Source organism: Pan troglodytes, chromosome X (genome assembly GCF_028858775.2).
Source record: "Pan troglodytes isolate AG18354 chromosome X, NHGRI_mPanTro3-v2.0_pri, whole genome shotgun sequence".
NCBI lineage: Eukaryota > Metazoa > Chordata > Mammalia > Primates > Hominidae > Pan > Pan troglodytes.
In genome coordinates, this window is record NC_072421.2 from 60,918,563 (window position 1) to 61,495,278 (window position 576,716).

Below are 576,716 nucleotides of genomic sequence, written 5' to 3' on the forward strand. Positions count from 1 at the left end.
ATGGGCTACCCTCGGTAGTCACAGCCTGGGCCATGGTGTGGAGAATGCATGTTCTCCCCTTCACAGCTCAGTCCCAGTGAGACTCAACTTCTTGCCCAGACTGCAGGAGCCCACACTCAGCTCATGATCAAGTTCCAGTGGCAACTCATGCCCTCTTCATGACTTCATTTTAGGTCCTGGCAGTGCAATACTCATTTTATGGCACTGGCTGCTACCATCCAGGCCTCATGCACTTCTTAGCCCCAGCTAAAGGGGTAGTGCTAGCTCCCTGCCCAGTCCCAGCTGTGGCAGCCTGAGTTTCCGGAACGTCTAGTCCTGGTGCCTCTGGGTCTCAGAAAAGCATGCAGTTTGCTGGAGGCTAGTTTTGAAAATGGCACCTTTCTATCAACTTAGATCTCAGAAAGGGTGTCAGCATGAACTCCCTCCCTGGAGCAGTTCTGTCCCCACAGTCTCCTGGCAACTTTCTCTGTTAGTTTCCAGGTTCGAGAAGGTTAAGCATTTCTCAAGTGGCCAGGATTGCACACTTCTATGGTGGGGTCATGGGACACTGGCAGTCTCTTACTCATCCCTCCCCTGCACTGGGGAGTCAGTACTGGCTCTTGGCCAATCCTGGCCAGGGAGGCTCCCTCTCCTCCTTCTCCTTTCCTGTTTTTAGTGCCCCCTGTCACTTGTATGTTGAATTCCAGCATTTTCTCTAGGAAGTGTTACTGTCTATGCACTACTCTGGTTCATCCAAGTGAAAGAGGTAGGCATAAAATATTTCTAGTCAGTCATCTTGAAACCCCCTTTTGTTTCAAAAAATTTAGATCAGTTTTCTTGGCTAATGCCATATAAACAATAATCTTATCTATGAGCCAGCCTAAGACTCTTTATACTTTGTCTTGAGTTTCTCATTTTTACTCTCATAATAAAATGTTTTCTGCGTTGTTTAGAGAAACGTATGCTCTATTCACTAAATTTCTCCCCTGTTGTCATTTCAAATGTTCCATAATATTATGTCAAAGCAACATAGGGCTGCTTGTATTAAGCATATATATATATATGCATCTATATATACGTATATATAGATGCATATACATATATATGCATCTATATATACGTATATATAGATGCATATATATGTATATATATATGCATATATATATGCATATATATACATATATATACACATATATACATATATATACACATATATATATGTAAAATATATATATTTTTTAATTTTCTCTTTTCTGATGTATTGAGATCTGGGGCCCTGCTGACCCTGGAGGGACTGCTCATCCCAGGGTTAGCCATTTCCTAGAGCAAGAAAATAACTAATCTGACAGTGTGCTTTTCAAATACAAGTCAATCAATACAGAGGATACACGGTTAACCACTTCCTTTTTTGGTCTTTTATCTCTGGGCCACTATCCCTCTGCCTTAATCACTGCCAATGCAAGGTATTCTTGAAATTATTAAAACCAGACACTTGTAAACCAGCTTAAATAGGCTCACCAATTTCTTCCCATAGGAACAACAACAGAGGTTCTTGACCACAATTCTCTCCTCTTCCTCTACCTTCTGGCAGACCCTAGTGCTTTTTTATTTGGCCTCCCGTGGCACGGTGTGCCCCTTCCTTGTGGGAACTGTAGCTAGTAAACTATCTTATTAATGGCAATCATCTCCTTGTATGTTCGACTTACTCACTATACCTGAAATTTTCTATTAATACATTACATTTTAAAACATAACATAGTACATCTGTTTTGTTATGTATATATGTATATTTCAGAAATACACTCACACATATATATGTGCATATATTCTTACCATTAATATATAATCTTAAAAGCAAGATATGCACACTCTCAGGATAAGAATTTTAAAAATGAGTATACTAACATTAATGTCGTCCTGTTATCTAATTTAGGTGTTAGTAAACTAAAACCCGTGGGACAACTGCCTGTTTTTGTAAATAAAATTGTGTTGGAACAATGCCAAGCCTACTGGCTTATCTCTTGTCTACAGCTGTTTTTGTTTTACAAGGACAGAGTTCAGTGGTTTCAACAGTGATCCCATGACCCAGAAAGTCTAAAATGTTTACTCTCTGGCAATTTAAGAAGAAGTACTCCTACCCTGATAATCTAAAATCCTCATTTGAATTTCACCATCTATCCCACTAATGTCATTTAAAGCCAAATAAATATATTCCTTTTTCTGGTCCAGGATCTGATACATTATCAGATACCACATTTAGTTGTAATGTCTCTTTAGTCTCTCTTGATGTGGATTGGTTGTTTAACATTTGTTTTTTATTACTTTAGTACTTAAAATATAAAGGCCAGTATTTTGTAGACTGTCCTTCAATTTGTGCTTTTTGCTGGTTTGTTTCCTATTAATTCACTTGATATTGTACAGTTTAGGAAGGATTAGCACACCATTGTTACTGTGTTATTCTCAGTACGTCATAACAGGAAGCAAAGAATAACTATTTGCACCATTAACTCTTGATATTAAATTTGATCGCTTGGCTAAGGTGATATCTGCTAGATTTGTCCACTGCCAAGTTACTGTGTTTTCCTTTGTAATTAATAAATACTTTTAGGGAGATATAATGTGAGAATATGTAAATATCTCTAGTCTCACCATACTTTCACCCAATAATTCTAGTATTTATTGATGATTTTCATCAGAAATAAATAGCTTTATGGTGGTGGCCAACTTGTGATTTTTTTTCATATCAACATTTTCTTCTACATTTACTTGCAATTATATTGTAAAAATGACCTTTGATGTTTCCAGTACTTATTTATTCATTTATCTATCTAAGTATGAATACACGGATATGTCCCTGATTTGGTAAGGGAAATCCTGTTCAAACTGTCTTCCGTGTTCTTTGTGTGTACTTATCAGTCTTTGAAACTTCCTTAATTAATGGCACAAAAATATATGTCTGGTTCATCTTGTATTTTCTCTGTACTAAACATAGAGTTAGCCATTTCTCCAAGGAGCTCTGGTTCCATTTAGTAGATAATAGTAAATGGAAGCCAAGATCTTTGTGCTAGATGTGCTTATTGCTGTTGAGGTGTCCATGCTTCTACTTACTCCTCTCAGGGGGCAAGAATGCAAACATAGAAGATTATATATAATAATATATAGATATAGAAATATAGATACAGAAATAAAAATATAGATAATTTTTACACACATACACACAAAAACACATAGAAGCGTGTGCATAATATCTATAGATGATAGATAGATAGATAGATGATAGATAGATAGATAGATAGATAGATAGATAGATAGATATAGATAGATGATAGATAGAGATAGACATAGAACATAAGCTACATGTTTGTTTGTTCATACTAACATCTATAATTCTAGTCCAACACCACCGGGCTCATTTTCGCATTTCCTTTACCACATTTGTAATTCACTTCTCTAAGAATAGAAAATTTGGTTTCAATTATCAACAAAATACAATTTCAATACACATTAAATAATTTTGAAATTTCTAACCCATAAATCTATACAGAACAAATCTATTACACGGAGCTCAATATTTGTACCATATATTTTTATTGTGGTAAGTCCACTTAACATAAGAAGTTCCATTTAACAAATTTTTAATTGTACAATACAATACTGGTAACTACTGTTACTGGGTTGTACAGCAAATCTCTAGGAGTTATTTATCCTGCATAACAAAAATTTTAAACCTGGTAAACAACAACCTCCCATTTTTAATGCCACTAGCCCCTTGAAATCACCATTCTATTCTCTGCTTCTTTAATTTTTAATATTTCAGATATACAAGGACAGTCATGCAGTGTTTATCTTTCTCTAACTGGCTTATTTCCCTTAGCATAATATCCTTTACGATTATCTATGTTGTTGTTTACGGCATGATACTCTCCTTTGTGAAGTCTGAATAACATTCTATTTTGTATATACCACATTTGTTTCACTATTCATCAGTCAATGGCTACTTGGATTGTTTCTATATGTTGGCTACCGTGAATGATGTTGTAATGAACATGGGAGTACAAATTTCTCTTCAGGATTTTGATTTCTATTTTGCGGGGTATATGCACAGCAGTGGAATTGCTGGGTCATATAGTAGTCCTATTTTTAATCTTTTCCAGAACCTCCATACTATTTTCCATAGCAGCTGCACCATTTTACATTCCCACCAACAGAGTACAAGGGGTCCCATTATTTAACATTTTCTTCGTAACTTGTTATCTCCCGTCTTTTTCATAGTAGCCATCCTAACAAGTGTGGAGTGACATCTCACCATGGTTTGATTTGCATTTCTCAGGTTAGTGATGTGGAACACCTTTTCATATACTTGTTGGCTGCTTGTATGTATTCATTGGAGAAGTGTCTATTCAAGTCCTTTGATGATTTTTTAAATTGTGTTATTTGATTTGTGCTATTGAGTTGCAGGAATTTGTTATATATTTTTATACTAACACGGTAACAGATATAGCATTTATAAACATTTCTCCCTTTCAATAGGCTGTATTTTATTTTGTTGATTGTTTTCTCTGCTGTGTAGAGGCTCTCCAGTTTGATGTAATACCACTTGTATCTTTTTGCTTTTGTTGCCTTTGATTTTAGTGACATATCAAAAAAATCATTGCCCAGGTTAATGTCAGCGAGTTTTTATCTATACTCTTGTTTAAGAGTTGAACAGTTTCAGGTCTTATACTTAAATCTTTAATCTATTTTAAGTTGATTTATGTATATGGTGTAAAATTAAAGAACCTACTCACCAACGAGGTATAATAATTATAAACACATACATACCAAACATCAGAGAACATAAATATATAAAGCATACAGTGAATAACTGAGAGGTAAAAATATACAGCAATTTAATAATCATAGGAGATTTTAATACTGCACTTTTAACAATGCATAGGACATGCATACAGAAAATTGATGAGGAAATAACAAACTTGAACAACATTATAAACAGATGAACTTAGATACATGCAGAACACTGCAACCAACAGTCCCAGAATACACACTCTTTTCTTCTTCTTCTTCTTTTTTTTTTTTTTTGTCTTCAACTTTTATTTTAAGTTCACGTGTGCAGGATGTGCAGGTTTGTTACGTAGGTAAATGTGTGCCGTGGTGGTTTGCTGCACCGATCACCTCATCACCTAGGTATTAAGCCCAGTGTCCATTAGCCATTCTTCCTGATGCTCTCCCTGACCCCACCGTCCTGACAGGCCACAGTGTGTGTTGTTCCCTCCATGTGTAAATGTGTTCTCATCATTCAGCTCCCCCTTGTAAGTGAGAACATGCGTTGTTTGGTTTTCTGTTTCTGCATTAGTTTGCTGAGCATAATTGCTTCCAGCTCCACCCATGTCCTTGCAAAGGACATGATCTTGTTCCTTTTTATGGCTGCATAGTATCCCATGGTGTATATGTACCACATTTTCTTTCTCCAGTCTACCACGGATGGGCATTTAGGTAGATTCCATATCTTTGCTATTTTGAATAGAGCTGTAACGAACTCACACATTGCATGTATCTTTATAATAAAATTATTTATATTCCTTTGGGTATATACTCAGTAATGGGATTGCTGGGTCAAATGGTATTTCTCCCTGGAGGTCTTTTGAGGAATTGCCATGCTGTCTTCCACGATGGTTGAACTACTTTACGCTCCCACCAACAGTGTAAAAGCGTTCCTTTTTCTCTGCAACCTTGACAGCATCTGTTGTTTTTTGACTTTTTAATAATAGCCATTCTGACTGGTGTGACGTGCTATCTCATTGTGGTTTTTATTTGCATTTCTCTGATGATCAGTGATGTTCAGCATTTTTTCATATGTTTGTTGGCTGCATGTATGTCTTCTTTTGAGAAGTGTCTGTTCATGTCCTTTGCCCACGTTTTAATGGTTATATCTTTTCTTGTAAATTTGCTTACGTTCCTTGCAGACTCTGGATGTTAGACCGTTGCTAGATGGATAGATTGAAGAAGCATTTCTCCCATCCTGTATGTTGTCTGTTCACTCTGATGATAGTTTCTTTTGCTGTGCAGAAGCTCTTTAGTTTATTTAGATCCCATTTGTCAGTTTTTGCTTTTGTTGCAATTGCTTTGGGTGTTTTCATCATTAAATCTTTGCCCATGCCTATGTCCTGGATGGTATTATCTAGATTTTCTTCTAGGGTTTTTATAGTTCCGGGTTTTACGTTTAAGTCTTTAATCCGTCTTGAGTTAATTTTTGCATATGGTGTGGGGAAGGGGTCCAGTTTCAATTTTCTGCCTATGGCTAGCCAGTTCTTTCAGCATCATTTATTAAATAAGGAATTCTTTCCCCATTGCTAATTTTTGTCAGGTTTGTCGAAGATCAGTTGGTTGTAGGTGTGTGGTCTTATTTCTGCATTCTCTATTCTGTTCCATTGGTCTGTGTGTCTGTCCTTGTACCAGTACCATGTGGTTTTGTTTACTGCAGTCTTGTAGTATAGTTTAAAGTCAGGTAGCAGCTTTGGTCTTTTTGCTTAGGATTGTCTTGGCTATTCGGGCTCTTTTTTGGTTCCCTATGAATTTTAAAGTCTTTTTTTTTTTTTTTCTCTATTTCTGTGAAGTCTGTCCATGGTAGTTTAATGGAAATAGCATTGAATCTAGAAATTACTTTGGGCAGTATGGCCGTTTTTATGATATTGATTCTTCCTGTCCATGAGCATGGAATGCTTTTCTATTTTTTTTTGTGTGTTCTCTCTGATTCCTTTGAGAAGTGGTTTGTGGTTCTCCTTAAAGAGGTCCTTCATTTCCCTTGTTAGCCGTGTTTCTAGGTATTTCTGTCTTTGTGTAGAAATTGTGAATGGGAGTTCAATCATGATTTGGCTCCCTGCTTGCCTATTGTTGGTGTATAGGAATGCTAGCCATTTTTGCATATTCATTTTGCAGAATAGACATCCTTTTCAAGCACACCTGGAACATTCTCCAGGACAAGTTACATGTTACACCACAAACCAAGTCTTAACAAATTTAAGAAGATTGAAATAATAGCAAACCTCTTTTTCAATCAGAATAAGATGGATCTAGAAATTAATAACAACAGGACAATTGGAAAATACACAAATATGTGGAAACAAAACAACACACACATGAATAAGCAATGGATCAAAAAAGGGAAATCATGAAATATCTTGAGACAAATGAAACTGAAAACACGATATAGCAACACATAAGGGATACCGTGAAGGCAGTTTCTTTTCCGAATTTCAACTTTTGTTTAAGATACAGGGAGATACAGGGGTTACATGTGTAGGATTGTTACATGGCAATTTTGGACCCAGGTAGTGAGCCTAACGTTCAATAAGTAGTTTTTCAACCAACATTCCACTCCCTACCACCTACCTCTAGGAGTCCACAGTGTCTATATTTCTCATGTTCATGTTCATGTTCCCATGCTCAGTGTTAAGCTCCCACTTATCCATGAAAACATGTGGAATTTTGTTGTTTCTTCTTGTGTTAACTCCCTTATGATTATGGCCTCCCCCTGCATCCATGTTGCTGCTAAAAAGAAAAAGAAAAAAGATTTTATTACATTTTTATGGCTGCATAGTATTCCATGGTATATATACACCACATTTTCCTTATCCAATCTACCATTGATTGTCATCTGGGTTGATTCCATGTCTTTGCTACTGTGAATAGCACAGCAATGAACATAAGAGTGCATATGCCTTTCTGGTAGAATGATTTATTTTCCTTTGGGTACATAGCCAGTAATTGAATTGCTGCATCAAAGGGTAACTCCGTATTGAGATGTTTGAGAAATCTCCAGAGTGTTTTCCACAGTGGCTCTACTAATTTACATTTCCACCAGGAATGCATAAGTGTTCCCTTTTCTCTGCAGCCTCACCAGCATCTATTGTTTTTTGACTTTTTAATACCCATTCAGACTCGTGTGAGATGTTGTCTCAATTTGGTTTTCATTTGCATTTCTCTGATGATTAGTGATGCTGAGCATTTTCCATGAGTTTTTGTTGCTTATATGTCTTCTTCTGAGAAGTGTCTGTTCAATGTCATTGCCAATTTTTTTTTATTATACTTTAAGTTCTAGGGTACACGTGCACAACGTGGAGGTCTGTTACATATGTATACATATGCCATGTTGGTGTGCTGCACCCATTAACTCGTTATTTACATTAGGTATATCTCCTAATGCTATCCCTCTCCCCTCCCCCCACCCCACAACAGGCCCCGGTGTGTGATGTTCCCCTTCCTGTGTCCAAGTGTTCTCATTGTTCAATTACCACCTATGAGTGAGAACATGTGGTGTTTAGTTTTCTGTCCTTGTGATAGTTTGCTGAGAATGATGGTTTCCAGCTTCATCCATGTCCCTACAAAGGACATGAACTCATCCTTTTTTATGGCTGCATAGAATTCCATGGTGTATATGTGCCACATTTTCTTAATCCAGTCTATCATTGATGGACATTTGGGTTGGTTCCAAGTCTTTGCTATTGTGAATAGTGTCGCTGTCATTGCCAATTTTTAATGGAGTTATTAGTTTCTTCTTAATGATTTTTTTAAAGTTCTCTATAGATTCTAGATATTAGGCCATCGTAGAATGCATAGTTTGTGGATGTTTTCTCCCATTCTGTATGTTGTCTGTTTACTCTGTTGATAGTTTCTTTTGCTGTGTATAAGCTCTTTATTTTAATTAGGTCTCACATATCTGTTTCTGTTATTGTTGCAACTGCTTTTGGGGACTTGGCCAAAAATTCTTTGCCAAAGCCAATGTCAAGAGGAGTATTGCCTGGGTTGTCTCCTAGGACTTTTGTAGTTTGAGGTCCTACATTTAAATCTTTAACTCATCTTGAGTTAACTTTTGTATATGGTGAAAAGCAAGGGTCCAGCTTTACCTGCCTGTGGCTAGTCAGTTATCTCAGCACCATTTCCTGAATAAAGAGTCGTTTTCCCATTGCTTGTTTTTATCATCCTTCTTGAAGATCACACGGCAGTAGGTGTTTCATTTTACTTCTAAATTTTCTGTTCTTTTCTTTCCATTAGTCTATGTGTCTGATTTTGTACCAGTACCATGCTGTTTACATTACTGTAACTTTGTAGTATCATTTGAGGTCAGGTAGTGTGATGCCTCCGGCTTTGTTCTTTTGCTTAAGATGTCTTTGGCTATTTAAGGTCTTTTTTGGTTCTGTCTGAATGTTAGAAAAAGTTTTTCTAATTCTGTGGAGAATGACATTGGTCATTTGATAGAAATAGCATTGAATTTGTAAATTACTCTGTGTCATGTTGACATTTTAATGATATTGATTCTTCCAGTCCATGAGCATATATTTTTGTTTTGTTTTGTTTCTGTCATCTCTGATTTTTTAAAATAGTGTTTTGTAGTTATTCTTATGGTAATCTTTCACCTTCTTGGTTAACTGCATTCCTAGGTACTCTGTTTTCTCTGAGCCTACTATAAGGGAACTTCCGTTTTTGATTTCACTCTCAGCCTACGTGTTGTTGGTAAAAATGCTACTGATATTTTTGTACATTGGTTTTGTATCCTGAATCTTTACAGAAGTAGCTGATCAGTTCTAGGAACCTTTTGGCATAGCCTTTAGGATTTTCTATGTATGGAATCATATTGTCAGGGAAGAGAGATGGTTGGACTTTTTCTTTTCCTATTTGGATGCCTTTTATTTCTTTCTCTTTTCTGATTGCTCTGGCTAGGGCTTCCAGTACTGAATAGGAGTAGTGTGAGTAGATATCTTTGTCTTGTTCCACTTCTCAAGGAGAATTGTTCCAGCCTCTTCTCACTCATATAATGTTGGCTATGGGTTTGTCAGAGACAGCTTTTATTATTTTGAGGTATATTCCCTTGATGCCTAGTCTGTTGAGGTTTTTTTTTTTTTTATCATGAACAGATATTGAATTTTATTGAAAGCTTTTACTGCATCTATTTCAATGATCACATTGTCTTTGCTTTAAATTCTGTTTATGTGCTAAAGCACATTTATAATTTGCATAAGTTGAATCATCCTTTCATCCCAGGAATAATGCTTACTTGATTATGGTGTACTAACTTTTTGAGGTGTTGCTCTGCTGCTGGATTTGGTTTGGTATTATTTTGTTGAGCATTTTTACATCTATGTTCACAATGAATATTGGTCTGAGATTTCTTTTGTGTGTGTGCGTGTCTCTGTCAGATTATGATACAGGTCTGATGCTCATTTCATAGAATAAGTTAAAAAGGAGCCCTTCTTTCTCAAATTTTTGAGATAGTTTCAGCAGGGTTAGTACCAGTTCTTCTTCGCATGTCTGGTATCCCTCTTTTTCTTTGTTAATCTAAGAAAGGGTCTAGCAATCGTATCTATTTTTCTGAAGATCCAATTCTTGGTTTCACTGATAGTTTGTATAGATTTCTGCAATTCAAATTTATTAAGTTATTCTTTTTTATTTTTTTTATTATACTTTAAGTTTTAGGGTACATGTGCACAACGTGCAGGTTAGTTACATACGTATACATGTGCCATGTTGGTGTGCTGCACCCATTAACTCGTCATTTAACATTAGGTATATCTCCTAATGCTATCCCTCCACCCTCCCCCCTCCCCACAACAGGCTCCGGTGTGTGATGTTCCCGTTCGGGTGTCCATGTGTTCTCACTGTTCAATTCCCACCTATGAGTGAGAACATGCGGCAGTTTGTCCTTGCAACAGTTTGCTGAGAATGATGGTTTCCAGCTTCATCCATGTCCCTACAAAGGAAAGGAACTCATCATTTTTTATGGCTGCATAGTGTTCCATGGTGTGGTGTATATGGGCCACATTTTCTTAATCCAGTCTATCATTGTTGGACATTTGGGTTGGTTCCAAGTCTTTGCTGTTGTGAATAGGGCTGCAATAAACATACGTGTGCATGTGTCTTTATAGCAGCATGATTTATAATCCTTTGGGTATATACCCAGTAATGGCATTGCTGGGTCAAATGGTATTTCTAGTTCTAGATCCCTGAGGAATCGCCACACTGTCTTCCACCATGGTTGAACTAGTTTACAGTCCCACCAACAGTGTAAAAGTGTCCCTATTTCTCCACATCCTCTCTAGCATCTGTTGTTTCCTGACTTTTTAATGATCGCCATTCTAACTGGTGTGAGATGGTATCTCATTGTGGTTTTGATTTGCATTTCTCTGATGGCCAGTGATGATGAGCATTTTTTCATGTGTCTTTTGGCTGCATAAATGTCTTCTTTTGAGAAGTGTCTGTTCATATCCTTCGCCCACTTTTTGATGGGGTTGTTTGTTTTTTTCTTGTAAATTTGTTTGAGTTCATTGTAGATTCTGGATATCAGCCCTTTGTCAGATGAGTACATTGCAAAAATTTTCTCCCATTCTGTGGGTTGCCTGTTCACTCTGATGGTGGTTTCTTTTGCTGTGCAGAAGCTCTTTAGTTTAATTAGATCCCATTTGTCAATTTTGGCTTTCGTTGCCATTGCTTTTGCTGTTTTAGACATGAAGTCCTTGCCCATGCCTATGTCCTGAATGGTGTTGCCTAGGTTTACTTCTAGGGTTTTTATGGTTTCAGGTCTAACATTTATGTCTTTAATCCATCTTGAATTAATTTTTGTATAAGGTGTAAGGAAGGGATCCAGTTTCAGCTTTCTACATATGGCTAGCCAGTTTTCCCAGCACCATTTATTAAATAGGGAATCCTTTCCCCATTGCTTGTTTTTGTCAGGTTTGTCAAAGATCAGATGGTTGTAGATATGTGGCATTATTTATGAGGGCTCTGTTCTGTTCCATTCGTCTATATCTCTGTTTTGGTACCAGTACCATGCTGTTTTGGTTACTGTAGCCTTGCAGTATAGTTTGAAGTCAGGTAGCGTGATGCCTCCAGCTTTGTTCTTTTGGCTTAGGATTGACTTGGCGATGCGGGCTCTTTTTTGGTTCCATATGAACTTTAAAGTAGTTTTTTTTCCAATTCTGTGAAGAAAGTCATTGGTAGCTTGATGGGGATGGCATTGAATCTATAAATTACCTTGGGCAGTATGGCCATTTTCACGATATTGATTTTTCCTACCCATGAGCATGGAATGTTCTTCCATTTGTTTGTATCCTCTTTTATTTCACTGAGCAGTGGTTTGTAGTTCTCCTTGAAGGGGTCCTTCACATCCCTTGTAAGTTGGATTCCTAGGTATTTTATTCTCTTTGAAGCGATTGTGAATGGGAGTTCACTCATGATTTGGCTCTCTGTTTGTCTGTTATTTGTGTATAAGAATGCTTGTGATTTTTGCACATTGATTTTGTATCCTGAGACTTTGCTGAAGTTGCCTATCAGCTTAAGGAGATTTTGGGCTGAGATGATGGGGTTTTCTAGATATACAATCATGTCATCTGCAAACAGGGACAATTTGACTTCCTCTTTTCCTAATTGAATACCCTTTATTTCCTTCTCCTGCCTGATTGCCCTGGCCAGAAATTCCAACACAGTGTTGAATAGGAGTGGTGAGAGAGGGCATCCCTGTCTTGTGTCAGTTTTCAAAGGGAATGCTTCCAGTTTTTGCCCATTCAGTATGATATTGGCTGTGCGTTTGTCATAGATAGCTCTTATTATTTTGAGATAAGTCCCATCAATACCTAATTTATTGAGAGATTTTAGCATGAAGGTTGTTGAATTTTGTCAAAGGCCTTTTTCTGCATCTATTGAGATAATCATGTGGTTTTTGTCGTTGGCTCTGTTATTCTCTAATTTTAGTTTTTTCTTTTAATTTTCTGCTGGATTTTGGGTTGGTTTGTTCTTTCCTTTCTAGTTCCTTTATGTGAAAAGTTAGATTGTTAACTTGAAACATTTCTAACATTTTGATGAAGACGTTTAGATCTATACATTTTGCTCTTAACACTGATTTGGCTGCATCCCAGAGATTTCAATAAGTTGTGTTCCTGTTTTTATTAATTTAATTTTTGTTAAATTTCTGCCATAATTTTGATGCTGTTCAAGAGTAAGTTGTTTTATTTTCAGGTGTGCATGTAGTTTTGAGAGGTCTTCTTGACTTTGATTTCTATTTTTATTGCACTGTGGTCTGAAAGTATGCTTGGTATGATTTCAAAATTTTTGAATTTATTGAGGCTTTCTTTATGACTGAGCATGTGGTCAATCTTAGAAATTATTTTACGTGCAGACGGGAAGAATGTATTTTTTTTTATTGTTGGATGAATGTTCTGCAGATGTCTATTAGGTCAATTAGTCAAGTGACTGGTTCAAGTCCAGAGTTTACCATTTCCTACCTTGATGGTATGCCTACTGCTGTCAGTGGGATGTTGAAGTCCTTCACTACTATTGTGTGGTTGTATAAGTCTTTTTGTAGGCCAAGAAGAACTTGTTATATGAAACTGCGTGCTCTAATGTTGGGTATGTATATATTTGGATTATAGTTGAAGCTTCTTGTTGGATTGTAGTCTTTATCATTATGTAATGTCCTTCTTTACTCTTCTTATCTTTTATTGGTTTAAAGTCTATTTTATCTGATATAAGAACAGCGACTCCTGCTCTTTTAATTTTGCATTTGCATGGCAGATATCACTCTCCCTTTTTACATTGAGCCTTTACGTGTTTTTACATGTGAGATAGGTCTCACGAGGACAACAAATGATTGAGTTTTGTTTTTTTTTTTTTAATCCAGCCTTCCATGCTGTGTCTTTTAAGTGGGATATCTGGCCCTTTTACATTCAAGGTTACTGTTGATATATGTGATTTTGATCATCTCATCATTTTCTTAGCTGGCCGTTATGTAGACTTGATGACGTAGTTGCTTTACAGTGTCTGTGTGCTATGTGCTGAAGTGTGCTTTTGTGGTAACAGGTATTGTTCTTTCGAATCCACGTTTTGCACTCCCTTAAGGGCCTCTTGTAATGCTGATCTGGTTGAAATGTATTCCCCCAACATTTGCGTGAATGAAAAGGATTTTATTTCTCCTTCACTTAGGAAGTGTAGTTTGACAAAATATAAAATCATTGGTTGATTTTTTTTCCTTGGAGATGTTCAAAATATGTGCCCAATCTCTTCTGTATTGCAAGGTTTCTACTGAGAGGTCTACTGCTAGCCTGATGGGGTTCCCTCTGTAGGTGACCAGCCCCTTCTCTCTAGCTGCCTTTAATTTTTTTCTTTGGCATTGACCTTGGTGAACCTGATTACCATGTGCCTTGGGGATGGTTGTCTTGTATAGTATCTGCCTGGAGTTCTCTGTATTTCTTGGATTTGCATGTAAACCTCTCTAGTGAGAGGAAGATAATTTTCATAGACTATAACTTCAAATATATTTTCCAAGATGTTTATTCTCTCTCCTATCTCAGGGATGCTGATTAATCATCGATTGAGTCTCTTCACATAATTCCATATTTCTCAGAGGTTTTGTTCATTTTTGTTAGTTTTTTTCTCTTTAATTATTTATTTGTTTTTGACTAAGTTGATTTGAAGAACTGGTTTTCAAGCTCTGAGATTTCTTTCTCAGCTTGGTTTATTCTGGTATTAATACTTCTGATTGTGTTATAAAATTCTTGCAGTGAATCCTTCAACTCAAGAAGTCTAGCCTGGGATTGGCTTAAAATGGCTATTTTGTCTTTCAGCTCTTGAATCATTTCACTGGATTACTTGGTTTTCTCAGATTGGGTTTCAGCTTTATACTGAATCTTGAAGAGCGGCCTTGCCATCCAGATAATTCCATGTCTGTCATTTCATTTATTTCAGACTGGTTAAGAGCCATTACTGGTCTCATTTTAATTTTATTATTATTATTATACTTTAAGTTTTAGGGTACATGTGCACAATGTGCAGGTTTGTTACATATGTATACATGTGCCATGTTGGTGTGCTGCACCCATCAACTCGTCATTTAGCATTAGGTATATCTCCTAATGCTATCCCTCCACCCTCCCCCCACCCCACAACAGTCCCTGGAGTGTGATGTTCCCCTTCCTGTGTCCATGTGTTCTCATTGTTCAATTCCCTCCTATGAGTGAGAACATGCAGTGTTTGGTTTTTTGTCCTTGCGATAGTTTGCTGAGAATGATGGTTTCCAGTTTCATCCATGTCCCTACAAAGGACATGAACTCTTCATTTTTTATGGCTGCATAGCATTCCATGGTGTATATGTGCCACATTTTCTTAATCCAGTCTATCATTGTTGGACATTTGGGTTGGTTCCAAGTCTTTGCTATTGTGAATAGTGCTGCGATAAACATACGTGTGCATGTGTCTTTATAGCAGCATGATTTATAATCCTTTGGGTATATACCCAGTAATGGCATTGCTGGGTCAAATGGTATTTCTAGTTCTAGATCCCTGAGGAATCACCACACTGTCTTCCACCATGGTTGAACTAGTTTACAGTCCCACCAACAGTGTAAAAGTGTTCCTATTTCTCCACATCCTCTCTAGCATCTGTTGTTTCCTGACTTTTTAATGATCGCCATTCTAACTGGTGTGAGATGGTATCTCATTGTGGTTTTGATTTGCATTTCTCTGATGGCCAGTGAAGACGAGCATTTTTTCATGTGTTTTTTGGCTGCATAAAGGTCTTCTTCGGAGAAGTGTCTGTTCATATCCTTCGCCCACTTGTTGATGGGGTTGTTTGTTTTTTTCTTGTAAATTTGTTTGAGTTCATTGTAGATTCTGGATATCAGCCCTTTGTCAGATGAGTGGGTTGCGAACATTTTCTCCCATTCTGTAGGTTGCCTGTTCACTCTGATGGTAGTTTCTTTTGCTGTGCAGAAGCTCTTGAGTTTAATTAGATCCCATTTGTCAATTTTGGCTTTTGTTGCCATTGCTTTTGGTGTTTTAGACATGAAGTCCTTGCCCATGCCTATGTCCTGAATGGTGTTGCCTAGGTTTACTTCTAGGGTTTTCATGGTTTCAGGTCTAACATTTATGTCTTTAATTCATCTTGAATTAATTTTTGTGTAACGTGTAAGGAAGGGATCCAGTTTCAGCTTCCTACCTATGGCTAGCCAGTTTTCCTAGCACCATTTACTAAATAGGGAATCCTTTCCCCATTGCTTGTTTTTGGCAGGTTTGTCAAAGGTCAGATGGTTGTAGATATGCGGCTTTATTTCTGAGGGCTCTGTTCTGTTCCATATGTTCTGTATCTCTGTTTTGGTACCAGTACCATGCTGTTTTGGTTACTGTAGCCTTGTAGTATAGTTTGAAGTCAGGTAGCGTGATGCCTCCAGCTTTGTTCTTTTGGCTTAGGATTGACTTGGCAACGCGGGCTCTTTTTTGGTTCCACATGAGCTTTAAAGTAGTTTTTTCCAATTTTGTGAAGAAAGTCATTGGTAGCTTGATGGGGATGGTATTGAATCTATTAAATTACCTTGGGCAGTATGGCCATTTTCACGATATTGATTCTTCCTACCCATGAGCATGGAATGTTCTTCCATTTGTTTGTATCCTCTTTTATTTCACTGAGCAGTGGTTTGTAGTTCTCCTTGAAGAGGTCCTTCACATCCCTTGTAAGTTGGATTGCTAGGTACTTTATTCTCTTTGTAGCAATTGTGAATGGGAGTTCACTCATGATTTGGCTCTCTGTTTGTCTGTTATTCGTGTATAAGAATGCTCGACACTCTGGCTTGTTGCATTCTCAGAGTTCTTGCATTTATTCTTCCTCATCTTGGGAGGCTCATATTTTTTAACTGTGATGTAAATTGAGTATGGCTAGTTGGCTTTGTTTCTGGAAGTTTTCAGAGGACCAAGTCTCTGCACGGGGTGTTCGTTGTTGAATTCTTGCCCCTTCGGTTTCACAGTGAGTAGTTTTTTGCTCTTGTAGTTTTGTCTGTGTTCCAGTAGATGGCGCTTGAGAGCAATGGGCGGTAGGTAGGCTGTTAGTTGCGTGGTTTCTTTGTGCATCCTTGTGCTTGCAGTTCTGTTGTGAGGTGCGAGGGGAAGATAGTTAACCCTCTCGCCAGACCTGCTCCTGGGCCTTTCAGGCGCCACCTACAATCACTGGCACTGTGCCCACAATTTTGTTGTTATTGATGTTGTTGTCGGGTCTTTTGGGCCATGGGGCTCCTTTAAGGGGAAGTCCCCTTTCCCAGGCACTGTCTGGGGCTGGGAACCAGACTTGGTGTTCAGGTACTCCGTGCCGTGTTCCCAGTTTCCTCCCTTTACAGCCTCAGCATCTGCGTCTCTTCTCCGTCCACATTTGGCATTTTCTCTCCAAAGATCTGTTCAATTTATGTTGGTGTAGTTGAAATCATATTTTCCTTCCGTGGGAGCAGGACTTCTCAGCTGCATCTAGTCAGGCTGCTTGCTCAGAATTTTTTTGAATTTTTTGAGACTTGTTTTGTGGAGTAATATTTGGTCTATCCTGGAGAATATTCCATGTGCTGATGAGAAGTATGTGTATTCTGCAGCTGTTGCATGAAATGTTCTATAAATGTATATTAGGTTCACCTGATCTAGAGTGAAGATTAAGTTGAACCTTTCTTTGTTGAGTTTCTGTCTGGTTGATCTGTGTAATGATTAAAATGAGGTGTTTAGGTCACCTGCTACCATTGTCTCTCTCTTTTTTAATAGTATTTTCTTTATATATCGGGGTTCCATACGACGGTTATATTCTCTTCCTGATTTGACCACTTTATCATCATGTAATGATCTTCTTTGTCTCTTTGTGTAGTTTTTGTCTTGAAATCTATTTTACCTGATATAAGTGCACTACTCCTAGTGTTATTTGATTCTGATTTCCATGGAATAACTATTTCTATTCCTTTATTTTTAATCTATGCATATCTTCACAGGTATAGCCACTTTCTTGTGGGCCGCATATAGCTGAATCTTGTTTTTTATCCATTCAGCTGTTCTTAACTTTTACTGAATAATTTAGTGTAAATTTAACCTGATTATTCATTGGTAAAGAGTAGTACTGCCACTTTTTAACTTTTTTTTTTTTTTCGTTGTCGGTGGTGCTCTCTTTTTTCTTGTCTTCCTTTGTGTAAAAAAGGATTTTATCTAGTAGCTTGTTTTGATTTCTTGATTTTCAATATTTAAATCTATGTTATAGGGGTTTGTTTGTGGTTACCATGAAGCTGATGAATAACATCTTATAACCAATTTTTAAACTGATGACAACTCTGATTGCCAAAAAGAGCAAAACAAATAAGCAAAGAGAAAACTATGAAAACATTCTACACTTTAATGTCATTTCCTCTGATTTATGACTTTGTCTGTCTCTGTATCTTTTTATATTGTCTATCTATTGAAAGATGTTTGTCACTATCAGTTTTGGCAGTTTATTTGTCTTCCTGCTAAAGATATGAGTGGCTAAGACAGTGCAATTGCAGTGTTATAGTATTGTGTACTTCTCTGTGTACTTGCTATTACTGACAGGTTTTATATCTTCAGATAATTTCTTTGTCATTTTGTAACTGCCTTTTCTTCCTGATTGAAGCACTCTCTTTACCATTTCTTGTAGGACAGGTCTGATGTAGACATGATCTCTCAGCTTTTATTTGTCTGGGAAAGTGTTTATTTCTTCTTCATAGTTGAAGGATAATTTTGCTGAATACGATATTCCATGTTGGGATTTGTTTTTCTTCAGCATTTTGGATATGCTATCTCACTCTCCCCTGGTCTATAAGAATTCTGCTGAGAAGTCTGCTGCCATACATATTGGAGCTCCTTTATGTGCTATTTGTTTATTTTTCTCATGGTGCTTCTAGTATCCTCTCTTTGTCTTTGACTTTTGAGAATTTATTAAATGCCTGGAGATGTTTCATTTGGCTTTAATCCACTTGGTGTTCTAGGACCTTCTCGTACCTCGGTATTCCTATGATTCTTTAGGTTTGGATAATTGTCTGTTACTATATCTTTGAATAAACTTTATCCCCTTTCTCCCTACGTCTTGTTCAAGGCTAAGAACTCTTAGATTTGCCCCTTTGCAGATACTTTCTATATCTCATAGTCATGCTTTAATTTTTAAATTCTTTTTTCTCTTCTGTGTATTTTCATATAGCCTGTCTCTAAGCTTACTATTTTTTTTCTGCTTTATCAATTCTGCTGTTGCTAGGGTCTAATGCATTTTTTTCAGTATGTTAATTGTACTTTTCAGCTCCAGCATTTCTGCTAGATTTTTCATAGTTTCTCAGTCTCTTTTTGCAATTCATCTAATAAAATTGTGACTCTATTGTCTGTATTATCTTAAAGTTTGTTGAGCTTCATCAAGGCAGGTATTTTGAACTCTCTGTCTGAATGGTCACATATATCTGACACTTCATAGTTGGTCACTGGTGCCTTACTTAGTTCATTTGGTGAGGTCATGTTTTTCTGTATGTTCTTGATGCTTGTGGATATTTTTCAGTGTCTGCTCATTGAAGAGTTAGGTATGTACTCTAATCTTAGTATTCTGCACTTATTTTTACCCATACTTCTCGAGAAGGCTGTTTACATATTCAAAGGGTATTTAGAGTGGTAATTTAACTTTGTGGTCACTGCAGCCATATCAGGATTGTAAGGCACACTAAGTTCTAAATTCAGTAACAGCGCAGCTCTTGCTGACTCCTTGAAGCACCATGTTGGTGGTGTTGGTTAAGTTAAGGGAAAATTTCCCGGGTTACCAGAAAAATTATCTCACTCTCTTCCCTCTCTTTGTCCTAATCAAAAGGAGTCTCTCTCTCTCTCTCTCTCTCTCTCTCTCTCTCTCTCTCTCCTCTCTCTCTCTCTCTCTCTCCATGCTGGGCTGCCTGAAGTTTTTGGAGGAGTGCCACAAGCAATCCCACGGCCACCGCAGGTAGCACTGCACTGGATGACACTTGAAGCCAGTACACTGTTGGATTGCACCCAAGGCTCATGGCAATGACTGCCTGGCTACTGCTTATGGTTATTCAAGGCCCAGAAGCTCTTATGTCTGAATGTGGTGAACTCTGTCAGAACTAAGTTTTAATTTTTTTTTATTTCTTTCAGAACGGTGGATTTTCTTTTGGTCCAGAGTGGGTCTAGAAATGCTGTCCAGTAGCTAAGGCCTGGAATCTAGAGCTTCAGTAATCTGCTTGGTGCTTTATTTCAGTGTGACTAAACTGGTACCCGAGTTGCAAGATGAATTTCTCTGTACTCTTCCCTCTCATTTTCTAAAGTGGAAAAATTTTATCCCTGAGCTGCACTGCCTGGAACTGGGGAGCTGTTACACAGTCTTAATAAACTATTTTATTACCCTAGGCAATTGTCTGCTAGATAGTCCTAAGTTTGCATATTAAAGGAAATCTTACGTTAAAAAAAATATGGTAATGACATTTACATCTCATAGTACAGAGAGAAGTAGTCTGGTGCTAGAGGGAGATTAAAAATGGATGCCAAATAAAAATTATAGAAATCTGTCATAGGACTGTAAGGGGAGACCGGTTGTATTTAGATAGAGACTACCTATCTTTTAACTGTATCTCTGAACTCTGGATAGGGCCCATACTGAATCCTGGGTCTCCAGACAGGGAGAATTATTATGAGGCTAGACCACATGATGCTTTTACAGTGCACTTTTAAAAACATTAACAAAGACCGTTCTAAATGTCTAAACTATCCTCTTTCTTAAGTACCCAAGAATAGCCTCCATTATAATAACTATTTTAGTCAAAAAATCTGGTAACACAATGCAAAAGCAAGTACTTTATGATCTGAGACAAACTTTTCTTTTTACCCACTCTCGGGGTTCCATAAAGAAAAACAAGTTTCTCCCCAGAAAAGAGTCTGGTGCTTTGTCTGTTTTCTTCAGTGAATCCCGGGCTATTATAAGCTGTTTTAGGCCCCTCATGCAGCAGACGGAGGCAAGAGAAAGCAGAGACAGCAGAACTAAATGAAGACAATGAAATTCAATAAACTGAGAAAAAAATAATAAACTTTTGCTCAGAGGAGACAAGGTCTTAGGAGAGAAAAAAAACCATAAAGTCTTTTAATGCAAACATACACACACGTGCACATGTACACACACACACACACATGCACACATCTTGGATGTTAGCTTTTAATTAAGCTGACTTTTAACCATTGAGCTCCTTAAAATAATATTTTTAAATCTCATTGTTACTGTAAAGGAGTCCAGATCCAGACCCCAAGAAAGGGTTCTTGGATCTCATGCAAGAAATAATTTGAGGTGAATCTACAAAGTGAAAGCAAGTTTATTAATAAAGTTAACTAATGAAAGAATGTCTACTCCATAGGAAGAGTAGTGGCTTGGGCTGCTTCACTAAGGATACTTCCAGTTATTTCTTGATTATATGCTAAATAAGGGGTGGATTATTCATGAGTTTTCCAGAAAAGGGGTGGGCAATTCCCAGAACTGAGGGTTCCTACCATTTTTAAACCACATAGGGTAACTTCTTGATGTTGCCAAGGCATTTGTACATTGTCATTGCACTGGTGGGAGTGTCTTTTAACATGCTAATGCATTATAATTAGCATATAATGAGCAGTGAGGACAACCAGAGGACACTTTTGTTGGCATCTTGGTTTTGGTGTGTTTTGGCCAGCTTCTTTATCACAAACAGTTTTATCAGCCAAATCTTTATAATCTGTATCTTGTGGAGACTTCTTATCTCATCCTGTGAATTAGAATGCCTAACCTCCTGGGAATGCATCCCAGTAGGTCTCAGTCTTATTTTACACAGGGACTATTCAAGATGGAGTTTCTCTGGTTCAAATGCCTCTGACATATTTACCCCCTCCCTTTTATAAGAGAACCCTTAATCCTAAGGGCTGTAGAGAGAGGAAGATTCATCTTCTGTAACTTCTTCAGGCTGAACAGGGGGGATGATATTCATGCCTAACCTCTTGCATTCAGGTTAGAGAAGAGCTCAGTCAAAAAGCATCATTATGGTGAAGGCCATTCATAACTCTTGAGTTATGACAAAAGGTGATATCTGGAAGATTAATAAGTGTTCAATTTAAGAATACATTCAGTAAGAGAACCCTTAATCCTAAGGGCTGTAGAGAGAGGAAGATTCATCTTCTGTAACTTCTTCAGGCTGAACAGGGGGGATGATATTCATGCCTAACCTCTTGCATTCAGGTTAGAGAAGAGCTCAGTCAAAAAGCATCGTTATGGTGAGGGCCATTCATAAGACTTGAGTTATGACAAAAGGTGATATCTGGAAGATTAATAAGTGTTCAATTTAAGAATACATTCAGTAAGCTTATCCTGCATTCCTACGCAAAGAGTACGACAGCACTATATTTCACAACAGTAAAACAAAATAAGTAAAATTATCCCAAGTAAACTAAATAAGAAGGCTTTTCATGAACTGGGAGACTTTGGAACCAAAGTGATATGGAGTTGCTATACATGCTATACATTCCAATATGTGCTCAGAATTAGAATATTGATCTAGATTTTTTACATTACCCACCTCTCTTTTTACTTTTGAACAGCCATAAGAGATCACTGGTTGGTTCACAGAAATAAGCAGGTTCAGTCTAAATCGTAGAAAGAAAACTCAAAAATAACTGATGAGATCACAATTTTATAACAAGTGTACCATTGTTTTTAAAATATGTTTTTTCTATCTCTCCATTCTCCCATTTTTACTAAAGACAAATCCTAACAGGGCTGATTTGTTTGCAAAAATACGCCATAGTCTTACACTTAGCCTGATTATTTGTGTAAAGTACAGCAAAAATAATCATTTTTCACATAGGCTTTTTAAATTGGCTTTGATTGGACTTTGTTCCACAAAAGGAATCTCAGATAAGGCTTTTTTCCAAAGCCAAGCCTAGCCATAGGTTTGTACTATCAAATATTTATCAGTTAGGTAAATTCCTCTTTTTTCGAGGTCCCAAGATAACCTAGGGCTCCTGGGCCTGTTAGAAAGTGACATTCTTTATTTACTACAGGTCAGGAACCCTGTACAGGACAGTGTAGACAGGGTATGAGGCCAGTTTTCCCAAGGGGCTTTTATTGGCCCTGTAAGCCAAATTCGATTCCTTAAAGGAAAGCAAGCCATTCCAGTCAAAGCCTTGGTAAAATAACTGGTTTCTTTTATTTTGTCCTGTTACAGAAGAAAACATTCTTATTGCACTTATGCAAATAACTGTATTGTCATAAGTTAAGAATACTCACGAATAGTTTCCAAATTCTGGAGAAATCAGGTAGAGAGAAACAAATATGCTCCAAATTTTGTTCACAGGAGTATATTTTACTTACTTGTTAAAAGCTGCAAATCACTCAAAAGAAAAGTTTTATTGGCTCTGAAAAACAAAACAGAGGATCCTTTTAAGCAAAAAGTCAAGAAGATTACTTTAGTCTTCTATTAGTCCAGTCCATGTTGTTAACTCCTGTTCTGCCTGATATTCATGAACATTTCAGCACTCCAGGAGATCCTGAAAGTTTTTTCTTCTATTCTAACATCACAATCTCCAAATTTATCAGAAACCTGCATTTAAGAACACCTATTAGGGTTCTGTAGCTGATTATGAAACCACCTCTAAAGAAAAACAAAAACAAAACAAAACAAAAAAAAACAAGGCAACAATTGTCCCTGGATGACAAAACACTTTAGGGCAGTCTCTATTAAAGCCACAATTGACTAAGAATTTTGGTGACTTCTGTGGCATACAACAATTTTACATAACAATTATTATAACTATTAATAGCATACACTAAGTTATATCAGGGTTACAGAAGTTTCTAATAATTTTGGAACACCTACCAAAAACATATATTCACAAATACAGCCTAAAGAAAGAACTCTTAGGAACCATTGGTGGAAAAACCTGGATTGTAGGTGATTTTAACTATGTACTACCTTTGGAGCCTAGGACACAGAAAGAAGTGCAGATAAGGTTTGACTATCCAGCATAACTAGGAGGCATGGCTAACACCACATATCCCCAGGCTTTACCTAGAATCTGCTTCAAAGTAAGTAGGTTGAACAATTTTCAAAAATCAAAGAAGCCGTTTATGACCCTAACACATCTAGCAAACTTAATATTTAACCTACTTCAGACCAAATGTCTGAATTTTGAAGACATTTGAATTTTACCAATGATCTTCAAAACTGTTTTTATTTCTGAAACTTTACTAAAGTCACATGAACTAAAAGGCATTCGTTTGTTTTTATTTTCTGATAGAATGTTAGATTTAAGCTCTTATGATTTTCGAAAACAATCAAAGCTCTTTCATATCACACACACACAACACATATAAATACATAGACAGAAATGTTCCAGTAGTTTTAAGATTTTTTATTTGCCAGGTTCTTAATCAGATTACTGCTTCAGGGTGGAGCCCTTGGAGGAACAGGGCCAGGAAAACATGCAGTTTCTATGGCTTAATAAACAGGCACAGCTGGAAAGCAAAAAAGATCCCCCAAAATTTAAGGGTCCCACTTTATATCATATCTTAAATCCCAAAAAAGACAAATGCTACAGAACAAGACAGTGCAATGATTTTACTGTGCATTTCACTGCAAAGCAATTCAAAGCCACTCAACCTACTCTGTGATTACCCCATCTTCCATGGGAGTCTTCTTAGGTCTCAGTGTGGGGCAGGGATGAGCACGTTGCCATACCTTCTAGGTGGCCAAGAGCATGCTCCTCTGATCCAAACATGTGAAAAGCCAAGTATTCACCTTTAACTGTCATTAGCTATTCCCCAAAGCATATTTCCTACCCAGTTATTACACACCAAAGTTCTATTTTAATGTGGAGCAATTTCTGATCCCCCCAAGGGTTAAAAACACCTGATAATGCAATGCAAAAGAGAAAAGAGCCTTAGATTTTGAAGGGATCTCTCCACTTCTGGTTCCTGGGGTTTCATGAGAAAAAACAAACAAAAAAAAAAAGAGTTTTTTCCCAAAACAAGGTCTGTGGCACTACTTGTTGTTCACAAGGAGTCCCAGGCTTTTAGAGCTTGAATATCCTCTTTTAATTAGGCTGACTTTTAAATGTAATACTCTTTTTAAAAAGATCCTTTTAAATTTCTTATTACCCAAATTTAGCCAGGCCAAATGGCCAATATTTCTGTCCTCAAAGAAAGAAAAATTCAACATGGTTTGTGGAGGGGAAGATAATCAACAAATGGTAAATGTCATGCAGATATCAAACCAGAAAGGGCTTATTCCCTAAGCCAGGAATTGAACCCTGAACCTGTGCCACCACTGGAAAAACACAAAGCCTTAGCTGCTAAGCTGTAGAATTGAAAATATTTTATTGCTCTTCCCAGGAGACTAGAGCAGTCAATTTTGAGATTGCATTGGCTTTTAATGGCTCAATTTAATTTTCAGAGATAACTATGACATGTACCCCCAAATTCCTCTTCCCTGGATGGCAGAGACCAAGAGAAAGTACCACCACATGTATACAAGATATGGCAGAGACCAAGACAAAGCTCCCAAGGACATTTTTCAACATGCGATCTCTGGGCAAGAAGGTTCCCCTGAATGACAGAAAAGATAGGACAGGGAAAGAAGAGAAAGGGAGAAAAGCATTGCCTGAAGCAGGGTGGGGAAGGTGAGGAACTCAGGGAGGCCAGAGAAAGACCCACCCACTGCAGTTAGACTTAATCAAAAGTTCAAGCAGCTGCTTTTCAGTCACAAAGGGATCTTATCCAGAAGTCCCATCAGCTCTCGAGTGTCTCCCTTTTGGGGAAAAATAGCTCGCCATGTCCTTTGATCCTGAATATGTTTAATTCTGTCTCCCATAGCCATCAGCAAAGAGTGCAAGGCAGATAAGTCCAAAGAAAATAGCAGTTAACATCCAGTAGTGCCAAACCCACTTTTAGCCGAGAGGAACTTTACTGAGAGGGGCCTCCAACCCCATAAATCTTAGGAAGGGCTCTAACCTTCCTAAGTTGGGCCCCAAACAGGTTCAGTCAAGCACCCTTGCCTTTTATTAAGAGGGGGTCTTTAACCCTCTCTATCTTAGGGCAGACTCTAACTTTTCTAAGTTGGGTCTCTAACCCAATTCCATTCTTTACCGAGTTAAATGCGCCTCACTTACCCAAAGTTGGCCAAGTGGTGCTGCACACAGAAGATTTTCCTTTGGGTCGGGGGTCATTTCAGTATAATCCCTTAGTGGTTTGCCAGAAAGATGTTACCAGAAAGGAGTCTGAATCCAGACCCCAAGGGAGGGTTCTTGGATCTCACACAAGAAAGAAATCAAGGCAAGTCCATAAAGTAAACACAAATTTATTAAGAAAGTGAGGGAATAAAAGAATGGCTACTCCATAGGCAGAGCAGTGGCTTGCACTGCTCCATTAAGGATACTTCTAGTTATTTCTCGATTATATGTTAAACGTGGGCTGGATTATTCATGAGTTTTCTGGGAAAGGGATGTGTGCTTCTAGGAACTGAGGGTTCCTCCCCTTTTTAGACCATATAGAGTGACTTCCTGACATTGTCATGACATTGGTAAACTGTCATGGTGCTGTTGGGCGTGGCTTTTAGCGTGCTAATGTATTATAATTAGCATATAATGAGCAGTGAGGACAACCAGAGGTCACTTTCATCCCCAAATTGGCTTTGGTGGGTTTTGGCCGGCTTTTTTTGCTGCAACCTGTTTTATCAGCAAAGGAAGACTTTATAACCTGTATCTTGTGCTGACGTACTAGATCATCCTGTGACTTAGAATGCCTAACCTCCTGGGAATTCAGCCCAGTAGGTCTCAGTCGTATTTTACCCATCCCCCATTTTAGATGGAGTTGCTCTGGTTTAAACACCTCTGACATCATTACCACATTTTAGCTAGGACAGATTGTTGATATTTCAGAGGTAACAAGTATCAAAACACAAAGGTCTTGATTTAGGAAGCAAACTCAGGCTGTCATAGGGAAAATAAGAAAGAAAGTAGAACCTCAGCTATGAAACTGCAGCATGGGGTGACAGCCATTGCTCTTTCAGTTTGGTTTGTCTAGCAAAAAGATGGGCTTATTATGTAAATAAAGCCGGTTAAGTAGTCAAAATAAAAAATCGTTTTTGTTGTTTGCTGTTTTTCTCCCAACCCATTCCCCATCTTTTTTATTTTTATTTTTTGTGTGTGGAAATTTAGCCACTTCAGAGGCCTTGTTCTCCATAATTTGGAACTTTCCTTTGGATTTGATCAAGTCGGATAGAGTTGGTCAAACCCAATGGGAAAAAGACCAAATCAACAACAAATACAGAAACAAACAAAGAACAACAAGAAACCATTAAGCAAAACAAATGATCTCCCAATTTATCTGATTACTGAGTGCTCTAATGTTAAGGAGAAATTAAGACCAGCTTGTTGTTAGTCTTAACTTTAGCCAAGAAAAATACCCCAATTCAGCTACATACCTAGGGATGGATCTCAGGCTGAAGACTGTTCTCTACCATCCTAGAAGCAGGAAAAAACTTAAACTTTTCTCCCGTTGGAAACAAGCTCAAGCTCCAGAAAGGAGTTACCTGCCTTTCATCATCATGGAAACAGGAAAACTTGCCTTCCTTATTGGAAGCAAGTAAAACTCCAAAAAAAGGGAGCTGTACAGCAAAATACACTTTAGACTTTAACCAAATTATTGAAGATCAGGGATTCTCTGGAAGCACGGGGGAAGTTGGGGGGGGAGGGGGAAGGTGGCTTCCAGACCTCAGCAAAATGTTCTATTAGTTTGAGCCTTAAGGATAGCTCAAGCTGGTACCGGACACCAATAGGAGTTTTGTCAATGTCAGGGCACCTCCACTAAGAATCCCTTAATGGTTACCAAACTGTGGACCCCAAATATCTGAGACTGATCTCAGCAAATTTAGAAAGCTTATTTTGCCAAGTGAGAACATGTGCCGTAACACAGCCTCAGGAGGTCCTGAAGACATGTGCCCAGGTAGTCAGGGAACAGTTTGGTTTTATACATTTTAGGGAGACATGAGAATTAAATCAATATATGAAAGATGAACATTGGTTAGGTCCAAAAAAGGTGGGATGACTAGAATTGAGGAGTGGGCTTCCAGGTCATAGGTAGATAAGAGACAAAGGTTGAATTCTTTTGAGTTTCTCATAAGCTTTTCCAACAGAGGCAATCAGATATGCATTTACCTCAGTGAGCAGAAGGATGACTGAATAGAATGGGAGGCAGGTTTGCCCTAAACAGTTTCTAGCTTGACTTTCCCTTTAGCTCAGTGATTTGGGGGTCCCACGATTTATTTTTCTTTTGCACTACAGTACACCTGTTGTTAGATTCTAGTCTTGCCTCATGTTTTTGAATTTTTATTATTTTCTACAGCATGGACTGAATTCTAAAATTTTTCCTGGCTACAAGTCTTCAAAATAATAGTTACAATTTTATTTTCTTTCCTTCCCCCTCCCAACTTTTCCTGATTTGAAATCACCAAAAATTAACCTGTGCTTTCTTTAAGCCCTGCAAACTGAAGCGAGAAAAGGTAAACTTCAGAAGAAAATGAAATGGCAGCAACCTATTTACATATATAAACCACTTGCATACCTGCCTACTGATGTATGAACTTCAGAGTAAGATGGCCTATATTGATTTTTCAGGATTGCTCTTCATATTTTTGTTGTTGTTGTTTTTCTCCCTTCTTCCTCCTGTTTTTTCTTTGTAGAATGTAAGAATTCACAACCTACTAAAAATGACCTTTCCTGATAACGTGAGACCTACCTGTCTAGGAAAAAACCATCCTAGCCATGAGGCAAATCTGGAACAAAAAAAAACTCTTTTTCTTCTAAAATGCTTTCTCCAAAAGATTTTAAAAAGGGGGTAAATGTCAAAGGAAAATAAATCTTGGGACCCCCCGCCCCCCCGCCCCCCCCCGCCCCCCCCCCCCCGCAAATCACTAAGCCAATAAAAACATCAAGCTGGGGACTATGTCAGGCAAATCTGTCTCCCATTTTATTCCTAAACAAGATAGCTACAAAGATTAAAAAAAAAAAAAAAAAAAAAACTACATATCTCCCTCATTATTTGCCCACAAAGAAATTCTTTGTGGACAAAGGACAGACAGACCTCAAAGTCATCCCTCTTAGGCCAAGGGCATGTCTGATTTCTTCCTCTACCCTATTGTTTTACTAAGGTCAGACTAAGGGATAAGTGACTATTACTATACCTCCTCTCACATGTAAATTGCGTATTTGGTAAAAGGCTAATCAGAGACTCAAGGGAATGCAACCTTTTGTTTCTTATTTATATATGACCTGGAAGTCACCTCCCCCTCCTCCAGTTTTCCTGCCTTTCTGGACAGAACCAGTGTACATCTTACAAATACAGATTGATGTCTCCTGTCTCCCTAAAATGTGTGAAACCAAGCTGTGCCCAGACAACCTTGGGCACAAGTCATTAGGACCTCTTGAGGCTGTTTCATGGGCATGTCCTTAACCTTGGCAAAGTAAACTCTCTAAATTGGTTGAGACCTGTCTCAGATATTTTGGGTTCACACTTTAAACCGCGAGTGGTTTATGGGTTAAATCCTTAAGAAGTTACTGGGCCTTAGGACAATAGATGGAACAAGTCTCTTCCTCCAGCTGATAACTAGTTCCTCCTTGTTGGTCTTTTCCTTTTGCCTTTTCTATTTTATTACTTTGCATGTAGTTACTGGCAATGTAGTGGGTACATTGTCCCAGTTATCCCAGTTCCTATTACGGTGACACAGTTCTACTTCTTAAAAAAGGGTGCTGGTTGTTTTCCCATGATTTTCCTTGCCAGCTCAGCTTAACTTATTTCCCCTGGGGAGTTTGAGCTTTTAAATCCCTTCTGAGTGGCACCCTGGTGAGAAATTGTCAAAGACAGGGCCCAACATATGTCTCACGGTTTGCAACATTTTTTCATGAGTAGCCACCTCCTTTGGAGTCTTTAGAGAATCAGGAATATAGATTTCCATGTATTTACTCATTTTAAGTAATGATTTAGCTGGCTCAGTCCAAAGGTTTGGTGTGGCCATATCCCGCTGGGGAGAGACTAGAATTTACATCACTTTTAGCAGCAGATCAGATGGGACAATAGCAGAGGCATGATATTTACAAAGCTGCTGCCCCTAACTTCACTTAGCTGACTGGCCTAGTCCTGCATCTCAGCTTCACTGGCTCCTTAACCTGCCATAGTAGTCCCTAAGGATGAAGATGCCTTCTCATTAAAGAATTCCCCAAACCACCAGTCCCACTGCAGGAATCTCCATTATGGGATCAAAGAAAATCCATTTTTTTTCTCTAGAGGCCTGCATTTCTTCTCTTTCTTATTAAGGCCCACAAGTATTACAATATTCAGAGCCTGCCTAGTGAGGGGTCCCAGTAAATGGTTTAGCCTCCTTCCCTGAGTATCTCAACACCTGTAACACAGAAATTCAGTTTTCATGATGTAGGTTCAAAGACATTTTGGTGCTTCCTCGGTCAGACTAATGAGACACAGGAGAAAACCATGAAAACTATAGAGTATAATACAGCATGAAGCAATGCCATGTCAAACTAAAGCAGAGGTGTTTTACATTTTAAGCCCCAACCACTTAAAGCTATCCAGGATCATTATGTCAATGGGTGGTCTCACTGGCTAGGCAGTCTTCATGCCCATACTCTAATCGCCAAAATCCCATCTTTGTCATCACCTGTTTGAGTCCAGGGATTTGGGGCTAATCAAGGAAGAAGCTATGATGATGAGAGGCAGTAACACTCAAGAAGCTTTATTAGGCAGTGCTTTCACATGACAGGATAAAACTTTCACAGCCTGAAACTGTCCCGAAGCATATGGCCAGGGGTCCATGACACAGAAGGGGAAAAGACAAGGGAACTCTCTGAAGAGAGCACAGATGTATCAGAGAGGGGCCTATATGTCTAGGCGATGTCACTCAGTATTATAGAAAGAAGTCTCTGGATCAGATGTTCAAAAGGAAAAAAGCAATTTTGATGTGCAAAAATTCATTTGGCACCAGCAGGTTTTTGAGCTAACAGTTATCATATTGCAGTGAAGAAGTAAACAGCAACTTAAACAAATTTACGAGAAAAAAACAGCCCCATCAAAAAGTGGGCAGAGGATATGAACAGACCCTTCTCAAGGGTAGACATTAACGTGGCCAACAAATATATTTTAAAAAGTTCAACATCACTGATCATCAGAGAATTGCAAATCAAAGCCACAATGAGATACCATGTCACGCCAGTCAGAATGGCGATTATTAAAAAGTCAAGAAACATTAGATGCTGGCGAGGCTGTGGAGAAATAGGAACGCTTTTACACTGTTGGTGGAAATGTAAATTAATTCAACCATTGTGGAAAACAGTATGGTGACTCATCAAGGATCTAGAACCAGAAATACCATTTGACCCAGCAATCGCATTACTGGGTATATACCCAAAGGAATATGAATCATTCTACTATAAAGACACATGCACACATGTGTTTATTGCAGCACTATTTACAATAGCAAAGACATAAAACCAGCCCAAAGGCCCATCAATGAGAGACTGGATAAAGAGAATGTGGTACATATACACCATGGAATTCTATGCAGGATTGGGGGACGAGGGGAGAAAACTTAGAGGATGGGTCACTGGGTACAGCAAACCACCATGGCACATGTATACCTATGTAACAAACCTGCACATTCTGCACATGTATCCTGTTTTTTTTTTTTTAGAAGAAATAAAGAAAAATGAAAATTAAAAAAAAAACACACACAGGAGAAAAGAATTAAAAAACCTAGGGTTCAATACACATAGGTCATCTTTGGCTCATTATACTACACTGTTATCATTGCCATGATTCAAAAAGGTATTTTATATTGGAATGTGTATATGTGTATTAGCAATTCCCCATGCTGCCATACACCCCACCTTTAGGTAGTGACTCTGCTGCATATTTCCTACATATTATCTTATTTCATTCTCAAAATAACTCTTTGAGGTGTATATCACTGATATTGCTAATTTGACAATTTAAGTGTGCGAATATTATTCTAAACCAGAATTCTGGAGGACCACAATAGGCTAATATTTACTAGTAAGCACTGGAATTGATTTTAATTTTAGTCCTAATAGCCCTTTTCATTTACCCTTGTAATGTTATAGGATATTCTGTAACACTATGTGGAGTCCTTTGCTACCTTAGAGCATCCTGCCCCATGATTTGTTCCTCCCTTTACAAGCAGCTACCTTCTCAATGTGGCTAATATTACTTCTAGGTCTCTCATGTCAATGCTGGGGTCATTCTTCCTGTCCCACTTATGTGACCTTTGATAAGAAATGTATACATCAAATATACCTCACTCTCATTGACATGAACCTTTCAACAAACAAACCAAAAATATTTCATGATTTTGATGACTCATTTCCATGAGTTCTTCATCTGAGCCTTAAAGTTATCAGTGCCAATTGGAAAAATTGGGAATTTCTGATAAATGATTGTCACATTTCTGCAAATGAAGATTCATAAAGGCTCATCTGCATTTTTCAGAACATATGCACATCCATTCCTAATGAGCTTGCCTTCTACTAATGCCTTAAAATTTAAATAAGTGGATTTAATTCACCTTACCATCAAATAGCCCCCAAATAGAAATAGTGAAATCCTGAAAATATTACTTCGCTGCATATACCCAGCAGCCACTTAATGGAATCTTCAGGATAAAGCAAGATAATAAAATCACAAAGGGGAAGTAATTCAATTTAAAAGTGCTTGAGATTTCATGACTTCTCCCTGGACATGTTTTATTTATATGGTTTTGAAGCATATCTTTAATTATTTATCAGGTATCTGGAATTGGCCTTCTCTGGTTAGCAGACCCATAGAAACCATAAGGAATCTATCCAGATTATCAACACTTCATGGCCATTGGATGCTTTACATGGAAATTTAGATGTAGTGGCCTCATGAAAAATTTTTGTTTATTCAAAAATAAATAATATTTTTTAAGATCTCTATTACAACTTTCAGTCAGATTGACCATTCTGAAACACTGCATGATGTAAGCAGTAACTTCAGCAGGGTGGCAGAATATTAAAGCCCCATATGCTTCTTCACCCAAGGAAACAAGAATTGAACTAAAACATATGAGTCAGTAGCCTTTGTGACAAATCCAAAAACCAGTTAAAAGGTTCCTGCACCAAGGTGAGCTGAAGCCAGGAAAAAAAAATATATCTATATATATATATATATGTGTGTGTGTGTGTGTGTGTATATATAATATATATATAATATATATATATATTATAAATATATATATGGCATTTACTCAACAGAGCACCCCCTTCCCCAGCACAGTACAATGTGATTGGGAGGAAATCCCTAATTTCTAACTTCTCCTTTGAAATGGAAAGGAGTGGAATCCACAGCTAACATTCTGACTTCTCATGGTGCTGTCCAAGCAACTATTTTCTAACTTGCCTGCATCTAAGTGATGACAGGAGTAAGTGGCCAAATTGCAGACCACTGAAAACGAGAACATGACTAATTCTACAACTAGAGTCAGCAGTACCACAGAGAGACACTAGTTAGGGCTTCAGTTCTATAGCTTACTGCCCCACTTAGAGGCTGCAATATCGCAGACAGACACTAGAGGGATTTCTTAAGCAGAAACATGCATGTTGTTTCAATTAGGAAACATGCACACTCAAAGAACCAGAAGAGGAAAAAAAACTGAACCCAATATTAGCAGATGAAGAATAATTAATAAAGATAAAGAAGAGATAAATTAGTGAACAGAAAAACAACAGAAAAAATAAAACCAAAAGATAGTTTTTTGACAAGATCAATAAAATTGACAAATCTTTAGTTAGAATATTACAAAAAGTAGAAGACTGAAATAACTGAATTTAGAAGTGAAAGAGGGGATATAACAACTGATGTGACAGACAAAAAGGAGTGTAAAAATTATATAGCAAAAATTATAACAACAAATTGAATATAGAAAAAAACGATAAACTTAACAGACATACAACCTACTGTATATGAATCATAAAGAAATGAAAAAAATTCTGAAAGGACTATAACTAGTAAGGAGATACAAGCAATAATCAAAAACTTCCCATACCAAAACAAGCCCACAATCAGCTGTCTTCACTGATGAATTCTACCAAATGTTCAAAAATTAGCACCAATTTTCAAACTCTTTCAAAAAATTGAAGAAGAGGGAAAACTTTCAAACTCATTTTATGAGGCCAGTATTATTCTAATACCAGAACCAGAGACAAGAAGAAAATAAAACCACAGAACATTATCCGTGATGATTATTGATGCAAAAAATACTCAGGAAAATAGCAAATCAAATGCAGTAGCACCTTAAAAGTATTATACATGCTGATAAAGTGGGATTTATATCTGGAATGCAAAAATGGTTCAAAACAAAAAATCAATCAATATAATGCACTATATTAACAAAATAAAGAACAAAAATTGTGTCCTGGCCTCATTTAATGAAAATTCAACATACCTTTTTTTATAATATAAAGCACTCAACAACTGGAAATAAAAGAAAAATACCTTATCGTAATAAAAGCCATATATAAAAAACCATCAGATAACATTATACTTCATGGTGAAAGATTGAAATAGCTCTCTCTAATATCCAGAAGAAGGCAAGGAGGCCATTCTTTCCACTACTGTTCAACATAGCACTGGTAGTCTTAGACAGAAATATCGGATAATAAAAAGTAATGAAAGACATCCAAATTGACAGAATCGTCTGGCAGAAAACACTAAAGATTACATGCACACAAAAAAAAAAACTGTTGAAACTGATACATGATTTCAAAAAAATTTCAGTAACCAACACAAGCATACAAAAATCAGTTGTTTCTATGCACTATAAATTACCAATGGGAAAAGGAAATAAAGAAAACAATTCCACTTACTATAATATCAAAAGGGTAAAATACTTGGAAATAAACAAAGAGGTAAATGATGTATGGCGAAAAAAACAAAACATTACTAAAAGACTCAAATAAGAAACAAAAATATTAAAAATAATCTGTGCTTATGTATTGGACCACTTAATATTGTGAAAATGTCCAGAATATGTAAAGCAATCTACAGATTCAATTGAATCGCTACCAAAATCTCAATTTTTTATTATTTTACAGAAATACAAGAAAAAAATCCTAAAATTTATAAGGAATGTCAGGAAATCCAAATAGCCAGAACAGTCTTGTAAAAAAATAATAATAAAATGAGAGAACTCACACTTCCTGATTTCAAAAAAGTAATCAAGATAGTAAATAATTTTTTACAAAGTTAGAGAATTAATCAGTAATACAAAATAGAGAGCCAAGAAATGAACCTTGCATATATAACCAAATTATTCTTGAGAAGGGTACCAAACTACACAATGAGAAAGGAACAGACTCTTCAATAAATGGTGTTGAGAAAACTGGATATCTACACACAAAAGAATAAATGTGGACCCTTAAATTACACCATACAGAAAAGTTAACTGTAAAAGAATTAAAGATCTAAATGCAAGGCCTGATAATATAAAGTCATAGAAGAAAACATAGGGATAACTCTCAAGGCATTAGATTTGGCAATTATTTAATAAAGATGACATGAGAAGCATAGGCAACAGAAGTTAAAATAGACAAATCAAACTATATCAAACTTAAAAACTTGCACACATCAAAGAAAAAACAACATAGTGAAAAAGACAACATGGAAGAAAATATTTGCATATTATATATCTGATAAGGAGTTAAAAAGAATATATAAAGAACTTCAATTCACCACCAACGACCAAAATAAATTACCCAATTAAGATATAGGTAAAATAACATGAATAGACAAATAGGTATAAAAATAGTCAACAAACATATGAAATGATGCCCAACATCACTATCATAAGATGAATGCAAATCAAAACCACATTGATATATCACCCCATACCCCTTAAGATGGCCACTATTAAAATTACATACAATAACAAATGTCGGAATGGATGTGGAGAAACTGGAATATTTTTGCACTGTTGGCGGGTATATAAAATCATGCAGCCATTATGTAAAACATTATGGAGGTTCCTAAAAAATTAAAAAATTTAATTTCCAAGTGATCTGGCAATTCCACTCCTGCGTATATATCCAAAAGAACCCAAAGTGGGATCTCAAAGAGATAGTTGCATGCCCATGTTCACTGCAGCACTGTTCTCAGTAGCCAAGAGGTATAAATAACCTAAATGTCCATCAACAGATAAAATGATAATGAGAAAGTATATAAACAACAATCTGATATTAAAGCCTTCAAAAAAAAAAAAAAAGGGAAAATACCGTTACGTGCTACAACATGGGTGAGCCTTGAGGACATTATTTTAAGCAAAATAAACCAGTAACAAAAGGACAAATATTCTGTAATTCCACCCATATGAAGTATCTAATGTGGTCAAAATTATAAAAACAGAGAATAGGAAGGTGGTTATCAAGAGCTGGGGGAAGGAGTCAGGGACTTCATGCTTAGCGTATAGTTTCAGTTTTGAAAAATAAAAAACCCAAAATCTCTGTTGCACAACACTGTAAATATACTTAACACGAAAAGACCTGAAAAACGTACTTCAGTAAGTGGGACTTCTCCAGGATGCGCACATAGATGTTCAATGATGTGGTCTCTGAGCCTTAAAATTACATGTCTTATTAAATTACCCCTTCAAGAAAGATAATAAACATATTATTCAAAGGGTATCTCTCATTGATGTGGACAAATTATTTCCATGAAGATCTTTTCTGATTATAAAGTATACATCATGCCCTCAAATTTATCTCTGCAGATGTAGAAAACTAACTTTGTCTTAAAAGATTTCCTGTTGTTTTAAATATTGCATGAATCACAGGTCCAGGAATTTGATGATGTACTCAAATTCCATAAAGAAGCTTCTCTAAATGAACTAAGAAAAAATCCTCCCTAATAGACCTGCTTTCCTCTAGGGAACCACAATTTTTTACATCCATATATTACTTTAAAGAGACCCTTACATTTTATAGATACAACAAATTCTTGATAAGATTTTCTAAATATGAACACATACTCACTTAATGGAGGCATCCAGCAAATTACAAAAGTATACTTCATTTAGTTTTGACTTATTTTAGGCCCATTTTGCCTTTTCCACTGGAATTTTGAATATTCTTAACTCTTTAGAATTTTATTACACTTCAAAAACAGTAGACTCTTGAGTGGACCTTTTCTAGCACACAAACATAAAAACAAATAAATACACAATTCACAGGAGTATTCTTGTACAAATCACTCCTCTTTCTAGATTCTACTATGCAATTTCTAGGCCCAGAGGCCCTTCTGCAGTGTTTCTGTTCACTCCAAACATACAAGCCCCACAAAAAGGTTCATTACTCTTTTCACATGAAAATCCTATAAAGTTGATTGGTAAATCTAAAAGAAAATAGCACTTCTATGCATGTGGATATAGGCAACCTTGGAGATCCTTTATATATTCAAGTCTTAGCTGCTCTATAAAATGTGATTCCTATGATTCACAGATACCTCCACAACAATTATGGGGGCTATTCTATCTTGCATATTTATCTTACCTATGATTTGATCTTGATGCTTTAAGAATACATCAGTTACATTAAAAATTCAATAAAAAAATATTCATTTCAAAGGGCATTTTCAAGTTTTTATTTAAATTACTCCAAGCAGGTGATAAAAATTATGGAACTAAATAGTAATGATTGCTGTACATACTTGTAAATATATTCAAAACCATTAACTGTATACTTTAAATGGGTGGATTTCATGGTTTGTAAATTATACCTCAGTAAAGCTGTTATGAGAAATTACTCACAAGTAAATGTATCTTACTAATTAATGACCTAGTTTCCTTTTAAGTTTACTCTGTGTAGCTGGGACTTAAGCATTGTGAAAAATACACTAATGTTTTATGAAGACACAAAATTAAGAAATGGGAACCCAGTCTTTAGCAGTGCCTTCCTGCCTAAAAATAAGCAAATTTTTTTCCACAAAATGTCTAATATGGTTTACCATATTATATTTTCCATAAATTTTATTTACACTATATTTTAATAATGAAATGGCAAGGTTTTGTAAAATTTTACAGTAACAACTAATTCACTAAAACATCATCTGCCATTATGCACATACCACTATTATTATAAACTCAACTTTCCATTAAAGAAGGGTAAATTCACAGTGGGAAATTCCTCCCATGTAACTACACTTCAGACTCATATGGTATTCCCTGAAGATTCTTGGCGTACCTGACCAGTCATGATTTCTTGCCTCTTTAAAATAACACAAAAAATTTGAGTGAGCTCTCTGTGCATTAGAAGCCTACAGACACCCAATTGATGTCTGTTATGTAGACTTAAACACACTGTTATAAAATTTAAGACCTAATATTCTAAGAGTGTCAACAAAAAGAGTCAAATTCTGTAAAATATTTTAAGAGATTTATTCTGAGCCAAGTATGGGTGAACATGGTCCATGAGGTCCTGAGAACATGTGCCCAAGGTGGTTTGGGTACAGCTGGGTTTCATATATTTTAGATAGGCATGAGACATCAATCAAATAAATCTAAGAAATACATTGGTTTTGTTCAGAAAGGCGGGACAACTCAAAGCTGGGGGGGTTTCCAGGATATAGGTAAAGTTAAACAATTTCTGACTGACAATTGGTTGAGTTTGTCTAAAGACCTGGAATTGAAGAAGGAAAATGTTCAGATAAGACAATAAATGTGGAAAAGGCTTTTGACAAAGTTCAACACCCCTTCATGCTAAAAACTCTCAATAAACTAGGTATGATGGAACGTATCTCAAAATAATAAGAGCTACTTATGACAAACCCACAGCCAATATCATACTGAATGGACAAAAACTGGAAGCATTCCCTTGGAAAACTGGCACAAGGCAAGGATTCCCTCTCTCACCACTCCTATTCAACATAGTATTGGAAGTCCTGGCCAGGGCAATCAGGCAAAAGAAAGAAATAAAGCATAGTCAAATAGGAAGAGAGGAAGTAAAATTGTCTGTTTGCAGATGAAATGATTGTACATTTAGAAAACCCCATTGTCTCAGCCACAAAACTCCTTAAGCTAATAAGCAACTTCAGCAAATTCTCAGGATACAAAATCAATGTACAAAAATCACAAGCACTCCTATGCACCAATAATAGACAAACAGAGAGCCAAATCATGAGTGAACTCCCATTCACAATCGCTTCAAAGAGAGTAAAATACCTAGGAATCCAACTTACAAGGGATCTGAAGGACCTCTTCAAGGAGAACTACAAACCACTGCTCAAGGAAATAAAAGAGGACACAAACAAATGGAAAAACAGTCCATACTCATGTATAGGAAGAATCAATATCGTGAAACTGGCCATATGGCCCAAAGTAATTTATAGATTCAATGCCATCCCCATCAAGCTATCACTGACTTTCTTCACAGAATTAGGAAAAACTACTTTAAATTTAATATGGAATCAAAGAAGAGCCCGCATACCCAAGACAGTCCTAAGCAAAAAGAACAAAGCTGGAGGTATCACACTACCTGACTTCAAACTATACTACAAGGCTACAGTAACCAAAACAGCATGATACTGGTACCAAAACAGAGATATAGACCAATGGAACAGAACAGACACCTCAGAAATAACGCCACACATCTACAACCATCCGATCTTTGACAAACCTGACAAAAACAAGCAATATGGAAAGGATTCCCTATTTAGTAAATGGTGTTGGGAAAACTGGCTAGCCATATGCAGAAAACTGAAACTGGACCCTTTCCTTACACCTTATACAAAAATTAACTCAAGATGGATTAAAGACTTAAATGTAAGGCCTAAAACCATAAAAATCCTAGAAGAAAACCTAGGCAATACCACTCAGGACATAGTCATGGGCAAAGACTTCCTGACTAAAACACCAAAAGCAATGGCAACAAAAGCCAAAATTGACAAATGGGATTTAATTAAACTAAAGAGCTTCTGCACAACAAAAGAAACTATCATCAGAGTGAACAGGCAACCTGCAGAATGGGAGAAAAGTTTTGCTATCTATCCATCTCACAAAGGGCTAATATCCAGAATCTACAAAGAACTTAAACAAATTTACAAGAAAAAAACAAACAACCCATCAAAAAGTGGGCAAAGGATATGAACAGACACTTCTCAGAAGAAGACATTTATGCAGCCAACAAACAAGAAAAAAAGCTCATCATCACTGGTCATTAGAGAAATGCAAATCATAACAACAATGAGATACCATCTCACACCAGTTAGAATGGTGATAATTAAAAAGTCAGGAAACAACAGATGCTGGAGAGGATGTGGAGAAATAGGAATGCTTTTACTTTGTTGGTGGGAGTGTAAATTAGTTCAACCACTGTGGAAGACAGTGTGGAGATTCCTCAATGATCTAGAACCAGAAATACCATTTGACCCAGCCATCCCATTACTGGGTATATGCCCAAAGGATTATAAATCATTCTACTATAAAGACACATGCACACGTTTATTGCGGCACTGTTCACAATAGCAAAGACTTGAAACAAACCCAAATGTCCATCAATGATAGACTGGATGAAGAAAACGTGGCACATATACACCATACTATGCAGCCATAGAAAATGATGAGTTCATGTCCTTTGCAGGGACATGGATGAAGCTGGAAACCATTATTCTCAGCAAACTAACACAAGAGCAGAAAACCAAACACCATGTGTTCTCACTCATAAGTGGGAGCTGAACAATGAGAACACATGGATGCAGAGAGGGGAACATCACACACCAGAGCCTGTCAGGGGGTTGGGGGGTAAGGGAGGGATAGCATTAGGAGAAATACTTAATGTAGATGATGGCTTGATGGGTGCAGCAAACCACAATGTCACATGTGTACCTATGTAACAAACCTGCACGTTCTGCCCATGTATCCCAGAACATTAAGTATAATTTTAAAAAAATTAAAAAAAGATTGTGGAGACCAAAGTTCTTTTGAAGTCTTATAGTGGCTGTCCTTAGAGACAATAGGTGAAAAATGTTCCCTATTCAGATCTTTAAAAGGTGCTACACTTTCAGTTAATCTATTCAGGATTGGAAGGGCCTGGAAGAAAAAGATCTAACTATGTTAATAGAGATTCTTCACAGATGGAGATTTTCAGGGCCATTAGAAAAACATGTTTTGGGGTAAAATACTTTTATTTTCTTCCTTGTCTCAGAATGTTATGCCAGAGTCAGATTGGAAAATAAGTCATGATATATAGGGTTAAATAAAACCCATCTGATGAGAATTTATGGTTTGTAGGGCATGACTCCCCAGACTCCTTAGATAGGAATTTGGGCAAGGTAAAAAAATCAGAGCTTATTCCTCAGTGCCACCTCTTGGCCAAAAAGCATTCCATGGAATGCATATGCAGGCCAAAAAACTCCCATAGCACTAGGGAGGCTCATTCCTAAAGTTGTCTGATTTGGCCATCTGGCAGGGTCCCATGGTGCTAGGAAGACTTGTTCCTAGAGTTCTCTGACTTGATGGTAATAATTTTAAATATTAACGATTTGGACAATGTGGGGAGGACATGGTCTGACCTGATGTAATAGCCAATTGTTTAAGGGGTGAGATGGAGTCAGGCCTAGGGTTTAGTCTAAAAAAATTCCAGATCAGATCTATTTTCTGAGCTATCATGATCCAGGTCTTTAACTGTGCCTTTTCCTTCTGCTGTATCTGGCATAACATTTACAAAAAACGTCTAATGTTAATATAGTAACAAACATCATAAAGATAGTGAATATTTGGGTGTCCAAGGTTATAGGTAGAATCAGAGGGCAGTAAACAACCCAACCAAACAGAAAAAAAAACTCTGCATGCATCATTATATTATTTGATCAGACTCACAATGTGTTTACCCTCCTTATCAAGGGTTACTTGAACTTTATGGTAAATCTTATTTGATAATTGTAGGACCAACATTAAGTTTGAATTTAATAAATTAATTTCTCTTCCAGCCAATTTATCTCCATAGATATAGCATCCTGAGAAGGGTATATATTACATGCAAGAAACACCTCATCCTCATTGTGTAAATTGTTATAGACTTGTTAACAGTAGACAAATCTATTTTTCCCAATACTTTTGTATTGCACCATATACTGGTATTCGGGAGAGAAAAGGTTTTGTCACAGGAGAAGTCATGTAATTCTACAGTGTCATTTTTTCCTCAGCAGGACTCCCTATGGCCGAGGACCTTCAGAGTCAAAAGACTTATACCCAATTATTTTAGGCCATATAGGAATGCATGTGGACAGGCATTCATTACTTCTTAAAATTATTATTTTAAGTTTAAAAAGCTGACAATAAAACCAAAAGGCAAAGTTACAAGACTGACTTATTTTTAACTTTTATGTGTTGAGCTACTGTAAGCTTGGTTTCTGTTACAGACTTACAGCAATTAGCTATACAAAACATAAGCATTATTTTAAAATATAATAAAAAATATGTATAAATATATTTTTATCTTTACAACTTATACTTGGAGTATGATACTCAGGAGGCTTTGTTTCAATTTATTTTATCCTGTTAGTAAATATTTTTCTTTAATTTTATCATAAGCAGAAAATTTTTATGGTTGGTGTGGATGCAAAAGTGACATATTATAATTTAGAAGGCAACTAAAGTTGTTTTACCAATTGTTTAGGCATTTTTTTGTACCCCCTTCTTGATTTGGAGGGTTTGATCTTGACCTAATTTATTACTGAAAACCGGCCCTTACAATCTTATGCACCCACCTCTTCTGTGATAGTCCCTGGGCCTAGGGGTGAGGCAGCTTGTATAGTTTTGGCAGCAGAACATTAGCAGTGAAACAGATCGGGGCCAGTGGGATGCCAAATGAAGGAGATTCATATCTCTGGTCTTCAGAATACCATGATTTTGGTTTCCTTGGAAGTAAAACAAGGAGAGATAAATAACATTTATAATTTGACAATTATAGAATAATTTGTATGTTAGAACAGAAAAAGGAAATAGAAAGGTGCCCTATTCTATTAGGGCACCAACTAAAAATATGAAGAAAAATTAAAATCTGGTATTTTCTAGAGGATTATTGTAGCCAAGAAACAATAATTTAATCTGCACTTAAAAAGTTAGGACTGAAATCTAGTATTAAGTGTCACACTTTTCCCTTAAAACAATTATTTTTTAATTATCATTAAACTAATGCAGACAACTATAATGTTATAAAATCACAATCTGAATTTTGGAGAACTCAGGAAGGTAAATTTGCTTACAAAAACATACTTTTTCCAAATAACTTAAAAAAAAATTTCTTGACCCTCTTTTAACCAGAGCAGCAGCTTTTAAGACAGGATGTTTGTTTACCTTGGAAATGTCATTTACAAACCTAACAGCTCATGAGAGCTATTTGGCACTATAGAATTTAGCAGCTTCTTACAATTAGTCCTAGAAAAAGGCTCTCTGCTTATTATATAGCAAGATTTTATGTAAACCATTTTTATTTTACCATGGAACTTTTTGGAAAACATTATTCCCATTAGTATAGGGGTAGCTCCAGTTAATATTCCACAGCAAGGCAGTAAATGCCCCACGAAGTAGAAATTCTCTAGCTCAGTCGTTGTTACTGAAAAGTACACACGGTTTTTACCATGAGCCCCATAAACGCTCCAAACAAAAGACTATGCAGTGGAGGATTTACATGAGCAGATTTACATGTCTTCAGCTTTACAGTACTAGAAAGAGGAAAACATTCCACAGTTAGATATACTATCCATTTTCATAAGACATTTAGGTAAAAGGGGTTACAACTACCTCACAGAGAGCTTGTTTAAACATCTTACATTTTTTAATTCTATTAATCTGTATGTTTTATGTTCTGGTCCCCAGAAGCCTTTTTTAACCCCAGACCACTTTAATTTTTCTGGTGAAAAGGGCTTGGGTTCCCAGCAGGGAGTTGCATCTTTAAGGCATATGAGGGACAGATTTGATAAGGCTTCTTAAAAAGACCCATAATTCTGTGAGAGGGGCACCCATATAAAAGGGCCCCCCTTAACCATCAAATATACCATGACCCAGACGATAGACATATTTGGTGGGAGGATATCACAGTTATTATAAAGCTAGTCTCGCACAGATTGCATATGAAATATATTAACGGCTTCATCTGGGGTACTTCACTTGCTATTTTGTTTAATTATTATTACATTTTAAGATTTAGGGTACATGTGCACAATGTGCAGGTTTGTTACATATGTATACAGGTGCCATGTTGGTGTGCTGCACCCATTGACTCAACATTTAGCATTAGGTATATCTCCTAATGCTATCCCTCCACCCTCCCCCCACCCCACAACAGTCCCCGGTGTGTGATGTTCCCCTTCCTGTGTCCATGTATTCTCATTGTTCAATTCCCACCTATGAGTGAGAACATGTGGCGTTTGGTTTTTTGTCCTTGCGATAGTTTGCTGAGAATGATGGTTTTCAGTTTCATCCATGTCCCTACAAAGGACATGAACTCTTCATTTTTTATGGCTGCATAGTATTCCCTGGTGTATATGTGCCACATATTCTTAATCCAATCTAGCATTGTTGGACATTTGGGTTGGTTCCAAGTCTTTGCTATTGTGAATAGTGCCACAATAAACATACGTGTGCATGTGTCTTTGTAGCAGCATGATTTATAATCCTTTGGGTATATACCCAGTAATGGGATGGCTGGGTCAAATGGGATTTCTAGTTCTAGATCCCTGAGGAATCGCCACACTGACTTCCACAATGGTTGAACTAGTTTACAGCCCCACGAACAGTGTAAAAGTGTTCCTATTTCTCCACATTCTCTCCAGCACCTGTTGTTTCCTGATTTTTTAATGATCACCATTCTAACTGGTGTGAGATGGTATCTCATTGTGCTTTTGATTTGCATTTCTCTGATGGCCAGTGATGATGAGCATTTTTTCTTGTGTTTTTTGGCTGCATAAATGTCTTCTTTTGAGAAGTGTCTATTCATATCCTTTGCCCACTTTTTGATGGAGTTGTTTGTTTTTTTCTTGTAAATTTGTTTGAGTTCATTGTAGATTCTGGATATTAGCCCTTTGTCAGATGAGTAGGTTGCAAAAATTTTCTCCCATTCTGTAGGTTGCCTGTTCACTCTGATGGTGGTTTCTTTTGCTGTGCAGAAGCTCTTTAGTTTAATTAGATCCCATTTGTCAATTTTGGCTTTTGTTGGATTGCTTTTGGTGTTTTAGTCATGAAGTCCTTGCCCATGCCTATGTCCTGAATGGTATTGCCTAGGTTTTCTTCTAGGGTTTTTATGGTTTTAGGTCTAACATGTAAGTCTTTAATCCATCTTGAATTAATTTTTGCATAGGGTGTAAGGAAGGGATCCAGTTTCAGCTTTCTACATATGGCTAGCCAGTTTTCCCAGCACCATTTATTAAATAGGGAATCCTTTCCCCATTGCTTGTTTTTGTCAGGTTTGTCAAAGATCAGATGGTTGTAGATATGTGGCATTATTTCTCAGGGCTCTCTTCTGTTCCGTTGTTCTATATCTCTGTTTCGGTACCAGTACCATGCTGTTTTGGTTACTGTAGCCTTGTAGTATAGTTTGAAGTCAGGTAGCGTGATGCCTCCAGCTTTGTTCTTTTGGCTTAGGATTGACTTGGCAATGCGAACTCTTTTTTGGTTCCATATGAACTTTAAAGTAGCTTTTTCCACTTTTGTGAAGAAACTCATTGGTAGCTTGATAGGGATGGCATTGAATCTATAAATTACCTTGGGCCACATGGCCATTTTCACGATATTGATTCTTCCTGCCCATGAGCATGGAATGTTCTTCCATTTGTTTGTATCCTCTTTTATTTCATTGAGCAGTGGTTTGTAGTTCTCCTTGAAGAGGTCCTTCACATCCCTTGTAAGCTGGATTCCTAGGTATTTTATTCTCTTTGAAGCAATTGTGAATGGGAGTTCACTCATGATTTGGCTCTCTGTTTTTCTGCTATTGGCTTATAAGAATGCTTGTGATTTTTGCACATTGATTTTGTATCCTGAGACTTTGCTGACTTTGCTTATCAGCTTAAGGAGATTTTGGGCTGAGACAATGGGGTTTTCTAGATATACAATCATGTCATCTGCAAACAGGGACAATTTGACTTCCTCTTTTCCTAATTGAATGCCGTTTATTTCCTTCTCCTGCCTGATTGCCCTGGCCAGAATTTCCAACACTATATTGAATAGGAGTGGTGAGAGAGGGCATCCCTGTCTTGTGCCAGTTTTCAAAGGGAATCCTTCCAGTTTTTGTCCATTCAGTATGATATTGGCTTTGGGTTTTCATAGATAGCTCTTACTATTTTCAGATAAGTCCCACCAATACCTAATTTATTGAGAATTTTTAGTATGAAGCGTTGTTGAATTTCGTCAGAGGCCTTTTATGCATCTATTTAGATAATTATGTGGTTTTTGTCTTTGTTTCTGTTTATATGCTGCATTACATTTATAGATTTTCGTATGTTGAACCAGCCTTGCATCCCAGGGATGAAGCCCACTTGATCATGGTGGATAAGCTTCTTGATGTGCTGCTGGATTCGGTTTGCCAGTATTTTATTGAGGATTTTTGCATCAGTGTTCATCAGGGATATTGGCCTAAAATTCTCTTTTTTTGTTGTGTCTCTGCCAAGCTTTGGTATCAGGATGATGCTGGACTCATAAAATGAGTTAGGGAGGATTCCCTCTTTTTCTATTGATTGGAATAGTTTCAGAAAGAATGGTACCAGCTCCTCCTTGTACCTCTGGTAGAATTTGGCTGTGAATCCATCTGGTCCTGGACTTTTTTTGGTTGGTAAGCTACTAATTATTGCCTCAAATTCAGAGCCTCTTATTGGTCTATTCAGAGATTCGACTTCTTTATGCTTTAGTCTTGGGAGAGTGTACGTGTTGAGGAATTTATCCATTTCTTCTAGATTTTCTAGTTTATTTCTGTAGTGGTGTTTATAGTATTCTCTGATGGTAGTTTGTATTTCTGTGGGATCAGTGGTGATATACCCTTTATCATTTTTTAGTGTCTATTTGATTCTTCTCTCTTTTCTTCTTTGTTAACCTTGCTAGCAGTCTATCAATTTTGTTGATCTTTTCAAAAAATCAGCTCCTGGATTCACTGATTTCTTGAAAGGTTTTTTGTGTCTCTATTTCCTTCAGTTATGCTCTGATCTTAGTTATTTCTTGCCTTCTGCTGGCTTTTGAATGTGTTTGCTCTTGCTTCTCTAGTACTTTTAATTGTGATGTTAGAGTGTCAATTTTAGATCTTTCTTGCTTTCTCTTGTGGACATTTAGTGCTATAAATTTCCCTCTACACACTGCTTTGAATGTGTCCCAGAGATTCTGGTATGTTGTGTCCTTGTTCTTGTTGGTTTCAAGGAACATCTTTATTTCTGCCTTCATTTCGTTATGTACCCAGTTGTCGTTCAGGAGCAGGTTGTTCAGTTTCCATGTAGTTGAGTGGTTTTGAGTGAGTTTCTTTATCCAGAGTTGTCGTTTGATTGCACTGTGGTCTGAGAGACAGTTTGTTATAATTTCTGTTCTTTTACATTTGCTGTGGAGTGCTTTACTTCCATCTGTGTGGTCAATTTTGGAATAGGTGTGGTGTGGTGCTGAAAAGAATGTATATTCTGTTGATTTGGGGTGGAGAGTTCTGTAGATGTCTATTCGGTCTGCTTGGTGCAGAGCTGAGTTCAATTCCTGGATATCCTTGTTAACTTTCTGTCTCATTGATCTGTCTAATGTTGACAGTGGGGTGTTAAAATCTCCCACTATTATTGTGTGGGAGTCTAAGTTTCTTTGTATGTCACTAAGGACTTGCTTTATGAATCTGGGTGCTCCTGTATTGGATGCACATATATTTTGGAGAGTTACCTCTTCTTGTTGAATTGATCCCTTTATCATTATGTAATGGCCTTCTTTGTCTCTTTTGATCTTTGTTGGATTAAAGTCTGTTTTATCCAAGACTAGGATTGCAACCCCTTCCTTTTTTTGTTTTCCATTTGCTTGGTAGATCTTCCTCCATCCCTTTATTTTGAGCCTATGTGTGTCTCTGCATGTGAGATGGGTTTCCTGAATACAGCACACTGATGGGTCTTGACTCTTTATCCAATGTGCCAGTCTGTGTCTTTTAGTTGGAGCATTTAGCCCATTTACATTTAAGGTTAGTATTGTTATGTGTGAATTTGATCCTGTCATTATGATGTTAGCTGGTTATTTTGCTCGTTAGTTGATGCAGTTTCTTCCTAGCCTTGGTGGACTTTACAATTTGGCATGTTTTTGCAGTGGCTGGTACCGGTTGTTCCTTTCCATGTTTAGTGCTTCCTTCAGGAGCTCTTTTAGGGCAGGCCTGGTGGTGACAAAATCTCTCAGCATTTGCTTGTCTGTTAAGTATTTTATTTCTCCTTCACTTATGGAGCTTAGTTTGGCTGGATATGAAATTCTGGGTTGAAAATTCTTTTCTTTAAGAATGTTGAATATTAGCCCCATCTCTCTTCTGGCTTGTAGAGTTTCTGCCAAGACATCAGCTGTTAGTCTGATGGGCTTCCCTTTGTGGGTAACCTGACCTTTCTCTCTGGCTGCCTTTAGCATTTTTTCCTTCATTTCAACTATGGTGAATCTGACAATTATGTTTCTTGGAGTTGCTCTTCTGGAGGAGTATCTTTGTGGCATTCTCTGTATTTCCTGAATTTGAATGTTGGCCTGCCTTGCTAGATTGGGGAAGTTCTCCTGGATAATATCCTGCAGAGTGTTTTCCAACTTGGTTCCATTCTCCCTGTCACTTTCAGGTACACCAATCAGATGTAGATTTGGTCTTTTCACATAGTCCCAGATTTCTTGGAGGCTTTGTTCATTTCTCTTTATTCTTTTTTCTCTAAACTTCTCTTCTCACTTCATTTCATTCATTTCATCTTCCATCACTAATACACTTTCTTCCAGTTGATCGCATCGGCTACTGTGTCTTGTGCATTCGTCATTTAGTTCTCGTGCCATGGTTTTCAGCTCCATCAGGTCCTTTAAGGACTTCTCTGCATTGGTTATTCTTGTTAGCCATTCGTCTATTTTTTTTCAAGGTTTTTAACTTCTTTGCCTTGGGTTCGAACTTCCTCCTTTAGCTCGGAGAAGTTTGATCTTCTGAAGCCTTCTTCTCACAGCACGTCAAAGTCATTCTCTGTCCAGCTTTGTTCCGTTGCTGGTGAGGAGCTGCGCTCCTTTGGAGGAGGAGAGGTGCTCTGATTTTTAGAGCTTCCAGTTTTTCTGCTCTGTTTTTTCCCCATCTTTGTGGTTTTATCTACCTTTGGTCTTTGATGATGGTGACAAACAGATGGGGTTTTGGTGTGGATGTCCTTTCTGTTTGTTAATTTTCCTTCTAACAGTCAGCACCCTCAGCTGCAAGTGTGTTGGAGTTTGCCAGAGGTCCACTCCAGACCCTGTTTGCCTGGGTATCAGCAGTGCAGGCTGCAGAACAGTGGATATGGTGAACTGCAAATGCTGCTGCCTGATCGTTCCTCTGGAAGTTTTGTTTCAGAGGAGTACCCGGCCCTGTGAGGTGTCAGTCCGCCCCTACTGGGGTGTGCCTCCCAGTTAGGCTACTCGGGGGTCAGGGACCCACTTGAGGAGGCAGTCTGCCCCTTCTCAGATCTCAAGCTGTGTGCTGGGAGAACCACTACTCTCTTCAAATCTGTCAGACAGGGATATTTAAGTCTGCAGAGGTTACTGCTGCCTTTTGTTTGTCTGTGCCCTGCCCCCAGAGGTGGAGCCTACAGAGGCAGCCTGGCCTCCTTGAACTGTGGTGGTCTCCACCCAGTTCAAGCTTCCCAGCTGCTTTGTTTACCTACTCAATCCTTGGCAATGGTGGGTGCCCCTCCCCCCACCTCACTGCCCCCTTGCAGTTTGATCTCAGACTGCTGCGCTAGCAATGAGTGAGGCTCCGTGGGTGTAGGACCCTCTGAACCATGCGTGGGATATAATCTCCTGGTGGGCCATTTGTTAAGCCTCAGTTAGAAAGGCAGAAATCTCCCATCTTCTGCGTCACTCATGCTGGGAGCTGTAGACTGGAGCTGTTCCTATTCAGCCATCTTGGCTCTCTCCCACTTGCTATTTTATAGAGAGAGTTGGACAGTCCCCTTCGCGGAGCAAACAGACCTTATAATGGCATTATCTGGCCCACTAGGCTGATTGCTTTCTCAGGAATAACCCTCTATGCATGTGGATTGCAGATAGTCAGTGATTGTTCAGTAATGAGCTGTGGGCCCTGCATTAATCCAAATAAGCCCTTAAATTCTGTAGCATTTAAAATTAATAATTTGGCCTTAAAGTGGTTATTTTCACAATCTACTACTTTTAAAGTAACTGAATGATACCAGTCTACAAAATTGAACAATTCCTTTGCATTACATCATCTGGTTTTTAATGGTTACTTGGTTGTACCCTTCCCCTATATTAACTATTTTTCTTGATAACCACAGGACTTAGAGTTAGTTTTTGTTGCCCTAGCTTATTTTTCTATCCATTTCATTTTATCTGTATAATTTCCTTCATTATAAAGCAACTCTTAAATAGTTCTTAACCAAAAAAACCTTACTTTTTTGAAAATTGACATCCTTGTGTTTTATAAAATTTTTAATAGCATATTTTATGCTCCTACTATTTTAACTTTTAGTACCCCAAATTTCCAGTGGAGAAAAAAAACTGAAGTTTTAACATAATTTTAAGATATTAAATTACTACAGAGAGTTTTGAGATTTAATTTTCAAAATTTATTTTACCAAAGATTACCAAGGTCATGTGAACTAAAAGACATCTCAGCTAGGTTGTACCAATTTGATAAGCATTCACATTTTTTAAGTTACTTGATTAGAGCTTTTTCATGTAGTTTGATAGTGAAATATCACTTCTACATGACACATAAAGATAGAGATATAACAGGCATGCACAATAAAAAGGCAGGCCCAAAAGATATTGTATTTGCCTATTTTCAAAAAACGTCCTCACTTACTTTAGATAATTAATAAAAGTTACAGTAGTCAACAAAAGGTGAAGGAGAGAGCTATTAAGGCCTTTCCAAAGGAGAAAGAGTTGAACTTCTGAGATATCAGTCTGAAGAATGTTACAGAGACTGATCATAGAATCTTAAACTTTAAAAATTTTGCATTAAAAGTAAGTTAAATATTTATAATAATCTTGTTTTAACTAATTTTTCAGTTTTGTATTAGTGTATTTTTAATATCAAAACCCATCTCCAGAAAAACTATTATAATTTCTTCTTAATCACAGCCAATTGAATTATACAAACCCCTTTAAAAATTCCTTCTTACTAACCTTATTATTACTTACATAATTCATTCACAATTTGTTTAGACTCTTTTGTCTTAAATGTCCCTCTTTCTTGAGCAACCCCATCATTTTATTTTAGGATAAATATTTACTAAACAAGATTCTTTCTTATATAACATTACTTTTTTAACCTTTTTTTTTTAACAAAAATACCTCTTTATATCCTTAACTCTTTTACATCTCTTATTTCCTGATTCCTTTATCTTGTTTCATACATAACCCTTAAATAAGCTTTGAATTAGACAAAGATATTTTACCTTTAAATAAGAACATTTAAAAAATGTTTTCCTTTCAATGCCATCCCCATCAAACTACCAATGACTTTCTTCACAGAATTGGAAAAGACTACTTTAAAGTTCATATGGAACCAAAAAGGAGCCCGCATTGCCAAGAGAATCCTAAGCCAAAAGAACGAAGCTGGAGGCATCACGATACCTGATTTCAAACTATACTACAGGGCTACAGTAACCAAAACACTGCTACCAAAACAGAGATATACAACAATGGAACAGAACAGAGCCCTCAGAAATAATACCACACATCTACAACCATCTGATCTTTGACAAACCTGGCAAAAACAAGAAATAGGGAAAGGATTCCCTATTTAATAAATGGCGCTGGGAAAACTGGCTAGCCATATGTAGAAAGCTGAAACTGGATCCCTTCCTTACACCTTACGCAAAAATTAATTCAAGATGGATTAAAGACTTAAATATTAGACCTAAAACCATAAAAAACCTAGAAGAAAACCTAGTCAATGCCACTCAGGACATAGGCATGGGCAAGGACTTCATGTTTAAAACACCAAAACCAACGGCAACAGAAGCCAAAATTGACAAATGGGATCTAATTAAACTAAAGAGCTTCTGCACAGCAAAATAAACTACCATCAGAGTGAACAGGCAACCTACAGAATGGGAGAAAATTTTTGCAATCTACTCATCTGACAAAGGGCTAATATCCAGAATTTACAAAGAACTTAAACAAATTTACAAGAAAAAGTCAAACAACCCCAACAAAAAGTAGGCAAAGGATATGAACAGACGCTTCTCAAAAGAAGACATTTATGCAGCCAAAAGACACATGAAAAAATGCTCATCATCACTGGCCATCAGAGAATTGCAAATCAAAAGCACAATGAGATACCATCTCACACCAGTTAGAATGACGATCATTAAAAAGTCAGGAAACAACAGGTGCTGGAGAGGATATGGAGAAATAGGAACACTTTTACACTGTTGGTGGGACTGTAAACTAGTTCAACCATTGTGGAAGTCAGTGTGGCGATTCCTCAGGGATCTAGAACTAGAAATCCCATTTGACCCAGTCATCCTGTTACTGGGTATATACCCAAAGGATTATAAATCATGCTACTATAAAAACACATGCACAAGTATGTTTATTGCGGCACTATTCACAATAGCAAAGACTTGGAACCAACCCAAATGTCCATCAGTGATAGACTGGATTAAGGAAATGTGGCACATATACACTGTGGAATACTATGCAGCCAAAAAAAGGATGAGTTCATGTCCTTTGTAGGGACATGGATGAAGCTGGAAACCATCATTCTCAGCAAACTATCGCGAGGACAGAAAACCAAACACCACGTGTTCTCACTCATAGGTGGGTATTGAACAATGAGAACACATGGACACAGGGTGGGGAACATCACACACCAGGGCCTGTTGTGGGGTGGGGGGAGGAGTGGAGATAGCATTAGGAGAAATACCTAATGTAAATGTTGAGTTAATGGGTGCAGCACACCAACATGGCACATGTATACATATGTAACAAACCTCCACGTTGTGCCCTAGAACTTAAAGTGTAATAAAAAAAAAGTTTTCCTATAATTTTTCAGTTGGAATTTATCCAGATATTTAATACCAAATAATAACCTTAGATCCTAAATTATGTCAAGTTTGTTTACAAGCATTTATTCAATTACATTTACCTGATTAATTTAATAGTTTACCTAGATTATTTTAAAAAACTGTGATAAACAATATTTAAAGTTATTTTCCTATTTACCATTTTTATAGCTCTGAATTTCAGGTATTTACTTATGTAATAAAACTTATGGTTAAATTTAAGGATATTTATACCAATAACTCAGGGTTTAGCTGTTTTCATTTAAGCCAACAATATTTCATAAGCATATACAAGCAATGATCATTCTGTCTTGGGCTGAGTTTTATAGTTTATAACCTTTATGGCAAATCTTATAGTACTCTGTGGGAATAAACATAAAACTACAATAAAGCAAACAAAAAATGCTAACATTGATGATATTATTTTACCAATAATTTTAAAGCTGGCTTATTTAAAGATTTTACTTAAGTCACATGAACTTGAAAAAGCATTTGACTAGTCATTTAAGTATTTGATTTAAGCGCTTTTATATATTTTAAGCCCATTAATCAGAGCTCTTTATTTTTTTAGTAGTGAAAATACTGTATACACAACATATACATATATAGACGTGTCAGGCATGCTGATAGAAACACATCTTATAGATTCATAAAGACCTTTTTTTCCATGTTTCTATCTTACCTTAGTCAGTTGTCAGTTAAATAGCCTCAGATTTGCATATTACAGGCAACTCAGGTGAAAATCAGATAGCAAAATTTACATTGTAAGGTAAGAAGAAAAAGTCTGGTGTGCTAGAGAGAAATTTTAAATGGATTCAGTTGACAATTGAACATAAAAGTAAATAAGTCTATTATAAAGGCCTTCAAATATATACACACACATATACATACACACATTCACACACACAAAGTTCCCATTGCTATTGCTTCAGTACTTTAGTTATGAAATAAATATAATTTTGCCAGCTTGCAAAAAAAAGAAAAAAAACAAAACAAACAAACAAACAAAAAACACTATTAGGCCGGGCACGGTGGCTCACGCCTGTAATCCCAACACATTGGGAGGCCAAGGCGGGCGGATCATCTGAGGTTTGGAGTTCGAGACTATCCTGACCAACACGGAGAAACTCCGTCTCTACTAAAAATACAAAACTTAGCTGGGTGTGGTGGCACATGCCTGTAATCCCAGCTACTCAGGGGACGGAGACTGGAGAATCGCTTGAACCCGGGAGGCGGGGGTTGCGGTGAGCCGAGATCACGTCATTGCACTCCAGCCTGGGCAACAAGAGCGAAACTCCATCTCAAAAAAAAAAAAAAAAAAGAAAAAGAAAAAGAAAGTCACTGTTAGATCCAAACAGTGATTTTTATCTCTGCAGAAAAGTAACAATAGACTTCAGGCAGAAAAGAAAATAGAACCTAGGAACTCTATAGCATGCAGGTCGACCTCAGGACTATTTTTCCTCAATGTAAATGTGCACAAAGACCATATTACTTCCATTTTATGTAAACTCTGGCAAGCAGAGGTGCCATAAAACCTATGGATTGCCAAAAAGGGGGTCATTCTCCTTGTTTTCTCCTCATTTAACCCCCACCCTTTTTTTTTTTCTGAAAAGGAGGAACTGAGCTGTAGCCTAGGGTGGTTTTGTGATGGTTCAATGCGTGCTGCCTGTGGGCAGGACTCCACAGTGTGTTACCACTGACTTTCCACCCTCTTATGTGTCTCAGTTTCTCTCTCCAGAGGTCTATGACCTCTGAGAGGGCTCAAAACATCAGGTGTTCTGAAATCTTTTCAAATAAATATTTGAAGAGATTTATTCTAAGCCAAATATGAGTGACCCTGGCCTGTGACACAGCCCTCAGGAGGTCCCAAGAACAGGAGCCCTAGGTGGGAGGGGTACAGTTTGGTTTTATATATTTTAGGGAGGCCTGAGACATCAATCAAATACATTTAAGAAATACATTGGTTTTGTTCAGAAAGGCGGGACAACTCACACATGTCCCGAAAGCAGAGTCCCCAATACATAAAACTATAATTGAAGGAATTGAAGGAAGAAGTAGAGAATTCAACAATAATAGGGACTAAAGCAATCTAGTAATTGAACGAGACAGAAATTCAGCCAAGACAGAGAAACTTTAAACAACATTTCTAACTAACTTTACCTAACAGACATCTATAAAACATTCCACACAACAACAGCAAAATATACATTTGTTTCTTTGCAACAGGGAATATTCTGCAAGACAAACCATATTCTAGTCCATGGAACAAGTATTATAAATTTTAAAGGTTTGAAATCATAAAAGATATGTTCTTCCACCACAGTAAAGTTAGAAAACAAAAATATATCTTTAATCATAAAATAATTAAAAATTAAAAAAATACATTTATAAATTATTGGTGAAAGAAAAAATATACACAATATTATAAAAGTATTTTTATCTGAACAAATATAAATACACAATATATTGTGGAGTCCTAATTTGGAAAAAGGAGTCAGGCTGGCAGGACCAGAGGAAAGCAAAGATATGAGGCAAATAAACTATGCCTTATGCCTTTCTTCATGGTTCAGGACATATAAACAAAAAGAGGAAGCTGATAAATTATAGTTTTATGGCCCAGGACATATAGCCCTCCTGAACCAATAAGATACATAACTCACAAACTTCCTGCTTACCATCAAATTCCTCAATTTATCAAATATCCCAGCTGACAGAAGAATGCAAGTTCCCAAGTTCCATTCTATAGAATCCTGAGCAAGCCTTTTTGCTCCTGGCTGTCAGCTTCTCTTCTACTGATACTGTCTGTTGCCTTTTCACAATGTATTTTCATACTTTCTCTAATAAATCTGCCTTTTTTCTACTTACAACTGTCTTGGTAAATTCTTTCAGTCCTGCACCACCAGCCCAGACAGTCATTGCTCACCGGCAACATTCTGGTGGCCTATATGGGGACTCTCTCTTCATGGGGAACTCTCTCCCCTCTCTTTTTTCGAACTTTGGACAGTGTCTAAGCACAGAGGCAATTGCACTGTAGCTGGAGCTACTCTCTAGTAGGACTGGAAGGTGTCTTTGCGAAAGCGTCTGACCACCATCGCCCGTTAGGGTGAGGGACTTGAGTCTACTTATTCTTTTCAGTCTTTCGTCTGCCAGCTTCTATTAGCTCTCTGGCAATTAAAAGTAACAGGCAGGGCCAGTCTATGGTGCCGCCTGAAGGCCAAAGAGTGAACAGGACTGGCTGCCCTGCCCAGAAAAAAGAAAGGCTCTTTCTTATTTTTTCTGATCAAAAGCCCCTGATGCCTAAATGTGAAGCAATTGACAGCAGAAGCTTGTTCAGGGTGAATTCGCACATGTTTTAGGTGACTCAGACCCTCTGTCACTCTAAATTCTCCTGTGGAGACAGCCAATCATCCTTTTCTGGATGTGCTAAATCAGGTGATCTCAGACAGCCTCAGAACAGTGAGTCTTCCCTTAACTACCCACTCTCCTGGGTCAACACCAGACAGAGATCTTCCTTTACCCTTTTTCTTCAAACCTGAGCTGATCACCCAGCATAAATGAGTACCTCAACTGGCCATCCAGCATGAGGCCTCCGATCAGCCAAGAGGACTTTTCTAATGACTGTGACACTCCTTTAGAAAGTGCACCCAGAGTCCCTCAGTGGACATAAATGGAACCTTCTTTTCATTTCGGCGAGATGTCTTGACAGAAAGTGTCGTTCATGCCCCAAGTGGAACTGCCCCAAAGTGGCATGTTTTTTCATTCCACAAACCCCATCTATTCCTGTAGACTCACCTCTAGACTGTATTTTGAAGAATCGGGACAAATTTGACCCTCAACCCCTCAAAAAGAAACACCTAATCTTTCTTTGCAACATAGCATGGCCTCCTTACCACCTCCCACAGAAATTGAAGTGGACCCAGAATGGGAGCCTAGACTCCAGTATTCTTTTAAATCTTGATCTCTTTTGCCATAACTCTTCCAAATGGTCTGAGGTGCCCTATGTTCAAGTTTATGTTTCTATAAAAAAAAAACCTAGACTTTAGAGACAATTGTAGAATGAGACTGGCAAAATTCTTAAGTCCCTTAGATTCCTCAGACATTTTGGATGACCCTTCTTTTACACTCTCATGTTCCAGACCTCTCCCACTTTGGTCTCTCCATTCATTTCCCCTGACTACACATCTTTCCCTTCAATACCTCCTTCCTCAGCTACACCTTCTGTCTCTCCCTCTTTACCTCCTCCATACCCAGAACCACTTCTCCTCCACATACCAGATCAGGAGTCACCTCTGATTCTCTCCCATCATCAGATAAAGGTTTGCAGCTCTGGGAAGTGGCCAAATGGGGGTGTAGGAATCATCAGCGCCCATGTCTCATTCCCTATGTCTGATTTGTCTGAAATAGAGGCAAATCTTGGCTCTTTTAGTTAGTACCCCTCCCATTTTATGAAGAAATTCAAGGGGCTTGCAGTTTCCTTTGATCTCAATTGGCAAAACATTTAGGTTATTTTTACCACCTGTTGCACTCATAATGAAAAGACCCACATTTGGTCTCTAGCCCACTGATGGGCAGAAGAATTCCATGCCTGGAACATTTGGAACCCTGAACCAGGAAGAACAGTTGTTTATGATAGTGATCCTAGATGGGGCTGTCAAGAAGGAGACCCTGATAGAGTCCACCACAATTATATGATCACTTGCCTGATTGAGGGGATGAAAAAGGCTGTCATTAAACCTGCAAATTATGCTACATTAAGAGAAGTTACACAGGGCCAAATGAAAACCCAGCCCTATTCCACTCTAGGGTAGCTGAAGCTATGAGAAAATGCACTAATATGGATCTCTAGAGCCAAGAGGGCCTCACTATTCTGGCTGTGTATTTTATTAGGCCTCTCCAGACGTTAGGCATAAGCTTGAAAAACTAGTTCAAAGGCCACATACCCCTTTCCTTACTTTGCTATAGATGGCCTTTACATTCTTTAATACCTGGGAGGAAGCCTCAAGAACTGACAGGATAGGAAGGAAAGAGAAAGAGACAGGCAGCAAGCTCATTATATGGCTGCTGCCTTTGCTACCTGCCTGCCCAAACCAGGGACCACAGACCAAGCATCAGGATGTCACCCACTGACCAATAAAAGGCCCATTCTCTGTTATAGCTATAACCAGCCTTGGCATATTAACAGAAACTGCCAAAACCCTCCACGAGTGTCACCTGATTTTCTACTGCCACCACCTGGCCTTTGCCAATACTGCAAGCAACTGGGACACTGGAAACTGGAATGCTCCTCGCTCCCTCATGATAGGTAGTCATCCTCAAACAAGTCCCAATTATGGGCCAACTTGGGAGGAAAGCAAAGGCAAATGCCCTTAACTTTGTTCCTCAATTATGAAAAAGCTGAGGAGACCTTAAAAGAGAAGAAAAAGCCCCAAGAGGGGCCATTTCCTCACTGTCCCAGAGGCCATCCAGGCTCCTGTATTTTCCATCACTACTGCTGAATCTCAGGTAATCTTGTGTGTAGCAGGATATAAAATTGAGTTTTTTTATTGACACAGGATCCAGTTACACTGCCCTAATTAAATTCTCTGGACCTAACTTTTGGTCCTCAATCCTCACAAGCAAGGAGGGCCAACTGAAACAGAGTTATTTTACCCCATCTTTGGTATGCAACTAGGGAAAAAAATATTTTCACTCACTTATTTCTGGTCTTGCCCACTTGTTCCATCCCTTTGCTTGGGAGGCATATAATGGCAAAACTTCAAACTAGCTTTCAGTTTTCCAACCAGGCCTGTTCAATACTGGCATTATTACCTTTTAATACTGACTCCAATACATACAGCCTTTCATTGTACAACAAGTTCCCCCTGAAGTATGAAACTCATCCACTCCAGGATGTTCTTTGCGTGCAGACCCCAAAAAGGTCATCCTTAAGGTCTTCACCTCTTTCCCTAGGAAATCTCCATAGCCTCTAAATCCTGAAACCCAATTAGGCTTACAGCCCTTAATTTCACTCTTGTAATTCACCATGTAACACACCCACCTTAGCTGTCAAAAGCCAGAAGGCACCTATAGAATGATACAAGACCCAAGAGCCATCAATGATCCAGTAGTTCCTACACACCCCATTGTTTCGAACCCTTACATCCTGTTAGGACAAATTCCTTCTGGCAGTTTTGGTTCACAGTATTAGACTTAAAGGATGCCTTCTTTTGCATTCCAGTACATTCAGATTCACAATTTTTATTTGCCTTTGAATGGTGAGATCCTTCCACTCATACTTCCCAACAATTAACCTGGACAGGCCTCCCCTGAGGATTTAGAGATAGCTCACAACCATTTGGACAGGCTCTTGCCAAAGATCTGTTCACCATTCAGCTATCCCTTAATAGCACCCTGCTCCAATACGTTGACCACCTGCTTATCTGCAGTCCAACTGAAGGTATTAAATACTATTAATCCTAGGATATCTAAATACTATTAAAACTCTTTAGAGGTTATCTTCCTGTGGTTATGAGGTTTCTCCTTCTAAAACTCAAATTTCCTCTCTGGAAGTGCAATTTCTGAGACTCACACTAACCCCAGGGTTTAAAAGTCTCTCTGATCACTGTGAAAGCCTCATCTTAAACATGGGCACACTAGCAACTAAACAACAGTTGCACTCCTTCTTGGGAATGCCAAGTTTCTGTCATATTTGGACTCCCCAATTTGGACTCATAGCAAAACCCTCTTTATGAGACACTATGGGGACCAGAGGAAGACCCCTTTACTGGAACTCTGAAATGAACAAAACCCTAAAACCCATTAAACAAGTTTTACAACTGCCCCACCTTTGACCTTACCATACCTTAGAAAAACTTTCTATTTATTTGTACCTGAAAGAAGGGGCATCACCCTTGGAGACTTAATCCAGCCATTGGGGCCCTCCAAATGACCAGTAGCTTACTTATCAAAGAACCTCAATTTGGTGACACAGGGCTGGCCTCCATTCCCCCGGCACTAGCCTCTGTGGCCCGATTGATTGAGGAGGCCTCCAAGCTGAGGCCAAGGAATAACAGTGTATACCCCACACCAAATGGTGGATACTTTAAACTCAAAGGCCTTTCACTGAGTCTCAAATCAAATAAGAAGATATCAAATCCTCCTTCTACAAACACCACAATTAAACATTAAGCAGTGTGAAGTTCTTAATCATGCCATCCTGTTACCAGATCCAAATGTGGAAGGATCACTTAAACACTCTTGCTTAGAAACTCTTGATTTAAGGCTGGTCGCAGTGGCTCACACCTGTAATCCCAGCACTTAGGAAGGCCTAGGCAGGTGGATTACCTGAGGTCAGGAGTTGGAGGCCAGCGTGGCCAACATGGTGAAACTCCATCTCTACTAAAAATATAAAAATTAGCTTGGCATGGTGACACATCTGTAGTCCCAGCTACTTGGGAGGCTGAGGCATTAGAATAGCTTGAATCCAGGAAGCAGAAGTTGCGTTGAGCTGAAATTGTACCACTGCACTCCAGCTTGGGCGACAGAGAAAGACCCTGTCTCAGAAAAAAAAAAGGAAAGAAAAAAGAAAGAAAATATTGATTTAATTTGTAGCTCCTGATTTGACCTCCAAGATATTCCCCTTACCAATTGGGAGGCCACTTGGTTCATAGACAGCAATAGTTTCATGTTAGAAGGTACCCAGTTACCACGGTATGCTATTGTTAGCCTTACTGAAGTTACAGAATTTGGGCCCCTACCCTGTGACACCACCTCAGCCCAGAAGGCAGAACTTATTGCCCTTACCTGAGCCTTGCAATTAGGAGCATGCATGAAACTTAATACTTACACAGACTGACCTATGTATTTCATGTAGTACATACCCATGCAGCCATTTGGCAAGAAAAGGGACTCTTAACAGCCCAAAATATTCCAGTTAGACATGCTCCTGAAATCATGGCCCCGTTAGAGGTAATTTTGCTTCCTGCACAGGTAGCTATCATTCACTGCAAAGCCCATCAGAGAAGCAATGATAAAATCTCTATTGTGAACAATCAGGCTGATAAACAAGCAAGAGTGACTACTAAGCTACCTCTTTAGGCAGTTTTAGTTGCTAACCTAACTCAGCTGTCTCCACTGTATATGCAGGAATAAACCCAAAGGGCTCTAGAGAAAGGCTTCTCCCATACTTCGGAGGGCTGGCTAAAAAGCCCTAATGGCAAACTTTTGCTCCAAGGAGCCTCACAATGAAAATTTTTAAACAGCTTACACCAATCAACTCATTTAGGGGCTAAAGCCCTCCAAGACTTAATATGGTCACTGTTTATCGGTAAAGGAATAGCATAAACTTTAAGATCCATCTCACAGCCTTGACCCACCTGCTGCCAAACCAATCCTGAAGGGGCCCACAAACTTCCCCCTCTCCTCCAACTCATTCAAAGATTAGGGATCCTACCAGGAGAAGTCTGGCAGCTAGATTTTACACACATGCCTCCATGCAAGGGACTTAAATATTTGATAATCTTTGTAGATACCTTTGCCAGGTGGATAGAAGCCTTTCGCATCAAAACTGAACAGGCATGGCATCAGAAGTCACCACGGCCCTTTTGAACCACATTCTTCCCCATTGTTGGCTCCCTCACTCACTGCAGTCAGACAATAGCGCTGCTTTCATTTCTCAAATAACCCAAGAAGTTGCTAAGACCCTTCAAATCAAATACTAGTTTCAAGCAGCCTGACATCCACAATCCTCTGGAAAGGTAAAAGAGCCAATCAAAGCATAAAAAGGCATCTTACAAAACTGATAAACCCAACAGTCATGGCCAGCTCTGCTCCCTATTGCCCTTTTAAGGTCCCTTATACCCCCAAAATCAGAAACCCATCTCAGCCCATTTGAAGTTCTTTATGGAAGACCCTTCTTACAAACAGACCTCTTGTTAGAGCCAGAAAATCATTATCCCACACAATATGTTATAATTCTTGGACAGACCATTAAAGCCATTAGCCATTACCAAAATCTCCACAGCCCCAAACCCGATCCCTCCTTTTCAGGGAAGATACACTCTAAATTCACACCTGGAGACTGGGTGTGTCTTTAAACTCTCCTGCAGGTCAAAAGGCTGTTAGAACCTGTCTGAACTGGGTGATATCAAGTTATTCTTACTATCCCAACATCTGTAAAGCTCCAAGGTCCCCATGGATCCACCACTCCAGGGGTCAAAGCTGCTCAGGCACCAAATGAAGAGCCCTCCACTACACACAGCTGTGAGCCAATCAGAGCCCTCCATCTGTTTAGACAAAACTCAGACGCTAAGTTGGACTCAGGTTATATTAACCCTAATTCTCAACTCCACCTTAAAGGAGTTTCTTTCTTTCTCTTTTTTACTTGAGACGGAGAGTCTTGCTCTTGTCGCCCAGGCTGGAGTGCAATGGCACGATCTCAGTTCACTGCAACCTCCGCCTCCCTGGTTCAAGTGATTCTCCTGCCTCAGCCTCCTGAGTAGCTGGGATTACAGGTGCCCGCCACCATGCCCAGCTAATGTTTGTATTTTTAGTAGAGACGAGGTTTCACCATGTTGGCCAGGCTGGTCTTGAACTCCTGACCTCAGATGACCCGCCCGCCTCAGCCTCCCAAAGTGCTAGGATTACAGGCATGAACCACCGTGGAAGACCAGGAGTTTCTTTTCCTTACTCCCTTTATTTTCCTTAAAATCAATGAACCTAATTTTTCCTGGCTTCTTAATTGAATCTGTGGGCTGCATCATGGTCATCGTTTTCATTTTTCTGCGCGTTAACTGTCTTCTTCCGTCTGGATGGAATAGCATTCTCCTTTGCCATTAAACTTCATTTTTAAGAATAAGTATTCTAATAACCCCACCATCATACCCTTGCCTGGCCACTGCAGCAACCTCGAGTTTTTGACCTTCCCTTAAGGTTGATGGAAATTAGCCCAATGTCTCTTTTAAATCTTATTGTTAGAGATTACTCTTTTTATTCAATTCTACTACAGGCTCTAAGCAATTATTCAACTGCCTAACTTAGGCAGCTTTACCCTCTTAATATTAATGCTTTCACAAGGGAGGTAGTATATGATTGCTATTTGCAGGAGGACTTCTAGATTACCACCCAGATGAAATTTCTTTATATTTGTTCTAGTAATCTGATATACACCACACCACAATGATGATGAGCTGTGGTACTAAAGTGGTTTTCTAACTATTTTTCTTATACAATTTATAGCCCTTCTCCTTTCCTGTGTCCCTGACTTCACTATATTTTGTCGCTTTTAACTTGTCAGGCTTCATCCTCATTACTTGGATATCTCTACACTTAGTGTTAACACTTACAATGAACTTTACTTTGCCAATCTTCCTGGATTACACCCTACTTGCAGGGGCCCATAAGCTATTAAAGAAACAACATTCTCTGTGTACAAAAGATTGTTGGCTTTGCTTACCCTTAGCCCTCAAATGGTATGCTTCTTCACTTTTTTATACTCAGTATTGGATCCATTTTAATACCATCCTGCTCTCCAAATTCCTGTTCCCCCAACTTCCATGGAACCCCAAAAACACATGTGGAATGGTAGCTGCATTCTCTGCCTATTTAAGCCAATACACGACCAAGCTAAAAATAACAACCCCCTCAAAGGACTGGTCCTCTAACCCAAGAGACAACCGTAGACTCAAACACCCTGTTGTAGCCCCCCTTTTTAAATAAGTACAACTTAAACACCAAGCTATTTGCCTTAAAGCAAAAGACAACAAACATTACTCCAACCCCACGGGTGATGTTTCTAAGCCCCTTTGCAACTACACCATAAGTATAAATCACACCAACAGAAAATACATATCAAGGGAAAAACATAATATGGTACCAGTTAGAATATCAGGCCCAGCCGATCCCAATGTCCCAAATCTCCAAAATATAAACTCTCACTTCTGTACAGATCACCCCTCTCCAGACACTTGTTCTCACCTAACTACGTGGCAAAATTTAAAGGTTGAAAATTCCCCTAATAATTACCTACAAATTCTCACACTTAGCAACCCCAAATCTCAGATGTCTCCAGGCATACAACACATCCATTTGTTTAGGGAAAACAAAACCCACCCAAATGCAAATTGTAACATCTACACCTTACAACCTCTTACAATTACTACGCTAGCTACTCAATACTTCTTCAGGTCAGAAGGCCGAAACACACTCCATTTCTTCACTGTAACTCTATTCTCTTGCTTTATATCTGAGAGAGCATTCTTCCTTTGCCGAACCAATGCCTATGTTTGTCTTCCAGCCAACCGGGCTGGAACACATACACTAGTTTACTTGGCCCCAGACACCCAAATTGCTCCTTCCAATTAGTCCTTCCCAATCATGCTTTACAGTCCTAGCAGGGCAAAATGGCCAATCCATCTAATTCCCTTACTGCCTGGCACAGGCATTGTCACCGGATTGGGTATGAGAATAAAAGGTATGAGCCTCGCAGTGCATACTTATCATATCCTCTCAATCGAACTTGCCACTGAGCTCAAATGCGTCTCTGAGACCTTGGAAGTCCTCCAAAATCAGGTCGACTCCTTAGCAACAATTGTTCTCCAAAACTGCTGTGGCCTAAATCCGCTTATGGCAGCCCAAGAGGACATATGTTTAGCGTTTGAAGAAGAATGTTGCATTTATGTTAATCAGTCAGAAATACTGTGGGCTCATGTCAAACACCTCAGGGAGCTAGAGGCTGAAATTGAGAAAAAAGTGTCACAAGGATGGTATTAATGGGCATCTACTTGGAGATCGTTGTCCTGGTTGCTCTTATTCCTGGGGCCAAAAACAGGCATTTTATTATTCCTTCTTTTCATCCCTTGCATCCTAAATTTACTACTCAAATTTGTGTCTTATAGAATACAACAAATTCAAACCAAGATATTACTGTAGTGAGGATATTGGCCACTAAAAGAACTCCATAACTCTCCTTTGGATGCAGCAGGTTAAAATTTTAGGCTGCAAATGCTGTTCCCCATTGGTCTCACAACAGCTCTGCCAAATTTAACTCCCAACCCAAGGATTTAGGCCCATGTAATGTCCTAACTGAGTTACAATACTTGATAGAGACAACTCTACACCCCTGGTCAGCAGGAAGCAGTTGGAAGATAAGACCTATATCCACATGCCAAAGGTTTGTCATTGTTACTCTGTGAGGAAGGAAATGTGGCGTCCTAATTAGGAAAAACGAGTCAGGCTGGCAGGAGCAGGTGAAAGCAAAGAGATAAAGCAAATAAGCTATAACTATGCCTTTCTTCCTGCTTCCAGATATATAAACAAAAAGAGGAAGCAGATGAATTGTAGGTCTGTTTTTCTTTATGGCCCAGGACATATAGCCCCCCTGAGCAAATAACATACATAACTCACAAACTTCCTGCTTACCATCAAATTACTCAATTTATTAAACATCCCAGCTGACAGAAGAATGCAAGTTTCCAAGTTCCATTCTACAAAATCCTCAGCAAGCCTTTGTCTCCTGGCAGTCAGCTCCCTCCTACTGATACGGCCCATTGCCTTCTTGCAACGTATTTTCATACTTTCTCTAATAAATCTGCCTTTCACTGCCTACAACTGTCTTGGTAAATTCTGTTTCCCTCATGCCACTGGCCTAGATAGTCATCGCTCACATATAAAAATTAATGGAATACAACTAAAGCAATTTAAATGCCTATATTAGAAGAGAAAAAACAGAAGCACCAAGATGACTGATTAGAAGCAGCTAGTGTGCACTGCTCTCAGGGAGATGAGACAAAGTTGCAAGTAAACACTAGCTGTTCAAGTAGATTGTCCAGAAGGCCAAGCAGGGATTCATGATAGAAGCACTGGTTGCCCTCAGAGAGCAGAGAAGAGCAAGGCAAGACAGCTGCCCACCCAAGTTTGGCACAGAGCCAGGGGAGGCTACTTACCATGGGGAAAGGGTGAGTGACTAAGAGCCCCTGAAGACCCACACTTCTGCCATGGACCTTTGCAATCCTGGGCACAGGAGAACTCTCAAACCTTGCCCATCCCCCTACACCCCATGCCCTCATGCCCACCTCCAGAATGGCACAGTCAACTGTCTGAAGTCTGGGCGGAGCCACCACTCAAGAACACATTGAGCTTCACAGTCCTTGGATCCCTGAGAATCCTGGTACCAGCTGTCATAGCCAGCCAAAAAGGGAGGCCAGAGTCTCTCACACGCCCCAGAATAAGGGCTGCAACCATAGTGCTGAGGAGCAGACAGGCTTAGGGCCCTACCTCTGCTGCACCAGGAGGCAAAGCCCAGTGGCCTGTGGTACCAGTGAAGCCATCCCATCCCCACTTCACTACTTTAGCCAGTTGTAGTTCTGCATTTCTCTGAGAGGGAACTCCCAGAGGTAACAGACAAGCCCTCGGCCATTGCAGTTGCTGCGGTAACCACCCTTGCTTCCCCCAGGCTACAGAAGGAACAAACATCTTAATTGCTTTCATGTGCTTACTGCATGCTACAGTTACCCTATGCAGAGGAGGCCAGACTATCTTCTGTGGAAACTCCTGACTCCCTTGCTCTTCTCCCGGCAGGGTTCTCTGGCTTGAGTTTGCAGCACAGCCACCCCACCTTCAGCTGATCATCCCAGATCCAGCAGCAGGTTCTGTAGTTCTCTGAGGTGGAGTTCCCAGAGTCAACTGACAGCTCCTCTGCCATGACACCTTGCCCTTGCTGCCCTTGGGCTGGGGACATAACGAAGAGTCTGATTGTTTTGGTTGCACCATCAGTACACGGCTCTAAGGAGAGGAGGTGAGACTGTCTTTCCCAGGAGCCCCTTTCTCCCTCTGCTCTTTGACAGGCAGGGCCCCCCAGTTTGGGACCAGAACACAGCTTTCCCCTCCCTGGGTAATTACTCCAATCAGCTGTGGCTCTGGATTTCTCTGGGATGGAGCCACACCCACTCAAGTCAACCTGACAGGCCCTCTGCCACTGCCACCACCATAGACCCCACCAGAGTTGCCCCAAGCTGGGGAGGGAACAAAAACACCTGAGCTCACCCCAGGGCTGTGGTTCCCAGCTTGAGAGTGTGGAGCTGAAATATGTCGTTGGTACTCAAGTGAAAAGAGGAGCCTACAATGTCAGATCATGGATAGGAGTGAGTTGCATGGACTCATGGGCTGCCATAGGAGTGGGGCCTGCCTTCTTCCACAAGGGCAGCCCAGAAGAGGTGGGGCCTATAACCATGCTGTGGACTCTGCTTGAGGGATCCCCACATCCTGGAATACCTAACAAAATAAACATGGTCTCAGTGCCAGTGATTGGAGGGTGCACCCTCAAAGCCCAGTAGTGTACCCAGAGAGGAGGTTACCTCTCTCACCACTGCACCAAATACCAGAGCTGAAAACACTATGAACTACAAAGGAGCCATGCACTAAGAGCCTATCTGTTACCAAAAAGGGGTCTCAATCCAGACCCCAAGAGAGGGATCTTGGATCTCAGGCAAGAAAGAATTCAAGGTGAATAGATAAAGTGAAAGCAAATTTATTAAGAAAGTGAAGGAATAAAGAATGGCTATTCCATAGGCAGAGCAGCAGCATGGGCTGATCAACTAAGTATACTTAAAGTTATTTCTTGATTATATGCTAAACAGGGGGTGGATTACTCATGAGTTTTCTGGGAAAGAGGTGGACAATTCCTGGAACTGAGGGTTTCTCCTCTTTTTAGAGAATATAGGGTAACTCTCTAACATTGTCATGGCATTTGTAAATTGTCACGGCACTGGTGGGAGTGTCTTTTAGGATGCTACTGCATTATAATCAGCATATGATGAGCAGTGAGGATGATCAGAGTCGCTGAAGGAGTGTTAAACATGGAATCAAAGGAATGACATCTGCTACCACAAAAACACACTTAAGCACATAAAGCAAGCACTATAAAGCAACCACACAATCAAGTCTACATAACAACCAGCTAACACAATGATAGGATCAAAATCTCACATATCAGTACTAACCCAGAATAATAAATGGGCTAAACACCCCTCTTAAAAGATGTAGAGTGGCGAGCTGGATAAAAGACAGGATGCAACCATTTCTTAGTTTCAAGAGCCCAATCTCACATATAATGACACAACCAGACTCAGAGAAAAAGGGTGAAGAAAGATGGACCGTGAAAAAAAAAAAGGAGTTACTATTATTGTATCAGATAAAACATATTTTAAACCAATAAAAAATAAAGACAAAGAAGGAAATGCATAACATTAAGGGGTACAATCCAACAAGAAAACTTACCTGTCCTAAATGTATATTCACCCAACATTTGAGAACCGAGATTTAAAAAGCAAGTTCTTTTTGGTCTACAGAAAGACTTAGACAACCATATAGCAATAGTGGAAGAAATCAACACCCCACTGACAGCATAAGACAGAGGTCATCAAGGTATAAAACTAACAAAGAACTCTAGATTTAATCTTGACACATGACTCATTGGACCTAACAGACATCTGCAGAACACTCCACCCAACAACCACAGAATATACATCCTTTTCATCTGCACACAGAACATATTCTAAGATCAATCACATGCTTGGTCATAAAGCAAGTCTCAATGAATTTAAAAAAGCTGAAATCATACCAAGCACAATCTCAAACAAGGTGCAATAAAAATAGAAATCAGTATCAAGACGGTCTCTCAAAACTACACAAACACATAGAAATTAAGCAACTTCTAAATAGCTCCTGGGTAAATATCAAAATTAAGGCAGAAATTAAAAAATTCTTTGAAACTAATGAAAATATGGAAACAATTTACAAAAATCTCTGAGACACAGCTAAAGCAGCATTAAGAGGAATGTTTATAGTGCTAAGCACATTCATCAAGAAGTTAGAAATATGCAAATTAACAGTCTAACTTTGCACCTATAGGAATTTTTTTTATTATACTTTAAGTTTTAGGGCACACGTGCACAACATGCAGGTGTGTTACATATGTATACATGCGCCATGTTGGTGTGCTGCACCCATTCACTCATCATTTAATATTAGGTATATCCCCTAATGCTATCCCTCCCCCCTCCCCCCACCCCACAACAGTCCCCAGTGTGTGATGTTCCCCTTCCTGTGTCCATATGTTCTCATTGTTCAATTCCCACCTATGAGTGAGAACATGCAGTGTTTGTTTTTTTCTCCTTGCGATAGTTTGCTGAGAATGATGGTTTCCAGCTTCATCCATGTCCCTACAAAGGACATGAACACATCATTTTTTATGGCTGCATAGTATTCCATGGTGTATATGTGCCACATTTTCTTAATCCACCCTATCATTGATGGATATTTGGGTTTGTTCCAAGTCTTTGCTATTGTGAATAGTGCCGCAATAAACATACTTGTGCGTGTGTCTTTATACCAGCATGATTTATAATCCTTTTGGAATACACCCAGTAATGGGATGGCTGGGTCAAAGGATATTTCTAGTTCTAGATCCCTGAGGAATCGCCACACTGACTTCCACAATGGTTGAACTAGTTTACAGTCCCACCAACAGTGTAAAAGTGTTCCTATTTCTCCACCTCCTCTCCAGCACCTGTTGTTTCCTGACTTTTCAATGATCGCCATTCTAACTGGAGTGAGATGGTATCCCATGGTGGTTTTGATTTGCGTTTCTCTGATGGCCAGTGATGACGAGCATTTTTTCATGTGTCTTTTGGCTGCATAAATATCTTCTTTTGAGAAGTGTCTGTTCATATCCTTTGCCCACTTATTGATGGGGTTGTTTGACGTTTTCTTGTAAATTTGTTTGAGTTCATTGTAGATTCTGGATATTAGCCCTTTGTCAGATAAGTACATTGCAAAAATTTTCTCCCATTCCGTAGGTTGCCTGTTCACTCTGATGGTAGTTTCTTTTGCTGTGCAGAAGCCCTTGAGTTTAATTAGATCCCATTTGTCAATTTTGGCTTTTGTCGCCATTGCTTTTGGTGTTTTAGACTTGAAGTCCTTCCCCATGTGTATGTCCTGAATGTTATTGCCTAGGTTTTCTTCCAGGGTTTTTATGGTTTTAGGTCTAACACTTAAGTCTTTAATCCATCTTGAATTAATTTTTGTATAAGGTGTAAGGAAGGGATCCAGTTTCAGCTTTCTACATATGGCTAGCCAGTTTTCCCAGCACCACTTATGAAATAGGGAATCCTTTCCCCATTTCTTGTTTTTTTCAGATTTGTCAAAGATTAGATAGTTGTAGATATGTGGAATTATTTCTGAGGGCTCTGTTCTGTTCCATTGGTCTATCACTCTGTTTTGGTACCAGTACTGTGCTATTTTGGTTACTGTACCCTTGTAGTATAGTTTGAAGTCAGGTAGTGTGATGCCTCCAGCTTTGTTCTTTTGGCTTAAGATTGACATGGCAATGCAGGCTCTTGTTTGATTCCATATGAACCTTAAAGTAGTTTTTTCCAATTCTGTGAAGAAAGTCATTGGTAGCTTGATGGGGATGGCATTGAATATATAAATTATCTTGGGCAGTATGGCCATTTTAACGATATTGATTCTTCCTACCCATGAGCATGGAATGTTCTTCCATTTGTTTGTATCCTCTTTGATTTCATTGAGCAGTGGTTTGTAGTTGTCCTTGAAGAAGTGCTTCACGTCCCTTGTAAGTTGGATTCCTAGGTATTTTATTCTCTTTGAAGCAATTGTGAATGGGAGTTCACTCATGATTTGGCTCTCTGTTTGTCTGTTATTGGTGTATAAGAATGCTTGTGATTTTTGCACATTGATTTTATATCCTGAGACTTTGCTGAAGTTGCTTATCAGCTTAAGGAGATTTTGGGCTGAGATGATGGGGTTTTCTAGATACACAATCATGTCGTCTGCAAACGGACAATTTGACTTCTTCTTTTCCTAACTGAATACCCTTTATTTCCTTCTCCTGCCTGATTGCCCTGGCCAGAACTTCCAACACTACGCTGAATAGGAGTGGTGAGAGAGGGCATCCCTGTCTTGTGCCAGTATTCAAAGGGAATGCTTCCAGTTTTTGCCCATTCAGTATGATATTGGCTGTGCATTTGGCATAGATAGCTCTTATTATTTTCAGATATGTCCCATCAATACCTAATTTATCGCGAGTTTTTAGCATGAAGCGTTGTTGAATTTTGCCAAAGGACTTTTCTGCATCTACTGAGATAATCATGTGGTTTTTGTCTTGGTTCTGTTTATATGCTGGATTACATTTATTGATTTGTGTATGTTGAACCAGCCTTGCATCCCAGGGATGAAGCCCACTTGATCATGGTGGATAAGCTTTTTGATGTGCTGCTGGATTCGGTTTGCTAGTATTTTATTGAGGACATTTGTATCAATGTTCATCAGGGACATTGATCTAAAATTCTCTTTTTTTGTTGTGCCTCTGCCAGGCTTTGGTATCAGGATGATGCTGGCCTCATAAAACGAGTTAGGGAGGATTCCCTCTTTTTCTATTGATTGGAATAGTTTCAGAAGGAATGGTACCAGTTCCTCCTTGTACCTCTGGTAGAATTTGGCTGTGAATCCATCTGGTCCTGGACTTTTTTTGGTTGGTAAGCTATTAATTATTGCCTTAATTTCAGAGCCTGTTATTGGCTTATTCAGGGATTCAACTTCTTCCTGGTTTAGTCTTGGGAGGGTGTATATGTCGAGGAATTTATCCATTTCCTCTAGATTTTCTAGTTTATTTGCGTAGAGGTGTTTATAGTATTCTCTGATGATTCTGATTCTTCTCTCTTTTCTTCTTTATTAGTCTTGCTAGCGGTCTATCAATTTTGTTGATCTTTTCAAAAAACCAGCTCCTGGATTCATTGATTTCTTGAAGGGTTTTTTGTGTCTTTATTTCCTTCAGTTATGCTCTGATCTTAGTTATTTCTTTCCTTCTGCTGGCTTTTGAATGTGTTTGCTCTTGCTTCTCTAGTTCTTTTAATTGTGATGTTAGGGTGTCAATTTTAGATCTTTCCTGCTTTCTCTTGTGGGCATTTAGTGCTATAAATTTCCCTCTACACACTGCTTTGAATGTGTCCCAGAGATTCTGGTATGTTGTGTCTTTGTTCTCCTTGGTTTCAAAGAACATCTTTATTTCTGCCTTCATTTCGTTATGTACCCGGTAGTCATTCAGGAGCAGGTTGTTCAGTTTCCATGTAGTTGAGCGGTTTTGAGTGAGTTTCTTTATCCTGAGTTCTAGTTGGATTGCACTGTGGTCTGAGAGATAGTTTGTTATAATTTCTGTTCTTTTACATTTGCTGAGGAGTGCTTTACTTCCAACTATGTGGTCAATTTTGGAATAAGTGTGGTGTGGTGCTGAAAAGAATGTATATTCTGTTGATTTGGGGTGGAGAGTTCTGTAGATGTCTACTAGGTCTGCTTGGTGCAGAGCTGAGTTCAATTCCTGTATATCCTTGTTAACTTTCTGTCTCGTTGATCTGTCTAATGTTGACAGTGGGGTGTTAAATTCTCCCATTATTATTGTGTGGCAGTCTGTCTCTTTGTAGGTCCCTGAGGACTTGCTTTATGAATCTGGGTGCTCCTGTATTGGGTGCATATATATTTAGGAGAGTCAGCCCTTCTTGTTGAATTGATCCCTTTACCATTATGTAATGGCCTTCTTTGTCTCTTTTGATCTTTGTTGGTTTAAAGTATCTTTTATCTGAGACTAGGATTGCAACCCCTGCCTTTTTTTGTTTTCCATTTCTTGGCAGATCTTCCTCCATCCTTTTATTTTGAGCCTATGTGTGTCTCTGCACGTGAGATGGGTTTCGTGAATACAGCACACTGATGGGTCTTGACTCTTTATCCAATTTGCCAGTCTGTGTCTTTTAATTGGAGCATTTAGCCCATTTACATTTAAGGTTAATATTGCTATGTGTGTATCTTATCCTGTCATTATGATGTTAGCTGGTTATTTTGCTCGTTAGTTGATGCAGTTTCTTCCTCGTCTTGATGATCTTTACAATTTGGGATGTTTTTGTAGGGGCTGGTACTGGTTGTTCCTTTCCATGTTTAGTGCTTCCTTCAGGAGCTCTTTTAGGGCAGGCCTGGTGGTGACAAAATCTCTCAGCATTTGCTTGTCTGTAAAGGATTTTATTTCTCCTTCGCTTATGAAGCTTAGTTTGGCTGGATATGAAATTCTGGTTTGAAAATTCTTTTCTTTAAAAATGTTGAATATTGGCCCCAACTCTCTTCTGGCTTGTAGAGTTTCTGCCAAGAGATCAGCTGTTAGTCTGATGGGCTTCCCTTTGTGGGTAACCTGACCTTTCTCTCTGGATGCCCTTAACATTTTTTCCTGCATTTCAACTTTGGTGAATCTGACAATTTTTTGTCTTGGAATTGCTCTTCTCGAGGAGTATCTTTGTGGCGTTCTCTGTATTTCCTGAATTTGAATGTTGGCCTGCCTTGCTAGATTGGGGAAGTTCTCCTGGATAATATCCTGCAGAGTGTTTTCCAACTTGGTTCCATTCTCCCTGTCACTTTCAGGTACACCAATCAGACATAGATTTGGTCTTTTCATGTAATCCCAGATTTCGTGGAGGCTTTCTTCATTTCTTTTTATTCTTTTTTCTCTAAACTTCTCACTTCATTTCATTCATTCCATCTTCCATCACTGATACCCTTTCTTCCAGTTGATTGAATCAGCACTCAGGCTTGTGCATTCATCATGTAGTTCTCATGCTGTGGTTTTCAGCTCCATCAGGTCCTTTAACGACTTCTCTGCATTGGTTATTCTAATTAGCTGTTCATCTAATATTTTTTCAAGTTTTTTAACTTCTTTGCCATGGGTTTGAACTTCCTCCTTTAGCTTGGAGTAGTTTGATCATCTGAAGCATTCTTCTCTCCACTTGTCAAAGTCTTTCTCCATCTAGCTTTGTTCCGTTGCTGGTGAGGAGCTGCATTCCTTTGGAGTAGGAGAGGGGCTCTGATTTTTAGAATTTCCAGTTTTTCTGCTCTGTTTTTTCCCCATCTTTGTGGTTTTATCTACCTTTGGTCTTTGATGATGGTGACATACAGATGGGGTTTTGGTGTGGATTTCCTTTCTGTTTGTTAGTTTTCCTTCTAACAGTCAGGACCCTCAGCTGCAGGTCTGTTGGAGTTTGCTGGAGGTCCACTCCAGACCCTGTTTGCCTGGATATCAGCAGCGGAGGCTGCAGAACAGCAGATATTGGTGAACAGCAAATGTTGCTGCTTGATCGTTCCTCTGGAAGTTTTGTCTCAGAGGAATACCCAGCCATGTGAGTTGTCAGTCTGCCCCTTACTGGGAGGTGCCTCCCAGTTAGGCTACTCAGGGGTCAGGGACCCACTTGAGGAGGCAGTCTGTCTGTTCTCAGATCTCAAGCTGCATGCTGGGAGAACCACTACTCTCTTCAATGCTGTCAGACAAGGACATTTAAGTCTGCAGAGGTTTCTGCTGCCTTTTGTTTGGCTATGCCCTGTCCCCAGAGGTGGAATCTACGGAGGCAGTCGGGCCTCCTTGAGCTGCGGTGGTCTCCACCCAGTTCGAGCTTCCTGGCCGCTTTGTTTACCTGCTCAAGCCTCAGCAATGGTGGGCGCCCCTCACCCTGCTTTGCTGCTGCCTTGCAGTTTGATCTCAGACTGCTGTGCTAGCAATGAGTGAGGCTCCATGGGCATAGGGCCCTCTGAGCCATGCACGGGATATAATCTCCTGGTGTGCCATTTGGTACGAACATTTGAAAAGTGCAGTATTAGGGTGGGAGTGACCCAATTTTCCAGGTGCCATCTGTCACCCCTTTCTTTGACTAGGAAAGGGAATTCCCTGACCTCTTGGGCTTCCCGGGTGAGGCAATGCCTCTTCCTGCTTCAGTAATGCTTCGTGTGCTGCACGCACTGTCCTGCACCCACTGTCTGACACTCCCCAGTGAGATGAACCTGGCACTTCAGTTGGAAATGCAGAAACTACCCGTATTCTGTGTCACTCATGTTGGGAGCTGTAGACTGGAGTTGTTCCTATTTGGCCATCTTGGCTCCAGCACCTATAGGAATTTTTAAAAACCAAAAGCTAAAAGTAGAAAATAACCAAAATTAGAGAACTGAATGCAATTGAGATGCAAAAACAAATACAAAAATCAAAGAAATCAAGAGTTGGTTCTTATAAAAAGAAAAAAAAAGATCATATACCACTGCCTAGAGCAACAGAGAAAAAGGAGAAGATTCACATAAGTACAATCAGAAATGACAAAGATGACATTACAACCTGTCACAGAGAAGTACAAAAGATTTTCAGAGAATATTATGAAGAACTCTGTGCACACAAATTAAGCAATGTGGAGGAAATGCACAAATTTCTGACAGCACACAATCTTCCAATATTGAATCAGGAAGATGTAGAGAGTCTTAATAGACCAATATAGAGCTCTGAAATAGAATCAGGACCAAAAAAACCTACCAATCAAATAAAACCCTGGACCAGATGGATTCACAGCTGAATTCTAAGAGCAGTACAAACAAATGATGCTAATTGTACTGAAACTATTCCAAAATCTTGAGGAGGAGGGACTCCTCCTTAACTCATTCTATGAAGCCAGCATCAACTTAATATCAAGATCAGGGGAAAACACAGTGGAAAAAGAAATCTTCAGGTTAACATCACTGATAAATATAGACATGAAATTTCTAAAAAAAAAATAAAATAAAAGAGTGACAAACTGAATTTAGGAGCACATTAAAGTTAATTCACCATAATCAAGTAGGCCTTATTTTGGGATGGAAGGCTGGTTCAACACATGCAAACCAATAAATTCAGTTCACTACATAAATGGAATTAAAACAAAAACCAAATGATTGTCTCAGAAGATGGAGGAGAAGCTTTTGATAAAGTCTAACTTCACCCAATAATAAAAAGCCTCAGTAGACTAGGCATTGAAAGAAGATACCTCAAAATAATAAGATTCACCTATGAAAAACCCACAGCGAAAATCATACTTAATGGTCAAAAGCTGGAACCATTCATTTCCCTTGAAAACTGGAACAAGACACGGATGGCCCCACTCATGATTTCTATTCAACACAGTACTGAAATCCTAGCCAGAGCAATCAGGCAAAAGGAAAGAAAAGACATCCAAGTAGTAAAAGAAGAAGTCAAAGTATCTCTCTTGCTTGACAATATAATTCTGTATCTGAAAAAGCCCCAAGGCTCTGTCAAAAGGCTAGTAGAACTGATAAGTGATTTTAGTGAGGTTTTGGGATTTAAAAAATCAGTGTAGAAAAATCAGTAGCACTTCTATACACCAATAATGTCTAGGCTGAGAGCTAAATAAAAAACACCTTTTTATTTACAATAGCTACAAAGAATAATTAAATACTTACGTATATAGCTAACCAAGAAGGTGAAAGATCTCTACGAAGAGAACTACAAAACACTGCTGAAACAAATCAGAGATGACACAAATACATTGAAAAAAATTCCATGTCAATGGATTGGAAGAATAAATATTAATAAAATGGCAATACTGACCAAAGCAATTTACAGATTCTGTGCTATTCTTATCAAACTATCAACATCATTCTTTATAGAAGTAGGAAAAAAAAGATTCTAAAAGTTACAAGGAACAAAAAAGGGCTTGAACAGCCAAAGCCATCCCAAGTAAAAAGAACAAAGTTGGAGGAACCAAACTACCCAACTTCAAACTACACTGCAAAGCTATTATAACCCAAACAGCATGGTATTAGTACAAAATCAGACACATAGACCAATGGAAGGCAATAGAAACCTCAGAAATAAAACCACACACTAGCAATCATCTGTTCATTGACAACATCATAACAACTAGCAGTGAGGAAAAAAAATTGTCAGTAAATAGTTCTGGGATAACTGGTTAGCCACAGGTGGGAGATAGAAATTGGGCCCTACTTTTTATCATATACAAAAAATTAATTCAAAATGGTTCAAAAATCTAAATGTAAGACCTCAAACTACAAAATTGCTAGAAAACACCCTAGGAAATACCCTTCTTAACACTGGCTTTAAAAAAGCACAAAGCTGAGGGTATCACACTACCTGACTTCAAACTATACTACAAGGCTACAGTAACCAAAACAGCATGGTACTGGTACAAGAACAGACACATAGACCAATGGAACGAAACAGAGAACTCAGAAATAAGACTGCACACCTACAACCATCTGATCTTGTACAAACCTGACAAAAACAACCAATGAGGAAACCATTCTCTATTTAATAAATTGTGCTTGAAGAACTAGTCATTGGCAGAAAATTGAAACTGGACCCCTTTTTTACACCATATACAAAAATTAACTCAAGATAGATTAAAGCCTTAAATGTAAAACCAAAAACAATAAAAACTCCAGAATAAAATCTAGGTAATACCATTCAAGATTTCATGACAAAAACACCAAAAGCAATTGCAACAAAAGAAAAATTTGACAAATGGGATCTAAATAAATGAAAGAGCTTCTGCACAGCAAAAGAAACTATCATCAGCATGAACAGACAACATACAAAATGAGAGAGAATTTTTGCAATCTATGCATCTGACAAAGGTCTAATATCCAGAGTCTAAGAGGAACATAAACAAATTTACAAGAAAAAAACAACCCCGTTAAATAGTGGGCTAAGGATATGAGCAGACGCTTCTCAAAAGAAGATGTTCATGTGGCCAACAAACATGAAAAAAAAGTTCAACATCACAGATCATTAGAGAAATGCCATTCAAAACCACAATGAGATACTACCTCCTGCCAGTCAGAATGGTAGTTATTAAAAAGTCAAGAAACCACAGATGCTGGTGAGGCTGCAGGGAAAAAGTAATGCTTTTACACTGCTGGTGACAGTATGAATTATTTCAACCATTATTGAAGACAGATAAGGAAGCAGAAATACCATTTGACCCAGCAATCCATTACTGAGTATATACCTAAAGGAATATAAATCATTCTATTATAAAGATACATGCATGTGTATGTTCATTGCAGCACTATTCCCAATAGCAAAGACATGGACTCAACCCAAATGTCCATCAATGATAGACTGGATAAAGAACATGTGGTACATATACACCATGGAATACTATGTAGCCATAAAAAGTAATGAAATCATGTCCTTTGCAGGGACATGGATGGAGCTGGAAGTTGTTATCCTCAGCAAACTAATCCAGGAACAGAAAACCACACACCACATGTTCTCACTTGTAAGTGGGAGCTGAATGATGAGAACACATGAACATATAGGGGGAACAACACACACTGGGGCCTGTTGGGTGTTGGGGAGATGAATTGCATCATGAAGAATAGCTAGTGGGTGCTGGGCTTAATACCTAGGTGATGAGTTGATCTGTGCAGCAGACCACCATGGTCATGTATCCTGGAACTTAAAATAAAAGTTGATGAAAAAAACTAGAAAAATTTGCAGATTCTATAAAACTGACTAAAAAATAGATGCTATTACACAATATACCCATGTAACAACCTGCACCTGTACTCCCTATATTTAAAATAAAAGTTAAAATTAAAAAATAAAATTGGCTTTGACAAAAAATTTTTGCCCAAGCCCCCAAAAGCAATTGCATCAGAAACAGAAAATAGACAAGTGAGAACTAATTAAAATAAAGAGCTACACAGCAAAGGAAACTATCCACAGAGTAAATAGACAACATAGAGAATGAAAGAAAATATTCACAAACTATGCATTCCTACAAAGGCCTATTGTCCAGAATCTATAGATGACAAATCAACAAGAAAAAACAAACAATCTCATTAAAAATTGAAATTGACATGAACAGACACTTCTCAAAAGAAGACATACAAGCAGCCAAAAACTTATCAAAAAATTCTCAATATCACTAATCATCAGAGAAATGCAAATGAAAACCAAAATGAGACACCGTCTCACACCAGTCAAAATGGCCATTAGAAAAAGTTAAAAAGCAACAAGATGTTCATGAAGCTGGATATGAAATGAAATGCTTATACACTGTTCGTGATAATGTAAATTAGTTCAGCCACTTTGGATAGCAGTTTGGAGATTCCTCAAGAAAATTAAAACAGAATTACCATTTGATCCAGAAATTCCATTACTAAGTACATACCCAAAGAAAAATAGATCATTATACCAAAAGGACACGTGTACTTGTACCTTCATTGCTACACTATTCACAATAGCAGAGACATGGGATGAACCTAGGTGTCCATCAGTGGTCAATTGAATAAAGCAAATGTGGTACATATGCACCATGGAATATTATGCATCAGTAACAACAAATGAAATCATGTCATTAGCAGCAACATGGATGGAGGTGGAAGGCATAAGCAAACTAACACAGGTGCAGAAAACTAAACACTACATGTTCTCATTTATAAGTGAAAGTTACAGATAAAGCACACATGTACATAAACATGGGAAAAATAGACATTGTATACTACTAGAAGTGGGATAGAGGAAAGGGGATGTGGGTTGAAAAACTACCTATTGTGTACTATGCTCACTACCTGAGTACAATATACCCTATGTCACAAACCTTTATGTGTAGCCCCTGTATCCTACATAAAAGTTAAAATTATTTTTTAAAATGAAATAAAAAAATCTAAGCATTAATATAAAAATTATGGAAAAAAGAGGAAACCAACAAAAAACAAGCAAAAAAAAAAAGAAAATTACATAAATTACTCCAAAAAATTATTAAATAGAGATCATAGAAACATTGAAATTGATTGAACTTAAAGTAGGCTCTTTGAAAATATCTACAAAATTGACAATACTTTAGCTAGACTAAGAAGAAAAATAAAGAAATTATAAAAGTTAGAAATCAAAGGAGATATTACCATGGGCCCTTTGGAAATTAAAAGTGTGAGGCAATAAATACTATGGGCAACTTTATGCCAATAAACTAAACAACTTTGAAAATAGGCTAACTTCTACAAAATTACTACTGTACCCCAAATGACTCAGGAATTAATATAAAATAATATTATAAATAATAATAATAATTATTATTATTATAATAAATAACAGAGATAAAAAGACATTTTTCTAGATATTAAAAATCTCAGCCCAAAGAAAAGTCAAAGACTATATGTTTTCACTGGTGACTTTTATGAAATATGTAAAGAAACAATTCCATTACTCAACAAACTTTTTTCAAAAATACATGAGTACAGAATATTTCTCAACTCTTTTTATGAGGCCAATATCATCCTGACACCAAAGCCAGACTAAGGCATGTCAAAGAAGAACTACACTTCAATATCCTTCATTAATAGAGATGCAACAATCTTTAACAAAATACAACAGTGTGTAAAGAAAATAACACATCAGTATATAAAGGGATTTAAATAGCATATACAGAAAATAATACATCATTGTCAAGTTATATTAATTATAGTAATGCATGGTTGCATTAATTGCCTCAAATTTAATTAATAAAACACGACACCTTAATACTACACAGCAAAAATATTAAATGAGCATCTTAATAGATGCGGAGAAGACATAAGACAAAATACAGTACCCATTCATTATAAAATCTCTTAGCAAGCTTGGAATATCAGGAAAGACTCTCTACTTGATAAAAGACATTAGTAAACAACACATGAAGTATTATATTAAATGGTTGTCTTAGTCCATTTTCTTTTCTTTTCAGGGATTATAAATCTATAGTTTTGTTAAGACAAAAACTGACAGTGTAGTATGAAGTTTACATTTAAACAAAGTTTACACAGAAATCTAACACATGCCTAAAAGAATTTTACAATGTAGCTCTAGATGCAAGTCTAGACAATATCAAGAACTGATGGATCTCACGACTCAAGACAGAGCATTTTGGGTATGTTACTTCTTAGGATTTCTTAAAAAATTGTTTTGTGTGTGTCTGTCTGTGTGTGTGTGTGTGTGTGTGTGTGTGTGTGTGTTTTAAAGGGAACCACTGCCCAATATGAAAGTTTAATCTTCTGAGACCAAGGCTTTTGAAATCACTAAACCCTTGGATCAATTCGGTGAAACTTGTGCTGTCAGTGACTGAAACCTGCCAACAATGGTTTCAGTGTTCAAAGCTCAAAAAAGAGAATGGCTCCAAGAGTTCTCCCCACTAAAAATGGCTCCAAGAGTTTTCCCCACTAAAAGCATGGGCCCTTGTCTTTCCCTACTGTCTTATCTCCTCTACCACCCTCTTCCTCTTCCCTAACACCTCAGCCAGTGTCTTGGATGAACAAGCTGATATTTATAACTTCGTTACTGGAAAAGAAAGGGTCTTCTAATTTCAGGAATTAGCACCTCTAAGACAGAATGATCTGCTTGTACTGTATACTCTCCAATAAAAGACCTTCCCTCCTTGTCAATTTCCATCTCCAAAATGGCAACTTTGGTAACTTATGAACAGGCTTAGTCCTTTGTGGGAACAGCAATAAGTTTAGGCAGGGAACACCTTGGCTTATAGGTTTCAGACATTCACAGCTTTTAAACAGTCTCTCACAGTCCTTATTTATGGTGCCAATGACATTTTTTTTAAAGGTAAAATATTCTGGATATAGAAGCAAATCATTAGTTGTCTGTTCTTTTCCATTGCTTCACCATTTCCCCTATCAGGCCCCAAATGTTAATCTAATGATACTACCCATCTCCCTTTCTCCCCTCCCCATCCCTCCCTCCCCCAAATAATACACCAGTAATAGCCAAAAACTACACACATGCTACGCTGTAAAAATGCAGAGTTAACGCTATTGGGAAGAAGGCTGTGTGTTGTGGAGATGCTCTTTGAAGATCTACAGTATTTTTTTGCTCTCCCACACACCCAATTCTGCAAGTTTTGTCCTTCATAGAAGGCCCTTTGCTTTTTACAGCAAAGTGCAGAAAAGGTTGCCTTGAAACACTTATCCCCTTTCCCCTCCACTGGGATGGGTGTGCAAACTATACAGCTTGAAACGGCTTTAAAGCACTTGGGCTGCTCCAGGGCACAGAAACTATACTGGCTCTTCAAAGGACATCTTCTCAAGCCACCTCTATGGTGTCAAGACAAGTCAAACTCCTTCCCTTCCCACTTGAAACCCACAGTCAGATGTGACAGGGGCTGGTACTCAAGAGCGTTCATTCTTGTCATCTTTTTTGTCACCATCCTCCGAGGGTTAGGAATGCCATGTCAGCCTTTCGTCATAGAAGGATATGACAACCTGTGGGCACTTGACACTGGCTTCCTTGGCAGGGACCAGGTCAGCCTTATCAGTTTTTCCATTTCATCAGGAACATGACCTCTCCACTGGAGTCTGTAGCTCCAATAATCCGCTCTGGCTCCAAACCTCGAGCAAAGCCTCGTGGCTTTTCTGACTCTTCTTTCTTCTCCTTTGGTTTGCTCTCCTCTCCCTTATCTTCAGAATCAGAATCAGCTTTGTGCTTGCCTGCCTCTGATTTATCTGTCTCATGTGCTGTTTTCTGTGACTGCAGAAACTCAGCAATGAGGTCGAGGCAATCCAGGTTCTCTTCTGGCTCCCATGTGTTATCCTCATCTGAGAATCCCTTCCACTTTAGGAGGTACTCCACTTTGCCCTTTACCACTCCACGGTCGAGAAATTTTTCCACCACATATTCCTTTTCCTCCTCTTCTAGCACTTCCTCCACTTTCTTCTTGTTTAGTTTTTTTCCCCATAGTGCCCTCCAGCTTTCTGGTGTAAAGGGTGACGCTGCTCAGAGCAGCGCCCAAGAGCCCGAGAGGAATCAGTGCTGTGCTACTGGCGTGTCACGTCGAGTCACCTGGGGGAGTGGCGCCCCGGAAGGCAGCAAGCCGGGTGGCCACAGTGGAGTCCCTCACTGAAGCGGCATACCGCAGGCCCCAGCCAATGGCCCTCCCCTCAGCCGAACCTGTCTTAGTCCATTTTCTATGCTATAACTGAATACCTATGACTTGGTAATTTATAAAGAAAATAAGTTCATTTAGCTTATGGTTCTGGAGGCTGGGAACTCCAAGAGCCATGGTGTTGATATCTGGTGAGGGCCTTCCAGCTGTGTTGTGATATGGTGAAAGGCACCACATGGAAAGAGAGCAAGAATGTCCATGTCAGTTCAGTTTCTCTTTCTGTTCTCAAAAAGGCACCAGTTCCATCATGAAGGCCTCACCCTGACAACTGTATTTAATACTAATTACTTCCCAAAGGATCTACCTCCAATCAATATATGAATTTGAGGGTTAAGTTTCCATCACAGGATATTTGTGACACATTTCAGCCATTGCGTTCTAACCCACCCCTCAATATTTATGTCCTTCTCACATGCAAAATACACTCATTCTACATCAATAGCCCCAAAGTCTTAACTCTTTCTAGCACCAACTCAAAAGTCCTAAGCTCAGAGTCTCATCTGAATCAGATATGAATGAGACTCAATTCACAATTCATCTTGAGGCAAATTTCTTCCAGCTGTTAGCCTGTGAAATTAAACAAGTTATCTATTTCAAAAATAAAATGGTTGGACAGACATATGACAGATATTCCTATTCCAAAAAGGAAAATGGGCAAAATGAAAATAATTACAAGTCTCAAGTAAGTCCAAACCCCAACAGGAAAAAACACATTCAGTCTTAAAGCCAAAGAATAATCTCCTTTGACTGCACACATACATCCTGTGCACACTGGTGTGGGTGTTGTGACCTCAAGGCCTTAAGGAAGCCCCACACACACCACATTGCTGGATTCACCCCACAATTAAGCCTTCCTGAGTTGGCTTTGCACATTAATAGCTCTGTAATTCTGGGATCTTTGTGGTGGTGCTGCTCCCAAGACTCCATTAGGCATTATCCTAGTGGGGACTCCCTGCAATGGCCTTGCTCCCATGGATCCCCTAGGCATTGCCTTGGTGAAGGCTCTCTTTGGTGTCTTTTCTTTTGTGACATCTCTTCCTTGCTCCTCAGGCTGTCTGTGACATCCTTTGAAATCAAAATGAAGAAATCCATCCTCCGACAGTTTTTGCATTCTGCATATCTTCAGTATTAGCACCACATAGATGCTGCCAAAGTTTATGACTTGCACCTTTCAGAGTAGCAGGCCAAACCACCTGAGGCCATTTGAGCCATAGCTGAGGTGGCTGAACACTGCTGCATTTCTGAAATGCTGGGAGCAGACACCTGAGGCAATTAAAGCAGGGACCCATCCCCTAAATAAATTCTGCCCTCCTAGAGCTCTGGGCCTGTGATGGGAGGGGCCACATCAAATATCTCTGAAATATCTTAGGGTTTTCTCCCACTATTCTGATGAATAGCCCCTGGCTTTATTCTATCCATACTAATCTTATCAATAGTTCACTTGGTCACACTCTTGGTTTCCTCTACTAAAAATGCTCTTTCACTCTACACCATATGACTAGGCTGCAAATTTTCTAATTCTTTCTACTATGCTTTCTTTTAAAATTATAAATTCTGTTTTTATATTATCTTTTTCCTCTCTTATTTTATATAAGCAGTTAAAAGTAGCCATACAGCAGACTGAATGCTTTGCTACTTAGATATTTCTTTCACCAGATATGCTAGCTTCACTCTTTTTTCTGCCTTCTATAAAGAAATCAGAGATGACACAAGCAAATGGAAAATTTTCATGCTCATGGATAGGAAGAATCAATATTAAAATGGCCAAACTGCCCAGTGCTATTTACAGATTCAATGCTATCCCTATCAAACTATAAGTGACATTCTTCACAGAACTAGAAAAAAACTATTTTAAAATTCATATGGAACCCAAAATGCTCAAGTAGCCAAGGCAATCTTAAGCAAATAGAACAAAGCTGGAAGTATCACGTTACCTAACTTCAAACTATACTAGGGGGCTACACTAGCCAAAACAGCATGGTACTGGTACAGAAACAGACACATAGACCAACGAAGCAGAACAGAGAGCCAAAAAATAAGACCACACCTGCAACCACCTGATCTTTGACAAAGATGAGAAAAAGAAGCAATGGGGAAATGACTCTCTATTCAATAAATGGTGCTGGGATGACTGGTTAGCCATATGCAGAAAATTGAAACTTGGCCCCTTCCTTACACCATATACAAAATTAAACTCAAGATGGATAAAAGACTTACATGTAAAATCCAAAAGGATAAAAACTTTGGGATGCAACCTAGGCAATACTATTCTGGACATAGGCACTAGCAAATATTTCATGACTAAGACACCAATTGCACCAAAAGCAGAAAAATGGGATCTATTTTAAGTAAAGGGCTTCTTCAGAGAAGAGTATCAGTAGAGTAAAGAGACAACATACAGAATCAGATAAAACATTTGCAAACTATGCATCTGACAAAGTTCTAATATTCAGCATCCATAGGAAACAAATATGTTTACAAGAAAAAAAACACAGAACCCCATTAAAAAATGGTCAAAAGCCATGAACAGTTTTCAAAAAGGACATACATGTGACCAACAAGCATGTGAAAAAAAAGTTCAATATCACTAATCATTAGAGAAACAAATATGAAAACCACAATGAGATGCCATCTCACACTAGTCAGAATGGCTATTTTTTGTGTGTACCACTGGAAGGCCAGTTAATGTAATTTTACTTATTTATTTTTAATCTCAATAGTTTTGGGGAAACAGGTGGTGTTTGGATACAAGAATAAGTTATTTACTGGCGATTTCTGAGATTTTGGTGCACCCATCACCTGAGTAGTGAACATTGTACCCAATGTGTAGTCTTTTATCCTTCATCCCCTCCCACCCTTTTCCCTGAGTCCCCAAAGACCATTGTATCATTCTTATGGCTTTGTGTCCTCATAGCTTAGCTCCCACTTATGAATGAGAACAATGTTTGGTTCTCCATTCCTGAGCTACTTCACTGAGAATAATGGTCTCCAAATTGCTGCTAATGCCATTATTTCATTCTTTTTATGGCTGAGTAGTATTCCACGGCATATATATATATGCACACACACACATATATACATATATATACCACATTTTCTTTATTTACTCATTGATTGATGGGCATTTGGATTGGTTCCATATTTTTACAATTTAGAAATGTGCTGCAATAAACATGCATGTGAAAGTATCTTTTTTGAAAAGTGACTTCTTTTCCTCTGGATAGATACCCAGGAGTGGGATTGCTGGATCAAATGGTAGATCTACTTTTAATTCTTTAAGGAAACTTCACACTGTTTTCCACAGCGGTTTTACTAGTTTACATTCCCACCAGCAGTGTAAAAGTGTTCCCTTTTCATGACATCCATGTCAACATCTAATTTTTTTTTAATATGCCCATTCTTGTAGGAATTAGGTGGTATGGCATTATGGTTTTGATTTGCATTTCCCTGATAATCAGTGATGTTGAGCATTTTTTGAATATGTTTGTTGGTCATTTGTATATCCTCTTTTGAGAATTGTCTATTTATGTCCTTAGCACACTTTTTGATGACATAATTTTTTTTCTTGCTGATTTGTTTGAATTCCTTATAGATTCTGGATGTTCATCCTTTGTCAGATGCATAGTTTGCAAAGATTTTCTCCACTCTGGGGGTTGTCTGTGTACTTTACTGATTATTTCTTTAGCTGTGCAGAAGCTTTTTAGTTTAATTAAGTCCCATCTATTTATGTTTGCATTGCAATTGCTTTGGTGTACTTGGTCATGAAGTCTTTGCCTAACCCAATGTCTAGAAGAGTTTTTTCAATGTTATCTTCTAGAATTTTTATGGTTTTAGGTCTTACATTTAAGTCTTTGATCCATCTTGAGTTGATTTTTTTAATAAGGTGACAGAGGAGGATCCAGTTTTATTTTTCTACATGAGAGTTGCCAATTATACCAGCACCATTTGTCGAATAGGGTGTCCTTTCTCACTTTATGTTTTTGTTTTTGTTTGCTTTGTCAAAGATCTGTTGGCTGTATATATTTGTATATATTTGGCTATATTTCTGGGTTTTCTATTTTAGTCCATTGGTGCACCTGCTTTTTTTTTTTTTTTTTTTTTTTTTTTTTTTTTTTTTTGAGACGGAGTCTTGCTCTGTCGCCCAGGTTGGAGTGCAGTGGCGCGATCTCAGCTCACTGCAAGCTCTGCCTCCTGGGTTCACGCCATTCTCCTGCCTCAGCCTCCGGGGTAGCTTGGGACTACAGGCGCCTGCCACGACGCCCCGCTAATTTTTTGTATTTTTCAGTAGAGACGGGGTTTCACCGTGTTAGCCAGGATGGTCTTGATCTCCTGACCTTGTGATCCTCCCGCCTCAGCCTCCCAAAGTGCTGGGATTACAGGCACGAGCCACCGCACCCGGCCACATCTGCCTATTTTTCTAGCAGTACCATGCTGTTTTGGTGACTACAGATTTGTACTATAATTTGAATCATAATGTGATGCCTCCAGATTTTTTTTTCTTTGTCTTGCTTTGGCTAGTTTTGGTTCCATATGAATTTTAGGACTGAGTTTTCTAGTTCTGTGAAGAATGATGGTCGTATTTTGATGGGAGTTGAATTGAATTTGTAGACTGCTTTTGGAAGTATGGTTATTTTCACAATATTGATTCCTCCCATCCATGAGCATGGGATGTGTTTTCATTTGTTTGCATTCTCTATGATTTCTTTCAGCAGGGTTTTAGAGTTTTCCTTGTAGAGATCTTTCACCTCCTGGGTTAGGTATATTTCTAAGTATTTTCTTTTCTTTTCTTTTCTTTTTTTGCAGCTATTGTAAAATGGATTGAGTTCTTGATTTTATTCTCAGCTTGGTAGCTGTTGCTGTATAGCAGTACTACTGATTTGTGTACATTAATTTTGCATCCAGAAATTTTGCTAAATTCATTTATCAGTTCTTGGAGTTTTTTGGATGAGTCTTCGGGTTTTCTAGGTGTATGATCATATCATCAGCAAACAGTGACAGGTTGACTTCCTCTTTACTGATTTGGATGCCCTTTATTTCTTTCTCTTGTCTGACTGCTCTGGCTAGGATTTCCAGTACTCTGTTGAATAGAAGTGGTGAAAGTGGGTATCCTTGTCTTGATCCAATTCTCAGGGGGAATGCTTTCAACTTTTCCTTGTTCAGTATAATGTTGGCTGTGGGTTTGTCATAGATGGGTTATATTACCTTTAAGTATGTCCCTTCTATGCTGATTTTGCCGAGCTTTTAAATTATAAACAGATGCTGAATTTTGTCAAATTTTTTTTAATCTATTGAGATGATCATGTGATTTTTGTTTGTAATTCTGTTTATATGGTTTATCACATTTATTGACTTGTGTATGTTAAACCATCCCTGCATCCCTGTTATGAAACCAACTTGATCATGGTGGATTATCTTTTTGATATGCTGTTGGATTTGGTTAGCTATATTTTGTTGAGAATGTTTGCATCTATGTTCATCATGGATATTGATCTGTAGTTTTCTTTTTCTGTTATGTCTTTTCCTGGGTTTGGTATTAGGGTGACACTGGCTTCATAGAATGATTTAGGAAGAAATTCCTCTTTATCTTTTGGAATAGTGTCAATAGAATTGGTACCAATTCTTCTTTGAATGTCTGATAGAATTCAGCTGTGAATCTGTCTGGTCCTGGACTTTTTTGTTGGCACTTTTTTTATTACCATTTCAATCTCACTGCTTGTTGTTGGTCTGTTCAGAGATTCTATTTCTTCCTGGTTTAATCTAGGAGGGTTGTGTATTACCAGGATTTATCCATATCTTCTATATTTTCTAGTTTGTGTGCATAAAGGTGTTCATGTGGTATCAGTTGTAATATTTCCATTTTCACTTCTAATTGAGCTTATTTGGGTCTTCTCTCTTCTTTTCTTGGTTAATCTCACTAATGATATATCAATTTCATTTATCTTTCCAAGGAACCAGTTTTTTTAAATTTATTTTTTGTATTTTTTAAATTCCAGTTTCATTTAGTTCTGCTCTGATCTTTGTTATTTCTTTCCTTCTGCTGGGTTTGGGTTTGATTTGTTCCTGTTTATCTAGTTCCTTGAGTGGTACCTTAGATTGCCTATGTGTGCTCTTTCATAATTTTTAATGTAGGCATTTAAGGCTATGAACTTTCCTCTTTGCATAACCTTTGCTGTATCCCAGAGCTTTTGATTGGTTGTGTCACTATTATCATTCAGTTCTAAGAATTTTTTAAATTTCCATCTTGATTTCATTATTAACCCAATGATCATTCAGGAGCAGGTTATTTAATTTTCATGTTTTTGCATGGTTTTGAGTGTTCCTTTGGAGTTGATTTCCAGTTTTATTCCACTGATGTCTGAAAGAGTACTTGGTATAGTTTTAATTTTAATTTTCTTAAATGTATTGAGACTTATTTTGTGGCCCACAATATGGTCTATCTTAGAGAATGTTCCATGTGCTGCTGAATAGAATGTATATTCTACAGCTGTTGAGTGTAATGTTCTGTAAATATCTGTTAAGTCTATTTGTTCTAGGGTATAGTTTAAATCCATTGTTTCTTTGTTGATTTTCTGTCTTGATGAGCTATCTAGTGCTGTCAGTGGCCATACCACCCTGAACACACTCGATCTCATCAGAATGGCTATTAATAAAAAGTCAAAAAAAAAAAAACAGATTCTAGTGAGTTTGCAGAGAAACAGAAATGTGTATACACTCTTAGTGGGAGTGTAAATTAGTTCAGCCACTGTAGAAGCAGCATGGCACGTATACACCATGGAATACTATGCAGCCATAAAAAAGGATGAGTTCATGTCCTTTGTAGGGACATGGATGAAGGTGGAAACCATCATTCTCAGCAAACTATCACAGGGACAGAAAACCAAACACTGCATGCTCTCACTCATAGGTGGGAATTGAACAATGAGAACACTTGGACACAGGAAGGGGAACATCACACACTTGGGCCTGTCATGGGGTGGTGGGAGGGGGGAGAGATAGCATTAGGAGATATACCTAATGTAAATGACGAGTTAATGGGTGCAGTACACCAACATGGCACATGTATACGTATGTAACAAACCTGCACGTTGTGCACATGTACCCTAGAACTTAAAGTATAATTTAAAAATGCATAAGATAAAAAAATTGAAAAAGAAATAAATAAAATAAAATAAAAAGAAAGTAGCATGGCAATTTCTCAAAGAGCTAAAACCAGAACTATTATTTGTCATTGCAGCACTATTCACAATAGTAAAGACATGGAATCAACTTAAATGCCCATCTATTGTAGACCAGATAAAGAAAAGGTGTTACATATACACCATGAAATACTATGCAGCCATAAAAAGAATGAAATAATTTCCTTTGCAGGAAGAGGAATGGAACTGGAGGCCATGATTTTTAGCAAAGTAATCCAGAAACAGAAAAGCAAATACCATGTGATCCCAATTATAAGTGGGAGGCAAATAATGAGAATGCAATAACCCAAAGAGGGGAGCAACAGATACTAGGGTCTCCTTGAAGGAGGAGGGAGAGAATTAGGAAAAATAAACATTGAGTACTAGACTTGGTACTTGGGTGATAATCCTTATAAGAAACACCCATGACATGAACTTACCTATATAGGAAACCAGTTCATGTACTTCTAAACCTAAAATTAAAAATTAAAAAATAACAAAGTAAACTCAACAACACATAAAAAGATCATCACTATAATCAAGTAAGATTTATTCCAGGAATGCAAGTATGTCCAACATGTGTGAATCAATAAATGATACATCATATTAAAATAATAAAGGACAAAAATTATATGATCATGTCAATAGATGCAGAAAAAGCATTTGACAACATTCATCCTTCTTCATGATAAAAAATTACTCAACACATTATGTGTAGAAGAAATGTACATGAACATAATGTGAAGGCCATATACTACAAATTGACAGCTAATTTCATATTGAATGGGGAAAAGTTGAAATCCTTTCCTCTAAGAACTGGAACAAGGCAAGGATTTCCACTTTCAATACTTCTATTTAATATAATACTAGAAGTCCTAAGCAGAGTAATTAGGCAAGCATAAAAAGGCACTCAAATTGCAAAGAAGAATTAAATTATCATTGTTTGCTTATGATATGTCCTTACGCATACAAAATCCTAAACACTTCACTGAAAAGCTGTTAGACCAACAAATAAATTCAGTAAATTTGCAGATTATAAAATCAACATACAAAAATTAGTAGAATTTCTATATGCTGATAGCAAATTATCTGAAAAGAAATCAATAAATTCTTCCAATTTACAAATACAATAAAGCAAAATGCCTAGGAATAAATTTAACCAAGTAGGTTAAATATTGATGCAGTTAAAACTCTACAACACTAATGAAAAAATTGAAAAATGTACAAATAAATGTCTACCTTATGTTCATGCATTGGAAGAACTAATATTGTTAAAATGTTCACACTACCTAAAAAGATTTACAGATTTAATGAATCCCTATCTAAACACCAATGCCATTCTTCATAGAAATAGAAAACAATCTTCTGAAATTAATATGAAACCACAAAAGTCCTTAAATAGCCAAATCAATTTTAATAACAACCAAAAAAGTTAATGGCCTTATACTACAACCTGACTTCATAGTATACTGCAAAAATACAGCAAAGCAAAGAGCATTGCATTGACATAAAATAAGGCATATAGACAAGTGGAAAAGAATAGAAAGACCAGAAATAAATTCACACAGTTTACACCAACTGATGTTTGACAAAGGTGCCAAGAACATGTTATGGGGAAAGGACAGTCTCTTCAACAAATGGTGTTGAGAAAACTAGATATCTACATAGAGAAGAATAAAATTAAACCATTATATTTCAGAATCTACAAAAATTAACTCAGAATGTATTAAAGACTTAAATGTAAGATCTAAAACTATGAAACTTCCAGAAGAAAACATAGGGGAAATGTTTTATGACTTTTGTATGGGCAAATTTTTTTTGATAAAACCTCAAAAGCACTGGTAACAAATGCAAAAATAGACAAATGGAACCATATCAAAATAAAAAGCTTCAGTGTAACAAAAGAACCAATCAAGAGAGTGAAGAGACAACCTACCAAATAAGAAAAAATGTTTGCAAACAATTTATCCATCAATATACTAATATCCAGAATATACAAGGAACTCAAATAACTCAACAGGAAAAAACAAACAAGTAAATAACCTGATGTAAAAATGAAAAAAAAATCTGAATAAAAATTTCTCAATAAAAGACATACAAATGAAGAACAGGTATGTCAAAAAAATGTTCAACATCACTGATCATCTGAGAAATTCAAATAAAAACCTCAGTTAAATATCACCTCATCCCAGTTATAATGATCATTATCAAATAGACAGTATAAACCTACTAATGAGAATGTGGAGCAAAGAGGACTCATACAGTATGAACATCTCTCAAATAATTAAAAATAAAACTGCCATATTGTCCAGCAATCCCACTACTAGGTATATATTGAAAGGAATTAAAATCAGTGGGTCAAGTAAATAGCTGCCATCTCATGTTTATCCCAGCACTATCACAATAGTCAAAATATAAAATCATTCATTAATCGAATATATTTTATCATTCTACAATTTACATTTACTTAAAAACTATGTTGTACACGGTAAAAGCATACAACGTTATCTGTAAATTTGTAAAACAAAAGTAAGTACACTAAGTAATATTACCAATGTTACTAAAAATTCTCTTTGGTTTTACAAATTTTAATTTACATTATCATGACACATGAGTTAAGCCAGTTTGAGTTTGTTGTAATGACAGAAAAAAGTGATAAATATGATTTGCCTTATTTCTTTAAAAGGCTGGAAACACATGTATTACTCAGGGTTCTCTAGAGGGACAGAACTAATTATATATATATATATATATGTACACAAACACACACAGTTTTATATATATATAGTTTTATATATATATATACACATATATATATATAGTTTATTAAGCCTTAACTCACATGATCACAAGGTCCCACAATAGGCCATCTGGAAGCTAAGAAGCAAGGAGAGCCAGTCGGAGTCCCAAAACTGAAGAACTTGGAGTCCGATGTTTGAGGGCAGGAAGCATCCAGCATGGGAAAAAAATGTAGGCTGTGAGGCTAGGCTAGTCTAGTCTTTTCACATGTTTCTGCCTGTTTTAACTTCAAGCCACACTGGCAGCTGATTAGATGGTACCCACGAAGATTATGGGTGGGTCTGCCTTTCCCAGCCCACTGATTCAAATTTTAATCTCCTTTGGCAATACCCTCACAGATACACCCAGGGTCAATATTTTGTATCCTTCAATCAAATAAAGTTGAAACTCAGTATAATCATCACAAATCCACCCCTTGTCAACTTGAACCCATACACATCTCCTGAGACCCTCAAATAAAGACAATAATGTCATAATTATGCCTAACATAATACAACTATCCTTTGTACAACTGGAAACTCACCAATCCCCAACACAACTACTATCACATAAAGTTAATAATACTTAAATGCTTATATGAAGTCAATAAATCTTATGTCACATGATACAGAAAAAGGAAGTAAAATGATTTTTTTAGTACAAGTGTATACATGCACAAACATGTTTTTAACAAAAGAAGGAGAAAATACTCATGACAATTACAGTCTCGTTTCTGCAGCTGGTCACGTTGTCGTAGCTGGTATTGATGACTACCTTCTACTACCCATTCTGTATTCCCTTTTCCTTCAGCAAGCATCTCAGCAGGTCATGTTTTTTTCCCCTGGTGGAGTGACCCAAGCCTTTATTCCTGAAGGATATGGGCCATTTGTAGTTCTGTTGGATTGGGCTTGTTGTAGTTTCCCATTGACCTTAGTCACACAGAATGGTAACACTAAAAGACACCCTAATGAATCTCCTGCATTCCATGCGTACTCTTTCTTACCTCCGTTGTGGAATAGTAGACTGGTTTCATCTTGATAATCTCGGTCAATCACCCCAGTCAACACTTTAACTCCTTTCTTGGCCTGTTGACTTAAAGGCAGGAGGAGCCCAAAGTGTCCATGTGGCAATCTTAGCTTCCAGTTTAATGGAATCATTGTGTCTCCTGGTGGCAGCCTTCCTCCCTCTGGAACTAAGACCTCTAGGCCAGCAGAAAGTAATGTCACAGGAATAGGAAGCAAAAATTTTGCTAGTAGATCACTAGGAATGATGGTGAGTGGTGCCACTTCCACTTCCATCCCTTGATTCTTGGACCCGTGAATCCTGGCTATGGGAGAAACAGTACCATATATTGGACGCTCATTCAGAGCATACATAGCCTTCTGGAGAACTTTGCCCCAGCCCTGGAAAGTATTGTCATCTAGTTGTGACTTCAAAAGGCCATTCCACCATTCCACCAATCCATTCTCATGATGGGGAACATGGTAAGGCCAGTGAATTTCATGAGCAGGAGCCCACTGCTGCACTTCTTTAGCCATAAAGTGAGTGTCTTGGTCAGAGGCAATGCTGTGTGGAGTAACAGGACGATGGATAAGGCATTCCGTGAGTCCACAGATGGTAGTCTTGGCAGAAGCATTTCATGCAGGATAGGCAAACCCATAACTGGAGTAAGTGTCTATTCCAGTGAGGACAAACCTCTGCCCTTTCCACAATGGAAGAGTCCAATATAATCAACCTGCCACCAGGTAGCTGGCTAATCACTCTGAGGGGTGCTGCCATATAGAAGTTTCAGTGTTGGTCTCTGCTGCTGGCAAATTGGGCACTCAGTGGTGGCTGTAGCCAGGTCAGCCTTGGTGAGTGGAAGTGCATGTTGCTGAGCCCATGTGTAACCTCCACCCCTGCCACCATGGCCACTTTTTCCATGGGCCCATTGGGCTATGGCAGGGGTGGCTGGGGAAAGAGACTGAGTCGTGTCCACAGAACGGGTCATCCTATCCACTTTATTATTAAAATCCTCTGCTGCTGAGGTCACCCATTAGTGAGTAGCCACATGGGATACAAATATCTTCAATGTTTTTGACCATTCAGAGTGGTCCATTTACATGCCTCTTCCCCAAATTTCTTTGTCACCCATTTTCCAATCATTCTCCTTCCAAGTCCCTGACCATCCAGCCAAACCACTGGCTACAGCCCATGAATCAGTCTATAATCGCACATCTGGCCATCGCTCCTTCCATGCAAAGTGCACAACCAGGTGCACTGCTCGAAGTTCTGCCCACTGGGAAGATTTCCCTTCACCACTGTCCTTCAGGGATGCCCTAGAAAGGGGCTGTAGTGCTGCAGTTGTCCACTTTAGGGTAGTGCCTGCATATCATGCAGAACAATGTGTGAAACAGGCCCTAGTCTTTTGTCTTCCTCTGTCAACTGATCATAGGGATGTCCCCATGAGGCCATCGGTGCAGGCTGGGGGAGAGAAGGCAGGGTTACAGGAGTGCAGACCATGGGTATTTGAGCCACTTCCTCATGTAACTTACTTGTGCCTTCAGGACCTGCTCGAACCCGATCACGTGTATACCACTTTCATTTGATGATGGAATGCTGCTGTGCATGGCGCACTTTATATGTAGATGGGCCAGAAAGCACCCAGTTCATGACAGACAGTTCAGGTCGCATGGTGACTTGACGACCCATAGTCAAACATTCAGTTTCCACCAAAGCCCAGTAACGGGCCAAGAGCTGTCTCTCAAAAGGAGAGTAGTTATCTGAAGAAGTTGACAGGGCCTTTCTTTAAAATCCCAGAGGCCTCCGCTGTGATTCACTTATTGGAGCCTGCCAAAGGATCCAAATAGCATCCCTGTCCGCCACTGACACCTCAAGCACCATTTGATCTGCTGGGTCATATGGCCCAAGTGGCAGACCATCTTGCACAGCAGCCTGGACCTGTTGCAGAGCCTTCTCTTGTTCTGGACCCCACTCAAAACTGCAGCCTGTTGGGTCACTCAGTAAATGGGCCAGAGTAACACACCCAAATGAGGAATATGTTGCCTCCAAAATCCAAATAGATCCACTAGGCACTATGACTTTTTCTTGGTTGTAGGAGGGACAAAATGCAGTAATTTATTCTTCACCTTAGAAGGAATATCTTGACAGGCCCCACACCACTGGATCCCTAGAAATTTCACTGAGGTACAATGTCCCTTGATTTTAGTCAGATTTATTTCCCATCCTCTGGCACGCAAATATCTCACCAATAAGTCCAGTGTGTTTGCTACTTCTTGCTCACTGGATCCAATCAGCATAATGTCATAATGTAATGAACCAGTGTGATATCTTGTGGAAGCAAAAAGCAATCAAGTTGTCTCCAAATAAGATTATGACACAAAGCCAGATAGTTGATATACCCCTGAGGTAAGACAGTAAAGGTATACTGCTGGCCTTGCCAGTTGAAGGTAAATTGCTTCTAGTGGGCTTTGTGGACAAGAATGGAGAAAAAGGCATTTGCCAAGTCCATGGCTGCATACCAGGTACCAGGAGATGTGTTAATATGCTCAAGAAATGAAACCACCTGCTGCATCTGGTACAGCAGCTGCAATTGGAGTCACTACTTTGTTAAGCTTACGATAATCCACTGTCATTCTCCAAGATTCATCTGTCTTCTGCACAGGTGTTCTGTGCAGGAAACGCACAAGGGGAGAAAATCACACACACAGTACCTTTAAGAGTAAACAAGCTGTATCTCACGTAAATGGCAATGCAGATATAATACGCAAATAATATTATAAGCAAATGATATAATAAGCAAATTAATATAGGCAAATTGATATGATAAGCAAATTGCAATGGTCGGGGAGAAGGGAAAAGATACATAAATATATATATATATATATATATATATATATATATATATACACATTTACACTCACCAAACTATGGAGGATTCACCACCAGATTGGGAAGCAACAGCCTGGGCTCCAGAGTCAGACACCGCACTCACCAGACTATGGAGGATTCACCACCAGACTGGGAAGCAACAGCCTGGGCTCCAGAATTGGACACTCCCATATGCACAGACGAGGTCTCATGAAGCTTCAGCATAGTCTAGGACCCTAGCTCTTTTTGTGACAAGTTAGTTGTTTGGTATGAGGCCCAGTCACAAGGGCCCTTGATGACTGGGCTCAAGGAACACAAAAAGGTCAACTTTTTTTTTATTATTGTCTACTGTTTTGCAATAACTAATATAGGTTTCTTTGAAACAGTGCCGAATGAACACCTCAAGGGGCTCACACAACCTGTTCCGGAAGTTGGTGACCATTGTTTGTGTCCATGTTCAATTGAGTTCAAATTTAATATTTAACTTTTCTTCCACAATAGGCCAAATAGGAGAGCTGAACGGGGATGTGGTGGGAATCACATCCCCTGCATCTTTCAAGTCCTTGATGGTGGCACTAATTTCCACAATCCCTCCAGGGATGAAATATAGTTTTTGATTTACCATTTTGCTAGATAGAGGCAGCTCTAATGGCTTCCATTTGGCCTTTCCCACCATAATAACCCTCATCTTACCAGTCATGGAGCTAATGTGGGGGTTCTATCAGCTGCTAAGTATGTCTATGCCAATTATGCATTCTGGCGCTGGGGAAATGACCACAGATGAGCCTGGGGACTCACTGGACCCACTGTAAGTCGGACCTGAGCTAAAACCCCATTAATTGACTGACCTCCATAAGCCCCTACTTTAACTGGGGGACCACAATGACATTATGGGTCCCCTGGAATCAACATCAGCTCAGAGCCAGTGTCCAGTAGTCCCTGAAATGTCTGATCCCTTTCCTCAATGCACAGTTACTCTGGTAAATCGGTAGTGTAGTGGAGCCTTTCCTCAAGGGGTCCTGGCCTTCCCTTCATTCAAGGGGTTCTGGGCGTGTAAACTGGTTCAAGTTGGGAAATTGATTGAGGGGCCGTGATTCTGTTTTTACAATTCAAATTAGTCTTTTGTCCATTCTACCTAGAAGTTTTCTGCTTACATAAATTAAGTAGGAATGCACTAGGCTTCCTATCAGTTTCACTTCTAGGAACACCATGATTAATTAGCCAATCCCAGAGCTCTACATGAGTCAGACTATTCTGATTACTGTTTTTTCTCTAGTGTCCATTATGATAGCTATGCTTACCTTGCCTTTGATGGTTGAGTGCTGCCACTTTTCCCCTGCCACCTCAGGATCCAATTATTCCCACTGTATTTAAATTTTGTAGTTGAGTGACTGTAGTTCCCACTGTTAGATCTGAAATATAGAGAGGAGCAATTACAGGTCTCTTCAAAGATACAGGTGCTGTCCTCACAAATCTATTTTGCAAGGCATTGGTTGAGGGTATATTCTCCGGACCCTCCCAACTGGGATGAGTAGGTCAAAAGTAACTAATCCACCCTAGCATTCCAATCTCCCTAAGCCTTTTGATCCCTTCCTCTACATTTAACCAAGGGAGATCAGGCATTTCCAGCTCACTCACAGTGGGCCATATTTTAATACATATTTCAACCAACCAAGCAAATAAACTGTTAGAACCTTTTCTAACTCCTCGAGCTGCAACATTAAATGCAGAGTCCCTACTTAGTGGGCCCATCAATAAATTCAGCCTGATCCAACTCTATGTTTCTTCCACCATTATCCCTCACCCTTAATATCCAACCCCATGACTGTTATCCAGATTTCTGTTTTATTTAAACAGAAAAATAAAGCAGTTCTTTTCTAGTGTATTGCACTACCTCATGGGTCACACTCTCAAACTCACCTCTACAGGCCTGCTGGAACTTTAGTCTAGTTATAGGTCTAGAATCAAACAGTGGTGTTGGAGGTGGCTCCTGAGGAGAATCAGCATTATCTTGTCTGGCAACTGCCTTAGGGAGGCCATCACTGTTGCCTCATGCAGCACAGGTTTCATCTCCTCAGACAACAGTGGAAAGGCTGATGGCAGCATTTGGGTCAAGGAGGGGATGTTCCCACTACTGGGGATGGGAAAGCTGTTCCTTCTGGCAAAAAAGGTTCATCAGAGTTTACAAATTTAGTGTCCACAGCTTCATCAGGGTTCTCCCACATGTTCCCATTCCAAGTTGCAGAGTCTTGTTCTTTTCTGATCAATGCCCTCACTTTAACAGTAGACACCTGGCAAGGCTGTGCATGCATTTTTCATTGCAGGTTAGCCATTTGCATGATAAGAGTTTGTGCCTATTTTCTACAATTTCAGCTCATTCTCTACAGGAGATAAGACTCTCACTTGGCAATCTTAGCAGATTTGAGGCTCAGTATTTGCTTCTGAAGCTGGGAGTTAGAATCCCTGAGTTTATCATTTTCTTTCATCCCTTTGTCCACTGAACTTAGGAGCAACCAACCAGCTTCATTATATTCCTTGGTTCTTCACATATGGTCAAAGTTATTATGTACAGAATCACTGAACTCCTTGCCTCTCACAAGCAGTAAATCAAGAATGTTAAACGCATTTATTTTGCATAAATCTCTAAAAAGTTTATGCCAAGGACTATCAGTGTTTTCCATACTATTAGAAGCACAGTCCTTAGCATTTTTGGGTCTAACAATATTAAGCAGCCAAATCCAGAAACCCCAAAACCAATGAAAGAACTCCACCCTTAATATTCTGTTCCTGTAGAACCACTCCTGGTACCAAAATCTGTATTAGTCAGGGTTCTCTAGAGGGACAGAACTAATAGGAGATATGTATATATATATATATGTGTGGAGATATATATGTGTGTATATATATATAACTGGATCCTGATATATATATATATATATATATATATCTCCTATTAGTTATGGGTATATAATAGAATATATCTATATAATAGAATATATATGGGAGTTTCTTAGGTGTTAACTCACATGATCACAAGGTCCCACAATAGGCTATCTGCAAGCTGAGGAGCAAGGAGAGCCAGTCTGAGCCCCAAAACTAAAGAACTTGGAGTCCAATGTTTGAGGCCAGGAAGCATCCAGCACGGAAGAAAAATGTAGGCTGTGAGGCTAGGCCAGTCTAGTCTTTTCACATGTTCCTGCCTGCTCTATCTTCTAGCTGTGCTGGCAGCTGATTAGATGGTTCCCACTGAGATTAAGGGTGCATCTGTTTTTCCAAGCCCACTGACTCAAATGTTAATCTCCTTTGGCAACACCCTCACAGACACACACAGGATCAATACTTTGCATCCTTCAATCCAATCAAGGTGACGCTCAGTATTAACCATCACAGCTCATTAGCATCTCAAGATATTTCCTAGAAAGTATCAATCCCTGTAGTGACTGGTAATCTAGATCCCTTTATATTAACATTATCAAGCTAAGGTAAGGGCTGAAAGTGTTTCTAATGTAGAGAAAGCATTTAAAAATTAATATCCTCTGTGGAATTATATTAAACATGCATTTTAAATTGGATAAAAATTGCAAAACAACATTGCAAGTTTTAACAGTTTTCATCATTCATATCTATGATAATTAATTTTAAGTGTTGACTTGGCTGCATTGATAAATACTTAGAAACCTGGTAAAGCATTATTTCACGGTATGTCTGTGAGGGTGTTTTCAGAGGAGATTAGCCTATGAGTTGAGTAGACTAGGTAAGGAACGTCCACGCTCAATGTGAGAGGGCACCACCCAATCTGCTGGGGATCCTGAAATAACACAAGCTGAGAAGTGGTAAATATGTCTATCCATCTTCATCTTCTATCCTTGGACAACTACATGCTTTCTGGCCTTAGGACTCCAGGATTCACACCAGTGGCCTCATGGGTTCCCAGGCTATTAGCATCAGATTGAGAGTGACACCACCAGCTTTCATGGTTCTGAGGCCTTCAGACTTGAACTAAGCCACACTACAGCATTTCAGGATCTCCAACTTGCAGGTGGCCTGTCATGGAATTTCTCTGGCTCCATAATCATATGAGCTAATTTCCCTAATAAAACCTTGCATGTATCTGTCTATCTAATATATCTATTTATTTATATCTATCTGTCTATATCCCATTGGCTCTGCCTTTCTGGAAAGCCCTAACACAGATTTAGGTACTAGAAGTGACTCTAGAGAAACAGAATTTTAAAGATTCATTTTCTTTAATTGGTTTTGGGTATCTGGAACTGGCTCTAATCTGATTAAATTTAAAAATACTAAGGCCTCTATTTATAATAGTACAGAATGCAATGATAGCCCATGGTATAAACTGTTTATAGAGATACACAAAATAAATCCATTTCGTACTACTAATTCACCATTTATAAGAGGCACAAAATTAGTGACTCTATACATGATACTTTTTAACATTTGCAGAAAAGAAAGAAATATAATGATAGTTGGTTGCTCCTAGTATCACTGGACAAAGTGATAAAGAACATCATGAGCTCCTACAAAAAGAACTACAAACCACTTCTTAAAAAAATCAGAGATGACACGAACAAATGGAAAAACGTTCCATGATCATGGTTAGGAAGAATCAATATTGTTAAAATGGCCGTATTGCGCAAAGCAATTCATGAATTCAATTTTTTTTATTATACTTTAAGTTTTAGGGTACATGTGCACATTGTGCAGGTTAGTTACATATGTATACATGTGCCATGCTGGTGCGCTGCACCCACTAACTCGTCATGTAGCATTAGGTATATCTCCCAATGCTATCCCTCCCCCCTGCCCCCACCCCACAACAGTCCCCAGAGTGTGATATTCCCCTTCCTGTGTCCATGTGATCTCATTGTTCAATTCCCACGTATGAGTGAGAATATGCGGTGTTTGGTTTTTTGTTCTTGCGATAGTTTACTGAGAATGATGATTTCCAATTTCATCCATGTCCCGAAACTCTAAAAAGCAGAGCGCCTCTCCTCCTCCAAAGGAACGCAGTTCCTCACCAGCAACGGAACAAAGATGGATGGAGAATGATTTTGACGAGCTGAGAGAAGAAGGCTTCAGACAATCAAATTACTCTGAGCTACGGGAGGACATTCAAACCAAAGGCAAAGAAGTTGAAAACTTTGAAAAAAATTTAGAAGAATGCATAACTAGAATAACCAATACACAGAAGTGCTTAAAGGAGCTGATGGAGCTGAAAACCAAGGCTCGAGAACTATGTGAAGAATGCAGAAGCCTCAGGAGCCAATGCGATCAACTGGAAGAAAGGGTATCAGTGATGGAAGATCAAATGAATGAAATGAAGCGAGAAGGGAAGTTTAGAGAAAAAAGAATAAAAAGAAATGAGCAAAGCCTCCAAGAAATATGGGACTATGTGAAAAGACCAAATCTACATCTGATTGGTGTACCTGAAAGTGATGGGGAGAATGGAACCAAGTTGGAAAACACGCTGCAGGATATTATCCAGGAGAACTTCCCCAATCTAGCAAGGCAGGCCAACGTTCAGATTCAGGAAATACAGAGAACGCCACAAAGATACTCCTCGAGAAGAGCAACTCCAAGACACATAATTGTCAGATTCACCAAAGTTGAAATGAAGGAAAAAATGTTAAGGGCAGCCAGAGAGAAAGGTCGGGTTACCCTCAAAGGGAAGCCCATCAGACTAACAGAGGATCTCTTGGCAGAAACCCTACAAGCCAGAAGAGAGTGGGGGCCAATATTCAACATTCTTAAAGAAAAGAATTTGCAACCAAGAATTTCATATCCAGCCAAACTAAGCTTCATAAGCGAAGGAGAAATAAAATCCTTTACAGACAAGCAAATGCTGAGAGATTTTGTCACCACCAGGCCTGCCCTAAAAGAGCTCCTGAAGGAAGCACGAAACATGGAAAGGAACAACTAGTACCAGCCACTGCAAAATCATGCCAAAATGTAAAGAGCATCGAGACTAGGAAGAAACTGCATCAACTAACGAGCAAAATAACCAGCTAACATCATAATGACAGGATCAAATTCACACATAACAATATTAACTTTAAATGTAAATGGACTAAATGCTCCAATTAAAAGACACAGACTGGCAAATTGGATAAAGAGTCAAGACCCATCAGGGTGCTGTATTCAGGAAACCCATCTCATGTGCAGAGACACACATAGGCTCAAAATAAAAGGATGGAGGAAGATCTACCAAGCAAATGGAAAACAAAAAAAGGCAGGGGTTGCAATCCTAGTCTCTGATAAAACAGACTTTAATCCAACAAAGATCAAAAGAGACAAAGAAGGCCATTACATAATGGTAAAGGGATCAATTCAACAAGAAGAACTAACTATCCTAAATATATATGCACCCAATACAGGAGCACCCAGATTCATAAAGCAAGTCCTGAGTGACCTATAAAGAGACTTAGACTCCCACACATTAATAATGGGAGACTTTAACACCCCACTGTCAACATTAGACAGATCAACGAGACAGAAAGTCAACAAGGATACCCAGGAATTGAACTCAGCTCTGCACCAAGCGGACCTAATAGACATCTACAGAACTCTCCACCCCAAATCAACAGAATATACATTTTTTCAGCACCACACCACACCTATTCCAAAATTGACCACATAGTTGGAAGTAAAGCTCTCCTCAGCAAATGTAAAAGAACAGAAATTATAACAAACTATCTCTCAGACCACAGTGCAATCAAACTACAAGTCAGGATTAAGAATCTCACTCAAAACCTCTCAACTACGTGGAATTCAATGTTATTCCCATTAAATTACCACTGACATTCTTCACAGAACTAGAGAAAACTATTTTAAAATTCATATGGAACCAAAAAAAAAAAAAAGGCCAAATAGCCAAGGCAATCCTAGGAGCCACCAACCAACATCACAGTATGCCTTTGTTTTCTGCAAAAAGAACAAAGCTGAAGGTGTCACACTACCCAACTTCAAACTATGCTACAGGGCTACAGTGAACAAAACAGCATAGTACTTGAACAAGAACAGACACATAGATCAATGGAACAGAACAGAGGACCCAGAAATAAGACTGCACACCTACAACTATCTGATCTTTCACAAACCCAACAAAAACAAGCAATGGGGAAATTTTTTTCTATTTAATAAATGGTGCTGGAATAACTGGCTAGCCATATAAAGAAAATTGAAACTGGACCCCTTCTTTACACCATGTACAATAATTAACTCAAGAAGGATTAAAGACTTAAATGTAAAACTCAGAACTATAAAAACCCTGGAAGACAACCTAGGCAATATCATTTAGGACATAGGCATGGGCAAAAATTTCATGATTAAAGATGCCAAAAGCAATTGCAACAGAAGCAAAAATTGACAAATTGGATCTAGTGAAACTAAAGAGCTTCTGCACAGCAAAAGAAACTACCATCAGAGTAAACAGACAACCTACAGAATGGGAAAAAATTTTGCACACTATGCATCTGACTAAGGTCTAATAAGGAACTTAAACAAATGTACAAGCTAAAAACAAACAACCCCATTAAAAGGTGGGCAATAATATGAAAAGACAGTTTTCAAAAGAAGACATATATGTGGCCAATAAGCATATGAAAAAAAGCTCAACATCACTGATGATTAGAGAAACGCAAATCAGAACCGCAATGGGATACCATCAGAATGGCTATTACTAAAAGTCAAAAATAACAGATGCTGTCAAAGTTATGGAGAAGAAGGAATGCTTATACACCATTGTGGAAGACAATGTGGTGATTCCTCAGGGACCTAAAATCAGAAATACCAATAGACCCGGCAGTCCCATTACTCGATATATACCCAAAGGAGTATATAAATCGTTCTATTATAAAGACACATGCATGCGTATGTTCATTGCAGCACTATTCACAAAAGCAAAGACATGAAATCAATCCAAATGCCCAACAATGACAGACTGGATAAAGAAAACATGGTACATATAAAACATGGAATAATATGCAGCCATAAAGGAACAAAATCATGTCCTTTGCATGGATGGAGCTAGAGGTCATTATCCTTAGCAAACTAACACTGGAACAGAAAACCAGATACCGCATGTTCTCACTTATAAGTGGGAGCTAAATGATGAGAATACATGGATGCATAGAGGGGAAAAACACAAACTGGGGCCTATTAGAGGGTGGACGGCGGGAGGAGGGAGAGGATCAGAAAAAATAACTAATGGATACTAGGCTTAATACCTGTGTGATAAAAAAATTGGTACGGCAAATCCCCATGATATACATTTATCTATGTAACAAACCTGCACATCCTTCACATGTACCCTGAACTTAAAAGTAAAAAAGAAAAGAATAAGCTCAAAAAATCTATGTAAATGATCTAAGAGTCTCTAAGTGTGCTCTGGTAAGAATCTTCTCTCCTATAGCCACAGGCTAAAATTGCTGAAAACTGAACACCAGCCCTCATTATCCCATTGGGTGAATTACAAGAAAAGTTGAACCCTCACCCTTGTAGAATATCTACTGTTAAAGTGAGGATATGAATTGGGGGAAAAAAAATCCTGAAAGTTAAGATAGGAATGTGTGGAAACACTTGATAAAGCTAGGGACATTGACCATGTATATTGTGATGAGTCTTGTTTGCCAGAAGTAACCTCCTCACTCCCACCCGCTTGAGCATTCCCACCCACAGTTGTGTATGCCTCTCTACTTTTGTCTCAGGGGATTAATTCTGCATTGCCTAAGAAAATGGTAATGACCTCCGGGGCATTTGCCAAGCAAGATGATGATTCTTCTTGGGACCAATTCCCACCACCCCGCTTTGCTTTTAGACCTATAAACTAGTCTCAAGTCATAACTGGCTCCTAAAGATGAGATAAAAAGTGTAACACATGAGGGGGTATACTACATCCCAAAGAACTACTTGATTTTTTAAATTTTATACAAGCAGAAATCCAGATAACGTGGGGGAATGCATATTAGGAGTGTGGAATTATTGTGGAAGAAACATAAAGTTAGATCAGGCTTATATGGATTCACTAAGCAGATATTCTCCATTTAATGTTACAGCTCAGGGAGTTAGAAAAAGCACTAAAAGTTTCTCTAGTTCATTGGCTGAAACAGGTATCAAAAGATGGCCCATGGTAAGCATGTTGGAGATGCCCCATCTCCCTTGACTTACCATAGAGGAAGGAATTCAAAGCCGTAGGGATATTGGAATACTAGAGTAAATTTGTCATGTAAAATCTACTCATCTATGCCAGGAAAGTTCAGAAGATATACCTTTCACCAATACCTTGTGAAATAGATTTGTGAGGGGATCTCCAGTACCCCTGAAGTGCTCCATGGTTGCACTTCCTTGTAAACTGGACCTTACCATGGGATCCTCAGTCAATTATTTAAAAAACTTAAATGTAATAGGAATAATTAGATCTTGGGGTGGTAGAGGCCATGTTGTGGTACTCAGCTCTCAAAGGTAAGGTGTGCATAGTTACCATAATAGACAGCAAAGGCAAAGCAACAAACAGAATCGTCTGATTTTCATGGATCTATGGCATTGGCTAGTTAAACATGGTGTTCTTAGAAGTGGACAGATAGAAAACTGCTGAATTTTTACTTTATATAAGTAGAAAACTTTCAAGTCAAGTAAATAAAAGTTTAACCCAAGTAATAAAAACAGAGAACAATGGGTCCTAAATCAATTCCCAGACTTGAGCCAGTTTACAGACCTAGAAAACCTTGAATGAAAGGGAGACCAGATCTCCTCCAGGAAGAACACCAGTACACTACTAAAAATCTGTACCACTTATTTTTATCCCATTTTTTCTTCAAAGGGACCTATGGTGTTTTACCTGGGTAACTGCAGTGGAGAAAGAGAAATAATAATACTTTTCAGGGACTAATGAACACTGGCTCTGAAGTGACATTGATTACATGAGATCCAAACATCACTGTGACCCTCCAGTTAGAGTAGGGCTTTACGGAGGTTAGGTGATTAATGCAGTTTTAGCTCAGATTCCATTCACAGTGGGTCCGGTGGGTTTCTGAATTCATTCTGTGATCATTTCCTCAGTTCCAGAATGCATAACTGGAATATACATATTTAGCAGCTGGCAGAATCTCCACGCTGATTTTTTAACCTGTGTAGTGAGGACTATTAAGTGGAAATGGCCAAATGTAAACCACTAGAACTGGTTCTATCTAGGAAAATAGCACAGCAAAAACAATACTGCAGTCCTGGAGGTAATGCAGAGATTGATGCCACCATCAAGGACTCCAATGATGCAGGGGTGGTGATTCCCACCACATCTCCATTCAACTCTCCTTTTTGGCCTGTGTAGAAGAAAGATGAATCCTGGAGAAGGACAGTGTGTTACTGTAAGCTTAACCAAGTGGGGTGACTCCAATTGCAGCTGCTGTACCAGATGTGGTTTCATTTCTTGAGCAAATTAACACATCTTCTGGTACTTGGTATGTAGCTAGTGATCTGGCAAAAACCTTTTTATTGATCCCTGCCCATAAGATCCACCAGAAGTAGTTTGCTTTCAGCTGTCAAGGCCAGCAATATGCCTTAATTGTGCTACCTTATCTCCAGCCCTGTGTCACAGTTTAGTTTGTAGATATCTTGATTTCCTTTTTCCCCTGACAATATATCACACTGGTGTGTTATATTGATGACATTTTGCTGACTGGACCTAGTGAACATGAAGTAGAAGCCACTCTGAATTTATTGCTAAAACATTTGCATGTGAATGGAAAATAAATCTAACTAAAATTCAGGGGGCTTCTACCTTAGTGAAACTTCTAAGGGTCCAATGGTGTGGTAATATCCTTTCTAAAGAGAAGGATAAGTTGTTACATCTGGCCCCTCCTACAACCAAGAAAGAGGCACAACATCTAGTGGGCCTATCTAGATTTTGGACAAATCATATTCCTCATGTGAGTATATTACTGAGACACCTGAAAAGCTGCTAGTTTTGAGTGGGACTTAGAACATAGTGCTCTGCAACAGGTCCAGGCTGCTGTGCAAGCTGTGCTGCCACTCGGGCCTTAGGATTCAACAGATCCAATGGTACTTGAGGTGTCTATGGCAGATATAAATGCTGTTTGGAGTCTTTGGCAAGCCTTTACAGGTGAATCACAGTAAAGGCCCCTGAGATTTTTGAGCAAGACCCTGTCATTATCTGAAGATAAATACTATCATTTTGAGAGACAGCTTTTGGCCTGTTACTTGGCCTTAGTAGAAACTGAATGTTTGGCTATGGACCACCAAGTTACCATGAGACCTGAGTTTCCCATCCTGAACTGTGTGTTACTTTACCCACCAAATCATAGAGTTGGTTGGGCACAGCAGTATTCCATCATCAAATGGAAGTCGTATATATGTGATCAGGCCCCAGCAGATCATGAAGACACAATTAAGGTATATGAAGAATTGGCCCCAAAAACCCATGGTTCCTTCTCCTGCTACACCACCTTCTCTCTCTCAGCCTGCACCGATGGCCTCATGGGAAGTACCCTATAATCAACTGACACAGGAAGAAAGGACTAGGGCCTGGTTAGAGATGGTTCTACATGATATGTAGGCACCACCCAAAAGTGGAGAGCTGTAGCAGCATAGTCACTTTCTGCGACAACCTGGAATGGCAATGGTAAAGGGAAATCTTCTCAGTGGGCAGTAATTTAGGTAATGCACCTGAATGTGCACTTTGCTTGAAAGTAGAAATGCCAAATGTGTGGTTATATACTAATTCACGGGCTGTAGCCAATGATTTGGCCAAATGGTCAAAGACTTGGAAAGAACATGATTGAAAAACTGCTGACAAAGAATTTGGAAAAGAGATATGCGAATAAAACTCTGAGCAGGCAAAGTATATGAAGATATTTTTGTCCCATGTGAATGCACACCAAAGAATGAACTCAGCAGAGGAGGACTTTGATAATCAGGTGGATAGAATGACCTACTCTGTAGATACTAGTCAACCCCTTTCCTCAGCCACCCCATCATTGCTCAGTGGGTTCATGAACAAAGTGGCAACGGTGTGATGGTAGAGATTATGCAGGGACTCAGCAACATGGACTTCCACTCACAAAAGCCAGCCTGGCTATGGCCACTGCTGGGTGCCCAATCTGATGGCAGCAGAGATCAACATCTTAGATGATCATTTCCTGGGATAATCAGCAAGCTACCTGGTGGCAGGCTGATTATATTGGACCACTTCAATAATATAAGGAACTGTGTTTGGTCTTTAAAGGAATAGACACTAGATATGGATTTGCTTTCCCTGCACACAATGCTTCTGCCAAAACTACCATATGTGGACTCATAGGATGTCTTATTTACCATCATGGTGTTCCATACAGCATTGCTTCTGACAAAGGAACTCACTCCATAGCCAAAGGAGTATGGCAGTGGAGTCATGCTCATGGAATTCACTGGTATTTCCATACTCCTCATCATCCTGAAAAAGCTGGTTTAATTGAATGGTGGAAGAGTCCTTTGAATTCAAAATTATAGCACCAGCTAAGTGACAATACCTTGCAGGGCTGGGGAAAGGTTCTCCAGAAGGCTGTATATGCTCTAAATCAGTGCCCAATATATGCTACTATTCCTCCCATGGCCAGGATTCATGGATCCAGAAATTAAGAGGTGAAAATGGGAGTGGCATCACTCACCATTTATTATCCCTAGTGACCTGCTAGCAAAACTTTTGCTTCCTGTTCCTGTGACTTTATACTCTCCTGGCTCTAGACATCTTAATTCCAAAGGGAAGAATGCTTCCTCTATGAGACACAACAGTAATTCAATTGAACTGCTCGTTAAAGCTGCTGCTCAGCCTCTTTGGGCTTCTCATGCTTCTGAGATAATAGGATAAGAAGGGAGTTACACAGTTTGCTGGGGTGATTGATCCAGACTACCAAGGGCAAATTGAACTACTACTTCACAATGGAGTTAAGGAGATGTCTGGAATACGGAAGATCCCTTAGGGCATCTCTTAGTACTACTATGGCCTGTAATAAAGGTCAATAGAAAATTACAACAACCCAATTTAGGCAAGATTACTAATGGCCAGACTTCAGGAATAAAGATTTGGGTCACCTCACTAGATAAAAGACCACCACCAGCTAAGGTACTTCCTGAAGGCAAAGCGGGTACTAAATATATAGTAGAAGAAAGTAGTTACAAACACCAGCTAGGGCCATGTAACCAGTTACAGAAATGAAGACTAATTGTTATAAGAATTTATTTCCTATTTTGTTAAGAATATGTCTGTGTGTGTATATATATATATATATACATATTATGTATTATCTTTGTTTTCACTCTTATCTATCATGTAATATAAGATTGACTGAATTTATATCAGTATACAAGTATTGTTAATTGTACATAATAGTATTCAAGTCATAGTGTATAAGGAGAAGAATAAACATCACCAAAAAAACTTTACCTTTTCTTCTGGGAAAAGGACTAATGCATTTTACTTGCATGTAGAATAGGTGTATCATGTTAAGTGGAATTATTACCTTGTTATTGTGTTACTTGGAGATTAAGTATGGTTTAAGGAGATGTATATGGGTGCCAAGTTGACGGTGAGTGGGCTTGTGATAGTTAATTTTAGATGTCAACTTGACTGGACTGAGGAATACCTAATAACCTGATAAAACATTATATTTAGGCGTGTCTTTGAGGGTGTTTCCAGAGATAAGCATGTGAGTCTAAGAGCACTAGGTGGGGAAGATCCACCATCAATGTGGGAAGGCATCATCCAATGTGTTGGTGGGCCAGAGATAACTACAACAGAGAAAAGGTGAATATGTCAATCTATTTGCTGAAGCTGGGATACTGTTCCTTTCCAGGCTCCCAGGCCTTTGGACTCCAGGACTTATTCCAGTGCCCCTCTGTGATCTCAGGCTTTCGGCCTTGGACTGAGAATTGCACCATCAGTTTTCCTGGTTCTGAGATCTTCAGACTTGGACTGAGTTACACTACCAGCACCCCAGGGTCTCCAGCTTGCAAATGGCCTTTCATGGAACTTAGTATCCATAACCATGTGAGCCAATTTTCCTAATAAATTATCTCTCAATATTTTATATATATATATATATTTGTGTGTGTATACATATATATGTACACATACACACATACACGTATCATGGATGACATGGCCCATAAATAAGGTCAATGGAAAATTACAACAACCCAATAAAGACAAGACTATGAATGGTCCAGACTCTTCAGGAAGGAATAATACAAGAGACAGAATGAATATTCGATTAGTTCTGTCTCTCTGGAGAACCTTGAATAATATAAGAATATTTTTCTTCTAGAGATGAGTAAGGGCTGCTGGCATTCTCTTAGTAATGACTTGTTATTCACAGAGGACATGATTGTGTACAGAGAAAATTCAAAGAGATCTATAAAAACTACTAGATCTAACAGGCAAATTTAGCAAGGTCCCAGAATACAGTCAACATACAAAAAATCATTTATGTTTCTATAAACTAAAAAACAAATTAGAGAAAGAAATGATAAAAGACAATACCATACAGTTTGGCAGTAACTAATAAATTTAAAAATACATTTACCATATAAGCCAGCAGTCTCATTTTAGGTCATTACCCAAGTGAATTGAAAGCATACATTCACATAAAAACCTGTACATGAATGATTATAGTAGTTTTATTTATAATTGCCAAAAACTCGACAAATTCCAGATGTTTTTCAAGAGATGAATAGATAAGCAAAATTTAGTATATATGTATGATGGGCTAATATTTAGATTGACTCATACAACGTGATAAATCTTAAATGCTTTTGCTATAAAGCTAGATAAAAAGGCTAAACACTGTATGATTTCATTCAAATGACATTCTGAAAAAGACAAACCTATAGTGAAAAAGGAAACAGACCATTGGTAGACAAGGATTGGGGAGGGGTGTCTGAATGTCGAGGAGACAAATGTCAAGGAGAATTATTAGGATGATGGAACTCTACTATATCATATTGTGGTAGAAGATATATAAATCTATTCATCAAAACCCCTAGAACTGAACACAGCAGAAAGCAAAAATTGTAGGTTAAAAACAAATAAACAAAAGCAATCAGGATTTTGCAGGATCTTAGAATGACACACAGACTATAATAAGTGAATCTAAATGTACTACAAATGTATAACTTTACCACATTTAAGGGAGAATAAGGAAGCTGGCCTAAATACTTTTTAAAGACTTGTTTTACCGATACTGTAAAGCTGAAGATAAAAGAATTATACACAAATGCTGTACTCTCTCACTGGTTAAATTTATTTTTCAGAAGGGTAAGTTTTACCAATTTTGAAAAAGTTAACATACATACAAATATGCAAGTAAATACGTTATAGTTAATGATAACCAGATTTCTTAATGTCAGAAAAAGAAGTTACACATTGATGCGATTTGGCTGTGTCCCCACCCAAATCTCATTTTGAATTGCAGTTGCCACAATCCCCTCATGTCATGGGAGGGACCAGGTGGAGATAATTTAATCATGGATGCAGTTTCCCCAATCCTGTTCTCATGAAAATGAGTTAGTTCTCATGAGATCTGATGGTTTTATAATGGGCATTCCCTTTCACTAGGCAGTCATTCTTCTCCTTCTTGCCGCCATGTGAAGAAGGACATCTTTGCTTCCCCTTCCATCATGACTGTAAGTTTCCTGACCCTGCCTCAGCCCTGTGGAACTTGAGTCAATTAAACCTCTTTCCTTTATAAATTACCAGTATCAAATTTGTCTTTATAGCAGTGTGAGAACTGACTAATACACACATAGGCAAGAGAGAAATGTTAGAATACAACAGGTAGTGTTGAATTAGAGTTGGAAACATTAGTTTGAACTCATGACTATTTTAGTATACCGAAATAAACACAAAACTAAATATAAAGATGGGCGTTATTGAAGGCTCAATAAAGCTCCCTCCTCAAAAAGATGTCCATGTCCTAATCCAGCTCCCTCCTCAAAAAGATGTCCATGTCCTAATCCAGCTCCCTCCTCAAAAAGATGTCCATGTCCTAATCCAAGGACCTTGTGAAAAGGTTATCTTAGATGGCTAAAAGAATGTGATTAAGGATGTTGAGATGGAGAAATCATCCTGGATTAACCACTTGAGTCCAACGTAATCTCAAGGGCCCTTATAAGAGGGAGGCATGTGGGTCATAATGCCAGGAGGCGATGTGAAGAGAGAAGCAAAGATCAGAGAGATGCAGGGCATACTATGAGCTCAGAAATGTGTGCAGGCTCTAGCTGCTGGAAAAGGCAAGGAAAAGGATGCTTTCATAGCGTCTCCAAAAGGAACTCACACTATTTTGGATTTCTGACCTCCAAACATGTAAGATAACAAATTTTCATTGATTTAAGGCACAAAGTTTGTGCTGATACAGCAACAATAGGAAACTAATATAGATGTATACATGGATTAGAATGCATGCATGTATGGCTGGGCATGGTGGCTCATGCCTGTAATCCCAGCACTTTGGGAGGCCGAGGCAGGTGGATTGCCTGAGCTCAGGAGTTCAAGAACAGCCTGGGCAACACAGTGAAACCCATCTCTACTAAAATACAAAAAATTAGCCAGGAATGGTGGTGTGCGCCTGCAGTTCCAGCTACTTGGGGGGCTGAGGCAGGAGAACTGCTTGAACACAGGAGGCAGAGGTTGCAGTGAGCCGATATCATGCCACTGCACTCCAGCCTGGGCAACAGAGCAAGACTCTGTCTCAAAAAAAAAAAAAGAATGCATGCATGTATTCCATAGCTCTTTCCTGTTGGAGAGCAAAAAGTAATCACACCCAGTAGAAACAGGCACATCTAACAACCAGATCGGGCTTCTAGATACCACTTTATAATAAAATGACCCAGGACGACTTGACAAAATTGTTGATTCTAGGGATAGGGCAAGGAAATTACAAGATGGTCCTGAAGCCTCTGTCATGCCACATAATAAGGAAGTACTAGAAAAGAAAGATTACAGAAAGGGTAAAGAAAAGAATTAAAGACTATAAAGATGCAGTTACCAAGGCAGCTGGCAAGATGGCCGAATAAGAACATCTCCAGTCTGCAGGTCTCAGCCAGATCAATGCAGAAGGCAGGTGATTTCTGCATTTCCAACTGAGTACATGACTCATCTCATTGGGACTGGTTAGACAGTGGGTGCAGCCCACGGAGGGCGAGCCAAGGCAGGGTGGTGCAATGCCTCACCCAGGAAGTGCAAGGGGTCAGGGAACTCCCTCCCCTGGCCAAAGGAAATCATGAGGCACCGTGCCATGAGGAGTGGTGCATTCTGGTCCAGATACTACACTTTTCCCACGGCCTTCGCAACCTGAAGACCAGGAGATTCCCTCGGATGCCTACACCACCCTGGGTTTCAAGCACAAAACTGGGCAGCTGTTTGGGCAGATACCAAGCTAGCTGCAGGAGTTATTTTTCATACCCCAGTGGTGCCTGGAACGCCAGTGAGACAGAACCGTTCACTCTCCTGGAAAGGGGACTGAAGACAGGGAACCAAGTGGTCTAGCTCAGTGGATCCAAACCTCCACGAAGCCCAGCAAGCTAGGACCCACTGGTTTGAAATTCTCGCTGCCAGCACAGCAGTCTGAAGTCCACCTGGGACTCTAGAACTTGGTGGGGGGAGGGGCGTCCACCATTACTGAGGCTTGAGTAGGCAGTTTTTCCCTCACACTGTAAACAAAGCCTCCAGGAAGTTTGAACTGGGCAGAGCCCACCATAGCTCAGCAAAGCCACTGCGGCCAGACTGCCTCTCTAGATTCCTCCTCTCTGGGCAGGGCATCTCTGAAAAAAAGGCAGGAGCCACAGTCAGGGGCTTCTAGACAAAACTCCCATCTCCCTGGGACAGAGCACCTGGGGGAAGGGGCGGCTGTGTGTGCAGCTTCAGCAGACATAAACATTCCTGCCTGCTGGCTCTGAAGAGAGCAGATCACCCACCACAGCGCTCGAGCTCTGCTAAGGTACACACTGCCTCTGCAAGTGGGTCCCTGACCCCTGTGCCTCCAGACTGGGAGACACCTTGCAGCAGGGGTCGACAGACACCTCAAACAAGAGAGCTCCAATTGGCATCTGGCGGGTGCCCCACTGGAAGGAAGCTTCCAGAGGAAGGAACAGGCAGCAATCTTTGCTGTTACGCAGCCTCCACTGGTGATACCCAGGCACACAGGGTCTGCAGCGGACCTGCAGAATACTCCATCAGACCTGCAGAAGAGGGGTCTGACTGTTAGAAGAAAAACTAACAAACAGAAAGGAATAGCAATAACATCAAGAAAAAGAACGTCCGCATACAAAAAAAAAAAAAAAAAAAAAACAACCGAAGGTCACCAAAATCAAAGACCACAGGTAGATAAATTCACAAAGATGAGGAAAACCAGCAAAAAAAAAAAGGCTGAAACTACCAAACACCAGAATGCCTCTTCTCCTCCAAAGGATCACAACTCCTTGCTAGCAAGACAACAAAACTGAACAGAGAATGAGTTTGACAAATTGACAGAATTTAGGCTTCAGAAGGTGGGTAATAACAAACTCCTCCAAGCTAAAGGAGCATGTTTTAACCCAATGCAAGGAAGCTAAGAACCTTGAAAAAAGGTTAGAGGAGTTGCTAACTAGAATAACCAGTTTAAAGAGGAACATAAATGACCTGATGGAGCTGAAAAACACAGCACAATAACTTCTTTCATACACAAGTATCAATAGCCAAATCAATCAAATGGAAGAAAGGACATCAGAGATTGAAGATGAGCTTAATACAATAAAGCATGAAGACAAGATTAGAGAAAAATGAATGAAAAGGAACAAACAGAGCCTCCAAGAAATATGGGACTATATGAACAGACCAAACCTACATTCGATAGGTGTACATGAAAGTGATAGGGAGAATGGAACCAAATTGGAAAACACTCTTCAGAATATTATCCAGGAGAACTTCCCCAAACTAGCAAGACAGGCCAACATTCAAATTCAGAAAATACAGAGACCACCACAAAGATACACCATGAGAAGAGTAACCCCAAGCCACATAATTGTCAGATTCACCAAGGTTGAAGTGAAGGAAAAAATGTTAAGGGCAGCCAAAGAGAAAAGTCAGATTACCCACAAAGAGAAGCCCATCAGACTAACAGCGGATATCTCTGCAGAAATCCTACAAGTCAGAAGAGAGTGGGGGCCAATATTCAACATTCTTAAAGAAAATAATGTTCAACCCAGAATTTCATATCCAGCCTAACTAAGCTTCATAAGCGAAAAAGAAATAAAATCCTTTCCAGACAAGCAAATGCTGAGAGATTTTGTCATCACCAGGCCTGCCTTACAAGAGCTCCTGAAGGAAGCACTAGATATGAAAGGATAAACCAGTACCAGCCACTGCAAAAACACACCAAATTGTAAAGACCATCGACACTATGAAGAAACTGCAACAACTAACGGGCAAAATTACCAGCTAGCATCATAATGACAGGATCAAATTCACACATAACAATATTAACTCAAATGTAAACTGGCCAATTAAAAGACACAGGCTGGCAAATTGGATAAAGGGTCAAGACCCATTGGTGTGCTGTATTCAGTAGACCCATCTCACATGCAAAGACGCACATAGGCTCAACATAAAGGAATGGAGGAATAATTCCCAAGAAAATGGAAAGCAAAAAAAAGCAGGGGTTGCAATGATAGTCTCTGATAAAACAGACTTTAAACCAATAAAAATCAAAGAGACAAAGAATGGCAACACATAATGGTAAAGGGATCAATGCAACAAGAAGAGCAAACTATCCTAAATATATATGCACCCAATACGGGAGCACCCAGATTCATAAAGCAACCTTGAAAAAGGTTAGAGGAATTGCTAACTAGAATAACCAGTTTAAAGAAGAACATAAATGACCTGATGGAGCTGAAAAACACAGCACGAGAACTTCGTTCATACACAAATATCAATAGCCAGAATAATAAAGAAGAAAAGAGAGAAGAATCAAATAGACACAATAAAAAAATAATAAAGGGGATATCATCACTGATCCCACAGAAATACAAACTACCATCAGAGAATACTATAAACTTAGAGACTGAGACTCCCACACAGTAATAGTGGGAGGCTTTAACACCCCACTGTCAACATTAGATCAAAGAGACAAAAGGTTAATAAGGATATTCAGGACTTGAACTCAGCTCTGGACCAGGTGGACCTAATAGACATCTACAGAACTCTACGCCCCAAATCAAGAGAATACACATTCTTCTCAGAAATGTATCACACTTATTCTAAAATTGACCATACCATTGGAACTAAAACACTCCTCACCAAATGCAAAAGAACAGAAATCATAACAGTCTCTCAGACCACAGTACAATCAAATTAGAACTCAGGATTAAGAAACTCACACAAAACCACACAACTACATGGAAACTGAACAATCTGCTCCTGAATGATTACTGGGTAAAATACAAAACTAAAGCAGAAATAAATAATTTCTTTGAAGCCAATGAGAACAAGACACAACATACCAGAATCTCTGGGACACAGCTAAAGCAGTGTTTACAGGGAAATTTACAGCACTAAATGCCCACAGGTGAAAGTCGGAAAGATTGAAAATTGACACTATAACATCACAATTAAAAAGGCTAGAGAAGTAAGAGCAAACAAATTCAAAAGCTAGCAGAAAACAAGAAATAACTAATATCAGACCGGAACTGAAAGAGATAGAGATACGAAAACCCCTTCAAAAAATCAATGAATCCAAGAGCTGGTGTTTTGAAAAGATTATCAAAAAAGATAGACTGCTAGCCAGACTAATAAAGAAGAAAAGAGAGAAGAATCAAATAGACGCCATAAAAAATAATAAAGGGGATATCATCACTGATCCCACAGAAATACAAGCTACCATCAGAGAATACTATAAACACCTCTATGCAAATAAACTAGAAAATCTAGAATAAATGGATAAATACCTGTACATATACACCCTGCCAAGAACAAACCAGGAAGAAGTCGAATCCCTGAACAGAAGAGTAACAATTTCTGAAACTGAGGCAGTAATCAATAGCCTACAAAAAAAAAAAAAAAAAAAAAAACCCAGGACCAGATGGATTCACAGCCAAATTCTACCAGAGGTACAAAGAGGAGCTGGTACCTTTACTTCTGAAACTATTCCAAACAATAGAGAAAGAGGGACTCCTCCTTAACTCATTTTATGAGGCTAGCATCATCCTGATACCGACACCTGGCAGAGACACAGCAAAAAAAGACAATTTCAGGCCAATATCTCTGATGAACATCGACGCGAAAATCCTCAATGAAATACTGGCAAACCGAATCCAGCAGCACATCAAAAAACTTATCCACCATGATCAAGTCGGCTTCATCCCTGGGATGCAAGGCTGGTTCAACATATGCAAATCAATAAACGTAATCCATCACATAAACAGAACCAATGACAAAAAAACACACAATTATCTCAATAGATGCAGAAAAAACCTTCGATAAAATTCAACACTCCTTCATGCTAAAAACTCTCAATAAACTAGGTATTGATGGAACGTATCTCAAAATAATAAGAGCTATTTATGACAAACCCATAGCCAATATCATACTGAATGAGCAAAAGCTAGAAGCATTCCCTTTGAAAACTGGCACAAGACAAGGATGCCCTCTCTCACCACTCCTATTCAACATAGTATTGGAAGTTCTGGTCAGAGCAATCAGGCAAGAGAAAGAAATAAAGGGCATTCAATTAGGAAAAGAGGAAGTCAAATTGTCCCTGTTTGCAGATGACATGACTGTATATTCAGAGAACCCCAAATACACAACTTCAGCAAAGTCTCAGGATACACAATAAATGTGCATTCCTATACACCAAAAATAGACAAACAGAGACCCAAATCATGAGTGAACTCCCATTCACAATTGCTACAAAGAGAATAAAATACCTAGGAATACAACTTTCAAGGGATTTGAAGGACCTTTTCAAGGAGAACTACAAACCACTGCTCAAGAAAATAAAAGAGAACACAAACAAATGGAAAAACTTTCCATGATCATGGATACAAAGAATTAATATCATGAAAATGGCCATACTACCCAAAGTAATTTATACATTCAATGCTATTCCCATCAAGCTACCATTGACTTTCTTCACAAAATTAGAAAAAAAAAACTACTTTAAATTTCATATGGAATCAAAAAGGAGCCCATACAGCCAAGACAATACTAAGCAAAAAGAACAAAGCTGGAGGCATCATGTTACCTGACTTCAAACTATACTACAAGGCTACAGTAACCAAAACAGCATGGTACTGGTACCGAAACAGATATATAGACCAATAGAACAGAACAGAACAGAGGTCTCAGAAATAACACCACACATCTACAACAATCTGATCTTTGACAAACCTGACAAAAACAAGCAGTGGGGAAAGGATTCCCTATTCAATAAATGGTGTTTGGAAAACTGGCTAGCCATATGCAGAAAACTGAAGCTGGGCCCCTTCCTTATACCTTATACAAAAATTAAATAAAGACGGATTAAAGGCTAAACGTAAAACCTTAAACCATAAAAACCCTAGAAGAAAACCTAGGCAATACCATTCAGGACATAGGCATGGTCAAAGGCTTCATTACTAAAACACCAAAAGCAATGGCAACAAAAGCCAAAATTGACAAATGGGATCTGACTGAACTAATGAGCTTCTGCACAGCAAAAGAAACTATCATCAGAGTGAACCAGCAACCTACAGAATGGGAGAAAAGTTTTGAAATCTATCCATCTGACAAATGGCTTATATCCAGAATCTACAAGGAACTTAAACAAATTTACAAGAAAAAAACAAACAACCCCATCAAAAAGTGGGCAAAGGATATGAACAGTCACCTCTCAAAAGAAGACATTTATGCAGCCAACAAATGTATGAAAAAAAGTTCATCATCACTGGTCATTAGAGAAATGCAAATCAAAACCACAATGAGAGACCATCTCATGCCAGTTAGAATGGCGATCATTAAAAAGTCAGGAAACAACAGATGCTGGAGAGGATGTGGAGAAATAGGTACGCTTTTACACGGTAGGTGGGAGTGTAAACTAGTTCAACCATTGCGGAAGACAGTGTGGCGATTCCTCAAGGATCCAGAACCAGCAATACCACTTGACCCAGCAATGCCATTACTGTTTATATACCCAAAGGATTATAAATCATTCTATTATAAAGACACATGCACACATATGTTTATTGCAGCACGATTCACAACAGCAAAGGCTTGGAACCAACCCAAATGCCCATCAATGATAGCCTGGATAAAGGAAATGTGGCAAATATACACCATGGAATACTATGCAGCCATACAAAAATGATGAGTTCACATCCTTTGCAGGGACATGGATGAAGCTGGAAACCATCGTACTCAGCAAACTAACACAGGAACAGAAAACCAAACACCGCATGTTCTCACTCATAAGTGGCAGCTGAACAATGAGAATACATGGACACGGGGAGGAGATGATCACACACCAGGGCCTGTTGAGGGGTGTGGGGCTAGGGTATGGATAGCATTAGGAGAAATACCTAATGTAGATGATGGGTTGATGGGTGCAGCAAACCACCATGGCACGTATATACCTGTGTAACAAACCTGCACTTTCTGCACATGTATCCCAGAACGTAAAGTACGAAAAAAAAAAAAAAAGATGCAATAACCTATTTGGGAGCATGAGAGAGGCTGCTAATATGAAAATCTCTATTTTCTTAGTGCTAATGTCCGAAAATGCCAAATTGTACAAACAGTTATAGTTTACTTCACCACACATATTTGCACATTAATATTTTTCTAACATTGACTTCCATAAAAATTGAAACTGTTTTTTTTTTTGAGGAGTTGCACTCTTGTTGCCCAGACTGGAATGCAGTGATGCGATCTCAGCTCACTGCAATCTCTGCCTCCCGGGTTCAAGCGAACTTCCTGTCTCAGCTTCCTGAGTAGCTGGGATTACAGGCATACACCACCATGCCCGGTTAATTTTGTATTATTAGTACAGATGGCGTCTCACCATGTTGGTCTGGCTGGTCTCGAACTCCTGTCCTCAGGTGATCCACCCACCTCAGCCTCCCAAAGTTCTGGGATTACAGACATGGGATGAGCCACCACGCCCAGCTAAAACATTTTTAATTATTAAAAACCATATGTATTTTTTAAAGTACATTTTACTTCATGTCATTTGTATTTATATTCACCCCAAACTGTAAGCACAGAACATCTACAGTTCTTCATGAAATATCTTTTAACTCTGTTAAAGAATGATGTTTGAGTAAGTGGGATGACGTAAAAGGCAAAGATCTTGTTTTCACTTCACTGAAAAGCTAATGCAGATAACAGAAACCCTATCCTAAAGCTAGTGGATTAAATTTCTACTGTTATTCAGCACTTACTATTCAGACAATAATGACATTTGGGAGCATCTTAATCTAAACAAGTACTTAGCATTACATCTCCCCTGGGTCAACAGTCAAGGGTATCAGAGTTAAACTGTGTTACTGTAAATTAATGGAAAATGTAACTGCACTTTGCTGAAAGATAAATGTCCAATAAAGGCTGCATAATAAAAAAAAAAAAAGACTTAAAAATGTTATAGAAGCCGGTCGGGCATGGTGGCTCATGCCTGTAATCCCAGCAGTTTGGGAGGCCAAGGCAGGTGGATCACGAGGTCAGGAGATCGAGACCATCCTAACACAATGAAACCCCATCTCTACTAAACAAAATACAAAAAATTAGCCGGGCGTGGTGGCGGGTGCCTGTAATCCCAGCACTTTGGGAGGCCAAGGCAGGTGGATCACGAGGTCAGGAAATCGAGACAATCCTAACATGATGAAACCCCGTCTCTACTAAACAAAATACAAAAAATTAGCCAGGCGTGGTGGCAGGCGCCTGTAGTCCCAACTACTCGGGAGGCTGAGGCAGGAGAGCGGCGTGAACCCAGGAGGCGGAGCTTGCAGTGAGCCAAGATCACGCCACTGCACTCCAGCCTGGGCGACAGACCGAGACTCCGTCTCAAAAAAAAAAAAAAAAAAAAAGTTACAGAAGCCAAGAAACTACCAATGGTCAAACCTAAAATAATCTAGGAATCAAAAACTACCAATGGTCAAACCTAAAATAATCTAGGAATCAAAAACTACCAATGGTCAAACCTAAAATAATCTAGGAATAAAATAATACAAATAATATTGTGGTTTTAATTTACATTTCTCTAGTGGATGGAACTGGAGGCCACTATCTTTAGCAAACCAACGCAGGAAAAGAAACAAAATACTCCATGTTCTCACTTATAAGTGGAAGCTAAATAATGAGAACACATGGACAGAAAGAGAGGAACAACAGACACTGGAGCCTACTTGAGGGAGGAGGCTGAGATGAGGAAGAGGTTCAGAAGAAAAAAATGTTGAGGCTATGCTTAGTACCTGAGTGACAAAATAATGTGTACATCAAACCTCCAAATTATGAGTTTCCCTATATAAAAAACCTGCACATGTACTCCTGAATCTAAAATAAAAGTTAAAATATGTAAAATACTGCTACTAATGGATTACATCTTAAATAATAAAACAAGTATCCATAAGTCCATACTGATATAAACACATAATTGAATGAATAAACAAATGAATGAATGAGAGAAGAGATTAGCTATTCCTTACAGAAGAGCTTCAGTTAATAAAGAAATAGGAAAATTTTTTTTTTTTTTTGAGACATAGTCTCACTCTGTCACCCAGGCTGGGTGCAGTGGCGCAATCTCGGCTCACTGCAAGCTCCGCCTCCCGGGTTCACGCCATTCTCCTGCCTCAACCTCGCGAGTAGCTGGGACTATAGGCACCCGCCACCACACCCCGCTAATTTTTTTTTACTTTTAGTAGAGACGGGGTTTCACCGCGTTAGCCAGGATGGTCGTGATCTCCTGACCTCGTGATCCACCCACCTTGGCCTCCCAGAGTGCTGGGATTACAGGCCTGAGCCACTGCATCCAGCTGCCAGGAAATTCTTTTATAGAAAATTAATCATTACAACACCAAAGTAGTGATTGTTGTAGGCAAGATCTTTAGATGAATACTAAATTTAGCAAGTGACTTTAAATCAGCTATTATAAATCTGTCCAAAGAACTAGAGAAAATCCCATCTAAAGAATTAAAGAAATGTATGAGAATAACGTCTCATCAAGTAGTATATCAGTAAACAGATATAAAAAGAAACCAAGTAGAAATTCTAAAGTTGAAAAATATAAGAACTGAAATTAAAAATAAACTGAAGAAGTTCAACAGCAGATATAAGCAGGCAGAAGAAAGAATTCGTGAACTGGAAGGTAGGACAATTGTGATTACCCAGTCTAAGGAACAGAAAGATAACAGAGTGAAGAAAAATGTACAAAACTCCAGAGACCTGTGAACACCATCAAGCATACCAAAATATACATAATGGAAGTCTGAGAAAAAGTAGAGAGTGAAAGAAGCATAAAGAATATTTGAAAAAATCATGGCTGAAAACTTCCAAAAATCGATCAACATTAATATATACATCCAAGAATCTCAATGAATTCCAAGTAAGATAAACTCAAAGAAAAGCACACCAAGACATCATAATTAAACTGTCAAAAGACAAACATAAAGAGAGAATCTTGAATGCAGAAAAAGAAAAATGACTGATTGTATATGAAAGATTCTCAGTAAGATTAACAACCGATTTCTCACCCAATACTGTGGATGACAATGGGATACCTACCATATTCAAAATACTGAAAGAAAAAACATGTGAACCAAACATTTTATATCCAGCAAAACTTACAAATGAAAGAGAAATAAAAACATGTCCAGATAAACAAGAACTGATAAAAATTTTTTACTATATCTGCCTGACAAGAAATACTAAAAAGAGACTTTTAGGCTGAAATGAAACAATACTAACTGTAATTTGAAGACCATGATAAAATAAAGAACACTGGTAAAGGTAACTGCATGAGGAAATATAAAAGATGAAAGAAGTATATTTTTTGTTTGTAGCTCTGTGTTTTATCCTACCTGATTTAAAAGACAAATGCATAAAATAATTATAAATCTGCATTGATGAGAAAATAATGCATAAATAAAATATTGGTATGATAAAATCATAGAGGATGGGGAAGAGAATGGAAATATATAGAATCAACAATTTTGTATACTATTGAAATTAAATAGAAATGAAACTGAACTAGACTATAATAATTTAATTGTAAACACCAGAGTGACCCAGAAGAAAATAACTCAGAATAAATAATAAATAAAATGACAAAGGCATTAAAAAGTTATACTAAGGGCCAGGCGTGGTGGCTAATGCTTGTAATCCCAACACTTTGGGAGGCTGAGGTGGACAGATCACTTGAGGTCAGGAGTTAGAGAACAGCCTGGCCAACATGGCAAAACTGCATCTCTACTAAAAATTACAAAAATTAGCGGGGCATGGTGGCATGCCTGCAATCCCAGCTACTCAGAAGGCTGAGGCAGGAGAATTGCTTGAACCGAGGAGGCGGAGGTAGCAGTGAGCCAAGATTGTGCCACTGTACTCCAGCCTGGGCGAGGTATACTAGAAAACATCTATTTAACACAAAAAAAGCAGTGTTGGAAGAATAGATAAAATGAAAAATAAGACATATAGAAATCCAAAGAAAAATAGCAGTAAATACCAACTTGTAAATTACCAAATTAATTGTACCTGGATTAAACACCCTAATTAGAAGGCAATATTGGTGGAATGGAATTTTTAAAAAGATACAACTATATGTGATCTACAGAAGACACAATTTAGATTAAAAGATATAAATAGGTTGGAAGTAATAGGATGGGAAATGATACTAGGCATACAGTACTCAAAAGAGAGCTGTTTTATTTTGTCTGATATTTATAACAGACAAAATAGACTTAAGACAAAAATTGTTAGTACAGATAATGAAGGGCATTGTATAATGATAAAACGGTCAATCAGGAAAATGTAGCAATTATGAAAATATATCACACTTAACTTTAAAGCCCCCAAATATAATACGTAAAACAAAAAATGATTAAATTGAAGGGAGAAACAGACAATTCCACAATAATAGTTGGAAATTTAAATTTAGTCACTGGTTAACTTAAGAAATTTGCAGAGCCTCAAAATATTGCCTCCAAATTATTTACTAATTGCTAGAAGTTTTAAAAATTATTTAATACTCCTCACAAGAAGTGGAGCTTAATTCTAGTCTCATTGAGTGTCAGCCAAAGTTAGTCACTGAATTTCAAATAACAGACTATGAAAAGGGAGAAAAAAAAACCTACCAAACTTTAAAGTGGAGAAACCACCTCAACAAAAGTGATCAACATTAATATCACCAATAAGTTATGCTGACATCGTACAATACCAGATATTATGCAATGAGAAAGACACATCACTTCTGTGATACTCTTATAAAAAATCTGTAACTCCCCTCTAGTCATGAGAAAACCACCAAACGACTTGAAATCAAGAGACATTATAAAAAACAACTAATGAATGCTCCTTAATAGTGCCAAGGTCATAAAAGACTTTAAAGCTTAAAAAGCTGTCACTGATTGGAGGAGACTAAGGCAACATGAAGAATAAATGAAATGTAGTACTGACTCAAGTCTTGAATCCAAAACATAAAAGGACATTAGTGCAAAAACTGGGAAAAGGTGAATAAGAACAATGTTGAAGTACTTACATTATCAGATTCTAAAATATAGTATGAAGCTACATTAGTCAAGACAGAATGCCATTATCACAAGCATAGAAAGATAGAGCATTAAAACAGAAAAGAGTACAGAAATAAAAACACATATATGGTTCATTGATTTTTGTAAAAAGCACTAATATAATTCAGTGATTAAATGAAAGATTTTTCAAATGGTCCTGGAATAACTAAATATCTCTATTGAAAAACAAACTATGTTGTTACCCATGTATCTATTGACTGATCTACCTATTTATCTGGACACATACCTGACACCATAAACAAAAATTAACTGAAAGTGGATCAAAACATAAACGTGAAAGTTAAAGCCATAATGTTCCTATAACACAAATAGAAGATTATCTTTGCACCTTTGGATTATGAAACAAATCTTAAAATGCCAAAAAAAACCACACTTGATCACATTTAAAACATTTGCTCATTGAATTACATGATTACAAAAATAAATAGGCAACACACAGACAAGGAGAAAACATTTACTGTCTCTTTCTCTCTCTATATATAATCTTTATGTATGTATGTACATATACATATACATATATCTGACAAAGAATGTGATGTCAACAAAATGAAAGAGTAGGCAGCTCTAGGCTCTCATCCCTCATAGAAACATAGAATAAGTGGATACTTTTGGAACAAGTTTTTTCAGAATTCTGAAAATCTGTCAAAATTTACAATAACCAAATGAACTCTGAAGAAAGAAAAAAAACCTCTTCAAAACAGTAGGAAGTAATGTGATGATTTTACTTACTCTTTTCCCACCCTCTTCCTGGCACAATAGTAGTCTTGGTTCAGAAGCAAGGACAGCTTGCATTCCCAGTGTGGCACCCTTTCCCTGGTTCCAAAGTAAGAAGAGTAGAATTATTTCATATGGTTTTTCTAACTTGTCTGGGCACTACGTGGATGACTGACACAAGGCTTTCATCTTTGTTTTACCTAAGTCAAACTCAGGCCAGAAAAAGAACAAGCATTGCTTAAAAACACTGAAAGTCATACAATCCTCACATGTCTGAAGCAAATGACTGTAATAGAAACAAACAGTAGATTGCTAAGGCAAAAATCTGGGAAGAGCTTTTTTACTTCCTACAGTATTAAGCTGACAAATTTATGAAGAATAATTATGATTCTCTATTATTGGATGCACATTGTATAAGTTATAATTTGTGACAACATAAAGGGTGGAAAATGGAGCTGTATAGGAGCAGAGATTTTGTATGTTATTGAAGTTATGTGGGCATCAAATCAACTAAATTATTATAAATTTAGGATGTCACATATAGTCCCCATATTAAACAAAATGTCTAAAAATCTATATACAAAAATATAAGAAGAAAATCAGTTCATAACAAAAAAGCAACTATCAACATTAAAGAAAGCATTAAGGGAGGAAAAGAGGGACAAAAAATTTCTAAGATATACTTAAACAGCAAAATGGCAAAGGTAAATCTTTCCTTATCAGTCATTACTTTAAATATAAATGGAATTAACTCTTCAATCAAAAGACATTGGTTGGCAGAATGCATTAAAATGTGATCCAACTATGTGCTGTCTACAAGGGATTCACTTTAGATATACAAGACACAAATAGGTTGAAGCAAAAAAAAAGGAAAAAGATTTTCCTTGCAAATCTACAGCCACTGTAACAATATCAGACAAAGTAGGCATAAAATCAAAAAAAGCAAAAAAAAAGACAAGAAATGTCAATACTTATTAGTAAATGGATAATTCATCAAGGAGATATCAAAATTATAAAAATAAATATACTAACAACAGATACCCAAGATATATGAAGCACGGTTTCACAGAATTGAAGTGAGCAATAGACAGTCACACAATAACAGTTGGAGATTTCAATTGAAAACATTCAAAAATGGATAGAGCATGTAGGAATAAGGTCAATAGAAAATAGAGGATTTGAACAACACTACAAACAAACTAGACTTGACAGACTTATAACACCTCACCCAACAACAGGAGAATACATAATCTTTTCAAGTGCACATAGAACATTCTCTAGGATAGTACACGTTAGGCTACTAAACAATTCTCAACAAATTTTGAAAGATTAAAATAATACAAAGTGTTTTTTCTAATTACAATGGAATGATGCCGTAAATAAGTGACAGAAGAAAAACTGAAAAGTCAGTGTGTTATATATTCAAGATACTGTGTCTTTTGCTCTATGTAATTATATCCCAATAAAATTATATATATATATATATAATTTGCTATGTTGGTACTATGAAATCATCAACTTAGAAACCCTCTTGCTTGTGTAACATAATGAAGATTAATATCAACTTCTATGAAATGAGCTCTCTCTCTGTCACCTGAATTAACAGTACATATGTACCCCTGTGACCCTTTAAATAACATTTATCACATTCTTTTTACGTTGTTATACAGGGTTTTATACCCATCTTTTGCCTCTGCTATTGCTTTAAAGGCAACTTTTTGTCTCTGCTATTGATTTGAAGGCCATAAAAGAACATATAAAAGACCATGTGTTATTCATCTTGGTTTCCCAGCATGGCACCCAGAAAAACATCTTGCACATTTTGTCAGAGGATCCTGGGTTATTATTTCATAAATAAATGAATGATTAAATAAACAAGTACTAATCAAAGTAATCATACCAGAAACCCGATTTATGAGAAGCGCTAATGTCACTTCCTTTTGCAGTTATCTAGATGTCTTTAAAAATGAACCTAAATCTTTTATGGTATGAACAGTCAACAAGAGAATGAAGGATGCATGTGGAAAATTTGTGAAGGAGAGAAAACATGGATTCTTTACATTTTCAAAAGTCCTGAATATAGGTCATACAGTTAAAAGTAAACCCAGGGCTAAGCATGGTTGCTCACACCTGTAATACCAACACTTTGGGAGGCTGAGGCAGGTGGATTGCCTTGAGCTCGAGTTCGAGACCAGCCAGGGCAACATGGCGAAACCTCATCTTTATAAAATATCAAAAATTAGCTGGGCATGGTAGCTTGTGCCTGTACTCCCAGCTACTCAAGAGGCTGAGGTGGGAGGATTGCTTGATCTTGGGAGGTCGAGGCTGCCATGAGCCATGATCGCCCACTGCACTTCAACCTGGGTGACAGAGCAGGACACTGTTTAAAAAAAAAAAAAAGAAATCCATACTTAGAATTAATTAGTTCAGTGAAATAGCCAATTTACAGATAGCAAACTTTTTTCTATCTTTAAAGAAAATATTTTGTCCAAACAATAGACAATGTAGACATTTCACACTTCATTTACTTTTTTGAGCCTATTTAGATACAGACTAAAATGGAGAAAAAGTATGATCATTGTACACCTATACTTACTTATCTAGCCCTTATTCTTGTGTTTTTTTTTTAACTGACTCTTAAAATCTTGTCCGTTCCCGTACATTAACTCTCTGATTTTTGCAGATAACTCATAATCCTGGAGGCCTTTGATTACTACATAGTCAGTTTCCTTACAAAATTAATCAGCTACAATGTTAACTCTCCCTCACAATGCACCTTAATATTCATTTCTAAAATTATTAACTAAAAATTTCTGTCTGACTTACTCCTGTAATCTTCTAGCCAGCATTCTTTGCTCTAGTCTCTGACATTTTTGCCATATCATTTCAGAATATACAGTGGAATTCTGAAGCTATGTAGGCTTGAATGTTCATTTTGACTTCATCTATCTCACTTTCATATCCTCAATCTATAGGAGTCAGAACTAGGGTCAAATCTTGCTCTGAGTGGCACATTGTGGGATATCCCCAAATTCCTATGAGACAATATAAAGCCTAAGGGCCAGGGATGTAAGAATGGTGATGGCTGTCTTCCTTACTCCTTTAGGATGTATGCTCTAAAGCAGTAGTGATTTTGTCTAGATAGTTCACTGTTCTATCTCCCAGCCCCAACCATCATCAATGGGAACAATATAATGCATGGTTCAGGACTTAGGGCCTAGTGGGAGAACAGGAACTAGGAAGCAATAATATTTATGTATGTTGTTGTTATCATTGTCTAAGAAAGGAAGATTTTTGTTTGATCTGCTATGTCCCAAACACTTGAAACAATAGCAGGATTAGAGTTAGCCTCCCTCTGAGTGTCAGAATGTGGAATAACACCAAAATCATAGTAAGACAACATAAGGCCTATGTCTGGCCTAAACATCAGGGGTGGGTGGCGGGTATATGCCTCCCATTAACAAGAAAGCAAGCTCTGTGAGAACTGAGATTTTTGTCATTTTAATTGAAACCTCAGGGCCTCAGTTAGGGCCACGCCTCTCTGCGTATCAGGAGTGGTAAAAGTGCCTGAAACAGTAACTAGCATTCTAAGGTCAGTCCTATTGGTTGTGTTGTTGCAATCTGTTTTTCCACTGGAGAAACACAGATCCTTACAACAAAACATAAAATAAACTCCACATGGTTTAAAGTTCATCATTCATGGGGAAATTTAAAAAAAAAAAACACATAAAAATCAATACTATTATCAGTTATGGTGATAATATGTAGTAAAAACATAAAACATGGGCAAGAATCATACCAAATTAATTACAGTGTCTGCCTATTCAAAGAATGGAAGTGGGATGGTACTGGGAAAGATATTTATTATCTGTAATTTTCTGACTGTTTAATAATATATATCTCTATCTATATCAAATAGGCCAAAATGTTGACACTTATTAATTTTGGGTGGAGGTGAGAAAATGTTTGTCATATCTTTCATACTTTCCTATATTTTGATTTAATTTTGATAAATAAAATACAAAGATAATTGAAAATACCATTATAGCTAATTATTTTATTACAATGTTTTCAGAATTAGATCTAGGTGACATAAAATACACAAAAGCATAAAGCCATCTGAATAGTACAGTCAACAAGCAACAACCAGTACAATCAGCAATAATAGAGAACTTTTAACTTTGTATGTCACAGAGAATGTATATACCTTTTTAATAAAAAGCCTGAATAAACCAATAACTATTAAAGAAATCACAAAGCTGATTAAAAATCTACTATTAAAAGTGTCATCAGGATTAGATTGTTTTACACTTTGTCCTAGCTAACTTTTAACAAACAAATAATTCTAATGCTATTTAAATTATTCCAGACCACAGGAAAAAAATTGAAAACTCACATATTCATATTTTTTTAAAGCTAGCACAACTTCAATAACAAAACTTGATAAAGATAGCATCAGAAGGACAAAATACAATTTTACTTTGGAATGAAAATGCAATAATTCTAAATTAAATACTGGTAAATAAAATCCACTCATGTAGCAAATCATTATTTCACAATGACCAAGTAGTATTTGTTCCAGAAATACAAGTTTGGTTCCACATCAAATACCTACCATTCTAATTCATTACATCAACAAATTAAAGAGAAAAAAAATCATACAATTTTATCAATAGATGCTGAAAAGGCATTTTATAAAATTCAGGAACCACTTCTAGCAATAACACTATAAAACAGGAATAGCGGAAACTCTTAAACATGTTAATGACTACCTACTAATAACCAAAAGTAAATGTCATACTAATAGGGAATACTATTCCCTATTAATATTTTGCATTCTTACTTCCATGAAAATTAAAAACAAGACAGTCACGTCTGTCATCACTCTTCAACATTGTTTTGAAAAATCCAGCTAATGTAACAGTAATCAGTATAAACATTAAGAGGAAATAAAATGATCTATATGTTCAGGTGAAATAATTTCATATCTAGAAAACCCAAAATATTATATTCTTAAAAATCTACTGTAATTTCAATGATTAAATAAGCTCATTAGACAGAAGATAAAAATACAAAAATCTATAGGTTGTCTATATTGTCAAAAATAGCTAATTACAAATGAGAAGAAAAAAACCAATTCACAATGTCAAAATATGAAATAAAACTGTAAAAATATTTAGAAATAAATTCAGTTAGCTATGATATACTTACGTGAAGAATATTCCAATAACAAGACCAAAAGATTTCAATGATGTACGAAGACTCTTGAGTGCTAAGATTTAATATTATTAAAGAGCCCTCTAAACAAACATGCGGGATTTTAATTGTGATGTCAGCCATCATAATTAGAATTTTATTAAAATTCTGCATTTCATTTTTTCACATGAAAAAATGAATGTCTAGGACATATTATATAAAGAAAAAAAAACTAATGAAGTGGGACTTGCTTTATCGGATTCTAAAACTTACGATGAAGCCACTATAATTAAATCATGATATTGGCTCAGAAATTTGAAAATGGGTAACATTTTAAATAAATGTCACAATCAGATATCCAATGTGAACAAAATGTTATAGCTGGATCCCCATCTTACACCATATACAAAAATAAATTTCAGATGGATCAAACATTTAAACATTAAAAATAATAAAGTTATTAGAAGAAAATATAGGTGAATATTTGTATGACTTTGGGTGGGGGCATCCATGTGATAAAAAAAGGAAACCAAAATCTATAAAAGAGATAAGGGTCTACCTAAAAAGTTTAAAAATTTTAAAGGAAAATATATCATCAATAAAGTCAAGATGAAAACGTCATAACACATTAGAGCTACAAATGATTAATATGCACTATGTAGTAAGAATTTCTACAAATTTATAATGAAAAACATCAATAGATACATGAGCAAAGGGTAAGAACAGGCAAATCAGAGAAAAATCCAAACAGAAACAAGGACAGCAACAACAAACCTCTTTGAACTCAGACAAAAGGCAATTAAACTAACAAGCAATACAATGCAATTTTTAGCCTTTCATATTTTCAAGCATTAAAGAGTGCTGGAGAGGACGCTGGAACGGGCGCTTTCATTTTGGATAGTAATCTTGTAATATTTCTGAAACATATGCCTACATAGTATTTCTGGGAATCCAACCTATATAAATAAAAGCACCAGTATGTATTACAGCAGTGTTATTTTGAAAAAAAATAAAAAAAGGAAATAAAAGATGATCAATAACGAAATGGTTGAATGCCTTTTTGGTACATCAACAAGTACTGCGTATTCAGCTGTTAGAGTAAGGGAGGGAGGGGGAGAGCAAGAGTGCAAGAGAGTAAGAGTGAGGGCCAGAGAGAGCCAGAGAGAGCAAGAAAGACTGAAGCTACTGATAAGAAGATATATCATCTATATGTCAAGTGAGAAAAGCATGTGGCTTGCATTTTTACAGAAACTACTAGAACATACTTTCTGCATGAAGATGGGGAAAATAGGTGGAAGGATGTACTTCGCATCCTCAACACTTGTTTTCTGGGAAGAAACAAGGTAAGGAAAGGAAGGGGTAAGGACGGGGTGTGGGTTTACACCATTAATTTTTCTTAATCTATTTTTGCATTGTTCCAATGGTTGCAAACACTTTTTAATTTTCTGTTAGCACCCAATTTAACTGTCAAGTTACAGAACAAGGCAATATCAAAAGTAGCAAAGTACACTTGAGGCAAAATTGTGAAACTAGTCAAGGTAAGATTTGTTGGCACAATAAAATTTATCCACTTTCCTGAATTTCTGACACCTAAACTGTTCTCTGCGTTCACAACTACGAGAACACAAAATAATTCACATCTAACAGATCCACAACTTCTCTAAAGAGCACAAAGAATTTAAGGAGTTTTCACCAAACCATAGACATAAATGTGAATATCATCATCAAACTTAATGAAGTAAACAGATGGCTTCGCCACCACTTGATGTATAAAAATGCCAGTTCTCTTGGACCCGTCATCTTTGGCATGCTCCACCTGCTTGCCCACGAGACTGTCGACCACCTCTCCAGGCTCCTGTTCTGCTGTAGGGAAATAATAGTTGGAATCTGGAATAATGCGTAAGTCACCATCTTTGTAGTCATCAAGCAGCGTGTACATATAGAGAACAGGATCTTTCTCGTAGGTGATGTAAAACCAAGTATCCATCACAGGAGCTCGCGCCAGGACCATACCCTTCCATTCATCCTTGGTACCATGTTCACCTTCAAACACATGCTCCACTGCCTTGCCAATCAGGGAATCTGCCAGTCGTGAATCGATACGAGGAGTTGGCACTCTCTCGGGAAGGATCTCTAGCGCTAAAACTCTCTTATCGCGGTGCAGTTCTAGTCCATACACACTATCTTTGCCATCATATTTAATGATGTAAAGAGTGGGCTTCACGGAAACCTGCTCGAGCACAGTACCCTTCCACTGCTCCACTGGCTCGTTGCCTTCCTTCCAGCCGTGTTGAATGCGGCAGCCCACGATGTTCCTACGAGTGAGGAAAGTGGGCTTGCGCCGTTGCTTCCTGTGGGTGTGCCTTTTCTTCATCAGGTATGCGGACACGCCATCTACCCCCATCGGAGGCACGGTTGGAGGAGACATAGCTCAGGGATTAAGAGGGCTTGGGGAAAGCTGCTGCCCTGGTCGATTAAACTGACAAAAAGTCAACACTATGCAATATGATATATATATTTTTTGCGATCTCAAAGACCTGGTCTGTGCTCCCTTCTCCAAGTGCAAGGCTCTCACCAAGGTTTTGGCAGAAACGCTCGAACTCTAAGCGTGAGCACTGGGACAGCGTGTGCCTCTCCACAGTGCTTTCCTCTCTCGCCCTAGAAGGGTTACTGCAGCAGTGGCGGCTGACGTAGAGATGGCGGGCTCGCGAGTGCTGTTCGTGCCTTGCGTCCGCCCCAACCCCGACCCCAAGTCCCCGAATCGGCCACTTAGCTGTTGTCGATGCTGGTGCGGCTGCGGCACGGCGGCAGAGGAGACGACGGGGACGAAAGGCAAGGAGTAAGAGGGATGGCTGCAGCGGCAAAGGCGCAGGCGGCGGCAAGTCTCTGGGGAGTCCGCGCGGCCTGGGCTTCGCAGCGCTAGCTGGCTTGGCTTCACTCTGGCGACCGGGTCTTTGCGGCGCAGGGAACCCGCCCCCTCTGAGCCCGCCTGAGCCTTGGCCCCGCCCCCAGCCATCCCGCCTTCCGCTCTGCGGGCGGCAGCCGGGCTGGTCAGCGCGCGTGCCCGTGTTCAGTTTGTATTGACACACGCGCCCTCTCTTTCATTTCCTCCTCCGCCCCTCGACCGTTTCCCTCAAACGCCAGCCAGACAGGCCGACTCCCCTCCTCCTCCTTTCTGGCGGTCTGCTGCCCGCCAGCCTCCTACACAGTGGCTCCATCTGCTTTCTGTCTTCCAGGAATTCCTCACTTAAAAAAAAAATGTAAAACACACGCACACCCAGAAAGAGTTTGTGCATACAAATTATTTTCTTTCAGTTTAAGATATTTAAGATGAGAATAAAAACCCTGTGTACAATTTACAGACCACCATCTTAATCCAAAATCTGTTTCATATTTTCTACCTGATCATTTCTAGTAATTATTTTTAAATTTTTTTTTTTTTGTCAGAATGTAAAGGTCATGTACTGACATTGTGGAGATCTTCTAAAATTCAGTGAAATAAAAGACGAAACTACCATTAATTTTACCATCCAGACTGCACCAAAATGTTAACAATACTGTTTTCTCTCCTATTAATAAACCTGTACTTATATTTTATAAAATTGGGAGCATATTTCATACTTTTATAACTTGTGTTTTTCATGTATATCATGAACATTTTCCAAGGTTGTTAAATACTCTGAAAACATGATTTTTAATGGTAATATTAAATATTTGTAATATTCCTTTTGATAGTCCACTATTTATCCTACATGATCTATAACATAAGTATAAATAAAAACATTTTACCTTCATAAATGGATTTATTGTCTAAACCATTTTTTAAAAGAAGATTTAATGACATGGAGAGCTGCACATGAGATGAGTACAATGAAAAAGCAAAATATTGAAACAATATTGCGGTCTTAATTTTGTAGAGAGAGAAAGAAGGGATTTTTTGTGCATATATTTGTTGTTTTTCTGATTATGAAAGTGCTGCATGCTTATATCGAAAACCTGCAAGAAAAGAAAGTGTCCATAATTTCACTTACCTTAAGTCACAGAGCTGCTATGAGGATTAAATGAGAATGTCTGTAAAGCTTTTAACACTATATCCCACTTACAAGATGACATTAAAATCCAGAAGAGTCTAGGGTTCTCATTTTCATTCCTCTACTCTTCGCTGGTGAAAAGAGAAAGCGTCATATAATCATGAGTAAAAAAGGCAATTAATTCACCTGGAAACAAAACCGGGGCAAAAGCTGCAAGGTGTCAATACTGGTTGCCTGAACATTTCATTACCTTCCAAGTCAGTGACAGAGAGACCTAGTCCTCATTCTGTTTAATAGCTGGTCACACAGAATGTGTAAGGATCCTCCAGTTCACCATGTTTCCCAGGCAAAGGACTTCAGAGGTGGGATAATTCTTTAATGCCATATTACAAGATAGTAATTCCAAGGAAGAAGGTAAACTACATGTATGAACAGTTATTTCCAAACACTTAGAATGACATCGTGGTGTATATATATTCACACATATACACAACCTACACATTCATACTCAAAGTCAGAAGGTGAACGTATGTAAATGTTATGCCATTATGTTCCACAAATAATGTCTTCCAAATAATTCCCCAGACCAAGACACACCAAGCACTTTTTGCTCAGAAGAGCAGTTGACACATGAAAGAAGAAGATGACCCACAGGGCACACAAATGCAGGGAAAACAGTTTCCTCAGGCCTTTGGTTACATCCTTCAAGGGAATTCTTGCTTACAACCCGACAAAGTGGCCTGAAGAGACAAAAAAAATTCTAATACCCTTTCTTCTCCAAAATTATGATTCTAATATTCAGACCATTCACTAACATATAGATTTAAAAGGCCTTATCATGCTGATATAATGTTCACTTTGTATGACTCCCACTGGACAATAAACTTATTCAAGAAGGGATTTTTATCTTGCATCCCAAATACCCTACACAGAATAGGGACTCAATAAACATTTGTTAAATGAATAAATAATTGCTTTCAGCTGCCCTGCCCCAATGCAAAGACATCTTCCACAGTGAAACAAGTAGTCTTACACAAGCTTTTGAAGACTACAGTTCTGGCAACTCAGGCTCTCCCTCAGCAATTTTATCCTTTTAAAACACCTAAATCACTGACCCTGTGAATACATGTGCCCATAAGTCTGAAAATGCTTAGGAGAAAACATTAAAGCAAGGGGTGGGGCAAGCTTTCATCAACCTACATGTGTGGATAACAATAAAACTTACCTCAAAGTGTAAGTGTGAGGATTAAATTAGATAAATACACACAAATCTCTCAGCACATGAACTGGTACATAGTAAGTACTCAGTTGTCTCCTAACTAGTCATCTCCTGAAAGAAGTTATTTTGTCTTATTACATCTTTTTACAAACCACCCAGCTCATACCCCACCTCTAAACCTTTCCTCTATTTTACACTCAAGGCCTCTTGGCCAGGGCTTGTGAATCAAGGAGGGCTATGGCATGATTTGTTCCTTATATCCAATTTCAGAGCAATATTTCAAATACTGGAAGCTTCTGGAAGATTGACTTCTTAATAAATAAACATTAGTGAAAATTAATTTGGAATACTCAGTGTTAATTTATAATTGGAGGGGTGGTGGAGGGAGGTATAACTATTGTTAATTCCAGTGTGCACAAAAGATTATAATGCATGCTATAAAAGAGGTACAACTGAAGCACTAGGGGACCCAAAGGAGGTAGTGATTTTTTATGGCTGGGGAGATCAGCAAAGACTACTTGAATGTCTAAAATAACAACAAAAGAAGATATTCAGAGGGTGGCAGTGTAGTGAGGTATTTTCAAAGAGCTCAAGGAACGACATGGAGGGTGAATGGTTACAGGATATGTGACAAAGTAGTCAGGAGTTTGTGACAAGAGCACAGAGTTCGTTGTGATAAGGAAAAGGGGGTATAGTTTGTGGTGTGGAACAAAGTTAGTCAAAAACCTCAAAGTTGAGAACTGATATTTCATCCACTGTTGGTGGAAGTAGCTGACATTCCAGTTCCCCTAACAGTGTAGTGTTGGCGTTACCAAGCAGAGAGCTGATCTTCCATGCTTCATCTGACAGAAAACAGGCAGTGTTTTTATTCCCCTGGAAGACAAATACTGGTGATGCTGAACACAGAGCTGATCTACTACCTCTCTGGCAGAAGCAAATGGTACTCTGATTCCCCTGCCAGGATAGTGTCAGCAAGGTCAAATGGTAAGTTGCTCCACCACATTCATCTGGTAGTGTGAGGTAGTGCTAGTAATTGTTATGATACACTCACACCCCATATAAACCTGACAGCAATGAGATTGAATACAGTAGAGCAAGTCAGGGCTAGTCAGCACTCTGGTTCCCTATACCCCTAATGTCAGTGAAAACCAGTGAGTAGCTGACCTTCCATCCTCATCCACAGTCAGTGAGACAGAACAAAGGGAAACATGATGCGACTAGATGGTACTCAACTTTCCCTAAACCTTTTGTGTCAATGGGTCCCAGAGTTCAGATGAGCCCCCACTCCCACTTTGAGGTCATAAGATGCTATGAGCCTGTAACCCATTATCACCACGAAGGTGTCAGCAAATTTGGGATGGGAGCTGAACTTCTGTACTGCCCATGTGCAATGAGGCAGTGTGAGTTAGTGCTGCATTTTTTCAAAGGTTGTGTCAGGGGAACCTAACAGAAGAAGCTGAACATATATACAAAAGCAGCCCTTCAGCCACAAAACAATAGGGGGGGCTCTCCAATAAAAAGGTTACAGAGAACACAGAGTCTCATGATATAAAATTAAAAAGTGACTAAGATGCAATTAAAAAAAATCATACAAGGAACAAGGGAAATCACAACTTAAAAGAGACAAGACAATTAACAGGTGCCCAAAACAGATAAAAAATCGATGTTGGAAATATTTGAAATAGATTTTAAAGCAGCCATCATTAAAAAAAGTGATTCAATAAGCCCAGGCATTGATGAATGTCTTTAAGTATCAAGAGCATTCAGGGAAATATGACCTCACTGAACTAACTAAAGAAGGTGCCAGTAACCAACCCTAGAAAGATGGATTTGTGTGACCTCTCAGAGAATTCAAAATAGCTGTTTCAAAGAAGCTCAGTGAACTTCACTGAGAAGCAATTAAGAAATTTATAAGAGAAATATAACAAAGAGATTGAAATAATAAAAAATCAAACAAATCATAGAGGTGAAAAATATAATGGATGGAATTACAAATGCATTATGGTATTACAACAGTAGATTTGATCAAGCAGAAGAAATAATCAGTGAGCTCAAATACAAACTATTTAAAACTATACAATCAGGCCGGGTGCGGTGGCTCACACCTGTAATCCCAGCACTTTGGGAGGCCGAGGCGGGTGGATCGTGAGGTCAGGAGATTGAGACCATCCTGGCTAACACAGTGAAACCCCATCTCTACTAAAAATACAAAAAATTAGCCAGGCGTGGTGGCGGGTGCCTGTAGTCCCAGCTACTTGGGAGGCTGAGGCAGGAGAATGGCGTGAACCTGGGAGGCAGAGCTTGCAGTGAGCTGAGATCACACCACTGCACTCCAGTCTGGGTGACAGACTGAGACTCTGTCTCAAAAAAAAAATATATATATATATATATACATACATATATATATATGTGTATATATATATATACACATATATATATAATCAGAAGTGACAAAAGAAAAGAAGAATTAAAAGCAATGAAAAATACTTATTAAACCTATGGGATAGCCTCATAAGACCAAATGTAAGAGCCATTGGCTTTAAAGAGGGCATAGAGAAAGAGAAAGGGGTAGAAAGACTATTCAAGAAAATAATAATAATAAACATTCCAAATGTAGGAAAAGACACAAATATCCAGGTATAGGAAGATCAAAGGTCACCAAGCAGATTCAACCTACTACTGCTACTGTAAGGCATATTATAATCAGATACTTAAAAGACAAGGACAAAGATAAGATTATAGAAATGGGGAAAAAAAGCAAATAACATATAAAGGACCTCTGATACATCTAGCTGCAGGTTTCCCAACAGAAACCTTTCAGGCCAGGAGGGAGTGGGATGACATCCAAAGTGCTAAAGGAAAAAAACCTGCCAGCTAAGAATACTGTACTTAGCAAAGAATCCCTTAAAAAGGAAGGAGAGATAAAGACTTTCTCACACTAACAAAAGCTGAAGAAATTCATCGCCACCTGACCTGTCCTACAAGATGTGCTGTAGTTCTTTAATCTTTAAAAAGGACATTGATATGCAACAACAACAATAAAAAACAGTTGAAGGTTAAAAAAAATCATTTGTAAATGTAAGTACACAGACAAATTCAGCATACTCTAATGCTGTAATTGTAGTGTATAAACCACTCATACCTGTAGAATGAAGAAAAAAAGACAAATCTATTAAAAATAATAACAACTACAACAATTTGGTTAAAAAATAGGCAAAATTAGAAGATGTAAGGTGAGATGACAAAAAGTAAAAATGAGGGGTGGATGGATTTAAAGTTCAGAGTTTTTTAGTTTATTTTTCCTTATTTTCTTTGTGATCAAAATTAAGTTGTCATCAGTTTAAAATAATTTGTGATAAGATTTTTTGTAAGCCTAATGGTAACCACAAAGCAAAAACCTGTAGTAGATACACAAAAAATAGCCAGGAATTAAAACATACTACCAAAGCAAGTCAACCACAAAGGAGGACAACAAGAAAGGAAGCGAGGAATTACAAAACAACCAGAAAACAAGTAACAAAATGGAAGTAGTGAGTCCACTAGTAGCATGGAATATAAATGGACTAAATTATCTAATTAAAAGACACAGAGTGGTTGAATAAATATTTAAAAACTTAACTATACGCTGCCTACAAGAAACTCCCTTCACCTATAATGACACACATAGACTGAAAGGGAAAGTACGGAAAAAGATATTTCATGCAGACGGAAACCAAAAATGATAGATGTTAAATCAAAACAGTAAGAAAAGATAGAGAAGGCCATTATATAATGATAAAGGGGTCAATAGAGCAGGAGGATATGAAAACTGTAAACATACATGGCCCAACAATGGAACTCCTGGATACATAAAGCAAGCATTAATGGTCCTAGGAGAGATAGAATGTGATGTGATAATATTAGGGTGCCTCAATATACACTTTCAGCAATCAACAGATTATCCAGATAGAGAATCAACAAAGAGATATTGAAGTCAAAGTGCACTCTAGACCAAATAGTCCTAACAGATTTTTTTTTTTTTAATTTCACCCAACAGCTGCAGAATACACATTCTTCTCAACAGCACAATAGAACATTCTCCATGAGAAACTATATGTTAGGCCAAAAAACAAGTGTAATTTTTTTATTGAAATCATTTCAAGTATTTTTTTCTGACCATAATAGAATAAAACTATAAATAAATAACAGGAGAAACACTGAAAACCTTATAAATATATAGAATTAAACAAAATGTTTATAAACAACCAATGAGTCAATGAAGAAATTTAAACGGAAATTTGAAAATTCATTGCAAATGAAAATAGAAGCACAACACAGTGAATCATATGGGATACAACAAAAGTGGCTCTAAAAGGGAAGTATATACTGTGGGGTCCAACCTGCAGACCCTGACTCAGCAACAGATGAGAGATGTACACTGACACAGATATTTTTCCTGTCAGTGTGGCTAAGGGGCTTCTGCTCCTAAAGCTGCAGCATCAGCCCAATAAGCCTGCAAAGTTCGCATTTCTTTAATACAGGTTAAATGACAATGGTCTCAAGTAAACACCACTAGAGGGTAATTAACATTGCCAACCCCCTGAGTAGAGAGCAATCATGCACCCGTGGGTAATCGAAGGTTGGTCTTAGGACCACATGAGTAAACATGCTATTTAGATAAACTCCCCCACATTCCCTTGTTATTTGCTCTTTTGCTATCAACTCAAGGTAAAGAGGATTAGGCTGCTTTCAGCCACATATTTTACTGAAGCTATGCAAATCTCCAGCCTTCCAAGAAAGTTTGCTTCTCTTTTCTATAATTTCCTCTTACAATTTTTCCCACCACCCTGACTGAACTCCTACATCTCCCCCTTTTCTGTTTTTTGCATTAGGCTTTATTAATTGAAGAGTGCAGATGTGTGCAGCAACAGGTGTGTCAGGCATGGTGGTTACTGCTCTTATTCTGGCTTTGCATCCTAGAATTAGCAAATAACATAAGACAAACATGAGTATAATCAGCAACATTCTTTTCCAATCAAGGAGTGACCCCCAGGACAGGGGTCTATCCAGGAGAGGTTATCTTGCACACCCTTCCATATGGCTGTTTGTTGGATGTGTAGATCTATGGTGTGAAGGGATTCTAAAATTTTAGTTTTAAGTTGCTTTACATCTGCTGTTAAATTGTCATGAAAGTTTCCCCAGAGGTGTTGTTTCACCTCATCTCAACTATTTGTTGATTGATTCCATGGTAGAGAAGTGACACAGATATGTTTATGCCCCTAGTTGCAGTTTAATTGCTGTAGGAATGCTAGCGCATCTTTTCGCTCCCCGACATATTCCAAGGCAGCCTTGAGGGCTTACAGACATGCTGCAAGAGAAGTTCATTCGACACATTTTTGGCCAAATTATCTACAAAAGCAGCTGGTTGTACTGATTCAGTAATAAGTGCTACAGCCACACTAGCAGTTGCTAGGATGACTATGGCTGAGACTATAAAGGCTATAAGTACGCCTATGAATCTTTTGGGTCTGACCTGGGACAGGGCTTGTTCTAAGGTGGCAAGGGCAGAGGAACCTTGCCAATCGCGTGCCAAATTGACTGGTAGGAATGCCTCAGATTGTCTCCTCAATATCATGACACTGGTAATATTTCAATTAGATATATTGTAATTAGTGATACATGAGGCAAACCAAGCCTGTCTCTGCACCCGGGTCACAAACATGGAACTTGGAGGTGTAATAGAAATATTGGTTCCCATAAGGAAATCATATGGATGGGTAGTGCAAATCAGGCACAGATCAGTGTTATTATGAATAAAGGTTATAGTATAGTTGTTACTGGAATTATGATATATCCCATGCCAGGTGTCAAGGGAGGTGCTAAGATGTCCCAAGTGCCATAAAGTGTCTTGGGGTGGCATGGACTTTACTTGAGGTCTAGGATATCCCATGCCCTGATCAGCCCAAATCATAGGGGAATGGGACAAGTCTATGATACTCTTATTGATGCCATGATGGATGAGGATATCAGTAAGGCTGCCCTGCAAATGGCCGTAGGGGTTCCAGTCTAAGATGTTATAATTGCCTAACTTGAGGCTACGGGCCTGTTCCCCATGACAGACCTCCCAGCTAAAGTGGAATCCATTACTTTCCCAGCTTTGTTCTTGAGCACAGGAAGGAATGTTTGGGAAAGTGGCATTGATTGCATTGCCCGGTTTGAGGCTACCTGCAGCTAAGGCTGTTAATGCATTTCTTTTGCCACGATGTAGCCATAATTGTGTTTGGGCAGGTACACAGTTAAGAGTTAGAACTTTTATAACTTACACACAGTGGGAGGATAGCAGAGTGATATGTAGTGTTACCTGGCACCTTAGTCCAATGTGTGTCATTAATGAGGGACCCCACTGGGGGTAAATCTATCCTTCCTGGCCAAGCAGTTACATTATTAAAGGCTGGGAAGGGGGTGTCTGCCCAGGTGACAAGGTGAAAGAAAGGCGGATCTAAGATATCATCCCAATAGTGTGTAGCAGGTACAGGTTGCAGACAAAGAGAGAGCATAAAAAGGATCAATACCCTATGCGAGTTGCAATGTACAACAGAGAGCATAGCAAGGAACAAATTATCTGCAGTAAATGTTGTCTTCATCCAGAGCAGGATTCATTAAGCCTCCTGAGTTGTCTTCTTCAGCATCCCCCAGGTAACATCCGGGGCTTGTGTGGTCCGAGGAAGCCACATCATCCAGGGCTGTGGGTCCTGTAGGGTTAGATCCTTCATTTCTGGTATCAGGTTGGGTCCTAGCCAAGCAATGATATGGCTTGATGTGTCATGCTGGAATCCAAAGAGGACCTGAGGGGGTGTGAACATGAGCATATCCTCTTCCCCATGTTAACAATTCATTCGGAACACACCATACATTACTGTTTACATATTTCCATAAAAGTGCAGGTTTTATGTCTTGAGAGGTTTTAGCAAAGTGCTTTTCTACAGCTGGTTGAAATTTGTCATCTAAACTTTAAAAATTAAGGGTAATAAGGCTTGTGGTATTAGTGTTGCAGGGTCCTTACTCATACTCCCCCTTTTTTGTTTTTTGAGCATATTTTTAAGAGTGGAATGGGCACATTTTACTATGGCCTGTCCTTGGGGTTATATGGGTTGCCTGTGGAGTGTTGGATGTTCCATGTGTGACAAAATTGTTGAAACTGTGAGCTGGCATAAGCTGGACCATTATCAGTTTTAATTTTTGTGGGCCACCCCATAAATGCAAAAGTTAAAAGAAGATGTTTAATGACATATCGAGTGGACTCTCTAGGAACAGCATGTGCACTATCAACAGATACATGTACATATCTTAGTTTTCCAAATCAGGGATGTGTGTAACATCTGTTTGCCATAACTGATTAGGTTCCAGTCCTCTAGCATTAACACCTGTTGAAGGAGGGGACATGCCTGTGAGCTAGCAATCTCAGATTGTAGAATAATTTGCATTGTAGAATAATTTGTTTAGCTAGTCTCTGGGTAAGTTGAAATTGTTTAGATAAGTTTCTCCAATTTTGGTGGAAAAGTTGATGCAATTGAGTGGCTTGGTCAAACAATGATGTCATAACCTGAAGGTCTGCTTGATCATTGCTGTAAGCCAATGGGCCAGGCAGTGAGCTGTGGGCTCGAATGTGTGTAATAAAAATAGGATGTGTACATTGATCTAGCAATTGCTGAAGTTGGAGAAAAAGAGCACACAGGGTGGGATCCAGTGTGGACTTAATTAGGGCTGCTTCAAGGTTCTGCAGTAAATAAACAGGGTAAGCCGAGTCACTAACAATATTGAAGGGCTGAGCGAAAAAAGTTTCCAAAGCCAATATTAAGGCCCCAACCTCAGCTCTCTGAGTGCTAGTAAACCCAGATCAAGTGAGGGAATTACATGGTCTCCACCAAACGGCTGCTTTTCCATGTTTACCCAAACCATCAGTAAACAGTGTTTAAGCATTAGGTATGGGGGAATGAACTATTTTTGTAGGCAACACCATTGAAGTACGAGATAAGAACTGAAGCAGTTTGTCAGCAGGGAGGGTATGCTCTAAATGGCCTGTGTAATCAGAGAGTGCTATCTGAAGATCTAAAGAGAGGGGCAATACTGCTTCAAATTGCTTTTTACTCAAAGGAATCCTGATGATATCAGGGTCACAATCTTGCAACTGATTCCATTGTTTGTGGCCTGAATATATGACTTTACTAAGTAGCTGGATATAGGGAGATAGTGTTTTAGTCCCGGTATGTGAGCAATAAACCCATTCTAGAAAGTGTAGCCCTGGGGTCATCTGTCCTATTAATCCTGTAGGGGAGTGTTTAGTGGGAAAGAGAAACAACTGGATCGAATAGCCTGGGTTTATGTGATGTAGCTGCCTCTGAGAGATGGCTTGTTCTATTTCTTCAATCTCTCTTTTGGCTATAGGAGTTAAACACCTGGGAGAATCCAGGGCTGAATTGCCCTTTAAGATGGAAAACAGATTTTGCAATTTATCCGTAGTAATGCGCAAGGCACAGCAAAGCCAGTTAATATTGCCTAGTAATTTCTGATAATCATTTAAGCTATGTAAGTTGCTAGTATTTAATTTAACCTTTTGAGGTTTTACTGACTGAGAAGTCAGCATGTACCCAAGATATTTCCAAGGAGAGGACATTTGTACTTTTTTAGATGCCATGATTAAACCTCTTAACTGTGTATTCTTTATGACAGAGATATATACATTTAAAAGCATTGGCTCCATTGGGGCTGCTAGTAAAATATTATCCATAAAAGGAATAACCTTGCAGTCAGGAAACTTTGTCCTACTAGGGAGCAAAGCTTGATTTACATGATACTGACACATGGTAGGTGTGTTTAGCATTCCTTGAGGAAGCACTTTCCAATGAAATCAGCAATTTCAAAAGCTGGCCTTTTATTATTGATAGTTGCTATTGTAAACACAAATTTTTCTCTGTCCTTCTCTGCTAGATGAATGGTATAAAAACAATCTTTAAGTCAACAATGATTATAGGCCAATCTTGAGGAATTGCCACAGGGGAGGGGAGGACCTGTTGAAGAGACCCCACAGGTTGCAAATTAGCATTAATAGCAGTTAAGTAGTGCAAAAGTCTCCATTTACCAGACTTTTTGGGAATGACGAAAATGGGCGAATTCCAAAGGCTGTTTGATGGTTCTATATGGCCAGCTTTCAATTGCTCCTCAACTAATTCATGGGCTCTCTGTAATTTCTCTCCCTTCAGAGGTTACTGTTTTACTTAAATTGGATTTGGAAAGAGTCACGTTAGGGGTAAGTTTGGAGTAACAACAGTGGTCATTATCAGAAAAAGGTCTTTCAAATTCTTAATTTTTACTTAAATCTTAGCAGAGAATTATAATCTGGGATGTCGCTTGTATACGAGGAACACATGAAATTTTGCCATGGGCTGCGACTGGAGCCAGAGGGCAACGATCCCGGGGTGGCGCCACATTGCACTCACCTAGGCGCCGCTTTTAGTCTGCACCACTTTTTGTTTGTGCCACTCCCTCCCCGTGCCACCCCCCTACCCTCTCCCCCCACCCCCCACCACTCCCTTCCCCCCTCCCCCGTGGCTGCTAATGGCCAGGTAGTCTGTCCCTCACACTCCTCCTGCCTGTCCTTAGCAGGCTAGCTCCCTCTCTCCAGCATGCACCTCCTCTCCTCCCTTAGCAGGCTAGCTGGGCCTGGCTCTCCAGTACACTGCAGGCCAAGTTCTCAGGAGCACTTGCCAGCTCCAGGTCTGTGAGCTTCCCTGCTGCTGAGCCTTTCTATCTACCGCCTGCTTGGCCATACGGCTCCAGCCTCTAATGCCTTTTCTTATCTTTTTATAAGCATTAAAAGAAATGTGTTTATATACATGATTGCCTTGTTGATCTTGCATTACCAGGCAGGCTAAGAGCTCCCCTTCTAATACAGCTTGCTTAAGACAGGTTCCCACAACTGTAATGTATCCCTTGTTTTTTTCCTATTCATTGGAGGAGGGGGCTCAGGAAAAACCTCCGTTTTCTCTTTGTTGTTTTTACCCCAGTGATAGCGGGGCTGAGGGACAGGGAGGTAGGTGGTAAGGTAGGTGATGGTTCTTCCTCCTTCCCCTTTTTTGGCTCTTCTGTGCATAATGGGACCAAAGTCACCCTTACTGGAGCCCATAATGTTAGAGATGATACTGGGATCCATTGCCCTTGCACATGATGTTGTTTAAGATTTCTCCCCACTTTTTCTCAAAGCTCTACATCTAGTGGACCTTCTTCTGGGAATCATGGGTTATGGGATACCACAGTTTGCATGGGTCCCTTAATTGAGCCTGTGAAACCAAGGCTCCACTAGCTTTAAGCAGCTGTGACAATACTTTTATATACTGTTTCTATTGAGCTGATAACTGTTGACTCATGATGAAACCTTAGCCTGAACAATTCCCCCCGGAACTTGGAAATCCCAAGTGTGCACCAATGACTTACTGACTCACTTACTGCTCAGCCCTTTTCACCATCATTTTTGAGGGGTCTGTCACAATCCTTCACAGCATTCCTCATGCAGGGTACCACCTGTGGGGGCCGGCCTGCAGACCCTGACCCAGCGGATGGATGAGAGACATACAGTGAAACAGATATTTTCCCTGTCAATGCAGCTAAGGGGCTTCTGCTCCTGAATCTGCAGCATCAGCCAGATAACCCAGCAAAGTTTGCACTTATTTAGTACAGATTAAATGACAAAGGTCTCGAGGAAACACCACTAGAAGTTAATTAACATTGCAGACCCCCCAAGTAGACAGCAATCATGCACCTGTGGATAATCAAAGGTTGGTCTTAGGACCGCAAGAGTAAACAAGCTATTTAAGATAAAAACTTCCCCACATTCCCTTATTATTTGATCTTTTGCTATTAACTCAAGGTAAAGAGGATTAGGCTGCTTTCAGCCAAATATTTTACTGAAGCTATGCAACCTCCCAGCCTTCCAGGAAGGTTTGCTTCTCTTTTCTATAATTTTCTCTTACAATTTTTCCCACCACTCTGACTGAACACCTACAATATTCAAACAAATGCCTACAGAAAATGAGGAAAAAGATGTCAAACAATCCAATGTTATACCTCAAGGAAATAGAAAAACAAGAAAAATCTAAACCAAAAACAAGTAGAACAAAATAAACAACAAATATCACCGCAGAAATAAATAAAATAGAAACAAAAATATACAAAAGATGAACAAAACAAAGAGCTGACTTTTTAAGACAAACAGAATCAACAAACCTTTCAATAGACTAAGAAAAAAAGAAAGAAATCCCAGTCAGAAATGTAAAGGAAGACATTATAACTGATAGCACAGAAATAGGATAAGTCACAACTATGAACTATGACAAAAAATTGAAAAACATAGAAGAAATAGATACATTCCAGGACACAGGCACCTTACCAAGATTGAATCTTGAAGAAATAAAAGTCCTGAGAGGAACAATAATGAATAAGACAATAGCAGCAGCAATAAAAAGTTTCCCATCAAGGAAAAGCCCAGGACATGATGGCTTCATTGCTGAATTCTACCAAACATTTAAAGAAGAACTACCAGCAATCCTACTCAAAGAATTTTCTTTTAATGAAGAGAAGGGAATACTTCTAAATTAATTATATGAGGCCAGCATTACCCTGATTCCTAAACCATACAAGTACAATAAAGAAAGGAAACTTTAGGCCAATATTCCTGATGAAGACAGATGCAAAAATCTTCAAGAAAACACTAGCAAACCAAACACAACTACACATTAAAAAAATATTCAACATAATCAAATAGAATTTCATCTAAGGCATGCAAGGATGATTCAACATATGCAAATCAATAAACATAATATATATTAACAGAATAGAGGACAAAACCATATGCTCTTTCAGGAAATGCTGAAAAAGCATTTGGTAAAAAAGCATTTTATCTACTTCCATTTATGATAAAAACTCAAGAAATTGTGTATAGAAGGAAGGCACTTCAACAAAATAAAGAACATATATGAAAAACCTACAGGTAACATTACACTGAATGAGAACAAGTTGAATGGGAAAAAGTCTCTCTAAGAACTGGAACAAGGTGTCTACTTTCACTAATTTTATTCAACATAGTACTAGAAGTTCTAGCTAAAGCAATTGGACAAGTGAAATAAATTAAGGGCACTGAAATTTGGGAAAAGGATGTGTTTTTTTTCAGCTTCCAGAAGACATGTTCATATGTGTGTGTATATGTATATGTATATATATATATATATATATATATATATATATATATAGAATACCTTGTATATGCCATCAAAAATTGTTAGAATAAATGAATTTAGTAAACTTGCAGGATACAAGGTCAACATTTAAAAATCAGTAGTGTCTCTATATGCCTATAGCAAACTGTCTGAAAAAGGAATCAAAAAAGCAATTCTCTTGACAAAAGTTACAAAAAATATACCTAGGAATAAATTTAACCAAGGAGATAAAAGTTATCTACAATGAAAAATATAAAATATTGATGGAAAATTTTGAAGAGAATGTAAATAAATGGAAAGATATTTCCTATTTATGAATTGGAAAAATTCATGTTAAAGTCTTTGTGTTACCCATAAGAATCTACAGATTTGATGGAATCCCGATCAAAATACCAATGGCATTTTTTATAGAAATAGACAAAACAGACACACATACTTCAAAATAGATATAGATAAAATAAAAATAGATACTTCAGATACTTTGGCTATCGAGGGTCTCTTGGAAATGCAAAAAAAAAAAAAAAAAAAAAGAAACCCTAGATAGCTGAAGCTATCTTGATAAAAAAATAACTAACCTAGAGGCAACACACTATTAGACTTTAAAATATACCACAAAGTGCCAGGCACGGTGGCTCACACCTGTAATCCCAGCACTTTGGAAGGCTGAGGCAGGTAGATCACGAGGTCAGGAGTTCAAGACCAGTCCGGCAAGATGGCAAAACCCCGTCTCTACTAAAAATAAAAAAATTAGCTGAGTGCAGTCGCAGGTGCCTGTAATTCCAGCTACTCAGGAGGCTGAGGCAGGAGAATTGCGTGAACCTGAGGGGTGGAGGTTGCAGTGAGCCGAGATCATGCCACTGCACTCCAGCCTGGGCAACAGAGTGAGATTCTGTCTCAAAATAAATAAATACATAAATTAAATTAAATTAAACAAAATAAAATAAAATATACCACAAAGCTATAGTAACTATAACAATATGTAACTGGCATAAAAACACATAGACAAATTGAACAGAATGTAGAACCCAGAAATAAATTGATGCATTTACAAACAATTTATAACCAAGCCACCAAGAAAGCACATTGAGGAAAATAAACTTTTTAATAAGTCGTGCTGTAACAATTATATATCCACATGCAAAAGGACGAGACTATACACTGTTTCTCACAACATCAAATTATCAACTCTAAATAAATTAAAGACTTAAATATAAGTCCTTCAACTATGAAACTACTGGAAGAAAGCATAGGGGAAGTGCTTCATGAAATTGCACTGGGCAAAGAGTTTTTGAATAAGACCTAAAAAGTGTAGGTAAGAAAAACAAAAATAGGGAAATGGTATTTCAGTAAACCAGAAAGCATCTGAACTGCAAAGGAAATGGGGTAAAGAGACAACCTACATAATGGTAGCAGGTATTTGCAAACTATGCATCTGACAAGGGGTTAATATCCAGAATATATAAGAAACTAAAACAACTCAATAGCAGTTTAAAAAAGAAAACACAAACACATACACACACACCCACACACACATGCACACACACAGAGACACAACAAAACAATCCAATTAATAAATGTGCAGGGTGGAGCCAAGATGGCCGAATAGGAACAGCTCCAGTCTACAGCTCCCAGCATGAGCCACAAAGAAGACGGGTGATTTCTGCATTTCCAACTGAGGTACAGGGTTCATCTCACTGTGGAGTGTCGGAAAGTGGGTGCAGGACAGTGGGAACAGTGCACCGTGCATGAGCCGAAGCAGGGCGAGTCATCGCCTCACCAAGGAAGCACAAGGAGTCAGGGAATTCCCTTTACTAGTCAAAGAAAGGGGTGACAGATGGCACCTGGAAAATCGGGTCACTCCCACCCTAATACTGTGCTTTTCCAATGGTCTTAGCAAATGGCACACCAGGAGATTACATCCTGTGCCTGGCTCAGAGGGTCCTATGTCCACAGAGCCTCTCTCATTGCTAGCACAGCAGTCTGAGATCAAACTGCAAGGCAGCAGCAAGGCTGGGGGAGGGGCACCCCCCATAACCAAGGCTTCAGTAGGTAAACAAAGCGTCCAGGAAGCTCGAACTGGGTGGAGCCCACCACAGCTCAAGGACGCCTGCCTGCATCTGTAGACTCCACCTCTGGGGGTAGGGCATTGCCAAACAAAAGGCAGCAGAAACCTCTGCAGACTTAAATGCCCCTGTCTGACAGTTTTGAAGAGAGTAGTGGTTCTCCCAGAATGCAGCTGGAGATCTGAGAACAGACAGATTGCCTCCTCAAGTGGGTTTCTGACCCCTGAGTAGCCTAACTGGGAGGCACCCCCCAGGAGGGCAGACTGACACCTCACACAGCCGGGTACTCCTCTGAGACAAAACTTCCAGAAGAACGATCAGGAAGCAACATTTGCTGTTCAACAAAATCTGCTGTTCTGCAGCCTCCGCTGCTGATAACCAGGCAAACAGGATCTGAAGTGGAACTCCAGCAAACTCCAACAGACCTGCAGCTGAGGGTACTGACTCTTAGAAGGAAAACTAACAAACAGAAAGGACATCCACACCAAAACCCCATCTGTTTGTCACCATAATCAAAGACCAAAGGTAGATAAAACCACAAAGATGGGGAAAAAACAGAGCAGAAAAACTGGAAACTAAAAATCAGAGCACCTCTCCTCCTCCAAAGGAACACAGCTCCTCACCAGCAACAGAACAAAGCTGGATGGAGAATGACTTTGAAGAGGTGGAGAAGGCTTCAGATGATCAAACTACTCCAAGCTAAAGGAGAAAGTTCAAAACCATGGCAAAGAAGTTAAAAAACTTGAAAAAAAAGGTAGGCGAATGGCTAATCAGAATAACCAATGCAGAGAAGTCCTTAAAGGATATGATGGAGCTGAAAAACATGGCACAAGAACTACGTGACAAATGCACAAGCCTCAGAAGCTGATTCAATCAACTGGAAGAAAGGGTATCAGTGATGGAAGATCAAATAAAGGAAATGAAGCAAGAAGAGAAGTTTACAGAAAAAAGAATGAAAAGAAATGAACAAAGCCTCCAAGAAATCTAGGACTATGTGAAAAGACCAAATCTATGTCTGCTTGGTGTACCTGAAAATGACGGGGAGAATGGAACCAAGTTGGAAAACACTCTGCAGGATATTATCCAGGAGAAATTCCCCAATCTAGCAAGGCAGGCCAACATTCAAATTCAGGAAACACAGAGAACACCACAAAGATACTCCTCGAGAAGAGTAACTCCAAGACACATAATTGTCGGATTCACCAAAGTTGAAATGAGGAAAAAATGTTAAGGGCAGCCAGAGAGAAAGGTAGGGTTACCCACAAAGGGAAGCGCATCAGACTAGTGGCTGATCTCTCAGCAGAAACTCTATAAGCAAGAAGAGAGTGGGGGCCAATATTTAACATTCTTAAAGGAAAGAATTTTCAACCCAGAATTCATATCCAGCCAAACTAAGCTTCATAAGTGAAGGAGAAATAAAATGCTTCACAGATAAGCAAATGCTGAGAGATTTTGTCACCACCAGGCCTGCCCTAAAAGACCTCCTGAAGGAAGCATGAAACATGGAAAGGAACAACCAGTACCAGCCACTGCAAAATCATGCCAAATTGTAAAGACCATCAAGGCTAGGAAGAAACTGCATCAACTAACGAGCAAAATAACCAGCTAACATCATAATGACAGGATCAAATTCACACATAACAATACTAACCTTAAAAGTAAATGGGCTAAAAACTCCAATTAAAGGACACAGACTGGCAAACTGGATAAAGAGTCAAGACCCATCAGTGTGCTGTATTCAGGAAACCCATCTCACATGCAGAGACACACATAGTCTCAAAATAAAGGGATGGAGGAAGATCTACCAAGCAAATGGAAAACAAAAAATGGCAGGGATTGCAATCCTAGTCTCTGATAAAACAGACTTTAAATCAACAAAGATCAAAAGAGACAATAAAGGCCATTACACAATGGTAAAAGGATCAATTCAGCAAGAAGAGCTAACCATCCTAAATATATAAACACCCAATGCAGGAGCACCCAGATTCGTAAAGCAAGTCCTTAGAGACCTACAAAGAGACTTAGACTCCCACACAATAATAATGGGAGATTTTAACACCCCACTATCAACACTGGACAGATCAACGAGACAGAAAGTAAACAAGGATATCCAGGAATTGCACTCAGCTCTGCACCAAGCAGACCGAATAGACATCTACAGAACTCTCCACCCCAAATCAACAGAATATACATTCTTTTCAGCAACACACCACACCTATTCCAAAATTGACCACATAGTTGGAAGTAAAGCACTCCTCAGCAAATGTAAAAGAAAAGAAATTATAACAAACTGTCTCTCAGACCACAGTGCAATCAAACTAGAACTCAGGATTAAGAAACTCACTCAAAACCACTCAACTACATGGAAACTGAACAACCTGCTCCTGAATGACTACTGGGTACATAACAAAATGAAGGCAGAAATAAAGATGTTCTTTGAAACCAAGGAGAAAAAAGACACAACATACCAGAATCTCTGGGACACATTCAAAGCAGTGTGTAGAGGGAAATTTATAGCACTAAATGCCCACAAGAGAAAGCAGGAAAGATCTTAAATTGACACCCTAACATCACAGTTAAAAGAACTAGAGAAGCAAGAGCAAACACATTCAAAAGCTAGCAGAAGGCAAGAAATAACTAAGATCAGAGCATAACTGAAGGAGACAGAAGCACAAAAAACCCTTCAAAATATCAATGAATCCAGGAGCTGGTTTTTTGAAAAGATCAACAAAATTGATAGACTGCTAACAAGACTAATAAAGAAGAAAAGAGAGAAGAATCAAATAGATGCAATAAAAAATGATAAAGGGGATATCACCACTGATCCCACAGAAATACAAACTACCATCAGAGAATACTATAAGCACCTCTATGCACATAAACTAGAAAATCTAGAAGAAATGGATAAATTCCTTGACACATACACTCTCCCAAGACTAAACAAGGAAGAAGGTGAATCTCGGAATAGACCAATAACAGGCTCTGAAATTGAGGCAATAATTAATAGCTTACCAACCAAAAAAAGTCCAGGACCAGATGGATTCACAGCTGAATTCTACCAGAGGTACAGGGAGGAGCTGGTACCATTCCTTCTGAAACTATTCCAATCAATAGAAAAAGAGGGAATCCTCCCTAACTCATTTTATGAGGCCAGCATCATCCTGATACCAAAGCCTGACAGAGACACAACAAAAAAAGAGAATTTTAGACCAATATCCCTGATGAACATTGATGCAAAAATCCTCCATAAAATACCAGCAAACTGAATCCAGCAACACATCAAAAAGCTTATCCACCATGATCAAGTAGGCTTCATCCCTGGGATGCAAGGCTGGTTCAACATATGCAAATCAGTAAACATAATCCAGAATATAAACAGAACCAATGACAAAAACAACATGATTATCTATACAGATGCAGAAAAGGCTTTGAGAAAATTCAACAACTCTTCATGCTAAAAACTCTCAACAAATTAGGTATTGATGGGACATATCTCAAAATAATAAGAGCTATCTATGACAAACCCACAGCCAATATCATACTGAATGGACAAAAACTGGAAGCATTCCCTTTGAAAACTGGCACAATACAGGGATGCCCTCTCTCACCACTCCTATTCAACGTAGTGTTGGAAGTTCTGGCCAGGGCAATCAGGCAGGAGAAGGAAATAAAGTGTATTCAATTAGGAAAAGAGGAAATCAAATTGTCCCTGTTTGCAGATGACATGTCTAGAAAACCCCATCATCTCAGCCGAAAATCTCCTTAAGCTGATAGGCAACTTCAGCAAATCTCAGGATACAAAATCAATGTGCAAAAATCACAAGCATTCTTATACACCAATAACAGACAAACAGAGAGCCAAATCACGAGTGAACTCCCATTCACAATTGCTTTAAAGAGAATAAAATACCTAGGAATCCAACTTACAAGGGATTTGAAGGACCTCTTCAAGGAGAACTACAAACCACTGCTCAATGAAATAAAAGAGGATACAAACAAATGGAAGAACATTCCATGCTCATGGGTAGGAAGAATCAATATCGTGAAAATGGCCATACTGCCCAAGATAATTTATAGATTCAATGCCATCCCCGTCAAACTACCAATGACTTTCTTCACGGAATTGGAAAAAACTACTTTAAAGTTCATATGGAACTGAAAAGGAGCCCGCATTGTCAAGTCAATCCTAAGCCAAAAGAACAAAGCTGGAGGCATCACACTACCTGACTTCAAACTATACTACAAGCCTCCAGTAAACAAAACAGCATGGTACTGGTACCAAAACAGTGATATAGGCCAATGGAACAGAACAGAGCCCTCAGAAATAATGCTGCATATCTACAAGTATCTGATCTTTGACTAACCTGACCAAAAAAAGAAATGAGGGAAGGATTCCCCATTTAATAAATGGTGCTGGGAAAACTATCTAGGCCTATGTAGAAAGCTGAAAGTGGATCCCTTCCTTACACCTTATACAAAAATCAATTCAAGATGGATTAAAGACTTAAATGTTAGACCTAAAACCATAAAAACCCTAGAAGAAAACCTAGGCAACACCATTCAGGACATAGGCATGGAGATGGACTTCATGTCTAAAACACTGAAAGCAATGGCAACAAAAGCCAAAATTGACAAATGGGATCTGATTAAGCTACAGAGCATCTGCACAGCAAAAGAAACTACTATCAGAACGAACAGGAAACCTACAGAATGGGAGAAAATTTTTGCAATCTACTCATCTCACAAAGGGCTAATATCCAGAATCTACAATGAACTCAAACAAATTTACAAGAAAAAAACAAACAACCCCATCAAAAAGTGGGCGAAGTATATGAACAGACACTTCTCAAAAGAAGACATTTATGCAGCCAAAAGACACATGAAAATATGCTCATCATCACCGGCCATCAGAGAAATGCAAATCAAAACCACAGTGAGATACCATCTCACACCAGTTAGAATGGCAATCATTAAAAAGTCAGGAAACAACAGGTGCTGGAGAGGATGTGGAGAAACAGCAACACTTTTATACTGTTGGTGGGACTGTAAACTAGTTCAACCATTGTGGAAGTCAGTGTGGCGATTCCTCAGGGATCTAGAACTAGAAATACCATTTGTCCCAGCCATCGCATTACTGGGTATATACCCAAAGGATTATAAAACATGCTGCTATAAAGACACATGCACACTTATGTTTATTGCGGCACTATTCACGATAGCAAAGACTTGGAACCAACCCAAATATCCAACAATGATAGACTGGATTAAAAAAATGTGGCACATATACACCATGGAATACTATGTAGCCATAAAAAATGAAGAGTTCATGTCCTTTGTAGGGACATGGATGAAGCCGGAAACCATCACTCTCAGCATACTATCGCAAGGACCAAAAACCAAACACCGCATGTACTCACTCATAGGTGGGAATTGAACAATGAGAACACATGGACACAGGAAGGGGAACATCACACATCGGGGCCTGTTGTGGGGTGGGGGGAGGGGGGAAGGATAGCATTAGGAGATATACCTAATGTTAAATGAAGAGTTAATGGGTGCAGAACACCAACATGGCACATGTATACATATGTAACTAAGCTGCACGTTGTGCTCATGTACCCTAAAACTTAAAGTATAATAAATAAATAAATAAATAAATAAATAAATAAATAAATAAATAAAACAGCCCAATTTTATGTGGATCAGTGCTCCTAATGGCTTAGGGTAAAATGACAGCTACAGCATATCTAGAATGTTAAAGTGGCATGTCTCAGACAACGTGGATGTACATAAGGTACTTGAGAGAATACTCCATAATAGCAAAAAACGTTGCAAAGACTAAAATATTAAATAAGACCTTTTTTTCCTGAGCAATAATTTGCCCAGGCTGGTCTCAATCTCTTGGCCTCAAACGATCCTCCTGCCTTGGCCTCCTAAAGCATTTGGATTATAGGCGTGAGCCACTGCTCCTGGCCAGAATTCTTGATTAAACAATAGGGTCTAAATAAACTTAAAACCCTTTTATTCTTTTTATTCTTACAGGGCAGACTCAAATATTCTATTTCTTTCCAACTTTGTAGTCTTGTCATAACAACCCAATATTCTCTGGGGCAAGTGGATGTTTATGACCAACTGGCCTGAAATGGGGGAATATAGGGTTAGTGGTGAGTCACGTCTAAGAAAATGCAAGAGAATAGCACCGTATCACATTTCAAAATAAAATACAATCTACATATAAAACTGAAATAAATAAATAAATAAATGTGCAAAAGACCTGAATAGATATTTCTCAAAAGAAGACACACGGCTGGGCACAGTGGCTCAGGCCTGTAATCCCAGCACTTTGGGAGACCAAGGTGGGTGGTTCACAAGGTCAGGAGATCGAGACCATCCTGGCCAACATGGTGAAACCCTGTCTCTTCTAAAAATACAAGAAAAAAAAAAATTAGCTGGGCATGGTGACATGCACCTGTAGTCCCAGCTATTCAGGAGGCTGAGGCAGAAGAATCACTTGAACCTGGGAGGTGGAGGTTGCAGTGAGCTGAGATCGCGTCACTGCACTTCAGCCTGGGGGACAGAGCGAGACTATCTCAAAAAAAAAAGAAGACACACAAATGGCCAACAGATATATGGAAAAAGCCTCAACACCACTAATCATCAGGGAAATGCAAATCAAAACCAAAATGATATATCTTCACACCCTAATTAGAACAGCTATTATCAAAAAGAAAAAAAGATATAATAAATGCTGGTGAGGATGTGGAGAAAGGGGAATTCTTATGCACTGTTGGCAGGAATGTGAATTATTACAGCCATTATGGAAAACAGCATGGAGTTTCCTCAAATAATTAAAAATAGAGTTACTATATTCTCCAGCAATTCCACTATTGGATATATATCTACAAAAAGTAAAATTAGTATGTCAATTAGGAATCTAAAAACGTTGATTTCATAGAAGTAGAGAATAGAATAATGGTTACTAGAAACTGGGATGTGGAGAGCAGGCAGTGTCACTAGGTGTGAGACAAGAAGAATATCTATTACATGGTAGGGTGAGTATAGCAAATAAGAATGTAATGTATATTTCAGGATAACTAGAAATGAATAATAGTTAAAGTGATGGATATGGTAGTTATCAACATTTGATCATTATACAATGCATACCTACATTGGAAAACCACACTGTATCCCATAAATATATACAATTATTTTGTTCCAATTATACATTTTAAAATTACTTCACAGAAAAGAAAAAAGCTTCAATACATAATTAATTATTTTGCATCAAATGGAAAAAATAGAAAATACTTGTAAAGAAATAGAACGCATAAAGAAAAGAACCATATGGAAAGTCTTAGAACTGAAAAATCAAATAAAAATAAAAATCACCTGTGGAAATGGTCAATGTAAGAATAGACATGACAGAAGATAGAATCAGCAAACTTGAGGACAGAAAAATAGAATTTACATCATATGAACAACAGAGAAAATAGACTGAAAAATAATGAAAGTCTCAGAAACCTGTGAAACAATAATAAAAGAGTTAACATTTATAATTGCTTCAAATAAAGTAAAAATCTTAAGTAAAATCTGTCAAAACATGTAAAGGAACTGTGTCCTAAAGATTTCAAATATTAATGGCAGAAATTAAAGAAGAGTTAAATAAAAGTAAATACATACCGTATGCATAGATTGGAAGACCTAACATAGTAAAGATGTCAACTCTCCTATTTGATCTATAGGTTTAATGTAACATTTATGAAAGTTTGAGCTAAGCTTTATAGACATACACAATGTTCATTTTAGTTTTCTTTGTTTTTTTTTTTGAGATGGAGTCTTGCACTGTTGCCCAGGCTGGCGTGCGGTGGCATGATCTCGACTCACTGCAACCTCCGCCTCCCAGATTCAAGCTATTCTCCTGCCTCAGCCTCCTGAGTAGCTGGGATTACAGGTGCCCACCACCACGCCTGGCTAATTTTTTGTATTTTTAGTAGAGACGGGGTTTCACTATGTTGGCCAGGCTGGTCTCGAACGCCTGACCTCATGATCCACCCACCTACGCCTCCCAAAGTGCTGCATCTTAGATTACATGCAAATGCACAATATCTAGAATAGCTAGAATAATTTTAAAAGGGAAGTATATGGCTGAAAAAAGTATTCTACTCAATGTTAAGGCTTACTGCATAGCTACTGTAATCAAGAAAGTACATTGTTTGGAGAACGAAAGAGATAACCCAGAAATACACTCACAGAAATATGTCCATCTGATTTTGACAGAGGTGCAAAAGCAATTCAGTGGAGAAAAGACAGTAATAAACTGTCTTTTATTCAACAAATCTCAACAAATGGAGGAATTGAACATACGTAGAAAAAAATGGAAGTCCCACAAACTATCACAGTGTACCCCATAAATATGTACAATTATTATGCTTCAATTTGAAAATAAAACATTAAAACTATTAGACGTAAACCTCATATAAATATTAACTCAAAATGGAAAACTGGCTAAAATGTGTATATATATTTATATATATGTATGTATATATGTATATAAGTATATATGTGTATATACATATACACATGTATAGAAGCATATACATATATATATATAAGTGTGTATGTATATATTATATATATATATATTTTTTCCAGACGGAGTTTCACTCTTGTTGCTCAGGCTGGAGTGCAGTGGTGCAATCTTGTCTCACCACAACCTCTGCCTTCTGGGTTCAAGCAATTATTCTGCCTCAGCCTCCCAAGTAGCTGGGAATACAGGCATGTGCCACGAGGAACTTAAAAATTTACAAGAAGAAAACAATAACATTAAAAAGTGGGCAAAGGACAGCCAGGTGCAGTGTCTCACGCCTGTAATCCCAGCACTTTGGGAGACCAAGGTGGATGGATCATGAGGTCAGGAGATCGAGACCATCCTGGCTAACACGGTGAAACCACGTCTCTACTAAAAATACAAAAAATTAGCTGGGCCTGGTGGTGTGCGCCTGTAGTCCCAGCTACTCGGGAGGCTGAGGCAGGAGAATTGCATGAACTTGGGAGGCAGAGCTTACAGTGAGCCGAGATTGCACCACTGCACTCCAGCCTGGGCGACAGAGCGAGACTCTGCCTCAAAAAAAAAAAAAAAAAAAAAAAAGTGGGCAGAGGACATGAAGAAAGACTTCTCAAAAGAAGACATGCAAAACTGTACAAACCAGAAGAGAGTGGGGGCCAATATTTAACATTCTTAAAGGAAAGAATTTTCAACCCATAATTATATATCCAGCCTAACTAAGCTTCATAAGCGAAGGAGAAATAAAATCCTTTACACACAAGCAAATGCTGAGCAATTTTGTCACCACCAGGCCTGCCTTACAAGAGCTCCAGAAGGAAGTGCTAAACGTGGAAAGGAAAAACCTGACCAGCCACTGCAAACACATATCAAATTGTGAAGACCATTGACACTATGCAGAAACTGCATCAACTAATGGGCAAAATAACCAGCTAGCATCATAATGACAGGTTCACATTCACACATAACAATATTAACCGTAAATGTAAACTGGCTAAATGCCCCAGTTAAAAGACACAGAGTGGCAAATTGGATAAAGAGTCAAGACCCATCGGTGTCCTGTATTCAGGAGACCCATCTCATGTACAAAGACACATATAGGCTCAAATAAAGGGATGAAGGAATATTTCCCAAGCAAATGGAAAGCAGAAAAAAGCAGAGGTTGCAATCCTAGTCTCTGACAAAACAGACTTTAAACCAACAAAGATCAAAAAAGACAAAGAAGCGGATTACATGATAATAAAGGGATCAACTTTACTTTTGCAGAAGAAGTTCACCAATCCTTTCAGGAAATTGGTCAGCAATATAGTAGGCAAAAGTCACAAGTGAATATTGAGCACTTGAAATGTTGCCAGTTTGATAGGGAAATTGAATTCTTATTTTTATTTAGGTTTAATTAACTTAAATTTAAATAGCCACATGTGACTAGGGCCTAGCTAGAAAATGCAGAGCTAGAGGCAGAGGTCTGCATTTGCCTAGAAAGAGCAAAGCTAGTAAATGAAAACACTGTTCTATTGTAAAATAAGGAAGAAATGAATTAAGGGGCATGGAATAAAACTAAGGAAATGTAGACATGATTTGTAATCTAGAAAATCAACGGGAAATGAAAACTTACTAGTGATAGCATACTATTTTATAAAATGTATCCTTATCTTTATAGTTTGCTTTAATGTCTTTCTGAATTGAGAAAATAGGTTCCTGAAACTTATGAATGGTTTTGTGTGGCTGATAGCTCTTGCTAGTGAGTTTTTTGAAACTCAAAAATGTGTTAAGCAGATCCCTGTTTAAGATCATGCTAATTATAGAAAACAATAGAAAGCTTGAAAAGTTCTCAAGAGCTACTAATGCTGATTGAATACTTTAAAAGAGGAGAGAGGAAGAGCAAGAGCAGGATCACTGGGAGGACAACACATCTTTAAGCTATACTTACCTTCTGGTCCTCTTTAAAAAGTGGCAAAGAAGCCCAAAAATTAAAGAAAGAAAATAAAGAAAAATGAAAGACCAGCCCTAGAAAGTTATTTTTATACAACCAGAGAGACCTCTTAAATACATTGTTGCTTACATCCAGTGGTGTGCTGGTAAACCTGCTCTTTAGGGGGGAAAAAAAACTTAATTTGCAGTGTTTGCCAGTTTCCATTGTGTAAATACTCCCACCTTAGCCAATTTCAAGATACAGACAGTTTAACATCCAAATTTCAGAATATTTAACAATCAGCTCTTGCCATGCTGCCAATCATTAGACTAGTTCAGATCTCGAGATACAGGTGTGCGTGTGTGTGTGTGTGTGTGTGTGTGTGTGACAGAGAGAGAGAGAGAGGAGGTACTTGCCTTCCATAACTAAAGTGCTTCATTGCTTCATTTCTCTAGGTCTCTGTTTATGCTCATGCATGTATATTTGAACTCAGAAAGCAAGAAAATATGAGAAACAAAATTATAGTAAGGCATATTTAACATGTAGTGAATTTTCTCCCCTTTTAGCTTCAAAAGCCTAAAATCAAAAATTAGGATGACCTTTTGTCTCCTTAAAGTATTGGCAGAATTGAGGCAAAGACTAAACTTTAGACAGGTTCCTCTTAGTCATATTTTTTACTAGGCGTCATCCTTGGTCCTTGTCTTCAGCCTATTTGTCCAGTTTAACAATAATTCTATTAATTTTGCTTACAGAGAATTCCCCACCCTTGATATTTGATCATCCTCATTTCTGATCAAATTCCTCATTCCTCGCCTTGATATCTGATCACCTTGGCCATCAGCAAGAATCCTGTTACATTGGTTTAGCAAGAATTGCCTCCAATGTGAAGTCTCCTCTTAGTAATTCCATCTAGTGAACCTGTCATTCTGCTCATTGACTATATATTCCCTGGGTTCTTTGCTGTATTCAGAGTTGAACCCAATCTCTCACCTCTATTGTGACAGTCCTGATACCTACTTTAACAATCCTGAATCAAGTTTTCCTTACATTTTAACAAGTGTCAGAATAATTTTCAACAGTTATGGGGCTACAGCTTAGCATCAAATGTGTCGTTGGACCCCCAGACTTCTCACCCAAGACCCTAAGTGTATGCCATTGAAGCCTTTGTCTTCACTCCTTAGTTATTGATCAGAGATCCATTGGTGAGTCCAACTCTTGAGCCAGTGCTCTGGATGACAGTCCACTGAAGCATGTTAAGGACAGATTTTAATTCCTAGGATTCTGAGTACATTCTCCGAAGCTCAATTAGATATCTTGAAAGGTACTTCCTAAGCTGGAAGTTCCTCCTGGAACTTTTGAGTGGATATTCACTTACCCGTGGCTCGGAATTTTTTTTTTTTTTTCTTGGCTGCTTGTGAGGCCTCTTTGTTCTATTTGATCCTGCTTTTCCCATAGGAAATTTTCTGTCAACTGAACCTCCCTTTGTTGAACCCTTGGTAACTATATGTTCTACCACTATGGTGCTAACTGCCCACTTTCTACCTTGTTGGCATGATTTTACTGAGAAAAATGGAACTCCATTGGCTTCTTCAGAAACCTAAAATCTATCCAAACTTGCTCATCTATGACCTCTCCCTTCCGATAACTTCTGCTCCTCCCTCCTTCTTTTACCACCTTCCATCTTCCCTTCAGTTTCCTTGGATTCTTTGAAATGTCTTCCTTCACAACAGTCTACCTCCTCCACACATCCATCCATCCCTGCCAGACTTTTCCCTTCCCATTCCAGCTCCTGAATTCCCTATAGTCACTTGAACTTTAGGCCCCTCCTTCCCCATTAGGGCTCTCAAGGTATTTGGGGAACTTAAAACCAAGTACATATTGGAACAAAAGAAAATCTTAAAAGTCTCCTCCATGAATATTGTTAAAAAGAAATATTGAGAAGGTAACATTTTTTTATCACCAGCAATACAATTCAGATAAAAATATGAAGCAGAGAGAAGATGAGAACCAGCTATTTTAAATAAACTGTTGAGTTTTATATTACTGTATTTATCAGACTCATGACAAATTTCAGAATAAAAGCTATAGTGTCTATTTGCATCTGTCTGTGTATGTTTGGGTATGTATGTATGTTATGTATATGCGATATTTTTTATTTCCAAATAACATTACCAAATTAATTCCTAAAATCATATAAAGATAGTCTTTTCTGATAGGCTTAGAGATAATCACATATGTAAATTAAACATTCCTTAAACTTCCAGAAATATAGAAACTAATCAAAATGTTTTTCAAGTATATGTAATTACATAAATTTGGTAAATAAGACTAGTTTGATATTATTGGTTTAACAAATATGGGTATGCCTTCTGAGTTATCAGCATTAAGTACATAGGGGAAGAAAAATACTTTCCACCCTTTGAAGTTCTCAGATAGGGCTCTAACAAGAGAAATATTGACAGATAAAAGCACACAAATGCATTTATTATTAGTTTTTTGTGACATGAAAGCCTTCATGATGAAATGAAGACCTGAAGAAATAATTAAACCTGAGTTTTTTTTATGATAGGTTTGATGAAGAGTGGAAAGTTTTGGAAGAATGTCATAAGACAAAGGGTATGAGCTAAGTGTAGTAAACTGAAAGGATCTTAACATAGCTCGTTCATTCAAATTCCTCTCACTGTCCCTCCATCTTCAGAGATAAGGATGCTCCTTTCCTCTGGGTATTGGGAGGGAACCTGTTATATAAATCTGTTATTATCTACATTAGTGGAGAAGGACAGAGGAATGTCAAAGTCCTTCCTGACATTTCTCAAGTTCTTTTAGCTTAAAATAGTTAACATGCCAAGGTGCCATATTTTGTGGTAGTGTCTTCTAAACCTATCGAGTATAATATGAACATACGTTTTTACTCTACTTGGTTTTACTAGTGAAATAAGGTAATATTGTAACAGTGAAAAGGAAGTTTAGCACAACTAACCGCATTTCGCTCCTAGCCTCTGCATGGTGATATCTTTTAAATTACTTTTGCTTATCTCTGCATGCAGGGCAAACTAACTATGGAAGGAATTTAATTTATAGTTCTACTTTAAATCAAGGACAATAATGATATCTTTTCCAATGCTAACCCCCCGAGGAAACAAGAAAGTATGTACATACTAATGATGTTATGCTAAAGATTGACAGGAACATTTGTGACCTGAATATTACACCATTCAAAGTCAACGGAAAAAGAATAAAGAAGTTTCACAGTCCTCTTAGACCCTTGCTGCTGCCCAGATGTCTGTGGTCATTGGTCACCTCTTAACCTCACCCCCCACTTTTTCCTCCCTCCTCAGAGGAGGAGCCTAAAATTTATATTACCTTAAGATAGTTCTTTAGGATACTAATTCTGCTATCTTTTCAGTTTGCTGGCTCTGAATAAAGTTGTTTTCCTTGTCCAAATACCTTCTACCAACTTATTGGCTGTCATGCAGTGAGTGCTACAAGCACTGGACTTGGTTACTAGATGTTCAAGATTATAAAAATTATAGATTCAACCTAAGAACAGAAGTCCAAGTAAACAGCAGTAAAAAAAAAATAAAAAAATAGCTGGGCACGTGGCTCATGCCTGTAATTCCAGCACTTTGGGAGGCCGAGGCAGGAGGATCACCTGAGGTCAAGAGTTCGAGATCTGCCTGACCAACATGGAGAAACCTCATCTCTACTAAAAATACAAAATTAGCTGGGCGTGGTGGCACATGCCTGTAATGCCAGCTACTCGGGAGGCTGAGGCAGGAGAATCACCTGAACTTGGGAGGAGAAGGTTGCGGTGAGCCAAGACTCCATCTCAAAAAAAAAAGAAAAAAATAATAAGTTTTTTGGTTTTAACTTTTTGATACATTTCTAACACGCATGTGCTGTAAAAATAATTAACAGGAAAATAATTTGAGATGATGACTAGCTAGTTTAATGTAATAATACATTTGCTTAAAAATACTTTTCAAAATCTTTTTGGTAACTTGCAAATTTAATGTTATGCTAAGTTAAGTAACATTAATTAAATATTTAGATCAATTCTAAGTAACATAAAATACAAATGTATTTATAAGTTTAAGTTTGTGTACTCTTGGCCTCTTATTTTTATATAATACAAAAAAATTAAATATATTCAAGTCTGCTATTAAAATGTTCTTATTGTTGGCCAGGCGCAGTGGCTCACGCCTGTAATCCCAGCACTTTGGGAGGCCAAGGTGGGCAGATCACAAGGTCAGGAGTTTGAGACCATCCTGGCCAACATGGTGAAACCTTGTCTCTACTAAAATACAAGGGAAAAAAAATTAGCTGGGCATGGTGGCGCGCGCCTGTAGTCCCAACTACTCGGGAGGCTGAGGCAGGGGAATTGCTTGAATCAGGGAGACAGAGGTTGCAGTGAGCCGAGATCACACCACTGCACTCCAGCCTGGTGACAGAGTGAGGCCCCATCTAAAGAAAAAAAAAAAAAAAAAGGACAGAAAGGACTTCAACAAAGAGGGAGTATCTAAGAGACTCATAGAAAGGACTATGACTAGTATTACAGGGTACAGGCTTCTGAAGGCATTGCTTAAATAACTTGGAAATCATATCACTTGACTGCATGAGGATTTCCAGAATTTTAGTAGAGAAGATGATGGGTTCATCAAACTGTGAACCCAAGATTTAGAAGAATAGGAAGTAATTACACAGGATTGGATAAATTTATAAAGAATGCTTATAATTTATTATGGCTTTTTGAGTGGAAACTGGCTAGTTCTTTAATATCAATGTTCTGGATGTAAGGAAACTGTTTCCCTTTTCTCTTAAATTATTTCTAATAATTAACAATTAGTAAATTATATATTTGTAAACAGAAATGCAACATTTAATTTTCTCCCTGTCTGTTCTCTCCAGAATCTGGAAATTCTTACTGAGTGATCTCATTTTTATTGTAATATAATTATTTGCATAAAGTAAATAAGAATATGTTCCACTTTTGAAGAGACATAATTGGAATCATTCATTGCATAACCAAGACTTTGACTGGAATGTCGTATTCGATAAAGATGTGCATAGTGTCAGATATGACCAGACAGTTTTAACAAACTAAGGTTGATTGAGTGGAGCCAGTTCTTACAAAGCTTTCTTGGGGAAACCAGCCTGGTATCCGGCTTACAGAGTTTCCAGCCTTACAATGAGTGAGAAAGGTCTTCTTGGCAGGCCTTTGAACCTTGAAATCTTTGAGGGATCTCAAAAAGAGAGGACTCCACCTAGATCTAAAGGTTAAATTTGGCAGGTAAAATCTGGTGGTGTGTTCTCGGCTTGTCTTTCTAGCCTGGAGAGGATTTTCAAAGTCTAATCTGAGATTTCACGTGAGAAGTTCCAGCAAAGCAGACTCAAAAAGACTTACGTGGTCAATTATCATTCTTGCCACCATTATGTAAATAATCAAGCCAAATCTAATAATTTGAGACTTATTAACTAAAGAAGAATAAAAAAGACTGGGGGAAACATAAAGAGGGAAACTTTATGATTCAATGGAAAACTGTAACACACCCTTGTAGGTTATTAGATTTGAGTCTTATTAATTGTCTTTGAGGTTTTTTTACTTACGTATAACTGTACTGGATCTTTCAACCTTCCACATTTAATCAGTCCTTATCAACTTGTCAATTCTTCTAATTTTCTCTAATATCTGGCTACAACCTCCAAAGCTAATGTTTTCAATTTTTCTTCCACTTTCCTGACTTGGAGTCACTAAGAACCGAAATCTTACTGCTCAGATTGAGACTATCTGAAAAAGCCCTGTTAGAAAAAGCTGGATGTTTCTATACTTTGCTCTTGGGAAATAACCATGACTGTGACACTGATGTTTATACCATCAACAGAGACATCCAAACTGCAGACCAGGAAATCCATCAGATGGTTCCTGCTGTCCTCACTTTATCATCTAAAGGTCTAAAGATGCTTTAATCCCAATATCTAGAAATGTTTAACCAACATCAAGAAATCTTCTCAACTGGCTGCTCTCTGGACTCAGAAACTGGGTTAATAGTCTGCTCCAACTATTAATCATTGTTATTTTATTTTATTTTCATATAAAATTTTCTCTTTAAATGCCAGGGGTGGGCAATTCTCAGAACTGAGGGTTCCTCCTCCTTTTATACCATATAGGGTAACTTCCTGGCATTGCCCCCTACAACTGGGGAACACACAGCAGTCATGAAAGTCCCGGTTGCTCCAGCCTTGGGGCCAGGGGACCTTGCAGCCTGTCACTCAGAGAGCTGTTATGGAGCATCTGCTCTGTGCCAGCTCTGTACCAGGCAGTCAGCAGGGCAGGTGCAGTGGCTGCCCTCATGGATTGCCATGGCATCTGTAAACTGTTGTGGGAGCACTGATGGGAGTGCCTTTTAGCATGCTAATGCATTATAATTAGCATATAATGAACAGTGAGGATGACCAGAGGTCACTTTTATTGTCATCTTGGTTTTGGTGGGTTTGGGCTTGCTTCTTTACCACAACCTGTTTTATCAGCAAGGTCTTTGTGACCTGTACCTTGTGCCCACCTCCTATCCCATCCTGTGACTTAGAATGCCTAACCCCTGGGAATGCAGCCCAGTAGGTCTCAGCCTTATTATACCCAGCTCCTATTCAAGATGGAGTTACTCTGGTTCAAATACCTGTAACATAATATTATGTGTGAATATTCATTAACAAGAATGGTTTTTGAGAATATGTACCTATATCAATACAATTCCCTCTATATATTAAACAAGTCATTAAACACGATTGCTGGCCTAGCCTTTGCCTGTCATATGTGTCTTAGATATTTTTCCACTTTATTATTTGTTTTTTGACTCTTCTATCTTGCCCTTGCAAAAATATTAAATTTCCCAATTTAAAAGAAAAAAAAAACACTTCTCTGAGAAAGAGAAGGGGAACAACAAACCTGGTCTCAAGGCCAGCAACTGTGATGTGGAAGGAAAAGATAACAGAGAAATAAAATTTACCCAAACCTTATAAAATAGAAGATTGTGGGGGTCAGATAAATACTAGTGAAAAAAAGAAAGGAGAGGGGTAAGGGAGTAAAACTCCAAAGCAAACCCATGATAATACTACCTAATTTTCAAAACAATGTAGCATTCACTATGTTCTACTATTTTTCTCATCACTATGTTCTACTATTTTTCGCATCATAAAATCTCCATTTTATAACGGAGAATAGAAGAAATTTTAAATTGGGTATATCAAGTTCTCTGATTGTCTACCAGGTTAAAACAGTTATTTTCTTTTGGCCTTATCTTTTTAGATATATATGCAGTTCTATTCAAAACTTCAAATCCCACTCTGAATCTTTGCACTGTATGATGTCAGCCACCTAATCTTTCAGACTCTGCTCTTTCTCTTAAGTGATGCTGTAAGTTCTATAAATATTTGGTGCATTGAAACCAAAAACGTGTCCAAAATCAGACCCTACTAACTTGGGAATTTTCATTCTCACAACTCCTTCTCTTAACTCAAATCAATCCCTTTCATATTCCAATTTCTTATTTTTTGTCAGGAAGGAGCTATTGATATTAACTCCTATCTGTACTTTCCTATACCCAGAGGGAGAAGAGAAAAAAAAAAAAAAGCAAGTGAGGCGATAACTCCAATAACAAACATTCCCGTGTCAACAACAGTTTTTTTCACTTTTCCACTAGTTGTGCTTCTTTGGCTACAAGGTCCGCTCTATGTATTAATTCTGGAAGTATATCTGATAATATTAAGAACATTTATATTCCCCTTGAAAAAGCCTCCAAAGAAAAGACCCTAATAACTTGAACTTAATAACAAAAATTATATTTTAAAATGATACATTACAACAACTTTTGAATAAATATACTTTTTTGCCAACCTAGTATAACAAATATAAAAATTTAGTCTTACACATAGACTTTTTAAAAATGTTCTCTAGTAACTAAAATAGCTGACGTTTGTCTGGGGCCAAGATTACTTTCTGCCAGTTTACTCTCACCCTTTGGGATACTAGTATAAAAGGTCTTCCTATTTATCATGGTGGCTGATCCAGGCTGTTTCATCTCAGGAAACATCACAGTGGCTGCTCTACTTAACAGTCTGCAGTTGCTGAGGAATTTTGCATTAATTACTTCAAAGGAGAGTTTCTATTGTTTCTACAGAGAAGACACTAGAACAAGAGAAGAGAAGAAAAAGACCTCAAAGCTTTACCCTGACATTTATCAAATATCACCTCTCCCCTCACCCTTCATTCCTATTCGGAAATAATTCACTTTTTAGTTGATCTTTGCCAGTATCCTCAAAATATATGCTATTTAGAAAAATTTGAATGTAAGGCTTAACTGATTTATTAGCTATCAGCTAAAACTTCGGTTGTTCTAACAACAGTTACCAATTTGCACCCGTAACAACTCAATTAGATTGCCAAGAAAGCCCTTATAAACAAATAGTTTGTTTCTCTGAGGAAACATAAATTAGCCAGGCAGAAATTTTAGAGATGAACTTTCATTGAGTCCTAACTCTAAACTTCATGGAAGATATATGATGGTATTTGAAATGTTGACAAATTTTAGTATTTCACATATATTAAAATTAAAATATAATTTAAAAAAATTATTCAAACTCCAAATAGATTTTACTTTTCAATTATTCGCTCCTTTACTTTTGTTTAATGTGAATCCTCTTCTACTAACGTGAAAAGTTGAGAGCCACCTAGATATCTCATGACTGGCTTTTCTATATTATCTATACTATGGAATTTTTGTTTTTCACAAGAGATTATTTTTCTAAAGATCTTTTCAAAAATTATGTGTAGTTATTTGATATATATTTAAAATATTTCATATGTACAGTTTCAAAGGTTTTTACAATTTGAGAAATCATCACTACTATCAGAAGAGTGAACATATACACCACCTCCAAACGTTTCCTCATAGCCCTTTGTAATCCCTCTCCAGCCTTGCACACATACACTCCCCAAGCAACAATGAATGTACTTTATGTTATTTTAGATTAGTTTGAGTTTTCTAGATGTTTATGTTAATGGAATTAAATAATATGTACTCCTTATTTTCAGGCTTCATTCATTCAGGATAGTTATTTTTATATTCATCCACATTATTGGCAATTATTTCTCTTTATGGCTGAGTATTATTCCATCCTATGAATAAACAAATTGACCACAATTTGTTTATCTATTCATCCCTTGAGAGACAATTAAATTATTTCTAGTTTTTGGCTTTTACATACAAAAGTGCTATGAATATTCATGTACATGTATTTGTATGGACAATATTTCATTTCTCCTTAGATAAATATCTAGGAGTAGAATAGCTGGATCAGATGTTAGCTATGTGTTTAAATTTATAAGAAATTGTGAAACTGTCAGAGGTGTTTGAACCAGAATGACTCCATCTTGAATAGGGGCTGGGTGAAATAAGGCTGAGACCTACTGGGCTGCATTCCCAAGAGGTTAGGCATTCTAATCACAGGATGACATAGGAGGTCAGCACAAGATACAGGTCACGAAGTCCCTGTTGATAAAACAGGTTGCCATGAAGAAGCTGGCCAAAACCCATGAATATCAAGAAAGGTACGAAAGTCTGGTCATCCTCACTGCTCATTATATGCTAATTATAATGTATTAGCATGCCAAAAGACTTCCACTAGCACCACGACAGTTCACAGATGTCATGGGAACACCAGGAAGTTACCCTATGTGGTCTAAAAGGGGGAGGAACCCTCAGTTCTGGGAATTGTTCACACCTTTCTTGGATAACTCATGAATAATCCATCCCTTATTTAGTATATAATCAAGAAATAACTATAAGTATACTCAGTTGAGCAGCCCATGCTGCTGCTCAGCCTATGCAGTAACCATTCGTTCATTCCTTTGCTTCCTTAATAAACTTTTTTTTTTATTTACTCTATAGACTCACCCCAAATTCTTTCTTGAGCAAGGTCCAAGAGGCTTCTTTTGGATCAGGATCAGGACCTGTTTCTGGTAACAAAACTATTTTCCAAAAAGGTTGTCCCATTTTACATTCTGACTAGCAGTATTTTAGAGTTCCAGTTTCTGCACACATCTTTAACAATACTTGGTATGATCAGTCTTTTTCAATGTTAGCTATTCTAGTAAGTTTGCAGTGTTGTCATTGCAGTTGAATTTGTATTTTCACTATGCCTAGTGATGTTGAATACCTTTTTAGGTGCTTGTTTGCCATTTATGTATTTTTCTTGTTTCAAATATTTTGCTGACTTTTATTAGGTTGTTTGTTTTCTTATTGATAAGTTTTTTACTTTTCTTTATATAATCTGGATACAAGTCCTTCATCAATTATATAATTTTCAAAGATCTTTTCTTAGTCTGTGGCTTTTGTTTTAATTTTCTTGTGTCTTTCAAAAAGCAACAATTTTAAATTCTGATAAAGTCAAACATATTAATTTTTGTTTTATATATTGTATTTTTTCTGTTGAATCAAAAATATTTTTCTAACACAATGTTACAAAGATTTTTTTTTCTTCTAAAGTTTTCTAGTTTTGGCCAGGTGCAGTGGCTCACGCCTGTAATCCCAGCACTTTGGGAGGCTGAGACGAGCGGATCACGAGGTCAGGAGATCGAGACCATCCTGGCTAACACGGTGAAACCCCGTCTCTAATAAAAAAAAATACAAAAAATTAGCCGGGCGTAGTGGCAGGCACCTGTAGTCCCAGCTACTCAGGAGGCTGAGGCGGGAGAATGGCGTGAACACGGGAGGCAGAGCTTGTAGTGAGCCGAGATCGCGCCACTGCACTCCAGCCTGGGCAACAGACCAAGACTCCGTCTCAAAAAAAAAAAAAAAAAAAGTTTGCTAGTTTTAGGATTTACATTTAAGTCTGTAATCTGTTTTAGAAGAATTTTTGTATATGGTATGAGGGTGGATCAAAGTTTATAATATTTGCCAATGACAGGATCTCATTCTTTTTTATGGCTGAATAGTACTTTATAAGACCTAATATCTATAAGACCTACTATATGATAGCACAACAGGGTGACTATAGTCAATGAAAATTTAATTGTATATTTTTAAACAACTAAAATAATATAATTGGATTGTTTGTAACACAAAGAATGAATGCTTGAGGGGATTGATACCTCATTTTCCATGATGTGAATACCATACATTGCTTGCATGTATCAAAATACCTCATGTACACCATAAATATATATACCTACTATGTACCCACAAAAACTAAATTTTTTTTAAAAGTTTATAATATTTACATAAATATATCCAATTACTCCATCCTTATTTGTTTACAAAACTATGTTTCCTCCATTTAATGGTTAATTGCCATTAAATCTTTGTAAAAATCAGTTGTCTCTGTAGGTGTGGGTTCGTTTCTAGACATTTTTTTTTTTTATTCCGTGGATCTATTTCTCTGTCATTAGATTAATCCCATACACTTTTGATAACTGTAGCTTTATAATAATTATTGAAATTAAGTAGATTTAGCCTTCCAACTTTGTTCTTTTTCAAAATTTATTTAATTATTGTAGGGGCTTTACATTTCCATGTAAATTGTATAATCAGTTTGTTGATTTCTATAAAAACACTTCAGAAATTTAACTTTGATTGCATTGAAGTTATACATAAATTTACAAAGAAATGACACCTTAACAGTATTAAAACATCTGATTAGTTAACAAAGTATATTTCTCAAATTATTTAGGTCTTATTTCATTTCTTTATCATGGTTTGGTAGTTTTTTTTGTTTTGTTTTTTTTTTTTGAGATGGAGTCTTGCTCTGTTGCCCCGGGTGGAGTGCAGTGGCTTGATCTCAGCTCACTGTAAGCTCCGCCTCCCGGGTTCACGCCATTCTCCTGCCTCAGCCTCCCAAGTAGCTGGGACTACAGGCGCCCATCACCATGCCTGGCTAATTTTTTTTGTATTTTTAGTAGAGATGGGGTTTCACCATGTTAGCCAGGATGGTCTGGATCTCCTGATCTCATGATCCGCCCACCTTAGCCTCCCAAAGTGCTGGGATTACAGGCGTGAGCCACAACACCCGGCCCATAGTTTGGTAGTTTTAAAAGTATATGTCTCTCACATATTTCATCAGATTTACTTTTAAGTATTTTTATTTTTGATTCCATTATGAATAGTAATTTTTAAAATTTCAATATCCCATTTTCATTGTTAGTATACTCAAATACAATTTAATGTATACCAAATTTGCACCCTGCAACCTTGCTAAACACACAAATTAGTATATTCCTTTAGATTTTTAAAATATATGATCATGTTGTCTGAGAAAAAAAGAGTTTTACTTCTACCTTCCAAATATAGGTGCCTTTTATTTCTGTGTCTTGTTATATGCCACTGGCCAAATCTCTAATTTAATGCTGAATTGAAGTGCAAAGAGCAAATCTTTCTGTATTTTTTTCTAATCTTAAGGAGAACCATTGAGTCTTTCATGGTCAAGTATGATATTAGTTGCATGTTTTTCTTAGATGCCCATCATTAGGTTAAGGAAGTTTCCTTTCTTGAACATTAGTTCAAGTTTCCTTGAACATTAGTTCAAGAAGTTTCCTTCTGTTCCTAGTTTGCTGAGAGAATTTTCATGAAGAATGGATGATGAATTTTGCCACAATTTATTCAGTAACTATTCAGATGGTTATGTTTGTCTTTGTGTTATTAATATGGAGAATTACTCTGATCGATTTTAAATGTGGATATAAACACGGATTACTAAGATAAATACCAACTGATTTTCTTTATACTTTTAAAATATTGTTGCATTCAATTTGCTAATTTTTTATAATTTTATGTCAGTAAAATCGGATATTTATCTGTATTTTTTCTTTTTATTTTCCTTTCTTATAATGCCTTTGGCTGATTTTGGTATCAGGGTTGAGGAAAGAAAATGACTTCCATCTGAGGAATACAAATTCTTTTAGTTAACAGATCCAGAGAGACATTAATATGAAACAGAAATCATGTTTCACTTTCCTCTTGAAGCTATGTATTTATTTCTTGAAAGTGCATGCTATTGTTACAAGTAGCTATAAAATTCACCTAATTCATGCAGGACATTGTAACCCACACCCTATAGTTTAGTAATACATAACCAATCATTAATCAATGTTATTTTTGTAAACCACTGAGAATTCCTGAAAAACAATACTGTATTAGCCCATTCCCTGTCACCCATTTTTTGTCTTTAAACAGACAAGTGTAACTGCTGTTAATCAGAGTGCACATTCGGCAACTTTAATATATGTGCCTGGGTTGCAATGCTCAAGTTTGGCCCAAATATACTCTCTCCTTATATTAATTTTGCTTCAGCTTCTTCCCTTTAGGTTGACAGGGTGGTGCTTTTCTCATAAAATGGTTGGAGAAGTACTTCTTCTGATTCATTATTTGGACAAGTTAAAGTAGAATTGGTATTAAATGTTTGGTAAAATCCATCAGTGTGCAATTTGACTCAGTGTTTTCTTGGTAAGATTTCTCACTAGAATTTTAATTTATTAAATAGCTATAAGTTTATTCATATTATGTATTTTTTTTAGTGAGTTTACCAGTTTCTGTATTTCAAGTAATTTATCCATTTCATCTAAGTTGTCAAATTAGTTGGCATAAGGTTGTTTATAGTATTCCCTTAATATCTTTAAAAAGATACCATAGAGTATACATAACTTGTACTATTTTAACTGTTTCTAAATGAACAGTATAGTGGCATTAAGTACTTGCACGTCATTGTGCAATCATCACAACCATTCATCTCAAGAAGAGTTTTATATTCCCAAACTGCAACCCTGAACCATTAATCAAAAACTTCCCATGTATCCCTCCTTTTAGACCTTGGAAACCACCTTTACACATTTTTATTCTGTGAATTTGGCTACACTAGAAACCATATATGTGTAAAATAAAACACAAATTATTCTTTTGTGTCTGGCTTTTTTCACTTGGCATAATGTTTTCAAGTTTAATCCATGTTGTAACATGTATCAAAACTCCCTTTTCTTTTGAAGCCTGAATAATATTCATTGTATGTATATAGCACATTTTGTTTATCCATTCACCTGTCCTTGGTTATTTGGATTGCTTCCACTTTTGGGCTTTTATGAGTAATGCTGCTATGAACAGTGCTGTGCAAATATCTGTTTGAGTCTCTGTTTTTAATTCTTTGAGATATGTATACACCCAGAAGTGGAATTTCTGGGCCATATGGTAACTCTATGTTTATTTTTTTTTAAGAACCACCATATGACTCTCCCTCTCCCTCTCCCCACGGTCTCCCTCTCCCTCTCCCCATGGTCTCCCTCTCCCTCTCTTTCCACGATCTCCCTCTGATGCCGAGCCGAAGCTGGACTGTACTGCTGCCATCTCTGCTCACTGCAACCTCCCTGCCTGATTCTCCTGCCTCAGCCTGATGAGTGCCTGCGATTGCAGGCGCGTGCCGCCACGCCTGACTGGTTTTCGTATTTTTTTGGTGGAGACGGGGTTTCGCTGTGTTGGCTGGGCTGGTCTCCAGCTCCTAACTGCGAGTGATCCACCAGCCTCGGCCTCCCGAGGTGCCGGGATTGCAGACAGAGTCTGGTTCACTCAGTGTTCAATGGTGCCCAGGCTGGAGTGCAGCCGTGTGATCTCGGCTCCCTACAACCTCCACCTCCCAGCCGCCTGCCTTGGCCTCCCAAAGTGCCGAGAGTGCAGCCTCTGCCCGGCCGCCACCCCGTCTGGGAAGTGAGGAGCGTCTCTGCCTGGCCACCCATTGTCTGGGACGTGAGGAGCCCCTCTGCCTGGCCACCCAGTCTGGGAAGTGAGGAGCGTCTCTGCCCAGCCGCCATCACATCTAGGAAGTGAGGAGCGTCTCTGCCCAGCCGCCCATCGTCTGAGATGTGGGGAGTGCCTCTGCCCCGCCGCCCCGTCTGGGATGTGAGGAGCGCCTCTGCCCGGCCGCGACCCCATCTGGGAGGTGAGGAGCGTCTCTGCCCAGCCGCCCCGTCTGGGAAGTGAGGAGACCCTCCGCCTGGCAACCGCCCTGTCTGAGAAGTGAGGAGCCCCTCCGCCCGGCAGCCGCCCCGTCTGGGAAGTGAGGAGTGTCTCCGCCCGGCAGCCACCCCGTCCGGGAGGGAGGTGGGGGTCAGCCCCCACCAGGCCAGCCGCCCCATCCGGGAGGGAGGTGGGGGGGTCAGCCCCCGGCCCGGCCAGCCGCCTTGTCCGGGAGGTGAGGGGCGCCTCTGCCCGGCCGCCCCTACTGGGAAGTGAAGAGCCCCTCTGCCCGGCCAGCCGCCCCATCCGGGAGGGAGGTGGGGGGGTCAGCACCCTGCCTGGCCAGCCGCCCCGTCAGGGAGGGAGGTGGGGGGGTCAGCCCCCCGCCCGGCCAGCCACCTCGTCCGGGAGGTGAGGGGCACCTCTGCCCGGCCGCCCCTACTGGGAAGTGAGGAGCCCCTCTGCCCGGCCACCACCCCGTCTGGGAGGTGTACCCAACAGCTCATTTGAACGGGCCATGATGACAATGGCGGTTTTGTGGAATAGAAAGGGGGGAAATGTGGGGAAAAGATTGAGAAATCGGATGGTTGCCGCGTCTGTGTAGAAAGAAGTAGACATGGGAGACTTTTCATTTTGTTCTGTACTAAGAAAAATTCTTCTGCCTTGGGATCCTGTTGATCTGTGACCTTACCCCCAGCCCTGTGCTCTCTGAAACATGTGCTGTGTCCACTCAGGTTTAAATGGATTAAGGGCGGTGCAAGATGTGCTTTGTTAAACAGATGCTTGAAGGCAGCATGCTCGTTAAGAGTCATCACCACTCCCTAATCTCAAGTACCCAGGGACACAAACACTGCGGAAGGCCGCAGGGTCTTCTGCCTAGAAAAACCAGAGACCTTTGTTCACTTGTTTATCTGCTGACCTTCCCTCCACTATTGTCCTATGACCCTGCCAAATCCCCCTCTGCGAGAAACACCCAAGAATGATCAATTAAAAAAAAAAATAAAAAAAAATAAAAAAAAAAAAACAGTTGCTGAATCTAGATAGAAAAAAAAAAAATGTTTTCCAAAAACCAACTGGGAAATATTCAGGGCACATATATAACATGACTGTGTTTAAACAAATTATTTATGTGCTAGGAAAATGTACCATAATGTGGGTAGCGAGATAATTTTGAGCTGTTGGTTTTGTTTTGTTTTGGGGGGGGCAGGGTGAGGGTGTGTCTTTTATACCTCTGTGTAATTTCAAAGTTTCCTGAGAATTGATACATAGTATTTCATCAGTTCTAAGAGGTACTTTCCCCACATGTCAACAACTTGTAAAACAAGATGCATCTTACAAAAAAAAAAAAAAAAAAAAAAAATCTAGTGCAGTCCCTGGAGGGCATGGTTTTCCTTTTGGAAGCCCCTTTCTCTGGCAAGGGAGAGAGCTGTTCTCCTTTCTCTCTCTTTTTTTTTTTCTATTAAAGCTTCCCTCCTAAACCCCCCACCAAAAAAAAAAGAACCACCATATGGTTTTCCATAGTGGATGCACCATTTTACATTTGCATCGGCAAAGTACAAGGGTTCCAATTTCTACACATCATCACCAACAATTATTTTCTGGTTTTGTATTATAGCTGTAGAGTCCAAGGGAAAACTTCCACTTTGTCCTCCAAGGGTTCACGAAAAGTCAACTAACAAAAGGAAGGTTAATGGAATAAAAGGTGTACGAAATTTATTAATGTGCACACATGTCCATGGGAGTCATACAAAATATGAACCACCCAGAATAAGGGCCAGATTGTTGATGTTTTTATACCCACTTCTGGTTTACAGAAAGAAGACAGGCTTGAAGCATGGCAAGACAGCTTATAGGAGGAAGGGAATAGGAAAAGTATGGCTAGCAAAGTTGGTATTGTCATGCAGATGAAAGTTCACAGGTAGGAACTCTCTCTCTGAAAGAATAGATAGTAGCCCATAGTGAAGTTTGTCTTTCTTAGATCCAGATGAGGGAGGGAGTCCTCACAGAAAGCCTAGCTGTTTATTTTACCAATGTAGATTTTATCTACAGATGCAAATATCCCCCACAAAAATCAGCTTTTCAGGCTATTTCTATCTGAAGGCTCTCTAAATAGCTACCTCAAAACATGTCAAAAAACCTATATTTTGGATTAAAATAAAATATTTTTGGTTTACAGCCATCCAAATGACTAATTTGTGTAAAACGTTATTCTGCTGTGGTTTTGACTTGCATTTACATAACGTTTAATGATATATTTTTATGTATTTATTAGCCATCTGTATATATTATCTGGAGAAATGTCTATTTAAGTCTCTCACCTATTTCTAAACTGAATTATTTCTTTGTTGCTGCTGTTGAGTTTTAAGTGTTCTTTAAGTATTTTGCATATAATCTCTTATATGATTTCCAAACATTTTCTCCCATTATGTGGTTGGCTTTTTCACTTTATTAATATGGTCATTGGTGCACAAAAGTTTTGAATTTTGGTGAAATCTAATATATCGATTATTTTTTTTGTTGCCTGTGTTTTTTGGTGTTAAATGCAGGAAAGCACTGCCGATTCCAATGGCATGAAGCTTTTCCCGGTTTTTTTTTTTTTTATAAGATATGTATACTTTTATCTCTGGTGCTTAGGCTTTTGATCAAAATTGAGTGAACTGTAATATACTGTATAAAATGGGGATCCACCATTATTCTTTTGTATGTATATATCTAGTATTCCCAGCACCATTTTTAAAAAAGATGGTCATTTTCCAATTGAATAATCTTGGCATCCATGTTGAAAATCTTTTCAGAACATATAAAAGGATTTATTTCTGGGCTCTCTATTCTGTTCCATTTGTCTGTATTTTTTGTATTTGTGCCACTACCACATTGCTTTGATTATTGTAGCTTTGTAGTAATTTTTGAAATTAGGAAGTGTGAGACCTAAAATTTTATATTTATTTTTATTTTATGTTATTTTTGGAGATGGTGTCTCATTCTATTACCTAGCCTGGAGTGCAGTGGCATGTACATGACATACTGCAGCCTTAACCTAGTGGGCTCATGCAATCCTACAGCCTCAGCCTTCTGAGTAGCTGGGACCACAGGCACATGCTACCATGATAGCTTAATTTCTTTATTTTCTTGTAGAAATGGAATCTTGCCATCTCTGCATCTTGAACTCCTAGGCTCAAGAGATCATCCTGCCTCAGCCTCCCAAAATGCTGGGATTACATGTGAGAGCCACTGTGCCCAGCAAATTTTGTTTTTGTTTTTCAAGACAGTTTGGCAATTGGAATCCCTGATGATTCCATATGAATTATTGAATGTATTTTTGTATTTTTCAAAAAAAAGCAGGCATTTTGATAGAAATTGCATTGGATCTGTAGATCACTTTAGGTAGTATTGGCTTCTTAACAATATTCAGTCCTCCAATCCATGAACTCTGGATGACATTTCATTTATTTCCTGTTTTTTGATTTTTTTAAAAAAGCAATTATATATGGTTTTTAGTGTATAAGATTTTTACCACCTTGATTAAGTTTATAGTCTTAGTTCATTTTATGTTGCAATAACAGAACACTTGAGGCTGGGCAATTTATGAAGAAAATAAGTTTATTTGCTTCACAATTCTAGTGGGTGAAAAGTTCAAGATTGGACAGCTGCATCTGATGAGGGTTTCAGACTTGAAGCATGGCAAGACAGGTTATAGGAGGAAAGGAATAGGAAAGGTATGGCTAGCACTCATGGCGGAAAGAGGAACAGGAGAGTGTGTGTGCAAAGAGAGCACATGGCAACAGAGGAAGCAAGATATAGAAACTAAAGGAGCCAGAATATTTTACCATCACAATATCTTAGAAACTAGTCCATTCCCATGAGAGGGAGAACTCATTCATCCCCATGAAAAGGTATTAGTGTATTAATGAGGGATTCACCCCCATAGCTCAAATGCCTCCCACTGGAATCCTCCTCCCAACAGTGCAACATTGGAAATCAAATTCCAACACGAGTTTCAACAGAACAAACTATACCCAAACCATAGCATTCTGTTCCTGGCCCCCTAAAAGTCATGTTCTTCTCAAATACAAAATACAATAATTCCATCAGTCTCTAAAGTCTTAACTTGTTTCAGCACCAACTTAAAAGACCAAAGTCCAGTTATGAGCCTATAAAAAAAGTTATTTAGTTCTGAGATAAAATGGTGGAATGCACATAGTTTAGACATTTCCATTCCAAAAGGGAGAAATGAATCACAGAAAGAAAGAAGTAAGAGGTTCTAAGCAAGTATAAAACCCAGCAGAGAGGCATTGAATCTTAAAGCTCCAGAATAATTTCATTTTTTAGAATTTCAACTTTTATTTTAGATTCAGGAGGTACATGTGTAGGTTTGTTACATGGGTATATTGTGCGATGTCAAGGTTTGGAGTATGATTGATCCCATCAATTTAGGATAAACTTGATTTAACAATTCCCCCCTTTTGGTCATTCTCTAAATTGTGGGAGATTGACCAAAATGTTAGTCATTGATTTCACCATCACCACTGTAAAAGTACTTATTTCCTCTTGAAACCCACTAGGAAACAGCAGAGCAGTGGGTTTTGTAAGGTTTCACCTTACAAGGACTCCAGGTTATTATTATTATTATTATTTGTAAGTGTTAGAGTAGAGGGTACCTCCTTATGTTGGAAGGTACTGTTTACAGGAGGAAAAAAAATACAAAAACCTGGTCTTTTCTAGGATTTGCTTGTTTCCTTAAAGTCTTAGTTTGATTATGTTACATTTAGCAAGAGTGACTGTATTTTAGTTTGGTCTAGGTGTACAGTTCCAAGAGTGTGGAGGGTCCCTTCTCAGTTGTGAAATTATGAACCCAGCATTTAAGGTCCTGAAGTTTTGCTGCAGTGTGGATGGCAAGGGAAGTCTTTTTCTGATGTTCTCAGAAGATCTGATCTTCAGGTTCTCGATTAAGAAGAGGTTTATTGTTCTCAGTCAGTGAACCATTCAAAGCTTTCTTTACTTGGTGAAAATACACTGTGGCACAACATGATCCTATTGTAAAATTAGCTCTCTTGCATGGGAAAGCTTTTATAAAACCAGAAAACATGCATTGGAAATAATAATTGAATGAAATCCCTCTGTAAATGTTTCAGTGGGCCATCAGGTAACAGAATGTACCTGAAGCATTGTCTTCCCAGCAATATGGGTTTGACAAACCAAACATTGGTCAGAAACTATTTTAGCAATTGAGAAGTCACTATACCAATATATATTTAATTTGGATCATTTTATTTTTTCCACGATGTGTCGTGGAATGCATAACTTTTAGTAACAAAAGGTTTAAGAACTCAGGAAGTACAAGGTGGCTGTCCTGGATCTCCAAGAATCCGTGCTTAACATTGGATTTATGTTCTCTTGAATACCAGTTGTTTCTTCAATTTAGGTGCATAGCACTGAAAACTGATAGGTTATCACAGGTAATTTGACTTGCACCATGGTGTTCAATTTCAGTATTGGCTGATTTAGCATGAAAATCTGGCAAGGTATTTTCATGGTATTCAATTAATTTTTGTACTACTTGGGTTGGCAGTTTTATAAACCAGTCTTTTTATCCAAGTTCCAGGAATTCTTACCCAGTCCAAATGATATGATTCTAAAGTTATCAGAAACATGTATTCAAGAGTGCTTTTCAGGGTCCCTTCCATCCTTTCATAAACCTCCTAAAACACACCATATTCTAGGGTTCTGTATGCTTGTGATGTTTTCAGAAACTGCATCAGCATTAAGCAATGAACTGTGAAAATGACTTTAAATAATTATAGTTAAAGACACAAATGACAAGGAAATTTGGTTATTTCTGTGGCCTACAATAACAACATAATAACCATAATCATGATTGATAGCATATACTCAAACATATTACAATTTGATGAATGTAATATAATTTTACAACATATATTAATAACATTTACTGAAATATAACCTTCAAAACGTTAAACATTATTTCTTATTTTGACAATGCTTCTCTTGTAAGTTAGCATGTCAAATAATTCTGTTTACTTCTCTTTTTGATGCTTCATGGGCCCTCTGCAGCATCCCACAGTTAGAGGTTAAAAAGTACTTAATTTTGAAGCTGAAATTTGATTTTGGGAAGCCTGTCAACTATGTTAAAGATTTAAAGCACTTAATATTGTAGAATAGGATTCCAGGTCACCATAAGTTATTTATCTAGCCAGAATGATAATTTGAAAATTTCGAAAAGGCAAAAACCTTTATTCATTAATAGAGGGAAGACTTAGCTTTCCAAACAATCTTTTGTTGTATCTGTCTTTTTTTTTCCTGTAGTTTATTCAAAGTTGAACAAAAATCATTCATTATTCTTTAATATTACATGAAAATCTTGTTCAAGAATGAAAGCCAAATTTTATCCTTGCATTATTGCCATTTACTACTGGTTTTCTTCTGACCCAGTCAGATGTAAGAGGCCTCTAACTGGATCCAAGCCACTTAATTACCAGATCTAATTTGATTCTGGACCCAGTTCAGTTTTTGGCATGACTTCCAAACGCAGTTTGGATTAGAAATGGGCTCATATAAACTTGGAGAGCTCAAAACACAAATATGCGGAGCTTCTGAATCTGAGAGAGAACTTACCATGATGACCAGCTGCTCCAAGAGAACAATGGACATAATCGGCCTGGTGGGTACCTTGCTTGGTCACTCAGCACTCCTGGGTGTCATTATAAGCTCTACTTTGGATCCCACTTCTGACATCATCTGTTAAAACAGAAACAAACAAACGAACAAAAACTTCAGCTGAATTAAATGTAAAAGAGTTTAATTGAGCAATGAATGATTTGTGAATCAGGCAGCCTCCTGAGCCAGAGTAGGTTAAGAGACTGCAGCACAGCTCCATGGTAAAAGAAGATTTATGGAGAGATAAAGAATCATGATGTATAGAAAATGGAAGTGAGGTACAGAAACAGCTGGATTGGTTATAGCTAGGCTTTTGCCTTATTTGAACAAATTTCAAACTTCTGGCCACGTTTGACTGATCAAAACTTGATGATTGACACAAGAGTAGGCTACAGCTTGCTTACACTTACATGTAGGCTATAGTTCATGATATACAGAGAAACATTTAGCCCAAACTTAAAATATGTAAGGAGGCAGCTTTAGGCAAAACATAATCTAACAGGCCTCACATTTTTGCTTGGTATTGTCCTAGTAGAAGCTCTCTGTTGGGGCTTCACACTGTGAAAAGTGTCCCTGGGCCCACATGCTTTTTATACATTCTTTTTAATCTCAGGGGAGAACACCAAGCCTCTGATAGATGCAGGAGGCATATAAGGGGAAGTGTCCCCAGAGAATCTCTGACCTCCCTGCACACTGGGAGAATGGGGTGGAGCTATGGGAAGTTTGTGCTGTGTGCAGTGTGGGGAGGATCCTGGCCTCTTCAGTTCCTGTGTGTTGCCTAGAATTAATCTGCAAGGTAGAGGGCCTGTTAGCAGGAGTCCCTCTTGCTTTACTGGGAGTTTTTTTTTCCTTCTTTTCCTTTTTTGCCCAATAAATTCTGTCACCCTCACCCTTCAATGTGTCTGCATTCCTAATTCTTCCTGGTGATGTGTCAAGAACCCAGTTTTAGCTGAACTAAAGAGCAAAGTTCTACATCCCCGCCACACCTTCATAGCTCTTGTATTCTTCTATCCAGCAGAATTAACACCACATATACATGAATGCTGCCAAGACTTAGACCTTGCATCCTTTGGAGAAATGACCCAAGTTGTTCCTGGAGTCATGTAAGTGAGGACTAAGCTCTGATTTTTTTTTTTTAATCTTGCCCAAACTCCTTTCTAAGGGGTCTGGGGAGTCATGCCCTACAAACCATAAATTCTCATCAGATGGGTTTTATTTAACCCTGTATATCATGATTTACTTTCCAATCTACCTCTGGCATACAAGAGAAAAAAATCAATATGTTTTATCCCCAAATATATTTTCTTGCCATACCTTGGAATTTCCCTGCAAAGTCTCTTGTGGGAAAAATTTACATTCTATGGAGAATCCCCTTCCCCTTTATTTTCCTTCCTTCCTTCCTTTCCAGATCCAGGAGATAATCAACTAAGAGCCAGGCACCCCTTCAAGTCCGAAAAGAAACATTTTACAACCTGCTCTCTCTGAAGTCTGCTATCTGACAGCTTCCTCTGCACAGTAAAACTTGGTCTCCACAATTCTTTATCCTAACCTGAACATTTCCTTTCATCCCAGGTCTTCGGATAAACTCAACCAACTGTCAACCAGAAAATGTTTTAATTTACCTGTACCCTGGAAGCCCCCGCTTTGAGTTGTCCCACCTTTCTGAACCAAACCAATGATGTACTACTTAAATGTATTTGATTGATGTCTCATGCCTCCCTACAATATATAAAACCAAGCTGTACCCCAACCACCATGGACATATGTTCTCAGGGCCTCCTGAGGGCTGTGTCATGGGCCATGGTCACTCATATTTGGCTCATAATAAATTTCTTCAAATATTTTACAGTTTGACTCTTTTGTCAACATAAACCACAGTTGTTCCAGTTAGTGTGGCCAAAATGTGGGGAGCAGAGTTTCAAGGCAGCACAGGGCACTAGCATCTCAATTTGTTCTTGAAACAGTTTTGTCCTACTAGGCCTCTGGGCCTTCGATGGCAGACGCAACCTCAAAGATTTCTGAAATGACTCCAGGGCCTTTCCTTCATTGTTTTGAGCACTAACACTTAGGTTCCTTTTATCTTTGTTAATCTCTTTAGCACGTAGTTGCACTGTCACAACCTTGGATTGCTCTCCTGAAAATTCTTTTTCATTTTCTACCACATGTCCAGGCTTGGAATACTCCAAATCCTTATAAATTATAACTTTAGGTCATGCCTTTGCTCCCAAATCTTAAACTATTTGAAGTTAAAAGTAAAAAAGCAGCTGTCTGAATGCTTTTCTGCTTAGAAATTTGTTCTGCCAAATATTCATCACTCTTAAATTGGCCTTCCACCAAGTCCTAGGCCATGGATAATGCAGCCAAGTTCTTTGGTAAGGTATAATAAGTGTGACTTTTGCTTCAGTTTCCAATAATTTTCTCCTTATTTCCATTTGAGTCCTTGTCAAAATGGCTTTCACTGTCTATACTCCTAACAGCATTTTGGTTACAATCACTTAATAATTATCTAAGAAGTCCCAGCTCATCTTCTAGGCCCCTTTCAGAATCTCCATTAGTGCTCTATTCACTGCAATATAGGCTTTTTCCACCCTGTTCTTCCAAATTCATTCAGCCACTACATGTCACTCAGTCCAAAGCCACTTCCATATTTCCAGATGTCTGCGTAGGTATACTTCACTCCTCAGTACTAACTTTCGTAGTCCACTTTGTGTTGCTGTCACAGAGTAGTTAGGGTGGCATATTTTATAAGAAAAAAAGGTTTATTTGGTTCACAATTCTGGTAGCTGAAAAGTCCAAGATTGTGCAGCTGCATCTTGGTCAGGGCCTCAGACTGCTTTCCCTCATGACAGAAAACGGAACAGGAGATGTATGCAAAGGGATCACATGGTGAAAGAGCAAAGAATAGAATTAGGGAGCCGTATTCTTTTAAACAACCCATTGTTTTGGGAATTAAACCATTTCTGAGAGAGGGAGAACTTAACCCCACAGAAGGATATGGATCTATTCATGAGGAATCTGCCTCCATGACCCAAACTCCTCTCACTAGGTCTCACTTCCCAACACTGCCATACTGGTGATCGAAATCCAGAATAATTTTTGGTGAGGGGAAACCATATCTAAAACATATCAATTCCTAAGTAAGTTTTTTTTTTTTCTTTTCCAGTTGAGAATGGAATTGCTCTGGTAGCCTTTTTTGGATTCTTTATTGTTAATGTAAAGAAATGCCACTGACATTTGTTTAATGATTTTTTTTCTGGAGTTTTTTTCTCTTGTAGTATTTTTATCTTACTTTGTTTTGAGAGCAATCCTGGCTTCCTAGAATGGGTTAGAAAATGTTCCCTCCTCTTCACATTGTTGAAAGAGTTTGAGAAAGATTGATGTTATTTCTTTAAACATCAAATAGAATTGACCAGTAAAGACATCTGGTTCAAGAATTTTCCTTGGTGGAATTTTTTTTTTTTTTTTTTTTTTTTTTTGAGGCAGAGTCTTGCTCTGTGGCCCATCCTGGAGTGCAGTGGCACCATCTCGGCTCACTGCAAGCTCCGCTTCCAGGGTTCATGCCATTCTCCTGTCTCAGCCTCCCAAATAGCTGGGACTACAGGTGCCCACCACCACACCTGGCTAATTTTTTTGTATTTTTAATAGAGACAGGGTTTCACTATGTTAGCCAGGATGGTCTCGATCTCATGACCTCTTGATCCACCCGTCTCAGCCTCCCAAAGTGCTGGGATTACAGGTGTGAGCCACTGCACCTGGTCCCTTGGTGGAGTTTTAAATAAATAATTCAATCTCTGTTGGTTATAGGTCTATTAAGATTTCCTATTTTTTCTAAGTTAGCTAATGTAATTTGTGTGCTTCTAGGAATTTGTCCATTTCATTTAGATTATCCAGTTTATTGGTGCATAATTCTTCATAGTGATACCTTATAATCCTTTTTATTCCTGTAAAATTGGTTGTAAAGTCTCCCCCTTCATTTATGATTCTAGCAGTTTTATTCCTCTCTACATTTTCTTAGTCTCTCTAAAGATCTGTCAATTTTGTTATCTTTTGGAAGAATGAACTTTTGGTTTCACTGATTTTTCTCTATTGCTTTTTCATTCTTAATTTTAATTTCCTCTGCTTTAGTATTTATTATTTCCATCTTACTAGCTTTCAATTTAGTTTGTTTTATTTCTTATTTTCTTAACATGTACATTTGGATTATATATTTGAGATCTTTTTTCTTTTTAAATATGTTTACAGCTAAAAATTTTCTTCTGATACAGTTTTGCTAATGCACCATAATGTAGTAGTCTCTTGTTCTGAGATATCACCTGAAGTTTTTTGTCTCAGGACCGAGAGAGTTAAGGATTGTGGACACAAAGTGTGAGGTTGGAGCAAAAGTTTAATAAGCTAAAGAAAAAAGCTCTCTGCTGCAGAGAGGACCCAGAAGAGGGTTGCCATTTTTACAGTTGAATGCAAAGGCTTTTATAAGAAATCAGTGAGGGCTGGGCATCTCATTTGCATAAGGTGCAAATTTCTGGTAGCTCCAGCCCATCCTCCCAGTGCATATGCAGGCCCTTCGTTTGAGTTACTCCATACTGCTTTTTTACCCTTTCCTGAGCATGTGTTAGGGGACAAAATTTTCCACTGTGGGCATGTCTGACCAAGTCACCTGTGTAGCCTTTCTTATCTGTGCAGCTGTGAACATGTCTTAGACAAGCCTCCCTCTGCAAGTTCTCTCATCTGTGCCTGCAGGCTGTTCTTTTGTTTGAAAGAATTCAACCAAAGACCCACCCTAACTGCCTTCCAAACAGGTTTCTTCCTCTCTCCTCTCTCATTAACACTTTTGCCTCTTTACCTTACATTTGTGGTGTTTTTTTAGTTTTATTCATTTCAAGGTATTTTAAAATTTCCCTTGAAATTTCTTCTTTGGCACATTGCTAGTTTAAAATTGTATTGTTTAATACCCTCATATTTGTGACTTTTCCAGTTTTTCTTCTGCTATTGATTTCTAGTTTCATTACATTGTCATCAGGAAAGATAATTTGCATTTTTTCAATATTTTAAAATATATTAAGACTTTTCATATGGCCTAACATAATTTATCCCAAAGAATGTTTTATGTGCACTTGAGAAAAATATGTTTTCTGTAGTAAAGAGGAGCATTTTCTGTATGTCCTTTAAGTTTAATTGGTTCATAATGTTATTTAAGTCCTGCATTTTCTTGTGGTTCTTCTTTCAGGTTTTTCCATCCATTATTGCAAGTGAGATGTTGGAGAGTCTTACTACTATTTCAGAGCTCTCTACTTTGTCCTTTGATTCTGTCACTTTTTGCTTCATGTATTTTTGGAGCTTTGATGTTTTGTGTATGTATATTTCTATTATTTTACTTTCTTGGTGAATTTGCCCATGTATCAATATATAATGCCCTTATTTGTGTCCTATAACATATGCTAAGATTCTATTTTGTCTGACATTAGTATAATCAGCCCTGCTCTCCTTAGGTAACTATTTGCATGGAATATTGTTGTTCATTCTTTCACTTTTAACCTATGTATGTCCTTAGTACTAAAGTGAGTCTCATGTAGACAACAGATAGCTAGATCGAGTGTTTTTAAAAGTCCATTTATAATCTCTGAAACTTTTAAATATTTAATTGTTACATATTTGTACATGTTTATGGGGCACATGTAATATTTTGGTACACAGATAAAGTGAGCAATGATCAAGTCATGGTACTTAGAATATTACTTCACCTCAACTGTCATTTCTATGTTTTGGAAGCATTTCAAGTTTTTTTCTTACAGCTATTTTAAGATATACAATACATTGCTGTTAATTATAGTTGTGCTAATCTGCTATCAAACATTAAGATTTATTCCACCTATCCAACTGTATTTACCCATTAACCAAACTCTCTACACATCCCCCTCAAACACAGCAATCCCAGCCTCTGGTAATAATCATTTCCTCTAACTCCATGAGGTCAACTTTTGTGGTTCCCACATACGAGTGAGTACATGTGATTTTTTTTTTTTCTCTGCCTGGCTTATTTCACTTCACATAATGACTTCCAATTCAATCCATGTTGCTGCGAATGACAGAATTTTATTCTTTGTTATGTACAAATAGTATTCCATAGTGTATACATAGTATATTTTCTTTATCCATTTATCTGTGAATGGACACAGATTGATTTCTTATCTTTGTTGTTGTACGTAGTGCTACAATAATCATAGAAGTGATAATATCTCTTTGATATACTGGTTTATTTTCCTTTGGAAAACTACCTAGTAGGATTGCTAGATCATATGGTAGCTCTATTTTTACTTGTTTGAGAAATATCCGTACTCTTTACCATATTGGCTGTACTAATTTACATTCCTACCAACAGTGTATAAGAATTCCCTTTTCTTGGGCTGGGTGCAGTGGCTCACGCCTGTAATCCCAGCACTTTGGGAGGCCGAGGTGGGTGGATCACGAGGTCAGGAGAGCGAGACCATCCTGGCTAACACGGTGAAACCCCATCTCTACTAAAAATACCAAAAATTAACCAGGCTTTGTGGCGTGCACCTGTGGTCCCAGCTACTCAGGAGCCTGAGGCAGCAGAATCGCTTGAACCCGGGAGGCGGAGGTTGCAGTGAGCCGAGATTGAGCACTGCATTCCAGCATGGGTGACAGAGTGAGACTCTGCCTCAAAAAGAAAGAAAGAAAAAAAAGAATTCCTCTTTCTCTGCATCTACAGCAGCATCTGTTATTTTTATTTTTATAGTAGCCGTTATAATTGGGATAAGATGATATCTTGTTGTGGTTTTGCTATGCATTTTTCTGTTGATTAGTGATGTTGAGCATTTTTCCAATATCTGACAGATATTTGCATATCTTCTTTTGAGAACTGTCTATTTTTTTGGCCACTTTCTAATGCGTTTATTTGATTTCTTGCTGTTGAGTTGTTTAAGTTCCTTGTGTATTCTGGATATTAGTCCCTTGTCAGATAAATAGATTGCAAATATTTTCTTCCACTTATCGGGTTGTCTGTTCACTCTCTTGATTGTTTTATTAGTTGTACAAAAGCTTTTCAGTTTAGTTCAATTTTCTATTTGTATTTTTTTTGTTGCTGGTGCTTTTGCAGTCTAAGCTATAAAATCTTTGTGTGGATTCATGTTCTAGTATGTTTTCTCTATGTTCTTTTTAGTAGTTTTACAATTATAAGCTTTATGTTTAAGTCTTTAATCCATTTTGAATAGCTTTTTTTTTTATATAATGACAGATGGGGTCTAGTTTCATTCTTCTGCATATGGACATCCAGTTTCTTCAGCACAGTTTATTGAAAAGGGTGTTCTTTCCTTAGTTTTGGTTCTTGGCACCTTCTTCAAAAGTTAGTTAGCTATATATACATAGATGTATTTCTGTGTCATCTATTCTGATCCACTGGTCAATGTGTCTGTTTTTATACCAATACCATGATGTTTGAGTATTATAGCTGTTTTAGGTTGTGCTGCTATAAAGGAGTATCTGAGGCTGGTTAGTTTTTAAAGCAAATAGGTTTATTTAGCACAGAGTTCTGTGGGTTACACACTAAACATGGAGCCAGTATTTGTTTCTGTTAAGGGCCTCAGGCTGCTTCCACTCAAGGCAGAAAGCAAAAAAGAGCCAGTGTGTGGAGATCCAATGATGAGAAAGAAGGAAAGACAGAGTGGGGGGAGTTGCCATGCTCTTTTTAACAAACAGTTCTTGGGAGAACTCTTAAAAAAGCAAGAACATTCTCATTACTGTGAGTATAAAACCAAATCCTGCTACTTGGGAGGCTGAGGCAGGAGAATGGCATGAACCTGGGAGGCGGAGCTTGCAGTGAGCCGAGATCGCGCCACTGCACTCCAACCTGGGAGACACAGCGAGACTCCGTCTCAAAAAAAAAAAAAAAAAAAAAAAAAAAACCAAATCCTTCGTGAGGCATATACCCCCATTATCCAAACACCTTCAATTAGGCATCATCTCCAACATTTGGGATTAATTTTCAACCTGATATATGGATGGATCAAATATCCAAACCATAGAAATAGCCTTGTCATGTATTTGAAGTCAGGAAGTGTGACGTCTTCAGCTTTGTTCCTTTTGCTCAAGATTGCTTTGGCTATTCTAGCTCTTTTTTATTACATATACATTTAAAAATTTTTCTTTCTTTTTCTGTGACAAACGTCATCGGTATTTTGATAAGAATTGCATTGTATCTGAAGACTGCTTTAAGAAATATGGCTATTTAACAATATTACTTATTCTGATCCATGAGGATGGGATGGCGTTCTAATCTTTTGTGTTCTCTTTCATTTTTTAAATCACTGTTCCATAGTTTTTGCTGTAGAGGCATTTTACCTCCTTGAATACAATTATTCCTGTGCACTATAAACAAACAAAAAAGTATTCAAAGCTCCCCATCCAACTGAATGGACCCCTCCTCTCAGCCAGAGTCTTTCTCAGGTAAACCTGAAACACTAGCCATAATATGAATGGGTGGTCAGACATGCCTTATACTTTCCTCTCTTTTTGAATTTAGGCACACCTGACCAGCATTAACATTAAAACAGAGATCTTAAGACTGCCGTAACAGACTCTTTAAGTCTGAAAGGAAACATTTACAATCTATTGTCTCTGAAGCCTGCTACCTGGAGGCTTCATTTGCATAATAAGCTATTTGGACTCCACCACTTCTTAACCAAGACATTACCTTCTATGGATTCTATGTCTTTAGATAAACTCTTTCAACCAATTGCCAATCAGAAAATCTTTGAATACACCTATTACTTGGAAAACCCAACTTTGAGTAGTCCCACATTTGGGGACCAAACCAAAGTATATCTTTATGTATTGATTGATATCTTATGTCTCCATAAAATGTATAAAACCAAGCCGTAGCTTGACCACCTTGGGCACATATTGTCCTGAGACTTTGTCATAAGCATGTCCTTAACCTTAGCAAAATAAATGTCTAAATTGATTCTTGGATACTTTTTATTTTACAGTATGTATTTTGTAGCTATTGAAAATGGTATCTTCTTGATTTCCTTTTTATAGCTAGTTCATTATTGGTGTATTTTTTTATATGGTGATTTTTATTCTGAAACTTTACTAAATTTATTAATCAGATCAAAGTGTTTTTTATGAAATCTTTAGGTTTTTCTAAATATAACATTTTGTCATCTACAGAGAGGGACAGTTTAACCTCATCTTTTACAATTGGGAAGGCTTTTATTTCTCTTGCCTGACTGCTTGGATATAATTGTAGTACTATGTTGAATAGACCTGGTAAAGTGGGCCTCCTTGTTATTTTCAAGTTCTTAGAAAGAAAAAAATATTTCCACTAAGGGAGGAGACCACCCCTCACATTGTCTTATGCCCAATTTCTGCCTCCAAAGGAAGAAAAAAGTAAGAACTAAAAGGCAGAAATGAAATCCACAAGCAGAAAGCCCGGCGCCACACCCTGGGCCTGATGGTTAAAGATCGGCCCCTAACCTAATCAGTTATGTTATCTATAGATTACAGACGTTGTATAGAAAAGCACTGTGAAAATCCCTATCCTGTTTTGTTCCGATCTAATTACCAGTGGCTGCAGCCCCCACTCACGTGCCCCCTGCTTGCTCAATTGATCACAACCCTCTCATGCACACCCCCTTAGAGTTGTGAGCCCTTAAAAGGGACAGGAATTGCTCGCTCGGGGAGCTTGACTCTTGAGACAGGAGTCTTGCCAATGCCACCGGCCGAATAAACCCCTTCCTTCTTTAACTCAGTGTCTGAGGAGTTTTGTCTACGCTCATCCTGCTACATTTCTTGGTTCTGTGACTGGGAAGTGAGGTGAATGGCGGATGGTTGAGGCAGTTCCTTAGGCGGCTTAAGCCTGCCCTGTGGAACATCCCTGCAGGGGACTCTGACCAGCCCGAGTGACACGGATCTTGAGAGCACTCCCGGGCAGGCATTTGCCCTGGTGGGACGCCTCACCAGAGCAGTGTGTGGCAGGCTCCCATGGAGGATAAATGCAGTGGCTGAACACCGGGAAAGAATGAGCACTTAGAGTCCGGACATCTAAAACTTGGTAAGACTAGTCTCTGAAACTTGCCCTCTCTGTTTGAGTGGAAGTGTGGCCTGATCACCCATGGTGTGCCTTTATCAGCACTTTGGTTTTGGTTTTGGTTTTGACTTGGTTTGAATTGCTTGACAGGATTGTGTTGGGAACTAGCCTACTCCATTTGAGTGGAAGCGTGGCCTGATCATCCACAGTGTGCCTGTACCAGCACTTTGGTTTTTGTTTTTGACTTGACTTGGATTGCTTGATACTTTGGTTTTGGTTTTGACCTGGCTTGGATTTCCGGATACTCTGATTTTGATTTTGATTTGGTTCAAACTGCAAAAGTGTGTGTGTGCTCTTTTTACCCGTTCTTTGTTTTGTGGTGTGCGTGTGGTGTGAGCATGGTGTTTTGTCTCGAAGAAGCATAGGTCAGGCACAAATAAGCCCACCCTACTCGGAACTATGCTAAAAAATTTCTAAAAAGAATTTAAGGCAGACTATGGAGTACAATGACACCAGGAAAACTTAAAACTTTGTGTAAGATAGACTGGCCAGCATTAGAAGTAGGTTGGCCATTAGAAGGAAGCCTGGACAGGTCCCTTGTTTCAAAGGTATGGCATCAGGTAACCTATAAGACAAGGAACCCAGACCAGTTCCTGTACATAGACACTTGGTTACAGCTGGTTTTAGACCCCCTTCCCCCAACACACAGTGGTTGAGAGAAGAGCAGCATAAGCAGCTGGCAGAGGAAAGGAAAGACCAGCAGAGAGAGAGAAAGGAAAGAGACAGAGAGGAAAAGAGGCAAAGAGAGAGAGGAAGAGTCAGAGAGGAAGAGACGACAAAGAGGGAGTCAAGGAGAGAGAGAGAGAGAAAGAAAGAGATGGGCAGAGAGAGAGAGGAAGAGACAGAGGCAAAAGGAAAGTCAAAGAGAGAGACAAAGTCAAAGAGAGAAAGAGAGAGATATACAAGTACTTAAGAAAAAAAAGTGTACCCTATTCCTTTAAAAGCCAAGGTAAATTTAAAACCAATAATTGATAATTGAAGGTATTCTCCGTAACCCTGTAACACTCCAATACCACTTTGTCATCAGTGTAAACAAGCACGTATTTCAAAAGCACTGAGTCCTTCCTATCGAAAATCCTTACCCCAATAACCTGCGGATGGCCCAAACGCACTTAATCTGTAGCGGCAATTGCTTTGCTAACAAAAAAGTAAAAAAATAACTTTTAGAGGAAACCTCACTGTGAGCACACCTCACCAGTTCAGAAGTATCCTAAGAAATAAAAAAAAAAAAGGAAAAAAAAAGGGGAGACAGAATTTATATAAAAAGAGTATTATATGGTAAATTCTTGTCCTGAAATAACTGGTTGTTTAAAGACAGAAATATTTGTAATAAGTCAGAAAGTTGAGGCATGTTGAAGAATTGTCTGCGAAAGTCATGAAACAGAAAAATGTTATAAAAAAAGAATTTATGCAAGAAATGTTGTATAATTTAAAAGTAACTAGGCCTCCTGAATGTAAAACTATTGAAAAAGAAAAAAACAGTTTATGTGCAAGGTGTTAAGAAAAGTAAAATATATCTTTGGTAAAAGGGTTATAAGGAAGCATAAGCATGTACATTTTTACCTACATTAAAAAGTTAAAAAATATTGTTTTGAAGGTTTAAGCAAGTTTTAAAATGTTAATTGTAAAGAAAATTCTGTGTGTAAACAGATTAGCTAAAGTTAAAGAAGTATCATCCAGTTTTTCTGTGAACTGGACATTAAAGCAAAAGCATAACAAGTTTTTCTTAAAGCACCAACCTGCTCTTTCACAAAAATTATAAAATGTTAAAAAGAGTCTATGAAATCTTACCTTTTGGTCAAACATTAAAAATTAGATAAATATGTCTACAAGGTTTTATTAAAATTAGGTTTAACATTAATAACACACTACTATAAACATAAAATTTAGCTTATCTTGTATAAAAATCGTACAAGAAGCATCGTTAAATGTAAAATGGTATTTGGCTTTCTTTGGTTTAAAAACTAATAAAAATAGGTGCTAAAGGATATTTCTCAGTAAAAAGGCACTATAAAGTCCACTGCCAAGGTCCCCACAATTAAAACAAAAGGTCAATTTCTTAAAAATTGTACACTTGGTTTATCTTCCACTTTCCTTTATCTCAAAAACTAAAAGTCTTTTAGCACATGTACCACTCCTAGAATTTCCGGTAAACCAGCACCAGCCTGAAGATCACGTTCTCAACAAAGGGTGGAAAGAAGAAAAACTCGAGCCAGCCTGGGAAGGACCCTACCTTGTGCTGCTAACCACCAAGACTGCTGTTCATACAGCAAAAAAAAAAAAAAAAAAAAAGGAAAGAAAAAAAAAAGTGGATGGACTCATCACACCCGAGTCAAGAAAGTGCCACCCCCTCCAGAGTTGTGGGCCATAGTCCCAGGGGAAAACCCTACCAAACTAAAGCTAAGAAAAATTTAACTCTTTTCATCTATTCTATTACTCTTTTTTCTTTCCTCGTTCTATTGCTGACCATCTAGTTATTAACATAACCAAGTCAATTTCATCTGAAACTGTTGCATTTAATGCTTGCCTTGTTATACCTTGTGGGGACTTGCCAAGTCAAAGACAGCTCTCTGCTTCAGAAAAGTACTTCTGTCCCTCCTGACTCTCCTCAGACTGGGCATTAGTAAACTAGGACCATTTAATCCAGGGAGATTTTAATAAAGACCCCAGTGCCAACCAGGAGTCTTACTCCCTGATGTAGAGCTTTCATGCCGTAGTTGGTCCAATGTTCTGTGGACCACTAAAGAGCAAGGATGGACTGCCCAACCGGTTTTTGTAATTTCCTAAAACCATATATTCATTTTACTAGAGGATCATAGAAGTTAAAGACATAAACTTTAGCAATTAAGACAGGATACCAAGATGCAAATGCCTGGTTAAAATGGATCAAATATTCCATCTGCATGCTAAATAAAAGCAATTGCTATGCTTGTGCACATGGCAGGCCAGAGGCCTAGATTGTCCCCTTTCCACTAAGGTGGTCCTCCAGTCGACCAGGTGTGGGCTGTATGGCAGCTCTTTTCCAGGATTCTACAGCCTGGAATAATAAGTCATGCCAAGCTCTCTCTGCTATATCCCAAAGTCCGGCACCCTGCGGGTCAGCCCCCGAGGGCCATCCAGCTTCCGTCTCCCAACACTAAGTTCACTTCGTGTCTCTCATGACAGGGAGGAAACTTAGCGTTCCTTGGAGATCTGAAAAGATGCAGTGAGCTTAAGAATTTTCAAGAGCTTATCAATCAGTCAGCCCTTGTTCATCCCCAAGCAGATGTGTGGTGGTATTGTAGTGGACCTTTACTGGGCACTCTGCCAAATAACTGGAGTGGCACTTATACTTTAGTCCAATTGGCTATCCCTTTCACCTTGGAATTTCATCAACCAGAAGGAAAAGAAATAAGACATCATAAAGCCAGAGAAGCTCCTTATGTGTCTTTCGACTCTCATGTCTATTTAGACGCAATTGGAGTCCCATGAGGAAGACCAGATCAATTTAAAGCTTGAAATCAAATAGCTGCAGGATTTGAGTCAATATTTTGGTAGGTGACAGTTAATAAAAATGTAGATTAGATAAACTGCATCTATTACAACCAACAACAATGAGCTTTTCATGAGTTAAAGGAAAAACTCATGTCGGCCCCAACCCTGAGACTACCTGACCTGAAAAAACTCTTTACACTCTATGTGTCAGAAAGAGAAAAATGGCAGTTGGAGTTTTAACCCAGACTGTGGGGCCCTGGCCAAGGCCAGTGGCCTATCTCTCAAAAAACTATACAGGGTTTCCAAAGGCTGGCCCTCAGGTCTAAGTGCCCTAGCAGCAATGGCCCTGTTAGCACAAGAAGCAGATAAACTAACCCTTAGGCAAAACCTGAATATAAAGGCCCCCCATGCTGTGGTAACTTTAACGACTACCAAAAGACATCATTAGTTAACAAATGCTAGATTAACCAAGTACCAAAGCTTGCTATGTGAAAATCCCCGCATAACCATTGAAGTTTGCAACACCTTAAACCCCACCACCTTGCTCCCGGTACCAGAGAGCCCAGTTGAACATAACTGTGTAGAGGTGTTGGACTTGGTTTATTCTAGTAGGCTCAACCTCCGATACCATCCTTAAACATCAGTAGACTGTCAGCGGTACGTGGACAGGAGCAGCTTTGTCAACCCCTGCAAGGTGACTCTGAAGAAGACGACAAGCCCTGCTCCAGTCACACTCGGAAGCTAACTGGTCCACGCATGGCTGAAGCATGAGAAAACTCATTGCAGGACTCATTTTCCTTAAAATTTGGACTTTTACAGTAAGGACTTCAACTGACCTTCCTCAGACTGAGGACTGTTCCCACTGTATACATCAAGTCACTGAGGTAGGACAAAAGGTTGCTATGGTCCTACTATTTTATGGTTATTATAAGTGTACTGGAACTCTAAAAAGAACTTCTTTGTATAATGTTATTCTATACAAGGTATGTAGCCCAGGAAATGACCAACCTGATGTGTGTTATGACCCATCTGAGCCTCCTATGACCACAGTTTTTAAAATAAGATTAAGGACTGAGGACTGCTGGGGGCTCATAAAGGATACGAGTAAAGTGCTAGCCAAAACAGAAGAAAAAGGGGCGCCCAAACAAGTCACCTTAAAATTTGATGCCTGTGCTGTCATTAGCAGTAATAAGTTAGGAATAAGGTATGCTTCTCTGAATTAGAAAAGAGGCTATGTAGCAGAAAATAAGTACATCTGTCATAAATCAGGACTGTGTGGAAATAAATGTAAATACTGGTCTCGTGTCATTTAGGCCACTTGAATTAAAAAAAAAAAAAGAAAAGGATCCAGTCCACCTTTAGAAAGGAAAAAATGGCCCTTCCTGTACTAAAGGACAATGTAACCCCTTAGAGCTAGTAATAACCAATCCCCTTGATCCTCACTGGAAAAAAGATGAGCGTGTGACCTTAGGAATCGATGGGGCCAGAGTGGATCCTCGAGTAACTATCTTGGTTCAAGGAGAAGTTTACAAACGCTTTCCTGAGCCAGTGTTTCAAACTTTCTATGATGAACTAAATGTGCCAGTACCAGAAATTCCAGGAAAAACAAGAAATTTGTTTTTGCAATTAGCCGAGCATGTAGCCCAGTCTCTCAATGTCACTTCATGTTATGTATGTGGAGAAACTGTAATAGGAGATCAGTGGCCATGGGAAGCCCGATAATTAGTACCTACAGACCCAGTTCCTGATGAATTCCCGGATCAAAAGAATCACCCTGATAACTTCTGGGTCCCAAAAGCCTCAATTATTGGACAATATTGCATAGCTAGAGAAGCAAAAGAATTCACTCACCCCATAGGATGACTTAATTGTCTGAGACAGAAACTGTATAATGGTACCACAAAATCAGTCACTTGGTGGGGTTCAAATCACACAGAGATAAATCAATTTAGTGAATTCCCAAAGTTGCAAACCGTGTGGACCCACCCAGAGTCCCACCGGGACTGGACAGCCCCCACTGGATTATACTGGATATGTAGGCATAGAGCTTATGCCAAATTACCTGACAAGTAGGCAGGTAGTTGTGTTATTGGCATTATTAAACCATCTTTCTTCCTACTGCCCATAGAAACAGGCAAACTCCTGGGCTTCCCTGTCTATGCTTCCTGCAAAAATAGAAGCATAGCTATAGGAAATTGAAAAAAATGATAAATGGCCCTCTGAGAGAATCATACAATATTATCGGCCTGCTACTTAGGCACAAGATGGCTCGTGGGGATACCAGACCCCCATTTACATGATCAACTGAATCATATGGTTACAAGCTGTCTTAAAAATAATCACTAATAAAACCCGCAGAGCCTTGACTATTCTGGCCCGGCAAGAAGCTGAAATGAAAAATGGTATCTATCAAAATAGATTAGCTCTCGACTGCTTGCCAGCAGCTGAAGGAGAAGTCTGTAGGAAATTTAACCTTACTAATTGCTGCCTACACTTAGATAATCAAGGGCAAGTAGTTGAAGACATAGTTAGAGATATGACAAAACTGGCACATGTGCCTGTGCACATGGTTCCCAGCACTAGGAGGATTTAAAACTCTTATAATACGAGTTATAATAGTAACAGGAACCTGCTTACTGCTCCCTTGTTTGCTACCTGTACTTCTTCAAATGATAAAAAGCTTCATCGCTACATTAGTTCACCAAAATGCTTCAGCACAAGTGATGTGATGAATCACTATCAATCTGTCTTGCAAGAAGACATGGGTAGTAAAAATGAAAGTGAGAACTCCCATTATTAAGTGAGAGTCCCAAAGGTGGGGGAATAAGAGAGGAGACCACCCCTCATATTGTCTTATGCCCAATTTCTGCCTCCAAAGAAAGAAAAAAGTAAGAACTAAAAGGCAGAAATGAAATCCACAGGCAGAAAGCCTGGCGCCACACCCTGGGCCTGGTAGTTAAAGATAGACCCCTGACCTAATCGGTTATGTTATCTATAGATTACAGACACTGTATAGAAAAGCACTGTGAAAATCCCTATCCTGTTTTGTTCCGATCTAATTACCAGTGCATGCAGCCCCCAGTCACATACTCGCTGCTTCCTCAATCGATTATGACTCTCATGCGCACCCCCTTAGAGTCGTGAGCCCTTAAAAGGGACAGGAATTGCTCACTCAAGCTCGGCTCTTTAGAGAGGAGTCTTGCTGATGCCCCCGGCCGAATAAACCCCTTCCTTTTTTAACTCAGTGTCTGAGGAGTTTTGTCTGTGGCTCATCCTGCTACACCACTTTTCCCCATTCAGTGTGATGTTAGCTGTACATTTGCCATATATGGCCATTATTATGTCACAATATGTTCCTTCTATACCGAGTTTGTTGAGAGTTTTTATCATGAAAGGATGGTTAATTCATTCAAATATTTTTTGTACCGATTGAGATGATTATGTTTTTTGTCATTCATTCTGTTGAGGTAATTTACCACATTTATTGATTTGTATGATAAACCATCCTTGCCCACCTGGAATAAATTTTATTTGATCATGACGTGTTATCTTTCTAATGTGCTGTTCAATTCCCTTTGCTTGTATTTTGTTGAGGATTTTTTTTCTATATTTATCAGAGCTATTGGTCTATAATTTTTTTGTTTATATCTAGTTTTAGTATAAAAGTAATTCAGGCATCATATAATCAGTTATGGAGAAATTGCTAATATTTAACTTTTTTTTTTTTTTTTGAGACAGAGTCTTGCTCTATCCCGAGGCAGGAGTGCAGTGGCGTGATCTCTGCTCACTGCAAGCTCTGCCTCCCAGGTTCATGCCATTCTCCTGCCTCAGCCTCCCTAGTAGCTGGGACTACAAGCGTCCGCCACCACACCTAGCTAATTTTTTGTATTTTCAGTAGAGATGGGGTTTCACCGTATTAGCCAGGATGGTCTTGATCTCCTGACCTGGTGATCTGCCTGCCTTGGCCTCCCAAAGTGCTGGGATTTCAGGCATGAGCCACCAAGCCTGGCCAATATTTAACATTTTTTAATAATTTGAGGAAAATTGGTAAAATTGGTGGTTTTTTTTTGTTTTTTGTTTTTTGATGGAGTGTCCCTCTTGTGCTCTTGTTGCCCAGGCTGGAGTGCAGTGGCATGATCTCGGCTCACTGTAACCTCCGCCTCCCGGGTTCAAGTGAGCCTCCTGAGTAGCTGGGAATACAGGTGCCCGCCACCACACCAGGCTAATTTTTGTACTTTTTTTTTTTTTCAGTAGAGACCAGGTTTTGCCACGTTGGCCAGGATGATCTTGAACTCCTGACCTCAGGTGATCTGCTCGCCTCGGCCTCTCAAAGTGTTGGTTTTACAGGCATGGGCCACCATGCCTCGCCATTTATTTTTTATGAGTGTGGTAGAATTTGGCATCAAAGCCATACAGTCCAGGGCTTTTCTTTGTTGAAAGTCTTTCTAATACTGATTCAAACTTGTGACTCACTATTTGTCTGTTCACATTTTCTATTTTTTCCTCACTCAGTCTTGTGGATTGTATCTCTCCAGGAATTTATACATTTTCTGTTTTTCAGTTTGTTATTATATAGTTGTTCACAATAGTCTCCAATGTTGATGAAAAGAGTCAAACTCTGTAAAATATTTAAACAGATTTATTCTGTTTCAAATGGACCATGATACAGCCTTTAGGAGCTCCTGAGAACGTGTGCCTAAGGCAGTTGGGGTGCAGCTTGATTTTACACGTTAGGAAGACATGAAACGTCAATCAAATACATTTAAGAAGTACATTGGTTAGGTCCAGAAAGGCAGGACAACTAAAAGTGGGGACTTCCATGTTATAGGTGGATTTAAACTTTTTCTAATTAGCCATTTCTATCAATAGAAAGGAATGTCTGGGTTGCAATAAGACATTGTAGAGACCAAAGGTTTAGCGTGCAGATAAAGCCTTTGGCTAGCAGGCTTCGGAGAGAATAGATTGTAAATGTTACTTATCGGACAAGATCTGTGTTGATGTTAATGCTGGAGAGGTATAATGAGGCATGTCTGACCCCCACTTCCTGTCATGGCCTGAACCAGTGTTTCAGGGTAGAGTGCCCTTGACAAGGAAGAAGACCATTTAGATGGTTGGGAGGGGGAGTTCAGAATTTTATTTTTGGTTTACACGGATGATATTTCGTATGTTGTGACATCAATTGTGATTTCTGGTTTTGTTTGGGTATTTTCTCTTTCTTGGTTGGTGTAGGTAGTGATTTGCCAATTTGATTTTTTATTATTTTTTCCAAAAAAGCAGCTATTCATTTCATTGAATCTTTATATTGTATTTTTAGTCTCTACCTTCAATTAGTCTGCTCTGATTCTATTTCTTTCCTTCTACTAATTTGGTGTTGGGTTTGTTCTTCCTTTTCTAGCTCCTTGAGTTGCACAATTAAATTGTTTATTTGAAATTATTCAACTTTTATGAAGTAGGCATTTCTTGCTATAAGCTTTCCTCTTAGCACTGGTTTTTCTGTATCCCTTAGGTTTGGAATGTTGTATTGGCATTGTTATTTGTTTCAAGCATCTTTTTGATTTCTGTCAGTTTGTTCATTGACCCAATAGTCATTCAGGAGTATAGTGTTTAATTTCCAAACTTCTTGTTGTAATTGATTTCTAGTTTTAATTCATTGTCATCTGTAAAGATACCTTTTATGACTGAATTTAAAAATTTGTTGAGACGTGTTTTTTGGCATAATGTATGCTCTATCTTGGAGAATGTTCCACGTGTCAAAATAAACAGCAGCAGGTGCCGCTGTTGAATAAAATATTCTCTAAATGTCAGTTAGGTCTATTTGGCCTAAAGTGTACTTTGAATGCAAAGCATTTTGTTAATTTTCTGTCTAATATGTCTAATGCTGAGAGTGGGGTGGTGAAGTCTCTAACTACTATTTGAGTCTCTATCTCCACTTAGATATGGTAATATTTGCTTTATGTATCTTGCTGCTCTAGTGTTAGGTGCATATATATATAATTGTTATATACTCTGGCAAAATTGTATAAAAACCTTCTTTGTCTCTTTTTACTATTTTGACTTAAAGTCTGCTTTATTTAACATGAAGATAGCTACTACTGCTTCCTTTTGGTTTCCATTTGTGTGGAATTTATTTTTCAATTCCTATACTTTCAGTCTATATGTGTTTTTACAGGTGAAGTGAGTTTCCTATAGGTACCATAGGTACCATAAAGTTGGATTATATATATATATATGTGTATATATATGTATATATGTATATATATGTATGTATATATATGTATATGTATATATATTCAGCCAATATATATCTTTAAATTAAAATTAAATCAATGTAAATTCAAGGTTATTATTGATATAGCAGGACTTATTCTTGTCATTTTGTTAATTGTTTTCTGGTTGTTTTGAATATTCTTTTTCTCTTAATTTCTCTCTTGTTGTTTATGATTTTGGTTTGGTGGTTTTTGGTAAGTGGTAACATTTGAGTCCTTCCTCTTTATTTGTGTGTGCTCTACCAGTGTGTTGTATACTTCAGTGTGTTTTCATGATGATAGATATCCTTTTGCTGCCATGTGTGGGATTTCATTAAGCATTTCATGTAGGGCCAGTGTAGTGGTAATGAATTCCCTTAATTTTTGCTTGTCTTGGAAGTAATTTATTTCTTCTGAATTTATGAAGGCTTACTTTGATGAGCATACTATTCTTGAATAGCAGGTTTTTTTTTTTTCTTTTTCTTTCAGCAGTTTAAATATGTCATCTCATTTGCTCTTGACCTGCATGGGTTTCTCCTGAAAAATTCACAGTGTGTCTGACGAGGATTCCTTTATATGTGAGTAGATGCATTTATCTTGCTGTTTTTAGAAATCTCTGTCTTTGACTTTTGACAATTTGACTTGGAAAAAAACTTTTTGAGGTGTATCTATTTGGGGATCTCTGAGCTTCCTATATATGGCTGTATAAATCTCTTTCTAGACTTCAAAAGTTTTTAGGTATTATTTTGTTAAACAGACTTTCTATGCCTTTGCCTTTCTCTTCACCTGTGGAACACTCAAAATTTGGATATTTGATTACTTTATGGTGCCCCATATGTCAAATATGCTTTATTTATTTTTTATTTTTTATTCAGTTTTTTTTGGCGTGTAATTTCAAAAGATCTGTCTTCAGGTTCTATAATTCATTCTTCTGGTTGATTTAGTCTAATTTTGAAGCCATCAAATGTATATTTTGCATTTATTGAATTCTTTAATTCCAGAATTTCTGTTTGCTTATTTTTAAATTTATAATATTTATCCCTTTGTTGAATTTCTCATTCATATCTTGAATTTATTTTCAATTTTTTGTGGTGTTAATATGTCTTCTCTTGTATCTCACTGAGCTTTTAAATATCATTTTGAATTATTTTGACATTTCATACATTTCTTTTTTTATTGAAGCTTGTTATTTGAGAATTATTTAATTCTCTCGAAAGTGTCATGAGTTTGAATTTTTATTAGAGTTGAATCATTTCACATTTAGAGAAGTGTTAATTTGCTATTTGCTTCTTGTATGTCTTATGCTTTTTGCTTAATTTTCTATTGCAGCCTCCTTTCGTGTTAATAAAATTTTGTAGTGATGTCTTTATTCCTTTTTAATTTTTTAATAAATATTCTGTCTATATATTTATGTTTACCATAGGGATTACATATAATATCTTCATGTTATAAGAATCCTCTTAAATTAATATAAACTAATTACATACAAAAGCTCTTCTCTTTTACAGCCCCTTATCCTTCGCAGTTTATGTTTTTGATGTCACAAATTACATCCTTATGTATAGTGTACCTATCAATGCATTAATAATTTTTTGCATGTTTCTTTTAAATCTCTACCAAAAAAGTGGGGTCCAACCCAAAATTACAATACTACATTGATGGATGGATATTAGTTATATATCCGATTCATATGTATATATAAAAATAGACTTTATGGATATTATATATATATTATATATATGTTTATATATGCACATTTGCCCATGTATTTACCTTTACAAAAGCTATATCCTCATATATCTTTTAGTTACTGTCTAGCATCTTTTAATTAGAACCTGAAGAATTCTGTTTAGCATTTCTTGTAGGGCACCTCTAGTGGTCATATGCTTTCTTGGTTTTGTTTGTTTGAAAATGTCTCATGTCTTTCTCATTTTATATTTCTTTCTCCAATTTTATTCATCAGTGTTTTATAATTTTGAGTACACAAATATTTCACAGCTTTGGTAAAATTTATTCCTATTTTATTTTTATGCTAATGTAAATGGTATTGTATTCTTTCTTTTCTTTTTCTTTTTCTTTTTTTCCCTTGAGATTGAGTTTTACTCTTGTTGCCCAGGCTGGAGTTCAATGGCGTGATCTTGGCTCACCACAACCTCCGCCTCCCAGGTTGGAGTTCAATGGCGTGATCTTGGCTCACCACAACCTCCGCCTCCCAGGTTGGAGTTCAATGGCGTGATCTTGGCTCACCACAACCTCCGCCTCCCAGGTTCAAGTGATTCTCCTGCCTCAGACTCCCAAGTATCTGGGATTAGAGGCATGCACCACCATGCCCAGCTAATTTTGTATTTTTGGTAGAGACGGGGTTTCTCCATGTTGATTAGGCTGGTCTTGAACTCCCGACCTCAGATGACCCGCCCACCTTGGCCTCTCAAAATGCTGGGATTACAGGTGTGAGCCACTGTGCCTGGCCTGGAATTGTATTCTTAATTTCCTTTTCACATTCTTAATCATCACTGTATAAAAATGCTACAGGCCAAGTGCAGTGGCTCACGCCTGTAGTCCCAGCACTTTGGGAGGCAGAGGTGGGCAGATCATGAGGTCAAGAGATCGAGATCATCCTGGCCAACATGGTGAAACCCCATCTCTACTAAACATACAAAAATTAGCTGGGCGTGGTGGTGTGTGCCTATAGTTCCAGCTACTCAGGAGGCTGAGGCAGAAGAATCCCTTGAAACCGGGAGGCAGAGGTTGCAGTGAGCCAAGATTGCGCCACTGCACTCCAGCCTGGTGACAGAGCGAGACTCCCGTCTCAAAAAACAAACAAACAAAAAAACAAAACAAAACAAAAAACTACAGATTTTGCATGTTGATTTTGTATCCTGTAAATTTACTCAATCTGTTTATTATTTCTAACAGGTTTTTGATGGAGCCTTTAGGATTTTCTCTATATATAATCATGTCATCAGCAAACAAGGAAAATTTAACTTTGTCCTTACCAATTTTGATGCTTTTATTCATTTATTTTGCCTAACTGCTCTGGCTAGTACTTCAAATACTATTGTAAATAGAAGTGGCGTAGAAGTGCTGATTAGACTTCCTTGTCCTGTTCCTGATTTTAAGAAAAACTCAAATTTTCATTATTGAGTATGAGGTTAGCTGTGGGTTGTCATATATGGCCTTTATTGTGTTGAGTTACATTCATTCTGTACCTAATTTGTTGAGAAGTCTTATCATGAAAATATGTAAAATTTTGTCAAAATTCTGTACATGACTGCTAAGTCCATTTGGTCTAAAACAGTTCAGTACAGTGGCTCCTTTTTCATTTTGTGTTTCACTAATCTACCTGTTGTTAAAGTGTGATATTTAACTACCCTACGATTATTGCATTGCAATCTCTCTCTCCCTTCAGATCTAATATTTGCTTTACATATTTATGTGCTGTGAAATCGGTTGCATCTATATTAAAAGTTGTTACATCATCTTGATTTTTATTTATATTGACCTTTTTAAATTTTTAGTTTTTTTACTTAATGCATATTTTGTCTGTTATAAGTAGCTATCACTACTCTCTTTGGTTTCAAAGTCCATGGAATACATTTTTTCATCACTTAACTTTTAGTCTCTGTGTGTCCTTAAAGTTAAACCTCTTGTAAGCAACATAGAGTTGGGTGTTTTATTGTTTAATCCATTCAGGCCATGGGAAAATTTATTTATATTCAAGGTAATTATTGATAGTAAGAACTTACTGCTGCCATTCTATTCTTTTCTGGCTGTTTTGTAGATCCTTTGTTTCCTATTTCCTCTCTTCATGTCTTCCTTTGTGATTTGATGGTTTTCTGTAATATTATGCTTTAATTCATCTTTTTCTTTTGTATGTCTAATATACATTTTTGCTTTGTAGTTACCACGAAGGTAATGTAAAACATCTTATAACAGGGTTGGCTATACTTATATCAGACCTTAATATTGTCACCTGAATGATCCTTGTTGGCAAGACCTGTGGGAGATCTTCAGTATCTGTGAGGGGTGTCAGTAAACTCATCTGTGTCTCTCTGCCCAGTAACTAGGCTCTAGGGCTGGCAATCATGAAGGTTGCAGCCAGTGATGTGTACATGTTTCACTGCAGAAGCTAGTTGTAATCATGAGCGTTCCAGCACAGGCCACCTAGAGGGCTGGGTTCAGAGGTATGAGTTGAGGCTGAGTATGAGTGCACATGTGGCAGTGCTTGATGTCAGCTTGCACATGAATGATTGAACAGGCCATCTGAGGTTCAGCAGTAAGATGAAGTCATGTGTGCATGCATGGGCAGCTTCAGGAATAAGCTGGAAGTGTGCACACGTGTGCAGCTCCAGGAGCCAGCTGTGTGTGTAGGCAGTATTTTGGAGGCAGGAGACAAGAGGCATGGCAAGGTGCTTGTTCAAGTTCAACTGTGGGGCTGGGCTGGCAGTGTGCAACAGCCTAGCTTCAGTGGCCAGCCTTGGGTGTGCAAGATGTTGGGGCTAGAGCCTTCAGCAGGGGCCCTGGGACTATTTGTGGGCACAAGCACAGTAGCTGCACTGGGTCTCTGGGACAAAGCACCTGCAGAGGCAGCAGCTGGGGTGACTCCACAAAGGAAGAGTCATGGTTTAGTCACCTGGAAAATACCAATGGATACAGTAGTGAGTCACCTAGTTGGGCTAACTATGGTGAGAGTAGCTCAGGTGGCTCTAGGGAGGGGAGAGGAGGAAAGAGAAAGAAAAAAAGAGAGAGAACATCATCTGGTCAGGTATCTGGTGACTGTCAATGTTGCTTGATGAGTCCCTGGGCCCTGGTGACTGCAGCAGCAGCAGTTGTGACTCTGGGTGACTCCAGGAAAAGGGAGTGTCTAAGGTACATGGAGATGGTGAAGAAAAAATACTGCAGGGTCTTTGGTGGCAAAAACTACAGAGGGTTTTCTGCTCTTTTGTTGGCAGTTTTCCTCAGTGGTGAAAGCCGCTAGGCTCCTCTGTAGAACAAGTCAATGATGTTAGTAATCAAGAACACGGAGTAGTTGTGGGCGATGATTGCTGCAGGGGCTGCACATCCACCAGGAGGGTTGTTGAGGTCCTCAGTGGAGATGTCTGCTAGAATCCTGTGCTGAGCAGACCACTAGGGTTCACTCTGAGACTATTCACATGGCCGATACTGATTGAGCCTGTCCCCCTTCTTTTTCTCTGCCATATCCAGATGTCTCAGCCATAGCATTTCTCCCACTGATCTGTGTGGAGTGAAACTGAAGCTGTCATTATTTGGGCAACATTCCAAAAGCCCGAGGAAGCTGGTTGTACATCCTCCTTTTCTTTTCTGTGCAAGGTGGGCAGGCATGCCAGAGAGTTCCCACTCCATGCTGAGAAGTGCCAGCTTGAGGAATGGGTTAATGCAGCTGAAATGAAATGATTTTTTTAATACTTTTTGTGTGGTTCTTCTCAGTTTTTTTTTTCACTGTATTTCAGAGGCTCTTAAGTGGACCCCTAAGCTCTTCCATTTAGTTTTATTCACAACAAATTGTTGCTCTTTGTGGGAACAGGAAGGCTTGATTGCAGACTCCACCATATACTGATGTAATTATTTTCATAAATTTTTAATTACAAAAAAGATTTAAGAATTTTTTTGAACATAAACTCTGGTATGCCATCTGCAATGGAAATCATATTTAGTCTTTGCCTTTAAGAGGCTTTCGTGTATTCAATGATTGACATAAGTCAATAGGCAATTACAATACAAATGTGAGTATACAGTGCTACGCAAACACATGAAAGGGACATTTATCATATTCCAATGGATAAGAAAAGGCTTACCTTAAGAAGTGACATCTAATCTGTGAGTAAATGGGAAATGAAGGAAAATCGTTTAGGCAGAAAGAGTGCCATGTTTCAACATCCCTAAGACCAAATGTGGTAAGACCAAGGGGATTTCCAGGAATTGAAGTAGTTAAGGATTGTTTTGAGAAGTAAGACTAGATAAGTACCTCTTAATCAGATAGTGAAAGGCCTTGGCTAGAATTTTAGAATTTGGAATTATTCTGACGCTGATGGGAGCTCATTGATAGGTTTTAAACAATTAGACACAAATATTTATTGAGTGCATACAATATATAAGTATTATAATAATTGCTGCGTGAGAATGCAAAGGAACTCTATTATCAAGTAAGTTAAAGACAAAAGAGAAACATGGAAAATAACAAGTAGGTGCTAAAATGTAAGTAAGTGCAAAAGAAGCTAAAAAAAGACATCACTGGGGCCAGTATCAGTCAAAATTTTCTAACTGTCTTTTGTTTCTAGCCTAGTGAACTTTTTGGGAAACATTATTTTCATAGATTTTTAGGCTTACCGTCTGACAATCAGTCATCCACAGAGTCTTTCATGATTAGATACTTCACCACAAGGTGGGAATCTCAAAGGCTTCTTTTATATAGCCAGGGGCTTGGCCTTGGGGCTGTTTTGAAAAAACAGTCATAATAATCTCTCATCATTTATGACTACTATGTGTATTTTTTATGCAGACCTTGGTATTTCATCCTTGTACTAGGTAGAAAATCTTAAATTTTTCCAATTGCCTTTATGTTTATTGGTAACAATCAGTATGATCTACTATACTATGGTGTACTAAACTCACATTCCTGGGAGGCCATATTTTGAAGATCTTTTTTCCTGTTCAAGCTCCATGGGATAAAACACAAATGTATGTCCTTCAATAAAATAATTTTACTTTAAGATATTTATATTGAAGTAAAACTTTTGCACAGGTGCAAAAAGAAATATATTCTAAAATGTTTATTGAATACTGTTTGTGGTAGCAAAAAATGACATAAAACTAAAGTAAAATGGATTAAATAAGTATATTATTTTCATAAAATGGAATATTTATACCTCAGTCAGAATTGAATGAAGTAGTTTGATCTGTTAGAATGAAAGGGAGAAAAGAACAGAACAGAAGCAGCTCAATGGCAACACAGATTTATTGGGAGAAAGACCTGCGGAGAAGGGGTACCAGCTAGTGCCAGAGCCCCCTTCCCGCTTACAGGCTGGACCAGTTACAGTCCCGGGCAGGAGAGGTCTGGGATTGTTGTGAAAATGGGGTGGGGGCGGTGTGTTTGGCTGCTGATAATGAAGGAATTTAGTGCAGCCAGGGGTTAGGCCTGGGACCTGCCTGACAGGATGTTTCTCACAGCTCAGGCCCTGGTGGAATTTTCCACTCTGACCAGTTTGTAAAATGGTAGGGGTCTGCAAAATAGTGCAGTTTGGGCTAACATTCTTATTTCTTACTTTAGTATAAAAAGGAAAAAGGGCGTCGTTGATCATCTGGCTGCTTCCTGCTGGATAGGGGCGTTGTGATTAGGGCCTGGGTTCTGGAGCTTCCGAATGGCTTCCTCGTAGGCTCTGGTATTAGACGTGGCAAAGGTGAAATATATTATCAATGTGTTTTTGCATGCTTGCCTGGATAAAACAATTCAGCCTTTGGGAAATGAAGCGGGATACAAGGTTAAATATGCATGGCCCAATCATTAGTAACAGGAAGAGGAAGATCAGGGGTCCTAGGAAGGGGGCAACCCAGGGTATCCATCTTAGAAGGGATGATCCTTGCCACCAGGAGTCAGCGACTTGATGTCAAAGCTCTGCAGCCCTGTCATGAAGCCTACGAACTGCGATATGAACAATGCCAGATTCATTAACACAGAAACAGCATTCTTCCTGGAGGTATATGCAGGTACCCCCTTTCTCAGTGGTTAGGAGGTCCAGGACTCTCCAGTTTTGAAGGATGACTCCCACGAGGAAGTCTAATTGTCGTTGGAGACTGGTAATGGAAGTGTGCATATCTTCTACGGTGTTAGAAAGGGTTGTGAATAGCGTTTGGTATGAGGTGATTGAGGTGGTTATGCCTGCTATTCCTGTGCCGAGTGCAGCAGTGATGCCTAATCCTGTTAGCAGGGTGATGAGATGTAGAGCCCATTTATTTCTTATGGGTGAAGAGGAGATAGAGGCTTCTACAGAAATTAGAATAGTTTGGTTAGGGGGTAGGATATTGATGGTTGGAGCCTGAAAGACCAGGGTGCAAGTTCCTGACCAGTTGGCTGGTAGGCAAAGATATCAGTTTGTATCACACAAAAAGAAGAGACTGGGGGTGGACAGGCAGAAGTTGTAGGTGAAGATAGGTAGCCATGATAGGGTATTTTCATTTTCCCAAATTGGGTAACTGCCAGCCAGAGCGGCACCTGTAAGGGCCTGATAGGGAGTCTTGGCTAGGGAGTTGATGAAGGCTGTTTGGTTTTGGAGAGAGAAAGAAATTGTCTTTGTCAACCGTTAGCCATTGCTGCCCCGGTGTGGTGGCTGCCAGGTACCAGTCACAGGTGAGGGAATTGTTACATTTTTTCCAGGGGGCACCTTTAAACTGGAGACATAGAGAGCAGAGTTGGCAGCGGGGAAGCCAGGAATTGGATGGAAGGAAAGAAAAGAGGATCCGGTGGTGAGGTGTAGGGATGTGTGGATGGTAGGCGAGCCAGAAAAGCATAACACCTTCTGCCAGGCAGAGGTGGATCTGATTTTGTAATTAGGGTGTAGAATTGATGGTCTACAGGGAGTGCAAGGGTAAAAATAAGACCACATAGGGACTGGGGAACCTGTCCCACCATTGTGGCGTGGGCTGGATTAGGGTAGGTTTGGCTGAGACATAAGGGGGGTGGGGATATGAAGGAAGTTTGAGTAGAAATGGTACCCCCATATTGGTGGTTTAGATGACGCTGTGTTGGTTTGTATGGATGTTAGTCCAGAAGCTATTAGGTGAAGGAGGGCAACAGCCCTACCTGAAACCATGCTGAGAGAGCTGAGTTTGAAGGAAAGGTGTTTAGTTGAGTTTCCAGGTTATGAACCGGTTTCAGGAATGAATCAGCCAAGAATGGTATAGCCAAGTAAGAAATGTGTAAGCTCACGTTGGACTGTGTCCATGTAAGTAGGTCAGCTGGAAGAGCCGTGAATCATTGGGTGTGTGTAGAAAGACAAATCCAGCAGTTAGAGGAGAGGGGAGATTGTGACTGACTTAATACGTGGTGTGTGAGGCTGACGAAGGGGGCCCAGCTGTCAGTGATTGGGGGTGGGGACTCAGAATATCCCATAAGCAGAGAAGGCAAAAGGAGAAAAAGGAGATTTGTGTAGGTGTGAAATCCTGGAAGGTGCCTTGCAGCCATAGCTCCTCAATTAGCATGAGGAATTGAGATGGATTATCTAAGGGCGTGGGGAAGGGGTACCAGGAGAGATCTGAGACAAGGTATGAAGTAAAAGATTTAAGATTGGAAGTGGAGAGTGTCATGGGCCAGTGCCTTTCGGATGGGTGACTTCTGGAATTCTTGTTAGGCACAGCGAGGTTGGTCCTGTGGGAAAGGAAGAATATTTCCGGGGTGAGGAGACTTCGGGGTGTGGGCCGGGTGCCTTTTTAAATCTGGAATGGTGTATACAATAGGGAAAGGATGTTAACTTTGCAGCAGCGGGGATGGTGAATATAACCTGATAGGGACCCTTCCATTTTGTTGGAAAGGGGAGGAGGGGTGTGCTACCCAGACCCAGTCTCCTGGCTGTAAGGGTAAGAAAGTGAATTGGGAAGAATCCTCAGGTTTGGGGAGGTGAGTGTCAGTGTACTGTCGGACTAAGTGTTGAGTGAGGTGCAGTGCTGGCCAGGTGTCCTGTAAGGGAGGGGATGGAGCAAAGTTCTGTAGGACGAAAGAACGTCCATACAAAAGTTCAAAAGGACTTAGATTTAGAGGTTTTCGGGGGAGGGCCCTGAGGCACATAAGGGCCAAGGGAAGAAGTGATATTCAGTTTTCATTTTGATCTCTAGGGAAAGTTTGGTTAACTGTTGTTTTAAGAGGGCATTCGCCTGTTCAAATTTACCCGAGGATTGGGGGTGATAGAGAATGTGAAAAACCCATATGATGTTTAAAGACTTAGAAACCTGTTGAGTGACTTGGGAGATAAATGCTGGTCAATTGTCCAGTTGTATAGATGAGGGGAGGCTGAATCAAGGGATGATGTGTGTGAGGAAGGTAGAGGCAATGGTGTGTGCCTTTTCAGTGGTAGTAAGAAGGGCTTCTATCCACCTGAAAAGGTATCTACCATCGTGAGGAGATATCAGACTTTCTTTATGGGGGAACGTATGAGTGAAGTCAATTTGCCAATCCTGTCCCGGCAACTGGCCTTTGGGCCTGAAGGGAGGGAAAAGGAGGTGGTCTAAGGGCCCCTGAGGGGAAGTCTGACTGCAGGCAGAGCAACCTTTAGTGAGGCGGTCCAAGCTGATGGCCATGGTAAGGGAATGTATACAGGTTTTTAGAAATTGGAGCAACGGGAGATAACCCGCATGGAATTGGTTATGGATGTGGGTGAGAACAGAAAGTTTTTGGGTCTTGGGTAGGATGAGTTTGTAGTCTAAGTAAATTCAGCTTTCGTTATGAACGGCCCTGGAGCCAGCAAGGCACCTTTTTCTTCTTGGGTGTATGCTAGGGAAAATGGGCAATAACAATAGTGTTCTAAGGGCTGCCTGCCAGGCTGCCGAATCTGCTAAGAAGTTTCCCTTGGTTATGGCATCTGTAGCCTTTTGGTGTCCCTTGCAATGGATAATGACGGCCTCTAGTGGTAGTTTAGCTGCCTCCAGCGGCTTGTGTATGAGTTTGCCATTTATTATGGCGGTTCTTTTTGTAGTTAGAAAAACCCCTTTCCTGCCAGATTACAGTGTGAGACTGTAGGACGTGGTATGCATATTTGGAATTGGTGTAAATGTTGACCCTCTTTCCCTTTGCTAGAGTGAGGGTCTTGGTTAGGGCAAATAGTTCCGCTTGTTGTGAGGTGATATGCGATGAGAGAGCATTGGATTCTAGGAGTTTGTTTTCGGCAATGATGGCATAGCCAGCTGCCAGATATGGTTCCTTAAAAGAGCTTCCATCAATGAACCATGTGGGTTCCTTCCGCAAAGGGGCTTCTGAAATGTGTTGGAAAGGGGAGGAGAGGGAGGCTAAGAGGTCTAGGCAAGAGTGGGGGATTCAGAATTGGAAGTACTTATAGGGAGGAGGGTGGTTGGATTTAGAATTTTACATCTCTGGAAGGTGTTAGAGGGTTGCTGTAAGCTGGATGGCAGGAGGAAAAGAAGAGATCAATGGCTCATGGGGTCCCATAAGTTATGGGAAGATGCAATAGTAATGTGCTGGTAGAGGGTGAGTTTTTGTGCCTCTGAGGCCAGCAATGTAGCTGCATCCAGAACTTTCAAGCATGGAGGCCAGCCTTGGATGATAGAGTCCAGTTTTCAGAAGTATGCAATGGCTTCTGGAGTGTTGCCACGGGTTTGGCAGAGAAATCCAAGGGCAAGGCCTTGATTACAATGAACATACAGGGTAAAGGGTTTAATGGAATTGGGTAGTCCTAGTGCTGGGACATTAAAAGGGCGTCTTTCAGTTTTTAGAAGTGGGAGTTAATGGGCAAGCTGGGTCCAAATGTTCTAGGATGGACCCACGTGATGCCGTGCAGAGTGGTTTGGTCAACAGGCCAAAGTTAATGATCCACAGCTGGAAGTACCCCACAAGGCCCAAAAAGGAAGGGTCCTTCTTGGTGTGGGGAAGGGGCACATCCTGTATTAGCTCCTTCCATCGGGCTGGCATGGCTCAAGAATTAGGGGTTAGGGTGAGTTCAAGGTTAGTGACTTGGGTTTGGGCTACTTGAGCCTTTGTAGGTAAAACCTGATATCCCTGGCCATAGAGGAAATTTAGAAGTTGGGTGATGTGTTGATGGATAGATCAAAGGAGGGACTACACATAAGGAGGTCATTGATGTATTGAAGGAGGCTGCCAGGAGCAAGGGGAAGCTCGATTAGTTCCTTGGTGAGAGCCTGCCCAAATAGGAGGGGGCTATCCCGGAACCCCTGTGGGAGTACAGTCTGTTAGTTAGGTAGATGTGTGAGTATCTGGGTCTGACCAGGTGAAAGCAAAAAGACTTTGGGAAGCCAGATCCAAGGGAATAGTAAAAAAAAAAAAAAAAAAAAAAAAGTCCCTTAGATCCAATACAGAGAAGTGTGTGCTAGATGGGGGAATATGGGAGAGTAGAGTATAGGGGTTGGGGGCCACTGGATAGGTTGGTACCTCCACTTGGTAAATGACATGGAGATCCTGGACCAAGTGGTAAAATCTGTCTGTTTTTTTGACAGCCAGGACAAGGGTGTTGTGGGGAGAGTTAACAGGTTTGAGAAACTGAGCTTGTAAAAGCTCACAGATAATAGGTTTGAGGCCCCTGAGGCTGGCTGGGCTAAGGGAATATTGAGGCTGATGAAGGAAAATGGAGGAGTCTTGGAAGGTTATTTTGACTGGGATGTGATGTGTGGCTATTGTGGGTTTAGAAACGTTCCACACTTCTGGATTGACAGAAGGTAACAGAGTGGATAGCAAAGATGAGGGGGAGGAGAGGGAAGCATCTGGGCAGCAGAGTAAAATAAAAGGGGTAGAATTGCAGGAGGCTAGTCATATGGGGGCCTGGAATTTACTCAGTATATTCCACCCCAAGATAGGGGTAGGACACTAAGGGATAACTAAGAAGGAGTGGATGAAGGGGGTATTGAATAGGTTGCATAATAGGGGACCAGTATGTGCCTAGAGGGGATTCCATTGACTCTCACAATAGAGATAGAAGAACTGAGGAGGGTCAAGAATATTCTGATAAAACTGAGTAACTAGTCCCCAGATCTAAAAGGAAGAGCATGGGCTTACCAAAGACTGACAGCGTTACCCTGGGTTCCGAGGTGGTGATGGCGGTGGGGGCAGCGGACCCTGGGCCCCGTCAGTCTTCAGCAGCCAGGTCTACAATGCTTGCCAGACTGGAACCAGGGTTGCAGGACCTGTTTGAGTTAGAGGTGGTCAAGCGGGGTGAAGTCTTGTTGAGCGCAATCTGACTTCCAGTGTCCCTTGATACCACAGATGAGGCAAGGTTTTGAGGGCGGCATAAGATTGGGGCAGACTCTTGCCCAGGGACCCTGTTGGCTACACTTAAAACAGACTCCTGATGGGGACTGTCATGAGGTTGAGGATTTTTGCATGCATTGGGGAATCCTGTTGTATGGCAGCTGACAGCATCTGGTATTTAGCCTGGTCTCTTTTAAGCTTTCGGGTTTTTATTTCTTCCTCTCTATTGTTAAAGACCTTGAAGGCTACTTTGATTAAGTCTCTTTGGGAGGTTTGAGGGCCATCCTCCAGTCTTTGGAGTTTCTTTTGGATGTCGGGGGCTGACTGGGAAATGACGTGTAAATGGAGGTAGATTCTGTCCTCGGCAGTGTCAGGGCTTAAGCTGGTATATTTAATTACGGCCTCTGAAAGGCAGGAGAAAAAAAGAGTAGGGTTTTTGTCAGGGGCCTTGAGTGATTTCTTTATCTTTTCATACTTGACAGTCATAAGGGCGGTTTTATTCATGCCAGTTAGGAGGCATGTTATCATATGGCCTAGTTTCTGTCTGTCTGCAGAAGCCGCCTGATAATCCCAACTGGGGACAGTACTGGGAATAGCGAGGGTTGTGACTGGGTTATGGGCAGCATCTTGTCCGTGGAGGGTGTCTGCTTGGGCCTGATCCAGATATGTTCCCTGTTCTCCAGGGTGAGGGAGGAGGAGAGGATGACAGAAATGCCATGCCAGGTAAGGTCATAAGATTGAGTGATATACGGAAATTCCTTGTGGAAGGATGTGGGGTCTGTGGAAAAGGAGTCAAGTCTCTTTTCAAACTGAGAGCCATCAGCTACAGAGAAAGGAACATGAACTCAGACTATGCCTTCAGTCTCCATAACATCCCCCAATGGGGGGACTTTAGAGGGCCTCTGGGCCTGTGCCTGGTTTTCAGCAGCAGAAGGGGGCTGAGTATGAGATCAGTTATGGTGGGGAGAGGGTAGAGGAGATGGGGGATAGGAATAAGGGGGTGGGGGAGCCGAAGGGGAAGGAGGAGGAGACGGTGGTGGGAGTGGGGCTGGGGGGCGGGTGGGGATTCGTCGTCTGGATAAAAATCAGAGGAGGAGGAGGAGGGCTTGTCTGGAAGGGGCGGCATTTTGGCAGATTTCTTGTTTAAGAGGAGCAGCTGGTAAGGTGAACAGGACTGATAGAGGGAATTGGCAAAAGCCTGGATATAGAGCATCTTGGACCACTTGCCATTGTGCTAGAGGACATTTTCTAAATCATGTTGAATTTGGAAGTCAAAAGTCCCATCTGGGCCAGCAGCCATCATTGTCCAGCTTATACTGGGGCCAGGCCACATTACAAAGGAAAATAAGGCATTTAGTTTTAATGGAGTCGGCCAAGCCCAGTGCTCGGAGGTTCCAGATGAGACATCTGAGAGGGGTGTCTGGAGGGGATTTCGAGGAGCCCTGCCCCATATGAGTGGCTGGGAGGGTGAAAAATGTGGAGTAGGGGAGTGAGTATCCCAATTCTAACCATGAGAAGGGATGGAGAAGAGCCGGGGTGCTCCCGTAGCTCTTCGCGGTCCCCCAGAAACCAGAGTGGTCAGAGCGTGAGCATTCTGAGGGCATCCCCTGAGAAGGCAGGCCAGGGTCACCCAGTGGTGACCGGGGAATCCTCTTACCTGGCGCTGGGGTTTTCTGGCTAACAGGCAGAAATATGAGAGGAATCCAGAGGGTGGAAAGGGAAACTCACCCACAATTGGAGGCCGGTGTTGGATGCAATGGCAGTGGTCCTTGCCAGAGCCACAGAGAGGAAAGAGGGGGAAGGAGAAAGCCGTGGGAGGATGGGGCCGAGAGAAAGAATTCCTCCGTAGAAAGACGAAAGTGGACAGGGCTGGGAATCAGGGGCCAATCAGGATTTGGGAATTAGCCCGGGGCGAGCTGCCGCTGCCTCTTGCTTCCCAGGTTGCAAGGAAGTACCTCTCCCTTGTGGGATCTAGACCCCATCCCAGGTTTTGGCACCAAACGTTAGAACGAAAGGGAGAAGGGAATGGAGCAGAGGCAGCTCAAGGGCAACACAGGTTTATTGGGAGAAAGGCCTGCAGATAGGGGGTACTAGCTAGCGTCGGAGCCCCAGTCCTTCTTACAGGCTGGGGCAGTTCTAGGCCTGGGCAGGAGAGGTCGGGGATTGTTGAGAAAATGGGGCGGGGGTGGTGTGTTTGGCTGCTGATAAAGGAAGGAATTTACTGCGGTCAGGGGTTAGGCCTGGGACCTTTCCAACAGGATGTTTCTCACAGCTCAGGAGCTGGTGGAATTTTCCATTCTGACCAGAGTTTGTAAAATGGTGGTAGTCTGCAAAATGGCGTGGCTTGGGCTAACACGACCAACATGCATCAATTTCACAGACAAAATATTGGGCGGAACACCCCAGGATAATACACAAAATGAAACTGTTTTGGTAAATACTGAAAACATGCAAAACAACATAAATGTTATTTTTATATACTAAAATATGTACTAGGATCTTAATAATATGCATGGAAAAATAAACACAAGGAGAGGGAAATGGGATTACATTATAGCACAAAAAGTATTTTAATTTCATTTGTAATGAATTATTTGTTTAAAGAGAAGCTAAAGCAAGTATAAAAATGTTATAATTTAATAGTTGGATGGTATGCATTTAGGAATTTATGTTAATCCCTTTACTATTGTGCCTGTTGGAAATATTTCATTATTAATGTTAAATATTATTTTGCAAAGATAAAAAGGTATATTAATAAATTTATAGCGATATAAATACATAAATATGATAAATAATAAATCAATTATAGTAAAATGTTAATATTAGAAGGTTATATTTGGATGTTCAAAACCTAATTCTTTCAATATTTCTGAACGTTTAAATATTTTATAATAAAATGTTTGAGTAAAATAATAATGGATCAATTTCTGAAATGAAATGAGCAAATGATACAATAAAGTGAATATTTATTTCTAACAACCCAGCAGTTGTTTGTGTTATCTGTAAATCAATGATAGGGTGAAATAAAACCTCTCGGATTGGAACAACAAATATGTGTGGTAAAATTTCGATACTAGCATGCAATTCACTTAAATGAAAAAGAAACAAGGAAAATATTTATCCCAATATTGCCAATACAAAGAAATAAAAATGAAAAATAATTAAAAATTGGACAAGCACTAAAAGCAGTATTTAAAAAAGTCTATTTTAAATACCATATAGAAGATGAATCTAAGAAATATACACATACTTTATTTTCCTCAAGATTACTGACTAGAGGTTTTTCCAACGTGCCTAATCCATTTAGATGAGCAAAAATAGTGGTTCTTCTCTGAAAATTATATAACAAGGACCACAGCAGTTAAGCAGAAAAATGAAAAAAAATTCTGAATCTGGGAAACAGAAGGAAGGCATGAAGTTCTCTTGGCTGGGACCAGCTAAATACTGGGTACGAATCCCCAACATGGGAAAGCATGAGTGAGTGCTTCTCTGCAGTTCACTTTTCCACTGGGGAATGGTGAAATCCAGACCACAGGAGAGCACCTTAACTCTCTGAATCCCTAGATCTAACTTGGGTAATGACCGGGAGCCTATAAGAAGGAACTGCTCTGGGAAGTGTTCCATGTACTTCCCCAGACTTGGGTACCGAGAGAAAAATGACATTCTAGATTTTAGCTCTTAGCAAGCTCTGTGGGGTCAAGGGAGCTTGAGGCAGTGGCAGTCTTGGCATTAGAGAGACTTGCACTGGGGCACGGACAACTAGGGCTCAAACGGGAGGAGCTCCCACAGCCAGAACAGAGATATGAGTGTAGTGTGGACTCCAGCTACTGGTACCAGAACTGAGCTTCTCTTCTAGGACCAGAGAAGGAGGAGAATTGCCTGGGAGGCATGGTATTGACCAAGTCAGTGACTTCTAATACTAGGGACTTTGTTGGAAACAAGAAGCAAATTGTAGTGACTAGCCAAATATTCAAACTGCTTACCACAATTGGTACAGGAGAGTGAATGATGTCAAGTCTGGGGTGTGAGGGGGAAGCACATTTCACTTCCACTGGCTAAGAATGTGGCACTGGCACCACCCCTCCCTCTCTGTGCTGAGACCTTGATGAAGAAGCAGTTGTCCCTCACCCATGCATTCTTCCAGAGGCCCGAGTACCATGATGCCACCCCCAACAGGGCTGGTGCTTTAATCCACCATTGAGGATCCTGAGTGTAGGTTTCCCATGCCTGGTTCCAGTTAGTTTCAACTCCAACCCAAGGCAGAACATGAGACTCATGACCCTGAACATTCCATGGTATCATGCACCACCTGGGCCACTTGAGCAATTTTCTCAGATAAAGAGGTTGGGCATAAACACTTCTGCTATCACTTTAGCTGGCTCTAACCTGCAGGCACCAACTACTGGCATGGAGGTAAATCTGCACAGCTCATTACAATAACAGCTGACATAAGAGCACAACGCTCAGGAATGATAAAATGTTTTTATGACCACTGCTACCTGCATGAGGCATGCCACCTCAGCTGTTCACTTCAGGAAATCATGAGAGCACTCACCCATTTAGTATACTTGGCATTTGAGAAAGATTACTGGCTTTTGAGAAAGATCATATTAAGGGTATTTAGAAGCAAGGAAATCATACAATCTTTGCCACTGAACACAGCCAAACAGCCTTACACAACATACACCAGAGTCACATCAAGAATAGCCTCCCCCATGAAAGTACATTCAGAAATAAAAAAAGACTAATACTCCAGATATGCAGTGATCAATGTAAAGATACAAGAATCATGAAAAAGCAAGGTATTATGACACTTTCAAAGGATCGCAATAATTCTCTAGCAATAGATTCTAACAAAAAATCCTCAAAATGCCAAATAAGTCAGAACATTGATTTTTAAAAAGCTCAATGAAATGCAAGAAAAAATCTGAAACCAATACAAAGAAATACAAAATCAATTCAGAATATAAACAATCAACTTAGCAAGAATATAAATATCTTTAAAAAATCATGTCAAATTTTCAACAATATACCAGAACAAGCAAAATAAAGAATCTCAGAACTTGAAGACAGGTGTGTTGAAATAGCCCATAAAAAAGAATGAGAAAGGCCTTCAAGACTCATGGGACTAAGAGCTACCAAACTTTCAAATTATTTGTATTCCCAAAAAGGAATAAAAATTTTAAAAATGATATAAAACCTATTTAAAGAAATAATTGATGAAAGCTTCCAGATTATGCAAAGAAATGTAGACATACACATACGGGGGGACCAACAATCTCTTGGAAAATACATTATAAAAAGGAATTCACTATAGCATACTCTCATCAGACTGTCTAAAAAATGTGAAAAAAAGAATTGTAAAATTATCAAGAGAAAAGTGTCTACTGACCCACAAGGAAACCCTATCAGACTAAGTGAAGACATACTAGCAGAAAACTTAAAAGTCAGAACAGAATGGGATAGCATTATCAAACGCTTAACAAAAAGCTGCAATCAACAATTTTATATCCAGCTAGATTAAGCTTCAAAGAAGAAGAAATAATTTCCAGAGGAGCAAATGCTGAGGAAATTCATCACCACTGCACTAACTTATGAGAAATGCCCAAAGGAATCCTAAACATGGAAATTAAAAGTCAATATTCACCATCATGGAAACACCCAGAAAAAGTAACCTCACAGGCATTATAAAACCATCACACAAAGATGAAGAGAAATAAATCAAATGGTGATTCAATACAATAACACTAAAGACTAACAGAATTTATAAAACAGCTGGATAATACTTTTATTTATTTATTTATTTTGAGACAGAGTCTCACTCTGTTGCCCAGGCTGGAGTGCAGTGGCACGATCTCGGCTCACTGCAAGCTCCGCCTCCCGGGTTCACACCATTCTCCTGCCTCAGCCTCCCCAGTAGCTGGGACTACAGGCGCCCGCCACCACGCCCGGCTAATTTTTTGTATTTTTAGTAGAGACGGGGTTTCACCATGTTAGCCAGGATGGTCTCGATCTCCTGACCTCGTGATCCACCCGCCTCAGCCTCCCAAAGTGCTGGGATTACAGGCATGAGCCACCGCGCCCAGCCTGGAGAATACTTTTATACATTTTTATATTTTTAACAATATGACAGTAACTAAATGTAACATATCATTATTAACCCTGAATATAAATGGATTCAATGCTCCACTTAAAAGACACAGATTGACAAAATGGATTTAGAAAATTATGATCCAACCATACGAAGCTTACAAGAAACTCAGTTTACCTGTAAAGATACATTTAAACTGAAAGTAAAGTGTGAAAAAAAATTATGTACAAATAGAAACAGAAAGCAGGAGTCACTATATTTATATCGGATAAAACAGTCTTTAAATCAAAAACAGTAAAAAAAGGCAAGATAATCATATTATAAAAAATATGGCCAAGTCATCAATTCAGTAAGAGGATATAACAATTCTAAATGTATATGCACCCAAAACCAAAGCTTCCACCATTCATAAACAAATATTAGTAGACCTAAAGAAGAGATATACAGCAATTCATTAATAATGGGGGACCTCAATGCCCCACTTACAGCACTAGACAGATCAATGAGACAAAAAATACAACACGGAAACTTTGGATTTATGTTGAATTTTAGACCAAATGGACCTAACAGGCATTTATAGAACATTCTACCCAACAACTGAAGAATATACATTCATTCTTCTCATTGCACATGGAACATTTTCCAAGACAGGCCATATGTTAGGCCACAAAACAAGTCTTAACACATTTTTAAAAACTGTAATCATATCAAGTATCTTCTCAGACCACAATGGAAAAAACAGAAATACCAAGAGGAAACACTGAAAATATACAAAAGCATGGGAATTAAACAACACACTCCTGAATATTTAGGTCAATAAAGTTAAGACAGAAATTTAAGAAAATCTTTGAAATGAATACAAATGGAAATATATACCAGAACTTCTGGGATATAACAAAGCGAAGAAACTTTATAGCAGTAAATGCCTACATCAACAAAGTAGAGCAATCAAAAAATAACAACCTAATGTTACACCTCAAGAAACAACCAAACCAAGAACAAACCAAACCCAAAATTAGCAAAAGAAAATAAATAAATAAATAAATAAATAAATAAATAAATAAATCAGGGCAGAACTAAATAAACTACATCAAAAACCAAACCAATATAAAGTAATCAATAAAACAAAAAACTCACTCTTCAAAACAAAAAAGGTTTCTTTTTTGTTCTGATAAACAAAACAAAACAAAATAAAACAAAAAGAATTGATAAACAGAACTGATAAACCACTAGCTAGACTAACCACTGCAATTCATACCATACACATAAAAATGATCATCGGATACTCTTTTGAACAACTAAATGCTCACAAACTTAACAACCTTAAGACAATAGATACATTTTGGGACACAACTAACCTCCCAAAAACTGTAAAAAAAAAAAGAAATGGAAATCCAGAACAGATCAACAATGAAGAAGGAGATTGGAATAGTAATAAAAGAAAACCCCAAAAACAAAAAAATCCATAACCATACAGATTCACAGCTGAATTCTACCAAACCTACAAAGAAGAATTAATATGAATACTCCTGAAATTGTTCCAAAAATGTGAGGAGGAGAGAATTTCCCTTACTTCATTCTAAGAAGCCGGTATCATCCTGATATAAAAACCAAACAAGGACACAGAAAATAGAAACCAGAAAAAGTACAGACCAATAACACTGATGAACATTGAAGCAAAAATCCTCAAAAAAATACTAGTGAACCAAATCCAACAGCACATCACAAAGATACTACACAGTGATCAAGTGGGTTTTATAACATAGATGAAAGGATGGTTCAATATACACACATCAGTACATGTGATACATTATATAAAAATAATTGAGAATAAAAATCATATGATCATCTCAATATACACAGAGAAAACTTTTCATAAAATTCAGCATCCCTTCATGATAAAATACTCAATAAACTAAGAATAAAAAGAACATAACTCAAAATGACAAAGACCATATACAAGAAATGCAAAACCAACATCATAGTCGATAGAGAAAAGTTGAAAGCTTTTCCTCTAAGAACTTAAATAAGACAAGAATGCAACTTTCACCACTCATATTAAACAGAGAACTAAAAGTCCTAGCCAGAGCATTCAGGAAAGAGAAAGAAATAAAAGCCATCTAAGTTGGACAAGAGGAAGTGATATTATTGCTATTTGCAGATGTTATGCTTATGTATCTATAAAATCCTAAAGATTCAACCAAAAATTTCCTAGATTTGATAAATGAGTTCAATACAGATTTAGGATACAAAAGAAAGGTATAAAAATCAGTAGCCTATTTATACAACAATAATCTTAGCTGAGAACAAACTCAAGAAGGAAATTCCATTCACAATATCTACAATAAATGCTCAGGAATATATTTAACCAAGAAGGTGAAAGAAAAACTGCAAAACACTGACAAAATAAATTATAGATAATACAAATGGAAAAACATCTCATGCTCATGAATTGGAAAAATTAATACAGTTAAAATGACCATACTGACCAAAACAATTTAGAGATTAAATCCAATCATGTCAAAATATAAATGTTATTCTTTCACAGAATTAGTAAAACAATAATGAAATTCACACAAAACCAGAAAAGTGTGTAGATGGCCAAAGCAATCCTAAGTGAAAAGAACAAAGGTGGAGGCATCACATTACCTGACTTCAAATTATACTACAAGGCTATAGTAACCAAACAGCATGAAACTGGTATGAAAATAGATACATATGTTAATGGATCAGAATAGAGGACCCAGAAATAAAGCCACATGTCTACAGCCAACTGATCTCTGACAAAGTTGACAAGAACATACATTGAAGAATGACACTCTTTTCAATCAATGGTGCTGGAGCTCTTGCACTAACACTGAACAGAAAACAGTGGATACTTCCCAGCCTTGAGCAGCCACTCCTGATTGTGGAGCACTGAGACGGCGCCCAGACTTGTGCCTGCCAGAAGCCCACCCTTGAGCCAGCACCATCTCCAGCATGACCACGTGCCCCGTGAACCAACATCTGAGTCAAAAACATTGCCAGCATGTCTACAGACACCATCAGGGGCTGCCTGTACCTCTCTCCCACCCTGCATTGCCTTCACCACTGTGGTGAACATTTGCAGAGAGGCAGGCACCCTGGCACCAACTTACCACACTGCTGCAGCTGCTGCTACTGCTGCTGCTGGCATATGTGAATGAGGAAGGATCTGGCTGTAAACATACTATAAAATGCTTTGGCTGACACTACCCATTGGAGTGTAGTGAACAGCAGTGCAGGAGCACCTTGGCCCTCATAGTGCAGTAAATTCCTAAATTCAAGGAGGCAGAGAACAAAGTTGAGACCCAATACAAGTTCCCCACAGTTAGAGAATGCAGTCCAAAAGTTGGGAGGTAAGCGCTGGCCACCTAAAATCTTTCAGAAATGAAGCCAGTTGGCTGTAAGGACTAAGATCTGAATTTTTTTTTAATCTTGTCCAAATTCCTACGTAAGGGATCTGAGGAGTCATGCCCTACAAACTATAAATTATCATCTGATGGGTTTTATTTAACCCTGTATATCGTGACTTACTTTCCAATCTGACTCTGGCATAACCTTATGTGACAAAGAAGAAAATAAAAATATTTTACCCCAAAATGCTTCATCATATTTTGAAATGGCCCTTCAAAACCATCCTTTGTGGGGGAAATTTGCATATGTAAAGACTCTCTAATAATATAGCTAGATCTTTTTCTTCCAGGCCCTCCCAATCCTGAAGATATTAACTGAGATTCTAGCACCTTTTAAAGATCTGAATAGGAAATATTTGTCATCTATTGTCTGTAAGGGCAGCCACTATGAGACTTCAGAAACCTTGGTCTCCATAATCTTTTATCTTAACCTGAACATTTCCTTTCTATTAATCCCAGGTCTTTAGACAAACTCAACCAAGAGTAAACAAGAAAATGTTTAAATTTACCTATAGCCTGGAAGCCCCTTCTTCGAATTTTCCTGCCTTTCTCGACCAAACCAATGTATTTCTCAAATGTATTTAATTGATGTTTCATGCCTCCCTAAAATGTATAACACCAAGCTGCACCCCAACCATCTTGGACACATGTTCTCAGGACCTCCTGAGGGCTGTATCACAGGCCATGGTCACTCATATTGGGCTCAGGACAAATCTCTTAAAATATTTTACGGAGTTTGACTCTTTTCATCAATGGCTGCATCCAACTTATACCACAATCAAGCCCTCAAAATAATTAGATAGGATAAAATAAAGTAAGCAACAGCAAAGATTGTAGGAAGATAAGCACAGAAAGAAGAGAAAGAATCAACCCAAGAATCCTGAAGACTCAAAAAGCCCGGGTACCTTCTTTCCTCCAAATGACCACATCACCTCTCCTGCAAGAGTTCTGAACCAGGTTGAGATGGCTGAAAGGACAAAAATATAATTCAGAATATGAATAGGAATGAAGATCATTGAGCTACAGGAGTACACTGAAACCCAATCCAAGGAAGCTAAAAATCATGATAAAACAATTCAGAAGTTGACAGACAAAATAGCCAGTATAGGAAATAACATTACTGTCCTGATAGAGCTGAAAAACACACTATGAGAACTTCACAATGCAATCATAAGTATCAATGGCAGAATAGACCAAGTGGAAAGAAAGAATCTCAGAGCTTGAAGCCTATCTTTTTGGAATAAGACAGGCAAACAAGAACAGACATAAAAAGAATGCAAAGGAATGAACAAAATCTTTGGGAGGTATGGGATTATGTAAAGAGACCAAATCTACGATTCAATGGTGTACCTGAAAGAGATGGGGAGAATGGAATCACTTGGAAAACATTTCAGGATATCATCCATGAGAACTTCCTCAACCTAGATAGAAAGGCAAACATTTAAATTCAGGAAATGCAGAGAAGCACAGTTAGACACTTTACAAGAAGATCATCTCCAAGACACATAATCGTCTAATTCTCCAAGGTCAAAATAAAAAAAAAAATGTTAATGGCAGCTACAGAGAAAGGTCAGATCACCTACAAAAAGAAGTCCATTAGACTAACAGCAGACCTCTCAGCAGAAACCCTACAAACAAGAAGAGATTGAGGACCAATATTCAACATTCTTAAAAAAAAATTCCGAAACCAGAATTTCATATCCATCCAAACTATGCTTCATAAGTGAAGGAGAAATAAAATCCTTTTCAGACAAGCAAATGCAGAGGAAGTTTGTTATCAGCAGACTTGCCTTATAAGAGCTCCTGAAGGAAGCACTAAATGTGGAAAAGAAAAACAGTTACCAGTCACTAAAAAAACACACTGATGTAAAAACACACCAGTGACACTATAAAGCAACCACACAAATAAGTGTGCAAAATAACCAGCTAATATTGTGACAGAATCAAATCCACATGTCAATACTAACCTTGAATGTAAATATGCTAAGTGCCCCAATTAAAAGTCACAGAGTGGCAAGGTAAATAAAGAAACAAGACCTAAAACTATGCTGTCTTCAAGAGACCCAGGAAGTAAGACACAGGAAGACAAACACCTCATGTTCTCACTTATAAGTAGGAGATAAATGACATGTAAACATGGACTTAGAGTGTAGAATAATACACAATATAGACTCAAGGATGGGGATTTGGCAGATGAAATATTAATTAATGGATACAATGTACATTATTCTGGTGATGGATATACTAAAAGCCCTGACTTCACCACTATACAATATATCCATGTAACATTATTACACTTGTACCCCATAAATTTATACAAATAAAATAAAATGAATACAGTCATACAGCCTACTGGTATGCATGTACAATGTGAAATATAATAACAGTATATTATTTTTATTTTTCTATTTTTTATTATTGATATATAACATAAATTTTAGTATTTTAAAATGTGTACTTCAGCAGTTTTCAGTATTTTCACAATGCTGTGCAACTATTACCACTATCTAATTAGAGAACATTTCCATACTCCCATGTTCATTAACATATACTCTCCATCATCTTCATCTCTAAGTCATTGGCAAACATTTATCTACTTTATATCTCCATGAAATTGCCTACACTTGACATCCTTTTTCTTCCAGGGAGCATCTTTTCAACATTCATCCATTTTGGAGCACATATCAGTAATTAATTTATTTTTATGGCCCAATATATTATTGTTTTGCTAGACCACATTTTGTTTAACCATTGATGGACTTTTTTTTGTGTACAAGATTTTGTTTGAACATATGGTTTCAATTCTTATGGTTATAGAGTTAGGATTAGAATTGATAGGTCACATTGGCATTCTACAGTGAATTATTTTATAAACTGTGAAAGTATTTTCCATAGCAGCTGCACTATTTTACATTCCCTCCTTCAATATATGAGGATTCAAATTTTGCAAATCACCAATACCATTTATTTCCTTATTAAAATATTTATAGCCATCCCAGTGGATATAAAGAATACCTTATTGGTTTGCATTTCCCTATATGATTAATGATGTTGAACATATTTTTGTGTGTTCATTTGTCATATATACGTCTTCTTTGGAGAAGTATCTATTCACATAATTTGTTTATGTTTTAACTGACCAAATTATTTTTGTTTTTCTCTTTTTATTGTTGTTTTAAGTGTTCATTATATGTTATGTACACTAGACTCTAATCAGATATATTGATGGCTTGAAAAGGTTTTCTCTAATTCTGTAGATTGTCTTTTCATGGTAGTGTCCTTCAATGTACAAAATAAATTTTGAAGTCAAATTTATCTATATTGTCATTTCTTGCTTGATCTTTGTGTCATACTTAAAAAAGGTGCCTAATCAAATGTCATTAAAATTTTCATTTTTTATCTAAACATTTTATACTTTTACCTCTCACATTCAAGTCTTTGATACATATGAGTGCAACTCCATTATTTTGTATGTGCATATCCATTTGTTCCAGGACCATTTGTTGAAAAGGCTATTCCTTCCCCATTAAATTGTCCTGGCACTCCTTTTTAAGATCAATTGAATATTAATGCATGGGTTAATTTCTGCACTCTGAATTCTATTATATTACCTTATATAGGTCTACCCTTACGACAGTAGCACATTGTCTTAACTACTATAGCTTTGTAGTAATTTGTGAAAATGGGAAGTGTGGTTCTCCAAATTTCCTCTGCTCCGTCAAGATTGTTTTGGCAATACTGAGCCCCAATTTTCCAATTTTATGATTAGTTTGTATGTTTCTGCAAAGAAAAGACTATTGTGGTTTTGAAAGGGATTTCAGAGAAACATAGAGGAAAAGACAAACTTTATTTCCCTCTATGCCCACCTAACACAGCACAGAACACTGCACTTCTATTATTAATATGTGAGGATTATTTCCTCACACACCAAGCAATTCTTCAATGGACACCAACTGGGTATTCCATTATTCAATTCTGACAGTATTTAGTTGGGTTGGATAGTGTCAGATCTTGTGAGATATCACAAGATCATATCTCACAAGATCTAGTGTGCTAAATCTTGTGAGATGGAGCCCTCACAGGTTGACGCCTCTATCTCACAGGAATGTCCCCGCTTCAACACTAATTGGAAGTAGCAGGTTGTCACCTGTACTTCTGTGTGTCCAGCTATGTATCAGAATTCCCATAGCTCCCAACTTAGGTTTAATTGGGTAGGACAGCTTGTGGAACTCAGGAAACATGTACATTTACTAATTTAGTATTTTTTTAATGGAATGGATTTTTAATTTCTAGAATTTTTAAAATTATACTTTAAGTTCTAGGGTACATGTCCACAATGTGCAGGTTTCTTACATATGTATACATGTGCCGTGTTGGTGTGCTGCACCCATTAACTCGTCATTTACATTAGGTATATCTCCTAATGCTATCCCTCCCTTCTGCCCCCACCCCACCACAGGCCCCAGTGTGTGATGTTCCCCACCCTGTGTCCAAGGGTTCTCATTGTTAAATTCCCGCCTATGAGTGAGAACATGCGGTGTTTGCTTTTCTGTCCTTGTGATAGTTTGCTCAGAATGATGGCTTCCAGCTTCATCCATGTCCCTGCAAAGGACACGAACTCATCCTTTTTTATGACTGCATAGTATTCCATGGTGTATGTTTGCCACATTTTTTTAAACCAGTCTATCATTGTTGGATATTTGGGTTGGTTCCAAGTCTTTGCTATTGTGAATAGTGCCGCAATAAACATATGTGTGCATGTGCCTTTATGGCAGCATGATTTATAATCCTTTGGGTATATACCCAGTAATGGGATGGCTGGGTCAAATGGTATTTCTAGTTCTAGATCCCTGAGGCATCGCCACACTGTCTTCCACAATGGACGAACTAGTTTACAGTCCCACCAACAGTGTAAAAGTGTTCCTATTTCTCCACATCCTCACAAGCACCCGTTGTTTCCTGAATTTTTAATGATCGCCATTCTAACTGGTAGGAGATGGTATCACATTGTGGATTTGATTTGCATTTCTCTGATGGCCAGTGATGATGAGCATTTTTTCATGTGTCTGTTGCCTGCATAAATGTCTTCTTTTAAGAAGTGTCTGTTCAAATCCTTAGCTCACTTTTTGAGGTTTTTGTAGGTTGCCTGTTCACTCTGATGGTAGTTTCTTTTGCTATGCAGAAGCTCTTGAGTTTGATTAGATACCATTTGTCTACTTTGGCTTTTGTTGCCATTGCTTTTGATGTTTTAGTTATGAAGTCCTTGCCCATGCCTATGTCCTGAATGGTATTGCCTAGGTTTTCTTCTAGGGTTTTTATGGTTTTAGGTCTAACATTTAAGTCTTTAATCCATCTTGAATTAATTTTTCTATAAGGTGTAAGGAAGGGATCCAGTTTCAGCTTTCTACATATGGCTCGCCAGTTTTCCCAGCACCATTTATTAAATAGGGAATCCTTTCCCCATTTCTTGTTTTTGTCAGCTTTGTCAAAGATCAGGTGGTTGTAGATGTGTGGTATTATTTCTGAGGACTCTGTTCTGTTCCATTGGTCTATATCTCTGTTTTGGTACCAGTACCATGCTGTTTTGGTTACTGTAGCCTTGTAGTATAGTTTGAAGTCAGGTAGCGTGATGCCTCCAGCTTTGTTCTTTTGGCTTAGGATTGTCTTGGCAATGCGGGCTCTTTTTTGGTTCCATATGAACTTTAAAGTAGATTTTTCCAATTGTGTGAAGAAAGTCATTGGTAGCTTGATGGGGATAGCATTGAATGTATAAATTACCTTGGGCAGTATGGCCATTTTCACATTGATTCTTCCTATCCATGAGCATGGAATGTTCTTCCATTTGTTTGTGTCCTCTTTTATTTCATTGAGCAGTGGTTTGTAGTTCTCCTTGAAGAGGTCCTTCACATCCCTTGTAAGTTGGATTCTTAGGTATTTTATTCTCTTTGAAGCAATTGTGAATGGGAGTTCACTCATGATTTGGCTCCCTGTTTGTCTCTTATTGGTGTATAGGAATGCTTATGATTTTTGCACATTGATTTTGTATCCTGAGACTTTGCTGAAGTTGCTTATCAGATTAAGGAGATTTTGAGCTGAGATTATGGGGTTTTCTAGATATACAATCATGTCATCTGCAAACAGGGACAATTTGACTTTCTCTTTTCCTAAGTGAATACCCTTTATTTCTTTCTCCTGCCTAATTGCCCTGGCCAAACTTCCAACACTATGTTGAATAGGAGTGGTGAGAGAGGGCATCCCTGTCTTGTGCAAGTTTTCAAAGGGAATGCTTCCAGTTTTTGCTGTTTCAGTATGATATTGGCTGTGGGTCTGTCAGAAATAGCTCTTATAATTTTGAGATACGTCCCATCAATACCTAGTTTATTGAGAGTTTTAACATGAAGGGCTGTTGAATTTGTCAAAGGCCTTTTCTGCATCTATTGAGATAATCATGTGGTTTTTGTCTTTGATTCTGTTTATGTGATAGATTACGTTTATTGATTTGCATATGTTGAACCAGCCTTGCATCCAAGGGATGAAGCTAACTTGATCGTGGTGGATAAGCTTTTTGATGTGCTGCTGGATCCCGTTTGGCAGTATTTTATTGAGGATTTTTACATCTATGTTCATCAGGGATATTGGTCTAAAATTCTCTTTTTTTGTTGTGTCTCTGCCAGGCTTTGGTATCAGGATGATGCTGGCCTCATAAAATGACTTAGGGAGGATTCCCTCTTTCTATTGATTGGAATATTTTCAGAAGGAATGGTACCAACTCCTCTTTGTACCTCTGGTAGACTTTGGCTGTGAATCCATCTGGTCCAGGACTTTTTTTGGTTGGTAAGCTATTAATTATTCCCTCAATTTCAGAGCCTGTTATTGGTCTATTCAGTGATTCGACGTCTTCCTGGTTTAGGCTTGGGAGGGTTTATGTCTCCAGGAACTTATCCATTTCTTCTAGATCTTCTAGTTTATTTGCGTAGAGGTGTTTATAGTATTCTCTGATGGTAGTTTGTATTTCTGTGGGATCGGTGGTGATATCTCCTTTATCATTTTTTATTGCACCTACTTGATTCTTCTCTCTTTTCTTCTTTATTAGTCTTGCTAGCGGTCTATCAATTTTGTTGATCTTTTCAAAACACCAGCTCCTGGATTCATTGATTTTTTGAAGGGTATTTTTGTGTCTCTATCTCCTTCAGTTCTGCTCTGATCTTAGTTATTTCTTGCCTTCTGCTAGCTTTTGAATATGTTTACTCTTGCTTCTCTAGTTCTTTTAATTGTGATGTTAGGGTGTCAATTTTAGATCTTTCCTGCTTTCTCTTGTGGGCATTTAATGCTATAAATTTCCCTCTACACATTGCTTTATATGTGTCCCAGAGATTCTAGTAGGTTGTGTCTTTGTCCTCATTGGTTTCAAAGAACATCTTTATTTCTGCCTTCATTTTGTTATGTACCCAGTAGTCATTCAGGAGCAGGTTGTTCAGTTTCCATGTAGTTGAACAGTGTTGAGTGAGTTTCTTAATCCTGAGCTCTAGTTTGATTGCACTGTGGTCTGAGAGACAGTTTGTTACAATTTCTGTTTTTTACATTTGCTGAGGAGTGCTTTACTTCCAACTATGTGGTCAATTTTGGAATAAGTGGGATGTGGTACTGAGAAGAATGTATATTCTGTTGATTTGGGGTGGAGAGTTCTCTAGATGTCTATTAGGTCCGCTTGGTGCAGAGCTGAGTTCAATTCCTGCATATCCTTGTTAACTTTCTGTCTCATTGATCTGTCTAATGTTGATGGTGGGGTGTTAAAATCTCCCATTATTACTGTGTGGGAGTCTAAGTCTCTTTGTAGGTTTCTAAGGACTTGCTTTATGAATCTGGGTACTCCTGTATTGGGTGCATATATATTTAGGATAGTTAGCTCTTCTTGTTTAATTGATCCCTTTACCATTATGTAATGGTCTTCTTTGTCTCTTTTGATCTTTGTTGGTTTGAAGTCTGTTTTATGAGAGACTAGGATTGCAACCCTTGCTTCTTTTTGTTTTCCCTTTGCTTGGTAGATCTTCGTCCATCCCTTTATTTTGAGCCTATGTGTGTCTCTGCATGTGAGATGGGTCTCCTGAATACAGCACACTGATGGGTCTTGACTCTATCCAATGTGCCAGTCTGTGTCTTTTAATTGGAGCATTTAGCCCATTTACATTTAAGGTTAATATCCTTATGTGTGAATTTGATCCTGTCATTATGATGTTAGCTGGTTATTTTGCTCGTTAGTTGATGCAGTTTCTTCCTAGCATCGATGGGCTTTACAATTTGGCATGTTTTTGCAGTGGCTGGTACTGGTTGTTCCTTTCCATGTTTAATGCTTCCTTCAAGAGCTCTTGTAAGGCAGGCCTGGTGGTGACAAAATTTTGCAGCATTTGCTTGTCTGTAAAGAATTTTATTTCTCCTTCTCTTATGAAGATTAGTTTGGCTGGATATGAAATTCTGGATTGAAAATTCTTTCCTTAATAATGTTGAATATTGGCCCCAACTCTCTTCTGGCTTGTGGAGTTTCTGCCGAGAGATCCACTGTTAGTCTGATGGGCTTCCCTTTGTGGGTAACCCAACCTTTCTCTCTGGCTGCCCTTAACATTTTTTCCTTCATTTCAACTTTGGTGAATCTGAAAATTATGTGTCTTGGACTTGCTCTTCTCAAGGCCTTATCTTTGTGGCATTCTCTGTATTTCCTGAATTTGAATGTTGGCCTGCCTTGCTAGGTTGGGGAAGTTCTCCTGGATAATATCCTGGAGAGTGTTTTCCAACTTGGTTCCATTCTCCCCGTCACTTTCAGGTACACCAATCAGATGTAGATTTGGTTTTTTCCCATAGTCCCATATTTCTTGGAGGCTTTGTTCAGTTCTTTTTACTCTTTTTTCTCTAAACTTCTCTTCTCGGTTCATTTCATTCATTTGATCTTCAATCACTGATACCATTTCTTACATTTGATTGAATTGGCTACTGAAGCTTGTGCGTGCGTCATGTAATTCTCGTGCCATGGTTTTCAGCTCCATCAGGTCATTTAAGGTCTCCTCTACACTGCTTATTCTAGTTAGCCATTTTTCTAATTTTTTTTAAGGTTTTTAGCTCCTTGCGATGGGTTCAAACATCCTCCTTTAGCTCGGAGAAGTTTGTTATTTCCGATCGTCTGAAGCCTTCTTTTCTCAACTCGTCAAAGTCATTCTCCGTTGAGCTTTGTTCCATTGCTGGCGCGGAGCTGCGATCCTTTGGAGGAGAAGAGGCACTCTGATTTTTAGAATTTTCAGCTTTTCTGCTCTGGTTTCTCCCCATCTTTGTGGTTTTATCTACCTTTGGTCTTTGATGATAGTGACGCACAGATGGGGTTTTGGTGTTGATGTCCTGTTTGTTAGCTGTCCTTCTAACAGTCAGGACCCTCAGCTGCAGGTCTGTTGGAGTTTGCTGGAGGTCTACTCCAGACCATGTTTGCCTGGGTATCACCAGCAGAGGCTGCAGAACAGCAAATATTGCAGAACAGCAAATATTGCAGAACAGCAAATGTTGCTGCCTGATCCTTCCTCTGAAAGCTTCATCTCAGAGGGGCACCTGGCTGTATGAGGTGCCAGTAGGCTCCTACTGGGAGATGTCTCCCAGTTAGGCTACTTGAGGGTCAGGGACCCACTTGAGGAGGCAGTCTGTCCATTCTCGGATCTCAAACTCTGTGCTGGGAGAACCACTACTCTGTTCAATGCTGTTAGACAGGGATGTTTAAGTCTGCAAAAGTTTCTGCTGCCTTTTGTTCAGCTATGCCCTGCCCCCAGAGGTGGAGTCTACAGAGGCAGGCAGGCCTCCTTGAGCTGCAGTGGGCTCCACCCAGTTTGAGCTTCCCAGCCGCTGTGTTTACCTACTCAAGCCTCAGCAACGGTGGACGCCCCTCCCCCAGTCTTGCTGCCGCCTTGCAGTTCTATCTCAGACTGCTATGTTAGCAATGAGTGAGGCTCCGTGGGCATGGGACCCTCCGAGCCAGGTTTGGGAAATAATCTCCTGGTCTGCCATTTGCTAAGACTGTTGGAAAAGCACAGTATTAGGGTAGGAGTGTCCCGATTGTCCAGGTACCATCTGTCATGGTTTTCCTTGGCTAGGAAAGGGAATTCCCCAACTGCTTGTGCTTCCCGGGTAAGGCCATGCTCTGCCCTGCTTCAGCTCACACTTGGTGGGCTGCACCCACTGTCCAACAAGCCCCATTGAGATGAACCTGGTACCTCAGTTGGAAATGCAGAAATCCCCCATCTTCTGCGTCGCTCATGCTGGGAGCTGTAGACTGGAGCTGTTCCCATTTCGCCATCTTTAGAATTGTAATACAAGATAGCCAAAAAATGCAGCCAGAAAGAGCATTTCTCACCAAGAGACCAGACCATTAAGAAGACTGGCACACTCTGAACAGATCTTCAGAAGGAAGGCACTGAGTATATACAGAGGAAGGATGCAGATCTTGAGCTGAAGGGAAAGGAAGCTGGAAACCCTGCACAGGGCTGGCAAGCAACCGGACTCATTCATGATCCCAGTGGCTCTCCTAGGGAGGTGGTATGTTAAATAGCCAAGAAGTGGCTCAATCTCACCATAGACATCCAGAATCTGAACTGCCAGGGACCTCATGACTCCCATGGACGTTTGAGCTGGCAAGGAGAGCTGCTTGGAGAGGTGGCAGGGACAGAACTCCAGTCTGTGTGAAGCTCAGAGAATTTGACACAGGAAGGGCTGCATGGCCAGTGATGCCCATCCCCCAAGGCTTGGCATGCTCCTCTAGGAGACTTTGGAATTTGTTGACTGTTGGACCTGGACAGAGCAAGAATGTCTTCCCTGTGGGATGGGGCAAATTTGATCTGAGAACCCTCCTGTCTGCCAGCCTCTTCCAAGATCCCTTCCTGGCTGTCCTCGATGGTAGAACAGTCTTGAACACCCGACTTTGGTGCATCCCAGTCACTGCTGCCATATCTTATTCACTGGCAGACTCTGCCTGTCAGAGAGCTTCAGCAGAAGGGTTCCTGCCAACATATACCCACACAAAGCATCCCCCCACCACTTTGCAAGCACACTCACCTGCAGTTTCCCTCTACTACTTTGTTGGTGTACACTCACCTGCAGACACCAACCCCTACTTTGCATTGCTGGTGCACACACAAGTCTGAAACTTATAGCCCTTCTGCCACTGGTGCATGCACATGTGCACTTCACAGCCACAATCCTGACACCACCAGAGCATGAACGTGGACCCCATTGTACTGCTGCTGCCACAAATACAAACTCATGTGAGGAGTCTGCCACATCACCACCACGACAAGCATGCATGCATTGACTCTACTGCACTGCTGCTGGTGAATGCATGTGCATGGATCCCAATGCATAGCTATCTCCCACTCAGGTATGCACACACAAACCCTACCATCCCACCACCGTGAGCAAGTGCATGTGAATGCAGACACCAATGCCACTGCTACAATGAAGTGCTTTTGCTGGCACTGCCTATGAGAATGTTGTTGCCAGCAGATTGAGAAAAACTTAGATGCAGTTGGTTCTTACCTTCAAAGGGCCAAAGAACAATGTCATGTGCCTAGACCCAGGCCGCCAGTTACAGCACATTGCCCAGGAGTGCTGAGCTGATCCTTGACCCCTACAATCATCTACAGAAACAAAGCCAGTCAATCGAACTCAACTTACAACACAGTCAAATCCACAAGGGCATCAAAGAAAGTAAAATGACTATCCAAAGGACAGAAACTTCAAAGATTAAAAGAGGATTAGCCCACCCAGATGAGAAAAAAAAAAACAGCCCAATAACTCAGGTATCTCAAAAACTAGCATGTCTTCTTATCTCCAAATGACTGTACTAGCTTCCCAGCAATTGTTCTTAATGCTGAAACTGCTGGAATGAAAGACATAGAATTCAGTGTCTGAATAGCTATGAAGATTAATGACATTCTGGAAGAGTTGAAACCCAATCCAAAACATCTAGTGAATCCAATAAAGCAACACAAGAGCAGAAAGATAAAATTGCCATTTTAAAAAAATTGAACTATCTAATAGCGGTGAAAAACTCACTGTGGGAATTTTATAATACAATTGGAATTGTTAAAAAATAGACCAAGCTGAGAAAAGAGTATCAGAGCTCAAAGACATGCTTTGAATTAACTCAATGAGTTAAAACTAAAAAAGAAAGAATAATACAGAATGAACAAAACCTACCAGAAATATGGGATTATGTAAAGAGACCAAACTGACAACTCATTGGCATCCCTGAGAGAGAGGAAGAGATCAAGCAACTTCAAAAACATATTAGAGGATATTGTGTACAAAAATACCTGAACCTCACTAGAGAGGTCAACATTCAATTCAGAAAATGAAGAGAACCCTGCAAGACACTATGAAAGATGACAATCCCTAAGATACAGACATTACATTCTCCAAAATCAAAGTAAAAAAAGTATTCAAGGCAGGTAGAGAGATGGGCAGGTCACCAAAAAGGGAATCCCATTGTATAAGTCCATTTTCACACTGTTATAAAAAACTGCCTGAGACTGGGTAATTTATTAAAAAAAAAAAAAAGAAGTTTAATTGGTTCACAGTTCAGCATGGCTGGAGAAACCTCAGGAAACTTAAAATCATGGCAGGAGGTGAAGGCGAAGCAAGGTACCTTCTTCACAAGGTGACAGGAAGGAGAAGTGCCGAGAAAAGTGGTAAGAGCCCCTTGTAAAACCATCAGATCTCATGAGAACTCACTATCATGAGAACAGCATGGGGGAAACTGCCCCCATGATTCAATTACCTCCACCTGGTCTATTCCTTAACACTTGGGGATGTTGGGAATTATGGGGATTACAATTCAAGATGATATCTGGGTGGGGACAAAAAGCCTAACCATATCACCCATCAAGCTAACAGACTTTTCAACAGAAATGCTACAAGCTACAAAATACTGGGGCCCTATATTCAGAATTCTTAAAGAAAAGAAATTCCAACCAAGAATTTCATATCCAGCCAAACAATGCTTCATAAGTTAAGGAGAAATAATGTGCTTTTCAGACAAGCACGTACTAAGGAAATTGAGACAAGCATGTGCTAAGGAAATTCACTATCACCAGATCTGCTGGATAAGGAATCTTTAAGAGAGTTGTAAACATGGTCATAAAAGAATCATACCTGCTAAAACAAAAACACATGTAAGCACATAGTCCACAACCACTATAAAGCAACTACACAATCAAGTCTGCATAAGAACCAGCTAAAATCATGATGACAAAATCAAATCTGTACATATCAATATTAATCTTTAATATAAACAGGTTAAACATCCCACACAAAAGACACAGAGTGGCAAGCTGGCAAAGAAGCAAAACTCAACTATATGCTGTCTTCAAGAGACACATCTCACATACAATGATATCCATAGGCTCAAAGTAAATGGATAGAGAGAAATATACCAAGCAAATGAAAAACAAAACCTAGCAGAAGTTGCTATTCTAATTGCAGACAAACAGACTTAAAACCAATAATGATCAAAAAAGATAACAGACCAACTGAAACAAGTTGGTTCTTTGACAGAATAAAGAAGAGTGGTAGATCACTAACTAGACTAATAAAGAAAAGAGATACAAATAAACACAGTCAGAAATGACAAAGGGGCCACTACTGCCAACCCAACATAAATACAGAAAAACCTGAGACTAGCACAAACACCTCTACGTGCACAAACTGGAAAACCTAGAAGGAATGAATACATTCCTGGAAACACACTACCTCCCAAGATTGAACCAGGAAGAAACTGAAACCCTGAACAGACCAATAAGTTCTGAAATTGCATCAATAATAAAAGGCCTACCAACACCAAAAAGCCCTGGACCAGACAGAGTCACAACCAAATGTTGTAAGATATATAAGCAAGATATGTACCAATGCTACTGAAACTATTTCAAAAATTGAGGAGTGTCTTCTCCCTAACTCATTCTATGAGACTAGAATAATTTGAATATGAAAACCAGGCAGAGCCACAAAAGAAAGGTAAAACTTCAGGCTAATAATCCTGACAAACACAAATACAAAAATATTCAACAAAATACCAGCAAACCAAATCCAGCAGCATATCAAAATGCTAATTCAGCACGAACAAGTAGGCTTTATTTCTGTGATACAAGGTTGGTTCAATACATGCAATCAATAAATGTAATTTATCATATAAACTAAAACAAAAACCACAGGATCACCTGAATAGACACAAAATAATAGAAACACTAAAAGGAAAGTGACATAGAAAAGGGAAGTTAGGTACAAAAACAGCTTGATTGTTTACAGCTTGGTGTTTGCCTTATTTGAGCATGGCTTGAACAGTTGCCTGCCTATGATTCGTTGAAACTCTATGACTGGTACAATAGTAGGTTACAGTCTATTTACACCTCCAGTTAGGTTACAGTTCACCATGTACAGAGAAACCTTCAGGACAAACTTAAAATATGTAAGGAGGCAGTTTTCGGCTAGAAGGCAGTTTTAACAAATCTCCCCTTTCGGTCAACTTCTCAATTTTGAGAAATTGACTACATCTTTAGGTGTTGACATAATTGTCACCATCATAAGTAGACTTATTTGTTCTCAAATCCTACTGATAAATTGAATAAGGGGTATTGTAAGGTAAGAACAAGAAAACAAAACAGTAGGAAAAAACTGATTACCTCTGGTTACCTTTTCGTAAGGGTTAAAGCAGAGGGGGCTCACTTATTATGTCAGAATCTCCTGTTTTCAGGAGAACAACAGCAGCAAAAAAAAAAAAAAAAAAAAAAAAAAAAAATCCACCAGTGTCTTTTGGGATCTATCTTCTTCCTTAAAGTTTCAGTTTTCTTACATCGCATTTAGCACAAGTAACCCCACTTTGGTTTGTTCTCCTGGGGCTTAGTGCAGGAGCTTAGTTCAGAATAATGGCCTCCCATAATTGTGGTCAATAATTCCTCCCTTTTTGTCAAGTTCTCACTTAGATGAGCGTGTGACCAAAACTTGGGGCTTTAGCACTACTCTCGATTATCACCATTTTGAATTTCTGGTCTTAGTACATCATTCGTAGCTTATGGTGTCCATATGATTATGCATTTTGAGTTTTTGTTGATCCTGTGAAAGAGATATTTGATATTCTATAGGTGACTGCATGCATGCATTTTAAAATTTGAGCGAATGCATGCACCACCAGACTACTATTATGACTATCACAAGAATAACAACAAAAGTTTGAAGCATGTTCCCTAGCCAGGGTCCCCATGAACCACACTAATTAAAATCAAATATGTCAACAAATGAACCAGACAAATAGTCTATTCATGTTAACCAAGCAGCCTGTTTGTCAATCCCCTGCAAGTGTATCTCTATAATACCTGTGTGCCACAAGAAGTGTCAGCAACTGCACAGATTCTTCCTTGTTCAGCCAGTAGGTAATCTAGAGCAACTCTATTATTGACCACAACTTTAGCAAGATAATTTACAGAAGTCTGTTTGCTACCATGGCCGTTGTAGTAAAATCTGATAAAGAGAGTATTATTAGCATTGAATTTCTAATTATTTCCTCATTTACATTTACACCTGGCCATGGAAAAAGGGACATAATAATGTCCATCTAGAATGATGAAGGCCTCTTGTTAATGTTCTTTTTGACTTATGATGTCAATTAACAAGAGTGGACCAGTGTTCTATTTCTGACTGATTATGGAGCAACAAATATGCCATTAAAATTCCTAGCCCACACTGGCCTTTCATTTTTCATCCATTAAGGCACAAAGTTGTCCATATATACAGTTGGCTACAAAATACATCACAAATAAAAGTATATCCCATAGGTGCACATGGGCCCTTTTTCTCATTCTATTTTTTCATAGAGACATAAGCAGGAAAAAAATTAAGAGAGGTAAGAGTCTGATGATGGCAAAGAAGTCTTAATCTGTGATCTTGGAAAATTTGTCCATGTCCACAATACCATCTGCTTCTGAGGAGAACACTCCTGGTTAGCTTTACCTTGAGTTCTCTGATGAACGTACATTTCTAAAAGTCTGGAGGGGCCTTTATGAGTTGTGAGATGATGAACTAAAGGTTCCTGGTCCTAAAGTTTTGCTGCAGGTGAGTGAAGGTGGGTGCAACGCGTGGGTGGCAAAAGCAGTCTCTCTGATGGATTTACTGAAGACAAAATGTTTGAGCTCTATATTAGAAAAGTAAGATTGTCCTTAGTTGGAGGATCATGGAAAGCTTCCTTTACTTGTTGAAAATACATTTTGGCATAATGTATTAAAACCTTGATGATTCTGCTCAAATCAGAGTTTAGGAGTGGGAGTTACATGAGGTTATACTACTGTGAAGAGAGGTCTTCCAGTGACTACTTCATAAAGGGTCAGTGTATGTTTTCCACTGGAAGTGGATCTGATTGTCATCAGACTGAAACATCTTTAACCAAGATAATTCAGTAGACTCGGTTAGCTTTGCCTAATGCTATTGTGTTTGTAATACCTCATTTCAACTGTTTTCCAAATTATCCAGTGAAATAAGTACCTCTATCACTAAAGATTTATCCATGCATACCCCACGAAGAAAACACATTTCCTAATAACCTTTTAGCTATTGTTGTAGAATCAGCCTTCTTGCATAGGAAAGCTTCTATACAACCAGAAAACATACACGAAAATGGCAATTAGTAGGAAAAATAAAAACAAAAGTTAAATAAAATAAAGAATAAAAAGGGAACACAATGTTTAAATCTAGTGATTTTCCCAAATAAACAGAAATGATCAATAGTGAAAAAGTTCTAGAGTTGCAAGAGACCTCAAGGGGTCCTTCAAATAGGGCTATTACCTCATTTATATTTACATTAAGCCATGGAAAAAGGGACAAAACAAATAATGCCCATCCAGAATGGGTATTACCCAAGAGACTTAATCTTTTAGGATAATGGATGGAAAGAAGCTAAAAAACACTCTCATTCTAAAAATACTCCTTAAGCTAATAAAAAGAGCAAATGAAAAATGCAAATGTTTCATGCTTAAGTAATTGTAGTATTGTCAAAGCTTATTGGAATGGAGATTCAAAAATTTCCTGGGGAGCTTATTCTAGGATTTAAATATTCTTTCTGACCCAACGTTCTCCATTCTATCTAACAAACATTTATACACTATAAACCCATTTTCTCTATTTCTGTCTTCTGGAGAAAAGAAAAATGCCAGTCCGCTACCAGAAGACAATTTACGTGCCTACAGACAGCTGAGCCTTCTTTTCCTTTATAACAACACTCCATGGTAGATAATAATCAAATGCATTATTCAATCTTTTTCTGTCTTGGAGTTTCAATCTCATCTACAGCCTCTAGTGCTCTGAAATCAAGTAAATGACTTCCGGAGTAAATCTCTTTGAGAAATGCTATAAAAAAACTTTCTTATAAATTTACAGGTTAGCAGTAGTCAAAATTGGGTACTTAGGATTTATCATCCCTCAAGCTATTTAGTTGGTATTACATTTAAAAGCTACTCGGGAGGCTGAGGCAGGAGAATGGCGTGAACCCGGGAGGCGGAGCTTGCAGTGAGCCGAGATCGCGCCACTGCACTCCAGCCTGGGTGACAGAGCGAGACTCCGTCTCAAAAAAAAAAAAAAAAAAAAAGTTACTGATTCTGCCTACAACCAGAATCAGCAGAGCCTGCCATTCCATTTGCATTGCTTATATGGTCAATTACTGCAGTCCCATTGCAATTTTTCCCTTTTTCTAAGCAGGAAAAGAAATCCCAACAACTTGAGTTGCTTTTATATGGGTATAGAGTCTGGTTCCAGTTAAATACATTATTATGGAACTTATTGAATAAAGGCAAGTATCTCCCAGCTCACAGATTTGACCTTGACCTGCCTCACCTCTCACAATACACAACTGTTTAAGCTTTTTCATATAAAGACAGCCACACAATTTCCTATTTATGTCAACTATTATGTTAAAAACATTTAATTTTATTTAATATATTTTTAACTTGTCTAAATTTTCTAAACATTTTTACATCTTTCCTACCTCGTGAAGAACAAAAGTAGGCACATGAGTATGATAATCCTTTGATCCTTGTATGGAATGGTCACATATAAAGGAGACTATTATTGTAGTGGAACATCTATATCAATGCTATTACTATTAAAGCATTTTAGCAGTAAAAAAAATAAAAGAAAATGGAAATTAAAATCTCTCAATAAATGTTCAAATGGCCTAAGGTTTTGATTATCTTCCCAGGGTTATGGATTTAACAAACCAAACTTTGGTCACAAACCATATTAACCATTTAGAACAGTCACCATACCAATAACTTTAAGATATAATTTGGATCATTTCATTTCTTCTATGATTGAGTCATGGACTACAGAGCTTTTAATGGAAGCTTTAAAGATTCAGAAAGGACCAGGCAGCTGTTTAGGCTCTGCATGAGTAGATGCTTAAAACTGGATTTATATCCTCTGAAATATCAGTTTGGTTTCACCAGTTCAAGGTCATAGCACTGTATATTAAATAGGTTATCATTGGTAATTTGACTTGGACCACTGAGTTTATTCAAATTGCAGATCAGTACTGTCTTATTTAGCACTAAAATCTGGAAAAATATTTTCTTGGAATTCAATTAATTTTTGTCTTTTGTGGTTAGCAGTTTTATATACCAGTTAATCTCTTCATTAGAGTTCTTGTAATTATTACCAAGCCCAAGCAATACTAAAGTTATTAGAAACTCATAATCAAGAGTGCCTGTCAGGGTCATTTCCATCCTTTCCATGAGCTTCGTTGAAGAAGGATTTTACTTGCTTGTAAAGAGCTTTCAGAAAACATGTCAGAATTAAGCAATTACCTGTAAACAATAGTTAATATGGTCATGGTTAAAGGCACAATTGACAAGAACATCGAGTTATTTCTGTGGTCCACAATAATTTAACATAATAACCATCATTATGACTGATAACCTATACTGAGACATATCAGAATTTTAGGAATATCATACAATTTTGTAATGCATATAATAGCATATCTATAAAGCTATAACTTGGAGATTAAACATTATGTCTTTTTTGGCAATGCTTCCCATATAATTTAACATATCAAAAAAGGCTATTTGTTATTTCTCTTTTGGAAGCTGCAGTGGCTTTTGGTAATATCCCAAAGTTAAAGATCAAAAAGACTTAATTTTAGAATTTAGTATTTTATTCTGGAAAGTTTGTCAAATACCAGGTATTTAGGACACCTAATATTAAATTAAAAGTTTAAAACACTAATCAAAATGATATCACAGATTACTGTAAAATAATATTCATTTAGTGAAAGCAATAATAAAATGGTTTTTAAGAAGCAAAATCCTTTATTCTTTGATAGAGAAGACACTCAGTTTTCCAATCAAAAAATCTATAAAAGCATGAAATAGAATCTGCCTCTCCTTTCCTTTTTTCTTTACTGTAGTTTACTTTAAAAGTGAAAAAAACTCTATCTGATAAATATTACATGAATGTCTTGTTTAAATGAGAAAACAAAATTTTACTTTTATATTAGTTTATTATCAATACTAAAGATAGTTTTGACAAATTGTCATAAACAGATCCATCTATTCCCAGGTTTTGACAACAGATTTCCATAAAACTTTTATAACCTCTTACAAATTAAATTTTTTTATTCCTCAACTTTTTAGATTCCTTTAGTTTTATCTACATTATTTTTCTCCATTTTGAAACATTTAAATAACCTTTAAACTAGACAAAATTATTTTTCCTTTAGGAAAAGCCATATCCTCAAACCTTTTTTGAAAACTTCCTCATGAAAAACACATCTTACTTTTCGAATACTCTCTGCATATAGAATTGTTTCTTATATTGAGTAATTTTAATTACATATATTAATCAAAATTTTGACTCTATCCCCAATTTCCAGTGAAAAACCAAGGAAGTAATTAATTTTGAACTATTTTATACAAGTATTTATAGATGAAAACAATTTCATAAGTTTTTAGGAAGATGTTTCTTCAATTTTTTAATTAACAGGTCTAAATATATTTACCTTTTCTATACCATCTAAAAATTAGATGCCAAAGTATATGAATTGCAACTGAAACATATGTTTAATAATTAATATTTCAGTATTTTCACTAACCCACAATTGACTCAGTTTATGATTATCTATTATTTAATTTAACATGTGTTTAAGATTTTAAATTACTAAGAAGAATTTTGAAATGATGACACACATACCCTTCCTAACATCTTCCCCAGTTTTCCTGGTTCCCAAGAAGCTACCTGGCACTCAAGAAAAGGGATGAAGTGCAGGACCTGTCTTGGCTCTAAATTTACATATCAAATACAGAGCTCAGGACAGAGGACAGGTCTGTGAAGAGGATGTCCTGGTGTTGGGGGAGTAGGGAGAGATAGCAGTAGGAGATACACCTAATGTAAATGACGAGTTAATGGGTCACCATTTTGTCAAAGGCCTTTTCTGCATCTATTGAGATAATCATGTGGTTTTTGTCTTTGGTTCTGTTTATATGCTGGATTACGTTTATTGCTTTGCATATGTTGAACCAGCCTTGCATCCCAGGGATGAAGCCCACTTGATCATGGTGGATAAGCTTTTGGATGTGCTGCTGGATTCGGTTTGCCAGTATCTTATTGAGGACTTTTGCATCGATGTTCATCAGGGATATTGGTCTAAAATTCTCTTTTTTTGTTGTGTCTCTGCCAGCCTTTGGTATCAGGATGATGCTGGCTTCATAAAATGAGTTAGGGAGGATTCCCTCTTTTTCTATTGATTGGAATAGTTTCAGAAGGAATAGTACCAGCTCCTCCTTGTACCTCTGGTAGAATTCAGCTGTGAATCCATCTGGTCCTGGACTTTTTTTTGGTTGGTAAGCTATTAATTATTGCCTCAATTTCAGATCCTGTTATTGGTCTATTCCGAGATTCACCTTCTTCCTGGTTTAGTCTTGGGAGGGTGTATGTGTCCTGGAATTTATCCATTTCTTCTAGATTTTCTAGTTTATGTGCATAGAGGTGCTTATAGTATTCTCTGATGGTAGTCTGTATTTCTGTGGGATCGGTGGTGATATCCCCTTTATCATTTTTGATTGCATCTACTTGATTCTTCTCTCTTTTCTTCTTTATTAGTCTTGCTAGCGGTCTATCAATTTTGTTGATCTTTTCAAAAAACCAGCTCCTGGATTCATTGATTTTTGAAGTGTTTTTTGTATCTCTATCTCCTTCAGTTCTGCTCTGATCTTAGTTATTTCTTGCCTTCTGCCAGCTTTTGAATGTGTTTGCTCTTGCTTCTCTAGTTCTTTTAATTGTGATGTTAGGGTGTCAATTTTAGATCTTTCCTGCTTTCTCTTGCTGGCATTTAGTGCTATAAATTTCCCTCTACACACTGCTTTAAATGTGTCCCAGAGATTCCAGTAGGTTGTGTCTTTGTTCTCATTGGTTTCAAAGAACATCTTTATTTCTGCCGTCATTTTGCTATGTACCCAGTAGTCATTCAGGAGCAGGTTGTTCAGTTTCCATGTAGTTGAGCGGTTTTGAGTGAGTTTCTTACTCCTGAGTTCTAGTTTGATTGCACTGTGGTCTGAGAGACAGTTTGTTATAATTTCTGTTATTTTACATTTGCTAAGGAGTGCTTTACTTCCAACTACGTGGTCAATTTTGGAATAAGTGGGATGTGGTGCTGAAAGGAATATATATTCTGTTGATTTGGGGTGGAGAGTTCTGTAGATGTCTATTAGGTCCACTTGGTGCAGAGCTCAGTTCAATTACTGGATATCCTTGTTAACTATCTGTCTCATTGATCTGTCTAATGTTGACAGTAGGGTGTTAAAGTCTCCCATTATTACTGTGTGGGAGTCTAAGTCTCTTTGTAGGTCTCTAAGGACTTGCTTTATGAATCTGTGTACTCCTGTATTGGGTGCATATATATTCAGGTTAGCTCTTCTTGTTGAATTGATCCCTTTACCATTATGTAATGGTCTTCTTTGTCTGTTTTGATCTTTGTTGGTTTAAAGTCTGTTTTATCAGGGACTAGGATTGCAACCCCTGCATTTTTTTGTTTTCCCTTTGCTTGGTAGATCTTCATCCATCCCTTTATTTTGAGCCTATGTGTTTCTCTGCACGTGAGATGGGTCTCCTGAATACAGCACACTGATGTGTCTTGACTCTATCCAATGTGCCAGTCTGTGTCTTTTAATTGGAGCATTTAGCCCATTTACATTTAAGGTTAATATCCTTATGTGTGAATTTGATCCTGTCATTATGATGTTAGCTGGTTATTTTGCTCGTTAGTTGATGCAGTTTCTTCCTAGCATCGATGATCTTTACAATTTGGCATGTTTTTGCAGTGGCTGGTACCGGTTGTTCCTTTCTATTTTTAGTGCTTCCTTCAGGAGCTCTTGTAGGGCAGACCTGGTGGTGACAAAATCTCTCAGCATTTGATCATCTGTAAAGGATTTTACTTCTCCTTCTCTTATGAAGCTTAGTTTGGCTGGATATGAAATTCTGGGTTGAAAATTCTTTTCTTTAAGAATGTTGAATATTGGCTCCCACTCTCTACTGGCTTGTAGAGTTTTTGCCGAGAGATCCACTGTTAGTCTGATGGGCTTCCCTTTGTGGGAAACCCGACCTTTCTCTCTGGCTGCCCTTAATATTTGTTCCTTCATTTCAACTTTGGTGAATCTGACAATTATGTGTCTTGGAGTTGTCCTTCTCAAGGAGTATCTTGTATCTCAAGGAGTTCTCTGTAATTTCTGCATTTGAATGTTGGCCTGCCTTGCTAGGTTGGGCAAGTTCTCCTGGATAATATCCTGAAGAGTGTTTTCCAACTTGGTTCCATTCTCCCCGTCACTTTCAGGTACATCAATCAGACGTAGATTTGGTCTTTTCACATAGTCCCATATTTCTTGGAGTCTTTGTTCATTTCTTTTTACTCTTTTTTCTCTAAACTTCTCTTCTCACTTCATTTCATTCATTTGATCTTCAGTCACTGATATCCTGTCTTCCAGTTGATCGAATCAGCTACTGAAGCTTGTGCATTCTGAAGATTTCTTTTCTTGTTACTTTGTTGTCTGGCATTGGCATTGTGACTATACTGGCCCCACAGTATATGCTAAGAATTATTCCCTCTAATTCTATGTTTTAGAATAGTTTGAGGAGTAGTGCCATTCATCCTTTAAGCATTTGGTAATATTTTTGAGTGGTTACATCTAATCTTGGCTTTTCTTTGTTGGAAGTTTTTAAGATACCGACTAAATGTCTTTATGCCTTTATGACAGCAGTTTCTGTCATTCTAGGAATTTGTCCATTTCATCTATGTTATTCAATTTGTCATACAACTGTTCACAGTATTTTTTATGACACATTTTATTCTTTTATCATTAATAGTAAAATCCCCTTTTGCCAAGGGTCTCAGTGTGCATGCTGGGGCATTGACTTCAACACTCAGCCAGATGGTCTGCACCTGTTTCTTAGTCTTCACTTTCTGTTTACCTAGATACTCAAAGTCAGCCAGAAGTCATATCTTTGGGCCTGTTCAGGTCTCTGTTTGGCATGCCCACATTTCTATGCATGCATTTGTCTTTTTAGTATCCCCCAAATTGGTTGAAACATTTCCAAGCCCATATGCATTATTCACTCCTCATCTTTTCCTCTTAAGTTTGTTGGACAATCTATTGTTTGCCTAATATCCATTATCTCAGGCTGGAGCAACTAAAACAATTGTATTTAAATGTTTTTGAGTCATGTCCACAGAAAGTGGTTTTTAATACTGAGTCCTAAATCAGGCAAAATAATGACTACATTTTCAATTTGGGTGTTCCAGGGACAACAAAACATGTTAAAGAGTGACTATTCTTTGGGAATATGGCTTTGAAAGATGTATACCACTGACATGCTCTCTTTAGTATCAATAAGGTGAACTGTTATATTTTCCACGGGTTCAGACAAGCTGGAATATAGGGAATAGTATCAGTAGAAGTTAAAATGGATAAAGCTCCCTATTCTTAATGGTATTCAGCCATTTTTCTCCATTTTATTCCCTAGGTTTCTATACACATTTGATTAATTTACAGAGTTCCTACAGTGTTGATTGTGAGTTTTTTTTCCCTTGCTTTTTTCCCTCAAAGTTCTTAGTCTACCATTTTACTGACATAAATTGTATTCAATTTTTAAAAATCTTTAGCTGCAGCCTGGGTGCGGTGGCTTATTCCTGTAATCCCAGCACTTTCGGAGGCCGAGGTGGGCGGATAACCTGAGGTTGTGAGTTCGAGACCAGCCTGACCAACATGGAAAAACCCTGTCTTTACTAAAAATACAAAATTAGCCAGGTGTGGCGGCACATGCCTGTAATCCCAGCGACTCAGGATGCTTAGGCAGGAGAATCGCTTGAACCCAGGAGGTGGAGGTTGTGGTGAGCCAAGATTGTGCCATTGCACTCCAGACTGGGCAGTAAGGGCAAAACTCTGTCTCAAAAAAAAAAAAACCTTTAGCTGCATAAATGACTACACTTCTGCTGTGTTATTGACTTTTCATAAATGTTTTTGTGGTAACTGTTTTTTACCTTGCACCAAAAAAAAAAAATAAAATGGAAAAGAGTGATGCACCTCAGTGCACTTTCTTCCCAGTGTGCAGGCCAGTCAGAGGTTCTCTGGGGACCCCTTTATACTTGGCTGTCTCACTCCCCCTCTAAGGAAGTACATCTAACTGCCATTAGAATAAAGATAAGCGTAAGGACGAAGACCAATCTTAACTGCTTCCTGCTGACAGGGGGCGCTGTTTTGGGGAAAACTGCAGTCAGAGCTCCCTTAAAGGCCTATGTAAGGGTTCCCAGAAAAAGGGACTATTCTCTCAGGTTCCAGTTGCATGACCGTTTGTAGTTGATGGCCTAAAGCCAAGAAGAGACAAACCGGGTTATTACAAAACATGTATCAAAATGAAACAAGGGGAGGGGTAAGGACAGTTTAAAAATCCCGAGGCCTTTTACCAGTTGGCATAGGGAGAGGAAGCCTGAAAGCCTGATTGGTAAAACAAACAAACAAACCAACAAACAAACACCTTGACCCTTTTGCTGGCATTTTGGGCTTCTGGGTTCCCTTCCCTTGAGCCCAATCTTAAGCCAACCAGTTTAAGGTTTGGGAAATTAACTCTTTCCAGTTTGGAGGATGCATCTGAGGGTAGTGTCCTATAGTATGGAGACACAGTTACCTATCAGTGAAGAGAGGACAGAGGAGGAGAATAGAAAAAAGAAGGAGCTTTTCAAAGGAGTCCCAGGGATCAGGATGCATTTGAAATGGGTACAGACTCAAGATGAATGGCCACCCATCTAGAAAGAGGGGAGCAGGCATTCCCAGTTCCCTTCTCTTCCTAGCAGATGCCCAGAATGCATTAGGGAGAGAAGGAAGAGCATCCTCTTTCCCTTTTCTGTCCTTGCATCCCCAAGTTCTGGGAACCTTGGCAGGTGCCACCCATGGGTGCCAAAATGGCTTGCAACCATGAAGCAGGGAGGGCCTAGAGAATAGAAATTATCTGCTCTCATCTATATCTCTATGACAACTACTGTCAGTAGCTTTGACGTTCCCTAGACCTCATTTATGCCATGGATACTAGCATTACTTTTATCCATGAAACAAGAGGCTTGGCTTGATTGGCAGGAATTAGCAATGCTCGCCTGTGCTGCACATTTTAACCTCCGTTGTCATCTGTCTCTGGATCCCTTAGGTCCAGTTTTCTTCCTAAGGCTTTGACCTGAAGCTTGGAATTGAGTTTGGGAGAAAAATCTGTCTCGGGGGTTTGCATGGACTCTTATAATAAGCCAAATGCTAAGGTGAAGCTGTAGAATTGAGTCCTCCTTCAACAAGGGAGACAAAAAGATGTCTTGTGACATGACCAGATTAACTGGTGGCTATAGTTATGCTTGGTAAATTTGGGTGCAGGGTGCTTGTATTTGGTTAGCTCCCTTGGTCTTGTTTTCCTAAAAAGGAAAACTCCAAGTGGTGGGCATCCTATTTATTCCCATTACCTGGCAGGATTTGCAGGATAATTGCTCAGAACTTCAGTACTGATCCAGATTTTTACATTACCCATCCCTCTTGTTATTTCTGAGGTGCAGCCAGAGATTGCTGATTGGTTCACAGGAACAAGTAGGGTTAGTTTAAAATGTAGGCAAAACTTAAAAACAACTAGTGAGTTTAGAATTTAATGACAAATGTATGGTAAGTTTTGAAACATAATTTCTTTATATCTAGTTCTAAATTTTGCTAAAAAACTCAAATCATGATAGGGCTAAGTGGTTTGCAAAATAGACTTTAGTCTTATATTTGGCCTGATTATTTGCATAAAGTGCAGCAAGAATAACTATTTCTACATAGGCCCTTTAGATTGGCTTTGAAGAAACTCTGTTCCACAAGGAGTCTCAGATAAGACCTTTTAAAGCCAAGCCCAACCACGTGTTTGTATCCTTAAATACCTGTGAGTTGGGTAATCCTCACCTCTTAAGTTCCCAAGATAAACTTGGAGCTGCTAGGCCGGTTAGAAAGTGACATTTGTTACTGACCACAGGTCAGGAAGCCTGTACAGGGACTGTGTAGGCAAGGGCATGAGGCCAGTTTCTCCCACAGAGCTTTTACCCACTCTGCAAGTTGAGATTGACTCCTTAAAGGGAAGCATATGATTCCAGTCAAAGCCTTGGTAAAATAACCAGTTTCTTCCATTGTGCCCTGTTGCAAAAGAAAAATGGATTCTTATTGCACTGATGCAAACAACTCTATTACCATAAGTTAAGAATACTCACAGATAGTTTCCAAATTATAGAAGAATCAGACAGAGAAAAACAAACATGCTACAAATTTTGTTCACAGGAGTATACCTTATTCAATTATTAAAGGTCATATATAATTCAAAATAGTTTCCTTGACGCTGAGAAACAAAACAAGGATCAGCAATATTCCAAGCAAAAGTTAAAAATATTTGGTTCAGTTTCCTGAGTTCAGTCCACTTAGTTAACTCTTATTTTGCTTGATATTTGTCAACATTTCAGCTCTTAATGAGTGCTCTACATTTTCCTTTATTCCAATGTCACAATGTCCAAAGATATCAGAAACTAGTATTTGAGAGCACCTGTCAATCTTATCACTTATTATAAACCATCTTTTGAAAAGGATTAAAACAAGACAATTGTCTATGTATAACAAAATGTCCAGGGTAATTACAGTTAGAAACACAATAGACAAAGTAGTTTGGTTATCTCAGTGGTTTACAATAACTTAACAACCTTAATTATGGTTGATGGCAGACACTTAGACATTAGAATTTTAGAAATCCCATATAATTTTGGAATACATATTAGTATTATTCACCAAAATATAACAGAAAGGAGATTGAACACCATTTTGGCATTCCCATATACCTAAATATGTTAAATAATCCTGTTTACCCCTCTTTTCTGAACACTCCAGTGGCCCTTCTGGAGCCTCCAAAAAGCCAGGTGTCAGGAAAGATAGTTTTGAAACTGAAGTTTGATTCTGGGAAGCCTGTTAAATAAGTTAGAGGATTAAAACACTCAATTTTACGAAATAAAATTCCAGATTACCATAAATTATTTATTTTGCCAAAATGATGACTCAGAAATTTTAAATAAGTAAATAACCTTTTGTTTTAATGCTCAATTTACATAAAAACCATATAATACCATTTCGAATTTATGCAATATGTTCACACACAAAATTTTGCAAGATTAATTTTTACAATCCTTCCACCACTTGTTCGAACTTTTATCTTTATCCTTTCTAATTCAAAATAATTCTTCAACCCTAGGCAGAAATTTACATTATAAGATGATATGCCTTCTTATAGTCTTTAACTAAATAACACATTTTACTGTTCTTACAAACCTTGCATATAAATCTATTTCCAGTAATCTTAATTACATGTCATAATGGCAAGTCCTAGCAATTTTTACCTTTAATCTAAAACCTGGTAAGTTGTTTTAATTGTGTGCTAGGTGCAGTCAAGGTTTGACTCCTTCTGGCATAATTAAGAGCACAGTTAGTTCCATATGCCCCCAGGCCTTACCAATTGTGAAGCTGGCAAGTTAAATAGTTCTTAAAACCCAAAGGGAAATTTATAACCTTAAAACATTTAGGAAGCTTAGTACCTAACCTGCATAATTTAGTCCATCTATTTATATTTGGATGGCGTCTGCTTTTTACCAATAATATTTAAGGCTGTTTTTATTTCTCAAAGATTAAAGTCACATGAACTGAAAGGTACTACAGCTTTTACCTTCCCTTTAAGAAATACTTGATGCAAGTGCTTGCCTTCCTTTAGGCCTAATTAGAGCTCTTTTTATATAAATTACACACACAAAACATATATAACTACACAGACAGGCAGGAGAAAATCCAACCCCCCACAAGATCCTTTTACACAACCAAAACTTTACAGAGAATATAAAAAGTGATCTTTATCATTCCTAGCCTAGCAAAACATCTTCCAAAAGGAAAAAAAAAAAAAACTTATTTAAAAGTTAACCGCTGGACAATGTGGAGAAGAAAAAAGGATGCCTGGGGGAAGAGTCTCCTATTCTTATGCAACTGGTTCCTCCACCCGGAAGAAAAGCTTAACTGTTGTGGGATGGAGTTAGACTCCCTGGCTGGGAGATGGGGAGACTTCAGACATGTGGCAGGGAATGCCAGCAAGCCACCTGGGGTGCTTTGGGCCATGTGTTCCAGCCCCGGCAAGGAGGGGAGGGTGGTGAGGAGCCACTGCTTCCTGGTCTGTCTTGAAAAAGTAAGGAAAGAGCAATGGAAAGGCCCCTGACTCCTGCGAGCAACGGGGTGGGGGCAGTTTGCCTTACCCTCAGACGTCTGAGGATGAAAAGGCTTAGAAATGAGAGGGAAAGAGATTTATTGGTTTGCATCTCCCCTTCTCAAGCCCCACATTGGGCACCAAAGCTGTTGTAGAGCTTTCTCTTTAGTTCAGCTAAAAGCTGGTTTCTTGTCACATGACCATGAGAGATTAGGCTGGAAGACACTTTGAAAAGTGAGAAAAATGAAATTTATTGGGCAAAAATGGAAACAGGAACTTTCAGCAGAGTGAGAGTCCTGCTAGTATATGCTTCCCACTTTGCAGATTGAATATCCGGTTCCCCCCAGGAAGAGGAGGGGCCAGGTTCCTCCCTGCTGCAAATGGTGCAAACTTCCTGAGGCTCCAACCCAGTGTGCATTCCTCCCAGTGCACAGGGTGATCAGAGGTTCTCTGGGGACCCTTTTATACTTGCCTGTCTCACTTTAACATAAGAAAAATATTATAATTTAAATTCTTTGCATTTCATAAGTTTTTAGATTGTTTTCCTCAGTGATTCTTATTTTCAGGTTCAAGAAATTAAATATACTTTAAAATTGTTTGAGTCTTTGTTGCAGACAAGATTGCATGGACTCCTTTCTTGCCGCTTCTCTCCCAAATGTATATTGAGAAACTTTTGCATTAACATGAGGAGCAACAACAACAACAACAAACAAAATAAAACAAAAACGAGAAACAAAAAACTCTGAGAAGTGTAAAGAGGAAGGTCAACTGGTTAGGGACCCATGTACTGTAATTGCAACATAATTGGGTGTTTTATAACCTCTAACCAAAAGAAGATGACTCAAGACTAGCATTTTCTGACATCTCAATAAGCAATAGTAGGTTGCAATCTGAGGAGGCTCAACTCTCCACCCAATAAAGCAAATTACCAGCTGACAACAATAGTAATAGCAATAGGACTGGCAAAAAAAAGAAATTCATCAAAACCACCACTGATAATAAGTAGTCAGTGGAAGTGTTCTCTCCAACTGGGACTGAAACTCCCTCCCTCACTGATATGCACCAGGTAGACAGGTGGTATCAGCAAAGAGGACCTTGCCACAACAAGTGACCTGGGCTGAAAATCCTCTTGTCACAGGCGAGAGATTCCCTTCTCACATCAAGAGAAAGTTGGCAACAAGACTGATTTGGAAAAGGGAATACTGGCCCTATAAGTGGCCTAGTGTAGGAAATCTCTTCATCCCCCCATACCAGAGACTCTTTTCCTTCACCTAGAGATATCTGACAGCCTGAACTGTGGAAACTCTTTCCACCCCCACACGTAGTAGCAAACCAGTTTATAAAAGTATGCCAGAATCTGTATGATACACCTAAACAGAATCATATACTGGTAAAATTAAAGATCTAAACATGACCATGTGTTTCCTATCATAATATCCCAAATATCTGTAATAAAATTGAAAATTACCCATCACACCAAATAGCAGAAAAATAAAAACTTGTATGACAAAAAACGATCAACACACTCCAAGACTGACAAATTGGATGCTAGAATTAATTGGCAAGGACTTTAAATCAGCCTTTAAAAAATGTTTTTAAAAGCAATTACAAGCTATTTTGAGACAACAAAAAACTAAAATACTTCAGCAAATAAATAGATGTTAAAAAGAACCAAATGTAAACTATGGAACTGAAAAATACAATAAGAGAAATAAAAATAAACTTTATTGGACAGACAAAATAGAAGAGGTAGAATGATAAAAGATAGAAACAGTGATCTTGAAGAAAGATCAACAAAGTAGATCAAATCTTTTTTTTTTTTTTTTTTTTTTTTTTGAGACAGGGTATTACTTTATTGCCCAGGCTGAAGTGTAATGGTGCAATCTCAGCTCACTGCAACCTCTGCCTCTCAGGTTGAAGTGATCCTCCCACCTTTGCCCCCCAAGAAGCTGGGACTACAGGCACAAGCCACCATGTCTGGCTATTTTTTGTAGAGGCAGAATTTCACAATGTTGCCCAGGCTGGTCTTAAACTCCTGAGGTTAAGTGATCCCCCACTTCAGACTTCCAAAGTACTAGGGTTACAGGCATGAGCCATCACACCTGGCCACATATATAAAATCTTAAAAACAGAGGCCAAGGTGGGTGGATCACTTGAGGTCAGCAGTTTGAGACCAGCCTGGCCGACATGGTGAAACCCATTTCTACTAAAAATACAAAAATTAGCCAGGCATGGTGGTGGGCATCTGTAATCCCAACTACTTGGCTGGCTGAGGCAGGAGAATTGCTTGAACCTGGGAGGCAGAGGTTGCAGTGAGCCAAAATCACACCATTGCACTTCAGCTGGGTGACAAGAGTGAAACTCCCTCTCAAAAACACAAAAACAAAACAAAAGACACACACACACACACACACACACAACCAGAAACAAATATAATAAAAAGAGAAACTCAAGGACATTTGGGAAAATAACAAAGACACAACATTTAAACCATCAGTGGCCCAAAAAGAGAGGAAAAAAATTGGGGTTGAAAAATTATTGAAAGAAATAATCGCTGAAAACTCCACAACTTAGAGAAGACACAAACTTACAGATACAAGAAAGTGAGAGAACCCTACAGAAGCAAAAGTAAGCTGAAGGAAATCCTCACAAAAACATACCATAATTAAACTCATAAAAAGTAAAGGCAAAAAATATCTTCAAAATAATTCAAAAAAGTGATAGAACTACCAAATGGTAAATCTGTAAAAATGTAGAAAATCTGAATAAAGTGTTTTCTCTACACTAATTTTAAAAAGGTTTTCTGTCTCCAAGCTGAGTAAGTCCACATGAACATTAAATAAGAAAAAGTATAAAAGAAAAAAATCTAAGCATAAAAGTGCTATCCATACTTTCAAAATCCTTGGATTCTCTACCTTTAAATTTTATTCAGATTTTGTTCCAAAACAATAAAAATGGTTTGAATGTTGACTCCATAAACGTTTACAACCTCTGAAAACTGTTTTAAAAGCCTGAAAGAGCAATGACTTAACCCTTACAGAATAGCCATGGATTTTGAAAAAATAGTCAATGTTTACTATGTAACAGTTGCTTTCCCCGTTACCCTTTTCTTGGAAGAAATAAACAGCTTCCTTCTGGTTTTACCAGAATGCATCCATTATCTCTTTCCACAATGAAACTAACATAGTTACATAGAGATTACAGATGCACATAAGTCAACAACTCATGCATAATCTTAAAAATGCTAAATTTCAACACAACAATGAAGATAGAAAATATCATCTAAGGTTCTGTCTTATCTCTCTAGCCAAGTAGTGTTACTTTGATAAATTTTGAATTTATTTTTGGGCACGTTTTTACTTATTTTCCAGGAAAACATTCTTAACATGGACAAACTTGAGCACTGCAATATGCTTTGAGGTTAATTTTTAAATCATCAGTATACTCTTCTAAAATTGAAAGTCTTACAAATAGGCCTCTTTATCCTTCAGAGAGCCATTTCATCAATAATGAGCTTTTACAAATCAGATTAGAAGTAGAGGTAATTAGCAAAACTACCATTTTGTTCAGTGCCTTAGAGATATGAAGGGCTTAGTTTCAGACCATTACAATGAAGGGAATATCAAAATAAAGTGAGTTACACAAGGTTTCCCAGTGCATATAAACATTATGTTTACATTATACCATAGTATATTAAGAGTGCAATAGAATTATGTCTAAAAAACCATGTATACACTGTAATTTAAAAATACTTTGTTGCTAATGATTATCTAAGCCTTTAGTTGAGTCCCAATCTTTTTGCTGGTGGAGAGTCTTATACTGATGTTGATGGCTGCTGACTAATCAGCATGGTGGCTATTGAAAATTAGAGTGTCTGTGACGAGGAAATTAAAGAAAGAAAAATAAAATTAAAAAGAAAAAAGAAATAAGCTTTCCTGTATTAGGCTGACTTATCCCAGAGGCAGCAACAGGCACAGCCCAGACCCAAGAAGAGCCTAGATAAACACTATCTGAAAAGCTAAGACACAAAAGAATGTGTTCTAGAGACTCCCAGCACTCCCTCAACATAAGGAAGAAAAAAAAAATTTTCCTTTCTTTTATAGTATGAGTTTATAAAGATTCCTGATATCTGTAACTAGTAACTTCAAGTATTCCATTTTATCTAAGCAGTACAATGAAAGTCATGAGCTGTCCGAGCAGGCCTGAGCTACAGCCACCTGGGCGCCATAGTGAAGGTTATGAGATAAGCCAGTGCAAGGCTCGTTTGAGCAAGCCTAGATAACAGCCGTCTAGGCTTCATAGATAACAGCCATCTAGGATGTATAGCAACAGTCATGTGTAATCCTGAGTTATGCACCTGTCACAATTTAATTAACTGCCTTTGTTCTGCCTCTGTATCCTTGCTTTTGTGCCAGTACACTTTGAGCCACTGTAAGCTTATTTCAGGCCAGCCCACCCCCTTTTTGAAGTGTGTATAAAGGTTAAGTGCTGTCTTTGTTCTAAGGCCCAGTCCCAAGATGTTAAACCACTAGATCTGAGTGCACTCAATACATCCTCCCACTTTACCCCGAGGTCTCTCTAGTCCTCCTGATTCCCGCAACATCTGTGGCAATTTCTCAAAATAAGACACCAATAAAATTTGCCACATAAACTGACTCTTCCTTTCATGAAATGTATCTCCATAGACAGTGATGTTGTTTGATAGCATTTTACCCACAGCAGAACTTCTTTCAAAATTAGAGTCAATCCTCTCAAAATCTGCCCCTGCTTTATCAACCAAGTTTATGTAATATTCTAAATCATTTGTTGTAATCTCAGCAATGTCTGCAGAATCTTCACCAGAAGTAAATTCTAAATCAAGAAACCACTTTATGTGCTCATCCATAAGAAACAATTTCTCATTCATCAAAGTTTTATCATGAGATTGCAGTAATTCAGTCACATCTTCAGGCTCCACTTCTAATTATAGTTATCCTGCTATTGCTACTACATCTTCAGTTACTTCTTCCACTGAAGTCTTGAACTCCTCAAAATCATCTATGAGGGTTGAAATCAGCATCTTCCGAACTCCTCTTAATGTTGATATTTTGATCTCCTCCCTTGAATCAAGAATGTCCTTAATGGGCCAGGTGTGGTGGCTCATGTCTGTAATCCTAGCAGTTTGGGAGGCCGAGGAAGGTGGATCACCTGAGGTCAGGGGTTCATATGTTCTTCTCGACATATGAAAAGGCTCAAGCAACCACACTATAAGAGTGGAAGACTTAAATAGCCCACTGGCAGTGTTAGATAGATCATTGAGGCAGAAAACTTACAAAGAAATACTGGAATTGTACTCAATATGTGACCTATTGAACCTAAGAGACATCAACAAATACTCCACCCACTAAATGCAAATTACACATTTTTCTCAACTGCACACAGAACATATTCTATAATCAGCCACATGCTTGGCCACAGAGCACATCTCAATAAATTTAAAAAAAATGAAATCATACCAAACACTTTCAGACTACAGTGAAAAAAAAAAGAAATCAATATCAAGATCCCGCAAAACTACAAAAGTACATAGAAATTAAAAAAATTCTAAATTAAGGTAAAAATTAAAAATTATTTGAAATGAATGAAAATGGAGACACAATACACCAAAATTGTTGGAATGTAGCTAAAGCAGTGTGAAGAGGAAAGTTTACAGTGCTAAATACAAACATCAAGAAGTTAGAAAGGTCTCAAATGAACAATCTAGGATCACACCTAGAGGAACTTAAAAGGAAAAAAAAAAGAAATTTACCCCAAAGCTAACAGAAAGAAGAAATAACTATAATATGAGAATAATGGAATGAAATCAAGGTGTAAAAAGCTATACAAAAAATCAATAAAAACAATATTTGGTTCTTTGAAAGAGTAAGTAAGATTGATAGACTGCTAGCTAGATTAACAAAATATAAATAAATAAAAGATCCGAATAAGCACAATCAGGAATGACAAAGATGACACTCTAATCCCAAAGAAATATAAAAGATCCTTAGAGACTATTATGAACACTTAAATGCACACAAATTAAAATATCTTGAGGAAATGGATAACAATTCCTCAAAACAAAGAACCTCCCAAGAATGAACCAGGAAGAAAGTGAAAACCTGAAGAGACCAATAATGGGTTTCAAAATTGAATGAGAAAGACAATCAAACAAACAAACAAAACAATGAGAACAACAACAAAAAAAACAGGTGCCAACCAAAAAAGGTCTGGAACAGATGGATTCACAGCAGAGTTCTAGCAGACATACAAAGAACTGTTATCAGTTTTACTGAAACTATTCCAAAAAATTGAGGAGGAGGAACTCCTCCTTATCTCTTTCTATGAATCCAGCATCATCCTGATATCAAAATTTCACAGAGACACAGCAAAAAATAAAAACTTTAAGCCAACATTCTCGATGAACATAGATGCAAAAATCCTCAATAAAATGCTAACAAAATGTTAACCAAATCTTTCAGCACATCAAAAATTAATTCACTATGATCAAGTAGGCTTTAGTCCTGGGATGCAATGTTGGTTCAACATATGCAAATCAATAAATGTGATTCACCACATAAACGGAATGAAAAACAAAAACCACATGATCATCTCAATAGACGTAGAAAAAGCATTCAATAAACTCCAACATCCCTTCATGATAAAATCCCTTAATAAATAAAGAAACATACCTGAAAATTATAAGAGCCATATAGGACAAACCCACAGCCAATATTATACTAAATGGGCAAAAGCTGAAATCATATGCCTTGAAAACTGGAACAAGACAAAACTGGAACAAGATGCTTACTCCCACCACTCCTATTCAACATAGTACTGGAAGTCCTTGACAGAGCAATCGAACAAGAGAAAGAAATAAAAGGCATCCAAATAGGAAAAGGAGTTAAACTCTCTCTCTCTTTGCTGACAATATGATTACATACCTAGAAAACCCTAAAGACTCTGCCAAAAGGCTCCTAGAGCCACAAAATGACTTCAGTAGAGTTTCAGGATACAAAATTAAAGCATAAAAATCAGTACCGTTACTATGCACTAATAGTACTCTAGCTGAAAGCCAATTCAAGAATGTCACTTCAATACCATTTACAATAGCCGCAAAGAAAATGAAATACCTGGGGCATGGGGGTGTTCCAAGATGGCCGAAGAGGAACAGCTCCAGTCTGCAGCTCCCAGTGTGATCGACACAGAAGATGGGTGATTTCTGCATTTCCAATTGAGGTACTGGGTTCATCTCATTGGGACTGGTTGGACTGTGGGTGCAGCCCACGGAGGGTGAGCTGAAGCAGGGAGGGGCATTGCCTAAGCTAGGAAGCACAAGTGGTGGGGGGATTTCCCTTTCCTAGCCAAGGGGAGCCATGGGAGACTACCTGGAAAAACGGGACATTCCCCACCCAAAAACTACACTTTTCCCAAGGTCTCAGCATCCAGCAGACATGGTGATCCTCTCCCATGCCTCGCTTGGCAGGTCACACGCCCATGGAGCCTTGCTCACTGCTAGCACAGCAGTCTGAGATTGATCTTCAAGGCGGCAGCCTGGCTGGCGGAGGGGCGTCTGCCATTGCTGAGGATTGAGTAGGTAAACAAAGCAGCTGGGAAGCTCAAACTGGGTGGAGCCCACCGCAGCTCAACAAGGCCTACTGCCTCTAGACTCGACCTCTGTGGGCAGGGCATAGCTGAACAAAAGGCAGCAGACAACTTCTGCAGACTTAAACGTCCCTGTCTAACAGCTCTGAAGAGAGCAGTGGTTCTCCCAGCACAGCGTTTGAGCTCTGAGAATGGACAGACCGCCTCCTTAAGTGGGTCCCTGAACCCCATGTAGCCTAACTGGGAGACACCTCCCAGTAGGGGCCAACAGAAACCTCATATAGGTGGCTGCCTCTCTGGGATGAAGCTTCCAGAGGAAGGATCAGGCAGCAATACTTGCTGTTCTGCATTATTTGCTGTTCTACAGCCTCCGCTGGTGATACCCAGGCAAATGGGGTCTGGAGTAGAACTCCAGCAAACTCCAACAGACCTGCAGCTGAGAGACACGACTGTTAGAAGGAAAACTAACAAACAGAAAGGTATAGCATCAACATCAACAGAAAGGTCATCTACACCAAAACCCCATCTGTAGGTCACCAACATCAAAGACCAAAGGTAGATAAATCACAAAGATAGGGGGACCCCAGAGGAGAAAAGCTGAAAATTATAAAAATCAGAGTGCCTCTTGTCCCCCAAAGGATTGCAGCGCCTCACCAGCAACGGAACAAAGCTGGACGGAGAATGATTTTGACAAGTTGACAGAAGGAGGCTTCAGAAGGCCAGTAATAACAAACTTCTCCAAGCAAAAGGAGGATTTTTTTTTTTTTTTTGAGAAGGAGTCTTGCTCTGTCGTGCAGGCTGGAGTGCAGTGGCGTGATCTCAGCTCACTGCAAGCTCCGCCTCCCGGGATCATGCCATTCTCCTGCCTCAACCTCCCAAGTGGCTGGGACTACAGGTGCCCGCCACCACGCCCAGCTAATTTTTTGTATTTTTAGTAGAGACGGGGTTTCACCGTGTTAGCCAGGATGGTCTTGATCTCCTGACCTCGTGATCTACCCACCTTGGCCTCCCAAAGTGCTGGGATTACAGGCGTGAGCCACCATGCACGGCCGTTAAAGGAGGATGTTTGAAGCCATTGCAAGGAAGCTAAAAACCTAGAGAAAAGATTAGACGAATGGCTAACTAGAAGGTAGAGAAGACCTTAAATGACATGATGGAGCTGAAAACCATAGCATGAGAACTTCGTGACGCATGCACAAGCTTCAATAGAAGATTTTATCAAGTGTAAGAAAGGGTATCAGTGACTAAAGATCAAATTAATAAAATACAGTGAGAAGACAAGGTTAGAGAAAAAAAGTAAAAATAAATGAAGAAAGCCACCAAGAAATATGGGACTATGTGAAAAGAACAAATCTACGTCTGACTGGTGTACCTGAAAGTGATGCGGAGAATAGAACCAAGTTGGAAAACACTCTGCAGGATATTATCCAGGAAAACTTCCCCAATCTAGCAAGGCAGGCCCACGTTCAAATTCAGGAAATACAGAGAACACCACAAAGATACTCCTAGAGAAGAGCAACCCCAAGACACAAAATTGTCAGATTTACTAAGGTTGAAATGAAGGAAAAAGTGTTAAGGACAGCCAGAGAGAAAGGTAGAGTTACATACAAAGGGAAGCCCATCAGACTGACAGCAGATCTCTCAGCAGAAACGCTACAAGCCAGAAGAGAGTGGGGGCCAATATTTGACATTCTTAAAGAAAAGAATTTTCAATGCAGAATTTCATGTCCAGTCAAACTAAGCTTCATAACTGAAGGAGAAATAAAATCCTTTACAGACGAGCAAATGCTGAGAGATTTTGTCACCACCAGGCCTGCCTTACAAGAGCTCTTCAAGGAAGCACTAAACATGGAAAGAAACAACCGGTACCAGCCACTGCAAAAACATGCCAAATTGTAAAGACCATTGATGCTATGAAGAATCTGCATCAATTAATGGGCAAAATAACCAGCTAACATCATAATGACAGGATCAAATTCACACATAACAGTATTAACCTTAAATACAAATAAGCTAAATGCCCCAATTAAAACACACAGCCTGGCAAATAGGATAGAGTCAAGACCCATCAGTGTACTGTATTCAGGAGACCCATCTCACATGCAAAGACACACATAGGCTCAAAACAAAGGGATAGAGGAAAATCTACTAAGCAAATGGAAAACAAAAAAATACAGGGGTTGCAATCCTAGCCTCTGATAAAACAGACTCTAAACCAACACAGATCAAAAGAGACAAAGAAGTCCATTACATAATGGTAAAGGGATCAATTCAACAAGAAGAGCTAACTATCCTAAATATATATGCACCCAATACAGGAGCACCCAGATTCATAAAGGAAGTACTTAGAGACCTACAAAGAGACTTAGACTCCCACACAATCATAATGGGAGACTTTAACACCCCACTGTTAATATTAGACAGATCAAGAAGACAGAAGGTTAATAAGGATATCCAGGGCCTGTACTCAGTGCTGCAACAAGCAGATCTAATAGATATCTACAGAACTTGCCACCCCAAATCAACAGAATATACATTCTTCTCAGCACCACATCGCACTTACTCTAAAATTGACCACATAATTGGAAGTAAAACACTCCTCAGCAAATGTAAAAGAAAAGAAATCACAACAAACTGTCTCACAGACCACAGTGCAATCAAATTAGAACTCAGGATTAAGAAACTCACTTAAAACTGCACAACTACATGGAAACCTAACAAGTTGCTCCTGTGTGACTACTGGATAAATAACGAAATGAAGGCAGAAATAAAGATGTTCTTTGAAACCAATGAGAACAAAGACACAACATAGCAGAATCTCTAGGACACATTTAAAGCAGTCTGTAGAGGGAAATTTATAGCACTAAATGCCCACAAGAGAAAGCAGGAAAGATCTAAAATCGACACCCTAACATCACAATTAAAAGAACTAGAGAAGCAAGGGCAAATACATTCAAAAGCTAGCAGAAGGCAAGAAATAACTAAGATCAGAGCAGAACTGAAGGAGATAGAGACACAAAAAAACCCTTCAAAAAAATCAATGAATCCATGAGCTGGTTTTCTGAAAAGATCAACAAAATTGATAGACTGCTAGCAAGACTAATGGAGAAGAAAAGAGAGAAGAATCAAATAGATGTAATAAAAAATGATAAAGGGGATATTACAACTGATCCCACAGAAATATGAACTACCATCAGAGAATACTATAAACACCTCTATGTAAATAAACTAGAAAATCTAGAAGAAATGGATAAATTCCTGGACACACACTTTCCCAAGACTAAACCAGGAGGAAGTTCAATCTCTGAATACACCAAAAACAGCCTCTGAAATTAAGGCAATAAATAATAGTCTACCAACCAAAAAAGTCCAGGACCACATGGATTCATAGCAGAATTCTACCAGATGTACAAAGAGGAGTTGGTATCATTCCTTCAAAAAATCCCAATCAATAGAAAAAGAGGGAATCCTCTCTAACTCATTTTATGAGGCCAACATCATCCTGATAACAAAACCTGGCAGAGACACAACAAAAAAGAGATTTTTAGACCAATATCCCAGATGAACATCAATGCGAAAATCCTCAATAAAATACTGGCAAACTGAATCCAGCAGCACATCATAAAGCTTATCCACCATGATCAAGTCGGCTTCATCCCTGGGATGCAAGGCTGGTTCAATACGCCCAAATCAATAAATGTAATCCATCACGTAAACAGAACCAATGACAAAAAGCACATGATTATCTCAATAGATGCAGAAAAGGCCTTTGACAAAATTCAATAGCCCTTCATGCCAAAAACTCTCAATAAACTAGGTATTGATGGGACATATATCAAAATAATAAGATCTATTTATGACAAACCCACAGCCAATATCATACCGAATGGGAAAAAACCAGAAGCATTGCCTTTGAAAACTGGCACAAGACAAGAATACCCTCTCTCACCACTTCTATTCAACAGAGTGTTGGAAGCTCTGGCCAGGGCAATCAGGCAGGAGAAGAAATAAAGGGTATTCAATTATGAAATGAGGAAGTCAAATTGTCCCTGTTTGCAGATGACATGACTGTATATTTAGAAAACCCTATCATCGCAGCCCCAAATCTCCTTAAGCTGATAAGCAAATTCAGCAAAGTCTCAGGATACAAAATTAATGTACAAAAATCACAAGCATTCCCATACACCATTAACAGACAGAGAGCCAAACCATGAGTGAACTCCCATTCACAATTGCTTCAAAGAGAATAAAATACCTAGGAATCCAACTTACAAGGGATGTGAAGGACCTCTTCAATGAGAACTACAAACCACTGCTCAATGAAATAAAAGAGGACACAAACAAATGGAAGAATATTCCATGCTCATGGATAGGAAGAATCAATATCGTGAAAATGGCCATACTGCCCAAAGTAATTTGTAGATTCAATGTCATCCCCATCAAGCTACCAATTACTTTCTTTACAGAATTGGAAAAAACTAATTTCAATTTCATATGGATCCAAAAAAGAGCCTGCATTGCCAAGACAATCCTAAGGAAAAAGAACAAAGCTGGAGCCATCACGCTACTGGACTTCAAAGTATACTACAAGGCTACAGTAACCAAAACAGCATGGTACTGGTACCAAAACAGAGATATAGACCAATGGAACAGAACAGAGCCCTCAGAAATAATGCCACACATCTACAACCACCTGATCTTTGACAAACCTGATAAACATAAGAAATGGGGAGAGGATTACCTATTTAATAAATTGTGCTGGGAAAACAGGCTACCTATATGTAGAAAGCTAAAACTGGATCCCTTCCTTACACCTTATACAAAAATTAATTCAAGATGGATTAAAGACTTAAATGTTAGACCTAAAACCATAAAAGCCCTAGAAGAAAACTTAGGCAATACCATTCAGGACACAGGCATGGGCAAGGACTTCATGACTAAAACACCAAAAGCAATGGCAACAAAAGCCAAAATAGACGAATGGTATCTAATGAAACTAAAGAGCTTCTGCACAGGAAAAGAAACTACCATCAGAATGAACAGGCAACCTATAAAATGGGAGAAAAGTGTTGCAATCTACCTATCTGACAAAGGGCTAATATCCAGAATCTACAATGAACTCAAACAAATTTACAAGAAAAAAACAACCACATCAAAAAGTGGGCAAAGGATATGAACAGACACTTTTCAAAAGAAGAAATTTATGCAGCCAACACACATGAAAAAATGCTCATCATCACTGGTCATCAGAGAAATGCAAATCAAAACCACAATGAGATACCATCTCTTACCAGTTAGAATGGCAATCATTAAAAAGTCAGGAAACCACAGATGCTGGAGAGGATGTGGAGAAATAGGAATGCTTTTACACTGTTGGTGGGAGTGTAAATTGGTTCAACCATTTTGGAAGACAGTGTGGTGATTCCTCAAGGATCTAGAACTAGAATTGCCATTTGATCCAGTAATCCTATTACTGGGTGTATACCCAAAGGATTATAAATCATGCTACTATAAAGACACATGCACACCTATGTTTATTGCGGCACTACTCACAACAGCAAAGACTTGGAACCAACCCAAATATCCAACAATGATAGACTGGATTAAGAAAATGCGGCTCATATACACCATGGAAAACTATGTAGCTATAAGAAAGGATGAGTTCATGTCCTTTGCAGGGACATGGATGAAGCTGGAAACCATCATTCTCAGCAAACTATCACAAGGACAGAAAACCAAACACCGCATGTTCTCACTCATAGGTCGGAATTGAGCAATGAGATCACTTGGACACAGGGCAGGGAACATCACAGACTGGGACCTGTCGGGGGGTGTGTGGCTGGAGGAGGGATAGCATTAGAAGAAATGTAAATGATGAGTTGATGGGTGCAGCAAAGCAACATGGCACATGTATACCTATGGAACAACCTGCACGTTGTGCACATGTACCCTAGAACTGAAAGTATAATAAAACAAACAATATTTATTTCTAAAAATCCACACAAACAACAAAAAAAGAAATACCTAGGAATACAGCTAACCAAGGAGGTGAAAGATTACTACAAAAAGAATTACAAAACACTGCTGAAAGAAATTAGAGATGATATAAATAAATAAACATTCCATGCTCATGTTCAGAAGACTTAATATTATTAAAATGGCCATAGCACCTAAAGCAATTGACAGATTCAATGCTATTCCTATTAAACTACCAACAACATTTTTTCACAGAATTAGAAAAAAAGACTTCTAAAATTCATATGGAACCAAAAAAAGAATCTGAATAACCAAAGCAAATCAAAGCAAAAAAAAAAAAAAAAAAAAAGCTGGAGCAGCACTTTTTCTGACTTCAAACTATACTAGAAGGCTACAGTAATCAAAACAGCATTGTACTGGTACAAAAAACAAAAACAAAGAAAGACACATACACCAAGGGAAGAGAAAACGGAACTGAGATGTAAAGGTGCACACCTACCACCACCTAATCTTCAACAAACTTAAGAAAAACAAGCAATAGGAAAGACTCCCTATTCACTAAATGGTGCTGTGAGAACTGGCTATCCATATGCAGAAGAATGAAACTGGACCATTACCTACCACCATATACAAAAATTAGCTTGAGAAGGATTAAGGACCTAAATGTAAGACCTCAACCTATGAAAATCCTGGAAGAAAACCTAGAAAATGCCCTTCTTGATATTGGCCTTGGCAACATATTTATGGCTAAGTCCTCAAAATAAATTGCAACAAAAATAAAAATTGATTAAATAAGACTTAATTAATCTAAAGAGCTTCTGCATAGCAAAAGAAACTATCAAGGAAGTAAACAGACAACCTATAGAAGGGGAGAAAATACAAACTATGCAGCCAACAAAGGTGTAATATGCAGAATCTATAAGGAATTTAAACAAATCAATAAGCAGAAAACCACTCCATTTAAAATTGGGCAAGGGACATGAACGGACACTTCTGAAAAAAAGACATACAAGTGGCCAACAAACATATGAAAATATATCGTCATTAATCATAAGAGAATTGCAAATCAAACCATAATGATATGCCATCTCAAACCAGTCAGAATTTCTTTTGTGGAAAAATAAAAACATAATACGTTGGCAAGGCTGTGGAGAAAGGGGGACACATACCTTTTTGGTGTGAATGTAAATTAATTTAGCCATTGAGTAGAGCACTTTGGAGATTTCTCAAACAACCAACATTTGAACCACCATTCCACTCAGCAATCGCATTACTGGGTATATATCCAAAGGAAAATAAATCATTTTACCCAAAGGATGCATGCACCTGTATGTTCATCACAGCTCTATCCACAATAGCAGAAATATGGAATCAACCCAGGTGCTCATCAATGGTGGATTGTATAAGGAAAACGTAATCCATATACACCACGAAATACTACACAGTCATAAAAAAGAATGAAATCATTTCCTTTGCAGCAACATGGATGCAACTGGAGGCCATTATGCTAAGCAAACTAATGCAGAAACAGAAAACTAAGTACCACATGTTATTACTTATAAGTGAGAGCTAAACACTGGGTACACATGAACATAAAGATGGGAACAATAAACACTGAGAACTACTAGGGTGTGAGAGAAGGGGGAGGGGGAGAGCTGAACAACTACCTTTTGGATAGTATGTTCTCTACCTTGGTGACGGGTTCAGTCGTATCCCAAACCTCAGCATCACACAATAAACCTTTGTAATAAACCTGCACATGTTCCCACTGGTTCTAAAATAAAAGTTGAAAAAAATGATAATTATCCTCCTTTTTGTATTAAGATTATTTTGATTTCAAATGACAGGAAACCCAATCACAAGTGAGCTAAGTAAAAATTTTTTTTTTTTTTTTTTTAGACAGAGTCTTGCTCTGTCGCCCAGGCTGGAGTGCAGTGGCCTGATCTTAGCTCACTGCAACCTCTGTCTCCCAGGTTCAAGCAATTCTCATGCCTCAGCCTCCCAAGTAGTTGGGACTATAGGCACATGCTACCATGTCCAGCTAATTTTTGTATTTTTAGTAGAGACGGGGTTGCGCCATGTTGGCCAGGCTGGTCTTGAACTCCTGACCTCAAGTGATTCACCTGTCTCAGCCTCCCAAAGTGCTGGGATTGCAGGCGTGAGCCCCCTTGCCTGGCCAAAAAGATCAAATTTTGTCTCCCTAATTGCAAAGTCCCAGGGAAGACTTGCCTCTGTCATGGCTTGATCAAAGAGATAAAGTGATTACACTTAAACCAAATTGAGAATAAGATTAGTAGTTATGGTACAAGTTTGAAATTTTATGTCACATATATGAGGTCTTGGGTCTCCAGTGATTTGCCTTTTACTCACATAGAGAACACTGGACATTCTTACTGTTCCACGGAATCTTATCTGCAGGCCGAAGTCAGTTAATTATTATCTTGTATGGTTCAAATCTTGTTTACTGCAAATACCTCACAAATCTATGTTATCATGCCCTCTTTACAAATTGGGATTGGCAGAAATGCGGATAAATATCCTCATTCTGAGTGAACACACTACGGCTGTCTAGTTGAACAAATGATCCTTGTAGCCAGTTTGAAAAAGGTGCCATCTCTCTGAGGTATGCTAACGTTCTGATATAATAATATTTTTGGATAAGAAAAATTTCAAATCAAACTGACAAACTTGCTTTTTTTTTTTTTTTTTTTCACTCTTGTTGCTCAGGCTGGAGTGCAATGGTGCGATCTTGGCTCACTGTAACCTCTGCCTACCAGGTTCAAGTTATTTTCCTGCCTCAGCCTCCTGAGTAGCTGGGATTACAGGCATGTGCCACCACGCCTAGCTAATTTTTGTATTTTTAGTAGAGACAGGGTTTCTCCATGTTGGTCAGGCTGGTCTCAAACTCCCTACTTCAGGTGATTAGCCTGCCTTGGCCTCCCAAAGTGCTGGGATTACAGGCGTGAGCCACTGCGCCCAGTCCGGAATTGCTTTTTTTTTTTTGAGAATAAAATTTTGAAAGCTGGAAAAAGAATTTCCAATATATGCTAAAACTTGCAGAGGAAACAGATATGGTTGTGGTGCAAGCAGTAGCCATGGGTCCAGACCCCTTTATCATCCTTATCAAACTTCCCCAGTCACTCAGATTCTTTTCTGAATTCTATGATGAGCACTGCACTCAAGAGGAGCACTGTGTTAATTAGCAATGGATCTTAATTGTAGGAGGAGTCAGAAAGCACCTTATTTGTGGCTATAAGACAGACAGACAGTCCACTAACTGATGAAAGTGGTGAGGAGAAAAATGAAATCAGATATATAGTTTATTACTTTATAATGTATGATTTAGTTACAGTGGCATAACTTCAGCTAACAGCGTAAAAATAAATGTTTTTCTCCGGTTTGCCCTAGATTCAATAATTAGAATACATTTAACAATTGTACTTGTAATGTAAAACATTGCATTTTTTGCCTTTATACTTGGCCAAACTAGAGATATTTCATTTTCAGTTGACACTGACAGAACAAGGTTAATAAGTTACATAAATAGGACAAAGATATAAAATTCGTAAAGGATTATGAAACACCACAGAAAATTGAATATTAATTTGAAACGTTATTTGATATGGTGTTTTGATGTCATCACAGCAGCTACGTGGCACTTAGAATCTGTGCATCTGGGGGAGGGAGAGTGCGCTGATTGTGGAACTTACCATTGGAACTCAGTGCTGCCCTGTCCCAACAGAAAGCAACACCAGGCAGAACTCACATTGTGTCCACAGAGAAAGCAATTAAACCAGCTCTAGAAATCATCAATCCCAGCAGTAGGAACCTAAGTTCCAGCAAGCCTCTCACCATGGGATAAAATCCTCTGGAACCCTAAACAAACTGGAAAGGCAGTCTAGGAAATAATAATTGCAATTCTTGGGCAAGTCCTGGTTCTGTGCTTGGCTCAGAGCCAGTGGACTTGAGGGGAATATGACCTAGTGGGACACCACTTGGGTTGCCAAGGGAGTGCTTGTTCCACCCCCTCCTTAATCCCAGGAAGCACAAATAGCAGCTCCAGGAGAAACTCCTTCCCTCTGCTTGAGGGGAGAGGGAAGACTAAAGAGGACTTTGTCTTGCAACTTGGATACCAGTTCAGCCACAGTAGGACAGGGCAGCAAGCAGAGTCCTGAGGCACCTGCCTCAGGCCAAAGGGGAGTCCACTGCCTTGAATGGAGAATTCCAGGCCTGGCAGCATTCATCACAAGCTGAAGGCAGAGCCTTTGGGCCTTTTTGGTGCCAGCTCAGCTGCAGTAGAAAGAGCACTGGCTAGATTCCTAAGATTTCTGACTGTAGAATCTGGCTCCCTGATGGCATCTCTGGACCTGACTGGGGCTGCGGGGAACTTGCCAACCTGAATGGAAAGACACAAACCTGGCTGGCTCTGCCACCTTCTGATTGCAGAGGCCTAGGACCTTGTGCAAACAAGGCAGTGGTTACCCGAGGCCTTGAGTGAGACCAAGTACCATGCTGGCTTCAGGTCTGACCCATCACACAAGTACCATGCTGGCTTCAGATGTGACCCATCACAGTCCCAGTGGTGCGGACCACAGTAGTGCTTGTGTCACCCCTCATCCAGCTCCAGGTGGCTAATCACAGAGGAAGAAAGAGAGAAAGAGAGAAACAGAGAGAGAGAGAAGACAGAGAGACAGAGAGAGAGAGAGAGAGACTCTATTTATTTGGGAGAAAGTAAGGGAAGAGAACAAGAGTCCATGCCTGGTAATCCAAAGAATTCTTCCGAATCTTATCTAAGACTACCGAGGCAATACCTCTTCAAGTCTGTAAGAGCCACAGCTTAACTGGGCTTGTGGGGCCTCCTAATGTAGATATGGCTGCAGAAAACAAAAACTTAGATAACAACACCCAAGTCCCTTTGAATACCTGAAAAGCCTTCCCAAGATGGATGGGTACAAACAAGCCCAGACTGTAAAGAGTACAATAAATACTTAACTCTTTAATGTCCAGACACTGATGAACATCCATAAGACCATCCAGGAAAACATGACCTCACCAAATGAACTAAACAAAGGACCAGAAACTAATCCTGGAGAGACAGAGATAGGTTACCTTTCAGACTGAGATTTCAAAATAGCTGTTTTGAAGATTCTCAACTAAATCCAAGATAAAATAGAGAAGAAATTAAGAATCCTAATAGATAAATTTAACAGAGATTAAAATAATTAAAAAGAATTAAGCAGAATTTTGAGATGAAAAAATGCAATTGACATACTGAAGAATATGTCAGAGTCTCTCACCAGCAGAACTGACCAAGGAGAAAGAAGAATTTAGTGAGCTTCAAGATAGGCTATTTGAAAATATAGTCAGGGGAGACAAAAAAAGAATGAAGCACACCTATGAGATCTAGAAAATAGCCTCAAAAAAGCACTTCTAAGAGTTATTGGCCTTAAAGAGGTCATTGAGAAAGAGATAGGGGTAGAAAGTTTACACAAATAGATAATAAGAGATAACTTCCCCAAACTAGAGAAAGATATTAATATACAAGTGCAAAAAGGTTATAGGACACCAAGCAGATTTAATGCAAAGAAGACTACATCAAGGCATTTAATAATCAAACTCCCAAAAGTCAAGGATAAAAAAAAATGATATTAAAAGCAGCAAGATAAAAGAAACAAGTAATATACAAAAACAAGTAATATACAATGCAGCTCCAATACGTCTGGCAGTAGACTTTTCAGTGGAAACCTTATAGGCCAAGAGAGAGTGGCATGCCATATGTAATGTGCTGAAGAAAAACAAAAAAACAAAAAACCATTTTATCCAAAAGTATTTTATCCACTGAGAATATCCATGAAACATGAAGGAGAAATACTGTCCCAGCCATAGAAAGTAGAAGGATTTCATTAACACCAAGTTTGTCCTACAAGAAATGCTAAAGAGTTTTTCATTCTGAAAGAGAACAAAATTAATGTGCAATCAGAAATCATCTCACAGTGTAAAAATTACTGGTAATAGTAATTACTGGTAATAGTAAGTGCACAGAAAAATACAGAATATTATAACACTGTAATTACGGCATGTAAACTACTTACATCTTAGTAGAAAGACTAAAAAATCAAAATAATAAACAAAAACTTTTCAAGAGAGATAGTACAACAAAATATAAATGGAAACAACACAAAGTTAACAAGTGGAAGAAAAAAGTTAAAGGGTAGAGTTTTTATTAATTTTCTTTTTTCTGGTTTGCTTGTTTGTTGAGGCAATCAGTGTTGAGTTGTCATCAGTTTTAAGTAACAGGTTGTAAGACACTATTGCCATGAGGTAACCTCAAATTAAAAAACATACGATATATTAAAAAATAGAGCAAGAAATTAAAATAAATCACCAAAGAAAATCACCTTCACTAAAGAAAGACAGGAAGGAAGGAAGGAAAGAAGGTAAAGAAGACCACAAAACAACCAGGAAACAAATAACAAAATGGTAAGAGTAAGTCCTTACTTGTCAAAAATCTTAAATGTAAATGTGCTCGCCTCTCCAATGAGAATACATAGAGTGGCTAAATGGATAAATAAACAAGACCCAATGATCCCTTGCCTACAAGAAACACACTTTACATATAAAAAACACACAGAGACTGAAAATAAAGGGATGAAAAAATATTCCATGGAAATGGAAACCAAAAAAGAGCACAAATTGCCATACTTAAGAAGAAAAAACTATAAGAGACAAGGTCACTCTACAATGAGAAAAGGGTCAATTAACTCAGTAAGAGGATATAAGAATTATAAATATACATGCACCCAACACAGGAGCACCTGGTTATATAAAGAAAATATTATTACGCCTAAAGAGAGATAGACTCCAATACAATAGCTGGAGATTTCAACAGCTTATTTTCAGCATTCTGTCATAAAGACAGAAAATCAAAGAAACATTGGACTTAATCTGCACTACAGACTAAATGGACATAATAGATATTTATAGAACATTGGATTCGTGGGCACAGAAAACACATTCTTCTTCTCAGCAGATGTAACATTCTCACGGCTAGAACATATGTTAGGTTGCAAAACAATTCTTAAAGAATTAAAAAAATTGAAATTATATGAAATATCTTCTCTGATCAACATGAAATAAAACCAGAAATCAATAGCAAGAGGAATTCTGGAAACTATAAAAACACATGGAAATTAAACAATATGTTCCTGAGTGACTGGTGGGTCAATGAATAAATTAAGAAGAAAAATGAACAATTTCTTAAAACCACTGATAATGATAACACAAGATATCAAAACGTATGGGATACAGTGAAAACAGTACAAAGAAGAAAATATATAGCTATAAGTGCCTATACCAAAAAAGTAGAAAAACTGTAAATAACCTAATGAGGTGTCTTAAAGAACTAGGAAAGCAAGAACAATGAAAACTCAAAATTAATAAAAGAAAAAAAAGGAAATAATAAGGACCAGAGCAGAAATATAATTGAAATGAATAAAAGATCAATGAAATGAAAATTGGATTCTAGAAAAGATAAACAAAATTGACAAACATTTACCCAGACCCAGAAAAAGAGAGAGAAGGTCCAAATAAATAAAATCAGTGATGAAAAAAAGACATTGGGGGCGGTTCCAAGATGGTCGAATAGGAACAGCTCCAGTCTACAGCTCCCAGCATGAGCAACGCAGAAGACAGGTGGTTTCTGCATTTCCAACTGAGTTACCAGGTTTGTGTGACTGGGGCGTGTCGGACAGTGGGTGCAGGGCAGTGGGTGCAGCCCACTTCAAGAGCCGAAGCAGGGTGAGGCATCAGCTCACCTGGGAAGTGCAAGGGGTCAGGGAATTCCCTTTCCCAGCCAAGGGAAGCCTTGACAGGCAGCACCTGGAAAATCTGTTCACTCCCACCCAAATACTACGCTTTCCCAAGGGTCTTAGCAAACAGCACACCAGCAGATTATAACCCGAGGCTGGCTCCGAGGGTCCCACACCCACAGAGCCTCGCTCATTGCTAGCACAGCAGTCTGAGATCGAACTGCAAGGTGGAAGCGAGGCTGGGGGAGGGGCGCCCACCATTGCCGAGGCTTGAGTAGGTAAACAAAGCAGCCGGGAAGCTCAAATTGGGTGGAGCCCACTGTAGCTCAAGGAGGCCCACCTGCCTCTGTAGACTCCACCTATGGGGCAGGGAATAGCTGATTGAAAGGCAGCAGAAACTTCTGCAGACTTAAACGTCCCTGTCTGACAGCTTTGAAGAGAGTAGTGGTTCTCCCAGCACGGAGTTTGAGATCTGAGAGCAAACAGACTGCCTCCTCAAGTGGGTCCCTGACCCCTGAGAAGCCTAACTGGGAGGCACCACCCAGTAGGGGCAGACTGACACCTCACATGGCCAGGTACACCTCTGAGACAAAGGTTCCAGAGGAACGATCAGGCAGCAACATTTGCTGTTCGGCAAAATTCGCTGTTCTGCAACATTTGCTGTTCTGCAGCCTCTGCTGCTGATAACCAGGCAAACAGGGTCTAGAGTGGACCTCTAGCAAACTCCAACAGACCTGCAGCTGAGGGTCCTGACTGTTAGAAGGAAAACTGAAAAACAGAAAGGACATCCACACCAAAACCCCAACTGTACGTTACCATCATCAAAGACCAAAGGTAGATAAAACCACAAAGATGGGGAAAAAACAGAGCAGAAAAGCTGAAAATTCTAAAAATCAGAGTACCTCTCTGCCTCCAAAGGAATGCAGCTCCTCTCCAGCAACAGAACAAAGCTGGAGGGAGAATGACTTTGACGAGTGGAGAGAAGAAGGCTTCAGAAGATCAAACTTCTCTGAGCTAAAGGAGGAAGTTCAAACCCATCACAAAGAAGCTAAAAACCTTGAAAAAAAGATTAAACGAATGGCTAACTACAATAACCAGTGTAGAAAAGTCCTTAAATGACCTGATGGAGCTGAAAACCATGGCACGAGAACTATGTGACAAATGCACAAGCTTCAGTAGCCGATTCGATCCACTGGAAGAAAGGGTATCAGTGATTAAAGATCAAATGAATGAAACTGAGTGAGAAGAGAAGTTTAGAGAAAAAAGAGTAAAAAGAAACGAACAAAGCCTCCAAAAAATATGGGACTATGTGAAAAGACCAAACCTACGTCTGACTGGTATACCTGAAAGTGACAGGGAGAATGGAAAAAAGTTGGAAAACACTGCAGGATATTATCCAGGAGAACTTCCCCAATCTAGCAAGGCAGGTCAACATTCAAATTCAGGAAATACAGAGAATGCCACAAAGATAATCCTCGAGAAGAGCAACTCCAAGAACATACTTGTCAGATTCACGAAAGTCGAAATGAAGGAACAAATGTTAAGGGCAGCCAGAGACAAAGGTCAGGTTACCCACAAAGGGAAGCCCATCAGACTAACAGCTGATCTCTTGGCAGAAACTCTACAAGCCAGAAGAGAGTGGGGGACAATATTCAACATTCTTACAGAAAAGAATTTTCAACCCAGAATTTCATGTCCAGCCAAACTAAGCTTCATAAGTGAAGGAGAAATAAAATCCTTTACAGACAAGCAAATGCTGAGAGATTTTGTCACCACCAGGTCTGCCCTAAAAGACCTCCTGAAGGAAGCACGAAACATGGAAAGGAACAACCAGTACCAGCCACTGCAAAATCATGCCAAACTGTAAAGACCATCGAGGCTAGGAAGAAACTGCATCAACTAACGAGCAAAATAACCAGCTAACATCATAATGACAGGATCAAATTCACACATAACAATATTAAATTTAAATGTAAATGGGCTAAATGCTCCAATTAAAGGACACAGACTGGCAAACTGGATAAAGAGTCAAGACCCATCAGTGTGCTGTACTCAGGAGACCCATCTCACATGCAGAGACACACATAGGCTCAAAACAAAGGGATGGAGAAAGATCTACCAAGCAAATGGAAAACAAAAAAACGCAGGGGTTGCAATCCTAGTCTCTGATGAAACAGACTTTAAACCAACAAAGATCAAAAGAGACAAAGAAGACCATTACATAATGGCAAAGGGATCAATTCAACAAGAAGAGCTAACTATCCTAAATATATATACACCCAACACAGGAGTACCCAGATTCATAAAGCAAGTCCTTAGAGACTTACAAAAAGACTTAGACTCCCACACAATAATAATGGAAGACTTTAACATCTCAATGTCAACATTAGACAGATCAACGAGACAGAAATTTAACAAGGATATCCAGGAATTGAATTTAGCTCTGCACCAAGTGGACCTAATAGACATCTATAGAACTCTCCACCACAAATCAACAGAATATACATTCTTCTCAGCACCACATTGCGCCTATTCCAAAATTGACCACATAGTTGGAAGTAAAGAACTCCTCAGCAAATGTAAAAGAACAGAAATTATAACAAACTGTCTCTCAGACCACAGTGCAATCAAACTAGAACTCAGGATTAAGAAACTCACTCAAAACCACTCAACTAAATGGAAACTGAACAACCTGCTGCTGAGTGACTACTGGGTACATAACAAAATGATGGCAGAAATAAAGATGTTCTTTGAAACCAATGAGAACAAAAACACAACCTACTTGAATCTCTGGCACACATTTAAAGCAGTGTGTAGAGGGAAATTTATAGCACTGAACACCCACAAGAGAAAGCAGAAAAGATCTAAAATTGACACTCTAACGTCACAATTGAAAGAACTAGAGAAGCAAGAGTAAACACTTTCAAAAGCTAGCAGAAGGCAAGTAATAACTAAGATCAGAGCAGAACTGATGGAGATACAGACACAAAAAACCTTTCAAAAAAATCAATGAATCCAGGGCTGGTTTTTTGAAAAGATCAACAAAATTGACAGAATGCCAGCAAGATTAATAAAGAAGAAAAGAGAGAAGAAAGAAATAGACATAATGAAAAATGAGAAAGGGGATATCACCACCGATCCCACAGAAATACAAACTACCATCAGAGAATACTATAAACACCTCTACGCAAATAAACTAGAAAATCTAGAAGAAATGGATAAATTCCAGGACACATACACCCTCCCAGGACTAAACCAGGAAGAAGGTGAATCCCTGAATAGACCAAAAACAGGCTCTGAAATTGAGGCAATAATTAATAGCCTACCAACCAAAAAACGTCCAGGACCAGACGGATTCACAGCCAAATTCTACCAGAGGTACAAGGAGGAGCTGGTACCATTCCTTCTGAAACTATTCAAATCAACGAAAAAGAGGGAATCCTCCCTAACTCATTTTATGAGGCCAATATCATCCTGATACCATAGCCTGGCAGGGACGCAGCCAAAAAAGAGAATTTTATACCAATATCCCTGATGAACATTGATGTAAAAATCCTCAATAAAATACTGGCAAACTGAATCCAGCAGCACATCAAAAAGCTTATCCTCCATGATCAAGTGGGCTTCATCCCTGGGATGCAAGGCAGGTTCAATAGGCGGAAATCAATAAATATAATCAAGCATATAAACAGAACCAAATACAAAAACCACATGATTATCTCAATAGATGCAGAAAAGGCCTTTGACAAAAATTCAACAACCCTTCATGCTAAAAACTCTCAATACATTAGGTATTGATGAGACATATCTCAAAATAATAAGAGCTATTTCTGACAAACCCACAGGCAATATCACACTGAATGGGCAAAAACTGGAAGCATTCCTGTTGAAAAGTGGCACAAGACAGGGATGCCCTCTCTCACCACTCCTATTCAACATAGTGTTGGAAGTTCTGGCCAGGGCAATCAGGCAGGAGAAACATATAAAGGGTATTCAATTAGGAAAAGAGAAAGTCCAATTGTTCCTGCTTGCAGATGACATGATTGTATATCTAGAAAACCCCATCGTCTCAGCCCAAAATCTCCTTAAGTTGATAAGCAACAGCAAACTCTCAGGATACAAAATCAATGTGCAAAAATCACAAGCATTCTTGTACACCAATAACAGGGAAACAGGAAGCCGAATAATGAGTGAATTAACATTCACAATTGCTTCAAAGAGAATAAAATACCTAGGAATCCAACTTACAAGGGATGTGAAGGACCTCTTCAAGGAGAACTACAAACCACTGCTCAAAGCAATAAAAGAGGACACAAACAAATGGAAGAACATTCCATGCTCATGGATAGGAAGAATCAATATTGTGAAAATGGCCATACTGCCCAAGGTAATTTATACATTCAATGCCATCCCCATCAAGCTACCAATGACTTTCTTCACACAATTGGAAAAAACTACTTTAAAGTTCATAAGGCACCAAAAAAGAGCCCGCAATGCCCAAGAAAATCCTAAGCTAAAAGAACAAAGCTGGAGGCATCATGCTACCTGACTTCAAACTATACTACAAGGCTACAGTAACCAAAACAGCATGGTACTGGTACCAAAACAGAGATATAGACCAATGGAACAAAACAGAGCCCTCAGAAATAATGCCACATATCTACAACTATCTGATCTTTGACAAACCTGAGAAAAACAAGAAATGGGGAAAGGATTCCCTGTTTAATAAATGGTACTGGGAAAACTGGCTCGCCATATGTAGAAAGCTGAAACTGGATCCCTTCATTACACCTTATACAAAAAATAATTCAAGATGGATTAAAGACTTAAATGTTAGACCTAAAACCATAAAAGCCCTAGAAGAAAACCTAGGCATTACCATTCAGGACATAGGCATGGGCAAGGACTTCATGTCTAAAACACCAGAAGCAATGGCAACAAAAGCCAAAATTGACAAATGGGATCTAATTAAACTAAAGAGCTTCTGCACAGCAAAAGAAACTACCATCAGAGTGAACAGGCAACCTACAGAATGGGAGAAAATTTTTGCAATGTACTCATCTGACAAAGGGCTAATATCCAGAATCTACAAAGAACTCAAACAAATTTACAAGAAAAAAACAAATAACCCCATCAAAAAGTGGGTGAAGGATATGAACAGACACTTCTCAAAAGAAGACATTTATGCAGCCAACAGATACATGAAAAAATGCTCATCATCACTGGCCATCAGAGAATTTCACATCAAAACCACAGTGAGATACCATCTCAGACCAGTCAGAATGGCAATCATTAAAAATTCAGGAAACAACACATGCTGGAGAGGATGTGGAGATATACGAACACTTTTACACTGTTGGTAGGACTGTAAGCTAGTTCAACCATTGTGGAAGACAGTGTGGCTATTCCTCAAGGATATAGAACTAGAAATACCAATTGACCCAGCCATCCCATTACTGGGTATATACCCAAAGGATTATAAATCATGCTGCTATAAAGACACATGGACATGTATGTTTATTGTGGCACTATTCACAATAGCAAAGACTTGGAACCAATCGAAATGTCCATCAATGATAGACTGGATTAAAAAAATGTGGCACATATACACCATGGAATACTATGCAGCCATAAAAAATGATGAGTTCATGTCCTTTGTAGGGACATGGATGAAGCTGGAAACCATCATTCTCAGCAAAGTATCGCAAGGACAGAAAATCAAACACCGCATGTTCTCACTCATAGGTGGTTATTGAACAATGAGAACACTTGGACACAGGAAGGGGAACATTGCACACCAGGGCTGTTGTGGGGTGGGGGGAGGGGGGAGGGATAGCATTAGGAGATATACCTAATGTAAATGATGAGTTAATGGGTGCAGCACACCAACATGGCACATGTATACATATGTAACAATCCTGCACGTTGTGCACATGTACCATAGAACTTAAAGTATAATTTAAAAAAAAGAAAAAAAGACATTAAAATTGATACTGCAGAAATCAAAGAATTATTAGATGTCCCTATGAACAACTATACACCAATAAATTGGAAAACCCAGAAGAAATGGATGAATTCCAAAATGCTTATAACCTACCATGACTGAACCATGAAGAAATCCAAAATGTAAGCTGATCACTAAGAAGTAACAAGATAGAAGCCAAAATAAATAGTCTCTCAGCAAAGAAAAGTCCAGGACCTGATGGCTTCACTGTTCAATTTTACCAAACACTTAAATAGCTAATACCAATCCTACTCAAACTGTTCTGAAACAATGAGGAGTGAATACTTCCAAACTTTCTATGAGACCAGTAGTACCCTGCTACCAAAACCAGAAAAAGACACATCAAAGAAAGAAAACCACATGCTAATATATGATAAACATTAATGCAAAAATCCTCAACAAAATACTAGCATATCAAATTCAGCAACATATTAAAAACATTATTCATCATGACCAGGTGAGATTTATCCCAGGGCTGGAAGGATGGATCCACATATGCTAATCAATCATTGTGTTACATCATATGAACAGAATGAAGGGAAAAAAATGATCATTTCAATTGATGCAGAAAAAACATTTGACAAAATTCAACATCCCTTCAAGATAAAAACTCTCAAAAAATAGGCATAGAAGGAACATACCTCAAGACAATAAAAGCCATAAATGACAGACTGATAGCTAGTATCATACTGCATGGGGAAAAACTGAAAGCCTTTCCTCTAAATTCTGGAACATGAGGATGCCAAATTTCACCACTGTTATTCAACATAATACTGAAAGTCCTAACTATAAGAATCAGAAAATAGAAAGAGATAAAGGGTGTCCAAGTTGAAAAGAAATAAGTCAAATCATCCTCCTTTGTGAATAATATGATCTTGTATTTGGCAAAACCTAAAGACTCAACAGAAAATTATAGGAACTAATAAACAAATTCAGTAAAGTTCAAGAATACAACATTAACATAGAAAAATCAGTAACATCTCCATATGCAAACAGTGAACAATGTGAAAAAGAAACCAAGAAAGTAACACAATGTAAAACAGCTACAAATAAAATGTAAAACATTGAAATAAACTTAACTGAAGAAGTGAAAGATTTCTACAATGAAAACTATGAAACTTTGATGAAAGAAGTGAAGAGTATACAGAAAAGGAAATATATTCAATGTCCATGGATTGACAGTATCAATATTGTTAAAATGTCTACACTACCAGAAGCCATCTATAGATTCAATGTAATCCCTATCAAAATACCAATGACATTCTTCACAGAAATAGAAAAAACAACCCTAAAATGTATATGGAAACACCAAAAACTCAGAATATTAAAAACTGTTCTGAGCAAAAAGAACCAAACTGAAGGAATCACGTTACCTGATTTCAAATTATACTACAGAGCCATATAACCAAAACAGCATGGTAATGACATAAGAACAGACACATAAATTAATGGAACAGAACACAGGACCTGGAAACAAATCCAGACATCTGCAGTGAACTCAATTTCAACAAAGGTGCCAAGAACACATGTTATGGAAAGAACAGTCTGTTCAATAAATGTCACTGGCAAAACTGTGCAGAAGGATGAAACTTGATTCCTATCTCTCACCATATGCAAAAATCAAATGAATATGTATTAAATACTTAAATCGAAGACCTCATACTATGAAACTACTAAAAGAAAACCTTGGAGAAACTATCCAGTACATTGGAATAGGCAAAGATTTCTTGAGTAATACCCTGTAAGCACAGGCACCCAAACCAAAAGCGGACAAATGGGATCATGTTAAAATTAAAAAGCTTCTGCAGAGCAAAGGAAACAAAGAGCAAAGTGAAGAGACAATCCAGGTTGGGAAAAAAAAAAGTTTGCAATCTCTCCACATGACAAGGGATTAATAATTAAAATATCTAAGGTGCTCAAACAACTCTATTGGGAAAAATCTAATAATCTCATTAAAAAATGGGCAAAAGATCTGAATTTTTCAAAAGAAGACATACAAATGGTAAGGAGGTATATGAAAAGTTCCTCATCATAAATGCTTATCAGAGAAATGCAAATCAAAACTACAATGAGATATTACCTTACCCCAGTTAAAATGGCTTATAGCCAAAAGACAGGTAATAACAAATGCTGGTGAGGATGTGGAGAACAGGGAACCCTCGTACACTGTTGGTGGGAATATAAATTGGTACAGTACTATGGAGAACAATTTGGAGTTTTCTCAAAATACTAAAAATAGAGCTACCATATGATCCGTCAATCCTGTTATAAGGTATATACCCCAAAGAATGGGAGTCAGTATACTGAAAAAATACCTGCACTCTCATGCTTATTGTACCATTTTTCACAATAGCCAATATTTGAAAGCAATCTACATGTCCATCAACAGATGAATATATAAAGAAAATGTGGTAAATATACACAATGGAGCACTATTCAGCCATAAAAAGATTGAGATTCTGTCCTTTGCAATAACTTAGATGGAACTGGACATCATTATGTTAAGTGAAATAAGCCAGGCAGAGAAAGACAAAATTCTTATGTTCTCACTTACTTGTAGGAGCTAAAAATTAAAACAATTGAACTCATGGAGCTAGAGACTAAAACAATGGTTACCACAGGCCAAAAAGAATAGTGCAGTGGAAAGTTAATGGTTACAAAAATAAAGCTAGATAAAATGAGTAAGATCTAGTATTGGATGTCACAACATGGTAACTACAGTCTTCAATAATTTCTTATACATTTTAAAAGAACTAAAAGATTATAGCTGGATTGTTTGTAACACAAAGAAAATATAAATGCTTAAATGATTCATATCCCATTTACCCTGCTGTGATTATTAGGAAGTGTTTGCTTGTATCAAAATATCTCATGTTCTGCAGAAATATATTCACCTACTAAGTACACACAAACATAAAAAAAATTAAAAAATAAAATAAAAATAACAGTAAATAAAAAATGAGACAAGGACCTGAAGAGACATTTCTCAAATGAAGAAATATAAATGGCCAACTTGCATATGGAAAAAATGTTCTAAATCACTAGTCCGCAGAGAAGTGCAAATTAAAACCACAATGACATATGACCTCGCATTTTTTAGAATGCCTTTTATCAAAAAGGTAAAAGAATTGTTGACAAGGATGTGGAGAAAAAAGAACCCCTGCACACTGTTGGTGGAGATGTAAATTAGTACAGCCATTATGGAAATCAGTATGGAGGTTCCTCAATAAATTAAAAATAAAACTACTTCATGATCCAGAAGTCTCACTTCTGGGTATATCCAAAGGAAATGAAATCAGTATTTCAAAAGGATGTCTGTACTCCCATGTTCATTGCAGCATTATTCATAATAGCCAAGACATGTAATCAATCTAAGTATCTATTGATGAATAAACGAAGAATATATTATATATATTAGAATGCATTTTATGTTTATATATATGTATACACACACACACACAGTGGAATACTCTTCAGTCTTAAAAAGAGGGAAATTTTGTCTTTTGCAATAACATGGATCAACCTAGATAACATTAGGTAAAGTGAAATAAGGCAGGCACAGAAAGACAAATACTGCATTATCTTATTTGTATGTGGAATCCAAAAGAGTTGAATGCATACAGGTAGTGAGTAGAATGATGGTTACCTGAGACTTGGAGTGGTTACTGGGACTGGGTGTTGGGGGAATTTTTTCAAAGGATACAAAATTTCAACTAGATAGGGAGAATAAGTTTAAGAGATCTATTATATAAAGTGGTTAATATAGCTTTAATGTTTTGAAAATTGTTAAAACAGTAGATTTTCAGTGTTCTCACCAAAAAAATAAGCAGGATATATACATACATTTTATATATATATATATATATATATGCATGCTCAATTGAGCCATTCCACTATGTACACATATTTCAAGAGTTCATATTGTATACTATAAATATATTCAACTTTTATTTGTCAATGAAAAAACAAAAACTTCATAAATTTATGAGCTGCTATGGAGGTAAAGGTCTTAGAAAATTTTTAAAAAAGAGATTGGGTAAAATTTTCTTGCTCTAGCTGCAAGAGCATGGCTTTAGGTGTAAAGAGCTGGGAGAAGTACTCTCAATTAGTGAAGAGAAAATGTGAGGTAACTAATGTTTATTTCCATCTTTTACTAAATACTTTAAACAAGGATACACTTCCAATTACATAACAGCTAAACTTGTTATTTACATAATAAATTTTTAAAAACTTGTAAAAATTTACATTATTACATAATAGCTAAATAGATAATAGCTAAATTTTTTGTACCAAAATGTGTTTTATAATTCACCTTTTGAGGAACTTTATTCTTATCTATATCCAGGATACACTGTGAGGTATCCTCAAAAATAAGTTTTTAAGAATTATTATTATTATTATTATTTGAGACAGAGTCTCGCTCTGTGGCTCAGGCTGGAGTGCCATGGCGGGATCTCGGCTCACTGCAACCTCCGCCTCCCAGGTTCAAGCGATTCTCCTGCCTCAGCCTTCCGAGTAGCTGAGACTACAGGTGCCCACCACCTCGCCTGGCTAATCTTTGTGTTTTTAGTAGAGACGGGGTTTCTCCATATTGGCCAGGCTGGTGTCAAGCTCCTGACTTTGTGATCCACCTGCCTCAGCCTCCCAAAGTGCTGGGATTACAGGCTTGAGCCACGGCGCCTGGCCTAAAAATTATTTTTTAAAAAACTGCAGCTAATTTAACATCCTTACTCTTTATTCTCATTATATTTTCCTCTTTCTCTATCATAAATTATTACATATATTGACACAATGTTAAATTTTTTTCTTCTCCTTTCTTAACTTAGTGCCTTTTTGTAAAGACAAATTGAAGTTGGAGAGAGAGTAGGACTCTTCAGATTAGATAACAGTATTACAGTATTCACACAACTTAGGTTTAGATACCTTTTATTACACATAAACTGTTATGCTTGTATTTTTGATTAATTTTAAAATGTGGTAAAAAGTAGGAAAAATCACTGATAATCTTTACATATTCAAGATATTTAAGATTGAAAATATTTAGAAGAATAAATTTTGTTTTCAAAGAGATTAAATAAGCCTAAAATAATATATTTTACAGAATTTTTGAGGAATTATATTTATATTTGTAAAAGATTTTAATAGTAAGCTATAGTTAGATAATATATTTCAACAGTAAAGCCACTTTCAAAGAATATCTCAGAGACTCTGGCATAATTTAAATAGTAACTAAAAGGGCTATGTATTACTTTTCTATGGCTGCTCTAACAATTTATCACAAACTCAGTGACTTAATGCACATTTTTTCTCCTACAGTTTTAAAGGTTAGAAGTCTGAAATCAGCTTCACTGGAGGGAAATCAAAATGTAGGCAGAACCACACTTTCCCTAGAGGGTTTAGGGGATAAAAGACTTTGCCTTTGCAGCTTCTAGAGCTGCATTCCTTGCATTCCTTAGCTAGAGACTCCTTCCTTTGTCTTCAAAGCCAGCAAAATAGCATCTTGCTTCACTGGTAACACACTGTCTTCTGTCTCAAATCTGCCTCTGCCTTCTTCTTATAAGGACACTTATAATTTCATTCAGGGCCCACCCAGATAATTCGGAATAATCTCACCAACTCAAGATCCTTTAATTAATCACATCTGCAAGGTCTCAGTTACCTTATAAGGTAACATGCACGGATTCCAGGGATTAGGACCTGGATATCTTTGGAAGTCATTATTTGTCCTACCACAAGCTAAAATCAATTTCCGAAATTCATGTAAAATCTGTTGAAGGCACAGCACATCTCTGAATATAAACGGTTATTTTAATAGTCTTCTAAAATTTTCTTTTAAACACCAATAATTGCAATCTGCCTATTTTTCGTGTAGAAAAATATTTTTTTCTCCTAAAATTTGCATTTGAATGATACCTTTTTTTTTGAGAGGGAGGGGCGAGTCTTACTCTGTCACCTGAGCTGGAGATCAGTGGCTCCATCTTGGCTCCCTGCAACTTCTGCCTACATGGTTCAAGTGATTCTCCTGCCTCAGACCCCCACATAGCTGGGATTACAGGCACGTGCCACCACACCCGGCTAATTTTTGTATTTTTAGTAGAGATGGGGTTTCACTCTGTTGGCCAGGCTGGTCTTGAACTCCTGACTTCAGGTAATTCACCAGCCTCAGCCTCCCGAAGTGCTGGGATTACAGGTGTGAACCACCACGCCCAGCCTGAAAGGTACTTTTACACATGTTAAAATCCACAGCTAATTACTCTGTAAATATTTAATATTAAATTGTGACTACCAATTTTAAAAACAAGATAGAAAAAGTTGAAATCATGCATCACATACAAGAAATGAATCCTTACTCTCACAGCCCTTCCACAACTGATGTCAGACTCTTATGTTAGTTTCTTTTTTCTTCCCCTTGATAATTTTCTCTAATCTCCTTTACTATTTAAATTTTCTCAAAACCCACTTCACTCTAATGCCATTACTCCTGTAGATGTTTGTCCTCTGACTACCTCTCCATTATTACTTCCTTTCCTACTTTTTTCATACCTTGCTTTATCCTCATGGAAAACATGTAAATCATTTCAACAAACACTGATTGGGCCCTAACTTTATGCAACTGCCTATCCTAGGGACTTCTTAGGCATAGTAAGGAATAAGAAGTAGCCCTTAAAAAGCTCATGCTATCTCAGAAAGGGAATAAGACAGGTGGAGTCAAAGACTAGAGCAAGCTCTATATAATGCAGGCAAACTCTGGAAGACGTATGATCCTATTGGGAGGATTATGCTTAATTTCAATGTTCATAATCAAATAATTTGTCAGGAGTGGGAATGGAGAGAAATAAAACACAGTAACACCAAGCGTCACTATTCTTTGCATGAACCCTGCCCACCATGTGCTCATCAATATGCTTCTGCCTACAGAAGAAAAGTTAACACTTTTGTAGAAGAATACGAGCTCTTTCAAATTATCAGACTCAGAGAGGCATTAAAGTAAGACAATAATCACATCCTACTCCCCCCTTTTGAGCCATTTATTCAACTATTAAAACTGCTTGGTAGCTATGAAGTAGCTATGAATTAACCTAATAATGTGGCACTGGACACTATATCCCATACCCTATAGCTTAACAATGTATAGCCAATCACTAATCAATGTTATTTTTGTAAACCAATGAGAATTCCTGACAAACAACTTTGTATCAGCCAACTCCCTGTGCCTCTTCTTTGCCTTTAGAAATCTGCTTGTAACAAAGGCCCAATGGAGCTCCTATCCTAGGTTACTTGGCTCTGAGTCTTCCCAGCAGCTGCCCTTACTTTGCCTGAAATAAAGTCTTTCAATCATATTTTGTCCTTCACTCTCCTTCTTTTAGGGTGACATATCTGGTGCTGTGAGCAGAATTCAGACACCTCTGACCATCTGACATTCCTCCTTGACTCAGCATTTGGTCAGCTCTGAACCTCTTGATTTATTTTGACTCTTTGAGAAAGTATTGAATGTGAAGTGTTGAGGCCTACTGAAATCTGGTCCTTCCCACTTTTTGGTTGAAGGTCTAGACTCTGCTTGAGGTGTTTTTTTCCAAACCTCACTTTCCAAACCTCAAAATTGAGGTTTTCCATCTTTACCCTAAAAGTAAGGTATTTGGGTTACAAGCAAAACAAAAACAAAACTGACTCTGCTGCCTCTGGCTCATGATAGGAGGTCTGGGTCACAGTCAGGCAAACAGCTCCCCAGAGAATTTCAGCCTTTTCTACCTCTGTCCCACGGAAGTAAGGTCTGGGTCAAGGTATTGGAAATTAGGCACTGGTGGTTTCATTTTAATAGCATGCTTTTTAATATTGCAGCAGTTGCTTAGAAATGCAGACCTACCTTTTCATTTGTGACAAATTCCTGTTAGTTCCTAATGGAAAAATGCAGAGGGTGAGTTCTCTTGCCCCAAGGAAAAGAGGAGATTTGCTTCCTCTGGCCCATTTGGGTGCTGCAGGTGACTGAAGACTATACCAAGGTGTCAGGGTCATTAACCATGACGCAACATGAAGTAGCCTCATGGGGCCCTCTCCCCCAGAAGAACATCTTTATGAACTCCCTTTTCTGCTCTTCCATTAGGATATAATATGAGGGACTGGTCCCCTATATGTTGAGTACCCTGCTGCCACCCAGCAGTTAGAAACAGTCTAGGATACATAAGAAAGCTATTCATGACTCTTGGGTGACATCTAGAGGAGTGATGTTCATAAGAAGCATACTTCAAACACAAAACATATTCATGACCTTGGTAACTTTTGAAAAGCTCCTAAATTATGGGAAATCAAGCTTCAAACTCTGAACACTCTTTTAAGAAACAACTGCCTCCCTCTCCCTCTCCCTCTCCCTCTCCCTCTCCCCACGGTCTCCCTCTCGCTCTCTTTCCACGGTCTCCCTCTAATGCCGAGCCGAAGCTGGACTGTACTGCTGCCATCTCGGCTCACTGCAACTTCCCTGCCTGATTCTCCTGCCTCAGCCTGCCGAGTGCCTGCGATTGCAGGCGCGCGCCGCCATGCCTGACTGGTTTTCGTATTTTTTTGGTGGAGACGGGGTTTCGCTGTGTTGGCTGGGCTGGTCTCCAGCTCCTAACCACGAGTGATCCGCCAGCCTCGGCCTCCCGAGGTGCCGGGATTGCAGACGGAGTCTGGTTCACTCAGTGCTCAATGGTGCCCAGGCTGGAGTGCAGTGGCGTGATCTCGGCTCGCTACAACCTCCACCTCCCAGCCGCCTGCCTTGGCCTCCCAAAGTGCCGAGGTTGCAGCCTCTGCCCGGCCACCACCCCGTCTGGGAAGTGAGGAGCATCTCTGCCTGGCTGCCCATCGTCTGGGACGTGAGGAGCCCCTCTGCCTGGCTGCCCAGTCTGGAAAGTGAGGAGCGTCTCTGCCCGGCCGCCATCCCATCTAGGAAGTGAGGAGTGCCTCTTCCCGGCCGCCATCCCATCTTGGAAGTGAGGAGCGTCTCTGCTCTGCCGCCCATCATCTGAGATGTGGGGAGCGCCTCTGCCCCGCCGCACCGTCTGGGATGTGAGGAGCGCCTCTACCCGGCCGCGACCCCATCTGGGAGGTGAGGAGCATCTCTGCCCGGCCGCCCTGTCTGAGAAGTGAGGAGACCCTCCGCCTGGCAACTGCCCCACCTGAGAAGTGAGGAGCCCCTCTGCCCGGCAGCCGCCCCATCTGAGAAGTGAGGAGCCCCTCCGCCTGGCAGCCACACCATCTGGGAAGTGAGGAGCGTCTCCGCCCGGCGGCCACCCCGTATGGGAGGGAGGTGGGGGTCAGCCCCCGCCAGGCCAGCCGCCCCGTCCGGGAGGTGAGGGGTGCCTCTGCCCAGCCGCCCCTACTGGGAAGTGAGGAGCCCCTCTGCCCGGCCAGCTGCCCCGTCCGGGAGGGAGGTGGGGGGGTCAGACCCCGCCCGGCCAGCCGCCCCGTCCGGGAGGGAGGTGGGGGGGTCAGCCCCCCGCCCGGCCAGCCGCCCCGCCCGGGAGGGAGGTGGGGGGGTCAGCCCCCCGCCCGGCCAGCCGCCCCGCCCGGGAGGTGAGGGGCGCCTCTGCCCGGCCGCCCCTACGGGGAAGTGAGGAGCCCCTCTGCCTGGCCACCACCCTGTCTGGGAGGTGTACCCAACAGCTCATTGAGAACGGGCCATGATGACAATGGCGGTTTTGTGGAATAGAAAGGGGGGAAAGGTGGGGAAGAGATTGAGAAGTCGGATGGTTGCCGTGTCTGTGTAGAAAGAGGTAGACATGGGAGACTTTTCATTTTGTTCTGTACTAAGAAAAATTCTTCTGCCTTGTGATCCCGTTGATCTGTGACCTTACCCCCAACCCCGTGCTCTATGAAACATGTGCTGTGTCCACTAAGGGTTAAATGGATTAAGGGCGGTGCAAGATGTGCTTTGTTAAACAGATGCTTGAAGGCAGCATGCTCGTTAAGAGTCATCACCACTCCCTAATCTCAAGTACCCAGGGACACAAACACTGCGGAAGCCGCAGGGTCCTCTGCCTAGGAAAACCAGAGACCTTTGTTCACTTGTTTATCTGCTGACCTTCCCTCCACTATTGTCCTGTGACCCTACCAAATCCCCCTCTGCGAGAAACACCCAAGAATGATCAATAATAAATAAATAAATAAATAAATAAATGCAACCATAAAAAAAAAAAAAGAAACAACTGCCATTAGAAACACGTTTTCCATTTCAACTCTAACTGCTCCTTCTTCTCCTACCCCTGCATCTTCATATTCTCCTTTATCTGAACCTTCCTGTCTTGATTTACTTCTTCTAGCATCAGTACCTGAGGGAACTTTCCATGTCTCTGATCCGCTCCCTGAAACTTCCATTCTGGCAGCCTTTTTCAAGGTGTGATTGTACAGCACCTCTTCCTGTACGGAAGAGGTGGGTCTAATATCCCTTGGGCAAAAATTGAATTTAAGAGTGTTATCAAAGGCTTCCCTGACCTCTTCCAAGATTCTATATGGTTTGCAAAAGAATTTGATCTGACTCTTTGAACTTATGAGCCTGGATATTCTGACCTATATCAATTAATTCACATGTTGGTGTCAGAAGGCAAGGCCATTGGGTGGTTAAAAAAGGCAAACTGAAATAATCCTTTAGAGGATTTTCAAAATCAGACTGAAGCAGACCATGAAGGGGTCTGCATTTTGTCCAAGTCTCTCCATGATGCCATTCCCCAGGTCTTTCCTTTAAAAAAATGTATATTGGAAGCGAGTTGAGCAATGTACTCAAAAGGCCAGATGAATCTGTAGTTATTTGGAATGGCAATGAGATAAGCTTTCAACAATATTCCAAAATGGTTGACACTAGCCTCCAAGATTACCAGAACAATTTTCTCATAAACTCTACTTTCTTCAATTGCTTAAATGAGGACTTGGTTACCTTAGTTAAAAGACACCAGTTTCTTAACGGGGTGAATATACAAACCCATGAATTAGTAAGCTTTCAGACCAAAATGATTCAGAAAAAAGATAGAACTAATGCCTCAAAGATTGTTAATTTGCACCTCAACAACTGGCTAGTTAAACCAGGCCTTTTAAGAAAAGACAAATGCCTCTTTCTAATGATAAAAGAAGTGTCTCCTTCTATTTCAAAAAGCCTGGCCATTTCGGAAAGGATTGTAGAAAACTTAAATAATAGCAGGAACAACAAAAGCACAGGATGCCATAAGATGAATAGGGTTGCTCTGAGGATCAAAATGGGATTTTCCCATTAGGAGAAGTGGAAATGCTCATAAATGGAGAACAGACATGCACCCTCATAGTCACTTTATGTCTTCAACCCTACACCCCTTAAATTGTCCCCTTCCTCAGAGTAATAAACTATACAAACAGCAGGGGTATCTAATCAACCTATGACTGTATATAAGTCCAAATCCTTAGAATTTCATGAAGGCTCATTGAGTAACCTTCATTCCTTTCTGCATGGTCCCTTGGCTCCTATACACCTCTCAGGCAGAGATTTTTTGGAACTTTGCAATACATACATTTCCCTCTCTCAGAAAGGTGAAATGTTAAATTCAGAGTAGAAGGAGCTAATGGAACAATTACAGAATGAGAATTAAACTACTGAGATTATAAAACTACAGATCTGACATATTTTTTCTAAACCAAGAATAGGAAATGGCACTAATGATTTATTGCAAGCTTTGCTGGACCACTTATGGTCCCAATCTCCCATTAACATTAAGATATATTCAACTACTGGCTGGGCGCAGTGGCTCACGCCTGTAATCCCAGCACTTTGGGAGGCCGAGGAGGGTGGATCACGAGGTCAGGAGATCGAGACCATCCTGGCTAACATGGTGAAACCCCGTCTCTACTAAAAATACAAAAAATTAGCCGGGCGTGGTGGCGGGTGCCTGTAGTCCCAGCTACTCGGGAGGCTGAGGCAGGAGAATGGCGTGAACCTGGGAGGCGGAGATTGCAGTGAGCCGAGATCGTGCCACTGCACTCCAGCCTGGGCGAAAAAGTGAGACTCCATCTCAAAAAAATTAAAAAAAAGATATATTCAACTACCCCCATTAAAGTGAAAGTAAACCTGCTTAAGATTTACCCAATATTAGACAATACCCATTAGGGTCCGAAGCAATGGAAAGAACCAGACCTATAATAAGGTATAATTATTCCTTGTATCAGCCCATATAACATTCTGACCCTTTCCATAGGAAGCTGAACGGGAAGGGCTGGCATTTTCTGTAAGATTTGAGAGCTATCAACAACGCTGTGGTCCCAAGACATCCGATGGTACAAAACCCCCATATTCTTTTGGCAGCAGTCCCTCCTGAAAGTAAGAAATTTACTGTGGCTGATTTATGCAGTTTTTTTTTTTAAAGCATTCCAGTAGAGCCAGAGAGTCAATATTTATTTGCCTTTACTTATGACAACTGCCAGTATTCCCAGACCTTTATGCCCCAAGATTATAATGAGAGCCCTACCAATTTTTCTCAATTATTGAAATCTGACTTGGCTAATGTATATTTCTCAGAGGGATCTATACTTGTCCAATATGTGGATAATCTTTTCCTTTGTTCTCCAAATATGCAAACTTCTAAGGATGATAGCATAAATTTCTTAAAATAATTGGCATCTAAGGGACATAAAGTTTCTAAAAAGCAACTCCAATTTTGCCAGACAGAGGTAAAATACTTAGGATATTTTATTTCTAAGAAAGGATTGCTCATAAACCCAGACAGGATTAAAGGCGTCCTGCTTTACTCTAAGCCCTCAACAAAGAAGCAACTTTGAGGATTTCTGGGATTGGCTAGATACTGTTAAAATTAAACACATATTTTTTCTTTAATAGCTCACCCTTTATATACCCTCCTGGAAATGGATCAACCTGATCTTTGTGTTTGGACTTCAGAGAGACTAAAAGCCACATAAGTCATCAATGAACATCTTATAACTTGCACCTGTCTTAGGTCATCCTATTGACAGCTTTTTCTTTCCCCTGTTCATTCATGAAGACAAGGCAGATGCCCTGGGAATACTAACTCAGAAACATGGGGATTATAATGCACCTGGTGGATATTACAGCCGGCAACTTGATGCAGTTGCTAGGATGCCACCTTGCTTAAGAGCAATCTCTGCTACTGCTACCCTCTTTAGATATGGGATCCTCTTTCACCATGTACTTAACTCATACAGTGGAAACACTTCTGAACTTCTTTCATGCCCAACATTACTCTGTTTATATAATAGAGTTGTTTCTTATGCAGGTCTTCTTCTGCCCTCACCTAAGGTTACCATTTCCTGTTGTTATAATATTAACTCAGACACTCATTTGCTTTTTCCTACTGACAAGACACCACACTACTCTATCATCCTGACCAACCAAATTCTTACACTTCAACAGGACCTACAGGAAACAGTTATAAATAAAGCTGATGTAATTTGGTTCACTGATAATTCTTATTTGAAAGATAAATCTGGAACTTACAGCGATGTTTATGCCATTGTGTCTCTAACTGGGATTATAGAGAATAATCCTCTTCCAGATGGGGGAGAATAATCCTCTTCCAGATTATTAAATCAGCTCAGCAGGCAGAATTGACTGCCCCAACTCATGCTTGTCAATTGGTTAACATTTATACTGTCCCCAGATATGCACTTGAAGTAGCCCGTGATTGTGGAATGCTTTGGAAGCAACGTGGATATCTGATCTCATCAAGTCAACCTATCAAAAATGGTCAACAAGTCTCCGACCTCTTTGAAGCAATCCCTGAACCCAAATCATTGGCCATCATCAAAATCTCTGGTTATTCGACATTAGAAACTCCAGAGAGCAAGCACAACCATTTCACTAACACTTTAGGTAAGCATGCAGCCCTGAAGGTTATATCAGGCATGTCTTAAAATGACCTTACAAACTTACTACCCATTTACAATTTTACAAGCACAAATGGGAGCTCCTAAGAAGGAGATAGAGCTCTGGAAAAATAAAGACGGCAAGTTGTCCCCAGAAATGGGCTTATGTTATGGACTTGATGATAGACTGATCTTTCCCTTAAGGTTTCAATTACATGTCTTACAGTATGTTCTTGAGCTCACTCATTGAAATCTAGACAAAATGATAGCACGAGGAAAAAAATATTAAAAACTATATCCTACTATTGCACAAACAATGTGTTCTCACTGTACCGTTTGTCCCAAACATAATCCTGCAAATCCCCTTCATGGGTCACAGGGGCATTTTCCTTCACCTTTGGATCCTTTGAGATATTGTAATTGGACTTTATCCAGCTGCCTCTATCTCAGGGTTACCAGTGTGTTCTGGTATTAATTTGCGTTTCTGTCATTGGGGGTTGAAACATTTCCACGCTGACAAGTCATGGCCAAAGTAATAGGAAAAGTGTTATTAGAAAAGGTTTTTTTTTTTTTTTTTCCATAGGGAGTTCAATCTGAGCTCCATGCCGACTGAGAAACACACTTCACTGGTCAGGTAATTTTATCTATTTGTAACATTTGGCCTATATTCCATCATTTCTGTTGTGCCCATCACCCCCAATCCTCTGAACTGGTGAAATGAACAAATGATATTAAAAAGCTCAATGCAAAGCTAACAGAAATTTTTAACTTTCTCTAGCCAGCATCTCTCCCATTAGTTCTGCTCAACCTACAATCCACCCCACTCATAAAACGTCAACTCTCTCTCTTTGAAATAATAACAAGAAGGCCTATGTGGCTAGATAAAAGAGCTTATGAACCTGTACTTCTTAAAGGTGATATCCTCCATTATTGCCAAGGTCTCACAAAACTTCCTACCATAAATTTCAAATTAATAAAGGATTCCTTTCACAATGAGCTCCAGGGAGATAAAGGTAACAGAGACCATGGCCTACAACCTGGAGATTTTGTTAACTGAAAACAACATCAAATAAAAGATTCCCTGCAACCCCACTGGAAGGGATCATATCAGGTATTGACCAATCCTTGTGCTGCCAAAGTTAAGGGTGTTGACTCAAGGATTCATGTTTCTCATTTTATAAAAGCGGCTCTACCAGAGTGGACATTTTCTATCAACAGACATGCTCAATTAAAGCTGACCTGCAATCTTCCTGATCAGCACCGCAAGTAACTGACATTTGCTGTAGTCTGCTTCTGCTTAAGATACTGGTTCAGGCCTGTATAACCAGTTCCTCATGATACCAATGATTACTGTGCCTGAAATTTTCATCTCCTTTTTCTGTTGACCGGAATATTATGTTTTTAGGCTGCCTTCATATTGTAGGAATCCTCTCTTGGTGGTTTTGGTAAAATAATCATATATATATATGTATATATATATATACACATACACACACATATATACACATTTATATATATATATATACACACACACACACACATATATATATTATCTTAAGATATAGCATACTAGTCTTATTGTTAATATATGTACTTTAGCAACATGCCCATGATCAAGCTTCAGTTTTTACTGTCCCTAATTAATTGAATTACAGCATGGAGAAATAGTTCTCTGGTTCATATCTCACAAACTGCTATTACATTTGGAAATCTAACAAGATGCTGGGTTTGCCACCCTAAACCACCAACAACTTTCGACTACAGTGACCCATTGCTACATTCTGTCCTAAATGCCACCAGTATTTCTAATTGTACTCATAACCCAATTCAGGGGTCACATAAAGCAAAACCAAATAGGTCTGTCTGATTCATTCTAACCTGCCATGTTTCAATTTAACCCATCAGAATCTCACAGTCAAAACAACTGCTGCCTCACTCTGAAATGACAGTGGTAAAAACCATGATGCTGCTAGAATGTTAAAAGAAAAACAATCGCTCCTGCTATCAGGATCCAGTCTTTTCTCTTGATCTAACATTTCTGACCCATGGTTTAAAAATGTCCAAAAACTGATATATTGAAATTATAGTACACTCACCTCTACTCCACTAGGATTTACTTTTGTCTGTGAAGGAGATCACAGACATTTACTTTTGTCTGTGAAGGAGATTTTATATCCATGGATATAAAAATATCTAACGGCATAGAATGAGGAATAGTAGTGTCTTTTAAAATACTTGGTTTCATATATATATATATATGTATGTATATATATATGTATGTGTATATATATGTATGTATATATATGTATGTATATATATATGTATGTGTATATATATATGTATGTGTGTGTGTGTGTGTGTGTGTATATATATATATATATATATATATATGGCTCAGAAGAAATCCGATATTGGACTAGCTCCTTCAAACTTTTCTCTGAGCATGACTAATGATCTATTTGAGATAAAGATTCTATTTGAGGGGAACCTGTTAATTATCTGATGGACCATCAAGAAGATAGTTCCATGCATGCTTTTGGAAGAGTGTTTTTGCCTTGGCGGGTTGTTGCTTCCCATTAACACATGATTAGAAGTCTTTCTATAACCTTAGGAAAGATTGCTAATGAAACTGCTACTTCTTCAGCAAATCAAAAAAAACCTACTAATTCACTAGCTAAGGCTGTACTAGAAAATCACATTGCTTTATATATTAGCTGAACAGAGATGTATATGTGTGGTGGCAAATATTCTTTGTTGTGTATACATAAACACTTCCTATGAAGTAGAAACTCATCTATGGAAAATTAGAAAAGAAGCCACTTAACTATAGCAAATCTCTAAAGAAGAACCAGCATTTAATTTTCTTCCTGATGTTTTAGTTTGCTCCATGAGGAAATAGTTTCTCTTTTTCTATTTGGCATATAAATTTTCTTGCTGATTATAATTCTTATGTACATTACATTTTTATTATCCAAATTATTAATGTTATGTATTTCTCATTTCTTTTCATTTTCTGAGAAAACTACATTCATGGTTCTCCAAAGAATAGAGATTATTCAGCAAGTGACACCAGCTGTAGATCAGTGACTTGACAGGTCTCATTTTTTGCCACTCTGTGATACCATCCCAATTTGGCTTTTGGGTGCTTTTCAAAATTCCTTGCTGAGATGTCTCCTTTCCTTCCCTCTACCTAGCATGGAATGAGATTACCAGGGAATGTGCTTTCCCAATGATAAGGGACATCTTCACGCTGGGACTTTGAAAGAACTATCCAGGAATGAGCTTTTCCAGCAATTAGGGACATCTTGACACACAGATTTTGATCATCAATGTTTTCAAGAAGAAACACTTTTTATCAAAAAAGAGAAACGAGTAAAGAAAAGAACTTCTATCTGAGGAATGTGAGCCCTTTCAAATTATCAGGCCCAGAAAGGCATTCAAATGAAATAACAATCACATCCTACTTCCCCCCATTTGGAGCTATGTATTTATCTATAAAAACTGCAAACTCTTGCCACAAGTAGCTAAAAATTAATCTAATAATGCTACACTGGACACAATATCCAACACCCTATACCATAAAAATATATAGCCAATCAATAATCAACGTAATTTCTGTAAACCAGTGAAAATTTCTGATGAACAACTTTGTGACAGCCCACTGCCTGTCATTTTTTGCCTTGAAAAACCTGCTTGTAACAAAGGCCAAATGGAGCTCATATCCAAGGTTACTTGGGTCTGAGTCTTCCAGGCAGCTTTCCTTACTTTGGCTCAGGTTAACTCTTTCAATCATATTTTGTGCTTTAGCCTCTTCTTTTGGGATTGACACCAGGCAGATGTATCTGAGACACAGAAACAACGTCTCATAGAATCTCATATCTCTGAAGGTTTGTTCCATTTTTTACTTATTTCAGTAAAATTTTCAGAAAGTTTTTGGAGGAAATAATTGAGGAGTTTCACTGGAAAACAATGCTTTCCCCAGAGAGCACAAAATAACATCCAGCAACATCTGGCAGTTTTGGCTATATCTCAATGAGCTTTGCTTTGGCATGGCCTCAAGGAAAAACAAATAAAAAGCATTGCTGAGACAACTGCTTAAGGTCGGAGCATTCCAAATGGCAGAGGAAGCCATGATCTGGCCGCTGTGGAATGAAGTATGATGGGAAGAGAGTAATGTGTGTGAGCTCAAGGTGAACTGTCAGTATAATGGCATAGATACACTATCAAAGTGTGCCAAAGATCCATTCCAATAAAAACATTCACTATTGCCTCAATACACCTCAATGCAAACATCCATGCCTCTTTGTATCAGTAGCAGAGGCAGAATTTCCTTTCTATTTTTCCCACTTTTGTTTAAGACACAGTAATTCCATGTCTTTAGGCCTGAATTTGATTCCTTCCTCTTCTTCAACTCTCATATCCAATAAAGTATATTGGAAATCTCTGATTTAAAATACTTTGACTTGTGCTCCCTCTCTTGTGGCCAAAATTCCACTTAGATTGCCTAATAACTGTGCTGATGTTAAAAATGAAGCCCAGATAACTTCTTACTCTATCAGTTGCAATCACTGATAAGCCTGTCTGCAGCTAACTACTATAGAAATGGGAGAGCAAGAGATCAGGGAAGAAGACATTGTATTGGAAACTGCCACTCTCCAAATATGTGTATACGTATAAAATTGCAAATAACAATTCAAGCAGAAATCCCTAATTTTGAATTCAGTCCAAAGATTCTTGAACAATGAATTGCTCCAAGGCATTGTCATTCCCAATTTCACTGGATTCATATTTAAGCATCCTCAGTTGATATACAGAATATTTATCTGAAAGAAACATAAGCAGCTTTTTTACACTAATTGATTTTATGTATTTAATAATCATCTGTAAATGAATATAGATGTTTTATTTAATTTTCATTTCTTTTTATTATCAATTTTGATATTTCATTGTATTAAATGGGTTTCTAGGAATTTTATGTCAAAATATTACTTCGTCCTTCGGGAAATAAGCATCTGAGTTAAGGACAGACTTGAAATCATTGTCAAAGAAATAACTGAGGCTTAAATTAGGAGACGTCTCCAGTGTAAAGAACCTGGAATGAGCCAGGAGATCTGGATTCCAGTTCCTTTTGAGAAGCTAAAACACTGTGTGATCCTGGCCATGTCCCTTAACAGTTTTGGGCCTCAATTTTTCTAAGCATAAAATGAGCATTTCGATAGTATTAATTTTAAAGTTCAGGTGGAGTTTTTCTCTTTTCTACATTCCTCAGTACTTATTTATAACATGCATTAGCATTCAAGTTATTGCTCTCTCTAAGTGCTTAAACTTCCTAACTAGAATATAAATTCCCTGAGGCAGAAGATCTGTACTTCCAGAACACCTTCAGTGTTTAGCAGTATTGGACATATAGTATGTATGGCATACAATCACCCAAGATAAGTGAAATTTAACTGGGTTGGCTTAACTACACAGCTACTGCTTCTCTACTTTTGTCCTCAGCTTTGCACTGTAAAAAAAAAAAAAACCTTTTTGTGTTTTAGTTCAGGCTATTATGATCAAACTCCAAATGTATTCATGTATACCCAATCCACAAAGCTAATTTACCAACTGGAATCTCAGTTTATTCTTTTAACATGACCATTGTAAGTTCCAAGGGAATATTTTCTGCAAATTACAGCATACAACGGGATGCTTCCTAAAAACAGTTGGCACAGCAGAATACCTGAATATCAGAGAACAGCACTAAGCAATAGGGGCTGCTAGAGCAGCACGAAAGAACTTAAGAAAAATTATTTTGCTGAGATAAGATAGTTATCAGAGAACATATAAAAATTATTTTTCCTCTATGGAAATCAAAGAAATGTAAGATGAAAAAAGAATAGTATATCCTGTTTTAGCTGGTTGTGCTAAGTATAGATCAAGACATACACAGCAGAATTCAGTAGAACTTAGAATCTTTGACAGTTGAGAACAACAGTGAATTTGACGATGTTTTCTAGACCAAGTATATATTTTTGTACTGATGAAGAAATTTTCTAAATCATATTATGCAATAATTTAAAAACAACTGCCCTGATTATTTGCAAACATGGTCATATTCAACTTGGCACATGCCCATTTGAGGGATATTCCCTAATTTAAAAAGAGAAAAAAACCAAACAAATGTAATTTGAATTGACTATAAAAATATCTAGAGAGAAACAGCAGCTACATTAATATTAATTCTAAATTTAAAACAAACTAAACATTCAATCCAGATTTCATTAGCGGTGAGTGGCTTTTAATCTGAGTATTACTTTTGGGTATCTATATCATAAATGTCTTCAGGAACATTTAATCAATGCCTCAATTCCAAAAAGATAAAGCTTCTTTCTATTTTTTTATGAAAAAAATGCATTACAAAACAGTTTATTATATTAGCAGTTAATAGAAAATCTGGTATAGTTGCCAATAGCTTGAAAGACTTTAAAGATAAAACTAAGGGGACAAGGAGCCTTTTAAAAACAGTATCAACCATTCTGGACAGTCAAGAAAAAAAGGTAGTAGTTTTTATGTATGCAAGACAAAGGTAAGAAAAGAACATTTTCAAAAGAGCAGGACCTTACCTGGGAGCAAAGGAAAGCATATAATATTAGATAGGAACTTTTGCTCATGCTAACACTTTTCAGTCGGTATCTGTGGGGGCACAGAAGCTTTCTTCTTCCATTTGCCTTTCTCTACAGTCTCTTTCCAATACAACTCATTTTCTAGCAAATTTCAGCTGAATTTTCTTCCATACCTGAAATAATGAAAGACACTGATATTGTAACTTAATATATGGTAACTAAAGACATGGATATTGACATTGGCAAATCCTGCAATGATTCTGCTCTACGTTGATTTAAGCAATAAATCGTGGCTCCCATAATGACCTTCATTACTCCATCATGTTATTCCATAAGATCCATGTAACTCAGAATGATGGAATGAAGAGAAGAAAGGATAGGAAAAAATACATTGCAATACTAGGTACTTTTGCTTTGTTCGCCATTAGCCTTAGTGCTGCCACTAGGCTTTAATTAAGAGTAATAAGGGAAACGTTCTTAAGTCTGCATTACTCTCACTTAGTAGGAGTGCTTACAATAATAACCTAAAAAGTTTACTCTGTAAAAGATGTTATGCTACTACATTGGTCTCTTCTCAATATTTTCTTTCTGCCTCATGAATACTACCAAGGATGTATGGTCAAATTTCACCTTGTTTAATGGGAATCTTCCTCATATCATCTGATTCCTTTATAAATCCTCTTTAAGGTGCATATGCTTCCATTACATATCAGGAAACAGCTGCCAATTCTAGCTCAAAGGAATCCATTTAGAGTTATGTGAAAACAAAATGTATGAAGATTAAGTTTCCTCTGTATTAAATCTTGAGTGAACAAAAGCAAATATACTCTATTTTGCTAACACTCGCTATCCCTAAGTTCCAGACTCCCAAAGAAGAGAGAGAGAATTTTAGAAGGAAACACACCATCACACACTTTTAATCCTAAATGTTGGCACAGTAGGTGGAAAACAAGGAGAATGTGTATCCAGAACCTCCAGCCCCTGGGTCATCTATTTCCCTGCATGAGAGGGCAAGGGCCCCCCTAGCTGGAGCACAGCAGCCACACACCACTGCAATCAGGACACAAGACTCTGTTAAAGTGACTGCCCCATTTTCTTAATCCAGTCTATCATTGTTGGACATTTGGGTTGGTTCCAAGTCTTTGCTATTGTGAATAATGCTGCAATAAACATACGTGTGCATGTGTCTTTATAGCAGCATGATTTACAATCCTTTGGGTATATACCCAGTAATGGGATGGCTGGGTCAAATGGTATTTCTAGTTCTAGATCCCTGAGGAATCGCCACACTGACTTCCACAATGGTTGAACTAGTTTACAGTCCCACCAACAGTGTAAAAGCGTTCCTATTTCTCCACATCCTCTCCAGCACCTGTTGTTTCCTGACTTTTTAATGATCGCCATTCTAACTGGTGTGAGATGGTATCTCATTGTGGTTTTGATTTGCATTTCTCTGATGGCCAGTGATGATGAGCATTTTTTCATGTGTTTTTTGGCTGCATAAATGTCTTCTTTTGAGAAGTGTCTGTTCATGTCCTTCGCCCACTTTTTGATGGGGTTGTTTGTTTTTTTCTTGTAAATTTGTTTGAGTCCATTGTAGATTCTGGATATTAGACCTTTGTCAGATGAGTAGGTTGCGAAAATTTTCTCCCATTTGTAGGTTGCCTGTTCACTCTGATGGTAGTTTCTGGAATACTATGCAGCCATAAAAAATGATGAGTTCACATCCTTTGTAGGGACATGGATGAAATTGGAAATCATCATTCTCAGTAAACTATCGCAAGAACAAAAAACCAAACACCGCATATTCTCACTCATACGTGGGAATTGAACAATGAGATCACATGGACACAGGAAGGGGAATATCACACTCTGGGGACTGTGGTGCAGTGGGGGGAGGGGGGAGGGATAGCATTGGGAGATACACCTAATGCTAGATGACGAGTTAGTGGGTGCAGCACACCAGCATGGCACATGTATACATATGTAACTAACCTGTACAATGTGCACATGTACCCTAAAACTTAAAGTATAATAAAAAAAATAATAATAATAACAAAAAAATAAAAAACAAAAAAAAATAAAGTGACTGCCCCAATTTTAACTGAAGCACAGTGGCAGCTTACATTTCATCATTTAGGAAGAGATGTGGACCCAGGGAAGCAGGGAGCCAACAACTTTTACATATTTTCGGTGCTCATGTTAACAGTAAATTCAAGTACTTTAAAACATCCCTATGTCTACAGCTCCCAGCATGAGCAACGCAGAAGATGGGTGATTTCTCCATTTCCATCTGAGGTACCGGGTTCATCTCACTAGGGAGTGCCAGACAATGGGTGCAGGACAGCGGGCGCAGCACACCATGCACGAGCAGAGGCAGGGCGAGGCATTGCCTCCACTCGGGAAGTGCAAGGGATCAGGGAGTTCCCTTTCCTACTAAGAAAGGGGTGACAGAGGGCACCTGGAAAATCGGGTCACCCCCACTCTAACACAGTGCTTTTCTGATGGGCTTAAAAAACGGCACACCGGGAGATTCTATCCTGCACCTGGCTCGGAGGGTCCTATGCCCACGGAGTCTCGCTTATTGCTAGCACAGCAGTCTGAGATCAAACTGCAAGGCGGCAGCGAGCCTGGGGGAGGGGCGCCCGCCATTGCCCAGGCTTGCTTAGGTAAACAAAGCAGGCAGGAAGCTGCAACTGGGTGGAGCCCACCACAGCTCAAGGAGGCCTGCCTGCCCCTGTAGGCTCCACCTCTGGGGGCAGGGCACAGACAAACAAAAAGACAGCAGTAACCTCTGCAGACTTAAATGTCCATGTCTGACAGCTTTGAAGACAGCAGTGGTTCTCCCAGCAAGCAGCTGGAGATCTGAGAATGGGCAGACTGCCTCCTCAAGTGGGACCCTGACCCCTCACTCCTGAACAGCCTAACTGGGAGGCACCCCCCAGTAGGGGCAGACTGACACCTCATGCGGCCGGGTACTCCTCTGAGACAAAACTTCCAGAGGAACGATCAGACAGCAGCATTAGCGGTTCACGAAAATCCGCTGTTCTGCAGCCACCGCTGCTGGTACCCAGGCAAACAGGGTCTGGAGTGGACCTCTAGCAAACTCCAACAGACCTGCAGCTGAAGGTCCTGTCTGTTAGAAGGAAAACTAACAAAGAGAAAGGACATCCACACCAAAAACCCATCTGTACACCACCATCATCAAAGACCAAAAGTAGATAAAACCACACAGATGGGAAAAAACAGAGCAGAAAAACTGGAAACTCTAAAAATCAAAGTACCTCTCCTCCTCCAAAGGAACACAGCTCCTCACCAGTAACGGAACAAAGCTGAACGGAGAATGACTTTGACGAGTTGAGAGAAGACGGCTTCAGATGATCAAACTACTCTGAGCTACAGGAGGAACTTCAAACCAAACGCACATAAGCTGAAAACTTTGAAAAAAATTTAGACAAATGTATAACTAGAATAACCAATACAGAGAAGTGCTTAAAGGAGCTGATGGAGCTGAAAGCCAAGGCTCGAGAACTACATGAAGAATGCAGAAGCCTCAGGAGCCAATGCAATCAACTGGAAGAAAGGGTATCAGTGATGGAAGATCAAATGAATGAAATGAAGCAAGAAGGGAAGTTTAGACAAAAAAGAATAAAAAGAAACGAACAAAGCCTCTAAGAAATATGGGACTATGTGAAAAGACCAAATCTACATCTGATTGGTGTACCTGAAAGTGACGGGGAGAATGGAACCAAGCTGGAAAACACTCTGCAGGATAGTATCCAGGAGAACTTCCCCAATCTAGCAAGGCAGGCCAACATTCAGATTCAGGAAATACAGAGAACGCCAGAAAGATACTCCTCGAGAAGAGCAACTCCAAGACACATAATTGTCAGATTCACCAAAGTTGAAATGAAGGAAAAAATGTTAAGGGCAGCCAGAGAGAAAGGTCGGGTTACCCACAAAGGGAAGCCCATCAGACTAACAGAGGATCTCTCAGCAGAAACTCTACAAGCCAGAAGAGAGTGGGGGCCAATATTCAACATTCTTAAAGAAAAGAATTTTCAACCCAGAATTTCATATCCAGCCAAACTAAGCTTCATAAGTGAAGGAGAAATAAAATCCTTTACAGACAAGCAAATGCTGAGAGATTTTTGTCACCACCAGGCCTGCCCTAAAAGAACTCCTGAAGGAAGCACTAGACATGGAAAGGAACGACTGGTACCAGCCACTGCAAAATCATGCCAAATTGTAAAGACCATCGAGGCTAGGAAGAAACTTCATCAACTAACGAGCAAAATAACCAGTTAACATCATAATGACAGGATCAAATTCACACATAAAAATATTAACTTTAAATGTAAATGGAATAAATGCTCCAATGAAAAGACACACACTGGCAAATTGGATAAACAGTCAAGACCCATCAGTGTGCTGTATTCAGGAAATCCATCTCACGTGCAGAGACACACATAGGCTCAAAATAAAAGGATGGAGGAAGATCTACCAAGCAAATGGAAAACAAAAAAAGGCAGGGATTGCAATTCTAGTCTCTGATAAAACAGACTTTAAACCAACAAAATCAAAAGAGACAAACAAGGCCATTACATAATGGTAAAGGGATCAATTCAACAAGAAGAGCTAACTATCCTAAATATATATGCACCCAATACAGGAGCACCCAGATTCATAAAGCAAGTCCAGAGTGACCTACAAAGAGACTTAGACTCCCACACAATAATAATGGGAGAATTTAACACCCCACTGTCAACATTAGACAGATCAATGAGGCAGAAAGTTAACAAGGATACCCAGGAATTGAACTCAGCTCTGCACCAAGTGGACCTAATAGACATCTACAGAACTCTCCATCGCAAATCAACAGAATATACATTTTTTTCAGCACCACACCACACCTATTCCAAAATTGACCACATAGTTGGAAGTAAATCTCTCCTCAGCAAATGTAAAAGAACAGAAATTATAACAAACTGTCTCTCGGACCACAGTGAAATCAAACTAGAACTCAGGATTAAGAAACTCACTCAAAACCGCTCAACTACATGGAAACTGAACAAGCTGCTCCTGAATGACTACTGGGTATATAACGAAATGATGGCAGAAATAAAGATGTTCCTTGAAACCAACAAGAACAAAGACACAACATAGCAGAATCTCTGGGACACGTTCAAAGCAGTGTGTAGAGGGAAATGTATAGCACTAAATGCCCACAAGAGAAAGCAGGAAAGATCCAAAATTGACACCCTAACGTCACAATTAAAAGAACGAGAAAAGCAAGAGCAAACACATTCAAAAGCTAGCAGAAGGCAAGAAATAACTAAGATCAGAACAGAACTGAAGGAGACAGAAGCACAAAAAACCCTTCAAAATATCAATGAATCCAGGAGCTGGTTTTTTGAAAGGATCAACAAAATTGATAGACCGCTAGCAAGACTAATAAAGAAGAAAAGAGAGAAGAATCAAATAGACACAATAAAAAATGATAAAGGGGATATCACCACTGATCCCACAGAAACACAAACTACCATCAGAGAATACTACAAACACCTCTATGCAAATAAACTAGAAAATCTAGAAGAAATGAATAAATTCCTCGACACATACACCCTCCGAAGACTAAACCAGGAAGAAGTTGAATCTCTGAATAGAACAATAACAGGATCTGAAATTGTGGCAATAATCAATAGCTTACCAACCAAAAAGAGTCCAGGACCAGATGGATTCACAGCCGAATTCTACCAGAGGTGCAAGGAGGAACTGGTACCATTCCTTCTGAAATGATTCCAATCAATAGAAAAAGAGGGAATCCTCCCTAACTCATTTTATGAGGCCAGCATCATCCTGATAACAAAGCCGGGCAGAGACACAACCAAAAAAGAGAATTTTAGACCAATATCCTTGATGAACATTGATGCAAAAATCCTCAATAAAATACTGGCAAACTGAATCCAGCAGCATATCAAAAAGCTTATCCACCATGATCAAGTGGGCTTCATCCCTGGGATGCAAGGCTGTTTCAATATACGCAAATCAATAAACGTAATCCAGCATATAAACAGAACCAAAGACAAAAACCACATGATTATCTCAATAGATGAAGAAAAGGCCTTAAACAAAATTCAACAGCCCTTCATGCTAAAAACTCGCAATAAATTAGGTATTGATGGGACGTATCTCAAAATAATAAGAGCTATCTATGACAAACCCACAGCCAATATCATACTCAATGGGCAAAAACTGGAAGCAATCCCTTTGAAAACTGGCACAAGACAGGAATGCCCTCTCTCACCACTCTTATTCAACATAGTGTTGGAAGTTCTGGCCAGGGCAATCAGGCAGGAGAAGGAAATAAAGGGTATTCAATTAGGAAAAGAGGAAGTCAAATTGTCCCTGTTTGCAGATGACATGATTGCATACCTAGAAAACCCCATCGTCTCAGTCCAAAATCTCCTTAAGCTGATAAGCAACTTCAGCGAAGTCTCAGGATACAAAATCAATGTGCAAAAATCACAAGCATTCTTATACACCAACAACAGACAAACAGAGAGCCAAATCATGAGTGAACTCCCAGTCACAATTACTTCAAAGAGAATAAAATACCTAGGAATCCAACTGACAAGGGATGTGAAGGACCTCTTCAAGGAGAACTACAAATCACTGCTCAATGAAATAAAAGAGGACACAAAGAAATGGAACAACATTCCCTGCTCATGGGTAGGAAGAATCAATATCATGAAAATGGCCATACTGCCCAAGGTAATTTATAGATTCAATGCCATCCCCATCAAGCTACCAATGACTTTCTTCACAGAATTGGAAAAAACTACTTTAAAGTTCATATGGAACCAAAAAAGAGCCCGCATCGCCAAGTCAATCCTAAGCCAAAAGAACAAAGCTGGAGGCATCACGCTACATGACTTCAAACTATACTACGAGGCTACAGTAACCAAAACAGCATGGTACTGGTACCAAAACAGAGATATAGATCAATGGAACAGAACAGAGCCCTCAGAAATAACGCGGCATATCTACAACTATCTGATCTTTGACAAACCTGACAAAAACAAGAAATGGGGAAAGGATTCCCCATTTAATAAATGGTGCTGGGAAAACTGGCTAGCCATATGTAGAAAGCTGAAACTGGATCCCTTCATTACACCTTTTACTAAAATTAATTCAAGATGGATTAAAGATTTAAATGTTAGACCTAAAACCATAAAAACCCTAGAAGAAAACCTAGGCAATACCATTCAGGACATAGGCATGGGCAAGGACTTCATGTCTAAAACACCAAAAGCAATGGCAACAAAAGCCAAAATTGACAAATGGGATCGAATTAAACTCAAGAGCTTCTGCACAGCAAAAGAAACTACCATCAGAGTGAACAGGAAACCTACAGAATGGGAGAAAATTTTTGTAGTCTACTCATCTGACAAAGGGCTAGTATACAGAATCTACAATGAACTCAAACAAATTTACAAGAAAAAAACAACCCCATCAAAAAGTGGGTGAAGGATATGAACAGACACTTCTCAAAAGAAGACATTTATGCAGCCAAAAGACACGTGAAAAAATGCTCATCATCACTGGCCATCAGAGAAATGCAAATCAAAACCGCACTGAGATACCATCTCACACCAGTTAGAATGGTGATCATTAAAAACTCAGGAAACCACAGGTGTTGGAGAGAATGTGGAGAAATAGGAACATTTTTACACTGTTGTGGGACTGTAAACTAGTTCCACCATTGTGGAAGTCAGTGTGGCGATTCCTCAGGGATCTAGAACTAGAAATACCATTTGACCCAGCCATCCCATTACTGGGTATATACCCAAAAGATTATAAATCATCCTGCTATAACGACACATGCACATGTATGTTTATTGTGGCACTATTCCCGATAGCAAAGACTTGGAAACAACCCAAATGTCCAACAATGATAGACTGGATTAAGAAAATGTGGCTCATATACACCATGGAATACTATGCAGCCATAAAAAATGATGAGTTCACGTCCTTTGTAGGGACATGGATGAAGCTGGAAACCATCATTCTCAGCAAACTATCGCAAGGACGAAAAACCAAACACCGCATGTTCTCACTCATAGATGAGAATTGAACAATGAGAACACATGGACACAGGAAGGGGAACATCATACACTGGGGCCTGTTGTGGGGTGTGGGGAGTGGGGAGGGATAGCATTAGGAGATATACCTAATGTTAATTGACGAGTTAATGGGTGCAGCACACCAACATGGCACATGTATATATATGTAACAAACCTGCACAATGTGCACATGTACCCTAAAACTTAAAGTATATTTAAAAAAAGAAACCATAACTACCGTTAAAAAAAAAAAAAAGAGAAAGTCACTTAGCTTCTCTGGTTACATTTTTTCACATCTGCAAAATTAGTAGAGTAAAATTAGATAGTAATTTTATGGGACTTCGTAGTTTTAATAATCTGTGACGCTCAGACCAGTTTTTCCTAGACCAGATCACAAGAATGCTCATAAAAGCCTTTCGTTGCCTGGAGTTTTGTTGGTAGGCCAGGCTATAATTTAAAAGTTTAATCTGCTTCATAATTTAAGCAATTAAAGTGCACGAACATGTAGTGCTTGGGGCAGGAACACCTGCACTCTCTGACACTCACAACTCTGTGACCATAGCTGAGAAACGGAAATTAAATGACAAAGAAAACCTCTGTGAAACCAAATAGCTCCAGCCTTAAGACCCACAGAATGTACTCAAAAGAGAGTTCTTAGACTAGTCATAAAAACTGGAGTTAATCACGCTTAACGAGTTCTACTAATTAGGTAACTGCTGCCTGAAACACAGAGCAGTGTTAAGAAGAAATTTTGAGATCTTAAGTGGACTCTATGAGAATAGAAACTATGATAAATTGTCATTGTTTGCCATGGACAAGAGCAGACCTATGGTAGCAAATGTGCTCTATATCTTTACATGGAAATTAGTCTTAATTCACAAATAATTCTAGCAAGTTTAATGATTTAATCTGTTAGCATGTAGCAGAATAGAAACCATAATTTAGAAAGTTGGGAGAGGGGTTGCTAAAGTGGGCTCACTAAAAGCTGTGAAAGGCTGCAGCACAAAGCAAGGATACAAACATGATAATTTGTTTTTTCCTTTAAGTTGTAGGATACATGTGCAGAATGTGCAGGTTTGTTACATAGGTTATGTGTGTCATGGTGGTTTGCTGCACTTATCAACCTGTCATCTAGGCTTTAAGCCCTGCATGCATTAGCTATTTGTCCTAATGGTCTCCCTCCCCTCAGCCACCACCCTCCTTACAGGCCCCAGTGTGTGTTGTTCCCCTCCTTGTGTCCATGTATTCTCACTGTTCAACTTCCACTTATGAGTGAAAACATGAGGTGTTTGTTTTTTTGTTCCTGTGTTAGTTTGCTGAGGGTGATGGCTTCCAGCTTCATCCATGTTCCTGCAAAGGACATGATCTCATTCCTTTTTATGGCTGCATAGTATTCAATGGTGTATATGTACCACATTTTCTTTATCTAGTCTATCATTGATGAGCATTTGGATTGGTTCCATGTCTTTGCTATTGTAAATAGTGCTGCAATAAACATACATGTGCAAAACATAGTAATTATTATAGTCATAGATCAAAGTCACAGAATTGTAACAAACTAGGGACCATCATGTAAGACACATTGGTCCTACAAACCATAGTAAGCTAGGCCTAAAAATGTCAGTCTATTACAATTCAGTTTGATAAGTGATACATATACTGGCGACCAAATGCATATATAAGGACAAAGGTACAGTTATTTTCACTACGTCCCGATAAATAAAATCCAAAATCCTGAACCTGATATATTAGGCCTAATTCATCCTCTTCTCCAGATGCCTGTAATCTAAAATCCAGCTATATAAATGCCTTGTTGTTTACAAAATATGGCATTGTTTCACTCAACTCAGGGCTTTTCAAATATTATTTCTTCTGGCTGTGACATCCTCATTTTAGTTACTTAAACGTAGCTATCCTTCATAACCCAGCTCTAATGGTTGACACCTCTAAGATACATTTCCTGGCACTATTCTGTCGCTTCACCACACCCCAGGATACCACACTTCATCCAAGTGTAAGATTATACCTCTTGCCCTCTGCTTCCCTGGCAACCTGTTCAAACCTCAATTGTAGCACCTATAACCTGGTACTGGATGTCTGCTCTTTCTTTCTACATTATTAGCTTATTCAGATTACTCATATTTCTCTTCAGTGCCTAGCTAGCCCAAGATGCTGTATTTCTTAGATAAATTAAAATTTAAAATATCCACAAGGCTTAGAGATTTTCAAGATTTTCTAATATTTAGAAATAGCATGGCACATGTATACATATGTAACTAACCTGCACAATGTGCACATGTACCCTAAAACTTAAAGTATAATTAAAAAAAATAAATAAATAAATAAAATAAAATAAAAAATTTAAAAAAAGAAAAAAAAAAAAGAAATTTGCCAATATATAAATGACTTGCTATTCAGAGCTTAGCCTGCTGGCCTGTTCAGGATGGCTCAATGAAACTTCCACTACGTAGTATTTTGCTAAAATTTTTTTCCAATCACTCAAGACTGTTAAAACTTTCTGTACTAAAAAGCATTATAAGATGTACTTGTACTAATCTGAGCACTTCACAATTGTTCTAAATTGCTGAATTATAATTTAAAGGCAAAATGCATAAATACTTTTTCATTTGTTCAGTCCAAAAATACTTACTGAGTATCTGTCATGAGTCAGACACTATGCTTGGCCCTAAAGATAGAGTGATCAGAAAGATGGTCATCAATCCTGTCCTCATAAAGATTACCAAGTATTTGCTTTCTCTGTGTACTGAAAAGAATTAACAAAATAATTCTTTCAATATAAAATAGCAAAAAAAAAAAAAAAACCCTCCAAATACAGTAATGGCACTATTCTAAATTTAAATAGCTCATTGCCTTCGATAGAATACTACAAATACCAAAAGAACAATACTATCAGGTGAGTATTACTGGTCCAATTCTGTAGACAATGAAATTGAGGTCATGAAATGTTAAATAACCTGGCAAACATCATAAAGCTGGAAGATGGTGGAGAGTGGACTCAAATCCAGAATTACGTGGGTTCAAGGCCTATTCACATTCCCAATTCTCATGGCCCATTAATAGTTACATGGAAAAAACACTGGGCCATGTATATGTATAACGTAACGTAATATTTGTAAAGGTGTTTTAAACTTTTTAATTTCTTATTGATACATAATATTTGTCCATATTTATGAGGTACATGTGATTTTTTTATATGTATATAATGTGTAATGATCAAGTCAAGGTGTTTGAGGTATCCATCACCTCAAGTATTTATTATCTATATGTATTGGGAAAATTTCCAGTCCTGTCTCCTAGCTATTTTGAAATATACATTGTTGTTAACTATAGTCACACTACTTTACTAAATTGATCTCAAGGAGGTAGAGATTAGAATGATAGATACCAAAGGCTAGGAAGTATGTATGGGTGAGGGGACAGTGAAGAGATGTAGAAATATACAGTTAGATCTTTGTAAAGATTTTTATGTCGTTGATAGTTTCCTTAGAACTTGGTTTAATCTTTACTAATTTACACGTAAAAGATTATAAATAATTAATTTGGTAGAGATACATATTTGCTAAGGCATACAGCTGTTCATACAATTTTTATAAATACATATCTAACAACAGAAAAGAAGGCGGCACAAAATGGCAAAATAAAAGGCTCCACTAATCATCCCTGCTGCAAGGACACCAACTTAATAACCATCTACACATACACACAAAAAAACACCTTCATAGAAAACAAAATTCAGGTGAGTACTCAGAGTACCTGGTGTTAACTTCATATTGCTGAAGGACACACTGAAGAGATAGAAAAAACAGCCCTGAATCACCGATGCCCACCCTCCCCTACCCCCCAGCAGCAGCTGCATGGTGCAGAGAGCTTCCTGGGGTCGGGGAGAAAGAACACAGCAATTGTGAGGCATTCAACTCAGTGCTGTCCTTTAGAGCAGAAAGGAAAATTGGAACAAACTCAGCTGATGCCCGCACATGCAGGGAGCATTTAAACCAGCCCTAGCCAAAGGGAAATCACCAATCCTAGTGATCAGAACTTGAGTTCCCACAAACCTCGCCACCAAGGCCTACAGTGCTCTGTGTCTCCAAGTAAACTTGAAGGGCATTCTAGGCCATAAGGACTGAAACTCTTAGGAGAGAGCTATTACTGAACTTGGCCCAAAGACAGTGGACTGGAGTAGCTCATGAAATACTGAGACACCAGCTGGGGCAGCCAATGGAGTGCTGGCATCACTCCTTCCCTACCCCAGGCTGCACAGCTCATGGCTCCAAAAAAGACCCTTTCCTCTTGCTTGAGGAGAGGAGAGGGATGAGTAGGAAGGGCTTTGTTTTGCATCTTGGGCACCAGCTCAGCCACAGCAGGATAGGGTACCAATAAGAGTAGGGAGTCCCCCGTTCCAGGCTGTAGCTCCCAGATGACATTTCTAGACATTTCTGGGCCAGAAGGGATCCTGCTGTCTTGAAGGAAAACATTCAGTTCTGGGACCATTCATCACCTGCTAACTGAAGGGCCCTTGGGCCCTAAATAATTAGCAGTGATACCTAGGTACTATGTTGAGGACCTTGGTGAGCCTCTGAGACTTGCTGGCTTTGGGAGGGACTCAGCACATAACCAGCTGTGGTGGCTATGGGGCAAAATCCCTTCTGCTAGAGAAAAGCAGAGAGAAAAAGGGACTTATTCTTGCACCTTAGGTACCAGCATAGCCACCGGGGTTTAGAGCACCAAGTGGGTTCCTGGGGCCCACTGCTCTGAATGGTGAGTCCCAGGCCAGGTAGCAATCACGACAAGCTAATTTAAGAGATCTTGAGCCTTAAGGGAAGATCAGAGGTATTCTGGCAGTACTCCTTGTGGCCTAAGAATGATAGCTACCAAGAGAGTCTCCTCCGCCTTTGGAAAGAGAAAGAGAGTGGGAAGTACTGCATCCTGTGGTTTGAGTCCCAGCTCAGCCTCAGTACTACAGAACATTAGGTAGACTTTGAAGGTTTTTGACTCTGGTCACTGACTCCCAGATGGCACCTCTGGACCTACCCAAGGCCTGGGTGACCCTGCTTCCCTGAAGGAAAGGAAACATCATAAAGCTGGAAGATGGCAGAGACTGGACTCAAACCCAGAATTATGTCTGCCTGGCTGGCTTTGCCACCCACTGACTGTAGAACCCCAGGGCCTTGAAAGAACATAGCCAGTAGCCAGGGAGTGGTTACAGCAGGCTTTGCGTGACACCCAGTGCTGTGCTGGCTTGAGGTCTGAGTCAGCACAGTCATGGTGGTGGTGGCAACAGGGGTGCTTGTGTCACATCAGCCCCAGCTTTAGGTGGCTAAGAATGAAGAGATTATCTGCATGTTTGGGAGAAAGAAGAAGAAGGGAACAAGAGTCTCTGCCTGGTAATCCAGAGAATTCTCCCAAGTCTTATCTAAAACCATCAAGGCAGTATCTCTACAAGTCTGCAAGAACTACAGAAGACTGGGCTTTGGATGCCTACTATAGCAGAAACAGCTTACATCACAGTACCCAAGTTTTCTTCAAATATCTGGAAAGCCTTCCCAAGAAGGATGGCTACAGATAAATCCAGACAGTGAAGACTACAATAAATACCTAACTCTTCAACACCCAGACAATGAAGAACATCTAGTAGTATTAACAACATCTAGGAAAACATGACTTCACCAAGTAAACTAAATAAAGCACCAGGGACCAATGCTGGAGAAACAGAGATATGTGACCTTTTAGACAAAGAAATCAAAATAGCTGTGTTGAAGAAACTCAAAGAAATTCAAGACAACACAAAGAAGAAATTCAGAATTCTATCATATATACTTAACAAAGAGAGTGAAATAATTAAAAAGAATCAAGCAAAAATTCTGGAGCTGAAAAATGCGACTGGCATACTGAAGACTGCATCAGAGTCCTTTAATAGCAGAATGGATCAAGGAGAAGAAAGAATTAGGGAGGTTGAAGACAGGCTATTTGAAAATACACAGAGGAGAAAAAAGAAAAAGAATAAAATATAATAAAGCATGCATACAGAATCCAGAATACAGCCTCAAAAGGGCACACGTAAGAGGTATTGGCCTTAAAGAGAAGGTAGAGAAAGCGAGGAGGGTAGAAATAGTATTCAAAGGGATAACAAGAAGAAACTTCAAAAACCTAGGGAAAGATAGCAATATTCAACTGCAAGAAAGTTATAGAACACAAAGCAGATTTAACCCAAAATAGACTACCTCAAGGTATTTAATAATCCAACTCCCAAATGCCAAGGATGAAGAAAGGATCCTAAAAGCAGTAAGGGAAAAGAAACAAAAAACATACAATGAAGCTCCAATACATCAGGCAGCAGACCTTTCAGTGGAAAACTTATAGGCCAGAAGACAGTGGCATGACATATTTAAAATGCTGAAGAAAAAATCTTTTACCCCAGAACAGTATATCTGGCAAAAATATCCTCCAAACATAAAGAAGAAATAAAGACTTTCCCAGACAAACAAAAGTTGAGGGATTTCATCAACACCAGTCCTTTCCTACAATAAATGCTAAAGGGAGTACTTCAATCAGAAGGAAAAAAACATTAAATGAGCAAACAGAAATCACCTGATGGTGTAAAACTCACTGGTAATAGTAAGTACACAGAAAAATACAGAATACTATAACACTGTAACTGGTATGTAAGCTACTCATCCTAAGTAGAAAGACTAAACAATGAACCAATCAAAAATAGTAAGTACAATAACTTTTCCAAACATAGTGAGTACAATAAGAAATAAATAGAAACAATAAAAAGTTTAAAAAGCAAGGGAATGGGATTAAAGTGTAGTTTTTATTAGCTCCCTTTCTGTTTGCTTGTTTGCTTATTTATGCAAATATTGTTAAGTTGTTATCAGGTTAAAATAACAGGTTATAAGATAGTATTTGCAAGCTTCATGGTAACCTCAAACCAAAAATCCTACAGTGGAGACACAAAAAATAAAAAGCAAGAAAACTAAATCATATCACCAGAGAAAATCACCTTCACTAAAGAAAGACAGGAAGGAAAGAAAGAGGGAAGAAGACCACAAAACAACAAGAAAATAACAACAAAATGACATGAGTAGGTCCCTATTTATCTATAATAACATTGTACAGGAATGGTCTAAACCGTCCAATCAAAAGACGTAAATTGGCCGAATGGGTAAAAAAACAAGACCCATTATTCTGTTGCCCATAAAAAACAAACTTCACATATAAATACACAAATAAACTGAAAATAAAAAGATAGAAATAGATATTCCATGCCGATGGAAAGCAAAAAGAGCAGGAGTCACTATACTTACATCAGACAAAAGAGATTTCAAGACAAACCTACAGGAAGAGACAAAGAAGGTCACTATATAATGATAAAGGGGTCAATTCAGCAAGAGGAAATTACAATTTTAAATATATATGCACCCAACACTGGAGTACCCAGATATATAAAGCAAATGTTATTAGAGCTAAAGAGATAGGCCCCAGTACAAAAACAGCTGGAGACGTCAACACCCTACTTTCAGCATTGTACAGATATTCCAGACATAAAAATCAACAAAGAAACATTGGACTTAATCTGTACTATAGACCAAATGGATCTAACACATATTTACAGGACATTTCATCTAAGAGCTGCAGAATATACATAGATCATTCAAAAAGACAAACCATATGATAGGTCAAAAAACAAGTCCTAAAACATTAAAAAAAGATTGATATAATATCAAGCATCTTTTCTGAAAACAATGGAATAAAACTACAAATTAATAACAAGGGATTTTGGAAATGATATAAATACATGGAAGCTAAACAATATGTTCCTGAATGACCAGTGAATCAATGAAGAAATTAAAAGGAAATTGAAAAATTTCTTCAAACAAATGACAATGGAAACACAACATATCAAAACCTCTGGGATACAGCAGCAAAAACAGTACTCAGAGTGAATTTTATAGTTATTAAGTGCCTATATCAAAAAAGAGGAAAAATTTCAAGTAAACAATCTAACAATGCATCTTAAAAACTAGAAAAGCAAGAAGAAACAAACCCAAAATTAGTAGAATAAAAGAACTAATAAAGACTAGAGCAAAAAATAAATAAATAAAATTGAAATAAAAAAAAATCAGTGTGGCTGGGTGCGGTGGCTCACACCTGTAATCCCAGCACTTTGGGAGGCCGAGGTCGGCGGATCACCTGAGGTCAGGAGTTCGAGACCAGGCTGACCAACATGGAGAAACCCCGTCTCTACTAAAAATATGAAATTAGCTGGGTGTGGTGGTGCATGCTTGTAATCCTAGCAACTCAGGAGGCTGAGACAGAAGAATTGCTTGAACCCAGGAGGCAGAGGTTGCAGTAAGCTGAGATCACACCATTCCACTCCAGCCTGGGCAACAAGAGTGAAACTCTGTCTCAAAAAAAAAGAAAGAAACAAACAAAGAAAATCAACGAAAAAAAAGAAACCCTGGTTTCTTGAAAAGTTAAAAAAAAATAACAAAACTTTATCTAGACTAATAAAAAGAAATATTCATATAAATAAAATCAAAAATGACAAAGGAGACATTGCATCTGATACTGCAGGAACTCAAAGGATCATTAGTGGCTACTATGAGCAACTATTGGAAAATCTAGAATAAATAAAAAAATTCCTACACTCATACAACCTACCAAGATTGAACCAAGAAATCTAATACCTGAACAAACCAGTAACAGTTAACGAGATCAAAGCCATAATAAAAATTCTTCCAGTAAACTAAAGCCCAGGACCTGACGGCTTCACTGCTGAATTCAATCAAACTTTTAAAGAAGAACTAATACCAATCCTACTCAAACTATTATGAAAGATAGAGGAGGAGGGAATACTTGCAAACTCATTGTATGAAGCTAGTATTACCCTGATACCAAGACCATACAAAGACACATAAAGAAAAAACCAACACAGGCCAATATCTTTGATGAATATTGAGGTGAAAATCCTTAACAAAATACTAGCAAACCGAATTCAACAATATATTAAAAAGATCATTTATCATGACCAAGTGAGATTTATCCCTTGGATGCAAGGATAGTTTAACATACACAAATGAATCAATGTAATATAAACAGAATGAAGGATAAAAACCACGTGATCATTTCAGTTGATGCTGAAAAGTCATTTGATAAGATTCAACATCCCTTCATGATAGAAACCCTCAAAAAACTGGGAATAGAAGAAACATACCTCAACATAATAAAACCACACGATCTCACTCATAGGTGAGAATTGAACAATTAGAACACTTGGACACAGGAAGGGGAACATCACACACCGGGGCCTGTCATGGGGTGGGGGGAACGGGGAGAGATAGCATTAGGAGATATACCTAATGTAAATTACGAGTTAATGGGTGCAGCACACCAACATGTCAAATGTATACATATGTAACAAACCTGCACGTTGTGCACATGTACCCTAGAACTTAAAGTGTAATTTAAAAAAAGGAAAAAAAAAAGTCATATACAAGAGGCCAACAGCTAGTGTCATTACTGAATAAGGAAAAAACTGAAAGCCATTCCTCTGAGATCTGCAATGCAACAAGGATGCTCACTGTCACCACTGTTATTCAACACAATACTGAAAGTCCTAAGTAAGGCAATGAGACCAGATAAATATATAAAGACATCCAAGTTGGCAATGAAGAAATACAATTATCCTTGTTTGCTGATATGATCTTATATTTGGAAAAACCTAAAGACACCAGAAAAAAAAACTATTAGAACTGATAAATTCAAGAAGGTTGCTGGACACAAGATCACCATACAAGAATCAGTTGCATTTGTATATGCCAACAGTGAACAACGTAAAACAGAAATTTAAAAAGTAATCCCATTGACAACAGACACATAAAATTAAAATAACCAAATGAGTGAGAGATATCTATGATAAAAATTGTATAAAACACTGATGAAAGAAATTGAAGAGGGCACTAAAAAATGAAAAAATATTCCAGCTTTACAGATTGGAAGAATCAATATTGTTAAAATGTTCATACTACCCAAAGCAATCTCACATTCAATGCAATCCCTATCAAAATACGAATGACATTATTCACAGAAATAGAAAAAGCAATCCTAAAATTTAAACAGAACCATGAAAAACCTAGAATACCCAAAGCTTTCCTAAGCAAAAAGAGCAAAACTGGAGGAATCACATTACAGTACCTGACATCAAATTATACTCCAGAGCCGTAGTAACAAAAACAACATGGTACTGGCATACAAACAAACACATAGACCAATGGGATAGAATAGATAACCCAGTTACAAATCCACATACCTACAGTGAACACATTTTTGACAAAGGTACCAAGAACATACACTGGGGAAAAGACAGTCTCTTCAATAAATGGTGCTGGGAAAACTGGATATCCTTATGCAGAAGAATGAAACTAGACCCCTATATCTCACCAAATAAAAAGTCAAATCAAAATGTGTTAAAGACTTAAATCTAAGACCTCAATCCATGAAACTGCTGCAAGAAAACATTGGAGGAAATCACCAGGACATTGGTCTGGGCAAAAAAAATTTCTTGAGCACTACCCACAAGCACAGGCAAACAAACAAAAAAATGGACAAATGAGATCACAACGAGTTTAAAAGCTTCTGCATAACAAAGGATACAATAAACAAAATTAAGAGATAACCTACAAAATAGGAGAAAATAACTGCAAACTACTATCTGACAAAGGATTAATAACCAGAGCAAGGAGCTCAAACAATTCTACAGGAAAAAAATCTAATAATCTGATTAAAAAATGGGCAAAAGATTTAAACAGACATTTCTCAAAAGAAGACCTACAAATGGCAAACAGGGATATGAAAACATGCTCAACATCATTGATCATCAGAGAAACGCAAATAAAAATTTAATGAAATATTATTTCACCCCAGTTAAAATGACTTATAGTCAAACAAAAGGCAAGAACAAATGCTGGTGAGGATGTGCAGAAAAGGGAAGCCTCGACACTGTTGGTGGGAATGAAAATTAGTAAAACCACTATGGTGAACAGTTGAGAGTTTCCTCAAAAAACTAAAAATACAGCTACCATGTGATCCAGCAAGCCCACTGCTGGGTATATACCCCAAAGAAAGGAAATCAATATATCAAAGAAATATTTGCATTCTTATGTTTGTTGAAGCACTATTTACAACAGCTAAGATTTGGAAGCAAACTAAGTGTCCATCAACAGATGAATGGATAAAGAAAATGTGGTAGATATACACAATGGAGTATTACTCAGCCATAAAAAGACTGAGATCCTGTCATTTGCAAGAACATGGGTAAAACTTGAGATCATTATATTAAGTGAAGTAAGCCAGGCACAGAAAGACACACAATGCATTTTCTCACTTGTTTGTGGGACATAAAAATCAAAACAGTTGAACTCATGGGCACAGAAAGTAGAAGGACGGTTACCAGAGGCTAGGAAGGATAGTGGGAGGATTTGGGGGAGGTGGGGATGGTTAATGAGTACAAAAATTACTTAGAATGCATAAAACCTACTATTTGATAGCACAACAGGGCAAGTATAGTCAATAATAACTTAATTATACATTTTCAAATAAAGAGTATGATTTGTTTATTTGTATCTCAAAGGATAAATGCTTGAGGGGATGAATACCTCTTTCTCCTTGATGTTCTTATATCACATTGTATGCTTGTATCAAAACATCTCACGTATCCCATAAATATATACACTTACTATGTACCCACAAATATTAAAAATAAAAATAAAAACTTAAGGGGAGGGGCCAAGATATCCAAACAGAAACAGCTCTGGTCTGCACCTCCCAGAAAGACGAACGCAAAAGGAGAATGATTTCTGCATTTCCAACTGAGGTACCCAGTTCATCTCATTGGGACTGACTAGGTGGTTGGTGTGACCCACAGAGACCAAGGAAAAGCAGGGTGGGGCGTTGCTTCACCTAGGAGCTACACGGGGCAAAGGGACCTCCCTCCCCCAGCCAAGAAAAGTGGTGAGGGACTGTGCTACCTACCAGGGTACCATGATTTTCCCACAGATTTTTGCAATTCATGGATCAGGAGATTTCCTCGTGGGCATAGACCACATGGGCCTTGGGTCTTAAGCACAAAACTGGGCAGACAAATGACAGCCACTCCCACTGGCGGCTGTTAGGCACTGAGCTGCAGGAGTTTTTAAATACTCCAGCGGTGCCTGGAACTCAAGTGAGGCAAGAGAACCATCCACTCCCATGGAAAGGGGGCTGAGACAAACGGCTTTGCTCAGCAGGTCCCACTCCCATGGAACCCTGCAAGCTAAGACCCACTGGCTTGAAATCCCCACTGCCTTCACAGCAGTCTGGAGTCTGCTTAAGAAGACCAAGTTCCTGGGGGGAGGAGCGACCCCCATTACTGTGGCTCTAGTTGGTGGTTTCCCCCTGCCAGTGTTAAAGAGACTGGGAGGTTTGGACAGTATTCCCCAAAGTGCAGCACTGCAGCTGTGACAGATCATGGCCAGACTGCTTCTTTGAGACCTAGATCCACCCCTCCTCATTGGGCAAGGCCTCCCTGCAGGAATTCCAGCAGCTCCAGTCAGGGGCTTCGAGACAGACCCTCATCTCCCTGAGACAGAGCACATGGGAGGAGGGATGGCCACGGTCTCAGGTTCAGCGGACCAAATCTTTCCTGACTGCTGGCTCTGAAGATACCAGCTGATCCTGACAAGGGGGATTCCCACAGCACAGCACACCAGCTTTGCTAAAGGACAGTAAGATTGCCTCCTTAAGCGGGTCTCTGATCCCATGCCTCCTGACTGGGTGAAACCTCCCAACAGGGGTTGCCAGACACCTCAGACAGGAGAGTTCTGGCTGGCATCAGGTCAGTGCCCCTCTGGAATGAAGCTTCCAGAGGAAAAAGCAGGCAGCAATCTTTGCTGTTCTGCAGCCTCCACTGGTGATACCCAGGCAAACAGGTTCTGGAGTGGACCCCCAGCAAACTGCAGCAGACGTGCAGAAGAGGAGCCTGACTGTTAGAATCAAAACAAACAGAAAGCAACAACAACAACAACAACAAAGATCCGCAAAAACCCCAATCCAAAGGTCAACAGCCTCAAAGATCAAAGGTAGATAAACTCACGGAGATGAGAAAAAAACAACGTAAAAACCCAAAAAATTTCAAAAGCCAGAATGCCTCTTCTCCTCCAAATAACTGCAACACTTCTCCAGCAAGGGCACAGAAAAAGGCTGAAGCTGACTTGGATGAACTGACAGAATTAGGCTTCAGAAAGTGGGTAATAATGAATTTTTATGAGCTAAAGAATTATGTTCTAGCCCAATGAAAAGAAGCTAAGAACCATAATAAAAGATTACAGGAGCTGTTACCTAGAATAACCAGTTTAGAGAGGAACATAAATGACCTGATGGAGCTGAAGAACACAGCATGAGAACTTCATGATGCAAACACAAGTATCAATAGCTGAATTGACCAAGCAGAAGAGAGAAGACGAAAGCTTGAAGACTGTCTTGCTGAAATAAGGCAGGCAGACAAGATTAGAGAAAAAAGAAATGAAAAGGAACAACCAACACCTCCAAGAACTATGGAAATATGTGAAAAGACTGAAGCTATGACTGATTGGAGTACCTGAAAGAGATGGGGAGAATGGAACCAACTTGGAAAATACTCTTTAGGAGCTCATCCAGGAGAGCTTCCCCAACCTGTCAAGAAAGGCCAATATTCAAATTCAGGAAATCCAGAGAACCCCAGTAAGATACTCCATGAAAAGATCTACTACAAGCCATACTCACGAGATACTCCAAGGTTGAAATAAAGAAAAAAATATTAAGGGCAGCCAGAGAGAAAGGCCAGGTCACCTACAAAGGGAAGCCCATCAGACAAACAGTGGACCTCTCAGTGGAAACCAGAAAAGCCAAAAGAGATTGAAGGCCAATAGTCAACATTCTTAAAAAAAGAAATTCCAACCAAGAATTTCATATCCAACCAAACTAAGCTTCATAAGCAAAGGAGAAATAAAATCTTTTTCATACAAGCAAATGTTGAGGGATTTTGTCACTGCCAGGCCCACCTTGCAAGAGCTGCAGAAGAAAGCACTAAAAATGGATAGGAAAAACTGTTACCATCCACTATAAAAACAAACTGAAGTAAACAGACCAAGAACACTATGAAGAAACTACATTAACTCGTCTGCAAAATTAGCCAGCCAGCAGCATCATGACAGGATTAAATTCATACATAACAATATTACCCTTAAGTGAAAATGGGCTAAATGTCCCAGCTAAAAGACACAGAATGGCGAGCTGGATACGAAAACAAGATCCATTGGTGTACCATATTCAAGAGACACATCTCATGTGCAAAGACACACATAGACTCAAAAATAAAGTGATGGAGGAAAATTTACCAAGCAATTGGAAAACAGAAAAAAGTAGGGGTTACAATCCTAATTTATGACAAAAATAGACGTTAAATGAACAAAGATCAAAAAAGTCAAAGAAGGGCATTACGTAATGGTAAAGGGTTAAGAAAAACTATCCCAAATATATATGCACCCAATACAGGAGCACCCAGGTTCATAAAACTAGTTCTTAAAGACCTACAAAGAGACTTAGATCCACACACAATAAAAGTGGGAGACTTTAATACCCCACTGTCAGTATTAGATCATCAAGACAGAAAATTAACAAAGATATTCAGGACTTAAACTGAGCTCTAGACCAAGTGCATCTGATATATGTCTACAGAACTCCCCACCCCAAAACAACAGAAAATACATATTATTTTTTGGTGCCACACAGCACTTACTCTAAACCTAATCACATAATTGGAAGTAAAACACTCCTCAGAAAATGCAAAAGAACTGAAATAATAACAGTCTCTCAGACCACAGTGCAATCAAATTAGAACTCAAGATTAAGAGTCCCACTCAAAACCACACAACTGCATGGAAATCGAACAACTTGCTCCAGAATGGCATCAGAGTAAATAATGAAATTAAAGCAGAAATAAAGACATTCTTTGAAACCAATGAGAACAAAGAGACAATGTACCAGAATCTCTGGGATGCAGCTAAAGCAGTCTTAAGAGGGAAATTTATAGCACTCAATGCCCACATCAAAAAGCCAGAAACATCTCCAATTTGCAAGCTAACATCACAGCTAAAAGAACTAGAGAACCAAGAGCAAATAAACTCCAGAGGTAGCAGAAGACAAGAAATAAGCAAGTTCAGAGAGGAACTGAAGGCGATAGAGACACAAAAAAGCCCTTCAAAAAAATGAACAAATCCAAGAGCTGGTTCTTTGAAAAAAAATCAATAAATAGAACACTAGTGAGATTAATGAAGACAAAAAGAGAGAAGATTAAAATAAACACAGTAAAAAAGATAAGGGAGATACCACCACTGACCCCACAGAATACAAACAATGATCAGAAAATACTATAAACACTTCTATGGAAATAAACTGGAAAATCTAGAAGAAATGGATAAATTCCTGGACACAGGCATCCTCCCAAGACTGAACCAGAAAGAAGCTGAATCCCTGAATGAACCAATAACAAGTTCTGAAATTGAGGCAATAATAAATAGCCTACCAACAAAGAAAGCCCAGGTCCAGATGGATTTACAGCTGAATTGTACCAGAGGCACAAAGAGGAGCTAGTACCATTTCTTCTGAAACTATTCCAAACAATTGAAAAGGAGGGACTCCTCCCTAACTCATTTTATGAGGCCAACATCATCCTGATACCAAAATCTGGCAGAGATAGAACAAAAAAAGGAAAACTTCAGGCCAATATCCCTGATTAACACTGATGCAAAAATCCTCAATAAAATACTGGTAAACTGAGACAAGCAGCACGTCAAAAAGCTTATCAACCATGATCAAGTTGGCTTCATCCCCAGGATGCAAGGCTGGTTCAACATACGCAAATCAATAAAGGTGATTAATCGCATAAACAGAACTAAAGAAAACAAAAACACAGGATTATCTCAATAGATGCAGAAAACATCCTTGATAAAGTTTAACATCCCTTCATGTTAAAAACTCTCAATAAACTAGGTATTTATGCAACATACCTCAAAATAATAAGAGTCATTTATGACAAACCCACAGTCAATATCATACTGAATGGGCAAAAGCTGGAAGCATTCCCCTTGAAAACGGGCACAAAAAAAGGATGCCCTCTGTAACCACTCTTATTCAGAACAGTGTCGGATGTTCTGGCCAGGGCAATAAGGCAAGAGAAAGAAATAAAGGATATTCAAATAGGAAGAGAGGAAGTCAAAATGTCTTTCTTTTTTTTTTTTTTTTTGCAGATGACATGATCCTCTATCTAGAAAACCCCATCAACTCAGCCCAAAGCTTCTTAAGCTGATAAGCAACTTCAGCAAAGTCTCAGGATACAAAAACCAATGTGCAGAAATCACAGGCATTTCTATACACCAATTACAGACAAGCAGAGAGCCAAATCATGAATGAACTCCCATTCACAATTGCCACAAAGAGAATAAAACACCTAACAATACAGCTAGCAAGGGAAGTGAAGGACCTCTTCAAGGAGAACTACAAGCCACTGCTCAAGGAAATCAGAGACAAAACAAGCAGATGGAAAATAAAAAGGGACATGGATGAAATTGGAAATCATCATTCTCAGTAAACTATCGCAAGAACAAAAAACCAAACACCACATATTCTCACTCATAGGTGGGAATTGAACAATGAGATCACATGGACACAGGAAGGGGAATATCACACTCTGGGGACTGTTGTGGGGTGGGGGGAGGGGGGAGGGATAGCATTGGGAGATATACCTAATGCTAGATGACGAGTTAGTGGGTGCAGCGCACCAGCATGGCACATGTATACATATGTAACTAACCTGCACAATGTGCACATGTACCCTAAAACTTAAAGTATAATAATAATAAAAATAATAATAATCAAAAAAAAATATTGTGAAAATGGCCATACTGTCCAAAGCGATTTATACATGCAATGCTATTCTCATTAAATTACCACTGACATCCTTCAAAGAATTAGAAAAATCTATGTAAAATTCATATGGAACCAAAAAATAGCTTGTATAAGCAGGACTATCCTAAGCAAAAAGAGCAGCGTTAAAAGGGAAATCTATAGCACTAAATGCCCACATCAAAAAACTAGAAAGATCTCCAATTGACAGTCTAACATCACAACTAAAGGAACTAGAAAACCAAGAGCAAACAAACCCCAAAGCTAGCAGAAGACAAGAAATAAGCAAGATCAGAGTGTAACTGAAGGAGATAGAGACATGAAAAACGCTTCAAAAAAATCAACAAATCCAGGAGCTGTCTTTTGAAAAAAAAAATGCAAATAAACTAGAAAATCGAGAAAAAATGGACAAATTCCTGGACACATACATCCTCCCAAGACTGAACCAGGAAGAAGCTGAATCCTTGAATAGATCAATAACAAGTTCTGAAATTGAGGCAGTAATAAATAGCCTGCTAACCAAAAAAAGATCAGGAACAGATGGATTTACATCTGAATTATATCAGAGTTACAAAGAGAAGCTGGTGCCATTTCTTCTGAAACGATTCCAAACAATTAAAAAGGAGGGACTCCTCCCTAACTCATTTTACGAGGCCAGCATCATCCTGATACTAAAACCTGGCAGGGACACAACAGAAAACTTCAGGCCAATATCCCTGCTGAACATTGATGCAAAAATTCTCAATAAAATACTGACAAACCGAATCCAGCAGCACATCAAAAAGCTTATTCACCATGATCAAGTTGGCTTCATCCCCAGGATACAAGGATGGATCAGCAAACACAAATCAATAAAAGTTATTCATCACATAACCAGAACTAAAGACAAAAACCACATGATTATCTCAATAGACACAAAAAAGCCCTTTGATGAAATTCAACATCCCTTCATGTTAAAAGCACTCAATAAACTAGATATTTATGCAACATACCTCAAAATAATAAGAGCCATTTATGACAAACCCACAGCCAATATCATACTGAATGGGCAAAAGCTGGAAGCATTTCTCTTGAAAACAGGCACAAGACAAGGATGCCCTCTGTCACCACCATTTTTCAACATAGTGTCAGAAGTTCTGGCTAGGGCAATCAGGCAAGAGAAAGAAATAAAGGGAATTCAAATGGGAAGACAGAAAGTCAAATTATCTTTGCAGATGACATGATTCTATATCTAGAAATCCCCATCATATTCACCCAAAAGCTTCTTAAGCTGATAAGAAACTTCAGAAAAGTCTCAGGATACAAAATCAATGTGCAAAACTAATAAGCATTCCCATACACCAACAACAGACAAGCAGAGAGCCAAATCATGAATGAACTCCCATTCATAATTTCTACAAAGAGAATAAAATACCTAGGAGTACCACTGTCAAGGGAAGTGAAGGAACTCTTCAAGGAGAACTACAAACCACTGCTCAAGAAAGTCAGAGAGAACACTAACAAATGAAAAATCATTCCATGCTCATGGATAGGAACAATCAACATTGTGAAAATGGCCATACTGCCAAAGTAATTTATAGATGCAATGTTATTCCCATTAAACTATCATTGTCATTCTTCCCAGAATTAGAAGAAATTACTTTAAAATTCATATGGAACCAAAAAAGAGCCCATGTAGCCAAGACAATCATTAGCAAAAAGAACAAAGCTGGAGGCATCTTGCTACCTGACTTAAAGCTATACTACAAGGCTACACAGTAACCAAAACAGTATGGTACTAGTACAATAGACCAATGTACATAGACCAATGGAACAGAATGGAGAACTCAGAAATAAGACTGCACATCTACAACCACTTGATCTTGGCCAACCTGACAAAAACAAGCAATTGGGAAAGAATTCCCTATTTAAAAAATGGTGCTGGGAGAACTGGCTAGCCATAGGCAGAATAGAGAAACTGGATCCCTTCCTTACACATCATACAAAAATTAACTCAAGATGGGTTAAAGACTTAAATGTAAAACTCCAAAGTATAAAAACTCTAGAAGAAAATCTAGGCAATACCATTCAGAACACAGGCAAGGGCAAAGACTTCATGATGAAAATGCCAAAAGCAATTGCCACAAAAGCCAAAATTGACAAATGGGATCCAATTAGACTAAAGAGCTGCTGCACAGCAAAAGAAAGTATCATCAGGGTGAAAAGGCAACCTACAGAGTGGAAGTAAATTTTTGCAATCTATCCATCTGACAAAAGTCTAATATCCAGAATCTACAAGGAGCTTAAACAAATTTACAAGAAAAAAACAAACCCCATTAAAAACTGGGCAAAGGATATGAACAGACACTTCTCAAAACAAGACATTCATGTGACCAACAAATATATATTTTAAAAAATCTCAACATCAGAGATCATTAGAGAAATGCAAATCAAAACCACAATGAAGTACCATCTCACCTCAGTGAGAATGGTGTTTATTAAAAAGCCAAGAAACAACAATTGCTGGTGAGGTTGCAGAGAAATAGGAATGCTTTTCATTGTTGGTGGGGATGTAAATTAATTCAATCATTGTGGAAGATGGTGTGGCAATTCCTCAAAGATCTAGAACTGGAAATACCATTTGACCCAGCAATCCCATTACTGGGTACATACCTAAAGGAATATAAATCATTCTATTGCAAAGATATATGCACATGTATGGTCATTGCAGCACTATTCACAATATCAAAGACATGGAATCAACTCAAATGCCCATCAATCATAGACTGGATAAAGAAAATGTGGTACATACACATCATGGAATGCTATGTTATGCAGCCATAAAAAGGAATGAGAACATGTCCTTTGCAGGAACATGGATGGAGCTGGAAGCCATTATCCTCTGCATACTGATGCTGGAACAGAATACCAAATACCATACGTTCTTACTTATAAGTGGGAGCTGAACAATGAGAACACATGGACAAAGGGAGGGGAACAACACACACTGAGGCCTGCCAGAGGGTGGGGTGGGGGAGGAAGAGCATTCGGAAAAATAGCCAATGCATGCTGGACTTAATACATAGGTGATGGACTGATACGCGCAGCAAACCACCATGGCACATGTTTTACCTATGTACCAAACCTGCACATCCTGTACATGTACTCCGGAATTAAAAATAAAAATAAAACGTTAATCCACCACAATTAAGTAGGCTTTATCCCTGGAATGGATGATTGGATGAACATATGTAAATCAATAAATGTGGTTCACTGCATAAACAGAACTAAAAACAAAACCAACATGATTATCTCAATAGATGCAGAAAAAGTTTTCAATAAAATCCAACATCTCTTTGTGTTAAAAACCCTCAATAAAAAACAAAAAAATAAAGGTATTGAAGAAAAATGTTTCAAAATAATAAGAGCCATCTATGAAAAACTCACAGCCAAAGTCATAATGAATGGGCAAAAGCTGAAAATATTCCCTTTGAGAACTAGAAAAAGGCAAGGATGCCCTCTCTCACCACTCATATTTAACACAGTACTGGAAGTCCTAGGCAGAGCAATCAGTCAAGAGAAAGAAATAGAGGGCATCCAAATAGGAATAGAGGGAGTCAAACTAACCCTGTTAGCAAACATTATGATTCTATTCCTAGAAATCTTTATATTGTGTGTCCCAAAGCTCCTTGATCTGATACAGAAGGTTAGCAAAGTTTCACAGTACAAAAACAATGTGCAAAGATCAGTGGAATTCCTATACATTGACAACATCTAAGCAAACAGCCAAATCAAGAATGTAATCCCATTCACAATAGCCACACACACAAAAAAATCTAGAAATTCCACTAACCAAGGTGGCAAAAGACTTCTACAATGAGAATTACAAAACACTACTCAAAGAAATAAGAGGTGTCAAAAAAAATGGAAAAACATTTCATGCTCATGGAAAGGAATAATCAATATTGTCAAAATGGCCATAGTGTCCTAACCAATTTACAGAGTCAATGTTATCACTGTCAAAGTACCAATGACATTGTTCACAGAATTAAATCAAAGTATTTTAAAATACATATGGAACAACAACAACAACAAAGAGCTTGAATAGCCAAGGCAATCCCAAGCAAAAAGAACAAGGCTGGCGGCATCACATTACCTGACTTCAAACTATACTACAAGGCTACAGTAATGAAAACAGCATGGCACTGGTACAAAAAAAGACACATAGATCAATGGAACAGAACAGAGAGCCCAAAAATATTGCCACACACCTACAATTATCTGATCTTTAAGGAAAATACACAAGCATAAGAAATGTGGAAAGGACTCTCTATTCAATAAATGTTGCTGGGAAAACTGTGTAGCCATATGCAGAAGATTTAAACTGGACCCCTTAACTCAAGTTGAATTAAAAACCTAAATGTATAACCGAATACTAGAAAAACTCTGAAAGATAACCTAGGAAGTACCATTCTGGACATTCTTGACATAGGACCTAGCAAAGCCTTCATGACAAAGGCGCCAAAAGCAACTGCAACAATAACAAAAAAAAAAAATTGTAAGATATCTAATTAAGTTAAAGAGTTTCTGCACAGCAAAATAAACTATTAACACAGTAAACAACCCACAGAATAGGAGAAAATATTTGCAAAGTATACTATCCAGCATCTATATCTAGCATCTATAACAACATACAGCATCTATAAGAAACTTAAACAAATTTACAAAAAAAAAAACCAAACAACTTTATTAAGAAAGTGGGCAAAGTACATGAACAGACACTTTACAAAAGAAGACATTCATGTGGCTAACAAGCTATGGAAAAAATGCTCAATATCACGAATCATTAGGAAAATGTAAATCAAAACCACAAAGAGATACCATCTCATACCAGTCAGAATGGCTATCATTAAATGTCAAAAAATAGAAGATGCTGGTAAGGTTGTGGAGAAAAGAACACTTATCCACTGCTGCTGGGAATGTAAACTAGTTCAGCCAGTGTGGAAAGCAGTTTGGCAATTTCTTAAAGAACTTAAAACAGAATTAACATTTGACCCAGCAATCACCATCATTGGGTATATTTCCCCCAAAAGTATAATTCACTCTACCAGAAAGACACATGCCTGCACATGTTCACTGCAGCACTATTCACAATGGCAAAGACATGGAATCAACCTAAATGCCCATTAGTAGTAGACTGGATAAAGAAAATGTGGTATATGTACGCCACAGAATACTATGCAGCCATAAAAAAAGAATGAGATAATATCCTTTGCAGGAACGTGGATGCATCTGAAGGCTGTTTTCCTAAGCAAGGTAACACAGGATAAAGAAACCAAAGATCACATGCTCTCACTTATAAGTGGGAGCTAATCACTGAGTAGATATGGACACAAAGAAGGGAACAATAGACACTGGGGCCTACTTGTGGGTGGAGGGTGAGAGGAGGGTAAGGATTGAAAAACTACCTATTGGGTACTATGTTTATTACCTGGGTGACAAAATAATTTGTACACCAAACCCCTGTGACATGCAATTTACCTATATAGCAAAGCTGCACATGTGCTCTCAAACCTAAAGTAAAATTTAAAAATATGTTCTTCTTTCTGATAAATGCATGATGAGGAATTTTCAGATGAAGAAAATTCTACATTTTCCCAAAAGGGAAGGCCATATATATGTTCAGAAAATCTTTGGGTGGATTAGCCAAGATTAACCAGATTAACAATGTGAATCTGGTGAGTAGTATCCCATGATAAGCATATTCATTGGTGAGTGGGATAACCTGTTAAGAATATTCTTTGTATTAGTCCTTTTGTCTTTTCTGTAAATTTGAAATACTTCAAAACAAAACAAATTTAAAAAACAAGGTCCCTGCTCTTAACATTGTGTTTCTTGAGTAATTATTCTTTTCCTCAAACCCCATTAAATAGATATTAATACACAGGAATAGTTGCAGGTCAGAGATAAATAGGAGATAAAAACATCTGAAATATGTTTTGAAAAATGGCTGCATTATCATATCCATTTAACTGATCTGAATAATGATTATTACTAATAACTCAATAATAATTACGATATCATGCTAAGCCAGTCTATGAAATTTATAGTCAAAATTTATTTGATTCGTGTTTTTCTAACATACAGTTCCTTTTGAAATACTACATTGTAAAATTATCTGGAATAATTTTTATTATTAATATAGATTCATATATATTAAGGCATACATACAAGATTTGGTATGTTTCAAAATTATTATAGTGTGGCAAAATCATTGCAGTATATTGTGTTAATGTTCCCAATTATTTGTTACCTCTCCCCATGAAAGGATTATAGTTTCTTGCTCTGTGGATGTCAAGCTTGATATTGACATATGTCATGTTTATGTTTTAAGAGGCATTGCATGAGTCCATCATTCTTTTCATTATACAAATAGCTTGTCTCAGATTGGGGGGCTCCTCCAAACTAGATCCTGGAACAAAAATGATGCAGGGAACACCTCCAGAGCTAACAAGTAACATGTATAAGAAGCAAATCTTTGTTGTTGTAAGTCACTGAGCTTTTAGGGCTGTTTGTTCTCAAAGCACAAAATAACAAAAACTAATAATAACATAATACTAATCATGGTAACATCTATTTTAGAATATATTTAGAAATTATGTATTACATTCATATTGAGAACTGAAAGAAATTCCAGACTCTTCAAGTTTAGATTTAAAATACATAAAAATTCTTTGCTAGATGTGTGGGGCATGAGGGGGATTGTAAAGTCACATTTCAGGTTCAGATCACTAGGAAAAGACGTTTTACCAAACTACACTTTTTTAAAACTTATACTTTAAGTTCTGGGATACATGTGCAGAACGTGTAGGTTTGTTACATAGGTATGCATGTGCCATGGTGGTTTGCTGCACCCAGAAACTCGTCATCTACATTAGGTATTTCTCTTAATGCTATACCTTCTCTAGCCCCCAACCCCTCGAGAGGCCCCTGTGTGTGATGTTCCCCTCCCTGTGTCCATGTGTTCTCATTGTTAAACTCCCACTTATGAGTGAGAACATGCAATGTTTGGTCTTCTGTTCCTGTATTAGCTTGCTGAGAATGATGGTTTCCAGCTTCATCAATGTCCCTGCAAAGGACATGAACTCATCCTTTTTTATGGCTGTATAGTATCCCATGGTGTATATGTGCCAAATTTTCTTTATCCAGTCTATCATTGATGGGCATTTGGGTTGATTCCAAGTCTTTGCTATTGTGAACAGTACTGCAATAAACATACGTGTGCATGTGTCTTTATAGGAGAATGATTTATAATCCTTTGGTTATATAACCAATAAGCGGTTGCTGGGTCAAACGGTATTTCTGGTTCTAGATCCTTGAGGAATCGCTACACTGTCTTCCACAATGGTTGAACTAATTTACACTCCCATCAACAGTGTAAAAGCGTTCCTATTTCTCCACATGCTCTCCAGCATCTGTTTTTTCCTGACTTTTTAATGATCGCCATTCTAACTGGCATGAGATACTATCTCACTGTGGTTTTGATTTGCATTTCTCTGATGACCAGTGATGATGAGCTTTTTTTCATATGTTTATTGGCTGCATAAATGTCTTCTTTTGAGAAGTGTCTGTTCATATCCCTTGCCCACTTTTTGATGGGGTTGTTTTTTTCTTGTAAATTTGTTTAAGTTCCTTGTAGATTCTGTGTATTACCCCTTGGTCAGATGGATAGATTGCAAAACTTTTCTCCCAGTCTGTCGGTTGCCTGTTCACTCTGATGATAGTTTCTTTTCCTGTGCAGAAGCTTTTTAGTTTAATTAGATTCCATTTGTCAATTCTGGGTTTTGATGCCATTGCTTTTGGTGTTTTAGTCATGAAGTATTTGCCCATGCTATGTCCTGAATGGTATTGCCTAGGTTTTCTTCTGGGGTTTTCACAGTTTTAGGTCTTACGTTTAGGTCTTTAATCCTTCTTGAGTTTTTGTATAAGGTGTAAGGAAGGTGTCCAGTTTCAGTTTTCTGCATATGGCTAGCCAGTTTTCCCAACACCATTCATTAAACTGAGAATCCTTTCTCCATTGCTTTTGTCAGGTTTGTCAAAGATCAGATAGTTGTAGATGGGTGGCATTATTTCTGAGGCCTCTGTTCTTTTCCATTTGTCTATGTATCTGTTTTGGTACCAGCACCATGCTGTTTTGGTTACTGTAGCCTTGTAGTATAGTTTGAAGTCAAGTAGTGTGATGCCTCCAGCTTTGTTCTTTTTGCTTGGGATTGTCTTGGCTATATGGGCTCCTTTTTTGGTTTCCTATGAAATTTAAAGTAGGTTTTTCTAATTCTGTGAAGAGAGTCAGTGGTAGCTTGATGGGGATAGCATTGAATCTATAAATTACTTTGGGCAGTGTGGACATTTTCATGATATTGATTTTTCCTATCCATGAGCATGGAATGTTTTTCCATTTGTTTGTGTCCTCTCTTATTTACTTGAGCAGTGGTTTGTAGTTCTCCTTTAAGAGGTCCTTCACATCCCTTCTAAGTTGTATTCCTAGGTATTTTATTCTCTTTGTAACAATTGTGAATGGGAGTTCACTCATAATTTGTCTCTCTGTTTATCTATTATTGGTGTATAGGAATGCTTGTGATTTTTGCACATTTATTTTGTATCCTGAGAATTTGCTGAAGCTGCTTATCAGCTTCAGGAGATTTTGGGCTGAGACGATGGGGTTTTCTAAATATACAATCATGTCATCTGCAAACAGGGACAATTTGACTTCCTCTCTTCCTCCTTGAATATGCTTTATTTCTTTCTCTTGCCTGATTGCCCTGGCCAGAACTTCCAATACTATGTTGAATAAGTGAGAGAGGGCATGTTGAATATGGTGAGAGAGGGCATCCTTGTCTTGTACCAGTTTTCAAAGGGAATGCTTCCAGCTTTTGCCCATTCAGTATGATATTGGCTGTGGGTTTGACGTAAATAGCTCTTATTATTTTGAGATACGTTGCATCAATACCTAATTTATGGAGAGTTTTTAGCATGAAGGATGTTAATATTTATTGAAGGACTTTTCTGCATCTGTTGAGATAATCATGTGGTTATTGTCATTGGTTCTGTTTATGTGATTAAGTTTATTGATTTGCATATGTTGAACCAGCCTTGCATCCCAGGGATGAAGCCCACTTGATCATGGTGGATAAGCTTTTTGATGTGCTGCTGGACTCAGTTTGCCAGTATTTTATTGAGAATTTTCGCATCGATGTTCGTCAGGGATATTGGCCTGAAATTTTCTGTTTTTGTTGTGTCTCTGCCAGGTTTTGGTCCCAGGATGATGCTGGCCTCATAAAATGAGTTAGGGAGGATTCCCTCTTTTTATATTGCCTGGAATAGTTTCAGAAGGAATGGTACCAGCTCCTCTTTGTACCTCTGCTAGGATTCACCTGTAATTCCATCTGGTCATGGGTTGTTTTTTGGTTTGTAGGCTATTAATTACTGCCTGAATTTCAGAACTTGATATTGGTCTATTAAGGGATTCGACTTCTTCCTGGTTTAGTGTTGGGAAGGTGTATGTATACAGGAATTTATCAATTTCTTCTGGATTTTCTAGTTTATTCACGTAGAGGTGTTTATAGTATTCTCTGATGGTACAAACTACACTTTTGAGGTAAATGCTTGTGAGGTATATGGGAGTCATCAACTTTGAGGGAATCAGAGTACAGGGAACTCAAATTTCACAATGAATTATTTGAAAAGACTTTTAAAAATCTATTCTGTGGGACATATGTAACTTATAAATTGTCCTAATTCCCTATAACTGGAAATGAATTTTGTTTTTCCACTTTAATGTGAAAGACCCTAATTTTTATGACATCCTTTATAAAATCTTACTTTGAGACAAATGGAATTAAAAGGTTATTATGATAGCAATATGTTGCTGTTAATAGTATGCTTGGACCATTATGAACAGGCCTAACAGCTATGAAGACTGACAACAATGTGCTGGCTACAAGGACTTCACAATTTGTAAAGGTAGCCTGGACAAAAATACAGTTTTAAACTTTATTCTTTCATTCTTAAGTTTCACGGTACATGCCTATAATAAGATGCTAAAAGAACAAATCCTACTTAGAAGGAAATTTAGTGAGTACATTTACATACTCTTAAAAAATGTCTTGCGCAACTTTTAAAAAATGTATTTTAAATACAAAATAATACATAGGATAAAAATCAAATCATACCTAGATATACAAGGGGAAAATGTGAAAGCCTCATTTCAACTCCGTCTGATCTGAATCCTATCCCTCAGAGGCAACCACTTTTAAACGTTTGGAACATATTTATCTATCCACTTTTAAACGTTTGGAACATATTTATCTATCTGCCTGCAAATACACACAAATAAATAAGCTTTTTCCTTCTTGAGTGCTATCAGACTATACATTTGGTTCTATGATTTGCTTTCTTTACTAGTCGATATAACAGACATCTTTCCATGTCACTACACTACTACTACTCCTCCCTCATTCTCTTGCAACATTTTTTTTTTTTTTTGAGACGGAGTCTGGCTCTGTCGCCCAGGCTGGAGTGCAGTGGTGCAATCTCAGCTCACTGCAAGCTCCGCCTCCCGGGTTCACGCCATTCTCCTGCCTCAGCCTCCCGAGTAGCCGGGACTACAGGCACCCGCCACTACGCCCGGCTAATTTTTGTATTTTGAGTAGAGATGGGGTTTCACAGTGTTAGCCAGGATGGTCTCGATCTCCTGACCTCGTGATCCGCCCGCCTTGGCCTCCCAAAGTGCTGGGATTACAGGCTTGAGCCACCGCGCCCGGCCATTCTCTTGCAACATTGTATAGTATTGCAGTGGGAATATCTCCACAATGTATTTGACCATTTCCTGTTGATGGGAACTTAGGCTATGTCAAATATTTTTGCTTCTACCAACCATGCCGCAACGAACATTCTTATACATTATCAATGTAGAGTATTATAAAAATATCTATCTCCCAGAAGTAATGGCTATTAAATCCTCAACGAGGTCCAGATAATTTGGTTTCCTTGCTTGAAAGGGACAAATATGCAGAGATGCCTCCATGACCACTCTTAAGCAGCATATTTATGATTATGATGATGGTAATGAGGATGATAATGGTAACTAATATTTGCTGAATACCCAAATGTCTGGCACTTTGCATTTATAAACTTATTTACTTGTCACAAAAAAGCCTGTGAGGTTAGCAATGCCGTATTTCCTCAATTCTAAGATTCACATCTTTTGAGATTTTTGGATTAGGGATGCTGAATTGGTAAGTATAATGCAAATATTCCAAAATTCGAAAAAAAAAAATCCAAAACCTAAACACTTCTTGTCCCAAGCATTTCAGATAAGGCATACTCAACCTCTATTTACTGGTTGTGACAGCATACAGTATTGCTCTCATTTCATAAATGAGGAAACTGAGATTCAGAGAAGTTAAGTACTCTATTCAACATCAGACATTTAGTAAATGACAATAATGGGACACTCACCCAGGCAATCTGACGTGAGTTTGTACTTTTAACTCCTTTTCCTGAAGTGCATGAAGTTATAGTAACAAGGTAGAACAAATGTTGAGCACCAATCCCCCATGCATACACCACACACATCAAAATGTAGCACTGATTATAAATATCTAGAGGATTTATAGATGGTTTTTATTTACTTATATTCTTCTGCAATTTTCCAGTTTTCTACATTGAATTAGTTTTTTAACATATTGTAGGAAGTCTTGAACTCATACAAAACTAGAGAGAATAATAATCATGAACTCCCCCATATATCCATTACTGAGCTTCAACAATGATTAATTCATCTATTCCTGGACCCATTAGCCAACACTTATTATTTCCAAGCAAATTCCATGCTTCATATTATACCATATGTAAATATTTCTGAATTAATCTCTAAAGACAATGATTTTTAAAAACCATGATCCTATTATCTCAGGTAAAAGTTAATAATAATTATTTAATATCATCACATATCCAGTGTTCAGATATCCCCAATCATCTCATTTTTTAATCTTTCAATATCGAGATAATTTGTCTTAGGTGAAAATTGCAAAAATTTTGTAAAAAATAGTGCAGAACTTTCTTGAATACTCTTTTCTGCTTCTCCTAATATTATCTGTAGGATCATAATTTAAAATACTACTTAAATCAGGAAATTAACATTGAAACAGTACTATCAACTAATCTACAGATCTTATTAGAATTTCAGCAGTTTTCCCACTGATTTCCTTTCTATGGTTCAATTGCAATCTGGGATCCCATATTGCTTTCAGTTGTCATACCTCCTTAGCCTCCTCCAGTCAATGACAGCCCCTCAGTCTTTCTATATCTTTCATGACCTTGACACTCTGAAATAGTATGGTATGCCAAGCAGTTATTTTCACAATGTCTTTGTAAAAATAAATAAACAGTGGTGTTGCCTCATGAGTGCATTTTGGCAAGAACACCATGGAGGTGATGTTATTTCCTTCTCGGTGCATAGTATCAGAAGGCGCACAAGGTTCACATGTCTTTTATTGGTGACTGGTGATGATGACTTTAATGATTTGGTTTAAAGTGGTTTCCACCAGTTTTCTCCATTGTAAAGTTACTATATTTTCCTTGCAATTAATACGTATCTTATGGGGAGACAGTCTGAGACTACACAGATACCCTATGTCTCATCTTTCCACCCACTAATTTTAGCATCCATTGACGATTCTTGTCTGTAATAAATGTTACAGTGGTTTGTGCTTAATGGTGGCTATTTCTATCACTTTTGCACATTTTTAATTGAAATTCATCTGCAAGAAGAGCTGTTTCCCAAATCTTAACTTTATTATTCATTTATTTATTATATGACTATAGATTTATGGGTATCTATTGTATTATATTATAATCCAAGACTATTACTATTTACTTTTTTGTTCGAATTATCACAGATTTGTTGACTGGGAGCTCCTTCAAGCTTTGTCCGCGTCTTTTCAACATGCCCCCATCATTTATTTATCCTTCCTTACATTTTGGCAACATAAGATGTTTCTGGCTACTCTTGTTTTGTTTCCTGCCCCAGGCTTGAAATCAACCATGACTCCAAAAAGCCCTAATTATTTTTATTGTAAAAAAAATTTAGAAACCACAATCCAGGCATTAAGTATGATCACAGCTAATGTGCTAATGTTTTGTCATTGTTTCTAGGTCCTCTCAGTGAACAAAGCTAGGAAATATATGTATGTATACACCCACACAAATATCCACATCTACAATTATTTCTATATCTATCCTTATGTGTGCACATGTGTATATATTGATATATACATATTTACATATTGATAATGTTCTTACATCTATATTTATATATACATATATACGCACATTTATACTGATGTCTCTGATTCTAATTCACATAGCTCATTTTAGCCTTCTCCCTTTCCCTTGTTTGTAACTCCTTTTATGAAACCTCTTATTACTCACAACATTTGTTCAGTCCTAATATACCCATTAAGTAATTATAAAATTGTTAACACACACCATTGTAAAAAACAACTTTCTTCACTAGAGTACAACTGCTGTGTACATTTATTTTTGTCTTTAGACTTACAGTATGCATTTTTAATAGTACTTTCCATAGTTACTTAGGTTAGCTTACTTTTTTTCTTCCCCACTCACTTCAGTGTGGTTATATTACTCATTTGTAATATAGCTAGGTTCACTTGTAATGAATTGCATTGAACTTTTGTTTCTTGCAAAATCATGGTTGATTTTAATTATTTGTTTATTTTTGGAGGGTATGTGAAACATTCTCATGGCTCTGTTACAGCTACACAAAAAAGTATATTCACAAAACTGTTGCTCCCCGTTATTTCTACCACCCCCTTCTCATTCTCTCATTCTTTGTACCCCATACACACTAACTACCGGTAGCCTCTCATTAAGTCTCTGGCTTCCTGTATTTCTTTTGCACAATTAAGCAGATATATGTACATATTTTTACACCTCCTTCATCACATGAAGGATAACATATTACAGATATTCTTTTGCCTTTAACACTTTTAATTTAATGATATGTTCCAGAAATCACTCCATATTAGCTCATAATTATCTTCCATTTTCTTTTTTACAGCTTCATGCCACCACACTGTATGAATGTGTCACAGTGTATATGGGTATTTATATTGTTTTCAATATTTTGCAAATATAAATAATGTTGCATATTCACTGAATAACTCTGTGCATATTCACTTTTGTATTGTTGAAAGTGTATCTACAGGGAAAACTTCTAGAAATGGGATTGGTAAGCCAAAAGATAAAGCTGTATTATTTGTTAGGTATAGATAGGATAGATATAAAAATAAATGTAGATGTGGATATTTGTGTGGGTGTATACATGCATATATTTCCTAGCTTTGTTCACTGAGAGGACCTAGAAGCAATGCTTTCAAAAGCATTATACTAGCTTGCATTGGCACCAGCAATGTCTTATCTGTCTTTAACAATATGCTTGCTTAAATCAGGATCCAGATAAGCTCTATACATTGCAAGCAGTTGATACGTTTCTTAATTCTCTTTTAATCTGTAGGTGTTCTGGACTACTCCAATCCCTGTCTGTCTTTTTTTATTTAAATGTATTTGTCTAAAAACCCATATCTGCATTGCAGAGTTTCCCACAGGTTGGATTTTTCTGACTGCATTCAATGATGTCGTTTGTCATGTAATTCTGTGCTTTGCATTTCCCATAAATTATTAAATTTAGAGGCTTGATCAGATTTGAGTGAACTTTTCTGGCAAAAATATTTCATAGAAGGTATTGTGTACCTTACTAAAAGGCACCTTGTGACTGGCAACCTAAAAATTTTTTAAACAGTTTATTATGTACCTTAAAGATGTATTTTTAAGATGAGGAAAAAAGTAAAGAAAAATATTTTCTATGTGTTCCACCACATATAAGCTACTTCAAAAATAATTTATTATTATATTTCATCTGGTAATAAAATTGACATATATTCATCTCAAAAAAAATGGTGAGTAGAACAGTAGATGCTGCTAGACAACATTAGGATGGCTTCCTGGCTCATAAGGATTACCTAATGGTTATGTCTATGTTATTTAACCTGCCTTCACAGCCACCTGTGACTCAAGCTGGGCAATCAGAATCTCTTCACTGGAAATTTAAAACTTGGAGACACAGAGAGAGAAATCATGTTAATAGCAGCACTTTAGAAAACAAATATAGAAAATTATTGTTGCTAACATCCTTGGACAGAGAAGTGCCCTATTCCGGCTTGGGTATTCACTCCTTTGATTCTGAGAGCTAATTAGAACTTCCTCTACCTGACACCAAATCTGCCACTACCTTGATCTTGGACTTCCCAACCTCCAGAACTGTGAAAAATAAATTTCTGTTCCTTATAAGTCATTCAGTTTGTGGTACTTAATTATAGCAGCCCGAACAAACTAAGACATCAACAAAAAAGAACCTTAACAGCTACAATGATACCAATCATTGATCAGAGATGAAATAATTTACCCAAGATGCTATGGGATAGTAATGGGAATCAGATCACCTAACACCCACTAAAAGATTGTACACAACAGGTCCTTCATTATCTTAGTTCTGTAGTATCTTGTCATTTTGGAAATATATCTTCTCTGATGCTAACATGGAAGGTAAAATAAGGGGTCAGAAAACTAAACAAGATAGGTAGTAAACCAGATAAGCTTCTTCTAATACCACAACTCACTGCACAAAACAATAAAGCCCATAAATAACATCATTGGGTACAGGCTATTTCTGGCCCTTACTTTTCTACAAGATCTCTATGCTAGTTATTGAACAGATAGTTGCACTCCCAGGTTTATTGCAGCACTATTTATGATACCAAAGATATGCAATCAACCTAGGTGTTCATCAGTGGATGAATGGATATAGAAAATATGGCATATATACACACACAATGAATTATTGAGCCACAAAAAATAATAGAATCTTGTCATTTACCATAGCATAGCTGGAACTGGAGGGCATTATGCTAAGTGAAATAAGCCAGGCAAACAGAGATAAATGTCACATGTTCTCATATATGGAAACTAAAAAATTCACCTTATGGAGGTAATGAATAGAATGGTGGTTACCAGAGGCTAGGAATTGCAGTTGGGTAGGGGGAGATAAAGACAGGTGGTTAATGGGAACAAAAATACAGTTAGATAGAAGGAAGATCTAGTCTAGCGTTCAGTAGTACAATAGGGCCACTAATAGTTAACAACGATTTATTGTACATTTCAAAACAAGCAGAAGAATATATTGGAATGCTCCCAACACAAAGAAATAATAGTTGATTGAGGTGATGGGTATCCCAGTTACCCAGATTTGATCATTATTCATTGCATGCTTGTATCAAAATATCACATTTACCTCATAAACACATACAACTATTATGTATATATAAAATTAAAAAATTAAAAATAATGTATGCTAGTTATGCTTTTCTGTTTAGGCCGAAGTCATCTCTTTTATGACAGGAAGATGGGAAAGGAGTGCTATCATTGAAAGTTAATTTATTTCAAACCCTTTACACAGCTTCTTCATTCATGCCTCACAATATCCTGAGAATTAGGTAGCCATTATTCCCGTTTTACAACTGATAAAATAGAAGTATTGCTAGGCCTGGCATGGTGGCTCACACCTGTAATCACAGCACTTTGGGAGGCCCAGGCAGGTGGATCACTTGAGCTCAGAATTTTGAGACCAGCCTTGGCAACATGGTGAAATCCCGTCTCTACAAAAACAAACAAAAATTAGTTGGGCATGGTGGTGGGTGCCTGTAGTCCCAGCTACTCAGGAGGCTGAGGTGGGAGGACTGCTTGAGCCTGGGAGGCAGAGGTTGAAGTGAGCAGAGATTGTGCCACTGCACTTCAGCCTGGGCGACAGAGTGAGACTTTGTCTCAAAAAAAAAAGTGAAATAACTTTTCCAAAGTAATCCATCAAATAATTCATAGAGCAAGGAAATGCATTACAATGTCCATTAACATAAATACATGTACTGAAAACTGAAACAATCAAAGTGGTCATTCATAAAATGGAAAAATAAATTGTGGTAGAGTTACACATTAGAAACAGTACAGTAGGGAAAATAAATTAACTGTCAATAAAAGTTATCAACATAAAGCTCCCAACCATATTTTGACTAAAAACAAGTTGAGAAGAATATATACAGTATACCATTTATATTAGATTTTAAAGGAAGTAAAATATATATTTCTGAGATATAAATGTACATGTGGTAAAAAATTTAAAAAATTATTCATAGAAAAAATAAACACCAAATTCATGATTGGAGTAATGGAATTAAGGAAGGTTACACAGAAGATCTCAGCTGTATTGATCAAATTTTTACTTGTTAAACTAAGCTAAGGCTACAATGGTATCGGTTGAATTTTTCTTTACAACCTTGTGTATTGCTTAATATGTAATACTTTAAAAAAGAAAGTAAATGGTATCTGGAGTATAAAAATTAATGTTGAAATAAATGTACATGGATCTTTAAGAAAAAAAAGAAAGAAAGAAAGTTGGGGAAGGACGTTGAGAAGGAAAGCAGAAGTGGGGAGGAAAAACAAATGCTACAATTCCACTACCCAGAGATTTTCATTGCTAGTTGTTTTGTTCATAATTTCCTATAGCATTTTTTCTGTTCATATAGAAGTATGTATTCACATATATTGTAAAGAAATATTTGATAATATTATGACTACTACTAGAAAACCTATTTTGTAACTTATTTCACAGGCACCAAATCAGTGCCATTTAAAAGGGCTGTATTCTATCCAATCATATTGTTATACCACAATTTATTTTACCAATTCACTATTGATGGGCATTTAGATTATTTCCAAAGTGTGCTATTACAAATAATGCTGCAATTAACACATTATATGTGTATGTGCATACCTGTGTGTATTTTCAGTAGTAACTGTGTTGAAAAAAAATTCCTAAGGGTAGAATTTCTAGGTCAAAGATTAAGAGGTTTTCAAGTTTGTTACATATGCCAAATAGCCCAACAATAAATGATTATACTAATTTACACACTTAATACTGTAATTGAGTGCCAGTGTCCCCAAACTCTGCACAACACTGGGCATAAACAATCATCTTTTTATCCCCTTGTCAATCATAATCTGCTATTCCGTTTTTTCATGTGCATTTATTAGTGAAGCTGAGTCACTTTTTAAACGTTTACTCACCGTACTTGAATAACTTCTTCTGATTTTTTGCCATTTTGTTAACATTTTTGAAGTTTTAATTATTATGGATACATAATAGTTGTACATATTTATGGGGTACATGTGATATTTTGATTAGAACATACAATGTGTAATAATCAAATCAGAGTAGATGGTATAACCATCACCTCAAGCATTTATCATTTCTTTATGTTAGAATCATCTCAATTCCGCTTTTTAGTTATTTTGAAATACATAATAAATTATTGTTAACTATAGTCGTCCTATTACGCTACCAAACACGAAATCACAAATACCAGGAAAGTTAACGGAGAACTTGATCAGGAGCCAAAATGTTTACATTCGAATTAAGGCTCTGGATTAATGAAAATGCGTAACCAGGAAAAGAAAGAACAAGAATAATGGGGACATAGAGGGTGAGAGAGGAGAAAAACGAGAAGAAAAAGCCATGTAAGGAAAAAGAATTTGCGCCTCAGGGTCCCCCTCCCCCTCTGCCCTGTTCCAGACACCAAGCTCATCCCCACTTCTTGTCTCCTGCCGGGTGTTCAAATACAACTTACCACGCAGTCACCGCCATCCAACTGCATGTCACTCTCCACTTCGCCACGGTCTGAACTCTTGGCCACAAGATCTAAGCCTTCCGGATGCCCCAGCCAGTTCAGGCTGCTGGTCTCTTGTCCCTAAGCCTTTGCCGAGGTAGTCGGCTTACTTGATGCCAGCACACCAGGCCCCCCACCACCCGCTGGAAGCACAGGCCCCAGCTCAGGTCAGGTTCCGGAACCTAGCGTCCCCAGGTTCTCACGTGACTTAGTTTCCCAGGCAATAGCGCTTTTCTCCCGGATGTAGCAGTCAGCTGAAATGGAGAGAGTGCTTCTTAAAGTTAACCCTCAAACCACCATGGCCAGTGAATGCAGAATAAGCCCGCTGAGAGTTTCGTCTATTTCTATGGCATTATGCTGGAAATTATAAAGAAAAGGGATGAAAAAAACTGGAGACTTTTCACCAACAACAACATACAGATCTGTATTATTAGGATTCTTAAAATGAGTATGTGTTGTTTTTATAATTAAACTAACAAAAGGAAAATAAATAATGATGAACAATTAAAGCGGGATTATGTATACAACAAAACCGTATGATTACAACAGCACCTTATGTAGCTTTGAAAATAGGTAATGCTTCATGAGAGAGGTTATAGCAGTGTGCAAATATCAATTCAGACCTTAAACAAGAAGAATATACACACCAAAAGAGATTTTTTTAAACAAAATCTATGCTGTATGTGCCCTGTGATTGTCACAGGGCTTAGAACCTGATATTCGGCTATGCATTCCTGTCAGAAAGAGCATGTTGCAGCCATGTCAGAACCAACCAAGGTCAAGAATTTCTTGTGACCAGTCGTGAAGTCCCTGAAGCAAGAAACAGAGAAACCCATGCTGGTAAGAAATAAAGAGACTCAGACCCTGCAGAAAGATTAAGAATAGCGATCGAAGACGTTAACTTGGTTGCAATCTGGCTCTGCCCTTTACAAAGTTATGTGACCTTTTTCACCTGTTAATTGCTTGTTGTAAATATTAAATTAAACAAGTCAATGTGTATAAGGCATTTAAAACAATGTCTGGCAGTGAGAAGACCTATTTGATAAATAAATAAAATATGGACACAGACATTGCAGCATAGGAATCCCTCAATCAGGAATCCTAGGTCTCCAAGAACACTGGTGATACTAATTTAGCTGTACAAGAAGGAGGTGTCCTGTGTGGCTGACATAAATATTTCAGGGTTTGGAGAGAAACATTCCTACATTTTTTATTTAAGAAAACAACACACCAAAGTTGTTTAGAAAGGCAGAGTGGACTCTGGATCCATGCAGCCTAGATTTGGATCCTAGCTCTGCTATTATCTGCGTTATTAGCTCAAGTTATTTAAGCCTTCTGTGCCTCAGTTTCCCCATAGGTAAAATAAGGATAACAGTACTAATTTCATAGGTTTGTTGTGAGACAGTAACATATTAAATAAACTTACAACGACTGCCACATAAGTACCATATAAATATTGATTAAAACTAGTAATAAGAGACAAAAAATATTGGAGAATTAAAAAGTAAACCCACAAGGAACTACTGTCTCAGCCTAAAGTAAATCAAATACATAACCACTGCCAGAGACCTTGTCAAGGTATTTCAGATAAGAAAATCTTGTCCAATGATGTTATCGTGAAGCTGATAAGATTGTAATGTCCTTGGAAAACAAAGGTAAGCCCCTCAGAAATCTACAACAAGTATGCTTACAACATAAAGTGTAATCCAACCTGACTAAGATGGGGAAATGATAACCTGAGCTACTAGAGTTGGAGCTGGGGCCAGTGAACTACAGCTCAAGGGCCAAAGCTTGTCTACTATCTGTTTTTGTTTGATCAGAGGACAAATAATCATTTTTACATATATAAGTGGTTAAAAAATTAAGAAACAAATATTTCATGACATGTACAAATTATATAAAATTTAAATTTAAATGTTCAAAAATAAAGTTTTATTGGAACACAAACACATTCATTTATATATTGTCTATGTCTACATTTACACTATAATGACAGTGTTCAGTACTTAAATTAGACATTAGAGCAACAACATAAAAGGATTTTAGGTCTCTGTTACCGTGGAGTCATCACACCGACCATGGATAAATTATCCTCAGACTGTCACATATTATTTTGAGTATTTTTATAGCAGTCGAATTAATCTGTATTCTGACCTGTACAGAGTACAGGCAAGTTTATACAATTGATTTGGCTTTCTAGATGAATGGGTTTAGATGATATTTATTTAAAGCTTTGCAAGATTCTGCTCAAACCAATTCAGCCCAAATTCATCAACTACAAATTAGTCATTTTAAAAATCATTTTCGTGAGTTTTGTTCCAAAAGCGATAAAAATGACTAATCACCTAAAATACCCTAGTATTACTAAATTATTCTCTACTTCATGTTGTTTTATATACAAGATTAATTGCAAAACCTTAGCCATCAAAATTTTCAGTGAGAAACACATGTAATATTAACATAATGAAATAATTACCATTGTTATATTTAACAATTTGTAAAACAATCCCAAGTTTGTTTAAACCTATAATGGTTTCTGCAAAGAAAGGCCCCAAGACAGTCACTAAGGCATGCAGCAGGTGTTAACTAAAGACTTGACTGACCTGATTTCCTGGGTGTGTAATCATTTCTACAATAAGTAGGTACCACGTAGGGTGAGGTGGTCCTAAAGCAGAATGTTTGCCTATTATACCTAGATAGCTATCCATGTGTGACTGATAACCAGATAGTCGAGGGAAGATAATTATCCCCCTTCTGAAAGAGGTATGAAAGATTCACTAAGCAAGTAATCAGATAAAAATTAAAACCAGAAAAAAATAATATATCCACATACTACATTTTTCAGCTAGATCTAACGAAAGAATTGGGGTTGTAATAATTTTGTAGATTTAATATTTTTTTAAGTTTTACTTTAAGTTCTGGGATACATGTGCAGAACGTGCAGTTTTGTTACATAGGTATACATGTGCTATGGTGCTCTGCTGAACCTATCAACCCATCATCTAGGTTTTAAGCCCCACATGCATTAGGTATTTGTCCTAATGCTCTCCCTCCCATTTGCCCCCACCCCCTGGCAGGCCCTGGTGTGTGATGTTCCCCTCCCTGTGTCCATGTGTTCTAATTGTTCAACTTCCACTTATGAGTGAGAACATGCATGTTTGGTTTTCTGTTCCTGTGTTAGTTTGCTGGGAATGGTGGCTTCCAGCTTAATCAATGTCCCTGCAAAGGACATGAACTCATCCTTTTTTATGGTTGCATAGTATTCTATGGTGTATATGTGCCACATTTTCTTTATCCAGTCTATCATTGATGAGCATTTGGGTTGGTTCCAAGTCTTTGCTATGGTAAATAGAGCTGCAATAAATATATGTGTGCAGGTGTCTTTATAGTAGAAATGATTTCTAATCCTTTGGTTATATACCCAGTAATGGGATTGCTGGGTCAAATGGTGTTTCTGGTTCTAGATCCTTGAGGAATCACCACACTGTCTTCCACAATGGTTGAACTAATTTACACTGCCACTAACAGTGTAAAAGTGTTCCTATTTCTCCATATGCTCTCCAGCATCTGTTGTTTCCTGACTTTTTAATGATCACCATTCTAACTGGCGTGAGATGGTATCTCACTGTGGTTTTGATTTGCATTTCTCTAATGACCAGTGATGATGAGCTTTTTTTTCATGTTTGTTGCCTGCGTAAATGTCGCCTTTTGAGAAGTGCCTGTTCATATCCTTTGCCTACTTTGTGATGGGGTTGTTTTTTTTCTTGTAAATTTGTTTAAGTTCTTTGTCCATTCTGGATATTAGCCCTTTGTTAGATGGATAGATTGCAAAAATTTTCTCTCATTCTATAGGTTGCCTGTTCACTCTGATGATAGTTTCTTTTCCCATGCAGAAGCTCTTTAGTTTAATTATATCCCATTTGTCAGTTTTGGCTTTTGTTGCCATTACTTTTGGTGTTTTAGTTATGAAGTGTTTGCCCATGCCTATGTTCTGAATGGTATTGCCTAGGTTTTCTTCTAGGGTTTTTTTGGTTTTAGGTTTTATGTTTAAGTCTTTAATGCATCTTGAGTTCATTTTCATATGAGTTATAAGGAAGGTGCCCAGTTTCATTTTCCTGCATATGGCTAGTCAGTTTTCCCAGCACCATTTATTAAATAGGGAATCCTTTCCCCATTGCTTGCTTTTGTCAGGTTTGTCAAAGATCAGATGGTTGTAGATCCACATACTACATATTTTTTAAGGCAAAATTTATTAAAAACCTCTACTGTAGAAGAATCACATCAGCAAAATGGTAGAGTAGGTAGCTTTAAGTTTGTATCTGCCCACAAAATCTCTGAAAAATAATTAGGAACTGTCAGAACCAACTTTGTAAAAACCCTGGGAAATAGTCAAAGGTTTACAGCCAAGCAAATGCTGAAATAAAAATGATAAAAATCAAAAAGACAGGAAGATTTTTGGCATTTTTACTTGCTCTTTCCACCTTCTTCCATGGCACAGTAGCAGTCTTGAAGAGGGAAGCCCACATGTCCAGACTAGGACCCTGATCCCTGGTTCCAGAAGGAGCAGAAAATACTTTGTTTGCAAATTATTTTGTTCCAATTTGTCTGGGGGCTAACTTAAGGATTAAAACAAGGTGTTCATCTTTGCCTTTACTAACCTGGAACTCAGGCCAAAAAAGCAGTGGGCAATGCTTAAAACACCACCAACTGAACCCAAAGGCTCCTGAAACAAAGATTATAGTTGAGACATGCACTATATTATCTACAGCCTGAAAGCAAAACCTAGGAAGAGTTTCTCTGTAAAATATTTGAAAACAATAACATTTATGAGTAATTTAAAAGACGATGCACATGCCCCAGGAAAGAGACATATGCAGAAAACACCAGGGAAGTTTTCACATTGGGCTGATCCCTGGGCTGAGTGAAAACCTGGCTAAGTGTTAAAGAAGTGCCCAGGCACAGAGCTAATCTACCAAGATTGGGGGGTGGGGGTTTGTTTGTTTTTTTAGCTCCTCACATTCAAGGAGAGCTCTATCAATACACTAGCTGAACTCAAGCAAAGAAACAGAGACTTCAGTGACCACACAAATCAAGGAATATAGTCCTTACAAAAAAAAATTCTCGGAAAATCACTAATCAAATTACTGTCACAATCTTCAACAATCAGAAAAATAACAAACCCTAGGAAAGGGGGAGGATCTGATTTGCAGAGATACAACATTATAATATTCAAGTGACTAGTTTTCAACAAGAAAAGACAAGGCATACAAAGGAACAGCAAAGTTTGGCCCATTCAAGGGAACACCATAAATTGAGAGAATTTATCTTTGAGGCAGCCAACGTAGATCTACTAGAAAAAGACTTTAAAATAACTCTCTTAAATATGCATAAAAAGCTAAATAAAAACATGGAAAAATAACTACATTAAATTAGAGAAATAATGTATGACCCAAATGAGAATATCAATGATGTGACAGACACTATAAAAACAAATAAAAATTGTGACGTGAAAAACTACCATAACTGAAAGAAAAGTTATTAAAAGTAGATTTAAACAAGCAGAATCAGTGAACCTAAAATAGGACAATTGAAATTGAGTTTGAGGAGCAGACAGAAAAAAATGAAGAAAAGTGAATAAAGCCTAAGAGGCTTGCAGGATGCCATCAAGCAGACAAACATATGCATCAGGAGAATAATAATAAGAGAAGAGGGAGATAGGGTAAAAGAATATTTGAAGAAATAGCCAAAAACTTGCCAAATTTGATGAAAGACATGAATCTATGAATTCACGAACCTCAAAAAATCCAAATAAGATAAACTTAAATAAACACCATGAGACATATTATAATCAAACATGTAAAGTCAATAACAGAATCTTGAAAGGAACAAAATAGAAGAGACTCATCATGTAAATGGATCTTAAATAAGATAATCAGCTGATTTCTCTGCAGAAGTCTTGAAGCTGAGAAGACAGTGGAATGATATATTTAATGTGCTGAAAGAAAAGCAAATGGTTGACTAAGTATTCTATGTTCAGCAAAACTATCCTTCAAAAAATTAGAGAAGTTAAGACATTCCCAGAAAAACAAACGCTGGACTAGTTCATTACCATTGCATTTGCCCTACATAAAATGCTGATGAGAGTCCTTCAGACTGAAATGAAAGAACTCTAGATAATAAATCAAATTCATATGAAAACATAAAATTTTCTAATAAAGATAAATATATGAGCAAATATAAAAGCCAATATTGTATTTTTGCTTTGTAACTTCAGTTTAAAATTTTTTTCTACAGAATTTTAAGGACAATTAAATATAAATGTATATTATTGGGTCATAATGTATAAAGATATAATTTATAAAAATCACAACATAAAAAAGGGGTAGAATGGAAATTTTAGGAGCATAGTTTGTATATGCTTTGGAAGTTCAGTGAGTAACAATTTGAACTAGATTGTTATAAATTTAGGATGTTAAATGTCATTTATATGCCAAACAAAATTGTTTGATTTAAAAATTATATACAAAAGAATGAGAAGAAAATCAAAATGCTTTACTACAAAAAAACAAGTAAACACAACAGATGTCAATAATGGAAAAATAAAGACCAAAAAATGTATAAGACAAACTTAGAACCAGTATCAAATGCAGATATAAGTTCTTTCCAATTAGTAACTACTTTAAATGAAAATTAATTAAAATTTTCAATCAAAAGGCAGACAAAGGCAAAATGGGTTTACATTTAAAAATGATCAAACTATATCCTCTCTACAAGAAACTCACTTTAGATCCAAGGACACATTTCAGTTGAAAGTAAAAAGATAGAAAAATACACTCCATTCAAACAGTAATGAAAACAGATCTGTGATCACTATATTAATGTTAGACAAAGCAGAATTCAAGTGAAAAATTGTTATGAGAGGAAAAGAAGGACAATATACATACATAAAGTGGTGAATTCATGAAGGTATAACAATTATAATCATACAAGCACTAAATAACAGACTCCCAAAGTATATGACACCCTCACATTGCCAGAATTGCAGGTACAAATAGATAGCTGTGCAGTAAGAAATTAATAGTGAAAGAAGACTAGAACAACAGTATAAATCAACTAGCCCTAAAAGACATACTCAGACTACTAAACTTGAAAACAGCAGAACACACATTCTTCTCAAGTGCACAAGAAGAATTCTCCAGGAAGAACCATATGTTAGGCCGAAAAATAAGTACCATTAAGTTTTGAAATGTCGAAGTCACACAAAGTATCTTTATCAACAACAGGGAGATAAGGCTAGAAATCAGTAACAGAAGGAAAGCTGGAAAATTTACAAATATGTGGAGATTAAACAATACACCCTTAAATCATCAAAGTATTAAAAGAGAAATAACCAGAATAATTTACATATACATAGAAAAGAATTAAAATGAAAACATAACATACAAAAACTTTAGGGATGCAACCAAAGCAGTGCTCAGAGGAAAATCTGTACTTTAAATTACTATATTAAGAAAGAAGAAAAATGTCATGTTAATAATCTAACTTTACACCTTGAGGCACTAAAAGTAGGGAGGCTGAGGCAGTGAGACAACTTGAGATCAGGAGATAGAGACCAGCCTGGCCAACATGGTGAAACCCCCGTCTCTACCAAATATACAAAAATTAGCCAGGCATGGTGGCAGGCACCTGTAATCCCAGGTACTCAGAAGGCTGAGACAGGAGAATCGCTTGAACCTGGGAGGTGGAGGTTGCAGTGAGCCATTGCACTCCAGCCTGGGTGACAAGGTGAGACTACATCTCAACAAAAAAAAAAAAAAAAAAAAAAAAGATCAGAGTCAATTGTTGGTTCCTTAAAAAGATAAAAATTGACAACACATTATAGACCATAGAAAGTTAAAATTGATTATATGGGAAAACTAAAAACAATTGTATGCCAACAAATTAGATAATGTAGATAAAATTGACAAATTCATGGAAAAACACAAGTTGCTGAATCTGACTCAAGAAGTATAGAATTTGAATATACCTATAAGAGATAAAGAGATTGAATCAGTACTCAAAAACTTTTCCATAAAGAAAAGCCCAGTTTATGATCGCATCTCTGGTGAATTCTACCAAACACTTAAACAGTTAATAGAATATCTTCACAAAATTGGCCAAAATTTAGAAGAGAAGGGAAGATTTCTGAATTCATCCTGAGCCCAATATTACACATATACCAAAACAAATCAGACATTACATGAAATGTTCAAATGTATATCTCACCTAAATACAGATGCACAAATCATCAACTTAATGCCAACAAACTAAGTCCAGCAGCATATTAAATGCCAAATGAAATTCTTAGGAAGGCAAAGTTGGCTTAACATCTGATAATCAATTAATGTAATGAATGCATTATATCAGTAGATTAAAAAAAAACACAAATGTGCCTCAATGGATGTAGGCAAAACTTTTAATAATATCCAAACTCTTTCATTATAAAATTAGCCAACATAGTAGAAATAAAAATGACTATTGTCATTCTGCTAAATGACACATACAAAGAACCCATGGCTAACATCATAACTAATGATAAAAAAACTGAATGTTTTTCTCTGAATTCAGGAACAGGAAAAGGAGGTCTGCTTTCATTATTTCTATTTTACATTGTACTAGCATCTCTAATGAGATAAATTTGTAGAAATATGAAATAAAAGGCATGTAAAATGGAAAGGAAAAAATAAAACTATATCTTCCCTAATTTATAATGACATGATCTGTTATGCAGAAAATCATAAAAAATCGACTAAACACCTCTTAGATATAATAAATGAGTTTTTCAAGGTTGCAGGATGTAAGTTCAATACAAAATATTCTATTGTATGTCTATACAGTTGCAATGAACAATCCAGAAATGGAATTAAGGAAAGCAATTCCATTTACAATACAACCAAAATAAATAAAATAATTAGGAATAAATTTAACAAAAGAACTGAAAAACCAATCATCTGGAAACCACAAAATAATGTTTACAGGAATAAAAATACCTAAACAAATGAAAAGACATTTTATACTCATTTATTGGAAGAATTAATATTTTCAAGATGGTGATTCACCCCAAAAGGATATACAGACTTGACACAATCCCTAACAAAATTTCGCATTGCTTCTTTGCAGATATTGGCAAGCTGATGCTAAAATTTATGTGGAATTTTAAGGGTCCCAAAATAGCAAAAATAAGCTTGATAAAGAACAAAGTTTGAGTATCCACCTGATATACTGATTTCAAAACTAATTCAAAGTTACAGTAACAAAGACAAGATGCAATTTAAATCAGAGGAATAGAATTGAGTGTCCAAATATAAGCCTTCACATTTCAGTCAATTTATATCTAAATGCTCTGAAAACAATTTAGGGGGGGGAAAAGAGGTTTTGAAAAATGGTGCTGGAGAAACTAGGTATCTATATTCAAAGGAAAGAAGTTGAGCTCTTACCTCGTACCATATATATGCTTTTAGTAAAAATGGAACATGGACATGTGTATAAGGGTTAAAACTATAAAACTCTTAAATTATCAAAGTTGTACATTTGGGGTCTTTTGATTAAGGAATGGGTTTATAGACAAGGTGCTAAAAGCCAATAAAAGAGAAATTCTAAAGACAGATACATTTGATTTCATAAAAATTAATAACTTGTGTCCATCAAAGGGAATTAGCACAAAAGTAAAATGGCACACCACAGAATGAAAGAAAACATTTGCAAATTATATATGTATATATGTGTGTGTATATGTATATTTGTTTGTGTTTGTATATACAATGTTATATATGGACTTGTGTCAGGAATATATAAAAATGGTTAGAACTCAATAATTAACATATAAACTACCAAATACTTAAATGTGCAGAAATCCAAATAGACATATCTCCAAAGAAGATATAAAAATGTTCAAAAACAAAAGAAAAAATCTCAAAATCATTACATAACAAAGAAATACAAACGAAAATCACAATGTGATACCTCTTTACACTCATTAGGATGGCTATAATCAAAAAGAAATATAATACCCCGTGATGAGATGGATGGGAAGAAAGTAGAACCCACTTGCACTGCTGGTAGCAATGTAAAATGTTGCAGCCAGTTTAGACAACGGTTGGGCAGTTCTTTAAAAATTTAAACATATCGTTTCAGTATCACCTTAATTTTCACCCTTGGGTATATACCCAATAGGTATGAAATCATATGTTCCCACAAAAACTTGTACACAAATATTAATACCAGCATTATTTATGGTGGCCAAAAAGTGTCCATCAACTGATGAATGCATAAATAAAATGTAGTAAAACAATAATATTCAGTAATCAGTATAGATGAATTTATTACTGATACAACTTGGTTGAACCTTAAAAACCTTATGTTAAATAAAGGAAGGAAATAACAAATACACATGGTGTATGATTCTACCTGTATAAAATATCTAGAAAAGCCAAATATGTAGACAGAGAAATGATATTAGTTGTTGCCTAGGGCTTCATTGGTGGTAAGTGTGCGAGTGTTGAAGGAGAAATAGAGTGTGACTCTGAGTGGTTGTAAGGTTTCTTTTATGGGGAACCAAAATATTATAAAATCAGGCTACAGTATTGATTGTGCAATCCTGTGGTTGTACTTAATACAAAACAGTATGGTACACTTTAAATAGATTAATTTACAGTATATGACATATCTCAATGAAGCTGTCATCAAAAAAATTATTGCAAAATATTTTCAAAATGTTGAGGGAATTTTATGATATGTGGGCATCCTGCCCTTTAGAAACAATGTTCTCTGTAGGTAGTAACCACCTGTTACAAACACTGGATGCAATAATACTTTCAAGCATAAGGAATATTTATTTTAAGACCCATAAAAAAATTTTTAGAAGCATTATCTGTAAAACATGTTTATAACATCTGTATAGCTTGAAATTCATAATAAAATAATCATGAACATTTTTAAAGTAGAAAATTTTACCAAACTATATTCCACAAGATATACAAATGATAATATATACTTGAGTTTATTCCAGAAATGCAAGTTTGTTTTAACATTTGAAATTCAAACATTATGATTTACCACATTAACAGGCTAAAAAAGAAAAAGCACATGATCACTTCAATATGCCACAAATTTACATGACAAAATTTACTACATATTCATGGAAAAATTTTCACCAAAGAATAGAAAAAATATTACAAATATTGATGGGCATCTACCAAAATCCTATGGAAAACATGATAATTAATGTGAAAGACTGAGTGTTTTTTCACTAAGGTTAGGACCAAGCCAGGAAGACTTTTCTCATCACTTCTATTAAATATTTTACTTGACTTTCTAGACGGTTCAATCAAACAAGAAAATAAAGAAAAAAATAAAAGAAAGACATGAGAGAGGAAAAGACAAGAAAGATAGGCACATATGTAAGAAAGAAAGAAGTATCACTGTTCCATTTGCAGATATTATTATTATTACCAAGAAAATTCCCATGAACCTCTGAAATGAATACTATAACTTATAGAATGTAACAATGTTGCATATTACAAATTCAATATATATAAATTAATTATATTCTTAGGTACTACCAGCAAACAACTGGAAAACAAAATGACAAAATAATTCTACTTGCAGTAGCACTCATCTGTGGGAAGACTTGCTTGATGAAGAATGGCCACAAACTTTCAATTTATAAAAAGTGCAATATCTGCAAAGTGCAATAAAATTAGATATGCTGGCACGTGTATCTCAAGTCATTACTTGTGAATCTCAAACGCACATAAATTTATTTTGTAGAAGGAGAATAGTATGAGAAATTTACACCAATAAATTATGTATCCTAGATAACATAGACAAATTCCTAGAAATGCAAATTACCACAATTGATTCAGGAACAAAGAACCAAACACTGCATATTCTCACTCATAGGTGGGAATTGAACAACGAGAACACATGGACACAGGAAGGGGAACATCACAAACTGGGGACTGTTGTGGGGTGGGGGGAGGGGGGAGGGATAGCATTAGGAGATATACCTAATGCTAAATGACGAGTTAATGGGTGCAGCACACCAGCATGGCACATGTATACATATGTAACTAACCTGCACATTGTGCACATGTACCCTAAAACTTAAAGTATAATAATAAAAAAAAAATCGAACACATCTATAAACAGTTAAAAAAAATTGGAAAAACAATTAAAAACCTTCCAATGGAAAATAATGCAGAAACTGATGGGAATATGCTATTATAGTTCCTAAAAAAGACTTATAATAGGTTGAGTCTAGCAACCTATGAAAGAATTACACATTATAACCAAGTAGAAATTATCTAGGGGTAAAGATAGTTCAACATACAAAATTCAATGAATATAATGCACCACATTAATAGTAGAAAAGAAAAAAAGATAATTTCAATTGATGCAGAAAATGTATATGACAAAGTCCAATAATCTTTTATGAAAAAACACCCAACAGTTAAAAATAGAAGGAAATTTCTTGAAACTGATTTTGAGCATTCACAAAACATCAAGAGCTAATTATGCTTAATTGTAAAAATGGACAATGTGTACAATCAAGAACAGAATGGAGATGACAGCCTTTACCACTGCTACTCACCATTGTGATGGAAGTTCTAGCCAGAACAATTAAGGAAGAAAAAAGAAATAAAAGACATTAAAATTGGAAAAAAAAAAGCAGCTAAACTATTTGCAGATAACATGACCTTATATGTAGAAAATACAAAGGAATTCATAGACTATTAAAGCTAAAAACAAATTCTGCAAAGGTGCAGGATACAAGATCATCATATAAAAGTCAGGAGGTGTTTCTATAAACTAGCAATTACCAGTCTGAAAAGGAAATTAAGAACACTATTTCACTTAAATATCATCAATAAAATGCTTACGAGTAAACTTAACCAAAGAGGCAAAGACTTTTACAATGAAAACTACAAAACATTGCTAGAGAAGTTAAAGAAAACATAAGTAGATTAAAAGATATCCCATGTTCATAGATTGGAAGCAATATTATTAAGATGTCAATACTACTTACAGTATACAGATATCTGCAAATTCAACATAATTTCTATCAAAATCTCAATGATGTTTTATTCCAGAAATAGAAAAATTCATCCTAAAATTAATATCAAAACTTAAGGAACCCAGATAGCCAAAACAATATTGAAAAATAAAACCCAATTTGGAGGACTTACACTTCTTGAACTTCAAAACTTACTATAAAACTTCAGTAATCAAAACATATAGACATACACATATAAAGACAGACATATAGACAAATGAAATATAATGAAAAGCCCAGATATAAACCCTTGAATATATTGTGATTTTCAACATGGATGCCAAGACAATTTAATGGGCAAAGCACAGCCTTTTTAACTGTCATTTTGGTATTGGAACAACTGGATATACACGTGCAAAAGAATAAATTTGAATGCCTAAACTACACCTGCTAGGGCTTGAATATTTGTCTCCTATGAAACTCACAGTTGAATCTTATTCCCAAATGTAATAGTGTCGGGGAGCGGTGTCATTGAAAAGTGATTGGGTCATGAGGCTTCTGCCTTCATGAATGGATTAATCCATTCACGGATTAATCAATTAATGGGTTATTGCAGAAGTGGGTTAGTTATCACAAGAATGAGTCTAATATAAAATCCAGTTTGCTTCTCAGTGCACCTCTCTTGTCCTATAATGGCTTCCACCATGTTATCACACAGCATGAGGTCTTCACCAGTGGTCCAGTAGATGCAGCCATTCAATCTTGGACTCCTCAGCCTCCAGAACTGTGAGTCAAAATAAACCTTTTTAAACATAAATTCCCTTGTCTTAGGTATACTGTTATAGCTACAGAAAATTGATTAGAACAGAAAATTGGTACCAGGATGTGGGGCTGTTGCTAATAAAAAATATGGCATAAAGAAAATGTGGTACATATACACCATTGAATACTATACAGCCATAAAAAGGAATAAGATCATGTACATTTCAGGGACATAGATGAAGCTGAAAGCCATTACCACCAGGAAACTAATGCATGAACAGAAAACCAAACACCACATGATCTTGCTTATAAGTGGGAGCTGAACAATGAAACACCTGAACACAGGGAGGGGAAAAACACACACTGGGACATGTCAGGGGGTGGGTTGAGGGGAAGGAGAGCATTAGGAAAAATAGCTAATGCATTCTGGGCTCAAAAGCTAGGTGATGGGTTGACAGGTGCAGCAAATCACCATGGAACACGTTTACCTATGTAACAAACCTGCACATCCTGCACCAGAACTGAAAATAAAAATAAATACCTGAAGATGTGAAAAGAGCTTTCGAACTAGGTAATGGGTAGAAACTGAAAGAGTTTGAAGGAACAGGTTAGAAAAAGCTTGGGTTGCCATAAATAGAACATTGAGGATAATTTTGGTACAAGTTCAGGATATGAGAGACTGGAGAAAGTCTGAATCTTCATAGAAATTACTCACACTGTTGGTGGGACTGTAAACTAGTTCAACCATTGTGGAAGACAGTGTGGTGATTCCTCAAGGATCTAGAACTAGAAATACCATTTGACCCAGCCATCCCATTACTGGGTATATACCCAAAAGATTATAAATCATGCTGCTATAAAGACACATGCACATGTATGTTTATTGTGGCACTATTCACAATAGCAAAGACTTGGAACCAACCCAAATGTCCATCAATGATAGACTGGATTAAGAAAATGTGGCACATATACACCATGGAATACTACGCAGCCATGAAAAAGGATGAATTCATGTCCTTTGTAGGGACATGGATGAAGCTGGAAACCATCATTCTCAGCAAACTATTGCAAGGACAGAAAACCCAACACCGCATATTCTCACTCATAGGTAGGAATTGAACAATGAGAACACTTGGACACAGGGTGGGGAACATCACACACCAGGGCCTGTTGTGGGGTGGGGGGAGCAGGGAGGGATAGCATTAGGAGATATACCTAATGTAAATGACAGGTTAATGGGTGTAGCACACCAACATGGCACGTGTATACATATGTAACAAACCTTCATGTTGTGCACATGTACCATAGAACTTAAAGTATAATAAAAAAAAATACTTGTAAGGCAAGTACTCCAGGAGATAAATAAAAACTGAAAAATAAAAAAAGAAATTACTTAAATGGTCATAACCAGAATGCTGATAGAAATGTGGACAGTAGAGTCCATTCTGAGGAGGTCTCAGATGGAAGTGAGGCACAGGTACTGGAAACTGGAGTAAAGGCTATCCTTGTTATGTAGTGACAAACAACTTAACAACTTGAATGAATTTTGTCTGTGTTTACGGACTTTGTGGAAGGCTGATATTAAGGATGAACTAGGATATCTGACAGAAGAAACGTCTAAGCAGTAAAGTATTCAGCCTGCTGCATACTGACTGTTGGCCACTTACAATGAGATGTTGGAGCAAAAGAATAGTTTACGGACAGAATTAGTGATTGAAATGGATGCAGAACAGAAAGATGTGAAAAATTCATAGCCTGGCCACGTAAAGAGCAAAACAGTATGTATATGAGAACAAAACAAGGGTGTGGCTGAGAGACTGGTTACTAAAGAGATTAGCATGAATAGAAGGGAGCTAGGTGCTAATCATCAAGACAACAAGAAAATGGCCCTGAAGGCATTCTAGAGATCTTTGAGGCTGCCCATTTTATCCTAGGCCCAGAGTTCTATGAGGGAAGAACGCTTTTCTGAGATGGTCCCAGGGCACTCTCCAATCTCCATCCCTGTTGCCCAGGGATGACTCAGGACTCTACTTCATGCATCCTGGCATAGCACTTTTCAGCAAATCCTGCTGTGGTTCAAGTGGCCTCAGGTGTAGCTCAACTTGCTGCCCTGAAAGATATAAGCCATAAGCCTTTGTGGCACTATGGTATGGCACAAGTGGACCCAAATGTATCTCGAGAGGGTGCAAGCAGTAACCTTAGGCTATGTCCACATGGTGCTAACATTTCAGATGTGCAGAATGCAAGAGCTGTGGGGCCATGATAGCCTGTACCTAGATTTCAGAAGATGTACTTAAAAGCCAGGGGGCCCAGGGAGAGACTTGTCCCAAAGCAGAGTCACCACTCAGGCCTCCCACAAGGGCAAGGCTGAACAAAAAAGTGGGGTCAGAGCCAGAGCCACCGTCAATATCCCAGAACTGTGGAGCCACTGGAAGCATGCAAAGCCATTCTGGGAGATCTAAAGTATGGGATGAGCTCAGAAAAGCCATAGAGGTAAGGTTGCTCAATGTCTTGAGTTTCAACTTTCTCATATGTGTGGGCTGTGAGCATGCACACAGAACCCAGTGATCCTGTCCCCCTCTGTCCCCCTCCCCCTCAATGTCCTCCTCCCTATGCTGTCACCACTGTTGTTGCCAGTGCCTGCAGGGAGGCTGGCAGCCCCAGACACACTAGTGCCCCGCCCCAACTGACAAGGGTGCACCTCAGCATGCTGTTAATGGTGCTTGCACATGCAAATGAGAACAGATTTTGCTTCCACCACCCAAAGAAACACTTTGGCTGGCACCACCATTCAGAGTGTTGTGACCAGCAGCCCAGGAACATCTTGACCCATCGAGTGCATCAGGTTTTTATACCTGAGGCGACAGATACCAAAGCTGGGGACCTGATATTTTCCCCTCAGAGTTAGAGCATACAGGTCAGGAGTGCTGACCTGAATCTTGGGCCCCTCCAAATCTACCACAAATGAAGGCAGTCAGCTGAATCTAACTTATACAACAATCAAACCTGCAACGACATCAAAGAAGATAAAACTGAAAGAAAACCCATCCAAAGGACAGCAACTTCAAGGACTAAAGGAACATCATCCGACAAAGATGAGAAAGAGCCAGTGCAAGGTCTCTGGCTACTTAAAAGTCCAGAATGTCTTATAACCTCCAGACAATAACACTAGTTCCCCAGCAATGGTTGTTAACCAGGCTGAGATGCCTGAAATGACAGAAATGGAATTCAGAATATGAATAGGAATAAAGATCATTGATATTCACAAGAAATTCAAAACCCAATCAAATAATTCTAAGAAATACAATAAAACAATACAGGAAATAAAAGATGAATTTGTCATTTTAAGGAAGAACCAAACTGAGCTATAGAGCTGAAAACCCCACTTTAAGAATTTCAGAACACAACTGCAACTATTAACAGCAGAACTGACCAAGGTGAGGAAAGAATCTCAGAGCTTGAAGACCTGCTTTTCAAAGTAACTCAGACAAAAATACAGAAAAACAATAAAAAGAATGAACAAAATCTCTGAGAAACATGGGCTTATGTAAACAGACTAAACTATGACTCATTGGCATCCTTCAAAGAAAAGGAGAAAAAGTAAGCAACTTGAAAAACATATTTCAGAACACTATCCATTAACATTTCCCCAACCTCACGAGAGATGCCAACATTCAAATTCAGAAACCCCTATGAAATACTACACAAGAAGATCATCCCCAAGACACATAATCATCAAATTGTTCAAGGTTGAAATGAAAGAAAAAATGTTAAAGACAACTAGAGAGAAGGGGGCAGGTGACATACAAAGGGAATCCCATCAGGTTAACAGCATACATTTCAGAAAAAAAAAAAAAAAAAAAAAAAAAACCTACAAGACAGGAGAGAATGAGGACCTATATTCAACATTCCTAAATTCCTAAAGAAAAGAATTTTTAACCAAGAACTTCATATTCAACCAAACTAAGCTTCATGAGTAAAGGAGAAATAGGATCATTTTCAGACAACCACATGCTGAGGGAAGTTGTTACCACAAAACCTGTCTTATAAGAGGTCCTTAAGGGAGTGCTAAACATAAAAAGAAAAAATCATTACCAGCCACCACACAAACACACTTAAGTACACAGACCACTGAGACTATAAAGCAAACACACAGACAAGTCTAGATAATAAACAGCTAACAACACAAGGACAGTGAGAAATCATATCTATACTAAATTTGTTTTTTGATTTTCATCAACTTTTATTTTAAGTTCCAGGATACATGTGCAGGATGTGTATGTTTATTATGTGGTTTGCTGCACAGATCAACCCATCACCTAGGTATTAAGCCTAGCATCCATCATCTTTTCTTCTTGATGCTCTCCATCCTCCTGCCCCCACCAAGAGTCCCCAGTGTGTGTTATTCCCCCCATGTGTCCATGTGTTCCATCATTCAGCTCCCACTTATAAGTGAGAACATGTTTTGTTTGGTTTCCTGTTCCTGAGTTAGTTTGCTGAAAATAATGACTTCCAGCTCCATACATATTCCTGCAAAGGACATGATCTCATTCCTTTTTGTGGCTGCATAGTATTTCATGGTAAATATGTGGCACCTTTTCTTTATCCAGTCTATCATTGATGGGCATTTGGGTTGATTCCATGTCTTTGCTACTGTGAGTAGCACTGCAGTGAACATACATGTGCATGTATCTTTATAATAGAATAATTTATATTCCTTTGGGTATATACCCAGTAATGGGATTGCTGGGTCAAATGGTATTTCTGTACTAACTTTGAATGTAAATGGGCCAAATGCTCCAATTAAAAGGCTTAGGGTGGCAAGATGACATAGATTACTTTTTCCACTGAATTAGTAAGAGTTATTTAAAATAAAATATACTCATACAATTTATATTTGCATGTTCTAACTTATAAGTGGAAGTTAAACATCAGGAACATATGGACACAAAAAAGGGAACAACAGACACTGAAACCAACTTGAGGGTGGAGGGTGGAGGAGAGTGATGATCAAAAATTATCTATAGGCATATTACCTGTGTGGTGAAACAATCTGAGCACCAAACACCTGTGACACACAATTTACCAATATAATAAACCTGCACATGTACCCTTGAACCTAAAATAAAAGTTAAAAAAAGATGGGACTACTGTTTTTAAAAAAAAGTTCATAGGAACAGTAGTCACAATTGCTAAAAGGCATAAAAAACCCAAATGTCCATCAATAAGTAAATGGATAAATAAAATGTTGTGTATACATACAATGGAATATTAGTCATAAAATGAAATGAAGTAGATACATACTACAATATAGACAAACTGCTAAAACATTTTTACATGAAAGAAGACAAACACAAAAGTTATATATTGTATAATTCCATATATGTAAATAATTTGCAGAATAGGTAAATTTCTAAAGTTGGAAAGCAAACTGATGACTCTCAGGAGATGGGAATAAAGGGAAATAGGATGTTCCCACTTAATGAGAATTGTGTTTCCTTTGGGAAGATGAAAATATTTTGGAACTAGATAGAGGTGGTGGTTGTACAAAAATGTGAACATACTAAATATCACTGAATTGTACACTTTAAAATGGTGAATTTTGTTAAGTGAATTTCTCCTAAGCAAAAAATAATAATTTACTCACCAAAAAATCATTAAAGAAGGAGTTGAGATTCTAATAAACATTTTAGCTACTTCTACTTCTTATGTATCTTCTGAGATGATAAACTTATGGGGCTCATGTTTATTTTAAAGTTATTTGATTAAGGTGCCCAGGCTATTCCAGAAATTATGTGATCCCAATGAGCTACCCCCTCTTAATTAAGGTAATGGAGTGGAAATCCTTTTTGTTGCACTAAGAGGCCCAAGTCTGTAAATAACATTGATCAGGGGACCTGCAAATCTGCATGATATAGAGAAAAGAGGTTGAGCTTTTTGAAGGTAGAAGGACAGAGAGAAAAAGTGAGGAAATTAGCACTTATTTATTTAAATACTTTAGGTACAACACCTCATTTAAATCCCCTAACAACCTTCTGAGATAAGGTGCATTTTACCTATTCTAAAGATATAGAAACTGAGGTGCTAAAAGGTTGAGCAATTTCCACAATTAGAATGTGTCAGGAAAGGATTCAAACCCAAGTGTGTCACATTTTGTAGCCTGTTTTATTTCTACTATGCAACTCCTCTTCTTGAGTTTTGACTTCTGTTTATGCCTATAGTCCAAGAGGAAATGAATAAAAACATTGTTGTGTGAATATCAGGGGAATCTGCCCCCGATGATCCAATGTGAGTTCTTTTCTATTTTCTCTAAGTGTCAGCCGGTCTGAGAAATAAAGGGAAAGAGTACAAAAGAGAGAAATTTTAAAGCTGGGTGTCTGGGGGAGACATCACATGTTGGCAAGTTCCGTGATGCCCCCTGAGCCATAAAACCAGCAAGTTTTTATTAGCAATTTTCAGAGGGGAGGGAATGTACGAATAGGGTGTGGGTCACAGAGATCACATGCTTTAAGGGCAACAAAAAATCACAAGGCAGATGAGCAGGGCAAGATCACAAGTTCAGGGCAAAACTAGAGTCACTAATGAACTTCCATGTCCTGCTGTGCACGCATTGTCATTGATAAACATCTTAACAGGGTGCAAGAGCAGAGAACCGGTCTGACTAAAATTCGCCACGCTGGAATTTCCTAATCCTAGCAAGCCTGGGGGCACTGCAGGAGACTAGGGCGTGTTTCATCCCTACCTACATCTGCATAAAGGCAGACACTCCCAGGGCGGCCATTTCAGAGGCCTCCCTCTTGTTATTCACTACACTGTATTTGGTTTTTTGGTCCCTCCAATGAACTATAAGAAAATGTAATGTATTATATCAGGTTCATCACTATCTCCCCAGGACATAGCACAAAAAGCATTTGATTTTTTTTTTGCTTGAGTTAATAACTGAATGGATTTTATTCAAAATTGTATACATATATTTTAATGACTATGTAACATTTCATCTTGTTGTGATGTATGATATGAGGTGAGAGTAATTTTCCATTTTTCTTCAAATGGCTAACCAATTCTCCCACTATGAGTTATGCAGCATCCCTTTCCACCTCCATTAATAATAAAGGGAAAATCCTGGTTCTTCGACTTAGAGGCCTGGGTTTTATAATCATGCAAATTATAAGGCTTCCAAGGCACCATAGTGTAGGAAAAACAGGATGACTAGGTTACAGCCCAGCCATTCTCACAGGTGAGGGAGTTGAGCCAGAAATCAGTAGCTTTTAAAGCTCTCCTGGTGATTCCAGTGTGTGGCCCAGTTTTTAAATGTCCTATTATACTGTATTGCCTAGCATTTACAATATCTGGCAATATATTATAGAATTAATCTTCATTGAATATCTTTCCTAGCAAATGTAAAACTCATGGGGACAGAGATTTTGTCTCTCTGGTTAACTTATATGTCTTCAAATATCTAGGACAGTAACTGGCACACAGTAAATTCTCAATAAATACTTATTGACTGAAAATAAACTCAAATCTCATTAGAAAATGTATTAGTGTGAAAATGAACAAAAATATGAGTAAATATTTTTCCACAAGATATACACAAGTAGCCAATAAACATATGAAAAGATTATCAATATCATTACTCATTAGGGAAATGCAAATCAAAACCACAGTAAGATATCACCTATACACTTGAATGGCTATAATTTAAAAGATAGATAATAACAAGTGTTGTTGTGGATATGGAGAAATTAGAATCATCATACACTGCTGATAGAAATAAATGTAAAACCGTGCAGCTGCTTTGCAAGACAGTATGACAGTTCTTCCAAAGATAAACACAGGGTTATTTAATTCAGGAATTGCACTCCTTGGTATTTAACACAGAGAAATGAAAACACATATCCATACAAACAGTTGTACATAAAAGTGCTTAGTAGCATTATTCATAATAGCCAAAAAGTGAAAATAGCACAAATGTCCATTACCGGACAAATAAACAAAATGTGTTATATCATAAAATGGGATATTATTTGGCAAAAAGAAATACAATATTTGTAAATGCTACATGCTACAACTTGTATGAATCTTAAAATCAAAAGTCAGACAGAAAAGGCTACATATTGTATAATTCTACTTATGTTAAATGTCCAGAAGAGTCACATTCATGGAGACAGACAGTAAATTTGTGGTTGCCTGTGCTTCATAATGGGGTGAAAATTGGGGGGTGAATGCTAAGGGGGTTCAAAGTATATTCTTGTTTTTACAGTGATTTCAAGAAGTTTAATGAAATTCCAAGACAAAAATGTGATGAATTTCTACACATATACAATATGCACATGTGGGTTTACAAATTTTAATTAATAAGTCGTTTCACCTCAGAGACCAGAAAAACATGATCAAAAAGAAACTGTGAGTAACAACCCATAATGTAGTTCACCACAATGGGACCCACCCTTTTCTTAGCCTATTGTTAGTAATATTACAATAAAAATAACTACATTCTTCTATATTTTTCTGTTAAAATAATCTCATAAATGTACAATGCTATTATTAGTTTCAAAGACTAATATAAATTCACTCTATTTTTCAACAAATAAAATGATTAATTTAAAAGCACACAATGTCATGATGAAAAACACAGCATTTTAGTAGCAAGGACTTGATCAGTTAAGAATTCGTTTTCTTGTTAAACATTCTAAAGCCAAGTAAAATATTCATTCTTATAATATATCTATAATATTAGACTAAGGAATAGGCTACATATAGGTCTAAAACACTTTGGTTTGTAGTTTTTAAAAAGAAGGCTTTTATAAATAAAAAAGAGGCACAATTCACATAGGAAAAAGAGGAACATGAGAAAATGCAATTATTTTCACACAGATCCACATGCATGAACACTTTATTACAGGAACTGTATTGTGAAGAAACACAACAGACTGGAACTTTCACAGAATTATTGAGATTGAGCTAAGATAATCTGATAGGGAAAGATCTAAGCAAGGTGACCTTGGAGAGGGAGCCATGTTTCCTGGACTGATAACTGAGTGTCACCAGATCTCCTCTTCACTGTCCTCATTCTGGGGAGTGAGTCTCCAATCCAGAGTGTCCTGAATTCATGGGCACTCATGAATTCATATAGAAAGGTAAACATTTCTACAGATCTATTCTCTTTCCATCATGACGAATACAATTTTTGGAAAGATGATAGAATATCAGAGGCTGCAGCTCAATACATGTGGTCAAAGCAAAACAGGATAGAAAATTCCAGTCATTCTGATTTGTTGCCTAACTTACCCATCTTTGCCCTTGATGCTGGGACCTGGGAGAGCAGTGGCACCTTCAGGATTGGCTGGCTCCACTGTGATGAGGTGGATAACAAGGACCCAATGCCACATCTCAGCCCTAACTGTGTGGAGCAGCCTGGGACACAGCCCATGCTTATCTGAGACACCAGTGCTGACTCCAGCCTCTGAAGAGCTCTTCTTCAACCTCATCCACAGAGTTATACTTCTATAAAGTTTTGTTTTATACACAAAAACATATATGTCAACATCTATATGTATACAGTGATTCTACTAAACTAGAAATTCTGCTACCCTAAAGTATGACTTTCTTGTATAATTCATTTGGTTATAAAAAACACACAAAGAGGATGAAGAGATGACTTAGGAGCCAGAGATGATTGTTCCCTGGAAAGTCCATGGAAGAAAGCTTTAAATGAGCAGTAACAAAAAAGAAGGGGGAAAGTGAAAGGGAGAAGGGAACCAGTTGACTTGAAGGCAATGTAAACAGGAATATCTATTTGGATCAGGGTGTGGGGTGTGCTTTCTGTTCCATTGAGAAGTCACAGAAAACTACCAAGGACGGACGCGGTCAAGCCAATTTCTACTTACCAAGTTCTTCCTTATAAATTGAGAGAAACTTTTTAAACAATAACAGTCAATCCACTGACCCTCAACCCAGCGAACGACTCTCTTACAGGAAGGCAAGACCACCACTCTCAAGGCTAAGTGAGCCCTTCTTGCTGGCTCTCAAGCTTCCTAGGAGTCCTGGGCGCCTGAGTATGGGGCTGTGGTGACAGCAGGGCAGAGGCAGAGGTAGCCACAGCAACAGTGACCCAATGTAATGAGGGAGTGGTAGTTCCAGGAGAGATTCGTTTGGAGATTGGTTGAAATAAGACTAGAGAGAGCAAAGGCAGAATCCTTTTTCTGATACAACATACATTTTGAATTTTTAAAAAGTCAATTTTCATATTTCTTAAAAATATGGGTAGCATCCAACGACAGTGACACAAAATTCCTTTGGTTAATTCATGTGAAGGAAAAAAGTACAAATAGGAAAGTGGGAGTATGATTAGGTGGGGTGAGATAGAAAATATTTTATAACATATTTACAAAAAAAAATTGTCATAACACACTGTCAATGCAGTTCACAGGGACAAAGAAAATTAGTCATTTACTTTTTTAAAAAAGCTTCCTAGTTCCAGGAGTTTTGCATTTTTCAAGGTCTTATCTGCTAAAGGAATGCCCTTTAGGTCACAGCAGGTTCTCTGCAGTTTGGTTGTGGCACAAGAGAAAACACAAAATGAACCAAAACCCTTAGGTAAACTGGCATTACCTTAAGGGTAAGTCTGTTCCTGTGTAACAGCAGGGCCCTTTCCCATCTCTGAAGCAACTCTTTTGTTACAAACATGTCTGTTTACAGCTAACCTCAATGGACCATGCTAAGCTACCCTTCAGTCTCTGCCTCATTTTCCTGCTCACCAACACTGGCCATCTAGGAAAGGAAGCTAAGGTTCCCCTCCCACCCAACCAGGCTTTGAGTCTAAGTTTGACAATGAGTAAAACATAAGCATAGCCTATTACGTTGATTTTGCTTAAAGGAGAAAATGAACAAATGACAGCAGATATATGAAAAATCCTGACAGTGACCATGGGAACAGAGTTAGCACAAGGGCAGGGCACTGACAGGGAGAAGGCTTGCTAGCCCTGTGTTCACCATGGCTGCATCTGCAATGATTGTTGGTAGGGGAATGGAGGTGGGGGATGTTGACTGCATTCCCATGTGCTGGAGGGACAAGTAAAGCAAATACCCACCCATGCAGTAAGGCACACCAGCAAAGTGGTGTGGGGAGTTGCCATGGGCTCAGGGGAAACTGCAGTATGGGGAGAGCATGTGTGGGCTGGTGTACAGCCATAGGGGCCGCCTCGCTGGAGCTTTCTACTGCTTACTAATGGTCTGCTGGCACAGAAGGTATGGTGTGGGCCCCCAGGGTACCTGAGACTGTCCTGTGAGAAGGTATTGCCAGGCTGGAATCCCGGGAAAGGCCAGAAAACCAAGGGATGCTCAGGTCGGACCAGCCCTGTCTGATGTGCATGACCACCTTGCAAAGATCAAGTCTGACAGTTCCCCTAGGGCTAAAGTCTTCTTCTTTTTTTTTTTTTTTTTTTTTTTTTTGATGGAGCCTCGCTCTGTTGCCCAGGCTGGAGTGCACTGGCAGGATCTTGGCTCACTGCAAGCTCCGTCTCCTGGGTTCACGCCCTTCTCCTGCTTCAGCCTCCCGAGTAGCTGGGACTACAGATGCCTGCCATCACGCCTGGCTAATTTTTGTGTATTTTTAGTAGAGACGGGGTTTCACCGTGTTAGCCAGGATGGTCTTGATTTCCTGACCTCGTGATCCGCTTGCCTCGGCCTCCCAAAGTGCTGGGATTACAGATGTGAGCCACTGCGCCCGGCTGAGCTAAAGTCTTTTATGGGAGCAAGTAGAGCCTAGAGGGATTGCCATCCATGGCCATGCTCCACTATAGACACTCCCACACCAAATCCGCTGGGCTCCATCCACATCAGCTGGCTTGCTGCCCCTCCGCTTCTCTAAAGTAGCAGCTCTCCCTGCCATCTTAAGTGTTCATGGTAATTGAGGGGTTCCCTCCTTCTGTGGATCCAGAAGCCCGAGGCAAGAGCAGGTTGCTCCTTGCTAGTTAAACTCACCTGTTTCCCCAGAGCTGTTGTGGTTCAACATTGAGTCTCAGTATGTGGTAGCCTATGCAGGGTTCCCAGTTTTCTTCCCCTTCAGCCCAGCTTCTGTGCCTTCCCTCCATCCTCTCTTGGCATGTTCCCTCTGAAGATCTGTTAAAAGCACGCCAGTCATGTTTTTAACAGACTACATCACCTCTCAGTCCCTCCGTGGGAGCTGTTCCACTTGTTTGTGTCTAATTGGCCACGTCACTCTCCCCTCTGATTCCATTCTTTTTTATGACTGAATAGTATTCCATTTGGCATATATACTATATTTTCTTTATCTAATTATCCATAGAGGAAACATAGGTTGATTTCATGTCTTTGCTATTGTGAATAGTGCCAATATAAGCATACACCTGCAGGTAACTTTTTCACATGATGATTTATTTTCCTTTGGGTAGATACACAGTAGTGGAGTTGCTGAATCAAATTGTAGTTGTATTTTCAGTTCTTTGAAAAATCACCAAACTGTTTTCCATAGAGTTTATACTGATTTGCATTGTCCCAACAGTATATAAGCATTTCCTTTTATCCACATATTTGCCAACATTTGCTATTTTTGACTTTTTAATAAAAGCCATACTGACTATGATAAGACGATATTTTATTGTGATTTTAATTTGCATGTCTCTGATGGTCAGTGACATTGAGCATTTTTTCATATACCTGTTGGCCATTTCTATGTCTTCTTTTGGAAAATGTCTATTATTTGCCCACTTTTTAATGAAATTTTTTGGAAGTTTTGATTGAGTTGTTTGAATTCCTTGTATATTCTATCAGAAAAACATCCCATGCTCATAGATAGGAAAAATTAATATTGTTAAAATGACAATACTGCCCAAAGCAATCTACAGATTCAATGTAATACCTATCAAAATACCAACATCATTTTTCACAGAATTAAAAAAACCAATTTTAAAATTCATACGGAACCAAAAAAGGACTCAAATATTCAAAGAAATTCTAAGCAAAAAGAACACAGTTAGTGGCATCACATTACCTGACTTCAAATAATGCTACAAGGCTATAGTACCCAAAACAGCATGGTAGTGGAATTAAAATGGACACATAGATCAATGGAACAGAATAGAAAATCCAGAAATAAAGCCACTCATATTTACAGACAACCTATCTTTGACAAAGTCGACAAGAATATACACTGGGAAAAGGACACCCCTTTCAATAAATAGGTTTTGGAAAATGGGAAAATTGGGTTGCCACATGCAGAAGTATAAAAGTGGACCCCTGTCTCCCAAAATATATAAAAATCAACTCAAGAAGAATTAAAGACTTAAATGGAGTACTAGAATAAAACCTAAGGAAAACTCATTTGTACCATGGTCTAGGCAACAAACTTATGACTAAGACCTCAAAAGCAAGCCGACAAAAACAAAAATAGTCAAATGAGCCTTAATTAAACTAGAAATTTTCAGCTCAGCAAAATGAATAATTAACAGAGTGAACAGAGTATCTGCAGAATGGGAGAAAATACTTGAAATACATGCATCATGGAGTTTTTGTACTTCATCTCTGTAGATATTCATTGCAGACACATTCATTCGTAATTACCCAAAAACTTTATTATTGAGAGCCTCCTGTTTTATTTAAACAATGTATTCTTTTAGAATATCTTGCCATAGTCATGTGCCTCTTTTCCCTTCCAAGCTTTGGAAATATCTGCTTCCTCAAGTGTAGGACAGACTTCTGGTTATAACTACTCCTTTGTTGTTTTAAAATCCAAAATAATATGATTATTTCTCCTAAGACTCCTCATACTTGCATTTCATTCAGACTTTTTTCATTTTGGTCAGCATTATGTTGAAAATCATTCCTATTATTATCGCTACCTCTACCTTCTGATAAATGAGTTGAAACTTCTCAGCTGGACCATAGCTGAATTCATTTTCTATTCTCCAAATTTTCTTATATGTCTCACATGTTGCCCTTTGCATCACCTGCATTTATCACTTTTATTTTTGTCCCATATTCTACAATATTTAAGCAAGCTTTCAAGATGCTCTTAAATAGATGTAGTGAAAGAAGTATTCCTGCTGTTACATAACATAATTTATTTATACTTATTGAGATTTTTCCTTACTCTTTTTCACCTGCAATATCTGGAGTACATGTTCTAATAATTTCTTCTCTATATTTCTATCTAATATTTTGATTTATTAACTCATTATTAATTCTCTCCATCTAATACAAGCTCCATATTGTCACTAGAAATGTATTCCTAGAACCCAAATATGTTAAAATTATACTTTTTATAAAAATCTCTCAGCAACAGCCTATCACACACAGGATAAAATTCAAAAAATGTTCCATGGTTACACAATGATTTGTGATCTTCTATTTTATGTGAAAAATTACAGAACTTTCTTCCATTCTGACTTTTGCAAGAAGACAAGAAGAAAGATTGCTACAAATGTAGCTTAAGCAAATCACAGGGAACAGTAGATACTTTTCTTTCTCTGGTTGTCCTTCCCTTAGGTCTAGACATCAGCCTTTTCTTACTTTAAGGAACATTTACTTTTACTGACAAAATTATAATTGTATATATAGATACACATATATATTTAAGTACATTGTGATGGTTTAATATATGAATGCAATGTGAAATAATTTAATCAAGTGATTTAACATATCCATTGCATCACTTACCTGACTATTTTTCTAGGGAGAACATTTGTAATTTACTCTTATTGTTTTGAAATGCACAATACATTATTATTAATTATAGTCACCATGCTGTACAATAGGTCCTAAAAATTCATTTTTTCCATCTAACTGAAGTTTTGTATCTTTTAACTAACGTCTCCCCATGACTCAACACTGCTCCTAACTTTGGCAACCATCATTCTACTTGCTACTTCTGTGAGTTCAACTTTTTTAGATTCCACATATAAGTGACATTATGTGATTTTTGTCTTTCTGAGTCTGGTTTATTTCCTTTAGCATAATTTTCTTCAAGTTTATTCTTCAAGTTCATCCATGTTGTCATAAAGACAGGACAGAATTTTCTTCTGTTCTAGGATGAATAGTATTCCATTGTGCATAAATAAAACATTTTTTTGGTCCATTCATCTATTGATGGACAGTTAGGTTGATTCCATATCTTGCTTATTGTGAATAATGCTGTCATAAACATAAAAGTGCAGATATCTTTTAGACATGGCCATTTCATTTTTTGATATATACCCAGCAGTGAAATTGCTGGAGCATACAACAGTTCTATTTTTATTTTTTTTAAAACCTCCATAATGGCTGTAGTAATTTACATTTCCACCAACAGTATGCAAGTGCTCCCTTTCCTCCCCATGTTGATCAACACTAGTTATTTTTCATCTTTTTGATAATAGCCATTTATACAGGTGTGACATAATATCTCACTGTGATTTTAAACTGCATTTCTCTAATAATTAGTTATGTTGAGCATTTTATATATATCTATTGGCTATTTGTGTGTCTTCTTTTGAAAAATGTCTATTCAGATAATTCAGTGTCTAGAAAACAAATAACATGAATCAAAAAGACATTAGCATTCTTGATCTGATGGTAGGCATCCCAGAAGTCAGCCAAATTGAAAAATATGGGGTTGACAACATGAGATCCCTCTTTTATTATTTATTTATTTAACTTTTAGGTTCTGGGGTACATGTGCAAGTTTGTTACATAGGAAAACTTACGTCATGGGGGTTTGTTGTACAGATTATTTTACCACCCAGGAATTAAGCCTAGTACCAGTTACTTATTTTTCCTGATCCTCTCCCTCCTCCCACCCTCCACCCTCTGAATAGGCCCCAATGTGTGTTGTTTCCCCTTTATGCATCCATGTGTTCTCATCATTTAGTTCCCGCTTATAAGTGAGAACATGTGGTATTTGGTTTTCTTTTCCTGCATTAGTTTGCTAAAGATAATGGCCTCCAACTCCATTTGTGTTCCTGCAAAGGACACTATCTTAGTTTTTTTTATGGCTGTATAGTATTCCATGATGTATATCTACCACATTTTAAAAATCCAGTCTATCATTGATGGGCATTTAGGTTGCTTCCATGTGATTACTATTGGGAATAATGCTGCAATGAACATACATGTGCATGTATATTTATAATAGAAAAATTTATATACCCTTGGGTGTACACCCTGTAATAGGATTGCTGGGTTGAATGGTAGTTTTGTCTTTAGGTCTTTGAGGAATCACCACGCTGCTTTCCACAATCAACTAACTAATTTACACCCTCGGCAACAGTGTATAAGCATTACTTTTTCTCCACAACCTTGCCAGGTCTGCTGGTTTTTGACATTATAATTTTAGTAATAGCCGGCCAGGCACGGTGGTTCATGCCTGTACTCCCAGCACGTTGGGCGGCCGAGGTGGGTGGATCACTTGAGGTCGGGAGTTAGAGACCAGCCTGACCAACACAGAGAAACCCCGTCTCTACTAAAAATACAAAATTAGCAGGGAGTGGTGGTGAATACCTGTAATTCCAGCTACTCGGGAGGCTGAGGCAAGAGAATCACTTGAACCCAGGAGGTGGAGGTTGCCGTGAGCCAAGACCTTGCTGTTGCACTCCAGTCTGGCCAACAAGAGCAAAACTCCATCTCAAATAATAATAATAATACTAGTAATAGCCGATGTAACTGCTGTGAGTCAGTATCTCATTATAGTTTTGATTTGCATGTCTCTAATAATCACCGATGCTGAGCTTTTTGTTTTCACCTTTGTTGGCCGCATGTAAGTCTACTTTTGAAAAGTGTCCATTCGTGTTATTTGCCCAGTTTTTAATGGGGTTGTTTTTTTCTTGTAGATTTGTTTAAGTTCCTTATAGATGCTGAATATTATACTTTTGTCAGATGCATACTTTACAAATATTTTCTCCCATTCTATAGGTTGTCTGTTTAATCTCTTGTCAATTTCTTTTGCTGTTCTTTTGGCATCTTTGTCATACAATTTTTGCCCATTCCTATGTTCAGAGTGATATTGCCTAGGTTGACTTCCAGGGTTTTTATAGTTTTGGGTTTTACATTTGTCTTTAATCCATCTTGACTTTTGTATATGGTATAAGGAAGGGATTCAGTTTCGATCTTCTGCATATGACTAGCCAGTTATCCCAGCACTATTTATTAAATAGGGAGTTCTTTCCCCATTACTTGTTTTTGTCAGGTTTGTTGGAGATTAGATGGTTGTAGGTATATAGCCTTACTTCTGGGCTCTCTATTCTGTTTCATTGGTCTACGTGTCTGTTTCTGTACAAATACTATACTGTTTTGGTTTGTGTAGCCCCATAGTATAGTTTGAAGTCAAGTAGCAAGATGCCTTCTTCTTTGTTCTTTTTGCTTAGGATTGCATGGCTAGTTTTCTTTTTCCATATGAATTGTAAAATAGTTTTTATCTAGTTCTGTGAAAAATGTCATTGGTAGTTTGACAGAAATAGCATTGAATCTATAAATTACTTTGGGCATTATGGCCATTTTAACAATATTAATTCTTTCTATCCATGAGCATGGAATGTTTTCCTATTCATATCATCTCTGATTTATTTGAGCAGTGTTTCGTAGTTCTCCTTTTAGAGGTCTTTTGCCTCCCTGGTTAGCTGTATTCCTAGATATTTTATTCTTTTGCCCCAAATGCCAACTTTTAACAGTTTTATTCAGCATATTTCTGGAGTTCCTAGCCAGACCAATTAGACAAGAGAAATAAATAAAGGGCATCCATTTAGAATAATGGCTTTCAGTTTAATCCATACACTAAGGGGCCACACTTCACCAATGTGGAATATATACATGTAAGATATTTGCACTTGTACCAAACATATATATGTATATATATAACATATATATACATATATATAACATATATACATATATATAACATATATATACATATATAACATATATACACATATATACACATATATACATATATAACATATATACATATATAACATATATACATATATATAACATATATACATATATAACATATATACATATATAACATATATACATATATAACATATATATAACATATATACATACACACATATGTATACATGTTTGACACATGTATATATGTATACATGTGTGTATGTGTGTGTGTGTGTGTGTGTGTGTATAACAAATATATTATCTTACCTCAGGTCAAATGACTTTTTTCAAATAGACAAATTATAATGAATGCTAGTGAGGATGTGAAGAAGAGGGAACACTCACCCAGTGTTGGTGGCAATTTAAATTTGTATGGTCACTATGGAGGAGAGTATGGAAATGCCTCAAAAGCTAAAAATAGAACTATCATATTCTCTATCTATATATCTATATCTATATAGACAAAGAGAGAATATATATAATTAAATGACAAATTATTCTTGTTTGGAAATGATATAATCTTATATTTAGGAAAACTAAAAATCTACCAAAAATTAGAACTGAGAAATCCAGTAAAGTTGCAGGATACAAAATCAACACAAAAAAGTGAATAGCGTTTCTATTTACAAACAGCATACAACCTGAAAAAGAAACCAAGAAAGCAATCTCATTTGCAATAACAACTAAAATTAATTATCTGAACATAAACTTAATCAAAAAAGTTATATATCTAAATGATAAAAAATAAAACACTGATGAAAGAAATGTAAAAGAAGAGAAGAAGTAGAAATACATTCCATGTTCACAGATTGAAATAATCAATACTTTTTAAATGTCCATACTACTTAAAGCAATCCTTGCATTCAATACAATCCCTAACAAAATACCAAATACCTTCTTCATGGAAATAAAACAAACAATCCTAAAATTCATAGGCGACCAAAAAAGATCTAGAATCGCCAAAGCAATCCTGAGAAAAGAAGAAGAAACCTGGAGGCATCACATTACCTGACTTCAAATTATACTATAAAACTATAGTAACCAAAACAGCATGGTACTGGCATAAAAGTAGACATATAGACCAATGGAACAGAATAGAGAACACAGAAATAAATCCATGCATTTACAGTCAATTCATATTTGACAAAGACACCAAGGCTGCACATTAGGAAAGGACAGTCTGTTAAATAAATGGTGCTGGAAAAACTTGACATGCATAGGCATAATAATGAAATTAGAACCCTCTCTCTCAGAATATACAAAAATCAAGTAAAAATAGATTGAAGACTATAGTGTAAGACCAGAAACTAAAATACTATAAGAAACAAATATTGTGGAACTCTTTCTAGATATTGGTCTAGGCAAAGATTTCTTGAGTAAAACCTAAAAAGCACAGGTAACAAAAGCAAAAATGGACAACAGGATTACATCAAGCTAAAAATACTCTGTACAGCAAAGGAAACAACAAAGTGAAGAGACAACCTACAGAATGGGAAACAATTTTTGAAAAGTCTTCAACTAATAGGGAATTAATAAACAGAATATAAAAGAACTCAATTTAATAACAAAAAGCCATGAATAATCTGATTTAAAAATGGGCAAAAGATCTAAATAGACTTTTCTCAAAAGAAGACATACACGTTGCCATCAAGTATGTGAAAAAATGCTCAAAAGCATTAATCTTCAGAAAAAAATGTAAATTATTGCCACAATGAGATAGCATCACTGTCTGGGTTAAATGACTTTATCAAAAAGAGAAATTCTAACAAATATTGTTGAGGGTGAGAAGAAGAGTGAACACTCATTTAATGTTCGTGGTAATTTAAATTAATATGGCTATTGTGAAGGAGAGTATGGAAGTGTCTCGAAAAAGTAAAAATAGAGTTATTATATGATTCATGAATCCTACTGCTGGATCTATGTTCAAAAGAAAGAAAATCACTATATCGAAGACATATCTACACTCAAGTGCTTATTATAGCACTATTCACAATAGCCAAGATATGGAATCAACCTAAGTTTCTATGATTGAATGAATGGATAAAAAATGTGAAATATATACATGGTGAAACATTATACAGTCATAAAGAATGAAATCCTATTATTTTCAAGAGTATGGCTGGAATTGGAGACTATTATGTTAAATGAAATAAGCCAAACACAGAAAAAAATATGAAGTATCACCTTTTTACTCATATGTGGAAGCTAAAAATTTGATCTCATAATGGTAGAGACTAGAAGGATAGTTACCAGAAGTTGGGAGAAGTAGTGAGAAGGAAGAATATAGAGGTTTGGCCTAATGAGTACAAAAATACAGTTAGATAGAAAAAAATAAGATCTAATGATTTGTGGTAGAATTGGACAGCTAAAATTAACAATCATTTATTGTACATTTTAAAGTAGCTAGAGAAGGAGATTTGAAATGTTTCCACCACGAAAGAAAAGTAAGTGTTTGAGGTGATGGATATTTTATTTGCTTGATTTGATCATTACATATTGTACACTTATATCAAAATATTACATGTATTGCATAAATATGTACAATTATGTATCTATAAAAATTAAAATAAAAAGTTTTAAGAGAAACTTGCAAGCATCTCAAAATCAAACAGAAGAACATTTTCTTTTTGATTTTTATGAAAGAAATTATAGTTTGTAAAACAAATTTTAATTTTTGATTCTTGTGGATACATAGTGTATATGCATATGGGGTTCATGACATATCTTGATACAGTCATATAATATGTAATAATCACATCAGGATAAATGGTGTATACATCACCTCAAATATTTATACTTTTTCTGTGTTACAAACAATCCAATTATACTCTTTTAGCTATTCGAAAATGTAAGATAAATTATTGTAGACTGTAGTCACCCAGTTTTGCTATCAAATATTAGATCTTATTAATTCAACCTAACTGTATTTTTGCACCCATTAACAATTCCTTTTTCCCACCTACTACCATTCCCAGCCTCTCGATATCATTCTTCTAGATCTTCATGAGTTCAATTATTTTCATTTTTGGCTCCCACGAATAAATGAGAAGAAACAAATAATGTTTGTCTTTTTGTGCCTGGGATTTTTCACTTAACATAATGACCTCCAGTTCAATCCACGTTTTTGCAAATAACAGGATCTCATTCATTTTTATGGCTGAATAGAAATCCATTGTGTATATGTATCATTTTTTCTTTGTTTTTAAACTTTTTTTTAGGCTCAGGGGTACATGTATAAGATTTCTTATATAGGTAAACTTGTGTTACAGGGGTTTGATGTATATATTATTTTATCCCTCAGGTATTAAGCCTGGTACCCAATCGTTATTATATTATTTTCTGCTCCTCTCCCTTCTCCCATTCTCTACCCTATGATAAGCCCCAGTGTTCGTTATCCTGCTCTTTGTTTCCGTGTGATCTCATTATTTAGTTCTTACTTATAAGTGAAAACATGCGGTATTTGGTTTTCTGTTCTTGCATTAGTTTGCTAAGAATAATGAACTCTCCATCCATGTTCCTTCCAAAAATATGATATCCTTATGTTTTATGGCTGCATAGTAGTCCATGGTGCACATATATCACATTTTTTATCCAGTCTTTCATTAATAGGCATTTAGGTTGATTTCATGTCTTTACTGTTGTGAATAGTGCTGCAATAAACATACATACGCATTTGTTTTTATGTTAGAATGATTCATGTTCAGTTGGGTATATATCAAGTAATGGGATTGCTGGTCCAAATGGTAGTTGTGTTTCTAGGTTTTTCAGGAATCACAACACTGTTTTCCACAATAGTTGAACTAAGTTACACTTCCACCAACATAACTGTTCCCTTTTCTCCAAACCTTGCCAGCACCTGTTTTTTTTTTTTTTTTTGACTTTTTAAAAATAGCCATTGTGAGTTGTGTCAGATGAAATCTCATTGTAGTTTTGATTTGAAATTCTGTAATGATTAGTGATGTTGAGCCTTTTCTTCATATGCTTGTTGGCTGCGTGCATGTCTATGTCTTTTTTCAAAAAGTGTCTATTAATGTCTTATGTTTACTTTTTAATGAGGTGGTTTACTTCTTACTTGCAAATTTCTTTAATTTTCTTATAGATGTTGGACATTAGACCTTTGTCAGATAGATAGCTTGCAAATATTTTCTCTTACTGTGTACGTTGTATGTTTTATCTGTTTATAGTTTCTTCTGCTGTGCAGAAGTGCTACAGTTTAATTAGATCTCATGTCAATTATTGTTATTGGTTTATTTGTCATGAAATATTTGCCCATTCCTATGTCCAGAATGGTATTGCCTAGGTTGTCTTTCAGGGATTTGAGAGTTTTTGGTTTTATATTTAAGTCTGTAATCCATCTTGAGTTGATTTTTTTTTATTATACTTTAAGTTTTAGGATACATGTGCACATTGTACAGGTTAGTTACATATGTATACATGTGCCATGCTGGTGCGCCGCACCCACTAACTCATCATCTAGCATTAGGTATATCTCCCGCAGCTATCCCTCCCCCCTCCCCCCACCCCACAACAGTCCCCAGAGTGTGATGTTCCCCTTCCTGTGTCCATGTGATCTCATTGTTCAATTCCCACCAATGAGTGAGAATATGCAGTGCTTGGTTTTTTGTTCTTGTGATAGTTTACTGAGAATGATGATTTCCAATTTCATCCATGTCCCTACAAAGGACATGAACTCATCATTTTTTATGGCTGCATAGTATTCCATGGTGTATATGTGCCACATTTTCTTAATCCAGTCTATCATTGTTGGACATTTCGGTTGGTTCCAAGTCTTTGCTATTGTGAATAATGCCGCAATAAACATACGTGTGCATCTGTCTTTATAGCAGCAGGATTTACAGTCCTTTGGGTATATATCCAGTAATGGGATGGCTGGGTCAAATGGTATTTCTAGTTCTAGATCCCTGAGGAATTGCCACACTGACTTCCACAATGGTTGAACTAGTTTACAGTCCCACCAACAGTGTAAAATTGTTCCTATTTCTCCACATCCTCTCCAGCACCTGTTGTTTCCTGACTTTTTAATGATTGCCATTCTAACTGGTGTGAGATGGTATCTCATTGTGGTTTTGATTTGCATTTCTCTGATGGCCAGTGATCATGAGCATTTTTTCATGTGTTTTTTGGCTGCATAAATGTCTTCTTTTGAGAAGTGTCTGTTAATGTCCTTCGCCCACTTGTTGATGGGGTTGTTTGTTTTTTTCTTGTAAATTTGTTTGAGTTCATTGTAGATTCTGGATATTAGCCCTTTGTCAGATGAGTAGGTTGCGAAAATTTTCTCCCATTCTGTAGGTTGCCTGCTCACTCTGATGGTGGTTTCTTTTGCTGTGCAGAAGCTCTTTAGTTTAATTAGATCCCATTTGTCCATTTTGGCTTTTGTTGCCATTGCTTTTGGTGTTTTAGACATGAAGTCCTTGCCCATGCATATGTCCTGAATGGTAATGCCTAGGTTTTCTTCTAGGGTTTTTATGGTTTTAGGTCTAACGTTTAAGTCTTTAATCCATCTTGAATTGATTTTAGTATAAGGTGTAAAGAAGGGATCCAGTTTCAGCTTTCTACATCTGGCTAGCCAGTTTTCCCAGCACCATTTATTAAATAGGGAATCCTTTCCCCATTGCTTGTTTTTGTCAGGTTTGTCAAAGATCAGATAGTTGTAGATATGCAGCATTATTTCTGAGGGCTCTGTTCTGTTCCATTGATCTATATCTCTGTTTTGGTACCAGTACCATGCTATTTTGGTTACTGTAGCCTTGTAGTATAGTTTGAAGTCAGGTAGTGTGATGCCTCCAGCTTTGTTCTTTTGGCTTAGGATTGACTTGGCGATGCGGGCTCTTTTTTGGTCCCATATGAACTTTGAAGTAGTTTTTTCCAATTCTGTGAAGAAAGTCATTGGTAGCTTGATGGGGATGGCATTGAATGTATAAATTACCTTGGGCAGTATGGCCATTTTCACGATATTGATTCTTCCTACCCATGAGCATGGAATGTTCTTCCATTTGTTTGTATCCTCTTTTATTTCATTGAGCAGTGGTTTGTAGTTCTCCTTTAAGAGTTCCTTCACATCCCTTGTAAGTTGGATTCCTAGGTATTTTATTCTCTTTGAAGCCATTGTGAATGGGAGTTCACTCATGATTTGGCTCTCTGTTTGTCTGTTGTTGGTGTATAAGAATGCTTGTGATTTTTGCACATTGATTTTGTATCCTGAGACTTTGCTGAAATTGCTTATCAGCTTAAGGAGATTTGGGGCTGAGACTATGGGGTTTTCTAGATATACAATCATGTCGTCTGCAAACAGGGACTATTTGACTTCCTCTTTTCCTAATTGAATACCCTTTATTTCCTTCTCCTGCCTAATTGCCCTGGCCAGAACTTCCAACACTATGTTGAATAGGAGTGGTGAGAGAGGGCATCCCTGTCTTGTGCCAGTTTTCAAAGGGAATGCTTCCAGTTTTTGCCCATTCAGTATGATATTGGCTGTGGGTTTCTCATAGACAGCTCTTATTATTTTGAAATACGTCCCATCAATACCTAATTTATTGAGAATTTTTAGCATGAAGGGTTGTTGAATTTTGTCAAAGGCTTTTTCTGCATCTATTGAGATAATCATGTGGTTTTTGTCTTTGGCTCTGTTTATATGCTGGATTACATTTATTGATTTGCATATATTGAAACAGCCTTGCATCCCAGGGATGAAGCCCACTTGATCATGGTGGATAAGCTTTTTGATGTGCTGCTGGATTCGTTTTGCCAGTATTTTATTGAGGATTTTTGCATCAATGTTCATCAAGGATATTGGTCTAAAATTCTCTTTTTTGGTTGTGTCTCTGCCTGGCTTTGGTATCAGAATGATGCTGGCCTCATAAAATGAGTTAGGGAGGATTCCCTCTTTTTCTATTGATTGGAATAGTTTCAGAAGGAATGGTACCAGTTCCTCCTTCTACCTCTGGTAGAATTCGGCTGTGAATCCATCTGGTCCTGGACTCTTCTTGGTTGGTAAGTTATTGATTATTGCCACAATTTCAGCTCCTGTTATTGGTCTATTCAGAAATTCACCTTCTTCCTGGTTTAGTCTTGGGAGAGTGTATGTGTCCAGGAATTTATCCATTTCTTCTAGATTTTCTAGTTTATTTGCATAGAGGTGTTTGTAGTATTCCCTGATGGTAGTTTGTATTTCTGTGGGATCAGTGGTGATATCCCCTTTATCATTTTTTATTGCATCTATTTGATTCTTCTCTCTTTTTTTCTTTATTAGTCTTGCTAGTGGTCTATCAATTTTGTTGATCCTTTCAAAAAACCAGCTCCTGGATTCATTAATTTTTTGAAGGGTTTTTTGTGTCTCCATTTCCTTCAGTTCTGCTCTGATTTTACTTATTTATTGCCTTCTGCTAGCTTTTGAATGTGTTTGCTCTTGCTTTTCTAGTTCTTTTAATTGTGATGTTAGGGTGTCAATTTTGAATCTTTCCTGCTTTCTCTTGTGGGCATTTAGTGCTCTAAATTTCCCTCTACACACTGCTTTGAATGAGTCACAGAGATTCTGGTATGTTGTGTCTTTGTTCTCGTTGGTTTCAAAGAACATCCTTATTTCTGCCTTCATTTCCTTATGTACCCAGTAGTCATTCAGGAGCAGGTTGTTCAGTTTCCATGTAGTTGCGCAGTTTTGAGTGAGATTCTTAATCCTGAGTTCTAGTTTGAGTGCACTGTGGTCTGAGAGATTGTTATAATTTCTGCTCTTTTACATTTGCTGAGGAGAGCTTTACTTCCAAGTATGTGGTCAATTTTGGAATAGGTGTGGTGTGGTGCTGAGAAGAATGTATATTCTGTTGATTTAGGGTGGAGAGTTCTGTAGATGTCTATTAGGTCCGCTTGGTGCAGAGCTGAGTTCAGTTCCTGGGTATCCTTGTTGACTTTCTGTCTCGTTGATCTTCTAATGTTGACAGTGGGGTGTTAAAGTCTCCCATTATTAATGTGTGTGAGTCTAAGTCTCCTTGTAGGTCACTCAGGACTTGCTTTATGAATCTTGGTGCTCCTGTATTAGGTGCATATATATTTAGGTTAGTTAGTTCTTGTTGAATTGATCCCTTTACCATTACATAATGGCCTTCTTTGTCTCTTTTGATCTTTGTTGGTTTAAAGTCTGTTTTATCAGAGACTAGGATTGCAACCCCTGCCTTTTTTTGTTTTCCATTTGTTTGGTAGATCTTCCTCCATCCTTTTATTTTGAGCCTATGTGTGTCTCTGCACGTGAGATGGTTTTCCTGAATAAGGCACACTGATGGGTCTTGACTCTTTATTCAATTTGCCAGTCTGTGTGTTTTAATTGGAGCATTTAGTCCATTTACATTTAAAGTTAACATTGTTATGTGTGTATTTGATCCTGTCATTATGATGTTAGCTGGTTATTTTGCTCATTAGTTGATGCAGTTTCTTCCTAGTCTCGATGGTCTTTACATTTTGGCATGATTTTGCAGCGGCTGGTACCGGTTGTTCCTTTCCATGTTTAGTGCTTCCTTCAGGAGCTCTTGTAAGGCAGGCCTGGTGGTGACAAAATCTCTCAGCATTTGCTTGTCTGTTAAGTATTTTATTTCTCCTTCACTTATGAAGCTTAGTTTGGCTGGATATGAAATTCTTGTTTGCAAATTCTTTTCTTTAAGAATGTTGAATATTGGCCCCCACTCTCTTCTGGCTTGTAGGGTTTCTGCCAAGACATCAGCTGTTAGTCTGATGGGCTTCCCTTTGAGGATAACCTGACCTTTCTCTCTGGCTGCCCTTAACATGTTTTCCTTCATTTCAACTTTGGTGAATCTGACAATTATGTGTCTTGGAGTTGCTCTTCTCGAGGAGTATCTTTGTGGCATTCTCTGTATTTCCTGAATCTGAACGTTGGCCTACCTTGCTAGATTGGGGATGTTCTCCTGGATAATACCCTGCAGAGTGTTTTCCAACTTGGTTCCATTCTCCCCATCACTTTCAGGTACACCAATCAGATGTAGATTTGGTCTTTTCACATAGTCCCATATTTCTTGGAGGCTTTGCTCATTTCTTTTTATTCTTTTTTCTCTAGACTTCCCTTCTCACTTCATTTCATTCATTTCATCTTCCATCACTGATACCCTTTCTTCCAGTTGATCGCATGGGCTCCTGAGGCTTCTGCATTCTTCACGTAGTTCTCGAGCCTTGGTTTTCAGCTCCATTAGCTCCTTTAAGCACTTCTCTGTATTGGTTATTCTAGTTATACATTCTTCTAAATTTTTTTCAAAGTTTTCAACTTCTTTGCCTTTGGTTTGAATGTCCTCCCGTAGCTCAGAGTAATTTGATCGTCTGACGCCTTCTTCTCTCAGCTCGTCAAAGTCATTCTCCATCCAGCTTTGTTCCGTTGCTGGTGAGGAACTGCGTTCCTTTGGAGGAGGAGAGGTGCTCTGCTTTTTAGAGTTTCCAGTTTTTGTGTTCTGTTTTTTCACCATCTTTGTGGTTTTATCTACTTTTGGTCTTTGATGATGGTGATGTACAGATGGGTTTTTGGTGTGGATGTCCTTTCTGTTTGTTCGTTTTCCTTCTAACAGATAGGACCCTCAGCTGCAGGTCTGTTGGAGTACCCTGCTGTGTGAGGTGTCAGTGTGCCCCTGCTGGGGGTTGCCTCCCAGTTAGGCTGCTCGGAGGTCAGGGGTCAGGGACCCACTTGAGGAGGCAGTCTGCCGGTTCTCACATCTCCAGCTGCGTGCTGGGAGAACCACTGCTCTCTTCAAAGCTGTCAGACTGGGCCATTTAAGTCTGCAGAGGTTACTGCTGTGTTTTTGTTTGTCTGTGCCCTGCCCCCAGAGGTGGAGCCTACAGAGGCAGGCAGGCCTCCTTCAGCTGTGGTGGGCTCCGCCCAGTTCCAGCTCCCCGGCTGCTTTGTTTACCTATTAAAGCCTGGGCAATGGTGGGCGCCCCTCCCCCAGCCTCGCTGCTGCCTTGCAGTTTGATCTCAGACTGCTGTGCTAGCAATCAGCAAGACTCCGTGGGCGTAGGACCCTCCGAGCCAGGTGCAGGATACAATCTCGTGGTGTGCCATGTCTTAAGCCCATCGGAAAAGTGCAGTATTTGGGTGGGAGTGACCCAATTTTCCAGGTGCCCCAGGTCCGTCACCCCTTTCTTTGGCTCAGAAAGGGAACTCCCTGACCCCTTGCGCTTCCCAAGTGAGGCAATGCCTCGCCCTGCTTCAGCTCGCGCATGGTGCGCGCACCCACTGACCTGTGCCCACTGTCTGGCACTCCCTAGTGAGATGACCCCGGTACCTCAGATGGAAATGCAGAAATCACCCGTCTTCTGCGTCACTCACACTGGGAGCTGTAGACTGGAGCTGTTCCTATTCGGCCATCTTGGCTCCTCCACATTGAGTTGATTCTTGTATGTGGTATAAGGAGGGTGTCTGGTTTTGACTTCTGCATATGGCTAGCCAGTTATTCCAGCACCATTTATTGAGTAGGGAGTTATTTTCCCATTGCTTGTTTTTGTCAGGCTTGTCAAAGATCAGATGGTGACCTTATTTCTGGGTTCTCCATTCTTCTCCATTGGTCTATGTATATTTTCGCGCTGCTACCATGCAGTTTTGGTTACTGTAACCCAGTAGTATAGTCTTAATTCAGGTAGTGTGATGCCTTTTTCTTTGTTCTTTTTGCTTAGACTTTGCATGGGTATTTGGGCTTGTTTTGTTTTATATGAATTTTAAAATAGTTTTTATCTAGTTCTATGAAAAATGGCTTTGGTAGTTTCATAGGAATAGCATCCAATCTATAAATTGGGCAGCATAACCATTTTAATGATATTGATTCTTTCTGTTATACAAATGAACATAAAATTTTCTTCCATTTGTTTGTTGATATTGTTTGTCACTGTGTCCCCACCCAAATTTCATCTCAAATTTTAATCCCCACAGGTTGAGGGAGGGACCTGGTAGGAGGTGATTGAATCTCCAGGGCGGTTTTTCCCATGGTGTTCTCATGATAGTGAGGAATTTCTCCTTAGAGCACATGGTTTTAAAAGTGGCAGTTTCCCCTGTGCCCTCTCTCTCTCCTGTTGCCTTGTGAAAAGAAGGTGCTTGCTTTTCCTTTACCTTCTGCCATGTTTGTAAGTTTCCAGAGGCCTCCCAGCCATGTGAAACTGTGAGTCAATTAAACGTCTTTCTTTATAAATTACTCAGTCTCAGGTAGTACCTTTATGGCAGTCTGTGAACAAACTAATAGAGAATATTCACATTGGGTTAGTGGGTTATTCTATAAAGATGACCTGAAAAGGTGAAAGTGACTTTGGAACTGGGTAATGGGCATAGGTAGAAACAATTTGGAGGCCTTATAAGAAAACCAGAAAGATGTGGGAAAGCGTGGAACTTCCTGGAGACTTGTTGAATGATTTTGACCAAAATGCTGATACTGACATGAACAGTGAAGTCCAGGTTGAGGTGGTCTCAGATGGAGATGAGGAACTTCTTTGGAACTGGAGCAAAGTTCACTCTTGCTATGAAAAGGGACTGGTGGCATTTTGTCCCTGCCCTAGAGATCTCCAGACTTTTGAACTTGAGAGAGATGATTTAGGGTATCTGGTTAAAGAAATTTCTAAGCAGCAAAGCAGTCAAGAGGTGACCTGGCTGATTCTGAAAACATTCAGTCATATGTGTTCATAAAAATTATCAGAAACTGAAACTTTTATTCAAAAGGGGAAAACAGCATAAAAGTTTGGAAAACTTGCAGCTTGACCATGAGGTAGAAGAGAAATACCAATTTTTTGAAAGAAATTCAAGCTGGCTGCAGAAAATTGCATAAGTAACAAGGAACCAAATGTTAGTCACCAACACAATGGGGAAAATGTCTCCAGGGCATTTCAGCGATCTTCATGGCAGCCTCTGCCATCACAGACCCAGAGGCCTAGGAGAAAAAAAGTGCTTCATGGGCTGGGCCCAGGGCCCCAATGCTTTGTGCAGCCTCAGAACTTGGTACTCTGCATCCCATCAGCTTCAGCTCCAGCCATGGCTAAAAGGGGACAACATACAGCTCAAGGTATTGATTCAGAGTGTGTAAGCCCCAAGCCTTGGTGGCTTCCATGTGCTATGGGGCCTGTGGGTGTGCAGACACAACAGTTCAGTTTTGGAAATCCCTGCCTAGATTTCAGAGGATGTATGGAAACACCTGGATGTTCAGGCAGAAGTCTGATGCAGAGGTGGAGCCCTCATGAAGAACTTCTGCTAGGACAATACAGAGGGTAACTGCGGGGTAGAAACCAATATCTTGCACCATGCATCTGGAAAAGCCACAGGCACTCAAAGACAGCCCATGAAAGCAACTGTGGGGAATGTACCCTGCATAGCCACAAAGGTGTAGATGCCCAAGACTTTAGGACCCCATCCCTTGCATCAGTATGTCCTGGATGTAACATAGAGTCATATGAGATTATTTTGGACCTTTAAGATTTAATGAATTACCTGCCAAATTTCACACTTGCATGGGCCTGTGGCACCTTTGTTTTGGTCATTTTCTCCCATTTAGAATGGGAATATTTACCCAATGCCTGCAACCCCAGTGTTCTTGAAAGTAATCAACTTGTTTTTTATTTTGCAGGCTCATAGGCATAAGGGACATGCCTTGTCTCAGATGAGATTTGGCCTAGGACATTTGAGTTAATGCTGGAATGAGTTAAGGCTTTGGGAGACTGAAGGGAAGGCATGACTGGTTCTGAAATGTGAAAAGAACATGAGATTTGAGAGGGAGAGGCCATGGGTGGAATTATATGGTTTGAGGATTATAAAAAAGTCAGGAAACAATAGATGCTTTGAGGTTGTAGAGAAATAGGAATGCTTTTACACTGTTGGTGGGAATGTAAATTAGTTCAATCATTGTGGAAGACAGTGTGGCAATTCCTCAAAGATTTAGAACCAGAAATACCAGTTGACCCAGCAATCCTATTACAGGGTATATACCCAAAGGAATATAAATCATTTTATTATTAAGATACATGAGCATGTATGTTCATTACAGCTCTATTCACAAGAGCAAAGACTTGGAATCAATCGAATTGCCCATCAGTGATACACTGGATAAAGAAAATATGCTACATATACATGATACAATACTATGCAGCCATAAAAAGAAACAAGATCATGTCCTTTGCAGGGACATGGATGAAGCTGGAAGCCATTATCTTCAGCAAACTAATGCAGAAACGAAAACCAAGCACTGCATGTTCTTACTTATGAGTGGGAGCTGAACAATGAGAACACTTGGACACAGGGAGGGGAACAACATTGACTGGGGCCTGTTGGCAGGGAGCAGGAGGATGGAGAGCATCAGGAAAAATAGCTAATGGATGCTGGACTTAATACCAAGGTGATGGGTTGATCTGTGCAGCAACTACCATGGCAAACTTTTGCCTATCAGGGAAAAGACATGATGCATGCTGGGCTTAATATCAAGTTGATGGGTTGATAGGTGCAGCAAACCACCATGGCACTCATTTACCTATGTAACACAACTGCACATCCTGCACATGTACCCCAAAACTTAATTAAAATCAATAAATAATAACAATAAAAAATTTTCATAGCATTTTAATACAGCAACAGTGTTCAATCTCAGAGCCAAATCAAAAATGCCCTCTCATTTAAAATAGCTACCAAAAAATCTAGGGAGACATTTAACGAAGGATATGAAAGATCTGTACAAGAAGAACTACAAACACTGTGGAAAGAAATCATAAATGACACAAACACATAAAAAATTATATGTTCATAAATTAGAAAATTAAATATTATTAAAATAGCCATTCTGCCCAAATCAATCTACAGGTACAATGCTACATGTATCAAATTATCAAGTAATTTTTCACAGAATTAGAATAAACTCATTCTAAAATTTATATGGAACCATAAAAAAGTGAGCCTGAATAGCCAAAGCAATCCTAGACAAAAACAAAAACACACAAACACCATAAGCAGTGTTATCACATTACCTGACTTCTAACAGCACCACCAGGACACAGTAGCTCAAACAGCATTTTATTGGTTACAAAAGCAGGCACATAGACAATAGAAGAGGAAGTACCCAGAAATAGAGCCAAAAATCTATAGTTATCTGATCATTAACAAAGTCAACAAATGTAAGCAATGGCGAAAGAACTCCTTATTCAATAAGTGGTGCGGGGGGCAGTTCCAAGATAGCCAAAGAGGAACAGCTCCAGTCTACAGCTCCCAGTGTGAGTAACGCAGAAGACAGGTTATTTCTGCATTTCCAACTGAGGTACCAGCTTCATCTCATTGGGGTTCATAGGGCAGTGGGGGCAGGACAGTGGGTGCAGCCCACCGAGTGTGAGCTGAAGCAGGGAGAGACATCGCCTCACCTGGGAAGTGCAAGGGGTCAGGGAATTCCCTTTCCTAGCCAAGCGAAGGGGTGACAGACGGCACGTGGAAAATCAGGTCACTCCCACCCTAATACTGCACTTCTCCAATGGTCTTAGCAAATGGCACACCAAGAGATAATATCCCGTGCCTGGCTTGGAGGGTCCGACGCCCATGGAGCCTCACTCACTGCTAGCACAGCAGTCTGAGATCGAACTGCAAGGTGGCAGCAAGGCTGGGTGAGGGGTGCCCACCATTGCTGAGGCTTGAGTAGGTAAACAAAGCAGCCGGAAAGCTCAAACTGGGTGGAGCCCACTGCAACTCAAGGAGGCCTGCCTACCTCTATAGACTCCACCTCTAGGGGAAGAGCATAGCTGAACAAAAGGCAGCAGAAACCTCTGCAGACTGCAGACTTAAATGTCCCTGTCTGACAGCTTTGAAGAGAGTAGCGGTTCTCCCAGCATGGAGTTTGAGATCTGAGAATGGACAGACTGCCTCCTCAAATGGATCCCTGACCCCTGAGCAGCCTAACTGGGAGGCACCCCCCAGTAGGGGCAGACTGACACCTCACAGGGCCGGGTACCCCTCTGAGATGAAGCTTCCAGAGGAACGATCAGGCAGCAGCATTTGCTGTTCAGCAATATTCGCTGCTCTGCAGCCTCTGCTGCTGATATCTAGGCAAACAGGGTCTGGAGTGGACCTCCAGCAAACTCCAATAGACCTGCAGCTGGGGGTCCTGACTGTTAGAAGGAAAACTAACAAACAGAAAGGACATCCACACCAAAACCCCACCTGTACGTAACCATCACCAAAGACAAAAGGTAGATAAAACCACAAAGACGGGGAAAAAACAGAGCAGAAAAGCTGAAAATTCTACAAATCAGAGCATCTCTCCCTCTCCAAAGGAATGCAGCTCCTCTCAAGCAACGGAACAAAGCTGGATGCAGAATGACTTGGATGAGTTGAGAGAAGAAGGCTTCAGACGATCAAACTTCTTCAAGCTAAAGGCGGAAGTTCGAACCCAATGCAAAGAAACTAAAAACGTTGAAAAAACATTAGACAAATGGCTAACTAGAAAAACCAGTGCAGAGAAGTCCTTAAATGACCTGATGGAGCTGAAAACCATGGTACGAGGACTACGTGACAAATGCACAAACTTCAGTAACCGATTTGATCAACTGGAAGAAAGGGTATCAGTGATTGAAGAACAAATGAATGAAATGAAGCAAGAAAAGAAGTATAGAGAAAAAAAGGGTAAAAAGAAATGAACAATACCTCCAAGAAATATGGAACTATGTGAAAAGATGAAATCTACGTCTGATTGGTGTACTGAAATTGATGGGGAGAATGGAACCAAGTTGGGAAACATTCTTCAGGATATTATCCAGGAGAACTTCCCCAACCTAGCAAGGCAGGCCAACATTCAAATTCAAGAAATGCAGAGAATGCCACAAAGATACTCCTCGAGAAGAGCAACTCCAAGACACATAATTGTCAGATTCACCAAAGTTGAAATGAAGGAAAACATGTTAAGGGCAGCCAGAGAGAAAGGTCGGCTTACCCACAAAGGGAAGCCCAACAAGAGATCAGACTAACAGCTAATCTCCTGGCAGAAACTCTAAAAGCCAGAAGAGAGTTGGGGCCAATATTCAAAATTCTTAAAGAAAAGAATTTTCAACCAAGAATTTCATATCCAGCCAAATTAAGCTTCATAAGTGAAGGAGAAATAAAATCCTTTACAGACAAGCATATGCCGAGAGATTTTGTCACCACCAGGCCTGCCCTAAAAGAGCTCCTGAAGGAAGCACTAAACATGGAAAGGAACAACCGGTACCAGCCACTGCAAAAACATGTCAAATGGTAAAGACCAGCGAGGTTAGGAGAAACTGCATCAACTAACGAGCAAAATAACCAGCTAACATCATAATGACAGGATCAAATTCACATACAACAATATTAGCCTTAAATGTAAATGGGCTAAATGCTCCAATTAAAAGACACAGACTGGCAAATTGGATAAAGATTCAAGACCCATCAGTGTGCTGTATTCAGGAGACCCATAGCACGTGCAGAGATACACACAGGCTCAAAGTAAAGGGATGGAGGAAGATCTACCAAGCAAATGGAAAACAAAAAAAGGCAGGGGTTGCAATCCTAGTCTCTGATAAAACAGACTTTAAACCAACAAAGATCAAAAGAGACAAAGAAGGCCATTACATAATGGTAAAGGGATCAATTCAACAAGAAGAACTAAATATCCTAAATATATATGCACCAAATACAGGAGCACCCAGATTCATAAAGTGAGTTCTTGAGATCTACAAAGAGACTTGGACTCCCACACAATAATAATGGGAGACTTTAACAACCCACTGTCAACATTAGAAGATCAACGAGACAGAAAGTTAACAAGGATATCCAGGAACTGGACTCAGCTCTGCACCAAGCGGACCTAATAGACATCTACAGAACTCTCTGCCCCAAATCAACAGAATATACATTCTTCTCAGCACCACATCGCACCTATTCCAAAATTGACCACATAGTTGGAAGTAAAGCACTCCTCAGCAAATGTAAAAGAACAGAAATTATAACAAACTGTCTCTCAGACCACAGTGCAATCAAACTAGAACTCAGGATTAAGAAACTCACTCAAAACCACTCAACTACATGGAAACTGAACAATCTGCTCCTGAATGACTACTGGGTACATAACGAAATGAAGGCAGAAATAAAGATGTTCTTTGAAACCAATGAGAACAAAGACACAACATACCAGAATCTCTGGGACACATTCAAAGCAGTGTGTAGAGGGAAATTTAGAGCACTAAATGCCCACAAGAGAAAGCAGGAAAGATCTAAAATTGACACCCTAATATCACAATTAAAAGAACTAGAGAGGCAAGAGTTAACACATTCAAAAGCTAGCAGAATGCAAGAAATAACTAAGATCAGAGCAGAACAGAAGGAGAAAGAGACAGAAAAAACCATTCAAAAAATCAACGAATCCAGGAGCTGTTTCTTTTAAAAGATCAACAAAACTGATAGACTGCTAGCAAGAGTAATAAAGAAGAAAAGAGAGAAGAATCAAATAGAGGTAATGGGATGCAAGGCTGGTTCAACATACGAAAATCAATAAACGTAACCCATCATATAAACAGAACAAACGACAAAAACCACACGATTATCTTAATAGATGCAGAAAAGGCCTTTGACACAATTCAACAACCCTTCATGCTAAAAACTCTCAATGAATTAGGTATTGATAGGATGTATCCCAAAATATTAAGAGCTATCTATGACAAACCCACAGCCAATATCATACTGAATGGGCAAAAACTGGAAGCATTCCTTTTGACAACTGGCACAAGACAGGGATGCCCTCCCTCACCACTCCTATTCAAAATAGTGTTGGAAGTTCTGGCCAGGGCAATCAGGCAGGAGAAGGAAATAAAGGGTATTCAATTAGGAAACGAGGAAGTCAAATTGTCCCTGTTTGCAGATGACAAGATTATATATCTAGAAAACCCCATTGTCTCAGCCCAAAATCTCCTTAAGCTGATAGGCAACTTCAGCAAAGTCTCAGGATACAAAATCATTGTGCAAAAATCACAAGCAGTCTTATACACCAATAACAGACAAACAGAGAGCCAAATCATGAGTGAACTCCCATTCACAATTGCTTCAAAGAGAATAAAATACCTAGGAATCCAACTTACAAGGGACGCGAAGCACCTCGCCAAGGACAACTACAAACCACTGCTCAATGAAATAAAAGAGGATACAAACAAATGGAAGAACATTCCATGCTCATGGGTAGGAAGAATCAATATCGTGAAAATGGCCGTATCAAGCTACCAATGACTTTCTTCATAGAATTGGAAAAAAACTACTTTAAAGTTCACATGGAACCAAAAAAAAGCCCACATTGCCAAGTCAATTCTAAGCCAAAAGAATAAAGCTGGAGGCATCACGCTACCTGACTTCAAACTATACTGCAAGGCTACAGTAACCAAAACAGCATGGTACTGGTACCAAAACAGAGATATAAACCAATGGAACAGAACAGAGCCCTCAGAAATAATGATGCATATCTACAACCATCTGATCTTTGACAAACCTGACAAAAACAAGGAATGGGGAAAGGATTCCCTATTTAATAAATGATGCTGGGAAAACTGGCTAGCCATATGTAGAAAGCTGAAACTGGATCCCTTCCTTACACCTTATACAAAAATTAATTCAAGATGGGTTAAAGTCTTAAATGTTAGACCTAAAACCATAAAAACCCCAGAAGAAAACCTAGGCATTACCATTCGGGACATATGCATGGGCAAGGACTTCATGTGTAAAACACTAAAAGCAATGGCAACAAAAGCCAAAATTGACAAATGAGATCTAATTAAACTCAAGAGCTTCTGCACAGCAAAATAAACTACCATCAGAGTGAACAGGCAACCTACAGAATGGGAAAAAATTTTTGCAATCTACTCATCTGACAAAGGGCTAATATCCAGAATCTACAATGAACTCAAACAAATTTACAAGAAAAAAACAAACAACCCCATCAAAAAGTGGGCAAAGGATATGAACAGACACTTCTCAAAAGAAGACATTTATACAGCCAAAAGACACATGACCAAATGCTCATCATCACTGGCCATCAGAGAAATGCAAATCAAAACCACAATAAGATACCATCTCACACCAGTTAGAATGGTGATCATTAAAAAGTCAAGAAACAACTGGTGCTGGAGAGGTTGTGGAGAAATAGCAACACTTTTATACTGTTGGTGGGACTGTAAACTAGTTCAACCCTTGTGGAAGTCAGTGTGGTGATTCCTTAGGGATCTAGAACTAGAAATACCATTTGACCCAGCTATCCCATTACTGGGTATATACCCAAAGGATTATAAATCATGCTGCTATAAAGACACATGCACACGTATGTTTATTGCGGCACTATTCACAATAGCAAAGACTTGGAACAAACCCAAATGTCCAACAATGATAGATTGGATTAAGAAAATGTGGCACACATACACCATGGAATACTATGCAGCCATAAAAGATGATGAGTTCATGTCCTTTGTAGGGACATGAATGAAGCTGGAAACCATCATTCTCAGCAAACTATCTCAAGGACAGAAAACCAAACACTGCATGTTCTCACTCATAGGTGGGAATTGAACAATGAGAACACATGTACACAGGAATGGGAACATCACGCACTGGAGCCTGTTGTGGGGTGGGGGAGTGGGGAGGGATAGCATTAGGAGATATACCTAATGTTAAATGATGAGTTAATGGGTGCAGCACACCAATATGGCACATGTATACATATGTAACTAACATGCACGTTGTGCACATGTACCCTAAAACTTAAAGTATAATAATAATAAAAAAAGTTTTAGAACAAAGTCTGGAAGAGGAGTGGTTTTATAACCATAAAATCTGGACTTTGCTGGGAAGAAAAGGGTCAAATTAAATGTATATGTATACTAAAAAAAAAAAAAAAAAAGAAAGTCTACATATCTTGTAAATCAATATTTTCATCAGTGAAAATTTGTTTTTAATATAAATTGTACTAATTAATAAAACCACTGGTGTTGATCAAATAGAAATATAGCTGAAGAGCTTTTAACAACTGCCTTTGGAGTACAAAATTTCAATTAAATACTAGCTAATTACCCCTGCAGTGTGTTTACTGGGTTAAGGCAATTGGTTGCTCATAGAATATATATTAAAGCTAATCAATATGCACACATATCACTGACTGAAAGAAGAAATAAAATAACAGAATAGAGATACAACTTTTGATTAAATTGAATAAATAGTTAAAATTTACCCCAATACACAAAAATAAACAAGCAAGCAAACATAAAAAATCAATTGGCCCAGGATTCCTGGGCAAGATGGCCAAATAGGAAAAACTCTGGTCTGAAGCTCCCAGCAAGATCAATGCAGAAGGTGGGTGATTTCTGCATTTCCAACTGAGGTACCTGGCTCATCTCATTGTGACTAGTTAGACAGTCGGTACAGCACATGGAAGGCAAGCAGAAGCAGGGTGGGTCATCGCCTCATCTGGGAAGCACGAGGGGTTGAGGAACTCCCTCTCCTAGCCAAGGGAAGCCATGAGGGACTCTGCTGTGAGGAATGGTGTACTCTGGCCCAGATACTACGCTTTTCCCATGGTCTTCATGACCTGCAGACCAGAAGATTTCCTCGGGTGCCTACACAACCAGGGCCCTGGGTTTCAAGCATAAAACTGGGTGGCTGTTTGGGCAGACACCAAGACAGCTGCAGGAGTTTTTTTTTCCTACCCCAGTGGCTCCTGGACACCAGTGAGACAGAAGCATTCACTCCCCTAGAAAGGGAGCTGAAGCCAAGGAGCCAAGTAGTCTATCTCAGCGGATCCCACACCCACAAAGCCCTTCAAGTTAAGATCCACTAGCTTGAAATTCTTGCTGCCAGCACAGCTGTCTGTAGTCAACCTGGGATGCTTGAGCTTGGTGTGCAGAGAGGCGTCTGCCATTACTGAGGCTTGAGTAGGCGATTTTCCCCCCACAGTGTAAACAACGCCACCAGGAAGTTCAAACAGGGTGGAGCCCACCGCAGCTCGGCAAAGCCACTGTAGCCAGACTGCCTCTCTAGATTCCTCCTCTCTGGGCAGGGCATCCCTGAAAAAAAGGGAGCAACCCCCATCAGGGGCTTATAGATCAAACTCCCATCTCCCTGGGACAGAGCACCTGGGGAGGGGGTGGCTGTGGGGGCAGCATCAGCAGACTTAAACGTTCCTGCCAGCCAGCTCAGAAGAGAGAAGCAGATCTCCCAGCACAGCACTTGAGCTCTGCTAAGGGACAGACTGCCTCCTCAAGTGGGTCCCTGACCCCTGTGTATCCTGACTGGGAGACACCTCCCAGCAGGGGTCAAAAGACACCTCATACAAGAGAGCTCTGGCTGGCATCTGGCGAGTACACCTTCTGGGATGAAGCTTCCAGAAAAAGGAGCAGGCAGCAGTCTTTGCTGTTCTGCAGCCTCAACTGGAGATTCCCAGGCAAACAGGGCCTGGAATGGACCTCCAGCAAACTCCAGCAGACCTGCAGAAGAGGGGCCTGACTGTTAGAAGGAAAGCATACAAACAGAAAGGAATAGCAACAATGTAAACAAAAAGGACATCCACACAAAAATCCCATCTGAAGGTCACGAACATCAAAGATCAAAGGTACATAAATCCATGAAGATGAGGAGAAACCAGCACAAAAAGACTGAAAATTCAAAAAAACAGAATGACTCTTCTCCTCCAAAGGATCACAACTCCTTGCCAGCAAGGGCACAAAACTGGATGGAGAATGAGTTTGATGAATTTACAGAAGTAGGCTTCAGATGGTGGGTAATAAGAAACTCCTCTGAGCTAAAATAACATGTCCTAACCCAATACAAGGAAGCTAAGAACCTTGAAAAAAGGTTAGAGGGATTACTAACTAGAATAACCAGTTAGAGAAAAACATAAATGACCTGATGAAGCTAAAAAACACAGCACAAGAACTTCTTGAAGCATACACAAGTATCAATAGCTGAATCGATCAAGTGGAAAAAAGGATATCAGAGATTGAAGATTAACTTAATGAAATAAAGTGTGAAGACAAGATTAGAGAACAAGAAAAAACAAAGCCTCCAAGAAATATGGGACTATGTGAAAAGACCAAGCCTACGTTTGATTGGTGTACCTGAAAGTGATAGGGAGAATGGAACCAAGTTGGAAAACACTCTTCAGGATATTATCCAGGAAAACTTCCCCAAACTAGCAAGACAGGCCAACATTCAAATTCAGGAAATACGAAAAACACTACAAAGATACTCCTCTAGAAGAGCAACCCCAAGACATATAATTGTCAGATCCACCAAGGTTGAAACGAAGGAAAAAATGTTAAGGGCAGCCAGAGAGAAATGTCTGGTTACCCACAAAGGGAAGCTCCTCAGACTACCAGCAGATCTCTCTGCAGAATATCTACAAGCCAGAAAAGAGTAAGGGCCAATATTCAACATTCTTAAAGGTAAGAATTTTCAACCCAGAATTTCATATCCAGCCAAACTAAGCTTCATAAGTGAAAGAGAGATAGAATCATTTACAGACAAGAAAATGCTGAGAGATGTTGACACCACCAGGCCAGCCTCACAAGAGCTCCTGAAAGAAGCACTGAATATGGAAAGGAAAAACCAGTACTAGCCACTGCAAAAACATACCAAATTGTAAAGACCATCAACAGTATGAAGAAACTGCATTAACTAACAGGCAAAATAATCAGCTAGCATCATAGTGACAGGATCAAATTCACACATAACAATATTAACCTTAAATGTAAACAGGCTAAATGCCCCAATTAAAAGGCACAGACTGGCAAATTGGATAAAGAGTCAAGACCCATCAGTGTGCTGTATTCAGGAGACCCATCTCATGTGCAAAGACACACACAGGCTCAAAATAAAGAAATGTAGGAAGATTTACCAAGCAAATGGAAAGCAAATAAAAAAAAAAGGAGAGGTTGCAATCCTAGTCCCTGTTAAAACAGACTTTAAACCAACAAAGATCAAAAAAGACAAAGATGGGCATTACATAATGGTAAAGGGATCAATGCAACAAGAATAGCTAACTAGCCTAAATATATATGCACCCAATACAGGAGCATCCAGATTCATAAAGCAAGCTCTTACAGAACTACAAAAAGACTTAGACTCCCACACAATAATAGTGGGATACTTAACACCTCACTGTCAATATTAGACAGATCAACGAGAGAGAAAATAAACAAGGATATTCAGGACTTGAACTCAGCTCTGGACCAAGCAGACAATAGACATCTATGGAACTCTCCACCTCAAATCAACAGAATATACATTTTTCTTAACACTATATCACACTTATTCTAAAATTGACCACATAATTGGAAGTAAAACACTCCTCAGAAAATGCAAAAGAACAAAAATGATAAAAAACAGTCTCTCGGACCACAGTGCAATCATATTAGAACTCAGAATTAAGAAAAGCACTCAAAACTGCACAATTACATTAAAACTGAATAGCCTGCTCCTGAAGGACTACGGGGTAAATAACGAAATTAAGGCAGACATAAATAAGTTCTTTGAAACCAATCAGAACAAAGATACTACCAACCAGAATCTCTGGGACACAACTAAAACAGGGTTTAAAGGAAAGTTTATAGCACTAAATTTCCACAGGAGAAAGCAGGAAAGATCTAAAATTGAACTCACAATTAAAAGAACTAGAGAAGTAAGAGCAAACAAATTCAAAAACCGGCAGAAGACAAGAAATAACTAGGGCCTCAGAAATAATGCTACACATCTAAAACCATCTGATCTTTGACAAACCTGACAAAAACAAGAAATGGGGAAAGGATTTCCTATTTAATAAATGGTGTTGGGAAAACTGGCTAGCCATATGCAGAAAACTGAAACTGGACACCTTCTTTACACCTTATACAAACATTAACTCAAGATGGATTAAACACTTAAACCTAAGACCTAAAACCTAAAAACCCTAGAAGAAATCCTACACGATACCATTCAGGACACAGGCATGGGCCCAGACTTCATGACTAAAACACCAAAAGCAATGGCACCAAAAGCCAAAATTGACAAATGGGATCTAATTACACCACAGAGCTTCTGCACAGCAAAAGAAACTATCATCAGAGTGAACAGGCATCCTACAAAATGGGAGAAAATTTTTGCAATGTATCCATCTGACAAAGGACTAATATCCAGAATCTACAAGGAACTTAATCAAATTTACTAGAAAAAAAAACAAACAGCCCCTTCAAAAAGTGGACCAAGGATAAGAACAGACACTTCTCAAGAGCAGACATTTATGCAGCCAACAAACATATGAAAAAAAGCTCATCATCCCTGATCATTAGAGAAATGCAAATCAAAATCGCAATGAGATACTATCTCACACCAGTTAGAATGGTGATCACTAAAAAGTCAGGAGACAACAGATGCTGGAGAGGTTGTGGAGAAATAGGAATACTTTTACGTTGTTGGTAGGAGTGTAAATTAGTTCAACCATTGTGGAAGACTGTGTGGCGATTCCTCTATGATCTAGAACCAGAAATACCATTTGACCCAGTGATCCCATTACTGGGTATATACCCAAAGGATTATAAATCATTCTACTATAAAGACACATGCACACATATGTTTATTGCAGCACTATTCACAATAGCAAAAACTTGGAACCAACCCAAATGCCCATCAATGACAGACTGGATAAAGAAAATATGGCACATATACACCATGGAATACTATGCAGCCATAAAAATGGATGAGTTCAGGTACTTTGCAGGGTTATGGCTGAATCTGGAAACCATCATTCTCAGCAAACTACCACAGGAACAGAAAACCAAACACTGCATGTTCTCACTCATAAGTGGGAGTTCAACAATAAGAATACACGGACACAGGGGAGGAAACATCACACACCGGGGCCTGTCGGGGGTTGGAGGGCTAGGGGAGGGATACCTAATGTACATGATGGGTTGATGGGTACAGCAAACCACCATGGCACATGTATTCCTACGTAACAAACCTGCATGTTCTGCACATGTATCCCAGAACTTAAAGTGTAATTAAAAAAAAATCCACCAGGCCCAGATCGTTAAAAAATAACTTTTTTTTTTTTTTTAAGATAGTCTTACTGTGTCTCCCAGGCTAGAATGCAGTGGTGTTATCTTGGCTCACTGCAACCTCCACCTCCTGGCTTCAAGTGATTCTCCCTCCTCAGCCTCCCCAGTAGCTGAGACCACAGGCATGCACCACCATGCCTGGCTAATTTTTATGTTTTTTTATATAGAGATGGGGTTTCACTATGTTGGCCAGGCTGGTCTGGAATTCCTGGCCTCAACTGATCAGCCCACCTCAGCCTCCCAAAGTGCTGGGGTTACAGGTGTGAGGCACCACACCAGCCTAAACAGATAACTTTTAACACACCTTTAAGAAAGTGATAATCCTAATCATATACAAATTGTTTTAGAGAATGAAAGTGTGACAGCTTCCCAACTTATTTTAAGAAAGTAGATCCTTTTAATGATAACCAAACAAGACTAACTCAAGAAGAAAAAATTACAGGAGAATTTTACCCAGTGATATAGAGGAAATGATTCCAAATCATAAAGCAGAGTTAGCAAATATATTCATTTAAATATAAAATAATAATTTTACAATATTTCATATTGTTTATTTTATTATTTATATTAACATTATTTATTATTTATATTATTATTTAAATTATATTAATTATTTATTTATATTATTTATATTTATATTATCAATTGTTTATTTAAGATTATGTATAGTTACTTATTGATTATTATTTACATTATTTGACATTAATAATATTAATTTTATATTATATTAATAATAATTAATATAAAATATTAATTTCTATATATTATAAATATATATATATTATGCTTGATGTGCATTTTGGAAAGGATAGCCTTTATAATAAATGGTGTTGGTTATCCATTAGGGAAATTAATCTTAACTCCCTCACATCATATATAAAAATCAATTTCAGATTAATTATAGAATCTAAATCTGAATGGTAAAATAATAAAGCTTTAAAAAACAAACATATATTAGTTAGCTTTTCTGCATAACAACCACAAAATATCAGTGGCATAAACAATGAGCATGTATTTAGCTCTTGGGTCCATAGGACATCTGGAGGTTGGCTGATCTAGATTGGACTCAACTGGGCAGCTTTCCTTCAAGCTGCCAGTCTTATAGGACTTGTCGTTCCTTGTTTTGAAGGCAGCTGAGATGTGCTTTACTTATCTCTCCTTTTCTTGCACAAGTGGGCTAGCTGTGGTATGATTTTCTCAGTGTTGATGGCAGAGGAGTGAGAGAGCATGGCCAAATATGTAACTAATTTTCAAGCTTCTGCTTGCATCTCATCTGTTATCATTGAATTGACCAAAGCATTCACATGGCCAGGTCTAAAATCAAGGAACAAGGAAGTGAACTCTGTTCATGAAGGTAGAAAGGGGAAAGGTAGAACAGGGGAATCTAACCTACCACAGTAGAAAAATATCTTTATGACTTTGAGGTAGGCAAATATTTCCTTGAAAGGACATAAAAACTGTTGTGTTAACTATTAAGAAATTAGACTACCCTGAAATTAAAACTGCTTTATTAAAAACATACTATTTATTAAGAGAGGGTCAGAACTTAACATTAATGCCTTAGCAGGAATATCACAAAAGATGATATCCAAATGGCTAATATTAGTCATTACAAAAACGTATATTAAAACTATCATAAATCCACCAGAATTGTTAAAATAAAAAGAGCTAATACTAAGTGTTGACAACGGTGTGGAACAAACTACTGCAACACATGACAGTATAGATGACTTTCATAAATATAATGTTAAGCAAATCCAGATACGACAGAAATACACTGCATGATTATGTTCATATAAAGTTCAAAAAAAACAGGCAAAATGAATCCAAGTGGTAGAAGTCAGGATAGTATTTACTCTTGGGAGGTAGTGCCTGAAAGTCATCATGGGATGAAAGGCAATAGAGAGTTTCTGGATAATCTTTTTTTAAAAAAATTATTATTGTTTGAGAGTTGTTTAAATTTGATATTTTTAACTTGTGAAAATTTATTCATCTGAGTCCTTATAATTTGTTCACTTTTCTGTATATGTTCTATATTCCAATTAAAGAGTGAGCATAAAAAATACCATATTTCATGACTAAGTTGGGTTTATCTCAGAAACACATGTTTTTTATTGTTGTTGTTGTTTAGTTTTTTTTTTTTTTTTTTGAGATGGGGTCTCTCTCTGTCATCCAGGCTGGAGTGTAGTGGCATGATCTCATGTCATTGCAGCCTTGACCTCCCCGGCTGAAGTGATCCACCCACCTCAGCCTCCCGAGTAGCTGGGACTATAAGTACGTGCCACCATGCCTGGCTAATTTTTGTATTTTTTGGAGAGACAGGGTTTTGCCGTGTTTCCCAGGTTGGTCTTGAACTCCTGAGAGAGTTTTTTTTAAAGATCCAGAAAATATTAATATAACTTACCATATTAATACATCAGGAAAGAAAAACATAATATTGTCTCAACAGATACATAAGATGCATTTGGTGAAATTCAATACACATTCTAGATTTTTAAAAAAATACTTAGAAACTTAGAAATAGAGTGGAAACTTCTTTAATTTTCTTTTAGAAATGTTAATATATTCACGATTCAAAAATTTTAGAATGTAAAAAGGTGATCAAGTAAAAGTCTCAGACCCACTTCCATATACTCAGTCTTTTTATCTCAAGAAATTACTTTGTCAATCTCTTATGTATCTTTCCAGTTGTTCTGTGTAAATATAAATGTATGTCTTATTACCCCCACTCACTTTTTATACCAAGGCTAACATAATATAATAAACCATTCTATACCTTTTTCCTCCAAAATCATTTATTGAATATTCTATCCTTTCACCAGAGACTTATAAAGCTTATTGTGTTATGTGTTTGGTGACCATGTATTTCAGTTTGTTTAGACTAAAGCTAGTGTACATTTGTTGTCACAGCATAATTATTAGTAGTTCCTCACTTCACTTTTAAATAAGTGCTACCGTTTATATAGTAAACTATATGATCACATGAGTTCTAGGCCAATTCTTCTTAAGTTTGTTCTTAGGCTTTCTATATTTCCATGCACTTTTTGTCTATGTCTGCACTTCTTCCATACTGTTTGTTTAAATAGGTTTAACTTTTATAATTGTTTTAGATTCACAGAAACTTTGAGATGATAGTGCAGAGAATGTTCTTATATTCGCCAGTGAATTTCTTCTATTAGCATCTTACTTTACTATGATGCATTTGCCCCAGTTAATGAATCAACTTTGATGCATAATGATTAACTAAACTACATACTTCATTTTATTAGTTTTCACCTAATGTCCTTTTTCTGTTTTAGGATCCCATCCAGGATAATACATTATATTTAGCTATCACTCTCCTTAGACTCCTTTTGACTGTGATAGTTCCTCAAACTTTCCTTGGTTTTTGATGACATTAACAGTTTAAAGGAGTACTAGTCAGGTACGTTGTAGAATACCCATTTATTGGAATTTTAATGATATTTTTCTCATCATTAGATGGGCATTATGAGTTTGGGAAAGGAAGATCACAGAAGTAAAGTGCCATTCTCATAATATCTACTATAGTTTAGATGTTTGTCCCCCAATAAGTTATGTTAAAATTTGACACTCATTGTTGGAGATGAGGCCTACCAGGAGGTGTTTGGGTAATGGAGACAGATGTATCATTAATAGATTGGTGCTTTCCTTATGATAATGAGTGAGTTATTGCTCTATTAGTTCCCACTAGAGCTGCTTGTTAGAAAAAGCCTACCCACCCATCTCTTCCTTTCTCTGATCCCACATGATCTCTGCACACAGCACCTCCCCTTTGACTTCCACCATGAGCGGAAGTAGCCTGAAGCTTTCACCAAATGCCTAATCTTCCAGCGATTGTTATCATGAGTCAAATAAACCTTTTTTTCTTTATATATTACACAGTCTCAGACATTTCTTTATAACAATACAAACGGACTAGGAGAACATCATAACAAGAACACATATAAAAATGATTTGTCACTTTTGATGTTGACCCTGATTACTCAGCTAAGGTAGTGTTTGTCAGATTACTTGTTATAAAGTTAATCTCCTTCCCACCACTTTCCATGCTGTACTCTTCGAAAGAAAATCTCGTAAATTTGTTTGAGTTCATTGCAGATTCTGGATATTAGCCCTTTGTCAGATGAGTAGGTCGCAAAAATTTTCTCCCATTCTATAGGTTGCCTGTTCACTCTGATGGTGGTCTCTTTTGCTGTGCAGAAGCTCTTTAGTTTAATTAGATACCATTTGTCAATTTTGGCTTTTGTTGTCATTGTTTTTGGGGTTTTCAGCTCTTGCCCATGCCTATGTCCTGAATGGTATTGCCTAGGTTTTCTTCTAGGGTTTTTATGGTTTTAGGTCTAACATGTGAGTCTTTAATCCATCTTGAATTAATTTTTGTATAAGGTGTAAGGAAGGGATCCAGTTTCAGCTTTCTACATATGGCTAGCCAGTTTTCCCAGCACCATTTATTAAATAGGGAATCCTTTTCCCATTTCTTGTTTTTGTCAGGTTTGTCAAAGATCAGATAGTTGTAGATATGTGGCATTATTTCTGAGGGCTCAGATCTGTTCCATTGGTCTATATCTCTGTTTTGGTACCAGTACCATGCTGTTTTGGTTACCGTAGCCTTGTAGTATAGTTTGAAGTCAGGTAGCGTGATGCCTCCAGCTTTGTTCTTTTGGCTTAGGACTGACTTGGCAATGCGGGCTCTTTTTTGGTTCCATATGAACTTTAAAGTAGTTTTTTCCAATTCTGTGAAGAAAGGCGTTGGTAGCTTGACAGGGATGGTATTGAATCTATAAATTACCTTGGGCAATATGGCCATTTTCACGATATTGATTCTTCCTACCCATGAGCATGGAATGTTCTTCCATTTGTTTGTATCCTCTTTTATTTCATTGAGCAGTGGTTTGTAGTTGTCCTTGACGAGGTGCTTCATGTCCCTTGTAAGTTGGATTCCTAGGTATTTTATTCTCTTTGAAGCAATTGTGAATGGGAGTTCACTCATGATTTGGCTCTCTGTTTGTCTGTTATTGGTGTATAAGAATGCTTGTGATTTTTGCACATTGATTTTGTATCCTGAGACTTCGCTGAAGTTGCTTATCAGTTTAAGGAGATTTTGGGCTGAGATGATGGGGTTTTCTAGATATACAATCATATCATCTGCAAACAGGGACAATTTGACTTCCTCTTTTCCTAATTGAATGCCCTTTATTTCCTTCTCCTGCCTGATTGCCCTGGCCAGAACTTCCAACACTATGTTGAATGGGAGTGGTGAGAGAGGGCATCCCTGTCTTGTGCCCATTTTTAAAGGGAATGCTTCCAGTTTTTGTCCATTCAGTATGATATTGGCTGTGGGTTTGTCATAGATAGCTCTTATTATTTTGAGATACGTCCCATCAATACCTAATTTATTGAGAGTTGTTAGCATGAAGGGTTGTTGAATTTTGTCAAAGGCCTTTTCTGCATCTATTGAGATAATCATGTGGTTTTTGTCTTTGTTTCTGTTTACATGCTGGATTACGTTTATTGATTTTCGTATGTTGAACCAGCCTTGCATCCCAGGGATGAAGCCCACTTGATCATGCTGGATAAGCTTTTTGATGTGTTGCTGGATTTGGTTTGACAGTATTTTATTGAGGATTTTTGCATCAATGTCCATCAAGGATATTGGTCTACAATTCTCTTTTTTTGTTGTGTCTCTGCCAGGCTTTGGTATGAGGATGATGCTGGCCTCATAAAATGAAGTGGGCGAAGGGTATGAACAGACACTTCTCAAAACAAGACATTTATGCAGCCAAAAAAACATGAAAAAATGCTCACCTTCACTGGCCATCAGAGAAATGCAAATCAAAACCTCAATGAGATACCATCTCACAGCAGTTAGAATGGTGATCATTAAAAAGTCAGGAAACAACAGGTGCTGGAGAGGATGTGGAGAAATAGGAACACTTTTACACTGTTGGTGGGACTGTAAACTAGTTCAAGCATTGTGGAAGTCAGTGTGGCGATTCCTCAGGGATCTAGAACTGGAAATACCATTTGACTCAGCCATCCCATTATTGGGTATATACCTAAAGGATTATAAATCATGCTGTTATAAAGACACATGCACACGTATGTTTATTGCAGCACTATTTACAACAGCAAAGACTTGGAACCAAGCCAAATGTCCAGCAATGATAGACTGGATTAAGAAAATTTGGCACATATACACTATGGAATACTATGCAGCCATAAAAAATGATGAGTTCATGTCCTTTGTAGGGACATAGATGAAACTGGAAACCATCATTCTTAGCAAACTATCGCAAGGACAAAAAAACAAACACCGCATGTTCTCATTCATAGGTGTGAACTGAACAATGACAACACATGGACAAAGGAAGGCGAACATCACAAACTGGGGACTGTTGTGGGGTGGGGGGAGGGGGGAGGGATAGCATTAGGAGATACACCTAATGCTAAATGAGGAGATAATGGGTGCAGCACACCAACATGGCACATGTATACATATGTAACAAACCTGCACATTGTGCACATGTACCCTAAAACTTAAAGTATAATAATAAAAATAAAAAAAATTCATTTAGCCTAGGTACGTGGTTCATCCTCATTGCCCACTGTCCTAGATCATAACTCAAAGGCCAGAGGAATTGCCAGCTGGCCCTGGCTTTACTATCTTCTAGCTATATTTTTACTTGGTAAAGAACATTTAGCTCTCTTGGCCCCAATTTTATCATCTGTTAAAAGAGGGAATTTTTTAACAGGTATGTTGTAATGTAAAAATGAGAAACTATATTGTCTGTAAAAATATCTGAATGAGCTATAAGATACTATACAACAGTAAAATATTGTAATTATTAGAAAAAAAAAAGAAAATCTCTGTGTGTATCCCACAACTACGGAGTGGAGCGTTATGCTGCACTTTCTTGAGGGCAGAGTTTCTATGTGTATTATTTGAAAACATATAGTTTAAGTAGCTATAATTTTATAATCCATCTTAATATCTTACTACTGAATTTCAAAAAGCCTTGAAAAATCACTTTACTTTTCCATATAATGACTAGACTAGGTTCGTCAGGTAACATTAACTGTCTTGATCAAAACTGCATTTACTACATAGATGCTTGGAATAGATGTGCCACTACTAAGTCTTTGCAAACTTTGGACTTGTTACCTAGGTGTTTGGTTTCATGTTTTCTATATTTTACAGTTTTCTCTGTGAAAATCTTACATGTTGTTAAATTTATTCCTAGTTTTCAAATATTATTGATACTTTTGTAAATTTTATCTTTTTATTACACTTACTGACTCTTGCTGATATATAGGAGTGTTACTGATTATATAGATTAAATGTCTAGCAACTTTGAAGAACTAATTCTCTTAGCAAGTAAGTTTGTAAGTCATTGAGCTACTCTTCATGGTAATGATGAATATGAATTTATCATGCTGATCATATGGTGGTGTATTAGTCAGGGTTCTCTAGAGGGACAAAACTAATATTATATATGATATTATATATATATAATATATAATATTTTATATATAATATATTATATATATAATATATAATATTTTATATATAATATATAATATATTATATATTATATATTATTTTATGTATAATATATGTAATATTTTACATATATAATTATATATATTATATATATTATATATAATATTTCATATATATGTTTTATTATATATTTAATATACTTAAAATATTTAATATTATATATAATATTTTAAATATATAATATATAATATATGTAATATTTTATATATATAAGTTTTATATATATAATATTTTATATATATATACACACATAATATTATATATATATATAAAAATATATATATATAGGCTGAGATGGGTGGATCACTTCAGCTGGGGAGGTCAAGGCCGCAATGACATGAGATCATGCCACTACACTCCAGTCTGGATGACAGAGACCCCATCTCGAAAAAACAAAACAAAAAACAACAACAACAACAAAAATGTGTTTCTGAGATAAACCTGACTTAGTCATGAAATATATATATGTATATACATATATACACATACACATATATGTGTATGTGTATATACATATATACACACACATATATGTGTATGTGTATATACATATATACATACACATATATGTGTGTGTGTATATACATATATACATACACATATATGTGTGTGTATATACATATATACATACACATATATGTGTGTGTGTATATACATATATACATACACATATATGTGTGTGTGTATATACATATATACATACACATATATGTGTGTGTGTATATACATATATACATACACATATATGTGTGTGTGTATATACATATATACATACACATATATGTGTGTGTGTATATACATATATACATACACATATATGTGTGTGTGTATATACATATATACATACACATATATGTGTGTGTGTATATACATATATACACACACATATATGTGTGTGTGTATATACATATATACACACATATACACATACACATACATATACACATACATATACATATACACACACATACACATATACATATACACATACATATGTATGTGTATATGTATATACATACACATATACGTGTATATATTTATATATACATATATACACATATATGTGTATATATGTATACACATATACACATATATGTGTATATACACACAGATATACATACACAGATATGTGTATATGTATATACATATACAGATATGTGTATACGTATATACATATACAGATATGTGTATATGTATGTGTATATGTATATACATATACAGATATGCGTATATGTATGTGTATATGTATATACATAGACAGATATGCGTATATGTATGTGTATATGTATATACATAGACAGATATGCGTATATGTATGTGTATATGTATATACATAGACAGATATGCGTATATGTATGTGTATATGTATATACATAGACAGATATGCGTATATGTATGTGTATATGTATATACATAGACAGATATGCGTATATGTATGTGTATATGTATATACATAGACAGATATGCGTATATGTATGTGTATATGTATATACATAGACAGATATGCGTATATGTATGTGTATATGTATATACAGACAGATATGCGTATATGTATGTGTATATGTATATACATAGACAGATATGCGTATATGTATGTGTATATGTATATACATAGACAGATATGCGTATATGTATGTGTATATGTATATACATAGACAGATATGCGTATATGTATGTGTATATATATACATATACAGATATGCGTATATGTATGTATATATGTATATACATATACAGATATATGCGTATATATGTATATATGTATATACATATACAGATATATGCGTATATATGTATATATATGTATATACATATACAGATATATGTGTATATATGTATATATGTATATACATATACAGATATGTGTATATATGTATATACATATAGACATGTGTATGTATATGTATATACATATACAGATATGTGTATGTATATGTATATACATATACAGATATGTGTATGTATATGTATATACATATACAGATATGTGTATGTATATGTATATATGTATATACAGATATATGTGTATGTATATGTATATATGTATATACAGATATGTGTATATATGTATATATGTATATACAGATATATGTGTATATATGTATATATGTATATACAGATATGTGTATATATGTATATATGTATATACAGATATGTGTATATATGTATATACAGATATATGTGTATATATGTATATACAGATATATGTGTATATATGTATATATATGTATATACATATATATAGGGGAGTTTATTAAGTATTTACTTACATATACATAGATATACACATATATATGTGTATATGTATGTACATATGTATAGGGGAGTTTATTAAGTATTAACTTACATGATCACAAGGTCCCACAGTAGGCTGTCTGCAAGCTGAGGAGCAAGGAGAAGCAGTCCGAGTCCCACAACTGAAGAACTTGGGAGTCTGATACTCCATGGCAGGAAGCATCCAGCACGGGAGAAAGCTGTAGGCTTGGAGACCAGGCCAGTCTGTCTTTTCACATTTTTCTGTCTGCTTATATTCTAGCCATGCTGGCAGCTGATTCGATTGTGCCCACCCAGATTAATGGTGGGTCTGCCTTTCCCAGCCCACTGACTCAAATATTAATCTCTTTTGGCAACACCCTCACAGACACACCCAGGATCGATACTTTGTATCCTTCAATCCAATCAGGTTGACACTCAGTATTAACCATCAAAAGTCCACCCCTTGTCAACATGAACCCATACACATCTCCTGAGATTATACATAATCTTCAAATAAAGACAATAATACGGTCATACTTACACCTAACATAACACAGCTATCCTTCATACAACTGGAAATGCACCCAATTCCTACCCAAATACTATTACATAAGGTTAACAATACTTAAATGCTGATGTGAAATCAATAAATCTTATGTCACAGGATAAAAAAGAAAGGAAATAAAATTAAGATACTTTCTTAGTTTAAGTGTATATATGCCCGAACATTTTGTAACAAAAGAAGGAGAAAATACTCATGACAATTACAGTCCTCCTTTCTGTAGCTGTTCACATGGTCATAGCTAGTATTGATAACTACCTTCTTCTATTGCCCATTCTGTATTCCCTGTGACTTCAGCAAGCACCTCAGCAGGTCACGTTTTTTTTCGTGGTGGAGTGACCCAAATCTTCATTCCTGAGGGGTTTTGGACATTTGTAGTCCTGCCTGGATTGGGCTATTGTAGTTTCCCATTGACCTTAGGATCTTCACAGGGCATGGTAATACTAAGAGACATCCTAATGGATTTGCTGTATTCCATGCATACTCTTCCTTACCTCCATTGTGGAGTAGTAGACTGATTTCATCTTGATAGTCTGGGTCAATCACCCCAGCCAACACTGTAACTCCCTTCTAAGCCTGTTGACTTAAAGGTAGGAAGAGCCCAAAGTGTCCAGGTGAGAATTTTAACTTCCAGTTTAATGAAATTTTTGTTGTGTCTCCTGGTGGCAGTGTTTCTCCCTCTGGAACTAAGAACTCTAGGTCAGCAGAATGTAATGTCACAGGTACAGGAAGCAAAATTTTGCTAGTGGATCACAAGGAGTGATGGTGAGTGGTGCCACTTCCATTTCCACCCCTTGATTCCTGGACCCGTGAATCCCGGCTATTGGAGAAACAGTACTATGTATTGGCCGCTGATTCAGAGCATACATGGCCTTGTGGAGAACTTTGCCCAGCCCTGCAAAGTATTGTCACTTAGTTGGTATTGTAATTGTGACTTCAAAAAGCCATTCCACAGTTCTATCAATCCAGCTGCTTCAGGATGATGGGGAACATGGTAAGACCAGTGAATTCCATAAGCATGAGACCACTGCCACACTTCTTTAGCCATAAAGTGAGTGCCTTGGTTGAAGGCAATGCTGTGTGGAATACCATGACTGTGGATAAGGCATTCCATGAGTCCATGGATGGTAGTCTTGGCAGAAGCATTGAATGAAGGATAGGCAAACCTATATCTGGAGTAAGTGTCTATTCCAGTGATGACAAACCTCTGCCTTTTCCATGATGGAAGAGGTCCAATATAATCAACCTGCCACCATGTAGCTGGCTGATCACCTTGAGGAATGGTGCCATATTGAGGGCTCGGTGTTGGTCTCTGCTGCTGGAAAATTGGGCACTCAGCAGTGAACACAGCCAGGTCAGCCTTGGTGAATGGAAGTCCATGTTGCTGAGCCCATGCATGACCTCTATCCCTGACACCATGGCCACTTTTTTCATGGACCCATTGGGCGATGACAGGGGTGGCTGGGGAAAGAGGGTGAATGATATCCACAGAACGGCTCATCCTATCCACTTGATTATTAAAATCCTCCTCTGCTGAGCTCACCCGTTGGTGAACACTCACATGGGATACAGTTATCTTCACAGTTTTGACCATTCAGAGAGGTCCATCAACATACCTCTTCCCCAAATTTGTTTGTCACCAATTTTCCAATCATGCTTTTTCCAAGTCCCTGACTATCCAGCCAAACCATTGGCTACAGCCCATGAATCAGCATATAATCACACATCTGTCCATTTCCCCTTCCATGCAAAGTGCACAACCAGGTGCAGTGATCAAAGTTCTGCCCATTGGGAATATTTCCCTTCACCTGTCCTTCAGGCAGGTCCTAGAAAGGGGCTGTAATGCTGCAGCTATCCACTTTTGGGTGGTGCCTTCACATTGTGTAGATCCATCTGTGAACCGGGCCCTAGTCTTCTCTTCCTTTGTCAACTGATCATAGGGAACTTGCCATGAGGCCATCAGTGCAGGCTGGAGTAGAGAAGGCAGGGTGGCAGGAGTGGAGACCATGGGTAATTTGCGCTAATTCCTCATGTAACTTATTTGTGCCTTCAGGACCTGCTCAAGCCTGTCATGTATATACCACTTCCATTTGATGATGGAATGCTGCTGTGCAGGACCGAAAGAACCCAGTTCAGGATAGGCAGTTCAGGTCGCATGGTGACTTGATGACCCATAGTCAAACGTTCAGTTTCAACCACAGCCCAGTAACAAGCCAAGAGCTGTCTTTAAAAAGGAGAGTAGTTATCTGCTGAAGATGGCAGGGCCTTGCTCCAAAATCCTAGAGGCCTCCACTGTGATTCACCTATGGGGGCCTTCCAGAGGCTCCAAACAGCATCCCTATCTGCCACTGACACCTCAAGCACCATTGGATCTGCTGGGTCATATGGCCCAAGTGGTAGAGCAGCTAGCACAGCAGCCTGGACATGATGCAGAGCCTTCTTCTATTCTGGACTCCACTCAAATCTGGCAGCCTTTCGGGTCACTTGATAAATGAGCTGGAGTAACATACGCAAATGAGGACTGTGTTGTCTCCAAAATTCAAATAGGCCCACTAGGCGTTGTGTCTCTTTCTTAGATGCAGGAGGCGCCAAATGCAGCAACTTATCCTTCACCTTTGAAGGAATATCTTGACAGGCCCCACACCACTGGAACCCTAGAAATTTTACCGAGGTAGAAGGTCCCTGAGTTATAGTTGGATTTATTTCCCATCCTCTGGCACACAAATGTCTCACCAATAAGTCCAGTGTGTTTGCTGCTTCTTGTTCACTGGATCGAATCAGCATAATGTCATCAATGTAATGGACTAGTGTGTTATCTTGCAGAAGCCAAAAGCGATCAAGGTCTCTCTGAGTAAGATTATGACACAAAGCCGGAGAGAGTTGATATACCCCTGAGATAAGACAGTAAAGGTATATTGCTGGCCTTGCCAGATGAAGGCAAATTGCTTCTGGTAGCACCTTATGCACAGCAATGGAGAAAAAGGCATTCACCAAGTCAATGGCTGCTATCAGTACCAGGAGATGTGTTAATTTGCTCAAGCAATGAAACCACATCTAGTCCAGCAGCTGCAATTGGAGTAACCACTTGGTTAAGCTTACAATAATCCACTGCCATTGGTTAAGCTTACAATAATCCACTGTTAATTTCTTTTGGGAACACCCATACAGACACACCCAGGATCAATACTTTGTATCATTCAATCTAATCAAGTTGACACTCAGTATTAACCATTACAGGGGGTGTTCAGAAATGACTCTTATGGTGATAAGGGGTGTTTCATTTCACTCTCCAAGACCCATCTGTCTTCTGCACAGAGCAAATGGGAGAGTTGAACGGGGAGGTAGTGGAAGTTAGCACCCCTGTGTATTTCAAGTCCTTGATGGTGGCACTAATCTTCACAATTCCTCTAGGGATGTATTTTTTTTTTTTTATTTAGAATTTTCCTAGGTAGAGGCAGCTCAAATGGCTTCCGTTTGGCCTTTCTCACCATCATAGCCCTAACTGTACCAGTCAGGGAGCCAATGTGGGGTTTCTGCCAGCTGCTAAGTATGTCTATGCCAATTTTGCATTCGGGCACTAGGGAAATGAACAAAGGATAAGTCTAGGGACCCACTAGGCTCACTGTAAGTCAGACCCGAACTAAAACTCCATTAATTACCTGACCTCCATAAGCCCCTACTTTAACTGGAGAACCACAGTGACGTTTCAGATCCCCTGAATCAATGTCAGCTCAGAACCAGCATCCAGTAGTCCCTGAAAGTCTGATAATTTCCCTTTCCCCAATGTACAGTTACCCTGGTAAAAGGTCAGAGGTCTCCTTGGGGAAGGATGAGAGGAAGATTCACTGCATAAGTTGTCAGTAATGTAGTGGGGTCCTTCCTCAAGGGCACCTGGCCTTACCTTCATTCAAAGGGTTTTGGGTCTGTAAACTGGGTCAAGTATGGAAAATGATTGAGGTTGTCATGATTCTGTTTTTATAATTCAAATTTGTCTTTTGTCCATTCTACTTAGAAGCTTTCTCCTTATACAAATTAAGGAAGAATGCAGTAGGCTTCCTACCAATTTCACTTCTAGGAATGCCGTGATTAATTAGCCAATGCCAGAGCTCTACATGAGTCAGACTATTCTGATTGCTGCTTCTGTCTATGCTGTCCATTATGGTAGCTATGCCCACCTTGCCATTCATTGATAATTGAGTGCCAACACTTGGCATCTGCCACCTCGAGATCCAATTATTCCCATTGTATTTAAATTTTGTAGTTCAGTGACCATGGTTCCGACTGTTAAATCTGACATACAGAGAAGAGCAATTATAGGGCTCTTCAAAGATTCAAGTGCTGCCCTCACAAATCTATTTTGCAAGGCATTGGTCAAGGGTACATCTTCTGGACCCTCCCAGCTGGGATGAGTAGGTCTAAAGTGACTAATCCAGTCCACCATCCCAGTCTCCCTAAGCCTTTGGATCCCTTCCTCTATATTAAACCAAGGGAGATCAGGCACTTCCAGCTCGCTCACCGTGGGCCACCTTTTAATCCATATTTCAGCTAATCAAGCAAATAAACTATTAGAATCTTTTTTTTTAACTCCCCAAGCTGCAACACTAAAAGCAGAGTCCCTATTTAATGGGTCAAATCAGTAAATTCAGCCTGATCCAACTCTATGTTCCTTCCACCATTATCCCATACTCTTAATATCCATTCCCATACCTGTTCTCCAGATTTGCTTATATAAATTAGAGAACTCAAGCAGTTCTTTTGGAGTGTAGCCCACTTTCTCATGGGTCACACTCTCAATCTCACCTCTAGAGGCCCGCCAGGACTTTACTCTAGTTATAGGTCTAGAAGCAAACAGGGATGTTGTGGGTTGCTCCTGAGGAAAATCAACATTATCTGTCCTGTCAACTGCCTCAGGGGAGGCCATCACTGTGGCCTTAGGCAATGCAAGGTTTATTTCCTCAGACAAAGGTGGAAAGGCTGATGGCAGCATGGGTCAAGGAGGGGATGTTGCCATTACTGGGGATGGGGAAGCTGTTCCTTCTGGCAAAAAGGTTCATCAGAGTTTACAAACTCAGTGTCCTCAGGTTCATCAGCATCCTCCCAAATGTCTCCATTCCAAGTTCCAGGGTCCCATTCTTTTCCAATCAATGTCCTCACTTTAACAGCAGACACCTGGCGAGGCTGTGCATGCACCTTTCATTGCAGGTCAGCCACATGCATGATAAGAGCTTGTGTCTGTTTTTCTCCTATTTCAACTCTTTCTCTATAGTAGATAAGACTCTCACTAAGGGCAATCTTAGCAGATTGGAGGCTCAGTATTTGCTTCTGAAGCTGGGAGACAGAATCCATTGAGTTCATCATTTTCTTTCATCACTTTGTCCACTCCTTGCCTCTCATGAGCGGTGAATCAGGAGTATCAAATGCATTTATTTTACATTACTCTCTAAACAGTTCACATCAAGGACTATCAGTGTTCTCCATACTATTAGAAGTACAGTCCTTAGCATTTTTGGGCCTAATCATATTAAGCAGTCAACTCCAGAAACCCCAAAACCAAGGAAAGAACTCTATCCTTAATACTGCGTTCCTCTAGAACCACTCCCGTTACCAAAATTTGTATTAGTCATGGTTCTCTAGAGGGACAGAACTAGTAGGATGTGTGTGTGTATATATATATATATATATATATATATATATACACACACACATATATACACACATATATACACACACATATACACACACACACACACACACACACACACATATATATATATGTAAAGGGGAGTTTATTAAAGATTAACTTACATGATCACAAGGTCCCGCAATAGGCTGTCTGCAAGCTGAGGAGTAAGGAGAGCCAGTCCGAGTCCCAAAACTGAAGAACTTGGAGTCTGATGTTTGAGGGCAGGAAGCATACAGTATGAGAGAAAGATGTAGCCTGGGAGGCTAGGCCAGCCTCTCTTTTGACATTTTTCTGCCTGCTTATATTCTAGCCATGCTGGCGGCTTATTAGATTGTGCCCACCCAGATTAAGGGTAGGTCTGTCTTTTCCAGTCCACTGACTCAAATGTTAATTTCTTTTGGCAACACTGACACAGACACACCAGGATCAATACTTTGTATCATTCAATCGAATCAAGTTCACACTCAGTATTAACCATCACAGGGGGTGTTCAGAAATGATTCTTATGGTGATAATGGGTGTTTCATTTTAGGTACCGTAAGAGAGAACCAAGTTTATCTTAGAGTGTAAGACCCCCACCATTTGTCTCCCCACTTCTAGTGCCTTTGGAAAGTAGTCAGGGAAGACTGAGACCCGATGCTGCCCTCTTGCTCTCTGCAGGAGGTAAGTGAGATTTATTTCCAGAAATTGGGGAAGCTAGGAATTGGCAAGATGCAGAAGCGACTGCTGAGAGCTAAGTCCTGCTGATTTTGGTGGGGAGAGATGGCAGACTCTGGGGAAAAGGGAAATGATGGTGATAGCAGAGGAAGGGGTTAAATAAGGAGAGCCAAGAAATGGAGAAAGGGGAAAAGTTAGTAAACGAGAGGAGGGTTTAATTATCACTTTCTTCAAATCAAATCCTGGGGGTGGTGGTGGGAGGATCCTGAAGGCCAAGACAGACAGGGCTCACATTCTAATCCAGAGGCCCAACATCTGCTCCCCCTTCCAACTCTACAGATTGGAATAATTATCTGGATCCTTTTAGTAAATAAGCATTTAATTGGAGTGTTTAGTTGCTCTGAAGAAAGGCAGGTAAGGCAATGCCAGAAAGCAACCTCTATTGGGTTTCCCACAGGGAGCATCAGATACCACATAGAGGCCTACTGACAGCAAGGAACATCTACATCCAGGTGACACCATGATGGAAGAAATAGTAAGGTCACTCCACCCACTCTGAGGAATAGATAAGGAAGATAACTACCTCTGAAGAGACAGGACCAAAGGCTTTAGGAAGGAACTGAGAGTTGCAAATTCCTAAGTGATATGGTCTCTGGATGGGTTCAAAAGGCAGCCTTTAAGCTTCCATGAGGGCCCAGGGCCAGTACTGGACTTGCTGCTATAAGGAAAAAGAGCAAGGTCAGAAATGGACCTTTAAGTCTTGTCAAAGGGCTGGGTGACATGAAGGACAGTCCCATCCATAAAGACATTTGACTGCCCCTGGCTACAGGATCAAACATAGTCCTTGTGGTCCACTCTTCCAGAAAACACATGCAAGGCCATAGGTGGCCCATAGGATGCCTGGGAATAGAACAGCAGGGTTGGCAGGTCAAGGCTGGGTTGGGGTAAGCTGCCCCACACCAGGCAAATTCCCTTTATTTCACAATTGGCAAAACACACACACACACACACACACACACACACACACGAACGAGAGCTATGCCAGGAGGTGTCTTTTTACTTCTTTTATTGAACTCCATAAATATTTTCATAAGGCTTTGTGTCATTACAACATTTTTTTTGTTAAACATTTTTTAACACACAACTTTGACACTTGTTTGACAGAGTCAGTCAGATAAAAGAAACAAAAGAATAAACTGGCAAATGCAGAGCAGCAAGGGTAATCAAAGTCACTGTTGCCCATCCATCCACCCCAGCCCACCCCATCCCCAAAGCACTAAAAGATCACTATTTGGCTTCACACTAGAATTGTTAGAACTCTCTTGTTGCTGTTCTTATAGATCCATTAGAAATATACACATAGAGAGGGGGGGAAAAAAGAGAGAATAATTAGGTGTCTGTCTTAGGACTCCCCACAGCAGGTCCCATAGAACACACTAGCAAAGCCTTTTGGAGAGCAAATCCTGGCCTCACTGAGTTGAGGAAAAGGGAACTCAGGGCCATGCGGAAATTACAGCATTACAGAATTACTGGGGTTACCATTGCTGTCAGGACATAACAGGTTAGGATACTGAACCCAGGTATTTAATTGGGCTCCCCTTGGGGCTGTTGGCCACTGGTCTGCTTTGATGCTATAGGCTGAGGGAATACTCCAACCAATGGGGAAATGATTTCTTGTTGTTCACAAATTAGTGGCATCTGGTGATGCCAGTGGGTTCAGTAGAAGAGAAGTGCGGGTTGAGAAGTAATATCCCTGATCCTGGAGCCCTGGGCAGAAGCCCCAAGGAGGGAGGAAATGAGAGGGCCTAGTCAAGAAATGTAGGCCCAGAAACTTGTCCAAGCATCCCCTCCCGGTGTGCTGCCAACCCTCGAAGAAGCATGTCAAGGCCAAGCCTAGTAAGGAGGAGTGAGAAGTTGGAAAAAGAGGTACACTGAAGGGAGGCCTGCATAGCTACCAAAACACTCTGCCAGATAGGATATTTTAGCCTGGGTGCTGGGCACCAGGTCCCTTGCCAAAGAGGCTTACGTAGTTAGGTCATGTGCTGAACAGTGGTGGCCAGTCCCGAGCCCCGGCCCTCTCCCCAGATTAGGCTCATCCTTGACTTATAATACAAGTCTGACTTGGTTGTGATGGAATATAAACTTAAATAGCTTGTAATTTGATTCCCACAAAGAAAAGATTCTCAGGCTGGGCAATGCCTGGTCTGGATCAGGAGGCATAGAGCAGTAAACATGCTAGCTATGCTGAAGCCTCCACACAGCTATGGCTGCTGCTTGGTAAGCTGAAGTCCTGTCATGATGAAGTCTTCTCCCATGGGGTTTAGGACAGACTCCCAGTCTCCACATTCCTCACTACAGTGGCTTGCTCTTCACAGCAGAGTTCATCCTTATTCCCTTATACCCTTTTTGTTGTTCAAGGTCTATCCATGAAAAGGGCTATGTGTGGAGGAAAAACAGGTACTCCAACATCCATAGGAAGCCTGCCTCCTTGTGAAAGAAGTTAGATTTTCCCAAGCAAAAAGCTGGCCAAAAGCGAGCCTGAGGGTAGCATCCCTGCCTCAGACCCCTTATTCAGAGGGAAAATTGCCCCTGGGCCCCTAACTCACTTGCCCCAAATGTCCTGGGATGAGAGGATGTTGGAAACACGGCCTTCTTTGAGTGCCAGAACAGCTTTAACTATATCAATACCAAAAATCCTCCTGTGCTAGGATGGCAGGAGAAAGAAGAAAGAGAGAGGGAAAGAAAGAAGCCAGGGAAGATTGTCCATGCAATCTGTTAACAATGGGAGAAGTCTCACACAATTTTAGGGTGGTAGAAAATGCAGGTACAATACTGTGGATCAAGGCTATCTCTTTCCATTCCCATCCCTGTTCTTTCTTGTAAAAGGTTACTATCAGCCTTGGACCCTGTCCAGGTCAATAATTTGAAGGTAGCTGATGATCTTGGTCAGGTGGGCTCTGTCTTGAACCCCTCCATACTTCTATCAATGCTGCCCAAACATCTGTAAATGGGAGCAGGGACAACCAGGACACTGAACTGATTGCTGTAGAGATCACTGCCCTAAACCTATCTGGTACTAGGGGGCAGGTAAATCCCTCTCCTGGGAGGCAGAATCTCAACCTCTGCTTCCAGTTCAGATCTTTTGGGCTAAGGGAGAGACAGGCCTAGGGGGAGACCTATAACAAAAGTGACTTGAAAAAAGAGAATAACTCGATCAAACTAACTCCTAGATGCAAAATTGCAATGACCCAGAAGTGCTGCAACATGGGAAACCCCAGTGATAGAAGAAACAGCCCGAATGCAAAATGTTCCCTGAACAGAAGTCCACTCCAGCATCATCATAGTCTGATACTCCCTTGCTTCTGTTTGGTTTTTTGATCCCTTCACAGTACCTAAAACACAGTAAAAGCAATAGGAATACTGAGCAGTTTTGTCACAGGGCACAACAGAGCATGTCCAGACTGGCATGACTGAGGACAGAGGATGCTGAAAAAAGGTTATTTGGGGCAACTGCAGGGCTGAAGGAACATTTGATAATGATTGGCTGAAGGAGAGGAGAAAGGAGCTCATTCCCTTCCTCAATGGAAAGTAAAAGAGGGGAAAAAACCCTGAAACCTCCCAACTCTACCACATCAAATAAAATTAAAAATTCATCAACATCAGTATCATCAGAAAAAAAAACAATACAAACACATCTATCGTAATAATGACAAGGCAGTGAATCACTCACAGGGGAGTAAAGAGATTATCTTAACAAGAAAAGCAATGAATAGAAATGTCAACTTCTGAAAGCAAAGGGAAGGGGGACAGGGTAAAAATGGAAAACTTTTAAGACGGAATCACATGTTTGGAAGTCATTGGTACCTCTTCCTACCAACCACATATTTCACTTCCCCAAAACAACAGAAAACACTTTTGTTCCTTATCTCTCTCTCTCTGTGTGTGTGTGTGTGTGTGTGTGTGTGTGTCTGTCTGTGTGTGTGTGTGTGTATGTGTACTCAAGGGTCTCTGTGTGTGTGTGTGTGTATAAATTTCAACAGTGCTTCTCCGAAAAAAGGTCCATCTATAAATATAATTTTATTTACTTTATTTTAAAATTATCTGCCTCCCTGTAGGTATCATTTTTTGAAGGGGGTTAACCTGCTGAAGTTTTGCCAGAATGGTGACTGGCTGCGCTTGGGTTCGGTGAACTCAAAGACCTGCGACTGAGCGATGCCGTCGGGGACCAGGTACTGGCCGTGGATTAACGGGTCCTGCGGTGGTGGGTAGGAAGGAGGAACTGAGCGGGCAGAGTTGACACCTAGAGGAGATGAGAGATCAAAGGGAAAGGGTATAAGTTATGTAACAAAGGGCCTCTCAAATTACCCAGTGACCACTCTGGGCAGACAACTCAAGGCAGACTGGTTTAGAGAGTGTGAACTGGTTTTACAAATCATCCAAGGGGAGAATTCCTCTTTCAAACAGATTTTGGAATACCATGGCTACTATTGCAACCCTACACACTTCCACATCTAGTCAGGTATCAAAGAAATTTGGGGTATTGCTATAATCTGTTTTACAGGTGAGAACACTGATATCTGAAAAGAAATGTTATACCCAAGGTCAAATGGTAAGTTAGCGACAAAGCAAGGGTTAGAACCTACATTCTTTGACTACTCAGTTCAGAGCTCTTTCCAAGACACCAGAATCCCTTATGCAGGGGTTGGTCCTGCAAAGAACCCAACAAACTCTATTTCGCCTTCTCCAGTTCCCCCTGGAAGTTTTAAAAGAGCCTGGTTAAGAACTATTGACTTCAGGACAGGTTTCTAGGAGAAATTTTCTAAAAGCATAAGGTGCAAGTGATTTAGTGTTCTGTCCTGGGTTGAGAGTGATGAACCTGCACTTAATAGAGAATTGACATTAGTAGGTGAAGGAGAAAGTAAACTTACTACCAGAAGGTATAATTCATGGGGAGCAAGGAAGACGGAATATGTGTGTGTCTTTTCAAACGGAATAGCTTAAATGACACTAATATTAAAAACCTTCTCAACATTTGTAGGTAGGTTTGCAACCATCAAAGCAAAATCCACATTAATGGAGGATTCCAGGAACCTGGAGGCCTAAAGTGAAAGTTTAATCCTGATCTACATTCAGAGCAGAATAGGACAAGACATACAGCATATAATTCAGACATGCCAGGAAGGCTTCTCTGCTGCTCCCAAATACCTTCCTCATCTGCTACTCAGGGTCTGAAATTCCAACATTACAGTTACTTTTTTTGCCTTTGCTTGATGACTAAGTCCCTTTGCCTGGAAGTAGTATCATTTAAGCCATCATCAGCCACTGGCACTTCAGTGAGAAAGATCAGATTCTTTTCTAAGAGCTAGTTTTGCAAGGTGGTAAGTGTCAGAAGTATGAGGGTATTGAATGCCAACAGACAATACGCAGATATTAGAGAGGGAATTTTGTTACTAATTTGATTTTTTTAAAAGCATTTATTTGAAATCATTACAGATTCACATGCAGTTTTAAGAAATAATAGAGATCCTGTGTACTCTTTACCCAGTTTTCCCAATGGTAACATTTTGCAAAACAATAGTACAATAGTACAATATCACAGCCAGGATATTGACATTATAACAGGACACAGTCAAGATATAGAACATTTCCATCATCACAAGGATCCCTGTTGTTACACTTTTATAACCACAATCTCTTCTGGGTATATATCTAAAATAAAGGAAATCAGTACGTTGAAGAGATATTTGCACTCCTATGTTTATCACAGCACTATTCACAATAACCAAGATATGGAATCAACCAAAGTATCTGTCAATAGATGAATGGATGAAGAGAATGTAGTATACATACACAGTGGAATATTATTCAGCCACAAAAAGAATGAAATCCTATCATTTTCAGCAACATGGATGGAACTGGAGCTCATAATGTTAAGTGAAATAAGCCAGGCACAGAAAGACAAATATCAAATGATCTCACTCAAATGTAGGAGCTAAAAAAGTGGATTCCATGGAGGTAGAGAGTACAATGATGGTTACTAGAGGCTTGGAAGGATGGTGTTAGGGAAATGAAGAGAGGTTGGTTAATGGATTCAAAAATACAGTTTGATAGATGGAATAAGTTCTAGTGTTCAGTAGCACAGCAGGGTAACAGTAGTTAACAATAATTTATTGCATATTTCAAAATACATAAAACAGAAGACTTGAAATGTTCCCAACACAAAAAAATGATACACGTTTAAGGTGATAGATATCCTAATTACCCTAATTTGATCATTACACATTGTATGCATATCAAAATATCACATGTACTCAGTAAAGATTTACAATTATTACATATCAATACAAAATAAATTTAAAAATCAATTGGGCATATTTGTGTACATTTATTTCTGGGTTCTGTGGCATTGATTTAATATGTCCACCCTTCTGCCAAAATTACGCTGTCTTGGTTACTGTAACTATATAATGAGTGTTGAAACTGGGTAGATTGATTACTCACATTTTATTCTTTTTCGAGATCATTTTTGCTATTCTAGGGCACTCATTTGATTTTGTGCTGGCCCCAAGGCCTCTGGAGATGGAGTCTGTGCTCATAGCCATGGGGAGCTCTATATTGATCTAGTTAATTAGGTTTATGTACCAGGAATTAGCATAAAACTTTCAAGAAGTTATATATCAATACTTAAAATGAAAGCAGCGTGAAAGACAAAGGTCAAGTGAAAAGGCCTTTCTTGGAGCTAGATCTGGTATTCTCTACTGTTATTTCAGCCAGGTTCCCCCTCTCCCAGAGCAGTAGACTGAGTTGATAATGTCCCAGTGTTACAGATGGGGTTGGAAAGGGACATTAGAGTAGTTACCTATCTAATGACATCCGCATTGGAGACCTCTTAACAATGCCCCTCACTTCCTGTGATGGGTCATTGAAAAGCTCAAGGAAGCCAGCTTTCATGGTTATCTTAAATAATCCCTTCTTGCTCTTCCCATGTACATATTGTAACTACTGAATTCCTACATTTGAGAACCACTTCCACATGTATGGCACTCTTGAGTCTCAAAATATATCAGTTACTACAGCCCTGGACTAGGAGAGTCTTGAAGACCAAAAATAGAAATAAGGGAGGAGATTTGTAGTAATCCTGGGAGGTTTGAAACTAAATGAAGCTGGGTGCAGTGGCTCACATCTGTAATCCCAGAACTTTGGGAGGACGAGGCGGGGGGATCACCTGAGGTCAGGAGTTCAAGATCAGCCTGGCCAACATGGTGAAACCCCGCCTCTACTAAAAATACAAACATTAGTCGGGTGTGGTGGCAGGTGCCTGTAATCCCAGCTACTCGGGAGGGTGAGGCAGGAGAATCGCTTGAAACCAGGAGGCAGAGGTTGCAGTGAGCTAAGATCACACCATTGCACTCCAGCCCGCACGATGAGAGTGAAACTCCATCTCAGGGAAAAAAAAAAAAAAGAAAGAAAGAAAGACAGAAACTAAATGAATTTCTTTGAAGACTTTAGAATTGCTGTTAAGGAAAGAAAACTGTTCAAGTGAACCAGTATTTAGACACTGGGAGACAAGAAAGGCCCTAAAAGGAATGGCCTGGAGATACATAGGGTGGGGAAGGACCTTGACCAAAATGCTTGGCATGAGTTAGCAGGGCTGTCTTCTGGTTAACCAACTCCTGGTTGCTTTATAGATATTCCTTCGTTTGAAGTGTTCTCAGTGAAAAGACAATTCAGTCTCAGATATGCTTGAGGAACCCAGGCTTGGATAAAGGAGTACCATAAAGGTCAGTATGGTGGATGTGATGGTTAATAGTGTCAACTTGACTGGATTGAAGGATGCAAAGTATTGTTGCTGGGTGTGTCTGTGAGGGTGTTGCCAGAGATTAACATTTGAGTCAGTGGACTGGGAGAGGCAGACCCACGCTCAATCTGGATGGGCACCATTTAAACAGCTGCCAGCATGGCCAGAATAAAAAGCAGGCAGAAGAACCTAGAAACACTAGACTGGCTTAGCCTCCAAGCCTACACCTTTCTTCCGTGCTGGATGCTTCCTGCCCTCAAACATCAGACTCCAAATTCTTCAGCTTTGAGACTCGGACTGACTTCCTTGCTCCTCAGCTTGCAGATGGCCTATTGTGGGACCTGGCGATTGTGTGAGTTAATACTCCTTAATAAACTCATATATATATGTCTCCTATTAGTTCTGTCCCTCTAGAGAACGCTGAAGAATACAGTGGGGGAAGTAGAGGAAATCAGAGTGAGAAAGTTCAGGAGTTGAGAGCGTCCAGGAGACAAGCTGTTAGGACAGTATCCCTTTTGCAGCCTGAAAACTTCAGTTGGCTGGGCTCTTTTCTGCTCACATTTGTGTCTGAGGAACTGGAGCAAAATCTTGCCGAGTTCTGTTAATACAGGTCATATCCTTACTGACATTAACTCCAGATTGCTTTCTAACACCATCTCTCACATGTTATTATAGCAATCAAAAGGTTAGGAGTTAATTCCCCACCTTAAATTAACTCCCAACTTTTTGGTGGCTAATTAAGGCTGGCCTCATTCCCTATATAAGGGGAATCACATTCGCATCATGAGGAAAAGAGACAATAAGGGCCTCCCAAGAGCAAGAAGTAATAAGCAGTTGAAGGGGAGGCATGTCTAGTCAGCGGAGCTAGGTGCACTGCTTAACTGGAAATCAGATGTTCACAGGCATTCAGCCTCAATCAAAAGAAGCTTCAATGGAAAAAAAATAGTGCTTTACATGGCTGCTGGAAATTTCAGGAGACTTGAATCTGATCATTTTGGATGGTGACTCATTCAGAACCACAAAGCCCACTGAGAAAGCAGAAGGAAAGGCCTGGGGAAAGTAAGGTCTCATTAAGATTGCCCACACCTGGGGACAGTGAACATGGCTATCAGTAATAGAAGCAGCTGTCAGTAATTGAGGTAAGACAGAAAACCAAACTCTTCTTTCCAAGCATGGGGCTTCATCAGGACCCTGAGATGGAGAGGAGAAAGCAGTGGACTCTGAGTCAAGTCAAATTAAGTTCAGTTACTTCACTCAAAGACCCTCAGCTACCTTATCTGAGAAATAGAGTTAATAGTGTCCAGCTTCTCAGGATTACCATAAAGATGAAATGAAATAACTTATATAAAGTGACTGACACTGAATAGGTATTCCAATAAGCAGAAGGTAGTTCCTTCCCTTTGTTTGGCTGAGCATGATAGTTTTGTTCTGGTTCATGAGAAAGGAGAAACTAAAGCTTAACTTCAGATTTAAATTGATTTGCAAGGTATTTTTTCTTAAGTACTTTGGCTTGTAGTTAAGAGAAAGAGAATATCTGAATCTTTTGTCTTGGCTTAGTTAGAGATTCTTTATTGTGATTTGGGGCTCCTGATTTGGCACATGCCTCCAGACCGGTGACAGAAAGCTGAGCAATATCTTTATACTTTTTTTTTTTTTTGAGATGTAGTCTCGCTCTGTTGCCAGACTGGAGTGCAGTGGCACAATCTCGGCTCACTGCAACCTCCGCCTCCCAGGTTCAAGCGATTCTCCTGCCTCAATCTCCCCAGTAGCTGGGACTACAGGCGCTCAGCTGATTTTTGTATTTTTAGTAGAGGCGGGGTTTCACCAAGTTGGCCAGGCTGGTCTCAATCTCCTGACCTTGTGATCCGCCTGCCTCGGCCTCCCAAAGTGCTGGGATTACAGGCGTGAGCCATCATGCCCAAACTATACTTATTAAATAAAGATCATTTATTTAATTGATCTTTGTCCATTGATCTATAAATTGTTAGTAAAGTTTCCCTTATTTTTAAGTAAAAAAAAAAAAAAAAGAGGAACAGAGGTTATATTTTTTGCTATACTCAATGAGCTATCTTTGGATACCAATACCCTATACTATTCACTCCTTAGCCTTAAGCATTTAAAACCATTTGCTACCTGTCATCAAGGACACCTTAGGGACCTGGATACTCCTCCACCACCCCCAAGTAAACCTCAGCACAGAAATGGGCCTAAGAATATGTAAGCATATAGCTTATGATTCCATAGTCTTTCACAGAGACTGAGTGGGGCAGCTTTACCTTTTTGCTTAGGGACTTTTCTCACAGTCATTGCAGCCTGCCTCTTCTGGTTTTCAGAAATTTCAAAGCCTAAAAAAGAAAAATATATGATTTTTTAAATGAGAAACACACACCCTTCCTGAGTGTATAAATGAGTAAACTTTTCTGTAAGAAAGATTTGCTAAGACATATCAAAAATCTTGAAATACAAAAAAAAAAAAAATCATTCCCTTTAACCCAGTAATTTCTAGGAATTTCACTAAGGAAATTTGTCACAAACTTGAACAAAAACTTAGCTACAAAATGCACATCACAGAATAGAGAGCCAAAAAAAGAATTATGAACATGGGCTAAGAGTCTGTTAATGGAGAATCGTTAAATAAAGCATGACATTGGGAAAAAATATTTTGTAACCAAAAGCAAAATTAAAAAGAAAAGGACATAATGAGGCAAAAGATAATTCAAACAGCAAATGTATATATAGATTATAAAAGTTTAAGAAGGAGGAAAAAATCAAATGGAAAATAGTAACAAATAAGTAACAAAACACTCGGCTAAGGGGAAAAAAAGGATATACTTACTGTGGAAAGAATAAAAGGTCTTGCTAAGTCCCAGGCAGGATGAGCATACATAGATGCACATCTACATATTGACTAGTATAATTCCCAAACTTCAGGATAAAAAAAAAAATCTGACAAGCTTCACAACAGAAAGGACAGCTCACTTAACAAAAAACAGACATCATAATATTACTAGAATCCTAATCTGAAGTATTGGAAGGAATAGCCTTCTATTATTATTATTATTTTTTTTTTTGGAGGCAAGGTTTTGCTTTGTCACTCAGGCTGGAGTGTAGTGGCATGATCATGATCATGGCTCACTGCAGCCTTGATCTCTCAAGCTTAAGCAATCCTCCAACCTTAGCCTCCTGAGTATCTGGGGCCACAGGCTCATGCCACCACACCTGGCTAATTGTTTTTTAATTGTTATTTTTTTGTAGACACGAGGTCTCCCTGGTGTTGAATTTACCAGGCTGGTGTTGAATTCCTGGGCTCAAGCGATCCTCCCACCTCAGCCTCCCAAAATGCTAGGATTACAGGCATGAGCCACTGTACCCAGTGTAATAGTCTTCTGAATAAACCCTGGATCAAAAGGAAACCATAACTGAAGTTATAAAATATCTAAAAATAAATAAAAAGGAAATTTTATATTAAAACCTCTGAGAGACAGTTGAGACTTTATTCAAAGGAAAATATACTCTAAAATGATTTTTTTTCACTTTTGTAAATATACTTTAAGTTTTAGGGCACATGTGCACAATGTACAGGTTTGTTACATATGTATACATGTGCCATGTTGGTGTGCTGCACCCATTAACTCGTCATTTAACATTACGTATATCTCCTAATGCTTTCCCTCTCCATTCCGCCCACCCCACAACAGGCCCCAGTGTGTGATGTTCCCCTTCCTGTGTCCATGTGTTCTCATTGTTCAATTCCTACCTATGAGCGAGAACGTGCGGCGTTTGGTTTTTTGTCCTTGAGATAGTTTGCTGAGAATGATGGTTTCCAGCTTCATCCATGTTCCCACAAAGGACATGAACTCATCGTTTCTTATGGCTGCATAGTATTCCATGGTGCATATGTGCCACATTTTCTTAATCCACCCTATCATTGTTGGACATTTGGCTTGGTTCCAAGTCTTTGCTATTGTGAATAGTGCCTCAATAAACATACGTGTGCATGTGTCTTTATAGTAGCATCATTTATAATCCTTTGGGTATATACCCAGTAATGGGATGGCTGGGTCAAATGGGATTTCTAGTTCTAGATCCCTGAGGAATCACCACACTGACTTCCACAATGGTTGGACTAGTTTACAGTCCCACCAACAGTGTAAAAATGTTCCTATTTCTCCACATCCTCTCCAGCACCTGTTGTTTCTTGACTTTTTAATGATCGCCATTCCAACTGGAGTGAGATGGTACCTCATTGTGGTTTTGATCTGCATTTCTCTGATGGCCAGTGATGATGAGCATTTTTTCATGTGTCTTTTGGCTGCATAAATGTCTTCTTTTGAGAAGTGTCTGTTCATATCCTTCACCCACTTGTTGATGGGGTTGTTTGTTTTTTTCTTGTAAATTTGTTTGAGTTCATTGTAGATTCTGGATATTAGCCCTTTTTCAGATGAGTAGATTGCAAAAATTTTCTCCCATTCTGTAGGTTGCCTGTTCACTCTGATGGTAGTTTCTTTTGCTGTGCAGAAGCTCTTTAGTTTCATTAGATCTCATTTGTCAATTTTGGCTTTTGTTGCCATTGCTTTTAGTGTTTTAGACATGAAGTCCTTGCCCATGCGTATGTCCCGAATGGTAATGCCTAGGTTTTCTTCTGGGGTTTTTATGGTTTTAGGTCTAACATTTAAGTCTTTAATACATCTTGAATTAATTTTTGTATAGGGTGTAAGGAAGGGATCCAGTTTCAGCTTTCTACATATGGCTAGCCAGTTTTCCCAGCACCATTTATTAAATAGGGAATCCTTTCCGCATTTCTCGTTTTTGGCAGGTTTGTCAAAGACCAGACAGTTGTAGATATGCATCATTATTTCTGAGGGCTCTGTTCTGTTCCATTGGTTTATATCTCTGTTTTGGTACCACTATCATGCTGTTTTGGTTACTGTAGCCTTGTAGTATAGTTTGAAGTCAGGTAGCGTGATGCCTCCAGCTTTGTTCTTTTGGCTTAGGATTGACTTGGCAATGAGGGCTCTTTTTTGGTTCCATATGAACCTTAAAGAGTGTTTTCCAATTGTGTGAAGAAAGTCATTGGTAGCTTGATGGGGATGGCATTGAATCTATAAATTACCTTGGGCAGTATGGCCATTTTCACAATATTGATTCTTCCTACCCATGAGCATGGAATGTTCTTCCATTTGTTTGTATCCTCTTTTATTTCATTGAGCAGTGGTTTGTAGTTGTCCTTGAAGAGTTCCTTCACGTCCCTTGTAAGTTGGATTCCTAGGTATTTTATTCTCTTTGAAGCAATTGTGAATGGGAGTTCACTCATGATTTGGCTCTCTGTCTATTATTGGTGTATAAGAATGCTTGTGATTTTTGCACATTGATTTTGTATCCTGAGACTTCGCTGAAGTTGCTTATCAGTTTAAGGAGATTTTGGCCTGAGATGATGGGGTTTTCTAGATATACAATCATGTCATCTGCAAACAGGGACAATTTGACTTCCTCTTTTCCTAATTGAATACCCTTTATTTCCTTCTCCTGCCTGATTGCCCTGGCCAGAACTTCCAACACTATGTTGAGTAGGAATGGTGACAGAGGGCATCCCTGTCTTGTGCCAGTTTTCAAAGGGAATGCTTCCAGTTTTTGCCCATTCAGTATGATATCGGCTGTGGGTTTGTCATAGATAGCTCTTATTATTTTGAAATACGTCCCATCAGTACCTAATTTATTGAGAGTTTTTAGCATGAAGTGTTGTTGAATTTTGTCAAAGGCCTTTTCTGCATCTATTGAGATAATCATGTGGTTTTTGTCATTGGTTCTGTTTATATGATGGATTACATTTACTGATTTGCATACGTTGAACCAGCCTTGCATCCCAGGGATGAAGCCCACTTGATCATGGTGGATAAGCTTTTTGATGTGCTGCTGGATTCGGTTTGCCAGTATTTTATTGAGGATTTTTGCATCAATGTTCATCAGGGATATTGGTCTAAAATTCTCTTTTTTTGTGGTGTCTCTACCAGGCTTTGGTATCAGCATGATGCTTGCCTCATAAAATGAGTTAGGGAGGATTCCCTCTTTTTCTATTGATTGGAATAGTTTCAGAAGGAATGGTACCAGCTCCTCCTTGTACCTCTGGTAGAATTCGGCTGTGAATCCGTCTGGTCCTGGACTTTTTTTGGTTAGTAGGCTATTAATTATTGCCTCAATTTTAGAGCCTGTAAACGAACAAAGCCTCCAGGAAATACGGGACTATGTGAAAAGACCAAATCTATGTCTGATTGGTGTACCTGAAAGTGACAGGGAGAATGGAACCAAGTTGGAAAACACTCTGCAGGATAGTATCCAGGAGAACTTCCCCAATCTAGCAAGGCAGGTCAACATTCAAATTCAGGAAATACAGAGAACACCACAGAGATATTCCTCGAAAAGAGCAACTCCAAGACACATAATTGTCAGATTTACCAAAGTTGAAATGAAGGAAAAAATGTTAAGGGCAACCAGACAGAAAGGTCGGGTCACCCACAAAAGGAAGCCCATCAGACTAACAGCAGATCTCTCGGCAGAAACTCTACAAGCCAGAAGAGAGTGGGGGTCAATATTGAACATTCTTAAAGAAAATAATTTTCAACCCAGAATTTCATATCCAGCCAAACTAAGCTTCATAAGTGAAGGAGAAATAAAATCCTTTACAGACAAGCAAATGCTGAGAGATTTTGTCACCAGCAGGCCTGCCCTAAAAGAGCTCCTGAAGGAAGCACTAAACACAGAAAGGAACAACTGGTACCAGCCACTGCAAAAGCACGCCAAATTGTAAAGACCATCGAGGCTAGGAAGAAACTGCATCAACTAACGAGCAAAATAACCAGCTAACATCATAATGACAGGATCAGATTCACACATAACAATACTAACCTTAAATGTAAATGGGCTAAATGCTCCAATTAAAAGACACAGACTGGCACATTGGACAAAGAGTCAAGACCCATCAGTGTGCTGTATTCAGGAAACCCATCTCACATGCAGAGACACACATAGGCTCAAAATAAAGGGATGGAGGAAGATCTACCAAGCAAATGGAAAACAAAAAAAGGCAGGGGTTGCAATCCTAGTCTTGGTTAAAACAGACTTTAAACCAACAAAGATCAAAAGAGACAAAGAAGGCCATTACATAATGGTAAGGGCATCAATTCAAAAAGAAGAGCTAACTCTCCTAAATATATATGCACCCAATACAGGAGTACCCAGATTCATAAAGCAAATCCTGAGTCACCTACAAAGAGACTTAGACTCCCACACAATAATAATGGGAGACTTTAACACCCCACTGTCAACATTAGACAGATCAACGAGACAGAAAGTTAACAAGGATATCCAGGAATTGAACTCAGCTCTGCACCAAGCAGACCTAATAGACATGTACAGAACTCTCCACCCCAAATCAACAGAATATACATTCTTCTCAGCACCACACCTATTCCAAAATTGACCACATAGTAAAGCACTCCTCAGCAAATGTAAAAGAACAGAAATTCTAACAAACTGTCTCTCAGACCACAGTGAAATCAAACTAGAACTCAGGATTGAGAAACTCACTCAAAACCGCTCAACTACATGGAAACTGAACAACCTGCTCCTGAATGACTACTGGGTACATAACGAAATGAAGGCAGAAATAAAGATGTTCTTTGAAACCAATGAGAACAAAGACACAACATACCAGAATCTCTGGGACACATTCAAAGCAGTGTGTAGAGGGAAATTTAGAGCACTAAATGCCCACAAGAGAAAGTAGGAAAGATCTTAAATTGACACCCTAACATCACAATTAAAAGAACTAGAGAAGCAAGAGCCAATACATTCAAAAGGTAGCAGAATGCAAGAAATAACTAAGATCAGAGCAGAACTGAAGGAAATAGAGACACAAAAAACCCTTCAAAAAATCAATGAATCCAGGAGCTGGTTTTTTGAAAAGATCAACACAATTGATAGACCACTAGCAAGACTAATAAAGAAGAAAAGAGAGAAGAATCAAATAGACGCAATAAAAAATGATAAAGGGGATATCACCACTGATCCCACAGAAATACAAACTACCATCAGAGAATACTATAAACACCTCTACGCAAATAAACTAGAAAATCTAGAAGAAATGGATAAATTCCTGGACACATACACCCTCCCATGTCTAAAATGATTTTCTAATTTTGTAAAAATCAAAATAAACAAAGTAAGTATTCGGTCAATGAAAGAGTGGAAAGAATCTAAAATATTCCTTAAATCCTGAAAGTAGGAAAAAGAAGGAAATAAAAGTGAAAATTAAGAAGAAACAGAAATAAACTGCAGAAGGGATAAACAAACCAAAAACACGTTCTTTGAAACGACCAAATGTAAATTAGTACAGCCATTATAGAAAAACAGTAGAAAAGTTCCTAAAAAAATTAAAAATAGAACTACTATATAATCCAGCAATGCCACTGCTGGGTATGTATCCAAAAGAAAGGATATCAATATACGGAGGAAATATCTATGCTCTCATGTTTATCACAGCATTATTCACAATAACCAAAATATGAAATCAACCTAAATGCCCATCAGTGGATTAATGTATAAAGGAAATGTGGCATATATACACGATGTTATATAATTCAGCCATAAAAAAATGAAATCCTGTCATCTGCAGAAACATGGATGGAACTGGAGGATATTATGTTAAGTGAAATAAGATTATTTTCCCTCATACATGGGAGCTGAAAGGTGGATTTCATAAAGATAGAGAGTAGAATGGTGATTATCAGTGGCTCAGAAAGAAAGGCTCAGGTCAATGGAGAGGGGCTGGTTAATAGGTACAAAAACACAGTTAGAAGGAATAAGATTTAGTTTGTGATAGGACAGTAGGGAAATTAGAGTTAATAATAATTTATTGTATATCTCAAAATAGCTAAAAAAAATATTTGGAATGTTCCCAACACAAAGAAAAGATGAGCATTTGAGGTGATGAATATCGCAATTACCCTGATTTGATCATTACACATTGTATACAGGTATCAAAATATCACATGTACCTTAAAAATATGTATAATGATTATACATACATAAAAAAGATCAATACTCCCTGATAAGCCTGATTAAAAGATTAAAGTGAGAAAATAAAAATATATGAAATATTATGAACCCAAAAGAAGAGAGATAACTACAATTATGGAAGATATGATAATTAGAAAATATTATGTGTAGATATATAGCATTAAATTAAAAATCCAGAGGAAATGAACAATTTCCCAGAAAAATAGAAATTATCAAAAGTAATGTACAAAGAGGCAGAAATGTACAGAATCTAAAGAAAACTCTACCATTTTCCTGAAGCATACAGAACAAGATTTTGATGAAAGGAGAGCAGAGCCTTGTCTTAAATGTGAAAACTTAATAACAATGCCAAGCCGTTACATATTAAAAAATTTAATATAATGCCAATCAGAGTCCAAATGGGCTTTTTATGCCAGTTTTTACGGCAGTGTTTTTAAACCTAGAATAAATTTGATATTCATATCAAAGAATAAACATCTAAGAACTGCTAAGAAGCAATGATAAGAGTGAATAAGAATTGATTGTACCAGGCATTAAATCTTTCTCAAAATCTACTGTAATTGAAACAGCATAGTCTTGATACAAGAAATGACAAACAGAAGAGTGGAACAGAATAGAAAGTTTAAAAACACATCTAAGTATATATGCAGAGTTACTATATATGAAAAATGGCATTTAAACTGTGTGGAAAATAAATGATTTATTTAATAAATGATGCAGATGCAACTGACTATCCACCTTGAAGAAAAAAATGAGGTCCCCTTTCTCACATCATATAAAAATGTAAATTCCGGATGGATTACTGTTCTAAAAATAAACCAAAAATATATTTTTAATCAGGAAATTTTATAGTTTGGATGGCAAGAGATCTTAAGCAAGATGAAACTAGGGGCCAAAAAAGGAATAATAGATACATTTTTCAAAGTAAAAATTTAAATATTTATAGAAGTAGGCAATATAAACAAACTCAAAAGACAAAAAACAGACTGGTGAAAACGTGAAATTCGTGACTGACAAAGTGTCACATCAACAATATAGAGTCCTTCCAAATTTATGTTAAAAGAATGAGTAAAGGGTATGAGGCAATTCACAAAAGAAATGAAAATAGCCATTAAGCATATGAAAAAAAAAAGGTTCCAACACTTTTTTTCAATTTACTAGTTGAGAAATGGCAAACTGAAACAAATAGATACTATCCAGTGCTGGTGAGGGTATGCGGAAGTGGGTACTCATAAAATTATGCTAGGAGTATAGATTCTACAAATCTTTCAGAATTTAATATGCAAGTATGTATTAAAACTGTTCACATCCTAACATTCAGTCATTCCACTTTAGGGTACAGATCCTACAGGAATAAAAGCATCAGTAAGTAACAATCAGATACGTACATGGATATTTATTGCAGCAATATCTGTAGTGGGAAATAAAGCTAAATATAAAATGAATGTCTAGCAAAAAACGAACAGTCAGCCCTCTGTAACCATGGGTTCCACATCTGGATTCAATCAACTGTGGATCAAAAATATGCAGAAAAAAGCGGCTGGTTGCTTCTTTACTGAACACATATGGATTTTTGCCTTGTTTTTATTCCCTAAACAATACAGTATAACAATTATTTACATAGCATTTACATTGTGTTAGGTATTATAAATAATCTAGAAATGATTGAAAGTATATGGAGGATGTACATAGGTTATATGTAAATACTATATCATTTTATATAAGGGATTTGAGCATCCATGGATTTTGATATGCACAGGAGTCCTGGAACCAATATCCCGTGCATACCAAGAGATGACTGTGGTTATTACATAATATTATGGAATGTTATACAGCTGTTTATAATAAAAGTGTGATGAATTTATTGATGTGCCCATTCGACTAGACTGTAGTCCTCACTAATATAGGTGTTGCCATGAAGGTAATTTACAGATATAATCAAAGCCCCTGATACGGTTTGGCTCTGTGTCCCCACCCAAATCTCATGTGGAATGGTAATCCCCATGTGTTGGGGGAGGGGCCTAGTGGGAGGTGATTGGATCATGGGGGGAATTTCTCCCATGCTGTTCTCATGATAGTGGGTGAGTTCTCACGAGATCTGATGGTTTAAAAGTATGTGGCACTTCCCTCTTGCTCTCTCACTCTCTCTCCTGCCACTATGTGAAGAACATGCTTGCTTCCCCTTTGCCTTCTACTATGATTCTAAGTTTCCTGAGGCCTCCCAGTGATGCTTCCTGTTAAGCCTGCAGAACTGTGAGTCAATTAAACCTCCTTTCTTCATAAATTACCCAGTCTCAGGTATTTATAGCACTGTGAAAATGGGCTAATACAGGCCCTAATCAGTTGACTTTATATAAGGGACAATATCCTAGATAATCTGGACGGACCTGACTGAATCTGTTGCAAGACCTTAAAAGTAGAGCCTAGGTCTCACACAGAAAGGGCAGAAATTCTACCTGTGCACCACAGCTTTAGCCCATGTCTGTGCCATTTCATCCTTCTCATGAGCTTCTCTTCCTGACTGCCTGTAGATGACAGCTTTGGCCTATGTCCATGGGTTTGAGCCTGCCTGTGATCCTCCATTTCTGACTGCCTGCTCTATGGAATTCTGAGCCACTTAGTCAGCATTCACAATCACATAAGCCAATTCCTTGTAATGCAATTTTCAGCAGTGGTATGATATATCTCCTACAGGTTATGCCTCTTTGGTTGAACCCTAACTGATACAAGGGGTTATAGTTAGATTCTATATTATTTATCTGGGGAGTTACTTATGATAAATTAAGTTTAAAAAAGCAACCTACAAGGTAATATATATAATATAATTTTTGTAAATATAAAAGTATTATGTTTGTATATGTTTATATGGACATGAGATAAGTATGGAAAGATGCATACTGCACTGTTAACACTGGTTATTTCATTCAGTATGGAAGTGACAGAGAAGGGGAAAGAATGCTAAATTTTCTTTATATATTTCCATATTTGTTTAAATGGTTATAATGGTCATGCATTAATTTTATAATTAAAAAGTAAAAGTTTAAAAAAGCTATGATAAAACTATATGACCCTCATAAAATAATGATTAAAAATATGAAGTGATCTGATAGAAATGCTAATGATATAATGATGAGTGAAAATGAGGATACAAAGTTATATCTATCCACTATAGAGAGGCAGGTATGGGGAGAGAAAGAAAAAAGATTCAGTCACCTTGATTTTTCTAATTAGACACATTAAAAAGGCTGGAAATATATATCAAAATGTTTATGAAAGTTATTACTGAGTATGTTCATGTGTTTTTTTTTCTTGTACTTTTCTGTTGCTTTTTCCCTAAATTTCCTACAATGAAAGTGATTTACTGTTATTATCAAACCAAAAAAAAGAACCTCAACATTTTTAAAGATGAAGATATGCCTGTTCAGAAAGTAATTTCTAGAAGCTTTTCTATTAGAAGCAGATAAAGTCACAGGTTTATTAGGGCATTGTGTGGGAGACATTGTGTTAGAGCCAATGGGAATGGCAGGGGCCTTCTAATTGATTCAGGGTCTGAACACTAAGACCATTCCTTTAATAACTCTAACAGCCTAGGCAAGGTCAGTGGCTGCTGCTGCTTGCCATTGAGAGAAGTAGCCAGCAACATTTATATGCCACTCCACATCATGTCCCAATGGAGTGTCCACATACTGAAAGCAGTCTGATTCCAATGAGACTCAAAGTGAGTTATTAATTTGCACTCTACCCAAGTTCTGAGGAGAAGACTGGAGTTAGATTTGTCTTTCTGACCATCCTTTCTTACCTCTGGATAATTTCAATCGCCCACATGGAAGGATAAGAGAACTCTTTTGCACCAGGATTCAATGAGTAGGCCCATTTTTCTAGAGACAATTTCCATAAACTTGAGCTTTCAGGCTTTCTAAAGTACAATTTCACTTCCATAAGCAATAGGGCAAAGACAGAAAATGTATGTCTTCTCAGGGAATTAACAAGTCTGGTTGCTTGGTATTTTTTATGACAGAAAGGCAGGACCATGAGCAAGAGACCAGACAGTACTTTATAAGTCACAAAGCTATAGCCAATGGCGTCTAAATCCCACAGTTGGGAAGCAGCATGAAAAATATCTCTACTATCTATATCCCCACTGGAAAAGAGAAACAACTTATTGTAAGGCAAAAAAGTATGTTTCAGTGTGATTTGAAATCATGAAAATGGTCATGGTTTTAAGTCCTGTTATATTTTCTATAATTTACTTTAAATACTTCCACACAGAAAGTGTGAAGTGTATGTGCATATTATTTGAATCTACAGTCTAGGGGGATTTAGTTAACATCTGAAGTATCCTAATCAGGAGTACAAACTATATACCTAATGACAGAGAGCTCAGGCTTTATGAAGATTACAGAACAGGTTGTATAACTGATTTTTGTTTATTTGCTAATAAATGTATGTTTGGGAGAATCAAGCCTGAGGCTGGCTTTCAGTGTCATATTCTTAGCTAGTAGGGGAGGACAACCTATAGTTCAAACCTACCACTGACTAATGGAAGCTATTGGTACTTACCAAAAAGAACCTAATAATAAGGAACCACCAAAGTAGCTTAAGTCAGTTTGCAACAGAAATCTTCCCTCTGACTCCAAGAAAATGGAAACCAATTCAAACCTCCTATGTTCTTCATAGCCATGTTCTTCTTTCTACTCTCAGGTCACTTACCAATTTTTTCATCTTCCTGTACCATTTTCCTCTCTTCTCTGAAAGCCCTGAGCCAGCGTATTTTTTCCTCCAGCTTCTTGGCAAAGAACAGATGTATCTCCTCAGTCTCCTTGTTGTGAAGCTTAAAGGCATTCTTCATGCTGACATTAAAGTCATCATCTCTGCCATCCTCAATGTCAACTACCTCATATTTATCCATGTCAATGCGGCCTTTGTAGTACAGGATGTCTCTCCGGATTAGGTCCTAGATGGGAAGGAAGAGGTTTCTTGAAGGTATGTGCACGGCGAGTACTAGAAGAGTTGGCACAGGGGCACAGCAGAATGCTAACACTGTCACCGTTTTGAAGTACCAATGGGGGTTGGTTTGTTCTAAATTTGGCCAGGTTATACTAGTAGTCTGACACTGACAGGTTGGTTAACTAGATGCCCAAAGAAAAAGCCTCTGTCTCACCTCGAAAGATCATTTCAGACACCAGAATCAATCCTTGGACGTGTGTGCAAGTCTGCTGATGGGAGGTAGGAAACAGTAAGCCACATAAACACGGCTAGCAAGGGCTTCTCCTTTTCTAAAACATCAGCAAGCCCACTAGAGGTATGAAATGAGCTGGCTGGTTGCCTGGAGTGTGTTCAAATATCTGTGCAGGCCAGTGAGACCTGAACATCAGAGGGGGACTGAGTAGTAAGAGTAGCTAGGAGGCCACAGACTGCTGGCAAAGGATTACCTAGGGGGTGTCTAACACTTAGCACTCTGGGGATTTTTAGAAAAGGCCCAGTCTGTCAAGAGAAATGGAGGTAAAATTAAATAAAGAAGTTCACATATCAACACAGATGAATGTCACAAATCTTATGGAGAAAAACAGAAGTTGTAGATGGATACAAACAGTATGTTGCCTATTTGTTATTGTTGTTTTGCTCTCATAGACACAAAATTGGATTAATCCTAACCCTAGTCCATGAGACAGTCATAATTGGTCCATGCATGGCATTTTTATTTCTCTATTTATTCATTTACTTACTTATTTTAATAATATAAAGTACTGGTGAATCTGCCACCAATCCCAAAGTTACAACTCCAAGGCATCCTCCATCCTAAATCCTATGTTCATCATTTCCATGGTTTCCTTTCTATATAGTTTTACCTCATCTGTATCTGTTACCTTGAAAAACATACAAAAAAATGCCACATAATGTTTAAAGATACATATGTATGTAGAAAATTATAAAGAAATACGTGACAATGATATATGCCACGTTCCAGACAGTACAGAGCAGAAAACGGGGAGGGGCAAGAGAGGAAGGGGAAGAAAAAGAAGAAGAGAGGGTGGGAAGGAAAACTATTTGTAATGAATTATTTCTTAATGCGGATAGTAAGCACGTGGGTACTCATTATATTATTTTTATATCTTTTTGAATGTCAAATATTTCATAAGTTAAAAAGGAAAATAGAGGGATGGAAGAAATGACATATAGGCCTATGGAATGTCAGATCTTATAAATATCTTGGAGTGGCCTTTCAGCCCCTCCTCCTCTTGGCGCTGCCCTCAGCCTCCTCTGAGAACACATCCACTGCTGGGAGATGTGGTATGGCTGAGTCAGGTTGAGGAAGGCCCCTATGAGTCCTGTCCTGACAGATGTCTTTGGGCCAGCTCTCCCTCCTCTCTGCTTTATCTGCTCTTTCAGTCAGCTGGACAGAGTCAGAAATGCTCATTAATTTTTATTAGCATTTTACAGTTCAATTAAACCATTTCCATTCTACTGAATTGCCTAACTTGACTCACTTCTCAGCTGTGTGCTCCCTATGAAGGATCTTCTTTTGCCCACTCACATTCCCAATCCTAACTCTTCACACTGTGCAGTACACTGAGATTTTCAGTTGGGCTGGGAAAGGCTACCTTGCAGGATTCCCAGCATAGCAAGGTTTCCCAGCATAGCTCTGTCAACCTCAAAGGCCCAGGCTGGAAAATACAGATGTCGTTGAATTGCTTTTGAAAAAATAACAATCATGTTACTTTTTTCCTCCCATAATGATTGTTCATATAAATAAGAAAAGAATATAGATGGATTCTGATCTATTGGTTGTCCCCAGGATCAAGTTCACAGGAGAGGAAGAGTTCAGCTATACAGAGAGGGCCAATGTTGCCCCAAGCCTATTTCAGAACCTGGGTTCCTTTTACCATGTTCAGTGTGCACAAGCTCAATCCTGGCCAAAAGGATAGAGTGATTCCCATACACTGAGTTCCACAATTCTCAGGAACAAGTTTTGAGACACATGTATAAAAAGTGGGCCCTATCAGGCTAATCTAAGTACAAAAGCAGGATAAGCTAGGCAGAATGTATGAATGTAATTTATCTCGATCTCAGAAAGGTTTGAATTGTGCCTTACCATACATAATATAATACATACAAACCTGGAAAGCCAGATCTGAACCACACATTCTCACCGGACCACATTGCCTAAAACAGGCAGCCTCAACTTCCTTGTTGCTAACTTCAGTCCGCAGCCTCCTTCCGCTCCGCCCCCATTCCGAGTTGGTGTGTCATAGTCATTGAGAGCTTTCAACACATTTGCTAGTTCCCAAAAATAGAAAGAATATGCATGATCTTGGAGCTACATTAAAAGCATCAATTGAATCTCCTATTGTTTCTTTAGATATGTAAGGATGACAAGAAGCTAGAGAGAATTTCTGCTTCTGTGGTGGGGAAACAGGGCTAGAGAGATGTGTTACTAAAATTATCCCTTTGCCTGTTCTCCCTGGTCCCCCAGAGGGTTAAATGTGAGTTTTCAGGGGCTAGATTTGTCATAAGCCAAATGTAAAGATGTGATAGGAATAATTAAGAATGACCTACTAGTTGAGGAACTCCAATCAGAAAGAGTAGCTAAGACTATAAGCAGTAAGCAGCATGGAACAAAAGAAAGAGCATGATGTAGAGTCTGAAGCCCTGAGTTTGATGCCTTGCTGCCTAACCTACCAGCTGTATGGTTACGGACAAGCCAGTTAACCTCTCTGAGCCCCAATTTCCTCAACTAAGAAATGAAGACAGTTATCCTTACTCTGTAAAATAGCTATAAAGCTCTAATATAAACATGTCATTTCCAGGACATGAGGCCAGACTTGTCCACCAAATACAGCCCTGAGCTTTCTTGCTCCTGGGTCAGTGTTTCATAGTCCTTAAAACCCTCTTTTGATAAACTTAAAGGAAAAACATCTCACTACCTCCTTTAGCTCATTTAAACTTTCCAAATAATTTAAATATTGTGAGTAAAAATAAGTCAAAGCAAGGGTAACTCTGAATATTTTTTCAATTTACATAGCTGCCCCACTGTCCCTGGAAATTCTATACATCCTTTCAGGACAGGGTGGTATTTGCCAAATGGTATTTGTCACCAAAATAACAGATATATATTTGGGGTCACACTAATAGCTGCTCTCTGGCCCAACTATGCTTCCTATTCCAATCTTAGCCTTCGAGGTCAAACTTACACATTCTTCTTCCTCAAATAAACTTTCCCTGACTGCTCAAGCTGATGTGGCTCCCCTTCTCCAAATTCTGACACCAATTGTGAAGGCCCTGACATACCACACACTTGGCACTTAGCCACCATGCTGCTCACAGCTTTTAGTTTGCCTGCCCATTAAGGCTGTGCCCAGCACTCTATCTTCTTTGGTCTTGCTTCAGTTAGGGGTTGTCCAGAGAAGAGCAGCTGACAAAGCCCCAGAGTTTCCTCTGGTTGTCCTCTGCACATGGCAAGGGGACAAAGTCCTCTTGAACCCTGGTTGCCTGTGGTCTTGTTGGAACCAGGCTGCCCATATGCCACTTGTTAATGGTAGTCTGAGTGCCTTCACAGGGACACGGTGAGCAGGTGCTCAAAACAGATGCTATTTGGATCATCACAACTTTCCTGCCTAATGAAGTTTATCATTTCCAATAAAATGCCAGCCTTCCTCCTTTTTCCTTGTGCTCGTCTGAATTGGGAGACATTAAGGGAGCTAGTTCCTCCTTAGTAAGACATTGCAGGATATTCTCTACAAATGACAGATGCTGCAATCTGGGGAATGTAACTGTTCAGGATTGTAGCCTGCTTCACTTGTTTGTAAATAAGGTCCTCCCTGCCCCTTTATAGAGGGGACCCTAGTTACTCTTCTCTAGCCTTTTCTCTCCAGATCCTAGGGAAGGTACATGGGGTTTGGACTGGATTTATTTCGCTCACTACTATATTCCAGCATCCTAGAATGCATGCTTAATAATTACATCAAAATAATAACAACAACAATAATAGCAACAGTGACCCCTTAAATAGCATATATTATGTACCATGTACTGTCCTAAATGCTCTGCATTTATTAACCCAAATAATCCTCCAATGTAGGTACTGTTATAAACCCATCTGATGAGGAACTATAGACATAGAGCAGCTAAGAAGCTTTCTCAGGAATACAATGCTTATACACTGCTGGTGGGAATGTAAATTAGTACAGCCATGATAGAAAGCAGTTTGGATATTTCTTAAATAACTTAAAAAAGAACTAACTTTTGACCCAGCAATCCCATTATCGGGTATGTACCCAAAGGAATATAAATCGTTCTACCACAAAGACACATGCACGCGTATGTTCACTGCAGCACTTTTCACAATAACAAATACACGGAGTCAGCCTAAATGATGATCAATGATAGACTGGATAAAGAAAATGTGGTACATATACACCATAAAATGCCACAAAGCCATCAAAATAAATGAAATCATGCCTTTTGCAACAACATGGATGGAACTGGAGGCCATTATCCTAAGCAAATTAACACAGGAACAGAAAACCAAATACCGCATGTTCTCGCTTACAAGAGGGAGCTAAATATTGAGTACACAGGGACACAAAGAAGGAAACAACAGACACTGGGGTTTACTTGAGGGTGGAAGGTGGGAGGAGGGTGGGAATAAAAAACCACCTATCGGTACTATGTTCATTACCTGCGTGATGAAATCATTTGTGTACCAAAACCCGGCAACATGCAATTTACCTACGTAACAAATTTGAATATGCACCCCCTAAAGCTAAAATAAAAATTGGAAGAAAAAACAGAAATTTTTCCAGGAATAAAAGCTACTAAATGGCAGAACTTGGCTTTGGGTTCAGGCTGTCCAGCTCTAAAATCTCTGCTTTTGTTTACAATGTGCTATATTGCCTCTAAATAAAAAAGTACTGAATGAATTATTAGTAACACTGCATGTATAGTAATAGTATTAATAGCCAACATTCACTAAGTACCTACTATGTGCCAGGTACTACATCTGCATTGTCTCATTTAACCCTCACAACCTCCCTTCCTTGTAGATACACTGTCATTCTCATTTTGCAAACAAGGGCATAATTATAAGCACAGAAAGTTTGCCCAAGGTCATATAGCTCATGCGCGAAAGGAGATTGCCTTCTAGTCTGGCCCTAGCACCCATGCTCTTAACCCCATACTCCACTGTTCCCCACTACCTCAGGTGGTTCTCTCCCAAAGCCTCTTGAGATGACTTCTATCATCAGCCTGATTTGACACTGAGGAAAATAAGGACAAAGTTAAAGAACTGGCCAATGGTTAGAAAAGTTAGTAAGAGACAGAGTAAAGTTAAGTACTCAGGAGTTCTGGTTTCAAATCCCCTTCTTCTTTCTGCTCCAGCCCCATCTCTGTTGCTATTATTGGATTTATAAGCTGTCCCAAATAGCTCATCCTCCAAGTCTGACCCTTCAGTGCAAGAAGAAATTGTCCAAATGCAGAAACTTCCCCGAACAGAAGTCTTCTGCCCAACATCATTACACGTTGTTTAGTTCTGATCCCCTTGAATATGGTGAAAGCAACAGGAATAAAGAACAGTTATGACACAAGGGACAACAGAACATGGCCAGACTGGCACAATAGGACAGAGGGTGCAGGAAAAGCGGATCTGCTCCTTTCCACAGTAAATAGTCGAAGAGAAAAAAATCCCCTCAAAGCATCAAAATAATTTCCCAAATAATTATATCACGAAGAAAATAATAAAACACATCAAAAACTAAAATAAAAATGCAATGAAACACAGAGGAGCAGAGACTGACAGTATAGATAATACGAAGAAAAAGAACAGAGTCTTATCTGGATTTTTTGGAAGAAAAGTTAAAAGAGTGGTGACAGCAAAAATTAAAGAAGGGGTCACATAATTAGAAGCCACTGGTGACTTTCCCACACACTATAATTGCCATTTTAAAGGTACCTTCACACATGCCCATGTACTCTCTTGCTCTCCTTTTCTCTCTCTCTCTCTCTCTCTCTGAAACAAGCTACAAGCTGCATAAGTTGTTTAAGCTGTTCTGAGTGGATTAGTCAATCCCAATTCCCAATGTACAAAACAGGCACATTGTTGCATAATTGACTGGGAATTAAGGGAATCTTAACAGTTGGATGAGAACTTAGTGGTGAGGCCACATGCTCATGGAGAGAGATCAGTGTTTCAATGTTTACTATACTATCTTTGGCACATAATAATCTAGCCCATATTTGGGTACATCTAGTGATGGGGACCTCACTACTTTATAAGGCTATTTCTTTGTTGGAGGTTGGGTAAGATGAGATTAATGAGTACCAGGCACTCTATCAGGCATTTTATATGCATTGATTCCATTTAATCTTCATGACAATCCTGTAGAATAGTTATTCTCACCATTCACAACTGATATAATGGAGGTACAAGAAAGAAAAAGTCACTTGCTTGAAATCATATAGTTAGCGAGTGTTGAAATCAGGATTTGAGCCCAGAATTGTCTGATTACAAACTTTATGTTTTATCTATCACTCCATATGACTTCTGTCTGCAAGGAAACCATGGGAAAATCTGAAATGCAGGAGGACACTCTCTGTCCTGTGCAATCCTCCTATCAACTAATTAAGTTACTGGCAAAATAGAAACTGAGTTTTATGTGATACGACTTGTTCTCAGAAAGCCAAAGATGACCCCTGTGGCCACTGTATCTCTTTCTAAATGTTCACAGGCTGTTTAATAATCAAGTACAGAATTTTGACAAGCTCAATGGTAATAATGACATAAATATTACCAATGTGGAATCTGGAGCCAGCTTATCTGAATGTAATTCCTGGCTCTATCACTCATTAGCTATTTCACCTTGGGAAAATGATATAGCTTATCTAGGTCTTACTTTACGTATCCTTAACATGGAAATAATATAATAATAGTACCTACCTCATAGGTTTGTTGTGAGGATTAAATTGAGTTAATAAGTGTAAAGTTCTTAGAACAGAATCATAGAAGCACTCAATAAATGCTAGTTCATTAATACTTTATTGTTGATTTCTACTTTCTAGAACATATTATTTTCTGCTTTGAAAACTGATACATTTTCCTATCTGTAGTCTTCTCACAGATCTCCTGGAACCCATAATTCTGTCAAGATGACCTAGAGCAATTCCACTTGGGACATCTTAGAATTATTTCAGTGCTCTGGGATGTATATATTTTTAAATAACATCATACTTAAGTTCTGTTAGACTAGAATCCTTATGAAAGTAGAGCTGGTTGGCACAGAAGAGGGGCTCAATATCTATAGCATGAAATAATTCAGAGCAGTAAAGTACTCTCTTACAACCTCAGATCCTTTGGGCTTCAATTCCCTTTGAAACAAGTTTATGCCTTCTTTTCCTTGATAGAGAAGGAATTTATATTCCCCTGTTATCAGTAAACCATCTGCCTCAAACAGGGGGTTGTCAGACTATCACTTCTTTTTTCTTCATTTGAACATAGCTTTAAAAGTAATTAAAATTAAGCATTTTTAAAAACTAATTTTGACTCATTCTAGGATTCATGAAACTATTTTGTCACCCCTGTTAAATATTATATCATATGTAAAATATTATATATTATTTAGCCACTTGCTAGGGGTCTTTGTTTCCTCCTTTTTAAATATGAGATCATCAGAAAGCTTAATGTGGCCATATTTCATTATTTAGCATCCTCACCTCCTTTCTTCCTGGTAAAAAGGATTACTGAACTTTCGGATATCCAATTAAATTGTGTGCCTGAGGTGAGCAAGGTGACAGCCTCACTCACCTTGGCCCAATCCAGACATTCCCTTCCTTTCCTCCATGGATTCTCTTTGTCAAAGGAATTTTCACCTCCAGAGAGCCTAGTCCATTCCTCCCAGCTCTATCTCAAGAAGAGAGTCTTTTGTAGTAATGGCAAAAGGTCCCTAAACAACCCAGCAGACAAAATACCTTGTCTCTTTGCATACCTTCTTTTGGTCCCATGATCATTTTTCAAAAGTTTATCCCTACTTGTTGAATGGAAAGTCTTATTGTAGATAACAAATGGAAATCTTCAAAACAAACATCAGGTAGTTTTAATGGCCTTTGAACAATTAGGCTATAACTGCTCGTGTTCTGGGAAGCCAGTGTCAAGAACACCCAGGTATATGGAGTTAGTAGCCTTTATACTCCAGACTCTAGGCTGGCTGTGTCTTGGGAAGAAAGCCTATGGTTCTTGTAAAAACAAGAAATCTCCCTTCTGTGGGAAGCTATGACTGCTTCGAGGTTTCTCTTGTTTTCACCATCCCTGTTATATGCTTCCCCTACCCTGCCAGCTTAGCTGGTTTGAATCCCCAGCCCTGGCTTGACTTCTAGTTTCTTCCTAATCATTGGCTCCCACTATCTGGCTTAGACATGGCTCATTACTCCATCTTGGTCTTCCACTGCCCGTTGAGTTCTAAGTTAAACCCATTGTTTATCTTGTTTCTTCCCCTTTATTCCTGGCTTCTGACTCACTGTTTTATGTTCTGGATCCTGGTCTATCTCTTATAGCCACTGCTTTCTAGAGCCTAGTTTCACAATTTAGTTAAAGTAATCCCAGCCTTGGCTAACAGATGCCAAAATTAACAGGGCCTAGGGGGTGCAGAACTATAAAATAAGCCAGGTTCCTATTTGTTTGCTGTCTCTATGGCTACTTGTTCTGAGTGTAAACACCTTAGTGGGAAGAACAGGCACATTAGTGTTGGTGACATGGCTGATATGCTGAGAATTTCCATGGCCACCTAAATTAACCCTCAAAAATCCTACCTCCTGATTTTATGAAAGTCCTGAGAAGAGTTGGGGGAGCTAAAAAGAAGCATTAGTGTTTGGCTGAGTTTCAGATTCATAAAAGTTCTCTGTTTGAGGGTCAGCTCCATACTGAGGTAAGTTATTATCCCCATTAACTGACTGGCTATTGGTTCCAGAGTGGACATTCAGAGCTTATCACCAAACACTGAGGCAGTCTGAACCTAAGCTCAGTGTTTTTCCCCTCAATCCACTGTCAAAGCAAATGGATAAAGATTCAATACAAGATATGGCACACACATACACACACAGAGGACAGGGGGCTTAAAACTGTGTGGTTCATGTTCCAGCCCAGAAAAATATAACACTATTTACTCTGGTGTTTTGTGACTCAGCACTACTCTTCAGAGGCATTCACTACTGGGTGAAGGAGAGGACAAAGGGACTAGATGATGGCAAAAGAGCCAAGGGTAGCATGGTGAATTTGTAAAGTCACTCTAAGCATTCTGGTTTCTTCTTCCATTTTTACTTTCCTTGGTCCCCAATTCTTCCCAGTTAGCCCCTGGAGCCAAAACTGGTCTGAACTCTCTACTATGAGTGAGGAAGTAGGGGTAAGAGTATCCCATAAGGAGGAGTGACGCTTAGAACATATGCTACCCTCCCCAGCCTCACAAAGGAGAAGAGTCCTAGAAACCAACATACACAGTTATCCAGAGTCAGTGACAAGAGTAAGACCTCTCCTCTAATGGATTACAAAGAAGGAAGAGTGGAGAAGAGCACGGTTGGGGGTTGTGGGGAACCAGTGCACCTTGTATAGGAAATAGGTAGAGGCATGGAAAAAATTCCTATATCACAAAGGTACCTACCTGTCAGGGCAAAAGTAGGAGGCTCCTCGTTGGTTCCCAGGGCAGAGAGGGGCCACATGGCCAGAGCCATTAGAGTGGAAATGAGGGAAAGTGCTCAGGGAAACTACTATTTACCAACTAAGATAGACATATTTCAATATTTTTTACAAATGGTGCAGACCAGCAGCTCTGGGTAGAAGAAAGTGAGAAGGAGCACCCCAGGGTCATTAGGGCAAAGGGTAAAAAAAATACCAAGACAAAATGCACCGACTTCAGAGTTTTTCACTGCCCACAAGCCAACCCTGCCTGTGACATTCATGCCACATTAGTGCTCCTGATACAGAATTGCTGCCAATCTCCTGTCTGTTTTCCCCCCATCAGTATTTGCCCGCTTTGTTGGGAGCCTGCGGATGATGAAGAGGAGGGTCCGGTACCCTGTTAGGTACCCATCTCCCTCAGGGAAGAAGGGGGCAGGGTTACCTTCTTGCAGAGGACCATCTGGTGGTCAAACAGGAAGAAGACCCGCTGCTGGTTGCGGCCGTAGGGCTGGTAGATCCAGGCCATCTCCCCAGTGTAGATCAGCTCCGAGCTCCTGTCTAGGATGTCCTCGCCCTGGGAAGGACATGTGATGATGAGAGGCAGCCAGGCAGGAGGATGGCACCATCACCTGCCTGGAGGCACCCAAGGCTGGGCATAGACTGGGACAGGAAGAGGCCAGAAAGGCCCTGGTAGAGACAGAGGGAGAGAGGGACTCCTGGGACTCCTCAAAAAGCTTTACAGCTCTGTGAGCTAGGAAGACCCATTTTCTTATTCACCCCAAGGCCAAATGTGCCCTGCCACCCGGGACTGCTACAGCTTTTCTACACCAGTTACCCTCTGGTCCTATAAGTTCTCTGTCTGTCTGTCTCTCTCTGTGTCTGCCTCTCTCTCTCTCTCTCTCTCTCTACATACACACATATATATGTGTGTGGAGAAAGAGAGAGAGAGAGATGTTTTATATATATATATACACACACACACACACACACACACATATACACACACATATATATATACATACACATACACACACACACACACACACACACACACACACACACACACACACATATATATATATATTTCTCCATCTCTCTTCTCTATAAATCTATTTTTCTGTCCCAGTCTCTCAATCCCTGCTCTGGTCCCTCAGTCTCTTTCTAATACTTGAAGAACAGGCCTTAATCTCACTGCCTCCCACATGAGTAGAAGGAAACAGGAGGACAAGAAGGAAGATGATAACAGAGGGAGAGAAAAAGAACCCACTCCCCTCTTATAATTGTTTTTCCTTCTCCTCTCAGTTCACTAAAATCTACTGATTGAATAAGAAACTTAACTGCCACATGATTCCTTGGTCTGTTATCCAGAAAGCCTAGAACTACTTCTCCTCCTTGCTACAAAGAGTCTGACACAAATAGGCACCAAGACACCTAAGTCCTAGCTAATTCAATTCTATAGAGTTTCCAAGTCCTACTCCTTCTTTATGGCAACTCTGATAGGTCAGAAGTATGTTGCAGGTGTGTGTCAGATGTCAAGGTAGACCTGGCCCCTGTCCTCAAGGAGCTTATGTCTTCATGGAGGAGACGAATGCAGGTATGCTCAAAACTCATGAAACACAAGGCAAACCAACACCGAAGTTGTGGGCACAGGGGTGAGTATTCCAGGGCTTATGTGAAGATAGGGACAAAGAGTAGTGTCCCAAGACACAGAAGAATTAATATTTCCTGAGCACCTATATGGGTCAGACAGTGCGCCAGATATTTTCAATCTATCTTATCTGAGACTCGCGATAGCCCTGGGAAGTAGATATTCTTGCTCCCATTTTACAGTTAGAGGTACAAAAAGATCAAGTGATAAGCCAAAGTTGCCCAACTAGTTAGCTACAGGTCCATGACCCAACTCCAACCTCTGGGGCTCCATAGAATATGCTCACTCCTTGTACTATATTATACTGTCTTTAGGCCAAAAAGGCATTGGAGAACCCGTTCCTTCCCCTCTCTCTCTAGGTGTCAGTTTTCCCAGATGTAGTATGAGGATGATCTTCATGATAGGGCTGATACCTTGATGCTAAGATCTCAGCCTTTCACCCAAAAGCTTCAAGGCAAGGTTAGAGATGGAGACCTTTATACCTCCCAGAAATAATCAGAGGCAAACACAAATCAGGCAGGGTAGTAGGCCAGAGAGTGGGGCATCTAGAAATGGTGTATTCGAGCATACCATTTTTTTCCCCAGTCTAAAGGATGGGAAGGAAAGGGGGAACTCAGTAGAATTATTTTCTAATAATAGAACCCCCCACCCCACTGCCGAAAAAAAGCTTAGAAATACTGCTTCAACTTTAGGCTCCCGACTTAGCCTCAATATTATCCAGGAACTAGGTAAACACTCCTTCTAGAGGGGCTGACATACTAGCACAGAACCTCTGGAGGCCTGATACTGGGAAAGAAAGCCACCAGGTTAGGGAGCAGTACAGCGATTTCCTGCTGGAGGGATGGGAAGCTGAGAGAGGTTCCCACCCTGATGCAGGCTAGGAAGATGTGCTACAGTCCACTTTGAATATGTATGAAGTCCAATAAAGCCATAAAAGAGAGCCAATGCCATAAGAAGATGGTCAGAATGACTTTTAAATATACAATTTACTAAATGTGGATGATACGACCAGGAGGGTTACCCAGTATTATCTGGTCCATCCACTCCACCAGCCAGGGGCATCTCAATTCTAAATTTTTTTTTTTTTTTTTTTTTTTTTTTTTTTTTTTTTTTTTGAGACAGAGTCTCCCTCTGTTGCCCAGGCTGGAGTATAGTGGCACGATCTCGGCTCACTGCAAACTCTGCCTCCTGGCCTCAAGCGATACTTGTGTCTCAGCCTCCCAAGTAGCTGGCATTACAGGCATGTGTGTGACACCATGCCCAGCTAATTTTTATATTTTTAGTAGAGATGATTTTTTGCTATGTTGGCCAGGCTGGTCTCAAACTCCTGACCTCAAGCGATCCACCGACCTCAGCCTCCCAAAGTGCTGGAATTACAGATGTTAGCCACGGTGCCCAGCATCAATTATATTTTAATTACTTGCAACATGTAACTCCACCAATTAGAAAAAAAATTAAAATAATACTCCTCTATGCTCACCAAGCTGACTAACCTTGAGCAACACACGTAGTCTCTCTATAACTCAGTTGCCTCATCATTAACATGGGGATAATAACAGTACCAACTTCATTTGGGTGTTGTGAGGATTATTTAAATTAAAACATATAAAGTGCCTAGAAGGTACACATCACACTATAAGCTCAACATAAGTGATACTTATTTTACACCTATCCTGTCTCCTAGTAATATAGCAACCCAGTAAGTGATGTTTTGTTATTACCCCAAAACCAAGGTCAAAGAAATTGGAAGTAATTTGCCCAAAGGGGCAGAACCTAGGTCAGAAGCCCTCCAAAGCCTATGCTCTTATCCACCAAACCACATTAGAATGATGGCCCCCACCCAATCTCCTCCTACTGTCACCAACCCAGGGGAACAACCAGATGCCATGGAAGATTTCTAAGGTGAGAATCTCAAAAGACCTGGGCTCTGAGTCCAATGCTGCTACCAACTCACTCTCGAGTTAGAAACTAGCTTAAACTCTTGCCATCTGTTTCCTCATTTGTAGAGTGGGAATATTAAAACAGTTCCTGTTTGACCCACTTCACATGGCTGTTTGAGAGCATCAAATGAGTTTATGGAAAGGAGACAGCCCTCTCATTGTTTAGAGATATCACCCTTGCTTCCTCTGCTCCACTTATATAACACATCTCTTTGTCTTGCCCCCAAAAGTACAACTCCTTCCAAAAATCCCCAACCGTGGGCCTTCGGATCTGTTCACTCCCTCCAGGATTTTGCTCACACTGTTCCCTCTGCTGGAATATGTTTGTCCGCACTAGATGTTCAAGGCCACATCTCATTGATCTCAATATCCTCATTGCCCAGCATAGGGCCTGGCATATGAGGGGAAATGCTCAAAACATAAGTCTCATAATTTCACATATTTGCTCAAAAACCCTCCAGTGGCTCCCATCTCACTCAAACTAACAGTCAGTCTTATGAAGACAGGATCTGACCTCCAGTCACCTCCCTAACTTCATTTGCTCCCACTCTCTCACTCACTTACTCTACTCTGGGTAGAGTAACAACACTGGCTTCCGTGTTGTTCCTTTAGCACACACTCCTATATTTCAGGGTCTTCGTGTTTGTTTTCCCCTCTGTCTGGAATTCTGTGCCCCAAGAAAACCACATGGTTTGCTCCTTCCTCTCCTTCAGGTCTGTTCTTAACTGTTACTTCCTCAGGTAGTATCCACATTACTCCCTAACCTGTTATCCTACTTTATTTTTCTTCAGAGGCCCATCTACCTGATGATATATGTTTGTTTGTTGCCTCTTTTCCCTACTGGAATATAAATCAATGAGAGTGGAAACTTTGTCATGTTCACTGATGTCTTTGCAGAACCTAGAATAAGGTCTGACACAGAGTACTTGATATTTAAATACTCAATAAATACTGTTTGACAACTAAATCAATAGGTGTGGAATGAACAGTGGCCACCAAAAACTACCCAAAGCTTTCTTGCCAGCTTATCTACCTTCCTTCCTTGGGGTCAGAGCCCGAGCGAAGAGGCCTCACCCCATTCTAATTCTAATTCACCCCATTCTGCCTGATTTCACCCCATTCTAATTATAGGCCAATTGATGTGGGGCTGTAATCTGAGCAGATCCAGGGAAAGGACAAGGGGAATGCCATACTTTTTAACTAGTTTATTTTCAATGCTGCCTACTGACAGGAAGGCAGAGGAGTAACAAATCCATCTAGCCCTACATTTGATCTTCTTGTCCCAGGAGTATGCCTCATCAAGCCACTTTAGCTTTTAAGTAGATGCTTTTGCTGCCTTCATCATGTTGGGTTTTCTTGTTTCCTCCAACTTCTTTGGATTCAGTCATCAAATAGTAAAGTGGAACAGGTCCTTGGGTATTACACAACCAGGCTGGGAGGAGAGGGGTCCCACAAAGAGGAAATTACAACCACACACAATCAAGCTCCCAAATATGAGCTACAATGTTAGGTTCCTGCTACAAATCTCCAGAAAAAAAAAAAAAGATTAAAAAGAAGCTATCCAGGATATGTTACCTTTCCCTTGTTTTCAAGTGGATTAAATGAGTGTGCAAGGTGGCAAAGTGACAGCTCAACCAAACCTCAGCATCATGGAAATTAGAAATAGAAATTTCCCGGAAACTGCAGTCCCTGGGAACAGATTATTCTCCCTGCTGCTCCCGCATACTGCTCTAATGTATTGATTAGTAGAGAGATGACTGACACTTTTACTCATCCATTTGATTTTCAGGAGCCCTGGGGGGTGGGGTAAAAGGAAAGTTACTTCAGGAACTCTAGTCCCTATAGAATGGTAGAGGGCAGGGATAATAACCAGAGTTGGACAAAGAGACCAAGAATGTTCACGGAATAAGCTAAGAGAAGGGTCAGGCCTTGATATAATGCAGGGCTTCCTGCTCTCTAGCCAGACACTCTGATCTATTGAGCAGACACTAATTGCCTGCATGCTACCCTCCAAATTCCTCTTCAAGGGAGATTAAGCTCTGAAGGTTTCCCCTATGACTCCTCTTTTTCATTTGACAAATGAAGCTGAAATTATCATGCAGATGCTTTTGACAGCCACTCTGTTTGTTCAAACATCTGGGAGACAAGGGGGGTGGCAGAGACAGCAAAATATGGCATCTTTTTCTTGATTTGCATGGTCTGTTCACAGCAGTCCTCGGCAATCTGGCAGAATGTCTCTCCTTGCCTAGACAACTTCTTGGGCAGGTGGAATGCACAAAGAACCTATACCAGGGAACCTGTGAAATTGGGCCACCAATCCTAACCATCATCAAGCCATGGAGCATCCATGTCTCATTGCTTTCTTGGGGAGACTCCCCAGCACTCACCCACCACCTGACTGGGATTTGGATGACCTCCCCAAGGTAGTCTCACTGTCTTATTTAAATATAAACTCTTTACTACATACAAAAAGCAAGTTGCTGAAATATCACAAAGAACAGCAATTGGGCTGTGAGAGGCAGAAGGTTGAAGGAATATGTGGTACCTTACTGAAAACAATACCACACAAGGAATCAGGAGACTAGATTCAAGTTCCAGCTTTGTCACTGACTTGCTGTGTGGCCTTGGTAGGAAATAAACCTCTCTCTGCTTCTCTGTCTTTCACCATCATTGCAAGGTGTTTGAGAGTAAGTGTGTGAGAGTATGTGTACATGTGCATATGTGCATGTGTATACACACAAGAATCGTCAGGGTTGTAGGGGGAGTCCTCTAAGAGCCTTGGTGATTCTGACATTCTAGAAGTCTTTAACACAGGTATGGCAAATATGACAGAAACTTTAGGCTTGGCCTTTGAAATATATCCATCAGGCTTTACTAGAGAAAAGACTTCCTAGAGGACAACTTCGCTGGAACTGGCAAGTTCCACAGTGACCTCAGTCTGACAAGAAGACCATGAAGAATTTTTCTTCTTACAAATTGCTATAGGCTGAATGTTTGTATCCCCATAAAATTCACATGTTGAAACATAATCTCTACTGTGATGGTATTTGGAGGTAAGGCCTTGGGGGATGATGGTCATGAGAATGAGGCAGTCATGAATTAAATGGGAATAGCATTCATAAAAGAGACCCCAAAGAGTTCTCTCATCCTTTCTGCCATGTGAGGTTACAATGAGAAGACAACAGTCTATGCAGAGGGCCCTCACCAGGCACTGAATCTACTGGTTCCTTGATCTTGGACTTCCCAGCTTCCACAATTATGAGAAATAAATTTCTGTTGTTTATAAGCCACCCAGTCTATGGTATTTTGTTATAGCAGCCTGAATGACGTAGGATGTCAATTTAGATGAAGAAAGGCTTCACCAAGCAGGAGCATACAAGGGATGTGTGGGCTTACATGAGATTAGAGTACCAATCAATCAGGCTAACAAAGGAGGCAGAAACTGTTAGAACTGTGTTTTTGTGGCCCCATTCAGACATACATGCAGGAAATTCCTTCTGAGATGCTGAGTGTTTAAATCATAGCTCAGTGTTATTGAGCTTGGTGCTACTGAAGCTCCCTGAGTAGGCCAGGTAATTTCATGCTATTTTTGGTTCCCCATGGCTCCTGCTCCAAGGACTGATGTCCCAGAGCACACAGGGGAATCAGAAGGTCTTCTAGGCATTGGGAAGTTGGGGAGATGCTCCAGGGAATAGGAAGACAACTGCTGCTGGGCACCTTCTCTTACAAAAAACCCTGCCAACGAGAGAGAATAAGGCCAGCTAATCCACCTTAATTTTAGAGTGTCTTAGAGTTGATGGGCTTGCTAGAAGTCATTTGGTCCAGCTCTCTGCCTCTAATCAGGCAAATGGCCAAAGCAAGGCCAACACAAGGAAAAAAGGACCCACAATTTTCTAGTAAGTCTGGCCCAGTGCTGGCTTCTGCTTAAGAGAATGAGGGTCTCTTCATCTAGACAAATTCCTTTCTCTGCAAATCAAAGTGCTGTTCTACTTATATGGGAACATTATCCTTCAAATATAGCCCAAAAGGATGTCAGCTGATCAGAATTGTGGTCTTTTTCAGCAATCTACATTAAGGTAGGACAGAGGTAGCAGAATAAAAGGAAGGTGACTTTTTTCTGGGCCTCGGTTAAGCAGCTGTTTGTGAGGATGATGCTTGGTTCCCTTGGAACGGGCTAAAATACTTTAAGTATTAAGAGAGATACTACCTCTTAATCACTGAAAATGACACTTGAGTTAAGGTCAGTGGAATAGGGAGCAGACCCTACCTCTATATTGTGACCACAAGGCTTAAGATTGCTAATCCCTCCCTAGTAGCACGTCCAGCCTCTCCTATCTTGGTTATTTTAGCCAGCAGACTATCAGATTGCACAACCTGGGCCTGCAAGACATATGTGAAATGTCATTACTCCTGATACTTTTGGTGGGCATCTAGGAAGGGAAGGTCTTTCAGAATTCAGAGAAGTCATGGCTGTCTGCAATGAAATAATCAGGGATTATTTTAAAAACAGATGTGAAAACTGTGGATTTGGCAGGGATGATGGTTGTGGCCTATAGTGTACAGGCCTAATAGAGAGACCTAATAGATGTGCCAGGGTGAGGTGGTAACACCGATAAAAAAAAAAGTATGTTGGCTGTCCTGCATGGTTGGGAACAGGAGAACCAACCTCGTATTCTGTGTCTGGAAGTAAATTAGTATATACTATTTCTTATCTAAGTGTGAATCTGTTGGTCATAAATCCAGAAAGAGCTTTGAAAGGCTACTGAATCAACCCTAATTGTTCCTTGGCAATACCTGAAGAAATGAACCTTTCATTTCTTAATGAGGTATCATCACAAAAATTTCTCCAAGCTTCTTAGAAAGTTATTCAAGTATCCAACACTTCTCATTAGCAGGAAATTTTACCTTGAGTCTAATCTAAATCCTTACTGTTGCTCTTCAAATGTAATTTCTCTTCACCTGTCCTTAGCTAAGATGGGAAGCTTTTGCCAAGCTATTCAGATTTCCCAATACCCTGGTTGGTAAGTTTCCTACCTCCCAGTCTAGGACAGAAGCCTGCCACTGAGCAATCTTGTCAATATTCTCTAAACGTCGCTTGCGTTCGTTGATCTGCTGAGTCACATTTCTCATGACAGCCAAAGCAGCTGCCACATACCTGTAGTCACTGTGAAAACAAAAGAGCGCAAGTTGAACCAACCAATGTGCCAAAGAACCAATGTGCTAGGTGCCAATCTTAACATCCACTCTCCTCTACCTCCTTAGTAACAGAGTCCTGATTTTCAGATGGGAACCCACACCACCTAAAGACTACATTTTCTATCTTTTGTTTCAGCAAAAATGACTATGCAAGTAAGTTTTGTACACTGATATGTAAATAGAAGTGTTGCGTAGTGTAAGAATTAAAGAAAGAGGAGAGAAACATGAAGGATGGCTTTTCAGTCAACAGGGACAGGTTGATTTTAAATAAACCTGAGAGGAGCGGCTGGCCGAGTTAGGTCAGAGCCACACTTTCTTACAGACTAAGAGTTTTTAAGGATTCAGGGTGGGAGACTTTATCAGAGGCATAGACTGCTTTTGCGCCTCTTTGTTGTGCTTATCTGGGAAGAGAGAGTTGTGTGTCTGTTCCCATACATCTTTTTGCAGCTGCACGCATATCCCCTGAGTCTGCTTTCATCTTCTCTATCTTAGTGCACCTGAAGGAAAAGGAATGTGCTTATTAACGCCCACTGTTTTACTGGGGCCCATTGTATGAGGGTGAAGTTTGGCAGTTACTCAAGAGACTTTCCCCCCCCACCTCCTTCTGTGCCTGAGCTCTCTTACTGTCTGCTCTTTCTGGCTGCTTGTAGTTAGAAAAGAAGTGATTTCCTTGAAATGCATGAGGCTAGAAAGGGAGCTGGAACTTGAAGTGGTGGTGTTTGTCCAAGATGACGGTGCTCCTGCTCTATCAGGTAGGCCTTCTGAGAAATCACCTTTAAGGTAGAGAGCATACCCTTCTTTAGCCTTTACTCAATCCTGATGCTTGGAATGTTGATGTGATGGCCGAACCTCTGGTAGCCATCTTGGACCATAAGGACAAGGTCAATACCCTAGGTATAGGATAGTAGATAGCTGTAGGGTGCTCATGTTTCTGATGACCATGAGGCCACCATACCAGTCATAAACTTCAGAATACATACTTCTTTTACATGAGAGACAAATGGACCACTATTTTGTTACATCACTTTTTTTGTGTCCTATCTGATACAGCCAGCCAAGGACCAAGAAGGGAGCCTCACACATGACACAGTATAGACCACCTTATCATCTCTTCCATCATCTATTTCTATGGAGCTTCTGCCCAAAATCACTCTGAAATATCCTCACGTTTGCTTTTGCACAATATAGAAACAGAATGTAGCACAGTGGGTAAGAGCATAAAGTCTGAAGCCAGACTTTGTGGGATCAAATGCCAGTTTTTCTCACTGACTAGCAGTATGGCCTTTGGCAAGCCTCACTCCCTCTCTCATTGACTCAATTTCCTCACCTGTAAAATGGGGAAAAGTATAGTTTATTGAAGGTTTCATAAATTAAATACAATCATCCATGTAAACTATTTTACTCTTGGCATATAACAAATGTTAGCAGTACTATTATTACAAATCAAACATTTCCGTAGTAGAGCCATCACATGGGATGCCTCTTAAAACCCCTAGTCTCAGACGTGTAACCCTTGGCCTCACATCCTGGGACTCTGGATAGCAGACGTGTTGAGAGTTACATATCCTATCCAGTTTTTTTCTGCTGTTCTTTTCTGATTTCCAATCAAATGGCTCTTGGGAAAGGCAGATTGATAGTGAGATCTCAGCCATTCAGTGGGGGCAAAAATAAACTGAGAAGACAAGAGGATGCATTACAGTTCAGTGTTAACACCTTTCTTTAGAGAAACTGAAAATGCCTTGTGGTCACTAGTCTGCTTAATCTCTCAGTACCATTTTTTAAAAAAGGAAGGAGAAAAAAATAGATGTGCAACAACCGCACATCTTTGCACAACTACACAACTGCACGCCCACAACATTGAATAGTGGGTTGATGGACCAAAGAAAGGCAGAGGAAAGGGACTTCTAATTGCCAGGGCAGATCCTACGTAGTACCTCCTCCTAGCTCACATCCCTCACTCCAATCTGTGATCCGCACACCTGTCAGAGCCATGGCTCTCAAACAATGTTACATTATCACCTCCAGTGAAAGGCTTTTCACTATACTTCCTAACCAGTCTATTCTGTCTCAAGACAAATATGTTAGAAAAGTCTTTATTCTGAGCCTCAGTGAATGTTAGCTATTATCAGTTTTTCTTCTGGATCCCATTGCTGACCCATATTGAGCTTATGGCCAACTAACACTTCCTAAGTCTCTTCAAAACACACTCTAGAAGCTGTATCTGTCTCAGCCTGTCTGTGAGCTATTTATTTCTTATCTTAGACCCAATGGAAACACTCTACATTTGTTTCTGTTACATTTCATTCTTTTACAGTTAGTTGCTCCAATGTATGGGGATCTTTTGGGCTCTGTGACATCACCGAAGTTTCTCCTTGGCAAGATGTCTGAGCCTGACACTTAGAAGGAGGTAGAGTGGTGACAGAAGGGAAGATTGCAGCACAGAAGCTGCTAACATAAGTAAGTGCTCCTGCTCTTTGGACCCATTTTCTGCCCCTGTACCTTTCCTTTCTCTGATTTGAGGAGATCAGTGCTCTAAACCACTTTCTTGGAAGTAAAGCACAGAGCTGTACTGTCCAACATGGTAGCTATTAGCCATATTTAATCAAAATTAAGTAAAATTTAAAATTTAGTTCCTCAGTTGCACTAGCTGTTTCTTAGTACTCAAGTAGTCACATGTGGTTGGTAACTACTATATTGAATAACACAAATATAGACTATTTGCATTGTTGCAGAAAGTTCTACTGGGCAGTCCTGGCATGACAATGTTCATTTCCTCTACACCAAGACTACTCAGCCATGGATTCCTCACTGTCAGTGTCCCATACTGCCTATTTTTGCCATCTTTAGCTGGCTGCCTTTCTCAAAATGGCTAGAGGGGGAATGTGCCCATCTCTAACCTGTCCTACTAGTTTTAGCAGTCGGCAGGAGAAGAAAGGAATAGCTGTGGTCCAGCCTAACCCTGGTCAAAGCCCTCAGATGAGGTCTGGGCCCAGCCTCTTATTGGGGAGAACAACAGAACAAAGATTTTCTACTTCCAGACATGTCAGCTAGCCTCCCTCTTACATGCAGTCTTCATTCTCATCAACTTAAGGAAGGTAGGGTAGGGAATTATATCAATCATCTGTAAGCAAAGTCAGTATTCTTCTCTATTTATCATTCTTCATCTAATCTTCTCCCTCAGGGGCCATTCTGACTGCCTGTATTTCAGCCCTACCTATCTGAACACCTATCTTACTAAGCTTCCAAGCTGGCATCAGCCTTTAATTGCCTTCAAATCCGAGCTACTCTTGACATGCATGGCAGGAGCCATCATCTTAATACAGATTCCTGAGACCTGCCAAAAGGGGTTGTCTATGTCGTGGGAGTTGTGCTGGGCCCAACGGGTCACTCTGAGAAAGGGCAGAAATTGATGTCACCTGACACTGCCTGAGCTACTCTACTGTCACTCTGGAGCGCAAGGGGTGAGAGGAGAGGGAATCAGGGACCTAGATGGCAAGAGGACTTTGAAGCAGGAGTTCCAGTCACAAGGTGAAAGTGTACAGAAATGGCAAATCCCAGGCGAATGTCCTATCTTTTTGGTGCCCACCAAACCCCCCAAAAGCTCTGAGGTTGTTTTGGCCTAAGAAACTAACATAGCTTTGAGCTATGCTTAAAAACTTTTTTCTGGAACTTTTAAGATGAATTATGCCATATATAATTTACCTAGTGAATATTATCAGTCCACAAGTATGATTTAGCTCCATTGCTTGGTCTCCTTGGGGCTAACTTTCAGACCCAGATGCATGAGCCATGGGTGTGGGCCAGTTGGTTTGGTTTACATCTTTGGGTTCGTTTTTGAATTGATGCTGCTTCTCTAACAAATCATATCTTATATGCTTTAGTGGTTCTGGAGCCCTAGGCAGATTTCAGATTTTAACCCAAATATAGTGGCAAAGGACCCTCCTTTTGTGTGAGTAACAAAGCCAGTGATAGCTCTGCCTTCTGTACCCTGTTGGATATGAGGCAATCAAGAATGTATCATCCTGTTTTGTAGATAAGTTAACAGAAGCTCAGAAAGAGCAAAAGGACATGTATTCTCAATGAGAACCAACAGATAGAGGAAGTTCCCTCATTCACTCCTGACTCCCTCAATCCCTTACCTGTGGTCTTGGGCAGTATACTTTAGGAGCTCAGCCAACTGTAAGGGATACTTGCAGATCTTCTGCACTGGAGTCAAAAGGAAACCATCGATAGCAATGTCAATCATCTGCTGCAAGAGGCGACAGGCCTCAAAGAAGTGCTGGTAGCGGCTGTCCTTCATCAGTTTGGAGAGCTCCATGCAAGCATCCAGGTGGTTGTTACAATACTCAGAGTATATCCAGAATCCATCTTGCTGTGGGAAAAGAAAAAAAGGAAAGGAAAAGTCTACCGAGGACCCCAAAAGAAGTCTTGAAGTAATGGAAAGACAGATCATATTCTTAGGCAGAAATATTAAAATGATAATGAGTCAATTATTCTTAAATTGATTCATAATTTAATAATAAATATCAAAACAAATTATTCAGTAACAAGACAAACTGACTGTAAATTTCTTATAGAAAAATGAGTACATAGGAATAGTAGGGACATTCTGTAAAAGAAGGGTAATGAAGGAACACTGGCCCTAATAAGAGTAAAACACAGCATGGAAATAAAACTCTGGGACTGGATCACAAAAAGCAAGAGATCAGTGACTCTACTTCTGGCAATGACAGACTAAGTTGTTGCAGGCAAACCCTGCCACTGAGAGTAGCTGGAAAAGCTAAAAATATAAATAAATATCTGTTTGAAGGAATCACACAATCCAGAGCCTGATATTATCTCCATAAAATGTCCCTAAGGAAACACAATGTGATGAAGTGTTTAGAGGTAAGGAATCTAAGATGTATGCAAGTTAAAACACTAATGGCTGAGAAAAAAATGTATGAGTGTGTGTATATGTATGTATGGACATATAAATATGTACATAAAGAGAGGGGAAGAGGAGAGAGTCAGGAGAGAGAGGGAGAGCATACTCAAATGATAAGACAAAATGGTAAAATGTTAACAACAGGGGAATCTGGGTATTTTTTGTATGGTTCTTATTTTTCAACCTTTCCATAAGTTTGAAATTAATTCCAAGTAAAGTTTTAAAAAAACTCTATAATTTTTATTATATATTGACAAGTACTTAATAAAAGATAACCTGATACATTAGAATAGAAAATATTTATAAAACCCAAGAGAAACAATAGGCAATAGAAACTGATCGACAAAAAATCAAGATAGAGTTGTTATATAAGGGTTGAAAAACAAGCAAAATAGCACATAAAAAGAATAATATACCATGATCAGGACAGACTTATCCCAATGCAATTTACCACATTGACAGATTAAAGGAGAAAAATCACATGATCGTTTCAATAATGCTGAATAAGCATTTGAGAAAATAAATTTATGACAAAGACATCAGCAAACTAGAAATAGAAAGAAACTACCACAATGTAATAAAGGGTACCCATGAAAAACGTTAAGCTAATTACTTGGTAAAATATTGAATGCTTGCCCCTAAGATCAAAACAAGACAAAGATGCCTGTTCTCACCATTTCTAGTTAACACTGTACTGTATATCCTGGCCAGTGAAATAAGATAAAAAAGGAAATAGACAGAATATAGACTGAAAAAAGAAGAAATTAAACTCTTTTTTTCAGAGATGACATAATTGTATATGCATAAAATCCTAAGAAATCTACAAAAAAAATACTGGAACCAATTAGTGAATTTGGTTATGTGTCAGGACACAAAGTCAATGTACAAAAATCAACCGTATTGCTGTGTAATAGTCATAGACTATAGGAAATTGACATTTTAAAATACCATTTACAATGGCAGCCGAAAAAATTTTAAATACTTAGAAATCAACTTTTAGGAGAGGATGTCAGTAAGATGGCAGAGTAGGAAATATCGCCTTCCTTTCTTCAGCAAACAACAACAATTTGGTAGCTATCCATGAACAAAAATAATTCTGGAAAAGCTTGGGGGTCCACTTAAGAAGCCACAGCAATATAGTGAAAGAAAAAGTCAGAAAACAAATACACAAAACAAGTAGGAAAAACAGTTTCATTTTGCTTGCATCACCCCGTCCCCATAGCTGGTACTGCTCATTATGAAACGGCAACTCCTTGGATCTTTTGTCCTACATACAGGGAGGAGACAGGAGTGTACAACCAGCTTCCCCAGCTTTATGGGACACTGCCCTAATGACCAGCTTCAGTTTCATCCCACCCAGATCTCTGAGAAGACAGATATAGCCTAGATGTCTGGAAACAGCAGAGAGCAAAGAATAGGGATTGGTTATATCAGTATCAGCAAAGTAGCAGGAGTCGCAGTGATCTGCCGTGGCCTCTTTGGCACAGGGCCCCAGTAGGCCTCTCTGTCAAGGACCTCAATAGCCCTCATAGCCACTGGGTACCTCCTGTAGATTTTACCTCTCAAGATTCTTCAGTGTTCACAGTCACAGACCCCAGAAGCTTTTTCAGCTTTTGCTGCTGAGAAAACCAACTGCTAGTATAGTATCAGCAGACGCCCTGCAGCTTATACTGCTAAGGGTCCATGGGTTGTTTTTTCTTCCTTCTGAGTTTTAGGAGAAAAAACAAACAAACAAACAACAACAACAACAACAACAACAAACATGCCTGAGCCATGTCCCTTCTTCTTCTCTACTTCCTGGAGCCACCCAGAGCTGCCCAACTGCTGCTGTGGTTACTATAGCCCAGTGGGAAGGGGTGATGCAGGCCAATAGCTTTCACATTCTCCAGATCCCTGATCCACCAGAGCTTTCCCTCCCCCATGCCCAGAGCTGCCTGAGCTACTCCTACCACAGGTGCCTTGGCAAAGGGACTCAGCACAGGAGCCTTGGCATTCTCTAGGTACTTAAGCAAGTACTGCCTCCTTGGATGCTCTGGCCCAGTGACCCAGCACAGCTACCATGCATGTACCTGCAAACAGCCCTAGGGTCCCAAACTAGGGATTCTAGTCTCACTACCACATGTTACCAAAGCTGACCCACGCAGACAGGCTATCACACAAATTCTTCTAAAGCACACATGGAATACTGTCCAGAATAGACCACATGCTATACCACAAAATAAGTCTTAGCAAATTTAAGAAGATCAACATCATATCAAGTATCTTTTCTGGTCATGATGATATAAAACTACAAGTCAGTAACAGGAAGAAAACTAGAACATTCTTAAATCAGTAGAAATTAAACAACATATCCCTGAATAACAAATGGGTCAAAGAAAAAATCAAAAGGGAAATTTAAAAATATCTTGAGACAAATGAAATTGAAAGCACAACATACCAAATCCTTTGGGATGCAGCAAAAAAAGTTCTAAGAGGGGCGTTGATAGCATTAAAAAAAATCTGAAATAAACAATCTGATATTCCACCTCAAGGAACTAGAAAAAGAAGAACAAAGTAAACTCAAAGATAGCAGAAGGAAAAAAATAAAAGATCAAAGCAGATATAAATCAGAGAACAGAAAAACTTAGGGAAAAAAATCAACAAAACTAAGACTTGGTTTTTAGAGAAAAAGAATATAGGTAAATAAAATTAGAAATGAACATGAAGATATTACAAAAGATGTCTCAGAGATGAAAAGGATTACAAGGGACTATTATGAACAATTATATGACAACAACTTGGAAACACCAGAGGAAATGAATATATTCCTAGAAATATAAAACCTACCAAGATTGGATCAAGAAGAAATAGAGAGCCTGAACATGAACAAATAAAGAGATTGAAGTAGTCATTTAAAATCTCCTAACAACAAAAAATCCTAGGACCAGATGGCTTCACAGCTGAATTCTACCAAATACTCAGATAAGAATTAGTAGCAATCCCTCTTAAACTCTTCAATAAATAAATAAATAAATAAACAAATAAAAGAACTAAAGGGAATACTCCCAAATGATTCTAAAGTCAGACAGAAATACAAGAAAAGGGCCAGGCACTGTGGCTCACGCCTATAATCCCAGCACTTTGGGAGGCCGAGGTGGGCAGATCACAAGGTCAGGAGATCGAGACCATCCTGGCTAACACGGTGAAACCCCGTCTCTACTAAAAATACAAAAAAATTAGCCAGGCGTGGTGGCGGGCGCCTGTAGTCCCAGCTACTTGGGAGGCTGAGGCAGGAGAATGGCGTGAACCCAGGAGGTGGAGCTTGCAGTGAGCCGACATTGTGCCACTGCACTCCAGCCTGGGTGACAGAGCGAGACTCTGTCAAAAAAAAAAAAAAAAAAAAAAAAGAAGAAAAGAAAACTACAAGCCAGTATCACTAATGATCATAGGTATAAAGATTCTCAATAAAATAGTAGCTAACCCAATTCAGTAACATATCAAAAAGATCATACATCATGACCAAGTGGGATTTATCCCTGGGATGCAAGTATGGCTTAACAAATCCAAATCAATTATTATGATACATTACATTAGCAAAAGGAATAATTTAAAAACCACACAGTTATTTCAATAGATGTGGAAAAAGCTTTCACAAAGTTCAACATCCTTTCAGGATAAAATGTCTTCACAAATTAGGTATTAATATTAAAAATTTCCTCAGCATAAGAAAGGCCATTTATGAGATGCCCACAGGTAACATCATAATCAACGGTGAAAAATGGAAAGCTTTTCCTCTAAGATTTGGTATAAGGCAAGGATGCCCACCCTTGCCAATTTTATTCAAAATAGTACTAGAAATACTAACCATGGCAATCAGATAAGAAAAATAAATAAAAGGCATCCAAATTGGATCAGAAGTAAACTAGCCCTATTTGGAGATAAGATGATTATATATGTAGAAAGCCCAAAAGACTCCCTCCAAAAATTAAAAAGAAAAAGACCTGTTAGAAAAAGTGAATTCAGTAAAGATGCAGGATACCAAAAAAAATCAGTGTACAAAAATCAGTTGCACTCTTTATACCTATAATGATGTATCAAAAAAAGAAATTTTAAAAAATCATATTTATGATACCATCAAAAAGAATGAAATACTTAAGGAATACATTTATTCAAGAAGGTGAAAGATCTGTGCACAGAAAACCAAAACACCCTGATGAAAGAAACTGAAGAAGACACAAAGAAATAGAAAGATTTCCCATGTGCAAGGATTGGAAGAACCAATATTGTTAAAATGTCCCTACTACTCAAAGTGATATAGAGATTCAACACAACCCCTATCTAAATTCCAATGGCATTTTTCATGGAAATAGACAAAAACATATATAAAATTTCTATGGAACCAAAATAGACCCTTGATAGCCAAAGCAACTCTGAGAAATAAAAATAAATTTGGAGGCATCACACTCTTTGATTTCAAACAATATTAGAAAACTATGGAAATCAAAACAGTATGGTACTAGCATAAAAACAGATATACCAATGTAATAGAACAGAGAGTCCAGAAATAAACCCAAATGTAATAGAATAGAGAGTCCAGAAATAAACCGAAGCAAATATAGTGAACTAATTTTTGACAAGAGCACCAACAGGACACAATGGGGAACGTATAGTCTCTTCAATAAATGTTGTTGGAAAAACTGGATATCTATATGCAAAAGAACAAAATTGGGCCCATATTTTAGACCATACACAAAAATCAACTCAAAATGCATAAGAGACTGAAACATAAGAGCTGAAATAATAAAACTACTAAAAGCACTACTGCTGTGCTTTTTTATATGACACCAAAAGCACAGGCAACAAAAGCAAAAAGAAACAAGTGGGACTGCATCAAATTAAAAAGCTGCTATGCAGAAAAAAAAAATCAACAACATGCAAAGGTAGCCTATAGACTGAGTGAAAATATTTGCAAACTGTAAAGTGGTTAATATTCAAAATATATATAAAGTGGTTAATATATATAAAATATATAAAGTGGTTAATATTCAAAATATATAAGGAACTCACATCACTTCACAGCAAAAACAAACAAACAAACAAACAAACTAATTAAGAAATGAGCAAAGAATTTGAATAGACATTCCTCCAAAAAGACATAAAAATAGCCAACAGGTATACGATGATGCTCAACATCATTAATCATCAGGAAAATGCATATCAAAACCACAATGAGAAATAACCTAGCATCTATTAGGATGGGTATTATCAAAAAGATAAGACATAACAAGTGTTGACAAGGGTTTAGAGAAAAGGAGACCCTTGTACACTGTTAGTAGGAATATATATTGGTACAGCAGCCACTGTGGAAAATAATACCTTTAAGATGTTCCCAAAGAAATCAAAAATAGAATTATCAAATTATCCAGTAATCCCTCTTTTGAGTATATGCCCAAAGGAAATGCACTCACCACCTTGTAAAGATATCTGCACTCCCATGTTCATTGCAGTATTATTAACAATAGCCAAGATGTGGAAGCAAACAAAGTGTCCATTAATGGATAAATGGGTAAAGAAACTGTCGGGTGTATATGTATATGTAATATGTTGCCTATATTTTAATAAATTACCTCTATTTTAAATTTATTTATATATATATTACATATACATACAGAGACACAGAATAGAATATTATTCAGACTTTAAAAAGAAGGAGGGAAGGAGATTATGTCATTTGTCACAACATGGAGGAACCTAGAGGACATTATGCTACATGAAATAATCCAGTCACAGAAAGAAAACTACTGCATGATTTCACTTATATGTGGAATCAAAAGGAAAAAAAAATGAATACATAGAAACAGATTAGGATGGTGGTGACCAGAGGTGAGGGGGTGGGAGAAAATGGGAAGATATAAGTCAAAGGGCACAAAGTTGTAGTTATGCAGGAAAAGTCTAGAGATCTAACCTACAGCATGGGGACTAGAGTCAACATTATTGTATTATACACTGGAAATTTGCTAAGAGAGTAGATTTTAGATACTATTACCACAAAAAAGTAACTATGTGAGATGATATGTTAATCTGTTTGACTGTAGTCATCACTTCATCATTTATATCAAAACATCACATTGTACATCTTAAATTTATACCTTAAATATTTTTTAAAACAATCAAATTTTAAAAGGTCAAAATCATACAATGAAAACTAAAAAACAATCCTGGGAGAAATCACAAAAAAATCGAAATAAACAGTTAAATGTTCATGGATCTGAAGACTCATCATATCAATGTTCCCAAAAGTGATCCACAGATTTAATGCAATCCCAACCAAAACACTGATAGGGTTTTTGTTTGCTTGTTTTTGGTAAAATTTGGCAAGATTATTCTTAAATTTATATAGAAATACAAATAACCTAAAATAGCTAAAATTGTTTTGAAAAAGAACTAAGTTGGAGGAGTTATGCTATCTGATTTAAAGACTTGCTATGAACCTATATTAATCAAGAAAGTGGGTTACTATTACAAGAATAGTCATATAGATCACTAGAACAGAAGAGTATACCTAAAAATAGATCTGCACATATATGCTTAATTGATTTTTGACAAAGGTGCCCAGGCAATTCAATAGGGGAATCAGTATTTTTTAACAAATATCCATACAGAAACCAATTAACCTTGATCTGTATTTTGTGCCATATATAAAAATTACCACAAAAGGGATCATAGGCCTAAATGTAAAAAATAAAACTATATAACTTCTATTTTTAAAAAAGTAGAAAACCGTTATGATTTTGAGATAGGCAAAGAAAGTAGGAAACAAAAAGTATGACCCATAAAATAAAATAAAGCGATAAACTGGATTTCAATAAAATTAAGATACTCTTAAAACTAAAAATCGAATTACCATTCAATCCAGCAATCCCATTACTGTGTATTGACTTAAAGAAAATAAATCATTATATCGAAGGAATACTGGCACTTGCATATTTACCGCAGCAACATTCATAATAGCAAAGATAAGGAATCAATCTAAGTGTCCATCAACAAATGAATGGATAAAGAAAATATGGTACTTCTACACAATGGAATAGTATTCAGCCATAAAAAGAATGAAATTATGTCATTTGCATCAACGTAGATGAAACTAGAGGTCATTGTCTTAAGTGAAATAAGCCAGGCACAAAAAGACAAATATCACATGTTCTCATTTATTTGGGGGTGCTAAAAAATTTGAACACATGGAGGTAGAGGGTGGAAAAATAACAGAGACGGAAGTGTGAGAAGGTGAGAAGGGAGAACATGAAGATAAGTGGGTTAAAGGGTACAAACATAAGATAGAAGGAATACATTCAATGTTCAATAGCAGAGTAGGATGACTATACTTAAAAAAATGCATTGTACCCTAAAACCCGACTTGATCACTATGCATTATACATATGTTAAAAATTTCTCACATACTCCATAAATATGCACAACTTAGAAAAGACACAGTTAAGAAAATGAAAGGCTAAGCCACAGACTGGGATATAATGTCTGCAAATAACTTATCTGACAAAGGACTTGTTAACAAAATATATAATTCTCATAACTGAGAATGTCACCAAAATAGCACAGTATATGTAGCTTTACTCTCCTCCACAGAAAACCAAAAAGAACTAGCCACTGCCCAGATTATCAAAAGGAATATTCCAGAACTCAATGACTGAAGTTGTGACAATCCCAGAGGCCACAGAGAACTGAAAAACTGCAAGCAAAAGGTAAAATAGCTCCTTCCCCAAGCTGCCAGGCACTGTGTAGAAAGGCACCCTCAAAATCAAGGTTCCTATAATACTGGAAAAAATAAAAGTGGACAGCTAGCTTCCCCACCATCTTAGATTCCTTTCCAGAAAAATTATTCCTGCCTCAACCTGTAAGAAGCCTCTTGAATGCCTGCAGAGTAAAAAATCTCAAAGGCAGCTAGAGTTAGAGGGTGGGGGTGGGGTTAGCAACACCCAGTGCATGAAACTCCAGCTTCCCTTCATCTGACCTCAAAAAAGACACCAAATCAGAAAGGCTGTTTAACAGCATCACGTTGCAGGAAGCACACTTCATCAGTCCTCTGGGAACAAACCTCCATCCAGCTTTCCCACAGAGCTGGGGTATCTTTGGGATTCCTCCCCATCCAGGATGAGTAGCACTCTGAACTTGAGAAAGACTATGTCAAATCTGGGTTCAGGGTGCCATCTAGTGTTGAAAAGGAGGCAGTGATCTCAGGCTAAGGGAACTAAATAGTCACTCTGCACAAAACCTCTAGACAGACATACTTCTGAAAGACCAAACCAAGCCAGACAGTGAAGACTGGAATAAAGAACTAATCCTTCAATGCAAATGCACAGACATATATCCATAGAAAGAGCAAACAGGAAACCATGACATTCCCAAATAGACAAAATAAGGAGCCAGTGACTGACCCTAATGAGATGATGTTGTGTGAGCTCTCAGATCAAGAATGCAGAATAGCAATTTTCAGGAAACTCAGAAAATGCCAATGTAACACAGAAAAGCAATTCAGAAATGTATTACAGAAATTTAACAATGAAATTGAAATTTTAAAAAATTAAACAGAAATCCTAGAGCTAAGAAATACAATAGTCAAACTGAAAAATACATGGGATGGTCTCAACAACAGAATTGATCAAGCAGAAGAAAGAACCAGTGAGCCCTAAGACTATTTGAAAATACACAATAAGAAGAGAAAAAATAATGAGAAAAATGAAGAACGCCAACAAGATATAGGGGATAGCCTCAAAAGAGCAAGTCAAAGGGTCATTGGCTTTAAAGAGGATGTTGAGAAAGAACAAAAGGTAGAAAGCTTATTCAAAGCAATAATAACAGAGACTTTTCCAAACCTAGAGAAAGATATAAATATCCAGGTACAGGGTTAAAGACAACCAAACATGTTCAATCTAAATAAGATTACCCTAAGGCATATAATAATCAAACTCTCAAAGGTAACAGACAAAGAGGGAAATCTTAAAAGCAGCAAGAGAAAAGAAGCAAATAACATATAAAGGAGTTTCAATTCCTGTGGTAACAGAGTTTTCAGTGTAAGTCCTACAGCGCAGGAGGGAGGGGGGCAACATATTCAAAGTACTGAATGAAAAAAACAAAAAAACAAACAAAAAAAACCTCCCATACTGTGCCCAGCAGAGCCACCCTTCAAACAGGAAGGAGAGATACAGACTTTCCCAGACAGAAGCTGAGGGAATTCATCAACAGAAGATTTGTCTTACATGAACTGCTGAAGCCAGTTGTTCAATCTTAAAAGAACACTAATATGTATCAAGAAAACACCTGAAGTTATAAAATAAACTGGTAAACGTATATAGACAAATTCAGAATAAACTATGCAGACAAATACTGAATTGTAGTGTGTAAACCGTTCACAACTTTAGTATGAAGACTGAAAAAAATCTATCAAAAATAATGACAATTTATTAAGGTCAGCCTGGCCAACATGGTGAAACTCCATCTGTACTAAAAAATACAAAAATTAGCTGAGTGTGATGGCACGTGCCTATAATCCCACCTACTCAGGAGGCTGAGATAGGAGAATCGCTTGAACTCAGGAGGCAGAGGTTGCAGTGAGCCGAGATCGTGCCACTGCACTCCAGCCTGGGAGACAGAGCAAGACTCCATCTCAAAAACAAAACAAAACAAAAAGGCAATTTATTAAGGGATAGGCAATATAAAAAGATGTAAACTGAGAAAACAAAAAGTTAAAATGGGGAAGTAATGGACTTAAATTTTAGAGATTTTAGTTTTTAATTTTTCTTTTGATCAAAGTTAAGTTGTCATCAGTTTATAATAAGATGTTCTAAGCCCCACAGTAACATCAAAGCAAAAACCTGTAAAAGATACACTAACAAAAGCAAATAATTAATACATGCCACCAGAGAAAAATCACTAAACAACAAAGGAAGATAGTAGTAAAATAATGGAAGAGAGGAGTTACAAAACAATCAGAAAATAATAACAAAATGGCAGTAGTAAGTCCTTACCTTTCAAAAATAACATTGAATGTAAATGGGACTAAATTCTCCAATTAAAAGAGAGTGGCTGAATGGATTTAAAAAAACAGCATCCAACTATATGCTGCCTACAAGAAGTTCACTTCTTTAAGTGAATTTCTAGTGAATAAGACACATAGAGACTAAAAGTGAAGGGACGGAAAAAGATACTGCGTATAAATAGAAACCACAAAAGAGCAGCAGTGGCTACACATATATCATACGAAACAGACTTCAGGTCAAAAACTGTAAGAAAAGACAAAGAATGTCATTATATAATAATAAATGGGTCAATTCAGCTAGAGGATATAACAATTATAAATTCACATGCACCCAACACTGGAGCACCCAAATATACACAACAAATATTAGTAGATTTAAACAGAGAGACAGACTACAACACCATAATAATAGGGAACTTCAACACTCACTTTCAGCAATGAACAGATTATCCAGACAAGATATCAACAAAGAAATACTGGATTTCAGTTGTACTATAGACCAAATGTACGTAACTGAAAATAACAGAACATATCATCCAACTGCTGGAGACTACACATTTTCCTCATCAGCATATAGAATATTCTTGAAAACAGGCCATATGTTAGGCCATAAACAAATCTCAACAAATTTTAAAAAGTCAAATTAATATCAAGTGTCTTTTCTGACCACAATGAAACAACACTAGAAATCAGTAAGAAGAGCACTTAAGAAACTGTACAAATACACCGAAATTAAATACATTGCTCCTGAATTATCAGTGGGTAAATAACAAAATTCTTTTAAAAAATAGAAATTTCTCAAAACAAATGAAAATGAAAACACAAGATACTAAAGCCTATGAAATAAAGCAAAAGCAGTACAAAGAGGAAAATTTATGGCAATAAAAGCTTTCATCAAAAAAGAAAAAGAAAGTCTTCAAATAAATAATCTAGCAAGTCACTTCAAAGAATTAGGAAGGCAAGAACAAACCAAACCCAAAGCTAGTAGAAGGAAATAAATAACAAACACCAGAGCAGAAATAAATGAAATTAAGGCTGAAAAATACAAAAGATCAATGAAATGAAAAGTTGTTTTTTTGAAAAGATATTCAAAATCAACAAATCTTTACCTAGACTAAGAAAAAAAGAATACTCAAATAAATGAAATCAGAGGTGAAAAGGGAGAATATAACTGATACCACAAAAATACAAAGGATCATTACAGAGAATATGAACAACTACAGGCAAACAAATTGGAAAACCTAGAAGAAATGGATAAATTCCTGGATACATATGACGTACCAAGATTGAACCATGAATAAATAGAAAACCTGAACAAACCAATAACAAGTAACAAGATCAAAACAGTAATAAAAAGTGTCTCATCAAAGAAAAGCCAAGGACCTTACGGTTTCACTGCTGAATTCCACCAAACATTTAAAAAAGAACTGATAACAATTCTATGCAAATTATTTCAAAAAAGTAAAGAGGAGGAATACTTCAAACTCATTCTATGAGGCCAGCATTACCCTGGTACCCAAACCAGACAAAAACACATCAAAAAAAGAAAACTACAGGCCAATATTACTGGCAAACATAGACGTAAAAATTCCAAACAAAATACTAGCAAACTGAATTAAACAACACATTAAAAAGATCACTCACGATGATCAAGTGGGTCTCATCCCAGGGACAAAAGTTTGGTTCAACATATGCAAATAAATAAAAGTGATACATTACATTAACAGAACCAAGGACAAAACCCGTATGATCACTTCAATAGATGCTGAAAAAGCATTTCATAAAATTCAAGATCCCTCCATGAGAAAAAGACAACAAACTGGGTACAGAAGGAACATGCATCAAAATAATAAAAGCCATATATCACAAACCCACAGCTATCATCATACTGAACAGGAAAAAAATCAAAAGCCTTTCCTCCAAGATCTAGACCAAGACAAGAATGCCCACTTTTACCACTTATGTTCAGTGTAGTACTGCATGTTCTAGCCAGAGCAATTTAGGCAAGAGAATGAAATAAAGGGTATCCATATTGAAAAGGAAGAAATCAAATTATCCTTGTTAGCAGATGATATAATCTTATATTTAGAAAAACCTAAAGACTACATACACACACGAAATGCTGGAAATGATCAACAAATTCAGTAAAGTTGCAGGATACAAAATCAACATACAAAAAGCAGGTGCACTTCTGTTTGCCAATAGTGAACAATCTGAAAAAGAAACCAAAAAAGCAATCCCATTTAAAACAGGATTTAAAAAAAAATAGGAATAAATTTAACCACAGAAGTGAAAGATCTCTAAAATAAAAATAAAAAGCACTGCTGAAAAAAATTGACAACTACACACAAAAAGGGAAAGATATCCCATATTGATGGATGGGAAGAATTAATATTGTTAAAATGTACTGCCTAAAGCAACCTATAGATTAAATGCAATTAATTAATATTAAATTAATATTGCTAAAATATACTACCAAAAGCAATCTACAGATTAAATGCAATCTCTATCAAAATACCAATGACATTCACCACAGAAATGGGAAAAAAATCCTAAGGTTCATATGGATCCACAAAAGACCCAGAATAGCCAAAGCAATCCCGAGCAAAAAGAACAAAGCTGGAGGCATCACACTACCTAACTTCAAAATACACTATAAAGCTATAGTAACCAAAAAAGCATGGTACTGAAGTAAAAACAGACACATAGACCAATTGAACAGAATAGAGAATCCCAAAATATACCCATGCATTTACAGCCAATTCATTTTCAGTAAAGACACCAAGAACACATATTGGAGAAAGGACAGCCTCTTCAACTTATGTTCTTGGACAAACTGGATGTCCATATGCAAAAGAATAAAACTAGACCCCTATCTCTCACCATATGAAAAAATAAAATCAAAATAGATGAACGACTTAAACGTAAGACTTGAAACTATAAAACTACTAGAATAAAACACTGGAAAAATGCCTCAGGTCATTGATATGCACAAAGACTCTATTGAGTAATACCTCTAAAGCACAGATAACAAAAGCAGAAATACCCAAATGGGATTATATCAAGCTAAAAAGCTTCTGCACAGCAAAGGAAACAATCAACAGAGTGAAGCAACAACATACAGAATGAGAGAAAATATCTGCAAACTATCCATCTGACAAAACATTAATAGCCAAAATATGTAAGTGACTCAAACAACTCAATAGCAAAAAAACACAAATAATCTGATTTAAAAGTGGGCAAATGCTCTGAACAGACATTTCTTAAAAGAAGACATACAAATGGCCAATAGGCATATGAAAAATGCCCAACATCATTAATCATCAGGGAAATGCAAATCAAAATCACAAGGACATATCATCTCACCGCAGTTAGAATGGTTATTATCAAAAAGACAAAAAATAACAAATGCTGAAGAGGATGCAGAGAACAGAGAACTCTCATACACTGCTGATCGGAATGTAAATTAGTACAGCCATTATGGAAAATGGTATGGAAAACTAAACACAGAAGTACCATATGATCCAGCAATCCCACTGCTGGGTATATATTGTATATAGCCAAAAGAAGAAAAATCAATATGTCAGAAGAGATATTTGCACTCCCTTGTTTATCACAGCACTATTCAAAATAGCCAAGATGTGGAATCAACCTAAGTGCCCACTGATGGATCAATGGATGAAGAACATGTTGCTATATATACACAATGGAATATTATTGAGCTATAAAAAGAAAATCCTGTCATTTGCAGCAACATGGGTGGAACTGGAAGACATTATGTCAACTGAAATAAGCCAGGCACAGAAAGACAAATATCATATGTTTTCACTCATATGTGAGTAGGGGCTATCAAAGTTGATCTCATGGAGGTGGAGAGTATAGTAGTAGTTACCAGAAGTTAGGAAGGTTGTGGGGAGAGAAGGATGAAGAGAGGTTGGTTAATGGGTATAAAACTACAGTTATATAGAAGAATTAAGTTCTAGTGTTTGATATCACAGCAGTTAACAATAATTAATGGCATATTTCAAAATAGTTATAAAAACAATTGTAGTTAACAATAATTAATTGCTTGTTTCAAAATAGCTAGAAGATTTGGAATGCCCCCAACACAAATAAATGATAAATGTTTGAGATGATGGCTATCCCAATTACCCTGATTTAATCATTACACATTGTATTCATGTATCAAAACACCACATGTAGTCCCAGCAATTTGGGAGGCCAAGGTGGATGGATCACGAGGTCAGGAGTTCCAGACGAGCCTAGCTAATATGGTGAAACCCCGTCTCTACTAAAAAAATGCAAAAATTAGCTGGGCGTGGTAGCACATGCCTGTAATCCCAGCTACTCAGGAGGTTGAGGCAGGAGAATTGCTGGAACCCGGGAGTCAGAAGTTGCAGTGAGCTGAGATAGCACCACTGCACTCCAGCCTGCGTCACAGAGTGAGATTCCATCTCAAAAAAAAAAAAACACGTGTACCCCATAAATAAGTAAATTACATATTAATTTTTAATAAAAAAAGAACTCTCAAAACTAAACAATAAAAAAACAAACAATACACTTAAAACGGGAAAAATACATGAATAGACACTTCACCAGTTTTCATATAGATGGCAAATAAACACATGAAAAAAATGCTCAACATCACTATCCATTGGAAATGTAAATTAAAATTACAATGAGATACCACTACACACCTACATGTTAGAATGGCGAAAATTAAAAAAAAAAATAGTGACTGGCCAGGCACGATGGCTCACGCTTATAATCCCAGTCAGCACTTTGGGAGGCCGAGGTGGGAAGATCACTTGAGGTAAGGGGTTTGAGACCAGCCTGGCCAACATGGTGAAACCCCATCTCTACTAAAAAGACAAAAATTAGTTGGGTGTAATGGCACATGCCTGTAATCCCAGCTACTTGGGACAGTGAGGCAGGAGAATTGCTTGAACCTGGGAGGCAGAGGTTGCTACAAGCCAAGATTGCACCACTGCACTCCAGCCTGGGTAACGAAGCAAGACTCTGTCTCCAAAAAAAAAAAAAAAATACTGATAATATCAAGTGTTGATGACCATGTGGAGTAACTTCAACTCTTACGTATTAGTAGTGAAAATGCAAAATGGTATAGAAACTTTGGAAAACAGTTTGGCATTATCTAATAAGCTAAAAAATCTACCATGCCACCTAGCAACCCTAACCCTGGAAGCCCTTAACCAAGAAAAATGAAAACATATATTCTCAAAAAATATTGTACTAGAATGTTCATAGCAGCTTTATGCATTAGAGTTCAAAACTGGAAACAACTCAAATATCCATTAATTTGTGAATAGGTGGTATATCCATGCAATGGAGTGCTACTAAGCAATAAAAAAGGATAAACAAAAGATATATGCAACAACATGGATGGATATCAAAGGCACTATGTTAAATGAAAGAAGCTAAACATAAAAGATTATATACTGTATGATTTCACATATATGACATTCTAGAAAAAGCAAAATTTCAAATAAAAAGGAGATCAATGTTTGCCAGTAGCCAGGAGTAGGGGCACAGATTGTTTGCAATGTCTAGATAAGAGGACTTTGTGGAGTTATAGAAATGTCCTATATTTTGATTATTATGGTGGTTACACAACTATATACATTTGTTAAAACTCCTTAAAGTATACACTTAAAATCACTTAAAATGAATGAATCTTATTGTATGTAAATTATATCTACATAAAGCTGATAAAAATGAAATTCTAGAACTAATAAAAGGGTAAACAATTAATTTTAAAAGCAAAAATAATACATTAAAAGAGATAACACACAGTGTTTAAGTGGGGTCTATCCCAGTAATACAATGTTCATTTCACATATGAAAATCATTCAATCCAAATTCACTGCATTAACAGATTAAAGGTAAAAGTATGTTATCATTTCAAAACATAAGTGATTCTTTTTTTTCCCCAGGGGACATTTGTCAATGTCTGGAGACATTTTTGGTTGTCACAACTGGGTAGAGCAAGGCATTGCTACAGACATCTAGTGGCTAGAGACCAGGAATGCTGTTAAACATCCTACAATGTACAGGGCAGCCCCCAGTTGAGAACCACTATTCTATATTCTACTTTCCCCATTCAATACTATGTTTCTGATATATGTTGCTATAAGGTACATACATCTAGTCTTCGGTTTGTTGCTACATAATACCTCACAATAAGCAAACCCCATCCACTTATATATCTCCCTGGTGATAAATACCTAGGTTGCTTCTAATGGTATTCCAACACATACGACACTGCCATGCAATCAACAACAGCCTTGTATGTGCTCCCTTGTGGACTTCCGTGAGAGTTTCTCTGGAATATACATTCAAGAATGGAACCAGAAGGTCATACACATCCTTAACATTTATAAATACTACCCAGGTGCTTTCTAGAATGGCTGAATGAGTTTACATACCATACAGAAAAGAGTTATCGTATCAGGCCTGAAATTGCTATTCTCAGAAAAACCTGCTGGAAATATTTCCCCTTGACTGGCATCTTGAAACTTGGTTCTCAAGAGGGTTCCCCCACTATTCCCTGATAAGAGTGGCTCACTGTGTCCAGACTGCCTGTACAAACAATGTGGTTTATGCTAAATACCTGCTTTCCTTCTGGGAGTCTGTAATTTTAGTACACACCAGGCAGAAGGTGTCTACATGATGAGCCCACAATAAGAACCTTGGACACTGAGTCTCTAATGAGTTTTCTTGGCAGACAACATTTTATATGTGTTGTCCCAACTCATTCCTAGGGGATTTATGTGCATCCTGTGTGACTCCATTGGGGGATGGACTCCTGAAAGCTTGTGCCTGGTTTCCTCTGCACTTTGCCCTGTGTGCCTTTTCCTTTTGCTGATTTTACTTCGAATCATTTTGCTATAATAAATCATAGCTATGAGTATAACCATATTCTGAGTCCTAAACCACATTCAATATAACCATATTCTGAGTCCAAATCACTAAACATAAGAGTGATCTTAGGGAACCCACCCCAACACAGAGTCTCATAAGTAAAACAGGAATATTTCCAAGAAGGCTTATTTTTAGCTGCATGCTTTTGTGTGTCATTTGAATTTTATATTAAGTGCACATATTAAATCTTTAAAAATAAATACTTTATTAAAAGGGGAAACGTGCTGTCAAAACAACTAGGTCACCTGTGAATGAGACTCAGATGATGTCAAAGAACCAGAGAGATCATACAGTGTAACCTCACATTCCAGATGAACAAACCAAAGCCCATGAAGGACTTGCCCAAAGTAACCCAGACAGACACTACAGATACAGGACTCAAATCGTCACTATCCTGTTTCCCAGAGCTCCATCCTCGAAGTCCATGTGTTCTTTTCCTATTTTTGTCACTTCAGCTTCTCCAGTGCCCTTCCCATAAATGTCTTGCAGGGACCACTTTCTTACTAACCATGGTCCTTGTTATTTCTCAGATTCCTTGATTCTCTGTGCAGTGAATATTTTGAATTCCTCCCAAAATACTGAGTCTCATGGAAACTTAACAGAAACAAAAAAGGGAAGATGAAGAAAAATTCTACTGGTAACTGCCAAGAAGGAAAGGGAGAGGGGAGGGGAATGGTAAAGAAGGAGAATCCTAGGTTGCTTCTAATGGTACTCCACCACATACGACACTGCCATGCAATCAACAACAGCCTTGTATGTGCTCCCTTGTGGACTTCTGTGAGTTTCTCTGGAATATACATTCGGGAATGGAACCAGCAGGTCATACACATGCTTAACATTTATAGGGCAAATCACAGCACTTTTCTAAGTCCTTGTTTCCTGGCTAGAGACCAGGGGCCAAAATGAAGGCCCAAGAGGAACCCATCCCCCACTGCAGGAAAAAGGAGCTGAACAGAACCAGACAGCTCAAACGCTCCTTCCATTGTTTCCTAACACCTCTCAAAACCCTCCCCAAATGGATAAGATACTTACGTGCTCTAGGAAGCAGGGTCCTATCTCGCTGAGGTGGGGGTCATCATTGTTATACTGTTTCTCCAGGTCTCTCACAAAGCCCATCTGAAATCTGTAGATATCTTCAATATTCCCAAAGATTACCTTCAGTTGCTCGTCACTGAACATGTCCCTTCTCTTCCGGCACTGCTTCAGATAGCCCTGTAGACAAAGAAAAAGCCTAGGCTGAGGAAGTCCCTGACTTCCAGAAGGCTTTACACTTCCTAAGCACTTAAGAGCCTCATTTTGGTCCCAAGAAGTAGGCATGGAATAATTATTTTCATTTTTCATATGAGGAAACAGGTTTACAGAAGGAAGTCACTCCCCCAGTGAGTAATTAGGAAAGCTGGATTGCCAGCAAAAGTCTTAAGAGTGCAAAGACTCCAAAGTCTTTTCCCTCCATCCTCTATGAAGAAGACCCCCAAAGTCAAATATCCCTTTCCAAGAAGCTGGTTGAGCACATTTTCACAGGTCTTATTAGCTACTGGTTTAGCTGGATCCATTCACATCTCTAAAGTTCTATTCCTTATAGGACCAAACCAAAGGTCTTAATAACATTGACAAAAAATTGGGAACAGAGGCCAGAACAGGAAAACTTCCCACAAGGGAACAGAAATTGACAAAACAAAACCATTTCTTCAAAAAAAAGTTCCCTCATGAACTTTAATGTCAGGAAATAACCAGGAATAATAGTTGTTTATCGTTTTAGACTTTCCCTGTTGTGTACATCAAAGTACACACACAATATTTTCTTAGACATTCATGTCTTCACATACTTTAAGAAAATGCATTCATACTATTCACATTATGCAAATATCTGTCAAACCATTTCTCAAAGCAAATTTCTCAACTATCTGAGGTAGCTGGCCAGGAGTGATCATTTAGATGAGCTCAGCCAACAAGCCTATGTGTGCCTGGACATGGTGTTTTTAACAGAACAGGTGTTTAGGACACATTTATAAATTTATATATATATATATATATAAATTTATAAATATATCATATATATATATTTATAAATAAATGTGTCCTAACACATTAATATGTCCTAACACCTAACACATGTGTCTTAAACACATAAATATGCCCTAAACACATAAAACACATTAATAAAGATAACCACTGATGAAAGAGAAAAAAAGGATGAAAGAGATTCTTGGTCTAGTAAGAAAGCATTGGGGTAACATAAACCAGACTCAAGGCATACTTAAGTCAGGACAAAAACAGCCCCGATCTAAATTGCATCTTCCATTTGGAACCTACTATCATAGGTTTTCACTTGATAGTTACTGTCCTCATTAGAAATCAGTAACACATAAAAATGTTCTTGGTGAGAAGAAATTATAGTCATTTGCTTTCATCAAAAAGCTAAGTGAAATTATCTTAACACTTTTCTTAAGGGTTGAACCCCTAAGGAAGAGTTTTACAGGGACTGATTTACCACATATAGCCCTGTCCCTATCCTCGCTTTGTCTCCCTTAACACAGCTACCAATGAGGTCATCTGGGCACACTCCAAGAAGATCCTCATCCCTGGCTTCAATGTCTTTTACTGACCTCTACAACAAATCTCACTTCCCCTTCCCATATCTGTTCTCACTCTCCAATTTAGCCATTAATTAGTAGGTGTCTTTAAATAGTTGGCAAATTAATAGTCTATGCCTGTGTTGACATCTGTTTAACTAATGATTTGTGCCCTCATTGACTGACATGTTGAAAATTTCCTGCATTCTTTCATATGCAATTTTTGATCAGGAAGAAAATTCCCAGAACACCCTTTTGGCTCCACTACCTTTACAGAGGTTGCTCCCCAAATTCTGCCTCCCTAGAAAGTTTTACATTGACTACCAGAAGGAATGGCAATAAACTCCTGTAGGCCCTTCCCTACCTAATATGTAATTCCCAGAGCCTAGTATGTCTGGGTTGGTCTGTGCCTGTGTGCCTGTCTATCTGTCTCTTTCACCCTACCATCTCTGGACGTGTCTTAGCTACAATGGAGCAGGGAGAGCAGTGAGCATATCATCTCAACATTAAATGGGAGTGAAGGCTTCCTTACCCCTTCTCCCACTTTTTTTTCCCTAAGGCAGGCTGAGGAGCACAGCTGGGGGAAAACAGTAACAGTGGCACATTCAACATATTACTTCTGGGTAAGCAATAGGTACTGATGAGTGACCACAATGAGAGACAGAAGAGGGCAGCATAGATAGCTCATTTATCTCCTGAGAAGCCAGTTCAGAAAATATTTAATAGTTGTGTCCACTGCTCCTATTTGAAAAGTCTCAGGGAAGAAACAAAACACCATAAAATCGCCAGAATTCAACAATGATACTAGAAGTCAACATCAGCAAAAAATATAACAGAAATAAAACTAAGAGAGTGGTCTTAGGAAAAGACAATGAATAAAGAATTCAGTCCAACTTCCTAAGTCCCTAAATATGTTATTTATTGCCACTCTCAAGGAAATCATTTTCTTTCTATTATATTATGTATGTTATGGCAGGGGATATATTAGGAAGAATGCCCACAGGATGGTAGGACCTTAGAATGTTTTATCAACTCTTATTTTTAAAGCCAATGATAGATTATAAATATATTCTGGTACATTTAGCTTGATGAAATATTACATAGCAGTTAAAATGATAATTAGGAAGACCATGTAGAAACATGGAAAATTGTTTATGATACAATGTTAAAAAGTAGGACATAAAATGGTATATCAGTGTGATTACAACTCTGTAAATATATACACATATGGACAGATTTGAAGGGATTATGCAAAAGTGCAAATAATTCTGTTATAGTTGATGGATTCTGGCTGGTTTTTGTTCCTATTTTTAAACTTCCTCTAATGCTGTTTTTTAATTGTCTTCATGATCAAAAATGGGATAAAAGTCTTTGCCAGAGAGTGTAAAGAAAAGAAAATGCAGCTATAAGAAGGCTGCCTGGAATGAAATATTATCAAGGAAAGAGGAGGGAAGACCCAATGTCTTCTCAAGATCTCCTGCAGCCATAGTATCTAAGATAGTCACTTGCTAAAGATTACAAATAATAGATGTAAACTGCCCTTATCAAAAAAATAAGCGATGAGACATAAGAATGTGGGAGTAGCTGGATAACCCCAAAGGGTCACCCTCGACCTCTATACCACACAAGTTTCTGGAAAAGGAAAGGCCAGGAGAAATGATTAGCTCCCTGGAGTCTTGCTTTTTTTATCCCCTTCTTTTGGCTGGCCTGATGGCTATCAAATTTTCCACATCAGTGGTGAACAGAAGGTAGATTAGGGGGTCAATCAATACTTGTCTACTCTCATTCACTCATTTTTGAAGGTATGTAAGTTTAAAATGAGTTGGCAGTGAAATGTGATTGCCAAAAAGCCTAATACCATTTTCAGTTAGAAAAAAGAAGAAATATATTGAGAGGCAAAAATGGGAGAGGCAATTGGAAGGTAGTCATACCACTGCAGGAGAGCAGAATTAAATTTTGAGTCCACCCTCTTTTCAGAGGAACACCAAGAAAATAGCACACAGCCAGAGGGGAGTGAGCAGGGTAGGGAGGGGCCTGAAAAGCAACATCATGAAGAATGATGGAAGACATAAAATTTGTTTGTCTTAGATAACACTCAGGGCCCATTGAAGGCCTGTCACAGGGCAGGGGGAACAAAAGGGGTCTGTGGCTCTTACTGCCAGGTATGCTTTGAACGCCCCATCTGAATGGTAACAGGGAACAGGGTACTATGGCTCAAGGGAGGCAGTTTCCTAGAGCCTAATCTCTGTCTCCTAGGAGTAAAGTGGGCATGGGTGGGAAGGCAGGCCAGAGAGTAGCTAAGATAAATGTGGGTATTATCAAATCAGTCACAATTGGCATAAATTAGCTCTGGCATTGTTATGGTAACAGCAAGGAAAGCTGCCCATCTATTTCACTTTGTTCTTAAACCCACCAGGGCTGATCTACGAGTTGAGACCTAGTGCATTGATCTAGAAGTAATGCCTTGATATGGGATATAAACAATACCCAAGATCTCCAGAAAAGATCCTAGAAACTACCAGAAAATAGGATGAACCAAACAGCCCCTGGATCACCTGGGGTTTAGGAAATTCTTTAGGGAAGGGCCCTCACAAAAAGTTTAGACCTCAGTGTCTCTGTCTCTAAAATGAAGACATTGAAAAAGATGTCCATGGATCCTTTCAGTTCTGACATTCTAGGGGTTTCATATGTCTTTTTTTTTTGCCTGGAACCTGAGGCCTGATAGGAGACCTGACAAACATCTTGAAGACTTTTTTAAGAAAATTAGGAGATAATGACCATGGTTGTTATTCACAGCCGTATCCTCAAAGTTTAACAGAATACCTGGCATATAGTTGCTGCTCAGTTATTTGTCAACTAAATGCTAATTAGTTCTTCCCATGCTGGTGATGATCAAAGGTAAGTTAGAAGCAGAATGTTCAAATTGGTGGTTTTCTTTTATTTCCTTCTTCCTCTTTTTGAGATAGGAAACCCTTTCTTCAAATGAAGTAAAAAAGATATTCAAAAACAAGAGAATAAAGAAGATACCTGCAACATGGAAAGTTGACAAGGAGTTCATATCTAGAATATACAAGGAACTCTTACAAATCAGCAAGAAAAAACATAAGAAACTCCATGAAAATGGGCAAAGAATAGGAACACGGCACAGAATGTCCAGACAGAATGGACAGGTAGGGCCTATGGCAGGCAGAAACCCCTGGGCTTGGCATTTTAGGCTGACTAGCTGACTCATATTTTTATCCTAGGATACTGTACAAATATTACTATCTTATACAATGTGTTATCATTTTCTATGTGCCAAGATGTAAAGACTATTGGGATGTATTGAGATAGGCAATTTGCAGAAGGGAAAACCCAAATGGCTAATACGTTTGAAAACCTCAGGCTTAAAATATACCAAATGGAAATGACTTGTAGCTACAGCATGCCTAAGGAAGAATTTCTTGATAGTGAATGGTATGATCACTAATACAGAGTGAGTGAGGAAAGCTAGGCCAGCTTCTCTGGAGGCATTTGAAGACAGAAGGTATTTCATAGGTATCAGATGGCTGAGATTATCTTCCTCAAGAGAAAGCAGACAAGACAGCTTTATAAAGCATCGTTAGCTCTGCTTACTCTTGCCTCAGTTTCCTTGATTGTACTTTGAGTTCTAAGGTTATAAGAGGCAATATCACCAATTGTTGGTCAAGGTGATCTAGAACTAAACTGAAGGTATTTTATACCACTGTCTGGGTTTAGAAAGAAGAATGTAATCTGCAGAGAGCTCATTTGAAAAGATTATGTCTCTTACTGACCTCATTGAATAACTTCAATTAAAAACCCCTTTATTTCCTGTTTCTTCATTTGTAAAATAAGGGTGTTATAACTTAAATGTTTGTAAAGCACTTTCTGCTCCCAGGAGGGAAAAAGAATGTCCTCTAATAAATAGTGTGACTTTTTTTATATTGAATATAATTTTCCCCCTTTCCCCTTCAACAAGTACAAGAGTAGGAAGTGTTTAGAGCTCTCCCATAACCTACAGAAAGAGTGGTTTATGCCATGTTAACACATCCATGCTTGAGTAAGACATGCTTCCAACGGTACCAAGAAGGAAGAAGCAGAAAATGCAGAAGTAGCCTGGCTGGCTATCACAGTTTTTCTCTAGTGAGGGCATATCTACATCTTACAGAACTAGAGAAAAAGTAAGAGCCAGACAGAACTTAAAGAGCTCCTCCAACCTATGCAATTTAGAGATCGGGTACAAGGCCTAGGGTGAAAAGACTCATCTGAGATTCCCCAGTCAGTTAGTGACCAAGGTAGGTCCTGAACCCAGCACTCCCAATTCTGAGTCTGGTATTCTTTCTGATAAACCATTCGCTCCTCACAGCTTTTGGTTTAAAGATTACACAATCCTGGGCTAAACTACTGTCTTCTGATCCAGCTAGATGCAGCTTTCTCCACTTCCCTTTGATGCCCGTGATTATAGGGTGAGAAAAGGAGATAGCTCCCATTTAAATACTTACCTTCAGCACCAATAATTGTTGAAAAATAAGGAACCAGCAAATTGTCAACAAAAGGTTTGATTGGGTTGGCTGGATTGGAAACTCCTTAAAGCAGGATCATATCACCCCCCACTTTCTGGAAAGACAAATAACTTCCATTGCTGTCCTGAGTCTGTGTCCCATAGGAAGAGGCCAAGATGTGTGGGAGTTGAGAGAACCTTCTAAGGACTTCCACTGGGCTAGTACCTGAGAGCTCTGGGAAAATAATTTTGCTTCTTAGAGATTAAATCTGTTGATCTAGAAGATAGGAATAACAATAACAACTTTTGTCCTGTTTGAAGATCAAATGACATATGATGTGAATGTACTTTGCCAATCAAAGCAGTACATACATGTGAGCAATTATATTTAATTTTGACTTTAAGCAATATTTATCGAGCATCTACTATGTACCAGGCACTGTGCTGGGGGAATATATCAGTAAATCAATAGATGAAAATCCCTGCCCTTCATGAAAAGTACATTCCAGTAGAGGAGACAGACAATAAACAAAATATATAAGTTAAATATATAATATGTCAGACAGATAAATGTAACAGATAGAAATAAAGCAGGAAAGGGGCAGAGGCAGTGCAAGGTTACAGGTTTCAATAGAATGCTTAGAGAAGTCTCAAGAAGATGATATTTGAGCAAAGACTTGAAGGAGCTGAGGATGGGAGCCATGTAAATGTGGGGTGGGGAGGGGAATGCTTTAAGCAGAGGGAAAAACCAGTGCAAAGGCTCTAAGGGAGGAATATATTAGTAATGCTGAAGGAAAAGCAAGAGGCCAGTATAGCTGGAGTAGTAACGAAAGCATAACAGAAAGGAGCAGGAGGTGAAAGTCATAGAGGCAAGGATGGGTTGACCACACAGGCCCCTGTAAACAATAATAACTTTGACTTTTACTCAGGTAGAAATGGTGAGCCATTGGAAGGTTCTGAGCAGAGGAGTGATATGACCTGACTTAGATCTTGACAGCATCCCTCAGCTACCAAGCGAAGAATAGATTGTACTTAATTTTATGAAAAACACTATGACATTGTAATATAGGTATCATTTTGGAGCAATGCTCCTCAAACTTTAATATGTATTATACATCAAATAGTAACTTTGTTAAAATGCATAATCTGATTCAGTAAGTCTGGGTTGGAGCCAAAGATTTTGCATTTATAACAAGTTTCCAGGTGATGCAGATGCTGCTCTAAAGTACAACACTTTGAGGCTAGAAGTTATGTCCAGGCCTGGCACAGAACAGAATTCCACTAAAAGTTTGCCGAATGAATGAAATGTCAGTGGTTTGATGCTGAATGCCATGTAGCACATTCCGAGGGGGAATTTTTTTTAGCATCAGCCATTGATGTGAAGGGAGGAGGAAGAAGAAAAAGACATATGGATGGATGGGTGAATAAATTTAAAAAGGAGGCAAAAAAGAAAATTACCTTTTTCCAAATACAGCATACGTTATTGCAATATCCTATTTACTTAATTTCCTCAACAAACTTAAGAGATTGCTATAATGAAGCCCATTGGAAAAATAAGAAAATTGAATGTCAGAGGAGTTAAGGGGTATCTTCAAGCCCACAGGGTTAATTAATGACCAAGTTAGAATGTGAAAAACCAGCATTCCATGTCCCCAGACCTCTTGTTCTTTCTACTCTATCTGCCTCATGGCAGGGCAGGGAGTGGGGCAGTGGGAAAAGATAACTTTTAATCTTCCTGAAAGGGGTGAGAAAATGAGTTGAGATAAAGAAAGTTCAGGCACAAAATCCTTGGCCTTGGTGTTTCCAGAGCTATACTGTTCAATGTGGCTGTCATTACAGATATATGGTTACCTAAATTAAAGTTAATTAAATGTAAATACAATTTAAAATTCCATTTCTCAGTCATACCAGCCACATTTTAACTCTTCAACAACCATAAATTGTTGGCTTATAGCTACTATATTGGAGAATGCAGACATGGAACATTTTCATCATTGCAGGAAGTTCCATTGGGCAGTACTGATGTAGAGAAATAAGAACTTTGAAAAATGTTGCAGCTGTACTACTGACTCCACAGTGGACCCTAGGCTGGGGGACAGAAAATAGAACCTAACCCCTCCTCTGGAAGGAAGGAGACAAAAAGATTCAATGCAGAGTTTTCCGAGTCAAGAAGAAAGATATAAGAGAGAGAGAGAGAGAGAGTGTGTGAGTGAGTGTGTGTGTGTGTGTGTGTGTGTGTGTGTGTGTGTTTAATCCTTTTAAAACGCTGCCTTCATTTCCCATTGGTTTTCCCTTCCTGTTCAGTAAAATGCCCTTTAAAAATGCCAACTTGCAGCTACTAAGCTTAAGAGAGTACGAGAGTGAAGGCTCTCATCTTCATTTAGGACAGAGAGATGGAAGGAGTGGGGTTAGGGAATGTAGAGAGACAGCTCTTGGGGAAAAAAAGTGACATACTGAAGGAGCCCAGGTTTGTCCATCCAGCCTCCATGTTCTGTGGAGTCCTGTCTCCAAGCTCTTTTCTGCTTAAACTCACAACCGGTGTTCTCCAAGTGAGAGAGTAGGACCAGCAGCATCAGCATCACCAGGGATGCTCATTAAACGTAAAAATGCTCATGCCTTACCTGAGACTGATAATTCATGACTTGGGGGACAAGAGTGAGAGGGCTGCTTAACAAGCTCCCCCAGAAACTCTGGTACATATTGAAGTCTGTGAATCACTGGCTTGGCGGGAGATGCATTTTGCTTTAATGAGTGAGGTTAAGCCCTTACATGAGATGGCTGTAACTGGATCAGATACCAAAAAGATAAAGGTAGAGATGCAGGGGAGAGAAGGAGGAAGACTAAGAAAGGGTAAAGACAGAGAGACAATGAATATAAATGAATAAATATTAAAACTAGACAGAGAGAAAAATGTGAAAAACAGAGATTGAGAAACCCTAAGGAAGCAGTTTTACCTCACTGACCCTAAGGAAGCAGTTTCACCTCACTGAACAGAATCTGGGAGGCTATGTGCCCTTTCCAACATCTTGGGACGGTCACAGGCAGGGCCCAGGAGGGTTGCTGGTTCTTCGTGGAAGTGCTTCCACATGAACCACCATGGTTACCTCACAAATATCCTTGAGGTGCTTGATGTAGTGACGCTCAGTGCTCATTATCTCATTGATGACATTGGCCCGCATCTGGTCCCGGTTCTGTAGTGGCCGCCCCAGACAGAGGCAGTCTGAATTGGGGTCCAGGTGTCCGTTCTGCACATCGCTGGGCCCCTCCTCCACCTCATCCTCCTGGTTCACCCAGAGCTGCGGAAGCAGGCAAAAGAAAAATAATGAGTTAGCTTCCTTCTTTGAGAGGTTTCCGGGCAAGTAGAAAAAGGATGAACTGAACTTCTCAGGTATTCAGAGAACCTTCAACCAGAGACCTCTGCAAGTAGAATTCCAAACCTGGCTCTAGGGTGACTTTTTGCCCTGGGCATGGGTTTAATCTTCTCTAGGTCTCTGGTGACCTATCTGTAAATAGAGTGGAGGGACTAAATTCATTCATGCTGGAGCACATCTAGGTAGCACAACTGGATTTTTAAAAAGGTTAAGCTATACATCTTGAGTGCCACATTTGGATTGCTGTCAAAACACAGCATTTATGCACCTGCAAGTATAGAGGCCAAAGTTAAATACTAGAGCGGGTGTCTTGAAAACAAAGTTTAGTGTTGATTTCTGTGATGGGATATACAAATAATCATCAAAATTTGACTGTAAAGTGCCTTGGACATGCAAAGATCTCTACCTCTTCAAGATTGGGATAGGGATGGGAGAATACTTCCCCACCACATACTAGCAATAGCTATTAATTGGCACCAACTATACACCATTCACTGTGCTAAGAGCTTGCAATATACTGTATTCAGCCCTGCTAGATAGGTACCACCATTATCACCATTTCACAGAAGAGGAGACTGAGGCTCAGAGAAGTTAAGTAATCTATCCCAAGTCACACAGGAAGCAGAGGAGCTGGGATAGGAGCCAGTCTGTCTCTAGAGCCTATGCTTTTAAACACTGTGCTAGAATCTTTGTGCCTCTGGTTCTAAGGAAGACAGGAAAAGAAAAGGAAAGGGCTTGGGCCAAGGTGGGCAGACAATTATTAGAATCATCAGAAACTGATAAATTTGCTAACAGTTGAGACTGTCCATCCTAAATCATGAAGGCAGTGGGAAGCTAAAAAAAAAAAAAAAAAAAACCTTTGGGACGGCCGAGTGAGATGTCTCTGGATATTCTAGATGACTTTGACTGAAAATCAAGAAGAAGGCCCAAGAAGATAGCCCTTCCTGCCACCCCCCACAGTCCTAGGAAGTGGGGAAACCATGGGGGCAGGAAGGAAACGAAGGGTGGGCCCGCTTGGCAGAGTGACAAAATCTGTCAGGGGTAATTAGCCAAAGAGCTTGCCAGTTGTCTCAACAGGTTTAATCAATTCTCCATATTTTCCATATTTTCCCTCCTTAAACCCCAGTTTTTTCCACATTCCTGCCTCAAGAAGCTAAAATCACACAATTTAGATGCATCCCTATTTCTGCCATCAGAAAAGCCTTTTAGTGGGTAATCACTCGGGGGGAAGAGGCTTTGGGATAGAACTAGAAGGATGGTAGTTACTTCCCAACTCTGTATATTCTTCCTTCTTTCTTTTTCTCACAGGAGGTGAGGGGGCATGATTACCACTCAGTGAACTTAGAGATGTCACCAGCGTATATCTCACTGAATTGTCACAGGCCAAAGTAAATAGGGCTCACTCTGTTTTTATGTATTTTGTATATACAGCCAAATTTGCAAAATGTATCTCTATCCAAAACCTATCACCCTCTGCAAGTGCTCCATTATAAATCTCTTTCCAGCTTCTAAAAGGTCAGCTTTGTGTCTTCAATATGCTAATAGCTGTCCTTTAATGCAATCAGTAGGCAATATGAGAGATAATTATTCAAAAGAATGGACCTGGGCAAAAAAAAAGTGATTTAAGGCACTGAAACAAACATCTCATATACATGATGCTGTCTATTTGTAACAATGAAAACCTCACCCTCTTAATAATCCATTAGCTTTTCCCTGCTTCTCACAAAGCAAGCTAAACCCTGCTATGGAAAGGGTAACATAGGCAGGCCTTTAAGGAATAAGAATCATTTCTTTTCTTCTTAGGAGTTTAAGAAAAGTCAGGTCCAAATGTTCACTTCTGGATAGCTGGAATAAGATGAATATTTTGAACAATTCTAGTGGGAATGAAGACAGGATATGAAGGAAAGGGGAAGCAGATGTAAAGGCAGAAATAGAACCACATTTAGGTTCAAGCTATACACCATGACACTGTCGTTCCAAATAACAATGAGAAAAGACGAAGGCAACTGCAGCCAAGTGAAAACAGATTCCTTATAAAGAATTTGGTAGAGAAGTCCTTCTGGTTATAACTAAAGGCCTGTGTAGCAGGGTCCTTCATAAGGAGCTTCTGAGAAGACACCTTCATCTACTCTACTGCAACAACCCCAGAAGCCCATTCCTTAGGTTAAGATGCTGCTTTCATCCCAAAGAACTACTAACAGATTCATTCATTCATTAAATCTATGCCAAGTGCAGATAATGTGCCAGATATTAGGGATACAACAGCAAATAAAAAAGACAGAAATCACTGCCCTTTATAGAGCTGACATTTGAGGGAAGATGTTTCTTAGCCTAGAAAAAGGTGGCATATAAGGCCTAACTGTTTTTCTCCTGATCCCAGGTTCCCACAAAACATCCCCCGGGCCTAATGATAAGACTTTCTGGTCTAACCTCTAAGTCCTCTGCTCTTGAGAGCTTCTCTGTTCTGTACAGAGCAAGGTCTTTGTCTGCATGTATGTCAGAGTGCACTGACACAGGTCAGCCCATAAGCTTATCTGCCCTGGTTGAAATATCAGACCAGAGAGCCATTATCAACCCTGCCCAACAATCCGTGCAGGCTAATGTGTACCTTTTCTTCATTGATGCTGCAATTAGCACATATAGATGCCTGGGTGACAAGTAAGAAGATAGACAATGCCTGGAACATGCCAGGTTGAAAGGCTGTCCTGGAAGTCCTCTTAGAGTGCTTAAAGGCTGGGGAAACCAGCCTTTGAACTTCACTGAACTCCGAAGCAAGGCTGATTAATGCAGTTCAATTTAACAAATACTTTGGACCTATTCTGTGCCTAACCACTAACTGTGAAGGACATGCAGATGAGCAAGACAACTCACTCCTCCCTCCTCCTTCTAAACCACGGAGTGCTTTCCAAATTGGAGACAATCTCTGGTCTTTATTACTCCCTTTTCTGTTTTCACTGTCATTGCTCTCATTTCACTGTCATTTCACTGTCAGGACTTTTATACCTGAACAAGTCCCTGGGTGATCCTCTAGCTTTTACCCTTCCCACATGCCACTATTAGACCAATTTCCCTGACTATCACATTGACTGGCTAATCCCATAAACCCAAAATCCTTAATAGCTCTCCACTGATTATAAAGCAAGTCCAAATCCCTCACCCTGACATTAAAATATTACCATAATCTGACTCCAATCTGTATTTCCACTCTTACTTCCTACTACTTCCTTTAGGGATATTGGGTTCCTCCCAGACTGGTCTATTTTCCGTCCACAAATATTCTCATCTATGTCCTTTAATCCCATGCTCAAACATAGAAATACTATAGTCCAAAGGCTTTCAAAAACTTCAGCAACAGTAATCCATCCTCTCAATTTCGTAATATAGAAACTGATACCCACAGAGACAGCCAGGGAGTTAGCAATATACCCATATCTTTAATATGCATTTTTATTTTGTGCCTTCCATTTTTTTTTCTGTTTTTAAAATTATACGTTATACAAGAACACATTTGCCTTGCAAAAAGTTAAAATAGAAAAAATAGATTAAAATTATTAAAATCATGGATGAAAGACGAAATATTACTACCAGTCTTACAGAAATAAGAATTAAAGGGAATATTATGACCAATTGTATGCCAATAAATTACATAACCTGGTGAAATGGATAAAGTCCTAGAAAGACACAACCTACAGAAACTGACTCAGGAAGAAGTAGAAAATCTGAGAAGACCTATAACAAGAAAAAGATTTAATAAATAATTTCATTCAATCTTGAAAACTTCCCACATGGGGGAAAAAAAAAAAAAAACCTCAGGACTAGATGGCTTCACTGGTGAATTCTACCAAACATTTAAAAAATAACTAACATCAATCTTTCACAAACCCTTCCAAATAACAAAAATATAGAAATCCTCAATAAAATACTAGCAAACCAAATCCAGCAACATATTAAAAACAAATTGCCCATCTTACCAGATGCGATTCCAGGAATGGAAGGTTGCTTCACATATGAAAATCAGTCCATGTAAATTACACCATATGAGTGAAATAAGGTTACAAAATCCCACATGATCATCTCAACAGGCACAGAAAAAGCATTTGCAAAATCCAACACCCTTTCATGATTAAAAAAAAATACTAAACAAACTAGAAATAGAAGGGAACTTTTCTCCAAATAATAATGAACATTTATAAAAAATCCATAGTTAATATCATATTTAATGGTGAAAGACTGAAGGCTTTCATCCTACAATCAAGAACAAGACAAGGATATTCACTTTCATCACTTTTATTCAACCTTATACTGAAGGTTCTAGCCAGAGCAATTGGACAAGAAAAAGAAATAAAAGACATTGCATCAGAAAGAAGTAAAACTATCTCTAGTCACAGATCATATAACGTGATATACAGGAAATCATAAGGAATCCACCAAAAAAAACCTTTTATAATGAATAAATAAGTTCAGCAATGTTGCAGGATATAAAAATCAATTATGTTTCTATATACTAGCAATGAACAATCTGAGAGTTAAATTAAGAAAATGATCACATTTAAATAGGAAAAGAAAGAATACACAGGAATAAATTTAACAAAAGAAGTGCAGTCTTATACAATGAAAACTGCAAAGCATTACTGAAAGAAAGTAAAGAAGAACTAAATAGAAAAACCTCTCCTATTCATGGATTGGAAGATTTAATGGTGCTAATATAGCAATACTCCTCAGATTAATTCAGATTCAACGCAATACCTATCAAAATCTCACCTGGTGTCTGCAGAAAATTGAAAAACTGGTACTAAAACTCGTATGGAATTTCAAGGGACCTAGGATAACCAAAACAATTTTGAAAAAGGAGAATAAAGTTGGAGGACTCACACTTTCTGATTTCAAAACTTACTACAAACCTACAGTAATCAAGAGAATGGGGGACTGGCACAAGAATAGATATAAAGATCAATGAAATAAAACCAGGAGTCCAGAAATATATCCTACATTCATGCTGAATTGATATTTGTCAAAGGTGCCAGGATTATTCAAGGGGGAAAATATAGTTTTTTCAACAAATGGTGCTGGTACAACTGGATATCCACATGCAGGAGAATGAACTTTGGCTCCTACTTTACACTATACACAAAAATTAAATCAAAATGGATGAAATATCTGAATGGAATCAGATTATAAAAGTCATTAAAGAAAACATAGAGGAAAATCTGTAACATTAGACAATAGTTTCTTAGATATGACACCTAGAACACAAGCAACCAAGCAAAAATAAAGTGGACTTCAACAAAATTAAAAACTTTGTGCTGCAAATGATACCATCAATAAAGTGAAAAGGCAACCCAGTAATGGGAAAAATATCTGCATATCATATATCTGATAAAGATGTAGTATTCAGAATATATGTAACTTAACAATAAAGTAACAACTTGCTTAAAAATGGGCAAAATATCTGAATAGACATTTCTCCAAAGAAGACATATAAATGGCCAATAAATACATGAAAAGATGCTCAATATCATTAGCCATCTGAGAAATGCAAACCAAAAGCATAAAAAGATACCACTTCACACATCCTAGAATGGCTGTAATAATTTAAAAGGTCAATAACAAGTATTGACGAGCATGTGAAGAAATTGGAACTCTCACGCACTGCTGGCAGGAATGTAAAATGGTAGAGCTGCTGTGGAAAATATTTTGGCAGTTCCTCAAAAAGTTAAGCATATAGTTACCATATGATTCAACAATTCCACTCGTAGGTGCGTACTCAAGAGAAATAAAAACACATGCTCACACAAATTCTTGTACACAAATGTTCATAGTAGCATTATAAATAACAACCAAAAGTAGAAACAACCCAAATGTTCATTAATTGATGAATGGATAAACCAAAATATGGCATAGTTATGTAATAGAATACTATTATTATTGGAAAATTGCTAAGAAAGTACAGTTTTAAATGTTCTTACTACAAAAAATGATAAGTATGCGAGATGATGATATGTTAATCATTCCACAATATGTGTATACATATATATATATCAAAACGTTACATCCCCCAAATATATACAGTTTTATCTATTAAAAATGATTTTAAAAATATGTTCCAGAATTAGACAATGGTGATGGTTATACAACTTTGTGAATATACTAAAACCCACTAAACTGTATACTTTAAAATGGTAAATTTTATGGTATGGAAATTATATCTCTATTAAAATAAATACATAAAAAGCTAAAACTGTCTAGATAAGGTGAAATTTCCCCTGATTGTTCCCCATCCTAACCATATTCTACCTCTCCTGAGGGAACCATGGTTATGGATTTTGTGTGAAATCCTTGTCAACCTCTCTCCTTGCATTTATATACCTATATGCATATTCCAACAGACTCACCATTGTTCCATATGATAAAGTGATGATTACCCAGCCCTTGGTACAACCTCTTCAACATCTTTAGTAGCCCCTCCCTGCAAATGGATCAGTAGTTCTAAAAGAAAACTACCATAATATCCAGCCAGTAATTCCTTCATAAAGTCAATAAAGGCTCAAGGAGTGTCTTAGAAAGCCAGCCGGCCCCTGTCTCCAGCAGTGTAATATTTCTGAGCAGAGAATGGGTAAGCGGTATTGTCTAAATCTCACCTTGATATTTTCAAAGGCCAAATCTAATCAACCAGAGAGGAGTAAAAAGCAAGACATCCTTTGAGAAGGTGAGGGGTTATTGCCAGTCTTATTGAACAATAGACTCTCAGAGCTATAGAATCAGTTTATAAAGGAAATGGAAGGTGGACTAGTCCATGCCACCCCTTGCTCCCCAATCAATACATAAACTCCCTTGACAACATACCCTGCCAGCAATTGCACAGCCTATCTGCTTGAACACAACGAATGAGGAGATTACTGTCTCCCAAGGCAGCCCTTTCCTTTTTCAGATAATTCTAATCATTCTAATCATGAGCTCTGTCTCTGTCTGAATAAAGTTGCCAGCCAAAAATCTCAGCAAACACTACAAAAGGGCAAAACACAGATAAAGGAGAGATTGGAGGGAACGTGAACTCTTCAATAACAAAGGTCACCAAAAGGCCTTTTCTCTGCCACCACAGTGAAGCAATGGTGAAGTGTGGATACAAAGGTGAATGTGAGGGACTGAGAGGAACCTGGTTAGTTGCAAGCAGAGCTCCCACTTCACACACACACACACACACACACACACACACACACACACACACACACACCCAGTTTTGGAGCCCCAGTCTCAGCTTTCAGGAGGATCAGAAGTGCTTAGGGATTCCTGAATGTGCATGCCAGGAAGCACTTAGCATTCCTGCCTGGCACAAAGACAATCAGCACGGTATGTACAGTCAGGCACAGAAACTACTCCTCTACCCCTCAAGGGAAGATTTAATAACTCTCACTAATTATATGAAGTATCATAATAAGAAGGCTGCTAACAAATTGTTCTCCCTCTCCGGCACCAACACAATGAGAAATAAGGAGCTTCAACCAGAGCAATGAAAATTTTTGTTATATAACAGACAAAAAGAGAAAAAGAAAAGACCTGTGTGAATATACTGTTTTTGCATTCATGGCTTTCCATCAGCACATTAAAATGGGACCGACCCACCGAGTTTCACTGCTCTTCAACACAGACGTGTGACCTCAGGCAAGCTACCCTTTCCATTCATTCCAACACATTCTGTTTATTCACACCTCTGTACCTTGTATCCTTCTAAAGCCTGCCCCCTACTCCCTCTTCAGGAAGGCCTTCCCTACTCTTTTCTATCATTCTTCTTTTGTCCCTGGCTTCTCTGAAAACCTAGTTCAAGAACAGTGCCTTCCCACGAACTCTCTTACTTGGACTTCAAAACAGCCCTGCAAGGCAGGCAAGCAAACCTTTTTATTTCCATTTCCCAGATGAGAAATCCAAGGCCAGACAGGGGGATGCATCAAAGTGGCAGTCAGGATTGAAGCAAAGTCTCTGGACTCTTAGGCCAAAATTAGGAGAGACAGTCTGTGACAGTGGTAAAGGGTGAAGACTCGGGAGCCTGATTTCAAATCCTGGCTCTACAACTACCTCTGAGTAACACAGAGTAAGCAACTTTAAGTTTTCTGATCCTCAGTTTCCTTACCTCTGAAATAGAAATAATATCTATCTATCTCATGGGGCTGTTGTGAGGATTAAATAAGGTAATTTATTTAATCCTTATTAAACTGTGCATGTAAAACAGTTTCTAGCACAGAGTCAAATATTAGCTGTTCTTGTTATTATCCCCTAGGTTGGCATCATCTGCCCCTAGAACAATGAAGCAACATATGAGAAACATTGTCCTCTCTAGTCAGGGAAGAGTTTTAGGAAGTACTTTTGTAATTGCTTTGCAATTGTCCCAAATTTCTTATACCCCAAATGCCACCTCCTTGACAACCAGACTCAAAAACCCTTCCCAACGAATGGAGACTTACTTAGTCGAGGCTGGAGGTATTGATGATTTCTGCCCATGACAAGGCTTCTTAAAGTGAGAACTCAAGCTAGAATGGGGGTGGATTGGAGTGTAGGGAAACCCTTCACAGATAACATAGCTTCCTTCCCAGTCAAGAAAACTAGATGCCTCTAATAAGAACTACACTCCACTCTACCCCTAAGTCTTCTCCTTTCATTGGTTTTCATGGAATTATCCTGCTTAGACGTTGATAGAATTTAGGTTAATTAGTTAAGCAGCCAAAAAAGGAGTGCTCTGCCAGGACCTTTAGAAGTTCATTTATTCTGTATTTCCTTTGATTTTCTTTCTGTTTGAGCTAAAATGAAGAGAAGACTTCCATTTAAGCTATTCAGATATGGAAGTACCGATTTCATGATGAAAGCCACGCTAAGCAGAATGCTGAAATCAAGCTGACCTGAGTTACCCATCTCCCAGAAAGCTTGCAATTATTTGACAGACATTTAGAAAAGAAAAACAAACAAACAAAAAAAACACTTCAGGATGGTGATGTGGCAAACACTGGCTTTGGAGTTGGAATGCGATCTTGTTTGGGCTATGCCATTTACTAACAAGTTAAAGGCAAGTCTGGCAGGGTCTCATTTACTTTCTGATCCTCCAGGACAGTACCAATGCCTTAGATGACACCTGTTCCCTATTGAGGCTTTTCCCGCAACATCTGTCTTATGTTTTTTACTCCTTTTAGCCTGTATCCAGGCTGATGTAGTCTCCTATAGCTACTGAAGTCATATGCCTCTTCCTGACCTCAGTTCCTATGAATTTAATCCCTTCCCTAACTATCCTGTATTTTCTACCTGCTAACATTTGTACAAAACATTATACCATCTACAGACTGAGAGGAGAGAGGAGTGAGGAATGAGTGTGAATGGGTATGGAGTTCTTTTTGTGGTGATAAAAAAGTTCTGGAATGAGATAGTGGTGATGGTTGTACAACATTGCAAATGCATTGAATTGTATACTTTAAAATGATTGAAATGGGGAAGGTGATGTTATGTTTATTTTACCTCAACTAAAAAAAGATTAGCCAGGGTGGTGGCTCACGCCTATAATCCCAGCACTTTGGGAGGCTGAGGCAGGTGGATTGCTTGAATCTAGGAGTTCAAGACCAGTCTGGGCAACATGGTGAAATCCTGCATCTACAAAAAATACAAAAAATTAGCTGGGTGTGGTGGCAGGTGCCTGTAGTCCCAGCTACTCAGGAGGCTGAGGTGGCAGGACTGCCTGGGCCCAAGAGTTTGGGGCTACAGCGAGCCATGATCACACCACTACACTTCCAGCCAGGGCAAAAGCATAAGATCCTGTCTCAAAGAAAAAAAAAAAAAGAAGAAGAAATTATGGAGAATGGGCTAGAAAAATTCTTGGAGTATATCTGTTCCAACCCCTACATCTTTCAGGGGAGAAAAGTGAGATTTGGCAAAGGTAAAGAACTTGACTAAAGTGACAGAGCTTTGGCAAATCACCTCCCTTATGCGTAAGTTTTCACATCTACTATCAGACTCTTAGAGGATGGGCTGAAGTTCTAGAGTACCTCTGTATCTTCTCAGTAGCCATTTGATGATCATCTGTTGGGTGAATGAATTTTTATTAAGTCCTTCATTCTACAAATTAAGAAACCATTTTCACTGCATACTCCCTGCCTCTGGATACCTGGTCACCATGCTTTACCTGCTTATTGAAGCATACTAAACAACCTGACGTTGGACCAATAATACCAGTCACTTGTCATGACAACAAACCACCCTCTGTCTGCTGCCTACTGATGCTACACTCTACCTACTGGGCTGGACTTTCTCCCAATATTTTCAGTTGGGAGGGACCTTACCCACTGCACACATACTCTCAGCCTATCCCAACCCACAAGGGAAAGTGAACCTCTAGGACCTGCCCCAAATTCAAGTTCATCTGGCTGCACTGTTTTTCAGGGCTACTGCTGGCCCTGTCCCGTATATAGCATCTTTATTAAATGTACGCTTAACAGTAAGCTATGCTTACTTTATATAAATATGGGAATGAGTCCATCGCACACATGGCATTCAGGGCCAAGCTCTACTGAGCAGCAATGTCAATAACTGTACTACCTTAATAAGCTTATCAAAACAAAGAGTTGGACCAATGGGCAGAATGTTCAGGTCTATTATTATGGCTTTTTTCCCCAGTATATTTTAAAAAGAAGTTTTTCAATCCATTCTTGGGTTCCTACATATAACACAATGTTCCACCATTTATTTGTTCCTAAATGGAAGCTAACTGCTGATGTATGGCCCCAGTAACATTATTATGCCTCTTGGTAGAGGTCAGAACAGCCAAGAAAGAACATTGTCCAATTACATGTTCAGCAGGGTCATTAGTTGTAATATCATTCCTATTAGTCTTGAAAGCCTGGCAGTGTCAGCATGTCCAGGCCTCCATGTAGCCCATGTTCTCATACAAGTGGCTGAATGGAGTGGGCCTTGCATGCCCGGATGGCCTCAGTCTAGCCACTCACACATAGCAGCAACAAGAAACTGATTCATCCAAATAATGGCTAAAAGATGAAAGCTCAGAAGCCTGGAGGACAGGAGAGGCTTGGCTGACCTGGTCTGAGGTTTCAGATCTCTGATGGGCTGTAGACAGAGTGGAGAGTCAGTATATTCCAAGAGGGTTTGAGAGAGGAGCAGGGAAAAATGAGGACATTATTTCTACTATTTACATTAAGAGTTTGCTGCAAGTATTACCAGTATTATTATTGAGTGTTTCCTATGTGTCAGATCCCATTGTCAGTGCTCTTCCTGTATTTTGTTTAGTTCTCCTGACAACTTAATGAGATAGGTGTTGTTATATCCTCAATTTAATGATGAGATCACTGAAGCATACAATGGCCACTTTGCTAATAAATGGAAAGGCTCTGATTCTAATCCAGAAAGATTATCTCCAGAGCCAGTTCTCTTGGACATTTACACCCTTCCCATGAGTAGAAGCTCCAGAAAGACAGATTCTAGTTCAACATAAGGACAAACTATTTCAGATCTGTCCTGAGGTATAACTGGTGGCCTGAAGAGGTATGGAGCTGTCAGTTTTCACTTCTGAAAACTAAAAGAAAGAGACCAACCCACTTCTGAGTATTGTTTCTCTAGTGACCCTCTAATATAGAGGACAACAGACCTCTCAAGATGCCAGATACCCTTAGTACTTGTCTAGACCACTCCAGGAGGTGGCTGTTGCTAAGTGCTAGACAGTCACTTTTGTTCAGGACTTAGTAAATACTGGTGAGAAGATATTAATAGCACTAGAGCCATGTAAAGATAAGTGGTTTCACTCTTACTCATAATGATAAATATACTGATGAAAAAAGAAAATATATATATACAAGTATGATGATTTTCCAAAAATGTTGTACTTTACAAAGAGCCACAGAAACAGACCTCATCTCCAGGTACTCAGTCATGGTCCTCCTCTCCTCAAGTCATCACACCACCAAGGCAGTATATACACGATGCTAGGAAGGTCTAAGCTAATCCCCAAATAAACCCGGGGGTTGATTACACAGAGAAAAACAGGTGCCAGGCCCAAGATCATAGCCTCAACTCAGGCAGCCAACCAGGTTACAAATCCATGCTATGGGTCAACAATAGGGCCTTGGAAAGCCCCAGAGCCAAGAAAACCATTCAGAATGTCTCCTACTGGTGTCAACTCTTAAATACCATCTTCCTATTGAAAAAAGCAACATGTTTCAAGAAATTGGCTCAGACTACAGCATAAGGGCTAGTAACTGGAAATAACAGAGTAGTTCAAGCTTGGTTTACAGATGCTGGCCAGGTTCTCAAAAGCCCAGGGTAATTTTAGCTCTGGTCCTGCCTGGAGGCTGAGGGATAGGCTATATGACTCTCAAGGTTGCTTTCAACTTGGGATTTCTATGAGGGTGACCTGTGCTACCTAATTTGGAGGAATCATCTGGGTGATGTAACAGCTACATTTAAGATTCTCTCTGAGCTGAAGAGGTCTCCATATTAAAATAAAAAAATAAAAAACCTCCAATTAGCCAAATGATGTACTAGATGATGTAATCCAAAAAATGTGCATAGTGAGAAGCCATTAAGATGGATTATGTGAATGCAAATGAGTTATAATAATGTCATTTGAAATTCTAGTACAGGGGAGAGAAATAGCCATAATCCAGGGAGAAAGACTCTCCCTGCTAATGTCAGCCTAAACTCACAACCTATAATGTGTTACCTCTAGGGCCACAAGCAAGACCTTCTACATAAATGATATAAATGTTTAAGACTAGAGACTTATGAACACTTTGAAGCTTGAATGGATAAACAAGGGTTGGTATAGTGAAACTCCTCTCAAGAACGCAAAAACACTATTGCCTTTAGTCTGGAATGGAAGGTAAGTCCTCAAGTGTTAACAGTCTTGTTAGCAGCCCAAGCCTGCCCTTTCTTGATTATGCTATAGGCCAGAAAGCACAGGATTAAGATTCAGAAGGGGACAACATCACTAAAAGTGGTGGAGCAGGGCACACAAAGAATCAGTTCTTCCACTGAAACAACCTTAAACTGGCAATGAATGACAGAACACATTGTTTTGGAACTCTAGAATCTAATCCAAAACTTGCAGCAACTCACAGGGGACTGTGTAACGCAGAAAAGGGCAGCAAAAATTTGGTAAGAGAGCATTGAAGCACTTTTGCTTATCCTCTTACCATTCCCCATTCCCCAGCGGCTGAGGTGACAGTGGCCCACATTCCTGGTGTGGCTTGCTGGTGCCAGGAGATAATGACCTTGTTCTTTACAATATTGTAGCTGTGCATTTTGACCTTTTTGGCACTGAGGGACTAGCACAGAGGTTGACCTCTGGCTGGAGAGGCTTTCCAGGCTGTGGCTGCCTTTGTTGAAAGATTTAAAGACATACACTGCTCATGCCCACTTGGGACAAGGGATTGTGGACAGGACAAATAGCAAACACATGCAATAGCACAGGAAGGAGGAAGCTAAAAAGGAAGTTTCTTTGGGGAATAAGGATTCATAAGGGCCACCATGCATACCAGGGAAGTCACACTATAACACGCATGCCCAGGACCAGATGCATGCTCAGAAAAAAACCTCAGAGGACCATAGGCTTGTATTTCTGGAGGATGTGTGATCTACATACAAACAGGAGGAGAAGGCTGAGACAGAAGAGTTGATGACCTGGCACAGTCTCAAGTGGGTACTCCAGCTCAGAGTCAAGCTGCAAAAACCAGGAAAGTAGTATTGTTTGTTTCTTCTTGGATCCAGATGTTTAAAGAAATGTCAGGTTATTGGCTGACCAATGAGATAAAAGAACAGAGACTTCAGTGACCATATATAACAAGAATACGGTCTTGCAAAAATAGTTGGAAAAAGTCACTAAACAAATGGACAACCACAGCCCTCAACAATCAACAGTAGCAAACCCTGGGGAGAGAAGAAAATCTGATTTCTAGAGTTACCACATTATAATATTCAAAATGCCAAGTTTTCAACAAAAAATTGCAAGGCCTACAAGAAAACAGGAACATGTGACCTATTCACAGGAAAAAAATAATTTGGCAGAAAACATACCAAAGGAAGCCAAGACATTAAACTTATTAGACAAAGACTGTCTAGTAAAATTGTCTTAAGATTCAGGAGGCCTGGGTTCAAGTCCTGGCTTTGCCACTAATTCCCTACATGAGAAAGCAAGTCATTTCCATTTTCTGGGCCCATGTTGCCTCAGTATTTATACAACGTGGAGGTAGGGTGACCAATGGCAACAAGCTGGGTCCTTGGGAGATAATTTATCCTACAGATGTGTTTTGTTTGACTCTCACTGTGCTTCTTTAAAAATATGAATTCCTCATTAACATTTTTTTAAACATAAAGAGTTTTACATAAAAATCCAATTCCCGGCTTTTCTTGAAATACTAGAAGATCTGGCCCCTCTGGGCTTTCCTCTCCACTATATCCCACTCTAATGATGGGAACCATCCAAGTCTCTTTTGCTGTCTTTAGATGGGGCATGGATCTCCCAGTTGGACACAGGTGCCCACTTATCCCTTGTCTCAATTTGTTTCACTCACTTAATTGGCCCCTGTAAGCATCTAAGTTGGCCACTCTTGGCTAAGATGGTTCTTTTCAGTTCTAAATCTACAGTGAATCTAGGGTTTCATAGAGGTGAAAAGCTTTTCCCAAGTATCTCTTTTTGCAGCCAAAAAGAGATAATACATAAATAAAAGCCAGGTCACACTCTGGAACAATGGGCTTTCCTTTGAAAAGGAAAAGTTGGGTTTCCATGACATCTGGTCTGTAGAAAGCCAAGAAATGATGGTAATGATTGGCTTAGGTGATCCTTTCATCTCCATACTTCCAAGCAGGCCAGAAACCAGAGAAATAAAGAATTTGAAAGAACAAGAAAAGTATATATCCAGCTCCTGATGACACCTCAGCAAGCTCTTTACTTTCTGACCAAACCCATGCCTTGTCACACGAGCCTCACCTCCCATCAGTAACAGGTTGTCAGGTGTCCTGTCCACAACCTACCCTTAATTAGGCAGCAAGCTCTCCTCAGGCCATGGCCCAAAGTCAGAAAAAAAAGGTTCATTTTGTGCACAGTGACAAAGGAAAAGAGCCTGAATGACTTGAAGTTAGGGTCTATTAGACAAAAGGAGGCCCACCACAGAGGTGGGATTTGCTACTTAGAGACACAATCATATCCTAGCAGTCTACCCTTAGCTCCTAGCAGGGAAACCAGCCCAGGAAAACAGCTGACGATGTCGACAACTAGATATGAGGACTGATGTTCAGCAAGTTTAATTCATTTAACCTTACCAACTACTGGGAAGGTATATCAGCTCCTACATTGCTCTTGTGAAGACATGTCCCCAGTACAGAAAGGAAAGAACCTGAGAACACACACACACACATATACACACACATAAGCACATACAAGTATGAAATTCTGAACAACAGAGGAGACAGGTGTGAATAGGTCAAGACACATATACCTGGTAAGTTCCTGTACAGTGGCTAAATGGTATTATAATTCCTCTTTACAAGTATCCAGCATATCACAGGTAACAAAGCATTTTTACAAGACCGAATTGTCCCCATTTTACAAGGAAGAAAACTGATATTTGAAGATGCATAGGAAGCTGCTCAAGTTGCATTTCTAATAATAGAACTGAGGCAAGCATCTGGGTTTCCCAGACTGCAGGTTGGGTTTTAATGTGTAACAACAGGTAGGGCTAACTTGAACAGAACCACACTAACCACCCTTGATTATCCATCCTAGGGTTCAAATGTCAGCAATGAGACTTCCAGGTAGGGAATGAAGATACCTCACCATGTCAGTTACCAATTTAGTCAAATGATCTTATTTTACTAGCCTGGAGGCTGGGTGTTAGTGTTTTTGTTTGTTTGGGTTCTTCTTGTTGTTTTTTGTTTTTTTTGTGTGTGCTACTGAAGTGATTCTGTTGTATAGCCAGGGTAGAGAACCACTTGAGCTAGACTCTGGCTGCTGGGGCTTTGTTCCTGTAGGAACACTCCTCCCGGCCTTGGACTTAGGGGCATTAATGGCTGCCCACTGATATTCTGAAGTCTGGCTCTGTCATTTGCTTCCCTGAGCCATCCTGGCTTGCTCAATCATTTCCCCCCATCCTTGGATTTACTATTTATTATAAAAGTAACATTTCCCTGAAAATGAAATGCATTTGGATTTGGGTGACATCATCATTTGGTACAGTTTAATCCTTCTTTTAAAGAGGGAGGTCTGTAAGCACAAGACATACCAGCTGTATGCGTACAGGGCCTCACATTAGTCCTGAAGGTCTGTGGTTATTGATACGCCTTTTCTGACTATCCCTGGGACTGATTCTTTAACCAGCAAAGATGAGATGGGACACAGATGGCATTTGCAGACTCTGACTGAAGAGAAGAAAAGATTGGATATTTCATTAGAAGATTCTCATGATAGAAGGGAATGAGAGGTAATTTTGTCCATTCCTCTGCTTCTAGGCAGTGCCCTCACCTTAACTGTCCCAACCAGGTAACAATACTTTCTGGATTTTTTACCTTGAGGAAGGAGGCCTCTATCAACCTCAAGGGAAGCCTTGATACATGGACCTTCTTGGAGCTAAAAAGGTAGTGGTGATGATTATAATTATGATGATAATCATAAAATAAGTTACCATTTGCTAAGTTCCTAATATCTGTCTAGCACTGTGCTAGACACCTTATTGGCATGTATGATCTAATTCCTTATAAAAAGTCTGTTATCCCTATTTTTCAGATGAGGAAATCAGGGCTCAGGGAAGTTAAAAATCTTACCAAAAGCTACAGAGCTAGAAGGTAGTAAAACTGTATCTAGAGTTTTCTAACTCCAAATGCCCTGTTCCTTTCTTTATATCACATTGCCATAATTCTAATATTGGGGCCCTTCAACCTCTAGGAGCCCTAGCTAGCCCTTCTGACCTTTTGTTTGGGGTCTAGAAGACTTCAGCCTAATTTTACAGGAGAAACTAACAAAACGTGATAGGCTGTTGTAAGGATAGTTATAACACACCCTCATGTAGCTTCAGTACTTGTCTTGCCACAAAGCAGTTTTCGCATGTTTTATCTCATTCACTGTGACATGCCCTGGCATTAAAGAACTGTCAAGACCATTGTGCAGATGAGGAAAATCAGAGCTCAAAATAGTCAAACAGCTGATTCCAGCTCACAATTCCCAGAAAAAATAAGAGCTGAGACACCTAACCGATGTTATTCTCCCATAGCACCCTGAGGTCATAAGCACATTGGGATCACTTCCTTTACAGTGACCCAGAAAAAGCAAAAACTGCTGAGAAATTCCTCCCAAGAGCCTCTCTGTTAAGGGCCAGGTTCTTCATGGTACAATGTCAAAGAGGCAGAAGGCTTGCAAGACCTTACATGCCACTTGCTTCCCACCCCCAGCACATTTAGATCCCAGCCACTTGATTCTCTTGAAAAAAGTAAAATTTGATATCAGTAAGCTCTAGCGCCTGGGGGGCAGGGAGCTCACACTCTTATATTAACATCTGAATACACAGTGACAACACACAGGGGTGTGAGAGGCAAAGAAGTAGACAGGAAGGAGAGGAGAAGAGCAGAGGAGCAAGAGGAGGAGATGGGAAGAAACTACGAGAAGAAAGAATAAAAAAAAGATGAGAAATAGAAAGCAGAAAAAAGAGAGATAAGAAAGACAAAAGTTCACAGCAATATAGGGTTAAAAAGTCTTATTCAAAAACCACCAAGGCCAACCCCAAAAGAGGAAACCAAGACCCAGACAAGGTAAGTGATTTGTACAAAGGTGGGAGGTGGTGGGGCGGGGGTGTTAAACAAGAGACAAATGAAAAATCTAAAAATTAAAAGGGCACAGATTAAAGGAAGCCCAGGTTCTCTGTATGAGACAATTTTAAAAAAAGGAAAAAAATATGAGAAAAGCCACCAGGAGAGAAATAAACAGGAGAACAGAGGCTGGTGAAGGGGAAGCCAGGTACAGGCAGCCAAGGAAATAGGAGAGGAGAGTGAAGACTGACACTCACCCTCACAAAGCTGGCAGGAAACCATCCCTCCTCATCGTCGATCTGGCCCCACCACCAATCCTTGTTGGAAGCATCCAAGACTTTGATGACGTCGCCAGCTTTAAATGCCAACTCCCGGTTGGCCATGGTGACGTGATCCCATACTGCCTCAGCACTAACGATGGAATCTCCAGTGATCAGCTTAGGAGACAAAATAAGAATGTGTTCAGTCCACACAGCTACCTTGCTTGCCCCTTCCCCCACCCACAGAGCTCTACTACTTATAGAGAAACTCATATACTCAAGTGGTGAGAGATAGGGGTGAGGGGGATGGCACTGGAACAAAAGTTCCATTAGACCGCAAGACAAACAATACTGTCAACTCTCTGTTAGCCAGTGCATGGAATGACCCAGAATATGAATATGTACTACATATGCCTCATGCTTTTTATCCCTAATCATGAACTTCTCCTGTGCAGAACAAAGAAAGTTCCAGTCCATCTCTCCTTGGTGCTTCAAGGCAGCTCTAGGTCAGGAATGGGTGGAGAGGCTGAAAGCAATGGCTAAAATGAGACTCAAGCTTATTTGCTTTCAATTCCCTGTGCTCCTCCCCCTTTCCTCCTCCTCCTTGGAACTGACCAATTGAGAGTTGGTGGTACATTATTTAACCCCACCGTGACCCTCCTCCTGGGGTAACAGACCATAACATTCCTCACGCATAATGGACCCCAGTCCTGCAGCCTCCTCCTCTCACTCACACATGATGCCATCCAGAGAGGTCATGGGTAGGAAAGAATATGGCTTTCTGTGATGCCTTGCACCCAAGAAACTCAACTTTAGAACACATTCTCTCAGTGATTTGTACAACCATCCTGTGAGATACAGTAGGGGGAGAGGTCTGGGTTGAATTCTGCATTTGATGGATGGCAAAACTGAACAAGCAAGTGATGAGCTGGAGATCAGCTGGCAAGGCAGGACCTGTGCATGGAATACACGCTAACCCTGCTCACTAGACTTCATGGCTAGCAGGACTGGGCTCCACACAAGAGCAGGCAGACATCTATTCCACTGCCATACCAGCAAACAGACATTCATGAAACTCATCTAAGCACGGTGATAGGGATGGGGTGGGGGTGGGGAGGTAGTCTGCCTCTCTCTACCATCCTGCTCACTGTGTTATTTGTTCTTTTTCCCTCAACTGTTCCAGCTTGTATGGGCCATCAGTCTTCTCAGCATTTGGGGTAACAGATTCCAGAATAGAGAACACATGGCCTATCAGGCAAAGAGACTCAAGCACTCTCTCCCAAGCATTGAATTTCTGAACAAGTCCTCTAGAAGTCAGCTTTTCCATCAGCCTACTTTGCTCAAGGCAATAATGGCTCCATAAGACCAAAACTAAAACAACTTTAAGACAATAGAAATAGTCTATAGAATATACATCCTGTCTCATATATCTGCCCTCCAACATGCTAGCCACAGAATAACCCTAGGTTCTCAAAATAAATGCACAACACATACGAACACATATATATGAACACACACACACATACACACATGCTGATCTTTGACTTAAGTTAACATGTTTTGTTCAGGTCCTGCCAGATGCATCTGTCATGGCTCAGGATTCATCTTTGTGCCTTCCACAGAAGGTAAGGCATAGGGTGAGCTCTTCAGGATAGATAAAAAATAAATTTCCAGCAGGACCTTTCACAACACCACCTTTCAAATACCTCATGCTTTACGCTTTGCTAAGTGTTTTCACATCTACTACATCACTTGATCCTTACGGAATAAACTGGGCCTCACTATTACCATTCATTCATTCATTCATTCATTTTTATTTTTTGGGACGGAATCTCTCTCTGTTGCCCAGGTTGGAGTGCAGTGGCGCAGTCTTGGCTCACTGCAACCTCCACCTCCTGGGTTCAAGCGATTCTGGTGTCTCGGCCTCCCAAGTAGCTGGGACTACAGGCGCACGCCACCATGCCCAGCTAATTTTTGTATTTTTAGTAGAGATGGGGGTTTTTCCATGTTGGCCAGGGTGGTCTCAAACTCCTGACCTCAAGTGATCTGCCCACCTCAGCCTCCCAAAGTGCTAGGATTACAGGTGTGAGCAACTGCACCTGGCCATTTACCTATATTTTAAAGATGAGGAAACTGAGGCTCAGAAAGGCGACCTAGTCCTTCAGCCAATAACACAAGTAATACATTATGAAGCTGGGTCTTCTAACTCTGTGTGCTCTTATAATTATCAAACTGTACTACCAATGTCTACTCATTATCTATACTGAACTCCATCTATGATATCATAAGCCAGTTGGCTCCTATTCTTAAAGAACCCTACAGGAGATTTACACAGCCACTTTTAATCATAGGTGCCCCTGATGCTGAGGACATTCATTTTTATGTTGAACTTGCTTTCTTCCAATTGTACTAAAAGTCAATTTCTCCTTGTTTTGGCCTCAGTGAAGAAAAAGAAAAGCTGGTCACTGGCTTACTAAAGTAAATTTTTATAGAGAAGTCTGCCCTCTCCTGGAAAAGATGGGTCCCAAGTGGGCATTGTTAGAACTCAGTAAGCACATACAGCCCCAACCCAGAGCACCATTAAGACCTGTAGTTTAAAGCTATATCCATAGCTTTTTATCAAGGGTCAAAGAGTATCTCAGTATCAATTACCAACCTTCTGCTCAGGACACTATCTGTGGTGCTCTTTGAGGTCTCCCAGGCCCAGATCTGGCTGATTCCACTGTCTATACTTTTTTACTTTGCAGTCTTCTTTTCAGGAACTCCATGCCTGGCTTTTCCCAGAAGCAGATCGCTGACTTTTGTCCCCCATTTAGTCCAGCTGATATACCTGGGCCCTCAGGTCACAAGGCTCAGCTATACCCTGCACAAAGCCAATCTAGGACCTAGTGGTCACAAAAACAACTAACCAACTTGCAAGCCTGTTGTCAGGGCCTACTTAGAATCAATGACTGTCAGAATTGGACAGAATTTTAAAGATCATCACCTTCATGCCCTCATTTTATAGATGAGGTTTAACAAAAGTAACTTGCCTACAGTCATCAAATGGTCAGCCTCCTGGACTAGTGTTTTTTCTAACATAACACCACAGAGAGGGAATACAGGTAGAAAAAATAATCTGAATTTAAGACCTTGTTATACTACTAGCTAAAGGTGTAATGACAATTATGACGATGTTAGCTAATACAGAGCGCTATTATGTCAGGCACTATTCTAAACACGTTATATACATTAATTCATTCAAGCCTCACAGCAGCCCTTTAAGGAAAAACTATTACTATTCATATCTTACAGATGAGGTAGCTGAAGCTCAAGGAAGTTAAATAATTTGCAGTTCACACAGCCAATAACTATTGAAGCCATTATTCCAGTAGAGGCACAGTCTGGCTCTAGAGACTCTGCTCTTAACTTATAAACTATTCTGCCTCTGGGTCCCAGTTTCTTCACCTATAAAATGGGGATAATTCTACTCTACCATCTGCTTTGTAGGGTATAAAACACTGAACTGAGAGCTGACAGGCATGTGCATGGAGGTGAGAGGAACGCTAATCCAGAAGGCGTTAACAGCTGTGTGGGGCTTCTGCATTCTCTCCTCACAAACACAAGCCGGAGCAAGGGGATGTTCCTCCCTCATCTTCTGAGTTGTTTTGAAAATGTAAACTAAACTTAACCTGGAAATTGGTTCCAAATCTTCCATTTGTGTACAGAATTAACTTTTAACTTGCTATAATTTTTGTTAAAATGCACTTTGCTCTGCTCATCCATCTTCCATCCAACATTCATTCATTGAGCTCCTACTGTGTGCAGGGATCTGCTCACTGTGACTCAGCTGCAGTCCTTACCTGAAGAACAAAGGGTTTCCAGGTACCAACAATGCATATCTTTCCAGCAGGACGCAAAGGTGGTTTTATGGGCACGCATACCTACCTTAGATTCTGGGCTTTACTACTTTAGAAAGTAGCAATGACAATAGGAGGTGAGGAATAGAAGAGGAGTCAGAAACACAAACTTAAATGTAATTGTCAGCATGTAATTATGACATCTAGGAGTATAATTTCACAAAAGCCAAAGAGTTTCTAACTATACAACCTTGGGTCTCAGTTTTTTCATCTGCAAAATGGGGGTAATAATGTTTGCCTCACAGGCAGGGTTATAGAGAGGGTGAACTCAGATGGTGGATATACAGTGCCTGGCATGTGCTGGCCTAGTACAAGACTTCAGAGAAAGGAGGTTGATTACACATGGGTATTGGGCTATAGAAAGGTTTTGTGTGGCAATGAAGATAGCCCTTAAAGGATGGGTAGGATGGTACCAGATACAGAAGGAAAGGGAGGGGCATTTGAAGCAGAGAAATGAGATTAAGCCAAGTCTCAGAGAAGAAGACTGGGAAATGTGATGGTGAACAAGTAGTGGAGTTTGGAGAGGTTAGGGTTGGGAAAGGGGAGTGGAGGGAGTGATGGCTAAAAAGGTGAGTGAAGTCATGTTTGAAGGACCTTGAATCTAGTTTGAGGAAAAGAAAAAGGTCAAAGTTAATTTTTGGGTGCAAACGTCAATTAAAGCATAGGACAAATTAGGAGGAAATATTGGCTTGGCTTTGCAAAATAAGTGATGACAAATTTTCTCTTTAAGGTGTTGAATATGGGGGGCCAGCAGGACATGCAGGTGGGTGGGAAGCTCAAGAGAGATTAGGGTATATATACAGGTTTGGGAATCAATGGCCCAGAAGAAATTACGAAAATCACAGTTTGCCCTGGAAAAAAGTGCTAAGAAGGCCAGAAGCCTTGGGAAATCAAGATTTATGCTTAAAGATGGAACGTGAGGTAAGGAACAGAAAAAGAGCTACATAAATAAAACTAAAAGAAGCTGTTAGCACATCATTAGGATACAAAGGAGCATGATCTCTCAAAAGTCAAAGACAAGAGTTTCAAGCAGCAAGAGCTCATCAACATTATCAAATGGTACAGAGCTATAAAAAAGAAAACCAAGAAAAGGCCATTTGGGAGTAGCTATAGCAGAGATTATATTCTCTATTCCCAAACTGGTTTATATTCCCTCCCTGCCAAAATCCAACTGTTACCATCCTTCATCTTGCAAGCCTATCATAAAGCCAGAAGATGGAGCAGCATCATTCTAGCAAGGTACTCAAAGAGCTCTGAGCCTTAGGACAGCACTACTGTGGCTTCTAACAAAATAATTCCCAATCCCCAGGACATTTCAGAGGAAGCACTAAATATAGGGAAGCTCTTGCTCAGACTTACAAGTGAGTGGGACACATAGTGTTTCCCACTCCCACATCAACAAAACTTTTGGACATGAATAAGAGGATGGGGAGGGTTAAGAGTCCTGCATTATGCTTAAAGACAGAATAGGATATTATTTCTTTGTATCCAGATTTCCGAAGACAATCCTAATATCAAATATTCTATCTAATTGCTCCCCAAAGTAGATATATCTGTTTATCAGCTGTCATGTGCCTTGATTTTTAACCTAGAAATATGATTGTTATACCCTGGAGGCACTGGGAGTCTGAGATCTAAGGCTGGTCTCTGTGACCAAAAAAGGCATGTGTGTTTGCAGTGAGCTTGGGGTGGCCAGTGGACCCTTTCAGTGGGAACAAAAGAAGAAATGGAAAAGACAGAAGGAAAGTAAAAGAGTTATAAAGGGAAGGACGAAGCAAGAGAAGCTTATACTTGTAGAAAACATACGCTGCAAACTGGATAAAGGGCTTTCTTTTGTGATTTCAACCTCTATAATTCTCCAATGTAAGCACTAACATCTCCATTTTTACTGAAGATGACTTGTGAGATAAAACAAGTAACCCACAGTTACCCAGTTAGTAGGTGGTGGAGCAGATTTCAATCTCCAGTTGGCCTTACTCTACAGCTTTGCTATTTGCCAGCCCCCCATGGAACCAGTCAAATGGCAGGGAGGGGGACCAGCTCACCCTGTGAATGACCTACAGCAGTGATTCTCAGTTCCTCAGAGGTCTTGTTAAAACACAGGTTGCTGGGCCACATAGGCCTTGAGTATTGATTAGGTAGGTCTGAAGTGCAGCTTGAGAACCTGCATTTCAAATAGATCCCCAGGTGATACTGATGCTGCTGGTCTGGGAATCACATCTGGAGAACCACTGCCCTAATGGACTGTCCTAGTGTAGGCCCTACCCTTGCCTCTTCTGATGCCTCATTCTTCACAGATTTCCCCATGCCACACCATATGTTGTGCTCCCTGCCTCCAGCACTCCCTGCCTATCTACAAGGCCTTCCTCAGTTTTTGGTAAATGTCTGCAAAAGGGTATTTGGGGTCATGTAAGCAGCATGCCCAATGTCAGGCTGTGTTAACACAGGAAAAAACTTGGGATTATGGCTGTCACCCAGTCTTTTAGAGCCATGCCACTTATCTACAACTTCTTGTTCTTCCCCTCTAGTTCAACAGCACCACCCCCAAAATAGATATTTAATTAGCCTTGGTGGCTGTCAGAAATATTAGTGTTTTAATAAGAAGCAGCACAAGGGAGAATGGGTTAAAAAATGTGAACCTCACATGTATGGAATAGCAAATATGCCAATTGCCATGAAGGTAGATGAGCTGGACCTGCCTTCCAAGAAGCTCCGTAGGAGGAAAAGGAGGGACATGACAGGGGTTTGCCTATGAGGTTTTCTCAGGTTGGTGTCTGCCCGTATCCTCTCAGAAGGCCCCCTTCTCCTGAACAGCTAAACTTGGGCAAGAGCAAATTATTTTCCCTTGCTCCCTTAAGCATATCTAAAACAAGCTGAGATTTTATGCTCTCTCCTGAAAAAGCTAGATTCCTTTTAATACAGCCTTGAAAACGCTCTGGCTATCTTGCCCAAAGTGTTGAAGGATAATCATCCTCCCTATTTTTGGGAAGGTGTGAACCAGGCTGCCCCAACAACAGCTATGAGGTACCATGGTGTACAGTAAAGACTCAGATTGGCTATTGGAAGAAAATCTGCCAGTAACTCACCAAATGATCTTGGACAGGTCCCTTTCCCTGTCTCAGTTTTTTTTTTTTTTTTTTTTTTTTTTTAGATAGAGTCTTGCTCTGTTGCCCAGGCTGGAGTGCAGTGGTACAATCTCGGTTCACTGCAACCTCCATCTCCCGGGTTCAAGTGATTCTCCTGCCTCAGCCTCTAAAGCAGCTGGGATTACAGGCATCTTCCACCACACCTGGCTAATTTTTTGTATTTTTCGTAGAGACAGGGTTTCACCATGTTGGCCAGGCTGGTCTTGAACCCCTGACCTCAGGTGATCCGCCTGCCTTGGCCTCCCAAAGTGCTGGGACTACAGGCGTGAGCCACCGCACCCAGCCCGTCTCAGTTTTTTTACATGTCAAGTGACAGACTGGAACCATACAGATGACCTCTCAAGTCCCTTCCAGCTCTGGTATTCTACTGAGGCTAACACTTACTCTGCAAAGGACGGGGATGTCATTATTGCAGCTTAATTCTCCTCACCCTTTGTGCTTGATAGGATGCTTTTACTGCTTTCTGCTCAAAAAAATGAGAACTTTTTCCTGAAGATAACTCACTCAAGCATTGCTGGCAACACAGTCAGACTACCTGGGAAAATTGAGAAGTGGGCTTCCCACTTAAACCTTTGACTGCCGCATTCAAAAGTCAATAGGGACCTTTGCTTTTTGTTCTCTCCACTTAGTTCTTCAGATAAATCATCCTTCTCATGACATCAGTTCTCACTCACCTCCAGTCCCATATTTCCTACTGCCTGCTCCACATTTCACTGGATGGCCTGCTACCACCTCCAATAAAATGCAAAATTCATCATATTCCCCCATTCCCCCTCCTTCTCAATTTTTCCCATTTAAGGAAAATCTTCTGGCCCTGCTATTTCTTTCTTCTTCATGTCTCTCCCTCTCAGATACAACGCATTCTCTTCATTCCCACTGTCTCATCCTGGTCCTCATCAGCTCAAACTGTCTCCCAACCGGCTTCCTTGGCCCTTACAGGTCTGTCCCTTCCTCAAGCTATGCCTTAATGATGCAAATCTTAAAGCATTTTTGCTAGTATCCCTCCTCAAGCTCAAGAAGCTTCAGTAACTCCCCACTATCTCAAAGCTCTCCTTAATCTAGCCTCATCTCTGGATCCAACCTTTACCTCTAACAAGGCAGGGGCTTTCCACCACTCTTGCCAAAATGAGTCTCTTGCATCCTTCTCATGACATCAGCTGTCACTCACCTCCAGTCCCACATTTCCTACTGCCTGCTCAACATTTCACTGGATGGCCTGCTACTGCCTCCAATAAAATAATGATCAATCCTACTTCTGTGCCTCTGATTTGGCCATATCCTTAGCCAATGGTTATACGTAGCGACACTGGGGCCAGGCTGCTTCTTCCTAGCTGTGTGATTGTGGCCGACCTACTCCTTAATCCCTTCTCTGATGACTCCAGGCTGTATCCTCTCTCTCTCTCTGCCTCTTTCAGTAACCTTATCTACCTAGGATAAGCAGAAAACAAAAATTTGGAAGAGTTATTCAAGTTGCTGACCAGAGTGTTATTCTTCAAATAACCAGAGTATATACTTCTGAATGATAGGTCTAAAACATAAGCTTAATCCATAATGAACAATGTGTATACTCCACCTAAAGTTCTGACTTGAGTTCTAAAAGCAAGCAAACTCTGAGGCAGAACACAGCAATAGAGTAAGCATCTCTGTCAGGTGGCAGAACAATTTATGGGGCCAAGGAAATTGTTTACATAATATGTACCCAGCTGCCCTATATGCCAGTCCATTGTTGCCAGGATTTATTGCTAGGTGGCTTCTATGGCAGGCCAGGTTTTGCTAAAGATCTGCACTGGTGCCCAGTGATCACCAGGGAAAGAAGCAGAGATAGATGCTAGGTAAGAAAAATCCCACTGTGAATATCAAAAACATCCCAAGAGTTGCCTTTTCTTTTCCTCAGGTTTTAACATTTTGCACTTGATTGTTTCCAGTTTCAATGTGGGTGTTGCTATTGCCCACAAGTAAATAATTTCATTTCTTGGCAGAATAATTAATGCACTCAAGTGATAATGACTCTAAATATGCTGAATGGAAGTATGTACATATATTTTTTCATGACACAAAATCATCTTTTTCCTAATTTGGGTGTATGATTTGTGAGTCATTACACATCAGTTTCCTTCAATATCCCATTATACTATCCAGTTTTCACTTTAATAAAATGAAAGATCTACTGTTCAGCCACACCTGGCAGACACAAAAGGTAGGCCTAGATGGGTTCAGCCTTGAGCAAGACAGACCACCTGATCTAGAGCCCAATATGAACAGTGGTCATAAGCCGATTCACACTTTCCAGGACCTTTTAGGACATTTTAGCTTGGAAAACCCAGAGAAGCCCCTTAGGGCATGATGCCATCCAGAATATTTTCTCACTGAGGCTAATAACAAAGAACAGCTTCTTCCTGCACTTCTTCCAAAGGAAGTTAAAAGGTGATCTCTGCTCTAATGGTGACCCAACAGATGAGAGAAGGGTTGTTGCTTGCTTGTCTGGACCTTAGCAATAGATGGTAAGAAACCCAAGCCAGTAGCTCAGCCAAATGGGCCCAGGAGTTTCTGAAGTGAGACCCAGCTGCTGCCTCAAAGTTCACAATGTTAAGAACTTGGTCTTGTTTAGAGAATGATCCCCTTTAAAGAAAATGCAGCCAAATGGGCCAAGGATTGCACAGATCAGAGAGAAGACATGTTTCTGAATGGCCAACCTAGATGATGTTGGCTAGAGAAGGTCCTATATACTACAACAGCTCCCAATCTGATAAACATTAGCTTGTATCTACAAAATATCTTGGAAACAGGAGTAATTGTCAAGTTATTCTGGGATATTTTGGCACTTCTGACGCATTACAACACTGTTTCTTAATGTGAGGTCCACAGACCCCTGCTCAGAACCACCCTACCATATTTATTAATAACAAGCAACCAGAGTGATTCTGAATCACGTGCCACACTGAAACCAACTGTCTTAATCTTTCTGGGACCAGAGAGTTTATATTGCAGGAATTTCCTCTTACTGCACTGGGCCACTCAAAAGAAACCAGAATCTCTGAAACTCCAACTCTAGGCTTATCCTTCTTGTGTCAGATTCCAGAAAGGCTGAGGAATTACGGTGGCCTGTCGGAGAGGATTTCTCCCAGCCTGCCTTGAGAGACTATTTGCTTCTGCTCTGTTCCACCCTCATTCCCGTCCCAACCTTCAGGCACTGAAGCTACCACTAGTTCTAACAGCAAGTCCTAGCAGCATCTCTCTATGCTATAATCTGGAAGAAATTTCCTAGAGCTGTATTAAATCTCCCCAAGGCAACCTCCAATATTCTAAGAGACAGATGGTTAGTAAAAATAATAATAATGGACTCAGCAATGCCCTCTCCATGAGTTCCTGAGTCAGAACATGCCATCTCAAGCTTGAGGTCACCCTGACCTTCACCCATCTGTTGAGCCAGCATGGGTCTTATACCCAAAATGTCCCTGCCCTGGGAGCCATGCTTGTCTTCTTGGACTTGGTGTGAATGCCGAGCTCCAGCTACCCACTGGAGTCTTTTGTTGCCTTACTACCCTGAGATATGGGAGCTGACCAGGACAAACCTAGGGAATATGCAGGGATGCTCTAAGAGCCACAGATCCCTTAGGCGACCTAAACTCATCTTAAGGTCTGCATCTGGGTTCCTGAATTTCTTCATGTAGTCGCCTTAGGACCAGTCCTGGGAGCTTTAACTTTTCCTGGACTACGACTTGAAGCCAGGCCTTGGAGTTTTCTGGGCAGGGGTGGGGTTCCTTTGTTTCCAGAAGGTAGGAGGAGGGGGCTAGAACTACAAGAAGAATCTGTCCTCCATGACTCCCACATGCATGGTTCTATACTCAACACCACAGGCAGAGGGTGGGTGGGCAAGGCAGAGAGAAAAAGGGAAATTCATTTTTTATCCATTTGTCAGATGTCGTGTTAAAATCTTGTAGAGAAAGGAGAGCTGAAGGTAGCGGGAGGAGCAGGGGAGGAGATAGGTTGGAACTAACGGTCCTAACGTCGTTAAATGTGACCATCTGGTTTACAGTGACAAGAACAGAAACAACATTTAGTTAGGAGCACTGTGACCTGCTCCTATATCTAGAGATGAAGCAGGAAAAATAAATATATTTCAATTAACTGAAACCACCTTTACGTCTACTGAGCATGCCCAGCAAGGACACAGGCTTGCAAAAACTCTAGACCTTGGCATACGTTTCCAAAGAGAGTGTAAGTATCTCCCAGGGAGTTTTTACAGCCCAGAGAGGACATCTGCATTTAAACAGCCCATCAAAAAGTGGAAGATAGTTTCCAGTGGTGCAATGATTTCCCTCTACCTACTGGCTCACTGTGAGAGAAAAGACATCCAGCCAAGGCCAAGGCACCTAGCAATGCCTCTAGTCCATGTCAGAAGCCTTTTATGCTCAGGAATGGACTATGTTCTCCTAAAAAAGTCTAGCCCAGTCCTGGATGAGGAAGTGGCAGAGGGATTCAGTGAGCAGCCATTGGGTCAGGCCCCAAGGGACTCAAACTGGCTGAGCTGGCTTCCCCTCAGACCTTGAAACCAAAGACTTAGCCAGAGGGATACAACGACTAAACCTAGGCTGCCAGAGAGGACAAAATAGAAGCAAAATCAGACACACCCTCAAAGCTCAGAAGGGATGGCACCAGGTCTGTGTCTATAGGAAAAGTGGTTGTGCTTGTAACAAAACAATGTCAAGTAGGTTCGCTAAACTTATGTAAGGAAGCATCTACCAGTCTGGGCTAGGTGAAAGTGGTGAGGGTAGAGAAGGGAAGGAAACCAAGGCAGCTGATAAAGGGATAAAGCATCTAGTAAGGTGTCAGGGCTTGAACTCCTTTTAAATGTCTCAGCTCAAGAGCCCCAAAGGCAGTGGATTCTTATACTCAGAGGTGGTCAGGATTGGAGATTTCCAAGTAACTAGTTAGCACACCTAGCTCAGTCCTCCCTTTCTTACAGGTAAGAAAAATGAGGCTCCAATGAGAAAAGCTTCCTAAGGCATCAAGTTAGTTAGCAGCAGAGCTGCCAAGATTAGAAACCAAGCCTATAGTCTTAGAAGAATGGTAGCCAATAGTTTTTGGATCATGTACCTCTAATGTTAAAAACAAAAATACAAACATTTAGCTATTCTTGTCACAAAAAAGTAATTCTGTGAAATGACAGATATGCTTCACTACAGTAACCATTTTACTATCTATCTATATTACAATATCATGTTGTAAACCTCAAATATACACAATAAAATTTATTTTACAAAAAACAAAACAAGAAACACCTATCCCAATATTTAAATACTAATGTAGTATGTGTTTTATAAAAAAAAAAAACTCCACAAAATAGAAATTAAATAACAATGAGATTAACAATTTAATATATAAAGAACTAATATTTTCTCCCTAAGTCTCACCTTGGAGGTTACCGCTTTCAACATTTTCTGGTGCTCTTCTCTCCCACTGCTCTATAGACATCATCCCTTCAGTACTAAAACCAGAACCTGACTTTCCCTCCCTGCTCAGGGTCCCAAACAGGTCTGACCCTGAAGATTAAAAGATAAGAACACTTCAGTATGAAGGATTAGTAAAGATACTTCCAGAATCTCCCCCACGACCAGATGGTTTTTGCTAAGGAATCTCAAATTCAAATTCACACTAAAATGCAAATGTCAGTAATAAAAACTGGGATGGGAAGAATGAGCTCTAGGTGTAGCTTGATTCTGGACTTGCTGTATGAACTTGGGCAGATCCAGCGCCTCTCTGAGCCAGCTGTATTAAATTATTTCAAATGGAAAGTTGAGGTCATCTTTGACATATGCTGCTGCTTTGCTTCTAAAAGCAGGTTTTGACAGGGGTGGGGTGGCCCCCCCAAAAAAATGAAACAAGGAAGTCAGGAGAGGGAAGGGGTGGAATAAAAAAGGTCAGAAGACAAAACCTGAGTATTTCAAAATTTTGCCATGGGCTATCTCCCACTCAAAATACAACTCCAGTACAGGGATGGCTTTTGGGTTCCACTGGCAGAAGGAAAAACACTGCCTTTTCCACCCAGTTCAGACCACTGGGTTCAAGCCACCCAAAGTAGTGTCTATGAAAATATTAAGTTGCACTTCTTCCATCTGCTCAGAACATCACAATTGCTAAGTTGCCTTCATATTCATGAGCTCACTGGACCCACCCAGAAATCCTGGGGATAAGCAGAGTGGGGATGAGTTGTTCCATTTTAAAGGTAAGGAAACTAATTTGTGAACAAAGGAAGTTACCCAGCTATCCCAGGAGCACAGAGGCCAGGAGAAAACCTAGATCTACTGGCGCTGGTCCAGTGGGGTTTTTTTCCTAATAATAAAAAATGGCTAACATTTATTGAATGTTTACTATGTGTCAGAGACAAATCTAAGTTTTTACATATAATAACTCGTTTGATCCCAAGTTTAAAGATAAGGAAACCAAAGTTCAGAAAAACAATGAAGTAACTGTTGAAGTTCATAGAGCCAGAATCCAAACCTGAACCCAGACAGTTTCCCTCTAGAATCAGTGCTCTTAACCTCTACTTTCCACAGCACATCTTCACATCCCCAAAAGGTGAAATTCAATGAAGTATCAAAGAATCTCCAAAGCATAGCAAGGTACAGAACAATATGTGTTGTATATTACCATAAAAAAGAGAAAGAGGAATATATTCATATTTGTTTATACATCCACATAACATTTTTCTGGAAGGACTCATTGGTGGCCTCTGCAGAGGGCAGGGAGTGGAAGGGAGACTTTTCACTGTGCACTCTCTTGGACCTTTTGAATTTTGAAACATGTGAATATATTTCCTATCCAAAAATAAAATTTTAAAAATAAGGTATCTATGGTCAAAAGAGATTAGGAAACTGCATGGCTACTTCTTGGCAGGGCTGTGCCAGCTAACCTTTTCCTATTCACTTCTCTGGGCTCTCAAATTTGAAGAAAAGAAAGTTCCTCTCCCCATTTTTCCTGAAGCACTGCATTCCCCCCACCCCACTTCCCTGCCCCACTGCTTATCCAATCCCACAGAAGACATCCCTCAAAATGAATACTGTAGTCATTTTGGAGGTTTGAGCAGCAAAAATGAAGATAACAACAGATTGGATTAGGCTCCCACAGCCAATCAGTGGAAGATAGGAAAATAATGCATCAGCAGCAATACAAATGAAGGGAGACACAAAAGCCCTTTTCCTCCAATGCCTGCCCCTCAAGGCCTGAGCTCATCAGATTCCTCCATCTCTTTCCTCTCACCACTCCACTCAATGTGTCACCCCTTCCCTCTTCTGGGCTCAGAATAGCAAAAACAAGCAAGCTAGAAAGACTCCAGGAAATCTGACTGAACACGAGAATCTGTGGTGTACAAAGGAAAACCACACTAAGGGAGAAAAGGTAAGCCCAGCTGGGTTTTAATGTCCTCATTGAGGCCAGGTGAAATTCAGCCCAAATGGTCTCCAGAGACACTCCCAGTTTTGGTTCTTGGATTATTTCCATAATCTTATCCCTCAACTATTAGCACAATCCTCCAGAGATCAAGGCCCTCAAATATATTTCCTTAGATCCCTTTCAGCCAACCCCTTAGGCAGGTCAGGGGTACCCAAAAAACTGTGAGGAGGTGCGGGTGACCAAGGTGGATTTTGTGCCTCCAAGAATCCTCCTATTGTCTTGAAGTGGCTTAAACCGGCAGAAGGATTGCTTCTCACAACAGCCTAACATCTCCAATTCTTCACTGCTTCCAACATGCAGGAGACAGCAGGACATGAGCTGCTGTGGGAGGGATGAAGGGTCAATCAGCGTGTCTCTCTTGGGCAAGCAGGGAGAGTGCTGGGTAAAGCTGTGCCCCAGAGAACCCCCTGTACTGCTTGTCAGAGAAAAATCTAACTCTTTATATATATTTACTTAAGTAACCTCTGGCAGATTCCTTTAGCACTGGAATTCATTGGTGGCAGCCCAGGGCCAGAGTACATTGGGTTGGGAATCTGAAGGCATGGCTTCTAGTCCTGAATCTACCACCACCTAATCCTGCCACCTCAGACTTGTTTCTCTTTTCTCTGAGCCTCAGTATCCCCATTTGTAAAATGGATATAATAATGCCTTAAAAGAACGGTATGGGAAAGGGGTAGAGAAATAAAGTGAAGTTTCTCAATTACCTCCAAACTATGTGTAATTACAACCTGGATGAAATCTTAACAATCCAAACAGCAGGAACACATGTTCAACATTTTACAAGACACTTTTCACATCCTATGTCACAATGAAGTCTTGCACTTAAAACTCTTACGAGAGACTACAGTTAAGCCCATTCCACAGACCAGAAAACTGAGGGTCAGGATAACTTTGCCCACAATGTCTGCAGCAGGGGGAAACTTGAACTACATAGTCTAGTTTCTGACCTTCTCCCTCTCAGCAAACCAGATAAAATGGCCATGAGCACAAACACAAAGAGGATTCTCTTAGAGCCAGAGCTGGCACTCTAGGCTGCCTCCTCTGACAGGTGGCAGGTACAGGTGACCTGGTCTTGCATTTCCTAGTTTAGGAAGAAATCCCTGCTCCTGATGCCTCCCCTTCTCTCATTACCTAGGAGATTCCTGAGGAGCCAAAGCTACATGACCACCTAAATGCTGCAAATCTGTTTTCTTTCCCAGAATGACTGACCTGGCATTGAAAAGCATCTGTATACGTGGGGGTAATCTCAGCATGACTTTGACCAACCTGACTCCATGAGGGTGTCTTCTCTTGGCTCCTTTTTTTGGCCCTTGCTGTCTACAGCTACTCCAATAGGATTCAGGTCCAATTGTTGGCAGGAATTGAATCCAGCTTAGGGACAATGATGATGCAGCTTTATGCATGGAGAAAAGTGTATCTTCAAAACATTTTCTCAACTCTTAGCCTAGCTGAGCCTTTCCATCATCTAAGGGCAATACTGGATGTTTTATAAATAAAGCAAGTAAGACTCAGACAGCAGAGGGGAACGTGACTGAGACACACTGTAAGAGGCAGAGTAGCAACTGAAACTCATGTTTCTTGACCTCAAAGCCAAAGCTGAGAAATGGGCATGAGGCTGTTATAGTTAATAGTAACCCAACTGAGGCTCTGAGGATGCTGATCCCAGGCAAGCCTGGTATTCCCCAGCTACGTGTCCCCCTGCTTCCCACCCTTCACTCAGACCCAATCTAGGGCCCTGTCTTTCCAGCTTCAGCCTTAGGTACCAAGGACCACAAAGGCTTCCCCAGGACACCATGACCTGGTTTCCAGCTTGAGGAACTCTAAAAATAGCAGGTATTCCTTAGTGGGGCCAGATGACCCAAGCTGCTGTGCCTAGGGGCTAGGTTGTGGTCATTAAGGATGAGGCTGGTCTCAGACCACCACTAACCCAGGAGAGGATGGGCCACTGCCCAAAGGGATCTCCCACTTATGCATCCTACCACTTCCCCTCACACCCTAACACCCACAATTTAGATATCTTTGCTCTAGTCCAGACTGTTATTTCATTCCCAAGAAAGATGAACTTTAATATCCAGTGACTTTAGGCCTTCTGTGACATTGCTTCATAACCATATCACTCCACAATGGTTTGTAAGTGAACTGGGGGATGAAGGAGCAGGCTCAAGCTTTCTGCATTGATCAATCCCAATTTGTGTTTTCCATTCTTCTGCATCTGCCTGTTAACTCACATCTGAGGGCTCTGCTCTGAACCCTGTTTACCTGACAGAGCCTGCTACAAAACATGCCATCTTGAACATCCATTTTATTACTGAGCATACTGCCCTCTCAAGTCTAATTTCAAGGTTAAAGGAGAGCCAGAGCAAACTTATGGAGGCCCACCAGCTGGGACCAGTTAGTTCCCTGTCATGCCCACTTAGGAAAAAGTGACAGCTGGCTGGCCCTAAGGGAAGGACGTGTTCTGCATCAAAATATGTCCCACATGGCTGTGTGGAGCATGTGGATATGTCCCATAGGTGTGTTCAAGTGTGACTCAACACTCAAGTGTGGAGTGTTGTTTGCCCAAGTAGTCTTTAGGAGTGTGTATCTCAGGTATAGGAGTGCATGTCCTGGGTAACAGTGTATCTGAGAGTGCATCTCAGCATGCCCCATATGTATGTGGGTGCACAATTGTGCCTTATATGCATCCATGTGCATTCACACATGCAGATGTGTACAAGTATCCCTCATGTGTGTTCCTGTGTGTGTATCCTGCCTGTGCTGAGAATGTGCAAGTGTGAATATTCCTCCCATGTTTAACTGTATGTGTGTTCCAAGTGTGTTAATGTGAAAATATGTTCCAGCTGTGTGTCCCATGTGTGTCCCAAATATATCCCATGTGTCTATGTGTAAGTGTGCATCACATATGATCTATCATGTATGTATGTATGTGTATGTGAAGGTACGGGCATAGAGCATGGATAGACAGCAAAGCTGAACCAATTTTCTTCCCCATCAATTTGTTTCTAACAGCTTTCCTTCAAGTCTGGGTCAATCTGCTCTTAAGCAGGACAAAAGACCTGGGTTCAGATTTCATCTCTGTCACTTCCTGAATGTGGTAATCACAGGTGCTTTTCCCAAGAGGCTTAGTTACCCTTCATTCATCTAAAGAGCCTCACAAATGTAAGGTAAATTAGCCATTGGCTGACTAGAGAGAATAGGCAAAGATCACGGACAAATTCTGAGACTCTGGGCAAGTTCCTGCCTCTCCTTAGACCTCAGTTTCCCCAGAAGTACACTGAAGGAACGAGCTCAATGCTTGGGTTCCTCTCACTGTTACCCAGTCACTTCTCAGCTGAAGTACTATGGACAAACTCTGCTTGCTCCCCCCAACACCACAAAGAATCAGTGTGTAGATATGTGCACGTGGATTAGCACCTGCAGATGTCTCATCCCAGCTAGGCCCCCTCTAACCCTCAGCAAGCTATTGGTTGTCTCCCTATTCTTGTCATTCCACACTCATTTTCCCAGTGGCCTGAACCAACTGGAGTAAAAGGAATGGCATACAATCTCCACCAAAGCCCAGGCAAAATGACATGTAGTTTATCCAAATCATTCTTCCCCATCCTTTGGGATGACCATAGAAACTGGTAATGGTAAAGAGCCTGCTTTTAGGATCAAGGCCCAGTCTTTAAGAACATGGCCAGATAAACCCACAAAGAGAAAGCGTCCAAACTAAGTAGGTCACCAAAGACTACAGAATCTGGGGCCACTTTTCTTCATTTTGAAAGGCCTCTCATGTGTCCCTGGACAATATGATATCCAGATGAATTTATTGTAGATCCAGTAGATGCACCAAAATACCAATTAATGGTTCAATGCCAACCTATCCAATTATCCAGTAGCATATGCCTACTTCTTTCTTCTATCTTGATTAACTTTTGTAAAAATGCTTAGAGCCAGGTGTGGTGGCTCACTCCTGTAATCCCAGCATTTTGGGAGGCTGAGGTGGGTGGATCACTTGAGGTCAGGAATTCAAGACTAGCCTGGCCACCACGGCAAAACCCCGTCTCTACTAGAAATACAAAAATTAGCTGGGCATGGTGGCGTGCAGGAGAATTGCTTGAACCTGGGAGGCGGAGGTTGCAGTGAGCTGAGATTGTACCACTGCACTCCAGCCTGGGAGACAGAGCAAGACTCCATCTCAAAAAATAAACAAACAAACAACAACAACAAAATACTTAGACAGAAGCAAACTACAGAGGGAATCTTAATAAATGGCTTGCCTAGAGACACTTGGTACTGGTGAGTTGATAATACCTAACCCTATATATTATGTTCTTCCTAGCACACCACTGACTTTAAGATGCAGTACTGACCTGAGTCAATCAAAGCAATTCTCTGAGCTTCAATTTCCTTAGCCATAAAATTGGGAAAATAATCTTGGCTTTGGCCACCTAATAGTGTAATGGAGAAAAGAACATGTGTCAGGAGCAGAAGACTATACAATAGTCTTTATCTTCTTGTCCTGCCCCCAGATCAGTGAGATGTTTCCAAACAAAATAATGCGAGTATAAGTGAAGAGTGTTGATTTGTTCTACACAGCTCATTGGGCAAGAACCTGCAATTTCTAAAACAGTTTTTGATCATATCATGAAAACCCAGTAATCCATCACAAATCCTAGCCAAGGATCTAGGGGCCAAGAATTGTTTTTTAATTGCCATGTGCCTAAGTGGTTTATGGCTTGATGGACTTAAGAAGGTGCTAAATAAAAACACAATTAATTTTGGCTTTCTTCCAAGTTCCTCTTTTAACTTTGCAGGAGATGAGGAGAGACAAAGTTAGTCTGCTCTTCATAGCAGCAAGTGTGTGACTGCATGGGAAATGGAGCTTGGGATAAATAAAAGAAAGCTTATTTAAAAACAACAACAACAACAAAAATCAGAAAACAAAACAGCTTTCCACCAAGCACCCAAGACATGGGCCAGGTCACAGGGCCTTTCTTCTTCCAAGGGAGAGAAGTAAAAAGAGTCCTCCAAAAATGACAGACAGAAATGAGGGACAGAGACAATGGGATTTGTTCAAGGTCACACAGCAACTGACTTCACATTTGCACCTCCTTTTTACTCATGTGTACATCTTCCATTCAACCAAATCTTTATAGAGGGCTTACTGAGTGTCAGGCCTCCACTGGGGCAGTCACCCACAGTTCTGCCTGAACTGAAAAATAACAAACTCCTAGTTCTGTGACACTTTGCTTTCCATCACACCACACAGGTTTCCCAAACAACCCTTGAAAGACCACAGTGGCTTGCACATCTTGTAGGTCCAGGAATTCACATCCTTGCATGGCAATGTTCTAATTCCAGCACTACTACAGATGTACTACATTTCCTTGGGCAAGTCCTTTTCTTCTCTGGACCTAGTTCCCCAGCTTCCACAATGAGGAGATTAGAATCAGGACAGCTCCAGCACCTATTTTTCTAGAAAATATAGCTGTCTGCAGTGACTTTAAGTGGCACTGTAACTTCCAGAGCTGAAGCCCAGAAGGCCAGGCTAGAAGCAGCTATGTGACAATAAGTCTTTGAACATTCTTTTTCTCACCTGTGAAATGGAGATAATCTCTGCCCTACCCACTTCATAGGGCCACAGAGAAAATCAAGTGAGACGATGTACAAAATCCACTGAAAAGTGTAAGACTGTTCAAGAGGAGTAGTTAAGAATCAAGTGAGTACCCACTAGCCCCAGTTGCTTTCCTCTTAATCCAAGTAGAGTGTAAGTCTTCCCATGCAGTTCAGTCTAAATTTACAAGACATGAACTTCAGCTGGTTGCATGCTCCAAAGGAAATTAATAAATCCCTCAACTCCCTTTGGGTCCTAAGCACAAAGCAATCTCATCATTTTGCTTTTGTTCTGAGCCCTCCTGCCATGCAGGGCTTATCAGAGCCCCTCCTAGAGATGCCTAGCTCCTCCTCTGCCTCTATCCCAATGCCAAGGCACCTACTCCCCAGCCTTCTTGCCATCCTGCACAATTCACAGAGGGAGGAGGGAGAGAGTGGGTGGAGGAGAGGCTGTGGGAGGTTCAGCTAAAAGTAGCTACTGCCTTTAGGCACCACACTCTGAGGGGGTGGGGGGTGGGCTCTTAGCACATCCTTCCTGCAGCCAGCTGGGCACGGAGGTACATGGCTTTCCTTTCTCTAATGAAGGCAGGCAGGCGGAGAAATCAGCTGCCAAAGCCATTCCCAGAGCTGGCTATGGATGTGCAGTGCTGGCCTCCTCTGGGCCCTGAGGGTAGATGGCCACTCACAGGGCTGCATCTACTGCTCTGCCTCAGGAGAGCTAATGTGGCCTTCAGGAGACTCTCTGTTCCCCTCATCCCCATCCTACTCCCTGGAACTCCAAGGACTACTAACAGGCCTGCTCCCTCTCCAGGAGGTTATATAAAGCTCTTGTTCTCCCAGCCTCTCGTCAGCTTGCTTTCTCCAACCAAACCTGAAAGAGCATTCAGGTCTCTGATCCAGCCAAGGGAGCATAGAGCCAGAAACCTATAGGGGAGGTAGCAAGTTACAGCAGGCAAGAGCCCTATCTAAAGAATCAGAATCCCAGAACCATCACTGCAACCTTGGACCCATCCCTTTCCCCTCCTGTGCCTTAGTTTTCTCACTTGTAAAAAAAGGAGTGGGGGCAGTGTGTCGTACTAGGCACTTTAATATCTGCCCCTAAGTGATTCTCTGTAAATCCTGGCCACTTAAATGAAATACCCACCCCCATCACACAACTCCATCCAAGGATGCTCTATCTCCCCAAGCACTATGGCTGGGCTTGGCAGAGCCATCTCCACTCTTCTAATTCCAGTTCCCCTAGTGACCAAAATCTGCATACGCAAGATGGTTCCCTGGAACTTTAGACTCTGTCCTCCATACCTGTCCCATGCCCATTTCAACCAGACCAGCTGTGCTTTTTCCTGTTTTATATAGAAGCTTCTGGCTAACATTCCATTTGAGAACATAGTTCTTCTACTGAAACCACTCTCATTTTAGTGACGTGGAAACTGACACCTAGGTGGGAAGGGCCTTGATCAAGATCTGGCAGCAAGGTAGGTACAGAGCCAGGGCTTAATCCTAGGGCTCCTAAGGCCTTTTCTTGTTTTTTCTCCTACTGCAAGTCTGCCTTCCCTATGCTATCCTTCTGCCATGCATGTACAACTTTCCTTCTTCTCTGCTACCAACACTCAACCTTGGTGCTCAAAGATCAATGGCCAATTCCCATCAGGGGCCTGGAACTAGCACATAAGAGTGATAAGGGCAAGAGAAAAACTGGCCTGAACACATCCCTCTCTAAACCATTTTTCTTCCTCCACATTGCCCCTTTTGCTCCTTTCTTCAAAGCTTCCTCCTGAATACTGCTCTATGTCAGTAAAACCCCTTTAATTCTCAGAGTCATGACTGCATCCTGACCACAGAGTCCACATGCAGGCTATACCAGAAGCACTGCAGGATGTGGTATCAAGACGCCTAGGTTCTAGGCCACTAGAACTACCACTACCACTAGTCACTACCACTACCTGTTTGACACTGAGTAAGCTGCTTAATCTCTATGAGCCTCACTTTCTTAACTACTTTTAGGTTTGAGGAAGAAGCCCATGAAATACATTGGAAACCTTATTTGTTGAAATTCTTATTAATAGAAGTAGTATTATTAACCAAGTGAATGGCTACTTAAAATACTGCAGGAAGGGGCTCTGAGCTGTCAAAGCAATCCATCTTTTTCAGACCTATGAGACTGGTATTATATCTATGAGAGGCAATTCTCAATTATCCATGACATATCTCTTTAATAAACAGAATCCCAAACTGGCATACCCTAGCTACTCAATTCACTGTACCACTTCCTTCCCTGTTTGGCAGCCAATGCGTGTTCATACAGTCTCCTTTCCTGCTTGGCGGCCAGTGTGTGCTCAAAGAATACAACCTAAGTTCACTTGTTCTAAAAGAAACCTAAGCCAAGTATAATTAAGAAGGCAAAACTGCTATCCTTAAAACCACTCTGTGTATTCTAAACCTGCTAAAATGGATCTCTGGATTACCTGCTAGATTTAAATAATATCTGTACTTGTGTTGATCATTAATATTAATCACAAAATAAGCACATATTGTTGGAGCTAGAAGAAATCTTTGAAGTCATCAAATCCACCTATCCTTATTTTGCTGATTAAGAAAACCAAATTTCAGAGGAGAGAAGTAATTTGCCTGAGGTCACTAGCAAATGAGCAGAATCTTCCCCATCATTACAGCAAATGTGTAGGAACTGACTTTTTTTTTATTCCTGAAGTGTTCAAACCATCTCACAGCTGATTATTTTAAATACAGTTAGGTCTCCAGACTACTCATTCCCTAGGGTTGATTCCTCCTTTTTAGAGTGAGCACAAGCCCCTGGGACTTATCGAGGCTCCCACAGTCCTAGAATAAAATTTCACCATCTGTGAAGCTTGCCTAGTCACATGTGTGATAAGTCAGACAGGCTGAGCTAACATTTCCTATGAAGCATTCCATAGCAGTCATTCTCACCCCTGGCTGAACATTCCCATCACCTCAGGGAACTCTTAGAAAAATACTGATGCCAGGAAACCACTATGATCAACTCAATCAGATCTCTCCCAAAGATTCTAGGAATTGTTGTTACTCTTAATATTCCAGGTGATTCCGATGTGCAGCCAGTGCTGAGAACCACTGGGTTAATGGAAACAATTAAGCAAAACAACAAGAGAAACATACACAAAGAATTTCCGGAACTCTTTGAGCACAAAATATATTCTGTTTTAAAGCTAAATCCATTATGTCCTGCTTTTTCAAAGAGGAGAAAGTAATACACAGAAACTACAGTTGTAGTACTGACCCTCAGCCAAGTTCTGAACCCAGTTTAGAAACATTTGCATTGTAGGCACAGAAAGAAAACAAGAAGCTCTGGAGCCTGCAACCAGATTTACCATGAGTAAGAGGCCAAGTAACTTACACTCCTTTTTCTGATGGGGCTATCAGTTTGGCAGATGCTTGCTATGAACCTAGCATATCTTGATGCCCACAAAGCATACAACAAATCTATCGTGCTATGTTATTCACATTAACACCCTGGTAGGATAAATGCTGGCACAGCCAGGTGCAGTCTGCACTGGTTGACCAGATACATACAAAAATTAACAAGTCCCAACTCCAAGAGGGGCTCTGGTGAGGTGATAGAAGAGCTAGCATTAATCATATCATAGTAAACATTTCTTTGAATCAACGACTCGAATGCCATTTATTTGGTGTTCAAATAATGCAACACTAGAAGAGGCTGCTAACCTGTTGTGTGACATGAAGAAAAAAAATAAAAACCTCCCAAAGGCTAGAACAATAGTCCAAACAAACAAATAGAATTTAACTGATGCAGTGCTAGAAGGGACTGCTAATTTGTAGCACAGCATGAAGAAAAAATTTTAAAATCCACAGAAAGCTAGAATAATGGACCAACATATCAAGATAAAATGTAGCAAGTTTGGTTCAAAAAACCCTGAAGTGGCCAACTTCACAAGAGAGTAGAGGACTGGACTAGACAGTAAATGGTTTGGACCTACATGCTCAAAAGGCTAACTCTTAACCCTGGCTGCACATTTGAATCACCTTAGGGAACTTTAAATTAAAAAAAAAAATAAATAAAGCTCCCTGGGATCTAGCCCATGAAAATTAAATCAGAATCTCTCAGGTAGGGGACCTGGCATGGGTATTTAAAAAAAAGCTTCCCAAGTGATCTGAATGTTCAGTGAGGGTTGAGAATCGGTAGAAGGCTGCATTATTAGACATTTCACAGACAAAACAAAGTTCTTTTGCACTTGATCTCAGTCAGGTGGCACCTAGAGTAGCATGAACAGTTCTAGGCAGCAGATTTTTAAAGAAATATAGAAAAATAAGTGTGCTTCAAAGAGAAGAACAATTGTATTAAAACTACAGTTCCTTGAAAACATTCTGTATTTTAGGCTTCAGCAATTCACACTGGCCTTTCACCTTGAAGATCCCAAATAGTGAGTTTTCATAAAACTAAACAGAACTCTTTGATGCATATTCAAGACAAAAAGGCATTTTATAGAATGAAAATTCTGAGCAAAAGTGCTATACAAATGAAAGTTATTAAAAATGTGAGTAGCTGAGGAAGCTAGTATGACTTCAGGGATGACTCCCAAATCTCCCTTCTTTCTTTTGTTTCCTTTTCTTTCTTTTTTTGGGGGACGGACTCTCGCTCTGTCACCCAGGCTGGAGTGCAGTGGCATGATCTTGGCTCACTGCATCCTCCGCCTCCTGGGTTCAAGTGACTCTCCTGCCTCAGCCTCCCAAGTAGCTGGACTACAGGCGCGTGCTACCACGCCCGGCTAATTTTTGTATTTTTAGTAGAGACAGGGTTTCACCATGTTGGCCAGGCTGGTCTCGAAATCCTGACCTCAGGTGATCCACCAGCCTCAGCCTCCCAAAGTGCTGGGATTACAGGCGTGAGCCACCACGTCAGGTCCTCCCTCCCTACATTCAACATCACACTAGTTAGGAATGACCAACTCTGACTCTCCTCTCTATTTGAAAGGCAGACCCACTCCCATCCCAACAATCTTGCTGACCTTTACTTTCCTCATCTGTAACACTGGGAATTACAATCATCTCTACCCACTTCACAAGGCTGATGTGATGCTCAAGTTAGAAAGGATGTGAAATTCCTTCATAAACGCTATAGACCCATGCACTGATAAGGAGTTATTAGTATTGTCATTACTGGACTGCTTCCTGAGCCTTCTCTCCCCTCTATGTTCTTCCCCTTCTAGTTTTTCCTCTTTGTACTTTGGTGCTAGAGCAAAGTACAATAAACTAAATACTCTATGGAGCTAGATCCACCTAAGACAGAAGGAGACACTCTGAGCAGATACTGGAGAAGCTAAACTTTCATCAAGGATTCTTGGAAAGCCAGAGACTCAGTTGGCCTAGAACAAGTTGCAGAGCTGGAAATAAGAGCTAGAGTGTCCAAGATTCCCCTCCTCCATCCCATTTCTTGGGGCAAAGCCACTGGAGCAAGATCCAGATGCCTTGTAGGAGGTCTTCTGAGGAGGCAGTTATTTTGGGAGAAAAGGCTCAATTCTTATATCCCTGCCCAGAGCAAGCACTCTGCAGGTCAAGGGACCAGAAACTGAGATGGCAGACAAAGGCTAAAGAGGAAGACATGCTTTGTTACCATCCTTCAAACCACCAGACTGTGCCCTCTGGTTGCTCTCAATCTGGGCCTTACCTCAACGGCAGAAGAGCACCTCACCTACAGCCTTGTTGGGATCTTTCAGCTCCCTAGTAGCTGAATCACACACACACCGGTGGGTGAGAGCCTCTGAGCCAGGGTCCAAGCCCTGTTTACCAGCTCCATTATCAAACTTGCTCTTTCAACTTGTCCAGCCTCCCCCGTCAGAAACTACTACACCAAAACCACAGAAAGAAAAATTCCCAAATTCTATAAAGCTAGGCTGATCAGGATTCCCCAAGCCACAGACAAAATTGGGGCACACTGCACAAGCACACTGCAGGTTCTGACAGATGGAGGCTGTCTCAATGGAAGAAGAATGCTGTTCAGTTTGTTCCCACCAAGATATCACTTCACCCCCTCCCTGATGCAGCCAAAAGTTAGGGTGAAAAAAATTGTTTTTTCAGGACCGGCAGAGCTTCTGGCACTAAAGCTAGGCAGTAAAATGGCACAGTTAATCTTAAGGAGATGGGACTGACTAGAAAGGAATTTGAAACCAGGAGTTTTCTAATAAATAATCTCATAGCTGGACGAGGCTAGGCTCTACATGTCTGCTGTGGACATGTTTCCGAGGCATTTGCAGGAAATTGGGATTCTGTTCTTTCTTTGTTCCCTCCCCAAAAGCATCTCTCCAAGTCCTGCTAGGCTCTAGTCCCCTTTTTCTAGAGTTATTGGTGCCTGGGCCTTTAAAGGGTGGGCTCTGGAGCTCAGTGGGTGCTCAGTGATACAGGGGTTGCTAGGATACCAGTAGAGGGCATTTTCTTTAATTCTTTGATGGGGATCCAGGAGCCAAAATCCCTAAGCTGGGATTTTGCCCCTCCTACATGGCAAAAGCTTATCCTCTACTCAAAGGGGCCAGAGAGGAGGGAAGGGAATGGAGGAGCTTTATTGGGAAAAGTTGGGACAAATCAGAGAGGAAAAGTCCTCTTCTCTTTTTTACTTCTCACCCATTTACAGTGGGGAGGTGGGAGGAGGAGGTGGTGTCAGGGGTGGGAAGAAAGGAAGAAGGAGAAAGATTAAGAGAGAAGGCAGAGGAGGAAGGAAAAAAGAAGACAAGTCAAAATGCATAGGGTTCCGCTTCTCTGGGCTGCATTTCTCATTTTCTCCCACTCTTTTCTCTTTTTGCTAGAGAAAAATATCCTCACAAGTCTGAAGCAGAAATGCCAAACCTTTAGGATTCACACAAGTAAAAAGTCACACTGCTACCTTTTGTTCTCTACTCTCAAATTCCCTTCTGGTTGCTAGATGGTGGCCTGCCATCTGGCTAGCAACATCCCTTTATTTGCCTGGAGACAATTTTAAAAGCGCTAACCCATTTCAACAGCTAAATTACTAATGGAAGGGCTCATTCAAGACACCTCCTTAGCCTGAGGGGTTTTAGGTGGTGAAAAGAGGAATGGCATGGGTGATACCCATCCATCCCAGCATTTGTGAAATCCTTATAGGTCCTAGCACAAGGAGGCTATTCAGAACCGTGGAACTCAATACTGTCTTTCTTCATTCCTACCACCACACCCCGCATCCACACTCAGGAGTGTGCTCCCCCCCCACACACCCCCATGAACATACTGCCACACACCCTACACACACACATACATTCCCAGAGGCTTTCTGCCAAAGGTCTGTCAGGCTCACAGAGGAGAAGGCATTTCGTGACACTATTTAAGTCATAAACCTAGATCAAAGACTAGTCTCAGAGACCCCTTCTCCCCTTGGGGGAAAAAAAGTCAAAAAGCATTCCCTTATTGCTGTCCCAGTTTCCTTCCCAAATAACTAGGCAAAAAAAACCCCTTCGCTTAAACTTGTTATCCAGGCTGTAGTACCAGATATCCTTCCCCTCCTCCCATCACCCTTTGATTAACATTTTCTTTTCCTTTTCATTTGTCTTTCCAGCTCATCCCCCCCACCCCCCACAACTTCAAGTGTCTAGGGGTCATAAAATCATAAAATGCAAGAACTTGGAAGTCACCTAGTGGAGCCATCAAAAAATGCCAATGTTACTGGGAATCCCAAACCCACCGAGGAGGAAAAAAATTGTCCAAGGTCAAACAGCTGCTGAATGGAAAAAACAAAAAACAGAACAAAACAAAACAAAAAAAACAGGCCTGCAGCTGCCCAGCATAGAGCCATTCCCCACTCTCCAACACTGTATCAAAACAAAGTGCCCAGAAAAGATATAAGCTTACTTTAAATAATACAATGAAGCTAAGGGGGGAAAAAAACTCACTAAATTATCTTTGCAAAGAAATAGGTTCTCAGTTCCATCCAGGGGGTCTCCACAAACGGACCAAAGAGTAATTAATAAGAACCAATGCCAGCAAACCTCCCAGATCATGTTTACACCATGGTACTAATCTCACAAAAACCTCAGCTTCTCACCCACACCAAGTCAAGGATAGCATGCTTTGAGGCCCAAAACACCCTCTGACGCCATTAAATAATACTCTCTGGGTCCTGTGGCCAAGACAATTTCAAAGGCCCCCTTCACAGCCCCTCTCCTTTCATAACCATTTCCAAAGAGACTGAACAACCGGACATGGAACTTGACAGCATAATGCCAGCAGATTTGCACATCAGACATGAACAGCCACCCACATGGGTGGAGGGGGAGCATGTGTGTAGATGTGTATGTGCCCTGATTCACTGCTATAATACATGAGCCATAAATGGCATTATTTCAAGCCAGGTAAGCAATGGAATGGGGAAAGCCTGCCTACATTAACAGGGGAGAAAGAAAATCAAAATGCAAAAAAACAAGTATTATACAGAGTGGCATGAGACATTTTTTTTTCCTGGCTCTGCCAAGAGCTTTCTCAGAGGAAACAGAAATATAAAAATAATAGCAATAGCAATAACAACAGAAACCACCACCACCATCTGATACAGACAAGCAGTCATATCTCAAACTGGAATGTTGCTTCCAGCTCATGTTTTCCATGCTCTCATCCCTTTCCTTCTAGACGTTTTTGGGTTTTGGTGGTCAAATTTAGCACCAAAATTGATAACTCTTAATTTAGCACATTACAGACTTTCAGTTTGTTATGGGAATGTTTCAATTACAGAGACCTCTGATCTTAAAGTAACAAACAGGGGAGCAAACAATAGCATCACCACTTTCTCATCAGCCTTATCAAGTTACATTTAAAATGTAGTTCAAGAACATCATTGCAAACGAGATTATCCCAAAGGAGCCATATCCAAATACTATTATTCCCAAGGTGGATAAAGAGCTGGTTTTTCTTTCTCGTGGGTTTTTTTTTTTTTTTTGATGAGACAAACAAAATCCCCAAACTCAAATCCAGGGGTACAATCTTTGGGAAAGGGAGCCCAAATAGCTCCTGTCAAAGTCCTCTCTTGCCAGTTCAAAAAATCAGAGAATGCTTTCACATACTATTTCATGATTCCAAGGAAATTGACATTTTAAATATCTTAAAGCTTTAAGGTTCAAGAAGTGTTTTAAATGTGGCTTCTTTCAAAATTGAAAATTGTGAACCCTGGAGAGCAAATTGAGATTCAAAGGACACAGTCACCAACTGCCAGCACAACACACCCGTGTCACTTCCCAAATTCTTGCTTCTCCTTAGACACTAAAGAAGCATTTTCCCTAAATCCATTCCTTGCATCGATTATTTTCCCTCTAAATATCCACTGCAAAGACTCTCTTTCCTATGATGTCAAATATTCATCATGCTCTTCCACAAACCCTTTTCCCCTCAAACAAACCCAAATGCACTCCTGATGGCAAGAGAGAAATTTTGACTAAAATTCCCTGATGGAGTTTAAAGGTAGTCTTCAAGGAAATGAGTTAAGACACCACAGACAGCAAAGCCACTGTTTAAGGACGCAGAGCTTGCTCCATGAACGCCACATAGATTAAAAATGCACACACGCATGCATACTTAAATAGAAAGCATTTCTTCATCAACAATTTCACTCAAGCAATAGGCAACTATACGCGCAGGCATTCTTAAAAGACAAGACACGACAAAAGATTTAGGGAGAGATAATATACCAACGTCATACATATCACAGCGAGGCCATGTTGAAGCTCAAAACGTTTTCCCCCCTGAGTAAGAAAGCTTGTTCTTTCTCTCTCTTTCCCTGTCTCTGTCTGTGATTTTTTTTTTTCTCGGTGGCTCTCGGGATGAAATCAAAGCGAGAGTTCGCGACAGCTCAGGTGGCTGGACTCCATTCAGCGCGTTCCCAGGAAAAACATGAGTATGACATTGACAAGCAGGAGGACTACAATCACGGCAAAAACGACTACAGTTTGCACATCCAGGGTCATGGTGCAATGCAGAACACTGTAGTGTTCCAGGTGGGGGGCCGGCAGATTGGGAGATGTCAGTCTCTGTTCTGTCAGACTGTCCATACAGCCACCATGCTAGAAAGGAGAGGAGGAAGTAGGGTGGTTAGAGAAGGGCTGGGTTTGGCGCCCGAGTTTAGTCGGGGGAGGGGAGGGGGATGGGGACGGGGTGCTTGGTTCCCCCCTTCTCAGGATTGGGCTGATCTTTTGTCCCTAGCTGAGAAATCTTAGCTTGCGCTGAAGTCGGCAGAGTCCAGCATTCTCTCTCGGGCGCCACGGGAAAGGCAAAATCCTAGCTTTCAAAGGGAAAGGCGGGGGGAACCTGTGAGTGGTTCTCCGGCGCCTGCTCAGTCTGTCCGGGCGTGCGTCCGTCCGCCTGCCTGGCTACCGGTCAGTCTCAGTCTCCCCTACTCCCTTTACTTCGCTCGTTTTCCTAAGCTTGTTCGCTCTCTTCGCTGGGCTCCCGGCTGCCAGACACTCGTTCGATCCCTGCCTTGCTGGCCCTATCCCTCTTCTCTCCCCATCCCCCGCTCAGCCCATAGGCTGCCTTTTTATTCACCGAGCGACTGCGGGCGCTTGCGTGAGGCGCGGCCAGAGCCACTGACATACCCGCCGACCAATAACAGATGCCGCAGTAGCACGTTCGCTGCCCAGGGGCGGGACTTGCGCTGGCGTGCTAGCCGCGACCGCCAATCAGAGCCTCAAGGCTCCCAAGCAAGCTCGCTCTCCCCAGACCGGCGAGAGTCACCAGCCACCAGTTCTGGTTTGGGGGTGGGGAGCTTCTTGGGGGCGGATAGAGGGGGTATATAAGGAGATGGGGAGGAAAAGGACTGGGAAAGAGGGAGGGAAGGGACCCAATAGGATGCAGGGGGAGGAGATCACGTGAAGAGGGAGAAAAAGAAGAAAAGACGAGGAGGAAGGAGAAGAGAGGGAAGATAATGAAGAAAGAGAATTGTGGGGAAAGGCAGAAAAAAGGATGGGGAGGAGAAAGAAGGAATGGGGGAAAAACGGATAGGTAGCTGTGGAGAATGCATGTGCCTAGCAGCCACTTTGTTTGGAGCCTGGGCCAAGGAGGAAGCAAAGGTGCTTTTGGCCACTGCCTAAGAATTTACAGGCAACCCACAATTAGCTATAAAAAGCCAACAAACCAGTATTGTGGACAGAATCACAGGGACACACGACAGAATTTCCAAAATCCAATTCTATTTGGCTTTCCCTGATACCACTGCCCTTACCTGGTCAGATTTCCTTTCTTGATTATAGTTTCTTCAGACTAGGACAGTTAGCTTGCAATTTTCCAGCATTCTGGGTACTATGAAGGGAAGCCAGCATAGGGTTAAACATTCGCCATGGAAAATCCTCTACAGAACTTGCAATCTGCTTCTAATGATTGCCCTGCTCTGTGACCTGGTATCTAGAGCTAAGGAGGGAAAAGCCATGGAGTGGAGACCAGAAGGTTTCAAATTTACTCTCAGCCCTACCTCAAACTTGCTGTATGACTTTTGGGCAATTCCCTTTTCCTCTCAGGGGTCTGTCTTCTGTCTCCCTCCTGTCAATGAGGACTTAGACTTATCTGAGAATTCAGTTAAACTTCAGAACACTCACCTCAGAAAAAAACAATTTCAGTGGTTCCCTGGGCCTTCAAACCAAGGATTCCCTTATACAGGAGATCTCTCAGAGCCTTTTTGCTCTTATATTATAGGATTATATGACTGAACAGATAGGTATATACCTAAGAAAAATGAAAACATGCCAACACAAAAACTTATACATGAATGCTTATAACAGCATTATTCACAATAGCCAGAAGATGGAAACAATTCAAATGTCCAACAACTGATGAATGGGTAAACAAAATGTGGTATATACATACAATGAAGTATTATTTAACCATAAAAAGGAATGAACTACTGATACATGCTACAACATAGGTGAGCTTTGAAAACATGCTAAGTGAAAGACGTGAGAAAAAGGCTTTTGTATGATTCCATTTATAGAAAATGTTCATATAGTTAGTGTAAATACTGTTTCATGATGCTTTTGTTTCAGTTATATATAAATATAAATGTACTGGCCTGTAATGTGAAATGTGTTTCTTATAGCAAGTAATAGTCAAAACGGTTTGAAAACTACTCTTCTAGATTATGTTGAGACAGATACTGGTGATCAGGACAGTACCATAATATAAACAACTACAGTCTTTCTCCTAGTCTTTGAAAGTTCAGTCTTATCCTGTCTCTATTTCCTCATTATCTTTTGACCCCTCAACCCACTGCATCCTGGCTTTACCCTCATTGTCCTATAGAAAACTGAAACCTCTTGTGAATAGGAAAAAAAACAACCAACTTGTTACTAAATCTCATGGCCAACTTTCAATCTTTACCTTTCGTAACTTTTCTCCCATTTGACTCCACTGAGGCCTTCCTCAATCCTGAAATGCTCCTTTTCCTTGGGAACACCATCCACATGACCTGTATGTTTATGCTGTCTTCACTTCCTGCATGGGTTCTTCTTCATCCAGTCATTAATGCCATGATTTCTGAGTTCTTCTGATTGCAGTCCCCTTTTCTTCTCATTCTGCATTTGCACTGAATGGGCTCATCTACTTCCAAGGCTTGAACTACCATCTACATTGCACATTGATGCACCTCCTTTCAACAAAATTACACCACCACTGGGAAACAAAACAGACATAGGACCTTGCTTGCACGTAAGCAGAGAGCTGCTGATGACTCCAAGGTAGCTCTCCTGGACCCCAGAATGAAAGTTCTACTGCTTTCTGGATATCTCCTCCTTAGTATCTCACAAGCATATCAAACTTAAAAAGTCCCAAATTGAAGTCATCTCCTCCCACTCTTGCTGGTTTCCTTCTTCCCCTGAGTCCTTTGTCTCCTGGGAATGGCAGTCACACACTGAACTTGCCAGAAACCAAGAAAATATCTACAAGTTTTTTCTCTCCCTCACCTCACTGGTGGCCAACAAGTCTTTTAGTTCTGTTGATCCTCTTCCTCCTTAATCTCTCTCATTTGTCCCTTTCTCTCTTCCTGCTGTCACTACTTTTAATCAGTTCCTCATCATCTCTGATCCATCACAATTCATTACCAGTTATCTTATGCTGCTCTCCCTCCCCAATTAAGCCTCTACTCTTCTGCCCAAATTCTTTCCTCAAAAGCAGTTTTGCTCTTGTCAATCTTGGGTAGATACTCTGGATTGGTTTTTAAGGATCCACTCCTTCTAGCCTGCCTTCCTATATTGCTGAAAAGCTAAAAACCAAAAAAACTACAACAACAATAAACTGGCATTTCCAAGATTCCTTTGCAGCCAGCGTTCTGGATATGACATAGTGATGCCAATCATATGCACATGCACAGTATTTAGAAGGAGGTGGTTGGTGAGCCAGAAGTCATGTCTCTGTTGCTTCTGTTAGAAAGCACAATGGTGAAAGTGTTGGGGTTTTTTTGTGTGTGTTACCGTAGGTTCCAGTGTCTAGCCATTGGCTTTGTGCATTCTGAGAGCCAGAGAATGGGACTTTTTTTTTTTTTTTTGTCACTGAGGATCTGGTAGGCATAGTGATACTCTAGCCAACAGATGGTTAGAGCTGTGGCAGCTTCCTCATTCCTAAATTGCAGACAAGGCAGCATGCTCCTAGAGCCCCTGACGCCTCATCTTCCTGCTTGTCAGAGAGAGCAGCTACCCTGACACTGTTCTTGGAGGCATAGCCTAAAGCTTGCCCCTCCAGCCCTCCCACCAATTTTGTAAGCACTTTATTTTCTATATTAAAACTCCTTCTGCTGAAAAGAACTACAGTGGTTTATTTTTGCAGCTGAAACCTGACTTATATAATGCCTCTGTTCAAAGGCCTTCAATAGCTCCTCGGCGCATTTAAGGCAAATTCTGTAGTGTGGCATAAAATGTCCTGCCAATCTGATGTCCTTCGGCCTCTGTATCCTCAGCTCTTACCAGTGCCCTCTCATTCTCTGTTATCTAGCTACATAGAACCTACAGTACTTCTCATAACTCATGAGGTTCTCTTGCCTCAGGGCCTATATAAACTGCTGCTTTATTTTTCCAGCTCCCCATCTCAAAGCTCAGCTGAGGTGCCACCACCTCCAGAAGGCTTTCTCTAATGTTCTCTTCCTCAACAATATTCTGAATGATAGTCCTCTCCCATAGGATCCTACGTTTAGCCCTCTTGAAACATTTATTAAACTGTATTGTAATTTTTTCTTGTTTGTATCCTTTACTGGACTGTGAAGCTAGGAGGGCAGAGACCACGACTGTCTTGTTCACTGCTTTCTCCCTTTGTGCCCAGCGCAGTGTCTGACACTTAGCAGGTGCTTCATAACAAACACCTATTGGATGCATGAATGTCTCCTTCATCCACTGGTCTCCACTCAAAGACTCATATCTTCCAACCACAGAAGGCAGGACCTGATGGAACCACAGAGAAAAATCTAAGCCCTTATATTCCAGGTTCACAGAGAAGGGAAGCAACTTGTCTAAGATTATACAGCTAATTGCTGGCAGAGTGGGAACCAAAGCCCTTGTATCTTAAGTCTCAAAAGTACTTTTGAGAGATTTCAGACCCTGGAACACGGTATTTGATACCAGCCCTGTCCATGTGTGGGTAGCTTTCTGAGTTATGTGACCAATCAACTTTGCTCACAATTTTTTTTAATGGAGTCCTCTACATTTGGAGTAGCAATACCCCTCCCGAGATCTATCCCTTCTTGCTGACAAGTCTCAAGGAATTAGATAATCTCTTGGTCTAGCACAACTCCAGTTCCATCCTGCCATCCCTTCTGCAACATCCCCACTAATTGGTTATCCAGTCTCAGCTCCAACACCTATAATGATGGGGCAGTTCCTCCCTCCCAAGACAGCCCCTTCATCTTTGGGACAATCTCAGATGGTAGAAAGTTCTTCCATCTCTTTGAGCCAGATGTTGTCACTACTTCTACCACAGCCAGGGCTGAGAAGCTAATCACTCCATGAGAGGGTCTGGGATAATAATGCCCTCAAATTCACACTAGTTCTCAGATCTGAAAGGCAGTTCAATAGATTATGATAATGATGGTTAACACTTACAAACTGCTTACTCTGTGTCAGGCACTGTTTGAAGCCCTGTACATACATAAACTCTTTTAATCCTCACAACAACTCTATGAGGTAGGTACTATTATTGTCCTTATTTTATAGATGAGGAAACTGAGGCAGAATGAAGTTAAATAACTTGCCTAAGGTCACATGGCTAGTAAGATATGGAGCGCAGATGTAAACTCAAATTGTCTAGCTCTAGAGTCTGCTATTAAACACTATTCTATATAAATGCCAATAAGTGACACATGTCCCATCTTTCAATAACATCTGACATGATGTCTCCTAGGTCACAGGGATAAACTGTTTCAGTGTCTTGATCTGGGCCTCAGTGGCCTACCTCCCAAACCCAAGATCCCTAGTTCTCAAACCTTTTCCTTCTGTCAGGGAAAAAAAAAAATTCCTGGTTGTCCTTTGCTTCTCATGTTTTGCATAGCTCCCAAAGACCCACTTCTGCCAGGAAGCACTCCCAGGCAAAGTTCCATTTTTTTTTGTCCCGATCTCCACTGCTGCTCACTTCCCATCCAACCCCTACCCTAGCTTCCTCATAGTCCCTCATGCTTGCTACAGTCTACAGATACTGAATCCTGTCTGTTTATTGTCTTAGCTACTGATACGACTAGATGCTCTTGCATGTTCATGGGTATCATCTCTATTTAAGACAGGCTGCCCCCTAAGGACAAAAACTCCTGTTTAGTTCAATTATTCAGCACAGAAATCACTACTCCTCCAAAATCAGTTCAATTCAATACGCCCTTATTCTGACAGCTAAGGGATACAGAGTGGATCTCAGGGATTTTACAGTTTAGTGGGAGAGCTAATCAGTGATGCACATAATTTCAATGTCATACAGTAAGTATCCCAAGCACAATCAGGTGATGAATAAAGTTGTTGATGATTACAGAACAAATAAATAATTTTATGTTCAAAAGGGAAAAAGAGATCATCTCCTCCCAACCTCCCTGTGTAGGTATCCTCTCTATAGTACATGAAAGGTGAGGGGGAGGAGGAGAAGGAAACACCTACTCACCTACTTTGGGCCCACATGGTGCTAGGCCTTTTAACATATTATTTTACTTAATTATCCCTAGAAGTTTGAGAAGAAGAAATTGTCATCATTATTTTAAAAGAGTAACTATACCTGAGAGTGTTTACATCATTTGCCCATAACCATACAAGTTTGAGGAAGCAGTAGCAGGATTTGAATTGAGATCTCTTTCCAAAGCCACTCTTCCAAAGCAGTTTGTAAGTGTTAACTATCATTATCATAATCTATTGAACTGCCTTTCAGACCTGAGAACTAGTGTGAATTTGAGGGCATTATTATCCCAGACCCTCTCATGGAGTGATTAGCTCCTCAGCCCTGGCTTTCCAAAGCCACAAATCACCCATGGTCATTTGTGCAGGTTACCGCCTGAGACCAAGGGTATGCCTGCCACACCTTTGGCAAGGCTGTTGAAGATTTAAAACTACCAATGCTTTTAAAAATCTACCACTAAAAATAAGTCAGCCGTTTGAGCTTTTGGGAAGACAAGAGACTTGTTTGAGGTCACACAGCTACCACGAAGCAGAGGCTGGACTTACATCTGCCTAAAATATTACATATTTTTATTGTTTATTGATTTATTGTCTCCTTTATAAAATGTAAGCTCCATGAAAGCACATTGCTTTGTTCATATCTGTATCCTCAGCACCTAAAATAGTGCTTAGCACTCAATAAATATATTTTTAATGACTGAATAACTAAATTAATGAATGAATGAGTGAATGAAGAGCAAGGCATAGCCCTGAGGACTCGCAATGTAAAATGTAAAGGAAGTCTTGTTATGGAAAGTATTCTCTGCTACAGCCTGAGAATACCAATCTTCACCCTTCTCCCACCCCAAGGGCCTTCATTAGTAAGTACTCCTCCAAAAGGTACTATAAAGATTACAGTTTGAGAATTTCAAGATCTCTTTAGTTTTCTGTTCTCCAATGACATAGTTGCCACCCTAAACCACCACCCAGAAACTTTTCCCTCAAGAAAAACTGCCTATACCACCCTCCTGTGGCTAATGACTGAATAAATACCTGAGTAAATACCCAGGAAACAGCAGTTTCCTTCTGTTCCTTCACATGAATCTATTTTGGGCCTATTTCACATTTATTTTAGGCCTCTTTCAGTTCTATTTCAAGCAAGCTAGTAGGCCAGACCATCTGGCTCTACTCAGGGTAGAGAGAGAACTGGTTGGAAAAGAGCAGCAAAGGTCTAAAAGCCCCTTTAGAGGAAGTACAATGGTTTTCTGTCAAGCTCAGGATCTTTCTGGGGCAGCTAAAGTCAATCATGCATCAGTTCAAGACTGTGGTGGGGAGTGAACATTTCTCTCAGTATCAGAACCCAGTGTTTAGTTGTAGAGCCTAATCTCCTGGATAATTCCACTCCTGAGCCTCATAACTCATTCAGTCAGCTAAGCCCCTCTGACCTCCATGTCCAGGTGTATTTGTTTACAAGCTTTATTTGAACTGCAAGCCATTGGACATTTGGGACACTAATCACTCATCATCAAATTAAGCATGGAGCTTTGCTTATAAGAGGTACTCAACAAGAATCACATAGATAAGCAGGTAGGTGGGCAGGTAGGTAGCCAGGATATGGTAATATGTTGAAATTGCAAAACAAGAAAGGAGGTAAGTATAGCTGGGGAGTTTGTAAGAGGCTAGATTATATGTTGGAGGGAGACTAAGGAATTCACTTTGAGGAGCTGTATTTTCTGTAGAAGGCCAAGATAGTCTAGCAATGAGACTCTAAGTGAAGATGTTAAGAAAGGGCTGGACATCCCCAAATATTGGTAAAGAAGAGAAGAGTGCAGGACACATAAATAGATGGGGGCTTATAGAAATTCATGAGGGCCTAGCTAAGACTGCTGAAGCTCTCTGTGGACTGATAGGGAGAGATTTTGAAGATATGCAATGTGGAAAAAGCAAGATGCAGAATACTGTTGACCCTTGAACAACACAGGTTTGAACTGCACAGGTCCACTTATACCAGGACTTTTTTCAATAAAAGTTAATACCAAGTATACCTGCCTCTCCTGCCTCCCATTCTACCTCCTTAACTTCGTCTGCCTCTGCTATCCCTGAGACATCAAGACCAACCCCTCTTCTCAATGTGAAACATTGAGAATGAAGATCTTTGTGGTGATCTACTTCCACATAATGAATAGTAAATATATTTTCACTTTCTTAGGATTTTATTAATAACATTTTATTTTCTCTAGCTACTTTATTGTAATAATACAGTATATAAAACATATACAAAATATGTGTCAATCAACTGTGTTTGTTATAGATAAGGCTTCCAGTCAACAGTAGGCTATTAGTAGTTAAGTTTTTAGGGAGTGAAAAGTTACACGTTGATTTTCAACTGCATGGAGGGTGGGATTTGGGGCCCCTAATCCCCATGTTGTTAAAGGGTCAAATTTAGTATTATGATGTGTGATCTTTTAGGTAAAGAAGAGGGGAAAAATATATTTGGATTTGCTTATATCTGCATAAAGAAACTCTGGAAGGATACATAGAAAGCCATTAAGTTTGTGATCTCTGATGGGTAGATAGAGAGACAGACTGTACACATTTTTATAGTTTGATTTTTTAGCATATAAATATATTATGTATTAATATATTAAATTTAAAAATGTTAAATCCATTATGTGATCTTAATAAGTTCTCTCTCTCTCTCTCTCTCTTTCCCCACCCCCTCCCTCCACCCCGTGCTTCGGTTTATCAAGCTAGGAAGATCCTAAGAGTTAGAAGTAGTATATAGCCTAATGGCTAAGAATACAGGCTCTAGAACCAGCCTACTGAGATCCAACCTTAGTTCTTCCAGTTGCTAGTTGTGAGAACTTGAACAACTTATTTAATGTCATCGAGCCTCACTTTACTCATCTTTAAATCAGGGAGAATGGTATAATGTCATGATACTCATGCTGCCCCTCATTTCGAGCAAACTCCTGACTCTCAGTCACCTAGTTTCCTCATTTGCAAAACAGGGGTAGGTTTTCATGAGGATTTAATGAGTGAAAAGCTATAAAGTACTTAGAACAATGTCCAGCACATAGTAATGCTCAGTAAATGACAATAAATACTATTATTTGAGGGTGTGATTATATGTGCCTAGCTTTAGGCAAATCATAACCTCTCTGAGCCTCAGTTTCCTCATCTATAAATAGAAGACATAATACCTGTCAAAGAGATGATGAGATCATGGATTTGAAAGTACTCTATGGAATGAAAAATTCAGTTAGTATGTCAAAAATTGTCATAGTTCAACTTACAGAATGGAGGAACATTGTTGCAATGAATCCATCTGACAAAGGTCTAATATCCAGAATCTACAAGGAACTTAAACAAATTTACAAGGAAAAAACTAACAACCTCATTAAAAAGTGGGCAAAGGACATGAACAGACACTTCTCAAAAGAAGACATTCATGTGACCAACAAACATAAGAAAAAAGCTCAACAATACTGATCATTACAGAAATGCAAATCAAAACCACAATGACATACCATCTCATCGCCATTCTGACTGGCAATTATTAAAAAGTCAAGAAACAACAGATGCTGGCAAGGATGTGGAGAAAAAGGAATGCTTTTACACTGTTGGTGGGAATGTAAATTAGATCAACAAGGGTGGAAGACACTGTGGCAATTCCTCAAAGATACAGAAGCAGAAATACCACTTAATGCAGCAATCCCATTACTGGGTATATACCCAAAGGAATATAAATCATTCTCTTATAAAGATATATGCACGTGTATGTTCACTGCAGCACTACTCACAATCACAAAGACATGGAATCAACCCAAATGCCCATCAATGATAGGCCGGATAAAGAAAATGTAGTACATATACACCATGAGATACTATGCAGAATTAAGAAGGAATGAGATCATGTCCTTTGCAGGGACATGGATGGAGCTGGAAGCCATTATCCTCAGCAAACTAATGCAGAAGCAGAAAACCAAACACTGCATGTTTTCCCTTATAAGTGGGAGCTGAATGATGAGAACACATGGTGGGGGAACAACACACACTGGGGCTTGTTGGTGGGGCTGGGGGAGGGAGAGGATCAGGGAGAATAGCTAATGGATGCTGGGCTTAATACCTGGGTGATGGGTTGATCTGTGCAACAAACCACCATGGCACATGTTTACCTATGTAACAAAGCTGCACATCCTGCACGTGTACCCTGGAATTTAAAAGTTGAAGAAAAATAAAACAACACAAAAGAATTGTCATAGTAGAAAAAGGTGAGGTACTAAATGAAGATCTCACCTATTCAAGGCTCCCCCTTCCCACCCCCAGCATTCCAAATGAGATTGTATCAGAGGGGCAAGTGGAGGTCTTTAAAGGCCATGAGTCATTTGTGTATTAAGTTTCTGGAAATGAGTCCCAGTTCCCACCTCCCAAAAGCAGAGTGGACAAAATGAGCTGCACATCAGTGGTTGCCAGTCTATCATGAGATGCCAAGTGTTTCCATGTAACTGTTCCTATTTCTAGGAGATGCTGGGGCTCAGTGCTGCCCCTGCTCCCCTCAGCTGCTTCTCAGAAAGGAAAGGAAGTAGCACCAGTTCCAAAGGCTCACTCTCACCACTCCACACATACACCCAGTTAAAAAGGATAAAAAAAAATTTAAAAAAAACCCTCGCTTAAGCAGGAGCACCAACTCTCTAGATCTTAGCAACCTTAGCAACCAGCCCTTACAATCTTATTTTATGACATAGAAAGTTGTTTCATAAGCATTATCTGATTTGTACCTCACAAAAGCCCAAGGAGACTGGAAAGGGGTAGTGGTGGGGGTGGGGTGGTTCATCATTCCCATTTTCCAGAAGGGAAAGACTGTTTCTGAGGAAGCAAATGAGTTGCCACTGCTCTTACTGCTTCATGGAAGAGTGGAAAGAACAAAGGATTAACAGCCAGAAGACCCAGTTCCGGGAAAAGTGTTTTAGAATCTGTACAGTTCTACACATTTGGGATTTTTAAAAATTGTCATGCTAGAGTGAAGCCTAGAACCTGAGTTTCCCATCCTCCCGGCCAGAATTCTTGAAGCTTTACTATACTGTTAATGGAGAAGGGAAGAGCAAATAAGGAACTAGAAAAAATTATCGCCCAAGAATAACTGCACCTTACATGTAAACGGAACTTCACAGCTTCCTAAATACTGGGCTTTTTATCACATATCAACCTCATGACAACCTTGTGAGGGAAATGCAGCAGGAAATAGGAACCTAAAATTTTAACCACCCACATACATATTTCTTATCCCTCTTCCCTGCTGTATTTTTTCTCCTTAGCATGTAAAACTACCATATTACATATTTAGTCATTTACTTAGCATATAACTTCCCTTCTAGAATATATGTTCCCTGAAGACAGAATTTTGGTCTGTTTTGTAAACCATCTGTTTTGTCTGTTTTGTACACACATCTAGTGCCTAAAACAGTGCCTGCTACATAACAGATGCTCAATAGTACTGAATGACTGAATGAATGTGTGTGTATGCACACTGAGAGGAGGAAATGGAGGGAGGGAGAAAGGCCCCATTTGTGTGTGAATAAACTGATATCCAGAGGAGTTAGGTAATTTTTCTAGGAATGACTTCTGAAGTGTTTTGTTTCAGCCTGTTCCCCTCACCCTACTGCTTGGCTGGTTCAGTGGCATCTTACCTGGGCCAAAAGAAATGTTTGCTACCAATGCCTCTGTCCTCTCTCAGGGCCAGCTCCAGGCTTGATGGCTACAGGTTGCCTGAGGTTCACGGTAACAGAGTGCCTGTTATGTCTACAAAATGCATTCTGTCAGGCATCACTGCCTTTACATACCCCAATGTATGCACCTCACAAACACTCAAAGGACTTCTCTGAGTTTTCATCCTCTCTGGAATGTACAATGGTGAAAGAAGAAAGGGCAAAAGTCATTTGAGTCTTCTCAGCGTATGAACTGAGTGTCCCTCTCCTCCATGCCCTACCTGCATTTTCCTCACTAAAGAACTGTGCCCCTCTATCTCCCATCTTGTGTCTCTGCATGTGCGTGCCTAACCTCAGCTGAGCCATCCAAGACCCCTGATCACCAACCCTAGTCCCCCACGCGGCCCCTCATCCACTCCGACAAGATGAAAGAAACAATCATGGGCCAGGAAAACCCACCAAACTGCAGGAAAGGAACTGCTCACAGAAAGAAGGAGGTGGTTCATAAAACAGCCACAGCAGATGATTAAAAACTTCAGTTCTCCTTAAAGAAGTTAGAGGTAAACACTGTCTCTGGTATTGAAGAGGTGAATATGTTTACAAACCAAGGAACAGTGATCCACTTTAACAACCCTAAAGTTTAGGCATCTCTAGCAGTGAACACTTTCACCATTACAGGCCATGCTGTGACAAAGCAGCTGACAGAAATGCCATGCAGCATCTTAAACCAGCTTGGTGCAGTTTGGCTAGTTTAAGGAGACTGGCTGAAGCTCTGCCTAAACAATACGTGGATGGAAAGCACCACTTGCTACTGGAGAGGATGACGATGATGAAGTTCCAGATCTTGTAGAAAATTTTGATGAGGCTTCCAAGAATGAGGCAAACTGAATTGAGTCAACTTCTGAAGAAGATAAAACTTGAAGAAGTTACTGGGAGCTGCTATTTTATATTATGACTGCTTTTAAAAAATTTTTGTTTATGGATCTGATAAAATCTAGTTCTGTAATATTTTTAAGCCCAAGCCCCTTGGACACTGCAGCTGTTTTCACTTTTTGCTTATAAACAATTCACCCTTTGCAGCTAATTAAGATGAAGAAGCCTGGGAATAAAGTTTGAGACAAAGGTTAATAAAGTTCTTTAGTTAAAAAAAGAAGAATTGTGCTGACCTCATAAGATTGTTGAGAAGATTGTATTAGATACACATGCAAAAACATTTAGAACGGTGCCTGGCACAAAATAAACGCTGGCTTGGGAAAGGTAAGCTATCTTTCTTAAGACATACTGCATTTATAACCTTATTCCTGGTACCCCTCACCTCTAGAATGAAGGAGGCTGGGCAGTGTTCACTCCTGGCAAGTGAGAAGAGTAATGACCAAATAACTACTATGGAGTTACACACCTGGTTTTCATTCTGGCTCTGTTTGGAGATAGTTGCATGGAGAAGATATTCCCCCTCTTCTAGCCTTAGTTTCCCCACCTTTAAAGTAGGGAGAGTGTTGTTGTGAGGATTACATGAATTCATGCATGTCAAGGCACTTGTTCTTTGTTTCAGTAGCTTTTGGAGAACAAGTGGTTTTTGGTTACATGGATGAATTGTATAGTGGTGAAGTCAGATTTTAGTGCACCAGCCACCCAAGTATTGTACATTGTACCCAATATGTAGTTTTTTATTTTTTGTCCTCCAACCCTTCCCCTTCTGAGTCTCCAATATCAATTATTCCACTTTGTATGCCTTTGTGTACCCATAGCTTAGTTCCCACTTATAAGTGAGAACATACAGTATTTGATTTTCCATTCCTGAGTTACTTCACTTGTAATAAGAGCCTCTAGCTCCATCCAAGTTACTTCAAAAAACATTACTTAGTCCTTTTTTATGGCCGAGTAGTATTCCACAGTGTTTATATACCATATTTTCTTCATCCACTCATCAATTGTTGGGCACATAGGTTAATTCCATATCTTTGCAATTGTGAATTGTGCTGTGATAAACATATGTGTGTGGGTGTCTTTTTGATATAATGACTTCTTTCCCTCTGGGCAGATACCCAGTAGTGAGATAGCTGGATCAAATGGAAGATCTACTTTTGGTTCTTTGAGAAATCTCTATACTGTTTTCCATAGAGGTTGTACTAATGTATACAATATTGTTTGACTCTGTGTCACCACACAAATTTTACCTTTAATTGTAATAATTCCCACATGTTAAGGGAGGGGCCAGGTGGAGGTAATTAAATCATGGGGCAGTCTCCCCCATATGGTTCTTGTAATAGTGAGTGAGTTCTCATGACAGCTGATGGTTTTATAAACATTTGGCATTTCCCCTGCTGGTACATTTTTTCTTTGCCTGCCACCATCCACTTAAAATGTAACTTGCTCCTCCTTGCCTTCCACCATACTTGTAAGACCTCCCCAGCCATGTGAAACTGTAAGTCCAATTAAAACTCTTTCTTTTGTAAATTGCCCAGTTTCAGGTATGTATTTATCAGCAGTGTGAAAACAAACAAATACAGTAAATTGGTACCGGGAGTGGGGTGCTACTAAAAAAAAATCCCAAAAATGTGAAAGAAACTTTGGAACTGGGTAACAGGCAGAGGTTGAAACAGTTTGAAGGGCTCAGAAGAAGACAGGAAAATGTGGGAAAGTTAAAAACTTCCTAAAAACTTGTTACACGGCTTTGCCCAAAATGCTAATAGCAATATGAACAATAAAGTCCAGCTGTGGTGGTCTCAGATAAACATAAGGATCTTGTTGGTAACTGAAGCAAAGGTAACTCTTGTTATGTTTTGGCAAAGAGACTGGCGGCATTTTGCCCCTGCCCTAGAAATTTGTGAAACTAAACTTAAAAAAAAAATTTAGGGTATCAGGTGAAAAAAAAATTCTAAGCAGCAAAGCATTCAAGATGTGACTTGGGTGCTACTAAAGACATTCAGTTTTATAATAAAAGCAAAGCATAAAAGTTTGAAAAATTTGCAGCCTAACAATGCAATGAAAAAAAAATCCCATTTTCTAAGGAAAAACTGAAGCAGGCTGCAGAAATTTGCGTAAGTAACAAGAAGTTAAATGTTAATCCCCAAGACAATGGGGAAAGTGTCTCCAGGGCATGTCAAAGGTCTTCATGGCAAGCACTCCCATCATAGACATAGAGGTTTAGGAGGAAAAAATTGTTTCTTGGGCTGGGCCCAGGGTCCCTCTGCTGTATTCAATCTAGGGACTTGGTGCCCTGTGTCCCAGCCACTCCAGCCATAAATAAAAGGGGCCAAGGTACAGCTCAGGCTGTTGCTTCAGAGGGTGCAAGGCCCGAGCCTTGGCAGCTCCCATGTAGTGTTAAGCCTGCGCATGCACAAAAGTCAAAAATTAAGGTTTAGAAAACTCCACCTAAATTTCAAAAAATGTATAAAAATGCCTGGATGCCCAGGCAAAAGTTTGCTGTGGGAGGGGGAGATGCATAAAAAACCTCTGCTAGGGCAGTGTGAAAGGAAAATGTGGGGTCGAGCCCCCACACTGAGTCCCTACTGGGCACCACCTAGTGGAGCTGTGAGAAGAGGGCCACTGTCCTCCAAACCCCAAAATGGTAAATCCACTAACAGCTTGCATCTTGTGCCTAAAAAAGCTGCAAACACTCAATGCCAACCCGCGAAGGCAGCCAGGAGGGAGGCTGTTCCCTGCAAAGCCACAGGGGTGGAGCTGCCCAAAACCATAAAAACCCACCTCTTCCATCAGCATAACCTGAATGTAAAATATAAAGTCAAAGGAAATCATTTTAAAGCTTTAAAATTTAACTGCCCACCTCTTACATCAGCGTAACTGGAATGTAAAGTATAAAGTCAAAGGAAATCATTTTAAAGATTTAAAATTTAATTGCTCCACTGTATTTGAAACTTGCATGGGGCCTGGAGCCCCTTTGTTTTGGCCAATTTCTCCCATTTAAAATGGCTGTGTTTACCCAATACCTGTACCCCCACTGTATCTAGAAAGTAACTAGCTTGCTTTTAATTTTGCAGGCTCATAGGTGGAAGAAACCTGCTTTGCCTCAAATTTTAAAATGTAAACTTTTGGGTTAATGCTAAAATAAATTAAGGCTTTGGGGGACTGTTGGAAAGGCAAAATTGGTTTTAAAATGTAAAAACATAAAATTTGGGAGGGACCAAGGGCGGAATAATATGGTTTAGCTCTGTGTCCCCACCCAAATCTCACCTAAAATTGTAATAATCCCTACTTGTTCAACGGTGGGGCCAGGTGGAGATAATTAAATCATGGGAGTGGTTTCCTCCTACTACTCTCATAATAGTGAGTGAGTTCTCACAAGATCTGATGGTTTTATAAGTACCTGGCATTTCCTCTGGTGGTACATTCTCTTTGCCTGCTGCCATCCACATACAATGTAACTTGCTCCTCCTTGCCTTCTGCCATAATTGTGAGGCTTCCCCAGGCATGTGAAACTGTAAGTCCAATTAAACCTCTTTCTTTTGCAAATTGCCCAGTCTCAGGTATATCTTTATCGGCAGCGTGAAAACAAACTAATACAGTACATTTCTACCAGCAGTATATAAGTGTTCCCTTTTCACCACATAAACGCCAACATCTATTGTTTGTAGACTTTTTAATAATAGCTATTCTGGCTGAGTAAGGTTGTATCTCATTGTGGTTTTAGTTTGCATTTCCCTGATCATTAGTCACACTGAGCATTTTTTCACATGTTTGTTGACCATTTGTATATCTTGTGAAGGTACTTTGAAAATATGAAATACCAAATGAATGTGAAGGATTATTATTACATTGAAATAGTAAAGGCTATCATTAATTGAGCCCTTGCTATATGAAAGACACTGTACCAAGTGCTTTAAATGAATATTATTCACTTAAATTCATATTATTTCATGCTCAAAACAATAGTACCAATGACTGGATATTATCATTTTTCCAATTTCATAGGAAAGGCATGATGGTCAATTTTATGTGTCAACTTGGCTGAGCCACCGTGCTCAGATAATTGGTTGATTATTCTGGATATTTCTGTCAAGGTATTTTAATAGACGAGATTTACGTTTAAATTGGTGGACTTTGAGTAAGGCAGAATACCCTGCATAATGTAGGTGGGCTTCATCCAGTCAGTTGAAGAACTTTTTTTTTTTTGAGACAGAGTCTCATTCCATCATCCAGGCTGGAGTGCAGTGGTATGATCTCAACCCACTGCAACCTCTGCCTCCCAGGTTCAAGTGATTCTCATGCCTCAGCCTCCCGAGTAGCTGGAATTACAGGCATGAGCCACCGCGCCTGGCTAATTTTTGTATTTTTAGTAGATACAGGGTTTCACCATGTTGGCCAGGCTGGTCTTTAATTCCTGACCTCAAGTGATCCACCTGCCTCAGCCTCCCCGACTGCTGGGATTACAGTCATGAGTCACCATGCCCGGCTTGAAGATCTTAATGCAATGCAATTAAAGTCTGACCTTCCCTGAGCAAGAAGGAATTCTGACAGCAGACTGCCTTTGGACTCTGACTGCAACTCTTCCCTGGGTCTCCAGCCTGCCTACCTACCCTGCAGATTTTGGACTTGCACCACCAAAACTGTGTGAGCCAATTCCTTAAAATAAATCTCTCTTTCTCTATGTATGTACATATCTTATTGGTTCTGTTTCTCTGGAGAACCCTCACTAATAAATATGGAAACTGAAGCTTAAACAGGTGAAGTCACTTACTCAAAATTACACAGCTGGTCTGTGGCAGAGCCAGAAACCTAGGGGTCATCTTCCTTGTTACCTCTCTGTCTTATATGTCTCTGAATTAATTCACCAGCAAGTCCCATTGATTTTATTTCAAAAATGGATGTCGGTCTTCCTTCCTCTATCCAACTCCAATAGCTGCATGGATTTTTGCAGCAGCCACTCAATTGGGCTTACCATCTTCTATCCATTCTCTACAGGGCCTGCAAAAGTCCTTTTCTTGTATCACAAAGCAGACCCTATCATTCCACTCTTTCGAACACTTCCTACTGTGTTTAAAATAAATAATGCTTGCTATGTGCCTAGTACTGCCATGCACACTGTGAGCATGTTAACTCACTTAATCCTCACAATAACAGTATGAATAGTGTCATTATTTTCCTCACTTTTCAGAGGGCATTACTGAGGCACAGAAAGATTAGGTAACATTCTCAAGGTCACATAGCTAAGAAGTGACACAGTCAGAATTTGAACCCAGGGAGTATGGTTTCAGAGTCTGTGCTATTGACCACTGAACCGCACTAACTTTGAGTATAGCCAATGCATACTTTCCTAGGGCTTACAAGGTTCTTTGTGAGCTGGTCCCTGCCTTACTCTCTACCCTCCTATCATGCCACTTGTCCCCCTCTCTCACTGTGTCAGTCACACTAGCCTTCTTTCTGTCTCTCAAGTGTACCAAGTTGTTTCAACCTGAAGGCCTTTGCATATGCTATTCCTGCTGCCTCCCCTCAACTTCCCGTAAGCCTCACTGTCTCTTCCTTTTTTAAATTGTAATCCAAATGTGTCAGGATCTTTCCCCAAGTCTCTACACAACTGACTCAGCTGAAATGTCACTTCTCTGGTGTGCTAGGATGACCCTTTGACAGTATACGTCCTCATGGCAATAGGATCTCTTAGAGATAGCTAAATGCATTTCTCTCCTCCACTGTCTAGTTTCCATCATCTAGCAGCTTAACCACTTACAGAACTAACCACATTCTAACACACATACACACAAACACAAAAAACAAAATCAGCATCATATGAAAACTTTAAAAGCAATGATATCTTAAGAAGAAGCTCCTCACATTATATCATAGGACTGTTTGGTGTTTTCTCAGTCTTTTCTCTAGCACAGAATCCAGGAAGCCTTGGGTTGGGGCAGGAGGGATTGTTCCTTGTGAATAAAATTCCTATTGGATTTCTTAGCACTCATAGAAGGAGAAGGTATGATCTTCTAAGGTATAAATTCAGGGAAGTGGGAAAGATCATACTCTGCCCACCCAAGTGTGTGTCTCCTCTGTCCTGTCAGGAATAATAATTACTCCCCACACAGATACAGAGTAGCGCAGTTCACACAACACTTTCCCATCTATACCTACTCAATCATCTGATTCTCACAGCAGACTGGGAAGACAAGCAAGGGCTATGTGATAGTTAATTTTAATGTATCAACTTGACTGAGCCACAGGGTGCCCAGATATTTAATCAAACATTACTCTGGGTGTGTCTGTGAGGACTTTTCCAGATGCAATTAGCATTTGAATCAGTAGACAAAGTAAAGAAGATTGCCCTCCACAATGTGGATGAGCCTCCATCCAATCAGTTGAAGATATGAATAGAACAAAAAGGCCAAGTAAAAGGGAATTCCTCCTGCCTGACTGCTTGAACTAGGACATTGTTTTTTTCTAGCCTTAAGACTTTGGACTGAAACATCAATTTTTCTTGTGTCTCAAGTCTGATGGGTTTCAGACTGGCATTCACACCATCAGTTCTTCTGGTTCTCAGGCCTTCATACTAGGGCTACACCTACACATTGGCTCTCCTGGGACTTGAGCTTGCAGAATGCAGATCTTAGGACTTATCAGCCTCCATAATCATGAGCAAATCCATTATAATTATCTATCTATCTATCTATCTATCTATCTATCTACTTATCCACTCACCCATCCATTCTATTGGTTTTACTTCTCTAAAGAACCTTTACTAATACAAGGTATTACCCTCATTTAATTGATAAGGATCTGAAGTTCAGAGAGGTTTAGGATTCTGGCCAAGGACACATTGTGACAGCTGCTGGTGGAGGCAGGACTCAAACCCAGGTCCATCTGACTTTTAATCATACGTTTTTCCCATGAAACTTCTACAACAGACATTCATTTCAGTCAGAGTATTTGAGATTGCCTATCATAATATCTGTGTAATTTGCCTCTGGTTGTCAAATGCAACCCCTCTCCTTTTCCAACCCACTCTGCCAGTGTCCTGTGTTGCCAAAGGAATCCTCCACTACTTTGTTTCATCATGTATCCTTTCTACCAAGCAAAGCTTCTGAGCTCTTCTTGTTCTAGCCCCAGTACACATTGCCAGAATTACAGGCTCCAGCCACACCAGAACACTAATGTGCTATTTCCAGAACGTATTATTCCTTTAATGCCTTGATTCTTTATCTTATGTTGTACCCTCTGCTTGGAACAACTCATGCTTCACCTACCATGCCTACTCCCCATCCTATGCAACTGTGCTATGTGAAAGGCTGTAAAAATGCAGTTTATATAAAAACCCTAGAAGATAACATAGAAAACACTATTCTGGACATAGGCCCTGGAAAAGATTTCATGACAAAGACACCAACAGCAATTGCAACAAAAACAAAAGTTAACATATGCAACTAATCAAACTAAAGAGCTTCTGCACAGCAAAAAAAAAAAATCCTCCAGAAACACTGCTCTATTTTGCACCCCCTATCTCCAGGAAGCATGTCATGTATTAGCCCATTCTCGAACTGCTAATAAAGACATATCTGAGACTGGGCAATTTATAAAGGAAAGAGGTGTAATTGACTCACAGTTCAGCATTGGCTGGGGAGGCCTCAGGAAACTTACAATCATGGCAGAAGGGGAAGCAAACACATCATTATTCACATGGAGGCAGCAAGGAGAAGTGTAGAGAAAAGAGGAGGAAAAGCCCCTTATGAAACCATCAGATCTTGTGAGAACTCAGGCACTATCACAAGAATAGCATGAGGGTAACTGCCCGCATGATTCAATTACCTCCCCAGGTCCCTTCCATGACACATGGGGATTATGGGAACTACAATTAAAGATGAGATTTGGGTGGGGACACAGCCAAACCATAGCATTCCACCACCGGCCCCTCCCAAATCTCATGTCCTCACATTTCAGAACACAATCATGCCCTTCCAACAGTCCCTCAAAGTCTTAATTCACTCCAGCATTAACTCAAAAGTCCAAGTCCAAAGTCTCATCTGAGACAAGGCAAGTCCCTTCTGCCTATGAGCCTGGAAAATAAAAAGCAAGTTAGTTACTTCTTAGATACAATGAAATTATAGACATAAAGATGCCTAGATACAAAGACATTGGGTAAATAAGCCTGTTCCAAATGGGATAAATTGGCCAAAAGAAAGGAGTTACAGGTCCCATGCAAGTCCAGAATCCAGTGGAGCAGCCAAATCTTAAAGCTCCAAAATAATCTTCTTTGACGCCATGTCTCACATCAGGTCACTGTGAAACAAGAGGTGGACTCCCACAGGCTTGGGCAACTATGCCCCTCTGGCTTTGCAGGGTACAGTCCCCCTCCAGGCTGCCTTCATGGCTGGCATTGAGTGTCCATGGCTTTTCCAGGCACACAGTGCAAGCTATTGAATCTATCATTCTGGGGTCCGGAGGACAGTGGCCCTCTTCTCACAACTCCACTAGGCAGTGCCCCAGTGGGGACTCTGTGTGGGAGCTCCAACCCCACATTTCCCTTCCACACTGCCTGAGCAGAAGTTCTCCATGAGGGCTCCACTGCTGCATTGAACTCCTTCCTGGACATCCAGGCATTTCCATACATCCTCTGAAATCTAGGCAGACGTTCCCAAACCTCAATTCTTGACTTCTGTGTACCCGCAGGCCCAACATCATGTATAACCTGCCACGGCTTGGGGCTTGTACCCTCTGAAGCAATGGCCTGAGCTCTACGTTGGCCCCTTTTAGCCACAGCTGAGATGCAGGTCACCAAGTCCCAAAACCTTACAAAGTAGCAAGGCCCTGGGCTGGCCCATGAAACCATTTTTTCCTCCTAGACCTCCAGGCACTTGATGGGAGGGGCTGCTGGGAAGACCTCTGACATGCCCTGAAGACATTTTCCTCATTGTCTTGGCAATTAACATTTGGCTCCTTGTTACTTATTCAAATTTCTGCAGCCAGCTTCAATTTCTCCCCCAGAAAATGGGTTTTGCTTTTCTATTGCATGGCCAGGTCGCAAATTTTCCAAACTTGTATGCTCTGCTTCCCTTTTCAACATAAGTTCTAATTCCAAGCCATATCTGTGTGAATTAATAAAACAGAATGCTTTTAAGGGCACCCAAGTCATCTCTTGAATGCTTTGCTGCTTTGAAATTTCTTCCACCAGATATCCTAAATCATCTCTCTCAAGTTCAAAGTTCCACAGATCTCTAGGGCAGGGGCAAAATGTTGCCAGCCTCTTTGCTAAAACATAGCAAGAATCACCTTTGCTCCAGTTCGCAATAAATTTCTCATCTCTATCTGAGACCACCTCAGCCTGGACTTTTTGGTCAAAACCATTCAGTGGTTGATCAGTGTCAATTCATAGTAGATCCTCTACATTTGTGTTGAATAAATTAATAACCTGAAAGTACCTATAAAAAGGCACTTTATCCCCATTTTATGTAAGATAATACTGAGAATAAAGTAGATTTGCCAATTGGTAATAGTTTCAGGACTGAGAAACGTAAAAGCCAGGTCCTAAACCTAGGCCCTAAACCATTCTCTAGGAAGCTCCAAACTTTCCCACATCTTCCTGTCTTCTTCTGAGCCCTCCAAACTGTTCCAACCTCTGCCCGTTACCCGGTTCCAAAGTTGCTTCCATATTTTGGGGTATCTTAATAGCAGTATCCTACTCTACTGGTACCAATTTACTGTATTAGTCCATTTTCATACTGCTATGAAGAAATACCGGATACTAGGTAATTTATAAAGAAAAATAGGTTTAATGGACTCACAGTTCCACATGGGTGGGGAGGCCTCACGATCACGGCAGAAGGTGAAGGAGGAGCACAGGCACATCTTACATGGTGGCAGACAAGAGAGCCTGTGCAGGGGAACTGCCCTTTATAAAACCATCAGATCTTTTGAGAACTCACTTACTATCATGAGAACAACATGAGGGTAACTGACCCCATGATTTGATTACCTTCCCCCAGGTCCCTCCCATGACACATGGGGATTATGGGAACTACAATTCAAGATGAGATTGGGGTGGGGACACAGCAAAACCATATAACCATCCATCTAGTTTCACAAAAAGACTGTCACTAGAAGGAAGCATAGGAGGACTAGGATATGACCGGTGTTTATTGATCCTTCACAAGATTGATAGCAGCATTTTTACTATTAGCAACATCTATCAGGCTTTGGCCCACAGTCCAAAGCTGACTACAAGCCCTTAGATTCTGTGTTTCTACAATCGCAGGCATATAGTTCAACTAATCATGACAATGACTGCAGGTTGTCTCCCAAAAACATCGTTTTTCCCTTCTTCCTCTGTATTAGAAACCCTACTCCCAATTTTTAGGTGTACACTTGCCACCTAGTTTATATAACTGCATTTCCTAGCTTCCCTTGCAGCTAGCAGCAGCCATGTGACACAGTTCTTCAATGAGACATAAGTAGAAGTATTAAATAGGACTTCTAGGAAGACTTCTTAAAAAGGAGGGGTGAAGAACTTTTCCTTCTCTTTTGCCTTCCAAAATTATGGATGTTAATAGATTTTCTTGAGCTTTAGCACTCATCTTGGACTATGAATAATGGAAGCCAAGTGCTATGGATGATAGAGGAGAAAAGTCTCTAAAGACTACCTGAAGCTGCCATACTGGCCCAGGTATGCCTGTCTCCTGATTTTTTTTTATGTGAAAAAATAAAACCTGTGTGTTTTAAGTCAGTATAGATATACTTCTGTTATTCATAGCTGAATAAAGTAAAATCAGCTGTTAAACCTTGCAGTTGGTCATTCCATCTGGAGAGATGGCCACCGAGTCATATATGACTCTTACACAGGTCATATGGTATTTGGCATGGAATTGGTCCACAATTCCATATTCTTATCCAGAGTGGTGGCACACCAAAGGTGTGGCAATGGGAGCAGACAACCCTGAGTGCAAGCAACAAGAGTACACTAGCTATAGATAATTTTTTTTAAGACTAAAAGTCAAAGCGTTTTATATCACCTTGCACCAGCAATTTTAAACAATGTTAGAAATAAAACACTCCTTCCTTAATACAAAAACAAACAACAACAACAACAAAACAAAACAACTTTGGTTGGTCAAAGTTTAAAACAATTGTGGTTACTTTTAATAATATATATGAAGCTTGAAATTAGCACCTTTTTATTTATCCTTTAATCGACACTTTATTCTACATGGAAGTTGACTCAGAGAGCTCCCAGTTGCATCGTTGGCCCCTGACGCACACAGTTGTAACTACAAGTGTTCGTTCAGCTCATTTCAGTTTGTAAAGGTTCAAAATCATTCAAGATACCATTAGGTCAGTTTTGTGTCCATAATCCCTCTGGTACTATATGTTCCAGCATTTACACAGTAGGTTGAAAGTAAACAATAATAACGTAGTGATTATAAAGACAAAAAAAACAGAATGTGGGTCACTTCAATTCTGTCATTCTGTGTGACCAATTGTAGTTTTATGTGTGCTTAAAATCTAAAACAGTGAAACAATGAAAATTGAAAGGTGTAATACTTCTATTTAGTGAGTGCACATTGTAGTTTATACATGAGTTAAATTTTGAATTTGAATATCTTTACCATTAAAATGTATTGTTTTCCTCAGTAATTGAAAATAAAAGAATAAATCAAGAAAATAATAAATAGTACTGATTATTACTGAAAATAATTTTTTCATATATAAGACTATTAAAAATGATCCATTCTAGATATTACAGATAAACAGTAGGTATACCACAACACTGAAGTGCTAATAATACACTTAATCTTCTTCTCCAGAATTCCAGAAAGCAGGGTATTAATTTATTGGTAATCCACATAGAACCAAGTCTCAATTAGCCCTACCATGGTCAGAAGTCCAAAAGCAGATCACTCGAACATTGACTTAGATATGAAATGCCCCTCCATGTATACACCCACTCTATGTTCTTTCTAGCTCCACTCTTAGCGATCTGAGGGTCCGAGCAGGTGATCAGAAAGGAGAAAGACATGTATCATCTATAAACAATGATGTCAGTCATTTCATATAGATCATCTCCACCATTATCACCCTGATCCAAGCAACCATCACGTCTAATCTGGGCCTCCTCACAGTTCTCGTCCTTGTCCCACTACAATTTAGCCTCCTGTTAAAATTTAAGTCAGATCATGTCCCTCATCTGTTCAAAACCTTTCAATGGCTCCCAATCTCACTCAGAATAATGCCCTATAAAAGTGGCTGTTTTCTCTCTGATTTCATCTATCCTTCTTCCATGTACTAATTCTTTATCCCAAGGACATTGGCCTCCTTGCTGTTCTTTAAACAAACCAGCTGTGTTCTTTCTGGATGTTCCTTATGCCTAAAATCCTCTTCTCCTAAACATATACACAGAGCTTGTTCCTGCACTTCCTTCACATCTTTGCTCAAATGCCCCTTAACTAGTGAGGCTTTGATGGATCTAATATACCATCCAACTTCCCATGTGTCTGTATGCTCTTAACAGGTTTTATTTTTTTTCCTAGTGATTACCACCTGCTGACATAGTGTATATTCATTTCTGTTATGGTTTAATGAACTTCACAACCCCTAGAATATAAGCTCCATGAAAGTGAGGAATTTTTTTTCATTGTGATCTCCCCTGAACTTAGATCAGTGTCAATTCATAGCAGATCCTCTACATTTGTGTTGAATAAATTAATGACCCGATAGTACCTATAAAAAGGCACTTTATCCCCATTTTATGTAAGAGAATACGAGAATAAAGTAGGTTCGAAAATTGGTAATAGTTTCAGGACTGAGAAACATAAAAGCCAGGTCCTAAACCTCAGATTTGTTACTCTGAGAACAGTGTTCTTTCCAATTTAGGCATACTGGCTAACCCAGCACAAACTGGCATTGCAGAAAGAAGCCAAGAATAAATAACAATTTACCATCCAGTGTGAACTCACAGTTTAGCATCCTCTATCTATGAGACAGATTTTATTCTGTAAAATCTTGAACAATGTTTTATGTTCAAGGCCCATGATTTACATGTAACACTTGAAATAAGTTACTACAGTCAAATGTACTAAAAAGAAATCTCACTGTTATAAAAAGCTCAGTTTGTACTTCGGGCACCTTGCAAACGAAAGAACAAGGAGCAAAGATCTTTCAGCTAGCCACGTTATAAAATGGTGGCTAGATACACAATCCCTATTTGTTCGTAATGAGCCACTAGTTAAATTTTATCCAACACATACTTCTAGGAATCTGAGAATCTAAGGCCTGGAAGGAATTTTGGTGCTTATTAACATCCGCATTTAATAGGTAAGAAATCTGAGGCCCAAAGGATTTCTGTTAGTGGCAAGGCCAAAACTTAGAGGTTCCCTGCCTCTCAGGCAAGAATAGAGTTTACTACTCCCATCTCTTGAATTCTGGTAAACAGCTAAATAAATGCTTTCATCATATAATATTCATTGTCTCAGTCCTCTAAGAATATTATGAGATTTTTCCCCATCAACCAATCCTTAATTACACAGTCTCCACAAGATGTCTGCCACCCTTTTCTCTCTCATACACTGTTGGCAAAACTTCAAATTTCTTCATTAATTTAACCTGTTGTCAATGAGTGGCTCTGGGCCCCTATACTTCAATATATTTGGGAGAGGAAGTGAGTCTCACCCTGACCCAGTTCCCAGTTGCCAGAAATGCCAGGACTGGCATGGATTTTTTTCAGGTAATTTTTTTTTTTTTTTTTTTTTGAGATGGAGTTTCGCTCTTGTTGCTCAGGCTGGAGTGCAACGGCACAATCTCGGCTCACCGCAACCTCCGCCTCCTGGGTTCGAGTGATTCTCCTGCCTCAGCCTCAGGCATGTGCCACTATGCCCAGCTAATTTTGTCTTTTTAGTAGAGACGGGGTTTCTCCACGTTGGTCAGGCTCTTCTTGAGCTCCCGACCTCAGATGATCCACCCGCCTCGGCCTCCCAAAGTGCTGGGATTACAGGCGTGGGCGGCCGCGCCCGGCTTTCAGGTAAATTTAATGGCACTAGATCATCCTGAAGAAAGTCCTTTCCCAAGATCATGACTATATTCCTTTCTTCCCCTCTCAGCACCATTTGAGCAAATGATTGGTGGAGCAGTGGGGAAGGACTGTGGCAGTCAGGAGACTCAAGTGCTAGACTCAGCTTTGCCTCCAAGGAGTTTGTGGTCCTGGGCAAGTCTCTCCCACTCTCTGGATCCCAGCTTTCCTGGCTGGACAGCAAGGACTCTAAGGTCTTTACCTGCTCTAATCTTTTCTGGTTCTACAAACATTTGATGTAGCTTTAATGGGACCTCAGGGAAGTAGGGAGGTCTGGGAAGAAGGGTCTTTTGAAGCCCCAGCACATAGGCATATGAACCGGATGCCCTTAAGAACCACTGAAACAGAGATCTAACAAAACTCTGAGGAAGGGAAGAGGACAGCTCCTCTGAATATAGTCCTAGCCCACACCAGATTCCCTCTTCCCCTCCACAATGAAAGCAAAAATGGAGTTAAATATCAGTTTTTGCCCAACCACTTCAGGCTACTTTCCTTCATCTGCGGGTTATGGGTGGCAGCGTAGAAGTGTGGGCTATTGCCATCAGTGCCTGCTGACCCAACCTAACTGCCTTCTAAGGCCCTTTTGCTTATGCCTCCCAGCTGAGGACAAAGTCATGGGGGCCTCCCACTCCCCAGAGGCCCTAACCAGGCTTAAGCTGCTCCTGGCTAAGTCAGAGAGGCATCAAAATGCAGCCACCACTTCCTCTCTGCAAAAGGAAGTCATTCCAAGGTCTCCAGGTGGAGAAGGGAACACCATGGCATAAAATGAACTGTTGGAGGATTATACTAAACACACACACAAGCACACACTCCTTGGGAGGGAGAGAAGAGCTCTGTTAACTGACTGTGGCCCAAGCCCATTTCCAGAATGTGGGTTTCTGCAGCTGTCTCTCCTTGACAAAGCCCCAGGTGTGGACAGGGTGACCCCAGCCCGGACAAGGAAGGGCTTTAGGGCTCCCTCAGGCAGCTTCCTGAGAGAGAGAGAGTGGCTCTCTGGCCCTCATGCTCTGGGGCTGACCAGGGAAAGAGTTGCAGAAAATCTAGTTGGGGGCAGGGGGGAGTCATGCAGCTCTCCCATAAGGCCCCCTCCACAATTCCAGGCTTTGTGACCGTCCCCTCCCCCACAACCCCGTGCCAGCTTGTCAGCCTCCTGCGAGCTTCACTGCTTCCAGAGAAGCCCTCTGCCATCCCCCTTCCCTCTCTGGCCTCCCAAGTGACCCCTGGGATGCTCCTGGGCACATAATCTGGCCCCCACCCCTATTCCACCTTAATCTCAGAGGGAGATAGAAAAGTGGAGGGGGATGGTAGGGGGGTTTCCTGGGCAGGCAGGCTAGCAGGGACTCCTAAAATGGCCACAGCAAGCTCACTGGTGTCTCAAGGACGGCGGCTAGGGCGGTGGGCAGAGGCCAGGGTGCTCACTGCCTTGTGGCTCGTTGGAGGAACTGGAGGTGGGGCTGGGGGACTGAGAGGCTCAAGCAAGGGAAGCCAAGGTTACATGCACTCACCATTCCCGATCCGCCCCTTATCCACTGCATGGTGCTTGCGAAGTCCGGCTTCTCTGAGGCCCCGTAGCTGGCGCGAGTTGTCGCGGGCTGACTAGAAGGGCTGGGCTGAAGCAAGCGAGAGCCCCAGCGCCCCCTCCGCCGCCCCTCCTCCACAGCCCTACAACCCAATCCCCTCCGCCCCGGACCTCGCCTTCAGTCAGTTTGTTCCATGCCAACCGGCAGGCTCTGTCTCTCCGCCCTGCTGCTCCTAGAGGTCTTGGCAGGGAGAGGTGCGAGTGTGGGGGGGTCCTAATGGGCTGCTTTTGTCCCCCACCAAGGCTTGAGAACTGTGGGGGTGGAGTGCAGGGAGAGGATGGGGGCGAATAGCCTCCGCCCGCCCAGGAGAAGGCAGCTGCTACCTCTGCCTGCCTCCCGCTGCGCTGGAGTTAGATGCTGTTTATTGTGGGGCTTCCCAATTGTGTCGAGTCAGCGGAAAGTCCTTTCCAAAGTTACCAGAGGTGTTGGGCCAATCTCCAGAATAATAAGATCCTGCCCCAGTGGAGCCAAGCCAGCACTCTCATGCCTCCCTCCCCCACCCTCCCTCTGCATACTCCCCTAGGGTCTTCTCTCTTTGTGTACTATCTGAGAGCTTTCATCTGCATTACTTTCACTTCTCAGAACAACCCTGTAGAGGCAGGCATTAGTATCTCCAAGTTATAGATAAATAAATGGAGGTTTGGAAGAGGGAAGGGGCATAAGGTCACATTAAAGAAAAAAAAAGATAAATCCTCGACTTTACCCTCTGCGGCTTTCCAAGCCTCTTTCGGCTATCTCTCCCTTTCTATCTCACACACACCACTCCAGGCTTCTCCTTCATGCCCTTAGGAACATGAAAGGTAGCTTGTTGATGGACGAATTTTCCATTTGCTTATTTTGCTGAGAATGAGTTGAATGTACATCAGCGAAACAGGCAAACGGAGAAACCACCCACCTCTTTATGATTCCCCCAACTCTGGGGAACACAACACAGGCTGGTACCTTTGCTTAGGCTAAAAATTGACTTTGTCAGTCACACTAACATCTGTTATTATCCCTTATAATCCTCACAGTAACTCTATGAGATGGACACAACAAGGATTCTTAATTGCCCACCATTACAGACTTGAACACTGAAGCCCAGAGATTGAAAGACTTCTGCTTAAAGTAGCACAGCCAAACAAGACAAGAATCCAAGGCTCCTGACTAGAAGAGCAGGTCAGGCAAAGACAGAATTGCAAAAACAGAGGTTGCAACCAAAGTAAAAGGAGTTACAGTATGATATTAGAAAGAAGTTCCTGGAGATAATTGGCATGAAGACATCACTGGCCTGTTACACGTACAACTTTATTTGTCCTCTTCTTTTTAGCACAACTTCTGCACTTCATCCAACCTGTTGTTTTGTCCATGCAGAGCTGGGCAAAGATAGAAGCAGTACCTTAATGAGCACCCCATCATGGGAGGTGTACAAGCAGAAGCTGAATGACCCTTTGGCAAGGGATTCCTGAATCAAATGGGAGGTTGCCCTGGATGACCTTTCAACTTCCCTCCCAAGTCTGGTAACCCAGGCATCAGTGATTCCACAATGTTCTCTCACTTTCCCATCTCTGGGCCTTCTCTCATGCTCAGTATCTTGGATGCACCTCCCCTGCCAACCAGCCCATTCAAACTGTCATGACTGTTCAAGATCTGGCACCAGGCACACCACCTTTAGAAAGCTTTCCAGGAATACCTCCAGGCCCTGATTTTGTCATCTTTCATTTGATTCCTATAGCACTACGATTTCACTCTCTCGATTAAAAATGATCTTTTTATTTCCTGGATGTTACGGGCTGAATTGTTTTCCCCCAAAATTTATATGTTGAAGTCCTTCCAGTACCTCAGAATCTGATGACAGGGAGAAGACAGTCATCTAAACAGCAAGCCAAGGAGAGAGGCCTCAGAAGACCCAACCCCACTGATACCTTGTTCTCAGACTTCTGGCCTCCAGGACTATAAGAAACTCAATTTCTGTTGTTTAAGCCACAGAGTCTGTGGTATTTTGTTATGGCACAGCCCTAGCGAACTAACACAATGGTCATATGAACATTTTACTGTCCCCTTTCACTTAAATGGCATTATGTGTTTTTGAAGCAGTGGCAATGAATTACTAATTTCTGCATCTTCTACAACAGTGACTGGCACATAGTAAATACCCAATAAAAACTTGGAATTTGTTGATGGATGCATTCATTCAACATTATCATTTAGCCCCTGTGTGCCAGGCATTGTGACAGATGCTCAGGATACAAGACAAAGTTCCTCATGGACCTTACAATCTACTTACAGAAGAGAGATAGACAATAAATAAGTAAACAAGCAAAAATATTTAGAGATTGTAATATGTGCTCTGAAGGATATAAACCAATTTATGTGATGTGAGTTGCCCTGGAATTGTGGAAAGTATCTGTGTCGGTCATGGTCAAATCAGGAAAATAAAACCACCCTAGGTCTTTTAAACTGTGAGCATTTAATGCATGACACTTGCAGAGCTAACAAGCCAGACAGAGGATAAGGATGCAGCAACCTAGCATTTAACAAACACAGAAAGCTGCTACCACTCGTAGGGATGGATGGATAACAGATGAAGCCATGCAGAAGCTAAAATCATGGGTTGGACAGCCTATTGGAAGCAGGTGCCATGAATGGAGGAGTTGTTCAAGAGGAGCTGGAGCCATGGAGGGATACAGCTACCACCAGAAAACACCTCTCTGATACAGGTGGTGGGAGAAATACCCTGGGTTCTCCCTTCCTCCTAGCCACCAATCTCCTGTACATGTCTCCCATTGGACAAAAGAAGTGAGAAAGCAAGGAAATCTAAGAAATGTAATTTTCAGGAGAAGAGTGGAGAATGGATCTGGATGCAAACAGGCCAGTGTTAATATAAAGCCTAGGGACTCCTGCAAAAAACAGGTGCCTAGAGACTCCTGCAAAAAACAGGTGTTGATCCCAGAGGTGTAAATAGATGCTGTTGAATCCAGTCATTATGTCTTGAGCACCTATTTGCCTAGAATCATATGAGTAGTTAGAGGAGATATAATGTAGTTGGTAGGGCATAATCTCTGAAGTCAGAACAACTTGGATTGTATTCAGTTATTGGCTTTGCCACTTACTTGGGCAGATTATTCAATGTTCTATGCCCTGACAGTTTCTTTATCTGTGAATAGGGCTGACAAGATAGTTACAAAGATTTGATAAATTTGTCCAAGGAAAGTACTTAGCACAGGGCCTGGAAGCCAGTAAGAATTCAGGACAGGACAATAGAAATCTGGAAAAGGGGTTTCCATAATCTCTGTGTTCACTCTCTTGAAGTCATGTGATCTCCCAGAAGCCTATTTGGTACCTAGCCAGGCACCAGCTCTCCACTCTAGTAGAGGGCCATGAGCAAAATGAAGAGAAAGACAGTCATGTCCCAGCTTATCTGTGATTCAGGTTCTCCAGTCATACAATGAACACACTAATTGTGTACCTAAGAGTGTTAAAGAATCACTGATCCATAGATATCAGAGTTGGCCTTAATAATTGTAAAGATTATTTCCTCCAACAGTCTCATTTTACTGATGAGAAGATATAGCCCCAGGGAATGGAAGGAGCTCCCAAAGTCACAAAGTAAGTTAGTGGCTGAGCTGGGATAAAAACTCAAACCCTTGATTCTCCAGTGAGTGGAGTGCAGTAGTGAAAACGGGTAAATACTGAAAGGACACAACTACTATAATTCCAAATATTGGAGGCCCAAGACTAACGTGTATATTATAAACTCTTATCTTTACAAAGCAATATTTCGTACATACATTACTACCTATTTTTATTTATTCATAAAATCAATAAATATGTGTGCCTACAATGTGCCAGGTATAGTATGTTAAGCACTGATGCCATAGCAGTGAACAAGATGGACAGAGTTTATGCCCTCATTTCTATTCAATAAACAACTAAATCTGGTAAGTAAATGTGCTAATACAGATGGTGATAAGTGCTATGAAAGAAAGAAAGTGAAGGGATAGAGTAACTCTGGGGGAGGAAAGGGAGTTTAGATAAGGAAGGCTTCTCCAAGGAGAAGGTATTCAAATTAAGGCCTAAAGGCTTAAGGCGAGCCAGCCATGTAAGAGGTAGGGGGAAAGTATTCCAGGCACAGAAAACAGAAAGTACAGAAGCCCAAAGGATTGAACTGGCATGTAATGTTGCAGGAATTAGAAGCACAATGAGGCTGAAACCTAGAAAGAAAGAGGGAGAATGATAGGAGACAAATTTGACAGAAGCCGGGTCATATAAAGCCTTGAAGACCATAGTAAAACAATCTGGATTTATTCTATGAACTACAGGGAGAGAGGCGTGGGAACTGAGGGATTTTTAAGCAGGAGAATTAACTGATCCAATTTACATTTTTAAAAGATTTACATTGTCTTTTAAAAAACTGTTGTTTTTACAGGGGAAAGATGATGGTGACTTGGACTGGAAGAACAGTAAAGATGATGGACAGAGGTAAAAAGATTTGAGATATATTTTAGAGATAGAAATAACAGAGCTTGATGATGGATTGGATGTGGAGTGTGAGGGGAAAAAATGAAGAAATTCCAGAAAACTTTAGGTTTTTGGTTTGCAATACTGGGTAGATGGTGGCACTTTGGCTAATGTGGGGAGACTGGCATAAGCTCGGGTTTGAAGAGGGAAAAAACTCAAGACTTCCATTTGAATGTATTGAGAATGAGCTGCCCAATAGTTATATTATTAGAGGGGATGTCAGGAAGACAACTAGATATGAAAGCCTGGAGCTCAGGAGAGAAGATCTGGCTGGACATACACATTTTGGAGTCTTCCTCATATTTATGATATTTAAAGTCCCAAGACAGGATGTAATCATCTAGGAGAGAACATAGATTTTAAAAAGGGCCCTGGACAAATCCTGAGGTTCTTAACAATTAGATAAAAGTTCCATAGAGAAGGAGAGATTTATCTATAGAGACTGAGAAGCAGTGGCCAATAAGGTAAAAATAAAACGAGGATAAATCATATTCAGGTGAATGTTTCAAGACTAGGTGTGTGAAATGTTGAAAAGTTAAATGATATGCCCATTGTACTGGCAACAAGGTTGGTGATTTTGACAAAAGTAGCTTCACTGGCATGAGAGTAAGAAAGATCATATTGGAGGGGTAGAGGAGTGAATGAAGGGAATAAAGAGTGAGCAAAAGTAAACAAGTAGAGACAATGAGTGTAGACAACTCTTTGAGAAGTTCTCCTGTGAAGGGAATAAGACAAGACAATATTTGGAAGGGGATGTGAGGTCAAGGAAGTACTTTTTATTCTTTTAACATGCAAATAAGGACATATTGATATAATGATGGGAATGAGAGGAAAGGCTTATCACATAAGACCTTGCTAGTTGAAGCATGGTCGACAAACCAACAACATCATCATCACCTGGGTGCTTGTTAGAAATGCAGAACCTCAAGCCCCATCCCACATCTACTTAATCATAATCTACATTTCAACTAGATCCTCAGATGATCTGCATGTACATTTAAGTTTGAGAAGCACTGGTTTAAGAGAGGGGATACCTGCGGGAACAAAGTCCTTCAGAAAGTGAGAGGGGATGGATTCCAGAGCAAAAAAGATTTGCCTTGATAGGAGCAAAATCACTTCCTGAACTGTAGCAGACAAGAAGAGAAAATGGGTAAATGTGCAGGTGATGGTGAGCCTATAGATTTGGTGAATAAAAGGGAAGGAAATGCCCCTACAACGTTTTAAAAATTTTTCTCCATGAAGCTGAGAGAGGATTATGGAGGGAGGTGTCAGTGGAGGTTACAGAAAGGAGGAGCAAGTGTGAAATAGTTCTTTCAGCACAGTGGCTCTCAATCTTGGCTGCACATTGGAATTATGTGGGAAGCTTTAAAAACCATAGATGTCTAAATCCCACCTTCAGGGATTATTATTTCATTGGAATGGGATACAGCCTGGGCATCAGGATTTTAAAAAGCTCCCCAGATGATTCCAATGTGCAACTAAGGTTGAGAGATGCTGTCTGAGAGGGAGTGGAAAAGTAAGTACATCAGGGACATATGGTAGGGCTTGCAGGAAATGTTAAGTATCTACAAAAAAATAAATAAAAATCAGTATCTCTTAGGAATAGGGGCACACAAAAAAAATAAATGTTGAGTGCCTAATTCAGACTTGTGCTAAAGAAAAATAAATCAGCCCAACTGTAGCAATTGTCTCCAGTCTATTTTTATCTTCAGGCACAGGTATAGAGATGACAGGTGGGTGGGTGAAATCTAGAGGAGATTTGCCGTGCAAATACAATGGGAAAATAAATGGATAATAGAGTTGCAAGCATTTGCAAGGAAGTGATCATAATAGTGGACCAAGGAATCTAACCCAGACACAAGGAAAAAGAGGGCATGAAAAAGGGTGTTGGGTAATGGGGTAAGGTCAATTAAATGGTAGGGACAATGAATTGGAGATTCTGATATGTGGAAGAATTGTTGGAAATGTATCAAAGTGAACTGGAATAAGAGGACACAGTAGTCAGAGAGAAGACGCTTGAAATCAATCAAGATTGTGAAAGTAATCCAGTTGGTTACTGGTTATGACAAGATCTAGAGTGTTATCACAGAAGTGTTCCGGCTGAGTGAAGTGAAGAAAAAAGCTGTGAAAGGTGAGGTCAAAGTTGAATAGGCCACCTACAGGAATGTTGAGGTCATACAGACAGAAGAAAGGATTAAGACAAGTGATGATCTAGAAGTTAAAGTCTTCGGTGAATGAAAAAGAATGTCCAGAAAGACAGTCTATCAGCCAAGAATTATGCACCAAGTGCCTACTATATGCCAAGGTCTGTTCTAGGTGCTGGGTATACAGCAGTGAGTAAGACAGACTAGGCCTCTATCCTCCAGGAGCTTATGTTCTAATACAGATTTAGACATTGAACACAAAACAAAAAATAAGGTAACATAGGTACTAAATAATTATTATAAAAATAATAATGTAATAGCAGGTGACTGGTAGAGGGAGATACTGCTTTACCTAGGCACACAAAGTAGGCCCCTCTAAAGAAGTGACATCTGAGTTGACACTGGAATAATTAGAAGAAACCATTCATTCAAAGGTCTGGGGAAATAGCATTCCAAACGAGAAGGAACAACAAAAGCAAAGGCCCAGAGATGGAAATGAGGCTGAGATGCACAAGGGATAGGAGAAGGCCAATGTGACAGAGTTTGGGTAACTATAATTATTGATAGAAAATGATATCAGGGACTCAGGCAGGGCCAGAACGTCAGGAAATGAAAGCACAAGGAAGAGATAGTGGGTGGCAGAGGCAGATGGCATGTGCTGCAAAGAAGCCGGGGTTCTGAAGGCAGAGGGGAAGAAATGGGAAACATGATAGATGTTATCCTCAAATAAGCTAATACAAAATAATTTAAAGCAAGATGTTAGTGCAATAGGAAAAGTGCATGTAGGTACATACATAAATACAATCTTAGACTTTGAGAAGAAAAATCCAGCTGAACGAATTATCAAGGTAATCTAGCCCCTTGATACTACTCAAAGTATGGGGCTTGGAATAGCAGCATCAACATCACCTGGGAGCTTACTAGAAATGCAGAATCCCAGATGTACCCCAGACCTACTGACTCAGCATGAAGATTTTCATAAGTTCGCCAGTGACTCATGTGCACATTAAAGTGTGAGAAGCTCAGCTCTAGACCAAACTCCTGTCATTGTGTTGGAGCCATTAAGGTAATTTTATTTGCCCTCCCCCCACCTCAAAAGGAAACATCTTTATCAGCATTTGGAAGCATGATAGTCAGAGATGCTGAGGACAGGCAGAATTCCTGATTTTAAAAAAAGGTTTACTGAGCATGTGGGCTCCCATCTCCTCTGTGGGAACATCAGCTAGGTAGTCATTCCCCTCAGAACACAATTCTTCATCCCCATGTTTTCCAAACATGTCCCTGACACTGTAAACCCATGATCCCCAGGGAAACTTGAAGCAAGCTCTTGAAGCAGCTCCAAG

At 39.0% G+C, this 576,716-nt stretch overlaps 3 protein-coding genes across 52 annotated transcripts; all 3 read right to left on the reverse strand.

Moving 5' to 3' along the window:
* Positions 1-3,505: 3,505 nt before the first annotated feature.
* Positions 3,506-346,285, reverse strand: SPIN4 (spindlin family member 4). Of its 33 annotated transcripts, XR_010154942.1 has the most exons (13): positions 346,008-346,279; positions 302,090-302,262; positions 215,694-215,821; positions 183,077-183,199; positions 126,237-126,320; positions 96,749-98,107; positions 92,890-96,494; positions 60,407-60,615; positions 42,623-42,772; positions 23,141-23,184; positions 22,347-22,413; positions 21,997-22,088; positions 21,102-21,860 (listed from the first exon to the last, which is right to left on the reverse strand). XR_010154942.1 is itself a non-coding variant. In XM_063804939.1 (5 exons), exon 5 carries the CDS (start codon positions 133,843-133,845, stop codon positions 133,096-133,098), a length of 750 nt encoding a protein of 249 aa, XP_063661009.1. In that variant the 5' UTR covers positions 133,846-135,579; positions 183,077-183,199; positions 215,694-215,821; positions 302,090-302,262; positions 346,008-346,261; the 3' UTR covers positions 130,259-133,095. The 33 variants fall into 33 exon arrangements, 1 of the variants encoding a protein (XP_063661009.1); XR_010154945.1 differs by lacking the exons at positions 21,102-21,860; positions 21,997-22,088 and adding an exon at positions 3,507-7,527; XR_010154946.1 differs by lacking the exons at positions 21,102-21,860; positions 21,997-22,088 and adding an exon at positions 3,507-7,527 and having other exon boundaries at positions 23,057-23,184.
* A 74,317-nt stretch (positions 346,286-420,602) lies between these two features.
* Positions 420,603-569,092, reverse strand: ARHGEF9 (Cdc42 guanine nucleotide exchange factor 9). Of its 18 annotated transcripts, XR_010154705.1 has the most exons (12): positions 540,889-540,951; positions 510,243-510,422; positions 491,944-492,135; positions 482,798-482,977; positions 464,009-464,241; positions 459,708-459,837; positions 451,528-451,659; positions 443,029-443,704; positions 442,153-442,293; positions 441,137-441,380; positions 429,628-429,696; positions 423,624-423,853 (listed from the first exon to the last, which is right to left on the reverse strand). XR_010154705.1 is itself a non-coding variant. In XM_063804197.1 (11 exons), the coding sequence occupies exons 2-11, from the start codon at positions 522,726-522,728 to the stop codon at positions 423,672-423,674; spliced, it is 1,566 nt and encodes a 521-aa protein (XP_063660267.1). In that variant the 5' UTR covers positions 522,729-522,833; positions 540,047-540,115; the 3' UTR covers positions 420,603-423,671. The 18 variants fall into 18 exon arrangements, 15 of the variants coding, with proteins under 15 accessions (XP_063660267.1, XP_009437453.1, XP_063660266.1 ...); XM_063804197.1 differs by lacking the exons at positions 442,153-442,293; positions 443,029-443,704; positions 540,889-540,951 and adding exons at positions 522,705-522,833; positions 540,047-540,115 and having other exon boundaries at positions 420,603-423,853; XM_063804203.1 differs by lacking the exons at positions 442,153-442,293; positions 443,029-443,704 and adding an exon at positions 422,640-422,945 and having other exon boundaries at positions 423,694-423,853.
* LOC129138636 (uncharacterized) lies at positions 464,058-540,395 on the reverse strand. The gene is made up of 4 exons (XM_063804204.1): positions 540,047-540,395; positions 491,944-492,135; positions 482,798-482,977; positions 464,058-464,241 (listed from the first exon to the last, which is right to left on the reverse strand). Exon 1 carries the CDS (start codon positions 540,393-540,395, stop codon positions 540,216-540,218), a length of 180 nt encoding a protein of 59 aa, XP_063660274.1. The 3' UTR covers positions 464,058-464,241; positions 482,798-482,977; positions 491,944-492,135; positions 540,047-540,215.
* Positions 569,093-576,716: the final 7,624 nt, after the last annotated feature.

Excerpts from the sequence above, each read along its gene's own strand:
- ARHGEF9 (XM_063804203.1), bottom strand. The coding sequence starts at position 540,936 with ATGTCAGTGGCTCTGGCCGCGCCTCACGCAAGCGCCCGCAGTCGCTCG. Across the intron at positions 492,136-510,242 it reads TTCCTGCCAGCTTTGTGAGG|CTCTGGGTGAACCAGGAGGA; the intron begins GTGAGTGTCAGT and ends CTGCTTCCGCAG. Across the intron at positions 422,946-423,693 it reads TTCTGGCAAAACTTCAGCAG|GTACTGTGAAGGGATCAAAA; the intron begins GTTAACCCCCTT and ends ACTGTGTTTTAG.
- SPIN4 (XM_063804939.1), bottom strand. The coding sequence starts at position 133,845 with ATGTCTCCTCCAACCGTGCCTCCGATGGGGGTAGATGGCGTGTCCGCA.
- LOC129138636 (XM_063804204.1), bottom strand. The coding sequence starts at position 540,395 with ATGGACAGTCTGACAGAACAGAGACTGACATCTCCCAATCTGCCGGCC.